The sequence below is a fragment of the Dreissena polymorpha genome, chromosome 13 (assembly GCF_020536995.1).
Source record: "Dreissena polymorpha isolate Duluth1 chromosome 13, UMN_Dpol_1.0, whole genome shotgun sequence".
Lineage (NCBI taxonomy): Eukaryota > Metazoa > Mollusca > Bivalvia > Myida > Dreissenidae > Dreissena > Dreissena polymorpha.
In genome coordinates, this window is record NC_068367.1 from 37,291,512 (window position 1) to 37,868,227 (window position 576,716).

At 34.8% G+C, this 576,716-nt stretch overlaps 15 protein-coding genes and 4 long non-coding RNA genes across 28 annotated transcripts; 10 read left to right on the forward strand and 9 right to left on the reverse strand.

The window, feature by feature from the left end:
* Positions 1–7,791: 7,791 nt before the first annotated feature.
* Positions 7,792–9,324, reverse strand: LOC127856442 (uncharacterized). Its single transcript, XM_052392650.1, has 2 exons — positions 8,951–9,324; positions 7,792–8,332 (listed from the first exon to the last, which is right to left on the reverse strand). Exons 1-2 carry the CDS (start codon positions 9,198–9,200, stop codon positions 7,986–7,988), a joined length of 597 nt encoding a protein of 198 aa, XP_052248610.1. The 5' UTR covers positions 9,201–9,324; the 3' UTR covers positions 7,792–7,985.
* Positions 9,223–10,791, reverse strand: LOC127854594 (E3 ubiquitin-protein ligase TRIM33-like). The gene is made up of 3 exons (XM_052389656.1): positions 10,283–10,791; positions 9,332–9,987; positions 9,223–9,239 (listed from the first exon to the last, which is right to left on the reverse strand). Exons 1-3 carry the CDS (start codon positions 10,615–10,617, stop codon positions 9,223–9,225), a joined length of 1,008 nt encoding a protein of 335 aa, XP_052245616.1. The 5' UTR covers positions 10,618–10,791.
* Positions 10,651–33,275, reverse strand: LOC127854595 (transcription intermediary factor 1-alpha-like). Its single transcript, XM_052389658.1, has 5 exons — positions 32,897–33,275; positions 31,792–32,542; positions 30,000–30,106; positions 16,111–16,219; positions 10,651–10,659 (listed from the first exon to the last, which is right to left on the reverse strand). Exons 1-5 carry the CDS (start codon positions 33,229–33,231, stop codon positions 10,651–10,653), a joined length of 1,311 nt encoding a protein of 436 aa, XP_052245618.1. The 5' UTR covers positions 33,232–33,275.
* Positions 33,276–37,633: 4,358 nt separating this feature from the next.
* LOC127854596 (eukaryotic translation initiation factor 4 gamma 1-like) lies at positions 37,634–41,902 on the reverse strand. Its single transcript, XM_052389659.1, has 4 exons — positions 41,564–41,902; positions 41,081–41,371; positions 40,515–41,032; positions 37,634–37,871 (listed from the first exon to the last, which is right to left on the reverse strand). Exons 1-4 carry the CDS (start codon positions 41,900–41,902, stop codon positions 37,634–37,636), a joined length of 1,386 nt encoding a protein of 461 aa, XP_052245619.1.
* A 19,299-nt stretch (positions 41,903–61,201) lies between these two features.
* LOC127855624 (uncharacterized) lies at positions 61,202–62,668 on the reverse strand. The gene is made up of 2 exons (XM_052391373.1): positions 62,072–62,668; positions 61,202–61,790 (listed from the first exon to the last, which is right to left on the reverse strand). The coding sequence occupies exons 1-2, from the start codon at positions 62,404–62,406 to the stop codon at positions 61,217–61,219; spliced, it is 909 nt and encodes a 302-aa protein (XP_052247333.1). The 5' UTR covers positions 62,407–62,668; the 3' UTR covers positions 61,202–61,216.
* Positions 62,669–69,184: 6,516 nt separating this feature from the next.
* Positions 69,185–94,296, forward strand: LOC127856160 (INO80 complex subunit C-like). The gene is made up of 5 exons (XM_052392191.1): positions 69,185–69,277; positions 87,155–87,274; positions 90,100–90,208; positions 91,547–91,614; positions 92,522–94,296. Exons 1-5 carry the CDS (start codon positions 69,185–69,187, stop codon positions 92,648–92,650), a joined length of 519 nt encoding a protein of 172 aa, XP_052248151.1. The 3' UTR covers positions 92,651–94,296.
* Positions 94,297–101,998: 7,702 nt separating this feature from the next.
* On the forward strand, positions 101,999–116,595 carry LOC127855808 (uncharacterized). 2 transcript variants are annotated; one of them, XM_052391620.1, is made up of 2 exons: positions 101,999–102,184; positions 112,236–116,595. In XM_052391620.1, the coding sequence occupies exon 2, from the start codon at positions 112,508–112,510 to the stop codon at positions 113,504–113,506; it is 999 nt and encodes a 332-aa protein (XP_052247580.1). In that variant the 5' UTR covers positions 101,999–102,184; positions 112,236–112,507; the 3' UTR covers positions 113,507–116,595. The 2 variants fall into 2 exon arrangements, with proteins under 2 accessions (XP_052247580.1, XP_052247581.1); XM_052391621.1 differs by lacking the exon at positions 101,999–102,184 and adding an exon at positions 102,669–102,856.
* A 4,771-nt stretch (positions 116,596–121,366) lies between these two features.
* On the forward strand, positions 121,367–344,200 carry LOC127854964 (uncharacterized). Of its 5 annotated transcripts, none has more exons than XR_008037255.1 (3): positions 121,367–121,810; positions 343,463–343,598; positions 344,126–344,200. XR_008037255.1 is itself a non-coding variant. In XM_052390163.1 (3 exons), exons 1-2 carry the CDS (start codon positions 342,786–342,788, stop codon positions 343,556–343,558), a joined length of 417 nt encoding a protein of 138 aa, XP_052246123.1. In that variant the 5' UTR covers positions 342,627–342,785; the 3' UTR covers positions 343,559–343,598; positions 344,126–344,200. The 5 variants fall into 5 exon arrangements, 4 of the variants coding, with proteins under 4 accessions (XP_052246120.1, XP_052246121.1, XP_052246123.1 ...); XM_052390163.1 differs by lacking the exon at positions 121,367–121,810 and adding an exon at positions 342,627–343,106; XM_052390160.1 differs by lacking the exon at positions 344,126–344,200 and having other exon boundaries at positions 343,463–343,602.
* Positions 146,766–147,689, forward strand: LOC127854962 (uncharacterized). Its single transcript, XM_052390158.1, has 2 exons — positions 146,766–147,210; positions 147,544–147,689. Exons 1-2 carry the CDS (start codon positions 146,827–146,829, stop codon positions 147,637–147,639), a joined length of 480 nt encoding a protein of 159 aa, XP_052246118.1. The 5' UTR covers positions 146,766–146,826; the 3' UTR covers positions 147,640–147,689.
* LOC127854968 (uncharacterized) lies at positions 162,064–165,252 on the reverse strand. The gene is made up of 3 exons (XR_008037259.1): positions 165,194–165,252; positions 163,779–163,949; positions 162,064–162,228 (listed from the first exon to the last, which is right to left on the reverse strand). It is a non-coding gene; the product is annotated as an uncharacterized LOC127854968 (long non-coding RNA).
* LOC127854967 (uncharacterized) lies at positions 189,697–192,979 on the forward strand. 2 transcript variants are annotated; one of them, XR_008037258.1, is made up of 4 exons: positions 189,697–189,805; positions 190,385–190,553; positions 190,779–190,901; positions 192,834–192,979. It is a non-coding gene; the product is annotated as an uncharacterized LOC127854967 (long non-coding RNA). The 2 variants fall into 2 exon arrangements; XR_008037257.1 differs by lacking the exon at positions 189,697–189,805 and having other exon boundaries at positions 189,849–190,553.
* LOC127854966 (uncharacterized) lies at positions 211,475–212,986 on the forward strand. Its single transcript, XR_008037256.1, has 2 exons — positions 211,475–212,507; positions 212,842–212,986. It is a non-coding gene; the product is annotated as an uncharacterized LOC127854966 (long non-coding RNA).
* LOC127854963 (biogenesis of lysosome-related organelles complex 1 subunit 5-like) lies at positions 280,298–293,605 on the forward strand. Its single transcript, XM_052390159.1, has 5 exons — positions 280,298–280,326; positions 282,650–282,732; positions 283,424–283,553; positions 290,981–291,036; positions 293,172–293,605. The coding sequence occupies exons 1-5, from the start codon at positions 280,305–280,307 to the stop codon at positions 293,346–293,348; spliced, it is 468 nt and encodes a 155-aa protein (XP_052246119.1). The 5' UTR covers positions 280,298–280,304; the 3' UTR covers positions 293,349–293,605.
* Positions 344,201–347,880: 3,680 nt separating the features above from the next.
* LOC127854960 (uncharacterized) lies at positions 347,881–354,077 on the reverse strand. The gene is made up of 5 exons (XM_052390156.1): positions 354,046–354,077; positions 351,867–352,037; positions 350,519–350,643; positions 349,739–349,865; positions 347,881–349,525 (listed from the first exon to the last, which is right to left on the reverse strand). Exons 2-5 carry the CDS (start codon positions 352,016–352,018, stop codon positions 349,411–349,413), a joined length of 519 nt encoding a protein of 172 aa, XP_052246116.1. The 5' UTR covers positions 352,019–352,037; positions 354,046–354,077; the 3' UTR covers positions 347,881–349,410.
* Positions 354,078–354,093: 16 nt separating this feature from the next.
* On the forward strand, positions 354,094–361,411 carry LOC127854961 (uncharacterized). The gene is made up of 5 exons (XM_052390157.1): positions 354,094–354,135; positions 354,866–355,010; positions 356,641–356,732; positions 357,563–357,669; positions 358,842–361,411. The coding sequence occupies exons 2-5, from the start codon at positions 354,868–354,870 to the stop codon at positions 359,001–359,003; spliced, it is 504 nt and encodes a 167-aa protein (XP_052246117.1). The 5' UTR covers positions 354,094–354,135; positions 354,866–354,867; the 3' UTR covers positions 359,004–361,411.
* Positions 361,412–361,477: 66 nt separating this feature from the next.
* LOC127854959 (tRNA (guanine(10)-N2)-methyltransferase homolog) lies at positions 361,478–400,607 on the reverse strand. The gene is made up of 14 exons (XM_052390155.1): positions 400,512–400,607; positions 397,455–397,517; positions 388,162–388,235; positions 386,219–386,300; positions 385,574–385,666; positions 384,724–384,864; positions 383,077–383,137; positions 382,126–382,221; positions 379,649–379,729; positions 379,073–379,240; positions 377,341–377,410; positions 374,148–374,285; positions 370,187–370,307; positions 361,478–363,084 (listed from the first exon to the last, which is right to left on the reverse strand). The coding sequence occupies exons 1-14, from the start codon at positions 400,599–400,601 to the stop codon at positions 362,779–362,781; spliced, it is 1,584 nt and encodes a 527-aa protein (XP_052246115.1). The 5' UTR covers positions 400,602–400,607; the 3' UTR covers positions 361,478–362,778.
* A 100,373-nt stretch (positions 400,608–500,980) lies between these two features.
* On the forward strand, positions 500,981–506,578 carry LOC127856308 (uncharacterized). 4 transcript variants are annotated; one of them, XR_008037954.1, is made up of 4 exons: positions 500,981–501,166; positions 501,266–501,355; positions 503,133–503,254; positions 504,409–506,578. It is a non-coding gene; the product is annotated as an uncharacterized LOC127856308 (long non-coding RNA). The 4 variants fall into 4 exon arrangements; XR_008037955.1 differs by having other exon boundaries at positions 501,266–501,344; XR_008037953.1 differs by lacking the exon at positions 501,266–501,355 and having other exon boundaries at positions 500,981–501,192.
* Positions 506,579–537,177: 30,599 nt separating this feature from the next.
* On the reverse strand, positions 537,178–544,504 carry LOC127855629 (uncharacterized). Its single transcript, XM_052391375.1, has 5 exons — positions 544,428–544,504; positions 544,018–544,206; positions 538,027–538,128; positions 537,674–537,818; positions 537,178–537,260 (listed from the first exon to the last, which is right to left on the reverse strand). The coding sequence occupies exons 2-5, from the start codon at positions 544,091–544,093 to the stop codon at positions 537,233–537,235; spliced, it is 351 nt and encodes a 116-aa protein (XP_052247335.1). The 5' UTR covers positions 544,094–544,206; positions 544,428–544,504; the 3' UTR covers positions 537,178–537,232.
* A 3,224-nt stretch (positions 544,505–547,728) lies between these two features.
* Positions 547,729–564,424, forward strand: LOC127855568 (uncharacterized). Its single transcript, XM_052391297.1, has 2 exons — positions 547,729–548,315; positions 563,795–564,424. The coding sequence occupies exons 1-2, from the start codon at positions 547,907–547,909 to the stop codon at positions 564,361–564,363; spliced, it is 978 nt and encodes a 325-aa protein (XP_052247257.1). The 5' UTR covers positions 547,729–547,906; the 3' UTR covers positions 564,364–564,424.
* Positions 564,425–576,716: the final 12,292 nt, after the last annotated feature.

Consider the following 576,716-nt stretch of genomic DNA (forward strand, 5'->3'; position numbering starts at 1 on the left):
TAATAAAGTTATAAAACAATTAAATGAGAGTTGTATTCACGGACATTCGGCCAAGATATCCTTAGAACAAATGTTCTTACCAAATTTGATAAAGATGCGACAAACCATCCGACTTGAATTGTTTACAAGCTATGTCTTTAATTTCTACTAGTTTTTACCTCACCTGACCCAGTTTCAAATTGTTCAATATATATATATATATATATATATATATATATATATATATATATATATATATATATATATATATATATATATATATATATATATATAGTGTTTACAGTGTTAAATGGTTAAATGAAGATTGTATAATAACTCTAGCCTCAAGAGTGTTCACAAAGTAAGCGATGCACGACGCATTTTTCACAATGCTCAAGTAAGGAGCCAAATTGCTGCTTAGTGTGTATGTATGCCGACCCTCTAATCAATCCAATACAAGTACACTAAAATGCTAATGTGTTAATAATATCTCACCAACCCATCAGTAACAATGATATGGGGGTTTAACTTGTTTATTGACAAGTGCATGGATAAACTTTGGTCTAACTGTTAAAAAGATATCGTGCACAAAACATATCCGATACCGTATTACCCGCCTACATAAATGAGCAGTGTATGGTCCTTAAAACTTTAAGCTTATTTAGTGTCATTAAACCAATCAACTAAATTGGTTAGATAAAGAGTTCTGACCACATAATTTGTAAACAATATTTCCCTTCTCAAATACACGCAACCTGGTTGCGTCATTGCAAAAAAAAAATTCTGTCTATTTATTGTATTTGGTAATAAATTTTACTGGGTATGTCTACCAGTTAACTACAAATAATACCAATAGATTGATCATCATCGTCACGTGGTAAACCCAGGAATGCAAATTGTGAAAGCGTCGTGGAATGTATATATTTTATACATAAAATGATCAATCTACTTGCGTTATTTATAGTGTGTATATCGTTATGTCACCTATTTTCGCCATGTACTTTCGATTTCACATCGCGAAATTTTATTATCGAATAAACTGAGAATATTAACTGTTTTCAAAGTAATGTAATATACCAGTCGTGATATTTTAATCAATATCAACTAATAATTGTAAAAACTTCGGTATTTTAGAACTTTTCTTTTTTCGTCATTTGTGGTTGACAGTCCCTTTAAGGATTACAACCGAAATTACATGTTCATTCGATGACGTTTTCCACGACAGCGCCAGTTATTCAGGATACCATGCGCACGCACTTAACTCAAAATTGCAAATTATTCTTCAAATATTTGTTTTATGCGTCGCAAGCAACAAAACAGGAAAGGGTTTAAAGTAAACTGTTATGCATGTATCATAACTATACGTTGATATCAACTTGACACAAAGTTGCCTGATACAGTTACTTATATCAGGTAAAGAGGCCTCTTTATCAGTCAATATGTAGAGATAGAGTACACCAGGTTACTGCCGAATCATTTAAGAGATACGGTATAACATGTGTGTTCCCTATCGTTTTGAAATACATCAGGTGAGGCTTTCAATAAAATTGCCGATGAAATAGTACAAAGTGAATATTCAAAGGGTAAGAACTCCATGAAAAATAAATTTACCGGAGCAATCTGAAAATTGTTAATGCCCGCCTAGAAAGGTTGCTGTGTTTGACATTTTATACATGTTGTATTATTTGACTGAGATCATGCGCAGAAACAAAAATGAACGAACGATGGAGCGACAGACGGAAAGACGATTGGAACGACAGACGTACACTTACAACGTTGTCGGAAATTATGAACTTCATGATAAGTCATAATTTTAAAATTTTCTATTGAATGAAAATGTGAATATTAGAAACATATATTGGTTTTTCATTACATGCATAGTAAATAACAAAATTAATATGATATGAAGTTATTTTATTTAGCAAACCATAGTGAAAGGTCAAGGAAAATGACACGTATGACATACATGTATGTACAAACATGTACAATGGTCATCAAATTTTTTTTTTTAAAGCAATAGAAAAAATATGTACAATGCATAATTGCTACTTTATGTAACTAAATATTTCTTAAAACAGGACACATATTGACAGTTAAAGAATAAAAAATAACGTCTTAAACATCCTCTCTTAAACTGCACCATGCAGTTCTTTATACTTTGTTTAAAAAGTACACAGCAATCTTGAAGAACATACCATATCACAAGTTAATCATATGTGTACATATTAGTCATTTGCCAGATGTAGATTAATATAACGACAATACGAAGATTATATTAAATTCTAATTTAAAAAATTATTTATGCAATACAGTTGATTTTCAGCAATACAATTTATTTCTTGCAAAAGATGATAATAAATCCATGATTCCAAGAAGTTTATTTTGATGAAAGTACTTTTACACTCATAACCATCATTTGAGATTACTTGGCAACACAGGAAATCAAGTGTATTATGTGATGAAACGTGACGTAGAAAACGAATTCTGTATTGCCAAGAATTCATGTTGAAAATACATGTTCCAGAACGGTTGTACTGAAACTGTTTAAACAAAATTATTGTACTTTAAACACCAGAATGGTGTACGAATATGTATAAGCTAGTCCCACAATTATGCAGGCTGCGCTCTTATTGTAGAAGATTGGCTGTGGGCAATATTTGCTATTCCTCAAGGTAGCAAGTGTTGCCAGCTTCTTCTTGCCTTCGCCATCCAGCTGTGGGACATTGCGAGATTCACTTCCACAGATTAGAACGTGTCCTTGAGCAGTTATATGTATTCCACTTGGTTTTTGGATGTCTGGGTGTGTGAAGCTGTAAAGAACTGTGCCATCTCTGGCCGGGGTGAGGACCTTATTCATCTCTGGCTTAGTGACAAATATCCTGTCACATGATGAACTCACTGCACACTTTGATACTGTAAAAAAGAGAAGTGTCGATTTTGATTAAGATCATTGTTTAGTTTAGTTTTATCCTATTTATTTAAGCTCGATTGCATAGAAAGGCAAATGGTTATTTTAAGCGCTCTCGAGTCCGTTTCCTGGGACTAGAACCAGTACTTGATGTCTATGGGAAAATCTCAAGAACGCTCCCACTGTGAGGATCAAACCCGTGACCTCCCGATCGCAAGGCGATCTTTACATATTCATTATTTTAATTTAGACACAACTATTCTCACCGGGTATTTGTTTTAATTAGTTTAGAATGGTTTTTTTTTACAATGAAACATGTATGCATGAATATTTTGTTTGGTTTAATTCTGAAACCAAATGACATGCACATAAATAAAATTATCTCAATACGTAAATGGACTCACTGACATAGTCAGAGCATGCTGACATATTTATTTATTTGGCATGATTACAAAGGCGATTAATATAAATAACAACTCCTATAAAATAAAGAAATGTGTCAAGAAAATACTTCAACAAAGGAAATACATTATAATTGGGTAGTTTCAAAGATAATTTTCTGGAATGTGCAAATGTAAATATTCTATTGAGTTAACTAATCTGGTAAAAGAATTATAATATTTTAATATGTCCTACTTAATATTACCTGTGGCACCAGCTGTTTTATCCTGATACAGCTTATTCAACCTGGTTCCACTAATTGAATACTTGTAAAGTGCAGTTCCAGCAGTTAGATAAAGGTTTTTCCTATAACGAGCAATACCAAAATATGAATGTTCAAAATTTAAATTTGTACCAATTACCAGGCGCCCATCATTCACCGAGACAAACTGGACCTCATGTGTCTTATCATCATTCACAACAACAGCTACCTCACTTGGTGTGATTTGACAAATGTCATGTGGATGAGCAGTAAATGTATACTCGCTCACCACCTGGTATTGATGATTGAGTATCTTAATGTTATTACAATACTGATATGCAACAAAGATCTGATCATTTGATAGAAAACAGATGGCAGTGATAGCACGATCAATCATTAAACTCTTAACAGCCCCACTATTACTCGTTAACATCCTAGCAGCCCGAAATACGCTGCCCTTGCAATTCACATAATAATCTGACATCTCATGCACAGTTAATACATGGTCTGGGTCACATTGCAGATGAATAGCTAGCGTACTAACAACAAATCTCCCGAGAGCTGACAATTAAGACAAATATTGTTGAACATAACTGTCCGCCTGAAATGCCAGTGATTTTTCTACCTGAACAGAGTTATCATTCAGGTACGTTTCAGACTGCTTTATCTTTTCCAGACATTTCATACTTGCAATAAAGTAAGTGTTCAGCTTTGCCCTTATCAATAATATTTTGTATTGCGTCACTGAGTCGTTTAAGTTCATGTTTTAGATTGTTGCAATTGTCCAAATCAGTCTTGAGAGAAGCTTTCAGACCGGTCATCTTAGCATCTAGCTCTTTGAGCGTGGTCTTTCGACTCTCGTCTAAAAGTGTATTTATTGTCTTGCGTGTTTGACGTATTTCATGTTATTCGTCGTTGTACGACACCTGCAAAGACTGCATGTTGGTGCCCCAATTATTCTGAAGTATTTGTAGTTCTACAAGAATAGTTTGAATCTATCTTGATAGTTGCTTCAAGTCTGGTGGTGAACATTTGACTGACCCGGATATCAGTGCCACTTTAACACATTGTCTGAAAGGAAAACATGTATTTACACTTTGGTTTATCATATTTCTTTTTTTTTGAATGATCGTTTTGGATAATAGTCGTTGATATTAAATGTATTAATTATTGCACCGATGTCTTAATTTATTTTTAAGACAAAAAATATATAATATATACATATGTGATTTTATTCAAGTTATTCACGTGCAAAAAAACCCAAGCACATTAATATGTAAGTTATATATATATCAGCAATGCTATATTGAATGGTATTTTTATGACAACACACACATTTATAAGCAAATACATGTCTGAATTACCAGTGATTGAGAAAAGAGCAATCAGTGCAACACAGCTGACTGTGGTCATAACAAAACAATTCTGGACGTTTTCCTTCATGAAGGTCACACTTTTGAAGAAAATCCTCCACTTTCTTGGACACTGGCCACTTACTTGTGTCTGCCCTTCCATACGTCACATGTTTTCCAAACAACTGACTGTGCAAGGTTATACACTTTGCACAATAAAATTTTAGACAGTTATCGCTGTAAAACTCCGCCCACTGGTCAATGTCACAGGTGGTTAACGTGTGGCTATGATATTTATAAGTGAAAACATCATTTTGAATGATAAATAATCATATGAAAACGAAAAATAAACTTTTCAACTCGAAATCACCTGAAAACAGGATGCATCGCGTTGAACAGCCATTACTTCATCAATTTTGCAGCGATTTTCATGAACTCGGTCTTAGTTAACGCATAAATGAATTTACTTTCTGGAAATGTACATGTCTTTTGTGTTTATGTTGGTTTGTATTGTGCTGTATTGTGCTGTTTTGTACTGTTTGGGCAATCGGTCACTTGCCTTAAATAAAGGACCAACTAATTGTTTTTAATGAAAATTCAATACTGCTCCAGCAGCTGGAGTTTCACTTATTTATATTGCAATATTTTTCAAATACTGGGTGAACTTTTAAGAAATAACACGATGCACAACTCGCGTGACCCATTTGACATGAATGAATTGAAATGTGAATAATCCTAATATTCATGAAACCATTAAAAAGCGCCACAACAACGTGGCGTTTGCATTCACGATAAAATGGTGATTTATCTGTGCATGTTCATGAATTATGTAACCATATTTGTGTAAAGTATCAAAATTCAGGCAATTACAAGATTTGAAAAAGAAACTCTAATCTGAAATAACCATTAATGTTATTCATGTGAAAGAAAAGGAGAGCCATGTGCCCCAAAGCGCTCAACTGTAACAGAAAGGAACAACACAATTTTGAGAAGACGGAGTTTGAAATATAATGTTTAATTTACTTTATGAAACATTAATATTTAATGTCTAGACATTTAATTATAATCGACTGTGAGGCTCCAGAAACTAAATCAATAGAGAGAAATTCTGGTTCATGTCCATTTCTTTCATAATAGAACACAAACGATAAATATGAAAAGATTAAAACTGGGACCATCGCCTGTAAACGTTCAATTCGATGATTTGTGGATTGAACCGATGGCTAGACAAAAATCACACTTTCCCCAGAATTAATTACAAACCAAACTCACATCTACGCAATGCTAATAACATATACCTTTTAACTCAGAAATGAAAACAGGAATGCCAAAACGTGACGCGCGAATCGAATATTATACACAAAATTGTAGTGTTCCAGTGCCATAAGTATCGGAAAGCTATTCAAACCATACTGAGTATTGTTTGAGTTTATAAGTATAAAAGAAATATAATCCATCTATAAGAGTTATTAAATAATTAAGTTAGAGTTGTTTTACGGACACTCGGCCAAGATATCATTAGAACGAATATTATGACCAAGTGTTTATAAAGATTGGACAAAACATGCGACGTCTTTTGTTAACAAGCTATTTCTGTAATGTCCCCTAGTTTTTACCTCACATGACCTAGTTTGACATTCGGCTGATATATCATTAGGACAAATGTTCTGACCAAGTTTCATGACGTGTGGACCACACATATGACTTTAATAGTGTTTACAGTATTATACAAGGTTAAATTAAGTTTGAATAATAACTGTAGCCTCAAGAGTGTTCACAAAGTAAATGTTGACGACGCACGACGAACTTTTTACAATGCACAACAGACGCACTTTTTACCCTAGTAAGCAGCCAAAAATCCTGCTTGGTTGGTATTTTGCCGACCATCAAATAAAGCGACTCCAAGAACACTTATGCTAGTGTGGTTATTATATCTCACAAAGCGATCAATTACAATTATATGGTGGTTTAACTTGTTTATTGACAATAGCATTGATCAACTTTGGTCTTATTTTATAAAAAGATATTGTGCACAAAAGAATCCCGATACCGTATTTCTCGCTTATATAAATGAGCGGTGTATGGTCCTGAAATGTGCGTACATGCAATCCTTGAGCTTATTTAGTGTCATTTTAACAATCAACTAAATTGGTTAGCTTAACATAACTTACAACATAATATGTTTATGTTCTTTCTCCGATACACGCAAACTGATTGCATAATTGCAACAATTACTGTCATTTATGTGTGGCGCTATTTAACAGACATAACTATAAGTAATTGTGCTGTTTATTTGTGAGCTTGGTTAATTCAACATTCGCGGTGCTTACAAAGAATAACAACCGACATAAACCGAAGCTTAATGATAAGCAATAGTTTTAAAATATTATATTTAATGAAAATGTGAATATTAGAATACAGATATTGGATTTCAACACCATGCATAGTAAATAACAAGATAAATGTGAGATAAAGTTATTTTATCAAGCAAACCATAGTGAAAGGTCGAGGAAAATAACACGTATGGCATATGTACAAACATGTAAAATAGCCATCAAACACAATTTTTAAAAAGCAATAGAATACAAAATATGTACAATACATAATTGCTACTTAATATAACTAAATATTTCTTAAAACAGACACGTATTGCCAGTTAAAGAATAAAAAGAACGTGTAAAAACATCCTCTCTTAAACTGCACCCTGCAGTTCTTTATACTTTGTTTATACTTTGTTTAAAAAGTACATAACACGATTGAAGAACATACCATATCACAAGTAAATCATGTATGTACATATTAGTCATTTGCCAGATGTAGATTAATATTTCGACCATGCGAAGATCATATTAAATTATAATGAAAAAAATCATGAATGCAATATAGTTGATTTCCAGCAATACACAAATCCATGATTACAAGTAATTTATTTTGATGATAGTACTTTTACACCCATAACTATCATTTGACATTACTTGGCAACACACGTATTCAAGTGTATTATGTGATGAAACGTGACGTCGAATACGATTACTGTAATGCCAAGAATTCATGATGAACGTACATGTTCCAGAACTGTTGGACTGAAACTGTTTAAACAAAACTATTGTACTTTAAACACAAGAATGTGGTTTAAATGATATGATCCCACAATGATGGAGGCTGTGCTCTCATTGTAGAAAACTGCCAGTGGGGAACAATCGTCAGTCTTCAAGGTAGTTGCCAGCTTCTTCTTGCCTTCGCCATCCAGCTGTAGGACATTGAAAGATGCACGTCCACAGACCAAAACCTGCCCCTTAGCAGTAACATGTATTCCACTTGGTGTTTGGAGGTCTGGGTGTGTGAAGATGTGAAGAACTGTGCCATCTCTTGCCAGGGTGAGGACAGTGTTCTGATTTGGGTTAGTGACAAATATCCTGTCACCTGAAGGGCTCACTGCACATTTTGATACTGTAAAAAATAGTAATATCGATTTACATCATTGTTTAGTTTAGTTTTAACCTATTTATGTTACCTCGATTGCATAGAAAGCCTAAGGTTTATTTTTAACGCGCTCAAGTCCGTTTCCTGGGACTAGAACAAGTACTTGGTGTTTATGCAAAAATTTCAAGAACGCTCCCACTAATGGTATAGAATCCGTGATCTCCCGATCGCTAGTCGATCTTTACATATTCATTATTTCAATTAAGACACTGCTATTCTCACCGGGTATTTGTTTTAATTAGTTCAGTACGATTGTTCTTACAATGAAACATGTATGCATGAATATTTAGTTCGTTTGTTTAATGCTGAAACCAAATAACAGAGCATGCTGACATTTTTGCTGCTTTGGCATTATTACAAATGCGATTTATAAAAATAACAACTTATATACAATAAAAAATGTATCAACAAAATACTTCAACAAAGGAAGGACATTATAATTGGGTTGTTGCAAACATAATTTTCTAGAATGTGCAAATGTAAATATTCTATTAAGGTAACTTATCTGGAAAAAAGAATTATAATATTTTAATATAGCTTGTAAACATTTCGCATGAAACCAGTATATATCCACCGTCATATTACCTGTGGTCCCAGCTGTTGTATCCTTATACAGCTTATTCAACCGGGTTCCACTAATTGAATACTTGTAAAGTGCAGTTCCAGAAGTGAGATACAGGTCTTTCTTATTACGAGCAATACCAAAACATGGATGCTGAAACTCTAACTTTGTGCCCATAACCAGGCGCCCATCATTTACCGAGACAAACTGTACTTCGTGTTTATCATTCTCATTCACAACAACAGCAACCTCATTTGATGTTATTTGACACATATCATGTAGGCGAGTAGTTAAATCACAGTGTCCCACCACCTGGTATCGATGATTGAGTAGCTTAATTTGATTAAATCTAGAATCTAAAATAAGGATCTGAGCATTAGACAAAACACAGATGGCTCTGATACCATTGCGAGAAATCTTAAAATACAAATATGCCCTCGTCACTGGATTCAATGTCGTAAAACACTTTGACATCCCATGCACAGTTAATAGCTCACATGGGTCACCTTGCACAGGCACAGATTGAGTACAAACAACAAACCTCCCAAGATTTGATAGTTTCGATAAGTATTGTTGAACATCACTGTTTGCCTGGAATGCCAGTATACGTTCTACCTGAACAGAGTTTTCGTTTAGATAAGTTTCCGACTCTTTAATCTTTTGCAGACATTTCTTACTTGCAATAAATATGAGTTCTGCTTTGCCCTTATCTATAATATTTTCTATTGCGTTACTGAGTCGGTTAAGTTCATTTTTTAGCTTGTTGCAATTTTCCATATCATTATTGAGAGAAGCTTTTAGACGTGTCATCTTATCATCTAGCTCTTTGAGCGTGTTCTTTTCAATCTCGTCAAAAAGTGTATTTATTTTCTTGCGTGTTTGACGTAGTTCATGTAATTCTTCGTTGTAAGACACCTGCAAAGACTGCATGTTGGTGTCCCAATTTATCGTTAGTCTCTGTAGTTCTACAAGAATAGTTTGAATCTTTCTTGATAGTCTCTGCAAATCTGGTGGAGGTCCGTTGACTGACTCGGATATCAGTGTCACTTTAACACATTGTCTGGAAGGGAAATATGTATTCATACTATGGTTTATCATATTTCTTTTCAAAATGGTCGTTTTGGGTTATAGTCGTTGATATGAAATTTATTCATTTTTGTACTGATCAATATCTTTATTTATTAAAAAAAAGAATTAATAAAAATTATATTAAATACTTATGTGATTTTATTCAAATTATTCATATGCAAAAAAACAAGAACATTAATATGTAAGTTATTTATCTCAACAATCCTTTATTGAATGGTTTTTTAATGAAAATAAACACATTTGTAAGCAAATAATGTCGGTATTACCTGTGATTGAGAAAAGAACAATCAGTGCAACACAGCTGACTGTGGTCATAACAAAACAATTCTGAACGTTTTTCTTCATGAAGGTCACATTTTTGAAGGAAATCCTCCACTTCTTTGGGCACTGGCCACTTTTTTGTTTCTCTCCTTCCATATGTCACATGTTTCCCAAACAACTGACCATGAAGGTTTATACAGTTAGCACAATAAAATTTAAGACAGTTTTCGCAGTAAAACTCCGCCCACTGGTCAGTTTTGTGTTCTAGACATGGCGAACAACAAAAGTCTATAACTGAGTCAGAGCCTTTAGCCATAGTTGACTGAGAAAATGTCGCCATCTTGAATATTTAGTTTTGATAAACAATCCTATATCACCTCAACTAGAACATAAACGTGTATGGATCTTTATTTAAAACAAAACTGTCCAAACATTGAATACTAAAGTCAGTATATAAGCAACTTACATATGTCAAACTTACATGACTGTGTGAACAATTTAAACATTAATAAACTTTTGTTTACTTCCACTGTTTTGTTTTGCTTATTGTTATACGAGTCGACGCAAAGCAAGTTTAAACATGAACTGTCACGTTTGGAATGTTTAAAGGTAACACACAACCAATCATAACGCATTATGTTTGCAGAGCTCTTTAAAGGTTTACCGACCAAATTAAATACCCAATGTCATTAACCCAAGGATTGTGTGTCAAAGAAAGAGGGGCCTTAATCAATAAGCGGATGACGTTTTCGATTATTTTGTATTCAAACGTATTTTATTGAAATGTGAATAATCCTAAAATTCATGAAATCATTTAAAAGCGCCACAACAACGTGGCATTTTCATTTACGATAAAACGGTGATTTTTCTACGAATGTTTAAGAATAATGTAACTATATTCGTGTAAAGTATCACAATTCAAGCAATTACAAGATAAAATTTGAATGTGAAGTAACCATTATTATTATTCATGTGAAAACAACAGGAGAGTCATATGCCCGAAGGCGCTCATCTGTAACCCAAACGAACAAAACTATTTTAGAAGGTGGAGGGTAGGAGGATAACATTTTAAAATACTATGAAAAATGAATATTTAATTTCTAGACACACACACACACACATTATTATAACCGACTATGAGGCTCCAGAAAATACATCAGTAGTGAGACTTTCTGGTTCTTATTCATTCCTTTTATAATAGAACACAAACTATACATATATAAAGATTGAAACTGGGACCACCGCCTTTAAACGTTTAATCCCAAGATTTAAGGGGTTAAACCGATGGCTAGCCAAACATCAAACCTTTAACATAATTAATTACAAATCAAACGCACATCTCCACAATGCTAATAAGATGTACCTTTTGAACACAGAAATGAAAACATGAATCGAAAATTATATATACACAATTTTAGTGTTCCCGTGACATAAGTATCGGAAAGATATTCAAACCATACGAAGAAATTGTTTGAGTTTTTAAGTATAAAAGAAATATGATCCATCTAAAAGAGTTATTAAACAATTAATGAGAGTTTTTTACGGAAACTCGGCCAAGATATCATGAGAACAAATATTCTGACCAAGGTTTATAAAGATTGGACAAAACATGCGACTTCGTATGTTAACAAGCTATATATATTTCTTTAATGTACCCTAGTTTTTATGTAACATGATCAGTTTCACATTCGGTTGATATATCATTAGGACAAATGTTCTGACCAAGTTTCGTGAGGTTTTTACCACACATATGACTTCTATAGTGTTTACAGTGTTAAACATGGTTAAATGAAGATCGGATACTAACTGTAGCCTCGAAAATGTTCACAAGGTAAATGTTGACGACGCACGACATATTTGTTTCACAATGCACGACATACGCATTTGTTGCTCAAGTAGGCAGCCAAAAATGCTGCTTGGTAAGTGTTTTACCGGCCATCAAATCAAGCCAATCAAATTACACAAATGCTAGTGTGGTAATTATATCTGGAAAAGCGATCAGTTACAAGTATATGGGGTGTTAACTCCTTTATTGACAATAGCATTGATAAACTTTGGTCTTATTTTATAAAAAGATATCGTGCACAAAAGAAACGCGATACATAAATGAGAGATGTATGGTCCTTAAATGTGCGTACATGCAATCATTGAGCTTATTTAGAGTCATTGAAACAATCAACGCAATTGGTTAGCTAAACAGAACTGACAAAATAATATGTTTATGTCCTTTCTTCTATACACGCAACCTGATTGCGTTATTGCAAAAATTACTGTCATTTATGTGTGGCTCTATTTAACAGACATAACTACAAGTCATTTTGCTGTTTATTTGTGCCCTTGGCTAATTCAACATTCGCGGTGCTTATAAAGAATAAGAACCGAAATTCCATGTTCATTCCATGACTTTTTCTACGACAGCATTTGTTATTCAGGATACCACGCTCACACACTAGTCTCAAAATATAACATTTATACTTTGAAAAGGTTATTGTTATGCTTCGCAAGCAACAATACCGGAGAGGTTTTAAAGTAAACTGTTATGAATATATCATAACTATACGTTGATATCAATTTGACACAAAGTTGCCCGAAACACTTTCTTGTATCAGGTTAAGAGGCCTCTATATCAGTCAATTTGTAGATATAGAGTATACCAGGTTACTGCCGTATCGTTTTAAGAGATTGAGTATAACAGGCGTGTTTCCTATCGTTTTGAAATATATCTGCTGAGGCTTTCAATAAAATAACAGTGTGGAATAATAAAAAAGATAATATTCAAAAGTTAATTACTCCTTGAAAAATAATTGGACCGGAACAACCTAAACACTGTTCATCTTCGCCCTAAAGGGTTGCTGCATTTGAAATTACATACATCTTGTATCATTTGTCTGAGATCTCGCGCAGAAACAAAAATGGACGAACGATGGAGCGACAGACTGACAGACACTTGGAACGAAAGACGGCCATCAAGTATTGCAGACCCACACAAACTGTTTTTTATCCAAATTAAAATCGATTCGGATTTACATGCTTATTTCGGGGAGCGACAAAATGTTCAAGGGAAAGCAAAAATTGCAAACGTCGACGTTCTTTCGAGTAAACGAACAACATTTGAATAAGTGGTCTATTAGAAGAGCATGAAAGCTCGATGAATACAAATTTGTTACATTTTAATCAACATGCCATTTAGGTCATTAATGTTTTGCATTAGCCAAGGAGTGCCCTTTTTTCCGCCCATTAGCGCAACGAAAACCTTTTTTATGCCGGAGACGATTTTCACCTTTGCTAAAAACATAATCTTCAATCTCATCTTTTCAACCTAAAAACAGTGCAATGCATATGGTGGTACATCAATAGTGTTCACACGAATTCAAACAAACTTTTTGTCACCTTTAAACATAACTTCACAAGACAACTTCATCATCATATTTTCAAAGCGCGTCTGTAGCAATCGTCGTAAGGTGGTTGTAAGTTGTCTGTTTAAGTCAAGCGACCAACGCAAGTATGTCGAATAGTGCGCGCAAAATCGGGGAACATCGTCTCAAAACACTTTAGGGGTTTATGGTCTCTCGTCGTGCAAATTTCAAGTACAAAACTGACTCAAACAATTGTTCAACGCACGATGTGCACACCCGCCCTTGATATGGATGATCGATGTAAAAATAGAAGCGCTTTCACTTATGCGAGTTGCGTAGGTTGCATCTGTAATATGATCATGTTTTTGTTTACATAATTTTCGGCGTAAACCCGGTTTTACCACGGTTTTATAATAGAAACCACCACAAGCCTTTGTCACATTGTTGAAATGTTTAGATCATGTGGCCACATACTGCAAGTTTGTTCAATCCTGCTGCATATCTGGTAGTGTCAACACTGAAAATATCTGTGTTTAATGTTGACCGCATTTTGAACTTGAAAATATATAGTTACCATTCCATTTTATAAATCTTTATGACCTCTATTTAACAAATCATAAGGCTAGTTATTCTTTAATAAAAATATTTTGGTTTCTTTTGGTCCTTTGAGGGTAGAGTCGGGGAGGAAAAATAATCTTAAATCTAGAAATATGTCCGAAGGACACCAATGCCCACTATATTTCTGGGGATACAGACACAAGTGTTGTTTCAAACGCATAATGTGAACAGTTAATGCAATATGTATGCACCAGTCATTTGTAATCATTGCTACTCATAAAATCTATAACATATATATGTGAAATTAATATTAAAGTTGATGTTGGTATATTTTCCCATTTTAGTTATATGTCGCAAAATAGTGATTATGAGTCAAAATGTGTTTGTATTTATGTCAAATGTGAAAAACATTGGTCAAAATCGGCCAAGAAATGCCCAAATTCAGTCCAAAGATTGGGCTTTTCAATTTCGGTGCATTAAACGAAATTATCTAAATTTAAACACGCACGGGTCACATGTAAAAGCACGTGGCCATTGCATCATTGTTTACAACGTCATTTGCATGAATGATTAATAATAATGTCATTACCCGTTTACAATGGGACAAGCAAACAGACAGGACATAGCAGCTGTTTTTGCAGCGTGATTTTTTGTCAATATCTATGCATATTACTCGACAACTTTCAATAAACTTTTATCAAGTTTGATAAAAACTCCGTTTGTTTTCAATCCACAATTCGGCCTTATTGAATTCGCTCTGATCTGAGAAATCCTTTTTTATGCAATCAGCTTGCAGTCTGACTTTTTACGATCATGATATTCAATACACAATGATCCTCGTATATCCATTAAGACAAAAAAAAAGCTTGTTTTTCTTTAAAACCCTATATCAAATATGTTAAGCTTGAATAAGGAATAGGGAACAGTTCCTTATTCCTTATTCGCATAAGGAATATAGAACTAGGAAAAAGGAACAAACTTACTCTCGATCAATAAATTGTGTTTTAACAACCATTTGTCCTGTGTCACAGGTAAGATTTGGATATTGACAGCTCAGTGTATATAGTCGGTTGTACCTAAGCAAACTGACAGTAGTAAACCTCGACACTTGATTGATTATTTATATAATTAATGAAGACTTGTGACAATATTACCAAACCAACAATATACACAGGTATGATCATAGATTCAGCCATTATAGCTTCGATATTTTGATCCGTTTGATTAATTAATTTATGTTTCTCATTTTTCCTTGAATAAAATGTGTTACTTGTTTAATTGTTTTAAAAGCAAGTGCAATTAATATATAACTGGCAGTTGTTTTATAAAAAGGAAGCACAAATCAAAAATGCATTTAAGACTCATGCAACATTGTCGGAAATTTGGAACTTGATGATAAGCAATAATTTTAAAATATTATATTGAATGAATATGTGAATATTATAATACATATACAGTATTAGTCTTCAATTCAATGCTTAGTAAATAATAAGATAAATGTGAGATTAAATTATTTTATTAAGCAAAACATAGAGAGAGGCAAGGATAATAACACGTAGGACATGTGTTCAAACATGTAAAATGGCAACACAAGTAATCAAGTATATTATGTGATGAAACGTAAAGTCGAATACTTTATCTGCATGGCCAAGAATTCATCTTGAAAGTACATGTTCCACAACGGTTGTACTAAATCTTTTTAAACAAAACTATTGTACTTTAAACACCATAATTTTGTTGTGATAAACGAGTCCCACAATGATGGAGGCTGTGCTCTTAACGCAGAAGACTGGCCCTGGGATATGCATAAATTCACTTAATGTAGCAAGAGTTGCCAGCTTCTTCTTGCCTTCACCATCCAGCTATAGGACATTGCAATATCCTCTTTCACAGACCAGAACCTGTCCCTGAGCAGTTACATGTATTCCACTTGGTTCTTTGAGGTCTGGGTGTTTGAAGATATGGAGAACTTTGCCATCTCTGGCCAGGGTGAGGACCGTCTTCTGCCTTGGCTGAGTGACGAATATCCTGTCACCTGAAGGACTCACTGCACACTTAGATACTGTAAAGACTGTAAAGAAAGAGCAGTATCGATTTAGATCATTGTTTAATTTAGTTTTAACCTATTTATTTTAGCTCGATTGCATGAAAAGCCTAAGGCTTATTTAAACTCGTTCGAGTCCGTTTCCTGGGACTTGAACCAGTACATGGTGTCTTTGGGAAAATCTCAAGAACGCTCCCACTGTTGGGATCGAACCCGTGATCTCCCGATCGCTAGGCATTCTTTACATATTCATTATTTCAATTAAGACACTGCTATTCTCACTGGCTGTTTGTTTTAATTAGTTTAGTATGATTTTTCTTACAATGAAACATTAATGCATGGATATGTTTTTATTTGTTTAATTCTGAAACCAAATGACATGCAAATAAATAAAATTATCTCAATACGTAAATGGACTCACTAACATAGATAGAGCATGCTGACATATTCATTGCTTTGGCATTATTATAAATGCGATTAATATAAATAACAACTCTTATACAATAAAGAAATGTGTCAAAAAATATTTCAACTAAGGAGGGACATCATAATCGGGTAGTTGCAAACATAATTTTCTGGAAAGTGCAAATGTAAATATTCAATTAAGTTAACTAATCTGGAAAAAGCAGTTTAATAGTTTAATATAGATTGTAAGAATTTCAAATGAAGCCAGTATATTTCCACCGTAATATTACCTGTGGTCCAAGCGGTTTTATCCTCATACAACTTATTAAACCTGGTTCCATTAATTGGATAAGTAAAGTGCCGTTTCTGCAGTTAGATAAAAGTTTTTTCTATAACGAGCAATACCAAAACATGAATGTTCAAACTTTAACTTTGTGCCCATAAGCAGCCGACTATCATGCATCGAGACAAACTGGACCTCATGTGTATTATGATTATTCACAACAACAGCTACTTCACTTGGTGTTATTTGACAGATATCATGTGGATGAGCAGTCAGTTTATACTGGCTAACAACCTGGTATTGATGATTGAGTAGCTGTATGTTATTATAAAACTGATATGCAACAAGGATATGCTCTGCAACAAGGATCTGATCATTAGACAGAACACAGATAGCAGTGATAGCACAGTCACTCCATAAGTTCTTGAAAAAACCAAAAACGCTGCCCCCGCTATCTATTTTCAAATAATACTCTGACTTCTTGTGGACAGTTAATACCTGGTCTGGGTCACCTTGCAGATGAACAGCTTGAGTACATACAACAAATCTCCCGAGACCTGACAATTTAGACAAATACTGTTGAACATCACTGTCTGCCTGAAATGCCAGTATTTTTTCTACCTGAACAGAGTTCTCCTTCAGGTACGTTTCACACTGCTTTATCTTTTTCAGGCATTTCTTACTTGCAATAAATATAAGTTCAGCTTTGCCCTTATCAATAATATTTTCTATTGCGTTACTGAGTCGTTTAAGTTCATGTTTTAGCTTGTTGCAATTTTCCAATTCAGTATTGAGGGCAGCTTTCAAACTGGTCATCTTAGCATCTAGCTCTTTAAGGGTGGTATTTTCAATCTCGTCTAAAATTGTATTTATTTTCTGGCGTGTTTGACGTATTTCATGTAATTTTTCGTTGTACGACACCTGCAAAGACTGCATGTTGGTGTCCCAATTATTCTTAAGTTTCTGTAGTTCTTCAAGAATAGTTTGGATATTTCTTGCTAGAAGCTGCAAGTCTGGTGGAGGTCCTTTGACAGACTCGGATATCAGAGTTACTTTAGCACATTGTCTGAAAGGAAATCATGTATTTACACTTTGCTTTATCATATTTCTTTTTCAAAATGGTCGTTTTGGGTAAAAGACGTTGATATGAAATGTATTCATTTTTGTACCGATATCTTTACTTTTTTTAGACAAAGAATTAATATTAAATACGTATGTGATTTTATTCAAATTATTCACATTAAAAAAAACAAGAACATTAATATGTAAGTTATTTATCTCAAGAATCCTTTAAAGAATGGTCTTTTGATGAAAAAAAAAACATTAATACGCAAATACATGTCTGAATTACCTGTGATTGAAAAAAGAACAATCAGTGCAACACAGCTGACTGTGGTCATAACAAAACAATTCTGGACGTTTTCCTTCATGAAGGTCACATTTTTTAAGGAAATCCTCCACTTCTTTGGGCACTAGCCACTTACACGTGTCTCTCCTTGCGTACGTCACGTGTTTCCCAAACAAATTACCATGAAGGTTAAAACAGTTTGCACAATAAAATTTAAGACAGTTTTCGCAGTAAAACTCCGCCCACTGGTCAAATTTGTGCTCTAGACATGGCAAACAACAAAAGTCTATAAATGAATTAGAGTCTTTACTCGCAGTTGACTCAGAAAAGGTCGCCATCCTGAATATTTATAAATATATATATATATATATGAATATATATAAGACTCCAGTTAGACTTTAATTCACTGTTAATGTAAATATTTAATATTTACAAGTTTTAAAGGAATACGGTCCAAACAAACACATATACAATACTCATGTAAAATTTCAAGCAACTGGATTTTTTTCTACAACCAGATACACTTTAGACTTCCACAGTTTGGCTTATTTGAAACAAGAAAACAGATGTCAATATGCAAATCTGTCCCGTGAGTATAAGATTTCACCAAAGAACAAAGCAAGTCTGTTTGTCGGTGACACTTTCAAATTCACCATGTCTCAGCTCATTGTTTCATTACTTAGGTTTACGTAAAACACAACTTGCTGTTAAGATTTGAAAAAAGATACTGCCCATAAAAGAAACTTGATATGTTATGTTTCTCACCTTAATAATGTGAGGTTTATGCACGTTAAATGCGTTCCCACAATCTTAAAGGGGCATTTCACTTTTTAGTAAATTGACAAAATTGAAACAATATGTTTCAGATTCGCAAAATTTCGTTGTAGTTATTTTGTTCGTGGTGAAACAGTAATACCGAACATTTACCATGCTCTAAAATATCAATTATATGCATCTTTTGACGATTTAAAAACCTTACAATTATAAAGCGTTGCAACGCGAAACGATTGAATAATTTTGAGAGTTCTGTTGTTGCCGTTATATTTTGTGACACTGCTTATATAAAGTGGAAAATACATCACTCACTGTATGAGCACGCATGGCCGAGTGGTCTTAGCGTTAGGCTTTTACCTAAGGCGGTCAGTGATTAGAGCCCAGTTGAGGATAACTTTTTTTCGTTCTTTAATTTTAATCCTATTTTTACTGGAGCTTTTTAGATCCAATGTTTACATTTATCAATATAAAGCATTTAATGACAAACTTGAATACATGCCAAAATCTGTGAAAAGGTCCCTTTATATATATATATATAGTGTCTTTATTACAGAAAACCAACTAAAGTGAATAAACATTTATCTATTTAAAATATAACTCAAGTCAAGGACAACATTTGTTTCTGAACATATTTGGAAAATATTAATATAAAACAAAGTCGTCAGGTCCCGCACCACTGACATGTAGAAACTAACGCTCATTGGGTCATTGTCGACCTGAAATGGCCCACAAGTCACCCGGGGGTCACTAGAAGCCGATTCTTGTCACCCTAGGGTGATTTCAAGCCGATAAATGTCACCCTGGGGTGATTTCAAGCCGACCGGGTGGCTAGAATCGGCTTCTTGTCACCCCCGGGTGACTTCAAGCCATTTCAGGTAGACAATGACCCAATGAGCGTAGCGCATTTGGTGATTGTCGACCTGAAATGGCCCACAAGTCACCCGGGGGTGACTAGAAGCCGATTCTTGTTACCCTATGGTGACTTCAAGCCGATTCATGTCACCCTATGGTGACTTCAAGCCGACAGGGTGACTAGAATCGGCTTGAAGTCACCCCAGGGAGACATAAATCGGCATCTAGTCACCCCCGGGTGACTTCAAGCCATTTCAGGTCGACAATGACCCAATGAGTGAAACTAACATGTAGCGTGCAAATTTATCGATGTTTGTGTAATACGAGTGTTTTTACTTAGGTGTCTTACTATGTATGATACAGACTTAATGTGGTCTAAAACGGTATAAGAACAAATTAAAGTTCTGAAAATAAACATCTAAGGCAAACAAATAACAACTACAGCCCCGGCCAAATTTGACCCCATGGGATGATTTGAATAAACGTAGTAGAGGAGAAGCATATGATTTCGCACACCAAATAATAAACCCCTTAGCCATGCGGTTTCAGGCGATGAGATTGTTAACGTAATTCACTATACGATTCTATATAAATCAGATGACCCTTGGGGCGTGGTTAGTTTCGACCATAGGGGTATGATATTATCACACTTAAAAGAGGAAAACTATACAATGGTACACACCAATTATCAAACTCTGGACTCTTGCGGTTTCAAATAAGATTTTTAAAGTTTATCAATATTTACGATAAAAGTCTTTACAAATATTGTGACCCCTGGGGCGTTAACATTTTTAGCACAGGGGCATGATTTGAACAGACTTAGAAGACGCCGGCTAAGATACATTACATACCAAATAACAAACCTATGGATCTTGCGGTTTCTAAAAATATTACGTTTTCGCTATGTCAGTGGTCATTTTCACAATTTTGGGAATGTGGTCAGGGCCTTTTGGATTGGGGAAAATCGCGTCGTTTTCAATAAAATTGGGACGTTTGTGAGTTGCTTAACATGATATAAAGGAATAGTACGATACATAAACTGTAAATCGAGTGTAAGGTTACACCCAACCTATAATCACACTGCGTTACTGGCGTTAAAGGTGTTAACATTGTGCAATTTAAATCCATGTCTCATAACTTATTGATACAGTAATGTTGTATACTTTAAATCTCTATCTTTACCTAACAGCGGGTATGTTCAATCCTATAGCTGATGCTATGGTGGCATAAATACAAATACATGTATTCACATAGTGGATCTAAAACGAACTGATAATAAAGTATAATTGTCCAATACGCTTATCCTATTTGTGTAAATGATAATATAATTGCCCTACTTTACAGCTCAAATGTCAGTAATATTAATGAAGAATTTTTTTTTGGTTCCGTGACTTTCATATAATTTGTCCATGAATGTGTCCATGATATCTTTATTCTCATAAAACCTTTTCCATTAAACCATCCATACACACTAAACTAAAAATAATTCAACAGGTGATTTTGTTTTAAATATATCATCGCTCTTTTGAAGCAACAATACCGGGAGTGGAGAACTAAAATTAATAGGTATACACCCTGTACAGATGTTGAGACTTAATAAGAAAAATTTATTGTAACGTTATAATGCATGTCTGTCCAAATAAAGAATCGATTAATGTTCTAAGTACTACATTTAAAACAATTTGATCATCTATTTGCACTAACATGCCTATTGAAGGATACTTTTTAAGAGTCCATAATTTAACAAAAATACAACTAGTGGACCATGATATCACCAGTCTTCACTCTTACTATAAACCGAACAGACGGTCATTATGGCTACTAAAACTTGACAATTTATGTAAGCGGGCTTTTAAATTATTTTAATATATTTCAATGAAAGCATAATTATTATGGCCTGTGGTTAAACATTTATCCCTGTGAAGACTGTATCACTAGAGATGATTTTTCAAAAAGCGCTCACCTGAGTTCACAGTGCACCCATTGTTTTAAACTTGAAGTGGTGAACTAGTTTTTACTCTACTTGACCATGATTTTAAATATGGCCTTCATACTGCAAGCTTAACTTTCTTACCATGTTTCATAAAGATTTTAAATACATTTGGCTTCTAACCGGTTAAAATTGATTTTCTAACATTTTATTGTGTGACCTATTCTTTGGACGGTCATGATTTGCACGTAGTAACAAGGTTTTTCTAAGATTTGACCAGGTGACCTATGTTTTGTGTATACGTGACAACGATTCAAACTCATCCTAGCTAGAAATTGTTCAGATAAACATTTTTGACCGTATTTTATCAAGATTAAGTAATAAATGGTAACATAGTTGTTAAATACGCGTTACTTAAACTCAAACTCAGCGTCGTAGTCATAAATGTGGCCTCTCGAATGACCAGTTGACCTAGTTTTTGGACTTACATGACCCTGATTTGAAGACAATAAATATAAAAATTATGACCAAGTTTAATCTATATAGCATGAAATGGTGCTTCTGTTATGTAAACGAGCTAAAAGTTTGTTTTCTAAGATTTAACCCGAGTAACTAGAAACGCGCTTATCACATCGTGAACTTATTCGGTAGATCTTTTCATTATACTAATTGGCCTTTTACATACTAGTGTTTTGAATTGACCAATTTTTGGCAACTTTATCAAACTATACACTTGAAAAAACTTTAAAATCTTTTTAGATAAACACCCGCTACTATGGTAAGGTTCATGGCTGTATCAGCGCAAGTTCGGCAGTATTGGCCCAAAGTAGACAATTTAACTATGTGAACGCCCGGATTTGCCGAATTCATTTCCATAGTGCGGTAAGTATTTACAATTCTTTTCTTTATACATAATTATATAATCTAGCAAATGACTGAAAGTTTTGTAGAAAATGTACAAAGTAAATGAAACATATTTCAAATTTTGTAGTTAACGTGTTTCAGTGAAGAAATTATATATAAAGTTACGAAACATTTTTTTTTATTTGATGTCATAAATATAACAATATCATGTCTTGAAATTAAATATTTTCAAGTTAACGATTCTGACATATTTACATCAAAACATCATTCATAATCGTAAATGTATATTCTAGAACGTTAGCTATTTTTTAAATAAGATTTTACCAAGTGACCTAGTTTTTCGACGCATGTAAATCACATTCAAATTCGACCAATTTATCTTCAAGATAAACACAGAGATCAAGTTTCATCAGTGTTAACGAGCTAAAAGTTTACTTTGCAGTATAAACCAAAACCAAACCAAAATTGTGGTTGACACCCGAAGGCACCCATAAAATATTCAGGTTTAAATTCCATTGATAAGTGTACAAACTGTTTCCAATATGTGTGCAGAGAACAATATAATATCTCTCATTACATTGATACACTGCAGCGTCCATCAGTCGCATCGTGGAGTCCAACGGGAGCCACTAAACGGTATTGGATTGCTACTTAGTCGGTTCAGTTATATATCCAGTGAGGCAGAGGCCAACCACGTGTTAAACACAGTGCAAAATTACCTTTCGGTTACTGATATGGTCGATAAAATATGAACAATCAACGTCGCAATCATCATGTACAAAGTAACAACAATAATAATATGCATGTTACTCACTAATCTTAACACTCTTATTATCCACACACATCATTATTTGTTTAAACATTTTTATAAATTATAGTATATACTTACGCAAATTATTAAGGGAACGCGCGTGCGTCCTACCATGTATTCTTTCTATTGTTATATGGCGTACAACCAATCATATCATTATGATTAAAGGGAGAGAAACCCTCCACTTTATTTGTGACCAACAGTTACCTCTCTTAGTATTTACAACAAAGAACAGGCACTTCTGTATTTTTAACCAGGTTTTCCGAAGGAAAAAACTTGTTATTAGATTGGCGAATGCGGGCGGGCTGGCGGGCTGGCTGTCGGGCTGGCGGGCGGGCGGAACAACGCGGAACAAGCTTGTCCGGGCCATAACTATGTCGTTCATTGTCAGATTTTAAAATCATTTGGCACATTTTTTCACCATCATTGGACGGTGTGTCGCGCGAAATAATTACGTCGATATCTCCAAGGTCAAGGTCACACTTTGAGTTCAAAGGTCAAAAATGGCCATAAATGAGCTTGTCCTGGCCATAACTATGTCATTCATTGTGAGATTTTAAAATCATTTGGCACATTTGTTCACCATCATGGGACGGTGTGTCGCGCGAAAGAATCACGTCATTATCTCCAATGTCAAGGTCGCCACGACTAAAAATAGATTTTTTTTAAAAACAAACTTACAAAGGGGGTTAATTTTGTTTGTTCATTTCAAAAGTTCAGTTTGAGTTTTCTCCCTTTATCAGATTTTTTTTTCACAATGAAAACCTGGTTTTGTGACAATTTTGTCCCTTGTTTTAATTTAAATTGATATATATCATGCATATACTTAATCGAAATACACTTTCACTCTTCTTTTCAAAATCAGGTCTCTCTATCATGATTACAGTAAGAGAACAAATATATTTTTAAATATAGTATGTGTTAAAGTTACATCTCCCATACCATAAAATGTGCTTTGACACTTGACATACTCAACATATACACAGCATACTCAGTAAACTTATTTGAATGACTTCAAACACAAAATATGCTATAACGGAATATAAATACAAATCTTCTGAATACACAACATACTATGACATTGCCCATATGTGAATATCATTGTAAATTCATCAAAAGTTTTTATTTTATTTAATAGATTCAAGCCCAACGCCGGTTCTAAATATACCAGTAACATATTGTACAATTGTACATGTAAGGTTCTTCACATTCAATCCAATCTGACTGACCCTGATCTCAAATGTTCAACAAAAGTTTTTTTAAATTGCACGAAATTTAATGAGAATAAGCAGTGCTTAAAAATGTACTTTCACCGAATTGTATATACAGACAGTCGATAGATGGGTTCACTATTGATTTTGATATCGTACATTGACAGTTAATTTTACTTATCTCTTTCTTGTGGCCATCAAGAGATAAAATATTCATAAACCTCCGTAATTGGGAATATAGATAGTTGCTATTTGAACCGTAGTATGATATCAATAGTTTCATATTCCCTGTACCAAAATCGAAAAGAGTTTCATCGTTGGGACATTTTTTCATAACATGACTAATTCTTTATTGTACAGCAGGACTGATCGATGCCATATAAATAACGAGATTAGTTCAATTTCCCTAAACTCGATTATATTTTCTTGTGTTTTAGTTTGGTTAAATATTATTACCTTTTTTCTTCTGTGAAGTCCCTTTATCCTGCCACAGTGCGCTTGCAATCGCTTGAATTCGGAATAGACTAAGATAAAAACCTGCACGCCTTGAACAACTTATCTTCTTATTTTCACTATGAATTATTATAACAAGCGAGGCAACGTTTTCACTTTAGTCTCAAACACACTGCTTCGGGATTAAAGGGAAAGGAGCGGTTATATCCCTATAAACCGACTCCGTTCGAAGTACGTTCTGAAAAATGTGACTACACGGGCTCGAACTGTGTGAGAACTGAGTGATCGTAGTAGCAACGTATTACGAACTGTCTTCGAACTTTGTGGACAGCCTGGAACGGGTTTGAACGGGACTGGTGTTTCAGAACTTTGAACCTACTCAAAATTGTCTTCCTATCACCCCGTCTACAATTAAACGTAGTAACAACGTACTGGAAACGGAATGGACGTACTTAGAACGGATAGGTCGTTCTAAAGACGGGTTAGAAACGTGCCAGAACGCGGTGCAATTGGACCGAAATTACCTGTACGATGCCACACCGATCGAGTCCGTTTCTAGTACGTCCAATTCGTTCTAAGACAGACCTACCCCGTTCGCACTTCGTCCCAAGTACGATCTTGTTTCGTGTAAATAAATAAAAACTAAAAGATTCTTACAACGTTTGCAACACGTTCTATAAGTTCTCAGTACCTTCTCAGTACGTTGTACTCGTTTTAAGGAGTTCGCAGTAGGTTCCAAGTACGTTGTACTCGTTCAATGAGGTTGTTACAACGTTCAAAACGTGAACACAATATGTTCAGACAATGTGCATATAAATAGATGTCGTTGCATACAAATTCATTATTTGTGATATTAAGTTAAAACATGGACAATCTTGGAGCTGTTAATTTTTTTAAATGTTGACTTCGTGCAGTTTATGTTAGAAGCAGAACAGCAATATTATGTTTTGTTGGGCCGAGAAAGAAGGCGGAGACGACACAGAACTTGTCGGGTGCGAAATTGGTACGTCTGATCGGCTCAAAGCGTGAAACATAAATGAGAACCGACAGGAACGTAATCGGTTTTATAATCGCCGTGCAGAACGTGGCTGCAACTACGTCCTAAACTTACTAAAAACGTACTAGGATGGAGTGAGAACTGCCTTTTAACGAGTTACCTTTGCACAACGAATAAAGAAGAAATGCGTACGACCGTGATGTTACTGGCCGAGGACGGGCTCGGTCTGACTGGAAACGGAATACCAACGGGGACAATGGGATAATTGACCCGATGTGAACTGGACAAAGACGGACTGGCAACGGGATAGAAACGAGCTTCACGTAGCGCGAACTGTGTATGAACGTCATTCAATCATATTGTAGATTTTTTTCTGACCGAAACTACACGTACGAGCAAGTTCACATCCCGGTCTGCGTTTTCTTCAGAACGTGGTCGAACTGTCTAAGAACGTGCTTGGTGTATGTGCTCCTTCACAGGATATCCAAATAGTCTTCTTCGTAGAACTTAATTACTTTGATCCGATGTTCAGTTGCGCAGTGTATTTTAACCTTATAACAATACATGATTTTATGATAAACAATAACACAAGTATTCAACAATCAATTACAACATCTAAATCCTTTAAGCGATGTACTCAGTAATATAAAAAGTCACAACCACAGGTGTTGGGTTCATAATTAAAATATTGTTCTGAGAATTGCTTATATAATTACTTTCCTCTAAACATCAACTTTTACGAGTTTGTACAGAAGAAAATATATAGAGATATGATAAATAGTGGACAAGACGTGTTATGATAATGATGCTAACAACAAGATATGCTTGGGTAAATATTTTGAACCGCCGTCTTAAAGGCTAACAATGAAACATCCGACCCATTCCCGCACACTCGCCGCATGGCGAAGGGGAAAGAACATTGTAAACAGGTTAGCTAAAACCCAAAAGTTGATGATGCACAACGCAAGATAACGGACACAGCACATAAAAGGATGACATAATCTTTCTTAAGCTCTTCGTGCACTTCATGATTAGGTAAGTTCAAAACTTAAGAGTCAAAAATTTGCCAGATAGAGCCAGTTGTTCACGATTATCATAAATCTTTTAAATAATTGTTTGTGAAGGTCAAATGAAACGCGTTAGCCATGACTTTATTTTTAGCAATTGTCACCATGATATAAATATAAGCAGCCACTGGGTATTGTTATCTTACTCTAGGCGACATGGGGAAATCACATATCTTTATTACACTCAAGTTTGACAATTAAGTTGAGTACCGCCATTTGTGCATTTCAAAAGAACATAGTCCAAGTGACTTTGGGAAATTTCTCGCCTTTATTGTGAGACGCTTTTAACATGGGCAGCCACTGGTGCATTGCAATAGAGGTTTGTCTAAAAGGCAGGTAGCAATTAATTCCTACTTGTGGGAAATTTTCACCGTGACGTTGTTGACAGCCACTGGTGAATTTAAATAGAACTTAGTTCAAGTTTCATGTAGCCATGACTCTTCTTTATTGTGAGGAATTGTAACCATGACGTTATTTTTACCGTCCACTTATGGGCAGCCACTGGTAAATTTTAACAGAGTAAGTCCAAGTGAAATTGAGCTGTTTCTTTCCTCTATTGTGGTTAATGTTCACCTTAATGTTCACCATGACATTATTTTGACTCTGATGTCATGGGCAGCCACTTACGCAATTCAACAGAAATAAGTATTAGTAAATTAGGGCGATGACTTCCATTTATTGTAAGAAAATTTATCCATTATGTTATTTGCCACCACTCGTGTATTTCAACCAAGTGTATGTCAAGAGTCAAGGAGCAAGTTGTTTCCATATTTTGGGTCATGTTCGTGTCATTTTCTCATTCTCTGTGCATAATAGGCAACCACAAGGGGCGTGTTGAAAAAAAAATCCGCATGTTCCATGAATGAGATTCTTGAAAAGCAGTGTTCTGGATGCGGTACTTTTATATAAAAAACTATATATAATTATATTTACACAATTCTTATTACAAATTAATATGAACATAGACGTGTATATAAAATCCGATCCCATCCCACGTCTTCCCTGTCAGACGAAACCGGTTTGTTTAAATCATAAACACAAGACAGCTGCTTTCATTTGAAAGCACTTTAAATGAGTCAATGTGATATTTATGTTTTGCTTTAGCTTTGTTTTAATAAATTACAATATGACAACACTATTGTACAATCAAGTGAAGTTGCCTTATTTAATATGTTTGTAAATTGTATGGCTTATATAATCATCATTTTGGAAAGTTGTGTTACTGTGAACATGTCAATGATGGCCCAAAGTTGAATGTACAATAAGCTTTACCTTGATATTGTTAACATAAAACTCGTACCATGTTTCATCAACATTTAATCATAAAAGCAGCTTTAAAAGTTGATGTTTTTTTCTATGATTTGACCTAGTGAACATGTTTGTGAAATCACATCTAAATATTGTCATGATTAAAATTCAGACCAAGTTTCACGACGACTGGGTTATATAGGTCGCTTTAAAAGAGGTTACAATGTTTTATAAGATTTGTCCTAAATACCTATGTCATAAATACACTTTACCCAGATTTCATCAGGTTATAAACATTCTAAACGAGTTTCACGGAGATTGAGTTAAACATGTTTTCTAAAATTCGCACGGTTGATCAAGTGTTTTGACACTCTTGAACCAGATTCGAACTCTGCCTAGATATAATCCACGTAAACATTCTGACTAGGTACCATCAAGATTGAGTGACACAAGTTGCCACTGGATGAGGAACAAGCTTATAGGCGGTGACCCAAGACGCAAGCCGCATGATGCCGTAAACCGGACATTACAGTAGCTCTCATAGACCACTTAAAACTCAGGGGAGCTAAAATTTAATAGTATAATGACATTGGTGTCTTCTGTGACGATTCTTAGTATTTTGTTTTATGAATTGGAAAGTATTCAAAATATGTAAGTATGTGAGTTCGGGGGTTCTGCTGACATATATTGGATACCAAGATGTATGTATTTTTACTTTATTAGTAGTGCATCAACTTCAATAAAAGGCATATACCATTCGTATCATAAATTATAATTATAATAAATTAATGTTTATATTTTAAACATCACATTTTTCAAACTGTCATATTGTCAAATGGTATATAAATAGCGAGGTGAATGTAAAAAATCAACAACGATGGAAGAATTCTGATCTTTGTTTACAAAGAACATAGTGGTAAAATGTACAATACATAAATATTACTCAATGTAATTATATATTCATTAGTTTAAAAATATTGACCTTTATTCAATGAAATGATATTTTCGAATCTTTCTTCAATCTCCTTCTGCATTTATTTTAAATTTGCATCAAAATTACACAAAATATTGAAAAGCATAATATATCCCCACAATTAAATCAAGTATGTATATTTTGGTCTTTTTCAAAATATAGTTAAAATTGAAACCATACGCTTATTTTCTTTAACTCAAATGAAAACAAATCATCAGAATAAATAAAAATATTTCATGCACAGACGATAGCATGCTATTACATTTGTAACAACACAATAAATCATCCAAATAATGCAATGACCATTACACCAAACGAGACACCCATGCTACCAATAGATTTTTAATTAAAATACATATTCATGATCCGACATCATTTGGCCACACAATAAATCAAACAAGTTTATTATGAGATGAAAGGTAATACTTAATTCCAAACCGTGTTTAATAAAACATGTGAAAAACTATTTTACTTTAAACACAAGGATTGTGCTGAAAAACACTCGCCCAACAATGATGGATGATGTGCTCCTATTGAAGAAAACTGACCATGGGCCCTCAAAGCCATCACTCTTGGGGACAATAGTTGCGAGCTGTTTCCTGCCTTCACCATCTAGCTGTATGATATTGCAGGACCAAGTGCCACAGACCAACACCTGTCGCAGAGCAGTCACATGTAAGCAAAATGGGCCTGCAAGATCTGGATCGCGAAAGGTGTGAAAATTGTTCCATCTCGGCCCAGGGTAAGGACCATGTTCTCATCGAAGTTGGTAATAAATATCTTGTCACCATCAGGACTGACAGCACACGCACATACTGCAAAAGAGATGAATGTTAGTACACCTATACAGGTTGTTTTAACAAAACAATAATGTTAATAAAGAAACCGTTACATCTTCTTCAAATGATTTTTCTTGCATTAATAAGATTTTATGCTGAATGACGCGCGCATCTGTTATATTCGGTAAGTGCGTTAATGTACTAACTGATCTTGCAGGAACTTGCTGACATGAATATAAATATAGAATCATTCGAAATGGTATTTTACACCAATAACGAATAATAAAAAGTAAAGCCATTAGTAAAGTCAAAACTTTGCAAAGAAAGGATAATTTTTTTGCAAAGTTTCATCTAATAAGGGTGAATATATTATTTCCTTTATTTGCAAACATTGCATAGATGCGCAAATATAAATACACAATTGATTAAAAAATGCATTATCAATTATTCTTTTTTATATTGTTATTATTTTATGTATTCCAGTGGTTTTATCGAGAAATATCAGTGCATTAAAACTGGTATTAAACTGTTTCAAACAGTGAAAACTAGATCTTTGTCACAGACGTTACGAATACCCCATCATGCCGCATTGGCACATAATATTTTGCATGTTGTCTTCACAAAACCAGAGGACACCATGCTCAATGTTAAAAACGCACTAAGTGACCCCATGATCTAGTTTTTGACCTGTCATGACCCATGTTCAAACTTGGCCTAGACATCATCTAGATAAAACTTCTAAACAAGTTTGGTGAATCTCGGATGAAAACTTCTTGGAATAGAGAGCGGACACTTAGTGACCCCGTGACCTAGTTTTTGACCCGGCATGACCCATATTCGAACTTGACCTAGGCATCATCTAGATACAACATCTGACCAAGTTTGGTGAAGATCTGATGAAAACAACTTGAATTAGGGAGCGGTCACTTAATACGGACCGACAGACCGACCGACCGACAGACAAGTTCACTCCTATATACCCCCAAACACTTCGTTTGTGGGGGTATAATTAACAGTGACAATTATCGATAATTTTCACTGGTATACTGTGAAATGAAGTCGTTTTCATGACTTTGCGACGTTATTATTTCGGCAAACATAAACAAAGAATCGTTTGCAAGCATAAAATAATAAGAAAACGTATTGGATTTTTTTGTAATGATAAATCGTGAGTTAAAAACGATATTACACCAAATCCAACACATATCGTATATATAGTAATTGTTAATTATGCACGGATCTATAAGGTAGACAAAAATTTACATTTTTCAAAGCCTGGACAACCTGATGTATCCTCATACAGTTTTTCCAACAAGTCTCAACTCATTGAATACTTGAAAAGCGCAGTATCAGAAGTGATATACAGGTTTTGCAGATTATGAGCAATACCATTACACAAATGTTGAAACTGTAAGTTGATGCCCATAACAAGTCGCCCACTGTTCACCGAGACAAACTGTACCGCATATGTCTTATACTTGTTCATAGAAATAGCTACCTTATTTGCTGTAATGTGACATATATTTCTCGGATAACCAGTTAAATCACAGTATCCCACTACCTGGTATTGGTGATTGAGTAGCTTAATTCGTTCATATGAATGATCTGCAACAAGAATCTGATCATTCGGGAGATCACAGATGGCAGTGATACTATGGCCGATACTAAAGAAGCTCTTCATGAACTTCCAATAGTCACTTAGTATTCTCATATCATACTCAGACTTTCCTTGCACAGTGAATACCAGGTCTGGGTTACCCTTCACTGATAATGGCTGGGAACTCAGCACAATCCTCCCCAGACCTGACAGTTTAGACAAGTATCGTTGAACATCGCTGTTTGCCTTGAATGATAGTGAACTTTCTACCTTTACAGAGTTCTCCTTCAAATATGTTTCGGACTGCTTAACTTTTTCGAGACATTTCTTACTAGCAATAAATAAGAGTTCAACTTTTCCTTTATCAAGAATGTCATGCATTGCATCACTGAGTCGATTTAGTTCATTGTTAACCTTGCTGCAATTGTCCACATCAGTCTTGATAGATGCTTTCAGAATTGTCATCTTATCATCCAGCTCTTTGACGGTGTTTTTTTCGATCTCGTCTAAAATTGTATTTATTTTCTGGCGCGTGTCATGTATTTTATGTAATTGTTTGTTGTATGAAGCCTGCAAAGACTCCATGTTCGTGTCCCACTTATTCTGAAGTTTCTTGAGTTTTACAAGAATAGTTTTAATCGTTTTAGAAAGTTGGCGCAAGTCTGGCGAAGGTCCTTCGGCTGACTCGGAAATCAGTGTTACCTTAGCACAATGTCTAAAATGTAAACCAAACTTATATATTTGTTTGTGGTGTTAACGTTTATCATGCAAACATATGCATGGACTTATGTTTATTATGATTCTTCGTCATGTTGTTTTTCTGTTTGAAGAATGCTCTTTTCAGGTAATAGAAATCGTTATTGCATGGATTTTTTTTTTTTACTGATATCATAATTTCTATTTTAAAATACACTTGATTAATATTAGTTACTAATATAATTTCATTCAAATTATTGTTATTCACAAAAATAGGATTGTTAATTTATCCATGATCGACGTGAAAAACGATATTTTTAATGGTCTATTCATGACAAATAATATTTGTGATATCAAATAGTGTCTAAATTACCTGTGATTGAGGACAACACAATTAGTGCAGCACAACTGCTCGTGTTCATTACAAAACATTTCAAGATTTTTTTCTTCGTGAAATTCGCATTGTTGAAGAAAATCCTCCACTACCTTGGGCAATGGCCACTTAGCTGAGTCTCCTCTCCCATACGTCACATGTTTGCTAAACAATTGACCATGCATTTGAATACATTTTGCACAAAAAAACTTGAGACACTTATCACAGTAAAACTCCGCAAACTTGTCAATTTTGTGCTCTAGACATGGAGAACAACAAAAGTCTGTAAGTGAATCAGAGCCGTCAGCCTTAGTTGATTGGAAAAACTTAGCCATCTTGATCACCTTATTATAAATATTAAATACCAAACTTCACTAAATTACGCTACTGCAGTTAGTGGCTAATACAATGAACTAATATAATACTTTGGACTGTACTGTTTATTGATAAACATTTGAGCTATCAGTACTTGACTATATGTGACAGTGCTCATTATCAAATCATATGAGTTGCATATTATCATACATTATTAGTCTCTTATCCCATCTTAACTTTAAGCCAGAGTCCACTTAGAAAAGGTCGCCATATTTAATATTATTTTAGTAATGAGTATTTAAAACAAAGGTAATTACATTAATTGATATTTGATTATAACGTTACACTCAACCTTTAATCACATTGCATTAGTGGCGTTAAAAAGTGTCTATACTGTGATATTGTAATTCGTGTCATAGCTTATTGATACGGTAATTTTGTATACGTAAAATCTCTACTGATCAAAAGTTCTACGAAAGCACATGTAATATGCCGTTTTGTTGTTGTGTTTATCACCTTAACAAAATGGAAGTTGAATTTTTTATTGATGTTTAATCCTTTATCTTATATAGTCGCAAAAATAACCACTGCCCTCATAACCCTGAGTACAGCGTCCACCAGTCACACCGTGAAGTCCCCTGGGAGGCTCTTAGTGGTATGGGGTTGTAACTCAGCCATTTTTTAGCGAAGAGGAGGCAAGCCAAGTTTTCTTTTACTTGCACCATTACATTTCGGCTCTTGATATGGTTGGTAGAAAATAACCAACAAACGTTAAGGCCAACTTGTACCAATACTAAGTTTAAGCATGAATTATAGTTATATTACTCAGCAACCTAAACACTCTTAGTATTTGTACACCTCTCTATTTGTTCAAACATTACCAAATTTTAAATTCATGCTAAGGCACGTGGATGTCCTGCTCTGTATTCTCTTTATCCTTATATAGTGTACAACTTATCACATTATTATTATAAAAGGGAAAGAAACCCCACTAAATTAGATTTGTTAACACAAATTACCTCCATTTTCCGTGATAACATAATTGGTCATACCGTTATCTTTGATTGAAACTGATATTCATTTTTCCCGTTTTATTCCAAATCAGTTCTCTCTATAATGATTTATTCACGCTTAAGTAAGATGTGTATGTGCTGAGAATGTCAAGTGTCAAAGCAAATTTTACAGTCTATGAGATACATCTTTTACCCATACTATATTTAAGAATATACTATTTATCTCACTGGTCTTTGAATGGGCTTTTGAAGGTACACTAATGCAAAAACAACATATTTCGAACTTAACATGTGAAGATTTGTCACCTACAATTACAATCATATGAAAAACTACTCAAGTTCAAAAGTCATAACTAAAAGTCATTGCAATAGACAAGCCCACAGTATGCACAACAAGATTAAGCCAAGGGCAAAATACGCAAAACAATCTTTCTTCTTGTCCACACGTACAAATGTTCATCAAATGGCAGACATGGCATCTGCAATAATAACAATATTTGTGTTTTCCATCATCACTCTCATATCGACTAAGCAGCATCCTCCTGCATAAAATATGCTCTATTTCCACCCTATTTATCGAAAATGACACAAACAGTATAGTGATTTCTTTTTTCTTTACGATATTTGGCGCTGTTCGTTTCCGTTTGTTTTTATATCAAAAGAAGCAGAAAAAAAAGAAAAAGCTTGTAGTTACGGTTTTCTAAGCCGTAGCGAATCGACAAAATATTATGTTTGTATTTGTAATTGAATTTTATTTGCCGTTTTCAACGTTTATCAGTCGTATCTGTTGTGTATATGGGTTAACATAAACAGAGAACAACGCAGTACGTTTGGTGGCTATTTTAATACTACTTCGTATGACCAGTGGTAAGCATGCAGAAGTACATAGAGGGCGTGGCCATGATACACATGATTGAACATTAACCAATCAGACTCATGATAAATACATAACAATTCTCCCCTTTTTAAAGTTCATAGATTCCTGAAATAAAATAATACAAGAAGATACATATCATATATTATTCAACAGTTGGAAGGAACCAGTGATACATCAAATTGAGTTTTAGCATGCCAACATCAGAAAACTAATGATACTCTAGCCGATCTGGTTTACGACGATTACGCAGCGGGTAGCGTCTAACAGGTGTTTCTGACTGCATGCCAGTCGTTTCAGTATCTGAACGCGGAACTAATTGTGGCAATTGATCATTATTCGTTTGTTCATTGTTTACGCAACGCGGTTCGTAATTAACCGGGGGAACACTTTCGAGAAGTGTCTGACTGCTGACCTCTGTAGATCTTAATTGATCGACATGTCGTTTCCATATCACGCCGTTACCAACATCAACTTTGTATAAAAGCGGTCCGTCACGCGATATAATGCACCCACTGATCCATTTATCTCTAGCTGTTGGACGGTAGTCTCGCGCGAGAACAGTTTGGCCTAATTCAAAATCGCGATAGTTATGACTTTCAGCCAAAGATTGTTTCATCTGCGAATCGTTAACAACAGTTTGTGTGTCTCGTTTCATCTAATCCAATTTTGTGCGCAACGTGCGCCCTAGAAATAATTTGGACGGTGTTTCGCCTGTTGTAGCGTGGGGCGTATTTCGGTATTGAAGCAAGAATGCATTAAGTTTCAAATTCAAATCATCGGATTCTTTTCGCGTAGCACGCAATGATGACTTAAATGTTTGATTAAATCTTTCCACTAGACCGTTCGTAGCAGGGTGGGCTACTGCCGTGCGAATGTGTACAATACCATTACTTTTTCAAGAATTTCGTGAAACCGTCTGAAATAAACTGACTTCCATTGTCGGTAACAAGTTGCTTAGGTAATTCGTACCTGGCAAAAATTGTTCGAAGAGCTTTAATTGCTTTCTCGGTAGTTGTGGATTTCATTACAACGATTTCGGGCCATTTTGAGTGGGCATCTACTAAAACAAGAAACATGTGACCTAAAAATGGACCTGCGTAATCAACGTGTACGCGCTCAAAGCTCTGTCTGGGCCATTCCCACGGGTGTAATTGTACCTTTGCTGGCGATTTCTGTTGCATTTGACAGCCATTACACCGCCTAGATAAATGCTCTAAATCTCTGTCGATGCCAGGCCACCAGACATAACTTCTCGCTAAAGATTTCATTCGGACAATACCTGGGTGGCTGACATGTAGTAAATATAACACGCGCTCTCGCAGTTTGACAGGAATAATGACGCTGATGCCCCACATTAAGCATCCGCGGTGAATTGTTAATTCGTTACGTCGCGAGTAATAGGGTTTCATCAACGGGTCATCAGTCATTTCGTTCCAGCCGTTTTGTACGTAACCGAACACGCGCGAGAGCACGCGCTCTCGATTTGTTTCCCGGCTAATTACAGCACTCGTCACGGGAAGCTGCTCTAATTGCGACGTGTAAAATACGTCTTCAGTTTCGAGATTTGTCTGACCTTTTATTGGCGCGGGTAATCTCGACAATCCATCGACATTTGTATGATGTTTAGTGTTCTTGTACTGAATGTCGTAATCGAACCCTGAAAGAAACATTGCGTACCTTTGTACGCGCGCGGCTGAGGTCGCGGGAATAGATTTACTGGGGCTAATTATTGACGTTAGCGCTTGACAATCCGTAACCAACGTTAACTTTTTTCCATAAAGATACGGGTAGAACATTTGAACAGCCCAGTAAATCGCTAAAGCTTCTTTATCGATTTGCGCGTATTTACGTTCCACTTTCGTTAGCGATCTTGACGCAAATGCAATTGGCCTTTCAGAACCATCCTGCATTACATGAGGCATTTTACCGGATATACCATACGGAGACGCGTCGGTCGCGAGGCGTACCGGAAGTTCTGGCATGTAATTGGATTGTAGACGTACATTCGTTGACGGATACGATTTTGTCCCAGTCTAATCGTATTTCTTTTAACCAATCTCTACCAAGGAGACTCGGACCGTCACCTTTCACAACACACAACTGCAGATGTTTGTGTTGGCCATTGTATGAGACTGACACCATTACAGTCCCTTCCTGCTCGAGAACTTCTCCGGAATACGTCTTGAGGATTGCCTGTGGTCGTCGCATCTTAACTTGACCGAACAACTTCCGGAATTCAGTGTTTGACATCAGCGTGACGGCAGATCCGGTGTCCACTTACATTGTCACGTTCACGTTGTTTATTTCCGGTTTTATGGTGATTCTTCCTTTGTCACCACTCTTCACAGAATTTATAAGATGCACGCCTTCAACGTCGCTGCTTTCATCCTCAATGTCATTATTTTCCAATGCGTTGACATTCTTTGTTAAAGAGCATACACGCTTTATGTGTCCTTTGGCATTACATTTAAGACAGGATGCATGTTTATACCTGCAATCCGCCGAATGGTGGTTCGTTCTGCCACAGTGTATTCACGTCGACCTGGAACGTGATTTGTGCGTGTATTTCTTGTTCTTCGGCGGTCTGGTTGCAGTCTTCTTTACGCGGTTGACGTTGCTTCCGGCGTTTGATGTTTGCAACTCAGCGGCGTCCCTTGTTGCGGTTTCCATCGCTATGGAGATGTCAATTGCTCTGTTGAGTGTCAATTCTTCTATTGACAACAGCTTCTTTTGGATTGCTTCGTCTTTGATACCGCACACGAACCTGTCTCTACGAGCATCATTCAATGTCGGACCGAAGTAACAATATTCGGACAGCTTCCGAAGTTCGGCGACATATTCTGTAACACTTTCGCCAATGGCTTGGTTCCGTCTATGAAAGCGAAACCGTTCTGCTATAAGCAGTGGCTTCGGGGATAAGTGCTTCCTTAATAGATAACACAGTGTTTTATAGGTTTCTTCAGATGGCTTTTTCAGAGCGGTAAGGTTACGAAAGTCCGTATGTTTTTCTCCAACTAGCGTCAACAATGCTGCTACCTTCCTTTCATTAGCAATGTCATTTACTAAGGAATATTGTTCGAGTCTTTCTTGATAACTCTGCCATGACTCAACATTACTATCGTATGTGTTAACGTTCCCGATGAATCCAGCCATTCTATGATAATACTACTCTTTTACGCACATTTACTGAGAAATGGATAAAATCCTGAAATATTAATCACGCTGGTTTTCAATCAATAATCCTCGTCGCCAATTTGTTGTGTATGTGGGTAAACATAAACAGAGAACAACGCAGTACGTTTGGTGGCTATTTTAATACTACTTCGTATGACCAGTGGTTAGCATGCAGAAGTATATAGAGGGCGTGGCCATGATACACATGATTAAACATTAACCAATCAGACTCATGATAAATACATAACAGTATCACGGTGTTCAGTGTAGCAACTCACACTTTTCCTGGGATAGCTGGTTTACTAGTACTAAGTGCACATACTTATGACACTAATCGACAACTGCCCTACTTGAATCAGAGGTAGGGAGACCATGGTCGTACAAGAAATTCATGACCAATCGCACACCAGTAATGTTGCCCGGTCAGAGATGTAACACTCTAGTCTCGTCCTTGTAGTCTAGCGCTCTACCGAGTAAGCTATAAGCAATATTCTGAGCTCTACTTAAGTAAACGATGTTCGGAAGAAATCTCACAATTGCTTGCTTGTCCATTCATAAGTTTGGTGTGTTTTACAAGTTTTACTTTTCTACAAATTTGTGTTAAAAAATAAAGTTCTTTTCCATATGCATTTTTATTAAATAGCCAAAAGTGTGTTGGACAAATCAAAATCGACTTCACGTTCTTGATACTTGGCATAGCTATTAAATAAAAGAACAGATCTAGCATGCACATTGGTAAATCATGAATGCAAATAAAAATAAAAAATCAACATATAGATCAATATCAACAACACACTGAATAAAAATGCAATTAATAACAATATACAGTTGGTTCCTTACTGCAGTTGATTGACTGCTTTAAATGTGTGATCAAGTAAATAATACGTCCAGATTTCTGGTACAAAATATGCATTTATGGATTATGATATTTAATATAAGGAAGGAAGGATACGGTGCGCTTGTCAGAAGTATAAACTTTTGACGGTGAGCGGAATAGTTGTGGTAATCGCCTTATCACCGTGCTACTAAAAATTTGTTAAATATAAAGTGATGCATCTCTGATTTGTAAACATAGATGCTTTACACCATAACTTTAAAAAAACATTAATGGTTGATTTTCCGGTGTGTATTTTTTTGCATAAAATAATGTAATAATTTTCCTTTTTTTTAATTTCCAGAAAGAATATTTTGTCTTATATCAACGGAGATTTCAAGATTCTTATAAATATGTGGGTAACCAAAGATAATGCGTTCCAAGTTTTGTTACTGAGTATGTTTGACACTTTGTCAGTGATCACATCTTGTTCTATAAAGCGTGTTCTTAGATCGCATTTGATCCATTTAAAAGTAAAATATAAATATCCTTCAGTCATTTCTCTCAATACACATTGTTCATCAACTTCATTATGTTTACTAGAAATCATCGCTATTGTTTTCATGTTACAAAATAAAATTGCAGGACGTTAAAATTGTGATAAAATTAAAGACAACATTACAAAGTGTCTGTAATGTGTATATTTCTGAAAGGAAATATTAATATGTTCCTGCTACTTGTATTAACTTACCCTACCCACGTGTACATAAGTGGCTTTCTAGTCCACATCACAATAACATCTGCATAACTTTACTTTCTCTTAACTTTATTTGATGCTTGTGTAAACTTCAATGAAATATTGAAATATAGAAGACTGACTATACGCCATTAAGTCCATCAAGTTTGGTAGCAAGTGTTGCCAGCTTCATGCTGCCTTCACCATCTAGATGTAGGATGTTGTCGGATTCACCTCTACAGGCCAGCAATATTCAAGAAATTTCACAAGTTGTGTGTCTCGTAGTATGTGAAGGTGTGCAGAACTGCGCCATTGGTACTCAGGGTGTGGAGCGTCTTCTGGCATGGCTGGGTGAAAAATATCTTGTCACACGTGGGACTCACATCACATTCAAATACTGCAATGAAAAGAGGAATTGACATATTTCAGTCGTTTACAGAATCATAATGTGAATAAGATAATATTACTCAAACAGCGCTATCTTTTGAATAAATAAAATATTATTAATTTCTTAACGTATAAGATTCCATGAAATTAAAAAAATATATTTGATAACTGTAATTTATGTTGTGAAAACAGTGCAATGGCATAAACATAAAAAATATCACATCAAAACTGTATTTACATACTGACTACGGTTGTTGTCATAATGATAATTATGGTGTAATAATTTAGAAGTGTTATTATACCTTTGTTGTGATGGCGAGTTGTTGGCAATGCGCCGTTTTATCCAGTTCTTTTTTCGGAGATCAATAACATCCTGTAACATAAATCGTACTTTTGCGGGTTTCTTCTTGTCATTGACAATCTTAGCCATCAGTTCGAAGTACTGATTCATCCGCGGCCGGCTTCTGTCACTGTCTAACTCCTTGCCTATGGTGGAGAGCAGCATACAGAAGCACTCTAGGTTCTTGCTACGAAACAGTTGTACCAAGCAGTCGTGCATTATGTTTTCTGTAAGCATCTTCACCTTGAACAGCTCACCCACGAACCTTACATTTCCCAGTGATTTATTTTTGGCTTTTGACTCATTAGGCTCAAGTGTCTGTTTGAGTTCAACCTTTTTAGTGGAATTATCACACTTTGCAACGTGGACCAGGTTGTTGACACATCCAGCCTCAGATGATTTATCGTTTTCAAATTCTCGCTGACACCGCGATAACAACACGGCTCGAAAGTTCACCTTTTCATTCGGATTTGAATCTGACTGTACACTTTACATTGCAAAACATCTGCACAAATTTGCATAGGCTACACTGTAATTTGATTCACTAATGGCCTTTTCAAACACTATGTCAATAACGCCTTGGAGTTTAGACTCTGTGTCTATCTTGAGAGCATTCTGTTTCATCTTGGAAATCAGGACCTGGAACGTCTGGGGTGTGAGCTTATTGAGAATACTGCGTGTCTTCTTGTACAATTCTGTTGCTTCATCAACATCAGCGTCTTTCCTAGGCTTAAGGTGGCCAGGTTTCCACGCGTTCTCGGCTTTGTGGAGCACAACGTCGGGCAGGACTTTTGGCTTGGTGGTGGCGGCACTTTTACGCTAGAACTGAAGTGGGAAGTCTTTGTCATTGATCTTCTTGTCCTCGGGAGTGAAACTGAATGTGAGCTCGATATGATTTTCATCCTCTTCTAGCTCCGCATCCTCAAGTACCTCTCTCGAAGTGGACATCCCTTTCAGGATGAATACCTGCTCTGGGCTATCTAACCCAGTAAAAACTCTCTTACTAAGTACAATCCTCGCCAGTCCTGACAACTTAGATAAGTACTGTTGAACATCAGTGTTAGCCTGGAATGGTAATATACGCTTAACTTCAACATATTTCTCCTTTAGATATGTCTCAGACTTCTGTATCAGTACCGCACCTTTTTTGCTTGCAATATATGCCAGTTCGGCTTTGCCCTTATCAGCACTTTGAACAGTATCGTGTATTGCCTCGCTGAGTCGTTTCAGTTCATTCTGAAGCATGCTGCTGTTAACCAAATCCGTCTGGAGAGAAGCGTTAAGACTGGTCATCTTATCAGCAAGCTCGATCATGAAGATCTTTTCCATCTCGTCCAGGATTGCAATCATTTTCTGGCTTGTTTCCCGGATTTCATGTAATTGTTTGTTGAATGAAGCCTCTAAAACCTGCATGTTGGTTGTCCAATTATTTTGAAGTTTCTTTAGTGTTTCAAGAATACTTTGAATCCTTCCTGATAGATGCGGCAAGTCTGGCGGAGGTCCTTTGACTAACTCGGAAATCATTGTTACTGTAGCACATTGTCTGAAAGGAATTTCAAAATTATGAGTCTTTATTGTCAGCCATGTAGCAAGACAACCTCAAGGCCCTACGACGCTCACCTGAGCCCCCTAGGAACTAAGCTCGTCTGAACAAGGTTTAACAATAGACATGTCAGCCATGTTTTTGAAATCATATTCGAGAGTCAGTATCCAAAATATCGGCCGGGATATCAATAAGACAATTGTTCTAACAAAATGTCAAGAAGATTGTGTAATAAAGGAAGCCTCTAGATTAATCACAAGCTTTTTCTTTAATTTGACCTAATGACCGTGTAACCCTGTTTCTTACTTGGCTTGCATATCGTTAAGACATATTTTTTGACAAAGATTTATGAAGGGTTGGCAATAAATGAGGTCTCTAGAGTTTTCACAAAATTTTCTTATATTTGACCAAGTAAACTATGTATTAATACCATGTGTCCCCCTTTTGAACTCCATTATTATGTTTTATTTAAATAATAAATTGCTTTTTTCAGGTAATAAAGATCAAATGTATTCGTTGAATACTGACTTAAAACTAATATTTCTTATTTGAATAAATATATTTTTAATTCACATTAGATACTTTTCACAAAATGTTATTTGTTAACAACATTATTAACGCGTACGTGATTGAAATGAATACTTTATTATTTTGAAAAGTCTATATTGACGACAGAAAAATATCAACGAAAAACAAATCCTTATTACCTGTGATTAAGGAAACTACAATTATTACAGCAGAGTTTACTGTGGTCATCACAGTACATTTCGAGGCGTTTGTCTTCGTGAAGGTCACATTTCTGAAGAAAATCCTTAATTTCCTTGGAGATTGGCCACTTACTTGTGTCTCTTCTTCCATGTGTCACGTGATTCCCAAACAACTTACCATGCTAGCGTATACATTTCCCACAGTAAAACACCCAACATCCGTCACAGTAAAAATCCGCACATACAACACAAGTTTGCATTAATAGACATGGCGCACAACAAGAGTCTAGATCTAAATCGGAGACTTTAGTCAACATTGACCGAGAAAAGGTTGTCATCTTGAATATTAAGTTTTGATAATCAATCCTATTTGACCTAAACTAGAACATAAACGTGTATGAATCTTTATTTAAAAACTTTATTTAAACAAAACCTTCAACACATTGATTACTTAAGTCAGTATATAAGCAACTTACATATGCCAAAAATCTAAACCTTAAAAACGTGTGTTAACTTCCACTGTTTTGTTTTGCTTATTGGAATACGAGTAAACGCAAGGCAGGTTTAAATATAAACTGTCACGTTTGATTAAGGTAACACACTAATAATTAGGCACCATGTTTGAAGAGCTTTTTTCGACAAAATTAAATAACAAATGTGATAAACCCAAGGATTTTGTATCAAGAAAGGGGAGCCTTTTTTCAATTGATGGATGACTTGTTCTGCATTCAAACAGATTGTTGTTAAATACAAATACTCCTAAAATTGATGACAACACAACATAGCTTTTGCAGAAACTATTAAATGTTGATTTGTCTGTGTATGTTCAAAGTTTATTTAACTTTATTCATGTAAATTATCAAAATTCAAGCAATAAAAAGATAAAAATTGATTGCGAAGTAACCATTAATCTTATTCATGTGAAAACATCAGGAGAGTAAAGTGCCCTAACTATTTTGAAAAGGTGGGGTTCAGAAAGATAACATACAATTACTTCATGAAACATGAATATTTAATCTAGACAAATTATTATAACCGACTGTGAGGCGGCTGGCTGCAGAAATTGGTTGTTATCAATTCCTTTTATAATAGAACCGATAAGAGGACAAGCCAAACATCATACTTTCACCAGAATTAATGACAAACCAAACGCACATCTGCACAATGCTAATAAAATATACATTCGAACACAGAAATGAAAACACGATTGTATGCCAAAACGTGACGCTCGAATCAAATATAATACACATAATTTTAAAGGGGCCTTTTCACGTTAAGGTAAATTGACAAAATAAAAAAAAACAAATGTTTCCGATTCGCATATGTTCGTTGTAGTTATGATATTTGTGAGGAAACAGTAATACTGAGCATTTTCCATGCTCTAAAATATCCATTATATGCATCGTTCGACGATTTAAAAACCTGAAAATAATAAAACGTTGCAACGCATAACGATTAAATAATTTGGAGAGTTCTGTTTTTGTCGTTTTATTGTGTGATACTACGAGGATTGCGTATATAAAGTACATGTATAAAATTCATCACTCATTGTATGAGCATGGATGGCCGAGTAGTCTAAGCGTTAGAATTTTACTCCAGGGGTCAGTGGTTCGAGCCCAGTTGAGGGTTCCTTTTTTCTTTTTTTAATTTGATTCCTTTTTTACTGGAGTTTTTTTTTGATCCGATGTTAACATTTATCAATATAAATCATTTTATGACAAACTTCATACATGCCAAAATCTGTCAAAGGCCTCTTTAATACACCAATGTCATAAGTATCGGAAAACTTTTCAAACCATACGAAGATATCATTCAAGGTTATAAGTATAAAAAAGATATGATCCATCTAATAAAGTTATAAAACAATTAAGTGAGAGTTGTATTCACGGACATTCGGCCAAGATATTCTTAGAACAAATGTTCTTACCAAGTTTGATAAAGATGCGACAAACCATCCGACTTGAATTGTTTACAAGCTATTTCTTTAATTTCTACTAGTTTTTACCTCACATGACCCAGTTTCAAATTTGGCTGATATGTTATTAGGACAAATATTCTGACCAGCTTTCATGAAGTTTGGACCACACATGTGATTTATATAAAGTGTTTACAGTGTTAAAAATGTTAAATGAAGATTGGATAATAACAGTAGCCTCAAGAGTGTTCACAAAGTAAACGACGCACGACGCATTGTTAACAATGCTCAACTAAGCAGCCAAAATGCTGCTTAGTGTTTATGTATGCCGGCCCTAAAATCAAGTCAATCCAAGTACACTGAAATGCTAATGTGGTAATAATATCTCACAAAGCCATCAGTTACAATGATATGGGGGTTTAACTTTTTTTTTTTGACAAGTGCATGGATAAACTTCGGTCTAACTGTTAAGAAAGATATCGTGCACAAAACATACCAGATACCGTATTACTCGCCTACATAAATGAGCAGTGTATAGTCCTCAAAACTTTAAGCTTATTTAGTGTCATTTAAACAATCAACTAAATTGGTGAGATAAACAGTTCTGACAACATAATTTGTATACAATATTTCCCTTCTCAAATTCTTGCAACCTGGTTGCGTCATTGCAAAAAAATGCTGTCTATTTATTTTATTTGCTTCCTTGGTTAATGAAACATTCGCGGTGCTTATTAAGGATTACAACCGAAATTCCATGCTAATTCGATGACGTTTTCCACGACAGCGCCAGTTATTCAGGATACCATGCGCACGCACTTAACTCAAAATTGCAAATTATTCTTTAAAAAGTTGTTCTATGCTTCGCAAGCAACAAAACCGTAAAGGGTTTCAAGTGAACTGTTATGCATGTATCATAACTACACGTTGATATCAACTTGACACAAAGTTGCCTGATACAGTTTCTTATATCAGGTTACGAGGCCTCTTTATCAGTCAATATGTAGAGATAGAGTACACCAGGTTTCTGCCGTATCATTTAAGAGATACAGTATGACATGTGTGTTCCCTATCGTTTTGAAATACATCAGGTGAGGCTTTCAATAAAATAATAGTGTGGATTGCCGATGAAATAATACAAAGTGAATATTCAAAGGGTAATAAATCCATGAAAAATAAATTAACCGGAACAACCTGAACATTGTTAATGCCCGCCTAGAAAGGTTGCTGTGTTTGAAATGCCATACATGTTGTATTATTTGTATGAGATCATGCGCAGAAACAAAAATAGCCGAACGATGGAGCGACAGACGGAAAGACGATTGGAATGAAAGACGTACACATACAACATTGATGGAAATTATGAACTTAATGATAAGTAATAATTTTAAAATATTCTGTTGAATGAAAATGTGAATATTAGAAACATACATTGGTTTTTTATTCCAAGCATAGTAAATAACAAAATAAATGTCAGATTAATTTTATTAAGCAAACCATAGAGAAAGGTCAAGGAAAATGACACGTATGCATACATGTATGTACAAACATGTACAATGGTCATCAAACATTTTTTTAAAGCAATAGAAAAAATATGTACAATGCATAATTGCTACTTTATGTAACTAAATATTTCTTAAAACAGGACACATATTGACAGTTAAAGAATAAAAAAGAACGTCTTAAATATCCTCTCTTAAACTGCACCATGCAGTTCTTTATACTTTGTTTAAACAATACACAGCAATATTGAAGAACATACCATACAACAAGTTAGTCATATAGGTACATATTAGTCATTTGCCAGATGCATATTAATATTACGACAATACGAAGATCATATTAAATTCTAATTTAAAAAAATCATTTAAGCAATACAGTTGATTTCCAGCAATACAATTGATTTCTTGCAAAAAGATGATAACAGATCCATGATTACAAGAAGTTTATTTTGATGAAAGTACTTTTACACTCATAACCATTACTTGGCAACACAGGTAATCAAGTGTATTATGTGATGAAACGTGTCGAAGAATACGATTTCTGTATTGCCAAGAATTCATGTTGAAAATACATGTTCCAGAACGTTTGTACTGAAACTGTTTAAACAAAACTATTGTACTTTAAACACCAGAATGGTGTATGAATATGTATTAGCTAGTTCACAATTATGGAGGCTGCGCTCTCGTTGTAGAAGATTGGCTGTGGGCAATATTTGCTATTCCTCAAGGTAGCAAGAGTTGCCAGCTTCTTCTTGACTTCGCCATCCAGCTGTAGGACATTGCGAGATTTACTTCCACAGACCAGATCCTGTCCCTGAGCAGTTAAATGTATTCCACTTGGTTTTTAGAGGTCTGGGTGTGTGAAGATGTAAAGAACTGTGCCATCTCTGGCCAGGGTGAGGACCTTATTCTGCTCTGGCTTAGTGACAAATATCCTGTCACCTGAAGGACTCACTGCACACTTTGATACTGTAAAATAATTAGTATCGATTAAGATCATTGTTTAGTTTTAACCTATTTATCATAGTTCGATTACATAGAAAGCCTAAGGCTTATTTTAAACGCGCTCGAGTCCGTTTCCTGGGAATACAACCAGCACTTGATGTCTATGGGAAAATCTCAAGAACGCTCCCACTGTGGGGATCGAACCAGTGACCTCTCGATCGCTAGGCGATCTTTACATATTCATTATTTCAATTAAGACACTGCTATTCTCACCGGCTATTTGTTTTAATTAGTTTAGTATGATCGTTCATACAATGAAATATGTATGCATGAACACTTTTTTATTTGTTTAATGCTGAAACTTAATTGCATGCACATAAATAAAATCATCTCAATACGTAAATGGACTCAATGACATAGTCAGAACATGCTGACACATTTATTGCTTTGATATTATTACAAATGCGATTAAGGTAGTACAACTGTAATGGGCAATATTCCAAAACCCATTAAAAGTATTATTTTCATAAACTTCATACCATATGTGGTCTTATTACAAACTTTAAGGTGGCTTTCCATGTAAAATTGTTTTCGTGATTTTTTTCTGTTTGATGACCCATAATTTGACTTTTCTTCTAAATTAAATTACCCCTGGGGATAAATAAATTCAATAAACTCATATTTTTAGCATTTTTTGTTAACAATGTTTATATATTTAGTACAGGATATGATTGTAGATGATAAAATAATATAATATAAGACAATTGAGTGATAAAAATAAAGAAAACAATCTTATTTATTATGTAAGGTCCTCCAAAACTACAAGCTCAACCCGTGTATGCAAAAATCACCCATACACAATTTTCTTCTTTTTTATAAGTTGTATGTTATTTCTTTGGAATTTGAGCATTTATATTTTAGCAGAGAAATGTGATCAGCTTAAATCAAAATAAAAAAAGCAATTTGCCAGCCAGTGTATATTTTGAACAATTCACTAAAATCTAATAGGACTATAAGAAATATTTTTTCAAGAAATTCAAAACCACATAATGGCAAATTGTCAAAATATGCAAAATAAACAGAGTCATTTACCAATTCAGTTAACACCTTCAATATTCTTACTCACTTTATACATATATTTAATACATTATGCAGTTATGCTAAATCTGCCAATGTAGGAATGGTGTTGGTGAGGTGGGGGTAGGGGTGGATGCATAAGTAGGTCTGAAAAGTGAAAAAAATGACAAAGTTGTATACAAGTATTTTTCTCTGTTAAGAAGATATATAACATTGTTTGATTTAAATTTAAATGACCACGTACCTTACAAGCTTGTATTCATTTAATAACAATGTACAAAAATATATTAATGCAAAATTTCATAACGAAACTAAATAAGCGTATACAAAGTTCCTTTGACATGGACAGGGCTTTCTACACTATATCCTGCAGTTAGTTACAAATACTCAAGCAAATTTTGGTGAAACTTGGCATGCATATAAAAGGCAATGTAGGGATGAAGTGAAACCCTTCATTTTCACCTTATGTGATTGAACAGGTCACTGTTACTAAAAATAGAAACAAAAAATCAAGAAAAATGGATCCTACGATAAGTACTAAGGGTGCTTTTATGAAATTTTGTGCACTTATAAAGGGCATTATGGAGATAATGCAGTACCATATTTCTTCCTTTAGTTGAAATCACTGTACATTGAAAATAATAAAGAAATGCACACAATCTGACTTCTGTAATTACAGAAAAACTACTGAAGGTACTGAAATAAAACATGTTATTGAAATTTTCTTTCAAATCATTCGTTTACGTACTTACATATTTTTAGAACAACTTCATGTAATACTTTTTAGAATAAGTGACTTTAGGCAAGCCTTCAGCATTTTGTAAAATGAAAACATCACGTATTGCATCCTCTCCACCCCTGTTATTAAGCATTGTAAAATACACAAGTTTTAGCCCTGACCCAGCAATATTTTCAGCGGCGTATGCGTTTTCATTACACTTCATGAAATGAGTGGGCTCAATGTTGGACAGTTCTGGCCTTTAGCACAGTTGAAAGCAATTTTTTTGACACAGCCAATCTGGAAAAGCTGTGGATCATTAGATCTTTTAAAGACAAATTCACAAATCGTAGCAACTTTCTAAGTGCTGCCACATCTGCCATAGCATCGTGTGCATTGTATGTTTCACCAAGCAATTGTAAAACTAAATCAACTTACTTCAAGGACTGCTTTGGATATAATTTTCTGAATATTGACACTGCATGGCTGCATAACTTATCCAATGAATGTCATTGTCCCATCAGTCATTGAAATGCCTGTAACTTGTAAAGCCTCTTGACTTATTGGAACAGTTGGCGTGACGTATGTTGCGAACTGACTACTAGACTGGACTTCCACCGATGCATATGAGTAACCTGCGGGAGTTTCCTTCCTTCAACTGGAAACATAGTTGACATTGCAATCTAGTAAAATATTGACATGCAATTTCACATTTAGAATGCAACTTAACTTAACATAATATATTGGAATTTTAATAGGTTAATAATCATACTGCTGATCTACCAGCCATAAAATGTGTGAACTGCTGATCTACCAGCCATTAAATAATGTTTTAATATAGAACAAAACCATGATGTTTTAAGAAGATTATTGTTATTTTTGACATATTATTTTGGCTATTATTCTAGGATTGGGAAAATTTTCAGCTAATTGGGCGAAAATACTTGTATTTTGAATTGGGAATGGGTCAGACATTCTGACCCGCAGGATTTGTATAAAAAGGCCTTCCAAAGGTTGCCTAACTTACACTTGTGAGATTGGCGGTCAACAAAGATAATTGGTTTTACAACATATTTTATATAGTTTGATGTTTTCCATGTTATGATGCAAAAATTTATTGTTATCGCTGATAATCCAAATAATAGATTCTTACTTCATTTCATTTAAGATAGCATCGCTAGCTGCAATCCTAGCTGATTCAGTCGCAACTTGCTCTATCACCTCACCAGCTGGCTGTTCCATTATTTTTAAGTTAGTGTTCGATATTGTTTTAATTGAGGTTAAATGTGGACAGGCTCACAGCATATTGTTTACACGGGATGGTCCACCCAGGCTGTCCACGATTGCTAAATGCAGAAACAAATATAACTATAGCAAAGATACAAGTAAGTACAAGATCTAAAAAACAAATACACATTTACTTCTGGTTACTGTATCTCGATGTTTACAGTAAATAGAGCATAGACAAAGACCATAATATAATGATAATAATGCCCGTAATTTACATCTTTGAGCTGAATGTCTATATAAATGATTACCGTATGTGTATTTTATATAAATGCTCTGATCATATATCTATGACCTTACCTGTTTCAAGTTTTGTGTTGACAACAAAGCAGGTATTCCACTTTTCCAGGTCCATTTTCCCATAGACCAGTTGAATGTTATTGTTTACATTCGGGATTTTCTGCGCATGCGCACTCACTGGTTGGCAAAACACTGGTTACAGTAACGTAAAAAATGTATAACGGGCTCTTGTTTAGTCAATAAATTGGAAATAAGACCGAAATAAACATTAAAACTGTTAAAATATAGCGCAAATATATCATATTTAGTACCAAACAGATGTATATACACAAATCAAATTTCCTCGTCATAAAAATACGAAGTAGTTATAAGCATAAAGTAAACGTGATCGGAAGACTAAATACTGACAATGCCACAAAACAAAACAATAAAATAGCCGTATTCTTTCTGATAGTAAGAATTAAATATATTATATTTCAACAATAATAAAAATGTATTAATTTCATTATAATTGTAAGTGGTGTAGATAGAGTTATTTTTCATCAGCGATCGATAGTGTCAGAGGTGCATTTAATATAAAACAAAGCCCTAAAAAGCGTAATACATTATAATTTTTAAATATTGTGGTGATTTTCTTTTACATTAAATAAAAATATTAATACAATTTAGCATGCAAACGGAAAAACCTGCATATTATGCAAATTGAACTGTCTTTGCATGTATATTGAAATCTCTTTACTAGTAATAGGGAGTAATAAACATATAGCATTTTATGATAAATGCATATATTTAATTTATTTAACGAAATTATGTTTTACCCTATTGTGATTGCTTTTGTTCATGATGGTGTTTCTTACACTGCAGTAATGTACAAGCTTTACACGTAATAGCTGAGTTTACTTTTGCCGGTACCCGTTAAATACCTTACTTGCGTAGCAGTAAAATTGCACAATATTTTAAATGTATAGTTATTAAACAATGTATAATTTTGATTAAAATGCCTAATATATATATAGTTCCTGTTAATCCATTTCCGACAAATGTATTCATTTTTTAAATGTTAAAATATTTTATTGAAGCAACTGTTCAGTATTTTAGCTTTAAAATTTGGCTTCAATGACTGCTCAGTATGCCAAGAGATGACATGGAGGTATCGTAACTTGTGTTTAATGACCAGACACTCGTCTGCCGCCACGTGATTTATTCAGGGACCCAAGATTAGGTCCCTGGGTTTTACTTTATGACACCATGTTTTCTTTGTAATTGTCTGGACAGTATCCGATCATAACGAGATAATCGGTTTGTGTTGAACAGAGGTGCAATTAAACACCGGGATATAAAACCTGCAACTAAGAGTGTCAAAATAAGTGTGAACAATTAAATAAAACAATTACATTAGTCAAGGGAATTTATTTAATTAATGTGTAACAAAGTAAGTTTTTTACAGACATAAAGGTTCAAATCAGATACCCTATGTTGCTTTCAGAAAATAGACCTATTGGTTGTTTGTTTTCATTCTTATTTGTTTTCGTTCATTAAATTTAATTTATTCTGAAAGAATTTCAATTTCTGAGATTTTTTAAAAAACTAAAAATGGTCGCGAAGAAGTGCCAAGTATAGAGCGATTTTTATGGTAACCACATATCGAGCTCTTAGATTGTGTTCCACTCCCGAGTTCTTTGTGAGTAAAAACAATTAATAACAGCAATATAACCGTCCCAAGGATGCATTCCCTTGCATGCTAATTTTTTATTTAGACATAATTAGTAAAATTATATTTGATATGTGCATGATTATCATTAAAAACGATGATTTTGTCAACCTTCTCTATATGTGTTTATTTGAATTCCACCTCTTTTTGCCAACCAGTGGGCGGAGTCTAAACTTTGCAGGTGCGCGTGACGTCACTCGTCAACTGGTCTATTGTCTTTGACTGTGTTGGTTTTACCATACGCTGCAGTGTTTACCAACTGGCTGTCAATGTTACTGCACTCTACGTACATATTGTTTTCTGTTTGCTACTTCTTTTTTACTCGTTAACCGTCTTTTTGGTTACGATTCACGATTGTTGTTTGTTTTATCTTGTCGCGAAAATATATTACTTCAGGTTCATTTTTAACACACTTTTTAAAGAAAAATCTATTTTGACGTCGTAATAAACAAGATAAATCTTAAATGAAAGCATGTTTTATATAATTCAATAATAGATTGTATCGATGATATGCATATTACAATATATTACGACGTCAAAATAGATATACTTTGTTAATAATAAACCGAACAAAACGGACATCTCACGACTTTAGTTACGATATTTATCGACATTAGCCGACGTCAACCGATCTACAAAAAAACCGCTGGAAATGATTACAGTTGTACTACCTTAATATAAATAACAACTCCTATACAATAAAGAATTGTGTCAAGAAAATACTTCAACAAAGGAAGTACATTATAGTTGGGTAGTTGCAAACATAATTTTATGGAATGTGCAAATGTAAATATTCTATTGAGTATAATGTGGAAAAAGCATTATCATATTTTAATATAGCTTGTAAGAATTCAAATGAAACCAGTATATATCCACCGTAATATTACCTGTGGCCCCAGCTGTTGTATCCTCATACAGCTTACTCAACCGGGTTCCACTAATTGTATACTTGTCAAGTGCAGTTCCAGAAGTTCCAGAAGTGATATAAAGGTCTTTCCTATAACGAGCAATACCAAAACCTGAATGTTCAAACTTTAACTTTGTGCCCATAACCATTCGCAAATCATGCATCGAGACAAACTGTACCTCATGTGTCGTATCATCATTCACTGCAAGAGCTACTTCACTTGGTGTGATTTGACAGATGTCATGTGGATGAGCAGTCAAATTATACCGGCTCACCACCTGGTATTGATGATTCAGTAGCTTAATGTTATTATTATACTGATATGCAACAAGGATCTGATCATGAGACAGAACACAGAGAGCAGTGACAGCATGATCGCTCATTGAACCCTATATAATTCCTAACAGCCCCAATGGCGCTGCCCTTGCAATCTATTTTCACATAATTCTCTGACATCTCATGCACAGTTAATACCTGGTGTGGGTCACCTTGCAGATAAATAGCTTGAGTACATACAACAAATCTCCCGAGACCTGACAATTCAGACAAGTACTGTTGAACATCACTGTCTGCCTGAAAAGCCAGTTATTTTTCAACCTGAACAGAGTTATCATTCGGGTACGTTTCAGACTTCTTTATCTTTTCCAGACATTTCTCACTTGCAATAAATATGAGTTCAGCTTTGCCCTTATCAATAATGTTTTTCTATTGCGTTACTGAGTCGTTTAAGTTCATGTTTTAGCTTGTTGCAATTGTCCAAATCAGTTTTGAGAGAAGCTTTCAGACTGGTCATCATAGCATCTAGCTCTTTGAGGGTTGTCTTTTCAATCTCGTCTAATATTGTATTTATTCTCTTGTGTGCTTGACGTATTTCATGTAATTCTTCGTTGTACGACACCTGCAAAGACTGTATGTTGGTGTCCAAATTATTTTGAAGTTTCTGTAGTTCTACAAAAATAGTTTGAATCTTTCTTGATAGTTGCTGCAAGTCTGTTGGAGGTCCTTTGACTGACTCGGATATCAGTGTCACTTTAACAGATTGTCTGAAAGTAAAATATGTATTTACACTTTTGTTTTTCATATTTATTTTTCAAAATAGTGGTCGTTTAGGGTAATAGTCGTTGATATGAAATGTATTCATTTTTGTACTGATATCTTTATTTATTTTCTTTGACAAAGAATAAATATTAAATACTTATGTGATTTTATTCAAATTATTCATATGCAAAAAAAAACAAGAACATTAATATGTAACTTAGTTATCTCAACAATCCTTTACTGAATGGTATTTTGATGAAAATAAACACATTTATAAGCAAATACATGTCTGAATTACCTGTGATTGAGAAAAGAACAACTGCCTGTGGTCATAACAAAACAATTCTGGACGTTTGCCTTCATGAAGGTCACATTTTTGAAGGAAACCCTCCACTTCTTTGGGTACTGGCCACTTACTTGTGTCTCTCCTACCATATGTCACGTGTTTCCCAAACAACTGACCATGACGGTTAATAGAGTTTGCACAATAAAATTTAAGACAGTTATCGCAGTAAAACTCCGCCCACCGGTCAATGTTGTGCTCTTGACATGGCGAACAACAAAAGTCTATAACTGAGTCAGAGCCTTTAGCAAAAGTTGACTGAGAAAAGGTCGCCATCTTAAATATTTAGTTTTGTTAAACAATCCTATTTCACCTCAACTAGAACATAAACGTTTATGGATCTTTATTTAAAACAACACTGTCCAAACATTGAATACTAGAGTCAGTATATAAGCAGCTTACATGTGTAAACAATCTAAATTTAATAAACTTTTGTTTACTTCCACTGTTTTGTTTTGCTTATTGTAATACGAGTCGACGCAAGGCAAGTTTAAACATAAACTGTCCCGTTCGGTATGTTTCAGGTAATACACAACCAATCATAACGCATTATATTTGCAGAGCTATTTAAAGGTGAACCGACCAAATTAAATACCCAAACCCAAGGATTATGTGTCAAAGAAAGAGGGGCCTATGTCAATTAGTTAATGACTTTTTCCAATATTTTGCATTCAAACGCATTTTTTTAATGTGAATAATCTTAAAATTCACTATTAAATGGTGATTTGTGTGTGCATGTTCAAGAATTATGTAACTATGTGTAAAGTATTAAAATTCAAGCCATAATAAGATACAATTTTAATGCCAAGTAACCATTAATCTTATTCGTGTGAAAAAAACAACAACAGGAGAGTCATGTGCCCCAATGTGCTCATTTGAAACCGAAAGGAACACAACTCTTTTGAGAAGAATGAGTTTAGAAGGATAGCATGTTTAAATTAATTTATGAAACATGAATATTTAATTTCTTAACATATTATTATAACCGACTGTGAGTCACCAGAAACAACATCAGTAGTGAGAATTTCTGGTTCATATCCATTCATTTTATAATAGAACACCAACTATAAAAATAAAAAGATTAAAACTGGGACCATCGCCTTTAAACGTTCAATCCGAAGATTCGGGGGTTAAACAGAGGGCTAGCAAAACATCACACTTTCCCCAGAATTAATTACAAACCAAACGCACATCTTCACAATGCTAATAATATATACTTTTGAACACAGAAATGAAAACATGAATACTAAAGCGTGACACGAGAATTGAATATTATACACAAAATTGTAGTGTACCAGTGTCATAAGTGTCGGAAAGCTATACAAACCATACGGAGATATTGTTTGAGTTTATAAGTATAAAAGAAATATGATCCATCTAAAAAAGTTATCAAAACAATTAAGTGGGAGTTGTTTTACGGACACTCGTCCAAGATATCATTGGAAGAAATATTATGACCAAGTGTTACAAAGATTGGATAAAACATGCGACTTCTATTGTTAACAAGCTTTTTTTTTCATTTGCCCTAGTTTTTACCTCACATGACCAAGTTATACATTCGGCTGATATATTATTAGGAGACATGTTCTGATCAGGTTTCATGAAGGTCGGACCACACGTGTGCCTTCTACAACCGTGATACGTCGGCTATCTCCGAACTCCTCCGTAAGATATTGATTTATGAAATAAATCGTCTGCTGATCCAAAGTGATGCCTTTTTTAGTGTTTAAAGTGTTAAACAGGTTACATTAAGGTTTGATAATAAATGTAGCCTCAAGAGTGATCACAAGATAAATATTGACGACGCACGACACATCTTTCACAATACACGACTGGCGCAGTTTTTGCTAAAGTAAGCAGCCAAAAATACTGACTGGTAAGTGTTTATACATACCGGCCTTAAAATCAAGCCAATCCAAGTACACTTATGCTAGTGTGGTAATTATATCTAACCAAGCCATCAGTTACAATGATATGGGGGTTTAACTCGTTTATTGACAATAGGCATTGATAAACTTTGGTCTTATTTTATTAAAATATATCGCGCACAAAAGGAACCCGATACCTTATTCCTCGCCTCCGTAAATGAACGGTGTATTATATTTAAAAGTGCGTGCATGCAATTCTTTAGATTATTTGTTCCCATTTTATTAAGCAAATAAATTGGTAAGCTGAACAATACTGACGACATAATATGTATATGTGCTTTCTGATGGCGACTTGATTGCGCCATTGCAAATCTTGGTGTAATTTATGTGTTGCCCTATTTAACACACATATCTATGAGTAATTTTTATGCATACAGTTTGCATTATCTGGTTATTTGCCCCCTTGGTTAATGAAACATTCGCGGTGCTTATAAAGGATTACAACCGAAATTTCATGCTCATTCAATGTTTTTTCCACGACAGCGCCAGTTATTCAGGATACCACGCGCACACACTAATCTCAAAATAGCACATTTATACTGTGAAAACTTATTTGTATGCTTCGCAAGCAAAATACCGGAAATGGGTTAAAGTAAACTGTTTTGCATTTATCATAACTGTACGTTGATATCAACTTGACACAAAGTTGCTTGATACATTGTCTTATATTCGGTAAAGAGGCCTCTATAACAGTCAATTTGTGATAGAGTATACCAGGTTACTGCCGTATCGTTTAAGAGATAGAGTATCACATGTGTGTTCCCTATCGTTTAGAAATATATCAGCCGAGGCTTTCAATAAAATAACAGTGTAGAATAATAAAAGTGTGAATATTCAAAGGTTGATAACTCCCTGAAAAATAATTGGACCGGAACAACCTAAAAACTGTTAATGTCCGCTCTAAAGGGTTGCTGCATTCGACATCATATACATCTGGTATCATTTGTCTGAGATCTCGTGCAGAAACAAAAATTGACGAACGATGGAGCGACAGACTGACAAACAATTGGAACGAAAGGCGGACAAATATCAAGTATTGCAGACCCACACAAACTCTTTTTCATCCAAATTAAAATCGATTCGGATTTGCATGCTTATTTTGAGGAGCGACAAAATGTTCAAGGGCATTGCACACGTCGACGTTCTTTCGAGTAAACGAACAACATCTGAAAATTAGTGGTCTATTAGAAGAGCATGAAATCTCGATAAATACATATGTGCTACATTTTAAATTTCATGTCATTTAGGTAAATAATGTTTTGCATTAGCCAAGAAGTGCTCTTCTTTCCGCCCATGGGCGCAACGAAAACCTTATTTATGCCGGCGCCGATCTTCACCTCTGCTAAAGACATCATCTTCAAGATCGTCTTTCCAGTCAAAAATCAATGCAATGGATATGGTGGTACAGCAATAGTGTTTACACGAATTCAAGCAAACTTTTTGTCACATTTAAACATAACATCACAAGACAACTTGATCATCATATTTTCAACACGCGTCTGTAGCAATCGTCGTAATGTGGTTGTAAGTTGTCTGTTTAAGTCAAGCGACTAACGCAAGTATGTCGAATGGTGCGCGCAAAATTGGGGACCGTCTTCCTAAAACACTTTAGGGGTTTTATGGTCTCTCGTCGTGCAAATTTCAAGTACACAAATGACAATTTTTCAACGCACGATGTGCACATCCTGTCCTTGTGATGGATGATCAATGTAAAAATAGAAGCGCTTTCACTTATGTCAGTTGCGTAGGTTGCATCTGTTATTTGATCAAGGAAAAAACCTACCGTCTTTCCTTTATGTTTTTGACAAAATTCTTGGCGTAAACCCGGTTTCACCACGGTCATTTGTTAGAAACCACCACAAGCCTTTGTCGCATTGTTCAAATGTTTAGAACATGTGGCTACAAACTGCAATTTTGTTCAATCCTGGTGCATATCTAGTATTGTCAACACTGAAAATATCTATGTTTAATGTTGACCGCATTTTGAACTTGAAAATATATAGTTATCATTCCATTTTATAAACCTCTATGACCTGAATTTAACAAATCATAGGGCTAGTTATTTTTTAATAGTTCCTTTTAGGGTAGAGTCCCGAATGGAAAAATAATCTTAAATCGAGAAATATGTTCGAAGGACACCAATCCCCCGCTATATTTCTGGGAATACAGACACGAGTGGTGTTTCAAAAGCATAATGTGAACAGTTAATACAATATTTATGTACGAGTCCTTTGTAACCTATGCTACTCATAAAGAAGTCTTCACTAGACTTGAAGACAATATTTAACACACAAAAAACTAAAATATATGGTTTATAACAACCATTTGTCCTGTGTCACAGGTAAGATTTGGATATTGACAGCTCAGTGTCTATAGTCGGTATAACCTAAGCAAACTGACAGTAGTAAACCTCGACACTTGATTGATTATTTATATTAGTAAATGTAGACTTGTGACAATATTACCGGATCAACAATATACACAGGTATAATCACAGATTCAGCCATTATAGCTTCGATATTTTGATCCGTTTGATTAATTAATTTATGTTTCTCAGTTTTTCCTGACTACAATGTGTGATTTATTTAACTGTTCTAATAGCAAGTGCAATTAATATATAACTGTTTGTTGTTTAATAAAAAGAAAGAACAAATCAAAAATGCATTTAATACTCATGCAAAAGTGTCGTAAAGTTGGAACTTGATGATAAGCAATAATTTTAAAATATTATATTGAATGAAAATGCGAATATTAGAATACAAATATTGGTTTTCAATTCCATGCTTAGTAAATAACAAGATAAATTTGAGATACAATAATTTATTAAGCAAAACATAGGGAATGGGAAAGGATAATAACACGTAGGACATGTGCACAAACATGTATAATGGTCATCAACCAAAAATATAAAAAACAATATGTACAATACATAATTGCTACTTTATGTGACTAAATATTTCTTAGAACAAAACACATATTGACAGTAAAAGAGTAAAAAGAACTCGTTAAACCTTCCCTTTCAAACTCCATCCTGCAGTTCTTATATTTTGTTTATAAAAGTACACAACAATATTGAAGAACATACCGTATCACAAGTAAATCATGTATGTACATGTTAATCATTTGCCAGATGCAGCTTAATATTACGATAATACGAAGTTCATATAAAATTCTAATGTGATAAAAAATCATGTATGCAATATAGTTGATTTCAAGCAAAGCAGTTGATTTCTTACAACATATGATAACAGATCCATGATTCCATGAAATTTATTTTGATGAAAGTACTTTTCCACTCATAAACATCATTTGTCATTACTTGGCAACACAAGTAATAAATTGTTGGGATAAAACCCCAGAATTTTTGTGAATGATAATGTATTAGCTAGTCCCACAATGATGGAGGCTGCGCTCTTATCGTAAAAGATTGTCTGTGGGAAATAATTGCTATTCCTCAAGGTACCAAGAATTGCCAGCTTCTTCTTGCCTTCGCCATCCAGCTGTAGGACATTTCGAGATGTACTTCCACAGACTAAAACCTGTCCCTGAGCAGTAACATGTATTCCACTTCGTTTTTGGAGGTCTGGGTGTGTGAAGATGTAAAGAACTGTGCCATCTCTGGCCAGCGTGAGGACCGTGTTCACGTTTGGCTTAGTCACAAATATCCTGTCACCTGATGGACTCACTGCACACTTAGATACTGTAAAGAAAAAGTAGTACCGATTAAGATCATTGATAAGTTTAGTTTTAACCTATTTATTTTAGCTCGATTTAAAACTCGTTCGAGTCCGTTTCCTGGGACTAGAACCAGGACTTGGTGTCTATGGGAAAATCTCAAGAACGCTCCCACTGTGGGGATCGAACCCGTGATCTCCCGATCGGTAGACGAGCTTTACATATTCATTATTTAAATTAAGACACTGCTATTCTTACCGGCTGTTTATTTTAAATAGTTTAGTATTTTTTCTCACAATGAAACACGTATGCATGAATATTGCTTTGTTTGTTTAATGCTGAAACCAAATAACATGCACAGAAATAAAATTATCTCAATATGGACTAACTGACATAGATAGAGCCTGCTGATATATTTATTGCTTTGGCATTTTTACAAATGCGATTAATATAATTAACAACTCATATACAATAAAGAAATGTGTCAAAACATACTTCAACAAAAGAGGGACATCATAATTGGATAGTTGCAAACATAATTTTCTGGAATGAGCAAATGTAAATATTCAATTGAGTTAACTAATCTGGAAAAAGCATTATAATATTTTAATATAGCTTGTAAGAATTTCAAATGAAACCAGTATATATCCACCGTTATATTACCTGTGGCCCGAGCTGTTGTATCCTCATACAGCTTATTCAACCGGGTTCCACTAATTGAATACGTATAAAGTGCAGTTTCAGAAGTTAGATAAAGGATTTTGCTATAACGAGCAATACCAAAACATGAATGTTCAAACTTTAACTTTGTTCCCATAAACAGCCGCCTATCATATATCGAGACAAACTGGACCTCATGTGTCTCATCATCGTTTGCAACAACAGCTACTTCACTTGGTGTGATTTGACATATATCATGTGGATGAGCAGTAAATTGATAATGACTCACCACAATGTATTGATGATTGAGAAGCTTAATGTAATTATTATACTGATCTGCAACAAGGATCTGATCATTAGACAGACCACAGACGGCAGTGATAGAATATTCCCTCATAAGTGTCTCCATTAACTTAAAAAAGCTGCTCTCGTCATCCATTTTCACATAATACTTTGAATTCTCGTGGACAGTTAATACCTGGTCTGGGTCACCTTGCAGATGAATAGCTTGAGTACATACAACAAATCTCCCGAGACCTGACAATTTAGACAAGTACTGTTGAACATCACTGTCTGCCTGAAATGCCAGTATTTTTCTACCTGAACAGAGTTCTCCTTCAGGTACGTTTCAGACTGCTTTATCTTTTCCAGGCATTTCTTACTTGCAATAAATATAAGGTCAGCTTTGCCCTTATCAATAATATTTTCTATTGCGTTACTGAGTCGTTTAAGTTCATGTTTTAGCTTGTTGCAATTTTCCAAATCAGTATTGAGGGCAGCTCTCAAACTGGTCATCTTAGCATCTAGCTCTTTAAGGGTGGTCTTTTCAATCTCGTCTAAAATTGTATTTATTTTCTGGCGTGTTTGACGTATTTCATGTAATTCTTCGTTGTACGACACCTGCAAAGAATGCATGTTGGTGTCCCAATTATTCTGAAGTCTCTGTAGTTCTACAAGAATAGTTTGAATCTTTCTTGATAGTCTCTGCAAATCTGGTGGAGGTCCGTTGACTGACTCGGATATCAGTGTCACTTTAACACATTGTCTGGAAGGAAAATATGTATTCATACTTTGGTTTATCATATTTCTTTTCAAAATGGTCGTTTTGGGTAATAGTCGTTGATTTGAAATTTATTCATTTTTGTACTGATTTTTATTTATTAAAAAAAAGAATTAATATTAAATACTTATGTGATTTTATTCAAATTATTCATATGCAAAAAAAACAAGAACATTAATATGTAAGTTATTTATCTCAACAATCCTTTATTGAATGGTATTTTGATGAAAATAAACACATTTATAAGCAAATAATGTCGGGATTACCTGTGATTGAGAAAAGAACAATCAGTGCAACACAGCTGACTGTGGTCATAACAAAACAATTCTGGACGTTTTCCTTCATGAATGTCACATTTTTGAAGGAAATCCTCCACTTCTTTGGGCACTGGCCACTTTTTTGTTTCTCTCCTTCCATATGTCACGTGTTTCCCAAACAACTGACCATGAAGGTTTATACAGTTTGCACAATAAAATTTAAGACAGTTTTCGCAGTAAAACTCCGCCCACTGGTCAGTTTTGTGTTCTAGACATGGCGAACAACAAAAGTCTATAACTGAGTCAGAGCCTTTAGCCACAGTTGACTGAGAAAAGGTCGCCATCTTGAATATTTAGTTTTGATAAACAATCCTATTTCACCTCAACTAGAACATAAACGTGTATGAATCTTTTTTTAAAACAACACTGTCCAAACATTGAATACTAAAGTCAGTATATAAGCAACTTACATATGTCAAACTTACATGACTGTGTGAACAATTTAAACCTTAATAAACTTTTGTTTACTTCCACTGTTTTGTTTTGCTTATTGTTATACGAGTCGACGCAAAGCAAGTTTAAACATGAACTGTCACGTTTGGTATGTTTAAGGTAACACACAACCAATCATAACGCATTATGTTTGCAGAGCTCTTAAAAGGTCTATCGACCAAATAAAATACCCAATGTGATAAACCCAACGACTATGTATCAAAGAAAGAGGGGCCATTTTACAATCCGTGAATGACGTTTTGCCATATTTTGCATTCAAACACATTTTATTGAAATGTGAATAATCCTAAAATTCTTGAAACCATTACATGTAACGTGGCTTTTGCATTCACGATAAAACGGTGATTTTTCTGTTCGTGTTTAAAAATTATGTAACTATATTCGTGTAAAGCATCAAAATTCAAGCAAATACGAGTTAAAATTTGAATATGAAGTAACCATTAATCTTATTCACGTGAAAACAACAGGAGAGTCATGTGCCCCAAGGCGCTCATTTGTAACCCAAAGGAACAAAACAATTTTGAGAAGAATGAGTTTAGAAGAATAACATGTTAAAATTGATTGATGAAACATGAATATTTAATGTCTTAATATATTATTATAACCGAATGTGAGGCACCAGAAACTACATAAGTAGATAAGACCATCGCCTTTAAACATTCAATCCGAAGATTCGGGGGTAAAACCGAGGGCTAGCCAAACATCACGCTCCCCAGAATTAATTACAAACCAAACGCACATCTTCACAATGCTAATAACATATACTTTTGAACACAAAAATGAAAACATGAATGCCAAAACGTGACGCGCGAATCGAAAATATACACAAAATTGTAGTGTACCAGTGTCATAATTATCGGAAAGCTATTAAAACCATACAAAGACATTGTTTGAGTTTATAAGTATAAAAGAAATATGATCCATCTAAAATAGTTATCAAAACAATTAAGTGAGAGTTGTTTTTACGGACACTCGTCCAAGATATCATTAGAAGGAATATTATGACCAAGTGTTACAAAGATTGGACAAAACATGCGACTTCTATTGTTAACAAGCTATTTCTTTAATTTGCCCTAGTTTTACCTCACATGACCAAGTTTTACATTCGGATGATATATCATTAGGACACATGTTCTGATCAGGTTTCATGAGTTTCGGATCACACGTGTGCCTTCTACAATCGTGTTATCTCCGGACTCCTCGGTAAGATATTGATTTATGAAATAAATCGTCTTCTGATCCAGAGTGATGCCTTCTTTTTAGATCCAATGTTTACATTTATCAATATAAAGCGTTTAATGACAAACTTCAATTCATGCCAAAATCCGTGAAAATGTCCCTTTAAAGCCGATATAGTGTCTTTATTACAGATAACCAACTAAAGTGAATAAACATTTTTCTATTTAAAATATGTTACTCAAGTCACGGACAACATTTTTTCTGAACATGTTTGGTAAATATTAATATAAAACAAAGTGGCCCTAGGTCCCTCATCACTGACATGTAGAAACTAACCTGTAGCGTGCAAATTTTTCGATGTTTGTGTAATACGTGTGTTTTTACTTAGATGTCTTACTATGTATGATACAGACTTACTGTGGTCTGAAACGGTATAAGAACAAATTAAAGTTCTGAGAATAAACATCTAAGACAAACAAATAACAACTACAGCCCCAGCCAAATTTGACCACATGGGATGATTTGAACAAACGTAGTAGAGGAGAACAATATGATGTCGCACACCAAATAATAAACCCATTAGCCATAAGGTTTCAGGCGATGAGATTTTTAACGTTATTCAATATACGATTCTATATAAACCAGATAACCCTTGGGGCGTGGTTAGGTTCGACCATATGGGTATGATTTAAACTCACTTAAATGAGGAAAACTATACAATGGTACACTCCAAATATCAAACTCTGGACGCTTGCGGTTTCATTTTTTTAAGTTTATCAATATTTACGATAAAGTCTTTACAAATATTGTGACCCCATGTGGCGTAAAAATTGTTACCGCAGGGGCATGATTTGAACAGACTTAGCAGACGCCGGCTAAAATGCGTTAGATGCCAAATAACAAACCTATACGAGAATCGAAAACTTCAAATAATATGTGTGTACTCGAGTCCTTAGTATTGGAAATCTATTAAAATATTAATGTTAAATAGGTTTTCAAGTTATAAGTATTCAAAGAAATATATTTTATCTATATATTGAAAATCGATTTAAAGTGTTCACCATTTTATTTGGATAAATGTCAACATTTTATTTGGATACATGCAATATCTACCACATCACATTAAGGTATCATTAGCGCTCGATTGGTAATTGTCGGCTCGGGTACTACTTAAATGGACCCCGGGTACTCTTAAGTATACTTAAATGTACCCCGGGTACGGAAAATATACTGAAACGTACTCGGGAATTCTAATGCTAAATTGATCGCTGTCGGCTTTTTTCAAATTTATTATGTTCACATTTATGTCAATATTCAGTAAATTGGCCTAAATATTATCGAAACTCGTGGTAAAAAAGCATTTTGAGGACATTTTTTCAAATATAATTAGTTTTCGTATTTCATAGCGCGTTTTACGACATCGGATGTTATGCGAGAATAAAACTCGGGAACAGTTTAGATTGGCCGGGTACATGTAAGCATATTTTCCGTACCCGGGGTACATTTAAGTAAACTTAAGAGTACCCGGTGTACATGTAAGAAGTACCCGAGTCGTCAATGACGCTCGATTGGTCATTGTCGGCTCGGGTGCTACTTACATATATGTACCCCGGGTACTCTTAAGTATACTTACATGTACCCTGGGTACGGTAAATATACTGAATCGTACCCGGTCCATATTAGACTGTACCCGAGTTGTATTCCCGCCCAAAATCCGATGTCGTAAAACGCGCTACCGATAATCTTAAACAATTTTCTCTTTAAAAAAAACTGCATCAACATGCTTTTTGGAGTATGAGTTTCGATAATATTTCACAGAAAATTGACATTAATTAATAAAAAAAATAGCCGACAACGATCGATTTAGCGTTAAATTTCTCGGGTACCTTTTAGTATCTTTACCGTACCCGGGGTACATGTAAGTACACTTAAGAGTACCCGGAGTACATGCAAAGACCAATCGAGCGTCAATGACCAATCGAGCCCCATTGGCCGCCATTCGGTGGTTTATTTGGATAACCAATATTGTTTGCGAATACCCGTTAAATTCAATATGCTTTAGCTCTAAATTATTTATTTTTTCAAATCAAAGGTGACAGGGGGATTGCGCCTATACACATATGTACTCTTGGTGAGGCTGATGGACCTGTAAATAAACTTCAAAATAAACACATTTGGATACATGCGTAAGGTTTAAAGTAAACTTCCCTATGGCATTGTAACATTTAGTGCGAAAAACCGTTATCAAAAAATAAATAACCAGTGCCAACGTGAACTGGTTAAACCAGTTCACGTTACCGAACGCAACAAACTGTCCGATTATAGTAGCTAGTAACCCATTTTTAGATGGTCGCTTTAGCGACCGTCTAATGTGCTTGATGTAAAATTCAGGTCGATACGGCCTGGGTATGATTAGCCCAATTCCCGCTTACACTACGCGCGAAGAAAGAGTTGTATAATTTATGCAAGAGGTTTGAGTTCTCCAATTATGTTTATTCACAAATGGAAACATTATATTAATATCGTGTTAAATGCAATAGTTTCGAATGGTGTTTTATAGAAAAGAATAAAAAAACAATGATCGTATTGCACGTGTCGCGGAGGAGATTGTTTATGAATGATTAAAATAGTCCACTTTCTGCTGCGTCTGCGTGACGTAGTATTTTCGCTCATCTCATTCATAAATCTGAGGCTGGCGATAAACAAAGGGGAGTCCGGGTGAGAATTACGCACTAGTATAAGGTTACGCTTGTTTATATTCACAGGTCTCAATTAATAACACGTTGACCACGAGTTCAACAATTATTACCGGGATACGATAGACAACATAAAAATGATTCATTATCGCTGAAACTGTTAAAAAACATTTAAATATAACAAGAATATTCTCTAAAAAATGTAGTCTTGCTGTTTTGAAATAAGGTTTGGAATTTTGGTTTCTAAATAACTTAATTAAAAACAAAAGTTTAATTATAGTGTTTTTTACTTTAAGTCGCATATTTACCGCATTATAATGTGTGTTATAATAGGCAAACCGTACATTAGTAAAATTCAATCTGCCTTCGCACATAGAAGGAATGGGTCAATTAGGTGATGCGTTTCCTTTGCTTACTTCAGTTAGAGGTCAATTCTTTACGTAAAAGCAATCACAAGGCCCCGGCTTCAGAGGAATTGCGGAGCGTTCTTACATAATTAAAGTCGTAGTCGCATGGTATTTGCGTTTAGCGTCCTATTTGGTCACGTGGTTCTTTTTCGCGGGTGTTTTGGCATTCATGATATGAGGCTATTAATAGATGCGCCTGTCGATAAACAAAGGAAAGTTTACGGGCGATAACAACGCAATAGGTTACGCTCTCACATACAACTCAATGACGTAGTACAGGTCGTAATTTGAGAGATTTGGGAAAAAGTTGACGCTTATTTATATTCTCAATTTATAAAACGTTGAACATAAGTTCAACAATAACTTCAGCGATACGATAGACTAAAAAAATCATAATCGCTTAACCCGAATATAACAAATAATTTATAATAATAATACGAATGACCTGTTTCATAACCTCGTTGAAGCTACTACATCGGGTATTTCTGGAAAGCGTTCTTGGTTCTCAACACATAGCGGCGATCTTTTGTATTTACGGGTGCTAGCAACGCAATAGTAGAAGCTTAGTAGAAGGGTTAGCTTGTTTATATTCACAGTTCTCAATACATTGACAGTTGGATATGAGTTCATCAATTACTCAGGCATAATACTATAGGCAACCTCGAAAATGCTTTATAATCGCTAAAACCGAAAACAACTAAATATATTATATTAAATATATTTATAACAATACATGTCTTTTAAAAATGTAGTCGGCGTATACGCCGACTTTGAAATAAAGTTAGCAATTTACTTTTCTAAATAATTGAATACAATTAAACAAAAGTTAAACTATTGTGTTGTGTTTTTCACTTGTAAGCTGCATATTCACCGCATGAAATGTGTGTTAGCATTGTCAAACCACACATTAGTGTGAGTAAATAAAAAATATACTACGGGAGAGCACTTCATATGTGTCCTCATATGCCTTGTTATGAGTATCTTTCTTCATTATCGAAATATATCGTATGTTTATATTTGATTTAAACGCAGTTTTCTTTCGTCACATATAAATCACACGTCAATAGCGCCGTCATGCGAAAATGGGTCTTATGCGTTTCGGCAAGCGTTTGTTAAGCTCGACATGTGTTCTTGCGCAGTCAGGCCATAGGCGACGCTGTTCGCTTTAAAATCACTCAATATGTTATGTTCTCCTTACCAGAAGGAGGGATAGCTGAGTGGGCTATTTATATGATGGGCGCATATGGAATAAGACCCATTTTCGCATGACGAGGGTCATTACAAATCTCATTGCGAATTGAAAATCCCACATTTAAAAACAATGCTTTTTGATACAAAATTGAATTCAAAATAGCAAACTTGTTAATAATGGCAGCCTATCGACGCATTAAGGAATGATTTCCAGACGTGCTGACCAAGTACGGCAAACATTGTGGTATGATAATTAAACGATTTTCTCTTATCGTGACACTATACTATTTCGCTAATGATTGTTTTCTCATCTTGGAGGCGAAATTGAAATTCTGCGAGATGGATTGTAACGCGTAATTGTAACAGGGCCACAATTTGTGTCGTTTGAGCATACAGAGAGTAGTCCGGAATTCCTTACACTGAACAGTGCTACATCCTTTGAATTGAGCACATACGCAGTGATGTAGCAAAAATTCAGAGGTTGTTTCTCGAATCAGCTTATTAAATATTCGAAAATATTCATGCGTGTCTGTTGGCGTTATGTTAAAGTCACTAAGATGAAAACTGAAACAGCTTCGCCTAAAAGCGCATTAGTGCTCTATACCTATGTTTATGTCAGCGTTGTTGACGCCGTGTGAACTGCTCGGGTAACAAGTAAAGCATAAACAGCAATGTTTATATACTTTTATTCCTCCATATACAAGATACGAAGATTATTGTATATTTTGAATTTGTATATGGTGTCAAAAATCAAAAGTTTTGTACACGGAACTTTCATTATGAATTTATATTCTTGGTGAGATAGTCATTTGATATTAGAAAAAATATTCCTTTAATATGATGGTGACTGCAAATTTTCTTTATATTAAGTTCTCATTACCATTTTCATCATACTTTCTTTGCTTTCAGAACTTCCAAAAAAGCATGCTGTTTTTATTTTGTCTTAGTTATTTCTATGAAATAATAAGGATGATAAAAAGTGCACACAAAACTCGACCCGTGCGCTATGACACACACTTTTTAAAGTTGAATGGCGTGTGTTCATTTCAAACTTGCGATTGATTTTGAAAAATGAATTGCGTGTTAAATTATGCAATAGCGAACATCTTCAGTGCCTTCAGCGCTTTGATTCAAATATGGCGACGCCCAGCAAACAGCGAAAATTTTCAAAGGGAAAACAAGGATCTAGCCCGAGTTCAACAAAAAAGAAAGTCCCCATTGTTACAAAGGTAAAATATCAAAGGCAGTGTTCGTAACTTTAAATTGATTTTTAATGCTGTTTGTTAAAATTAGGTGTTGATGGATCATATTTATTTTTCATATGATTTCGCGATCGCAACTCCGCCTTAAAATACAATGATTTTTCGCACAGGGCCAGTCAAAAAAAAATCAGTGTAAATAAGATTTTACAATTTCAACCCATCAAATAAGGTGTTCCAAAATCTGTGCGATGCGGTATTACAAACTGGCAAGTGGCGACTTTTGACGTTGATAATTATTTGTGTGTGAAAACATGTTGATTTCTTGTCTTATATTCGGAGACCGAGCAAGTTATTGATGTGGACAGTGTTCGTTGGATGTGTTTTATAAGGAGCTATAGACAATTTATTGGGGAACTGCTTATTACGTGCCTAACAGGACTCGTCCAGTGTAAACATAAGTGGTCAGGCTTCTATCTATCTCTCGGTTAATGTGCTGTGCCACTCTGGGACATTGTCACACAATTGTGAACTATGTACACTTGTGAAGGGTAGAACAATGGTTAAAATCAGGATAAAAACATTTTGCTCCATGGTTATTTGTATAGCTCCCCCATCCTAGTCTTGAAGACATCTATGGACGTGGAAGTGACCACCTGTTTTGGGAGACCATTCCAGAGGCGTATTCCAGTTGGGAAAAAGGGAAACTGGTAGGCATTGACGGTGGTAAATGGCACTATGCAGCGGTTTGCATGCAGGGTTTAACACTTAGGCACGTCCGACAGACATTGTCTTGTAAGATCGGTGGTCGGGCTAGTAAAACTGCGGGCTAGCTTGTCCGACTGGTCGTACATAAAAAAATCTATACTGATTCATATATATAACTATAACTAACTGCTGTGAAAACCTTTATTTTTAATGTGTAAAATTACTCTTGTATCCCTTATTTACATCAAAACAAAACTAGTATATTTAAATAACGCGGAGCATTCACATGATTCATCGGTATTTTTAGACGCAAAGGAGAGCTTCCTGCAGATATTGCTGGTTTCCATTGGTCAAGTTGTCATGAATATTAATGATTTTCTGCAGTGTCCTAAAACTGTAGAGCATGTTTAACGACTTCTATCGAAAATCGGTATCGTCAATGTAAACATTTTTGCGTAGCAGACAAGAGAATGTTATTAAAAGAATGGCTTTGTTCAAGTTCGGATTTTCGTCCGACAAAACAGTTAATAAAAAAGAATCCAACGCTCAAACTGAAACGAAAAGTTAATATGAAGAAACACGAAAACGTCAATTTTATCCTAGATGGAAAATCGAGTCAGTTCCCATGGCTTGAATTTGATGAAGAAAGTAAAAAAAAGTTTTATTTGATTGTTTTACTCTATGCATAAAAAAAAATCTGGTGTTCACTGATTATTTACTGATAAATCCTGATTAAACAGTTACATGACACAATTGTGTTAATTTGCTATGATTATGTCATTTATGGTCTAGTACACATCAGGTTCGGGCTAGTACATTTAAGAGGAGATGGTCTTGCTCTAAAAAAAGTTAATGTCGAACCCTGACATGGCCTCTTTCAGGGGTATAGATAACAAGCGTACTTGCGTTAATACGCATTTAAAATAACCAAAAACGTAATTAAATTAAAAATAAAGCACACAAAAACGCAAATACAAATTTAATAACGTAATTCCCATAAAAAAACTTGCGTCACTTAACGCAATTCTTACGAACACCGGGCGTACATGTATGTTTAAGACTGGTTATTTTCCGTACAAAAATGTACCACATAGTTTATATGCCAGGGCTCAACATTAACCTAAAAACCAACTTGCCCGGCAGTACTTAGAAAATCTACTTGCCCTGAAGGTAAAGCCATTTGCCCAAACATGAAATATCCCATTAACTGTTAACCTCATATTTTTTAATGATCGAAGATCAAAATGATACACCACATAACTTTTTTATTTTTGCACATTTAACAAAATGATTACAGCAATTAAAGTTTAATTAAAGTCTAAATTAAATGCTTTGTTCTTTTTTGCACTTGCCAGGGCGGACAACTAGATTATAAAGTAATTTGCCCGAACCCAACTTTTACTTGCCAGGGGCAATAGGACAACCATAAATGTTGAGCCCTGTATGCTGTCCTATGAAGAAAAGAAGGCAGTCTTTCCAGCGATTATCAATCTTTGGGGTATTATTGTAATTATTCATAGACCCATCCGATTTCTACTTTCATTTTCAAGGTATTCAACTCAAAATGACTTAAAAAAAATGAGGTGCATCGCTTTGAACAGCCATAACTTCATCAATTGTGCAGCGATTTTCACGAACTCGGTCTTATTCAACGCAAAAATGAATAACTTTGATCAGAAATTCAGTAATTGTTTGTTATGTACAGGTACCTTTTTGAATTCCATTTGTATAAATAATATAGGAACCTTAGTAGATTTTTATTATGTTATATATGTCATTCCCTAAATTACCAAATTGAGTTAAAAAAACGGGGGTGAAAAACCCAATTAAGCTCAAAATTAGAAGGTGAATTTTTTTTCTAAAACTATTGAATTAAAAAAAAACCTGGCCTCTGGTGTGCACTCCTGCTGGTATAAGTACACTTCCAGGGCCAAAGCACCAACTTTGGGGAAAGGGCCACAGTATTTTTTTCGGGGAAAAAAGACACAATTTTCTGGCTTTGGGGAATGAAAAATACTGAGGTAGATTGGAAATTTAGAGAAAAATGCATGATTTTAAAGAAATTTCTATAGGGGAAGAGGGCCTTTTTGGTTAAGGGAAGAAAAAGAGGCTCCTTGCGAAGAAGGGTTTTTTGGCTTTGACTTCTGGCATTGATGTCCACTAAGTTGTTAAAGACCCTGTACATCATGACAACTTTGGCTGTTTAGCGTCTGGATTCAACTTATCAATGGTTGTCCAACCGAGCTTGTTCATCGTTGCAGTAACACTGCTGGTGTATTGGTATAGTCACCTGTGCAGAAGCGGGCATTTCTTCGTTGGTCCTGCTCCAATTTGTTGATGTTGGATCGGATTTTCGGATCCCAAACGGATGCCGCACACTCAAGCTGGGGTCTTAAAAGAGATGTGTATGCTTTTGCCTTGATGTCAGTACGACAGGTTGCCAGATTTCTACGGAGGAAGGCTGATGTTGAGTTGGCCTTTTCAGCGGTGATGTCTATGTGACTGTTAAACGTAAGCTTACTGTCTATGGTCACACCATGGATGTTGTATGAGCCATGTGTAATATTCCGCTTGTTGGTAATGCAGATCATTTTGCTCTTGTCCGGATGAAAGTTCATTAACCACTCCTGCTCCCACAATTGCAACTGGACGAGGTCATCTTGAAGTGCCTTGGTGTCATCTACCGATCTGATGGTCCTGTATACATGTAGTAGACAGTCATCGGCGAAGAGGCGTGCAGTTGATGAGACACTACCTGGGAGGTTATTTATGTAGACCAGGAACAGGAGAGGCCTCAGTACGGTACCCTGAGAGACTCCAGATGTAACTCGGGCTGGTTCAGATACCTTTCTGTCAAGTACAACTTGCTGCTGTCTGTCCGAGAGGAAGCTGTTTATCCACCCCAGAGTCTTGCCGTGTACACCATAGTGGTGTAACTTTGTTGAAAGACGTCGGTGGGGCACCTTTTCGAACGCCTTGGAAAAATCGAGAAGTATCCCGTCGATCTGTTGTTTGTTACTTAACCCTGCTGCAAGAGCCTGTACTGTGTTGATGATTCGGAGAGAAGCTTCTTTTCGTCCAAGAACTTTATCAAGTGGCTGTGAACATTGTGTTCCATGGTCTTACAGCAGATAGAGGTAATCGACACAGGACGGTAGTTGAAAGCTTTGGTCTTTGATCCTTTTTAGCTCGAGTTTTTGAAGAAAAATGATCCATCATCCGAGCTTTAGTGAAGGATGATGGGCATTATTTGAGTAAAGCCGGAGGCTTAGCATGTATCGTCGCGACGATACAAGGTGATCTGCATTTTAAACCACGCGCTGAAAATGTCACTCAGGCAGTCCATCCAACTGGAAGACTACCCGTTTTTACCATTCTTTAAAAAAGGTTTTGTTGCTAAGTAAAATAGAAATAAATGGGCCGGAAAACAGAATGGTTATTATATAATGAATCCGTACACTACAATATACAGCTCGTCCCTTCTTGCTTACACTAAATATCATTGCCAAGGGTGGGAGTATACATGCTTAGCCTCCGGCTTTACTCAAATAATGCCCATCATCCTTCACTAAAGCTTGGATGATGGATCTAAAAGTCAACATTTTAATTGACGATTTCTCTAAAGGATACAATTTAGTCAAAAACTTTCAACAACATCCACATCCCAAGTACACTGATACCTAGGTAATGCTGGACAAATATTAAAAATACCTTTCATAAATTTTGGAATGAGAAAGATCTTAAAACACCAATTGTTACCAAAAAATGGCAAATGTTTGTAACAACATAGACTTGTGGGTATTCAACACAGAATAGGATTTCTTATCCTTATGCAAATTAATAAAATAAGAAACAACTACACTTTCAGTTGTTTGAAAGGTATTGCATGCCCTTGAACTACACCATAGATACCACTTGTTCCATGCCAAGCTACATGTATACTGTTTTCTGGTTCCTGGCCTCCAGGCTGACAAGATAACGTCCGCAGCTCCTTACGAAACTCCTCCACACGCCAATGAGGTCCTGATAAGGTGACCACGACCATCTCTAATGACCTGCTGAGTGGATGAAGCATGTTGTTGTGGGGCAGAACCAATAAATTCCAGTGCCTCGGTAGCCTGACTGGCAAAGAGATAATATTAGATAGTACCAGAGGATACCAGGACTGACTTTTCCAGTCAGGACAAACCAAAATTGCTTGATCCACATCATCTGAAATAATCTTGTTTACAACTTTACTAATCAGATTGAACGGTGGAAATATAAATGGCTTTAATCCATTCCATGACATAGAGAAAGCATCACAGCAAAAAGCTCCAGGCTCTGGAAACCATGAAACAAAGGTATCCAATTGTTTATTCAGTCTAGAAGCAAACAGATCTATATCAGGCTGAAAATAATGTTTACAGATTCTAGCAAAAATATCAGCCTTCAGCATCCACTCTGTTGAATCTGAAAAATCTTGAATAATAATCTGCTTGAATATTTGTTTTACCCGGAATATGGATGGCAGAAATAAATATATCACTTTGTAAACACCACTGCCATATCTGACTCGCTGAACAATCCATAGACAAGGAATTCATTCCACCCATTTCTGAGATATAAGATGCAGACGACACATTATCTGTTTGAATTTGTATATGAATATCCTTGTGTTCATTAAATAAGGATTGTAAAGAATAAAAAATAGCCAATAATTCCAAATAATTAATAGAATTTTCCCTTTCACTTACGGTTTACCTTCCATTTGCATGACTACCATTTTCATTAACGTAACAACCCCATCCATCTAAAGATGCATCGGTAGCTAAATGAAAAGAAATATCTGTTTGTCGAATTCTCATACCATTCTTTTAAACAGCATTTTCAACCCACCATCTTAATTCATGCTTTCTATCTGTACTCAACTCCAAAACATTATCAAAACAATTATTAAGTCCCAGCCCTTTCAACTTGTCTCTTTCCATATTTCTATAGTGTAAAGGTGCTTCCAACACATCAAAGAACGCATTTACAATGCGACCAATGAAAGATGCCACTTTACGAACTGTAACATGTGTTTGCTGCAGTAAAGATTCAGAATCGTTAATAATTCTCTGAATTTTCTCATCTGTTAAAAACACCATGAATAAACACAAGTCAATAACAAACCCAAAGAATACAATTCTCTGAGCTGGAGCAAGCAGAGACTTTTTGAAGTTAATAGTAAATCAAAGAGACTTAAGAGCAGTTAATATATCATTGGAATTATTTAAATAAACCTCTTTTTCCTGATGCATATTTATGGAATCATCTTTGTAATACGAACACCTGATTCCTCTAAATCTAAACCATGCGTAAATAGGACGCAATATCTTTGTAAACAACTTAGGTGCTGGGAATAAGCCGAATGGCAAGCACACAAATTGGTACTGTTCGCCGTTAAACCTAAACTTCAGAAATTTCTGATCATCCTCATGAATGGGAACAGAAAAATATGCATCCTGCAAATCAATACTTGTGAAAAAGTCATTTCTTTGAATAATATCCAAAACGGTCTTAAATGTTTCTTGCTTAAAATGCTCATATATAATAAACTGATTAAGATATCTCAAGTTTATCACTGGCCTAAATTTCCCATTTGCTTTTGGCACAATAAAGATAGAAATAAACTGATTTTCCTCATCATCAGAAGGTACTATAGCCCCTTAATTAATCAATGTGTTTACTTCATCTCTAACTATTTGAAATTGATCTTCACTGAACGGAATTTCCTTAGAAATAATTCTGAACTGGTTGCATAAGAAACTCAATTTTATAACCAGAAATGGCTTGCAATATCCAAGTATCTTGAGTGTACTGTTTCCATATATGAGCATTATCTTTCAATCTACCCACAGTCACTGTACTCACCATTAGTTTTTTGACTGGTGTTCCATTGTTACTGTTGCACTGGGTGCAGACAACCTGCCTCGTCGAGCAGCGCCACCAAAGGGTCTACACATGTAGCTGCAGGTCTAAATGAACCCCTTTGAGGATAAGGGGCATACCTCATCGGCTGACCAAAATCATAACCAGCAGAATAACCACCATGGTTAAAACCCCTACCACGGGAACCGTTGAAGGGCCTTGGGACATAACCTCTGCCTCTCTGTGAGTGTCTCAAATCCTTTCCTAATGAGACGCCATTATCACAATTTTTTATTTCTTTCCCAATATCGTCCCCAAACAACATTGACGACAAAGGCGTGTTGAAATTACACAAATTTAAATATCTTTTATTAATGTTTGGCCTGATCTTCGCCTGAGCGATAAAGTGTACTGGACCTGACCCATAGTAGTCATTATGTCTGAGATGAGGGTTCTAGCCTCTGAATTACTAGAAATTTGGGGTTTAAGCAACTCAGCCAACTTTATCATTGGTACAATGCCAACTGCTGCAAGATTTTGAATGTCCACCATTCCTCTATCCTGTGACCTTGCACGCTTGTCAAGAACCTTCCATATCTCATTATTTACCAAGGAAGCACCAAGGTATGTACAATTCTCAGGAATTCTATATTTCCCAATAAAAGCATCCGTGTCACATTGTACAGTACATGCTGTATCAACCAAATTAGCTAGTGATTGAGAAACAGCAGAACCTTTCTCTGGAGCTTTCAGTTTTGGTAAATCCCAAATTTTATCACTGGGAGTATTATCACTCTTCCCATCAAACAACACAGCAGAAAAATCTGCGCCAACAGCTTGATTGTTATTAACAGCTTGATTGTTATTATAATCTGGACACAGTCCTTCATCATATTCAGAGTCACTGCAATCAACTTGCACATGCACATTTGGTAAAGAATTCAAACTGTCCCCATACTGGGCTATTTCATCATTTTCTGTGACTTCGTCAACAGTATTCAGGCCTTAAACCTTTCTCAAATTAGAAATTTCCTCTTGGGATAATGTAGAAAAATCTACGGTGTTACTGTGAGTATTCGTTTTCGAACTTTTCTTAGAGCAAGACTTACTGTTATCAATAGTTTTATTTTGTTTCTTTTTTAAATGTTTGTTTTTGTCAGTACCCTTCGTACTGACCACTTCCTTTTTTGGAATCACCACCGACTTAACAGTCAGTTTAGACACTGACTTAGTGGTTTGTAACCCACATTCATCCGAATAAAAACCCGAAAACTCGTCAACTTCGGACGAATTACAAATAGAAAGTTCGTCACTCATAGTTAATATTGAAGACAAATAGGGATAAAATATAGTGCTAGGACAGCGTCCTTAGCAAGGCAGTAGAAAATAAAATTACAAATCGTAACAGTTAATATGGAAATACACAACATTTCACAAATACCTTCCAAAACGACCACCTTGCACCACGCTAAAACGAAGGATGGTAAAAACGGGTTGTCTTCCGGTTGGATAGACTGCTCACGTGACGTTTTCAGCGCGTGGTTTAAAATGCGGATCACCTTGTTTCGTCGCGACGATATGCTCAGTATACATGTGAAAGCCGTAGGCTTTACGGAAAGTAATGAGAGCTATACTACTCGCCCCGGCGTCGGCGTTGCCGTTGTTTAAAGTTTTTTATAAAGTCAAATAACTTTAAAACTACATTGTATCAAAGATAATTAACTTAAACTTGGACTACTACTTTATGGCAACATGACAATTGTGTATGTCAAGTTGCATAACTCTGTCAGCATTATTTTTAGAGTAATGCCCCTTTTTAACCAGGTTTTCTGAAGGAAAAAACTGGTTATTAGATTGGCGAATGTTGGCGGGCGGGCTGGTGGGTGGGCGAAACAAGCTTGTCGGGACCATGACTTTGTCGTTCATTGTGAGATTTTAAAATCATTTGGCACATTTGTTCACCATCATAAGAGGTGTGTCGCACGAAAGAATTTTGTCGATATCTCCAAGGTTAAGGTCACACTTTGAGTTCAAAGGTCAAAAATGGCCATAAATGAGCTTGTCCAAGCCATAACTATGTCATTCATTGTGAGATTTTAAAATTATTTGGCACATTTGTTCATCATCATTAGACGATGTGTCGCTCGAAAGAATTACGTCAATATCTCCATGGTCAAGGTCACACTTTGAGTTCAAAGGTCAAAAATCGCCATAAATGAGCTTGTCTGGGCCATAACTATGTCATTCATTGTGAGATTTAAAAATCATTTGGCATATTTGTTCACCATCATCAGGGACGGTGTGTCGCACGAAAGAATTACGTCAATATCTTCAAGGTCAAGCTCGCCACGACTAAAAATAGATTTATTTTGAAACAAAGGGGTTAATTATTAACAATCAGTTCAGTTTGAGTTGTCTTCCTTTATCAGACTTTTTTTCACTTTGAAAACCTGGTTTTGTGACAATTTTGTCCCTTGTTATACTTAGAAAATTGAAAATTTGGTTAAGTTTTGTGTTTAGGTCTATTTTATTCCTAAAGTATCAAAGCTATTGCTTTCATACTTGCAACACTTACTAACTATCATAAGGGGACTGTGCAGGCAAAGTTATGTAACTCTGACTGGCATTTTGACAGAATTATGGCCCCTTTTATACTTAGAAAATTTGGTTAAGTTTTGTGTTTTGGTTCATTTTAGTCCAAAAGTATCATAGCTATTGCTTTCAGATTTGGAACACTCGTTAACTATCATAAGGGTACTGTACAGGACAAGTTGCATAACTCTGGTTGGCATTTTGACAGAATTATGGCCCTTTTTTGACTAAATACATGTAACTTTGAATATTTTGTAAAATTTTGTGTTTAGATGCACTTTACTTCTGAAGTATCAAGGGTATTGCTTTCAAACTTCAAATACTTTCTTACTATTATGAGGGCACTGTACCTGGCAAGGTGAATTTGACCTTGATCTTTGAATGACCTTGAACCTCAAGGTCAAATAAGTAAATTTTGCTTAAATTGCCATAACTTCTTTATTTAGGATCAGATTTGATTCATACTTTGACAAAACAATACTTACCCACTGGACTCCACCCAAACCATCCCCCACGCCCCCCCCCTCCCCCCCCCCCAGAATCGCCCCCCCTCCCACACCCCCCCTCACACACTTAAATATATTTTTTTTAACACGGTAAACAACACAAATATTGTTTTACTGGATGTCGGTCTATCTGTCGGTAAACCATTTCGTTACCGATCAATAACTCGTCAACGGATTTACTGTTTGGCTTGAAACTTCACATGTGCATTGGCCTTGGATAGTAGATGACCCTTATTGATATTGGAGTCACTAGGTCAAAGGTTAAGGTCACTATCACACTAAGTGTGAAAATCGTAAACGATCAATAACTCTTCCATGAATAGACCGATTGGCTTGATACTTCACAAGTGCATTGGCTTTGGACAGAAGATGACCCCTATTGAAATTGGGGCCACTAGGTCAAAGGTCAAGGTCACTATCACACTTGGTGTGAACAAAGTTTCTGATGAATAACTTGTCAACGATTTGACCGATTGGCTTGATACTTCACATGTGCATTTGCCTTAGACAGTAGATGACCCCTATAGAAATTGGGGTTACTAGGTCAAAGGTCAAGGTCACTATCACACTAAGTGTGAAAATCGTTTCCGATCAATAAATCGTCAACCAATTGACAGATTGGCTTGATACTTCACATGTGTATTGGCCTTGGAAAGTAGATGACCCCTTCAAGTTCAAGGTCACTGTCACAATAAGTGAGAAAATTGTTTCCGATCAATAACTCATTAACGAATTGACCGATTGGTTTGATACTTCACATGCAAATTGGCCTTGGACAGTAGATGACCCCTATTGAAATTGGAGTCACTAGGTCTGGAGGGGCATATGTCTCCGATCTCAGAACACTTGTTATTTTATTTTTGAAAGACCGTCCAACGATCCCACCCAAGCTATTGCTATCAAACTTGAAATATAATCTTATTAGTTTGTTTTTTGTCTTTACATATGTTCAATAGATTGTGGAAAATATACCTGAACTCAGAATCGTCTATTATGTACCACTTCTTTAAAACATAAGCGCGATCAATATGTTTCAATTATGGTCCTTTTCCAGTTAGAATATGACTATATTACCTTGACCTTATTGAATATGATTAATTTCCCAATGATAGCTTACGTTATACTGTCAAGCACTTGAAAAGTCGAGCGCGCTGTCTTCTGACAGCTCTTGTATGGAAAGTGGAGTGACATTGGCATATTTCCAATCAGTAGGGACTTGGCACTGGTCATAAGACGCTTGAAAGATGAGGGTTAGTGCTGGGGCTATGACCGATGACATTTCCTTCAGAAATCTAGATGATATCTGGTCTGGTGCTTATGCTTTGTGTGGGTTGATGGCTTCTAGTAGTTTCCTCACACCTTTGACCTGGATCATCAGTGGAGGTGCCTCCACTGGGATATCCTTTCCGAGGTCTGGAAGGTTCTCGCAGTCTTCCTTCGTGAACACTGAGGAGAATTCATCGTAAAGCTTCTTGTTGTTGCCTCCAGGTTCACTTATCATGTCTCTAACATAATCATTTCTGGCATTTCTACAAGCTTTCTGGTTTTCTTTCTGGATCTGTCTGTAAACATTCCAATCTGTGTGATCTTTAGATTTTCTGGCTCGATAAGCCCGCTTATTTCTTCGAGCTAGTTTTCTAATATTTCTGTTGCACCATGGTTGGTTGAATCTTGAAGATGTAAGTTTAGATGGTACATGCAATTAAGGCTTAGCTAAATCGACCAAATTTTGGACAATTTCTCGTGTTTGAGGCCTTGTGGACGATTTAATACTGCGTCGAATGGAATGACACAGGTACCAACTTTTAGAGATAATTTATTTTGCTGTAAATCTGTGCAGAGTTTTTGGTGATAAACATATGAATTGTGTAGCAGTGCCTTGGAATTCATGTCCGGTAGTTGGATTGCGTTGGTGCCCTTTTTCGTACATATACTGATTTTTTTTGTTTTTTTGTTTACTGGCCCCTGTGATTTTTCGCAATTTCATGATGTAATAACCACATTTCACAGACCCCAAACATTCAAAATCGGTAATATTAATTCATTTTGTTACACATTTTAAATACAAGTGTTTCTGGATAAAATATGTGCTGAACATGTTGAAGCCCCAGACCCAGTCCATTTAAAATTATAAAGTGTATTTGAAAAGAACATTAGTTGAATTGAAAGTAGATGACATTAGTTTGGGCAAAAGCTATTTGATTTACAAGAAATGTAATTATGTTAAGGTCACACTACACTAAATCATTGTGTATCCCTCTGTGGTTAAAAGTACCAGGTCTCGGGTCTTCAGGGCCTATTTTTATAGAAAATCACTAATTAGCCGTATTATATGTTATTGATTGCATTACTTGAAGTGGGAAAATATATTATTAATATAATGTATGTGTTTTAAACGAATTTTCAAGCAAAACATGATTTTTATGCTTCCCAAAATAAAATTTTGGCGGAGCATATGGTTGCCAGTTTGTCCTTCCTTCCTTCCTTACTTCTTTCCGTCACACTTTTGTTACCGTTTCTCATAGCGCCTTCAATACTTTACCGATCTCTTTCATATTTGGCTGTAGGTACCTTGCATGGACCTCTACCTTTTGATGAGGTTTGAGGTCACTGGGTTCAAGGTCAAGGTCATCGATGCTAATAATAGATTTTCCGTCACGCTTTTGTTACAGTTTCTCATAGGGCCTTCACTACTTTAACGATCTCTTTCATATTTGGCATGTAGGTACCTTGCATGGACCTCTACCTTGTGATGAGGTTTGAGGTCACTGGGTTCAAGGTCAAGGTCACCAAGGCTTATAATAGATTTTTTTAGGTGATTATTAACACATAGATTGACAAAGCGCATCATCAAGGAGCATCCATCATTTCGAACGATACTTGTTGAGGTAAAAAGTTATTAAATGGTACAGAAACCCGACTATTGCTTCTCAGTGCACAACTTATCTTGTTTTAAGAAACCCTTAACACATTTTACACATCCCTTATGTGTATTGCATGCAAACAATTATAGTCTAAATGAGCTGTTAATCTCGTCGTACATGTATATGATTTGCAAGCAACTTTAGCACTTCTTGCCTACAGAAATCAAGTACAGAAAACGCAAGCCAAAATCTCAAGAATCTCACTAATCCGCAGCGTCTTCATGGCAATGCCTACTCAAATAGGTGACTACGCTACGTGTCAAAATCGATCAATTAACAGGGGTCCTCTTATCATATCAATTGTCCCAAGTTCCCAGTCAAATCGAAAAGGCGACATTGTTTAAGGTGGTTGTTAATTGGCTTCAATACTTGTATACTGATTATATGGCAGTTTGTTGACGTAGCTATGAATGAGCGACAACACTCGTAAGCAGTCTGACCCCTGCGAAACGTTTAGAACTGTTCTATAAAATTTCTAGAATTGTACTGGAACAAATGACTAGAAGTGTTCTGGAATCATCCTTAAAATGGTCTACAATGATTTAGAACAGTTGTTGAACGTTAAATGAGAATAATTTGTAGAACATATAGTTCTAAAACAGTTCTGAATGTTTGTTCTAGAACAATTCTTGAACCATTGTTCTAAAACTATTCCAGAATTGTTCTTGTATAAATTTCCAGAACTGTTTAAGAACAATTGTTCTAGAAATTATTCTCATTTAACGTTCATCAACTGTTCCTAAAAAATTATAGTAGATTTTCAGTATGATTACAGAACAGTTCCAGTCGATGTGTTCCAGTACAATTCTAGAAATGTTTTAGAACAGTTCCAAAGGTTTGCTTCTAGTAAGTCTGGAACAAATGTTCTAGAACAGTTCTAGGACATTGTTCCTCTCAGAACTTGTAACTGAGAACTATTCATCAGGAATAACCTGACTTCCTTGCCTAACTGATCGATCATTGATCTGAACTTCCATGATTAAATAAAGTTTATATAAGAAAATATATAAACTTTATTTAACTACAACAATATACTTCAAATAGTTACACAATTAGAAAATAAGTATACTATTGTTCACACCAACATTATATATAAACAATAAGTATAATTAATATAAGAAAGAACGTTTTAAAGGGAGGTAATATCACACTGTTACACATATTTATTTTAAATATGTAGAAAAATTGTAGAACAATTGTAGGCCTTGGTTCTAGACCTGTTCTATATGTGCTCTTATTCCCCATTAGAACTTATGTAGAACTTACTAATTTGAAATTGAAGTCAAATTATCATTGTCTGAATTAGTTTATTTTAAATATGTAGATCTAGAACATTTGTAGAACAATTGTATACCTTGGTTCTAGACCTGTTATATATGTGTAATTATTCCCTATTAGAACCTTTGTAGAACTTACTGGTTCTTAAAGAGTTCTTAATGTGTTATTTTGTCCTTGAAATGTTCTAAAAATGTTCTTGTATATTATTGGGACAGTTTCAGAACTAAGCCTAATTGCTGCCTTGTTCCACAAATGTTCTTGAATTGTTCTAGAAAACTGTTCTGGAACAATTCCTGAACATAGTTCTAGAACGTGAATATGGAACGTTCTAGAACTGTTCTTGATGTTATAGAACAGGTCCAGAACCGTTCCAATTTCTAGAACAAATTTTCGCAGGGGCATACCTGTACCTGCAGTAAGATCATGCAGACGACGAATGACGTAAATTTCATACGCGTTGTGATTTTATTGCAGTTTGTTGAAATAATTACGCACAACTGTAAATGTTTCGTTCGATTTTCAAATGAGCATTATTCAATTTGTAATCCAAATACGCTTCTGAATTTTAATGCTTACGCGACATTAACAAATACTAGCGTCAAATAAACAATGCTTTATCCTTTGTCTCAATAAAAAGCGCGCGAAAATTATGCAGACATGTTGAACGTCGCATGGAAAGTGTGGGTGTATATTGTGTTGAATAAAAACATGAACATCACGTCAGGCGATTTACGTGTGTTCAGTAGGAAAAAACGCCATGATCGGACGTTATTTCATCACATCTTTAAATGGTAACAAATGCGCTACGAAGTTTTTATGCTGCCGTGGATACGCCCACGCGTTTCATGCAGATGACGTGACATGTACACAAAAGCAATTTGTTGCTCTTTTCTAACACGAAAAACACGTGGCTTATATCTAGTAACAGAAGTAGTAATGTTTAATTTGAGGTTAATAGATTAAGTGTATTTCGGATAGGCTTTCGAACTTAGCAATTAACAATATGAAAAAAATGCATACCCAAAATGCATATATGTCAATATATATCGCTTTATGTATACATGTCCCGGAAAATCGGCAAAAGTCCCGGAAAATTGAGCTCAATGTCCCGGAATTGGTCTGAAAATTAATGGCATGTATGTAAGAGTACATGTATTCATTTGATATTTATGCATTAATAAATTTTTTATTCACAGCAAGATTTTCATATATATAAAAAAACTCATAGAAAAAATATCAAAAAAACGTTTTGTTTCTTCATACAGCAATTTTTTTCCTTCTTTGTAAAGTACCTGAAAAAAGCACTTTCCCAATTGCGAAAAAGTACATATTTCCCAATTTCTGTCCACCAAATTCAAATTTAAGGTTTGAAACAGAATTATTATTTTTTTTATAAATAAAATGCAACATATACTATATTATAGTTAGTTTGGCTTATAATGCAGTTCTATGGCTTAAACCTATTAAGTAAATATAATATTGATGACTTGACAACACTTAGTTATCAATTTGAAAGTATTTGTGAGCAAAAAATCAAATACGCAAATTTACCAATCTGAAGATTTCACAATCCAAATTTTCCCAAATTCGGGCAATTTTTTCCCAATACGGCTGGTTCAAGTACTTTCCCAATTGGGCAGCAAAAATTGCTGGTTCATATTAGTGCTGCAATAATATACCGGTATATCGGTATACATGTATATCGCAATACGCAATACGCATATTGTATTGCGATACGATTTTCATCATATTGGTATGAAAATTCTACAAAAATTCATTTACATTTTGTCCAGAAAAGTCATCTGAAATAATGATATCAATTTAAACCAAAACAAATCGGGGTTTAGTTAAATAAATTGTTACGTAAAAATAGCATTCTTAAAAGTCTATTTTACGGAGTATCGTTGTTACATGGGAGTCAGCAAGAATAGTTGAACTGTAAACTGAGCAATAAATATGCTTTACCAGTTTGAATAAAATTATGACTTGGTAATGTTGTACTTGCAGCATATTTATAATCAATTAATGTTAATGTCCCAGAGATTTATTGTATACACTATACTATTCAGTACACAATGAATTGCACAGCATGTTTAATGGGAATATCCAATGGACAAAATGACAATACTAATATTTCATAACAAAATGTTTTGTAAAGCCAGAAAAAGAGTTAATAGTGTTTATACAGCATTTTGTAAAAAAGGCTAGAATTGCCAATAGAATATAATTAGAACCTAAGACATACAATACAAAAGTTATGTTCATGTAGTTAAGTTGGATTTGGTGATTAGCTGTCGAGTTATAATTCTGGTACAAGTAAACAATATACTGCAATATATTGCAATACAGGTTTTTGAACTGACAATATATTGCAATACCGTTTTTGGCGTATTGTTGCAGCACTAGTTCATATTCTCTCATTTTTGTCATATCTGCTGATATCAGTCGTGTACAGTATTAAGTCATTCCCAAATGGTGCTGTGATTCTTTTGTGGTTTTGGGAATAGGACCAGCTGTCCCAAATTATCAATTATGTAGAGTAGGCAACTGCCTATTGTCCCGGAACTGTTTGGAGCCTATAGTGAGATTACAGAATATATGTAATAAGTTATATGTAATACGTAAATATACAGACTACAGTGATGGTTTTCATAAATACTTAATCCTATCATGATGTGAATATGTTGTTTTTGCATTTAGGGTATTATAAAGACATTTCGTAACTATAAAAGAACATTTTATATTTTGCCGGCCTTGGCACTGCAGGTTGGTTCATTAAAACAAGTGAAATGGACTGGGCACTGGCATCCTAGTAGGCACTAAATAAGGGGCCTGGGGGTGGGCCCCAAAAATTGCACTGCCTATTAGCCTCACCGGTGCTTAGTCTGGCACTGGGGACTAGTACACTTGAAATTAAAATTTCATGTTAAGTCATCACATTGTGAAAAATAGAGCTGTTAAAGCATGGATACAGAATGAGCACTAGTCAAGGCGTACACAATCTAAAGTCAATTGCCCAGGTGGCTAATGAAGTTGGAACAGGATTTTACCAATGCTTATAATTAACCTGGGCCAGGTTTCACCTAACAATTCTTAGCCTTAAGTTTAAGAATAAAAAAAAATGTAAATAACAAATTTATAAATTGCTTTAATTTTGACTTGGTATTAACCACCTCTATCAACAACATTCTTCATGTAAAACATTTGTTAATGATATATTCAACAGTGGAAGCCTGTATATATTCAAATGCAAGACGTAATTTTGGTTCTAAGTCTACATGTATTCTTTATTCTAAAGTCTAAGAATTGGTTGGTTAATACAGGCTCTTATAATTCTGCAGGCCTTTCCACAGACAATCTATCAGGCACAGTGACTGGAAAGAAAAAACTGAAAAACTTGCAATTCTACTTTATAAAAAACTCACTGCTTGTTGGCTTTCTTTTATTATCTTTATATTTATTCTGTTTACTTCCTCAATGTCACATACACTACAGATCCATTACACATCGCAATTAGCTGACTTTGTTGCTTCATACTAGGTTAACTTAGCCAAACACTTTGCCTTAATTGGGTTTTATTATCTTTTATTTATACTGTACATATTCAGTTATTGATATCCTACTGTCTTGTGTGACAACTTGGCAAAATGATCAGTTACACATGTAGTTGATGTTTGCCTGTACCCATAGAAGTAAAAATGTTGACCTATTCTGAATCTCTAGAGTCATACACAGGTAACTGTTCAATTGTTTGTACAGAAAGTATATTATGATTAACAAATTATTTATTTTACAATAACAACCATTTTTTAAATTGGTCTGTATAAAGTCTATTAAAAACAATTTATGAAGTAATTTTAATTTTCTTTTGCAGAGTGCATAAAGGAAAATGTATAACAACATGTTCAATAATTCTTTTACAAGGAAAAATTGCTCTGACTAGTTCCAATATGAGTTCTAAATTTAAGCTGAAAACTTATTGGTTAATTGTATTTATTATATTTCAGAGTGAAGGAACTGTCATCAACATTGACCAGGACTCTATATCCAGCATTTATGATGAGGAGTCCAGGGACAGCCCTACGGCTACACAGAAAACACAAGTCTTCAAGCAGCCAAACTTTGTGGTAAGTCCAGGGAAAGCTCTACGGCTGCACAGAAAACACAAGTCTTCAAACAGCCAAACTTTGTGGTAAGTCCAGGGACAGACCTACCACTACACAGAAAACACAAGTCTTCAAACAGCCAAACTTTGTGGTAAGTCCAGGGACAGCTCTACGGCTACTCAGAAAACACAAGTTTTCAAGCAGCCAAACTTTGTGGTAAGTCCAGGGACAGCCCTACCGCTACACAGAAAACACAGGTCTTGAAGCAGCCAAACTTTGTGGTAAGTCCAGGGACAGTCCTACCGCTACACAGAAAACACAAGTCTTCAAGCAGCCAAACTTTGTGGTAAGTCCAGGGACAGCCCTACCACTACACAGAAAACACACAAGTCTTCAAACAGCCAAACTTTGTGGTAAGTCCAGGGACAGCCCTACGGCTACACAGAAAACACAAGTCTTCAAACAGCCAAACTTTGTGGTAAGTCCAGGGACAGCCCTACCACTACACAGAAAACACACAAGTCTTCAAACAGCCAATCTTTGTGGTAAGTCCAGGGACAGCCCTACCACTACACAGAAAACACACAAGTCTTCAAACAGCCAAACTTTGTGGTAAGTCCAGGGACAGCCCTACGGCTACACAGAAAACACAAGTCTTCAAGCAGCCAAACTTTGTGGTAAGTCCAGGGACAGCCCTACCGCTACACAGAAAACACAGGTCTTGAAGCAGCCAAACTTTGTGGTAAGTCCAGGGACAGTCCTACCGCTACACAGAAAACACAGGTCTTCAAGCAGCCAAACTTTGTGGTAAGTCCAGGGACAGCCCTACCACTACACAGAAAACACACAAGTCTTCAAACAGCCAAACTTTGTGGTAAGTCCAGGGACAGTCCTACGGCTACACAGAAAACACAAGTCTTCAAGCAGCCAAACTTTGTGGTAAGTCCAGGGACAGCCATACCGCTACACAGAAAACACAGGTCTTGAAGCAGCCAAACTTTGTGGTAAGTCCAGGGACAGTCCTACCGCTACACAGAAAACACAAGTCTTCAAGCAGCCAAACTTTGTGGTAAGTACAGGGACAGCCCTACCGCTACACAGAAAACACAAGCCTTCAAACAGCAAAACTTTGTGGTAAGTCCAGGGACAGCCCCACCGCTACACAGAAAACACAGGTCTTCAAGCAGCCAAACTTTGTGGTACATGTAATATGCTTTATGGATATATGATCAAATCCATCCTTCTGGTAATTTTAAGCTCGGCTGTTTTCAGAGAAAACCCGAGGTATTGTCAAAGCCAGCTCGTCGTGTCGTCCACGTCGTGCTAAAACCTTTACATTTTGTCAAGGTTTTGAACATTGGCTCTAAAATCATTGTGCTTCAACCTACAACTTTGAAACTTCGTATGTAGCTGCACCTTGATTAGTTCTACATGCCACACCCATTTTTGGGTCACTAGGTCAAAGGTCAAGGTCACTGTGACCTCTAAAAAAAATAAAAAATCTGACAAGCTTTCATTTATTCAAAACTGCACCCGCAGCCAAGCGTGGCACCCGTTATACGGTGCTCTTGTTATGCCCCCCGATCAAATGATTGGGGGTATATCGTTTTCGGCCTGTCTGTCATTAATTGTATGTGTGTGTCACTGTGTGTGTGTGTCCCAAAACTTTAACCAAAACTTGAACATTGGTCATAACTTTTGCAATATTGAAGATAGAAAATTAATATTTGGCATGCATGTGTATCTCGTGGAGCTGCACATTTTGAGTGGTGAAAGGTCAAGGTCATCCTTCAAGGTAAAAGGTCATATATATGGCTTCAAAGCGGCTCATTAGGGGGCTTGTGTTTCTGACAAACACATCTCTTGTTAATATTTGACAACACTGGTTGAACACTTGCTCTTATTATGTATTGGTATTTGATTGCATTTAATACACGTTTAGTTGTATTTTTGATATGGTACAACAGTTTGTATAATCTCTTAAAAATAATAATAAAATAATTACGCACAAAATTGCAGACACAATGTATGTGTTTGTCATGTGTTTCACCTTTGGCGGGCGGCGTCCACAGCAGTGTCTGCTCTCTAATTCAAATAGTTTTCATCCGATCTTCACCAAATTTGGTCAGAAGTTGTGTCTAGACAATATCTAGGTCAAGTTCGAATATGGGTCAAGCCGGGTCAAAAACTAGGTCACGGGGTCACTTAATGCATTTCAAAGATTAAGCATGGTGTCTGCTCTCTAATTGAAGTAGTTTTCACCCGTTCTTCACCAAATTTGGTCAGAAGTTGTGTCTAGATGATATGTAGGTCAAGATCAAATATGGGTCATGCCGTGTCAAATACTAGATCACGAGGTCACTTAGTGCATTTCAAGCATTTAGCATGGTGTCCGCTCTCTAATTGAAGTAGTTTTCATCCTATCTTCACCTAATATGGTCAGAAGTTGTGTCTAGATGATATTTAGGTCTAGTTCCAATATGGGTCATGCCGGGTCAAAAACGAGGTCACATGGTCACATAGTGCATTTCAAGCATTTAGCATGGTGTCCGCTCTCTAATTGAAGTAGTTTTCATCTTATCTGCACCAAATTTAGTCAGATGTTACATCTAAATGATATCTAGGTCAAGTTCAAATATGGGTCTTGCCAGGTAAATAACTAGGTCTTGAGGTCACTTAGTGTATTTCAAGCATTGAGCATGGTGTCTAAAACCTTCGAACGGGCGTATCTTGTTACAGTTTGGCACTCTTGTTGCACTTAAGTTACAGTACCAAGCAGTACTGGAGCAGTATAGGTACTTTTCTTACTTGGGCAGAAACAAGGCTTCATTGTTGTTGTTTTTCAGCACTCCAGCATTGGCACATCGGCAAATAAGAAGGCTCGTGCCTGGAAGAACCTGAAACAGATTATAACTGCAGAGCGGGCTTTACCCTGGGGCCCGGATGATACAACTTGTGAGTGCTCGTTTGTTTAATAACTTTTTATTGAAAGTTTCAGTATAAGCGTGATTTTTCAGGTTTTCTCAAATATGACTGCTTTTTGTCGAATCTTTTATTATAAGCCTGGTATTTCATGCTGGTTTGATTGCTTTTAAGCGAAAGATTTTAGTATAAAATGGTATGTCTGGGTATTCATGCATGCTTACTTTGTAATATTATTACTAGAAAGAAAGTAAATGTTACGAACTGTCCTGTATACAATTGAGAGAAAAATAAAGATTTGAGAATTTACCAGTAGCTTATGTTCATCTATGATTTAAGTTTAAAAAAAGGATGTTGACAAATTACTGTTAATACTTTAATGCTCCCAAAAGGGGGTAGTTGAAGCTGCCACTCTGTCACTCCGAATGCTAATTTTGATGGACCGGACATTGTCTGTGTTTCAAACTTTCCTTAATTTCTTTCTTGTTGTTGTTTTTTCCTTCCACTTTCCGTCTGTAACAGGAAATCTCAGGCACGAGATCCAAATTGATATGCAGCATTCCTATTGGGTACACATGCACATCTGTCTCAATTTTTTGTTCATCAATTGATTTTTCAGGAAGGTTTGCCTTGATATGAAGCATCCCTATAGGGTGGACATGCCCAATCTTTGTCAGGTCATTCTGGTCCGATAATTTTCAGAGAGTTATTGCCCTTAGAGTTTAAATATGTCATTTTGAAATAGATTTTTTCGATCTCATGGATAAACAAGCTCAATTTGATGAAAGTTTTTTTGAAATGTGTTTTTATGTTTGGGAGGACATGCACATATTTTCAGCTTGTTTTGATCCATTTATTTTTCAGGGAGTTATTGCCCTTTGAATAATAATTCCTTTCAATTTGGGTATCTGAATCTAAATTTTATGATGCTTCATATTTGGCATCCCTTTTTGGTGGTCCTGCGTACATTTTTAGGTTGTCCCACACCATGGGTATTTTCAAGTTCTTTAAAAAGTGACATTATTTCAGAATTTTACATTTCTTTGTCAGATAACATGAACTTCTGATTAAAATTTGATGAAATTTCATATGCAGTATGCATACTGGGTGGACTTGTGCACATGTTCATGTTCTTTCCCTGCAGTATGTTTTCTGGAATTTATTGCCCCTTGAATAATAATTTGTTTCTACACAATTTACCCATACATTTAGGGACCATTGAGTAGCATCTACATGTATTCATTTAAGTGCATATGAAATTTGACTTTCAGAATCAAAAACATTTTAGTATAATTATAAAATATAACGGACTGTTCTGTGTAATAATATCATTAAGGATTTGTCAATGACCCGTTTTGTATTGTATTGCAGATGGAATGATTGATGCACCACCATCATTTAAACCGGCAGTGAAATATTCTGATATATCTGGATTAGCAGTGAGTATTGTTAAGCAATTGTTGAATATTTCGTAATAGTTATAATGGTTTAGTTTTGGCAGAAGAAGTTTTCAAACTAAGATTTTTTATAATGAGTGATAAATACAATTTGTGAAACTAAATGATGGTTTGTTGCCAAAGTTTCGTTAGTAAACTGTTATTGAATAAGGACCCTTGAAAATGATATGATAATCACGGATACATGTACATGCTGTAGATAGGCATACTGACTGATGGAAGGAATATTAGTTTAAACCTATTTATTTTAGCACAAATGCATTTAAAGTACTAACTACTTATTTGAAACGCTTTCAAGTCTGTTTCCTCGGACTAGAATCAGTACTTGGTGTCTTTGGGGGATATCAAAAGAACGCTCCCACAGTGGGAACGAACCTGTGACCTCCAAGTCTCTAGGCGGACACCATATCCATTTCACCACAGCGACCTTGAAGAAAATTAATACTAAATACATTGTTGTTTGCCGACCAATTTCTCAACCAATGAAATTTATTTATGTGTAGGTCATACAATTCTAAATAATATTTCAGGCTTTGATTAAAGTCAAATTAGAATTAAGTATTACAAAGATTTCAAATGATAGCGCATGGTGAAAATAAATATGGCACGGTATGTTAAAACGGGGCTTAATGCATGTCCACACTGAGGCTAATCAGGGACAGCACTTTTTGGCAGCAATGGATTTGTGTTTAGAAGAGACTTTCTAGAAACAAAAAATTCATAAAAGCGGTATGTTTTGTCCCTGATTAGCCTGTGTGATCTGCACATGCTAATCTGCGACTTCATTATACGCACATGATATAAGCACCGTTTTTGCACAATGCGACACATATATACTTAAAAATAAACTTCATGCTATCAACCATGCTAAATCTTGCTTTACTTATAGGCTGCTTACACAGATCCTCAAACAAAACTCCGCTACGCCAACACAGATGAGTTTTCTCGGATCAGGATGATGCCTGGCGACCTCATCACGGGATGTCTTGCGTTAAGGAAAGCAAACTCTGTGGTTTGAAGTAGTGTTTGAGTAATTAGCACTATGTGGTAAAATGAAGAAAACACTGTGGTTTGAAGTGGTGTTTGAGTAATTAGCACTATGTGGTAAAATGAAGAAAACACTGTGGTTTGAAGAAGTGTCTGAGTAATTAGCACTATGTGGTAAAATGAAGAAAACACTGTGGTTTGAAGTAGTGTTTGAGTAATTAGCACTATGTGGTAAAATGAAGAAAACACTGTGGTTTGAAGAAGTGTCTGAGTAATTAGAACTACATGGTTAAATGAAGAAAACACTGTGGTTTGAACAACTGTCCAATTCCTAAGTACTACATGGTTAAATGAAGAAAAGCAAACACTGTGGTTTGAAGTAGTAACTGAGTAATTAGCAGTATGTGGTAAAATGAAGAAAACACTGGTTTGAATTAGTAACCGAGTACTTAGTACTTAATGGTAATATGAAGAAAAGCAAACACTGTGGTTTGAAGAAGAATCGTAGTCCTCAGTACAAAATGGTAAAAAAAGAAAGTTATAGGCCAGCTTCAAAGTTCTTGGTATTACTTTAGTAGCAGATTTGTTGTTACGAAGAAGTGATCTCACAGATGTACTGATTGTGCAGGGATTCAAAGTTCTCGGAATTGACTTTGACAGTGGACTTTTTCCTACAAGCAAGTGATCTCAAAGACTTATGGCCTATGCATGGCCTGTGAGGGATTTCAGAAGATTTTGGAAATTAGGAGTCTTGTGGTGATCCTTAATTTGAAAATGTGAAGGGTCAAGGGAAATATTCCATGGTCAGAATGATGAAATAACACAATTCTTTACTGAATTAATACTTTATGCTTTATATATTTTAATTATATTAAGGTTAATATGTTAATAACTTTACAAGTGTTTAAAGATATATTACTTTCCAGTGATTTGAAGAATTAGGATCTTAGAAAGCAAGTGCATTCAAATGATGAATGACGGCTTATTTTCTCAAGTCAACAATTGAAAAATTGCAATTTGTCGGTATTAAAAAGCAAGATTTGACATATTCTGCCAAAGTTAACAATGGATACAAATTTCCTTTTTTGAATGAGCAAAAATATTTGGCTACACTTTCTTCATTATAAATCCCATAAAAAGCAAGTTATGAATAATTCTTCCAAACAGACGAAAATTTGGCTTAAAACTAATTTGAGTTTTGGGAATTCATGCGCATTGGGAAGGTCATACAAATGTATTTGGTTGAAAACAAGCAAAAAATAATTGGGTTTAGGAAGTTAACGAAGTGCTAGTTGGTTAAACACCAGTTGTTGTGGTAAGATCTTTTACCATGAGCATTAGAGATACAGTTAGTAAATGTAAGGGAAACAATCTAACATGAGTTGAACAGTAAACGAAAATGGAATTAATATCCACAAGTTATATTATGTTACTTGTTGTACCAAAACTAGTTTAGGTAAGAAACTTAATTCTTGAAAAAAAATCTTATGTATTAGATCACAACAAGGTTCTTATTCATACTGAGTTGTATAAAACTATGTAATTTGATCCAAAAAATAGGAGTTTGTACACATTTAAAAATCATGTTTTTGCATCGTTGATTAATGTAAAACATTGTTATATATGTCTGTATTTGCTTGTCAAACTTTCATGAGAAAATAAAACACACAAAATTGATGGTGAATATGTCTTATTTACTGCATATTTTACTAATCAAGATGTGCATTAACATAAATAAAACAAAACGTGGACAAAAATGCCTGCCTTTTGCTATACTTTTGAAAGCTGTTTTATTGGCTTATTGATAGAAAAAAACTAGATAGCGTTTGAAACAATTGTTATTGCACAATTCACATAATGTGAACTTAGTTGTCTTATCTTCCCAGTACATCAAAGACAGTGACTCCTATTAATGTGTGCATATGCAGACTGCTATCTTTGATAAATGTTCATAGAGGACGCAAAACATTTTAATGTTTGTTCATATATCGTTTGTTCGTATTTAATATGTGTATTAATTTATTACGAATTAAGAGACCTTATTAAATGTATGAAACGAAACTCAAGGCCAACACAATATCCCTATGTTAAAAGATCTAAAAAAATCTCGGAATGTGCTTTATATGTTATTAAACCATTGTTGCTTAAAAGTCACTTTGTGTGCAGTCATTATCGCATGTGTTTTTAAATAAATATACTGAATATGGTGTCCGCCTAGCAACCGGAAGGTCACGGGTTCGATCCCCACTGTGAGAGCGTTCTTTAGATCTCCCCCAAAAACACCATGTACTGGTTATAGGCGCTGGAAATGGACTCGAAAGGGTTACAAATAAGTAGTAAGTACTTTAAATGCAACCGAGCTAAAAAATAGGTTTAAACTAAATAAATCCTGTTATGAGCGCCACTTTCATTTTCGATATAGGACATTGTTTCACCACATTAAGAATGTCACCAAATTTCATCAATTTCCATGTGTCAGCGGAGCATCCCGGTGTTGTGGAATGCAGGGAATTTAGTGACTCACCAGTAGTCAGAATCACTCTCAGGAAGGTCTCGAAAGTGAATGTTAATGTGGGCTGTGACAACCTGCCATAAGAAATGTTTGCAAAGGGCTTGATCTGGACCATCAGTGGTATTTATTTGAAAACATTCGTGAATTCTGTCGCATAGATGAAACAAAAACTTGACATGTCCGAAACGCGCTACTGGTGAGCAACAAAAAACAGACTGTGCCCCCCAAAAAAAGAAGATGCATTAAGATGCGCATCTGATCTTCTCTGATGGTGCCACAACAATTACATAAATCATGTATCAGTGTTTATTTTGGCCAAGGTATTGGGTGATATATTTTCCCACAAACAATGCAAAAAATCCTCTATTCCTAGGAAAGCTAAAACATGTATACGATTGCTAAATGTGTCAGTTGATACAGGTATTGAAATGTTCAATGCAAACTTTCGTTGTTCTAATTGCACAAGCTTGTTTTCAAGTTTTTTATATCTCATATTTACAAAACAAAAATAATTTTTTTCCATGTAGATCTAACCATGCAATTGTTTTAACCTTATGGACACAGACTGCCTATCAGAAAAACTGGAAAAAAAATCAGTGTGAATATTGTATTTATTTATGTTTTACAATGAAAATCCTATATTTTTGTTTGTTTGCTACATTGTTTCTATAGTAACAAAAACAAACAATTTTTATGTTTAAGTAATTGTTTATTTTGTCTATTTTTCTCTATCAGAAATAAGGATAAATAATGATTATTTCATTTACTGAAACATTTAGTATCCAAGTGTACTTTCAACCAACACTTTTCAATGCTGTGTTTTTCCATTATGTTATGTTTGAGGTTACATTATACTTAAATACACATTTAACTGAATAAAAAAAGGAAATTGTTCATGGAACACACACATTATTGATTGTTATCATTTAACTAGTTACAAAACAGTGAAATTAATGTTGTGTTTGCCTTTAAACAAACACTTGATTGAAAATACAATTCATAGATTTATAAAAGGCGTGATTGTGTGCTCTGGTGATTATTAACATGTAGATTGGTTACCATAGCAACACAAATGGTACATTTTAAATGTCCATAATGCTGTTGTCAGTTTATTGCACTATAATTATGTATTTTACTAAAGGAAAGATTATTGTTTTAATGAAACAATGTGCTTGTTGTTTGAAAATTTTGGTTGTTTTTTTGTATTAAATGATAACTTTTAGTGACTGTAAAATGTAGGGTTGGTCACTTTGGAAGATCATAAAATTAGTTTTGAATGTGATAAATAAAAAAATCTATATCATTTTTGTGAACTACAATGTTCAGAGAATCCAAAATTGCAAAAAAGTCAAAATGTGATTTTTTGAACACAAGACTGATTTTCCCAGCTTTGGTCACATATTTGCAGGGCTCAGTTCTGGGCAACGTTTTGTATAAGGCAAGCAAATTTAGCCCATATATCAAAGACAACTTTTCTAAATGAACATATGCTGGAAAAAGGTCATGTCTACCCAATCAAAAGATTGCACGTTAGACAAAAGGAAGTATGATTGAGTGTGTAAGCATGCCACGAGGAACTAATTCATATTCATTTAACTTGTGAACGCATGATCACAATACAATGCATCCAGGAAACACATTCTTAAAAACAATTAGTCCTTTGTTAATTGTTGTTTGTTTTTTACTTTCGGCTTTCTTTTTTTCCATCCAAGCACTTTAGTACAATAAGTACACATAATGTTTAGCATCTAGCATAGGGATTTTAACAACATGTCATTTTGCGTTTGCTTTTTTTGTTTCATTTTTTGTTAGGTCAACATGTACCTGGAAGACGCAATTTGTGGCAATGTACCAAATTAAGCTCAAACCGGCAGGTTTCAATAAATGAGCATTACTGTTATATAATTGTAAACTTGTCGTCTGATTGCATTCTGTAGTGCTCGTTTCCAGGGAAAGCTACTGTTATATAATTGTAAACTTGTCGTCTGATTGCATTCTGTAGGGCCCGTTTCCAGGGAAAGCTACTGTTATATAATTGTAAACTTGTCGTCGGATTGCATTCTGTAGGGCCCGTTTCCAGGGAAAGCTACTGTTATATAATTGTAAACTTGTCGTCTGATTGCATTCTGTAGGGCCCGTTTCCAGGGAAAGCTACTGTTATATAATTGTAAACTTGTCGTCGGATTGCATTCTGTAGGACCCGTTTCCAGGGAAAGCGACTTATAATATTTGTAATTATTAAAATGCACTTGACAACAGGTTACCAGCAAGTGTCACCGGGAATGTTGAGCAACACACTACTGTATCTCGAGCAAAACCTGGGATCTCCCTTGAGTTAATTTTTCAAAGAACCAGCCGAAGATATATTCTGCTAACTTAAGTCGTAAGTTAGTCGTAACTCAAGCTTGTCGTAAGGTCTTTTAGAAAACATGACCGTACGCTCTAAAAGCCTGTTTCCAAAAAACTATTCATAGACGTAAGAATAGAGGATAATAAAAAGAATAGACTGGCGTCGCAGACCGCAGTCTCACAGAGTTAGCAAACCAGTCTTGATGTTTATAAATGTAACTGATGTCACAGACAACGTGCTCTATATTTAATCATGCTATGATGATCAATGAAAAGATATGCCCAACATAGTTTTAAAGATAGGTCTGTTCTTTATTCTGAGTCATAATTTTAAACAATATCTATGACTGTATGACTCAACAAGGCATTTTCTGTATTCTGTGCTCGCAAACGCCTCTGGGGCTATTGTGCGGCATAAAATAAGTTTCCGTGTATGTCTAAGCACTCAAACAGTGTACTAGAATTAACAAATGGCGACGCGAAAACACAATTTAACATGCACTTATCGGTCGCCAATGTGCTCGTACAAAGCTGCACTTGAAGAGACCTGATTAAAGATTTACGTCTTTTAGAGGTCGTCGTGGCGTAATGGATTACGTGTCCACCTAGCGACCGGGGGGTCACGGGTTCGATCCCCACTGTGGGAGCGTTCATTAGATCTCCCCCAAGACACCAAGTACTGGTTCTAATTCTAGGAAACGGACTTGAGAGCGCTTCAATAAGCCTGATGCTTTCAATGCAATAAAGCTTCAATAAATAGGTTTAAACTTTAAACTATAGATTGACGACTTCACATGTTGCTATATTTTGTCTCAGATTGACCAGTTACACGTATTTAAGTTAAATTACTAAGGGCTAGAAATATGTTGCAACAAAAGTTTTGACAATGCGTACGTATTAATTTAAATTCATAACATATAGCTTTTGTAACGCGAAATGGTATGACTTCATAATTGAGCCGCGTTCTGAGAAAACTGGGCTTAATGCATGTGCGTAAAGTGTCGTCCCAGATTAGCCTGTGCAGTCCGCACAGGCTAATCAGGGACGACACTTTCCGCTTTTATGACATTTTTCGTTTAAATGAAGTCTCTTCTTAGCAAAAATCCAATTTAGACGGAAAGTGTCGTCCCTGATTATCATGTGCGGACTGCACAAGCTAATCTGGGATGACACTTTACGCACATGCATTAAGCCCAGTTTTCTCAGAACATGGCTCATGTGTTTCTTTAATTTACGTTAGAATTTCCCTAAAAACGTGACCGGCGTACGTGATGAAAAATATACTTAGTGAAGTCCTGAATAGACAATGGGTTAAGTTGGAAGCTCTTCCCTCCGCACCCACCATGTCAAGAGGAGAGCGATCCGAATCACGGTCGGTGGGACTATATCTGGTTTTAATAATTGACTTAATTTCTATGCATAAATTGTTCAAGTTTTGACGTTAAACGTCTTGTTGTAGAAGGAAAAGCAAATGAGTAAAACAAATATTTTTTTCCATTATATAAAACAATGCATATTTAACGCAAACAATTCACACAGCTCTTTACATTTGATACACTTATAACGTCAAACAAATCGTTATCCCAATATCGCCATCTGAGGAAATCTGTATATAAAGTTACCTTCCATTAAATGTCATTGATTGCGTTCGAAACGTATTAAGCATGATTGCTGTCGAAACATTTTAGCATTACCTGCATTTAACATACTTGTTTTCACCAAATGTGTCTTTTATCGCGTTCAAATTTCTTTTCACACGGGGTCGGGATTTAACATTTAACGTTTGGGCGTTTTGCCATAATTCGTTTCAAACGTGTCGCGGGTTTAATATCTAAACGCGTATCGATAAAGCGCGCTCGCCTACAGAATTCTGTCGAAGGCTCGAGTCTTGAGGAGGATGTGTTTTGAAAAGACCCGTCGCTTAATAAGCATCTAGGTAACCGAAGGGTAACGATTGTATGTCTGCCAAGTGGTCGGGCATAGAGGATATGTATTTGGTGAATCAATGTTTACCACGACAGCAGTGATCATATGAGACGCGTTCTGAGAAAACTGGGCATAATGCATGTGCGTAAAATGTCGTCCCAGATTAGCCTGTGCAGTCCGCACAGGCTAATCTGGAACGACTTTTCCCGCCTTAATTGGATTTTTGCTAAGAAGAGACTTCATTTAAACGAAAAAAGTCATACAAGCGGAAAGAGTCGTCCCAGATAAGCCTGTGCGGACTGCACAGGCTAATCTGGGACGACCCTTTACGCACATGCATTATGCCCGGTTTTTATTTCAGAACACGACTCATATTAGCATCATTCTTGGAAAACTGGGCTTATTGCATGCGAGTGAAGTGTCGTCCCTGTGCAGTCCGCACAGGCTAATCTGGGGCGTAACTTTCCGCGTTGGCTAGATTTTGTTTTTAAATTGACTTACTTTTAACTAAAAGATATATAAACGCGGAAAGTGTCGTCTCAAATTAGCCTCTGCGGACTGCACATGCTAATCTTGAACGACACTTAGCGCTTATGGATAAAATGCATGTTTCCAAGAACGCGGCTAAAATTAAAAAAAGTGTCGCTCAAGACCTTAGTGACAAATGATGACACTACAATTCACAATCACTACGTAATATACTAGATAAATTCATGTAATGCCCTGTCATGATAAGTTGATGTTACAAACGATCGGGCATCCGCTATCTAGATCCGGTTTCTATTTGAGCTACAACATATTTAGAAACCAAAATGAACACAATTTCATTTTCCCACCATACAGTTGTTTTGTAGTTTTAAAAGCTATTGGCTAAAGGTCGCAAATTGACTGAATTTTTCAAGAGTTGTCGTTCAGTCAACGGACTGCCTAGGTACTCAATCGCGTGGATTTATACGAAATCAGTCAATGGATTGTCCCTTTACCCGATCAAGTCAATTAATCGTCAAGTGTACCCCGCAAATTATTGTCCTAGCACACAGTCAATGGATTTTATCTGTACACACTCAATGGGTTATCTGTGTAAAACAGTCATTGAACTACGGCCATAAATTAACCCATTCATGCCTAGCGTCCTGAAAAAAGGACAATGCAAACAGCGTAAACCCGCATAATGCGGCGTCTCATCTGGGTCTACGCTGTTTGCTTAAAGGAATTTCTGTAAGAATTGTTTTAAATATAGAAATAAATATGCTAGACATCCCTAATTTTGGAAATAAATTGATCCAACTTAGAAAGATGGGAGAGTCCACTAGGCATAAATGGGTTAATGTCGGGGATATACAATTGATACTGTAGTTTAGAAATATTCAATCATCGACATGTTCAATCATTTTAACATATGTATGCCTAGCGTCTAGAAAAAAGGCCTAGGCAAACAGCGTTAACACAGATGAGAAGCCGCATGATGCGGCGTCTCATCAGGGTCTGCGCTGTTTGCTTAAAGGAATTTCTGTAAGAAATAATCTAAATAAAGAAATAATTTTACTATACATCCCTATTTTTGGAAATAAATTGATCCAATTTAGAAGGATGGGAGAGTCCACTGGGTATAAATGGGTTAAGTCCTGAGCCCGGGGACCAGTTGTGAGATAAAACTAAAATACTTGCAAACTAAACATTTGAATCCGGGTGTCAAGATGTAATCGCGGGCTTAAAACTATCATACATGTTGAAAATATTTGTAATATGCGCGTTCAAGCATTCACGCACGCGCTACCACACGCAAGAACGTTAAATAAAATGTGTCAAATGTAAATAATATTAGTTACACCGTTAGTAACTGACGGTGTATGGGATATACACCCTCAGTAATTTCATACCATACGAGAGCGAAGCACACAAAGTACACAATTTATTGGTAGGATTAAAATACAAACACGATTAACACATAGAACATTAAATTTTAAAAAGAATTGAAGAATGAAAACGTGAAGGGCATAGAAAGAAAGATCATTTTAGTTTATGATTTGCAAAATATTATTGTTTATGATCACTGAAGCGAAACGAATCAAATTAGCCTCGTTCAGAGAAAAGGGGGTTTAATGCATGTGTGGAAAGTGTCGTCCCAAATTAGTCTGTTCAGTCCGCACATGCTAATCAAGGGCGACACTCTCCGCATAGACTGGATTAAAAAAAAAATAAAGACTCCATTTACACGAAAAAATCCATAAAAGCGGAATGTGTCGTCCCTGATTAGCCTGCTCGGACTGCACAGGCTTAACTTGGACGACACTTTACGAACACGCATTAAACCGCGTTGTCGTTTTCAGAGCGAGGCTCAAATAAATTTGAAGCCGTCTTACAATTTTTGTGTTTGCTTAGCCTAGCTGTGTACGAGAAATTGATCCAAGAAAACGTCCAACATTTTTTGTGTTTGCTTGGCCTAGCTGTGTTCGATAAATAGATCCTAGAAACCGTCCAACAATTTTTGTGTTTACTCGGCCTAGCTGTGTTCGAGAAATCGATCCAAGAAACCTTCCAACAATGTTTGTGTTTGCTCGGCCTCAGCTGTGTTCGAGAAATCGATCCAAGTTTTCAAAACGGAAGTAAAAGAAGACAGACGACAATCGCGTTAAGTATGGATTCATTTCCCTGTCTTAAATATGCAGTTACTATTGTTGTTAAGCGTACAATCTAAATATACAACGACATTAGTGCTTTAAAAAGCGATTAAAGCAGGATACGTGTTAAATAGCGACGTAGATTTCAGCGTTCAAGGTGAGGTTTTACAAGATTTAACCTGTTAATTTTTTATTGTTAAATTTGTTTACTGATACGTAAGCACACTCATTATCAAGCGATGTATACTTATTTAAAGCAAATGTCTAATTGCTAAAATTATGCATTGGTTATACTTAGATTCTGTGAAACTTTGCACAAATGTTTACTTTCGGCAACAAGGAATTGTTATTTACGACTTGGTTTAAACTTGTTTGCACTTCATTTAGAGCAAAATGAAACAGGAAACCCATCAAACGTTAAACTTGTGTAGTATGTCTGCATTTTTTTTTACTGCTTTAGAATAGGAGGTAATTAAACTTATTGTGGTAACATTTAACGTGTTTATTTAAACTGACGTGTTACCTTATCAAAACGAAACTATACTCATACAAAATATCAAACCTAGTTTCCAAGTAAACGAGGGATGCATCCTGTAAACAATAGGATTTGATGAGCGTTGAATTTACAAGTGTTCGCATCCGCTAGATTTATCTTAATAACGGCTCTCACACAATTGCCAAGGGTTAGATGGTTAGAATTTCACACATACATAATTTTATGTATATAAAGTTGCAATACATGACATCAGGTATACTTATTCGGGACTGAGGTCCCCCCTCCCCAAGCATCACAAGCTTAAAGGGACAGATTTTCGTATTTTGGAAAAATGTAAGTACATTAATTTACTAACAAAACTATACTATTTAAAATAGTTTAAATTAATTAGAAAAACAAGAAGAACTATAATATAAAATGTATGCAAGTCCTATTTATTTAAAAAAAACACAACATTTTTCTTAATCAGGAATGTTATTTGCTTGTGTTAATCGGGTTTATAACGTTAAACTTTATTAATATTTTCTATCTGACGGGCGTTTCTTGTTTGATTTACTTTTTATTTTTATTTTTTAGCAGTCACATAAACAACCAAGCTATGAAATATGGATCTTTTACATCAATTATTGCTGCTTCTTCCTGTATTTTCGCGATGATGATCTGAAATATTAACTTTATGATGCTATATTCTTAAATCTTTTTCTAAAAACAAGGGATGGAGTTGACACTTGTTCGTAATTTCATTTCATCGTTCCTCAAAAAGTTGTAACTCTGTTGCTCCGGTCTCTTTCCTACCATTCAGTAATTAAATGGTAATTAATTTGAATGCGTTTTAATTTCTTTTTATTATTGTTTAATTTGCGTTGCAATGCTATGAGGCTCAATTTTATTTACACTTATATGTATCATGAATATTGCTGGGCCAAGTGTGAGGTTGAGCGCTCTAAAACCGGTTTAAACCCCAAATGCTTTGCATTGACCGTTCCAAGGCTGTGATCCCAGCTTTATTCTTATATGTGTTTATGTTGTTTTGTATTGTGCTGTTTTGTGCTGTTTTGTACTGTTTAGGCAATTGGTCACTTGCCTTAAGTAAAGGACCAACTAATTGTATAAAATGAGAATGCAATACTGCTCCAGCAGCTGGAGTTTCACTTCTTTATATTAATGTACTGAATGCATCGTTTAATATGCGGCATGTTTTGAAAATTGTCTTTTTTCAATGTCAATTTAAAATTTGTATTTTTTTAAAAGTCTTTAGTTGAAAAAAAGCGTATTGCTCGTGTTAAATGTACGTTTTATTTTTATAAATTTCAAGGCCTGGAAATCGCACGTCTTCGGAGTAAAAACCGATTTCTTTTCCTTTTTTACAAAGTACCCGTAAAAGGAACTTTCCGCATGGATTTTGTTTTTACAAAACTGCGAATTGTCGTCGGAAAAAATTCCCAAAAGAAAGGTTTATTGGGACAATGTCTGAAATTGAAAATATAAAATGAGCACTTAGACCAAACATGGTACCAAATGGCTTCTTAAATAACATTTCGACAGGATTGTGCAATTCAATAGCAAGCAAATAAAAGACTCATAATTCCCAATCTGAAGATTTCACGACGCGAATAAAAGGTTCTGAAAATGTGTTCATTTCAAGATCGAAATGTTTCCGTGACCTTTCTAAACTTTCTCAAACTTTCGCAAGTATTGTACTGAAAGAAGCATCAACTGTCAATAACAATAATGTATGCTTTGGTAACAAACATCGGAAGGAATTTCTATAATTCTTGTATGCTATGGATTCTAAAAATACAAAAGTATAAGTTACTTGCATTTAAAACAGTATGCCGCGTTCGATATGCGCTGATGACCCCGGTGGAAGCCTAGTCAGTGTTGATTCATAGGTAAAAGGTTATGTAAATGTAGCTGTCGAAAAGAGATGAAACGATGTGGATATGTTGAGAGTGTTCATGCAAGTATTAAAGTTTTGTAGCAATTGAAATCAGAAGAAAGTTCAAACGCGTCATTTTAGATTAACCCTTACAGCGCTGGAACCGAATTTTGAAGGCCTTTGCCAACAGTTTGGATCCAGATGAGACGCCACAGAACGTGGCGTCTCATCAGGATCCAAACTGTTTGCTATTCTGATAGTATTCTTTGAAAAAAAACGAAGAAAATGCTAATTTTAGAAATTCTGCAGACGACATTTTAGCAGACGACAAATTCCCCAGCATGCAATGGGTTAACATAGAATGTAAGCCTTCTGAATCAGTCTAAGTCCAAAAGTATGTAAATGTCAATGTCAAAATGAGGTCAGTTGATGTCGGTCCATCAGCGTTCAGATGCATCATCCATATATTCATAACAGCTTGCTTGGAAGCAGTATTGTTTCTGTGTGAACCTGGTTCATACGAACGGACGTAAGAGGGACAGACGAAAAGCATCATTTTTCCCAAATAAAAACTGCGAATCCGTCCCTTTAACGCGATATATGGTGTTGATAAATGTTGCCTTAAGGTCAACACGAAACAGTGAATGACTGCTCATAAACCTTCTACCTTCAGGCTACTTTGTGTATGTAGCCTTGTTATTATCTTTCTTGTTTGCATTTAATCTCACCCCGATATCAAAGGTAGAAATGCGTGATTTAATGATCAATGAAGGCGACTTTTTCTTGTACAAACCCCAAGACGTGAAAAAATATCTTTCAGAAACACGAACACATAATATAGAAACACAATTAAGTTAAACAAACATTGACACACTAAATCGTAACAACCATGTTTGAATATATTTAACATATAAAAATACAACGTAGTATTTTGAAAAAACAAACTCAACATGTTCAATCTGTTGCCATTTCTGTAGCATATGTTGATTAATATCAAAACGAATTATTGTAATTTTTGTATTGCCATTTAATTTTCAAATTATTGGATATATTGAGCACATTCATAGGCTCATCTTCTAACTTATTTATCGGTTCGTCATTTAAAACAGTAATTGGTAGGCCATGAAAAACAGTATATTACAGGTCATGTAAAAAGTCATATGTAAGCAATGCACTACAATTATGGACAAGTCATGTAACAAAGCCATGTGTAGGTCACACGAAGTCACAATATATTCATCGGTTGGTCATGTAACAGGTCATGCAACAAGTCATTGGTAAGCTACGCCCTAGAGCAATGTACAGGTCACAATTAGTCATAACAGAGTAACGGGCAGCTTAGGTAATACAATCATCGGTAGTAAGGGTGTCACGTTTAAACGTTTAAACGGTCGCGTTTCGTGTTTTGCTGAAAAACGTTTACCAAAACAGTAAACGTTTAAACGACAGTCAATATCAATATATTAAATATTGGGGTGCAAATAACGTAGCCGACTAGCCGTACGAAGTATATCGATGACAAACTGCGAAACCGGGTACTTGCGGTAAATCCGGGCTACCGAATTCGGCAATAATTTATTTCTGATTGGTTAGCGGATGGCACAGAAATGAACGGAAACTAACGGAAAATCTTCGCTACTTTCCGAAAAATCTTATTACTTGGCAACGAAACAGTGCAAATGCCGCCATGATGGCGCCATCTTGAAATATTTTAAGAGATTGATAAGCCAAGTCAAACACTGCGGTAGCATGTTGAAAAGCAATATTTAAAACAAATTATATATTGATTACGTTTTTGCTAGTTAACTGGTTTTTCATTTTCTGCGGTCAAACGATATACGCATTGTATTTCATATGCAAAATACGTGCATTTGTTTCGGAGTGTCGTTTTCGGAAACAGTATTTTTCATTGATTTTACATTATTTTCGACGTTCTATAAATTGTTTTTATAGAATGACGAATACACATGTGGTGATTCGGATGCTCTGTTTTATAATATTTTATGGTTTTAATGACGTCATTGCGCGAATGGGATATGCACTGAATATTACTTCCGGAAATAAAATACTATTTTCGGTTTGGATATGCGATGGTACTGATGCTTTTTAAACGGACATAGGGATACCGTTTAAACGGTAACGTTTCGTTTATTTCACTTCGTTTAAACGTTTAGAAAAATCTGTAAACGTGACAGCCTTAATCGGTAGGTCATACACCACAGTCAGGGGTTAGACAGGTAACGCAGTAGTAAGTATGTCGTTTAACGCAGTCGCGATTGGTCATGTACCAAAGATATGGGAAGGGCATGCAGGGCTCAACATTAACCTAAAAACCAACTTGCTTCCGGGCAAGTGCTTAGAAAATCTACACGCCCTGAACGTAAAGCCGCTTGCCCAAACATGAAAAATAACATTAACTGTAAACCTCATATTCTTTAATAAAGATCAAAATGATACACCACAAAACTTTTTTTTGTGGCACATTTAACAAAATCATTACAGCAATTTAAGTCTAATTTAAGTCTAAATTAAATGCTCTTTGTTCTTTTTTTGCACTTGCCTGGGCGGACAACTAGATTGTAAAATAACTTGCCCGGACCCAACTTTTACTTGCCAGGGGCAATAGGACAACCATTAATGTTGAGCCCTGGCATGTAACACAGCGATTGTAAGTCACGTAACGCAGTCATGTTGGTTATTTTCTGTATTCATGTGCTGGCCATTTTACAAAGCCTATGGAAGGACGTGAAACGCTGTCATGTTGGTCATTTTCTATATTCACGTGCTGGCCATTTAACAAAACCTATGGAAGGACATGTAACGCTGCATGTTGGTCACTTAATATATTCATGGGCTTGTGTAGGTCATGTAACACTGTCACGGTTGGTCATGTCAATTAGATATAAGCTGGCCATTTTACACTGTCCTGGGGAGGTCGTGTAAAACAGCCGTGGTTAGGTTCCGCAATGTGCAGGCAATGTTACAGCGTAATTAGCACGTCAAGTAACAGTCATGGGCTAGTCATATCAAACAGTAATAAAGATACCATGAAACAGAGTCATGGTAAGATCATGTAACAGAGTCATGATTAGATCGTGTGACAGAGTCATGGTTAGATCATGTAACAGAGTTATGGTTAGATCGTGAAACAGAGTCATGGTTAGATCATATAACACAATCATTGGGTATGTCATTTAATAAGTAATAGAGAAGTAATGTAACATAGTCAAGATTAAGTCATGAAACATAGCCATAGGCCGGGCATGTAAAACAGCCGTAGGCAGGCCTTGTAACACAGCCATAAGCAGTCCAACAAATGGTAATGAAGCAAGTAATGTGGAGGTCATGTAATAGCGCCATGGTTTAGTCATAAAACACGGCCATAGGCAGGTCTTAAACTATGGCAAGCGAAATGCACATTAATTCCTTAAACCACGGTTTAACAGTTAACTATATAGTTAAGAGACTTTGAACCCGGGTTCAAAGTGCCGTTTGCACATTAAATCCTTAAACCCGAGTTCAAGAGTTTGAACTGCAGTTCAAAGTCTCTTAACTCTATAGTTAAGAGAGGACCAATGAAATCGCGGCATTTACCTTCTATATATAGCTAATTGTGGTTTAAGCTCCGCTGATTGGTTGTCTCTGAATTATGTAGATAAGAGATTTGTATCAATTTTTAGACACACTTTGAACTGCGGTTCAAACTCTTGAACTCGGGTTTAAGGATTAATGTGCAAACGGCACTTTGAACTCGGGTTCAAAGTCTCTTAACTCTATAGTTAATTGTTAAATAATTAATGTGCATTCCGCGCGTCTTAACCCCAGTTTAAGACTTTGAACCGCAGTTTAAGACTTTGAAAAATAAGTTAAGACTTTTAGGTGTTTGGTTGTCTCTGCACATTAATTATTAACCAATTTCGTCATGTGATATTGTTCTGTTCCTGGCGCATTTCTATCAAGATGGCGGCGGATGAAGTTAGTGAATTATTACGTACGTTTGAAACAGCATTCCAAGATATAGAAAGAAAACTTCAAAGTGGTTTTGCAGACAACGCAGACTTCGTAAAAGTGTGAGGTTATCGCAGAAAATAAGGTTATATTTATATATTTTCTTTGTGAACCTTTTATGGTATAAATCTGATAGAAATACCCCTAACCGAAATACAGTCGATTCGGATTAGTGTACAGTTTGTCATATTGAGCAGACATTTAAGCCAAAGTTTAAAGCCAATAACTAAACAGTTGCTTTAATAAAATATTTAAACATGTTTAAACAATGCTTGCCACCATAGGATGGCATATGCCCCTTTTTTCACATTTTTCGAAACCTAAACGCAAAGTGTAACTGAAAGACAGACGGACAGTGCAATCACTACATGCCCACTTTCGAGGGCATACACAAAGACATTTGTCCGTAATGGATGAACATGAACTACATAGTATTATAGAATATATTCTAGCCAGTTTTAACATAATAATAACGTATTTAACGGGTACTGGCAAATGTAACCTCTGCTATTACGTTTAAAGATCGTACGTTACTGCAGTGTTCGAAATATCATGAAAACAAGCAATCACGTTTGCTCACAATAGGGATATAAAATACTTGCGTAAAATAAATTAAAAGTATAGATTTATGGTATCATTAAATGCTAGATTGTTGTCACTCATTATCACTAGTAAACAGATTTTAATATAGATTCTACAAGTACATGCAAAGACAGTTCAATTTGTAAAATATGCAGTTTTTTTTTCATATATACGCGCGGAAACCCCTTGTTCAGGACCGTGAAACCGGAATTATTATTTATTGACCTTTTTGCCATTCCATAAAGCGTACTCTTAGTTTAAGTGTATGCTTTATTGAATGGCAAAAAGGTCAATAAATGGTAGGTTATTACGATCGAAAAAGACACGTTAAGATGTAGACTTTGTACAAAGTGTATTTCGTTATTTATATCCACAAAAAAGCCGATTTATTCCTAGTTTACACACTGCACAGGCTAATCTGGGATAACAATTTACGCACCAGCATTATGACCAGTTTTCTCAGAACGCGACACAATTATGTTAATGATTCATTTTATAGTTTGTTAATTTCATTGACTACAAATTTGTATTACACTTATGTCTACCTTGAGGTTGTTGTTCATAGTATAATTATGTTACAAATATAGTATTTTCTGTAAACAGTATTTGAGTGTGTCCAAGCGTATGATATAGCTGAGATCACTGTCAAATTCTTGCTTTAACTTATTTTCTTATGGGCCCGTTTCATCAAACATCGTACGACAAATTTAGAATACGATACGAATTTCAAAGAAACATTATTTTAACAGACCGAAGCATATTTTTGCTTATTTCAAGTAAAATCATTTATTTCATCATGTTCTTACCGATGGCTTATATCTTGCGGAGCTATTTATCAACAGCTTGTATATTTTTAGTTTTTAAATTTAAGTTATAAATTAAGATTGTCGTACGATCTTTGATGAAACGGTCCCATAAAAATATAAGTTAAAGCAATAGTGAAAGAGAATGTGGGAAAATGTAGCTAGAAATGGTTTTGAACATGCATAATTGTGTCGTGTTCTGAGAAAAATGGGCATAATGCTTATGCGTAAAGTGACACTTTCCGCCTTATCTGGATTTTCGCTAAGAAGAGACATCATTTAAACGAAACATTCCATAAAAGCGGAAATTGTCGTCCCTTATTAGCCCGTGCGGACTGAACAGGCTAATCTGGGATGACAATTTACGCACCAGCATTATGTCCAGTTTTCTCAGAACGCGAGACAATTATGTTTATGATTCATTTTATAGTTTATTTATTTAATTAACTACAAATTTGTATTACATTATGTCTACCTTGAGGTTGTTGTACATAGTATAATTATGTTACACTTATAGTATTTTCTGTTAACGAACAAATGCTTTTGTATTGAATACTATGCATTAATATTTGTTTTCTACCCAATGTTTTCTTATAGGGATCACTTGTCCGTCGTTTGTCTCGTTAAAAAGTATTAATAGCATCAGTTTGAAACTTTATACATTAATAGACCTCATTGAGTGGGAGTGCGTCGATAAAGAACTCTTAGCATCCCGCTTTGTTAAATTATTTTTAATTTATGCATAACCATTATTCTTGTATTAGTTAAGTTAAATTGTCATAAAAAATGTTGTCATGTCATTTTTCCATTTTTCTTTTTTGTGTAACGTTTTGGAAATAAAGCTTTTATTTGTTTTTATTATTATTATTAATACGGATGTTTTAGTCCGGTCTGTTTCTAAATCGTTACAATGGTTAAGTGGTATAGGAGAGGTTGAACATATGATTTTGATTAATAAAGGATTTATATTATTAAACTAGTGTTTTTTCATATTTATCAATGTATGTGGTTCCGTAAATAAATCGGAACTATCCTCTTCCGGGTTAAGAAAATCCATAAATTTGGTAATAAAACGACAACATGAATTAACAACTAGTATTATTACTGTATATATTCAACAGTTAGATAATAAATGTACATTCCGCGCTTGTTAACTCCAGTTTAAGACTTTGAACCGCAGTTTACACTCTTGAACTCGGGTTTAAGGAATTAATGTGCAAACGGCACTTTGAACTCGGGTTCAAAATTTCTTAACTATATAATTAACTGTTAAATAATTAATGTGCATTCCGCGCCTCTTAACCGCAGTTTAAGACTTTGAACCTCAGTTTAAAGTCTCTTAACCCTATAGTTAAGAGAGGACCAATGAAATCGCGGCATTTACCTTCTATATATAGCTAATTGTGGTTTAAGCTCCGCTAATTGGTTGTCTCAGATAACAGATTTGTATCTATTTTTAGACACACTTTGAACTGCGGTTCAAACTCTTGAACTCGGGTTTAAGGATTTAATGTGCAAACGGCACTTTGAACCCGGGTTCAAAGTATCTTAACTATATAGTTAACTGTTAAACCGTGGTTTAAGGAATTAATGTGCATTTCGCTTGCCATATTAAACAGTCATTGACAGGGCATGTAAATAGTAATTGATCGGTCATGTAACAGTCATGGGCTAGTCATGTCATACAGCCATATGGGGTTCATGTAACAGAGCCATGATTAGGTCATGAAACACTGCCATTGTTAGATCATGTAACAAGTAATTGGTCGGTCATAAAACAGTCATATGCTAGCCTGGACGTGAAATCATACGAGGTTTATGTAACAGAGCCATGGTGATGTTATGATACACATCGAAAGTATAATATGTCGTTAAATAGGAACGCGAACATATCACGTCAGTGCCATCGTTGATATGACATGGACAATAGCTTCTATCAATCCAATAAGTAACGCATTTGCACTAAATATAGTTTTAAATTAACTACTTTATTGATTATTATCAGCATCAAATCTGTGCCGCCGTACTTATGCGGTGGACAAATAGCGTGTATCGATAAAATAAGTCACGCTATCGCAATAAATAAAGTCTTAACCCTTTCAGTGCGGGAACCGAATTTTAAAGGCCTTTGCAAACAGTTTGGATCCAGATGAGACGCCACATAACGTGGCGTCTCATCAGGATCCAAACTGTTTGCTATTCTGATAGTATTCTTTGAAAAAAATCGAAGAAAATGCTAATTTTAGAAATTCAGCAGACGACATTTTTGCAGACGACAAATTTCCCAGCATGCAAAGGGTTAAATAAACCACTTTATTGATGACTATCTGCACAGGAACTGGCTGCTCCTCCTTATCGGAAACGTGTTAATTGTTATACATGTTATGTGACTTTAGAGATTTTGATACGTTTGTAAAAATCATGTACACGTGTTTTTCAGATAAACCAGGTTTTTTGCGCGAGGGTCATCAAAATGCAATGTGCTGGTTAAGCCATCGAGCTACATATAGATGAACGCACACATTTCGTATCTTACAAGGAAGCTGCGTTTGGGAAGTGTGTGACTTTGTATGCTGCGATATACAGTGGGATTGTTAAAATGTTTCGAAAAACAACGCGCGTGTGCGTGCGTGCGTAAGTTCGTGATTTCTACTGATGGTCCCGCTGTGATATTAGATTAGCACTGGAGAGAATTGAAAGTAAAACGTGAAAATGTCTAGTCTTAGAAACATGTTTCGCCTGAGCAGACGACTCAGTAAAAGAAACTCGAACGATCTTGAGAAGGTACCGGAAACCGACGATAGCTCGGTCTTTACGGACGCGATACCGGAAGCGGCTCCCGGGGACGGCACGAACTACATCGACAAATCATCGTGGACTATAGGCGACCTTTTCGCGCACTATCAGCAGGAGGTCGACTCGACGATGGTCCTTGGCAACGTGAAAACGGAAGGGACGATGCAGCCACAAGGTAGCAGTTCCAGAAAGAGCGACTACGAGATGCCAATCGATTCCGGTCAGGTTATTCTCTACCTGTTTGGGGGTTTCAACCCGGTGCACTCCAATCACATACAGACGCTGGTGGAAGCGAAAAAATGGCTAGAGGCCAATACCAAGTTCACGATAATCGCCACGTATATATGCATTTCGCCTGACTGTACGATACAGCGGAAGTGCGAGAAAGAAATAGAGCCCATCATCCTGCCGTTCGAGCACCGGAAGCGCCTCTGTGAGGTTGCGTGCTTGAAATACGACTGGATAAAGGTGCATCAAAAGGTAGCGGAGTCACAGGGCGCCGTTCGCGAGGTGCTGCGCGTGGAGCAAAACGCGCCGGATGCCAAATGCGCCGCTGTGTTCGGGTCGGACCGCTTTATGGCCGACGACAAGAAAACCGGTCTGCGGCTCTCGAGCTCCAAAGAGCTGGACAAATGGTTCGCCGTCTGCGTTGGGAGGGAGGGGATGAACGAGAATGAGAAACGCTGGTTCGATACTCATAAGGGACGCAAGTTCGCGGAAACTGGTTACTACGTGATACCGGCGGAACTGAGCAATGTAAGTTCGACGAAGATCCGCGAGGAGCTCCGGAAGTTCAAAAAGGCCGCCACTGACAGCGAACGCGCTGGCATATTGCGGGGACTTGTGGGACAGGGGTATATATCAGAGGCAGAAGCGGAGTATATCTATCAAGAATATACAACGTTGTTTAATTGAAAGCCCATAACCTCTCAAAATCAACGAATATTTCTTACAGTATTTGAAAAATAAAGTAAACATAAAAAAATTAAAGTTCCTTATAGCAATAGCCAAAATTTCAACGGTAGATGTGGTATGGTACCATATATTTAACAAGATACAAAAATGGTCTTTTTGCGGGACAATATATCCAACACATGTTCATGTAGCAAGTTAGTGCTCGTGTGTCGTATGAATAGATAGTATTGCGGTAAATTAAAATGTCATATATTGTACCACACAAAATTAAAAACGAGCATTTTGCATCTCGTTAAATCTATGTTACCAGACCACATCTAGCGTTTAAATTTTGGCTATTGCTACAAGGAACACTGATATTTTTATGGGTTGGGATTATTTTGCGAAATATTTTGCGAAATATTCGTTCATTTTGAGTATTGATGTTACTCTAACTCGTACCCAAGGCCCGAATTCACTGAACATTTACAATACAGACAATTACAACACTCAACTAAGAAAATAGGCACATTATTTTCAAATTCTATTCAATAATTGCTTTATTGATTGAGCCAAACTTGGCATTAACCATGTACATCATTCTTCCTGTAGAACATTTTGTGAATGGCATAATTACCAGTGTTAGCCTGTATATGTCCAAACACTGGATGTCTTTTTTGTCCCCTACCGGTGAAACCGGAGGGGACCTATGGTTTGCGCTCTGTCTGTCTGTCAGTCTGTTCGTCACACTTTTCTGGATCCTGCGATAACTTTAAAAAATCTTCATATTTTTTCATGAAACTTTAAACATGGATAGATGGCAATATTGAAATTATGCACGTCATTTCATTTTGTTCCTACGTCAAGAATTTTGGTTGCTTTGGCAACAAATATTGTTTATATTTTTTTACTGACAATGGTGGAGTTTCACCGGTAGGGGCAATATTGCTTGGCAATCTCTTGTTTTCTTTGTTCTAAGCCAACTGTTTATTGACGATGCTGGAACAGCGTCGTCCAAGGTTTCATAACCAGTAGAAAATTTTCTCACAATGGCGGCCTATGTAAAAGACCGAGCAAAAGATTGAGATAACTCGATTTTTCAGTTACTTCCCTTTTGCATACGTCACTGCGTAGGATCATTGATAACATTCTCCTAGCAGAGTTGTCGTTCGTGTTTCAACATTCAACAATGGCCGCCTTAATGAGAGTCTCGATTCAAAACTTTCTTACTGCATACATTGGCTTGTTTCGCTATTTTTTTTAAGTCTAAGAATGGGTTGGTGAGTACGGGACCATATGAAGCACGGTTCTATAGATTAACCCATTTATGCCCAGTAGACTCTCCCATCCTTCTAAGTTGGATCAATTTATTTCCAAAAGTAGGGGTGTCTGGTATATTTATTTCTATTTTTAGAATATTTCTTACAGAAATTTCTTTAAGCAAACAGCGCAGAATGCGGCGTCTCATCTGGGTCTACGCTGTTTGCAATGTCCTTTTTTCAGGACGCTAGGCATAAATGGGTTAAAGAAAACTGCTGGGACGGTTGTTTTTTGTTCTCACATATTAACAATGTTTATTTTCGATTTAGTTAAACCACTAGATCTTTTAAAGAAAAAAGGTGTGTGCACAACGTTATTCCATATATTGGAGAATCTCAAGAATGGACAATCCAAATAAAAATGGACGTTATTCACGACATAGCATGGCGCTTAGATTGGCTATAAGATTGGTCATTCCAGCATTACTAGGGATATTAATCAACAACGATGTTATTAATCTGCAATAAAACGGTAACATAACCGTCAACAAAATATATAAATAAAAACACCTGCATTCTTAAAACTATTTTAAACACATTCTTGTTAACAGATTACTGTTGTAAGTGGTAACAGATTCACATGGATTATATTTGTTTTGTGAATTGAGGTTGCAAAAAGAGACTAATTCGTACATGACAGTGGTGCTAAGGTGGTTTGAACGAGCTTACTTAACCCATTTATGCCTAGTGGACTCTCCCATCCTTCTGAATTGGATCAATTTATTTCCAAAATTAGGGATTTCTATTAAACTTATTTCTATATTTAGAATATTTCTTACAGAAATTTCTTTAAGCAAAAAGCGAAGAACCTGATGAGACGCCGCATCATGCGGCGTCTCATCTGGGTCTACGCTGTTTGCCAAGGCCTTTTTTCTAGACGCTTAGGCTAGGCATAAATGGGTTAAAACGAGGATCGAGCAGTGATTCTAATGCAAGGAACTTTATGTATTATAAATGACTGTGGCAACAGGTATTGAGGCATTTGCATTGGAAGTTATATCGTTTAAACTCTTGATTTCAATCATTGCTGAAACATTCAATGCTTGACAAGTATGATGTGGTTTTAAAATGTAGTATACATTTATCTTGTGTTTGTGTTGATGGACAGATGTATGGGTACAAAGTCAATCTCGTCATTTGCAATTTGATTAGTGTTCATTGCGTGTTGGAACAGACGGTTGCCATATGTGTTACCGTTTATCGCATTATTCAAGACTACAAAAGGCAATCAAATGTTATCATTTCCCATTTTTCCATTACTATACATTTGAGCCGCGTCATGCGTAAATGGGTTTTATGTCATATGCGACCAGCAGAGCTATAGTTCAAGGCTTCGTGGTCTCAAAAGCGGACATGGAAACGCCTTAACAGACTGCGCGCATAGTTGGCTGGCCTGGAGCTACGCTGGCCGCAATTGGTGTAAGGCCCATTTTCGCATGACGCGGCTCACTTAACAAAAACTGAAAATCTCTATATGTTTTAAAGGGTGTTTCCATTTTGAACATATGCATAATTCTTTCAAAAAGTTGTTTAACTACAATTATTTTAAATAATTTAACTTCCTGTAAACAATGATTGTAGTTTCATTGTCTCTGATACAGTAAATTCGTTTCAATTTCAATTTTATTACACATTGAACAATGACAAAATAAATTGTCGAAGAGAAATGGAATAATTCTTATTTCTTATACATGTACATGATTTGGCATGGCATTTACAAGATTGTGTTACAATTCACAATGTTTCCTAGTAAAATCCTGATTGTTACTTTTGAAATAAAAATAAAATTAATTTGTTTTCTTGTTGATAAAACACACGCCAACACTACTACGGCCTAGTCAATGCACTTTTTTAATAAGCCCGATTTTGAAGAAAACATGAAAAAACGAAATTTATCCATGGGTTTATCACCTTAACATTTCTAGGTTAGATTGACTTAATTTACTCAAAGGTAAACATTAAACAATTATAACTTTATGCAACGCGCATTGAAAGCTTTAAATCAATGTCGAAATATCTTTATAATAATTAAAAAGAGACTCATTATAAAGAAAATTATAAAGTCGACAATTGATAATTACTAAGCATTACTGAGATTGTCCATAAAATATAATATTTTAATCAGGGATTTTGCTCCGACCTTTTACAGGATGTGTATTCCCCATTCTAATCACGTATGTACATGTATATTATACAGTCATACGAGATACATTAAACAATGTACTACATACTTGAGTTAACGTAACACTATACCAGAAACAACCACTACATATACACCCTTAAGGTCACCATTATGTGGGAAAAGGAAATAAATATATTCCAAAGTCATATTCCGCTACAAAAGTTGACACACAACTCTCCGATGTGTGAAATATAATATTGTACGCGACGCAACTCCTACTTCAAACAAGTGACTATTTACATACATAAATAATATACATTTTCATTTGTGTTGCATATATGTAATGTCAACACTGGCCCGACATTAAAGGGACCTGTTCACGTTTCGGTAAATTGACAATTTAAAAAAGGTATCAGATTCGCAAATATTTGTTGTAGTTATGATATTTGTGAGGAAACAGTAATAATAAACATTAACCATGCTCTAAAATTTCCATTGCATGCATCTTTCGACGATTTAAAAACCTGAAAATTATAAAGCGTTGCAACGCGAAACGATTAAATAATATGGAGAGTTCTGTTGTAGTCGTTTCATTTTGTGACACTACAAAGACTGCTTATATAAAGTATAAAAAACATCACTCATTGTATGAGCACGGATGACCGAGTGGTCTCAGCGTTAGGGTTTTACTCCAGGGGTCAGTGGTTCCAGCCCAGTTGGGGGTTACTTTTTTTCTTTCTTTAATTGTATTCTTTATTGTTACTGGAGCTTTTTAGATCCAATGTTTAAATGTATCAATTTGCCAAAATCTGTGAAAATGTCCCTTTAATTGTAGGGCATTAAACTGACAGGTTTGCACGGAATTATTATTTAATCAAGTGGCTTAACGCCCATGTTGTAATTTCAGGAAGAACATGTTATATTTTCATTTTCTTCATGCTATTTTACAATAAATGCCCTTTTTCAATCGCTAATATTGTGTTTGTTTTTTCCTTTATGACAAACGTGTCCACCCTGTCTAAGACAATACATAACATCAAGTGATAATAATCATCTTTTTCCGGCCTCAGTTCCGAATAACTTGGTATAGTCACAAGGCGTATACGTGTACATCATAACCTTGCGCATACGAGGTGACTAAGTATGTTAATATCATGATTCGAAAACAACACCGTACATAAGTCTGACATCATATTCCTGATATGCACGAAAGTCTTAATCATGACCCGAGTATACAGTGTACATAAACCTTTAAATATGACATGAGCATGCAATGTACATAAGCCTTTAATCGTGACCAGAGCATGCAATGTACATAAGCCTTTAATATTGACCGAAGCATACAAGGTATGCACGTTTTAAATCATGACCTCAACATTAAACGTTCATAAGCCTTTAGTCGTGCCCTCAGCATAGAACGTACATTTTCCTTTAATCGATCCCTCAGTATACAAAGTACTTAAGCATTTAATCGTTCCCTCAGAATACGAAGTACTTAAGCACTAATCGTTCCCTCAGTGTACAAAGTACTAAAGCATTTAATCGTTCCCTCGGTATACAACGAACATAAGCATTTCATCGTTCCCTTAGTATACAAAGTACGAAAGCAATTATTCGTTCCCTCAGTATACAACGTATGTAAGCATTTAATCGTTTTCTCAGTGTACTACGTACATAAGCTTTTAGTCATGCCCTCAGCATACAACGTATTTTTGCCTTTAAGTGTGCTCTCAGTGTACAATGTACATAAGCATTTAATCGTTCCATCAGTATACAAAGTACTTCAGCATTTAATCGTTCCCTCATTATACAACGTACATAAGCATTTAATCGTTCCCTTAGTATACAAAGTACGTAAGCAATTAATCGTGCCTTCAGTATACAACGTATGTAAGCATTTAATCGTTCCCTCAGTATACTATGTATGTAAGCATTTAATCGTGCCCTCAGAATACAACATACATAAGCATTTAATCGTTCCCTCAGTATACAACGTATGTAAGCATTTAATCGTTCCCTCAGTATACAAAGTATGTAAGCATTTTATCGTGCCCTCAGTATGCAACTTTATTAAGGATTTAATCGTGCCCTCAGTATTCAGTATACAACGTACATAAGCATTTAATCGTGTCCTCAGTATACAACGTACACAAGCCTTAAGTCATGCCCTCAGTATACAACGTACATTAGCCTTTAATCGTTCTATAAGTATACAACGTACATTTACTTTTAATCATGCCCTCAGTATACAACGTACATAAGCATTTCATGTTGCCCTCAGTATACAACGTACATTCGCCTTTAATCGTGCCCTCAGTATACAACGTACATTAGCCTTTAATCGTGCCCTCAGTATACAACGTACATTAGCCTTTAATCGTGCCCTCAGTATACCACGTACATTAATCTTTAATAGTGCCCTTAGTATACAACGTACATGTTCCTTTAATCGTGCTCTCAGTTTACAGCGTACATTAACCTTTAATCGTTCTATAAGTATACAACGTACATTAACCTTTAATCGTGCCCTCAGTATACAACGTACATTTACATTAAATCGTGCCCTCAGTAAACAACGTACATTAACCTTTAATCGTGCCATCAGTGTACAGCGTACATTAGCCTGTAATCTGCCCTCAGTATACAACGTACATTTACATTAAATCGTGCCCTCAGTAAACAACGTACATTAAACTTTAATCGTGCCCTCAGTGTACAACGTACATTAGCCTGTGATTGTGCCCTCAGTATATGTTGTTATGACTAGTTACCTAAAAGAAAATATTGTCTGTGTTTAAGCATGAAGGCGATGTGCATTTGTATAATTCTGACTATACCATATGTCTGTCTCACTGTCTTAAATCATGGTCAGATTAAGGTGAACAAAGGGGTTTCTTCATGTTATGAGCGTAAAGCATACACAACTCGTGGTGATGATCAGATCACGGTGTGCAAAGGTCTTCGTTCAAGTAATGAGCGTCAATTGTAAAAGGTATTACATCGTTACATCGGCATGTGACGCTAAAGCATTTTCATGTGATCGGCGATGCAGTGTGTTTCTATCGTCAGCCAAAAATAAAAAATCGCATTCAAAGGCATTTACATGATGTTAAGGTGTGTGTACAGTATTGCATAAAATTATTGGAAAAGAGGATATAGGAACAAACGATGTTTCTATTTTCAGATATTCCGAGGAGCTCTCATCATTGTTACGGCCTTAAATGCACTCGACATTGTCTTCCTTGTTCCGTCAACCGTGATTGTTCTGATATACAGCTATACGTAAACGCAATTATTAATGTTCATACTTATTTTATGTTTGGAACTTTTCGAACAAAATATCAAACCTAAACTTAATTTCGTGCGCATAAAAGATTATCTGATAGAGGGTTATACGATAATATATATTTTGTACACGTAAGTAAGCCCATCTAGACGCTCGCTGTCCTTCCGTTTGTCCTTCACTACACTTGTTTTGAAACAGTTATTCGAAAGGAAACACTTTTAAAATAAATTAAAAGAAAATAGTTTGCAATCATAACAATCAATGAATAAATCAATCCGTTAAACAATTTATCAATCAATCATTCAAAGAAGTGAACATGACACGCCTAGCACGTCCTTCTTTTTTTATTGTTCGGGCTTCGCGGCGATAAAAATCGATAATACAAACATTTAAGCAATTATGGTCATTATGTGTCCAATTGAGAATAAATGTGGGTTTTACAAATATAGATATTAAACAACTTATGGTTTTAACTTTTTTTATATACAAAGCTATGTTTTCGCAGCTTACATACGGAAACTATTTTTATGTATGTGTGTTTGTACTCGGAGGCCTACGACGGCAAGTCGGGATAAAGATTCACGCGAACATGTTCGTCTCGAGGTTACATTCCAATAAATCATGTGGTATCCCTCCGTGGTAGTGCCTATTTCTAAAGAGTTCATTTGATATTCTGGTTTATTTTATGTAATGTACGTATGTGTGACTAGTGTAATCTTACGTCGGATGTGTTAAGTCTTGTTGGGATTAGGCTCGACAGACTTCAGATAAAGCTTTCACACTCAAGACTGTATTCTCACTAGCGTTGATAAAACCTTTCTCATACAAATCGATCCAACATAAAGTTCGTTCCTAGGCTTTGTTTCACACCTGTCGAGATTCCCTTAACTGTTGCGGAAAAATGATAAGCTATTAATTAATAATTAATACACGATTTGTTTTAGGCCATTCAATATTTTAAGAAATGTGATGATGTAGTAGTACGCTTTGCAAATTCTTTTATGCTATACATTTCTGGAAACTGCCGAGCGGTCAAACTCTTATTTGTATTCACAATAAGTTTGTCTTTAACGAGCGAACCATATTTTAAAAGAGACAACCTCATAACGTCAATGGCGTTAACATAATTACGTCATAGTATTTAAACAACGCGCCTAGCAACGTCACGGCATTATAAGCCATTTCATTACATGATCAACACACGGAATGCGAAATGGCAAAACTGAAAAATAAAATTAAGAAAAAACTTTCGAGTGCGAGGAACGTGGTCCTCAAGATGTTCGTCTGCATGTGCTGCCCAACTTTAGTCACGAGAATGGAGGTCGACGCAAACGAATATAACGATACCGATGACCTTGTGGTGACTCGCGTTTACAGGGCCGCCAGCTTCACTAACGCCGTCGCTGCCGACAGGATGTGCGTCCAGGGCTCAAGAAGCGCGACTCTTGCTGAGTCGCAAACTGCCGCCGGAACTAGCAGGCGCCAGAAGAAACTGCACGAGAGAACGTGGAGACCGGCCACACCGGAACCGTACGCAATGTCAAGGGAGCGAATCTCGTCATGGAATTTTGACTCCGAGAATTTTTGCTATTCCACAGGTAAGTTACAATAATTGTATATTCCCAGGTATATTATAAAGTAAATTAAAATTGGTGATATAGTTAATAATATCACAATATTTTTTTGTTTCTATTAAACGCCGTGATAAGTATCGCCGCCATAACTCACATTCATAGCTTAACAGATAGTTACCCTGAATAAATATGGTGTATCCACTAAACAAATTTTATTTCAATATTATCCCCCCCCTACCCTTATGATCATTTATAATATTATTATGTTAAATATTTCGAAATATCTCTACCTGTTATTGATTGGCATTCTTTCTTGGAAACTTTATTTATTTGTTCGTTTTACTTAATCTCATAGAGAGCCCGGAAGAAAGCGACACCGGAAGCGAGGTGGGCGACTGCGGAGACGCCGGCCTTGACTTGGCAACATTGCATGCGTATTTGTATTAGATTTATTTTTTTATATGCATGTTTGTTTGTTTTTATGCAATAAAGAATTGAGTTTATTTTGGTAATTTACAGTTGTATATTGCATGTGAACTGCGGTTGATTTTAATTATAGTTCTTAGCGAATACGTGCGAGTAATTATGTCAGCGCGTGCGAAGATTAGTGTGCGCGAGTTAGTCAGTGAAACAAAATAGAGCGCAAGAAAACATCAATACAAGCCTGAAAACAGAAATAGTTAAATATATATAGGGAGGATATATGTTACTTATTTATTGCGAATACGAAATAAACATAACAATATTAAGCAAGAAAACGTGAACAGTTTCGAAACCATCTTGAACATATCGTAACATGGAAAATAATAAACTGAACATTAAAGGAAATACACGCACGTGTATATCCAATGTAACAACAAAAAACAATACAAAACAGTTTTAATAATATTAAATAAGGCCAATACATCAAATATATACTTGTAAAACAAAATGCATCGAACTGAAGTATTTAATACGATGTATAGAACTAAAATCCGACAAAAATACCGTGAAAATGCCAATTGACTTTATCACAAAAAACCATCCGTTTGTTTGTCCGTATTAAGCATTAATCGCTAGGCTTGCTTTTCACAAAGTAATCAAACACATACGCCTTTGGTCGAAAAGGCAATATTTAATAGACTTTCTCCTTCACTTTAAAACTTTGTTTGCTGCGATATATTTTAGGGTGACATTTTGGTGTTTCATTGCTTTAACATTTTACGTCGTATTTGTTTAATAGATTTTTGACTTTTACTACGCCGTAACCTTATCATCTTCAGACACTACGGACAAACTGAAAACGATCATCACCAGGAAATCAACTAACATATTGCTCACGCATTGTTTAAAAACAGTTCAGAAAAATGATTAAACTTTTGTCAGGGAAATTAAACTGAAACAATGGTGTTAAGAATACTTGAACATTGAAACGGAAAAGTCAAATCGATTTGAGAGAGTGCGTATCATTCAAGTACTGCGGTTTACGGAAGGTTATATACATTTCTTCCTATCACGCCCGAGTATGGATTTTACACATGTTGAGCACTTAAAAAGGGCATTTGTTCACACAAAAAGCGTGAAATTTAAGAAGCATACAACTGAGATACTGTTTCCTTAAACCTCATGAGACACGTTTCTGGGAAAACTTGGCTGTGCGGAAAATGTCATCTCAGAGTAGCCTGTGTGGTCTGCACAGGCTAATCAGAGACAGCACTTTCCGCTTACACAAGACTTTGTTAAGAAAATACTTCTTAGAGGCGGTAAATTCCATAAAAGAGTAAAGTGTCGTCCCTGAATCCCCGTGCGGACTGCATAGACTAGTATGTGACGACACTTTACGCACATGCATTAAGCAGTGTGTTCTCAGACCCCATGCGGACTGCATAGACTAGTAAGTGACGACACTTTACGTACATGCATTAAGCAGTGTGTTCACAGACCCCGTGCGAACTGCATAGACTAGTATGTGACGACACTTTACGCACATGCATTAAGCAGTGTATTCGCAGACCCCGTGCGGACTGCATAGACTAGTATGTGACGACACTTTACGTACATGCATTAAGCAGTGTGTTCTCAGACCCCGTGCGGACTGCATAGACAAATATGTGACGAAACTTTACGCACATGCATTAATCAGTGTGTTCTCAGACCCCGTGCGGACTGCATAGACTAGTATGTGACAACACTGTACGTACATGCATTAAGCAGTGTGTTCTCAGACCCCATGCGGACTGCATAGACTAGTATGTGACGACACTTTACGTACATGCATTAAGCAGTGTGTTCTCAGACCCCGTGCGGACTGCATAGACTAGTATGTGACGACACTTTACGTACATGCATTAAGCAGTGTGTTCTCAGACCCCGTGCGGACTGCATAGACTAGTAAGTGACGACACTTTACGTACATGCATTAAGCAGTGTGTTCTCAGACCCCGTGCGGACTGCATAGACTAGTAAGTGACGACACTTTACGCACATGCATTAAGCAGTGTGTTCTCAGACCCCGTGCGGACTGCAAAGACTAGTATGTGACGACACTTTATGTACATGCATTAAGCAGTGTGTTCTCAGACCCCGTGCGGACTGCATAGACCAGTATGTGACGACACTTTACGCACATGCATTAAGCAGTGTGTTCTCAGACCCCGTGCGGACTGCATAGACTAGTATATGGCGACACTTTACGTACATGCACTAAGCTGTGTGTTCTCAGACCCCGTGCGGACTGCATAGACTAGTATGTGACGACACTTTACGCACATGCATTAAGCAGTGTGTTCTCAGACCCCGTGCGGACTGCATAGACTAGTATGTGACGACACTTTACGTACATGCATTAAGCAGTGTGTTCTCAGACCCCGTGCGGACTGCATAGACTAGTAAGTGACAAAACTTTACGTACATGCATTAAGCAGTGTGTTCTCAGACCCCGTGCGGACTGCATAGACTAGTATGTGACGACACTTTACGCACATGCATTAAGCAGTGTGTTCTCAGACCCCGTGCGGACTGCATAGACTAGTATGTGACGACACTTTACGTACATGCATTAAGCAGTGTGTTCACAGACCCCGTGCGAACTGCATAGACTAGTATGTGACGACACTTTACGTACATGCATTAAGCAGTGTGTTCTCAGACCCCATGCGGACTGCATAGACTAGTATGTGACGACACTTTACGTACATGCATTAAGCATTGTGTTCTCAGACCCCGTGCGAACTGCATAGACTAGTATATGACGACACTTTACGTACATGCACTAAGCAGTGTGTTCTCAGACCCCGTGCGGACTGCATAGACTAGTATGTGACGACACTTTACGCACATGCATTAAGCAGTGTGTTCTCAGACCCCGTGCGGACTGCATAGACTAGTATGTGACAACACTTTACGAACACGCATTAAGCAGTGTGTTCACAGACCCCGTGCGGACTGCATAGACTAGTATGTGACGACACTTTACGCACATGCATTAAGCAGTGTGTTCTCAGACCCCATGCGGACTGGATAGACAAATATGTGACGACACTTTACGCACATGCATTAAGCAGTGTGTTCACAGACCCCGTGCGGACTGCATAGACTAGTATGTGACGACACTTTACGTACATGCATTAAGCAGTGTGTTCTCAGACCCCATGCGGACTGGATAGACTAGTATGTGACGACACTTTACGTACATGCATTAAGCAGTGTGTTCTCAGACCCCATGCGGACTGGATAGACTAGTATGTGACGACACTTTACGTACATGCATTAAGCTGTGTGTTCTCAGACCCCGTGCGAACTGCATAGACTAGTATATGACGACACTTTACGTACATGCACTAAGCAGTGTGTTCTCAGACCCCGTGCGGACTGCATAGACTAGTATGTGACGACACTTTACGCACATGCATTAAGCAGTGTGTTCTCAGACCCCGTGCGGACTGCATAGACTAGTATGTGACAACACTTTACGAACACGCATTAAGCAGTGTGTTCACAGACCCCGTGCGGACTGCATAGACTAGTATGTGACGACACTTTACGTACATGCATTAAGCAGTGTGTTCTCAGACCCCATGCGGACTGGATAGACAAATATGTGACGACACTTTACGCACATGCATTAAGCAGTGTGTTCACAGACCCCGTGCGGACTGCATAGACTAGTATGTGACGACACTTTACGTACATGCATTAAGCAGTGTGTTCTCAGACCCCATGCGGACTGGATAGACTAGTATGTGACGACACTTTACGTACATGCATTAAGCAGTGTGTTCTCAGACCCCATGCGGACTGGATAGACTAGTATGTGACGACACTTTACGTACATGCATTAAGCAGTGTGTTCTCAGACCGAGACTATATAATTATTCTGATACTACGAAGCTCATAAACAGTATTAATGCTATACTAACGCTGACACTATTTCCTCATGTTTATTAATTCGAAGACGGGTCCTCTTGAAATCATCCCCTGTACGTCGATAATCCAAACTCAGTTGGATAATTCAAACTGAAGAAAAAAATGTTGGCCGAAACTGAAACTGAAAGGTAGATGACTATTTTATCATTTCTGCTAATTTAGTAACTACAATGACGTAATTTTCCTACATATGTGATAGTGAATGTCTGACACACACAGGCGTTTTGAATTTTGCAATGATATAATAGTTTTCTAGTAAAAAACGATAAATTTGTCTTCGACAAATGCTAATTTACATGAAATGCGACCTATGTGTTGAATTATTTCCACGTTAATTGACAAAAGAGCGAACAAAACTGTAACAGAGATATGCCAAATTATATCAGGTATGTCCTTTAAAATTTTCCTTTTAACACCTAGTGTGTTAAAATCATGGGTTTGCAGGACGGGTTTTAAACTTTATGGATAAATCCAAACTGACATAAAGACATCTGGCAGTTTGGTCATTATCCATCGACTTCTTGATGTTAGTTTGGGAATTATCCATACACTAGTTAGGTCATTATCCAATTTGTATATTTTTGTCCCAAACAAATACGAATATATTGCGTTTTCGAGCATTTACGCCAATACTTTTCTTTACATACATACATGAAAGGTAAATACATTTAAGTCCAAGCATTAAAATATTAAAAACCTTCGATTACAATTGTTTTTGGCCTTAACCTTTTGACAATTGCATATACTTTTTCAAGATTTTCAAACATATTCATTTTATTTTGGCGTTGTTGTTTTTAATTGGTATTGGTTTATTAGCGCATTGTATCCGGCAAATAACATTTTATAAAAAAGAAACGTTTATTATGTCACAACTAAACATAAATAAACATTTTCTTAGAAATAAATGACTTAAGTCTTTATTTCTGTCGCCATTTGTTTCTTCAGTTTGAATTATCCTACTCAGTTTGGATTATCGACGTACAGGGGATGGAAATACACATTCTTAGGAGCAACTATTACATCATTATTATTTTACCACATGTGAAAGTACCCTGGATAGTATATGGGCCCAGGAGGCTTATATAATCAAATAAATATATAAAATTATGTTTAATGATAGCTCGCGCCCTATTCCTTTTATAAACAACCAGGTAGTCACATAATGCATGCATATACAACCACTTACTAATTCCAAAAGTTTATATTTTCTTTGCAACAACTGTTTTAATCATAAATTTGATTTACTTGTAAACAAAAGTCGCCATTGCTCTTGAACACGGCTTAGCAGTGAATTACACTGACAGAGCCAGGCAGATGATCATTCAATCAACAACAACAACGACGCTTTGACAAATGTAAATAAATGAAAAATACGTACTCATTCTGATTGTATTGAAATTAGTTTTTAGATGGGCGCTTTAGCGCCCGTCTAAAGTGCTTAGTGTGAAATTCAGGTCGATACGACTAGGTATGATTAACCCAATACCCGCTTGCGTATCCGCGCAAGAAAGAGTTGTATAATTTATGCAAGAGGTTTGAGTTCTCTTATTATGTGTATTCACAAATGGCAACATTATATTAATATCGTGTTACATTCAATATTTTCGAACGGTGTTTTATAGAAAAGAATCAATAAACAATGATCGTATTGTACGTGTCGCGGAGGAGATTGTTTATGAATGATTAAAATAGTCCACTTTCTGCTGCGTGTGCGTGACGTAGTATTTTCGCTCAGCTCATTCATAAATCTGAGGCTGGCGATAAACAAAGGGATGTCCGTGTGAGAATAACGCAGTAGTATAAGGTTACGCTTGTTTATATTCACAGGTCTCAATTAATAATACGTTGACCACGAGTTCAACAATTATTACAGGGATACGATAGACAACATAAAAAAATGTTTCATTATCGCTGAAACTGTTAAAAAAACATTTAAATATAACAATAATATTCTCTAAAAAATTTAGTCTTGCTGTTTTGAAATAAGGTTTGGAATTTTGTTTTCTAAATAACTTAATTCAAAACAAAAGTTTAATTATAGTGTTTTTTACTTGTTAGTCGCATATTTACCGCATTATAATGTGTGTTATAATAGGCAAACCATACATTAGTAAAATTCAATCTGTCTTCGCACATAGAAGGAATGGGTCAATTAGGTGCTGCGTTTCCTTTGCTTACTTCAGTTAGAGGTCAATTATTTAAGTAATAGCAATCACAAGGCTCCGACTTCAAAGGAATTGCGGAGCTTTCTTACATAATAAAAGTCGTAGTCGCATGGTATTTGCGTTTTGCGTCCTATTTGGTCACGTGGTTCTTTTTCCCGGTTGTTTTGGCATTCATGATATATGAGGCTATTAATAGATGCGTCTGTCTATATACAAAGGAAAGTTTACGGGTTATAACAACGCAATAGGTTACGCTCTCGCATACAACTCAATGACGTAGTACAGGTCGTAAAATGAGAGATTCGGGAAAAAGTTGACGCTTATTTATATCAAAGACCCATATTATCTATAGGTCTTTGTTTATATTCTCAATTTATAAAACGTTGAACATAAGTTCAACAATAACTTCAGCGATACGATAGACAAAAAAAAGTTTCATAATTGCTAAACCCGAATATAACGAACAATTTATAATAATAATACGAATGCAATAGCAGAAGGTTAGTAGAAGGTTAAGCTTGTTTATATTCACAGTTCTCAATACATAGACAGTTGGATATGAGTTCATGAATTACTACAGGCATACTATAGGCAACCTCGAAAATGCTTTTTAATCGCTAAAACCGAAAACAACCTAATATATTATATTAAATATATTTATAACAATAAATGTCTTTTAAAAATGTAGTCGGCGTATACGCTGACTTTGAAATAAAATTAGCAATTTACTTTTCTAAATAATTAAATACAATTAAACAAAAGTTTAACTATTGTGTTGTGTTTTTCACTTGTAAGCTGCATATTCACCGCATGAAATGTGTGTTAGCATTGTAAAACCACACATTAGTGTGAGTAAAATAAAAAATATACTACGGGAGAGCACTTCATATGTGTCCTCATATGCCTTGTTATGAGTATCTTTCTTCACTATCGAAATATATCGTATTTTTATATTTGATTTAAACGCAGTTTTCTTTCGACACATTTAAATCACACGTCAATAGCGCCGTCATGCGAAAATGGGTCTTATGCGTTTCGGCAAGCGTTTGTTAAACCCAACATGTGCTTTTGCGCAGTCAGGCCATAGGCGATGCTGTTCGCTTTAAAATCACTCAATATGTTATGTTTCTCCTTACCAGAAGGAGTGATAGCTGAGTGGGCTATTTATATGATGGGCGCATATGGAATAAGACCCATTTTCACATGACGAGGGTCATTACAAATCTCATTGCGAATTGAAAATGCCACATTTAAGAACAATGCTTTTTGATACAAAATTTAATTGAAAATAGCAAACTTGTTAATAATGGCAGCCTATCCACACATTAAGGAATGATTTCCAGACGTGCTGACCAAGTACGGCAAACATTGTGGTATGATAATTTAACGATTTTCTCTTATCGTGACACTATACTATTTCGCTAATGATTGTTTTCTCATCTTGGAGGCGAAAGTGAAATTCTGCGAGATGGATTGTAACGCGTAATTGTAACAGGGCCACAATTTGTGTCGTTTGAGCATACAGAGAGTAGTCCGGAATTCCTTACACTGAACAGTGCTACATCCTTTGAATTGAGCACATACGCAGTGATATAGCAAAAATTCAGAGGTTGTATCTCGAATCAGATTATTTAATATTCGAAAATATTCATGCGTGTCTGTTGGCGTTATGTAAAAGTCACTAAGATGAAAACTGAAACAGCTACGCCTAAAAGCGCATGAGTGCTCTATACCTATGTTTATGTTAGCGTTGTTGACACCGTGTGAACTGCTCGGGTAATAAGTAAAGCATAAACAGCAATGTTTATATACTTTTATTCCTCCATATACAAGATACGAAGAGTGTTGTATATTTTGAATTTGTATATGGTGTCAAAAATCAAAAGTTTTGTACACGGAACTTTCATTAGGAATTTATATTCTTGGTGAGATAGTCATTTGATATAAGAAAAAAATATTCCTTTAATATGGTGACTGCAAATTTTCTTTATATTAAGTTATCATTACCATTTTCATCATACTTTCTATGCTTTCAGAACTTCCAAAAAGCATGTTGTTTTTATTTGGTCTTAGTTATTTCTATGAAATAATAAGGATGATAAAAAGTGCACACAAAACTCGACCCGTGCGCTATGACACACACTTTATAAAGTTGAATGGCGTGTGTTCATTTCAAACTTGCGTTTGATTTTCAAAAATGAATTGCGTGTTGAATTATGCAATAGCGAACATCTTCAGTGCCTTCAGCGCTTTGATTAGGGGTAAGTGGTTGCATATGCATGCATTATGTGACATGCCTCGTTGTTTTAAAAGAATAGGACGCAAGCTATCGATTAAGGGGAGAAAACTCAAACATGTTGTTTGAAAGTACATCAAGATTTATTCGGATGGACAAATGGGCTCGAAATATTGCTTTGTTATCGACCGACTGTGAGTAAACGGCTGGTTAGATTTCTTTGAAGTATTTTTTTTATTTTTGGAAGGTTGGTCAATTGCCCAAAAGAGGACCAAGGGATGCTTTGGATCAAAACTATTTTTGACATCTTTGCGTCCCGCGAAGACAGGTCTATGATAAATTCTAGTACTAGTATATGACCTTGTAATGATTCCAATATCAGAGGGTGAGTTGTTTTTTTCATGGCTCTTTGTCAAATGTATCTCTCAATAAACATGATTTTATATACTAGTATTTATTTGAATATATTGGGCTCCTGGGCCCATATACTATGCAGGGTACGTTGCTTCAACCTGTGAATTTTACCATTTACCGCGTACTGTTATTGCTTTATTCACAACAAAGAGTATTTCTAAGATGGTCGATTAAAAGTGTTTCAAACGCTAAATGATCTAACCGTTTTCGAGTGGAACATTTTTCATTAACAAACCAATATTTGTAACATTAAGGAGTGTTATTATTCTTGTTTAAAGATCATGCATCAGGGACGTATAGGTTCCTGTGTATGTACTCTTTTTTTCTATAACACCATTTGTGAAAAATTGTTTTTTCGCCCTTCTGTCAAGGAATACTGTAAATATAAACCTGGTCAACAGCATTGCAGTTTTCTGAAATATTCTGATAATGAGTAACTACAAATATCAACTACACTAGTTCATGTTGACACGAATTCGGAACCCTGTATCGTATATGAACGGAAGACATCTCTAGAAGAAGCTGTCGTATATGATGTAGAAAGCCCAATTACACAGCTTAGATGTCCATCTTGCTCGAAAAGGCATGATGTTGGCAAACTTTATTTATATAAGTACATGTAATCAATCAACTGGTTCAATAAGCAGACATATAATTACGAATCTGCATTTTAATTCAATTCGTTTCTAATGGACTATTTACCAATAAATGTCATCATGCTGTTAGGGTCGGTGTTTATTAAGAAAGATTACGGATAAACGGCAATTGCACCTTTCATCTTGTCAATTTGAAATCGAACGGTATATAATGGGATTATAGAGCTGTCTTAAACAAATTCTCAATAAGTCGTTGTAGGCACAAGTACTACTTGAATGAACTCCTGGTATTCTTAAAGTGATATTATGGGCATTTTGCACTGTTGAATTGAGCTGAAAAGAATTAATAGGTCAAAAGAGTTAGTTAAAAAGTGGTTACTGACCAATTATCTGCAACTCATCTTGCTACCAGTTGTTTATAAAATATATATTTTATATTCGATATTCTTACGTGACACACCCAGTCCTGTAAGCCGAAAGGATCTGTTAAACAAAATTGTGTCTTTGTGTCGTATGAACGAATCTGCACTAAAAATAACTTTAGGTTCAAATCGTACATGCATGATCAGTTGTCAAACAAAAGTACGGCTGAAATTCAAATGCATTACTTATCTCTTTCCGGGATATTGTTTTAGTATGCTGATGCTGCATTAACAAATATAAGTGTATATGAAGTGAAAACACCAAAAATAAACAACGGTTGCGATAGACACCTATAAACTGTTAGATGCCCATAATATCACTTTAAGAATACAACAATGTAACCTGTGAGGGTACAATACATTATTTTTAAAGACACACATTCATACTCCGTGGTACTTTTTAGTATATTTAGCGTGCAGAATACTTAAGATTAACCGTTGTACTAACAAGAAGTACCTTAGCCGACAATGACCAATCGATTGTATACCATGTTTTGCTTTGTTTGTATACGCTAGTCGACACACGACAATACTTGTAAGTTTAATAATAGAAGGAATGACGTACCGTTAAAATATATTTACCAACTTCGTTATATTGTATTCGATTCGATACAAACATACGATATGAACGTACCATGATATTAGCAGGTCTTCAGTAACTACTTTAAGTTAATATCTGTCAACATTTCTCTTTAATAGTTCAATTTGATTTCACGTGTCGCGTAAACATTGTTTCCTTGTCATGATACCACCAGCAAGAGCAAAAGGGCAACAGGGCCAATAACAAAAGTAATGATAATACTATTTATTCACACAAAATATAAAACTAAGTAAAAACATCATTAAATGCACTTTTCACAGTTTAATCGAATTTGTCAAATTTTGATCAAATATTAAACAGATGCATACTGTGTTTAAATGATAGAAATCACACGACAGGCATGCTGCAAGTTCAGTTATCTTTATGGGTAAGAATAGAGATTTATTTTTTGATAAGTATAAAGCGTTTGCTAACCTTACCAATTAAGTGAAGCCTGCATTGTAGACGCGACGCACTGTTGGTAAAGGCGTCCTAATTTAGGAGAAATATTTATGCATGTTAACACGTCCTTTCTATTAAATGAATAAACTCATTTTCAAACATACTTACGCTGGATAAGTGAATCCTATTATACCACAATGACGACAGTAAAGGTTATCCGAATTCTACAAATTCAAAAAGTTCTGTACATATAGCCAGGAGAGTCATGTTATCGCACAATGATCAGTCAGTAAAAGATATACTAAATACCTTCATGCACATCTGTGTAGAGAACTCATGTTACACCAGAATGAAAAAAAAGTTTCTATAATAAGCACGCCTCATATACAAACATTCATTTGCAAATGTCATTGAAAATAATGTTTAACCCAAAATAATCAGTTAACAAAATACATAATCCACATATAAAAACTTAAATATACATGTGTTTATGGAAATCACGTTGAAACATATTTAAAAATGTATATACCGTTGTTATCCTAAATTGTCGAACACATTAAAATAAAATAAAAATTCATGGCCGAAAATTTAGATACTGATAATTTAAAAAAAAGAACAGAGACAAAAATGTAATGTCCGAAAATAATAATTATATTGAAATAAAATCAATAACTCAATGCACAATTTTAGTGTTTATACTTAGAAATAAATGCAACTTCATACCTTTGCTAACTCTTGCCTGCAATGATTCAGAACAAAAAAGTAAAAACATTTAACATACTGCTTCCTTGATAGAAAGATATAATCTAAAATGCTGCTGGGTAAAGCGATTGTTTCCTATCGGGTTTTTACCCAATTACGCAAATGTTATGACCAAACGCCCTCAGGCATGCCTCTCCCAGGTTTTATGACCTTAATCTGTTTGTAAAAAATCCATGATCAAAGCATTACACGATAAGGGTATTCAATGCCGAATACTGTTAAAATAGCGCTGTACAATATCCTGTCCGAAAATTTAGAATCATTAATGATAGACGAAAACGCGTATTTCCGAAATATAAGAGTCACGAAAACTAATTATTTTGGCCTAAAAAGAGGGTGTCCGAAAACATTGAGAGTCCGAATACTATGAGTAATTACGGTTATCAAAATTACATTAAAATAAACATACCTGTTCATATGTCTCCGGATATTGTTCTACACAATTGTACACCTTATTGATCCATATGTAAATAAACGTGAACACCGTTTCAGGGAACTCACGTTACATTACAATAAAATAATAAATTGAAGCCATCGTCAACATGAAATCATACATTCACGTATACAACTGTGTAAACAAATCATATTATACACATTTGAAAATACGTGATTATTTCCACATTCTTGACACATTCTTGATATACATACACAACTGATTACGAAAATGTCTTTCAACTAAGAAACTAGTCAATTTAATCCGCAGTCTAGATAAGCATACATGAACAGCTGTTAAGCGAATTATCTTTGACCATAATACAAACCGTGCAAAACATCTACACTAAAATGTGCATGCATATACACATATTTAGAAAATCATGTTCCACTATGTAATCAGCTCACAAATACACACAAGTACACCAATACATGAACACGTGTGTAGGGAAATCATGTAATAGAATAATGATCTGCTAATACACGTTAAAGTTAACATAACCAATCATTCATACACACCAGTTCAGGGAGATAATGTTGTGTATCAATAAAAATTAATCATTTAAACAATAAACTTTAACGCATTTTAATACAATCGTTATTACCTATCAACGGTAAAAGCGGTTAAATATTATTCTGTCAACAACTCATGCGAGGCTAAACTGATTACGTTCCCTTTTTCGGCGTAAGCTGTATTAAGCCAGCTTTTCACCTCTCCTGACCTTTGTAAGTGTCCAATAAAATTCAAATAAAATTTCCCGCGGCTAGGTACGAATGAATACACTTCATTTATTCCATTGGCTGATTTGAGTATTCCACCAGAACATTGGAAACATATACGCGTCTTTGTAACACTGTCTTACTGCATGAAACAATTTTATTTCTAATGAAAAGGCTTAATAGATAGAACAGTTTTACACTCAATTCTCGACATCAATACAGTTTGCGCGTGCACCTTTTATTTTCAGAGAATTACCAGCGCAACGCGTTTATATTTAAAGGCTATGTTCTCATATTTAGTACTTACGTCTATATTCTTGTCAACATGTTAACATGTAAAAGTATAAAGAGCCGTGGAAGCGAGGCCTCACTTTAACAAATTGCATTTCAACCCGGGTCAATTCGCGGCCAGTGTATGAATGTCAGAGTTTATATACAGGTCATCACCGGAGTTCGCGGCCAGTTAAATAATAGTTATATAATAAATACGCTATCCGTGAACTAGGTGACCTGGAATGTTCTTTAGACCAGAAATATATAGATTCTTAATGTGTTTTCAACAATACAATGATAAATATTATTTTTGATTAATTTAACAATAATTATTCCACCATATTGACCAATGTATTAAGCATGAGCGCGATGATTATCGATACTGTTAATAATCGAATCAAATAGCAATGCCCGACAAACCACTAAAACAGGTTTGTTCGAAGAACGCGCCTATAAATACGGATACTTCTCGTGTGGCCGGTTGACTCGTATGTTTTAATTTCACTTCCATTCTTCTTTTGGTTTTCTGTTTTGTATCTATAGGTTTATGACCAGCAATATGTAATAATGTAAAATAAGCCGCGAAAACTCCGCGTAACATCCCGTACTGCGGCGTGTGATGCAGCTAAGAACTGCACAGAAAAGAGACATTCGCTATCCTTGATCTCATTCATTGAACTATCAACGCCGTATATCTTTTTTAAAGATATTTCTTGTTAAATATAAGTGTCGGGTCTATTTCTTCTTACTAAATTGCCTTCGTTGTTTTATTTCTGTCAGGTAGTTAAAGCGTTTGGTCAGCTTTATCTCTTTTACAATTGGAGATAATTTTGAAACGTTTTATGTTTTCTTGCTAGAAGGAGCGTTGCGTCTTTATTATTTTAAACTGAATAAATAAAATCAGATCCTACCCCGTTTTAACAATTTCAATGTACATGTGTACATTGATGTAGTCGTTTAAAAATTTGGTCAAAATACAAAAATTGAAACACACGCATTCAGCGGTTACCCCCCCCCCCCCCCCCCCCCCCCGGACAAATAACGCGCACTCAATAACATTTTCAGAACCATACAGTACCCCCCGTGACCAATAGTTCCTATGTGTATATCATGTGCATATCCTTCCAAAATCATTTTAATGCGCTCTCGGACAGTACCCGGGAAAAGATTTAATTTGAAAAGTGCTATTTTTTAAATAGACAATATAATGCTGAATTGCGCCTTAAACCTTTGACACTTTGTTGCCTCTTGACTATTTGGATTGAATATTATCTGCACTTATCGTAAATCCAAAATTAATGCGATGGTTGAAACAAGGGTGAGCATATAATATCGGCGCTCTTTATAAATGAATGCAATTTATGTTAATTCAATGGGTTATAAATTTCAGTGGTGTGGTGGATATTGTGTCCGCCTAGCGATCGGGAGGTCACGGGTTCCCACAGTGCTAGATTTCTTTAGATTTCCCCCATAGACACAAAGTACAGGTTTTAGTCCGAGGAAACGGACTCGAGTAACGTTTCAAATAAGCCTAAGGCTTTTTGTGCAATCGAGCTTAAGTAAATAGGTTTAAACTAAACTAATAATTTGAACAAAAACAAAGGACAACAGTCGATTATAATGCAAAAATTATGGGAGGAGCTTTTAGTTTTCAACTTATCTCTGAATAATTCAGGGCTACAGCGTACATTTTTTTAAATGAATAACTATTTTGAAACAAACAGTTTATTTATGATGGCTATATTCTCTTTATTTTCGATTAAAATCATTTCTCATATTTGATCCGTATCTATGAATTGTAAGTCAATTACTAACAATTATGCAAAATTGTTTTAGTATGTTAACTTAATGATGATGCCATTGATACGCGCGGAAACATGCACGTTATGGAAAAAGTATAGATAAATATTGTTCGTCTGCATTAACTTCAAATATAAAGACTTACAATCAAGATGCTGTTGTAAACAAATTGCTTGTAATAAATCGTTGTATAGTACTTTATCGTTATGAGAACGCATGATTTGATAGCCACGCGTATGTACTGCTGATCGAGATTATTTCGACAGTTAAGCCATTTTTACTTGAATATGTTTCTCAATGCTATTGGAATCCAATGTGTTGAGTTAATTAAATAGATTTTGGCCTTGCTCTGTGAAAAAGGGGTTTCCACAGAGCCCGGTCCATTTATAACTAGTCTGCTGAGGGACTATTGGATGTTGTTTATATGCTGGTGATGGCTTTGACTGTTGAATTTACAGGTAATTAATATTCGCAAAGTTTTGCTGTTTCATTGTATTTTTTAAGCGAATGAGCATAGAAGTTTCAAAGAGCTTCCCAAATTATAGGTATGTATGGAATACACTTGTAATGCCTTCTTTTATAAATACATGAGTAAAGATTGTTAAATTCTGATATGAAAACAACGTCAGTATAATATAAAGGCCCAAACGGATCAGGCTGCCACTTAAAAGGGATATGGCAAACAACTAGAGCACTCTGGTTACATCTTTAAATAATTAGCAAAACAAAGAAAACATCTATGTAAATACATACTTAAAATCCTATTTGTTTTTGTGCCAGTAAAATGTACATTAGTATATTAAATTTTATGTTTTCTTGTGTATACAAATGCCGCGGCACGCACAGATTTGAACGAAATTTTAGACATGCTAAACAAATCATACTGTTAAACAAACAATAGGTAGTCAGTTGGGCAATTCACAGACTATGAACGATGTCTTTGTGCAGAGCAGGTCATTCCAGGCCAATTGCGAAAAGGTATCGGCAGTAACACACCTCTCATCTCCGCCGTAGTTGTTAGGTTCACCGCTTGCCCAATTATAATAGGAAACGTTTGCTTCATCATGCATCCTCGCAAATTTGTGAGTGACCTCTGTTTTTGTAATGCCTAACCAGAATATGCCCAGATCTACAATATTAATTACAATAAATAGGTTGAGTGTAATATCCATTTACTTTCTATGTTTAAATTCAAAAGACTTTTTGTTTCGTTTTAATATCACACAGTACTGCCAAAACAATGTATAGACAGTATAACTGCTGTACTTAAATGAGGCATTAATATCTGTCGAAACGCTAATCGTCAAACTAAACCTGTCATCACTGAACATAACTTGTGTATTAACACCTCACTTCATTTCCTATTTTATACGGACATGACAACAATAGTTCCGCATGCATGCAATACAATATTAACTTTGTTCTTTATGGTATATAACATTGAATGTTCACATTTTCACATTTTGACACACGGTTTGTGTGTATATGTTACAGGCATACGTAACCATCAAATGTTCATGTAAAATGTTTCAACAAGGTTAACGCAAATTAAAAACAATTTAATAATCCTTGTCAATGGATGTCATAATCTCTTCGATATAGGCATGCGTACATTGAATATATACATAAACTAAAACCGCAAATACCATTTACGGTTGGCGCTGTTGTTTTCAGCCATTGTTGCTCTTTCGCGTCATCGATTGTGATCACGTGACCATCTACCCCCTTACAAAACGCCTGTTAAAATAAATTTGAAATAAAACTATTACGTGAATGGTACATGAGCTGTATATCAATTATGCATACTTCGCGAGTTGGTAAACCTCTCTCTCTAGATGAGATCTCGTGTGTATCGTCTGAGAGATAGAGAGCAGGAGAGAGAGAGAAGAGAGAGAGAGAGAGAGAGAGAGAGAGAGAGAGAGAGGAGAGAGAGGAGAGAGAGAGAGAGAGAGAGAGAGAGAGAGAGATAGAGAGATAGAGATAGATATCTATAGAGATATATCTATCTATATCTCTATCTATATTTCTCTATCTTGATCATTCTCTCTCTCTATCTAGGTCTCTCTCTCGCTTTCTCTCTCTCTCTCTCTCTCTATCTCTCTCTCTCTCTCTCTCTCTCTCTCTATCTCTCTCTATCTCTCTCTCTCTCTCTCTCTCTCTCTCTCTCTGTCTCTCTCCCCCCTCTCTCTCTCTCTCTCTCTCTCTCTCTCTCTCTCTCTCTCTCTCTCTCTCTCTCTCCTTCCGACTTACCCACAGCCTTTGCAAAGGTGTCTGACTGATTAGTGAACACGTAGATGGATTGGTTAAACTCAAACGCACGGTACTCCCACTTATCTAAAACACAAATATTCGAGTATCGATAAAGTATAGCGTAAGCACGTATATACTATATTCATATATTCATTGCCCACAAAGATCACATACCTTTAATTTTGCATTTTATGTTGTTTCGATTCAAAATATTAAGTTAGATATTTACTTAGCGAGGCAAATAATGGGAATCACGGTATAAATTTAATATGAACCTATAGTCAGTAATACCGCGTAGCGACAGTCAATAGTCACTGTTTACAAAACGTAACTTGTAAAAGTTTACCGGTTTGAAAATCGTAAAGCTATACATTGTTTAGTATATTATCATACCTGGAACACATCTGGTTATGCTCGACCACATGCCGTTATCACAAACGCTTGTGATCTTGCTTTCATTCAAAGGCTTGTAGTCATTGTCACATTTCAGAGTTCGTGTAGACCCGACATTGATAGATTCTCCTTCAACGGTTGCATTCTTTGGTGTGATAAATTGCGGACAGTCTGGAAATAGATTTTACTTGCCTCTTAGTTATTCAGGAATTATATGAGCAAACATATACACCCCTCATCCAATTATTGTGTTGGTAACAGCTTGCATTTTGTTAACTCGAAAGTTTCAACTACTGTCTATTAGCAAGCTTATTGCCGCGGATTTGTAATGATCAAACTTTGAAACAGAATATCATGTCTCATGCTTTATCAGATTATATTAACGGCTTAGAACACAGGTGTCTGGCGCTAATATTGAGTATAGTCATGGTTTGTAATCTCTTTAAACGTAAGTCTGTATGTATATTTGTTATTTGTTGAACTATACATAAATATATATATGGGATTCATTTTAAAACAATTAAATGTACAAATGTGTTCACGGTTTTCGAATAATAATAATTCTGATAATATCATGTATTTATATTCAATAGAGTATTTGCATTTGGACACTTCGATCATGTTTACATTACTTGTCTCCTCTACGATCAAGTATTCCAATATCTGAGTACAATGCTTTTAGATTCTGCCCTGATGAAATAATATGCGAATACCAATGTTGATATTTGTTTCCATCCCTGTAATATATATTTCACATCATACCTTCAACACATTCCGTTATAGTTGACCATCGACCATTTTCACATCTGCTTACTACGTTTGTGATGTTACGCGGACTGTAGTTTTGGTTGCAGGTCAAATTTCGTGTAGCTCCTTCAATAAAAGAGTCTCCGACAGCCGTTCCATTTCTTATATTCTCAAACGGAGGGCACACTAAAAAGGAAGCGTTTCCAGATACAGTAAGACTGCAGCACGACATGGACAGTAAGTAGCCTTGTCTTGAATTATTTAAACATGAAAACCATAATCGGAATATGCGAACAAATAAAAATAAAATTTCTTATACAAAGAAATTGTTGGGTGCCTGAATAGATTAATTCGCAAAACCGTAAAATGATAGATTTCGTCTGTTTTAAAATCGTTGCTGTAATTATATGGCTGTTAACGTTTGATATATTTTTTATCTTTCATATAACATTATAAATGCATTCAGAAGATAACGAACGCGAAGTTTTGACAATGGGTTTTGATAACTGTATAATTAACTTGTGAATGAGGATATTTAAAATATTTAAACAAAAAATTAAATGTTTATAGGTCTTGACGGATGAAGAGAGGTAGAACGATGGTACACAAATATCATCTTGCAAGCGGGTAAGTAAACATGGATAAGTAAGGAAATGTCAGAAATACTATTAAGCAAGTCCATTACACAACGGCGAAACGGTAACTGACTTTGAACACAAGTCGTGAAGTTCGTCCATCGCCCGTTCTGACATTGACTTGTCACATTGTTAGGGTCAAGCGGAATGTAACCATTGTTGCATTGCAGCCTGCGCTTATGACCTTCCTCGTACGTGTTTCCGAGGACCTTTCCGTTATTCTGCTTCATGAATGGTGGGCACACTGCAACACATATGATGTATGTAAATGCAGAGCCATATTAGATAAGCAAAACGTTTACAAATGGATGCTGTCAACACATTTAACAAATCGCTAGATGTAGCAATATTCTTTCTGTAACTCGTCCTTAGAAACGGCCTTTGCCTTGATTTCACCGTAAAATATAATTTCATTTTAGACATTTAACACATAAAGCTATGTTAAAACAAATGGAAAGTATCGAACATGCGCAAATTTACATGCAGTTTATTCCCAGAACTCAACCAGTATTTGCACATAAACATTGCACAAAAATGTCCCAACAACAGTTTATTCTTCTTATTACTGTGTCGTTATTTGTATAATGATCGATTGGATTCGAATGAGAGACGATTTCTCTACAGTTTTGTTTCTCAACGTAATTGTTGAGTGCTTAAAGACACGCATTTTTCATATACCAGAGCACAATGGTTTTTAGTATACAAAACTAAAGGAATATAAATATAAACTATTTAAAATAATGGAAATTACTTGTTTGATGATAAAAAACATACCATCTATAGGACACTTCTCTGACGTTGCCGAAGTAAAGTCACATCTTTGCAACGGTTTTGTTGCATGATAAGGACACGTGTCGTCGCACTTCCGTTTGTCCTTAATTTAAAAAGGCAGCATCATAAGATTGCACAACACATCGATTACTATAAAAAGACAAATATGTTTGCATTTGAAATAAATCTTCTTGTTGACGTCTTATACATTATGTAAACATAAAATATCTAAATCGACGCGTAAGCTTGTAAAAAACATAGCAATCTGGTAATAGAATTAAATTCATTTAGCATCGCTTAATACACACCTTTATAACACTATGCGTTTACCATAATATAATAAATCTTTCAATATGCTTGAAGATGTTGTAGCACAATGACTTAAACAAAGGCAACCGGTTTGTGCTGACGTTTAAAGATGGCCTAGATTTTCAACATAGTTTTTCGTTGTATTGTATTAAAAACACCGAGTGAATTTATATATTTACTCCGCTCATTAAATATAAAAACATACAAAAGTGTTGAAATAACTAAACGCACGTTGAAAACCATTCTAAAAATAGCATTTACGTCGCGTAATAAGCCTAATTCGTCATACACAAGGGCGGTTCAATTGGTAAAAAACTTTTGGAAATATAATGTCAATTGTATACCACTAGGAAAGCGTGTGAAATACATGTGTTCTAAAACATGCAATAATAAATGATCCGTATTGATATTTATTTTGTTATTTTTACAAGAATATACTTCGATCGTTTAAGCAATCGAAATCGTACATGCTAAATTTATTTTGTGTAGCTTGTTTTATTCAACAATTAGTCGCATCCCAATGTTTTCCATAAAGATACAATACAATTGTATTGTACTAGCATATAAATAAATCATATTGTTTAATAAATATTTAAAAAAGATGTTTAAAATGTCATCCAATAAAATCATGAATGTGGTCGAAACAAGACCAGCTCTTCTAGTACAAAAATGATAACAAAACGCCCTTGCAAAAAAGCCGTGGCTGGGTTACATGGTTTATCCTACAAATGTTCCTATAAATTATACCAAATAACATTTTGCCACAAACAACAATTCAATGAACGAATGGTACTTTATTCATTAATATGTGAATACAGATTGCAAATATATAAAGCATTCAATGTCATGCGTTAAGTAACGACTTACCATTAATAAATATTCACTTTATGGAAACCGTTACCGTTTGGTGACCATGACATAAAACACTACAAATGCGGTAGGTTATATGTTTTAAATATACAGCTTGTCGCATCTTTTAAAAAGCCAAACCATACTATTTGTAAAAATACTAAAACGAATCTATCCTCAACAAGACTAACTAATTTCACCGGCCGGTAAAACAGCGTTTACATGGAAGTATTCAAGGTTTAACAAAATGACTATTAAAATATTTAAAAGATGAAAAATTTAGTGTTTTCAATTGAATCAAATAAGTGGCATGCAATAACGGATTAAATCACATGCACAAAATTACTTTCCTTTTATGAAAAATTATCAATCAAAATTCGAAAAATAAAAGAAAACACGTTAATTTTTTAAATAAATAATAAGGCAAAGAATGTTCTGACTGAGCATTCAAACTGCGATTATTATTCAAAATCTTGCGTGATGTAGGTGGTAGATCGTTAGTGTTTAATTCTACAGGTCCGGACTTGGAACTCCTAGGATCAATTTTTGTATAATGTTTGTTTCGTTGTTATTATAATTATGTTAAACTGTTTAAAATATTACAGCTTTGAAAGTCAACTTATAAGATGACACTAAAACAACATTAAAATATGTGAACCATCCCATACACAGCTACTCTTGTTTAAGTTACTGAACACTGCCATTCTTACATCACAGGAAGATTGCGAACGGCTGTTTAAATATTAAATTGACTAAATCGAACATTTTAAAAACAGTGTGAACTCGGTCCGTGAAAATGTCAACCTTGCTTGAAGCTGAAAATAATACCTCGGTTGTTAGGTCTTCTCGTTCGACATACATAACACTCTGGTCCTGCTCTTGACAATCGCCGTTGTTGCATTGTTCAACTGCAGAAGAAATGTTGTCGAAAAATATTGCGCACAAACCATACCTATGGTGACCGACAACTTTGCACCATGGTCGCAATGCACATGCGTTCAAGCATTCCGTCAACGACTTTTGAACTTGAATCACCCTAGGTATATTGTCTCCCATTGGGGGACCATACCACGAAGACTTGTATTCCAAAGTCCAAACTTGTGACGCCGTGGCACAGACACAAAGTAAAAGCGTTCTTACAAGTCTCGCCATTATGTTCCGTCTTTTAATAACAGTTTTTCATAATTAGAACTAATTACCTCTACTAAACACGCTCAGACTCTCGAAAGCAAGTGCCAAATTCAAAAATGTAAGCGTCTCGCTCATTAAATATCTACCAAGTGTTTGTTGAGTGTTTCGTTGGAGATGCAACTCGACAAAATGCGATAGCATTGTCAAGTGTATAGTTATGGAGTCTGGAGCCGTTCGTTAAAGCTTTCGTTAAATAGACACAGATAATAAATAGTACTGACTGCAATTCTTTTCATTAACAAACAATTACCGATAAATTACTTTGAAAAGCTGCTGAATTCACAAAATCGATCGCAAACAACCAGCTTCCATTTGCTTGTGCAATTAAATGTTTTTCATGTATTTTGAATGTCGGCGTATTTAAGGATTCAAATTTAAATTAGATGTGAACAAGAACATCTGTTCTACTCATATAACAATGCAAATATCCGCCGGCTCATCAATAGTTATGTCGTTTTCTTCCCAGTATGTAGGCATAATTGGTAAACAGCCATTAAGATATGATGAATACAAGCGTTCAAAAAGGGTATGAAATGGCAAAAGAGGATCATGCGATGTATAATGAATACTTTGGAATAATCAATGTGTTTAGTTTGATTGCTCAATTTCCGTGTGATCGTACCCGTTTCTCATATAAGTTTTACATACATGTTTATGTTTTATTAATCTTCTTTTGTAAGCTGGGCCTAAAGTTAGCGAATTACCTTCAGAGCCGGAGTACAAAGGTCAATTATTACGCTGAGCTAGTTCGTACGTGGCTTTCTGTCTGTCCAACACTCCATTAAATCAACAGGTACTAATTGCTTCCAGCAAAGCAAATACTTTCAATTTGAATAATTGAAGTCCAATTGTAAAATATGGCTTATGCATAAACACCGCGTGGAACATTAGCACTTTTATAGACAAATACTCAACATTTAAAATTAGTGTTCTAATTGTATAGTCTTTATTACACCAAACAATATTTATATATGTTACTATTCACAAACAGCAAGCACATGGTTTGTTTATATTCTAACACAGAAAGTCAGTGTTAATTGTTTAAAACAGCTTTGTTTTGATTAATTTCTATACAATATTTATATTGTTTTGGTAACGGAGCTGTTTATTGTCTACGTGCGTAAAACAAACACGTTCAATGGTTTAATAAATAAATAATGTTGTCAAAGGCGAAAAGTGTACCTGTAATTGCCTTGTAAATAACTCTTCTCGTTATCTATAATGTTTACAAAGCGAAGCATAACAGACAGCCGCGTGGTACATAATTGTGTTTAAATGTTGAATATGGTTTGAATACATAGAGTTACAATTACATAATAATGGTTATTAAATATATCCGAATACCGTTCTCAATTATCATAAAAGGGACACAAGTGCTGTTCAATATGTTCTTAACCCTTTCAGTGCGGGAACCGAATTTGAAAGGCCTTTGCAAACAGTTTGGATCCAGATGAGACGCCATCATCAGGATCCAAACTGTTTGCTATTCTGATAGTATTCTTTGAAAAAAATCGAAGAAAATGCTAATTTTAGAAATTCTGCAGACGACATTTTAGCAGACGACAAATTTCCCAGCATGCAAAGGGTTAAAAAGAAAGTCACATCATTAATCAGTGTTTAAAAACGTCGAAAAGATCTTTAAATAGTTTGTGAGCGTCATTAAAAGAGTAATAGCTGTAAGTAAGCCATACTTTGTCTCCTATATCAAGGATTTGTAATATACGTAATACCAGGTACATTTTTGCCATGTGTTGCAAATGTTACTGTGTGCTATGGTATCAATAACAAGTCGATAACTTTGTAATGTTCGAAGTAGAGCCGATATGAACAAACAAATTAGCCGACTGTGTCATTGATGATTAAATAATGTACAGTACAAAACTCGTATTGATTCATACTGAACTGTTACAATGTAAAAGGTTAATCTCAGGAAAGGAAGGAAAATGAATCATAAAAATATTTCCTTGATTCTTTATTTGCGTGCAAAAACTATGTAAATCTTAGTAAAACCTTATTTTAACACTAGAGGCAACATCTATGAATCTTGATGACATTTGGTCAGAATGGTTTTTTAGTCAATATATAGGCCTAGTTCGAAACGGATTCATGTGCGTTAAGTTAATCTGAATGTAACATTGTAAAAATGCTTATCCTAACATATTTTGTATTGTAAACATTTTCGTTCAATATATGATAGACCCATATAACTTATAAGTCGATTCAGCCATGATAATCCAGAAATAATTTTGCATACATTTGTATTTGAAGTCTACTGTTATTGTGAATGTTAACTATAATTTATTTACAAATATGCTGCTTATAAAACAAGAATAAATAAACAATACTTTCATAATACAATATTAGTAATACAGTGCCACAATTGTATAATTAAAAATAATAATGATAATACTAATATTAATTTGTATAATTATAATTATAAAAATACAAATAATTTAGAACAATATATATAAATGTTCATTTAAATCGGACTTCTTAAGTTCTTACGCCGAAACTGAACAAAAAACAACCGCCATCTAGAAACATGTGGATTTGTGTGACGTCATTCCAGTGAAAACCACATAACGTCAATAACGTTTACATTATTACGTCATAGTAAAGAAACAACGCGCCTAGCAACGTCACGGCATTATAAGCCAACCCATTACATCATCAACACCCGGAATGTAAAATGGCAAAACTAAAAAATAAAATTAAGAAAAAACTTTCGAGTACGAGGAAAGTGGTCCTCAAGATGTTCGTCTGCATGTGCTGCCCAACTTTAGTCACGAAAATGGAGGTCGACGCAAACGAATGCAACGATGCCGATGACCTTGTGGTGACTCGCGTTTATAGGGCCGCCAGATTCACCAACGCCGTCGCTGCCGAAAGGATGCGCGTCCAGGGCTCAAAAAGCGCGACCCTTGCAGAGTCGCAAACTGCCGCCGGAACTAGCAGACGCCAGAAAAATCTGCACGAAAAAACGCGGAGACCAGCTTCACCGAGAACGTCCGCAATATCAAGGGAGCGAATCTCGTCGTGGAATCGTGACTCCGAGAATTTTGTTATTCCACGGGTAAGTTACAATAAATGTATATTCCCAGGTATATTATAAAGTAAATTAAATATGGTGATATGGTTAATAATAAGACCGTATTTTGTATTGTTTATATTAAACGCCGTGATAAATATCATCGCCATAACTTACATGCATAGCTTAACAAATAGTTGAATAAATATGGTGCATCCACTTAACAAATTTTAGTTCAATATTATTCCCCCCCCCCACCCTGATGATCATTTATTATAATTATTATGTTAAATAATTCGAAATATATCTAACTTTTATTGATTGGCATTCCGTCTTGAAAACTTTATTTATTTGCTCGTTTTACTTAATCCCACACAGAGCCCGGAAGAAAACGACACCGGAAGCGAGAAGGGCGCCTACGGAGACACCAGCCTTGACTTGACAACATTGCAGGCGTATTTGAATTGGATATAATTGTTTGAATGTATGTTTGTTTGTTTCTATGTAATAAATAATTGTGTTTATTTTGGTTATTCACAGTTGTATATTGCATGTGAGCTGCGGTTGGATTTGAGAATAGCTCTTAGCGAATACGTAAGAGTAATTATGTCAGCGCGTGCGAAGATTAGTGTGCGCGAGTTAGTCAGTGAAACAAAATAGAGCGCAAGAAAACATCAATACAAGCCTGAAAACAGAAATAGGCAAATATATATAGGGAGGATATATGTTACTTATTTATTGCGAATACGAAATAAACATAACAATAATACGCAAGAAAAACGTGAACAGTTTCGAAACCATCGTGAACATATCGTAACATAGAAAATAATAAACTGAACATAAAAGGAAATACACGCACTTGTATATCCAATGTAACAACAAAAAACGATACAAAACAGTTTTAACAATATAAAATAAGGCCAACAAACCAAAAATATACATGTTTAAACAAAATGCACCGAGCTGAAGTTTTTAATACGATGTCTAGAACTAAAATCCGACAAAAATACCGTGAAAATGCCAAATTATTGACTTAATCACATAAAACCATCCGTTTGTTTGTCTGTATTAAGCATTAGTCGTTAGGCTTGCTTTTCACAAGGTAATCAAACACACTTGTAAACGTACGCCTTTTGTAAAAAAGGCAATCTTTTTTTAAAACTATCTACTTCACTTTTAATCTTTGTTTGATGCGATATCTTTTTGAGCTATATGTTGGTGTTTCATTGCTTTAACATTTTACGATGTATTCGTTTCATAGTTTTTTTTTACATTTATTACATCGTAACCTTATCGTCGTCAGACCCAACGGACAACCTGAAATCTATCAACACAAGGAAATCACCTACACTATTACTCACGAATTGTTTGAAAAAAAAAGTTCAGAAAAACGCTTTAACTTTTGTCAGGGAAATTAAACTGAAACAATGGTGTTAAGAATACTAGAACATTGAAACCGAAAAGTGAAATCGATATGAGACAGTGCGTATCATAAAAGTACTGCGGTTTACGGAAGGCTATACATGCAATTTATTTCACGCTCAAGCATGGATTTTGCACATGTTGAGCCCCTAAAAAGGCATTTTCACACAAAAAGCGTGAATTTTAAGAAGCTTACAACTGAGACACTGTAACTTTGAACCTCATGAGCATTTTGTTCTGGGAAAAGTTTGCTTAATGCATGTGTGTAAAGTGTCGTCTCAGAGTAGCCTGTGTTGTCTGCACAGGCTAATCAGAGACAACACTTTCTGCTTAAACTGAACTTTTGTTAAGAAGAGACTTCTTATAAGAGGTAGACTTCATAAAAGAGGAAAGTGCCGTCTCTGAATCCCCGTCCGGACTGCATAGACTAGTAAGTGACGACACTTTACGCACATGCATAAAGCAGTGTGTTCTCAGACCACGTGCGGACTGCATAGACTAGTATGTGACGACACTTTACGTACATGCATTAAGCAGTGTGTTCTCAGAACGAGACTATAATAATATATACTTATTCTGATACAACGAAGCTCGTAAACAGTATTGATGCTATACTAATGCTGACACTGTTTCCTAATGTTTATTAATTCGAAGACGGGTCCTCTTGAAATACACATTCTTAGGAGCAACTATTACATCATTATTATTTTACCACATGTGAAAGTACCCTGGATAGTATATGGGCCCAGGAGCCTAATATATTCAAATAAATATATAAAATAATGTTTAATGACAGCTCGCGCTTTATTCCTTTTATAAACAACGAGGCATGTCACATAATGCATGCATATGCAACCACTTACTAATTCCAAAAGTTTATATTTTCTATGCAACAACTGTTTTAACCATAAATTTGATTTACTTGTAAACGAGAGTCGCCATTGCTCTTGAACACGGCTTAGCAGTGAATTACACTGACAGAGCCAGGCAGATGATCATCCAATCAACAACAACAACGACGCTTTGACAAATGTAAATAAATGAAAAATACTTACTCATTCTGATTGTATTGAAATTAGTTTTTAGGGGTAAGTGGTTGCATATTCATGCATTATGTGACATGCCTCGTTGTTTTAAAAGAATAGGACGCAAGCTATCGATTAAGGGGAGAAAACTCAAAAATGTTGTTTGAAAGTACATCGAAGATTTATTCGGATGGACAAATGGGTTCGAAATATTGCTTGGTTATCGACCGACTGTGAGTAAACGGCTGGTAAGATTTCTTTGAAGTATTTTTTTTATTTTTGGAAGGTTGGTCAATTGCCCATAAGAGGACCAAGGGATGCTTTGGATTAAAACTATTTTTGACATTTGTGCGGCCCGCGAAGATAGGTCTATGATAAATTCTAGTTAATGACCTTGTAATGATTCCAATATCAGAGGGTGGGTTGTTTTTTTCATGGCTCTTTGTCAAATTTTTCTCTCAATAAACATGATTTTATATATTTATTTGAATATATTGTATTCACAACAAAGAGTATATCCAAGATGGTCGATTAAAAGTGTTTCAAACGCTAAATGATCTAACCGTTTTCGAGTGGTACATTTTTCATTAACAAACCGATATTTGTAACATTGAGGAGTGTTATTATTCTAGTTTAAAGATCATGTATCAGGGACGTATAGGTCACTGTGTACGTACTCTTTTTTTCTATAACACCATTTGTGAAAATTGTTTTTTCGCCCTTCTGTCAAGAAATCTTTTAAATATAAACCTGGTCAACAGCATTGCAGTTTTCTGAAACATTCTGATAATGAGTAACTACAAATATCAACTACACTAGTTCATGTTGACAAGAATTCGGAACCCTGTATCGTATATGAACGGAAGACATCTCTAGAAGAAGCTGTCGTATATGATGTAGAAAGCCCAATTACACAGCTTAGATGTCCATCTTGCTAGAAAAAGGCATGATATTGGCAAACTTTATTGATATAAGTACATGTAATCAATCAACTGGTTCAATAAGCAGATATATAATTACGAATCTGCATTTTAATTCAATTCGTTTCTAATGGACTATTTACCAATAAATGTCATCATGCTGTTAGGGTCGGTGTTTATTGAGAAAGATTATGGATAAACGGCAATTGCACCTTTCATCTTGTTAATTTGAAATCGAACGGTATATAATGGGATTATAGAGCTGTCTTAAACAAATTCTCAATAAGTCGTTGTAGGCACAAGTACTACTTGAATGTACTCCTGGTATTCTTAAGAATACAACAATGTAACCTGAGAGGGTAAAATACATTTTAAAAAGACACACAGTTATACTCCGGTGTACGTTTTAGTATATTTAGCGTGCAGAAAATCTTAAGATTTCCCGATGTACTGACAAGAAGTACCTTAGTCGACAATTACTTATCGAGAGTATACCATGTGTACAATTTGTATACGATAGTCAACACACGACATTACTGGTAAAGTGAATTACAGCAGGAATGACGAACCGTTTAAATATATTGACCACATTGATGCTTATGTATTCGATTCGATATAAACATATGATATAAGCATAACATGATATATGAAGGTGTTCAGTTCGTTTAAAGTTAATATCTGTTAACATTTCTCTTAAATAGTTTAGCTTGATTTCACGTGTCGCGTAAACATTTTGTCCTTGTCATGATAACTGCAGCAAGAGCAAAAGGGCAACAGAGTCAACAGCAAAATATATGATAATACTATTTATTCACACACAATATATATATAAAACAAAATGTGTTTGTGAAACTCTATGTCCCCCATATATTTGAACTTTGACCTTGAAAGATGACCTTGACCTAGACCTTTCACCACTCAAAATGTGCAGCTCTATGAGATACACATACATGCCAAATATCAAGTTGCTATCTTCAATATTGAAAAAGTTATGGCCAATGTTAAAGTGTGACGCAAACAAACCAACAAACCAACAAACAGACAGGCCAAAAACAATATATTCCCCAGTATAGACTGAGGGACATAAAAGTAAAAACATCTCAGACATTAAAAGTTTTTTTCACAGTTGAACAAGAGTTATCAAATTTTGATCAAATATTAACCAGAAGAATACTGTGTTTAAATGATAAAAATCCAAGACAGGCATGCTGCAAGTTCAGTTATCTTTATGGGTAGGCATAGAGATTTAATTAAGAGAAGTATAAAGCGTCTGCTAACCTTACCAATTAAGTAAAGCTTGCATTGTAGACGCGACGCCCTGTTGGTAAAGGCGTCCGCATTTAGGAAAAATATTTATACATGTAAACACGTCCTTTCTATTAAATGAATAAACTCATTTTCAAACATACGTACGCTGGATAAGTGAATCCTATTATACCACAATGACGACAGAAAAGGTTATCCGAATTCACCAAATTCAAAAAGTTCTGTACATATATCAAGGAAAGTCATGATTTCGCACAATGATCAGTCAATAAAAGACATGCTCAATACCTTCATGCACATCTATGTAGAGAACTCATGTTACACTAGAATGAAAACAGTTTCTATAATAAGCACGCCTCATATACAAACATTCACTTGCAATTGTCATTGGAAATAATGATTTACCCAAAATAACCAGTTAACAAAATACATAATCCACATATAAAACTTAAATATGCATGGATTTATGGAAATCACGTTGAAACATATTTAAAAATTTATTTACCGTTTTTACCCTATATTTTCGTACACTTAATTTTTTCATGTCCAAAAATTTTGATACGGATAATATTTAAACATTACAAAGACAAAAATATAAAATAAAAGTATAATTATATTAAAATAAAATCAATAACTCAATGCACAATAGTGTTTATACTTTGAAATTAATACATCTTCATAGCTTTGATAACTCTTGCCTGAAATGATACAGAACAAAAAAGTCACCACATTAAACATACTACTTTCTTAATAGAAAGATATAATTTAAAATGCTGTTGGGTGAAGCGATTGTTTCCTACCGCTTTTTACCCAATTACGCAAATGTTATGGCCCAATGCCCTGAGGCACGTGTCTTCCAGGTTTTATTACCTTTATTTGTTTTTCCAAAAAGAAACTAGTCAATTGAATCCGCAGTCTAAATAATAATACATAAACAGATGTTTAGCGAATTATCTTTGACCATAATACAAACCGTGCAATACATCTACTATAAAATATGCATGCATATACACATATTAAGAAAATCATGTTCCACTATGTTATTAGCTCACAAATGCACACATATAAAAAAACACGAGCACGTGCGTAGGGAAATCATGTAGTACAATAATGATCTGTTAATAAAAGTTATAATTAACATAACCAACCATTCAAACACACCAGTCCAGGAAAATAATGTTGTGTATCAATAAAAATAAAACATTTAAACAATAAACTGTAACGCATTTTAATGCAATCTTTATTACCTATCAACGGTAAAAGCGGTTATTATTCTGTTTAAACCTCATGCAAGGCTAAACTTCTTACGTTCCTTTTTTAAATAAAAGTGTCGGGTCTATTTCCTCTTACAAAATCGCTTGCGTTGTTTCATTTCTGTCACGTAGTTAAAGCGTTTGGCCAGCTTTACCACTTTTACTGTTGGAGATAATTTTTAAAAGTTTTATGTTTTCTTGCTAGAAGGGGCGTTGCGTCTTTATTCTGTTAAACTGAATTAATTAAAGCAGATCCTATTCCCCGTTTTCACGCTTTCAATGTACATGTGTACCTTGATGTAGTCGTTTACAAAAGCGGTCAAAATAAATTATTTGAAACACACGCATTCAGTGGTTACCCCCCCCCCCCCCCGACAAATAACGCGCACTGAATAACATTTCAGAACCATACAGTACCCCCGTGACCAAAAGTTCCTATGTGTTAATCATGTGCAAATCCTTCAAAACGATTTTAATGCGCTCTCGGAAAGTACCCAGGAAAAGATGCTATTTGAAAAGTGCTATTTTTAAATAGACAATCTAATGCTGAACTGCGCTTTAAACCTTTGACACTGTTGCTTGTTGACTATTGGTATTGAAAAGTATCTTCCCATATCGTAAAACTAAAATTAATGTGATGGGTGAAACACGGGTGAGCATAAATACCGGCGCTTTTTTTTAAAGGAATGCAATTTATGTTGATTTAATGAGATAAACATTTCAATGATGTGGTGGATATTGTGTCCGCCTAGCGATCGGGAGATCACGGGTTCGCACAGTGGAAGATTTCTTTAGATTTCCCCCATATACACCAAGTACAGGTTTTAGTCCGAGGAAACGGACTCGAGTAACGTTTCAAATAAGCCTAAGGCTTTTTGTGCAATCGAGCTTAAGTAAATAGGTTTAAACTTAACTAATAATTTGAACAACAACAAAGGACAACAGTCGATAATTATGCAATAATTATGGGAGGAGCTTTTCGTTTTCAAGTTATCAATGGAGAATTAAGGGCTGCAGCATACCTTTTTTTAAATGAATAACTATTTTGAAAAAAACAACAGTTTATTTATGATGGCTATATTCTCTTTATTTTCGATTAAAATCATTTCTCATATTTGATCCGTATCTATGAATTGTAAGTCATTTGCTAAAAATTATGTAAGATTGTTTAAGTACATTGTATGATAAATAAATGATGATGCCATTGGTACGCGCGGAAACATGCGCGTTATCGAAAGAGTATAGATAAATATTGTTCGTCTGCATAAACTTACAAATTAAAGACTTAACATTAAGATGCTGTTGTAAACAAAATGCTATACTTCGTCATAAATCGTTGTTTAGTACTTGATTGTTTCGATAACTCATGATTTCATAGCCACGCATATGTACTGTTGATCGAGATTATTTCGACAGTTAAGCCATTTTTACTTAAATATGTTTCTCAATGCTATCGGAATCCCATGTGTTGAGTTAATAAAATAGAATTTTACCGTGCTCTGTGAAAAAGGGGTTTCCACAGATCCCGGCCCATTTATAACTAGTCTGCTGATAGACTATTGGATGTTGTTTATATGCTGGTGATGGCTTTGACTGTTGAATTTACAGGTAATCAATATTCGCAAAGTTTTGCTGTTTCATTGTATTTTTTAGGCGAATGAGCATAGTAGTTTCACAGAGCTTCCCAAATTATAGGTAGATATGGAATACACTTGTAATGCCTACTTTTATGAATACTTGAGTAAAGATTGTTAAATTCTGATATGAAAACAACGTCAGTATAATATAAAGGCCCATACGGATCAGGCTGCCACTTAAAAGGGATATGGCAAACAACTAGAGCACTCTGGTTACATCTTTAAATAATTAGCAAAACAAAGAAAACATCTATGTAAATACACACTTAAATTACTATTTGTTTTTGTGCCAGTAAAATGTACAATAGTATATTAAAATTTATGTTTTCTCGTGTATACAAATGCCGCGGCACGCACAGATTTGAACGAAATTTTAGACATGCTAAACAAATCATACTGTTAAACAAACAATAGGTATTCAGTTGGGCATTTCACAGACTATGAAGAATGTCTCTGTGCACAAATAGTCATGCCAGGCCCATTGCGAAAAGTCTTCGGCAATAACACACCTCTCATCTCCGCGGTAGTTGTTAGGTTGACCGCTTGCCCAATTATAATAAGACACGTTTGCTTCATCATGCATCCTCGCAAATTTGTCAGTGACCTCTGTTTATGTAATGCCTAACCAGAATCTGCCAAGATCTACAATATTAATTACAATAAATAGGTCGAGTGTAATATCCATTTACTTTCTATGTTTAAATTCAAAAGACGTTTTTTTTTCGTTTTAATATCACACAGTTCTGCTAAAACAATGTATAAACAGTATAATTGCTGTACTTAAATGAGGCATTGATAACTGTCGAAACGCTACTCGTAACACTAAATCTGTCATCACTGAACTTAACATGTGTATTAACACCTCATTTCATTTGCTATTTTTATACGGACATTGCAACACTAGTTCCAAATGCATGCATTAAATTATTTACTTTGTTCTTAATGGTTTATAACATTGAATTGTGACATTTTGACACACGGTTTGTGTGTTTACGTTACAGACATACGTTACCATAGAATGTTCAGGTAAGCTGTTTTAACAACCACTCAACCATTCGAGGTACTGAGGAAAACAAAAAATAAAATGAAATACAATAGATAATCCTTGTTTTGGATAATAGCCAAGTGTAAAGTGAATATATACTTTAACTTAAACCGCATATACCATTAACAATAGGCGCTGTCTTTTCCACCCATTGTTGTTCTTTCTCGTCATCGATTGTGATCACGTGACCATCGCCCTCCTTACAGAACGCCTATGAAAATAAATTTGAAATAAAACCTTTAAGTGAATGGTGCATGAGCTATATTTCTACTAGGCATACTTCGCGAGCTGGTTCACGTTTCTATCTAGCCTCATAAAAACAAAGGGAAAGGAAGGCGAGACAGCGAGGAGCGAGACGGGGAGCGAGAGCGCGGAGGCGGAGGAGAGAGAGAGAGCGAGAGGAGAAGAGAGAGCAGAGAGAGAGAGGAGGAGAGAGAGAGAGCGAGAGGAGAGAGAGAGAGAGATGAGAGAGAGAGAGAGAGAGTAGAGAGAGAGCGAGAGAGAGAAAGAAAGCAAGAAGAGAGAGAGAGAGAGAGGAGAGAGAGAGCGAGAGAGAGAGAGAGAGAGAGAGAGAGAGAGAGAGAGAGAGAGAGGAGAGAGAGAAGAAGCGAGAGAGAGAGAGAGAGGAGCAGAGAGCGAGAAGAGAGAGAGAGAAGAGAGAGAGAGAGAGAGAAAGAAGAGAGAAGAGAGAGAAAGAGAAAGAAAGAGAGCGAGAGAGAGAGAGCGAAAGAGAAAGAGAAAGAGAAAAAGGAGAAGAGAGAAAGAGAAGAGAGAGAGAGAGAGAGAGAGAGAGAGAGAGAGAAGAAGAGAAGAGAAAGAGAGAGAGAGAGAGAGAGAGAGAGAGGAGAGAGAGAGAGAGAGCGAGAGAGACTAGAAGGAGAGAGAGAGCTGAGATCGATCTAAGAGGAGATAGGGAGAGATAGAGAGAGAGATCGGGCGAGGGAGGGGGGAGAGATATCTAGATATCTCTGTCTCGTCTATCTAGATAGGGTATAGAGAGTCTAGAGAGAGAGAGCTATATCGATAGAGAAGATCGGAGGAGAGAGAGAGAGAGAGAGCTCTCGAGAAGATAGAGATATCTCTAGAGGAGTCTCTAGAGATCTCTCTCTCTCGATAAGCTCTCTTCGCTATAGAGATCTCTATATCGCTCTCTCTCTATCTCTCTCTCTCTCTCTCTCTCTCTCTCTCTCTCTCTCTCTCTCTCTCTCTCTCTCTCTCTCGTCTCTCTCTCTCTCATATAAATTATAAAATTCCCTATGCGTCTTTTACCATCTGACTTACCACAGCCTTCGCAAAGATGTCTCGATAATTAGTGAACAGGTAAATGGATTGGTCAAACTCAAACGCACTGTACATCCACGTATCTAAAACACAAATATTCGAGTATCTAAAAGTATAGCGTAAGCACGTATATACTATATTCATTGCCCACAAAAATCACGTACCTTTAAATGTGCATTTTATGTTGTTTCGATATGGAATGTTAAGTAAGATATTTACTTAGTGAGGCAAATAATGGATATCACGGTATAAATATAATATGAACATACAGTCAGTAATACCGCGTAGCGACTGTCAAAAGACACTGTTTACAAAACATAACTTGTAAAAGTTAATCGGTTTGAAAAACGTATAGCTAAACATTGTTTAATATATTATCATACCTGGAACACATCTGGTTATGCTCGACCACATGCCGTTATCACACACGCTTGTGATCTTGATTTCATTCAAAGGCTTGTAGCCATTGTCACATTTCAGAGTTCGTGTAGACCCGACATTGATAGATTCTCCTTCAACGGTTGCATTTTTTGGTGTGATTAATTGCGGACAGTCTGGAAATAGATTTAACATGTCTTTTAGTTATTCAGGAATTATATGAACTAACATATACACCCCTCATCCAACTATTGTGTTGGTAACTGTGTAGCGCCGTTAAATGTCGCATCGTCGTTATATGTCGCAAGCTACGAGAGTTGTCTCAACGTTGACGATAAATGTCGCAAGGAATGACACATGTCGCAAATCCTCCTGACATCAATGCCGCAATTTAAACTAAATATGTCGCACAATATTAAAACTGCCGATATTAACGATACATGTCGCATACCTTTGTAAGTTGTTAAAAATGATAAGTTGAAGTACAATGACTAAAACTTTAAGATTAGATCTAGATTACCCGATGAGGTTCTATGGGCCGACTTCCACCAAAATGGTAAGTTTTTAGTTAGTATTGTCCGAAATGATCAGTTGTGATCAGTATCTACCTTAATTGTCATTTGCGGTTAGTATTGTTCGAAATGGTCAGTTGTGGTGAAAGTTGACCCAATAAATTATTATAATTCTTGGCTCGAATAACAGTTATTGATTTCCATGTGCTTACTTGATTGCTGTTATCAAGATTGGCCAAAGTTTGTAAGATGTGACAAAACTGTAACACTAAATTACAGCAACACAAAATACCATTTTGTATTGAACGAGTTCAGATATTGTGTTACTAACTAATTTCCTGGACGAGTTTAATAAAATATGGTATGGAATGACAACTCGTGTCAGATCGTTTCTTTCACATGCTTTTAAACAAAATAAAATACATCTTGACAGAGTGCAGGATCACGTGAATTTTTGGGGTCCCATCTTTTAACTTTATTGGATTTATACACGACGGTAAATGGTGCTTTATTTCAAATAACTTTTATAAACAATTTTTTTTGAGAATGCGAAATACATGAAAATTACTTTATTTAATAAGAATGCGTTCTTGTTCAAAAATTCAATTTTTACTGCATTCATTGTACACGTTAAGTTTCATGCAACGTGAAATTGTGTCACTGATTTATGATGTATTCAAAGATCTATTCTAATACCTTAAGGTATCGGCACAAACTGCAAGAAAAACTGTCTTTCATGCTCTTTAGATTTTTGCAAATGTATTTCAATTACTTGAGATATTTGCAAAAATAAAGATCTTAACGGTGTGATTACATTTGTCCAGCCCGTTTGTAAACCCCTGAAAACCCTATTGATTCTGCATCCTGTTAGTTGACCTTACAAATGCTTATACTTATAGATCTAAAAGTTGTTTACTATCGTGACGTCATTTTATTTTGACCACGTCAATTCACCAAACATTAAGCTATTCGATTGGTAAGTAATTGATTTTGTAGCCAAAGAAAACTCTTAAGAATGTTGGATTAAAATGACTTATGATATATATACTTATGTTCGCAAAAACTACTTATGATATAACCAAATAATTTTACGGCATTTCATAACATGATGCGTTTGGAAATTTAGTTATTGTAGTATTTATGAAACAACAAACACTGTTTAATTAATTTCCAAAAACAACATGTTATGAAATACCGTAAAAGTAATTGGTTATATAATAAGTAGTTTTGGGGAACACATTTAATTTATATGATCAAATACATACTTTCATGTTAATTTTGATAAAATACAAGGGTAACATATAATGTGTATTCAGTTGTTATGTTTTATGTATATCCACTGCTGCAGTTGAAAATTAAATTCCGCCGTTGCCGTCTATACCAAATTCCTTATACCGTGTTATAGCCACATAAAGTAGCTTAACGCAGGTATAGCCCTGCATTTACTCACGAGGAATGCCTAATAAGTTGACGAATCGCCTGGACCAGTCCACTGCTAGATATTGCGATAATCTTTCGAACACTGATGGATACGGTTACGTCACCGAACCGACTAGGACATAGATACAACCGCAAAGGCGGTGTCATACTTACAAAATCGTTGAGGAGAATATCTAGACAAAGGGCTTAGTTTTAGAACAATATTAGCAATAATATACCAAATCTCACGAGGTAAGCGCACATAAGAAGAGAACCCATAATTCCTGGCAGTTTTCATAGAAAGGCATTTTCCTTTGCCGGCTCCATAATAAGCCACAAAGCTCTGCAAAGAGGTTGGGACCAGATGTACCGGTGCGATCCTGGATCGATGATTTTATCATTCTCCAGCAGAAATTCCGAGGATTTCACATATTCTACTAAGACGGTTTCTGTAAGGTTGACCTTATATAACCAGTCGAAACGGCCGTAAACCCAAAGCAAAAACTTTCGGGCACCTCGCTTTTCCGATTTCCGACCAATTTAATACAAGGATTTTTGTCATTTTTGACTGCAACTTAACGTTTATGGTCGAAAATGAATACATTTGACCGTTTCGGTCGATCTTCACCGCAGTTGACAGTTAAGGACAATAATGACCACAACTGACCATTTAGGACAATACTAACTAAAATCTGACCATTCTTGTGGAAGTCGGCCCAAAAGGTAATCTAGATCTAACCTAAGAGTTTTAGTCATTTTTCAAATGACTAACAAAGGTATGCGACATTAATCATTAATGTTGCGTCATATATCGGCAGTTGAATATTTGCGACATTTATCGTTAACGTTGCGACAAATATCGTCAATAAGATTTGCGACGTTTATCGTTCCTTGCGACATCAATCCTCAACGTTGCGACAAATCTCGTAGCCTGTGACATATAATGGCGATGCGACATTTAACGCTGCTACTGTGAGATTATTGACACGTTCGATGGTCTCAAAACTGTGTCATAATTGATACGTATGTCGCCATTTTTATAAAATGTAATACTTTTTATCATAAAAGCACTGGTATTTTAATAAAGAGTAAAATGACCATGTACGATGCATTGGCTGCCGGGGCTAGAGATTGGAACAGAGCATCGGTAAACTACTAAAGCGGACAAGTATTAATGTTATTAATTGCGGTTCTTTTTTTATAATGTATATGTTATAACTTTTTGTTTTAAAGTTAATTTCTTAGCCTTATTTGATATATGTAATAAGCAAAACTAAAGCGATATTTGTCTCCAGCAATTTCTAATTGCAAATAAAATTTACTCCTAGCGCATGTAATAATTCCCAAAACGGTAGCTTTTAGTTGCTGTCAAAGTCGGTATTTTAATTTCATTAATGTAGAATTCATTTGCTGATTAAAGATATACATTTTAAGTTGTAAATGCTTTTACAAGATTATGATATGACCTTCTCGACAACTGGTGGAAATATAATTGGTCATGGTCATGAAAATTATAATTATACATTGACTACTTTACAAACAAAAATTTAAAATGCATAAATAACACTTTGAACAAATTCCGTTATGTTTAACTTCTTAGTGCCTTTTTAAATATGTTACAGATCAATTAACATGATTCGATAATTGTCTCCAGCAGTTTGTAGTTGCAAAATAGATTAACGCGTTGCGCATATATTCATCCAGACCACAAAACGGTAGCTTTTGGTGCTGTCTAAACAACTGTTTTGATTAAATTAAGGTAGAGGTTTACTATTTAGAGTAACAATATAATATTGAAGTTGCAAATTCTTTAAGACCATTATCATCTGAACTGTTCGACAGTTGATGGAAATTTTCTTGGTAATAATGATGGAAACTGAAATCATATATAGAATTTTTAACAAATATTTTAATTTCACAAATGCTACCTTTAACACATTCCGTTATGTTCGTTATGTTTGTCCAATGACCATTTTGACATTGGCTGACTAAGATATTGTCGTCTCGGGGACTGTATCCGGAGTCGCAAGTCAAATTTCTAGTTGCACCTTCAAACAGAGAGTCTCCTGCAACTTTCCCTTTGCTGTTGTTCTCAAAAGGAGGGCAGACTACAAAAGGAACAGTTTCCAAAGACATCATATAAACAACACTTGTGTTTCCAAAGGAGGTCAATAGTCTCACAACTGTGCTATAATTGACACGTGCGTTGGCATATTTTTACATTGAATACGTTATATCAATAGCACGGATAATTTAACAATGAGTAAAACTGACCATATTAGCCGACTGCTGGGGCTTGTGTTGGGAACAGAGCATCGTTAAACTAATAAAACGGACTAGTATTGTAAGCATTTCAGGTTGATATCTAATATACATGATAACTGTTTGTTTGAAAGTAAACTTCTTTTTCTGTTTTTAAATACATTTTAAGTTCAGATGGATTCACATGGTTTGATATTTGTCTCCAGCAGTTCCTAGTTGCAAAATAAATTTAAGCATAGCGCATATATTCATTCACAAAACGGTAGCTTTTGTTCCTCATTCAACGTCGATGTTTTAATTAAAATAAATGTAAAGGTTAATTATATGATTACAGATATTATATTTAAAATGTAAATGCTCTAACAAAATTAGCCTTTAAGTCAACTGGTGGTAATACTTTGACATGGTGATGGAAATTAAAATCAAACAATAACAACTGTACAAACAAACATATACATTTCATAAGTGATACCTTTAATACATTCCGTTATTTTTGTCCATTGGCCATTTTGACAAAGGCTCAATACAGCATTGCTGTCTCGGGGACTGTATCCGGGATTGCAAGTCAAATTTCTAGTTGCACCTTCAAACAGAGAGTCTCCTTCAACTTTACCGTTGTTGTTGTTCTCAAAAGTAGGGCACACTACAAAGTAACAATATCCAAAAAGACAGCAAATAAAAAAGTGTTTCCAAAAGATGACAATTATCTAGAAACTGTGCCTTCATTGGATTGTGCGTTGAGATATTTTATAAATGACTATTTTGTCATAAAGACACAGACAATTGAACCAATAGTAAAAATGACCATGGAAGCTGCATGGAGTGCTTGGGCTAGTGTAGGGAACAGAGCATCGGTATATAGGCGAACTGGTATTATTTGACTGCATTTATGGTCGGCATTTGGTATATAATTACAATGTTTTCATTGTTGTTTTAAGAACACCTTTTAAGGCTTCTGTCTTCAGTTGTCAAAACACCTATATACTGTTTAATTACAATAATGTCTCTTTAATGGAATTACCATTTTTATTCATTTGCTTCTTAATATTATATCACCTAAACTTGTTTTATTAGTAGCACAGCCCCATTAATATTTTTATTTAGTACTGCCCTTGGAATTTGTTCACGTCATTATGTCATTATGGATTTTTGTGACGTCATACGACCGACTTTCCCAGTTGTAATCTACATGCATAGGTCATTGGGTTTATAACGTTCAATTTTATTTATATTTTCTCTCTGATAGGCGTTTCTTGTTTGATTTAATTATTTTTAATTTGTTAAGCAGTCACATAAACAACCAAGCTATGTAATATGGAATTTTTACACCCATTATTGCTGCTTCTTCCTGTATTTGCGCGATGATTATCTGAGATATTAACTATATGATTCTATATTTTCAAATCTTTTCTATAAAGAAGGAATGTAGTTGACAATTGTTAATAGTTTTATTTGATCGTTCGTCAAAAAGTTGTAATTCTGTTACTCTTGTATCTTCAATGCAATTGAGTAATTAAATAGTAATTAAATTGAATGCGTTTTAATTCCCTTTTATTATTGTTTAATTTGAGTTACAATGCTATGACGTTAAATTTTATTTACACTTAAATGTATTATGAATATTGCTGGGCCAAGTGTGAGGTTGAGCGCTCTATAACCAGGTTTTAAACCCCCAATGCTTTGCATTGACCGTTCCAAGGCGGTGACCCCAGCTTTATTCATATTTTGTGTTTATGTTGGTTTGTATTGTGCTGTATTGTGCTGTTTTGTACTGTTTGGGCAATCGGTCACTTGCCTTAAATAAAGGACCAACTAATTGTTTTTAATGAAAATTCAATACTGCTCCAGCAGCTGGAGTTTCACTTCTTTATATTGTGTGAACTATGTACACAAGGGTAAGGTTATTCGATATTCGTCTCAAGCAGTTCCTAGTTTCGTAATAAACAACGCGTTGCGCATCTACTCCACCCCAAAACGGTAGCTTTTGTTCCTGTCAAAATCGTTCTTTAATTAAATGAATGTAGAGGTGTAATAATATGCGTAACGATATAATATTTAAGTTGCAAATGCTTTTAGAAGATTATGATCGGACCTGTTCATCAAATGGTGGAAATTTACTTGGTCATTGTGAAAGAAATTAAAATCAAACATTGATTTAAAAAAAAATACAAATTTTAAATTGACAAATGATACCTATAGCACACTCCGTAATTTTCGTCCATTGGCTATTTTTACATTGGCTGACAACGTTATTTATGTCTCGAGGACTGTATCCGGGGTGGCAGGTCACATTCTTAGTGGCACCTTCAAGCAGAGATTCTCCAACCATTTTCCCGTTCTTTTTGTTCTCGAACGGAGGGCATGCTATAACGGAACAGTTTCCATAGACAGCGCAGATTTGTTTACAACTTTAATGACACTGATTTCAATCATTAACATGTGTGTTTCGATATTCAGTGTCAGCATTGCGACTTTTGACTTTATTGTGTAGAAGTATCGGCGTAACTCAACATGCAATACAGCAGCATCAAATGTAGAACATTCGTTGCAAGCTATTTAGAGATTGTTTGATGGATGGTAAATTTAAATTCAAAACAAGCTGTATTATGCCAAAATTAAAATTCGATCTCAAATGTGACATCAACCTTTAAGCAAGGAAAACTGGTCTCGATCTCAAATGTGACATCAACCTTTTAGCTAGGAAAACAAGTCTCGATCTAAAATGTGACATCAACCTTTTAGCTAGCAAAACCGACCATACCCGAGACATGTCGTTTCTTAATGAATATATGAAGTAAGTAAAATGCACCCATAATGAACGATTACGTTATTGTCCGGAGAAGTTGTAGCATTACATTATTTGATTTTAGGCTTTGGAAGGGATCTTGACCGTTGTGCTATAGACACGACATGCTGTTTCCTCGTGGTAAACTCTCTGTTTTAAAGTCAACGTCTAATGTTAGTTATGTAAAAAGTACAGATGGATTAACATTATGCGACATGCGAGTTTCCGATAATCTTTACGTTCTTTTGGTCCTTAAACGGACAACAAACTGAGACACATATCAATTATATTAATGCATAACCATATGATTGAATCAAAGTAACACACACTAATAACTAATCCAACACATTCGCCAAATCGATTGAGTTATGCATTATATACATGTACTGCCAATATTTGCTATAAACGGTTATGACGTTGATGTCACTGAAAACCTATGACTTATTTTTTAGGAATGAATAAATAATACAAATGTTAAAAAGTTGCTACTTGTCGAACCTACGAACACGTGCATCCTCTTTAATCTCGAGACGCGATCAGCTATCGCATACTATTACTATACGTAGAAATGTAACCAAACATGTTTATCATTGTGAGCCGTTGTTAGTAGTTTGGTTGGTTAGATGTACATGAAAACGATGACTGCAAAGTTTTGTATTGCAGCATATAAATGGACAACGGGTTTTGCCAAATTATATATAAATATAAATTATATATATAAATGTATAACACCACAAACATTTACCGAATGTATATTACTTGCGTAAAAATTGAAATATGCCATCTTTACGACATATTTCTGAAAATCCTGACGATAACTCACATGTTTGCTGCGTTTTTGTAGAATCATATGGAGTCTGGTCATCACATTTTTTCTTGACCTTTATTAATAAAAACTACAAACGTTAGCATTAAACTAAAATTAGCATAATAAAAAACATACACAAGTTGGCATTTCAATTTCATACATATGCACTTTTTAATAAATCATAAAAATCAAAATCAACGCTTTGACTATTTTAATATATTTACAACGCAGTACTTTATTAAATTATTAAAACAATGTATAACACACGGTTCTATTACTTATTGCTAAAACCGTGGTTCCGAAGAACATTCGAGATTTGTCACGATGTGGAAGCACGCTTACTTAAATTATATAGAAAACAGTAAACAACGATTGAATTTATTGTTAAAAAACAACAGTTAGTTATTTTAATATTTAAATTATGTTTATGTTCAACATCATCATGTGATTGTTATATTCGTTTATTAATTATTAAAAATTAATTAATTATTGATAATTGATTCATTATTGAAAATGAATCGATTAAAACGGATTAAATTAGTATATAACATTTTACTAATCTGTGTCAAATATTTTCCAAACATTGAATTGTTATTGTTTGTTTAACTTTAATCAACATTTTAAACAATTACAAAAATGAATATTTTGCAGTATTTGTTAAGATTAGCAAAAGTGATTTGTAATCAATCAATACTACCAGACCTATGTCTTTGCTGTTTGCACAATACTTTGGATAGGCTCTATGAGGTATAGTAATAAATCAATAAAAACTCAATACACACGTACATGGGGAGCTACTCCTTTAAATGTCTTTGTAATTTTTTTTTTTTTAGCCTTCTAATCACGGAATTGATACATTTTAAGAACATAATCGAAAGTATTAAATTTTCAGTAAGACATTGTACTCATAAGTATATAACCTCGCAAAAAAATATCAACTTATTGCTTCAACCTTTACTTACTCATTTGTTTGTATCCCTGCCAATATTAAAAAGAGACACCAAGAACAATTTTAATCAATAATTTTACGACCTTATTTGGGAAGGATCAAGCTAATGTCATTATTAAAGAATATAATGAAGGGGGCTGAAAATGGTTTTAATATATTCTTTAAAAAAATATATGATACTGAAATGGCATGAAAGGAAAATGATATGCACTAGTTAAGTCGCACAACAATATCAGTTTGTCGTTAGCGTTGTGTTTGCATTCGCCTTTTGCTTTCGTGTTTTGGAAAATGTTTTGATGTTCTAGCTTTAAAAGTTGTTTCGTAATTTATGTTATAGTTCTAAGTGTTTGTTATTGGTAGGGCTATTCTAGATTAGGATGATATTAATGATGTTTTTATTTGAATATTGTTATTGATGCAACTTGTTGTTTTAATAAAATTATATGATAATACAAGCGTCAAATACTATGATTAATCATGAACAATGAATTAAGTTTTAAACGCTAAAATATTGCATGTAAAATAGTCGTGAAAAGTCAGTTTTCTTAATCTTTAAATCCATAAATAACAATTAATACGAATGTAATAACATAATATATTTCGTACATATAAGCGATGCTATCACATATTATAAAAAATAATGCATCAATTGATTACATAGATTTTAAGAACCAGATTGTTGAAAAATCGAGACTCTTCGGGTCGTTCACATTATAATGGTATATGGTATTAAACTATTAAATCAATACAAATATTCCCTTTTTGAACTGCCGCAGAAAGTAATACATTCACACATTTTTGTCACGTAACGGTTCTTCCAAGATGGAGTGCGTACTGTATTGTCAACGTAATATAAATACTGGTCCTTCAAATGCGTGAAACGATCACACCTCTGACCACAACTCGCGTTTGTGTAATTTTACTTCGGAAATCCAATAAACTTTTACATAGGACATGTAATATAAATGAAATGGGTTGTATTTACATCAGTTTTGACCTGGTTTAATTGATTATTAACCGAAGTGAAATAGAATCTGTTCTTAGTCTAAATAATGATACCAATCAGCTGACCAATCTCGTCATGAATACTTATGATGATGTTTAAGAAAGTGTGGCGGATTCTTTATTTTTGCAAACATAAGCTATTTATTCCTACGAGAAAGTCGGATTGGTTTGACCAAATAAGACAATATTGACAAAAAATCTGCTAAATTGGACACAACCACCATTAACTCAATAGCAATCACTTGGCGATTGAGCTGTCATGAACAGAAGCGCAAGGAAATTGAAACAAGTCAGTGCTTTTTGTCGGAGAAGTACGAAAACATGTTCAACATTTCCAACTCCAAGACCAACAAAATTACAAACGTAAAAGTGCATTTAAGAAAACTTGGTTTTTGGAAATCATGGTCTTTAGCAAACTAACACCTCCTTAAAACAAAATATCTTAAAAGTCGGGAGATAATGTTTTGAATTTCCGAATGTCTCGATACCTCAATAAACGTTTATATCAACTAGCGAAAGTAGAACTGTGGATTATGTATAAGTTCATAAAAAATCTTCCTTTTATTACTTATTGTGTAGTTTATGACTATTTTTCATGTTCAGATATGTTTTAACTTTTATCATTAATAAGCCAGTGTTTTCGAATGAGAAAGTCAATCTCAGAGAACTTAGTTGGCCCAACGATGAATGAAAGCACAATTCGTTCATATGCAACTTCTGAAGTAACGTATAAAAATTCGACAGAATTGTTCATAATATCACGTGAAATATTAAGAATAAAAATGCAAGTGGATAACCATGTCCACATGTATCTTCGTTTTTCTTCCGTGTTGACCAAGTTTTTAAAATCAATTTTATTATCGTTGGTGCAAAATATATTAATTAAATGTAAAGGTCTCCGTAAACAATATCATACGACTTGCGGCCGGAACAGTTTTATAAATAAATATCTACCAGTGTCAACAATACATGTGAATAGAAATACGCAGCAAAATACTCTTAACGTACCTTTTCAAACGCCATCGCCTTTTTCTCAGGGTTTCCAGTTTCAAATTTTACCGATGCGCATAAAGTGCAATTTCTTTCAAGTTCATTGTACAACAATCCAGGGCAATCGTCCGTGCACTCCCTCATGCAAGTTGTCAGTTCTGTAGTTCTAAAAAATTTTAGCACTACATGACAAGACAAGTCCTTCCTCATTTCCAACCTTGTGCATTGGGAACATGAGTCTTGTAGACCTGTGGTCAAGTGACCAATAAAAATAATAATTATGCAGTAAACACCCAGACATGTCAAAAGAAACTTGATATCCATGTTTGTTTGCCTATAATATCGTGCAACTTCTTACTTTGTAGACATTCCAGTGAGACGTGTTTCTAACAAACTGATAATGATATAATGTTATTATTTAGTTGATGCGGCCTCAGTCTAACACGGCAGTCTCCAGCTCAATCTCAAAGCCAATATAAATTCAACTAATTAATGACAATTTTATTAATTAATTTTATAATATTATTCAGCAAGAAAAGTTTGAATTTCACTTTCGAATTACAAGTTTTCTGTTCTATACAACTTTTCCCCTGTTTATATTCCCATGCAAATTGCAAATGCCGAAGCGGATAAGAGAGCGGACTATTCGTAATCGTGCATAATTTATTCCGCGTGCGAAACTGTCAACTTCATGGATGCCTGGATGTAAATTGTTTTGAATATTTGATAACTGTGAAAATTGCTGTAGCCAATGAAGGTATGAAACAACTAATTGTTGTCGCCAGCCTTTCGGTAAACTGCAATATTATATTTTTTAAGATTTAAACTTTTGCTCCAAAACTAAGCATACAACTTTAAAATGGCGTCCAAAATTGTCGAAATTTTAGATTCTCATATAAGGCCGAGTTTTTTCCTGGTTTCTGATTGGCTGATTCTCGTATTGGCCGACCTTTTCTCGTATTGGCCGTGTTTTCCATATTGGCCGCCTTTTGCTGGTATAAGGCGAGTTTCGAGCTTTATTGGCGAGGCTCAACTTGCATGGGGCGAAAAATTGAACACATTCTCGTCTAATATTATACAGTTAATTAATAATAATACGTATGGATAATAAGAGCGGTTTTGATATGTATGGTTGCCTTTTTCTGCCATGACGTTTCGGGAGAGTTGACTCCATTGAATGGCTTGAAACGATAATACGACAGCGGCTCACGTACCAAGTTAATCGCAAATGCAAGCAGAGTAATTGTTTTGGCGAGGTAGTGTTATATGTGACCTTTTGAACAATTTAATGTGTTTATTTTCTTTAATTGACACTATCTCACAAAATATGTGTACAAGCAAGCTTGTTATCTCTGGATTAAAAATAGCATGTAAATAATGTTTTGGCTAATCGTTAAAGATGAATATTACTCTTTTTTCGGAGTATCTAAATTTTCGGACATCCTCGTTTTAGCCAAAACATTTATTGTGTATGACTCTTATTTTCGGACACCTAGATGTTCACCTAATATTAATGACTCTCAATTTTCCAACAGTCACATTTTTAGCATAATTTTATAAATAAATCTTATTTGCGTTAATCTAATCACACACCACACATGTGTTTTAACAACCAGATGACGGGAATAAATCTGGAAAATTTATACAAGGAATCTGTTTACCATTCGATTGGCTTGCTTTGTGTCAATAGGCATGTTTATTTTTAATTATTAATGGATTTGAAATTAAATTTGTTTGGAAATCACTAAAATCGGTTTAATTCATATATATGGTGTGTGTTTTTACACAATTACGAGAATAATTGTTTGCTGCCATTTAGTGCCAATTATGATTATATGGTTATGATTATATCGATGCTTTTCAACACTATTGTTTTATTGGTGTATGCCTGTTTAAACTTTATGAATTTAGTTTTCGAAGGCAACACGCTTCCTTTCGAATTTTGAAGTTAGAAAAATGGATGTTTTATAGTATTTGAATGAGTTATAGTATACTATTTAATAATAGTAAAGGTAATCATAATAAGCAAAGTTTAAGTATACTTTAATGATAAAAAGCTCACACTGTGTATTAAATAGCAGGTAGATCGCAAAAATGGCGGATTAAGCGGGTAAAATCGTAAATTTTGTAATGATGTATCAGGCTATTTTCTACAATATAAACGGTTAATGCCGCAAAATAAAATAAACTGCTTTGTTAAACTTTAATACAATCATATATGCTGTATAGAGAAATTCTTAATCAAAATAAATGAGTAAACGAAAGACTGACTATCAGAAACGTTTCATATACATATAAAGGGAGCTGAATAAAGATCCCTTGTAGAAATGAACATTTAGTTTATTATAATCTTTGATTTGTATTAAACGGCTATTTATATATATTTTTATGAATATATTAAGTATCCAATCCCTATGACGCATCTATATCATTATGAATGAGTGCGTTTGTTTCCGTTTATTAAAATGTATACATCTCTGGTTTATTGTGTTATTTTAAAAAAGACACCTATTCTCTTTATTTAGATATAAATCATATTTTGAGTTCAACCATAATTTAATATATGCGTAATATCGTAGTTTCATTTACAGATAGTCTGATATGCATTTTATATCATGTTTTTTTAATGCGAACCAGATACAGTTCACTCTCGAAAAATGAAATATTGGTTTTCCAGTGCTGTTTACGAATATTCGTATGGAATTTATTAAGCATATAATGCATTTGTTTATAACTAGATCACCTCAATATGTTCATTGCAATGTTCATATTTTTCACGTATCAATATAATGTATTGAACACTTCACACAATAGCTGGTTAATCCGCGCTAAAAACACCGTTTGTTGTTGTTTTTGTACTTTAGTTAAAAACAATATTTAAGATAATAATTCCTGAATGTTTCCGTTGTTTATTACCCACAGAAAATACATATATTATTGGAAGTAATTAAACAGTTTCCTTTTCTTGTGTACAGTACCTATCAATGCCTCAATGTTCCTAGATTCTGATGAACAGATACTGTTTTTTTTTTATTAATTATCGACAATTACGTCGAGATTATTTAAAAACAAGAGATGTGTTTGTCAGAAACACAATGCCCCCTTTTGCGCCGCTTTGAAGCCATATATTTGACCTTTGACCTTGAATGATGACCTTGATCTTTCACCACTCAAAATGTGCAGCTCTATGAGATACACATGCATGCCAAATATCAAGTTGCTATCTAAAGCGACATAGAAGTTATGAGCATTTTGGGAAACCTAAACGCAAATCCTTAACGCAACGTGTGACGGAAAGAGAGACAGACAGACGGACGGACGGTCCGATCACTTTATGCACTCATTCGGGGGCATAAAAACACGTGTGACAATTATAAGGTTGCCCAAACTGCTTTATAATATTGTTCATCAAACGGTTTAACACGTGTTAAAGAACGCACAGCTGTTGTGTTCATTTTTATATTATTTTTTATTACTCGTTCATATTTTCAAGAAAGACAAGTAATGTCCTTTTATACAGTGTGTATAACACCTACAAAAATTACGATCAAATAGCAATGATCAGGCATTTGATATAAAATCTGTGTTAACCCTTAAAAGTTACGCTCATTCCATATGTACGACCTGCTTTGTTTGTCGGACAAAATGGCGGCCAGATAAGCGCTGCTAAGGGGTGTGAAAAATCGATATTTGATTGGCTAATCGGAAAATTTGATTGACAGCTGGCGACTGGTTAATTGTTTTGAAAGCCAATATGATAGTTATGCCCGTCAGCACAACACAACTTTGGTTCTATAGTATTTTGTTATAAATTGAAAAAAGACAAAAGGTATTATGCACAACTAGATGCTAATATTGTACTGTCTCAAAAGTGAACTAATGTAATATATAAAAAGAACATTATAAACATTTTATTCACAACAGCACGTTGGGACAGTTCAATAATATTACAGCTTGAAACCCGATGACTCAGAACCACGTTATAGAATTTTTTTATATGTGACGTGCTCTGTGAAAACGGGGTTTAATGCATATGCGCAGTGTCGTTCCAGATTAGCCTGTGTAGTCTGCACAGGTTTATTAGGGACGACACTTTCCGCTTTTATGGTATGTTTCGTTTAAGGAAAGTCTCTTTTTAGCAAAAATCCAGTTTAGGCGGAAACTGTCGCCCCTGATTAGCCGGTGTGTACTGCACAGGCTAATCACGGACGACACTTTACGCACATGCATTAAATCCCATTTTTACAGAGCGCGGCCCATATTTAAACGTTATAATATTCGTGTAATAAATTCCGAAAACACAGTTATATCATCTACACATAAACATGATAATTTGACTGTGACGGCGAATACACTCTATCTCGTCTTAGAAAGTGGTAACTTAAATTGTGTTCACGCCATGAGAAAGCATGACCTAACGCTATCAATTCTTTTACAAGTATTATAACCGTGTTGCTTTAAAAAAAATCTTTAGTGGCAATTTCAAGAAACTGCGCCAAAACATCAAAATTGTTTACACTCACGGGCAAAATCTGCCTATGCAATGGGTTGTAATAAACGTTTAAATATTTAATTTACTGGAAATGCAAACTGTTATTAATCAACCTATTTATCATAAACTGTTAAATGAGGTTCTATAGAGTTATGCAAATATTATAATTGAACTCGTCTATAATATTTAAATTTAATGCTTGTTGCTATCAACAAATACAAAAGCGGATAGAGATTTACATGCAAACAGGTTCGATTTAGCGGACATTGGAATGCGTGCTTGACAAGTGTTAGATTCAATTAAGTAGATTATTCTATAACATTGCAATAAATGTTCATGCGCAATACGTAGTAAGATTAAATTGTCAGTTAAAATGCCTCGTACATTTGCATAGAAGGCATTATTGCAACACGTTTTAACCCGTTTTGCAAACAATTTATTGCAAAACGGGTTGGAGTGTCTTATTGCAATTTGATTTTTCATATAACAACCCGTTTTGCAATAAACCCGTTTTGCAATAAAATCATCGCACAGTTATTTGCAATATTTTTATTGCAAAACAGGTTGTCTTGTTGCAATGTGAAAATTGTATAACAACCCGTTTTGCAATAAACCCATTTTGCAATAAAATCACCACTCTTGTATTAATTAATTAAAATGGATTGGAATAGTTTAAAGGGAGTTTCAAATGTTGTTTTTAAATAATATTGTTTAAAAAACTAGAAAATACTGTGAGTTTAGACTTAAAATTAAAATGCATGGAAGGTGGTGAATTTCGAGATTTAATACGATAAAACAACACAGAATGTGTATCGAAAGTGATTTCAAACCATTTAGTTCTAAAATTAAGATGTTTAACAACCCGTTTGCAATAAAAAATCATCACATATACACGTGTATACTTATTGTTTCATATTAATTTGAAACGGTATAAAGAAAGATTTAAATGTCGTCTGCAAGGTTATTATGATAAAAAAAGGCTGATAGTAAATATAAAGGGATGCTCACCATTTTGGGAATTAAGTGAAGAATACCCAGAAGTGCATAATTTTATTGCAAAACGGGTTGCAGTATATTATTGCAATGTGCCCGTTTTGCAATCAACTCGTTTTGCAATAAACTTATCACACATCTACCTATTGATTCCAATTGATTGGAAACTTCGAAAAGAAAGTCTCATAAGTCGTATATACGGATTTATTTTTCAAAATGAGACAGACATGTAAGATTCGACCAAAAAATAGCAAACATTGAAATTCATCAATTTCATGAGTAAATGTGATAAACAATACAGAATGGGTATAAAAGTGATTTTAGCCAATTTTAAGCTAAAGTTAAGAAAATCCAAATATGCAATAATTTTATTGCCAAACGGGTTGTTAGAAAAAAAAGAAATGCAAAAAGACATTCTAACCCGTTTTGCAATAAAATTATTGCAAAACAGGTTTATTGCACAACGTGTTGTCATAAAAATATCCAATTGCAATAACACCGCAACCCGTATTGTATTGAAATTATTGCATTCATGGGTTTTCTTCGCTTTAGTATTACATTGGTTGAAATCACTTTCTATACCATTCTGTGTTGTTTTATCATATTTATTAATGAAATAGATCACTTGCAATATCTTTATAAATGTTGGTCGAATCTTACACCTCTGTCTTATTATAACAATACTAACAAACGCCCTTGTAGTAATATGTAATAAAGCAAACATTCTGTCATATTCAACAGTTTAACATACCGTAGTTTCCTTTGAAGTCAACCTCTGATTAGACATTTTGTGAAACTTTTTAACAAGGTAATTGTTGTCAGTTTGTCCTGCCGCAATTTTATATTAATTGAGCCCAAAGTGTGATAAAGATCCCTTTTTGAGGGGCGTTAAATGCTATTTCTATTGTTTTACATTGGAGGACTGAGAAAACAATGGATACAGCTAATTTGTCTGGTTTGCTTTCTTTTTAATATTTTCTTCTTGTTATTCGTTTTATTTTATTTGTTTCAGTTTTATTTTTAGTCTCAGAATCAGTTTCATTTCACTTTCAGTTTTAGTTTTAAAAAATACACATATTTGTGAAGTAAGCATAGTTATTAAATTTTAATGCATAATTTCAAAATAATTAATCAGTTGGAACGAATATCTAGCAATAAACATTTAGGATACGAATGATAAAGCTATAGTCGACTCATTAATCACATGTCAAAAGTTTTGGACAAACATGCATGCGTTATAAACATAATTTAAGTATTACAAAGATAATAACATATCTTTATTTTGATTAACTACGATTAAAATTATAATTAGATATTATATGTGTGTCAGATAAATACAAAATTGATTTTACAAAATCAAATGAAACAACTGTTATTTAATATAATTAAAATTAATTCTAGCGGTCGGAAATCATAAACTTTGATTATGCATGGTTGCTAAAACCGATGTTTTTAAGGGGAAGGGGGTGATGCTACTATAGAAGGGTTAAAGAAGTCGTACAAATAACAAAAAAGTACGAAACAATTATCGGTTTAGCAAACTTAAAATTTTAAAAACAAAATCAAGCTATCCGAAATACTGTTATATTATGGTATTTAAACGGATATACCGTTTGACCGTTTAAACTTGTCACTCAAACATTTCCGAACCTAAGTCTTATCGGTTACTATGGAAACGGTGTCGATTTTATTGCCTACATACCATACTAATGTTGTCTGTATTCCACTTTTTAGCTACGGGTCATTGCATTCTGTAAGATGTATGGTCCCTATCTCATAAAATTATGGTCATAGTTATCATTTACATCGTGATAACAATTTACCGTAACCGGGGTACATGTAAGTATACGTAAGAGTACCCGGGTTACATGTAAGTAGTACCCGAGCCGACAATGACCGATCGAGCTTTATTTTGATAAAAATTTATTTGGTTTATGTTTAAGTATATTATTCAGTGTGGGGTATTTATTGTAATAAAATATACAAATAGTTCTTTTTAATTTGAATAGTCGTTGACTATCACTTGCCAATAAAAGTGGAATGTGGATGGTTAATAGCTCAAGTTTCAACATATATCTTGTCATATATCTTAATGTCCATTGCTAGAATTCATTGTTGGTAAAGGTCTGTGCATTTTAATATAACACCGTGAGGGAGTATGGTTGATGTCGAGGTTTGTCATCTTAAACCGCCGACTCTTAGTCCGCATATCTACTTGCATGAATCATTTGTAATATCATAACTATTATACTTTACGGATGAAAGGTGATACTGTTATGTTAGGAATGGCGAAATAATCTACACACATGTATATTGGATATTGTGTGGATTCAACGATTCCGTTACTGCGAGCTAAAGTATATATATTTTAATAACAGCACGTTCTGCTATCTAAATGTGTGGGATATGATCCTGCCACTTAATCATACTCGACGTTACTCAGCATGGCGATCTTAATTTTGTCCCTGGGCCAATAAAATACTCATGAAACGGTTCTGCAGACTTGCGTTTATTGCCGGAACAGGTAATTCATAGGTGCTTTGTTTTGTCGAGGACAACAGTAGAACAAGTATGCATAATTTATTTACTTCGAATTTTCAAACAATAATGAACAACCCTATGATGAGAAGCGATACATTATTTATGAGTTTTTAAAACCACCAACTGCCATCGCTGCATTTATATTATGAAATAATGAGCTCGACCGAATTTTACATTATCGACACGTCACAGAACGTCATTTATCTTGTTTCAATTTACTACTTCAGGTGTGTACATTAGTTTACAATCACACATGATGCTTTTAATTGTTACACTGACAGTCGGTTTGTTTGACAATACATGTTTAAAATATGAAAACAGAAAAAAACTATAACATTACTATGATATACATATTAAACATCGAGGTTATAGTACATTTGTCCTGGATCACAAAAATTATATGATCATTTGAAAAAATTCTTGAAGTTTTCATCATGAATATGCCAAGTTTGATAAATGTATTTATTTTATGCTTTCTGATGGTTTAAAGAGAAATAACAGTGAATTGAAACTGATATTTCACATTTTCAAACAGTAAAAATAAACAATAATTTTTATTGTATTACCAGAACTATGTTTTTACATATCTTTGGTTTCCCCATTGTGGCCCCCAATTTTTTCAATGGCGAATAATCTGCAGTGAATGTTTATAAGAACATAAAAAAACGGATAAGCTTCCTTTGAACATACATGCAATAACATTTTGGTGCGCCACTGACTAGTGAAATATCATTTTCTATGATCACTCGTGAAGTAAATTTCATATTACACTAAATCAAACAAATATCCTCTATTTATTTTATATCGATGCCACGCATCAGTTACTCAATATGAATCTGTCGATGGTATGTCGATTCAACTAGTGTACAATTTATGATAAGACATCGTATTGTAATATTGTTAACATTGCTATGTTTTCAGCAACAATTCATGTTCGTGCAATTTGCGGATAATTGCCTATTTCAAAAGAAGTCGGCCATTTATTGCTAACAAAAATTAAAGATGAAATATACATTCAAGTTATTCGTTTAATCTCTAAGTAATTAGTGATCTGATTTGTTTAAGTTACATGTTGAACGGCGTATTAAAGCCATATGTGTGTTTGTACCAAACAAAACGACTTGTACATGGAACATGATTTTCAACGTTTCGTTATGCAAATAACATGATATTATTAAAATAACTATGAGTTATGCAAACAACACCTAACAGCGTAAATTTATTTTGTAATAAAGACGGTTGCGGTTTTGGCAGGTCTCTTTAACTGTCTACAGTAGAATTTGTAAACGCGAAAGGGACTGCTGTATAAAAGAAAGACACCCACACGGAATGGCTTCAATTGCGATACGCTGGCGTTCTTTTGGATAAAAACGCTCACATAATATGATTAATAATATATTAATTTTACCCATTGGATTCAAACAATTTTTCTTTCAAGCGTTATTTATGGCCATTTCTATAGCTCAATGAACATTACCGGTAATTAGAATCGTTCTGCTTGCGCTGCGAATCGAGAAACTACTTGTTTGCATTCACTTTGATTCTCAATGAACATTACCGGTAATTAGAATCGTTCTGCTTGCGCTGCGTATAGAGAAACTACTTGTTTGCAACCACTTTGATTGTCGTAACTGCATGTATCTCTGTGCAAACGATCGCATTTACTAACACGAATTTCGCAGTGCCATCAGTCATTTAATGTCAGCGAAATAATCATTTTGTTGCTATTAACTAAGGCTCAGACAGGAATTTGAATCATAAAGGATGCCTCTAAATTTTTAATGCAACAGTCAACAAAACACATTATTTCTTTAGTTGAAACCCCGAACTGAGCAATTTTTATGAAATAGATTTGCGACCAAACGGTCGGAACAATTGACGATATAAGAATAGATTGATATTACAGACCTTGAAATAGAACGATAGGCCGGGCGTTAGTTGGAAATCTCTAGAAAAGAAATTTTTCAGAGAGATTCGAACTGTTCTAACTTGTCGGAGTTTGATCTTAGATGCGGACAGGGCCGGATTAAGCTGTTTTGGGGCCCAAGGCTGCACATGTTACGGGGGCCCCTTTTTCTCTGGTCCCTTTCTGTATGTTGAAAATCATATTTGATACTACAACTACCAAGATCAGAAAACGTGCGTTTGTACATAGTTGACAGTTACATTATATACCATCAAAAAAGTGGTCAGTATATACCGGTCACTTGTCGACAACTTTGGTCATTTCCCTTGACTGACCGCTGTTTTCAGTGTTGACTGTATATAACAAAACAAGTTGAACAACTATTGTATTAACTGAACTTAACACACATGTTACATGTAACAGATTCCAGCCTAGTATAAGTCTCTTCTACGACACTTCAGCCGGCCAATTATCGATCAGCTGTGTGAAGTCTAGTTCTCGGAGAACTTGACATTCAGTAGACAGTAGCCCCAATGCTGTCAACCTATCCTGACTCGTGGTTTTCCCCAGATAGTTTCTCACGCGTGATAATGTTGAAAATGACCTCTCACCTTTACAGTTATTAACTGAATTGTTAAGTATATTCGTACAGTGATGGCACCGTTTTGAAAAGTTGTCTGCAGTACTAGGTGACCTCCATCATTCTTCAGCAAATCGATCATGTAAAATTGGGTCGGACCTATTTCAACATTCCACTGCAAGGTGTCAATATATGTAACACGTTTCGCAGCAATTTTTAAAAGCTTTTAAAGAGACTTCTTACTCATAAAGAATACAGGCTACAAGTTTGTAGAAGGTAACAATATAAGCGAGCCATGTCGGAAGTAAGAGTGCACGCCGTTTTAAATTATTAATATGAAATTTAAGTGACTAGATGGCGCGGATTAGCAAGGTCATGGAAAAACCACAAATATGAAGTCTGATATGCCTGATATTAAGGTTTTTTTTATGGGATAAAATGAAATGGTAATGGCGTTCGGGACAAGAATTCGAACGTCAACTATGACTTTGTGTATATTTAGAAAACATTACTTACCCTAAAATGTACGCATGCCTTTATGTTTTATTAAAAAAAGCAGATCAAGTAATGTAACATCAACATAACAGTATTCGTTTTGATGCCATTAATGCTTAGAAAGAGTATGATTTACACAGCCATCACTTAAAAAGCAGCCTTTATATGAAATTATCTTAAGGCTATTTTTTTGTAACACTCATATTGGCCCATAAGAGGTGTTTTCGATTTGAGAAAACACCCATATCTTTCGAGACCATCTAAAACATCCAAAGAGTTATGTGCACAAAAGCGACCACATATTGTTATTTAACTTTGGCTGAACAAGCCCAAGCGCTTGCCTTTTAAAAATTAGGATAAGATGTTTTCTAAAGACTTTTAGTTCTTAAGTCTTTTAGCGGAAACACTTGAACAAAGATTAGCGTGCTTTTGTATCAAAATATGTATCTGCAGAGGAATTCGTGTATATACATCAACATCGTGGAGCAATGTTTTAATCACGATAATATGTATTCCAGTATATGCTAGCACAAGCCTCGTCGAAATCGTATTTTAATACGCACCTGATTAAATATAAAATGATAGTACAGTAACAGATTATTATCTAGTTTGAAAATAAAACCACTTTGTGAGCAGGGTATGCACAGGTGGGTCCTGAGTTTTCCATCACACGACGTAATTACGAAACCCACGTGTCTTCGTATCAATCATTGCACTTTTCCAGGAATCATTAATTCGACATTTATGACACTGACTTCATTAAATTTTAATACTATTAAAGTAACATTAACTAATACAATATTGATTATGATGAGAGTAAACGGCTATTATGTGTATGTGCATTTCAACTAGTAATAATCAATATTTAAATAACGATATGGCATATATATGAAAAGTAACACTACTTTTTTGGAGTAAGGGTTTGCATCAAATTTTCAATTTATTATTTAAAATATGTTTTCGTTATTTTATTTTGTTACATGCTTGTTATCTATATCTTTGTATTTAAGTGCTCGAGCTGAGCTGTTGCGATCATCCTATGTCCTGCATCCGGCTTCGTGCGACAATGCGGTCTGCAATGTTAAGTGTTGTGTATGGTGTCAAATTATAACTTGTCCCGATTCTAGAGAACACATTTTCATCCACTCTTTATACAACTTAGTCAGAAAATATCCGGACAGTATATAGGACAAGCTATAATCATTAGTACATGCGTCAAAAAATTCAAAATAAATCTGTTTTAAACTCTAAAGACCCCATGTAAGCCTCACTCTCCATAAAACATTGTCATAATTCGTGTCTTGACATTATCCTTGCGGAATTGCATCTATGGTGCGCGTGTTTAAAAACCAGGTCACCAGGTCGAACTTTATCAACACTCTATAGGCAAAATGTATAACTCAATCCTAGTTCAATTTTGTTGATTTTTTAAGCGTTTTTGCTATGTTATAATCAGAGCCAAGTGAATCCAAATACAAGAGGCCACATGTATGACTCAATCTTGATGAACTTGGTCAAAGTATTGATCTTTCCAAATCAAGCCTTTTAAATCCGGTTCACGTAGTAGAACGAGAGCGCCGATGGCGTTGAAAGTCTATTTGTAAGATACAGGGAAGTTTCTGCTTAAGCAAATGTTAAAGGATTAGTATTCTGAATGGAAATGTAAAAGGCTATCAAAAAGTTTTTTTTTTTAAGAACAACAATATTGCCAAGCAATAAAAGTCCCCTACCTCGCATGAAGCAGTAATATTTTTGTCTCCCTTTGTTTTCAAGGGACGTAATTCTTTTAAGTTTGCCTTGTAGATGGTAATTTTCTAAAAATAACTCGCTTTTGCCAATAACATATTTTTTTACGAACGAAATTTGTTTTAATTTCTTAGAACGTATTTTCACGTAAAACGGTCTTAGAAAAATTCACTTAAAATGATGGAAGCATTGTTCTTGGAAGAAAATGTTAGAAAAACGTTTTTAAATGAAAAATTGTAAGAATTACGAAATATTATATTAATTATCTATTTCGTCTGCCGAAAATCAGGGAAGGCTTGGAAAAGAACAACCGTTTCCCCTCTGATTTTGAAATGCGGTATTACATAAGCCTATTTGCGTTGCAAATAGACTAAAAACTAGGTCACCGGGTCAAATCTTGATAAAATATAGCAACGATTAAAGAGGCCGCATTTCTGACTTAATATTTATATAAAAGGCCAGAATGTTTATCTTGAAAATGTATAAAACGAGTGAGATTCTGGGTCACATGCGTCCAAAACTGTGTCACAAGACAAAGTCTTAGATTACAATTGTCCCCGTTCAAGGGTCCTCATTTATGACTGAATCTTAATGAATCAATTGTTATTAAACCCACGAAATAACGCTTTAATTCTCCTAGATTGTCTTTGTATACAGTATAAAAAGCAACACCATTTGAACGGATACCGGTATATAAGGCAAAGGCGAAAGGATATCGGTATATACGGCAAAGGCGAAAGGATACCGGTATGTAAGGCAAAGGCGAAAATATAGCGTCAAATATGACACAGCCTGCAAATTTGGACATGGAAAAAAACAATGTATTTCATTATGTATTTATGACTAATTATGATAGCCTTATCTTCCATAGTCAATCAAGAAACATAGCGTATTTGAGTGAGAGTTGGAGTCGACGATGGTATAAATTCTGGCATATAGTCATTTATCAGAGCATGGGTGTGAACGAACAATTGTTGTTCAGTTGTGACAAAGGTAATATAAACTTATAATAAAACAAATAAAGATCGAGTCATATGAAACGATGGTTTAATTTTTACTAGAAGTGAATAACACCTGTCTAAAAGCTCTTATTTTACATTAAATAGTGGTACAACGTTTGTTAAAATCATTTAAAGGGGTATAAACTGTTCAGTTTTTGTTCACATACAAACCATTTGACGGTTACAAATAAACTTAATCCTTAATCTTAATCATCATCATCATTATCATCATCATCATCATCATCATCATCATCATCATCATCATCATCATCATCATCATCATCATCTACATCATCATCATCATCGACTGTTGCGGGGTGGTTTAACTAGCTTATTAATCGGGAGGAACGTCAACTCTTTCACGTCGTTCATCCTGGTTTTCTTCTGACGGCCTCGACGGCGACCTGCATTTACCTTGCCATAGAGCATAGTTTTGCACAAAGACTTGTACATTCTGACGTGCACAAACCAAGCAAGCTTTCGTCGTTTTACTGTTTCCAGGAGGGGTTCTTGTTGGCTAACAAGAGTTTCTGTCATTTTACGGACGTACTCGTTAGCCATGTTCATCATTTATGAGATTCGGTGCAGTCATCGAAGATACTTGTGTTAAAAGGCCTGTATTCAGTGCTCTGTGTCAACGTGAAACGTCAAGGCGCGCAGCCGTATATTAAGATGATGACTTCGAGATAGTAATCGAGCCGTTACTCGAAGGGAGGGGGGGGGGGGGGCTGATGGACCTGCTTGTCCACAACCTGCTCAATCTGGCCATCGCTGCGGTCGCCATGTCAAATATTATTCGGACATTGCCGGTACTGGTGTCATCCTTGGCCAGGGATGATTCAAAGAATGCGAAGCTTGTCTCTTCTACCAGTGATGTTCATTGTGATGACTGCACGGATGTTGATTTTGTTGCTGTTCAACTTGATCTTCGAATTCTCTGCGCTGACCTGCACATAGCGGCAAACTATGGTTAGGTTTTAACAAACATTAACACTTTTCAATAACAAACATTTGTTAAGTGTATGATTGTTTTAAGAAGACATTATTTTCAATATATAAAGCGTTAAATGTGTTTGGGGACAATGTTCAATTAATATGGACACACATGTTTGTGTTATTCGACGCTATCCGCTAGTCAATGATTATATGGAACAAAAATCGTAACATTAGTATTTCGATCACACGTTCCATTTTTCCATCGAAATACTGACACATGTATTTTACAGTATCGATGTCTAGATATTTTTTCATTAAAACTCATCAGTCAAAGATACAATGATTGATAGTTCATGTGCGTGAAATCAGAAGTCTAATATCTGGGGAGTATTTGGAAGTATTTTAATGGAAAGTTTATGAAAAGCACCTAAATCATTCATTTTGAAATTAGCATACTTATGATTGGCGGTTAACGTGTTTAATGGAAAGTTCTACCTTCAATAGACAGCGAGAATTGCATTAATATTACATGTTCATTTGATAATCATTGAGGTGAACGAACCATATTTAAATATTGCTACATTCAATCAATGTTTATAAATAACGTTAATAATTTACTATTCACAACACTTTAGGATTCAGTCGCCGATCGAGATTGCTTCATATGTTGTAAACCGACTGCATTTGATAAGCAATACAATTGAAACGCCAAAGATATTATAAACAATTTAATCGTTATATCAGTTCTCTTAAATGGCAGGTGTATTGCTTATGTATTATAGATAATGTATTTTTGTTTATTTCTTTAAAGAATTCGCTTTCATAATAGTTCTGGTATAATATGTCGTGATGCGACAAATTTTTTGGAAACATAAAATAAAGCTTCAAATACAAAAATCGCACATTAAACCACACAAAAACTGAACAAAAAACAATTTCTTTTGTGATCAACCATTAGTGAAAAAAGAAACTACACATTTGCACAAGTCATGGGTAGATTTTAAGTCAGAGAAAAACACTGGGCCATATGATTGTATTTAGAGTAAATTATAACCAATATAATGCTTCGAGTACTGTTTATCGGTGGATAAGACGTGTCGATGGAATCCGAAACATATGCCATGTAACTTCTTCGTTCCGGTTCCGATTGTGTACACATACAACATGTATTGTCCCAATGTACTAGCCGGGTGGTACGGCACATCGGTGCATTAAGCGTTTTCATTTCAATAATCAAAGTACTGACAGTACTGGTGTGACGATGCTTTTGAAGAGGATTGATATAAAAGCATCTATTTAAGTTTATCCACATCACCACAATTGTGTATGTGGGTACGAAAATTTTGGGTAGGAAAAAAATGGGTACGAAAATTTTGGGTATAAAAATTATGCCAAAAAAAATTAAGTACGTCAAAAGATTTGGTTACGAAACAAATTTGGGTGAGAAAAAATGGGTACGAAAAAAAATTTGGTTATGAGCAAAAATTTGGGTACGAAAAAATGGGTTCGAAAAAATTGGGTACGGAAAATGTAGGGTACAAAAAAAAATTGGGTACGGGGAAGTAGTACCCGTCGGGAACTTGATCCTTTCAGCGAAACTGGGAGGCAGGTTACATTCTCGATCAAATATAACAAGAAATATCTTTAAAAAGGTATTTTACGTGTATTTTCTGTACCACTTATCTTAAAAAACTGTCTGTTACAGAAAAACGTTTGTGGGTTATAATATTACGTTTCAGCTTATAAATTCAAACCTTGACATGCTCTTTAATTACACCATGCTCTTTAATTTCACTTGTATATCATACCAGACTTTAAATTTCGTTGTTTCCTTTCCTAAGTTAATGATGCTATGTGTACGGACGTGATTTCACAATCCCATGTGCATGCATATATACTTTTTCTCTTTTGATTATCGTTCTTTTTCTCTAATTCAATAAGCTTAGGCATGTTTGTTCGTTAAGTACGGCAATAATTTTATGACGATTCCCGATCGAAAGTGGGTATGAGCACATAGTCGTTAGAGCACTTGAATACGTGAGTTCGCCCATGAACACATGGTAAGGTTAACTAAATCTCCGCGATATGACCTAATATGTGTTTAAAACAGCAAACAATATCCAACAAACGAATGAATTGTCAAACATAGTATGTGCACTGATGTGACTCTGCAATTTATGTTTGAAATGTTTATAAAATATGCAAAATGAGAAAGCACGCAGAAGAGCGAGTATCAGGGACATGATTTAGCTATTATGCTGTTTATATATCATAGTCGTTACAACGTCTACAAATTGCAGGTTCGAAATAATTCGTTTTCTTTATAATCATGATGGCGTTGAAAGTTAATTAAACACGTTTTAATTCGCAATTTATTTACTGAATCACGACAAATGTCAAATACAATACAGAAAATGCATAGTTGTTTCATTGATCTATAAACATATAATGGATTGAATATAACTGATTTAAAATTAACGTTTTCAAACTATTATTAAATCTTTTCCCAGAATATGCTGTCCTATTTATAGCTGAGCTTCCTATACCTTTATCAATGATAATCAGCGAGGTATGCCGATTAGAAAAATCGAGTTATCTCAATCGGACTGGCTCGGTCTTTTACATAGGTTGCCATTGTGAAGAAATTTGATATGATATGATAACTTAGACGATGCTTCGCAGCATCGTCAAAAATGCACTTGATCAAATAAAACACATCAGTTTGGTATCATTTTACCCATCTTGTGTTGAAATTATGTTTCACTTTGATATGATTGGAATTTGTATCTCCAATATTGGCTGTGTTCTACTTACGGTCGGAAGCCATATTGTTTGTTATGAAGAGTACAGCATATCGGTGTTTTTAGGGTTTGCTTTCTTTTAGATTACTTCGATAAACTTCAGATCTGTTATTGGTGTACTAGGTAAGAGTAATTGTTAGTTGACCAAAATACATAAACTTTTATTTTTTGAGTTTGTATAGTTATAACAAAATAATAGTAACATTGCTACACATTTTAACAACAACAATTCAATAATAACTTCGAACTTTCTTGTTTTAAGGTTCATCGGGGGATAAAATTCATTAAAACTTTACTTTGGTTTTTCTTCATTCAATGTTGTAAAATATGGTCAAAATATATATCATTTTAAAGCTAAAGACGGATAGAATAACATAAACACATTTTTGACATTCAATATGTGTGTGCTTTATTCATATTTCGGTTTAAAACCAATGCATTTTTACACTAATTTACAAAATCTCAATCTAAAGTTAGGAAGGATATGCACTACCTTAAGTTGAATCAATACAAAGCTATATACATATACCAGGTCAAGTTAGCAACATTTCACAGAAAATTATTGTCATAAAACATCAAATTAGTTTTTATTCAACTGCCTTTTTTGGATAAATTTCCTAAACAAAGTTCTGAAAATAACTAAAACGTAACTGCTTTTTAAAAATTTAAGGTATGGTGGATAATAAGAGTCTCAATTCTATTTCAAAGGCTTAACAATTTTGTTATTTACCTCTCAACCAAACTGCAAATTTAAACCATCTCAAATTGAAATAGATTGCAGACGACATATACAATTGTAAAGGAATATAAAGAAATTGGCAAACCGATTGATTTTATATTTCGATTCCTTATACCCATTTTGAAAGCGTGGCCCTCGCTGTACTCCGTAGAAAAACGTGCAAAACAAATCGGTCGAAACCACGTGCAGTGGTGAGAAAACCGGGTATGTGTATACACATACCTGAGAAAACACAAACTTATTTTGACAGTTGGTTCGCAACTAGTAAAACAACTATTAACTCTAATCAGCAAGAGATCGCACTCAATAACAGAAATGACCACGTAGACATATCATCACTTACCCTATTTCAAATATTTTCCAGCTGAAAATTGTCCCCCACACGTCTGTTTTAGTTTATTTGTATTGTTTTTCTGGAGCCGAAGTGCATCTCACAGAATATCCATCTAACTTCCGTTGTTTTCACTTTCGTTATTAAAAACTTTGTTTAAAAGAATTATTTCTCCTTTTAGATTGTTAAAGCGATGTATTATTATATATTATCAATAGAATAGTATACCGTGATGAATTTAACGGAGTTACGTATCGATCTTTCTGTCAGTCTGTAAGCGTACTATTTTATGCGCAATAATATAAGTACAGTGATTCGACAACAATTGTAAACATTGGTGAAATGCTTTTTACATAGTTATTTTTTTGAGTGTTTATGAGGTTTGATCGTGCAATTTGCAAACATCAACGGAAAGATTACAATCCAATGCATTTGTGCTCGTCAACCGTTTGTAATGTCAATTAGGCGATGAGTGAGTTTTTAGCATGTTTCTTTCTATTTTATTAATTTAAAAATGGCTGCCCCATGGTGATGAAATGACATGTGTTCGAGTTTTGATATTTCTAGATATGTAAACATTTTTTACTATTTCAGCGTAACTTGCCCTCGTCAATGTCGATATTATTCACTAGTGCTATACTTTTCCACCGAAATACGTTAAATAAACATGATTCAGATTTTTTAAAATAATGTATATTTTAGTGTTAAAATCGCTTTGTATTTTGATTGATTTTGTGGATGGTATGATACGTTGATGTACAAAATTGGTAGCAGTTTGATGGAAAAACATCCTTTAAAGCATATATGTATACATTTTCAATGTGGCACTCTTCCTTTAGTCAAATTTGAGTTCAATGCTTGGGGCCCCCACATTTTTCAAAATGAAGCCTCTACATGAACCTTAACAGCGTATTATTGGTTTATGTCGCACAGTGGGTGCAAAGAAAAATGACCGTCTTCTCAAAATAAAACGTGTTAATCTTTTTAAATAAATAATAAGGCAAAGAATGTTCTGCCTGAGCATTCAAACTGCGATTAATATTCAAAATCCTGCGTGATCTAGGTGGTAGATCGTTAGTGTTTAATTCTACAGGTCCGGACTTGGAACTCCTAGGATCAATTTTTGTATGATGTTTGTTTCTTTGTTATTATAATTATGTTAAACTGTTCCAAATATTATAGCTTTGAAAGTCAATGTATATGATGACACTAAACAACATTAAAATATGTGAACCATCCTATACACAGCTACTCTTGTTTAAGTTACTGAACACTGCCATTTTTACATCACAGAAGATTGCGAAAGGCTGTTAAAATATTAAATTGATCAAATCGAACATTTTAAAAACAGTGTGAACTCGGTGCGTGAAAATGTCAACCTTGCTTTAAGCTGAAAATAATACCTCAGTTGTTAAGTCTTCTTGTTCGACATACATAACACTCTGGTCCTGCTCTTGACAATCGCCGTTGTTGCATTGTTCAACTGCAGAAGAAATGTTGTCGAAAAATATCTATTACCTATGGTAACCGACAACTTTGCACCATGGTCGCAATGCACATGCGTTCAAGCATTCCTTCAACGACTTTTGAACTTGAATCACCCTTGGTATATTATTCCCCGTTGGGGGACCATACCACGAAGACTTGTATTCCAAAGTCCAAACTTGTGACGCCGTGGCACAGACACAAAGTAAAAGCGTTCTTACAAGTCTCGCCATTATGTTCCGTCTTTTAATAACAGTTTTTCATAATTAGAACTAATAACCTCTACTAAACACGCTCAGACTCTCGAAAGCAAGTGCCAAATTCAAAAACGTAAGCGTCTCGCTCATTAAATATCTACCAAGTGTTTGTTGAGTGTTTCGTTGGAGGTGCAACTCGACAAAATGCGATAGCATTGTCAAGTGTATAGTTATGGAGTCTGGAGCCGTTCGTTAAAGCTTTCGTTAAATAGACACAGATCATAAATAGTACTGAATGCAATTCTTTTCATTAACAAACAATTACCGATAAATTACTTTGAAAAGCTGCTGAATTCACAAAACCGATCGCAAACAACCAGCTTCCATTTGCTTGTGCAATTAAATGTTTTTCATGTATTTTGAATGTCGGCGTATTTAAGGATTCAAATTTAAATTAGATGTGAACAAGAACATCTGTTCTACTCATATAACAATGAAATATCCGCCGGCTCATCAATGGTTATGTCGTTTTCCTCCCAGTATGTAGACGTAATTGGTAAACAGCCATTAAGATATGATGAATACAAGCGTTCAAAAAGGGTATGAAATGGCAAAAGAGGATCATGCGATGTATAAAGAATACTTTGGAATAATCAATCCGTAATTAGCCTGTGCAGATTCACAAGCTAATCTGGGACGACACTTTTCGCACATGCATTATACTCTAATTTCGCAGAGTGCGGCTCATATATAATTATATTTTACTTATTTTTAGGGCTGTTTCGTTTCCGGTTTCGTTTCAATTGTAACGTCATTTATTATATTTTATTAAGTTCAAGTTGTTATTTTTAGCGCATGTTTTTAGTCCTCTTGATTCGCGACTTTAATAACATACAGCTTATTAATATTTATTTTTGTTGTAAAGAAATATTTCAGAGAAACGTATTTGCTTATTATATAACTTAAAAATTATATTAGTTAAAGGTTACACATATTATTCAATAAAACAACGGGGACTGTGTGCGCAGAGAAAAAAACATTTCAATGGCCTCGCTATAAAGTAAAAATACACCGCAATAGCATTAAGAAAACTAACAATTATTCTTTAATTAGCCCCAATAAAGTCTGTCTACACAGAAAGTGTTTTCCGGCGGACCACCATAACAATTATATTAGTTAAATTTTTAATGTTACACATTATTGTTTTTAGAAAATATTAATGGTTTCGCTATCAAGTAAAAATACACCGCAATATCATTCGGAACACTAACAATTATTCTTTAATTACCGGTAGCCTCAATAAAGTCTGTCTCCACAGGACGTGTTTCACTGGACCACCAGGATGCGTTGTTCGTGACCGGCAGTGCGGGAGAGGACTCGACGAACATAGTCGGCGTGTATGATGTCGGCAGACTGGAATACCGCGCCATCCGAGAACTTGTTAGACGGGTTTTATTTCGCTCTTTGCTAATTGTATGTGTATTGCTCCCATTTGCTTAAATGAATTTCGACAACATATAATGATGACGTCTATATGAGCCCCGTTCTGTGAAAAGTAGGGTTCATGCACGTGCGTAAATTGTCGTCCCAGATTAGCCTGTGCAGTCCGCACAAGCTAATCAGGAACGACACTTTCCACGTTTGTTGAATTTTTTCGTTAGAATAACGTCTCTTTTAAACGAAATTTCAGTGTGGAAACTGTCGTCACTGATTAGCCTCTGCGGACTGCACACTCTACGCAATGCGTTAAGCCCAGTCTTTCTCAGAACGCGGCTCATATAAATAATCCATTAATTACAGTTTTGTTTTCAAATATTTTTTATTGAGTTTATTTTATGTAATTATACTTTCTACACTTAAAACGTCCATATTTTTGTAAAATGTTGCATTCCCCCTGAAAATTATTCGATACTTAAGATACGTTCATGATCAATTTGATTACAAAACAGTCCAATTAAGTAAACATTTCAAAAATAACAAAATATCGTGCGTCATACTTGCAAACGTTATACTCAACAGAAGGTGGCCTGCAATGCAAACACGAGGTTTTACGAAGCAGACAACAGATCAGTGGTCATGGAAATTTACGATAAGTTTTACTTGTTTGACCTTGAAAAAATGGACGTCAGCATCGTGTTTCTGGGTCGAGTAGTCGATACACGAGTGTTTATCTTGACCAAACGGAAGCGTACGTACAATTCTTATTTACATTTTACAATTCATGTGTGGAGGTGGCAGTATTCACAACATAGTTATTAAATATGCCGGTCATGGTGTGTCATTACTATTCCGCGTCACTAAGAAATAAATTCATGATTTAAAGATTTTGCTAACTGAACGATTTGGGTCAGAACGTGTTAGAAACCGTTCCGCCCACTTTATCTCTGTCTATGACGTCATTCTTCAATTGTAGAACTCCTCGTGACGTCACGTTTTGTCACGTTTTGGCAAGAACGTGAAACTGTACAACATCACAAACTGCTGCATTGACGACATAATAAAAACTGGGCACAAGAAGGAGATCTACCAAGTTGTCGTCAGTTTTTATACCTTTCTTAACATTATGTCATATGCCACCTGTACTGTACAAGTGTAGTAGCAAGCAGTGAACATCTCAAAACTGTATTGCAGTTTGTTTTTTAATGTTGTGACGAACATTTACATTCGCAAGTTATGTGTTCATATATATACGACCATTCTCCCCATACCTCTGATTCAAGTAGGCCAGTAAACAGATCTGATAAAAGCATGTGTACTAACTTTTGTACTAAGTGATTGGAATCGGTTCACCAAAACGGAGTCGATTAATCGAAGGCCATAATCAGCGATTAATCGATTAATCAGCTTTTTTAACAAAAAAATAAGTTTTTAATATTAAACCAATGTTTTTGTTGATATTAACATTATATTACTATATTTTATCAAAAAGAACTTTATCATGACTATTCCTTATGTGTTTTGTGATTTAATAATGAATACATGCTTAAAAATATTGCTTTGTGTTTGAAATATTGGCTGCAATGTTACGTACTGAGTGAAAAAGGCGTTAAACCCCAATAACTACAACAAATCTTGTACAGAGTGAAGAGTAATACAGATTATTAAATAAAAACAGACCTTTAAAAAGTAATTTTATTTCAAAAGAAAAACTTGTATGATCATTATCAGAAGAATATGAAAATATCTACTTAAATATGGACCTTATGATAATAGTTTCTTGACATGGAAAGGGAACAAATTCTTCTCTGACCGACATCTTGAATGAATTGGCTATAGCCGCTATACACATCCGTATTACGATCACTGATAGGTTTAAAGGGGTTGTTTTATAATGTTATTGATTAGTTGAATTCATATTGGCTTTGTTATTGAGCTGAAGACAGCCGTATTGGCCTGAGGCCGAAGGCTCAATAACAAAGCCAATATGAATTCAACTAATATATGACAATTTTATTAATTAACTTTATATTGTTCAGCAAGAAAAACTTGAATTTCACTTTCGAATTACAAATTTACAGTTTTTTGCTATTTAATTAAGAATGAAGTTTTGAATAATAGGACAATTTCTGTTCTATACAACTTATTGGTGCACAGAAACAATAGCATTTAAACTAAGTATATGACGAAAGATGATTCCTAGACATTACATGATGCAGGAACACAATTTGACAAGTCGCGAAATTATGTAAAATTTACCTGAATAACCATGATAACATTTCAGCCCCACTGGATCCACTACCGTTGTTTTTGATACAACTCAGAAAGACAATAAGGATTGAAAACTTACTTATTGCCATTAGGAATTGCATTTGCAATGTGTAAATCCTCCATGATTTCGAATTTATTTTGCTGTCTGCGTTCGTTGTACTTGTACTTGTATCTCATTGAAAACATTGAAAGTTGTTATTTATTTACGCTGAAATATTTAACCTTACTGCACTATTGTTATTGTCAAAAAATGGAGCTGAATATGCAAGGGGCTGAGTGCTTAAAATATATTTTTAAAGATTTAAACTTTTGCACACAAAAACATATATATATCGAATGATCCGTGCGGTAAAAAAATCGTCAACTTTTCGTCGACTCTAAATTTTCATGGTCATCGTCACGTCAGCAGCAATTCGTCGATGACGCGTCGACGATCTGATTAATCAACTCACCACTAGTACTAAGTAATTGGAAATCAGCTAGCCAATTAAAAGTGTATGTTAACTGGCCGCCACGATATGACTTGTATACTGTTGAAAACGGTGATCAAACCCCGTTCTGCGAAAAATGGGCTGAATGCATGTGCGTAAAGAGTTATTTCAGATTAGCCTGTGCAGTCCGCACAGACTAATCAGGGACGACACTTTTCGCTTTTACGGAATTTTTCGCTAAAACAGGTCGATTCTTAGCGAAAATCAAGTCAAGGCGGAACGTGTCGTCTCTGCTTTCCCAGAGCAAGGCTCATATCGTTATTTTACAGGTGAACGATCCGGGAAGTCTCGCTGCAGTGACGGTAGTTTTTGGACCTGTAGTGTTGATGGATCTTGTCACTCACTCTCGCATGTATGAGATCTCAAACAGTACGTTCAGCAGATGCGAAAGTATTTTTACCTCTCAGAATTAAACATACGTTGAAATTTCGCGGCATATATCGTACAATATATTTTAATGTTAACGGCGTTTCGTTTTTCTGTGTACGCATTGCATACTAGCATAACATATACTATCAATAAAGCGCACTTTGCGAATGTTGTTTTCAAGATCAGTTTATGGTGTTCGCTCCATATGTTATAAGACTACGAAAGTGTTATCGACCAATCGACTTTTAAGTTTGAACGGATGTTGTATACCAATGAGTCTCTTTCGTCATGTTAATCTGTTGAAGAAATTCAGTTCTATTCAAACAAATATTTTTTTATGTGAACACATGTAAGCACCGTTGTCGCTTAGTTGATTGCCTTTATAACTTAATATATAAGCCGCGTTTTGTGAATACGGGGCATAATGCATGTGCTTAAAATGTCGTCCCGGATTAGCCTGTGCAGCCCACACAGATTTATCAGGGACGACACTTTCCTCATAGAATAGATTTTCGTTTATAGGAGAATTCCTTTAAACGAAACATTCCATAAAAGCGGTAACTGCACATGGTTATCTGGGAGTATACTTTAAAAGCATGCATTAAGGATTGTTTTCCCATTGTTAGCTTTGTTAGTTTCCCGATTGAAAGAACTTAAATTACCGGTCGATGTTTTTAATTTCGATTTCTTTGGCATTGGCAGATCAATGTTTTACAAGGTCTTATTAACACAAATGTGAGTACATGTATAAATATATGGTATAAATATATGTATATATTATTTATACCCATATCCTTTTCTAACTCCCGATGCACATGGTTAAATGTCGTTCAGAATATTGCATCATGAACATGTCATTTAAATTCATAACTGGTTATTTAAATTTATATTAATTTCATAAAAAGATGTTCTCGACATGTCTGTATTTCAAACGGTATAAATGTAAATATTTCAAAGCGGTTGTCAGCAACATTCACTTTTGAGCACAAATACGAATTGCATATAGATCAAAAAGCGAATGTCAAGAAGTAATCAAGCAATCGCTACTCTCAAGATTGATATCTGCAACAACGAAATTGGCACGCATTTTTTTTTTCAAATGTTTATTGAGCAAAAGCAATTAACAAGAGGCAGTTAAGCATTCTGTATTCACCTTGAGATGGTCTCATCTGAATAAATACTAAATACAGGTGTAAAACAGTTATGATTAAATGAAACATAAAGGTTTGAAAAAAACAACAACATGGCTTTCATTCAACGTTGAATCCGAAATAGGAATCGGTTGAAATCAAAGCTAAATCTGAACCATATGACTTAACTAGGTCTGAAAGCGGACAGTGTCGCCCCTGATTAGTCGGTGTGGACAGCACAGGCTAATCTGAGACGACACTTAACGCATATGCATAAAGCCCGATTTTTCCAGAGCGAGGCTTAAATGCTTTTACAGATTTAGGATACCAAAGAATTGTGCATGGAACATCACGAAATATACCGGTAAGCAACAAAAAAATATTGATGCCAATCACATGTACATCCAGGCTCCTTCGAGTAGCGCTATTGGTTTGAATGATGCAATATTGTCATAATAGCGCTGGTCTATGAGCCGCGTCATGCGACAATGGGTCGTATGTCATAACCACTCACCTAATTCAACCACGTGACAAGAGTTTGTTCGGTTCATTTAAAACTAGTAGATTATTGAAACAGATACGTTCATAAAAGTTTCGTTTATCTCGTAGAAGAATACATGCTGAGTCCGGTGTATCTGAAAAACACATGATAAGACCAAAAGTAAGTACACGATATTCCGCATCGGTCTTCATTTGGGTTTTAACAGACTGATTTGGGTTTATTAAACCAAATTCTAAAACCATACATGACCTATAAAGTTAGATAAGTCCTATTCAAATTACATTGAATGTCCTTACCAACTTTATCATGTCAAGGTCTTTAAAAGTTCGAAATTTAGACAATATGCTATAGTAGAAGCAAAGCAGATATATAACATAAAACAATATTTGACAGAAACGACTGCCAAAGTCAATGTCTTTTTGTGTTTCGACAAGATCATCATTAGCATCATGCGGCGTCTCATCTGGGTCTGCGATGTTTGCTTAATGGAATTTCCGTAAGAAGTATTCTAAATATAGAAATAAATATACTAGACATGCCTAATTTTGGAAATAAATTGATTCAATTTAGATGGATGCGAGAGTCCACTAGGCATAAATGGGTTATGATGCATGTATATTGTTTCTCAAAAGCGATGCGTCCGTATGTTGTTTTGATTTGAAAAACAATGTCCAGTAGGAGCGATTTCTACAATATTTTATTTAATACTAACGTAATTAAGGAATGCATTTTAAAGGGACTTTTTCACGTTTTGGTTAATTGACAAAATTAAAAAGAAATGTTTCAGATTCGTAAATTTTCGTTTAAGTTATGATTTTTGTGAGGAAACAGTCATACTGAGCATTTACCATGCTCTGAAATATACATTTTATGCATCTTTTGACAATTTAAAAACCTGAAAATTTTAAATTGTTGCAACGCGAAACGACTGAATAATCTGGGGAGTTCTGTTGTTGTCGTTATATTTATTTTGTGACACTACGAGGATTGCTTATATAAAGTATAAAATACATCATTCATTGTATGAGAACGGATGGCCGAGTGGTCTAAGCATTAGACTTTAACGTCAGAGGTCAGTGGTTTGAGCCCAGTTGAGGGTTACTTTTTTGTTTCTTTCTTGATTTTAAACAGAAGCTTTTTAGATCAAATGTTTACATAAATTAATATAAAGCATTTAATGATACACTACAATACATGCCAAAATCTGTGAAACGGTCATTTTGAGTCCATACACAAGTCATTTAACTTTAGGCTTGCTATGCTGTTTTAGCATGTACTTAGACAAGACTGCAATGTAGTGTCACATACATAGGTAATACGTATGCTTCTCATACCAAACCGGATACCGTAGAGATGGTAATTAAGGAAATATTTACAAAACAAATATGCTCGATTTGAATCATTATTCCAAACAATCGCGGTTCAATATGGGAACATGAATGCTTTCGTCATAAAATGAGTCGCGTTCTGAAAAAAATGGGCTTAATGCATGTGTTGTCCTAGATTAGCCTGTGCAGTCCGCACAGGCTAATCATGGACGATACTTTCCGCCTAAATAGGATTTTTGCTAAGAAGAAACTTCATTTAAACGAAGAATGTCGTCGAGAGGAAAGTGTCGTCCCTGATTAGCCTGTGCGGACTGCAGAGGCTAATCTGGGACGACACTTTACGCACATGCATTATGCCCAGTTTTCTCAAAACGCGACTCAAATAAATGACAAAATGCTTCCATGAACGAACTGTAACATTGATAGAGCTACGACGCTTGACAGAGCCACGACGCTTGACAGAGCTACGACGCTTGAAATAGCCACGACGCTTGACAGAGCCACGACGCTTGACAAGCCAGGACGCTTGACAGAGCCAAGGCTTGACATAAAAACGATGTTTGACATAGCCATGACGCTTGACAGAGCCACGACGCTTGGCAGAGCAACGACGCTTGACAGAACTATGACGCTTGACAGAGCCACGACGCTTGACAGAGCCACGGCGCTTGACAGAGCCAAGACGTTTGACATAGCCAAGACGCTTGACAGAGCCACGACGCTTGACAGAGCCACGACGCTTGACAGAGCCACGACGCTTGACAGAGCCACGACGTTTGACAGAGCCACGACGCTTGACAGAGCCACGACGATTGACAGAGACATAACGCTTAACAGAGCCATAACGCTTGACAGAGCCACGACGCGTCTTAGGATTGGAAACACACTGTAACTCGGTGGCGCAGGAGAGTATGTCATCGTTCTGGAACCGTTGTCGGGAGCCCTTCACGGCTGCCAACATTCTGCTACACTGCAACCTCTTTTCATTGCAGAGGCGCCGGCTTCGAGCCGCATTGCACTCCCATGGACTAGTGTTAAACCTTTTCATCGAGGAGCGATGCAAAGGCCCGGTCTTCTCTGTGCTGTCCAAATATCAACTGGACATTCTGATAACTGACAAGATCTTGGTCTTTGGGAAAGAGGCAGTAAATCCCACCAACGTATCATACATCTTGCGCGGAAACATACCAGTGTTGATTCTAGTAATATGGTACCGCATTCTTATAATTATTGGAGTGATAGGTGCAATGCTAATTATAATTAAATATTAATACAAACTTTGTATAATAGTATAGTCAAATGTCATATTATAAATACGTATTTAATGATAGTAACAGTCAATACAATACTATATTAACACTTACGTACGCTCTGCGTGTCATACCCTGGGAATGTATAGTCCAGTATATTCCTTATGCCCTTAGGAATACACTGTTTTAGACCACTATTGTGGACTCAAGAATGGTTACACGATTTTGCTATGATTTGACATAGTGACCTAGTTTTAAACACGTGACTAAAATTCTATCTTTATATAATGTTCAAACAGTCCAATATTTTCTGACTAAGTTCCATAAAGATGAGATGGAAAACGTGGCCTCTAGATTTGTAACGATCTGAAATATTTCGATACACACATACCGCACACCAAATGATGCTGGACGCTTGACATAGGATGATTACAGAAGCTCACTTTGAGCACGGAGAGACGTTCTTTAAACGAAAAATATCATAAAAGCGGAAAGTGTCGTCCCTGATTAGCCTATGCGGACGGCACAGGCTAATCTGGGACGACACTTTACGCACATGCATTAAACCCCTTTTCACAGAGCACGGTCCAAATATATTAAAAGATCACTAGTAAGAACAATAAAATAAGAAAACATAGATAAACACATAAGTTTAACAATTTATACCAAACAACTCAACAAGAAAGTGTTAATTGTCATTCTATACAGTCATGCGCCTTTTATGCTCTCTAGAAACTATTTTTATAAATATGTAATGTTGATCTTATTAATATCAATCTTGTGTTATATTATGTGAAGTTTTATTTACCTTAAACTTAAATGTCTATTTTATTAATTTATCCACATTTCATGAAGTCAATGTCGAAACAATGACACCTGAGTTACTGCACTGATTACCATGGTACCATGTGGAATACTTAATTGTAACATGTACTGTTACAATTTTGTTACACGTATACACTATATGGGTCTTGTTCTGAGAAAACTGGGCTTAATGCATGTGTGTAAAGTGTCGTCCGATATTAGCTTGTGCAGTCTGGACAGGCTAATCAGGGACGACACTTTACGATTTTTTGGTATTTTTAGTTCAAGAAAGTCCCTTAGTATCGAAAATCAAGTTTTGGCGGAAAGTGTCGTCCCTGATTAGCCTGTGCGGATTGCACAGGCTAAACTGGGATAACACTTTACGCTTATGCATTAAGCCCAGTTATCCCAAAACAAGGCTCAAATAGTTTCATCATGTGATCTTTATAAAAGTGGTATACTCTTCTTTTCTCTCTCTTCTCGCTATAGTTCCAAGCTGCAGAGAAAGAAAAATACTGAAATAATATCACGTTATCATATTTATTATAATAAAACGACGCCGAAGTGTGTCTGGTGAAATGTGGAGTACGTAATTGTCACGTGAACTCTTACAATTTTTGTTACACGTATATACTATATGTTCATAAAGTGGTTCTATGATCAAACAATTTAACGATTTCCTAAATAATAAAGCACGGTTTCGCGGAAAGATCTCGATGGCATATCTCACTGAACCTGATTTCCTCGCTGTGATCATCCCCCAACTTGGGAATGTAAAACTCGTCTATTGCTTGTTTTATGTTGTAATGCCCACTTCATACAGAGAATATGTTACTATTCTATCATTGCATAATTTATCGAATCGACGAGGCTTAACATACCATGGCCTGAAATGCGCATATGAGTGTTTTGACACTTTACCACTTAGATACGTATTTTCAAGCATGTGTAGTCCCTTAGAAAGTACTTTTAAATTAAAGGCCTATCTTCAATTTGTAAAGGCTTCCTTTCCAAACCTTAGATACTGGTGAGTAGCGAACAGCATAAAACCTGAACGAATTGCGAGTTCCTCCAAGGCTGTTCTGGTTTTATGCTGTTTGCACATAGTCATTTTCACTTTGCTTCTGAATGGGAGAGGGTTCAATATTATACTGCGTGGTTGTTATATACGGGAATTCTTCAGCAAATGCAAAAGGTTTTTACAAGTAAAAAAACCAACGTTATAAAAAGTATTTAAAAACATCTTATCCTAATGCTCACGCACGCGCATTGGCAATAATCAAATTGTAGTTCGGCCGAGTTAGATACATTGCTTTTTTCAAATCAGATTGTGTTGCAATCTACTATTGTTCTTATCACTTTCTCGCTTATATGACTGGAATGTGAGCGGCATTAAAAAAGGTATTCAAGGTCATACAATGACGAAAAATAAGAATCTCGGAATGGACGTCGCCAAATTGTCTGTCACGTGATTGCATCCCACTTTTATTTATAATCTGAATCAGCCTGTTAACAGATTTATTTCTGAGAAAACTGGGCATAATGCTTGTGCGTAAAGTGTCGTCCCAGATCAGCCTGTGCAGTCCATTTTCGTTAAAATGAAGTCTCTTCTCAGCAAAAAACCAATTAAGGCGGAAAGTGTCGTCCCTGATTAGCCTGTGCGGACTGCACAGGCTAATCTGGGACGACACTTTGCGCACATGCATTATGTCCAGTTTTCTTAGACTCATTTAGTCCAGTTACTCAGGACTATGAAATATCGGTTAAATGGTTTCAATGTAAAATTGTATTGTTGGTTTATATCAAATCGCTCCATTGGTGCAAAATGGTACCACATACCGTTAAATTTAAAGTACACAAGGTACCTTTTTGCACCATGGGTCGAAATAAAACTATGAAGCGCACGCGAATGAAATTAATAAAAGACTGATCCTTTAATGCTACTTTGACTTTTGAGCTGAAAATACTGCCTATGATTGGTCGGCTAAGTAAGGGCATAAGATTGCTGATGATGGGCGTTAGGTTACTAAAGTTAACATATTATCAGAAATGTTAAAATAACTATACTGACTGTATCTTAAATGCATTGCGTAAAGTGTCGTCCCAATCTGGGACGACACTTTACGCACATGCATTAAACCCCTTTTTTACAGAGCATGACCCCATTATAATCTGCTCTTGGTCTGCCATCCACGAGTATTATTTGAAACCTTGGCGTTGACCCATGTCAAGTTTTGTTTTTAACTATGACTTGCAAGATTCAAAGGCTAACACTGGGACGGATGATTTAAGTCTATAAGTAAGGGAATAAATAATATATACCCACCACGTAGTTGTTAGATCATCAGGGGAATATTAGAGGAGACTAAAAGTTGATACGCTCCGCTTATGGAAATTACAGATAATTTTCATAGTTCACAAGAGGTCTTTAAAAAGAGAGTTTTATCGTCCATGTTATCGCGATAAAATCTTCTGTCTACATTACCTGCACATGAATAAGTAATGAATTTCAAAACGAAAGATTACAGATTAGTTCTTAAGTTTTGGAATCCTACCTTTGCGCAGAGACCCGGTGTGCTTTTATGTGATATGGATGAGAAAAAGAAAGAAGATTGTTATTTTTTGAAAGTGTTTTCAGACATAATTTAGAATTTCAAAGTACCAACTGCTATTATGGACTACTTGTTTTCTCCTGTTTTGTTTCCATAAATTTTCAGTGGAATTCCAAATGATAGAACGAGTACGCAGCGAAATTGAAGGTCAAGTAGAACTTGAAGTAATTAGTACATTTAACAAACTACCTAAGCTGTCGCTAAGCAAATAGACGACAATTCACTCAGATTATTAGAGCAAATACAACATTGATAAAAGAAAAAATATTTAGTTTCAAACAAAGTCCGTGTAATGTGCATAATATTCATGAAAGAACACTGAGTTAAATTAAATGCAGTCGTTGCAAACTCATAGGCAATGGTCAGTGGATACAGAGTCCGTCCATATACCGTATTTTCGTTTTTCGTCTTAAATTTGACAACCTCAATACGAAAATAAACACATATTTAATTCGTATACCGATTTTGAAAGAACCTAAACTTAAAACTACTGAAAACCAAATAATTTTCTTTACATCTTTTTTGTTGTTCTCATAAAACAAACATGAATAAAACATAGCCGTTAATTATACAGGTATGTTGTTAAACGTCAGAATGAGAAATATGAAATAAGACTCTTAATATAATTGCTTATTTATTTTTAAGTTTCATTACTCATTTCCAAAAAAAAGATAGTTATCATCTATACAAAAAGTATATGCAGCTTAATAACAAAAAAACAATAACATTATTTTAACGTTAGCGCGTATATTAATTCGGTATATTGAAATTCCTATAAGCTTCTTAAAAACAAACAACAGTTTGTTTATGACGTGAAACCCAAGTGTTTTCGTTCAAAGAATTATTTTATGTGTATTTAAAATATGTCATGCATTAACCCATTTATGCCTAGCGTCTAGAAAAAAGGCATTGGCAAACAGCGCAGACCCAGATGAGACGCCGCTTGAGGCGTCTCATCTGGGTCCGCGCTGTTTGCTTACAGGAATTTCTGTAAGAAATATTATAAATATATATATATATATAAATACTATTCATCCCTAATTTTGGAATGCAATTGATCAAATTTAGAATAATGGGAGAGTCCACTGGGCATACATGGGTTAAAAGTCCCAGTGGTCTTAGTTGCGCTATGGCTTTAAACTCCTCATTGTAAACACTATTTTCATATGACAAAATGTTCTTCCTTTGATATTGTATCCGCATTTTTCCTTCCCACATGCTTCAATAGCATAACTTTGATTTCCGATTCTTCTTAAATTATTAAAAGCGACAGCTTCCCCTCATGACATCATCAAACGTTACTAAAACAAAACTTTTGTTGTTATTGAAGTATCTGGTTGACACATTCATTTCCTCGCATTTTCATTTTCGACCGCCGAATTTAAAATCGAAGTACTGACAGTACTGGTGTGACGATGCTTTTGAAGAGGATTGATATAAAAGCATCTATTTAAGTTTATATACATCACCACCATTGTGTATGTGGGTACGAAAATTTTAGGTAAAAAAAAATGGGTACGAAAATTTTGGGTACAAAAATTATGCAAAATAAAATGGGTACGATAAAAGATTTGGTAACGAAAACAAATTTGGGTAGGAAAAAAAAAATTGGGTACGAAAAAAATTTGGGTACGAGCAAAAATTTGGGTACGAAGAAAATTTGGGTACGAAAAATGTAGGGTACGAAAAAAATTCGGGTTACGGGGAAATAGTACCCGTGGGGAACTTGATCCATTCAGCGAAACTGGGAGGCGGGTTACATTCACGATCAAATATAACAAGAAATATCTTTTAAAAGATATTCGACGTGTATTTTTTGTACCACTTATCTTTAAAAAAAAAGTTCTGCTACAGTAAAACATTTGTGGGTTATAACATTAAATTTCAGTATATAAATTCAAAACTTGACATGCTCTTTAATTACACCATGCTCTTTAATTTCACATGCATATCATACCAAACTTAATATTTCGGTGGTTCCTTTCCTAAGTTAATGATGCTATGTGTACGGACGTGATTTCACATGCCCATGTGCGTGAACATATAAGTTTTTTCATTTGATTATTGTTTTTTTCTCTAATTCAATAAGCTTAGGTTCGTTAAGTACGGCAATAATTTCATGATGATTCCCGAAAGTAGGTATGAGCACATAGTCATAAGAGCACTTAATTACGTGAGTTCGCCGATGAGTAAAACATGGTAAGGTTAACTAAATCTTGCGATATTACCTAATACGTGTTTGAAACAGCAAACAATATCCAACAAACGAATGAATTATCAAATATAGTATGTGCACCGATGTGGCTCTGTAATTTCTGTTTGAAAACTACGCGCAATTTGCGTACTTTGGGTTCGACGACAAACTATCGAATCAATCGAGGTTTAAAGTTTTAATAGATCGATAAAGGTATCTGAAATTGAAACAATTAATACATGCAATTAGGTATATAATCAAGATAATATATGTATGCATTCAAATGAAATACACATTAATAATGACTAGCTTTGCATGGCGGTGTGAATATTACTCGCAATAAGTTATTTTAATAAATAACTAATAAACACAACCGTAACCGTCAGATGTCTTAAATAACAATACAAACAATTGACAGATTAAATAAATAAAAGATTCAAATAAGTTACCTGCAGGAATATAAAATGTCCTACACAAATAATATAATGTTTCAATCAAAGATTGAATGGCTGTCTGAAGCAACCTTCAGCAAACAACTGAATAAAGGAGGGAAAGTGAATGATTGGTTGTTACGTGCACGTGCTAAATTAGGGTAAATTCAACTATATGTTAACTATAAAATAACTAAGACTACAGACTTTATATCAGAGCTACCTAAAACTATTCGACATAAATAACAAATAACTTACTAACGATAAATATGAATTTATACCCTGTGACACGTTGAAAGTTAATTATACACGTTTTAATTCGCAATTTATTTAATGATTCACGACAAATGTCAGATAAAATACAGAAAATGCATACTTTTTTCATTGATCTATAAACATATAATGGATTGAATATAACTGATTTAAAATTAACGTTTTCAATCTATTATAAAATCTTTTCCCCAGAATAAGCTGTCCTATTTATAGCTGAGCTTCCTTTACCTTTATCAATGATAATCAGCGAGGTATGCCGATTAGAAAAATCGATATATCTCAATCGGACTGGCTCTGTCTTCTACATAGGTCGCCATTGTGAAGAATTATTCATGGTATGATAACATAGACGAGCTGATCCGCAGCATCGTCAATCAAAGTACTGACAGTACTGGTGTGACGATGCTTTTGAAGGGGATTGATATAAAAGCATCTATTTAAGTTTATCTACATCACCACAATTGTGTATGTGGGCACGATAATTTTGGGTAGGAAAAAATGGGTACGAAAATTTTGGGTACAACAATTATGCCTAAAAATTAAGTACGAAAAAAGATTTGGTCACGAAAAAAAATTGGGTACGAAAAAAATTGGGTACGAAAAAAAAATTGGTTACGAGCATAAATTTGGTACGAAAAAAAAATTGGGTACAAAAACAATTTGGTACGAAAAATGTAGGGTACGAAAAAAAATTGGGGGTACGGGGAAGTAGTACCCGTGGGGAACTTGATCCTTTCAGCGAAACTGGGAGGCGGGTTACATTCTCGATCAAATATAACAAAAAATATCTTTAAAAATGTATTCGACGTGTATTTATTGTACCACTTATCTTTAAAAAAAACTGTCTGTTACAGTAAAAAGTTTGTGGATTATAACATTACGTTTCAGCATATAAATTCAAAACTTGACATGCTCTTTAATTACACCATGCTCTTTAATTTCACATGTTTATCATACCAAACTTTATATTTCGTTGTGTCCTTTCCTAAGTTAATGATGCTATGTGTACGGACGTGATTTCACAATCCCATGTGCATGAACATATACTTTTTCTCTTTTGATTATTGTTCTTTTTCTCTATTTCAATTAGCTTAGGCATGTTTGTTTGTTTAGTACGGCAATAATTTCATGATGATTCCCGATCGAAAATGGTAATGAGCACATAGTCGTAAGAGCACTTGAATACGTGAGTTCGCCCATGAACACATGGTTAGGTTAACTAAATCTCCGCGATATGACCTAACATGTGTTAAAAACAGTAAACAATATCCAACAAACGAATGAATTGTCAAACATAGTATATGCACTGATGTGGCTCTGTAATTTATGTTTGAAAAGTTTATCAAATATGCAAAAAGAGATAGCACGCAGAAGAGCTAGTATCACAGATATGTTATGGCTATTATGATGTTTATAGACCATTGTCGCTACAACGTTTACAAATGGCAGGTTCGAAATAATTCGTTTTCTTTACACTCATGATCGCGTTGAAAGTTAATTATACACGTTTTAATTCGCAATTTATTTACTAAATCACGACAAATGTCAAATACAATACAAAACAATGCATAGTTGTTTCATTGATCTATAAACATATAATGGATTGAATATAACTGATTTAAAATTAACGTTTTCAAAATATTATAAAATCTTTTCTCAGCGAGGTATGCCGATTAGAAAAATCTTAATCGGACTAGCTCGGTCTTTTACATTGGTTGCCATTGTGAAGAATTTTTTCATGATATGATAACTTAGACGATGCTTCGCAGCATCGTCAAAAAGTACCAGCTTGCAATCCTCCTGTTCAATATTATGGGCACAAAATACGTTTCACGAAATGCGTTTTCTTTCATGTTATGCTCAATTATTCGTTTACTAATGAAACGCTATTTTCTACCGCTGCACTATTGCAGTTTATTGTTAGTGATGTTCCGAATAAGAAATGTATCTCGATAACAGAAGCTCTGAATTATAAGTTCTGTTAATTTATAACTTAATTGAACATAAAATGTACAAGATTATTTTAATTTTGCACACACCAATACTAATCAGTGCTGCGATTCATTCGAAAGATCCCATGAGACCACATTTTAAAAGGCATTCTGACAAAGATTAAATACGGGCCGTACTCTGTGAAAAGAGGGTTTGATGCATGTGCGTAAAGTGTCGTCCCAGATTTGCCTGTGAAGTCCGTACAGGCTAATCAGGGACGACACTTTCCGCTTTTACGGTATTTTTGGTTTGCAGATAGTCTCTTCTTCTAAAAAAAACCACAGTTGATGTGCCTCTAAACAAATAGTTTAAATAATCAAGCTCGCGAAAGGAATGCCTACACGATTGCAATGTGAATATATAAGCCGTGTTCTGAGAAAACTGGGCATAATGCATGTGCGTTAAGTGTCGTCCCAGATTAGCCGCACAGGCTGATCAAGAACGACATTTTCAGCTTTAATAGAATTTTTTGCTTAAAGGAAGTCCCTTTTTACCAAAAATCTAGCTTAAGCGGAAATTGTCGTCCTGATAAGCATGTGCGGACTGTAGGCACATGCATTAAGCCCAGTTTTCTCAGTACACGACTCATATTATTATCGCAATATCAAATTAATTTATGAACAGGACTGATTAAATAAAACATCAAATACTTCTTATGTTCTTACTTCATGGAAAATTCACGAGCAAAATAACGCCAAAACCGACAAATTGACTCGTGTTTGATATATAATTGATCACAATTTGTCCATGTTTCCTATGAACGAATTTGCACAAATTGATTGGGATTACACAACTGAGTACCTGTTTTGAGTATATGAAAGCGAAACATTATTTGCAATTGAAACAAAAACGTTACGTTGTTATGCTCGACTTCGTTTGGAATGTATTAAAGTCGATAATACAATATCGTTTTATCGATTTATAAATAGTAATACGATCGTATATACGCGTAAGTCCTCAGCAAATTTTGACTGTACAAACAGTATATGCATGGGTATAAAGCGTTCAGTGTCGCGATGTTCAGGGACTGTTTCTTCTGAACTTGTATTCAAGCTTATTATAAATTAACGTTTAAATTGCCAGTTACATAGTACGCTATTTGCTGTTTTCAGTAAATAAAGCCTTAGTTGTTTATTTTATAAGCATTCGCTATTTAAATGGTATGTTGGTCATGAAAACAGAAAAAAAGATTTATCAAAATTGCAAAAAACGCGAACTTCACGAGGCAGTCAGCAAAACAGAACAAACTGGTTAAACAGTAACAAATTACATGCAAACACTTTAAACTTACATACGATTTTTAAAGCACATAATCGGAAAGACTGACACAAATTATTTGTTGCAAAATGAAAACTTTTGTGGTTTTTTAAAAACCTTCTTATCGCCGGTTTTAACCATTAATCATGTGAAAGCATTTCTTAAGTATGTTTTCGTTTCGTATGTATCATATCGGCCGTGAGCTGGAAAAGGGGTTTGATGCATGTGCGTAAAGTGTCGTCCCAGATTAGCCTGTGCAGTCCTTACAGGCTAATAGGGACGACACTTTCGGCCTTAATTGGACTTTTCTTAGAATATACTTTCTTCAAACTATTATTGTAATAAAAGCTGAAAGTGTCTTTCCTGATAAGCCTGTGCGGACTGCACAGGTCAATCTGGGACGACACTTTACGCACATGCATTAAAACCTCTTTTCACAGAGCACGGCTCATATGTATGTGTCTGTGGCTTTAGTATAAATCCCTCTTTCTCACGGAAACATAGTCAATAAGATACCAGTGTTTTGAACGAGGGTGCATCCATGACGTTCAGTTACGGGTTGGTTGGCGGAAGATCGTGTTTGTGATCAGCGGTTCTTGCTTCGCGCATGTTTGGGGCAAAAGAAGACCATTCATGTTGCATTGGCCCACTCCATTGTGTCCAAGGACTCGGTAATGACGGTATGAAGGTCTGCGTAGACGTTTGTTTTCACTTCTTCTGGGTAAAGGCTTAGGAGCTGAGCATAGTACGATGCTTCCTTCCTTCCATAAATGGGAGCTTACTGGGAAGTCTACGATGTCAATTCCGTATCTGACGAGTTCGTTCCATATCAGAGCTATTCTAGTGTGGTATGTCTGTATCGTACCTGCGCACAGGTTTGCGCACGTAAAATACTTCTAATGTGAGAAGAACTGTTCTCGTTCTATTTGTTTTCTTTTTGTCCCGACTGCTGGTGTAGGGCCCCCTTCCAGCCGCGATAAGCAGTCTTGGGAAGGTTTGAGCGAGCAATTATTAGGACACCTTTTCTAGCCCTTTCCTCATACCTGTAAGCGAGCAGTGCATTCTTAAAGACGTCTACTCAGTCGTCTATGGATCTGCCAGACTCCACTGCTGCTCCTTGTAACTTAAGGGGGAACCAATGACCTAGACCGCCTGCGTGCAGGATTACGCCTACGGCTTCCAGTGTGCCCGCATCTGCCGGTTCGTCGTTCGCCCGTCGCCACAGCACTTGTTGTTCTGATCTATGGGGCGAGGTTGATGATGGCAGAATGACTTGTGTGATGACTTAGATTTCAGTGAGGAAGATTTTCGCAGTTCGTCGACGAACAGGGTCGAGACGGCTTGAGACAGAGACGGATGCTCAATTTCCGTGTGATCGTACCCGTTTCTCATATAAGTTTTACATACATGTTTATGTTTTATTTATCTTCTTTTGTAAGCTGGGCCTAAAGTTAGCGAATTACCTTCAGAGCCGGAGTACAAATGTCAATTATTACGCTGAGCTAGTTCGTACGTGGCTTTCTGTCTGTCCAACACTCCATTAAATCAACAGGTACTTATTGCTTCCAGCAAAGCAAATACTTTCAATTTGAATAATTGAAGTCCAATTGTTAACTATGGCTTATGCATAAACACCGCGTGGAACCTTAGCACTTTTATAGACAAATACTCAACATTTAAAATTAGTGTTCTAATTGTATAGTCTTCATTACACCAAACAATATTTATAAATGTTACTATTCACAAACAGCAAGCACATGGTGTGTTGATATTCTAACACAGAAAGTCAGTGTTAATGGTTAAATACAGCTTTGTTTTGATTAATTTATATACAATATTTATATTGTTTTGGTAACGGGGCTGTTTATTGTCTACGTGCGTAAAACAAACACGTCCCATGGTTTAATAAATAAATAATGTTGTCAACGGCGAAAATTGTACCTGTAATTGCCTTGTAAATAACTCTTCTCGTTATCTATAATGTTTACAAAGCGAAGCATAACAGACAGCCGCTTGGTACATAATTGTGTTTAAGTGTTGAATATGGTTTCAATACATAGAGTTACAATTACATAATAATGGTTATTAAATATATCCGAATACCGTACTCAATTATCATAAAAGAGACACAAGTGCTGTTCAATATGTTCTTTAAAAGTAAGTCACATCATTAAGCAGCGGTTAAAAACGTCGAAAAGATCTTTAAATAGTTTGTGAGCGTCATTAAAAGAGTAATAGCTGTAAATAAGCCATAATTTGTCTCCTATATCAAGGATTTGTAATAATCGTAATACCAGGTACATTTTTGCCATGTGTTGCAAATGTTACTGTGTGCTATCGTATCAAAGACAAGTCGATAACTTTGTTATGTTCGAAGTAGAGCCGATATGAACAAACAAATTAGCCGACTGTGTCATTGATGATTAAATAATGTACAGTACGAAACTCGTATTGATTCATACTGAACTGTTATAATGTAAAAGGTTAATCTCAGGAAAGGAAGGAAAATGAATCATAAAAATATTTCCTTGATTCTTTATTTGCGTGCAAAAACTAGGTAAATCTTAGTAAAACCTTATTTCAACACTAGAGGCAATATCTATGAATCTTGATGACACTTGGTCAGAATGGTTTTTTAGTCAATATATAGACCTAGTTCGAAACGGATTTATGTGCGTCCAAAAATAATCTCTCTCGAGGCGATATATATGAGTTAATCTTAATGTAACATTGTAAAAATGCTAATCCTAACATATTTTGTATTGTAAACATTTTCGTTCAATATATGATAGACCCATATAACTTATTAGTCGATTCAGCCATGATAATCCAGAAATAATTTTGCATACATTTGTATTTGAAGTCTACTGTTATTGTGAATGTTAACTATAGTTTATTTACAAATATGCTGCTTATTAAACAAGAATAAATAAACAATACTTTCATAATACAATATTAGTAATACAGTGCCACAATTGTATAATTAAAAATAATAATGATAATACCAATATTAATTAGTATAATTATAATTATAAAAATACAAATAATTTAGATCAATATATATAAATGTTCATTTAAATCGGACTTCTTAAGTTCTTACGCCGAAACTGAACAACAAACAACCGCCATCTAGAAACATGTGGATTTGTGTGACGTCATTCCAGTGAAAACCACATAACGTCAATAACGTTTACATTATTACGTTATAGTAAAGAAACAACGCACCTAGCAACGTCACGGCATTGTAAGCCAACCCATTACATCATCAACACCCGGAATGTAAAATGGTAAAACTAAAAAATAAAATTAAGAAAAAACTTTCGAATACGAAGAAAGTGGACCTCAAGATGTTCGTCTGCATGTGCTGTCCAACTTTAGTCACGAAAATGGAGGTCGACGCATACGAATGCAACGATGCCGATGACCTTGTGGTGACTCGCGTTTACAGGGCCGCCAGATTCACCAACGCCGTCGCTGACGAAAGGATGCGCGTCCAGTAGTGCATTCAGTTACAGCGAACTTTCGCTATAGTTCGCGAACGGTCGCGAACGTTCGCTATTGAACGCTCGGTTCGCAGCGAACGTTCGCGAACCGAAGCGAACCCTCTCGGGAGGTAGTTCGCTAGCGAAACCAAGATGGCGGACATATAAGTTGTCGTTGTTGTTCAGTGTAACTTCGAGTAGCGGACCCGTGGTCTAGTGGTAACACACTGGCTTCACAATCCAGAGATCGCTGGTTCGATCCCCCGCTGCACCTGACCTACTAACTCGTCTTTCGCATGAGACGTTAAACCGAGGTGCAGTGTACTAGGTGCTATACACCGGGCACTAAAAGACCCAGGGTCACCTCTGGAACGGGGTGTCTCCTGTATCTTGCACTATCCCCCGTAACCAACTAACACGTCTTTCTGGGGGCGATGGCCATATGGGAGACAATCCCGGTGCACTCGATAAAAAACAAAAACAAACAAACAAAAAGTGTAACTTCGATATTTCTTTTATTTTTTGTAGTACATAGAATGAATTGAATTATAAACAAAGTGTATAGAAGGTTTTGGGGATTTCTATAATGACGTCAAGTTTGCGCATGCTCCAATTTTGGCCGTCAACACTGCGGCCATTCTGCTATTGTTTGCGTTTGATGAACCGCATCGTGATAAGGTTTCAATCATATTCGCGACCCTTTTTAAGAACACCAAAATACTCAGAAATTGAAATTCTTTCAGATTAAATAGAATCCAATGAACGAACAAAAATAAGGACGAAAACAAACAACAAATTGATTGATTTTATGTAATCAACATAAATAAACTGATTTGAACCTATATGTCTGTAAAAACTTACCTTGTTACAGATTAACTAAATCCTCTTGATACATGTAAATGTTTTATTTAATTGTTCACACCAATGTTGACACTCTTTATTTCAGCATTTTTAACCACCCAGTGTTTAATTGCCCCTTTGTTCATCACAAACCGATTATCTGAATATGATCGGATACTGTCCAGACAATTACCAAGAAAACAGGGTGTCATAAACCCAGGGACCTATACTTGTATGTCTCTGTATGGGGTCATAAACCGCAGGTGTCTGGTCATTAAACACGATTTATGATACCTCCATGTCATCTCTTGGCATGTTCAGCCAAAAACTTAACAGTTGCTTTATTAAAATATTTGAACATATTTTAAAAAATAGACGTACATTTGTCCGAAATGGATGAACAGGAACTATTAAGTATACATATATATATATATTAGCCAGTTTAAACCAGAGACCTACGTCTCTGTTTAAACATAACAAAAAAGTGTTTAATAATAACAATACATTAAAAATATTGTGGAAATTTACTGCTACACAATTAACGTATTTAACGGGTACCTGCAAATATAACGTTTAAATATAGTGCGTTGCTGCAATATTCGGAACATCATCGTGAAAACAAGCAATCGCGTTTGATCATAATATGGATATTAAATACTTGGGTAAAATAAATGTTAAGATTTATGGTATAATAAAATGCCAGAATTTTATCGCTCATTATCACTACAAAAGAGTTTTCAATATACATGTACATTCAAAGACAGTTCAATTCGCAAAATATGCATGTGTTTGTTTCCATTTGAATGCTAAAATTTATTAATATTTTCCTTAAATGAAAACGAAACGAAAATTCATTCAATGTAAAAGAAAGTTACAATTTCATTTGAAGATTGTAATGTATTGCGCTATTTTAGGGCTTTATTTTATAACTGATTCAATGCACCTCTTACACTAAATTTCGATCGCTAATGAAAAATAACACTATCGCATCCACACCACTTATAATTATAATAAAACTATTATAGGTTTTATTATTTTTGAAATATCTTTTATTTAAGTCTAATTCTAAAAAAGAATACGGGTATTTATAGTTTTGTATTATGAAATTGTCGGTATTTAGTCTTCCGACGACCTTTCCTCTAATACAATGATACAGTATTGTTATTCGCGATTTCCTCCATCAAAATCGCAATCAATTTTCTGGGAGCCGCCATCTCGAAACGTTCGCGCCGAACTTATCGTTCAATAAGACAAAATCGGAAACGAACGATCATTGGCGAACGTTCGCTGTAACTGAACGCACTACAGGGCTCAAGAAGCGCGACCCTTGCAGAGTCGCAAACTGCCGCCGGAACTAGCAGACGCCAGAAGAATCTGCACGAAAAAACGCGGAGACCGGCTTCACCGGAAACGTCGGCAATATCAAGGGAGCGAATCTCGTCGTGGAATCGTGACTCCGAGCATTTTGCTATTCCACGGGTAAGTTACAATAAATGTATATTCCCAGGTATATTATAAAGTAAATTAAATATGGTGATATGGTTAATAATAAGACCGTATTTTTTATTGTTTATATTAAACGCCGTGGTAAATATCATCGCCATAACTCACATGCATAGCTTAACAAATATTTGAATAAATATGGTGCATCCACTTAACAAATTTTAGTTCAATATTATTCCCCCCCACCCACCCTGATGATCATTTATTATCATTATTATGTTAAATAATTCGAAATATATCTAACTATTATTGATTGGCATTCCTTCTTGAAAACTTTATTTATTTGCTCGTTTTTCTTAATCCCACACAGAGCCCGGAAGAAAACGACACCGGAAGCGAGAAGAGCGCCTACGGAGACACCAGCCTTGACTTGGCAACATTGCAGGCGTATTTGAATTGGATATAATTTTTGAATGTATGTTTGTTTGTTTCTATGTAATAAAGAATTGTGTTTATTTTGGTTATTCACATTTGTATATTGCATGTGAGCTGCGGTTGGATTTAAGAATAGCTCTTAGCGAATACGTAAGAGTAATTATGTCAGCGCGTGCGAAGATAAGTGTGTGCGAGTTAGTAAGTGAAACAAAATAGAGCGCAAGAAAACATCAATACAAGCCTGAAAACAGAAATAGGCAAACATATATAGGGAGGATATATGTTACTTATTTATTGCGAATACGAAATAAACAGAACAATAATACGCAAGAAAAACGTGAACAGTTTCGAAACCATCGTGGGCATATCGTAACATAGAAAATAATAAACTGAACATAAAAGGAAATACACGCACGTGTATATCCAATGTAACAACAACAAAAATACAAAACAGTTTTAACAATATAAATAAGGCCAACAAACCAAAAATATACAATTTTAAACAAAATGCACTTGAAGTTTTTAATACGATGTCTAGAACTAAAATCCGACAAAAATACCATGAAAATGCCAAATTATTGACTGTATCACATAAAAACATCCGTGTGTTTGTTTGTATTTAGCATTAGTCACTAGGCTTGCTTTTCACAAGGAAATCAAACACACTTGTAAACATACGCCTTTTGTAAAAATGGCAATCTTTTTTTTAAACGATCTACTTCACTTTTAATCTTTGTTTGATGCGATATCTTTTTGAGCTATATGTTGGTGTTTCATTGCTTTAACATTTTACGATGTATTCGTTTCATAGTTTTTTTTACATTTATTACATCGTAACCTTATCGTCGTCAGACCCAACGGACAATCTGAAATCTATCAACACAAGGAAATCACCTACAAAGTAACTCACGAATTGTTTGAAAAAAAAAACAGTTCAGAAAAACGCTTTAACTTTTGCCAGGGAAATTAAACCGAAACAGTGGTGTTAAGAATACAAGAACATTGACACCGAAAAGTGAAATCGATTTGAGACAGTGCGTATCTATAAAAGTACTGCGGTTAACGGAAGGCTATACATGCAATTTATTTCACGCTCAAGCATGGATTTTTCTCATGTTGAGCCCCTAAAAAGGCATTTTTCACACAAAAAGCGTGAAGTTTAAGTAGCTTACAACTGAGACGCCGTAACTTTAAACCTTATGAGCATTTTGTTCTGGGAAAAGTTTGCTTAATGCATTTGTGTAAAGTGTCGTCTCAGAGTAGCCTGTGTTGTCTGCACAGGCCAATCAGAGACAACACTTTCTGCTTAAACTGAACTTTTGTTAAGAAGAGACTTCTTTTAAGAGGTAGACTCCATAAAAGAGGAAAGTGCCGTCCCTGAATCCCCGTGCGGACTGCATAGAATAGTAAGTGACGACACTTAACGCACATGCATAAAGCAGTGTGTTCTCAGACCCCGTGCGGACTGCATAGACTAGTAAGTGACGACACTTTACGCACATGCATAAGGCAGTGTGTTCTCAGAACGAGACGATAATAATATATAGTATATACTAATTCTGATACAACGAAGTAAACGTAAACAGTATTAATGCTATACTAACGCTGACACTATTTCCTCATGTTTATTAATTCGAAGACTGGTCCTCGTGAAATACACGTTCTTAGGAGCAACTATTACATCATTATTATTTTACCACATGTGAAAGTACCCTGGATAGTATATGGGCCCAGGAGCCTAATATATTCAAATAAATATATAAAATCATGTTTAATGATAGCTCGCGCCCTATTCCTTTTATAAACAACGAGGCATGTCACATAATGCATGCATATGCAACCACTTACTAATTCCAAAAGTTTATATTTTCTATGCAACAACTGTTTTAACCATAAATTTGATTTACTTGTAAACGAAAGTCGCCATTGCTCTTGAACACGGCTTAGCAGTGAATTACACTGACAGAGCCAGGCAGATCATCATCCAATCAACAACAACAACGACGACGCTTTGACAAATGAAAATAAATGAAAAAATACTTACTCATTCTGATTGTATTGAAATTAGTTTATAGGGGTAAGTGGTTGCATATGCATGCATTATATGACATGCCTCGTTGTTTTAAAAGAATAGGACGCAAGCAATCGATTAAGGGGAGAAAACTCAAAAATGTTGTTTGAAAGTACATCCAAGATTTATTCGGATGGACAAATGGACTCGAAATATTGCTTGGTTATCGACCGACTGTGAGTAAACAGCTGGAAAGATTTCTTGAAGTATTTTTTTTTATTTTTGGAAGGTTGGTCAATTACCCATAAGAGGACCAAGGGGTGCTTTGGATTAAAACTATTTTTAACATTTTTGCGGCCCGCGAAGACAGGTCTATGATAAATTCTAGTTAATGACCTTGTAATGATTCCAATATCAGAGGGTGGGTTGTTTTTTTCATGGCTCTTCGTCAAATTTTTCTCTCAATAAACATGATTTTATATATTTATTTGAATATATTGGGCTCCTGGGCCCATATACTATGCAGGGTACGTTACTTCAACCTGTGAATTTTACCACTTACCGCGTACTGTCATCGCTTTATTCACAACAAAGAGTACTTCCAAGATGGTCGATTAAAAGTGTTTCAAACGCTAAATGATCTAACCGTTTTCGAGTGGTACATTTTTCATTAACAAACCGATATTTGTAACATTGAGGAGTGTTATTATTCTAGTTTAAAGATCATGTATCAGGGACGTATAGGTCCCTGTGTATGTACTCTTTTTTTCTATAACACCATTTGTGAAAATTGTTTTTTCGCCCTTCTGTCAAGAAATATAAACCTGGTCAACAGCATTGCAGTTTTCTGAAACATTCTGATAATGAGTAACTACAAATATCAACTACACTAGTTCATGTTGACAAGAATTCGGTACCCTGTATCGTATATGAACGGAATACATCTCTAGAAGAAGCTGTCGGATATGATGTAGAAAGCCCAATTACACAGCTTAGATGTCCATCTTGCTCGAAAAAGGCATGATGTTGGCAAACTTTATTTATATAAGTACATGTAATAAATCAACTAATTCAATAACCAGATATATAATTACGAATCTGCATTTAAATTCAATTCGTTTCTAATTCGACCATTTACCAATAAATGTCATCATGCTGTTAGTGTCGGTGTTTATTGAGAAAGATTACGGATAAACGGCATTTGAACCTTTCATCTTGTCAATTTGAAATCGAACGGTATATAATGCGATTATATAGCTGTCTAAAACAAATCTCAATCAGTCGTTGTAGGCACAAATACTACTTTAATGTACTGCTGGTATTCTTAAAGTGATATTATGGGCATTTTTCACTGTTGAATTGAGCTGAAAAGAATTAACAGGTCAAAAGAGTAAGTTAAAAAGTGGTTACTGACCAATTATCTGTAACTCATCTTGCTACCAGTTGTTTATAAAAAATATATTTTATATTCGATATTCTTACGTGACCCACCCAGTCGTGTAAGCCGAAATGATCCGTTAAACAAAATTGTGTCTTTGTGTCGTATGAAAGAATCTGCACTAAAACTAAATTTAGGTTAAAATCGTACATGCATGATCAGTTGTCAAACAAAAGTACGGTTGAAATTCAAATGCATTATTTTTCTCTTTCCGAAATATTGTTTTAGTATGCTGATGCTGCATTAACAAATATAAGTGTATATGAAGGGAAAACACCAAAAATAAACAACGGTTGCGAAAGACACCTATAAACTGTTAGATGCCCATAATATCACTTTAAGAATACAACAAAGTAACCTGAGAGGGTACAATACATTTAAAGTTACACATTCATACTCCGGGGTACTTTTTAGTAAATTAAGCGTGCAAAATACTTAAGATTAACCGTTGTACTAACAAGAAGTACCTAAGCCGTCAATGACCAATCGATTGTATACCGTGTTTTGTTTTGTTTGTATACGCTAATCGACACACGACAATACTTGTAAGTTTAATAATAGTAGGAATGACGTACCGTTTAAATATATTTACAAACTTGGTGATATTGTATTCGATTCGATACAAACATACGATATAAACGTACCATGATATTAGAAGGTCTTCAGTAACAACTTTTAAGTTAATATCTGTCAACATTTCTCTTTAATAGTTCAATTTGATTTCACGTGTCGCGTAAACATTGTTTCCTTGTCATGATAACACCAGCAAGAGCAAAAGGGCAACAGAGCCAACAGCAAATTATATGATAATACTATTTATTCACACACAATATATATATAAAACAAAATGTGGTTGTGAAACACTATGTCCCCCATATATTTGAACTTTGACCTTGAAAGATGACCTTGACCTAGACCTTTTACCAATCAAAATGTGCAGCTCTATGAGATACACATACATGCCAAATATCAAGTTGCTATATTCAATATTGCAAAAGTTATGGCCAATGTTAAAGTGTGACGCAAACAAACCAACAAACCAACAAACAGACAGGTCAAAAACAATATGTTCCCCAGAACAGACTGAGGGACATACAAAGTAAAAACATCTCAGACATTAAAAGTACTTTTCACAGTTGAACAAGAGTTGTCAAATTTTGATCAAATATTAACCAGAAGAATACTGTGTGTAAATGATAGAAATCACACGACAGGCATTCTGCCAGTTCAGTTATCTTTATGGGTAAGAATTTGAGAGATTTAATTTTTGAGAAGTTTAAAGCGTCTGCTAACCTTTACTTTTAAGTAAAGCCTGCATTGCAGACGCGACGCCCTGTTGGTAAAGGCGTCCTCATTTAGGAGCAATATTTATACATGTAAACACGTCATTGCTATTTAATGAATAAACTCATGTTCAAACATACGTACGCTGGATAAGCGAAGCATATTATACCACAATGACGACAATAAAGGTTATCCAGATTCTACACATTCAAAAAGTTCTGTACATATATCCAGGAAAGTCATGTTATCGCACAATGATCAGTCAATAAAAGATATACTCAATACCTTTATGCACATCTATGTAGAGAACTCATGTTACACTAGAATGAAAACAGTTTCTATAAAAAGCACGCCTCATATACAAACATTCACTTGCAAATGTCATTGGAAATAATGATTTACCCAAAATAACCAGTTAAAAAAATACATAATCCACATATAAAACTTAAATATGCATGTATTTATGGAAATCACGTTGAAACATATTTAAAAATTTATTTACCGTTTTTACCCTATATTTTCGAACACTTAATTTTTTTCATGTCCAAAAATTTAGATACGGATAATATTAAAAAAGTACAAAGACAAAAATATAAAATAAAATAATAATTATATTAAAATAAAATCAATCACTCAATGCACAATAGTGTTTATACTTTGAAATTAATACATCTTCATAGCTTTGGTAACTCTTGCCTGAAATGATACAGAACTTAAACATACTACTTCCTTAATAGAAAGATATAATTTAAAATGCTGTTGGGTGAAGCGATTGGTTCCTACCGCTTTTTACCCAATTACGCAAATGTTATGGTCCAATGCCCTCAGGCACGTGTCTCCCAGGTTTTATTACCTTTATCTGTTTGTAAACATCCATGATCAAAGAATTACAAGATAAGGGTATACAGTGCCGAAATCTGTTAAATAGCGCTGTAAAATATACTGTCCGTAAATTTAGAGTCATAAATGATAGACAAAAAAGCATGACCGAAAAAAACAAGTCACGAAAACTAATTATTTTGGCCCAAAAAGAGGGTGTCCGAAAACTTAGAGTATCCGCAAACTTAGAGTAATATAACGCTAATCAAAATTTCATAAAAATAAACATACCCATTCGTATGTCTACGGATATTGTTCTACACCTTATTGATCCATATATAAATATACGTGTACACCGGTCAAGGAAACTCACGTTACATTACAATAAAACGATTAATTGAAGCCATAGTCAACATAAAATCATACATTCATGTATAAAACTGTGTAAGGAAATCATAGTATACACATTTGAAAATATGTGATTAATTCCACAATTCTTGACAAACATACACACCTGGTTACGAAAATATTTTTCCACAAAGAAACTAGTCAATTGAATCCGCAATCTAAATAATAATACATAAACAGATGTTTAGCGAATTATATTTGACCATAATACAAACCGTGCAATACATCAACTATAAAATATGCATGCATATACACATATTAAAAAAAATCATGTTCCACTATGTTATTAGCTCACACATGCACCCATATAAAAATACACGAACACGTGCGTAGGGAAATCATGTAGTAGAATAATTATCTGTTCATAAAAGTTATGATTAACATAACAAACCATTCAAACACACCAGTCCAGGAAAATAATGTTGTGTATCAAAAAAAAAATCATTTAAACAATAAACTGTAACGCATTTTAATGCAATCTTTATTACCTATCAACGGTAAAAGCGGTAATTATTCTGCCTAAACCTCATGCAAGGCTAAACTTCTTACGTTCCTTTTTTAAATAAAAGTGTCGGGTCTATTTCTTCTTACAAAATTGCTTGCGTTGTTTCATTTATGTCACGTAGTTAAAGCGTTTGGCCAGCTTTACCACTTTTACTGTTGGAGATAATTTTAAAAAGTTTTATGTTTTCTTGCTAGAAGGGGCGTTGCGTCTTTATTCTGTTAAACTGAATTAATTAAAGCAGATCCTATTCCCCGTTTTCACGCTTTCAATGTACATGTGTACCTTGATGTAGTCGTTTAAAAAAGCGGTCAAAATAAATTATTTGAAACACACGCATTCAGTGCTATTTTTAAATAGACAATCTAATGCTGAACTGCGCTTTAAACCTTTGACACTGTTGCTTGTTGACTATTGGTATTGAAAAGTATTGAAAAGTATCTTCCTATATCGTAAAACTAAAATTAATGTGATGGGTGAAACACGGGTGAGCATAAATACCGGCGCTCTTTTTAAAGGAATGCAATTTATGTTGATTTAATGAGATAAACATTTCAATGATGTGGTGGATATTGTGTCCGCCTAGCGATCGGGAGATGACGGGTTCGCACAGTGGTAGATTTCTTTAGATTTCTCCCATATACAACAAGTACAGGTTTTAGTCCGAGGAAACGGACTCGAGTAACGTTTCAAATAAGCCTAAGGCTTTTTGTGCAATCGAGCTTAAGTAAATAGGTTTAAACTTTACTCATAATTTGAACAACAACAAAGGACAACAGTCGATAATTATGCAATAATTATGGGAGGAGCTTTTCGTTTTGAAGTTATCAATGGAGAATTAAGGGCTGCAGCATACCTTTTTTTAAATGAATAACTATTATGAAAAAAACAGTTTATTTATGATGGCTATATTCTCTTTATTTTCGATTAAAATCATTTCTCATATTTGATCCGTATCTATGAATTGTAAGTCATTTGCTAAAAATTATGCAAGATTGTTTAAGTACATTGTATGATAAATAAATGAGGATGCCTTTGGTACGCGCGGAAACATGCGCGTTATCGGAAGAGTATAGATAAATATTGTTCGTCTGCATAAACTTACAAATTAAAGACTTAACATTAAGATGCTGTTGTAAACAAAATGCTATACTTCGTCATAAATCGTTGTTTAGTACTTAATTGTTTCGATAACTCATGATTTCATAGCCACGCATATGTACTGTTGATCGAGATTATTTCGACAGTTAAGCCATTTTTACTTGAATATGTTTCTCAATGCTATTGGAATCCAATTTGTTGAGTAAATTAAATAGATTTTGGCCGTGCTCTGTGAAAAAGGGTTTTCCACAGAGCCCGGTCCATTTATAACTAGTCTTCCAATAGACTATTGGATGTTGTTGACAGTTTATATGCTGATTTTGGCTTTGACTGTTGAATTTACAGGTAATTAATATTCGAAAAGTTTTGCTGTTTCACTGCATTGTTTTAGGTGAATGAGCATAGTAGTTTCAAAGAGCTTCCCAAATTATAGGTATGTATGGAATATACTTGTAATGCCTACTATAATAAATACGTGAGTAAAGATGGTTAAAATATGTTACATCTTCAAATAATTAGCAAATCAAAGAAAAAATCTATGTAAGTACATGGTATACATATTTTAAATCCTATTTGTTTATGTGCCAGTAAAATTTACATCAGTATATTTAATTATATATTTTCTTGTGTATACAAAAACCGCCGCATGCAAAGATCGGACCGCAATTTTAGACATGCTAAATACATCATACTGGTAAACAAACAATAGGTAGTCAGTTGGGCACTTCACAGACTATGAAACGAATATCTGTGCAGAACGCGTCATTCCAGGCCCATTGCGAACCTCTTAAGACATCAACACACCTCTGATCTCCGCCGGCGTTGTTAGGTTGACCGCTTGCCCAATTATAATAAGACAGGTTTGCTTCATCATGAATCCTCGTAAATTTGTTAGGGACCTCTGTTTCTGTTATGCCTAACCAGAAATCGTCCAGAGCTACAATATTAAATACAATCAAGATGTTGAGTGTAATATCCATTCTATGTTTCAATTCCAGATACGTTTTTTTTCTTTTTAATATCACACAGTTCTGCTAATATACTGTAAAGACAGTATAACTGCTGTACTTAAATGAGGCATTGATAACTGTAGAAACGCTATTCGTCAAACTAAACCTGTCATCACTGAACTAAACTTGTGTATCAACACATCATTTCATTGCCTATTTTATACGGACATGGCAACAATAGTTACGCATGCATGTATTACATTATTAACTGTGTTCTTTATGGTATATAGCATTGAATTCTGACATTTTGACACACGGTTTGTGTGTTGATGTTACAGGCATACGTTACCATTAAATGTTCATGTAAGCTGTTAACAACCACCTCAACCATTCGAGTACTGAGTTAAAAAATAAATAAATACAATTTGATAATCCTTGTTATTTGATGCCATTTTGACTTCGATATAACCATGTGTACATTGAATATATACATAAGCTTAAACCGCAAATACCATTTACGATTGGCGCTGTTGTTTTCACCCAGTGTTGTTCTGTCTCGTCATCGATTGTGACCACGTGACCATCGCCCTCCTTACAAAACGCCTATTAAAATAAATTTGAAATAAAACCTTGACGTGAATGGTACTCTCTCTCTCTGTCGCTCTGTCTCTCTCTCTGTCTCTCTCTCTGTCTCTCTGTCTCTCGGGCTCTCTCTCTGTCTCTGTCTGTCTGTCTGTCTGTCTGTCTGTCTGTCTGTATGTCTGTCTGTTCTGTCTGTATGTCTGTGGGAGTGTCTGTATGTATGTCTGTCGTGTCTGCTGTTGTCTCTATACTCTATCGCTAGAGATCTCTCTGCTCTTAGTAGAGAGAGTAGAAGAGAGCTAGTCTCTCGTGAGATTATCTCGAGAATCTCGAGAGCGAGAGAGAGATCTAGAGAGAGCGCAGCTTATCTAACGAGATTCTAGCGATCTCCGAGAAGCGTCTCTCTTCGTCTCTCTCTCTCTCTCTCTCTCTCTCTCTTCTCTCTCTGTCTCTGTCTATGTCTCTCTGTCTCTCTCTCTGTCTCTCTCTCTGTCTCTCTCTCTCTCTCTCTACTATCTCTCTCTCTCTCTCTCTCTCTCTCTCTCTCTCTCTCTCTCTCTCTCTCTCTCTCTCTCTCTCTCTCTTTATATATATATATATCTCTCTCTTTCTCTCTCTCTGTCTCTGTCTCTCTCTCTCTCTCTCTCTCTCTCTCTCTCTCTCTCTCTCTCTCTCTCTCTCCGTCCGACTTACCACAGCCTTCGCAAAGGTGTCTGACTGATTAGTGAACACGTAGATGGATTGGTTAAACTCAAACGCACGGTACTCCCACTTATCTAAAACACAAATATTCGAGTATCGATAAAGTATAGCGTAATCACGTATATACTATATTCATATATTCATTGCCCACAAAGATCACGTACCTTTAATTTTGCATTTAATGTTGTTTCGATTCAAAATATTAAGTTAGATATTTACTTAGTGAGGCAAATAATGGGAATCACGGTATAAATTTAATATGAACCTATAGTCAGTAATACCGCGACTGTCAAAAGACACTGTTTACACAACGTAACTTGTAAAAGTTAACCGGTTTGAAAAGTGTATAGCTATACATTGTTTAATATTTCTCATACCTGGAACACATCTGGTTATGCTCGACCACATGCCGTTATCACAAACGCTTGTTATCTTGCTTTCATTCACAGGCTTGTAGTTATTATCACATTTCAGAGTTCGAGTAGACCCGACATAGATAGATTCTCCTTCAACGGCTGCATACTTTGGTGTGATAAATTGCGGACAGTCTGGAAATAGATTTTACTTGTCTTTTAGTTATTCAGGAATTATATGAACTTACATATACACCCCTCATCCAATTATTGTGTTGGTTACAGTGTAGCGCCGTTAAATGTCGCATCGTCGTTATATGTCGCAAGCTACGAGAGTTGTCTCAACGTTGACGATAAATGTCGCAAGGAACGATAAATGTCGCAAATCCTCCTGACGATATATGTCGCAATTTTAACGAAATATGTCGCAAAATATTAAAACTGCCGATATTAACGATACATGTCGCATACCATTGTAAGTCATGTTTAAAATGATAAGTTGAAGTACAATGACTAAAACTTTAAGATTAGATCTAGATTACCCGATGAGGTTCTATGGGCCGACTTCCACCAAAATGGTAAGTTTTTAATTAGTATTGTCCAAAATGGTCAGTTGTGATCAGTATCTACTTTAATTGTCACTTGCGGTTAGTATTGTCCGAAATGGTCAGTTGTGGTCAAAGTTGACCCAATAATTTTTTATAATTCTTGGCTCGAATAACAATTATTGATTCTCATGTGCTTACTTGATTGCTGTTATCAAGATTGGCCAAAGTTTGTAAGATGTGACAAAACTGTAACATTAAATGACAGCAACACGAAATACCATTTTGTATTGAACGAGTTCAGATAATGTGCTACTAACTAATTTCCTGGACGAGTTTAATAAAATATGGTATAAAATGACAACTCGTGTCAAATCGTTTCTTTCACATGCTTTTAAACAAAATAAAATACATCTTAACAGAGTGCAGGATCACGTGAATTTTTGGGGTCCCATCTTTTAACTTTATTGGATTTATACACGACGGTAAATGGTGCTTTATTTCAAATAACATTTTTGAACAACTTTTCTTAAGAATTTTAACAAGTGCATAAAAGACAGATTTTAATGCTGCTTATGGCAATGAGAAATATATCAAAATCACTTTATTTAATAAGAATGTATTCTTGTTAAAAATTCAATTTTTGCTGCATTCATTGTACACGTTAAGCTTCATGCAACGTGAAATTGTGTCACTGATTTATGACGTATTAAAAGATTTATTCTTATACCTTAAGGTATCGGCACAAAAAGCGAGAAAAACTGTCTTTCATGCACTATAGATGTTTGCAAATGTATTTCAATTACTTGAGATATTTGCAAAATAAAGATCTTAACGGTGTGATTACATTTGTCCAGCCCGTATGTAAACCCCCGAAAACCCCATTGATTCTGCATCCTGTTAATTGACCTTACAAATGCTTATACTTATAGATCTAAAAGTTGTTTACTATCGTGAGGTCATTTTTATGTTGACCACGTCATTTCACCAAAAATTAAGCAATTCGATTGGTAAGTAATTGATTTTGTAGCCAAATAAAACTCTTTTAAAGAATGTTGGATTAAAATGACTAATGATATATATACTTATGTTCGCAAAAACTACATAATTTGATATAACCAAATAATTTTACGGCATCTCATAACATGATGCGTTCGGAAATTTAGTTATTGTAGTATTGATGAAACAACAAACACTGTTTAATTAATTTCCAAAAACATCATGTTATGAAATGCCGTAAAAGTAATTGGTTATATAATAAGTAGTTTTTGCGAACACATTTAATTTATATGATCAAATACATACTTTCATGTTAATTTTGATAAAATACAAGGGTAACACATATTGTGTATTCAGTTATTATGTTTTATGTATATCCATTGCTGCAGTTGAAAACTAAATTCCGCCGTTGCCGTCTATACCAAATTCCATATACCGTGTTCCAGCCGCATACAGTAGCTTAACGCAGATATAGCCCTGCATTTACTCACGAGGAATGCCTAATAAGTTGACGAATCGCATGGACCAGTCCACTGCCAGATATTGCGATAATCTTTCGAACACTGATGGGCGATACGGTTACGTCACCGAACCGACTAGGACATCGAAACAACCGCAAAGGAGGTGTCATACTTATAAAATCGTTGAAGAGAGTATCTTGACAAAGGGCTTAGTTTTAGAACAATATTAACAATAATATATCAAATCTCACGAGGTTAGCGCACATAAGAAGAGAACCCGTAATTCCTGGCAGTTTTCATAGAAAGGTATTTTCCCATGCCGTGTCCATTATTAGCCACAAAGCTGTGCAAAGAGGTTGGGACCAGATGTACCGGTGCGATCCTGGATCGATGATTTTATCATTCTCCAGCAGAAATTCCGAGGATTTCACATATTCTACTTAGACGGTTTCTGTAAGACTGACATTATATAACCAGTCGAAACGGCCGTAAGTCCAAAGCAAAAACTTACGGACACCTCGCTTTTCCGATTTCCGACCAATTTAATACAAGGATTTTTGTCATTTTTGACTGCAACTTAACGTTTATGGTCGAAAATGAATAAATTTGACCGCTTCGGTCGATCTTCACCGCAGTTGACAATTAAGGACAATAATGACCACAACTGACCATTTAGGACAATACTAACTAAAAACTGACCATTCTTGTGGAAGTCGGCCTAAAAACCTCGTCGGGTAATCTAGATCTAACCTTAGAGTTTAAGTCATTTTTAAAATGACTAACAAAGGTATGCGACAATTATCATTAATGTTTCGACATATATCGGCAGATGAATATTTGCGACATTTATCGTTAACGTTGCGACAAATATCGTCAATAGGATTTGCGCCGTTTATCGTTCCGTGCGACATCAATCCTCAGGTATGTGAAGTTGGCTGTTAGATGTTAGCTGTTAATCAGATGTTTAAATTAGAAATACACAGCTGTGCATTGGGTGTTAATCACATGTTTAAAATAGAAATGCACAACTGTGCATTGGATGTTCGTCAGATGCTTAAAATACAAATGCACAGCTGTGCATTGGGTGTTCATCAGATGTTTAAAAAAGAAATGCACTGCTGTGCATTGGGTGTGTTCGTCAGATGTTTAAATTAGAAATGCATAGCTGTGCTTTAGGTGTTCGTCAGATGTTTACAATTTAAATGCACAGCTGTGCATTGGGTGTTCATCAGATGTTTAATATACAAATGCATAGCTGTGCATTGTGTGTTCGTCAGATGTTTAATGTATAAATGCATAGCTGTGCATTAGGTGGTCGTCAGATGTTTAAAATAGAAATGCACAGCTATGCATAGGGTGTTCGGCAGATGTTTAAAATAGAAATGCACAGCTGTGCATTGGGTGTTAATCAGATGTTTAAAATAGAAATGCACAGCTGTGCATTGGATGTTCGTCAGATGTTTAAAATACAAATGCACAGCTGTGCATTGGGTGTTCATCAGATGTTTAATATATAAATGCATAGCTGTGCATTGTGTGTTCGTCAGATGTTTAATATATAAATGCATAGCTGTGCATTAAGTGTTCTTCAGATGTTTAAAAAAGAAATGCACCATATGGTGTTTGGCAGGTGTTTAAAATAGAAATGCACAGCTGTGCATTGGGTATTAATCAGATGTTTAAAATAGAAATGCACAGCTGTGCATTGGATGTTCGTCGGATGTTTAAAATACAAATGCACAGCTGTGCATTTGGTGTTCGTCAGATGTTTAAATTAAAAATGCATAGCTGTGCATTAGGTGTTCGTCAGATACTTACAATTTAAATGCACAGCTGTGCATTGGGTGTTCAACAGATGTTTAATAAATAAATACATAGCTGTGCATTGGGTGTTCGTCAGATGTTTAAAATACAAATGCACAGCTGTTCATTGGATGTACATCAGATGTTTAATATATAAATGCATAGCTGTGCATTGGGTGTTCGTCAGATGTTTAAAATAGAAATGCACAGCTATGCATAGGGTGTTCATCAGATTTTTAAAATAGAAATACATAGCTGTGTATTGGGTGCCCGTCAGATGTTAAAATAGAAACGAAAAACTGTGCATTGGGTGTTCGTCATGTGGTTTAAATTTAAATGCACAGCTGTGCATTGGGTGTTCATGAGACGTTTAAGATAAGAATGCATAGCAGCGCATCGGGTGTTCGGCAGATGTTCAAAATAGAAATGAACAGCAGTGCATTGGTTGTTAATCAGATGCTTAAAATAAAAAAGCACAGCTGTGCTTTGGTAGTTCATCAGATCTTTAAAATAGAAATGCACAGCTGTGCATTGGGTGTTCGTCAGATGTTTGAAATAGACATGCACATCTGCGCATTAGGTGTTCGTCAGATGTTTGCAATTTAAATGCACAGCTGTTCATTGGATGTTCATCAGATGTTTAATATATAAATGCATAGCTCTGCATTGGGTGTTCGTCAGATGTTAAAATAGAAACGCAAAGTTGTGCATTGGGTGTTCGTCAGATGTTTAAAATACAAATGCACAGCTGTGCATTAAGTGTTCGTCAGATGTTTAAAATAGAAATGCATAGCTGTGCATTAGGTGTTCGTCAGATGTTTACAATTTAAATACACAGCTGTTCATTGGGTGTTCATCAGATGTTTAATATATAAATGCATAGCTGTGCATTTGATGTTCGTCAGATGTTAAAATAGAAACGCAAAGCTGTGCATTTGGTGTTCGTCAGATGTTTAAAATACAAATGCACAGCTGTGCATTGGGTGTTCATCAGATGTTTAAAACAGAAATGCACAGCTGTGCATCGGAAGTTAATCAGATGTTTAAAATACAAATGCACAGCTGTGCATTGGATGTTCGTCAGATGTTATAAATACAAATGCACAGCTGAGCATTGGGTGTTTACAGATTCTTAAAATAGAAATGCACAGCTGCGCAGTGTATGTTCGTCAGATGTTTAAAATAGATATGCACAGCTGTGCATTGGGTGTTCATCAGATATTTAAAACAGAAATGCATAGCTGCGCATCGGATGTTCGGCAGAAGTTTAAAATAGAAATGCACAGCTGTGCATTGTGTGATAATCAGATTTTTAAAATAGAAATGCACAGCTGTGCATTGGATGTTTGTTATATGTTTAAAATACAAATGCACAGCTCTGCATTGGGTGTTCATCAGATGTTTAATTATATAAATGAATAGCTGTGCATTGGATGTTCGTCAGATGTTTAAAATAGAAAAACATAGCTGTGTATTGGGTGTCCGTCAGATGTTTAATATATAAATGCATAGCTGTGCATTGGGTGTTAATCAGATGTTTACAATAGAAATACATAGCTTCGAATTGGGTGTCCGTCAGATGTTTAATATATAAATGCATAGCTGTGCATTAGGTGATCGTCAGATGTTTAAAAGTTAAATGCACAGCTGTGCATTGGGTGTTTGTCAGATGTTTAAAACAGATATGCACAGCTGTGCATTGGGTGTCATTTAGATGATTTAAATAGAAATGCATAGCTGCGCATCGGGTGTTCGGCGGAAGTTTAAAATAGACATGCATAGCTGTGCATTAGGTGTTCGTCAGATGTGTACAATTTAAATGCACAGCTGTTCATTGGGTGTTCATCAGATGTTTAATATATAAATGCATAGCTGTGCTTGGGTATTCTTCAGATTTTAAAATAGAAACGCAAAGCTGTTCATTGGGTGTTCGTCAGATGTTTAAAATACAAATACACAGCTTCTCATTGGGTGTTCGTCAGATGTTAAAATAGAAACGCATAGCCGTGCATTGGGTGATAATCAGATTTTTAAAGAAACGCATAGCCGTGCATTGGGTGATAAGCAGATTTTTAAAATAGAAATGCACAGCTGTGCTTTGGGTGTTCATCAGATGTTTAATATAGAAATGCAAAGCTGCGCATCGGGTGTTCGGCAGAAGTTTAAAATAGAAATGCACAGCTGTGCATTGGGTGTTAATCAGATGTTTAAAATAAAAATACATAGCTGTGAATTGGGTGCCCGTCAGATGTTAAAATAGAAACGCAAAGTTGTGCACTGGGTGTTCGTCAGATGTTTAAATGCAAATGCACAGCTGTGCATTGGGTGTACATCAGATTTTTAATATATAAATGCATAGCTGTGCATTGGGTGTTTGTCAGATGTTTAAAATAGAAATGCATAGCTATGCATAAGGTGTTCATCAGATGTTTAAAATAGTAAAACGAAAAGCTGTGCATTGGGTGTTCGTCATATGTTTAAAATTTAAATGCACAGCTGTGCATTGAGTGTACCAAGTTTGAATGCAATAGGTTTGATGCTTTATGAGAAAAGTGGACCTAAACACAAAACGTAACCAAATTTTCAATTTTCTAAGTATAAAAAGGGCACATAATTCTGACAAAATGCAAGCCAGAGTTATCTAACTTTACCTTCCCAGTCCTCTCATGATAGTAAGTAAGTGTATCAAGTTTGAATACAATAGCTTTGATACTTTATGAGAAAAGTGGAACTAAACACATAACCTAACCGGACGCCGACGCTGACGCCGACGCAGACGCCGACACCAAGGTGATGACAATAGCTCATTTTTTTTTCAAGAAATAATTGAGCTAAAAATGTTATACTTTTTATCATAAAAGCACTGGTACTTTAATAAAGAGTAAAATGACCATTTACGATATATTGGCTGCCGGGGCTAGAGATTGGAACAGAGCATCGGTAAGCAAGTAAAGCGGGCAAGTATTAATGTTATTAATTCCCATTCTTTTTTTATATAATGTATATGTATAACTTTTTGTCGTGAAGTTAATTTCTTAGCCTTATTTGATATATGTAATAAGCAAAACTAAAGCGATATTTGTCTCCAGCAAGTTCTAGTTGCAAATTAAATTTACTCCTTGCGCATTTAATCAATCCCAAAACGGTAGTTTTTGTTGCTGTAAAAGTCGGTATTTTAATTTCAGGAATGTAGTTGTAATTTGTTGAGTTAAGAAATACTTTTTAAGTTGTACATGCTTTTACAAAATTATGATATGACCTTTTTGACAACTGATGGAAATATAATTGGCAATGGTCATGAAAATTAAAATCAAACATTGACTACTTTACGAACAAATATTTAACATGCATTAATGATACCTTGAACACATTCCGTTATGTTCGTCCATTGACCATTTTGACATCGGCTGATTACGACATTGATGTCTCGAGGACTGTATCCTGGCTCGCAAGTCAAAGTTCTTGTTGCACCTTCAAACACAGTGTCTCCTTCAACTTTTCCGTTGCTGTTGTTCTCAAACGGAGGACATACTTAAAAGCAACAGATTCCAAATAAAGCTTATAAACAATTGTGTTTCCATAGGTAGAAAATGATCTCAAAACTGAACCATGATAATGGACACGAGTGTTGCCATATTTTGTAAGTGATTAGTTTGTGTCATAAAAGCACAGGCAATATAACACAGAGTAGAAATGATAATTGTAAGCTGCATTCAGTGCTGGGGCTAGTGTTGGTTTTGATTTAACTTCTTAGTGCCATTTGAAATATGTATTAAGAACAAATCGATTAACATGATTCGATAATTTTCTCCAGCAGTTTGTAGTTGCAAAATAAGTTAACGCGTAGCGCATATATTCATCCACAAAACGGTAGCTTTTGGTCCTGTTTAAATAAGTGTTTTGATTATATTAAGGTAGAGGTTTACAATTTAGAGTAACGATATAATATTAAAGTTGCAAATTTGTTAAGGCGATCACCATCTGATCTGTTCGACGGTTGATGGAAATTTAATTGGTAATAATGATAAACGAATGTTTAGATTTCACAAATACTACCTTTCACACATTCCGTTATGTTTGTCCAATGACCATTTTGACATCGGCTTACTACGATATTGTCGTCTCGGGGACTGTATCCGGTGTCGCAAGTCAAATTTCTAGTTGCACCTTCGAACAGAGAGTCTCCTGTAACGTTCCCTTGACTGTTGTTCTCGAAAGGAGGGCAGTCTACAAAGTGAACAGTTTCCAAAGACAGCATATATACAACACTTGTGTTTTCAAAGAGGGGCAATAGTCTCACAACTGTGCTATAATTGACACGTGCGTTGCCATATTTTTACATTGAATAATTTGTATCAACAGCACGGATAATTTATCAAAAAGATAAACTGACCATATTAGCTGACTGCTGGGGGCTTGTGTTGAAAACAGAGCATCGTTAAACTATTAAAACGGACTAGTATTGTAAGCATTTCAGGTTGATATCTAATCTACATGATCTAACAGTTTGTTTGAAAGTAAACTGTTTGTCTGTTTAGTAAATACATTTTAAGTTCAGATGGATTCACATGATTCGATATTTGTCTTCAGCAGTTCCTAGTTGCAAAATAAATGTAAGCCTAGCGCAAAACGGTAGCTTTTGTTCCTGTCAAGGTCGTTGTTTTAATTAAAATAATTGTAAAGGTTAAATATATGAGTACATATATTATATTCAAAATGTAAATGCTCTAACAAAATTACGATCTGGCCTTTTCGACAACTGTTGGTAATACTTTGACATGGGGATGGAAATTAAAATCAAACAATACCAACTGTACAAAAAACATTTAATTTTATAAGTGATACCTTTAATACATTCCGTTATTTTTGTCCATTGGCCATTTTGACAAAGACTCAATACAGCATTGCTGTCTCGGGGACTGAATCCGGGATTGCAAGTCAAATTTCTAGTTGCACCTTCGAACAGAGTGTCTCCTTCAACTTTCCCGTTGTTGATGTTCTCAAAAGTAGGGCACACTACAAAGGAACAATTTCCAAAGACAGCGAATAAAAAAATTCAAAAGAGGGCATTTATCTAGAACTGTGCCTTAATTGGAATGTGCTTTGAAATATTTTAGAAATGAATAGTTTATCATAAAGACACAGACAATTTAACCAATAGTAAAATGACCATGTAAGCTGCATAAAGTGCTTAGGCTAATGTAGGGAACAGAGCATCGGTATGCTATTTAGGCCGAATGGTATTATTTGAATGTATTTATGGTCGGCATTTGATATAATTAAAATGTTTTCACTATTTTGTAAGAACACTATTATAGGCTTGTGTGAACTATGTACACAAGGAATAGGCTGATGCGATATTTATCTCAAGCAGTTTCTAGTTTCGTAATAAACAACGCCATTTACTCAAATGGTGCGGTGGTCGAGTGGTAACACTCTGGTCTACCATTCCAGATGTCCCCGGTTCAAATCCCGGCCGGGGCGGGAAATTTCAGAAATGCTTCAAGTGTTTCCCACCCAACTAGAGATGTACTGGTATGAAACCCAGGTAATTGTCGCGTGTATCGGTGCTATACACTGAGCACGTAAAAGAACCAAGGTATCTATTCGCAAAGAGCTAGGGTATCGCACCCGGATTCTTTGTATCCCAATACTGTCTCTTCTGCTTGCTGTCTCTTCAGCAAAACCAAAGGACCCCATTGGAAATAAGTGCTTGCACTTTCATGGGTTATCCTTGACCGCAAGGTCAAAAAATATATGCATTATCCAACCCCAAAACGGTATATTTTGTTCCTGTCAAAATTGGTGTTTACTTAAATGAATGTAAAGGTTTAATAATTTGCGTAACGATATAATATTTAAGTTGCAAATGCTTTTAGAAGATTATGATTGGACCTTTTCATTAAATAGTGGAAATTTACTTGGTCATGGTGAAGGAAATTCAAATCAAAAATTCACTTTCATAAAATTAAAAATCTAACATTCACAAGTGATACCTATAGCACACTCCGTAATTTTCGTCCATTGGCTATTTTTACATTGGCTCATAACGTTATTTCTGTCTCGAGGACTGTATCCGGGGTGGCAGGTCAAATTCTTAGTGGCACCTTCAAGCAGAGATTCTCCAACCACTTTCCCGTTCTTTTTGTTCTCGAACGGAGGGCACACTATAACGGAACACTTTCCATAGACAGCACAGTTTTGTTTAAAATTTTAATGGCACTGATTTCAAACATATTCCTACATTGAGACGTGTTTAGCCATATAATAATTTGAATAATTTTATCTACACAACCACAAACAGAAATAATCATTCAATTTGTGTTAACAATGAAGGATGGTGTGGGTTACATAATATTAGTAGCTATTACAGCGGACAAATATTGTATATGCAATCGTTTTCAGTATAGTTTATGTTATGTGTATGTTCTTAATCTCTGTTTTTAAGTTAATTTCTTAATCTTATTTAGCATATGTAAAAAGTACAAATGGATAAACAAAATTAGGCGTGGGTCTCAAGCACTAAACACTACTGGTATGTTGTCACAATATGGTCTTCATTATTTTCGAAATAATCTATTCATTAATTCTTCTTCTTTTATGACACGATTTAAAGTATAATAAAAATTACTTTCAAATTATTGCAACATGCATGTGTGTATGTATTGTTTAACATGTTTAAAACTATAAGGGAACTATGTACCTTTGTACTGGAGACAAATACTTGTATTTATTGAATATTTACATATTTGCAATGTGAATTGATATAATGATAATTAGTTGGGATATACTGATCGATTTTATAAACATTTCGGAACGTTTAATATTAGTTCATTTATAATGTTTATTTGTAAAATATGTTCTTGGTTTCGACTATTGGAATTTTCACATCTGACAATTGCTATTTGGTTACACGAGGACTGTAGCATCCTTTGAAGGTCAATTATGTAGTGTTTGTTTAGAGTTTAAGAGTCGGTTGGAATCACCTTTCAATGAACATGTGCATTACCTTTATACTGTACGATTAGATAACGCTGGTACATGTGTGATGAAAAACAATATCTTAATATATCAATATCTGTGAGCCGTTGTTTGTAGCTTGATTGGTTAGATGTTACTGAAAACGGCCGCTGCAAAATTTTGTATTTCAGCATATAAATGGACAACCTGTTTGCCATATATATATATATATATATATATATATATATATATATATATATATATATAGATATATATATATATATATATATAGATATATATATATATATATATATATATATATATATATATATATATATATATATATATATATATATATATATATATATATATATATATATATATATATATAGTTTTATTGCACAGAGCTAAAATATCCACAAAACATTTACCCCGAATGTATTTTACTTGCTTAATAAATGAAATTAACCATCAGTACGACACATTTCTGAAAATCCTGACGATAACTCACATTTTTGCGAAGTTTTTGTAGAATCAGATGGAGTCTGGTCACCACATTTTTTCTTGACCTTTATTAATAAAAAACACAAATGTTAACATTAAACTAAAATTATCATAATAAAAAACATACACAAGTTTGCATTTCAATTTCATACATTTACACTTTTTAATCAACCATTAAAATTAAAATCAACGCTTTCACTATTTTAATTAGTTAGCAACGCAGTACTACATACAATTATTAAAACAATGTATAGCAAACGGTTCTATGACTTATTGCTTAAACAATGTGGTATCACGATTACTTAAAATATAGGAAACAGTAAACAATGAATTAATTTATTTAAAAACAAAAGATGTGTTCGTCAGAAACACAATGCCCCCTATTGCGCCGCTTTGAAAAAAATTTTAACCTTTGACCTTGAAGGATGACCTTGACCATGAACTTCCACCATTCAAAATGTGCAGCTTCATGAGAACGCCGCTTTGAAAAAAATGACCTTTGACCTTGAAGGATGACCTTGACATTGAAGGATGACCTTGACCTTGAACTTCCAACACTCAAAATGTGCAGCTTCTGTGAACGACGCTTTGAATTTTATTTTTTTTACCTTTGACTTTGAAGGATGACCTTGATCTTGAACTGCCACCACTCAAAATGTGCAGCTTCATGAGATACACATGCATGCAAAATATCAAGCTCCTATCTTCAATATTGAAAAAGTTATGGCCAATATTAAAGTTTTCGGACGGACAGACGCCATATATTTGACATTTGACCTTGAAAGATGACCTTGACCTTCACCTTTCACCACTCAAAATGTTCAGCTCCATGAGGTACACAGGCATGCCAAATATCAAGTTTTTATCTTCAATAATGCAAAAGTTATGGCAAACGTTAAAGCTTTTTTTCGGACGGACGGACAGGCTGACATACACACATACACACATACTGACATACTGACATACTGACTGATGGACAGTTCAACTGCATTATGCCACCCTACCGGGTGCATAAAAAATACTTATTTTAATATTGAAATTAAAGTAATGTTCTACATCATCATGTAATTGTTATATTCGTTGATTAATTATTAAAAAAATAATTATTCAGTGATTATTAATTGATATTTCAAAATAAATCGATTAAAAATGATTAAATTAGTATGTAACAGTTTATTGATCAGTGTCAAATGATTTACAAACATTGGAGTGTCATTATTTGTTAAAATGTAATCAACATTTTAAATAATTACGAAAAGGAATATTTTGTAGTAATTGTTAAGATTGGCAAAAGTGATTTGTAATCCATCAATACTTCCTGACATACTGGTATTGCTGGTTGTAAAAAGTAATCAAAGGGGCTTGGGTTACATTTTACTGTACTTTTATATCAAAAGATAAATAAATTTAAAACTGCTGCATAACTTCCATTAGATAACTGTGCAGTCTTGGCTACAAAGCTAGAGAATATGAATCGTAAGTTTCATTTGGAGGCATACCTGAAGATTAACTGAAACTGTTTGAAGCATTACAACTTATGGAAAATATGCTAAATTTGAATACCCCGGAGTTTATGATTAATCCTAACCTAGTGGGTTAAAGATAATTTACTTCATGAACTTTTATCCCTATATACCGGTGCTGAAAAGGCTGGTCTATTAGCCAATTTTCTAAGAATATCATAATTGTTTGGAAATAATGTGAGCTGCGGCAAAATTTTTACAAATTACCAAATCATATTCGGTCTTCCAATTATTCCTAGAAACATTTATTATGGAAATTAGACGAAAAACTTTGTAGTTCTCATCATATAGCTCACTTCACAAGGGGAATATAATTTCATTAAAGAAAGTGATCGACTTCAAGCATCGGTAAATGCAACTTTGAAGACCAATTAATTGATCTACACAATGAAATAGAAAATGTACGGTAATTATTATTAAAAGGGACTCTTATTCGTTATATAGCTAAATTGATAGAAGATGGGGAAAACCATTTACATTCTTGTCCTCACTTGAATCGAACCATTATGGCTGAATGGGTCAAGTTCCCCACGGGTACTACTTCCCCACACCCTGGGTACTTTGAAGTATACTTCACCGTACACCGATTTTCAAATAATACTTTTGGATACCCCGGTATACTTACAGGTACTCCATCTTTCCTAATAAACAAATTCGTACCCAAAATTTGTCATACCCATTTTTTTCCAGCCCTAAAGATATCCGGATTTAAAACATGAATTACGACCCCAAAATGAAATATTTTTAAACTGTTTGTCCTGGATATTAAACGGTATATGTGTCTTTGTCAGACGTGATATAGGCATCAATCGAATAAACAGCAGAGTTTTAGTTTCAGTCGATAATAGTACTATCCACATTTGTGCTACGTGTCATTATAATTATGTTCGATTCTTTCGTTGAAATGTGACATCAATTTTATTGATCCACGTCGGCTAAAACTTAATGTAAACGCCATTTTGTTCAGTTTAAGCCGCGTGATCCGATTCTTTTCAGATATGAAAAATCGGCCCGGCAAAGCGGGTCGCTATAATTTATATTGGCACGTTAGATACGAATAATGGCCCGCCCACGACGCTATTTTATTATTATTTATAGTAACGATATGTAATATTAATTTATATTACACAATGCAATTCAGCACTAAATTAACTTTCTAACTTGCAATATATTACAGATAAGATATACATACTTACAACTTAATTTATGTACCCATCAAATATATGTAATTTAAATTATCTGTATATAACATGCTTGTATGTGTATATGTAATATTTTACCGAGGAAATATAATCATGCGCGCGCACACACTATCAGTTTGTCGTCAGCGTTGTTTGTGCATTTGCCTTTTGCATTCGTGTTTGGAAATATGTTTATATGTTCTAAATCTAATAGTAGTTTCGTTATTTATGTTATGGTTCTTAATGTTGGTTATTGGTGGGGCTATTCCCGATTAGGTTGATATTAATGATGTTTTTATTTGAATTGAGTGATTGCTACAACTTGTTTTAATAAAAATATATGATTATAAAATACTATGTTAATTTAGTTTTAAACGCTAAAATATTGCATGTAAAATAGTCGTGACAAGTCAGTTTTCTTTATCTGCAAATCCATAAATAACAATTAACACGAATGTTATAACATATAAGGGACTCTATGCCATATTATAAAAATAATGCATCAATGAATTACATAGATTTAAAGAACCAGATTGTAAACAAATCGAGACTCTTCGGTTCGTTCACAATTTAACCATGGTCTTAAACTATTAAACCAATACAAATATTCGTTTTTTGAACTGCCGAAGAAAGTAATACATTCACACATTTTTTGTCGCGTAACGGTTCTTCCAAAATGGAGAGCGAACTGTATTGTCAACGTAATATCAATACTGGTCCTTTTAATGCGTGAAACGATCACGCCTCTGACCACAAATCGCGTTTGTGTAATTTTACTTCTTAATCCAATAAACTTTTACTTAAGAAATCTAATATAAATGAAATTGGTTGTATTCACATCAGTTTTGATCTGGTTTAATTGCTAATCAACCGAAGGTAAATAGAATTTTTTTCTTAGTCGAAATAATGATAGCAATCAGCCGACCAATCTCGCCATGAATTCGTATGCTGATGTTTTAGATAGTGTGGGGGATTTTCACAACTTAAACTATTTAATCCTACGGCAGTCGGATTGGTTTCAGCAAATTGCTGACCAGATTAGAAAATATGGACGAAAATCAGCGTAAATTGGACACAATCACCCTTAAATCAATAACAATCACTTGGCGGTAAAGCTGTCATAAAAAGAAGCGCAAGTAAATCGAAACAAGTCAGTGCTTTCTGTCTGAGAAGTACGAAAACATGTTCAACATTTCCGACTCCAGAAACAACAAAATTGCAAACGTAAAAGTGCATATAAAAAAATCGGTTCCTGTAAATCATGGTCTTAAGCAAACCAACACCTTCTTAAAAGAAGATATCTTAAAAGCCGGGAGATAATTTTTTGGAATTTCCGAATAACTCGATACCAAAATAAACGTTTATATCAACTAGCGGAAGTAGCACTTTCGATTATGTATAATTACATAAAAAACTACCCTTTATTACTTATTGTATAGTTTATGATAGTTGTCGTGTACGCCACATGTGCATGTTCAGATTTATTTAAACTGTGTCGTTAATAAGCCAGTGTGTTCGAATTAGAGAGTCAATCTCAGAGAACTTAGTTGGCCCAACGATGAACAAGAGCACAATCTGTTCATATGCAACTTCTGAAGTAAAACATTCGACATAATTGTTCATAATATCACGTGAAATAATAAGAATAAAAATGCAAGTGGAGAACAATGTCCAAATGTATCTTGGTTTTTCTTCGCTTTTAACCAAGTTTTTTAAATCAAATTTATTATCGTTAGTACAAAAATATTAATTAAATTTAAACGTCTCTGTAAACAATACTATACGACTTGCTGCTAGAACAGTTTTATAAATAAATTTCTACCAAATCATATAAATGGAATAGAAATACGCAGCAATTTAACTCTGTAAGGTACCTTTTCAAACGCCGTCGCCTTTTTGTCAGGGTTTCCAGTTTCAATTTTTACCGATGCGCATAAAGTACAATTTCTTTCAAGTTCATTGAATAACAATCCATGACAATTGTCCGTGCAATCCCTCATGCAAGTTGTCACATCTGTTGTTCTTAAAAATTTTAACACTACATGACAAGACAAGTCCTTCCTCATTTCGAACCTTGTACATTCGGAACATGAGTCTTGTTGACCTGTGGTCAAGTGATCCACTAAAATAATAGTTATGCAGTAAACAATAAGACATTTCAAAAGAAATGTCATATCCATGTTTGTTGCCTATTCAATCCTGCATCTTCTTACTTCGTAGACATTCCAGTGCGACGTGCTTTCACAAACTGATCATCATATTCTTAGACGCATCACATTCCCCTGGTTTTGGAAATTATGCTTCCGCCAAAGTAGTTCTGCGTAGGAATGAACATGTTAATAATGAACGAAAACTCGTTTTTTATTGTGTGTTTAAAACGGAATGTCGTTTACAGAAATGTTATTTAATTATGTTTAAATGTGACTTTGAATCTCTATTAAGATTGATAGCGATTGTCAGAAGCACGATTACCTGACCTGCTTTCGCTTTCCCTTTTAATTGTAAAAGAAGTGCTACCCACAATTCCTTTCGCGTTAGCACACAAGTCAGTAAGACCGTCGTGTACACAATGATAAGAGCGGTTTTGATATGTATGGTTGCCTGTTTCTGCCGGGACGTTTCGGGAGAGTTGACTCCGTTGAATGGCTTGAAACGATAATACGAAAGCGGCTCACGTACCAACTTTATCGCAAATGCAAGCAGAGTAATTTTTTGCGAGGCAGTGTTATAATTGACCTTTTGAACAATTTAATTTTTGTATCTTCGTTAATAATGTGTTGGCTAATCGTTAAAGATGAATATTACTATTTTTTTGTAAGTATCTAAATTTTCGTACATTCTCGTTTTATTTATTTTGCGACACTTTTATTTTTCGGACACCTAGATGTTCACCTAATATTAATGACTCTCAACCAACAGTAACATTTTTAGCATAATTAATCTTATTTGCGTTAATCTTATCATACACCACACATGTGTTTTAACAACCAGATGTAGGGAATTAAACTGGAACATTTATACGAGGAATCTGTATACCATAAGATTGGCTTGCTTTGTGTCAATAGGCATGTATATTTGTAATTATTAATGGATTTGAAATTAAATTTGTTAGGAAATCACTAAAATTTGCTTAATTCATATATTTTGTGTGTTTAATTGTTCGCTTTCATTTAGTACCAATGATAATCTCGATGCTATTCAACGCTATTGTTTTATTGGTGTATGCTTGTTACAACCACATGAATTTAGTTTTCTACGGCAACAAACTCCCTTTCGAATTTTGAAGTTTGACAAATGGATGTTGTATAGTATTTGAATGCGTTATAGTATATTATTCAATAATAGTTAAGGTAATCATAATAAGCAAAAGTTAAGTATATATTAGCTAAATTTTAATGATAAAAGGTTCATACCACTGTGGATTAAATAGCAGGCAGATTTTTTACTCGATGTTCAAATTGCAACATTCATTATCTTTCAGTAATTTAAACAATTAAATGAGTGGTATTTACAAACACATGTTGTCATGTCGGCAAGTGACATGGGGATACCTAAACATTGATGAAGGGCGTATATTATTCATCACAATGTGCAGAAAACCAAAACAAAGTTTTTTAAGTGCGCTCGAAAAATAATTACGGTACCTACTACTCCATTATATGAATTACCCGTATGACGGTATCTCAACGATTCCGTAATGTTCAGCTTTAGAATTAATACACAATAACGAATGAAAGGGAGCGGTTTAGACTTTCAGTACTGCCGTCAATACATTTCAATACATTCATGAATTATTCGTTATAGTGTTTGGTCTCAGCCGACTTGTTTCTACTTCATCATTGTCATGTTAACGCGTATATTATTCTTCAGACAAAAGTGTCAAAAGGTATGATTCATGTTTCACCTATGAATTCGTAATGAAGCTCTTAAAAGGCAGACCAGGTTTTAATTGTTTTGAAAGCCAATATGATAGTAATGCCCGGCACAACACAACTTTTGTTCTATAGTATTATGTTATAAATTGCATTGAAAAAAAGACAAAAGGTATTATGCAAAACTAGTTGCCAATATCGTCTCAAAAGTGGACAAATGTTATATATAAAAAGAACATTGTGAACATGTTATTCACAAAAGCACGTTGGGTAGTTCAATAGTATTACAGCTTGAAACCCGATGACTCAGAACCACGTTATAGAAAACAAACAAAAAAATATATGTGCCGTGCTCTGTGAAAAGGGAGTTTACTGCATGGTCGTAGTGTCGTTCATGATTAGCATGTGCAGTCCACACAGGCTAATCAGGGACGACACTTTCCACTTTTATGGTATGTTTCATTTACGGAAAGTCTCTGCTTATCAAAAATCCAGTTTAGGCGGAAAGTGTTGTCCCTGATACATAAAAGTTGACACTCACGGGCAAAAGCCCCCCCATGAAATGGGTTGTAATTAACATTTTAAAGGGCCCTTTTCATGTTTTGGTAAATTGACAAAATTAAAAAAAGTTGTTTCAGATTCACAAATTTTCGTTTTAGTTATGCTATTTGTAAGGAAATGGTAATACTGAACATTTACCATGTTCTAAAAAAATCCATTATATGCATCTTTTGACGATTTGAAAACCTGAAAATTGTAAAACGTTGCAACGCGTAACGATTGAATAATTTGGACAGTTCTGCTGTTGTCGTTTTATTTTGGGAAACTACGAGGATTGCTGATATAAGTAAAAAATGCATTCGGACAAAGCATGAGCACGGATGGTCGAATGGTCTAAACGGGAGACTTTTTACTCCAGGACTCCAGGGGTCAGTGGTTCGAGTCCAGTCGCGGGTTACTTTTTTGTTACTTTTTAAATTGTATTCTATTTTTACTGGAGATTTTTAGGTCCCATGTTTAAATTGATCAATATAAAGCATTTAATGACAAGCTTCAATACATGCCAAAATCTGTGAAAAGGCCCCTTTAATATTTGATTTACTGGAAATGCAAACTGTTCTCCATTAACCTATTTATCATAAAATGTTCAATGGGGTTCTATAGAGTTATACAAATATTATAATCGAACTAGTCTATAACATTAAAAATGTAATGCTTGTTACTGTCAACAAATACAAAACCGGATAGAGATTTACATACAAACAGTATCGATTTAGCGGACATTGGACATTGATAACACAAGTGTTTGGATTCAGTTAAGTAGATCACTCTATAACATTGCAATAAGTGTTCATGCGCAATAGGCCTACATAGTAAAATTAAATTGTCAGTTAAAATGCCTCACAAATTTGCATAGAAGGCCTTTTTAAGATGAGATTTATATGAAGTCTCCCAAAATAATAGAATGACAAGACCCTTAAATAGCAGATGAATCAAAATAAGTATATCGTTAGTCTATTATCTTCGAATTTTTCTCACTGTGGCGGATATATAGAAAATAACAGGTTACTGCCTGATCTTTTTGTAATAAATCAGGCAAGGCTTAGAATAATAAAACGGCGAGGCTTGCCGAGCCGTTATTTTATTCGCGCCGAGCCTGATATATTACAAAAAGATCAGGTAGTGTTACAAAAAGATCAGGTAGTAATCTGTTTTTCTGTTTATCATACCACATTTTCCTAAAAATCTGCAAAATAATCCATATTATATTAAAACTGTACGGATCCCCGCTGATCTTGCTGATCCGGCTTTAACACGTTGACATACATGTAGCAAGGGCGTTCTAAAAGACGACGCGAATAATCGCTTATTTTAAACATCGTATAGAGAAAAAAAAAGTTGTTTGCACTACGAATGAGAAGAGCACACCCGCATTAATTCTAAACGTCTTGAATTAGAGATCAGGATGGGACTGCAGCGACAAATTTAATCGAAGAACACACTTCACCAAATAGTTTGCAAACGCCATTTTGGACATGTGTTTTGAAAATGACATTTTGATGATGGTGTCAATACTGACATAAGCGTGTTAAATCCTTCGTTTAAATAGTTGAGGATTAGCATTCAGTTATCATTTGTCTTGACTTTCTGTGCAACATTTGCGAGTGCAATGACAATATCGATATTTAAGATTTATTGTCTCATTGATGACGTCATTTAAAAAAATAAACGTTTTTTTGTGCTTTATGACTTTTAACTTGATTAAAATATGAAAGTTCTTGGTATCAAAGTGTTTTGTTGAACCTGATTCATGTTGATAGAAATTGTTGACTTTATTGCAAATCCCACGTTACTCCAAACATTGACAGATATAAGAACTTCCTGTCGACCATGATATAAAAAATATATCAGACAACGTTATATCAGGCCGATATCAATGTTGTGGTATGATACAAAAATATACATAAGGCAACGTTATATCAGGCAGATATCAATGCGTTGCTATGATAAGTGTGGCGTTCGGTTGCATGGTATTGTATTCTTTTGCATTGGCAGGTTGGAAACCTTCTTAAAAATGTCCAACACAACAGAACTCTATGCCAGAAATCAGCCACCTTTTTTAACAACGCGATCTTTGACAATTGCAAATAGTTTTGTCCCAATGTATTGCTTAATTCACTAATTTTGCAATATTTTGCGTCAGTCGGCGATTAAAATATCATCAGATGCAGTAAGTCCGATGGCCGGGGCCAGAATATGGCTCGCTAGCAACATCCTACATTACGGACTCCAGCTCAGTAGTTAGTTTACACCTATTTATTTTAACTCGATTGCATCGAAAGCCTCATGCTTATTAAAACGCTCTCGAGTCCGTTTCCTTGGCCAAGAACCAGTACTTGGTGTCTTTGCGGAAATCTAAAGAACGCTCCCACAGTGGGGATTGAACCCAGGACCACCCGGGCGCAACGCAGACACATTATCCATTACACTACGGCAACCTCCAGTCAATGGTTGAGTATATAACACCGGAAAGGTGACCATTCCTGTAAAATGAACAGAGTAGAAACATGAATGGCCGTGTTTAAAACATTGTGGACCACGTTTCAAAGACCCTAGTGACCTTGAGATAGCAGTGTTTTATCCCTGGTATGCCTTGGCGTATTGCTGCTTTGATGGCCATTTTCGACCATTTTCTTTATAAAGACTACGGTTAATCTCGGTTTATGGTAAAAACATGTTAGCATGTTTCGTACACAGCGTGGTTTGGTGCTTTCAACCAAGGTTTAACAAAGATTATAACCATGATAATTTATTGGATTATATAATTATATGTTCATGGTTTTGTTAATTTATATCCTCGATAGTAGTTAACCACGGTCCGACCATGAATATAATGATTAGTTGTGCCCCATGGTTTTGTAAATAGCCATATAAATCGTGCGTTATAGGCTTCCCCAATACTATGGTCAACCATGATTTGATTTCGTTATTTTGAATAAGCTTCTTCAAGAATGTTCATAGTTCATTAGTCTGAAGCAAGTTCTCTTTTCTCATGTCAATTTATAACCAACCAAGATACTTTCTATACAGGTGGTGGTGGTGGTGGTGGTGGTGGTGGTGGCTGCGGCGGCGGTGGCGGAGGCGGTTGCGGTGGCGGTGGTGGTGGTGGTGGTGGTGGTGGTGGTGGTGGTGGTGGTGGTGGTGGTGGTGGTGGTGGTGGTGGTGGTGGTGGTGGTGGTGGTGGTGGTGGTGGTGGTGGTGGTGGCGTTGGCGGCGGCTGTGGTAGCGGTTGCGGTGACATGACACTTTTTTCATCTGAGGTTAGAACAAGTTTACACCATAAGAACTCTCCGATACAAGTTGATCAGGTAATACTATACAAATGCCTTAAAAATTAACAAACAACAATGGGAGGACCAATTAAAATAATATCTCTCATATATTTATTTTTCAAAAGAAGACAACACACGTACACTTGATTGTGACGTTAACACTTATTAACTACATGTTAACTATTACAGAAGAGAACAGAACAGAACATGTGTTTTATTATGACTTACACGATGTACATCGGCAGCATAACAAAACAAACCATAATTAAGAAGATTTTTAAACAATAACTTCAAAAAATGGCCAGCGAATTTCCGCGATACGTTTGCAAAACTATTTATTATCAGATATAGTGAGACTGTGTCTAACAGCAACTCAACATAACACAACTGAAAAGGGTATTTTGTGAATCGCAATTATGGAGATTATGGGGAAATGGAGCGGCGTGACCTAGTTGCGTATCAATGCATGTTCTAGAAAAGTGTACAAATAATTAACGAATGCGTTGACGTCACCGTGTTCCATTATGTTAGAGTTCATTTCATTAAAAACAATTGAACAAACCAATAACCGCTGATGTTGCCTAGCAAGGTGAAAATATTTACAGTTGTGTATAATGACAAATGAAAACTTTGACAGACGATCTCCCTATTTGTTTACCAAGTTCATTCAATATAAATGAATTTCATATACACAAAATAATATTTATTACAAACTGCCTCCATATCGATGAAAACACAAACCTTATAGTTTTTGTTCAGGATACAATGTCTCAATGTGACGCTCATGTTAAATTATTTAAACAATTGATAAAGCTTGTCAGCATTAATCTTCTCTTTGTGTAGCATCACGTGTCTTCTTGGAAAATATCTATTATTCGTATACGGTTACTGACGTAAAAGAGTTTGTTTACAAATGTCCTTATTTGTGACAAAGGTCATTCAATATATAAATTTAAAGTAACGTTACTACTCAAAATCAGCGAAAATTTCATTCAATTTTTCGTAAAATAAACATAACCAATTAAAAATCAGTGTTCCTTATGGCAAATGCCGAAATTTCAACGCCAGTTGTGGTCTGGCAAAATAGATGTTTGTGAAACAAAATGATCATTTTTATTATTGTTTTGCATATTTAATTCCATTTTAATTTTCCGCAACGATATCTATTCATACGACACATGAACACTAACAGGGTGTTCGTGTGTCGTATGAATAGATATATTCGCGGGAAATTAAAATGGAATTAATTCTGTTACAAATAAATAAAAACGAGCATTTTGTAGCTTCAATAATCTATGTAATCATACCACATCTAGTGCTTAAATTGCTGCTTTTGTTATAAGGAACACTGAGTGTTTAGGTGTTAACTTTATTTTACGAAATTCTTAACGAAATTTGTGTTGATTTTGAGCGTTATAGAGACTTTAACAACAAAACTATATTATTTGGAAAAGTTTAACGTCTTTTTCAGAGAAAAATATAGTAAACAGTGTGCCAGTCACGGGTTTCGATCCAGAACTTGTATGCGTACAAGCACGACCGCTTCCGCGTAGCATATCAGATGTTCAATTGGCAATTCGCAGAAAACACATATCAGCTGAGATCATAAAAAAGCTGGTAGCGAATTATTAACTCAAAAATCATAAGTCCGATGAGAACAAAGTCTTTTTAATAGCTGTTAATTAATCCCATTTGACGTGTTCCCGCTTTATATGAGCAATGTTGACGTTAGTGGTTTAAGGGTGCAAACATGTGTTCAACCTAGAATGCCTTATACAGATGGAGCTATGACAAAGAGGATACTTTGTCTTCTTGGGTCTATTAATCGAGTTGCTCCTAACGTTCTGGCAAAACGTTCGTTTATCGTTTCGGCGCTCATATTTGTAGTATATATGAAAATAATCAGCCGCCATACGTTTATCAGTTGCCCTAGTTTCTTTGTAAAGTTCAATGAAGTGTATGAATATTTAATAACGCGGCTTTAAGTAATAGTAATCCCACCCCAGGAAACCCGATGCCTGGTGAGCAGCGTAAGACTAATCGAGCAGCGCGGTGTATTTTCGAATGAACTTACATAGGGTAGGTAAATTGGGAAAATTTAAATATTTCAAAGTCCACTTTGAAAAAACTGTGAATTAACGTTGATAACAAAGGTATTGGCCTACATGTAGAAAAATCCTGACAAATTTTCTTAAAAAAATGAGCGTAATGTGGCTCCTTGAAGTAGAAGATCGGGCAAAATGGGCCATGTTTCGGCATTTAGGGGAGAAAAACTGCTTTAATTTGCAAACCCTTACAATAATTAAAATATTTATACAAACATATAGATGTCTGCCATAACCTCTCAGCAGGGTTTCTCCAGAAAACTATTTATTGTGGAGAAATTTGCGTTTTTAATGACCACGTTGGGAAAACATGGATACCAAATGGAGAAGACCGGGCCACCTTATGTGAGCAGCGACTTTATAATTCTTTTTCGTCACAAAAAAACCTAATTTCCAGCCATTTTGTTGCAATTTCTTTGCTTTGTAGAGACCTATAGTAAGTGTATGTGGGCACATATGCATGCAAATGTACTTGTTATGCCTTATATATTATCAATAGTGCCTTTTCAACATGCTCCAGTTTTATTTCTTTTTACACCGCGCTGCTCGATTGGTCTTACGCTGCTCACCAGGCATCGGGTTTCCTGGGGTGAATCCGATGCTTATTTTAAATGGAAACCATAGAACAATTGCGACTTTGTACATGATGTATCGTGCGATGTACAGAATCTGGAACATACGCAATTTTCGCAAATTGATTCAAACTCTGACCCTGATATTTTAGTGGGAGAATTCTCAAAATATTAACATTTAAAAGGGGAAAAATATTTTAAGCGCATTATAAAGCCTGAAAATAACCGATTTATATATTCTGATAAAAATAAACAAAAATGGTTTAATGAAGAGTGTAAAAACAAACAATCTCAGCCAACATGAGCTTTATACGAGTACAATCTAAATAAAAATGAACGTTCGCGAGATAAAAAAAGAATTCTATGACGAAGGATTACAAGTATGCATGTAGAAAAACGAAATTAAAATATAACATTGGCCAAAGCAAACGAATGAATAATATGAGACGGAAATCACCTCGTGAATTTTGGAAACTATTCGAGCGAAAACCTTCATCACAAATCTCAGACACGATAACGTTAAACGAATTTTATGATTATTTCAGTAAATCAGCCGACGAAGGCAGTGTCAATCTAAATTCGTTTGACGCCGTAACTTTCTTGAATAAATTTGACAATAGGCAAAACACACAACCGTCGTACCCCGAACTAGATAATCCTATAATATCGATAAAATAAATAATTAAGGCAACAAAACGATTGAAACACAATAAAGCGCATGCACAGGACAATATACAATTTTACAGAAACAATACACGTGATTTCAAAGCCGTTAGAAATATTATTTAATTACAAACTGGATAAAAAGTGTTTTCCACACAGCTGGGCGTCCGGAGTTATCATACCAATACATAAACGTGGCGACATTACAGACCCAAATAACTATCGGGGAATTACGTTAATTAGTTGTTTTGCGAAACTGTTTACAAGTATATTAAATGAACGTCTTAAACAATGGGCGGAAGCAAATGACATTTAAACGGATGCGCAAATCGGCTTTAAACCAAACTGTAGCACAGTATATGCAATATTTTTGTTTGTTGGTATATTGACTACCGGAAGTACTCAAGCATGGGACTTTCTCTTTCTATCCCTCGTCCAACTGGGCGCTAAAAGTTGGAAGAGTGAGCATTTTTATATAAGGAAAACGTTACTACGGTGTTAACTAAACAGACTTAAAAGCCCGGGAATAGTCGCACAGGTCCATTGCTTATAACGTAGGTACATTTATCTCTCCAAAAGATATTGTCGTTCTTTCTATTTCACTTATTTTAGATGCTGAAGATCAAATCTACGCATGATCTACAAGATGTATGAATTTAAAGTTCCGTTATTCAATCATGAATCGTTTTCCAAAACTCCAAAAAGTGTTTGTAGGTTTCAAAGTTTCTGTTACTAATATAGTTCATGACATATGCAAAATACCTAATGACGTAGATCACCTGAACTTTACTTCATTATTGAGGTATAAGTGAGTGTAGCAGGATTGTTAACGTGGTGAAGAAATTGTTTATTGTACAAATAAGATATTTGCCTGAGGAAACATAAAGTTACGAGTTTTTCAGGTTCATGATGTGCCGAAAGGCAGTAGGAATGATAACTTTGTAGAGGTTGTTTGTTAAACAAAGTAAATGTTTATGAGACAAAAAATTTAATGATAATTCATCAAGATGTTGCGATCATAGAAACACTTCTTTAATATTGCGTGAGGTTTAAAGAGATATAATGACAAACAATTAGCTTGACCTAACTTTCCTTTACGTTTTCCATCTGACGTTCCAATAGACCATAACTCCTTCTGAAGAGTTTGTTTTCGTTTTGAAAACAGGACTTCCTGTTTCAAAAAGCAGAAATTGCTCATGATGAGCAATTTCTCCTTTTATCACAATGATTTCTACTCCACCTAGCCAATTTATAAATAGTCTTTTACAATATTATTTCTCGTCTGCAATCTCTTTCAATTTGGAGCAGTCCAAAATGTGTCGTTTGGTAGAGGGTTAAAATTATGGATAGTTATCATGTTGGTCTACCTTTCAGGCTCGACATGTATGCATTTATCTCTTATAATTTAAAAGTTATTCCAAGTGTATTTTGACAATTTTTTTGTTTGAGAAGAAAACAGTTTATTTATCCCATAATGAATAAATAGCAAAAACGCATAAACATGCAAAGTTCAACGACTTCCTGTGGCCATGTTTTTTGATGAATTTTCTTGAACAACATTTAAACGGGAGCCTTCAAGGGATAAATTTTGCCCCATGGGCATAATTTGAACAAACTTGGTAGAGAACTATAAGATGTCACTACATACCAAATTTGGTAGCCCTAGGCCCAATGGTTAGTAGTTTCATATTTTATTTAAGTGAAACATAGTACATACATATTGTAATTATTATATACAATTTAAAAACAAACAGTACCACCCAACCATGCAAATGGCTTACGAGTCACTAATTAGACATGGATAAGTGTAGCCGTCTAATGTCTGTTAAATAGTATATTGTTAAATAATCAATAATTTAATATAGGATATAGCATTTTATAAGTGTCATATACAACTTTGTATAATAGCCATAATAAAGTCATATCGTCAAACACAGTATACTTTCTCATTTTAAATAACAATCGTTTATAAATAAAGCAAATTTATATATCACTCGTTTGTCCGTCATTAAGCATTTGAGTCTGTCACTATAATCCATACGAATCAGGTCTGGTATTATCGTTATGATGGAATTATAGAACATAAGGCTGAGGTTTGTATAACAGGAACATTCAAATAGGAAGTGGTACACGGATTCGATTTTATTTGGTTCCTTGCAGAGTAAACACAATCTCTCTTCAGGCTTCAGATGTCGGAATCTCCCGGTTTCAATGCGTAGTGGCAAGGTTCCAGTTCTTATCTGTGCAATTAACGATCTGAGATGTTTCGGGAGGCACATTGTCACGTAGTTTTCGCACTCATATAGATGTTTTATTTGCCGATAGGTTCTGGGTTTCAGCTGGGTTTCGAGGCCCTGCGTCCATTTGTTGATGTCGTTTTTCTTATAGTGTTCGGTTGCCCGACTGAGAAGACTATCTAATGAGATATTGCCCATCTATCTGGATGCAAATAAGTGCTAGAGGTTCAGTGATTTAAAGATGTGTTTAATGTCGAAGTTCCAGCCCTTATTCTGCAAGAAGTCCCAAGTAAAAATCCTCTTTGTTAGCCTACCGTCTGGCATCATTTTAAGGCGGTCCAACAGGCGCAGCATCCCAATATGGTGTCTTGCGGTAGTAGTCTGCCACCCAACGTCGCCGTTAATTACAATATTCGATGCGTGTTTATGCACACCAAGAAACTCGAATCACCCTATGTTGTATAGTGTCGCATTTCGAGTATGTTTTGTATCCCCAAACACCTGAACTGTAATCCATCACAGGTATAGCACTGCTGTTATAAACTTTGGTGTATACGGTAAACGTTAGTCCATTTATTGTTTTAGCTTTTTTTTTTAAATCCCACCGAGAGCCCTGCCCGTCGATTCCGCCAGTGTGTTAGCGGTAACGGAGAAGTCAAGCGTGTCTGATAAAATGCACCCGATTTATTTATAACTGTTCGTTATGTTTATAGCGTGCTCTCCAATGTTAAAGGCACACGTTGTTTGTTGCTGACTTTGTTTTCGGAAATGCATAACGCTCTTTTTCGAAGGATTCATTTTCATGCGCCATGTTTGCACCATTTATCGATTTATCCAGCATCTGTTGGAGATTTTGTTCGCTTTCGCTTAAAATTACAATGTCATCCGCGTACAGTAGGATACATATATTTTCACCGTTAATTTCCTTCAATTCAAGAGCAAGATCGTTTATATAGAGTCCAAATAACGTCGGTGAACTTATGTTTCCCTGCTCGACCGAGCATTCGATGTTGAAGTAGTCGGTGAAGTGATTGTTAATATTCACCCTCGCTTTCGAAGTGCTGTAAAGATGACGTTGAACGTGATAAAAGCATTCATTCACACCTATTGCCAAACGTTTGGCTAACTGACAATCTCTGCCCATCCTATCAAATGCTTTCATTATATCAATGAAACATGTATACGTTGCTAGTTCCTCTGCCTTTCTGTTCCGAATGATGGAACACAATGTGAATAGGTGATCGGTGCAAGATCTAAGTTTGCGGAAGCCATTTTGCTCATCGACAATTAGTTCGTTCTGGTCAAGGTAGTGTGTCAAACGGTTGTTAAGAACACTCGCGAATATTTTGCTCACGGCCGGAAGTAGGCTGATCCCGCAATAATTAAGTGGTATACGCGGGTCGAACGTGTTGTTCTCCGGGATTGGCTTGATTATTGACGCGGACCACATAGATGGCGTTATCCCAGATGTAAAACATTTGTTAAACAGTTCGGAGAGCAGATGGTATGAACTTTCATTTTTTAAGACTTACGGAAGTGAGTCCTCTCCGCATGCTTTACCGTTTTTGTAGTTTGATAGAGCTTGTATCACCTCCGCCACGCTTTTTGTTGCGTTCAGCATCTGGTTCGAGTTATCGTCACTAACATGTTCAGCCTCTGTGAACTGTTGTTCGAGTTCCAATTTAAACTTCTGTACTTCTTCGTAAAATTATTCATCAAAGTTTGCGCCTTCGCATGCTTTCGCTTTGTCAAAAGGTTTTTGGAAGTCTCTCTCCCAAATTTAAGGACACTTTTATTGTCGGTTAGTATGTTACCATCTTCGTCGACTTTTTCCATGGGTATGTTGTGGTCTCGTCAAGGACTTAGCGCCTTAATATGGCGTCAAAATTCTTTTGGGTTTTTTCGTGCATATAGTTTCCAGTTCAATTTGTTTGTCCCTTTCAAACTGCCGCTTACATCGTTTAATTTCCCTATCAAAACGACGTTGCTTTAATGTATACAAGCGCCTGTATTCAAGTTTGTTTCGTTTGGTACTGTTACACTTCAGGAATACATGTTCACTTTCACACACATCTTTGAAGAGAGAGTCATGGTCACTGTTCCACCAGGGTTTTGACTGATGACGGAAGCCCTTTTTTGATCGTTTTGACATGTCACTGTGTTTTACTTTTGCAAGGAGTGTTTCAAAGTATAAGTTACACACCTCTGTATATAAATAATCGATTTCACTTTGGCGCAAATTACACGTTTGTATTATATCGATCATTTCTATCAGTCTGTTGTTTTCGATAAACTGCGCTGGTATTTAGTCGTAATTAAACCTCTTCCCATTTATTTGATTATTATTATCAGTGCATGTTCCGTTGGCTCTGTTTGTTTCATTATTAATTCACGTTTTAACAGTCATTGTACAACATAGTACTGAGTCGTCAGGCATTGCGCAATCCGGTTTAAACGGTATGTACCTCGAATCTGTTAAATAAATCGATGTTCGAGTGTGGAGTGAACATGTAGTCTAAAACTGCTTTCGCTTTAGTAGAAATTGACGTGAAATTATCATATTCCGGAGAAATACGTCCATTTAATACGCAAAGTTTCGCTTCTCTTAAAAATTCTACAAATGATTCACCGTGCCTATTTTTTGTTAAGTCTATTGGGTTTCTGACATTCACATATTATTTTTACGATGGTGTCGTTTAAATCCGAGATTCGTTCGTTTATGTCTCATGGTTATGGACAGGAAGATTTTTAAAGTTTGCACAAAATAGGATTTATATAAGCATATGTTCAGTTTTGTGACCCCCGTGGCTGGGTTAAATTTGAGCCCAGGGGAATAATTTGAACAAATTTGGTAGAGGACTATTAGATGTCACTACATACCAAATTGAGTAGCCCTAGGCTCTATAATTATGAACAAGACGATTTTAAAGTTTGCACAAAATAGGCCTTATCTAAGCATATGTTCATTTGTGTGACCCCGGGGCAGGGTCAAATTTGACCCCAGGGACATAATTTGAAAAAACTTGGTAGAGAACTTTAAGATTTTAATACATACCAATTTGGTAGAAATAGGCCCAATGGTTATGGACAAAAAGATTTTTAAAGTTTGCACAAAAAAGGCCCAATATAAGCATATGTTTAATTTTGTGACCCCTGGGGAACGGTCAAATTTGATCCCAGGCGCTTAATTTGAACAAACGTGGTAGAGGACTATTAGATGTCACTACATACCAAATTTGGTAGCCCTAGGCCCTACGGTTATGGACAAGAAGATTTTTAAAGTTTGCAAAAAGATAGGCCTTATTTAAGCATATGTTCATTTTTGTGACCCTCGGGACAGGATCAAATTTGACCCCAGAAGCATAATTTGAACAAACAAAGTAGAAAACTATTAAATGTCACTACCTACCAAATGTGGTAGCACTAGGCCCAATGGTTATGGACAAGAAGATTTTTAAAGTTTGCACAAAATAGGCTTTATATAAGCATATGTTCAATTTATTGACCCCCGGGTCGGGGTCAAAATTGACCCCAGGGGCATAATTTGAACAAATTTAAAAGAGGTTCACTCCAGGAATAGTTGTGAGAAGTTTTATCAGAATTGGACTGCTTCTTCCTGTATTTGCGCGATGATTATCTGAGATATTAACTCTATGATTCTACATTCTCAAATCTTTTCTATAAAGAAGGAATGTAGTTGACAATTGTTAATAGTTTTATTTGATCGTTCGTCAAAAAGTTGTAATTCTGTTACTCTTGTATCTTCAATGCAATTGAGTAATTAAATAGTAATTAAATTGAATGCGTTTTAATTCCATTTTATTATTGTTTAATTTGAGTTACAATGCTATGACGTTAAATTTTATTTACACTTAAATGTATTATGAATATTGCTGGGCCAAGTGTGAGGTTGAGCGCTCTATAACCAGGTTTAAACCCCCAATGCTTTGCATTGACCGTTCCAAGGCGGTGACCCCAGCTTTATTCATATTTTGTGTTTATGTTGGTTTGTATTGTGCTGTATTGTGCTGTTTTGTACTGTTTGGGCAATCGGTCACTTGCCTTAAATAAAGGACCAACTAATTGTTTTTAATAAAAATTCAATACTGCTCCAGCAGCTGGAGTTTCACTTCTTTATATTGTAGCTTAGGAGAAAATATTTAAAGAAAAAGTTAACGCACGCACGGACGGACGCACGCACGACGGACACAGCACCATGACATAAGCCCCGCTGGCCTCTGGCCAGTGGAGCTAAAACGAGTATTGTATTCATATTCATATGTTTGTTGAATTTTCGCCGAATCCAACCGCGTGGCTATCTCAGTTGTTAGAACGTTTGATTTTTGCAATCCGCCTATTAATCTGCCATATTTTGTACAATGCACACATGTTGATTCACACATGTTTTGGTGATTTCTGCTCATCACCACATGATTTTTTTTACAGAATCATATCATGTATAAATGCGCATTTAGCTAAATTACGTGACATTAAGCAAACTTAAATAGTACTTAAGTCATTTGTGAGTTATCGGAAATCAACATCTATTTGACAGATACCAACATTTAACAAATAGCAATAGCCAATAAGCAAAATACATGGTGCATGTCATATAATCTTACGACAGTACTTTATAAAAGGAAATTGTTTCACAGATGTTTATTTTATATATACTTGAAAGATTTAATGTTATATTCCTCCTCGTATATATTGACAGACGTCAATACAGACGTATATATCTGTTTTTTCCGCATGTTATCGTGAAATGTTGTAAATATATACGCACCACACTTTGTTATGTTTATTTTTTGTATTATCAACGAGTGCTTATGTCTTATCACAAAGGTTCAACTACAAGCCAATCACATATCACAAATGTTTTTCCTTTTATATTTCGAGTTGGTGTTTATATACAAATTTTCAAAAAAAAAATCCCCAGCTTGTAACTACATTAATACGTTCCTAAGAATGCGTTGGAATATAGAATAGTATTTCGTAACTTTCTTTTAATCTTTTAACAAATAAGTCAAACGTATTGATAAGAATACTTATTAATTGTTGATACTTTTAACACAAGAACAATTTCCATGGATTCACTTCGTGCTTTCTACAAAAATTGATCATAATTGTTATGATGAATAAGCAGCTATTTTGGATGCTAGCCAATAAAGTCCGAAAAGGATGAAAAGACCGGGTGAATTTAAAAGAAGTTTGCAGTTTAGTTAATTAAGTATGAATTCTTCACAAAGTTCATCGAACAATAATTGTGACGTCGTCAGCGAAAATCAGTATTGTGTAAGCTGACGTTAATGCTGGAAAATCGCGAGAGTAAAATCTGGTACGAAAATGCGCTGGATGTTTCGTCTTTTTATACAAGTTTTCGGCTCATAATTTGTCATGTTTTGAAAATTTCCACAATAAAGCATGAAAAGCATGTCCTTTTAGCACTGGCAAATTGGTGGTTTGCAATATGGTCAAATGGTTACTTAATTTTGCCACCTTTTACCGCCGTTTGGGGTACTTACGAACTGATATTAAAGCTGGAAAGGGCTGAAATAACTCTGAAGAAAATATGGCGTCCTGCTATCCTCACTAACGCAGGTTCAATTCTCTTCAATTTCCGCGAGACGCACCGGGGCCTAAGGTAGAATTAATTACCCACAAGAAACTCATCCAGTCTGGTTCCCACCTCATAGAGCCTTGTTCCCGCTGCCAGAGTAGCGAATGCTACACTTCCCTTACTTTATTTTGTAAGGCAGTAACATACTTTCAAGCAAAAATTAGTAAAAATAATTATTTAAAATAAGTAAACAAACATATATACACAATCTGGTGGACCTCCTCCGGGATAATCTCAACAACATGAAGTACATGCCATCCTTCCTTGAATGATACTAACCGGCACCCAATGTCACGAAATATGTGCGAGCAGTATCATGTCCACCATTTCCACTTCAACGCCCCATAGATCTACACATGAAAAACATGTGTGGTACCTTCAACCTCCTCATCTCATATTATGTTCAACCTCCTCCATCTCCTCTTCAATTGGATGTACCTCCTCCTCATCAACATCCTCCTCCTCCTCCTCTTCCATTGCAGAAGAATCTCCAGATTACGATCTTCGTCTTGGGCTACAACCAGATCTTCAATTGAAAAACCCCAACTACTTGGCCCACCTGTATCATCCGCATCAACGCCTAAGATATCATACTCCCCCCTACCATTACTAGTTCAATATGTGCTTCAATTGTCTCCTCCTCCTCCAACAGTACATCTTTAGCCACCTCATGCAATTCTGGATCGCCTGATGGATTTATTTTGTTAATTTTGTACCACCCGGAGTCACGCGCAACGATTCCAATATTCGAAATTACGGGTCGACTTTCTCCAGACCCTGAAATACCACCACCATCATATATCTGCACCGGTGAGTCTCTAATTAAGTTTTTGGCGTCTTCTTGATCAGAAGTTGAACTCATATTGGCTGTCTCCGATCCACACTTGTGGCTGTCTCCGATCCACACTTGGATCCTTCCGGAACACCCCTTAAGACCACCCGGGATACGTCCTCAGACGAACACCTATTTCTATCTAATCTGGTGCTATCCTCCATATCCCAATTAATTTTGGTGCTACCTCCTCTCGCGATCCTCTACCTTCGCACACCCACTCCCAACAGTACTGCTTCATCCACCTCCTCCGTGAATCTTGCCCAGTTTTTGTGAGCCTTCTTACAATAATGGCAATTGGCTTTGAAGCATGGCAAATCTTCAAGTGTTGCTCCCATCACGTAATGGCTGCATACCTTATCCGGCATAGGCGGCCGCGATAAGGTATCTGCATTAACATGTTTCCACCCTGGCCGATGCTTAAGGATGATATTTTATTGTGATAGCTCCTCCATCCAACGAGCTAACTATCCTTGGGGATCTTTAAAGTTTATCAGCCACGTTAAACTGGAATGGTCCGTTCGAAGTACGTACTGCTTCCCTAACAGGTAGTGTATGTATTGCCTGATCAAGCGTAATACTGCTACTAATTCCCTCCGAGTCACACAGTAGTGTTTCTGCTCAGGTGTTAATACATAGCTACCATAGGCTACAACTTTCTCCTCTCCACATTGTTTCTGGATAAGTATTCGTGAAATACTACCATAGGCTACAACTTTCTCCTCTCCACCTTGCTACTGGATAAGTATTCCTGAAACTACAACACCAGACGCATCTGTGTCCAGTATAAATTCATCCACTGTATTTGGTAAAGCAAACACTGGGGCTTGTGACAAAGCAGTTCTCAGCTTATCAAACGCCTGTTGCTGTTCCTCATCCAACCTGAACTTGTGCTTGCCAACTACTTTATACAAGTCTGCACTGATGTCATCAATGTTTGGAACATATGCTCGGTGTTAATTCACCAGGCATAGAAATCTCTGGACATCTTTAGTGTTTCTAGGCCAATCTTTTATCACCTGTATGTCCGCCTCGGCCATATATATTCTATCATCACTCACTATCCTCCCCAGGAACTCCACCTTATGCTGGAAAAACAAGCACTCCTTCAGCTTCAATTTAATACCATACTTTCGAAAACGTTGTTCGCTGGAGGGGATGATGTGTCATGGGACTATGCACAGCAGGTGTACTACCCCCACTACTCTCATCAGGTATGTAAGCGTGTTATTGTCTATTAATATTTTTGTTCAATGAAACAAATAAGAACATGATTTGAACTAAGAAAAATATTTAAGGTGTACATATAATTGAATATTATGTTATTGTTTATAAAGATTTTTAGAAATGTTTAAGTGCAAATTTAATTATTATATAAAAGTGTTATGTAGATAAATAACAAATAATTTGATATTCTACAGGTTGGGAAGTTATTTTTCAAGACCCCGAGGAAGTGTGAGGTGTTTTGGAATCAGCTGTGAAGGATCTGGTATTTGAATTAGTTATCATTGCTATCCACAAACTGAATCAGTCTAAATGTAATCAACTACCCATTATTTACTCATTGTGTGCGTGTGTGGGGGATATTCTCGTCTAATATCTTTTATCATAAGACAGTAACCATGCATTATCTTAATGTTTCAAACCATTATTAATTAATTGGGAAAAAAGGAAATATTTGGGTATCTCTAGTAAGTCTTTCGGTTTATTTACGGTTTATTTATAAGTCTTCTGTTTCACAGCAAAGCAGATGTTTTACCTCGCAGACGAAGGTCAGTCACATGATAAAGGTGAAAATGCTGTGGTCAGCCAGGTTCACCACTACCTCAACACATACAATCTTGGCGAACAGCATGCTCACTTTCAGTGTGACAACTGTTGCGGCCAAATTAAAGACAACATGGTCATCTGATACCTTCTGTGGAGAGTTCTTGTAGAATATAACAAGCCCTCAGTTATTGTGTTTCTTTTTTCAGTATTGAGGAATTAATTTAGCTAAACATGTTATTAAAAATATTTGTTTGCAGTAACGCAATTGCAAAATTGTGAAGCGTATTGATATGTAGTGAAAATGTTAAAATTTACTTTTATACTCTGATATCAATCCCAAAAGGAAACATCTCTTAAATTAGATATCAAAATGGGTCAAATCATTTTTTTAAGTCAGTTAATTACTACAAACATACATATTCTAAATTGTAGCCTGACCTTTTTAAACTGATTTTTTAACATTTTAGGTTTACACAGAAGCATCACACTAAGCTTTATGTTGGTAGGACATAAGTTAATGTAAAATAACATAAAACAAGAGATGTGTCTGTAAGAAACTTAATGCCCTCTCCTGCGCTGCTTTGATTTATAAAAAAAATATCATTTAATAATAATTTGATAATAGGAAAACTATATTTTGAATTTGTTTCTTTATTAAATGGTAATCTTGATTCAATGTAGAAACGTTGTCCGATGTTGAAGCGTCTGTGGGGTTATCATCAAGGACAGGCCACAACATCCCCCTTCTTGTGGGGGACACTTCCAATCCTGTTGGTTTCTACGGCTGAAAGGATTACCTATCGACATTGTTTCACCCTATAAAGAATGTCACCAAATTTCCTCAATCCCATGTGTCAGCGGATCATCCCGGTGTTGTGGAGTGCAAGGAATTTAGTGACTCACCAGTAGTCAGAATCACTCTCAGGAAGGTCTCGAAAATGAATCTTAATGTGAGCTGTGACGACTTGCCAAAAGAAATGTTTGTGAAAGGGCTTGATCTGAACCGTCGGAGCTATTAATTTGAACACATTCGTGACTTCTGTCGCACAGATAAAGCCAAAAACTGTACATGTCCGAAACCCGCTACTGGTAAGCGAAAAAAAACAGACCACCCCCCCCCCCCCTCCAAACAAAAAAAAACAGAAGATGCATTAAGATGCACATCCGATCTCTGATCATGCCACAACAATTACATACATCATTTATCAGTGTTTATTTTGGCCAAGGTATTGGGTGATATATTTTCCCCCAAACAGTGCCAAATTCCTCTAAAGTTAATACATGTATACGAGTGCTAAATCGGTCAGTTGATACAGGTTTTGAACATAATATTATGTGAGTTTTGGATAAATATCAAGTTTATCATGATGATGCGAGGCTCAGAACCTTGAAATAATTGATCGTTGTTGACAATAGCATAAGTGACATATGTTAAAAAGGTTGTTTGCTAAATAAAATGTTTGTTATCTCATGGACCGCTTTGTTGTAAAATCTACGCGGAATGACACACTCGGGTCTGTCAACTACGGAAGAACAAAATTTTCAAAAAATGCGGTATTTTATATAAAGTAACGAAAAAATGGGAGGAAATAATAGGATAAATATAATATTATGTGAGTTTTGGATAAAGAGCAAGTTTATCATACTCGGCTCGAACCATGAGTCAGAATCGGCAAGCCTCGCGCTACCATGGTTCTAAGCCTCGCATCATCATGATAAACTTGATATTTATCCAAAACTATATATATATATGAGCCGTGTCGCGACAAAACCTGTATTCGTGACATCAGTTATGACGTTGGTAAATTCTCTGTAAAGTGACGTCAACATTTTATTTTTAATTTGCGCGATTTCGTCATCACTGAAACATGTGAATCTGTGTAGGCCTAGCGGTTTTTGACAGTTTTGTATTTGTGAAACATCTTTAACATGAAATGACGTGATATGGATAATGAAATAGAAGTAAGTAATATATTTTATTATAATTATCTATTTAGCAAAATTGGTTTGATCTAAACATTTAATAGAATATAGCAAACTAGACGTGTTTACAAATTAACCACCATGTAAAACGTTTTTTAAGATATTCAGTGAATGAAAATTTTATATTTACGGTAGAGCTTATAAGACCAATAGTTTGTTATTTTTATTTGTACATGAATTGTTGTAAGAGTTTATCCCAACCTTTAATTGCAGCCATGGGGTAACACATAACAAAGCGTACACAACGTGTTTTTTTGTCCAATAACCCGACCAATTTTAATTTGTTGTGTCGATCATAAAGGCTAAATTTTTTTTCTAATTCAAAGCAAAATAGTATTTGCTGGTATTTTTTATCGATGTTTATTATAAACTCGACCATATTCTCTAAATTATTATTTATTTAACTTCTATATAGATTTTAATAGATTTATATGCAGGAAAGGAGGAAATAGCTTGTATATCGCACATACAGATCTCCATGGTCTCCTATTATTCAATGACTGGGTGCAAAAACAAATATCTGTAACTTCGCGTATAGAAACACGTATCGATTATTTTATGTTTGAATAATTGGCATATTTACGTTTCCAGTTACGTTTGTCTGTTGCTATGAATTGCGACTATATTCCATACCAAGGACCGCAGATTGTAGATATATTATATATTCACACATATGGCCAGTTACGGTGTCTTTGATTTAGAAATAGGTCATGGGTTCCCACTTTAAACACGTGTATCTCCATTCCCTTTTTTATCCGATATAAGCACGAATTAAGGTATATAGGGGTACCTTATATATTATTATATATAAATACGCCTTTTATTTAACGTCTTATACAAAGAAATATATAGCGAAATAATTGCGAGGTATATAAAATTTCAATTTCAGACGTGATTGTGGTTTTCGATTTAAGACCTTATTGTGACATTTGATTGTATTACCTCCCCTACACCCCCCTCATAGTAGTTAAAGTCATATATATATATATATATATATATATATATATATATATATATATGAATCGCGCCATGAGAAAACCATCCTTAATGACTTCGACGACGTCATCGGTAAATCGTCACTTTTATTTTAGAAATAATATTTTTCTATCATGGTTTGTTGTAGAATAACCCACAGAAAGGAGTATAGATGCGTAGGAATTAAATCACGAGTGCGAAGCACGAGTGATTTGATAACACGCATCTATACAACTTACTGTGGGTTATTCGACAACAAACCATCATAGAAAAATATTATTTCGATTCTAACACGATTCTGATTGATTTGGTTCAGTTTTTGGACGTGAACTATATTTTTCAATACTCCGCCCTTCTTAGTACAAAGTTCACTATTTAGTGACGTCATTGACTTGTACAGACATATGACGTCGTTTTCATTCATAAATATTTTGCAAATGACGGTACTTTCATTGAAAACAACAATCGTAGAAACTTAATGACGTCACGTTTATTGATGCTACTGAAAAGCTGACATGCTATAAATGTTTTCTGAATTACGTTTCCTAACAAATAACATTCTTTGTAGGCGTGGTTATGCCACTCATCACCAAATATAAAATTTGTTGTTTCATTACATTTATATTATATACATGCTACATTTATTACATTTCTTTTAGAGCGGGTGTTAGCACGTGCATTTTACTGCAATATTTTCTTTATTTATTCGGAACTATTTTCAAAACATTAAGCTCCGCCCATAAATTATTGCAGAATAACCCACCCTTGATTTCCTTCTTTGTCTATAGTAAACAAGTCGCGTGCCGTGTTAGAATTAAGAAATAATATTTTTCTATCATGGTTTGTTGTCGAATAACCCACAGTAAGGAGTATAGATGCGTAGGAATTAAATCACGAGTGCGAAGCACGAGTGATTTGATAACACGCATCTATACAACTTACTGTGGGTTATTCGACAACAAACCATCATAGAAAAATATTATTTCGATTCTAACACGATTCTGATTGATTTGGTCCAAGCTTTAGAACTTGAACTATATTTTTCAATACTCCGCCCATCTTAGTACAAAGTTCACTATTATGTGACGTCATTGAATTGTACAAACATATGACGTCGTTTTCATTCATAAATATTTTGCAAATGACGTCACTTTCATTGAAAACATCAATCGTAGAAACTTAATGACGTCACGTTTATTGATGCTACTGAAAAGCTGACATGCTATAAATGTTTTCCTAATTATGTTTCCTAACAAATAACATTCTTTGTAGGCGTGGTTATGCCACTCATCACCAAATAAACAATTTGTTGTTTCATTGCATTTATTTACATGCTACATTTATTGCATTTCTTTTAGAGCGGGTTTTAGCACGTGCATTTTACTGCATTATTTTCTTTACTTAGATTCTATTCGGAACTATTTTCGAAACATTAAGCTCCGCCCATAAGTTATTGCAAAATAACCCACACTTGATTTCCTTCTTTGTCTATAGAAAACAAGTCGCGTGCCGTGTTAGAATACGTCATAATTTTCTGCGAAAAATTGATTTGCATTTGTGCGTGATATATGTATTTACACGTGTGTTTTATATCGTTCGGAATTTAAAGGGACCGTCAACCAGATTGACGAAAAAAAGAAAAGTTTTAAAATACCTTATTTTTTTACAATTATTAGTTTATGTTCATTAAAATATCACCACTGGTATATAACATTACTTGAAAAATATTGTTAAGTTTTCATATTTTAAGTATATTCGGTTATACAATTTTACTGAGTTTGTCCACCAGGTAACTACCAGTTAACCATAAATAACGCAAGTAGATTGATCATCATCGTCACGTGGTAAACTCAGGAATGCAAAATGTGCATGTGAAGTGATTTGTATATTTTATATATATAATGATCAATCTACTTGCATTATTTATTGTGTGTATATTGTTATGTCACCTATTTTCGAGATGTACTTTCGATTTCACATCGCGAAATTTTATTACTGAATTAAAAAATACCGTAGGGGCCATCGTGGTTACACATTTAAATCCAGAGGGCGACAATGCGATAGTGTTATAGTACGATGACGACAGTGCGACAATACATGGCGACAATGCGATAGTACACTGGCGACAATGCGATGGTGTGATAATACGATGACGAAAGTGCGACAATACGATGACGACAGTGCGACTATACGATGGCGACAGTGCGATAGTACGATGGCGAAAATGCGATAGTGCGATAATACGATGACGACAGTGCGACAATACGATGATGACAGTGCGACAATACGATGGCGACAGTGCGATAGTACGGTGGCGACAATGCGATAGTGCGATAATACGATACGACAGTGCGACAATACGATGACGACAGTGCGACTATACGATGGCGACAGTGCGATAATACGATGACGACAGTGCGACAATACGATGACGAGAGTGCGAAAATACGATGGCGACAGTGCGATAGTACGGCTGAATGGGTCAAGTTCCTCCCGGACACTACTTCCTCGTACCCCGGGTACTTTGAAGTATACTTCACCGTACACCGATTTTCAAATGATACTTTTGGGTACCCCAGTATACTTACAGGTACCCCATATTTCCTACTTAAAAAATTCGTACCCAAATTTTTTTTCGTACCCAAAATTTTCGTACACAATTTTTTTTCGTAACCAAAAATGTCGTACCAAATTTTTTTTCGTACCTAAATTTGTGTTCGTACCCCAATTTTTTTTTTGCATACTTTTTTCGTTCCCAAAATTAAGTATCCAATTTGTACATCGTACCCACATTTTATTTCGTACCCAAATTTTTTTGCGGCATAATTTTTTCATACCCAAAATTGTCGTACCCACATTTTTTTCGTTCCCAAAATGTTCATACCTGCATTTTTTTCATAAACAAAACTTCCGTACCCACTTTTTTTTTCATAACAAAAATTTTCGTACCCACATTTTTTTTCATACCCATTTTTATTTTTTTTTTCGAAAACATATGTGAAAAATGTGGGTACGATAATTTTGGGTACATAAAAAATGTGGGCACGAAAATTTTGGTAACGAAAAATAATGTGGGAACGAAAATTTTGGGTACGAAAAAAAGTATGCAAAAAAAAATAATTAGGTACAAATAAAATTTGGGTACGAAAAAAATGTAGGTACGACAATTTTGGGTACGAAAAAAATGTGGGTACGAAAATTGTGGGTACGAACAAAATATGGGTACAAATTATATTTTTTTAGGAAAGATGGGGTACCTGTAAGTATACCGGGGTACCCAAAAGTATCATTTGAAAATCGGTGTACGGGGAAATATACTTCAAAGTACCCAGGGTACGGGGAAGAAGTACCCAGGGGGAACTTGACCCATTCAGCGATAGTACGATGGCGACAATGCGATAATACGATGACGACAGTGCGACAATACGATGGCGACAGTGCGATAGTACGATGGTGACAATGCGATAATACGAAGGCGACAATGCGATGATACGATGGCGAAAGTACGATATGATTATCGCATTGTCGCCATCGTACCATCGCACTGTCGCCATCGTATTGTCGCACTATTGCATTGTCGTCATCGTACTATCGCGTTGTCGCATTGTCGTCATCGTACTATCGCGTTGTCGCATTGTCGCCATCGTACTATCGCACTGTCGTCATCGTATTTTCGCACTGTCGTCATCGTTCTATCGCATTGTCGCCCTCTGGATTTTAATGTGTAACCACGATGGCCCTAACGGTATTCCGTACCGAATATACTGAAATTATGAAAAATTAACAACTTTTTTCAAGTAATGTCATATACCAGTCGTGATATTTTAATCAATATAAAATAATAATTGTAAAAAATACGGTATTTTAGAACTTTTCTTTTTTCGTCAATCTGGTTGACGGTCCTTTTAAGAACTTGTGAAATGGATGCCGAACTTGAGGTAAGAACCTTAATTCTATATACATTCATTTTAGGTTATGTTTATTTTGCAAAATCGTCACTGAATTAACTGTTTGAAGTTATTTATTAAAGCTTCCTTTTGATAATTAAACCACGTCACGTATTGTTTTTGCACTGAATCATTGAATGAAAGACACTGTCACAGTGGTTGATCGTAGAATCTTTTCAGACAATTACTTTTTTTATTTTTTAAACCATGATTCACGGTCTAATATGTGATGTTGTATCTAAATTGTGTGAATGTTTAGTTTATTGTTAACGCCTCTTAGTATATTGCTGCTTGCGAAGAGCGAAGTGTACGGCGCCTTAAAATCACTTCTTTCAAAAGCATGTTCCGCACATTCGAATTGCCAAACCGAGAGAGTACGTTTGTGGCACGTGCGAACGACTTAGCAAGTACATTGTCGGCGCTGTAACAGAAGAAAAGAAGTTACACGCACTGAGCGCAATTAAGAACCCACATCACTGACGCGCGCAAGGTTGTTTAATTACAACTAAATTGATTGTTAGCCTATAAATTTAAGTAAAAATGTATTTAATATCCCCATATTTTGCATGTTTAGTTAAAATGCCAGTGAAAATGAAAACCAAAGCGGTAATTGGTATTGATAATTAATTCATGTTCATATTTTTACATGAAAGAAATGTTTACTCAGACTGCGTGGAGCTGGCGTAAATGGAAGTCGTTCATAGACGAACACTTCAATGCGCTACCGGGCATCCGGTATGTAGTAGCTATTAAATAAAATAAAAAAAGTAAATTGTACGCAAATATTTATTTACACTTATTTCATTTGGACAAACTACCACAAATAGAAGGTGTACTTCCGCTACAGGAAATATTTGTACTTCCCAATGTCTGCACCCCCGGCGTTGTCATAGTGAAGACATGTAGCGACGGTGAAGAAACCTCCTTTTGTTTGCTGAAGAACGAATGTTTTCGCTTCACGAACACCGACCGCCTAGTGCCGATACTTGCCGCTTGATTATCTGCAGCACGGCGTGACAACGTGCGCTCTATATTGTCAGCTCGGGGTCGCGAAGGTTTTCCGTGTTAGACAGCATGTGGCATTTGTATTGTTGCTATAGTGTTTCATTTAACAAGTAATGGTAAATAGATGATGTATTCTGCACGTTTGTTTGTATCGCAAAACGATAGCATGAGTAGGCGATTATTTAAATCGAAAAAAAAGTTCATGAAAATTAATTGTACGAAGAAATTCGTAAATTAATATAAACACAATATATGGCATAACCAAACAGTAACACATTAACGTCATCGGTATCAAAAACAAAAACATTGAAATTATCAATCAATGATTACGGACATTACAAATATAAAAGATATCCGTAGTGAATTTGAAAAAAACTCCGTACGACATCACGTCCAAATTACGTCGTAATGACACTCGTATCAGCGTTACATAGGTGCACGAAAATGGAAATGATTATAGGCTGTAGGAAGAAAAGTATGACGTTTTATACATATTTCAAACCGGAATAGAACGCACATACCGAAAATGCAAAAAAGTAAAAATCGAAAAAATTGTCAATAAGGCTGGTTTTCTCATGGCGCGATTCATATACATATATATGTTTGGATTTATTCGTCGTCATTATTATTAAAAAAATACATAGATATTGAAACTATCTCTCTATATAAAGAAGATAGCTCTAAATTTATTTGTACCAGAATAGTTATGTGAATTTAAAGTATTCGAGGTCAAGAACTGAAGCATATTGCTTTTTCTTTTCAGGACTTCGGCCACTGTGATACTGTTAACCCAATAGGCTGGGAAGGTACTATAACTGACCGTAACGATCTTCATAAACGTCTTAACGCTTAATTGGAATTTTAAACGCTTAATTGGAATTCACGATGTATAATTATTAAATCAATAGAACAGACTAGACTAGACTAGACAAAACGACACTAGACTAAACTAGACTAGGCTACACTCGACTAGACTACACTAGGCTAGACTACACTAGACTAGACTACACTAGGCTAGACTACACTAGGCTAGACTACACAAGGCTAGACTACACTAGGCTAGACAAGACTTCACTAGACTAGACTACATGCACTAAACTAGACTAGGATATAATAGAATAGAATTTATTATTTTGAACATTTCGTGCAGCTTAAATATGTATTAACATAAATTTTTTTCTTAATTGCGGATAGCCACTGCAGATGTAACCTTGAATGTACATAGCAATAACACAGTATTACATTTTCAAAAGTATGAAGTATTAAATGTTGCTTGACATGCATGTCTCGTTTTCATAAAAGCTCGACGACATATTTATGTTTTACAACTATCAAATCATTTCCAATGGGAAACTTACCTAGCGACGGAAAATCATCAGAAGAAGTAAAGTCGTTATGAATGAAATGTACGCATAAGAACTATCGATAACATGAATTCGGTTTAGTAAAGATTTGATTGAGACCGCCGGTGGTTAGTACAAGCGCTTCTCACCTCCGCGATCCCAGTTCAATCCTCGTTTTCCCGGAAGCATGTGAGTTTGGTTGGTGGTCGCCATACCGGGCACGTGGAGTTTCTCCCCACTCCGGCTTCCCTTCCACAAAACAAGACCGCACAAAAATTGGAAATCTTTCAGTAAAAACTAAATAGCCAGAAATTGCAGCGGTAATTCCAACTTCGTCCCAACTTTCGTGAGTCAATGCTATGACGTTAAATTTTATTTACACTTAAATGTATTATGAATATTGCTGGGCCAAGTGTGAGGTTGAGCGCTCTATAACCAGGTTTAAACCCCCAATGCTTTGCATTGACCGTTCCAAGGCGGTGACCCCAGCTTTATTCATATTTTGTGTTTATGTTGGTTTGTATTGTGCTGTTTTGTACTGTTTGGGCAATCGGTCACTTGCCTTAAATAAAGGACCAACTAATTGTTTTTAATGAAAATTCAATACTGCTCCAGCAGCTGGAGTTTCACTTCTTTATATTGTAAGCAAATTAGGTAGCAGTGCTGGGACTCCCTCCTGATCCCCAAATAATGCAGCCTCAGGCACGTAAGGACCTCACAAACTTGGAAATACACATTCACACACATATTTCCTTAATTTAAGCGCATTTTGTGGGCGTGAGTTCGAAGCTCAATGGAGGCGTTTATCGAAAGAAGTTTGTTGGTCTTAAAGGGGCCTTTTCACATTTTTTGGCATGTTTTGAAATAAGTCATTAAATGCTTTATATTGATAAATGTAAACATTGGATCTTAAAAGCTTCAGTAAAAAATCAAGAATAAAATTTAAAATAGGAAAAAAAGTAGCCGCATCTGGACTCTAACCAGTGACCCCCGGAGTCCTGTAGTGACCTGGAGTAAAAACGCATTAGCCCGCTCGGCTATTCTGCCAAGCATAATTGGTTAATGTGTTTTATGCATTTTATGAGCAATCTTCGTAGGTTCACAAAATCTAACGACAACAACAGAACTCTCCAAATTATTTAATCGTTTCGCGTTGCAACGCTTTATAATTTTTAGGTTTTTAAATCGTTAAAAGATGCATATTGGCTATATTAGACCATGGTAAATGTTCAGTAATACTATTTCCTCACAAATATCATAACTAAAACGAAAAGTGGCGAATCTGAAACAACTTTTTTCAATTTTGTGAATTTACCAAACCATGAAAAGATCCCTTTAACGATTTTATCAATATAACATTGTTTAGAGATATTTATCTGCTTACGAAGACGGGATGTCCATAGTTTTGGTACATACATCTTAGCGGAAATACCGCCGGCACGCTCCTTTAATACGCATTATCAGTATGTGTTTGTTTAATCGTTTCATGGCTGCATTTTTCACTGTTGAATAAAATTGTGTCATTGTGTCGTATGAACAAATCTGCATGTAAACTACATTTGGACTCAAATCGTACATCAAATCATTTCTGTCTTCAGTTGTCAAAACACCTATATACTGTTTGATTCCAATAATGTCGCTTTAATGGAATTACCATTTTTATTAATTTGCTTCTTAATATTAAATAGCCTAAACTTGTTTTATTAGTAGCACAGCCCCATTAATATTTTTATTTAGTACTGCCCTTGGAATTTGTTCACGTCATTATGCCATTATGGATTTTTGTGACGTCATACGACCGACTTTCCCAGTTGTTATCTACATGCATAGGTCATTGTGTTTATAACGTTCCATTTTATTTATATTTTCTCTCTGTTAGGCGTTTCTTGTTTGATTTAATTATTTTTAATTTGTTTAGCAGTCACATAAACAACCAAGCTATGTAATATGGAATTTTTACACCCATTATTGCTGCTTCTTCCTGTATTTGCGCGATGATTATCTGAGATATTAACTCTATGATTCTATATTCTCAAATCTTTTCTATAAAGAAGGAATGTAGTTGACAATGGTTAATAGTTTTATTTTATCGTTCGTCAAAAAGTTGTAATTCTGTTACTCTTGTATCTTCAATGCAATTGAGTATTTAAATAGTAATTAAATTGAATGCGTTTTAATTCCCTTTTATTATTGTTTAATTTGAGTTACAATGCTATGACGTTAAATTCCATTTACACTTAAATGTATTATGAATATTGCTGGGCAACGTGTGAGGTTGAGCGCTCTATAACCAGGTTTAAACCCCCAATGCTTTGCATTGACCGTTCCAAGGCGGTGACTCCAGCTTTATTCATATTTTTTGTTTATGTTGGTTTGTATTGTGCTGTATTGTGCTGTTTTGTACTGTTTGGGCAATCGGTCACTTGCCTTAAATAAAGGACCAACTAATTGTTTTTAATGAAAATTCAATACTGCTCCAGCAGCTGGAGTTTCACTTCTTTATTTTTCAAATATTCAACTTCAGCGTGCCGTATTTTACATGTTTGCAAGACGAGCAACTCGTCTCTTCTGAACGAATAACGTCCGAAAATTCAGGGGATCTGAGCAAGCTTCTACGTCACCACGCTGCAGGGTCGACCAAACGCTGTGAATTACATCATCGACGAACAGAATGTTCCTGTACAATTGCTGGTCCATGATAGTGACTGGAACTGTAAGAGAATATCGTGGAAAAAAGTTTATGCAACGATTTTTATTAATTTGCATAGCATGATCGTTGATTTCTGTTTTTCACAAAACTATATCTCTGATTTATGTGTTTATGTGAAACTGTGTTTGTAAGAATTGTATTAGTCATATAAAATCTGAAATGGATTTAACGTGACTAAATGTATGATAGATTTTGGTGTGCTTAGATGATGCCCAATGTAAAAATCTAAATAAACTGTCTGGTCTAATCTCGTCTCGTCATGTATTGTCTTGTATTGTATTTTCTTGTCTTGTATTTTCTTTCCTTATATTTATTTTCTTGTTTTGAGAATACTTCAGTGTTCTTAGGCTGAGCATATTTGCCGTGTGCATGCAATGCGTTCAACATTAAAGCCCTGTTTCTAAATACTGTAGCACTTAAAGCTTCTAGATTTTTTTCTAATTGACTAATTACCGTAATTTAACGACCTGCTAGCAAACAAAACGCATTGATATCGGTTAAACATTTACTTATCTAGTGCCGTACAGACTACGTTTATATCAATCATACAGTAAAGTATATTGCCCATTCATGCTGAGTATGGTGATACTTTGATAAAAGATGGCACTTCGATAACAGAGAGCAACAAATGCCACGCGTGAGAGTGTTAAGTTTTTTAGTTGTTTTGCATTTATGTTCTTTTCCCCTGTAATAATAAACAATATGATGCAGCGTTACTGTAGACTGAGACCAATATGCAGACTGAACCTCGTCAACACTTCTACAGGTATAATTTTCTGCAAAGTCAATTTGAAGAAGTACATTATTGGCTCCCAGATTTTCTTGTAGTGTTCTTATTTCATTATACTTTTTACGCACTCTTTCTACATGAGTAACAAACTCTTCAACTTGTTTTTCAAATGTTGGGACAAAAGTTTCTTTTGACAGTTCAATGTCAACGATTTTTGTCATCATCCTTGTTCTGCCTTTATCATCCACCGTAACGCGTTTCCACTGACCATATTTCAATTTGCCTGGTATGTTCATTCTCACGGTTTACTCTTTGATTCATGTTTCAGGATTGAATGGAATATCTAATCAAGAAGACTTCAATGCTTTTAAACATCAAGCAAGATTTTGGTGTTTTGTACAAAGACAACTACTACTTTGTAAAAGACGTTAGTCTGATGTAGATTGGTCTGATTCGACAAAACGAAGCCAAAGATAGTTTTACATCTGCATTTTCACCGATACATTTTCTATTTAGGTTTTTCAGGTAGTCGTCGAGAGTTCTTGTCTGATGGGTTTCACCTGTGCATTGTGCACTTGAGTTTGTCTTTCTTTCCCGGGTTCTGTCTAGAGTTGTCATCTCCGGACATGAATTATATCACCGATGTTCGGTACTTTTCAATTTTTCGTCGCCTTCTTACCTTACATGCTGAGGTAAATGCTATACGTTGGCGGCTCATGCCTGTGTTCTGACTGAATATTCTTATGAGTCGGTATTTTTTCCGAAGTCGAATCGACAGCGATCTACTTGACGACTTGGACTTATTTTTTCTGCGTGCTCTAATTTCGCTTAATACTGTTTTTCCAAGGAGTAGCTTACGTTTAACTTTTTGCGGTATCTTACAAGCAGAATTCATATCTTTGAGATGATACTTTGTTTAAGTTTTTGGTGACATAATGGTGGTCTAGGTATCGATAGATATTGCTCTCATTTCGGTATTGTATTTCTTTTCAGTTCAAAGTGTTTTGCTCGCAACTTTTTAAAATCCTGTCTCTTCTTTTCAAGAGCCTTCGTTACTCGCATTCTTGCTCCCGCCTTTCGTCTTGGAAACGGCATGTTAACCACAAGTTCTTATAAATATTGGGTGTATTAACATAAACGAAATATCATGCGCACAAGCCCTCCCGTTCATCATGTTAAAGATACACGATCTTCAACAATATACAAATACATATTAGTAATACATGCCATGGCCAATGCGTCCCAATAATATATACCAGAGTTCAAGCTTCATTTTTATATTATAACGGGTATTTGAACATTATATACATACATACTTTGGAATTTTTACAAGTTTAAGATTTAGAAAAATATGTTATGTTAAAGGTTTAATAATCGTACGGTCAAATATAAATGAAGTTGTTCACTTTTATTTGACATGCATTAAGCCCCGTTTTCCCTGAACGCAGCCAATATGTATATATTTCAATGACAAACTGGCCAATGTCGTCGCACAAGTTTTAAACATTACATACTCACACTCACTGTCTGCAGTGTACCAGTGGTGAAGTATAATCAGACTAATCAGTGTGCATAGGCAGATGCGGTGGTTATCGTTCTTAGCGTAGTTATGAGCAGACCGACTTGCAACACTTTCTCTTAACCTTAGTTGTTCGCAAACGAACAACAAAAAAAACACGTACGTATGCCAAATACTGCTGTTCACAGAACATTATTGTATTTCAGGTAATGGAACCACATATATCTCAGAGACGTGAAGTATCAAATGAAAATGATGATGACGACGATGTGGATGCTGCTGCTGATGATGATGCTGCTGCTGCTGATGTTTCTGCTGCTGCTGATGCTGCTGCTGATTATGTTCAATATCACGACCTCAATTGAACATAGTTGGAGAAGTGGACCGCTAAACATTAGAACTGACGTGTATACATGTACAATGAACAAGTAACATAGGCTTTAATTTAAACGAGTGTTCTGGTTCAAAATAAGTAGCTTTTTTCACATGGACTGGGTTAGATAAAGACCGCAAGAGCACATCGGCAATCAAAATAGCGCGAATTCTGTACCCCGCAAATTCATGTGTTGAACATTACGTTAAGAAAATAAGAACACAGTCAATACGTTATCTTTACAAAATTTCTTACGTGTCATGAATTACCAAAAGGTTGAAGTCGTAACACTATTTTACGTTTGCCTTACATAAACGTATCGAAGGCAATGGTACGTGAAGTTTTCAGTCGTAAACCCAAATCATGATTTTGAGCAAAATACGCATTGACAAATTTAGCATTTATACCTGCTCTAACTGCCACACTTAAAATGATCGCATTACCTGAAAGCTTTAAAATGACGACGAAAATGATCATATGGAAACTATCATAGACTTAAATAATCAGTTGATATAATCGCGCCTGTAACTAAAGAAGCCTCTCCTAGCAAATACTCAGCAATCAATACAACCATGACCTCCTTGAATACAATGGCTGTTTATACAAGTTAACATGTATATAATGTGATTCACATAGCTACTGAAAAACACCACACTATGACTCATAGGCGCTTACAAGTAACAGGATACAAGATCTTAACTACAATGTAAAGCCTGTTGTTCATGAATGTTCCTTATTCTTGATCATACAAATAGTTTTCCGAAATGGCTTGATGTATAATACAATGCGTTTTGCAAAACATGTACAATGGCAGGAAAATAATATGGTCGGAAGAAATACGTATTAAATATTATTGTATAATGACACATCAGACCACCATGACATGCAACTGTTTGTTCTTAACTGTTAATACTCTCTTGGTTAGTCGTTGCAAACTCTACACATTCGATAATTATCATCCTGCTGTCATGGATAATTAAGACACTATATTCAGCCTGCTGGTATGCAAAATATCTTAATGTAGAGCAGGCTTGGCTGGGATATTGATTGTATCAGACCGCGATTCCCGGGCGATGTTTAAGGTTGCAGGATACATTGCGTATTCAAATGTTTGTTTGAAAACTAAGGGCGCACTGTCATGTTTCAGCGCTAACATGCACGTAGGCCGTGCTCAAGTACGTTATACTTTTCCACAATGCCATTGAGGCATTGACATTTATTATTGCATTTTTAAGTGGGTTTTAACATACGATTAAGTTGCAGTTTTATAACATGTAACCGCTGCGTGCTGTAAACATGAAGCTTGTAATATGATCCGCGGGGAAAAACTAGGCCTGTTAAAGTGAGCTTACACATTGGAAGGAAATAAGAAAACGAATGAGGTTTACCGCCAATATATGAGGGTGTGTTCCCCCATTTACATGTAGTACTATATGTTTGTGCTTTATTATCCACATATCCTTAATACTTATAATGAGTATATGGAAAAGACGGTCATATAAAGTACAGCATGGTAGATAATACGAAACTTCATGTCATTTGCAGTACACAGGACACTTGTTTTATGAAAAACAAACATAATAATCAACATGAATTAAAAACCATCAATAAATATAATTACAAAATCTTATGTGTTTCTATTATACAATTACTCGTTTTTATAGGCTTGTTTCAAACAGAAAATGATAACTCATCGCACTAAATAAAAGAACTCATCCTGTTACGTGTATATACCAGTAAAGCATGACTAGTAGGAAAAAAATATACATACCCATCTAAAAACCTTTAAGTGCGTTATCAATAACGTAAATAATGTCCAGCTTGTAGGGGAATTTACTTGTCTTTTCTTTATTTTAGAGTGTGCAAATCTAGTATCAGTTTAACGCTCGGTATGTCCAGTTCCGAAAATTGGAATAACAAATATATAGTTCTCATTGATGACGTAATACGTAATGCAAAACAAAGTCTCACCCTTCTTCCAAATATGGCCTATTTGTATGTATTTGATAAACCCGGTAACGAACCTGACATAACAAACCTTTCAAACGAGTACATTATAGAATTAAAAGAGCGCGCATTTCACAATACGATTTTTTTTAACAGAATTTCAATGGTTTATTACTTAATCTAAATTACATTTAGGTTTATAAGCATGTAAATGTAAGACTTAAGTTCAGATTAAGAGTAACGAACCTTCCAATTAAAAGTCAAAATTCGTAATTCGAGGGAACAAACATATAGTAATTGCGTTTCTTTGCATTTTTTCAAGATTCTTGTTTTAATTTTACAGGGAACATGGTCAGTACGTATGTATTTCACAGTTTAAATATGTATCTATTAATGTATTAAAGAAATGAACTGTTCCTTACTAATGTAATGTAATGAAACTTTTTTCTGATTTACAGACAAACCGTATTTCATATGCTTGTAGCACAAACAAACATTTTCTCCTTTTGTATTTTTTAGGCTATGAACATTATCAATTGCGAATTAAAATCATACCATTTTTATAGGTGTGCATTGTTCAATAAAAGTAATGCGTGCGCTTAAACATGAAACTGTTGACTAACAAAAGTAAAGAACCTGTCAAAATGACAAATTTATGTTTAAATATTGATAATGTTTTGTTATGCACCTTAAAAAAACTAGTTACACTTAGTTTCTATTTAGGGTGATGTAAACTGTAAAGCGCCTATATATTACATATTCGTTGCACGATTTATAGTAAAGCTCGCCGACTTCGAGTACATGAATGGTATCATGTTATTGAGAATGGGCGACGAGAATCTTTATTTTACGTCGGATATGAACAACAATAAACATAAGCTCACGAACTATTTCCCGACAAACAGATGTATATAGCATAACAAGTATAAATAAGCTAAAAGAAAGATTAAACAAATTAAATAAGCATTTAAAGTACAAAGACATAGTTAAATCACATAAAACACAAATTAAGTTCAAATGTAAATTAAGAGCATAATATTTTGCATGTTACAAACACATACATATAAGACAAGGGGCAAGATACATAAAACTACATTAAAGTTATCTTGCATGGTTCAATATTAACACATACGTTATACACATTTAAACACTTAAAACAAAGCATAGCAGACCTATTATAAATTTAAGCTATTAAAGCAAGTATAGCAAATAAAACATGCTTAAAAGCATATTAAAGCACATGAATAACAACTACATAGCACATGTAAACATGTTTAAAACATTTTAAAGCACACAAGAAACGAAACATTTAAGCACATAGATATGACTGATTTAAAGTATAATAAGGAACATAAGACAAACAGTGCAAAAAACAAACAAACAACAAAGCAGGCATTGACATAAATACATGTGTAAAGGCATATTAAAGCTAGAATAACAACTACATAGCACATATATACATGTTTAAAACATTTTCAAGCACACAAGAAAATAAAACATTTAAGCACATAGATATAGCTGATTTCAATCATCATAAGGAACATAAGACGTTAGGGCAAAAACAAACAAGCAACAAAGCAGGCATTGGCAGTAAGCTGAGCACTAGGTTCTTACTGACGTGGGAATGTCTAAATCTGTCAAAAAATGGTGAACATGTCCAATTTACAACCTATTTGCTTCTTTAGTACTTGCTTTTACTAGAACCCTAGTGCCCGCTACCACTCAACTGAAAAAAATATAGGCAGGCAGCACGAAAGAAAAAGCTGACATACAATATATATCATGGACAGAGTAACAAAGGAGAACAACCAAACAAGGGGTTAACTGAAACAAGAAATATCTTTAAAAAAGATATACGGCGTTGATTGTGGTTGATGTTTATGAACGATCAAAAGTTATCTCTATGAGATAAAAAGTAGCGGATGCCGTTTTTCTGCGCAGTTCTTAGCTACATCACAAGCAAATCACTTACGGGGTGTTGCGCCAGATTTCTTGGCTTATTTTGCTTTATGTGATATTGTTACTCAGATATCTATATTTACAGAATAGAAAAACACAAGAAACGTGAAAATAAACGAGTGCATATAGGTCAGCCGGCAATACTCGAATCTTATTTAATTGCATAATTATAGAATAGTGAATTATTGTGCTCATGCTTAATAAACTGGTCTAAATGGATAAATATTTCGAATTAATTTTATCAAAATTGGTCCTTATCATGCAAATGTTGAAAACATATTAAAAATCGATGATTGACATACCACAATAATATCGCCGAATATCTTTATTTAGTATCTTTCTGATCAAAACAGACTTCAAGTGCACACAGTTTACGAGACGGCGTTTATATAAAGATTTCTGCAACTGACCGCAAACTGACCTTGATACCTTGCGGATTAGAATGCAATGCATTAAAGTTAGGTAACAATTCTGCTGCTGAAACGACGGCTTGTTTACGCCAACTGTACACGACTAAAGCAACAGCTGTGCCTAAAATATTGATATATCGACAAAGCGACTAAACGAACTATTTACTCCATCAGACAAAAATAGCATAGATTCCATTTTTTTCCTTCAATGAAAAGATCGCAACCCCTTCTGCGAACTCCGGTGATGAACTGTATATAAACTCTGACTTTCACACACTGGCCGCGAATTGACCCGAAACCTCGCGGGTTGAAATGCAATGCAAGTAAGTACTAAATATGAGAATATAGCCTTAAGTATAAACGTTTTTGCGCTGGTAATTCTCTGAAAATAAAAGGTGAACGCACAAACTGTATTTATGTCGAAAATTGATTGTAAAACTGTTCTATCTATTGAGCCTTTTCATTAGAGATAAAATTGTTTCATGCAGTAAAACAGTGTTACAAAGACGCGGATATGTTTCCAATGTTCTGGTGTTATACTCAAATCAGCCAATGGAATAAATGAAGTGTATTCATTCGTACCTAGCCGCGGAAAATTTTATTTGAATATTATTGGACACTTACAAAGGGCAAGTCAGGGTGAATGCTTAAAGATTCCCACGCTGCAGCTAGTTATCCCAAAAATAGAATGCGGAATCACCGTATGACGACATAGTGTTTTTTAACGGTGTGCCTGTCTGCTACCAATGTTTTATGTTCTTTTTCAACTGTTTAGGAAAGGATCTATGTTGTGGGTATTTTTTCTGATTTATTACTTAAGCTTAAAGTACTGGAACAAGTTTAAGGTTTTGAATCGGATTCTGCACTTCCACTTGTTTATGTAATTTCATTTGAGTTTCACTCTGTCCAAACTCTGCTCTCATTATGAGGATTGTACAGTGTGTTCTTTATCTGTTCAGCTTTTCTGATAGCATGTTATATTGCCAAAAGTCATCGTTTCTAGTCAAACAGTGTAGATTCCGAACATTGCCTTATATTTTTGAAGACATGTTTTATAATGTTTTTTGTTTTGTTTTGTTTATTGTAGTTTTCACCAACATACATAACATACCATAGGATAGGGATGAAGCTGTCCGTGGATATTAGAGATAAACTGTCTAACTTTATCGGACTTTTTGAATTAAATCCTTTTGACGGAACAATCATGAATATCACCTATATCACCTATTAAAACATGCTACATGTCTTTGTTTATATCCCAGCGAATACTTTCAAAATTTCAGTATTTGAAGCACAGTGATTTATACTTTTCATGCCGGAATAGCAAACACTTTATTGCAATATGTCTAGTATTTTTATTTTGTTAAAACGTGTACTGATTGTTCAGATTATGTTGATTTTCGATGTAATTTTCTATTATTTTTTGTAGAAAAATATAATATTCTTAATCGAAATATTTCTTCGCAATACAAAAAGGGTGTACAATTTATCAACTCCACCGGTGATCTAGCGTGTCTCCAAAACTAATAGTAAAGATATACGTTGGAAAACGAGGAATTTATCTTTCTTGTGTGAATTGTTTTTTCTCTGCTATCAAAGTGCCATCCGTTATCAAAATATTGCCATACCCTGCGTGCATTCGCACCCAGCTCTAAGTAACAGATGCATTATATTAAAGCGGAACAGTTTTTTTTAATAATTTCTCGTATTTTCTTTGTTTTGTTATAATTTTATTACTTTTTGTTTGACATGAGATTGAATGAGTATGATATTATTTTAATTTTTCACATTCATATGTTCAATAATGTTTTAATCATATCATGCTACATATTCTTATTTGATAACTTTACAATAACTGATTATAACTTTGTCATAATAATTTTCTGTTTATTGTAACAAACTGGTGAAGACCAAAGCGACCGAATCATTGTTTCAGATTAATTTGATATAAGGCCACTCCAAATTGATCTGTTGGTCTACGGATTATTTTTTTTAAGTTGAAGAGGCGAGCAAAAAAATGTCAGTTTTGTCGGGATATGGGTTTCACATAAATAGTTAAGTTTAACTTTGAAGTCCGTCCAGGCAGTGTCGGGGTTTGTATAATTGGTACCAATGAACTCCATGCGAAATTGGTCAATATCTTGCTTCAGCTGTGACCAATTAGCGCGCGTGTAAAGTGGTATTTTTCTTTTAGGTTGGAGTTTACGACCCTGGTTGATTTGTATTTCATGAAAAACTATTTCGTGGTCGGAAATGGCAAGACTTGGTAAAGTTTTTACGGTAAAAATCGCTGATGGCAGATTGGTTAGAAAAAGGTCAAGCATGTTCAAGTTTCTAGTGGGGATTTCAACTATATTTTGAAGGTTATGGTTGACCATGTTTTCATACAATTCCTTGTGTTTGCAAGTAGGCTTAAGGGATTCGTCGGTCCAGTCAATGTCAGGTAAGTTAAACGTGGTTGGTTATTAAGGCTGGGATATGATCCCAGCTATGCTGGTTCCAGAAAATCTCTGCGCGGAGGTTGTTACGTCCTATGTCAATATTTTACACGTGCTGTCTATATTGCGCAAAAGCGGTCCTTATAAGAAAATAGTTACCGATCCACGTGATTTCAAAATACCCCGATATGCAAGTTTCAGCAATTACAAAAACATTGGTTTACGGCCGATCCACTAAATAGTTTTGCATTTCCACCCAAAGAGGAGCAGCCGATGTGAAGTAGTTGAGCTAAGAACAGGAGATGGCACCAATGCACATCTAAATTAAAAAACAACAACACTATTATAGTGGCGTTTAGCCTGTGCGCCGATAAGCATGTGAGCTTTCGTTTGGATTTTATGCGATATCCAGGAAGAAAACAAACAAAAATGAATGATCAGATTATTAAAGGCTAGTGTCATTAAATTAAAGTGTCATAGCCTGTGAGGTCTATTTATGAAAAGTGCTCGTTCACTTTGTTTGTTTGGCTAATTTTAGTATGTAAGGTATTCGTACATCTCATGAAATGCACCAACTGCATTATGTTTTCGCGACCAATTATTAATATGATTTAATCTCACTTTCGTCAAATAAATACAGGACTCAACATTAACGTAAAAACCAACTTGCCCTGCCGGGCAAGTACTTAGAAAATCTACTTGCCCTGAACGTAAAGCCACTTGCCAAAACATGAAATATCACATTAACTGTAAACCATTAACTGTAAACCTCATATGTTTTAATAAAGATCAAAATGATACACCACAAAACCTTTTTTTATTTTTGCACATTTAACAAAATTATTACAGTAATTAAAGTATAATTTAAGTCTAAATGTAGATTTGTGCCAATATTTGATTATTAAACATTGCTCCTAACGATTCATCATATCTCAACCATTCAAACTCACTTTTCCATTATGGTAAAAAGTTGCGTTTTCGTTTGAATTCGCACTTTTTGGCACTTTCGGATGATTTTTTTCTGTGCATTGTTTATTGGATTTATCAGACTTAAAGTTACTTGTAAAGCTGAAGCTAAATAAACTAGACATTTCTCGTCTGCTAACAGTTCTGTAAACAACATTGAACATGTGAACCGTAACAAAAATGTCAATTGACGTAAATTAAAAGATTGTTGAAAATGTATGTCGCAAAATATGAAATATGTATGTACCGAAGCTATTTGTTGTTGTTTTTATATAGTTATAATTATAGTCGTTTTCTTCGTGACTGAAAAAACCAACGATGTTATTTGTAACTGAATAGTATTGAAAAAGATAGACACAATAGCATTTGAAAGCCGATGTTTGGAATCCCAAGCCATTTACGGTGTTTCTAAAAATAAGTTTGGAAATGCAAGCGCACCATGCTTAGTTAGTTCGAACTTCCGCAAACAACAATCGCCGAGGTAAATTCGTGCATTAGGCAAATCGTTTGTGATTATTTGTACTATTTAACCACAGAAACACACGTTTTTCTTAGTTCTTTTTTGCACTTGCCCGGGCGAACAACTAGATTATAAAATAACTTGCCCGGACCCAACTTTTACTTGCCAGGGGCAATCGGACAACCGTTAATGTTGAGCCCTGAAATATGAGAAGCATATGTGGCTGTTCAGTAGAGTATCATGAGTCGTTAATAAACTTTCTGAAAGAAAGCCTTTGCTGTGGGTAGTTCTGCATATGATATGATCTTACTAAACGTGACAAAAATTGTGCAGTTGTATTCAAATGGATATCGGTCCGTCTAAAATGCGTATATGACTCATATCCACGGATGTGAACGAAATGTGCGACTATGAAAGAAAATAGGAAATATTTATGCGTTGCAGTTTTGTTATGAACAAATCACTATTGAATTAAAATTTCACAAAATGTGATAAATATGTTAAGACTGCCTCAAAATAGAGCAATTTAATAAAAGCGGTGGTCTGACTGGTCGTTCATATTCTCGGATATGAATTTGGAGTCACCAAAATTAAAATGCCAATGAAAAACGCTTTTAAATTCATTCAATCGTAACATTACACATGAGCGACGTGTTATTTTGTGACAGAACAATTTTCATATAACAAAAATAAAGGAAAATACATTTAAAAAGACATTGTCTGTTCATATCCGCACTTTTCAGTCATATCCGCGGAAACGAGTCATATACACAATTTAGTTGTTCCCACCAAGTCTTCACATTCACATTCCAAATGGCCCCAGTTGCCAAAACTGGTGAAAAAATAGCACAAGCAGCATTTCTTTTAAATTCAGCTTTAACTTAAATATAACTATTGGACCCATGAATAATGTGTACTGTCTAAACATCTTGTAAATAGCTGTCTTTATAATTGGCCAAATCAAATCCATTAATAAGATGAAAATCTTGAAGTATTTAAAAATCATGTGACATTCTTATTAACCAGTATATATTCAATTTGCTTGAATGCAGGAACAATAAGAAAAACAATAACTTTGAAGCTGTCAATTTGTTATGATTGTGAGAAATCTGGGCTAAATGCATGTGCGTAAAATGTCATTCCAGATTAGCTTGTGCAGTCCGCATATCAGACTAATCAGAGACAACACTTTCCACTTAAACTGGTTTTTCTTTAAAAAGAGATTCCTATATTACAAAAAATTCCATAAAATAGGAAAGTGTCTCCCTGAATAGCCTGTGCAGACTGCACAGGCTAATCTGGGATGACACTTTATGCACATGCATGAATTATCTTGTGTTTAACGCAGATATTTTGGAGGTCCATGCTCGCCTGTTTGACCACAGACCCATACTTCAGGGCCATCTAAAAGCATTCATCAAGAAATTTGAGGTACTTAAATTATTTCAACCTTGTAGTTTAATGTTATATTTACTGAAAAAACAACAGGGGTTTTCAGCCTTATATAACAGGGGCCTATTAAAGGCCCCTTCCCAATTGAAAATTTCTTTAAAATCATGCAGTTTTCCCCAAAATCCTAACTTACACCAGCTTTTTCATTTCCCAAAGCAGCAATTTTAGCAAGAATTCTTCCCAAAATTGGCAATTTCGTCCAAAAATCCATAGGCTAGGGCCTCTTCCCAATGAAGTGAGAAAAACCCCTGAACAGCAACATAAAACTACACTAAGAACAAGTTTTACAGAATGTTACATATGTAGGTTTTTTAGCATATCTGTCTCGGCTCACTTTTGTTTTGTTTAAGGGCAAGTCATCTCAATACTAATTTAAATGCTAATTGTTTTGTGTTTTTTTTATTGTAAAGAAATTCATATTTCTATGGGTTCAGATGTTTCTTTATGAAGTTAATTATGTGATTGTAACACATTTTAATTTGAATTATTGTTACAAACATTATTGCAGTTACCAACATAACAATGTATTTGAGAAGATTTTGTTTAGTTACATTAGACATCAAGTTCAGTCTGTCGATGTTCAAAGGAGGGACCTGTTTTAACCTTTTTGGATGTTGTTTTTGTTTGCATAAAATGATAATTAAGCATTTTGAAAAAATCAATTTTACAGGAGAAGAGAGGAAACCATGAGACAGAATGCTTGAAAAAGATACAGTCATGTGTAGCCGATGTGAAGGACAAATACTTGGTGGAGACTGCTACAGCCCTGGACACATTTCTAGCCAATATTCAGGCCAAAAGTACTTATCGTACCCTCATTGTGGGAAGTCTGGGCTTGCTGCATTAGTCCATCCAGATATGCAAGTCTGCAAGGGCTAATTAGGGACAATACTTTCCTCTTTTATGTAGTGTTTTGTTGAAAAGAAGGTGTCTTTAAATGAAAATCCAATTTAGGCAGAAAGTGTTGTCCCTGATAAGCTTGTGAAGACATAGAGGATATTTGTTGGATTCGGTGGATTATCGATTTTAATTCCCGAGTGATCATAGAAAATAATATTTTCACGAGTGGCGCAGCCACAAGTGAAAATGTTTATTTTCTATGATCAAGAGTGAATTAAAATCGATATTCCACCAAATCCAACAAATTTTCTTTTTAATTTAATGTTTTTTTCACATTATATATACATTGTTAACGAGTTTAACTAAAGAATTTCACTGGGATAATGACGTCATTTTGTCGAAAGAAATGACGTCATTTCACAGTTAACAATGAAAATTATCAATAATTTTCACTGATAATTTTCACTGGTTGAAACAGTGAAATTATGAGTTTTAATTCACTGATATTCCTCTATAAACCACCGAAAAGCATAAAATAAAGGCCTATAATCTGGGACAACACGTAACACACATGCATTAAGCCCATTTTTCCCAGAACAAGGCTTGACACTGTTTGGTAAAATAGCAGTCTTACAAGGTCATATATTCAAAAACAATGTATAAAGTAAGTTTAAAAACAGAGAAATAACACTCCTGACTAAGAAAATATTTAAAATACTGGTTCATTAATTGATAATTTGAAATTGTTCAAATAATAAAGCGTTTGTAACGCTTTTCTCAATAAAATTGATAAAACGTATCCATAATAATTTGCAGATACATTTTAAAGTATGTGTTTCATGATGGTAGCACACTAGCTTTTGCTTCATGAGGTCTGGGGTTCAAATCCTGTTGACAGCAATAATTTTTTGATTCTTTTTTACTATTATTTGTAGTAAGACTTTTCAAAATAATATAAATACTGACTGACATTTTTAAAAAATATGAAAATCTTTCAACAAGTCCCTGTAAAGCAATGAGAAATATTTTATAAAGATTCAGAGTTGCATGACAGTTTCAGTTGTTATTGTATTTAAGTGAGGGTTTCATAACAACAATAGGCTGAATGGGTTAAAAGAACAAAAGTAAAATAAAACCAAAGCTATTCTCCTTGCGCATTTCCAAGGTTTGTTTTTTTAACACTATTTTGGGTCTTCTAATAAATAATATTAAGTATATTTAGTTTAAATGGACTAGGTCATAGATTGGCAAAATGACCATTTTCATAGACTCCAGAACCTAATTATGTTATACACTAAAAACATATTCAGACAAGCTAAGCAAACTAAAGAGAAAACAAAGATTATTTAAAAATACAAATGGCTTTTTGGTGATTATTAATAGAAAGATGTATCATTGTAAAGTATTTGTAAGGCTTTTCATCAATTATTTGGACAACTTTATCTCTTCTCACATATGGTTTTAAATGTTTTTTTTATTTTTTATTTTTTTTATTCAATATAATACATACACTGTATACATGTATATGATCATACCACATAGTGATTGTACAAAGCAAAAACGTTCAGACATGTTATACAAGATATGATAATATATATATTTTTTTAAAGAGAAAAAAGAACAACAGAAGAAGAGTTATGAAAAATGATGAGTTGTATAAAGTCGGAAGAAAGCATACTGGACTTGTGTGTTTTGTTGTATATTCACAATGATCTTATAAGATTGAAAAAAAAATATTTTAGAAAGATAAACTAACATTAGAGTGAAATGTATATAAGTGGACAAACATTATGAGAATTTAATCCCCATTCCATTTTTGTTCAAAGATTTGTAATGTGTCATTACTGAGGGCTATTTCTTTCTCAATCTGGATTTTTAGTTTAAGACTATGGACAAAACAATTAAAATTTGGTACTTGTTTTTTGTATTTCATGTTAAGGATAAAATATTTCATCAATATAAGAATAAAATTCACAATATTATTACAGTCTATTGATTTCAATGAGTAAATTCCGAAACTTACATTTAAGAAAGATAGTTTAACGTTTAGTTGCTGTTGTTCAAGAAAAGATACTAATTGATTCCAAATAGGCTGGATGTGTTTGCACTCCCAAAAAAGATGTTCTATTGTTTAGATGTTTTCACCGCAGAAATCACACAGATTTGAGTTAGTAAATTTGCATTTGAAGAGATATTTATTTGTAGCTATAATTCTATGGATGTATTTATATTGAAAATTTCTCAGTGTGCTTTCAATAGTTGCTTTATATGGCATGGTAAATATGTGTTTCCAATTGAGTTCATGTTCTCCAAAAAGGACTTGCCATTTATTTTGGGTTTTGGAGTTTTCTGTAGGGTTTTTAATTTGTAGTGTGTAAAATATTTTATTCGTTTTGTTTTTTCTTCCAAGTATGTTTTCTACGAATGTTGTTTGAGTACATCGTGTATTATTTGTATTGATTTCAGATTTAATATGCATGGGTATGCTTTTGATTAGTGTGTAGTACTTCAGAAAATTATTTGAAGGTATTCCGTATATGTAGCATATATCATCAAAAGAGTAGAAATCCTTAATTCTGTAGTCATATAATTGGTCGACATATTTAATGCTTCGTTCAAACCAATCTTTATAGAAAACGTCTTATTGTTTGAAGTTATGTCTTTATTGTTCCATAAAATAGTTTTACTGCTGGTTTCGGTTTCTAGGTTATGAGTGACATCACTCCATGCTGATAGAACATCAGACAGAAATATGTTTTCGTTTGCAATTTCATGTACGATAGTATTGCTGATGTTACATTCAAAGAGTAAGGAGTCACCATATTTTTTTAGGATTTTCTGGTAGAATAATTTCCATTTACTCGAATTGGTATTATCTAGGTATCTTTTTACCTAGCTGCATTTGATTGCATTCAAGAATGAGTCAATGTTCGTTAATTGGATACCTCCATTTTCTACAGATTGAATTAACTGATTTCGTTTTATTTTATCAGGCTTACCGTCCCATATGAAATTAAACATTGCTGATTTTATATCGTTAATAACATCCTTTGGTGGATTTGGGAGAACAGTTAATACATAAATTAATTTAGGAAGTGCAAACGTTTTCAATACTGTGTTTTTTCCGATAAGTGTATGTTTACGGTGATGCCATGATTTTAAGCAGTTTTTAAAATTCTGTAATTTAGGTAGTATGTTTTTAAGAACTGTATCCTTTTCATTATTTGTGAAAGTAATTCCTAACGTTGTGGCTTCATCGGATGTCCAATTAAATTTCATTTCTTTTTTATATAGGACATTACTTTGTTTTAGTTTACCTACTCGTAACACAGTGCATTTACTTTTGTTTAGTTTAAGACCCGATGTCATTCCTTAAAGGGTTAGTGACTCTATTAGGTTATGGAAGGAATCGTAATTGTCGTTTAAAATATAAGTTGCATCGTCAGCAAATAGGGACTGTTTGATATCTTCATCAGGTTCTAGTGATATGTATTTTATGTGTTTATTTGATTGGATGTGATGTGATAAATACTCGATGCAAATAATAAATAGCGATGATGAGAGTGGACATCCTGGTCGAACCCCTCGTTCGATGTTAAAACTGTTTGAAAAGAAGCCATTGTTAATAATTATACTGTTAATATCGGTATAGAATAGTTTGACCCATTGAATGAGACTTTCACCAAAGTTCATATTTTTTAAGCAAGAGAACATAAATGAATGATCAAGCGAATCGAATTCCTTTTCAAAGTCTGCAAAGAATATCAGACCAGGATTGTTTTTAATTGTTGAAATAGTTTATGCATTCTTGGATAAGACGAACGTTTTCACCAATGTAACGTCCTTTTATGAAACCAGATTGAGATTTTGAAATGATTTATGGTAATATTTTTTTAATTCTGTTTTGCTATACTTTTAGTTGCAATTTTATAATCATTGTTTAGTAAACTAATCGGGCGCCAGTTTGTTAAGGATTCTAAGTTTTTTCCGGGTTTTGGAATGAGTGATATTATACCTTGTTTTTGTAGCATAGTTAAGTTTTCGTTGTTAAATGAATAGTTAAGTGAATTGATTAAATGTGTTTTAATATCATTCCAGAATATTTTATAAAATTCGATTGTGATGCAATCAGATCCTGGACTTTTGTTATTTTTCATTTCTTTTAGTGCTATTCCACATTCATATTCATTAAGTAATCCGTCACACAATAATTTTTCCACTTCATTTAAAGCGTGATGTGTATTTTTAAAAAGGGTGTTATTTTCAACATGTTTTCGTTTATAGAGGGTTTCGAAAAATAAACGTTGTTCTTCTATTATTTGAGTTTTGTTTGTTATATCTTTGCCATTGACTACTAATTTGTGTACAGTTTTTTGTTTACTTCTACGTTTTTCAATGTTTGCGAAGTATTTTGTATTTTTTTCATTGTGTTCAACATGCTGTGCATGTGCCCTTAGTATTATTCCATTGAGACGTGTATGATAGATTCTACCTAATATTTGTTTTTTTAATATTATTTCATTTTCAATGTCGGTGGTATCATTTGTGTTTGTTTGATGCAATTGTTTTTCAAGTGTTTCAATGGTTTTGATGGTTTCAGTTTCAAGTTTGTGTGTTTCTTTTTGTTTAAATGATGTGTATCTGATTGTTGTGTTACGTATATTTCCTTTAATTACTTCCCAAAAGGTGTTTGGGTTTGCATCTTTATTATTTTGAACTGTATTTAATATTTCCTGTTTTATTTGTGTTTGATATTGTGTATCCAATAAGATGCTATTGTTAATTTTAAAGTATCCTGGGTCTCTTTCAGGTTGTATATTGTGCAATTTAAGTTCAACTAGAGAATGGTCAGTCATAAATCCTGGTTTTATGTTACATGTGTCAATAATATTGCAAAGAGATTCAGATATTAAAAAATGGTCTAATCTACAAAATATTGTTGGTTTTGTGTTTGAGTGCCAGGTGAATTTGCTTTCGTTTGGATATACTGTACGCCAGATATCTATCATATTGTAGTTTTCAATTATGTTATTCAAAATGTTTCTATTTTTAGGATGAGTATAAAGGTTTCCCTGCTTTTTATCTAATAATGGGTTCAGGGCAGTATTGAAATCACCACCGATTATAATATTTTTATCTTGGTTGTCAATTATAAAGGATTGTAATGTTTCGTAAAATGTGGAATCATCTATGTTAGGACCGTAGACGTTGATTAACGTTAATTGTGTTTCATGTATTTTGATATCTATACTTGCTAGTCTGCCAATTATTATTTCGTTAAAGTTATCGACTGTGATCCCTATATTGTTTTTAATCAGAAAGGCAATGCCTTGTTTATTAGTATGTTGTCCACTGAGATATATGTCTCCGTCCCATTCATCTTTTAAGGTTTGTGTTAAAGTATTTGTCAAGTGACTTTCTTGTAATAGGCATATACTATTTTTTTTTTCATCTAACCATTTGAGGATTTTTATACGTTTGTATTTATTGTTTAGCCCTTTTACATTCAAAGTGCATAGTTTAATCATTTAAAGAGGTGATTGGTGATGTAAATGATAGTTTGTGTGTGATTGTCCAGTTGGTTTCTATTTTAAAATATGTCCACTTGCTTTCTATTATAAGATATAATATATTCATATAACAAACAAAAATAGAAAACAAAAAGGAGGAATACAAAACGATGAGTATTCCATAGTAGTGAAAAAAAATCACAAAAATGAGAGAGAAAAAAACAACAATAAACAACTGGCTTGGCTAAATATTACAAGTATTAACAAACATATGCAAATCAGAAACATGTTGATTTAAGATTTATTTTGCGAAATTGTATGTTAAGAAAAAAATTATTTTCGTATTATTTTATTAATAAAGATGTATACAAGTTTTTAATGCATCTAAATGGTTTGATTTTTAAGATCTAAATGTATAACACTGAGAGTTCTTATAAGAAATTATTTTCCTTTTATGTGTTCATAACAATTAACATAGTAGAGCTAATGACATAAACTATTAAAATTTTTATACATGTAATAATGATACTACATATCTTGATTTCGATTGTAAACGCCGACTACACGTTTAAATTATTATTTAAACGTACGAAAATAAACAAAAGTGATACGCATATCATTTGAAGTACTATAAATAATACAGTGTTAAATTTGATAAAAACTCTAACACGTTTATATTATCAGATAAACGTACGAAAATACACAAAATTGATACGCATATCATTTGAAGTACTAAACATAATACAGTGCTTCATTTGATAAAAGCCCTAACAAACATAAGGTACATTATATTTCAGTTGTAATGGTACATATGCTAATTTATAGGAATGTTTTAAACAGTATTGTTATGTAACATACAAACAACGGGCAGACATAACAAAAGAACACAATCCAATATAAGGTACTGAAGCAACAAAGCAGTAATTGCGTATATTATCTACATTCTAGAATAAAGACTACTATTGAAGCCATTGAATTGAATTAAATCAGGCAGTGTAAATTTATTAAGCACCTGAAAAATTCACCCAACACATGCAAAAGCTTCATATAAAAACGTTTTAAATGTGCTGTTAAGGTCTAAAAGCTGAAAGGCCAAGTGGTAGATAGTACTACATGTATTTTGCTTTTAAAGTAACATAATTACTCAAAATCAACCAATATTCCGCAAAATATTTCATAAAAATAAAGTTTATCCATACAAAATCAGTGTTCCTTTCAGCAGTAGCCAAAATGTCATGCTAGATGAGGTATGGTAACATAGATTTAACAGGATACAAAATGATGTATTTATTCTTTTGTGGCACAATATATTCAGATTTTATATCCCACAATGATATATATTCATACGACAAACGAAAACTTACTTTGTACTTGAACATGTGCTGAAAATATTTTCCCACAAAAAATAAAAATAGAGAATTTTGTATCTTGTTAAATCTTTGTTACCAGACCACATCTAGTGTTTAAATATTGGCTATTGCCATAAGGAACATTGATTTTCTATGTGTTAACTTTTCTATTCGAAATATTAAATTGTACACAATTTTCATTGATTTTCAAGGTTTATGAGATTTTAAGAACGTGAGTTTGAATCCCAGCAAAGGGAAACAATTTTACTTCATTTTTTCATGATATTTTAAGCATTTTACAATTTTCAAATTATTGCAGTTTTGTTTGTATATACATTTTATGACATTTTTGTTAAAAGATTAAAAATTATTTAATAACATTATTCCAATATGTTACCACTTTTTAGCAAAGAACAAATGTTCTCATTAAATTCCTTCTAATACTTATTATTATTACTTAATATTATTTTACATTATGTGGAATTTCATTATATAATACATATATGATATACACAGTTTATGTTACAGTTTCAGTGGCAACAGAAGTATGCAAGAAAATAGAGGAAAAAGAAAACAACGTAGATGTAAGTTTTTATTTCAAACAATTATTATTGCCGTCTTAATCTGGTTTTTAAAATGCACTACATGTGTATCTCACCTCCTACAAAAATGGCCTAATCTGGTTGGCTTAGAGTGGTCACTTGCCCATGGTGTATTTTCTATACACCCCGAGTAATCAAGTCGTTTTTTAGCTCGACTATTATATATGAGATATATATAGAGGAGCTATCCTACTCACCCCGGCGTCGGCGTTAGCGTTAGCGTGCAAATGTTAAAGTTTGCGTACTACCCCAAATATTTCCAATGTACCTTGACATATTGCTTTCATATTTGCATACTTGTTAACCATCCTGACCCCAACCTATAAACAAGAGCAGACAACTGTGTCAAGCATTTGTACAGAATTATTGCCCCTTTTATACTTAGAGTATGCATATTATTGATAAATCTATGTTAACGTTTGCGTACTACCCCAAATATTTCCAATGTCCCTTGACATATTGCTTTCATATTTTGCATACTTGTTTACCCACCTGACCGCAGCCAATAAACAAGAGCAGACAACTGTATCAAGCATTTTGACAGAAGTATTGCCCCTTAAATACTTAGAATATGCATATTATTGATAAATCTATGTTAAAGTTTTCGTACTACCCCAAATATTTCCTGTGTCCCTTGACATATTGCTTTCATATTTTGCATACTTGTTTACCATCATGACCCCAACCTTAAAACAAGAGCAGACAACTGTATCAATCATTTTGACAGAATTATTGCCCCTTTTATACTTAGAATACCCCCCCAACAATTTTTTTTTTCCTTTTTTAATATTTTTGAAAAATCGTCTAATAAATTATTGAATATGAACAATTTCTCCATGATGGCTTTCGTTATACTGTCAAGCACTTGAATAGTCGACCGCGCTGTCCTCTGACAGCTCTTGTTTAGAAATAATCCTAACAACGTTAGTAACTGATGGTGTATGGGATATTAAAAATATCCCCTTTTTCTACATGAAATTTATATGCAGCATTCAGCAATATGTTTTATTTTTCTCTTTATTTGATGTGTCCTATAATTTAAGTTATAGTTGGAGAAGCACATTCAGATAAAATTTGAAATTAAGGTACAGGGGTGCTGTTCCGGAGTTGAAAATTGAGACACAGGGGTACCCTTGATTTTGAAATTCAGACACAGGGGTACCCTTGAGTTTGAAATTCAGACGCAGGGGTACTCTTGATTTTGAAATTGAGACACAGGGGTACTCTTGATTTTGAAATTCAGACACAGGGGTACAATGTACTCTTGATTTTGAAATTGAGACACAGCCTGATTGCTAAAGTATTCTACAGTATGTGTAAACATTCATTTTTATTATGCGTCCCAAAAAGGCGTGCATTTTAATTACAAAATGTGAACAGTCATACTCCATGTTTGTTTAGCATCGGGACTACATTTGCAGTTATTATCTCAGACACTTCCATGTACTATCTGACTTTGATTACATTTTATATGCACCATCCATATATGGAGTCCTATACGGGCTCTTTTGCAGATTGTCAGGTCATTGTGGTAGAGTTATTTTTCCTAGAGTTAATTATCTGGCATTAGATACAGAACATTTTCATGTCTGTGCAATATCTCTGGAATTTATAATCCAATTTGAATGAAATTTCCTTCCAAAGGGTCTTACTTGTCAGGTATTTTCTGTCAGTTGAAAATTTATAGAGTTATAGAGCCACATTTTCATGTTTTTATGTGTCGGTCAACCATGCAAGATTGTTTGGGTCCATTGATCTTTCATAGAGTAATTGCACAATTTTTTTCCCCAAGCTTACAAGCTATGAAGGTGCATTATGGGGGGATGCATCAATCGAGTCACTCTGTGGGACAAAGGTGCTTAATGCATATGTGCTTAGTGTAGTCCCAGATTAGCCTGTTACATCCGCACAGGCTAATCAGGGACGACATCAACCTGATTTTCATTGAGACTTCCTTAACACACAAACATTCATAAGAGCGGAAAGTGTTGTCCCTGAATAGTATGTGATGAACTGCACCAGCTAATGTGGGACAACACTTTATAATGCACAGGTATTAAGCCATGTATTTCCAAAGCCAGGCTAGATCAGTTTCACAGCTATTCTTGTTTTCTCAGGTCGGAGTGCTGGAACTAGAAAGGGGGCGTCGCCGAGAGGCCTGGGACACGTTCATGCAGCAGCAGTTTGAGAAAAGTGCCCTGGTGGACAAAGAAATGGACGAAGGGATGAAAAAACTGACAGACAAATACGCAGAGTTGGAAAAGAAGCTTGAATTAGAGTATCTATTATCATAAATGTGAACTCTTATTTGTCGTTATGAAAAATGTGTCTTATTTCAGTCCTCTATGGTGACTTAATCATTCCAGATCAGTTTTAAAAGGTGTGCATAACAATTGTTGAATTTATTTGTGGATGATTAAGTGTTTGGTTGATGTACCATAGAACTTGTTAGGTATATTCCCATGTTTGCATTGTTTTTAACTGCTTAAATACATTGATATAATTTTAAGCACCAAATGACTTTAACTCATGTGAAAACAGGGCTTATTGCATGTGCAGACCCACAGGCTAATCAGGGACGACTCTTTCCATTAAAACTGGATTTTCTTCCATTTAACAAAACGTTCAATAAAAGCATTAAGTGTCATCCCTGATTAGTCTGTACCAAGTTTTTTTCAGGGCGAGGATTTAATTTATTCAGATTTAATTTATTCAATGTGGATGTGAACATTTTGTTTATAACACTTGTACAAGTTTTAAAAGGTTTAAACTTTTCAATCAAAAATAATGCACTTTTGCAAGTTACAATACTGTTATAAATCATTATCTGATGAGCTTCATGTACCTTGCAGTTGTGCCGATTTTACTAGAACTTTTAACTCGGTAAGTTTCCCACACATGCAAAGTTGAACAATGACTTATCTGTCATAGGACACGTTGTACATGTACATGTAGTGTTTATTTGTTCACATCAGATGAGACTAATGTCTTGTTTATATAGTAGCCTTGTTCTGAGAAAAATGGGCTTAATGCATGTGCATTGAGTGTCATCCCAGATTAGCTTGGGACGACACTTTGCATTTTTATGAAATTTCTTCATTTTGGACGAAGTCTCTTCTAAACCAAAATCCAGATTAAGCATTAAGTGTGGTCACTTATTGGCCTGTGTGGACTCCTCAGGCTAATTTGAGACAACACTTCTAAGAACATGCAGTTTTCCTAGAACATGCCTAAATTTAACAAAGTTTGGTCTTAATTTAACATACAAACATACAGGAAAAGTTACATGTCCCAATACAGCAGGGCTATTTGTTTATGTGTGGTTATTTGATGACCACTATCTAATGCCATACATTTTGGTTCTTAATTTTGAATCAGGCAACATTGTTAATGTTCTATGCTGTGTTATTGTATTTGTAAGTTAGGGCCAGCTGCTATAGATTTCTCAAGTACATGTATGAAAGCATTAAGTTTTTGTGATTTTGCGTCACTATGTGCAATATTAAATTAACTTCATTGAAATTGGTAATAGACTTACAATTTGGTATTATGTTATTGCTGGTCTAATAGATTCTTCGCATATGGTATCGCATAATACAACTAGAAAACACATTTTAGTATCTATTATGTGTTTATTTCAAGCATATGTGAAGATATTCCTTACAATACATTATTTAAAAAAAATGAAATAAACATCTTTTGAAGTGATATTATGGTCATCTAACAGTTTATAGGTGTCTATCGCAACCGTTGTTTATTTTTGGTGTTTTCACTTCATATACACTTCTATTTGTTAATGCAGCATCAACATACTAAAACAATATCCCGGAAAGAGAAAAATAATGCATTTGAAAATCAACCGTACTTTCGTTTGACAACTGATCACGCATGTACAATATGAACCTAAATTTAGTTTTAGTGCAGATACGTTTATACGACACAAAGACACCATTTTGTTTTACGGAGCATTTCGGCTTACAGGACTGGGTGGGTCACGTAAAATATATAATATAAAATATATTTTTATAAACAACTGTTAGCAAGATGAGTTGCAGATAATTAGTCAGTAACCACATTTTAACTTACTCTTTTGACCTGTTGATTCTTTTCAGCTCAATTCAACAGTGAAAAATGCCCATAACATCACTTTCATTTATATCAGAACAAACACTCTAAACAATCTTTAAATGTATTGAACTAGTTTTTGTTGACTGGGAAAGAATCCTTTGAAACTCAATACGAATACATGTAGTATTGTGTTATCAACATTTGTTAAATCATTAAGTTAATAAGTAGTTGACAATGTTCTTTAAAAAATCATGTTGGTCAATTTTGTCCAAAAAAAGATTCATTTTGTTGGAGTGATTTTTTTCTGGGAAAATACTGTATATAATAGTCAATATGAATGCTTAGTTTTGGTCAAACACTATTACTGCAAACATATGTATAATTAAGTAAACCACAAGTTAAGCAACCATGTGAAAACACTATGTATCTGCAAACATATGTATAATTAAGTAAACCACAAGTTAAGCAACCATGTGAAAACACTATGTATCTGCAAACATATGTATAATTAAGTAAACCACATGTTAAGTAACCATGTGAAAACACTATGTATCTGCAAACATATGTATAATTAAGTAAACCACAAGTTAAGTAACCATGTGAAAACACTGTAGTGTTTTCACCCGGTTAGCTATTCGTGGGTTTTAATACAATTATCCCAACCGCTAGCAAAGATAATAAATACGCTACTCACATAGACATCGACTGGAATCCTCGTCAGGATGGCACCAAACGTCCTCGTCGTCTTCGAGGGAACTCGTCGGCTCGTCCACGTCACGAAATGGCACTATACATGTACTTCTGGGAATACACCTCCAGTCAAATACGTACTTAAACACACAGTCACCGGCTTACATACACATATACTTCTGTGAATACACTTCCAGGGAAATACGTGTCATTGACACAATCACAGGCAACTCACAGACTCACATACACAGTCACAGACTCACTTATACCTTCTGGGAATGGCCTTTCAGGTAAATACGTGTTGAACACACATAAAATACAATACAATACAATACACACAGGCTCACAGCTAGACACTGGCTAACATGCACAGGCTTAACCCCCTGGAACTATTAACGTACTCAGGGTTACACGCACAGGTTCACAGTTACAGGCTCACAGTTACAGACACACATATACAATACAATACCATATAAAATATACAGGCTCACAATTCCTCACACAATACTCACATTGGGACATAGGCACATAAACACGTCTACTCACCTCAACGTCCCGTGCACAAGAGACCGTACTATCTCGTGCTGCCCAGCATGCACTATATCGATTTGTCGCTGGTTCCCAAACACGAGGTATGTGCGCGTTTCGTAGGCCGGGAACCGGCACAACACTCCTCCCACTTATCTCCTTTTGGGACGACGCCACACAGCGAAGGATTCGTACCGGCGCTACCGATGAAGTAATAGTGCTCCTCGCGTAAGCACCTTGACCTAACACCTCAAAGTTAGGTCTGCATGCCGGCCAGCTTTTGTCCGACCTCTCTTTCTGCGCAACGTCTGCAATATACCACAACTAAAATTAATTCATCTCCATTAAATGTCAGATACTTCCTTTTAATAATCTTAGAATAATAACCCACAATAACCCACAATTGGTTATGTCTTGGTGCAAATACGCTTACTTACAAAATGCAAAGACATGATAAACAAAAACAGTTTCAGTGAATTGCTAATTTGCACAACTATAAAACTATACGCTTTAACCATAAAGCCATAATTAAATGAAATCAATAGTCACTGTGACTGCTTTTAATTTGATGATGCATATAAGCCTAAAATTGTGTAAAAACAAATCTGCCAAAAAAAATCGCCTTCTTTTTCAAAACAAGGTCCTGTAACTCCTGTTCTTTTCTTGTCTACACAATGAATGGACAGGAGCACCCACCTTACAACCTATTTTCACAAATTTTAACAAATAACATAAATGCGACAAATACATCCGCTTTGCAGCACACATGAGAAGGCCCTCACCCCCACATGGAAATGCATAATCTACAATAAAAATCATCTTGGTTATATTATACAATCACAAGAGTTTTAACAAAGGGACTACAAATGCGTTAAAATACATATCTAAGTGGCAAAAGGTTAAAAGTATAAGAATAAAAATAATCTTTTTTTTGTCCAAGTATAATACCTATAATTGCTTTTAATGTTACAAATTCATTTTATTGACATTATCTGGAGGGAAATACAACTAAAATAAAACTATTGTACCCACTACAGTCCTCCCACTTTTCTCCTCTTGGGCCGCCGCCCCCATGGTAATCGTACAGTCGCACCCAAGGCAGAAAAGACAGAGACTCAAATGTGACTATGATTTCCCCCTTCCCGCAGTCACAGGAGTGCCTTTGCCCAGCGGGGTACATACAGACCGCTGCATTCTAGCGGTTTATAGTGACCAATATGTTTCTTGCATATTTAAAATTCCATCAAATTAGTTAATAAAAAAGAACATTCTTGTCGGCTATCGTCTGACAATTACTTAATCAAGAAAAAACATTATTGTTGGCTTTCGTCCAACAAATACATTACCTTATGTATAAGAATGTGGAGATCTCACTGAGAAATAATGTACTTAACAAAAATAAAAACAAAATAAAGTGTACATGCACCTGGAAACACCTCCGGTCATTAACAAAAAATGAAATTGATGCATCATGACAGTTGCCGTCAAGCATGGTCACATAAAAAAATTCAAAAGACCTGCAAATATTGTTTAAAATAACAATTCCGGGAAATACCACTTCCGGCCACAAACAGTATGGAGTGTGACAGTGGTCGTCCGACAATGTCACATCCGACCATAAGGGAAAAACCAGACTTCACGGAAAATAATCAAAAACATCCGTGACTGTGCAAAGCACTTCTTAGCGCGGTAATACAAAAATTACAGGAAGTAAAGCGCGGACGGCACAAGATAATTTGGGACGACACTTTATGCCTATTCATTAAACCCTCATTTCGCAGAGCACTGCTCAGATTAATTTCAAGTTTATAGTTCCAACAATATTGCAATAAAAGACTGGGCTTAAACTGAGACAATAGGACATATATATATTCAAAACAATCTAATCAAATTTATCAAAATGTTCAAGAGAACTGTTACTTTTATACTCCGCGTACTTTAGGTAATATTCATTTATTGTATGGAGGTAGTATATGTGGAGTTCTTATTAAGTATTTGGGCATACTATCATGATATAAAATATATCTCCCAGGAAACAATCATCAATCATTTATAAATGAATTCATTTAATGAACTTTGTCTTCATTCATCCATTAAAATTTTCAACATTACTCTAGAATTTAGTTTCATATGAACTATGCTTTTACTATAACTACAACTAAAGTAACTACTACTACAGCAACAACTTTTACTACTACTACTACTACTACTACTATTACTTCTACTACTGCTACTGCTACTTCTGCTACTGCTGCTTTTAGTGTTACTACTAGAGTATACCCTTAATATAAAAACCATTTTGATACAACAATCCTATTTCAAATCTACTTTTATAACAAATACTACTACCACCAATCATAGTGTTGGCTTTTAACTGTAAAAATGCAATATTTCCAAAAAACATTGAATATGCCTCAACACAAAGTTCATGATTATTTTTGTTTGAATTGATGACTAGACTATTATGTATATTTTGATAATACCTATTACTGGAGCACAAGATAAACCATTGGTTTATTGAACCCATATGTATTTTATTTTATACCCAATCAGTTAATATCCATTATTGGAAAGTAATATTATTATTCAAAACAATCAAATTAACCAAAATGTTTAAGAGAAATCTTTTTTTTTGTCATTTTTTTTTAATTCAATATCATACATACAATGTAAACATGTATATGATCATACAACATAGTGATTGTACAAAGCAATAAAGTTCAGACATGTTATACAATATATGCTAATATATATTTTTAAAAAAATTAGAGAGAGAGAAGAAAAGAACAACAGAGGAATAGTTATGAAAAATGATGAGTTGTATAGAGTCGGAAGAAAGCATACTGGACTTGTGTGTTTTGTTGTATATTCACAATGATCTTGTCGGATTGAAAAAATACACACAAATAAACAAAACTATTTTAAAGCGATAAACTAACATTAGAGTGAAATGTATATAAGTGGACAAAACGTAAGAGAAATCTTACTTTTGTTATTCTGCGTACAACGTAATACATTAACAACACCGCGAATAGGATAGAGTTTACAGTAACTAAACATCAGAGTAGTAAAGAGGATCACAAAAATAGGTGACCATACCGCTGTTTAGTATTATGTGACTGCAACGTTACTGTAATTGTTTAAATTGGGGGAATATTATATTTTTAATTGTTTTCCTAGTTTTACTAACAATTAACCTCGCCATTTACAATTTTAGGCGGTACAGAATTTGGAAGTTAGACGCTCTGGTGGTCGCCAACCTAATTTCCAACGCTGGGACCGCTCCCAGCGGCGAGAACTAGAGGATCGCCACCCTCTTAAGCCACGCCTAACAGGCCTTCGAAATTCATCCTCCCTTCTTTTGTCCGGGGCAACTCGGTATCCGGATGCGCCACCCCCTCGGTGGTCACCCGCGGCGACTCCATATCCGGTCGCACACTTCCGGCGGTCCGCCGCAGCGACATCAGCCAGATCCACATGTCCGGCGGTCGGTTTGGCCCCATCTCCAGTGGCCGACCTGGCCATCTCTCGCGCTGCCTGGCCAATTTCCCCTCCCTGGGCAACTTCTGCCGCCTCTCGGCTGGCTGTTTCCGCAGACTCTCCGTACACCCGTTGTACGCGAAATGCATCCACGCACACAGGATCCCCATGGTCTCCTTCAGTGATATTGCCAATGACCATCCCTGGATCACGGACGACATCTGGCACAGTTGGCTGCACCAAGGGAACTGCATCGCTCATGTCCTTGACATGCTGTGGGCCTCCCCTCTCGAGGCTCAAAACCTCATTATGCTTGGCCACGGACTTTGTGTTTTCAAGACAAGCACGCTGGAAGTGTCCCACAACACCACAATTAAGACACAATATGTCCCGCCTCGACATACCCTGACCCCTGCCCCAATTGGAACCATATCTACCTCGCTTGGTTCCCTCAGGGCGTTCACAGGCGTACTGCTTCCGGTGTCCGCCGCCACACGAACCAACGGGATACCTATCCTGTCGTTGGTCGTTGAACGACCGGTTTCGGACCTTCCGTGGGTAGGGGCCCTCCACAGGGTATTCAGCACAGCTTTCATTTCGGAACGGCTGAACCAGTTGTCGGACATACGGATTAACGCCCGAACTTCCAAAAGAGTTCGACAATCGCTCCACAGCATCCAGCAGCTTCTCGACCACCTGGGTCAACTTGTCGATCGCCGACCCACTCACCACCTCTGGAATTGGTTCCTCGCCAACTGCGTGAACCCATCTCGACTCTTCTTGCTCAGTCATTTGGGTAGGGGCACATGCAAATTGAATTTGATTGAACATTCTAATTTTTTCAATTGCCTCTCCTATCGACTTTGGTTGCTGCATGCTCACCCGCAGGCCTGCTTCTCTGTCATGTAGCCCATAGCAAAACTTTGCCACTGCCTGCTCGGTGGCGTATGTTTGGGGCAGATCTCTGAATGCCTTAGTGGCTAGCGTGAGTACGCGATCTGATCACTCATTCAATGATTCTCCTACCGCCTGAGAAATCGCCTGGAAACGCCCTTGCGCAGTAGCAGGGAGCTCTTTGGCGTCGAAACGCTCTTCCAGACGATGCAGTAACTCCTCATAAGGGACAGTTTCCCTGCCTTCAGTTATTACTGCATAGAAATCTGACGCTTTTCCCACCAAACACCAAACCAACCCATCCGCGCGCTCATCATCTGACCATTTGTGCAATTTGGCATAGCGCTCAAACTTGCCCCGGAAAACTGGCCAATTGCTACGACCGTCAAACTGCAAGTTTTTAGGTATCCGGGTAATCACATCCCGATTACTCGGAGTAGCAGGGTTTTGTGTAGTTGCAGTCGGGAGTGCAACAGGAAGGCTCGGTATTACCGGCTGGTTGATGAACGCCAGAGTAGCCTGCTGATTGGGTATGCTAGGTTGGTTTATGGGTACCTGGTTAGCAGGCTGATTGTGTACCGGATGGTTAATGGGTACCAACGTGGCAGGCTGATTGTACATGCTAGGTTGGTTGATAGGTACCTGGTTAGCAGGCTGATTTTGTACCGGATGGTTAATGGGTACCAACGTAGCAGGCTGAGTGTACATGCTAGGCTGGTTTATCGGTACCTGGGGTTTTGTAAACAGGGGCAATGGTTCCCTCATTCTAACCTGAAGCTCCTCCAAGCAAGCCGTGATATCCGCCTCCAAGTCGGATATCTGGGAAGCAAGCTCGGCCTTTACCCGATCCTGAGCATCGGGCCCCTCCTTTTGGACAGGCTTACCCACTCCCCACCCCTCGTGTGAGACTAACTCACCAGTAAACAAACGCCCCATGTCTTCTTCATTGGTTTCTTTATCTTCCTCTAGCATACTTGCAAAAAACCTTGAATTAGGACGGAAGTCCAACAACTGCATATCCTCTTGGTCCAGAGGCCGCCGAATAATGATTCCCAATGAGTCTGGGGACAGGTTCCCCGCATTTTTCCAAAAACCTACAATTCCCTTAGCCAATTTTGGCCCCACCCCCGGAATAGATGTCAATACATTGGGAGGGTCAAAATTAACTCGTATTACTTGTGGCCCCGGTGAGCGACTCTTGCTGCCTACGCAACTCATCATTGCCAATTTATTTATTTAAAATTTAAAAATACTTCGGAAAAATAAAATTCCAATCAGCGTAGAACTGGACGACAATTAACATAAAATTGCTCACTAATAAACGATAAATAAAATCGCTACCGCTGTTGTTCCTATAAATAATTAATCAAAAACTGCAAATAAAAAACACGTCGCTTTAACTTTACGTTAAGCACCAATTTCCCGGGACCCAGTTTACATTCGCAATAACACTGCTCTAAAAAGAATTATATATAGACAAAACTCGTGCCCGTAAACTTCTATTTCCTCGGACTTTACCGATACAAAGCAGTCAACCGAACACATTTATAATGAACTGCTGCGCACAGAATTCGCGCCAACTAATAACGGGACAATTGCCAATAAAAAACACCTGGCCGTCCGTTGATTACACAAGCAATGAACCTGTTACAAACAGCATTAGACAATCACGTTTTTTAACAAATATTTCGCCAACTGATAACACGGCCGGCGATTGTGAACAATGAAAAAAAAACTATGATGCCGTCTGTTTTTACACACGACTAAATATAGACGAAAAATGCGTGCTACTGTTAAATTATAGAAATAACGTTTTAAAACGAACACAGAACTTTAAATTAAATTCGATTCGACGGTCCAAACTAAATTTCACGATGCCGATTTATTTGCAACAAAGTTATATATAGAACTAGCCTAACCGTTAAAACACAATTACACACACCCCACCCGTACTACCATTGTAGTGTTTTCACCCGGTTAGCTATTCGTGGGTTTTAATACAATTATCCCAACCGCTAGCAAAGATAATAAATACGCTACTCACATAGACATCGACTGGAATCCTCGTCAGGATGGCACCGAACGTCCTCGTCGTCTTTGAGGGAACTCGTTGGCTCATCCACGTCACGAAATGGCACTATACATGTACTTCTGGGAATACACCTCCAGGCAAATACGTACTTAAACACACAGTCACCGGCTTACATACACATATACTTCTGGGAATACACTTCCAGGGAAATACGTGTCATTGACACAATCACAGGCAACTCACAGACTCACATACACAGTCACAGACTCACTTATATCTTCTGGGAATGGCCTTCCAGGTAAATACGTGTTGAACACACATAAAATACAATACAATACAATACACACAGGCTCACAGCTAGACACTGGCTTACATGCACAGGCTTAACCCCCTGGAACTATTAACGTACTCAGGGTTACACGCACAGGTTCACAGTTACAGGCTCCCAGTTACAGACACACATATACAATACAATACCATATAAAATATACAGGCTCACAATTCCTCACACAATACTCACATTGGGACATAGGCACATAAACACATCTACTCACCTCAACGTCCCGTGCACAAAAGACCGTACTATCTCGTGCTGCCCAGCATGCACTATATCGATTTGTCGCTGGTTCCCAAACACGAGGTATGTGCGCGTTTCGTAGGCCGGGCACCGGCACAACAACACTATGTATCTGCAAACATATGTATAATTAAGTAAACCACAAGTTAAGCAACCATGTGAAAACACAATGTATTTTACACTCTAATGTTTTTATTGATTGCTTTTTGTGACATATTAAATTATTAATGGACAGGATCAGAAATTGACGAGTAAAGCTTGTATTTATATTTCTACCAACTATCTACCACCTATGTTTCACAGTCTTACAAATATGCCAGATTAAATAAATAATTTGAATAATTTCCCTTATAAGTCGTTTCAATAAAAACTTAAATTATTATATTCATTTCATTTTCTTTAAAATGCCCAAAACTGACTTTAGCGGTTTCAAAGACAGCTAAAAGTACAATATAAATGAAGATTTTGAAAATGTATTTGTTTATTTACATACTGAAAACAAAAGCAAAACAATTTAACAATACAATACAACAAGATGTGTTTGTCAGAAACACAATGCCCCCTACTGTGCCGCTTTGAATTTTTAAATCAATGTTTTTTTTACCTTTGACCGTGAAGGATGACCTTGACATTTCACCACTCAAAATGTGCAGCTCCATGAGACACACATGCATGCCAAATATCAAGTTGCTATCTTCAATATTGCAAAAGTTATGACCAATGTAAAAGTTTTCGGACAGACGCACAGACTGACAGACAGACGGACTGACGGACAGCTCAACTGCTATATGCCACCCTACCGGGGGCATAAAAATTGCAAATTATTTCAAGTAATCTAATGAAGTAAATTCCACGTATATAAGTAACAAGACTATTGCCAAGCAATATATGTTCCCTACCGGCTCCACCATTGTCAGAAATTCCACCATTGTCAGAATTTTTTATATTTTTTGTTGCCATAACAACCAGAATTTTTGACGTAGGAACAAAATGAAATGACATGCATAATGTTCATATTGTCATCTATCCATGTCTTAAGTTTCATGAAAAAATGTGAAGAATTTTTAAAGTTATCGCAGGACCCAGAAAACCACCATTTTCAGCAGTATTTCTAGTCTATTTGTTGCCATAGCAACCAGAATGTTTGACGTAATAACACAATGAAATGACGTGCATAGTGTCCATATTGTCGTCTATCCATGTTTCAAGTTTCATGAAAAAATATTAAGAACTTTTAAAGTTATTGCAGGATCCAGAAAAGTGTGACAGACAGACAGACGCACAGAGCAAAAACCACAAGTCCCCTCAGGTGAAACAGGTAGGGGACTAATAAAACTGCATCAATCATCGTTTGTCCATTAAATAGGTATTTTTATAAATACAAGCTATTTAAAACGTTAACATACTAAAATCAAAATAGCACTGAGGTTGTCTTTATATCTTGACTGTTTATGAATTCTTTAAAAATTCAATGATTATCACAATAAAAACTAAAATATAAAAATATCTTACACCCCCCCCCCCCAAAAAAAAATGTCCATTTTCGGTTATATTTCCTCCATCTGTTCACCAGGACATTGGTCATTTCGCCGACTTTTCATAGTGGAATCACAGATGAGGTAATATAATCATCTACAAGGATCACTTTAACAACCTCAAGTAGGCAAAGTACAGCGAAGCCCCTGTTGTAAGGAAACCTGAAACTAGACAAATAGCAGTTGATATAGCAAGATGTGGTGCCAAGGAGTTAAGAATGGCAATTTCAGTTTATTGACAGAATCATCAAATATATATGCCTTTATAGTATGTAAAGGTATGTAATGGCACAATTTTAGGGCTGTTAGCTAGCTTTTTAAAGGCCCACTTAACCCATTTATGCCTAGCGTCCTGAAAAAAGGACATTGCAAACAGCGTAGACCCAGATGAGATGCCGCCGCATAATGCGGCGTCTCATCTGGGTCTGCGCTGTTTGCTTAAAGGAATTTCTATATGAAATATTCTAAATATAGAAATAAATATGGTAGACATCCCTAATTTTGGAAATAAATTGACCCAATTAAGAAGGATGGGAGAGTCCACTGGGCATACATGGGTTAATAATGTCCCGTTGCAAAGTGGATATAGTAACTTCCTAGTCAATGGGAGGATATGTGTTTCATCCCCATCGTGGGAGCACATTAAAAAACTATTTCAGAGACATTTATATTTGGTTCTACCCAGGGCGCAGACTCAAGACCGCCCCAATTAGAATTGGACTTTCAATGCAATCGAGCTAAAATAAAGAGGTCTACAAAATCCAACTCTTTACTTAATAAATTATTTCACAAACAAATTGCCATGGGAAATTTTTAAAACAAATTTCTTATGGACATCTTACCCACCAAAATACAAAAATCTAATCCTAAACAAATCAAATAGTAACAGCCCAATTATTGATAGCTTTTTTCATATTTGCTGTGGAGAGGATAGCAGGTAAGGTCCCTCATGTAAATCTAACTTGTTCCAAGCGTGGATCATATGAATTCCACGATTTCTTATAAACAAACTAGACTAAATAGTTTACAGAAAAATCAGTTTTTTTATTTTTAGTTTTTCTTACTGATGCACTTTAAAAATTCATAGAATAATTTTTGTTGGACTTCCAACTATGTTTTGCCCCGTTTCTGTCTGTTTCAGCAAAGATTCGCTCCCTGAAATAGCATGCATCTTGAAGCTCTAAACTAAATGAAAACTTTGGTTCACAGGTTTATATGTGACGGTTTGTTTGAGTGGGGAAAAAAAGTATCTTGTACATAAATGTCTAAGTTGAAATATCAATAATCAAACTATAATACTCTAGGGATTTGTTCAAAGGGCATGACTGCCCCGAAACTCAATGTTTCTCTAAAAGCTCTAATGCTGTCAAAAGCAACCTGTTTTTAGGCCAAATCTGACATTTGACCTCTGAGCATGACCTTGACCTGAAACAGTTGGTACATTTAACATGCTGTTCTCTGATGGTGGTCATTTGTGGTCAGTTATTTTATTTAAACTTGCATGATGAATGACAAAGTTGCAGTTCAAATAAGCTGCTATATAGCCAAATTTCACAATAGAACTTGACTTTTGAGGTACAGTTACATGCAATACGTAATCTTAATATTGCATACATTGGTACCAAGATATTTTAATTATAAATATATGGCAAAGTAACGGCTCAGACAGAAATTTTCGGACGGACATCTGGACACAATGATGGACGTACAGACAAACAGCGTTACAGTTCTACCGTAATCTGTCTACCACCATTTATGCATAGTAAAATATTTTTAGAGACCAAACACTAAGATATATTTTCTTTCGAATATGTGCTTTTCACCGAGTACATTGAAATGAAATCACTTTGCGCTTATATACTTGTTGAATGCATTGTTATATTAATTTGCATCCCTGTAATTACTAGTGATATGAAGCTAAAATTTGGCAAACCTTCATACGAAAAAGAGCACCGCATAACGGAAGCCATGCTCGGCTACGAAAGCTTGTCAGATTTTTTTTTTAAAGAGGTCACAGTGACATTGACTTAGTGACCCAAAATGGGTGTGGCATGTAGAACTCATCAAGGTGCATCTACATATGAAGTTTCAAAGTTGTAGGTGGAAGCACTTTGATTTTAGAGGCAATGTTAAGGTTTTTATTAAAGTTTTATATTAGAGGTCACATTGACCTTGACCTTTGATCTAGTGAACCAAAAATGGGTGTGGCGTGTAGAACTCATCAAGGTGCATCTACATATGAAGTTTCAAAGTTGTAGGTGGAAGCACTTTGATTTTAGAGCCTATGTTAAAGTTTGATATTAAAGGTCACAGTGACCTTGACCTTTGACCTAGTGACCCAAAACTGGGTGTGGCGTGTAGAACTCATCAAGGTGCATCTACATTTGAAGTTTCAAAGTTGTAGGTGGAAGCACTTTGATTTTAGAGCCAATGTTAAGGTTTAAGCATGACGTTAACGGCGGAAGAGCTGGCTATGACAATAGCTCGGGTTTTCTCCGAAAACAGCCTCGCTAAAAATTAAATGTTGACAGTGCTTTGATTTAGAATTGAAAGTCATAGATTTTATAAATATGCTAACTTTAAACAGATACAACAATTTCATACTCAACCCTCATGTTTTTCATGGAGCACTTCCTTTCAGTAACAAATCTCTTGTGAAAGACATATTAGATAGATAACAGTGGTTTATTGGGTGGTAATTTTGGGGCGAGGGTATAGTAAACATGTGACCAGGAAAAAGTTGATTACAGAATGAGGATAATTATAAGACAAGTCATAATTATTAGTGTCTTGTTCTGAGAAAACTGGGCTTAATTCATGTGCGTAAAGTGTTGTCCCAGATTAGCCTGTGCAGTCCGCACAGGCTAATCAGGGACGACACTTTCTGCTTTTATGGTATATATTTTCAAGGAAGTCACTCCTTTTCGAAAATCAAGTAAAGGCGGAAAGTGTCGTCCCTGATTAGCCTATGCGGACTGCAAAGGCTAATCTGGGACGACACTTTACGCACATGAATTAAGCCCAGTTTTCTCAGAACAAGACACATTATGACATTATAAGAACAAGAAGTGGTTGCTGATGTTTTTTCTTTAAATAGCATGTTATCATTTTGTCAATAACTGTATCTTTACAACCATTTTATATACATTATTATAGCGTTATTTTGAAATGTTAAGTTGTGTGAAATCAGATACTTATTTTTACGTTTTACAACGAAAAACGTGGGGATAACTAGCAATAATTTTAAAGACATGTCATGCGCCCATGGAATGCAGAGAAATTTATTTACAAAAAAAAATTCATTATTAAATCAATTGAACATATATATCAATTCAAAATACAGCATATGTAAAAATAAAGTTCTTATTATAATTATAAATATTGTTTTAAATTGTTAAATGCACATCTTCTCTTTTTAGATAAAAAATTATCTTTGTTCCAATAGTCAAGACACATCTCTTTACATGTAATACAAATTCCTGTAGTTATTTAATTAATTAGCAATTAAACAACAAGGAGACAAAATTTGTGTGATTATACGTACCTGGACTTCAAGTTTGTTATTAAGTGACTGTTGATTCTTTTCATTTTATGCCATCTGGAAAAAATAAGGGAAATGAGAAATATCAGCTTAGATAATTAAGTTCTGGGACAGAAGCAATTTTTTAAGCCATGTTTGCCCAACCTGATTCACTCAATAGTTTTCGTTCTGAAGATTGTGTTCTTATTTTCATAAAATATAAGAGTCTTACACAAACTTTAAGGGCCATTATGACTTAAGTGGGCCCCTGCATATCTGCTGCTTTAAGGTTTATGACTTTCTCATGTTCATACAGTGTACTGGAACAAATACAACATACTTTGCCAGTCTGCCTAAATAAATTACAGTTATAAAATTTGCAATACATAATATTCAAGCAATATATTACAAAATATTACAATTAATAACAAGAGAGCCATGATGGCCCTGAATCGCTCACCTGACTAACCTTGCCACATCAACTTAAATTCTATCAGCCCATATACAATCCCAAGCCAGATTTCATTAATTAATACATTATGACAAAATTTCATTAAGACGTGATGAAAACTGTGACCTCTTTCATGTACACAAGGTTTTACAAGCATTGGCCTGGTGACCTAATTTTTGACCCCAGATGACCCATATACGATCAGGGCTCCCCCTGGCCCAAAAATTTATATAGCCAACATTTTAGCCAAATTTAATTTTGTGTAGCCAAATTTTAGAAACTGTAGCCAAAGTTTAGCAAAGCATTAGGAACCACCTGTTGTAAGTCTAGGCTAAGGGGTGTAAAAGAAGAAACTACAAAACAAAGCTTCAATATGTTTATTACTTTAATCATCATGTGTGCATAACAAAAATAAACAGTTTACAACAAACCATTTATAGAAGTACATACATCATAACGCAAGCACATGTTCATAAAATAAGCATATGATAAATTTACATTACATGAGCACATGATATCTTGAACATACATTTAAGCAGAAGGCCATAATCCACATCATGTGTGCATAACAAAAAAAACAACAGTACAACAAAACGTTTATAGATATACACACATCATAACTCAAGCACATGTTCATAAAATAAGCACATGATAAATTTACATTACATGAGCACATGATATCCTGAACATACATTTTAGCAGAAGGCCATAATCCGCCTCAACTTCAATCCAGCCTAAATCTTGAAATCAAACTTTTCCATTGGTGGGCTGTCTATGGACAAAATCAACAAGTTCTTCTAGTTTTCAATTTTAATAGAATTTCTGAGAGATGTTGAATGTCAATTCCCTTTCTACCAAGCAAATTAACTACATTCTCATATATGCTCTTTGCATTTGCTCTTTGAAGTTCAGCCATTCCAAATTCATCAGTTTCCAAAAGTCTAACATAGGTCAATTAATTTTGCTTCACTGAAATGTCTGTACTCTCATCGATCATGATACTGTACTTGCATGATGTCTGTATCTTCTGGAGAAGATCACTCCTCAGAACGTCTGCCATACAGTTTTGAAATTCCGACACACTGGAGCTGTGTTCATATTACGTGTGGCAGTCAACTGGAAGGTCATTGAGCTGGGTTGCACCCTGAAAATATTTTAATACAAATTTGCATCCTGAAAATATAATTTATGATTTCAAGTTTATTTTGCTCAATATTTGTAGCAAACTTAAACAAAATCAAATTTTATCAATCAATTTAAAACAAATCAAATTCGTTTTAAAGATGTTTTATTAATTTTTTTACCTGCAAGACACACAATCTGTTCAGGTCTGGAACCAGCGATGATGCTAGAGTATGTTGTGCAGCAAAGTACACATTAGTCATAGCCGACACTACAGCCGCTTCACTTTTGGATATTACTGCAGCCTGCGCATTTGTCATTGATGTTTTCATACTTCAAGCTTGAGAGGCCTCTTTGTGATCTTAAATAAGAGCACCGAATAACGGGTGCCAACGCTCGGCTGCGAAAGCTTGTCAGATTATTTTTTTAGAGGTCACAGTGACCTTGACCTTTGACCTAGTGACCCAAAATTGGGTGTGGCGTGTAGAGCTCATCAAAGTGCATCTACATATGAAGTTTCAAAGTTGTAGGTGGAAGCAATTTGATTTTAGAGCCAATGTTAAGGTTTTAGCACAACGCCTACGGCGGACGGCTGACAGCTGACGACGAGCTGGCTATGACAATACCTTGGATTTCCTCCGAAAACAGCCGAGCTAATAAATGAAAGCTTGTCAGAATTTTTTTTTATGTTATTTTTTTAGAGGTCACAGTGACCTTGACCTTTTACCTAGTGACCCAAAAATGGGTGTGGCATGTAAAACTCATCAAGGTGCAGATACATGTGAAGTTTCAAAGTTGTAGGTTGAAGCACTTTGATGTAAGAGCCAATGTTCAAAACCTTAACAAAATGTAAAGGTTTTAGCACGATGCAGATGGCAGACGTCGGACGTCGGACGACAAGCTGGCTATGACAATACCTCGGGTTCTCTCCTTTAACAGCCGAGCTAATAAACAAAATTAAATATGCTAAATTTCAAAACAAAAAGCTCATTTTGAATAGTGTCAATATATATTTATTATGAACATAACAAAATATTATTGTTATTTTTAATATATTATTAATAATATAAAAATTGTTCATGTATATTCATTTTAATATTGATTGTCATTCTTTTTTATTACCTTTTGATTTTTAGTGTTTTGAAATGTTGTCTTTTTTCAACATACATGTACTACACCCAAAGTGAATGAATTTGATTTTTGAAACTGTATGCATATTTTGCAATACATCGTTTTGGATTTTGCATTATAGTCTAACCACTTGACTTCCGAACGCCAAACATCGTTGAATGATCTATTATCAGATTTGATTTTTTTTTTAGACCGTGTCATTAGATTCGTCAGAGTCAAAAGGACGCTTATTGCCTATGGTCGCCATAATGGCAGTCGCAATTTCCGACACTTTCGCCGAAAATGTCAAGGGTTTTATACCCGTTCATCTATTGTTCTTTAATCATTACAAACATTACGAACTTCTCGAAATTAAAATCAATTGTCAACTTCTTTACTTATGTTCATTGTGTGACTAAGTTGATAATTCGCTAACGCTTTTACTCAAGTTGATTGAAATTGGCAGCAATCTTTAATCTTTAATCAGATGTAATTGTTTATTTACACCATTGTTTTGTTTTCACACCAGTCATTTTCCTTTGTCTCGATGACTGGTTCTGACCGGTGTTAATGCCGACTGCGTATCAATTTTTCGGGTCAATAACACGGCAATGTATTGAAGCACAGTCTACAGCTGAAAGAGTTTATTATTTGGGACGGCATTTGTCAGGAAAAAAATCGTTATTATTTTATTTGCTTTATTTGCTAAATTTTCGCCATTGGCGAACGGCAGCGGGAGCACTGTCACGATTTAAAATCAGTTATTATCAGGATAAACATTCTGATCATATTTCATTAAGATCAGATGAAAACTATGACCTCTATTGTCTACACAAGGTTTTTCTATTATTTGACCTAATGACCTAGTTTTTGACCCCAGATGACCAAAATACAATCCCAACCCAGATTTCATCAAGACAAGGGCTGTTTGTAAAACATGCATGCCCCCCCATATGGGCTGTCCGTTGTAGTGGCAGCCATTGTGTGAATACGTTTTTTGTCACTGTGACCTTGACCTTTGACCTAGCGACCTGAAAATCAATAGGTGTCATCTGCGAGTCACGATGTACCCATGAAGTGTCATGATCCTAGGCCAAAGCGTTCTTAAGTTATCATCCGAAAATCATTTTACTATTTCGGGTCACCGTTACCTTGACCTTTGTCCGTGTGACCTCAAAATCAATAGGGGTCATCTGCGAGTCATGATCAATCTACCTGTGAAGTTTCATGATCCTAGGTATATGCATTCTTGAGTTATCATCCGTAAACCATTTTAATATTTCGGGTCACCGTGACCTTGACCTTTGACCTAGTGACCTCAAAATCAATAGGGGTCATCTGCGAATCATGGTCAATCTACCCATGAATTTTCATGATCCTAAGCGTATGCATTCTTGAGTTATCATCCGGAAACCATTTTACTATTTCGGGTCACCGTGACCTTGACCTTTGACCTAGTGACCTCAAAATCAATAGGGGTCATCTGCAAGTCATGATCAATCATCATAATAAGCAAAATTTAAGTATATATTAGCTAAATTTTAATGAGAAAGGTTCATACCAATGTGTATAAAATAGCAGGCAGGTCTTTTACTCGATGTTCAAATTGCAACATGGGAGTATATTCCGGTAAAACAACGACAAACACATTACATGAATTTCGATTCATTATCTTTCAGTAATTGAAACAATTAAATAATTGGATTTACAAACACGCGTTGTAATGTTGGCAAGTGACATCGGTATTACCCAAACATTGATAAAGTACGTATATTATTTATCACAAGGTGCGGAAACGAAAACAAAGTTTTAAGTGCGCTCGAAGAGTAATTACGGTACTTACTATTCCATTATATGAATTACCCGTATGCCGGTATCTCAACGATTTCGTAATGTTCAAACTTTAGAATTAATACATACTAACAAATGAAAGGGAACGGTTTAGACTTTCAGTGCTGCCGTCGCAAGCATTTCAATACATTCATGAATAATTCGTAGTGTTTGGTCTCTGCCGACTTGTTTCTACTTCATCAACGTCACGTAAACGCATATATTATTATTCGGACAAAAGTGTCAACAAGTATGATTTATTTTTCACCAATAAATTCGTAATTAAGCTCTTAAAAGGCAGACCATGTTCTGAAAGCCAATATGATAGTTATGCTCGTCAGCACAACACAACTTTGGTTCTATAGTATTTTGTTATAAATTGAAAAAAGACAAAAGGTATTATGCACAACAAGTTGCTAATATTGTACTGTCTCAAAAGTGAACCAATGTAATATATAAAAAGAACATTGTATACATTGTATTAACGACAGCACGTTGGGACAGTTCAATAATATTACAGATTGAAACCCGATGACTCAGAACCACGTTATAGATTTTTTTTATATGTGCCGTGCTCTGTGAAAGCGGGGTTAAATGCATATGCGCAGTGTCGTTCCAGATTTGCCTGTGTAGTCTGCACAGGCTTATTAGGGACGACGCTTTCCGATTTTATGGTATGTTTCGTTTACAGAAAGTCTCTTTTTAGCAAAAATCCAGTTAAGACGAAAAGTGTCGCCCCTGATTAGCCTGTGTGTACTGCACAGGCTAATCTGGACGACACTTTACGCACATGCATTAAACCCCATTTTCACAGAGCGCGGTCCATATTTAAACGACATTATATTCGTGTAATTAAATTCCGAAAACAGAGTAATATCATCTACACACGAATCGCGCCATGAGAAAACCAGCCTCATTAACACATTTATCGATTTTTACTTTTTTGCATTTTCGTTATGTACATTCATTTCCGGTTCGAAATATGTAATAAAACCTCATACTTTTCTTCCCATAGCCTTTACTTATTTCCATTTTCGTGAACCTATGTAACGCTGAGACGAGCGTCATTACGACGTCATTTTGACGTCATGTCGTACGGAGTTTTTTTTCTAATTCACTACGGATATCTTTTATATTTGTAATGTCCGTAATCATTGATTGATAATTTCAATGTTTTTATTTTTGATACCGATGACGTTAATGTGTTACTGTTTGGTTATGCCATATATTGTGTTTATATTAATATATGATTTTCTTCACAAAATTGAATACCTTTGACATTTTTTTCAATTTAAATAATCACCTATTAAATCTATCTTTTTGTGATTTTGTGAAACAAACGTGTAGAATACATAATATATTTACCATTACTTGTTTAATTATACACTTTAGCAACAATATAAATGCTGTCTAACACGGAAAGCCTCCGCGACCCCGAGCTGACAAACTTCGAGGTACAGTTTTTACCGACCCTTGAGAGTTAGCCAATCAGAAGACGCCTTACATCTGTTGCTTTTAGAGATATTTGAAATCGAACATTATTATTATTATTATTATTATTATTATTATTTATACCAAATTATGCGACTATCGACCGCTAACTTATAGATATTGTGCGTATTTATTGAACATTATTATTATTTATACCAAATTATGCGACGATCGACCGCTAACTCATAGATATAGTGCGTATTTATTGAACATCATTATTATTTATACCAAATTATGCGACGATCGACCGCTAACTCATGGATATTGTGCGTATTTATTGACCTGGCGTGGCGGAATTAACCTCTGACTTATGCAAATAATGGTTATCACAAAATACGAACACAGAGTTTATTATACATTGTTAATCCCGTAATCGTTTGGTAACTGTTTGGTTACCGTTGGGAATTTCCTACACAGAAATGCGCTGGACCGTGATACTCCGCCCCGCATGGTCAATAAATACTCACAACATGCTTGATAATTTTAATTTAAAAAAAGGTAACATTGAATATTTTTCAAATTGGTATATAATATATTTCAATACATTAAATACTTGAAACTTCTTTGTTTTTCAATTTTGATATTTGTATTCATTTTGTTCTCAATTAAAACAATATTTTAAACTATGAATACATCTGAAGGAAAAGCGGCTCAAGAGACGAGTGTTCTGATTGGCTGTTCAGAAAATTTGTACGTCGAAATACAAACATGTACGTCGAAGAACAAATTGTACTTTGGGGTACAAATATATACTTCGAAGTGTATTTTATATTTGTACTTCGAAGTATAATTTTTGTACTTCGAAGTACAATATTTACTTTTAAGTACAAATTAATGTTTACCTAAAAGGCTGCATACACTTTTGACCCAAATGGAACGCCATAAAAACATTCATTCTTCAGCAAACAAAAGGAGGTTTCTTCACCGTCGCTACATGTCTTCACCATGACTACGCCGGGGGTTGCAGACGACATTCGGAAGTACACTATTTCCTGTAGCGGAAGTACACATTCTATTTGTGGTAGTTTGTCCAAATAAAATAAGTGTAAATACATATTTGCGTACAATTTACTTTTTTTTAAATTGTTTTATAGCTGCTACATACCGGATGCCAGGTAGCGCATTGAAGTGTTCGTCTATTAACGACTTCCCGTTACGCCAGCTCCACTCAGTCTAAGTAAACATTTCTTTCCTGTAAAATTATGAACAAGAATTAAATATCAATACCAATTACCGCTTTGGATTTTGGGTTTTCACTGGCATTTTAACCAAATATGCAAAATATGGAAATATTACATTACATTATTACTTAAATGTATAGGCTAACAATCAATTAAGTTGTAATTAATTTAACAACATTGCGCGCGTCAGCGATGTGGTTCTCCATTGCGCTTAGCGCTTCTTCTGTTACAGCGCCGATAATGTACTTGCGTAGTCGCTCGCACGTGCCACAAACGTCCTCTTTCGGTTTGGCAATTCGAATATGCGGAAGATGGTTTTGAAAGAGGAGATTTTAAGGCGCCGTACACTTCGCTCTTCGCAAGCAGCAATATATTAAGAGGCATTAATTATGAACTAAACATTCATACAAGTTAGATACAACAACACATATTAGACAGTGAATCATGGTTTAAAAAATAACAAATAATCAAGTAATTGTCTGAAAATATTCTACAATCAACCAAAGTGTCTTTCATTCAATGATTCAGTGCAAAAACAATACGTAAAGTGGTTCAATTATCAATAGGAGGCTTTAAAAATAACTTTAAATAGTTTAGTCAGTGACGATTTTGCAAAAAAAACTGACATAAAATAAATGTATATAATATTAAGGTTCTAACCTTAAGATCGGCATCCGTTCCACAAGTTCTTAAATTCCGAACGATGTAAAACACTCGTGTAAATAAATATCTCACGCACAAATGCAAATCAATTTTTCGCAGAAAATTTTGACGTAATGAAAATGACGATTTACCGATGACGTCGAAATCTTAAGAGGCTGGTTTTCTCATAGCGCGATTCAGTCATATACCTGATAATTTGACTGTGACGGCGAATACACTCTATCTCGTCTTAGAAAGCGGAAACTAAAATTGTGTTCACGCCAGAGGAAAGTATGACCTAACGCTATCAATTCTTTTACAAGTATTATGAAAGTTTTTTTTAAAATTAATCTTAAGTGGCAATTTCAAGAAACTTCGCCCAAACATAAAAGTTTACACTCACGGTCAAAATCTGCCTATGAAATGGGTTGTAATTAACGTTTAAATATTTAATTTACTGGAAATGCAAACTGTTGTTCATAAAACTATTTATTATAAAGTGTTAAATGAGGGTCTATAGAGTTATACACATATTATAGAAATAAATAAATATTTCTGGAAACAATGCGTAGCCTGTGTGTGACACGTCATTGGTTTTGTGTTTACGTAAACGGTGTCGATGCACATACTGTGCAAATGTATTTTTCAAAGTGAATGGCTATGTGTCACTAAATGCGTGTTACTGGGGATTTCAAGTCGGTTTTTGTATATTTTATTATGTGTTTTACTGTCAGCTGTCCGACTTTTAAAGACGTCCGACTTTTCACGGATTGACCCTAATCGAACTCGTCTATAATAATAAACTTCAATGCTTGTTGCTATCAACAAATACAAAACCGGATATTGATTTACATGCAAACAGTATCGATTTAGCGGACATTGGAATGCGTGCTTGATGACATAAGTGTTTGGATTCAGTTAATGAGATCATTCTATAACAGTACAATAAGTGTTCATGCGCAATACATAGTAAAATCAAAGCGCTGAAGGCACTGCAGTTGTTCGCTGTTGTCGTCCTTAATAAGCTTGACTGTGCGCAGTGCACAGGCTAATCAGTGTGCACATGCTAATCTTATTTGACGTGCATTGAGCCCCGTTTTCCCTGAAAGAAGCCAATATGTACAGATTTCAATGATAAACACTAGAATGGCCAATGTCGACTTAAAAGCTGGTATATAAACTCACTGCTAGAGGGTATATACACTCACTGCTAGAGCAGAATCATTTGTCGTCTGCTGCAGACAGGCAGCGGTAATCGTCCCGTGCAGAGTAAGTTGTGGTTCTTACCGTACTTAAGGCTTCGGAGCTCATACTGATTTGCAAAATATGCTCTGTAAATTTAGCTGGCCGCTAACGTGACCAACTAATAAAATTGTAAGTTAAAATGACTCAGAAATTTGCATTTTTAAGATGAGATTCATATAAAGTCTCCCAAAATAATAGAATGACAAGACCCTTAAATAGCAGATAAATCAAAGTAAGTATATCGTTAGTTTCTTAAATTCGCATTTTTCTCACTGTGGCGGATAGATAGAGAATAATAGGTTACCGCCTGATCTTTTTGTAATAGATCTGGCAAGGCTTAGAATAATATAACGGCGAGGCTTACCGAGCCGTTATTTTATTCGTGCCGAGCCTGATATATAACAAAAAGATCAGACAGTAACCTGTTTTCGGTTTATCATGCCGCTACGTCCCCGATTTTAAATAAAAATAAAAAAATAGCTAAAAAGCTGTTAGCCTGGAAGAATATGACTTTTGTTTTTTGATGTGTTAAAATGACGTCATGAGTACGCGCGCTTAATATTTGTAAATCATGTTGTTGTTTTTCTGCTGTTTGTGTTGCATTTTGTGTCTAAAATATATTACATCTTGGTATCAAATTGTTTGTTTTGTTGAATCTGATTCGACTTCAATAAAAATGATTACTTTATAGTTGATTCCGAGTAATATGATTATCCTCCACACATGACTGATATTAGACCTTTTTGTTGACCATGATAGAAAAAAATATCAGGCAACGTTATATCAGGCAGATATCAATGCGTTCGTATGATAAATGTGTCGTTCGTTTGCATGGCATTGTATTATTTTGTATTGGCAGGTTGGAGACCTTCTTAAAAATCTCTAACACAACAGAACGCTATGCCAGAAATCAGTCACCTTTTTTTTTAAATAACGCGATCTTTGATTATGGCAAATGGTTCTGTCCCAATGTATTGCTTAAATCACTAATTTTGCAATATTTTGCGTCAGTCGGCGATTAAAATATCATCCGATGCAGTAAGTCTGATTCCCGGGTCCAGAATATGGCTCAATAGCAACATCCTACATGATGGACTCCAGCTCAGTGGTTAGTTTAAACCTATTTTTTTTTAACTCGATTGCATCGAAAGCCTCAGGCTTATTGAAACGTTTTCGAGTCCGTTTCCTGGGCCTAGAACCAGTGCTTTGTCTTTGGTGGAAATATAAAAAACGCTCCCACAGTGGGGATTAAACTATGACCACCCGGTCGCAAAGCAGACACCTTATCCATTACACCACGGCAACCTCCTGTCAATAGTTGAGTACATAATACCGGAATAGTCTCCAACATAGACCATTCCTGTGAAATGAACAGAGTAGAAACATGAATGGCCCTGTTTAAAAAAATTGTAGACCACGTTTCAAAGACCATGGTTGACCTTGAGATAGCTGTGTTTTATCCATGGTTAACCATGTTTTATGCCTTGGCGTATTGCCGCTTTAATGACCATTGCCTCGCCGTTATAATGTTCTAAGCCTTGCCTGATATATTACACAAAGATCGGGCAGTAACCTGATATTCTCTCTATAAAAAGTAATTTTTTTTAAAGGAGGTATCAACAAATTTGCTATGTGCCGATAATTGCATATTTTAACAAGTATTATTCGACATAGGTCATATACGGCAGACAAGAAACTAGGATGACTTATATATTCAAGTTTACTCACAATGAAATTATTCATTTGACGTTGTTGTTAGTTTTGTTTGAACGGCAAATGAAAGCCAGGTTTGTGTTTGTACAATACAACAAATGCATTCCACACGATTTTTAACACTAAGTTCAGCAAATAACATAACAGGTTAAATTTTTAGTGTATGGATATCGTTGATATGGAAGGTCTCTAATCTTCATTGCACTTAAAGGTGTACTCCGAATTCACAATGCTGTATTGATGTACGACACCATTACATTACAACCTCAATTATAATACGTTTGAGTGCCTTAGAATACGAACGCTCACGTAAAATAATGAAAAATATTAACGATTCCCAATCAATATGAACAGTATTATTAATCAGCACTTTCTGACAATACATGTAGTGAGCTCACTTGTTCTACGTATAGAAAGTATACATTTACATTGCTGCAACCACTTTCGTAAATTATCGTTAATCTATTATAAATGGAAGTAAATTTACTTTTTCATATCATTGCAAGGAACTCTATATACTGCCACAATGTTCGTACCTAACGTGCAATAGGTTCAAGGGACGAATGACTACTGCTAACACAAGGGCATGTTTGGTTTATGACGACAATAGTTGATGACGGTTGCAATATTTATTCACACTGAATTTTCATACAAAAAGTAATAATTGCGTTCAGAACAAATATTAATTGCACCGGAACTGCTTTTTGTAGATTGATTGACTTAATCAAATGCGTTAGTTGACACGCCCAGTTCCGCTGTGTCATCAGCCATTTCATGCCAACGTAATATTATTCGTTTGTCATAATTACTGGTCATGCAGAATTTTCATATAGAACACTACGACATTGTTCATGCGACAATGAACAAAACATATTATTTAAAAATGACAAATCCCAAGTAAGCAATTTCTATATAAAAAACGGTCAATAAAATTGATGGTACAAGAATCTGTCGATAATACGCCACTTAAAATAGAAAGCTTATGATCAATAAAATATTAATAAAATATTAATAAAATGAACTATATTTTCGTTAGCCATGAAGCCACTTAAAGAGCACTAGCAACACATAACAAATAAAGTAAGGTTCATTTCGTGCGTTTCCAAAACTAGTTATTGGGTTACATAATTTCTATCAAAGTGAAAAAGGATTTTCAGCCCGCTGTGTGCACGATGTTTGCTTAGACATGTCTGTTCTATGGACATGTTATAGTCGCTCCGAGATTTATCTTATGGTGTGATTCACATGAGTATCAACATAGAGTAATAATTTTGGACACGGCGATCGTGGTGTCATAATGCCTATTAAAACTGATGAACCATGATATATGAACTGTATTTTAAGCAAAAACAACGGTATGTATCATAATGACATATATATCCGGCGATGTAATGTGAGACATACATATTGTCTGACATTTAAACAACAGTTGAAACAATACGGGTTGGTTTCTTTTTCCACTTTCAGTATAAGTTAAATATGCATGCTTCGTGCAGTTTTTTTTTGTTTGAAACTTTGATAATCTCTATGCGTTGTGCCACTTTTGAATAAAACAACAGTATACTCTTAAGTTGATGTTCTTGCAAATAGCGCCCGATTTTGTCTACTGTTTGAAATAGCCGAAACTAATTCATTTGAGATGTATTTGAACATTTATTAACAAAACTTTAAGCGTAGGAAATAATTTCAAGTTCATACTAATTTTTATATTATATTATATTACAGTATAAATGTTCAGCAATATAACAGGTAAAAAAATACCGCTTTACATATATTTGAAGATTGTATTTATATCAAGCAATCTGACTTAAAACCTCGCGTTGCGACCCTTTCCTGACAAGCATTACATTTTACTAGACATGTTTGAACTATACGTTCTGTTTCATGTAATATGTCCAACAATAAGGTTTGTTTGTATCGTATAAACTGTATTTCAATATAGAATTGAAGCATACAAGAATAATATATTATTAAAGTAGTTACTGGAATACAATTAGTAGCACTGAACTTTGCACTTTATTGAATTATGATAATGTAATTATAATATAGCGAAAACTTTTATTATAAATAATTTTCAATACTCTTATAACACATCTAACAAAGCAGATGTATATTGTATCTAATGCATGTTACTTTGAATTTTAAATGAACTATATACACAACATGTTAATATATTAAATAAGATTTATTAAACAAGACGGCAATAATGACCGTTTATCGCTTACCTGGGTTGACGGACACCAAATTCTGAAAATTGACCAGGTAATCTCCTCATTGACCACACTTAATACAGATTCAAACATGACCTTTATGTTGTCAAGATATACAAGCTGACCACGTTTTATCAAGACTGAGTCGTACATGTAGCCCTGGAGTGGTAACACGTCTTTTGAAGCTTTGCCCTTGCGACCTAGTATGTACATGTATATGTCCCAGATTTAAATTTACCCTTAATAATTATTATCAACCAACTTGAGTAAATAATGTTTGCCCTAGAGTGGTAACAAGTTTTTTTTCTAAGCTTTGAGATGGTGATCTAGTTTTAATTGCACCTAATCCCGATTCAAATACTGGCAAGGTGTTGCCAAAATAAACATTCTGATTAAGTTTCATCAAGATTGAAACATTAATACTTTTTCTGGAATGGTAACATGCTCTTTTTTCTAACATTTCAATATATGACTTATTATTGTTACGCAAGTGATACAGATTCTAAGTCGGCTTAGAAGATGTAAATATATAAACTTGTGTTTCATCAAAACAGAATCATGCAAGCTTTTTTAAAGAAGTAACACTTTTTTTATAAGATTGTACAATGTTACATATTTTATGTACGCACGTAACCCAGCTTTGAATTTAAAATAAATATTTTCAAGATACAATTTCTGACCAAACTTTATCGGGAATAAGTCATGATGGTGTTTTTAAGATTTGACATGATGGCCTAGTTCTTTAGCCGAACGAGACCAAGATTTAAGATTGGTCTATTTATTTTTAAGATTAACATAATGATACAATTTCTTCTCGATATAGTCATCCATATGGTCTTTTGAGGGTCGACAAGTTTTTTCTACCATTTGACCTAGTTACATAGTTTTTAACGCACATGACCCAAATCCAAACTCGGTCTAAAATGAATAAGTCAAGATAAACGCTTTTACTAAGCTTCTTTAAGATTGAGACATACAAATGGCCACTAAAGTGATTATATTTAATTTCTAAAACGTGAGATAATGACCTGAGTTTTGGACGCACGTGCACCAGTTGCGAACTAAGCATATATATTAACTTAATAAACATTCTGACCAATTTGTATCAAAATTGATTTGTTTATGTTGCCTTTGAAGTGGTGACAATGTTTTTCTAAAATTCGAAATGATGATCTAGTTTTGAAGACACATGCATTGAATGCAGATTCAAATAAATTAAATTTTTTATGTTTCCCTTGCCTTTTTTGATTACATTATTTACATTATAACATTTACGAGTTTTTGAATATAATATGGATAATAATTTTTAATGACACAATACTCTGTTGAATGAAGATGCCCCTTGTTATGGAGGATATCATTTAAGAAAAATAGTGTTTCATTCTTAATCATCAACCACACAGATGTGTTTATTTGCTTTTGCATATCTTCTCTACATCGCATTAAGAAAGGTATAAGATATTGATTTGTTTTTGCCATCGTAGCATACAGTTAACGTTGCATAACATGACATTAATGGACCTTATATGTGTATATCGTCTTTATACAAATGTATATTACACTTCTTGAACAGTATTTCTACGAATTTAACAAGCCGCTGTTACAGGAGACAACTTATGTTGTATATGCACGATTACTCTTTCGATGATGCTAACTAACAATTGAAAGCCATTAACGATAAAACTTATCTTTTCAAAAAAGATTAAGTGAACTTTTTTTTTGATAATGGAGTACGGTTCTTTTTTATATAGTTAACACCAATTATTATAATGTGATTTTCACTCTATTATTTTTTTCTATGCATATTTAACATTCCCGAACAATCCGATACCAAGCGAATTTACTTTTAAATTATAATAGATAGCGAGAAGAGAAATTAACAAGGTAATTACATGTACACTTTGTAATGTTTCCGCTCCTGATAACGATAATTTTTATTTGAAAATGTAACTTTTTTGTTTCACGCACGTAGGCCTGAAATTGTATTCACATGAAAAATCTCCGTTAACAATTCAATGCAATTATTGTAGAAACATTACTCGAAACCGAGCTGTATTTAGCCATTAAAAATGATTTCAGTGTGTGATAATATTAACCCACCAGTTGATTGCTGTTTGTAAATAATAACATATTATATTTCTTTGTTTAAAAAAGATTATCTAATTAGAACAATACTTTTAACTTTTGCGTATTTGTTGAAAATAGTGCAAACCTTTCTAGGCATTGTTTACTCATTATACTCATTTACTTAAGGGACATCTTTCCATCATATTAATAATCCGTGTTTTGCTGGAAGGCAAGTAGTACCCGTTGATTTAATGAGGGCGCAGACTAGACGTGAAGCCATGTAAGACTGAGCCCTACGTAAGACTTGATCCTTCGATTTCCGGCAATCCGCTCACAACCATGCCGAAAAGGCTGAGCTTAAGATAACTAAACATAAACATGTATGTAAAGCCTATATTTAACACTGACACGATCACAAGAAGATTGGAAGATGGAGCAATCAAACAGAACCTTTAAAACATTAAACAATATTTTTAAATTGAAGCATATGATCCTCTTTCGACATTTCATACTTTTTAAACCCTTTTATTCACCATATCTATTGTGTTGTGTTAAACATGTTGTTTTTGCAAGTCATTGCGAAACAGAAAAAATAGTTTCATATTCCAAATATCAGCAAAAAGTTTTAAACATGAAAAGACCGTCCGACAATTTCCCATAATGACACCAAAAACGTTTGTCAATGTGTTACTTCTAGCGAATGCTTGTCCTAATTATACGTTTGTAACACTAGAAAACGTTTAGTACTGGCTTCCTATGGTAATTCTTCAAAATATGAGTTGTTTTAATCATGCCAAATTGAAATTGAAATAATGTATTTAAGATCTTCGATAATGAAGTTGTTTTATTCGGGGGGATGAGGGTTATGGGTATTATTATACTCGGCGATGAACCTTTATTTTAGTTCGCCACCATGTGGATTGAATTTTCTCTTCGTTGATTTTTAACAATCATCATACACTAGTATAGATCTAGGATCGTTTAACCAACTTCATCAGTATTGATTATAATCTTTCCCATACCACCTAAGGTAAGGTCAAAAAATAAATTTGATTAGTTTCTTAATAATTCATAAAATTGTCATGTTCAGTTTGAAATATTACTTAATTTAGTACCATGACGAAAAAATGAATATGATGTTTCCTCAACTTGAATGCAAAACAGTAAAACAAACCTAAAGGAAACAGTTATTATTTTTGACCCAAGCATTCGATGAATACGGGTCAAGTGCTACTTTAATGACCTTAATTGTTTAAACCCTTACGCTCTTCTTATTGTCTATTTACGTGAGTACAAATAACATAATTAAGTAATTATATATACATACATATAATATTATTTATTTATATTATTATAATAATTATATTTCAAACTATAATTTTTGTAAGAAAACTATCTATGTTTTATAAGACTTTCGATATTAAATTTAACGTGTGATCGTCTGATTGCATCTTACAGAGTGTTAACCCTGTTCTTAAAATTTGAATTGCGGTACATTGTGAAAATACTTTAGATGGGTAAGAAATATTTATGATCTTTGATATTTTAATGACATTACATGATGATTGATTCGATTGTTTGATGTGTCTATTTTGCATTTACCGAATATTAAATAACTTGTTATGGTTAAATGTCAATCATTTGCCCTTTTATGTCATAAAAGTGAAGTGTCTTTTTTTCAGGTTCAATAAAATAACAATAATGTCAACTCATTTATCAACTGAACGACGATTTTGGTATGATAAACCATGTTTGTCTCACTGTTTGCTTACCGTACTCATTGCACGTTAGACCATCAGTATAGATTTTTATTTGCAAATAAATATCCATAAATGCACATTCGTTTTATTTAACAAATCCAGATTTAATAGATTGCTAGTTTGGACTTGCACAAATTCTTAGGTCAAAATTTACAGTAAATCTAAAGTTGTTACCAGAACCAAATATTAAAAGTATTCCTTTTTAAATTCAAATATTATGTCCAACTTAAATGTGGTGTCAATGAGATGTGCCCAGTATTGTATATATCACTTTTACACTCTTGTGTCTTGTCGTGTGTTGCATCGGGACGTTGTGTATCGCTTAAAACAATACAAAATATATCGACTCAAAAGACGACAATATACCAAATACTCGACATTAAATATCGAACAAATAATATGATATTACAATTGTGTAGCTAGAGATTCGACGCGGCACATACTTGATTAAGTAAATTGCAATTTTCAACCAATCATATTAAAGGTACTTTGTTCACTGGTTTTCGTATTTGTTTTAAATGTCATATATTCATTTCAATTACAAAACATAATGCTTTATAATAAAAACCACTTTCAATAAATACGTATGCCTGTCTTGGGGTTCGAATCCGTGACTTTTAGATACAAAACCAAACGGTCTACAATCCATAACTAATGTTTTTTTTTTGCATTTGTTTTTTGTTTTTGCTTAAATATCGATGACACGCGTGTCTACAAACGCTTTATTATTTTTCAGATTGTCATTGATGATAATCAATTTACGAACATGCATTTAAAACATGTTTCCCGGTCAAACGTATTAGTTTGCCGACTGGTATATAATGCATACATTCTTTTTTAATATATGACAATGTTTTTATAACTGCCAAATTGTGAACAAGCCCACAGTGTGAACAGGAGCTTATCCACAGTGTCTTTATTTAGTAAATTTTATTAAATGTTTTACTAACAAATATATAATCATTTAAAAAATACCAAAATACTAATAAAAGCAGGAAAATAATGTTAATTCGAAGACGAGTCCTATTGAAATACACATTTTTAAGAGCATCTGTTACATCATTATAATTATACCATTTACCGCGAATTGTTATCGCTTTGTTCACAACAAGGCGTGTTTCCAAAATGGTCGATTAAAAGTGTGCCAAACGCTATATGTTTTAACCGTTTTCTAGTGGTAGATTTTTCATTAACAAACCAATATTTGTAACATTAAGGAGTGTTATTATTCTGGTTTAAAGATCATGTATGTACTCTTGTTTCTATGACAACATTTGTGAAAATAGATTTTCGTCATTCTGTCAACAAGTACTTTAAATATAAACCGGGTCAACAGCATTGCCGTTTTCTGAAGCATTCTGATAATGCGTAAATACAAATATCAACTACACTAGTTCATGTTGACAAGAATTCGGAACCATGTATCGTATATGAACGGAATACATCTCAAGAAGAAGCTGTCGTATTTGATGTAGAAAGACCAATTACATAGCTTGGATGCCAATCTTGCTCGAAAAAGGCTTGACGTTGGAAAACTTAATTAATAAAAGTAAATGTTATGACTCAACGGGCTCAATAAGCAGACATATACTTACGAATCTGCTTTTTAAGGCGAAATGTTTCTAATTGGAACATTAACCAATCAATGTCATCATGCTGTTAGGGTAGGCGTTTATTGAGAAAGATTACTGATAAACGGCCATTACACCTTTCATCTTGTCAATTTGAAATCAAACGGTATATACTGGGATTATAGAGCTGTGTTAAACAATGGTTCAATTAGTCGTTGTAGGCACAAGTTTTACTTTAATGTACTCCTGGTATTCTTAAGAATACAACAATGTAACCAGAGAGGGTAAATACATTTAAAGACATAAAGTTATACTCCGGTGTACGTTTTAGTATATATAGCGTGCAGAAAATCTTAAGATTACCCGATGTATGACAAGAAGTACCTAACCGACAATGACTAATCGAGAGTATACCATGTGTACAATTTGTATACGATAGTCAACACTCGACAATACTGGTAAGGTAAATTACAGCAGGAATGACAAACCGTTTAAATATATTGACCAAATTGATGAAATTGTATTCGATTCTATATAAACATGCGATATAAACATAACATGAAATTTGAATGTCTTCAGTATATCTTAACTTTAAAGTTAATATTTGTCAACATTTCTCTTCAATAGTTCAATTAGATTTCACGTTCGCGTAAACAGTTTTTCCTTGTCATGATAACACCAGCAAGAGCAAAAGCGCAACAGGGCCATCAGCAAAAGATATGATAATAATACTATTTATTCACACACAATATATATACAAAGTTAAAACATCTAAGACATTAAAAGTACTTTTCACAGGTAAAAAGTTGTCAAATTTTGATCAAATATTAAACAAAAGCATACTTTCTTTTATACGTAATGATAAAATATGACTTTTCTGCAGTGAAATAACAGCAGTGAAAATAAACAAATTGTTCTTTTCACCGGTGAAAAGAACAACTTTTCGGAACTCCTAGTTCTATTTTAGATTATCATAAATAATTGCATGTATATTTTCTATGATCATGAGTGAATTAAATTCGACATTCTACCGAATCCATCCATTTTTATTTATTTAAGCTTTTTTCACCGTTTATTTACATTGTAAAAGAGTTTAACTGGAGAATTTCGGTGGTATAATGACGTCATTTCGTAAAAATAATGACGTCATTTTGTGTTTTGAAATGTATTGAGGCACGCAAAGGGAGAAACTTCGAGAAAGGGTAACTTCTCAGCGAAAGGGAAACAGTTGTTAATTATTTTATTGAAAAAGGGGCATACAAGAAACAGAAAATGTGTTCATGTCAGTGTAAATTCGTTTGTTATTTCACGAGTGATTATAGAAAAATAATATTTTCACTCGTGGCATGCTGCCAGATCAGTTTCCTTTATGGGTAAGCATTTAAGAGATTCAATTTTTGAGAAGTATAAAGCGTCTGCTAACCGTTACAATTAAGTAAAGCCTGCATTGCAGACGCGACGCACTGTTGGTAAAGGCGTCCTCATTTAGGAGAAATATTTATACATTTAAACACGTCATTCCTATTAAATAAATAAACTCATTTTCAAAAATATGTACGCTTGATGAGTGAAGCCTATTATACCACAATGACGACAGTAAAGGTATCCAAATTATATAAATTCAAAAAGTCGTGTACATATGTCCAGGAAAGTCAGTCATGTTATCGCACAATGATCAGTCCATAAAAGACATACTCAACACCTTCATGCACATCTAAGTAGAGACCTCATGTAACACCAGAATGAAAACAGATTCTTTAAAAAGAACGCCTCATATACAAACATTCACTTGCAAATGTCATTGGGAATAATGTTTTTTTCCAAAATAATCAGTTAACAAAATACATAATCCACATATAAAAACTTAAATATACATGTGTTTATGAAAATCACGTTGAAACATATTTGAACTGTATATACCGTTATAACCCTAAATTTTCGAACACTTAATTTTCGTTTCCGAAAATTTAGAAACGGATAATATTTAAAAAGTACATAGAAAAAATGTGATGTCCGAAAATAATAATTGTAAAAATCCATGATCAAAGAATAACAAGATAAGGGTCTACAGTACCGAAATCTGTTAAAATAGCTCTGTAAAATATACTGTCCAAAAATTAAGAGTTATTAATGATAGACGAAAACGCGCATGTCTGAACAGTAAGAGTCACAAAAACTAATTATTTTGGCCCAAAAAGAGGGTGTCCGAAAACGTAGTGTCCGAAAACTTAGAGTTATTACGGTTATCAAAATTTCATAAAAATAAACACACCTGTTCATGTGTCTACGGATATTGTTCTACACCTAATTGATCAATATATAAATATACGTTTAAAGAAGCCATAGTCAACATGAAATCATACATTCACGTATAAAAACTGTGTAAGGAAATCATATTATACACATTTGAAAATATGTGATTTATTCCACATTCTTGCCATACATACACACAGGGTTACAAAAAGTTTCCACAAAGAAACTAGTCAATTGAATCCGCAGTCTAGATAAGCATACATGAACAGCTGTTTAGCGAATTATCTTTGACCATTATACAAACCGTGATATACATCTACAATTAAATATGCATGCATATACACCTATTTAGGAAATCATGTTGTACTATGTAATCAGCTCACAAATACACACAAATACAAAAATTCATGAATATGTGTAAGTAAATCATGTAATTGAATAATGGTCTGTTAATAAATGTTATAGTTAACATAACCAACCATTCATACACGCCAGTTCAGGGAAATAATGTTGTGTATCAATAAAAATACTGGGTAAATCATTTAAATAATACACTTTAACACATTTTAATACAATCGTAATTACCTATCAACGTTAAAAGCGGTTATTATTCTGTCTTAACTCATGCAATGCTAAACTGCTTGCGTTCCTTTTTTAAATAAAAGTGTCGGGTCTATTTCTACTCACTAAATTGCTTGCGTTGTTTCATTTATGTCACGCAGTTAAAGCGTTTGGCACGATTTACCACCTTCACTATTGGAGATAATTTTGAAACGTTTCATGTTTTCTTGCTAGAAGGGGCGAGGCGTTCTGTTAAACTGAATTAATTAAAGAAGATCCTATTCCCTATTTTCACGCTGTCAATGTACATGTGTACATTGATGTAGTCGTTTAAAAAAATCGGTCAAAATAAATAATTTGAATTACACGCATTCAGCGGATACCCCCCATCCCCGACAAATAACGCGCACTCAATAACATTTTCAGAACCCTACAGTGCGCCCCGTGACCAATAGTGCTAATGCATATATCATGTGCATATCTTTCATAACGATTTTAATGCGCTCTCGGACAGTACCCGGGAAATGATTTTATTTGAAAAGTGCTATTTTTTAAATAGACAATATATATATAATGCTGAATTGCGCCTAAAACTTTTGACACTTTGCTGCTTGTTGACTATTGGTATGGACTATTATCTGCACTTATCGTAAAACGAAAATTAATGTGATGGGTGAAACACGGGTGAGCATACGATTTCGGCGCTCTTTTTAAAGGAATGCGATTGATGTTGATTCAATGGGATATCAATTTCAGTTCTGTTGGATATTGTGTCCGCCTAGCGATCGGGAGATCACGGGTTCCCACAGTGCTAGATTTCTTTAGATTTCCCCCATAGACACCAAGTTTAGGTTCTAGTCCGTGTAAACGGACTCGAGTAACGTTTCAAATAAGCCTAAGGCTTTTTTGTGCAATCGAGCTTAAGTAAATAGGTTTAAACTAAACCAATAATTTGAACAAAAACAAAGGACAACAGTCGAGTAAAGGAATAACTATTTATCGGGATAAAGTAAAAAGGTTTAAACTAAACAGTCGATAATTATGCAATAATTATGGGAGGAGCCTTTCGTTTTCAAGTTATCTCTGACGAATTCAGGGCTACAACATTCCTTTTTTAAATGAATAACTATTTTGAAACAAACAGTTAATTTATGTTGGCTATATTCACTTTATTTTCGATTTAAATCATGTTTCATCTTTGATCCGTATGTATGAATTGTAAGTCAATTGCTAAAAATGAATCAAGATTGTTGTAATATGATAACTTAATGATGATCCCATTGTTACGCGCGGAAACGTGCACGTTATCGAAAGAGTATAGATAAATATTGTTCGTCTGCATAAACTTCAAAATTTAAGACTTAAAATTAAGATGCTGTTTTAAACAATATGCTATACTTCGTCATAAATCGGTGTTAAGTATTTTATTGTTACGAGAACTCCTGATTTGATAGCCACGCATATTACCGCTGATCGAGATTATTTCGACAGTTAAGCCATTTTTACTTGAATATGTTTCTGAATGCTATCGGAATCCCATTTGTTGAGTTAATTAAATAGATTTTGGCCGTGCTCTGTGAAAAAGGGGTTTCCACAGAGCCCGGTCCATTTATAGCTAGTCTGCTGAACAACTATTGGATGTTGTTCATAGTTTATATGCTGGTTTTGGCTTTGACTGTTGAATTTACAGGTAATTAATATTTGAAAAGTTTTGCTGTTTCACTGTATTTTTTTAGGTGAATGAGCATAGAAGTTTCAAAGAGCTTCCCAAATTATAGGTATGTATGGAATATACTTGTAATGCTTACTATAATAAATACGTGAGTAAAGATGGTTAAAATATGTTACATCTTTAAATAATTAGCTAAAAACAGAAAAAATCTATGAAAGTACATGGTAGACATATTTTAAATCCTATTTGTTTATGTGCCAGTAAAATTTACATCAATATATTTAATTATATATTTTCTTGTGTATACAAAAGCCGCCACATGCAAAGATCTGACCGAAGTTTTAGACATGCTAAATAAATCATACTGGTAAACAAACAATAGGTAGTCAGTTGGGCACTTCACAGACTATGAAAAAAATATCTGTGCAGAACCGGTCATCCCATGACAATTGCGAATCTTTGATGGCAACAACACACCTCTGATCTCCGCCGAGGTTGTTAGGTTGACCGCTTGCCCAATTATAATAAGACACGTTTGCTTCATCATGCATCCTCGTAAATTTGTTAGTGACGTTTGTTTCTGTTATGCCTAACCAGAATGAGCCCAGAGCTACAATATTAAATACAATCAAGATGTTGAGTGTAATATCCATATACATTCTATGTTTAAATTCAAAATACGTTTTTTTTCTTTTTAATATCACACATTTCTGGTAATATACTGTAAAGACAGTATAACTGCTGTACTAAAATGAGGCATTGATAACTGTCGAAACGCAATTCGTCAAACTAAACCTGTCATCACTGAAATAAACTTGTGTATTAACACATCATTTCATTGCCTATTTTATACGGACATGGCAACAATAGTTCCGCATGCATGTATTACATTATTAACTGTGTTCTTTATGGTATATAGCATTGAATTCTGACATTTTGACACACGGTTTGTGTGTTGATATTACAGGTATACGTTACCATTTAATGTTAATGTAAGCTGTTTTAACAACCACCTCAACCATTCGAGGTACTGAGTTAAAAAAATAAATAATTACAATTTGAAAATCCTTGTTATTTGTTGCCAATTTGTCTTCGATATAGCCATGTGTACATTGAATATATACATAAACTTAAACCACAAATACCATTTACGATTGGCGCTGTTGTTTTCACCCATTGTTGTTCTTCCTCGCCATCGATTGTGATCACGTGACCATCGCCCTCCTTACAAAACGCCTATTAAAATAAATTTGAAATAAAACCTTGACGTGAATGGTACTCTCTCTCTCTCTCTCTCTCTCTCTCTCTCTCTCTCTCTCTCTCTCTCTCTCTCTCTCTCTCTCTCTCTCTCTCTCTCTTTCTCTCTCTCTCCTCTCTCTCTCTCTCTCTCTCTCTCTCTCTCTCTCTCTCTCTCTCTCTCTCTCTCTCTCTCTCTCTCTCTCTCTCTCAACGATAACTGCAAATAATCAACCGTTCTTAACTAGATATCAATATTCTATCAAAAAAGGTCCCCAAAACTGAGCGTTTATAGTTGTTTTAATTTCAATTATTTGCAATTCCCTAAGCGTCTTTAACCGTCTGACTTACCACAGCCTCCGCAAAGGTATCTGACTGATTAGTGAACAGGTAGATGGATTGGTTAAACTCAAACGCACGGTACACCCACTTATCTAAAACACAAATATTCGAGTATCGATAAAGTATAGCGTAAGCTCGTATATATTATATTGACTGCCCACAAAAATCACGTACCTTTAAATTTGCATTTTATGTTGTTTCGATTCTGAATATTAAATTAGATATTTACTTAGTTAGGCAAATAATGGGAATCTCGTTGTAACTTTAATATCAACCTATGGTCAGTAATACCGCGTAGCGATTTTAAAAACACACCGTTTACACAACGTAATTTGTAAAAATTATACCGATTTGCAAAACATATAACTATATAGTTTTTTATATATTATCATACCTGGAACACATCTGGTTATGCTCGACCAAATGCCGTTGTCGCAAACGCTTGTGAGCTTGCTTTCGTTCAGCGCCTTGTAATGATTATGACATGTCAGAGTTCGTGTAGACCCAACATTGAACGACATCCAATCAACGGTTGCATATTTTGGACTGGTAAATTCCGAACAGTCTGAAAATAATGTATACTTGTCCCTTATTATTTAGGAATGTTATCAACAAACCTATACACCCCTAATCATATTATTTAGTCGATAACAGCATGCATTTTGTTAACCCGAATGTTTCAACCACAGTCTATAAGCAAGCGTATTATCGGGGACTTGTGATGATCATACTTCGGAATAGAATATCATGTTTCATGCTTTATCAGATTATATTAACAACTTAAAACACAGGGTCTTTAATGATTCAGATGATAACAACCTTGACGTTCCGACAATCGTTGGTGATAATTATGTGATTACTATTCTCATGATGATGAAAATTAAGATCATACATTACATATTTTCAAACTAAAGATTGATGTTTTAAATCTAATACCTTGAACACATTCCGTTATTGTTGACCATTGGCCATTTTCACATCGGCTTACCACGTTTGTGTTGTTACGCGGACTGTAGTTTTGGTTACAATTCAAAGTTCTATCTGCCCCTTCGAACACAGAGTCTCCGAAAACCGTCCCATTCTTGATTTCACCAAACGGATGGCACACTATAAAAAAACGGTTCCCATAAAAAGAAGTGCTGGAGAGAAATAATCTTAAACTATGCAACATGGACATATGTGTTTTTTGTGATATATTATTTATTTAATCATATAAATCGTAGTAAGAATATGTCAACAATACAATCTTCACATAACATGTGTTAAAATAATTCGACACTTAAACTTCATTCTCGAAAAGCAAAGACTGTAGCTTTCGTTCCTGTCATAATCGAAGTTTTAATTATATGACTGTGAACGTTTAATATTTTAATTAACAATACAATATTTAAGTTTGTAATGATTCAGATGATAACACCCTTGACGTTTTGACAATTGTTGGTGATAATTATGTGATTAATATTTTCATGATGATGAAAATAAAGATCAGACATTACATATTTTCAAACTAAAGATTGATGTTTTAAATCTAATACCTTGAACACATTCCGTTATTGTTGACCATTGGCCATTTTCACATCGGCTTACCACGTTTGTGTTGTTACGCGGACTGTAGTTTTGGTTGCAATTCAAAGTTCTATTTGCCCCTTCGAACATTGAGTCTCCAAAAACCGTCCCATTCTTGATTTCACCAAACGGAGGGCACACTAAAAAGGACCGGTTACCATAAAAAGAAGAGCTGAAGGGAAATAATCTAAAACTATTGCAACATGGACGAATATGTTTTTCTGGGTTAGATTATTAATTTAATCATAAATATCGTAGCACGAATATGTCAAAAATACAATGTTCACAAAAGATGTCTTACAAAAATCGGCACTTAAATTTCATTCTTGAAAAGGAAAGACGGTAGCTTTCTTTCTGTCATAATCGATGTTTAAATTATTTGACTGTGAACGTTAAATATTTTAAGTAACAATACGGTATTTAAGAGTTCAATGATTTCAGATGATAACACACTTGACGTTCCGATTATGTTGATAATTTTTTTATGATTAATATTGTCATGATGATGAAAAGTAAGATCAGACAATACATATTTTACAAACTAAAGATTGATATTTTAAATCTAATACCTTGAACACATTCCGTTATTATTGACCATTGACCATTTTCACATCGGCTTACTACGTTTGTGGTGTTACGCGGACTGTTGTTTTGGTTGCAATTCAAAGTTCTACTTGCCCCTTCGAACACTGAGTCTCCGAAAACTGTCCCATTCTTGATTTCACCAAACGGAGGGCACACTTAAAAGGAACGGTTCCCATAAAAAAAGTGCTGGAGAGAAATAATCTAAAACTATTGCAACATGGGCAGATGTGCTTTTCTGGGATATATTATTTATTAAATAATAAAAATCATAGTAGGAATATGTCAAACATACAATGTTAACATAAGATGTGTTAAAAAATTCGGCACTAAAACGTCATTCTCAAAAAGGAAAGACAGTAGCTTTCATTCCTGTCATAATCGATTTTTTAATTGTAGGACTTTGAACGATTATTAGTTTAATTAACAGTACAATATTTAAGTTTTTTTCAATGATTTCCTATGATAAACACCTTTGACGTTCCGACAATTGTTGGTGATAATTTTGTGATTAATATTGTCATAATTATGAAAATTAAGATCAGACATTACTTATTTTATAAACTAAAGATTGATATTTTAAATCTAATACCTTTAACACATTCCGTTATTTTTGACCATTTACCGTTTGAACATCGGCTTTCTACGTTTGTGCTGTTACGCGGACTGTAGTTTTTGTTGCAAGTCAAATTTCGTGTAGCTCCTTCAATAAAAGAGTCTCCGACAACCTTCCCATTACTTTTATTCTCAAACGGAGGGCACACTAAAAAGGAAGGGTTTCCAGATACAGTAAGGCGGCAGTACAACATGGACAGATGTGTAGCCTTGTTTTTAAATTCGATGAATTGTTTAAACACAAAACGCATAGTTAAAATATGCGATAAACAATTTTGTATATAAAGAAATTGTTCGGAGCATGCATAGATTCATTCGCAAAACAGCAAAATGATTTCTTTCGTCTCTTTTATGATCGGTGTTGTAATTATATAGCTATTAACGTTTGATATTTTTTATCTTTAACACAGCATTTTAAATTCTCCCAGAAGATAACGAACGTGAAGTTTCGACAATGGGTGTTGATAACTGTGTGATTAACTTGTTAATGAGGATGAGAATTAAGATCAAACATTTAATATTTTAACAAAAATTAAATGTTTATATGTGTTGACGGATTAAGAGAGGTACAACAAGGGTACACAAATAATATCTTGCAAGTGGATAAGTAAACATAGATAAGTATGGAAATGTTAAAAATAATAAGCAAGTCCATTACACAACGGCTAAACGTTAACTGACTTTGAACACAAGTCGTGAAGTTCGTCCATCGCCCGTTCTGACATTGACTTGTCACATTGTTAGGGTCAAGCGGAAGGTAACCATGGTTACATTGCAGCCTGCGTTTATGACCTTCCTCGTACGTGTTTCCGAGGACCTTTCCGTTAGTCTGCTTCATGAATGGTGGGCACACTGCAACAAATATGATGTATGTAAATGCAGAGCCAAATTAAATAAGCGTAAACAATTAAGAAATGGATACTGTCAGCAAATTTGACGAATCGCATGATGTAGCATATTTTTTACTAGTTCTTAGAAACGGCCTTTGTGTTGATTTCACCGGAAACTTATAATTTCATTTTAGACCTTAAACGAATTAAGCTAAATTAAAATAAATGGAAATTATCGAAAATGCGCAAATGTACGTGCTGTTTATTCCCAGAACTCAACCAGCATGTGCACATAAAGATTGCACAAAAAGGTCCCAAGCAACGGTTTAGTGTTTTATTACCGTGCCGTTGTTTGTATATTGATCGGTTTGAATCGAATGAGTTACGATTTTTGCACATCTTTGTTTCACAACGTAATTGTTGTTGACCGAGTGCTTGAAGACACGCATTATTCATGAATAAGCGCACACTGGTTTTAAGTTAACAAAGCTTAAGGAATATAAACAAACATTATTTTAAAGTATGTAAAATACCTGTTTGATGATTAATACATACCGTCTGTAGGACACTTTTCTGACGTTGCTGAAGTAAAGTCACATCTTTGCAACGGTTGTGTTGAATCATAAGGACACGTGTCGTCGCACTTTCGTTTGTCCTAAATTTCAAAAGGAAACAGGAATAAAAAAAAGACAAACTAATCAGAATGTTTCCCGCAGAACGAATAGCCATAGATTTGATATCAGAAATTGTTCAATAAATCCTATTTCACATGTTGCTACACATTTTGGATCTACTGACAATGATTGCACTTTATCAGATTTCTCCTTTGTACCAATTGATGTTGTTCAAAACAATCTAGACCGTTTATGTAAAGAAACATATTGGATACACAAATTAAAAACTACGATTCCTAACGGTCTAAATAATAAACTGCTGTATGACATATAGAACATAAACATAATTTACATATACATTTGATGTTTGTCTATTACTATGTTTTTTTATAAATTATATTATTACTAATAGACTGTTGTATCAGCAATGATCCATCTCTGTATTATGTATTATGTAATATTATGTACTATATATTTTTCCGCCAAACGACGTTACGTTATTGTATGACGTTGACGTCACTTCCTTTGTATTTGTTTATATTAATGTACTACTGATCAAGGCTACGGCCGAAACATGTTTAGTACCAGAAACATTTAAATAAACAGTGACGTGTACGATTTATTTAACTTTATAAAAGGAAACAGGATAAGTCTGCGCAGTACCTCGATAAGTATAAAAAGAAAAAATATATTTTTATTTCAAATAAATCTTCTTGTTGATGTCTTAAACATTGTGTAAACATTTAAAAAAAAAACACTAAATAAACGCGTAAGCTAGTCAAACACATACAATCTGTTAATAACATTTATTTAATTTAGCAACGCTTAATAAACACTCTTTATAACAATATGCGTTTACCACATTATAATGCATCTCTCAATATTATTCGAGATATTGTTGCACAATGACTTAAAACAAAGGCAACCGGAATGTGCTTCTCGAAACGCTTTCATATGAATGATATGTACTGATGTTTTAAGATGGCCTAGATTTCCAATACAATTGTTTCGTTTTATATTATTACAGACACCGAATGAATTTATCATTTTACTCCGCCCATTAAATATCAAAACACATACTTAAGTGTTGCAATTACATAACCCACGTTGAAAGCATTCTAAAAATAGCATTTACCTCGCGTTAAAAGCCGACCTTGCTATAACTTAGTGCGGTGCAATTGGTAAACCACTATTGGAAATATAATGTTTATTGTATACCATTACGAAAGCGTGTGAAATACACGTGCCCATTTCAAAACACTAATAATAAATGATTCGAATGAATATTTTTATGTTTTTATTTACAAGCGTATAATTCGATCGTTTGAGAAATCATACATGCTAAATTTACTGTTTGTAGCTCGTATTATTCAACAACAAGTTGCAAATTGATATTTTCCATAAAGATACCATACAATTATATTGTATAAGTAAATAAATAAATCATAGTGTTACGTAAAAACTACAAATATATTTGTTTTAGAAGTCATCAAATAAAATCATCAACGCGATCGAAACAAGACCTGCCCTTCTAGCACAAACATGATAACAATACGCCTTTAAAAAAAGACGTGGATTCATTGCATGGTTTATACTCCACATTTTCCTATATCCTATATGATATCACATTTTTGCCAAAAACAACAATTCCATGAACGCATGGTACTTTATTTATTAATATACATAAGGATTGCAAATATATTACGCATTCAATACCATGCGTTAAATAAAATTTACCTTTACTAAATATACACTTTATAGAAACCATTACCTTTTGGTGAACAGGACGAATTAACACTGCAAAGTTGGTAGGTTATATGTTTTAAATATACAGCTTGTCGCCTCTTTTAAAAGCCGAACAAGACTATTTGTAAAAATACTAAAACGTATCTATCCTCAACAAAACTAGCCGATTTCACCGGTAAAAGAACGTTTAAAGGGACTATTCAAGGTTTTACAAAAGGATTGTTTGAGATTCTAAAGTATTCAAAGTTTTAAGAAATGACTGTTTGAGATTCAAAAGTCAAAATTTATTGAAATCAAATAAGCGATATACAAGAACTGATTAAGATACATGGTAAAATTACTTTCATTTTATGGAAAATTATCAATCAAAATTCGGAAAAAAAAATAAAACGTGTTTATCGTTTTTTATAAATAATTAGGCAAAACAATGGTTCTGCCTGTGGATTCAAACTGCGATTAATATTCAAAATCCTGCGTGATGTAGGTGGTAGATCGTTAGTGTTTGATGCTAGAGGTCCGGACTTGGAACTTCTAGGAAGTCAATTTTTATAATGTTTTTTTTGTTATAACAATTATTTTAACTGTTAAAAATAGTATAGCTTTGCAAGTCAATTTTTGTAATGACACTTAACAAAATCTAGAATATGTGAACCATCCCATACACAGATACACGTGTTTTATTTACTGAACACTGCCGTTCTTAAATCACAGGAAGATTGCGAATGGCTGTTCAAATATTAAATTGACCAAATCCCACATTTTACAGTGTAAACTAGGTCCGTGAAAATAGCAACATTGCTTTAAGCTGAAAATAATACCTCGTTTGTTAAGTCTTCTCGTTCGACATATAAAATACTCTGGTCTTGCTCTTGACAATCACCGTTGTTGCATTGTTCAACTGCAGAAGAAATGTTGTCGAAAAATATTGCGCACAAACCATACCTATGGTAACCAACAACTTTGCACCATGGTCGCAACGCACATGCGTTCAAGCATTCCGTCAACGACTTTTGAACTTGAATGACCCTTGGTATATTGTCCCCCATTGGGGGACCATGCCACGAAGACTTGTATTCCAAAGTCCAAACATGTGACGCCGTTGCACAGACACAAAGTAAAAGCGTTCTTAGAAGTCTCGCCATTATGTTCCGTCTTTTAATAACAGTTTTTCATAATTACAATTAATAACCTGTACTTAACACACTCAGACTCTCGAAAGCAAAGACAAACAACGAAAATGTAAGCGCCTCGCTCATTATATATCTACCAACTCTTTGTCGAGTGTTTCTTTGGAGAGGTAACATGACAAAATGCGATCGCAATTTGCCAGGTGTATAGTTATGGAGACTGGAGCCGTTTAAGCGTGGCATGTAGCATTGTAATCGTTGAATAAAAACAGATCCTATACAGTCCGGAGTACAATGCTTCTTCATTTATAATTTAACAAACGTTTCATTACGTTACAAAGCTGTGTGCTAGGAAATCAAAGACAAGTCGATAACTTTATTATGTTCGAAGTAGAACCGATATGAACAAGGAAATTAGCCGACTGTGTCATTGATGATTAAGAATGAAAAGCTTGTTTAAATGGTATCCACCATAACAAGGGACATCTATATACAATGGTTTTTAAAGGCATGTATCATAAACCATATTACAGGCGCACATTCTTAAATGTTCAGTACGAAACTCGTATTGATCCATATTGAACTGTTATCATGTATTTTTTTATTTTTTTTATATTTTTTTTTATAGATCAACATGGATGTTTTAATTGAACTATCAGATGAAAAAAGGCATTGATACCAACAATAAAAGGTGCATATAATAATAAAGACATTTTTCATTGAGTAAAGACAAACAATGATAAATAAGTTGTTATAACAGATGATAAGGCATAGAAAAAAACAATAATAGGTGTTTATAATTGTATAATTAAGTTTATGCAACAATGGCATTAAATAGGTCTCATTCAATGTCAAACGATTCTAAATTATTTTTTGAAATTGATATTTTTTCAAGTTATCATATTCGTACTTTATGTATTTCTTGGCTCCAGCTATTCTTGGAATGGATTTATTTGTCCTACATTTGTATAAGTATAGCTTTATAAAACAAAATAACATTATTTATTGCACTATCAGACTTTGTCAAATATCCAAGTAGAATTATTGGCATATTAATGAAAGAAAAAGATTGACCTGGTAGCATTTCATCAATTATTGCTTTAGATATCTGACATTCCCAGAATAAATGCTCTAAATTTTCTTCACTTTGTTTGCAAAAAGTACATAATGGATCATCAATTATTTTCATTTTGTTCAACAGACTATTTGTTCCAAGTATCCTATGAATTATTCTGTATTGGAACCACTGTACCTTAACATCATTTGTTTTTAAAGAGGGTAGTTCAAAAATGCAGTTCCATTCATTTTCATTAATTGTTGTATTTAGTTTTAATTTAATCTCAGGAAAGAAAGGAAAATGAATCAGAAACATAGTTTCTTGAATCTTTATTTGTGTGCAAACAACTAGGTAAATCTTAGTTAAAACCTTATTTCAACACTGGAGGTAACTTCTATAAATCTTGATGAAACTTGGTCAAAATGGTTTTTAGTCAATATCTAGGCCTAATTTGAAACGGATTCATGTGCGTCCAAAAATTTATCTCTCTAGGACGACAAATATCTATTAATCTTAATGTACCATTGTTAAAATGTCTATCCTTAAATATTTTAGGCAGAGTTTGGAATCTTCATCTTCGTCCAAAAACTAGTTCAAATGGTCAAATGGTAGAAACAAAACTTGTTATCGTTGAAACTATCTGGACCAAGCTCGAATCTGGGTCTCGTTCGATTAAAAAACTAGGTCATCATGCCAATTCTTAAAAACATTGTAACATTCATTGAACAAATATTTATGACTTATTATTGATAAACTTACTGAGACCGTTTATCCTTACTATATCTATATTCAAATAAACAAAAATATGTGACAACTGCGTTCAAAAAGATGTCGGCAGGTCAAATCTTATTTTAAAAATGTGTTTCTACTAAAAAAAACATCATTTGACTTGATTTTGATAAAGAGAAATCTGAATATTTAAATTATCAAGGTTGACTTTGTAATAAATAAACTGTAGACAATAATAATGCGTATCAGAATGAGGCCGTAACGCAATGTGTACACTGAAGTTGAATATACAGGCAAACTATAAATATATCCAAAGCTGTATGTGTATTAAAAAGGTGTTTAAATACATTTATTTTACAAGTACAATGTTTTGTTAATGAACGTTAATTTTTTTGTATTTAAACATTTTGTTGATACATTTTCTGATACGCATCATTATTGTCTACCGTTTATTGTTCTGTATATCGTTCTGTTAAATTAAATAGTGATATTTTTTATTGTATACATTTTCGTTCCATATATAATAGACCCATATAACTTATCAGTCGATTCAGCCATGAAAATCAAGTAATAGTATTGCATAAATTTTTATTTGAAGTCTACTGTTGTTCTGAATGTTTATTATAGTTTGTCCACAAATATTCTTATTAAACAATAATAAATAAACAATACTTTCATAATACAATATTAGTAATACAGTCCAACAACTGTATATTTAAAAATAATAATGACAATAATAATATTAATTAGTAAAATTATAATTATAAAAATACAAATAATTTAGATCAATATACATGTATATAAATGTACATTTAATACGGACTTAATAAGTTCTTACGCCGAAACTGAACAACAAACAACCCGGCATCGAGCAATGTGGATTTGTGTGACGTCATTCCAGTTTAAACCTCATAACGTCAATAACGTTTACATTATTACGTCATAAAAAAATCAACGCGCCTAGCAACGTCACGGCATTATAAGCCAACCCATTACATCATCAACACACGGAATGTAAAATGGCAAAACTGAAAAATAAATTAAAAAAAAAACACTTTCGAGTGCAGGGAAACTGGTCCTCAAGATGTTCGTCTGCATGTGCACTCCAACCTTAGTCACAAAAATGGAGGTCGACGCAAACGAATATAACGATACCGATGACCTTGTGGTGACTCGCGTTTACAGGGCCGCCAGCTTCACTAACGCCGTCACTGCCGACATGATGCGCGTACAGGGCTCCAGAAGCGCGACCCGGGCAGAGTCGCAAACTGCCGCCGGAACTAGCAGACGCCAGACGAACCTGCACGAGAGAACGCGTCGACCGGCCTCACCGGAAACGTCGGCAATATCAAGGGAGCGAATCTCGTCATGGAATAATGACTCCGAGAATTTAGCTATTTCACAGGTAAGTTACAATAAATGTATAGTCCCAGATATATTATAAAGTAAATTAAGATTAATGATATAGTTATTAAAATGACAATATTCGTATTTTTCTATTAAACGCTGTGATAAGTATTATCACCATAATACACATCCAAAACTTAACAATTAGTTACCCTGAATAAATATGGTTTATCCACTTAACAAATTTTAGTTCAATATTATTCCCCCCCCCCAAAAAAAAAACGCACCCAAAAAACATCATGATCATTTAACATAATTATTATGTAAAATAATCCGAAATATCTCTACCTGTTATTGATTCGCATTCCGTCTTGGAAACTTTATTATTTGCTCGTTTTACTTAATCCCATACAGAGCCCGGAAGAAAGCGACACCGGAAGCGAGGTGGGCGACTACGGAGATGCCGGCCTTGACTTGGCAACATTGCAGGCGTATTTGTATTGGATTTAATTTGTTGTATGTATGTTTGTTTGTATGTTATAAAGAAATGTGTTCTGGATCTGGATCTGGATCTGGATATGTACGTCGCAGGACCTTTCGGTGTAGGCGCGACGGAAGAGAGGGTGGTTTAGTCCCACTGTAGGACAGTTGACCTGAATATGTCAACTGTGTCCGCGCGGACAACACTTTCTTCAAGATTGTTCCACTCTATTAATGTCTTAGGGAAAAATGAGTTTTTGTATAATTGGGTCTTGCACTGGATTGGTGTGAAACACTTAGAGTTATTAACTGAATATTGTTCAACGATATTGTTTACTTTGGAGTCTTTGAAATGTTTAGGGGTAATTCTACGCTTTGATTGCCGGACTGGGGTAAGGAAGTCTTGGCTAGGCATTGCTGGCACCAGCCCCTCAACCACCTTGAAGAAGAAGATAAGTCTATTGGCCTTCCTTCTTTCCTGGAGAGGTGGGATCTTCATACTCTTCAGCATGTTTGTCACGCAGCCTGGTGTTTTGGTGTAGTAGTCGCCGGTTATGAACCTCGCCGATTGTTTTTGGATCTTTTCAATTTTGTCGATGTTTATTTTGGTAACTCACAATTGTATATTGCATGAGTACTGCGGGTGGATTCAATTATAGTTTTTAACGAAAACGTCAGAGTTATTATGTCAGCGCGTGCGAAGATTAGTGTGTGCGAGTTAGGCAGTAAGTGAAACAAAATAGAGCGCAAGAAAATATCAATAACTAATAGCATGAAAATAAAACAGAAACATATTTAGAGCGAGGGTGTGTGCGAGCCAGTAAGTGAAACAAAATAGAGCGCCAAAAATATCATTTACAGCCTGAAAACAGAAACAAGTAAAACAAATTGTTTAAGTAAAATTCATTTTAATTATTGAATACTTACCATCGATTAGCTTTCTCCTTTCAAAGGGGAATTAACCCATCCGGAAAATAGACTGGGAACCGTCCACCTCCATACTGTAATACAGGCCAGGTAAACATAGTGCAATGCAACCGAGGCAAAAACCAGTAACCAACCCTCAATATTCTTTCAATATATATATATATATATATATATATATATATATATATATATATATATATATATATATATATATATATATATATATATATATATATATATATATATACAAAAATATTAATCGAATAGCGGTGTGGGAGGTGGGACTTACCGATAGCAGGTAAGTATTTAATAATTTAATTGAATTTTACTTAAAAAATTGTTTTAATGTCATAAATACGTTACCTGCTATCTATGAGCTGATTTTGCAGCTGCGGAGGGCAATTTCGTAATATTTTCCCATCACACTAGAACCCATATACCAGGTTATCATCTAATGATAGCAAAACCCAAAACAAGGGTTATCAGCTAATCTTCGTTAGAACGGTATTAATTGTGACTTCTCAGACAGAAAGTATGTCAATGTCGTAAAAGACACTACTGTTAGTGAAATCACAACGAGAACAAACATATACACATTGTTTTGTTGGCACTTCAGAGAACGAAGATAAAATGCAAAAAGGTGGTCGCATTCCTCCAAAAAACCGATTGGAGCACGTCAGAAAGTGGGGTGTGATTAATATACGCCCACGAAACAGACAGAGCTCTTAATTCATGCGGTCAGATCCTAAAAATGAATGAATACTTAGATTAGAGATAAGAGTAAACCTTCCTTAGTCGAGGTCTAACCCCAAGAAATAGAAGCCGCAGACACATCTCCCCCCTCCTTTTTAGAGAAATGAAGACTGTCTGATGAGAATCTCGAATGGACTAACACTGCTGAAATATAACTTTAAAGCCCCGATTGGCCATAGAAGTATATTCTCATCTTCATGTCTACCAGTTTAATAATAACTTGGAAACTTTAAGATTTTTAGAAGCCATATAGAGAAGTTGATATTTAGCAAGAAGAGTGAAAAGGTCGTAAAACCATAATCCATGGTTCACCAAGTAGAGTCCATAAACATACGGCAAAGCTCACCAAGATATTCCAAATGAATATAATGAATGAACTATAAACATACGTATCCAGTTGATGTCAAACGGACGAATGAATAACAATCGCACACGCTGATGAATCGATTCCTGTGAAATGCGTTCACTTTGTTCAGCATTACACTGCGATCTACGATATTGTCTGCCATTGTGCAAAAACAATGCTGCGCAAGCGCGCATCACATTCATTAAACCGAATTCTCGAAAAACTAAACGAAAGAGAATTCAAGTAAACCATTTTCTAATGAAATGTCTAATGCGACAGAAAGAACTGCAAGACAAAACTTACAACAGGGCGTTGAGACGACCTGCTATGTGTAGGACGATAGAGAAAAATTAATGTTCTTGCAAATAAGGAATACATTCCTGGTTTCCAGATACAAGGAGTGATAATATGTTCACATCTGTGTCTGGATGTAAACCACGACCGATGTGTGTTAGTTGAAACCATCACAACGGAGTCGTTAAAATGTGTTGTCAATGAAAATAAGCTAAAAATAATGATCGCTTTTTAAGATGTTGATGTGCAGATGATATTCATTAGGATACCACATACTTGAGAATATCAAAATAAGTGGTCCCAAGTGATCGTCACCAACCTTCCATGCTCACATCTGTATAAGATGTAAGGGAGGTTGTGGTAGCTTTACTATACTCTTACCAAGATAATCTTTTAGTCTAGACACCACTGAATAGTGGGAAGTAGTAACAAAAAAATGGAAATCTGAGTTATTGAATTATCATGAGATCATTCCAATAAACTTAAAAATAAAGTTGAAACGGACGTAATAACAGACGTCTCAATAGAAAGAACGGTGACCGGAACGTTAAATACCGACCGGTGGCCGGAACCATTATTCAAGGCTGATTGGGGAAAGAAATCACGGCAAGCCGAACTTTCCCACTCCCAACAGACTTGAAAGTTCGACGAAAGAGAAACCGAACAGTCCGATAAAGATGAAGGACTTCTTCTGACCGGTGACCGGTGCCATGATCGGTGACCGGTAACCGGACCGGTCCATGGTGACCAGTTACCGGTACCTGGTACCAGTTGACCGGACCGGTCCATGGTTACCGGAGACCGGTGTAACCGGACCAGTCTATGGTGACTGGTGTGACCGGACCGGTCCATGGTGACCGGTGACCGGTCCCAGTTGACCGGTGCAATTGACCGATGACCGGACCGGTCCCCGGTGGTTCTGACCGGTCCCCGGTTATAGATGACCGGTGACCGGACCAGTCCATGGTGACCGGTGCCCGGACCGGTCCAGTACCCGATGACGTACCGGTCATATCATGACCAATGTTATAACCGGATAATGAGCAAAGTAGGGCGGATGCCATACAGTCAGACATAAGTCGATGTCCCTGACCAATGACCTTGGGTAAAGACCGGCGTAGGGGGGTCGCCATATGGTCTGATGTTGACCGACTGTTTAACTCAATAAACGTAGTACGGTCGCCATCTTGCCAGGTATCCGGTGACTGATGCTGCAACTTGTCATTCCATGATCTGCGAAGTCACCGGATATTAATCAACTATTGTATCTGCGGCCATCATGAAATCGATTATTTGAAAAACAAGAGCAAAACATATTCAACAATAAACTGGTCACTGACCAGATTATCATACGGCACATACAATCATTATTTATCAATAATGAAAATAATTAACATTCTCTCAGCTTAAAATTGAACCGTTAATATTACGTGTTCAATTCAATTGCATCATAACCTCTGGCGGTGTTGTCACCGGTTATTATATAAATGAGAAAGTCAATAGTATGTATAATACCACTGCCGTAGATCATAAATTAAACAAAAGTTCAATGAATTAGTTGTACGATCTCGTAACACAATAGAAGAACACGTTTTGCACGTGCTCGTTCGCCCCAAACACACCCAGCATGGTAGAAATAGACCTTTGTTCAATCAAACAAAAATCCATTTAAACCACATACATTTTTCCAAATAAATAGAAGAATGATAAAACACAATTTATATATTTAAAACCCCATTCAACCAAGTGAAATAAATCGAAAAACAATTTTGAATTCGATGCCATGAAAATGGCATGTCTACACCTGGTCGATCCGGAAAGAATATTGAGTGTTGGTTACTGGTTTTTGCCTTAGTTGCATTGCACTATGTTTAACCTGGCCTGCATTACAGTATGGAGGTGGCCGGTTTCCAGTTAATTTTCCGGATGGGTTAATTCCCATTGGAAAGGAGAAAGCTAATATATAGCAGGTAATGTATTTATGACATTTAAATATTTAGAGAGACGATGGTAGAAACTGAACGCGATTGAATAACGGTAACTTATTTATTGCGAATACAAAATAAACATAACAATTATATGCAAGTAAAACGTGAACAGTTTCGAAAACACCGTGAACATATCGTTAAAATAAAGACAATGAACTAAGCGCAAATGGAAATACACCTCATGTATATCCAAAGCCACAACAATAAAGCAATACAAAACAGTTTTAACAATATAAAAAATACCAACAAACAAATAATATAAATTAAAAACAAAATGCACCGAACTGAAGTTTTTCATACGATGTTTAGAACTGAAATCCAACAAAAATAACTGCAAAAATGTAAATCGACTTTATCCCATAAAACAATTCGTTTGATTGTTCGTTGTAAGCTTTAGTCTCTAGGAATGCATTTCACAAGGTAATACACACACTTGCAAGCATACGTCGTTGGTCGACATGGCAATATTTAAAAGACATTCTTAGACACCTTAAAACTTTGTTTGCTGCGATATCTTTTAGGGCGATATTTTGATGTGTAATTGCTTAAACATTTTAAGATATATTCGTTTAATAGATTTTTGACTTTTATTACGCCGTAAACTTATCATCTTCAGACACTACGGACAAACTAAAAACAATCAGCACAAGGAAATCAACTAAAATATTGCTCACGAATTGATTAAAAAAATTCAGTAAAACGCTTAAACTTTTGTCATGGAAATTAAACTATAACAATGGGGTTAAGAAAACTAGAAAATTGAAACCGAAAAGTGGAATCGATTTGAGAGAGTGCATATCTAAAAGTACTGCGAATTTCGGAAGGTTATAAATGCAATTAATTTCTCGCTCATCAACATATTTTTTTTAAATTTTGAGCCGTTTTACATTATTTTGTAATGGCATTTTGTCACACAATAATCGTCAAGTTTAAATATCTTACAATCGAGACAATGTCCCTTTAACTCTTTCAGTGCGGGAACCGAATTTTGAAGGCCTTTGCAAACCGTTTGGATCCAGATGAGACGCCACAAAACGTGGCGTCTCATTAGGATCCAAACTGTTTGCTATTCTGATAGTATTCTTTGAAAAAAAATCGAAGAAAATGCTAATTTTAGAAATTCAGCAGACGACATATTAGATGACGACAAATTTCCCAGCATGCAAAGGGTTAAACCCTATGAGCCATGTTCTGGGAAAACTCAGCTTAATTCATGTACGTTAAGTGTTGCCCAATAGTAGCCTGTGTGGTCCGCACAGGCTAATCAGTGACAATACTCTCCGCTCACATTGGAATTTCCTTCCGAAGAGTCTCTTTTAAGCGGTAAATTCTATAAAAGCGAAAAGTGTCGTCCCCCGTGTGGACTGCATAGATTAGTATGTGGCGACACTTTACGTATATGCATTAAGCCCAGATTTCAGAGAACAAGGCTAGAATAATACATGTATATACTAATTCTGATACAACGAAGCTCATAAACAGTTTTATAATGCTAGACTAATGCTGACACTATTTCCTCATGTTTGTATTCTCCACCGTGTGTTACTTTCTCATATTGGATTCTCCACCGTGTGTTACTTTCTCATGTTTGGATTTGCCACCATGTATTTGAACTTTAGCCAGTCTTCCTCGTTGTAGAACTGCAGGGACTCCCTCGGAAGACCGGGGCTATCCGTGTCGTGGAACCATCTGCAGGACACAAATATCAATCACAATTGTTCCTGTTTGTGTGTTGTTGTTTGCGCATCGCCGATTTGAGTTTATTTAATTTCAGTTTATCAGTCACCAGTCACCGCTTATTAAATAAAATCAGTCACCGGTTTTTAATAGAACCGGGCAACGATAACGACGCGATTTCTATTTAGAGAATGATTTACCGTTTTTGTCTGTTCCGTTTCTTACCTGTTACTGGACGGAGTGAAGTATCCAGCACCGGACCATCGTCTGTTGATTGCATTCACTTTGGACGGTAGAAGGGTCGGTACGGGGACGCCGGTATACGCGGTGGGGTAACCAGACATCGATATCCCTGAAAGGGAATTTCGAAACGAATAACTCCAAGCACTAAGGCAATAAACTTGATTCAGAATACATAAGATAAGTTTATCCACCATCATCATGATCATCACCATCATGATCAGCATAGTCATCATCATCATCATCATCATCATCATCATCATCATCATCATCATCATCATCATCATCATCAACAAAACAATCACCATTACCATTGCTGATTATTTCCGTGGCGTCACCGTAGAGGTCAACGTCCTCTTCGTTATCATCACCACTACCACTAACACCATAATAATTTTTGAAAACAGTATCACGCCCACTCAGTGAAAGGGTGTGACGGTCGGAGAAGCGTGAAATTTGTTAGACCGTGATGGCGGTACGACAAACCGGAATTCTTACGGTTCTCACAATACCCCCGTTGAAAATCAGACAGAAAGGCATAATATCGATTGAAAGACCCTCTGTAGATGTACAATATCAGCTGATGAAAATAAATTCATAAGCGTTGTAATTTTAGATTTTTTTAAATAATTGTTATATTTATCTTTCCAGACGACCTAGTCGTCTTTGCTCCCGCTTTACCACCACCAGCAACACAATCATATCGCCGTTTTCATAAAATCACCATGACACTGTGTTTAACAATGCGACGGTCGGTTCACTCACCTGACGGATGTGACGGCCGATCCCTTCGATCCTTCCAGGCGACCCAGTCGTCCTCGCTCTCGAAGTAGATGGCGTCACGGCGCGCCTCCCGCGGCAGCGTCCGGTACTCGTGTTGCTGGATCCATCTGAAGACCAGAAGAGCGTTTAAATGAGCATTGTTCTGGAAAAACTGGGCTTGATGCGCGTGCGTAAAGTGTCGTCCCAGACTATCTCGCGGAGTCCGCACAGACTAATCTGGGAGGACTTTTTTCGCTTTAATGGAATTTTTCGTTTACAGGAAGTCTCTTCTAAATGAAAATCTAGAATTGGCGGAAAGTAACATCCCTGATGAGCCTGCGCGAACTGCACCTGCTAATCTGGGACGACACTTTACGGACATGCATTGAGCCCAATATTCACAGAAAGAGACTCAAACAAAACCTCGTCTTTGTGTCACGATTCTTAAACGAGTTGCATTTATTTGTTGAACGGAAAGTATTTATTTCGCTTTGTGTAGAGCTATACTATTGATGGCATGAGTGATGAAGAAAGTAACACTCGCTTTTTTGCTCATGAGTCATAAACCATCTAGGAAAGCTTTTTCAAACAGCTTGTTCCAAGACATTAACTGAAGCTAGATTTAGTAAAAAGACTAAAGATTGAGACAAAATTGAGTTAAGGTAGACAACTACGGTACACCAGTAAGTTTTAAGAAAAAAAAATCGTAAGCATTCATAGAAAAGCTCAAGCTTACGGCGTTTCGATGCAAGGCGAGCACTCTATTTTATCGACAAAACGAATCAAAGTTTTGCTTAGATGTATATGCCCCTATCTGGAATGCGATTTTGTACATGTTTTATCATATAACATAGCAAATGTGTGCACCGTTCGGTTGTTGCTTGTAACTAAGGCTAAATTGGTTTCCGGCTCAGGTACTACTTAAAAGTACCCTGGGTACTCTTAAATTTACTACAATGTGCCCCGGGTGCGGAAATTACGCTTTATGGCACCCGGCCACTCCGGCGTACTTTTAAGTATATTTTCATTTATCAGATGTTAGAGGATTTATCAGCGAATAACATTTTTATCATAATCATGGTTTGAATAATTACCTGTTCTCTCTGGAAGCGAAGCGGTTATATGATTAATCAGTGGTTAGAGTGTTCATCAACGGTAACAATTTATTTGAGTCACGCTCTGGGTAAACGGGACTTAATGCATTGTATGGATTTTGTTGTTGAAAGGGAGTCTATTCTAAACAAAAATCTAGTGTTTGCAGAAATTGTCGCCCCTGATTAGCCTGTGCATTAAGAGTCGTTTTTTTTCCAGAGCGAGGCTCACTTTTAATAATTGCGGTTTACCTACGAACCTGTTCTCGCTCGGCACATAATAGGCGGCGCCCATCCACACGATGCTCTTTCCGGTTCCGGCCAGGTAATTGTTGAGAGGCACCATGTTGCGGGGACCGCGCTCGGCGAGGATCGACCCCCGGCTGGTACTGTATTCGAGCCCCTTCTCCATGGCGGCAGTGTTTGCTGTACTGCCACACGGAGAAAAAAACGTTTCTGATCAACGATCTGTGAAATCGGTGTTTAATGCACGTGCGTAAAGTGACGTCCAGATTAGCCTGTGCAGTCTGCACAGGCACAACCTTTACCGCATTAACTTAATTGTTTTTAAGAAGATACTTACCGGTATTAATACCAAAAATACCACAAATTAGCAGAGTGTCGTCCCTTATTAGCCTGTGTGGATTGCACATGCTAAACTGGGGCGACACTTTACGCACATGCATTAACCCCCGTTTTCCAAGATCGAGGCTCATTTACTATTCGTGTATTATTGAACAATTAAATTTGCTTGAATACAAAGATAAAAAAAACGACTGGCGGGTGTACTGAACACGAGACACATTTCCGCGACGAATTATTCTTTCTCCGAGCAGTTCGCCTAATAAACGTATGCTATAACATTCGCCCATACATTATCTATTTAGAAAGTAAGAAACGTATTATCTCATAGTTTTGGAAACTATAGAGCACCTTTTAGCGAACATACTTTTTTTCTTTAAATAAAAAATAGATTATATAAGTCACATATGTTCATTAATACGCAATTTACCAAATATACAGAACAATTTAGTAGGCAGAAAATGTTATTAAAACGGCTGATACCGCTGTATAATAGTCAATGGCAAACGCTAGCGGTTTCTCTACGATAAAGTTATCTTGATAGAAAACATTAATGAACACTTTGCTTCATAAATCTTTTATTTAAGGCAAGTGTGAACATTTTTATTTACTTAACTACAACTGCATATACCACGTTACACGATTGCATCGAGGTACTTAACTGTCAATATATCGTGTGTTTTAAATTTCCAAAAAAATCGTGCAGCTGTGTAACCTTCCTTAAATAAGAATATATGTGTCGCGTGGATAATTACATGTTTTATCAGGCCTGATAATAAGGACTGAAGGCCAGGCCTGAAAAACTTTGTCCGGGGGTTTTGGGGCCGCCCTGGTAGGGGGGCAAGGGGGGCGAGGCCCCCCGGACGAAAATGATTTTGAGCATTCTAAAACCTATTTGTCAGGCTCTCAGAAAGCCTTTAGACTCTGAATGATTAATCTATTTTATACTGAAAATCAATGCTGTCTGACACATATCTTACATCTCTGGCACATAACTGCTTTTGGGTGTTGGGGGCTCTGTTTCTGATAAAAATAAATTCAGTATCATTCTCTCATTAAAACAAACATAAATCATTTACTTCTGATTATTATAAAGGGGGTTGACAAAGGATACTATCCATGTTGTAAGCTACTTTGAAATGAGCTCGACAATGCCAACATGTGTCAAATAAGATGGACTCCCTGCTAATTGTAATGCTTTCATATGTTATATAAAACATGGACTGTCCGGCGAGCGCATTGGTTGAGGCACTCGCTCCTCACCTAGTTGACCAGTGTTCAATGCCCACTCCCGGCAGCATTTAAGTTTGGATGGTGGTCACCATACCGGACAGGTCGGTTTTCCGGCTTCCCCCGATATCACAAGGCCACACAAACAATTGAGACATCTAACAGTAACAGCAAAATACCTGGAACTTGCAGCTATCATTTAAAGTTCGTCCCAACTTTCGTAAGTCTAGCTAGATAGTAAATTAGGTAGGAGTGCTGAGAACACTCAGTGTCCACACATAATGAGAATGGCTCGGAAAGAAACTGATAAACTTTGAAATACAAACACACACGCTTTATATAACACGTGTAAATATAAAAGCCAATTTGTAATATAACTTTTAATGTAACCAGCTCGAAATGAGTACATATCTACCTACGAGTCACAATTGGATTCACATTATACATAAATGATGAATTGAAGTGCCCTCTAGTTTAAGTAAAATGCCGACCTAAATGACAATTCTTTTTGTTTCAACCAATGCACATGTTTAACGCCGAACCGGTGACGCAAAGAGTTTGCCGCGATAAATAACCAAACACTTAAATGGAATGCAAGAAAACAAAACAACAAATCTATCGACTTACCTTGAAGGGACTAACCAGACGAAGCGACTTATTTACACACACCGGTTAGCATTGACAACGGAAGTAAACAACAGGTGAGGCGGTGTTCAGGTAAACATTGTGGACATTTAATTAAAGGTAAACTCGATGCCTGTTTCAACTTAGTTCGATACATTTTGCAAAAACAAATCGCACGCTGCAATCGTGTCTGCGTCTGCATGCAAATAAAATCCAGTTTAACAATGCGAATTTTACACCGACTTCCATTGTCATTCGTTTTAAAATTTAAGCAACTTTCCTCCTCGTAGGGGCTTTAGTTTAAACTTAATGGGGCTGGTATTTCCTGTAAATTTAAAAGAGCAAAACATATGCTTGTTTTTTATATCGAAAAGATTTCTCTTAGTTTGACCTGTTCAAGAAAGGACACGTGTACTTACACATAAAAATATTACGAAACAGATCAAGATGACTATAAGAAGCTTCGACACATTAAAAAATGTCCTCCTCATCCTTCAGGAACTTTGAAATTTAAAACCCAACATGAAATAAAATTAGCCTCGCTTTGGGAAAACGGGGCATATTGCATGTGCATAAATTGTCGTCCCAATTTAGCCTGTGCAGTCTGTACAGGAAAATCATGAATGACAGTTTCCTCTTTTATGGAATATTTCTTTTAAAGGAAGTCTGTCTGAACAAAACTCTAGTCTAGACAAAGAGTTTCTTCCCTGATGAGTGTGTGCTGACTACACAGGCTAATCTGGGACAACGATTAACGCACATGCATTAAGCCCAGTTTTCCAAGAACATGGCTAAAATAAAATGATAGGCCATCAACTTTCAGCAATGTCGGCTCCACTACCAGGTCCCCACTATTCCACCCCGTCCAACAACTATCTCTCGGGAGATGGCCTCTCCCATGTGTATGAGGGGTCAGGATATTATGTTCCATCGGAGAGAGGAAACTGGATCAAGTATCATGACCACAGGTGAGCTGGGCCAATATTCATCAAACAATTCTTAGACTTGCATCTTAAAGGGGCCTTTTCACTGATTTGGGCATGTTTTGAAGTTTGTCATTAAATGCTTTATATTGATAAATGTTAACATTGGATATAAAAAGCTTCAGTAAAAAAATCAAGATTAAAATTAAAAAAAGAAAAAAAAGGTAACCATCAGCAGGGTTCGAACCACTGACCCTTGGAGTAAAAAGTCTCCCACTTAGACCACTCGGCCATCCTTCCGGATACAATGGCAGGTGTATTTTATACTTCATATAACCAATCCTCGTAGTTTCACAAAATATAACGACAACAACAGAACTCTCCAAAATATTAATTCATTTCGCGTTGCAACGCTTTAAAATTTTCGGGTTTTTAAATCGTCAAAAGATGCATATAATGGCTATTTTAGAGCATGGTAAATGTTCAGTATTACTGTTTTCTCACTATTATCATAACTAAAACGAAAATTTGCGAATCTTAAGTAACTTTTTTCAATTTTGTCAATTTACCCAAACATGAAAAGGCCCCTTTAAAATAAAGAATATTCTTAAAATTGTAATGTAAAAGAATATTCTTAAAATTGTAATGTACCAAAACTCCTCAAAAGTCAAGTCAAGCATGGCAGTTAACACACTGAATTGAATCATTCGTTATGAACGATATGTTAACTCTTTCAGTGCTGGAACCGAATTTTGAAGGCCTTTGCAAACAGTTTGGATCCAGATGAGACGCCACTGGCGTCTCATCAGGATCCAAACTGTTTGCTATTCTGATAATATTCTTTGAAAAAAATCGAAGAAAATGCTAATTTTAGAAATTCTGCAGATGACATTTTAGCAGACGACAAATTTCCCAGCATGCAAAGGGTTAATGAGATCAGCTCCATGTTAAGCATGTATATATGCAAACTCTGAGGTTTATGTGTGAAGCCTAAGTCTATTCTTAACCCTTTGCATGCTGGGAAATTTGTCGTCTGCTAAAATGTTGTCTGCTGAATTTCTTAAATTAGCATTTTCTTCCATTTTTTTCAAAGAATACTATCAGAATAGCAAACAGTTCGGATTTGATGAGACGCCACATTTTGTGGCGTCTCATCTGGATCCAAACTGTTTGCAAAGGCCTTTAAAATTTGGTTCCAGCGCTTAAAGGGTTAATTCTTTAGTCAAAGAATGGGTCAAGGTAACATCAATGAGGACAGAAAATTTACGGGAGTAATTCAAGCAAATGTTTTTCATGGTCTTTATTTAAAATTTCCCTTACAAGCTTTGGAACACAAAAATAAAATGAATTCTGCATTAGAATTGATAAATATTGCACATGTCGTTTCCCTCATTTATTTACACATTACAGCGGAGTATTGTAACTGATTAAATGATTGCTTTACATGATGATACATAACTCGATACATAATTCGACCCTTGGTGCAAACAGGTACCATATGACATATGAAATTAGATGGTACATGGTACCTTTTTGCACCAATGGGGCGCTATGCAGTCACTTCATGGCTTTTGCTCTTCATAGTTGCACTGAAACATGGAAAATTAAAGTCCGAAGATATGTACTGTCATTCTGGTAAGCAAAAAATGATGATTTCGGACAATTATTATTTTAGGTCCCTGCCACGTGAAACAAAGCGTGATGCTATCCACATGCAGTCACAAGACCAATGGGTGGAGTTTATGAGGCAGAGAGACACGCCCTCTGGTAACAATTGAAGATATAATATTTATTGTTTAACACATTATCCAAATTGACAATGCAAAACCCTAATTATACTTTATTAGTATGTCTATTTTGATGAATGATTATTCATAAACAAAATTATATTTTAAAGATTTAGCCTCTGGTAAGAATTGAAGATAACTTTTTTTTTAAAGCATATTTTCTAAATTGAGAATTCAAAGTGCCTTTCACACTTTATTATTGCATCTTTTATGCTTGATGATTATACATTGTACATAAAACAATGTTGTAGATGTTTTGCTGAGTTATTAGTGTTATTATGCTTGTTTGAATATCATGTATCATTTTTAACCCTTTGCATGCTGGGAAATTTGTCGTCTGCTTAAATGTCGTCTGCTGAATTTCTAAAATTAGCATTTTTTTCGATTTTTTTTCAAAGAATACTATCAGAATAGCAAACAGTTTGGATCCTGATGAGACGCCACGTTCTGTGGCGTCTCATCTGGATCCAAACTGTTTGCAAAGGCCTTTAAAATTCGGTTCCCGCACTGAAAGGGTTAACATACATAAACAGGTAAGTCAGCTGCCCTTTTGTCACCATATGTAATTCTATGTTGCCCCCTTTTTCGGATACATTTCTGATTAATTCTTAAAAGAAACTAGAGCAATATTTAATTTCCAAAATATAACAAAACTTCTTATTTACCATTATAACAATTAATGTATTATTGTGCAATTCAATTGCATTTTGCAATCATGTTAAAAATATAAAACTGACATGGTAGTAATGTCATATATATATATATGTGTGAGTGAATCTTTATTGCACTATTAAATGCTTATCTAATCAGGTTACTATCACAAGAACATTGGGCTCAAGCAGACGGGCATTCCAGCACTTAAGTTGCAGGGGTACACACGTAACCTGCCCTCCATGCCACCTAAAGACATATTCCAGGTAACCCTTTCCCACTCAGAAGCAAAGTGAAAATGGCTTTTGCAAACAGAATAAAACCAGAACAGCCTGCGAGTACCTCGCAGTCTGTTGAGGTTTTATGCTGTTTGCTGCTCATCAGTATCTAAGGGTTGGAAATGAAGCCTTTAAAACTTGAATCTAGTAAGAAAGAAGCCTTTAAAACTTGAATCTAGTAAGAAAGGTCTTAAATTAAATATAACTTTCTTAGGGACAACAAATGCGTGAAAATACATATCTAAGTGGGAAAGGGGTAATATTCTTTTGCCTTGTCCTGCTGCATTGTCACAGTGCTTGTCTTAGATTGTACCAATAGTTGCATTCTTGATTATAAATCAGATTTTTTACCCAGCCAAATAATTTTTGTGGTGATTGGTCATGTAATTGTTTATATGGCCTTTCACCTCCCCTTTCACTGAATCAAATAGGGCAGTTGCATAAGTGGTGGTTAACCTGCTAACACTTGGATAAATCAGCGTGGCAAAATGGATATGGTGTCCGCCTAGTGACCAGGAGGTCACGGGTTCAATCCCCACTCGAAGAGCATTCTTTAGGTCTCCCATAAAGACACCAAGTGCTGGTTTCTGGCCCAGGAAAAAGACTTGAGAGCGTCTAATAAGCCCGATTTTCAATGCAATGGAGCTAAAGTAATAATGTTTAACTAACCCTGGGAAATCGTTACTGTCTTGATATAATTGAAATAATTTTGAATAATGTTAAACACACAATAGCTCATTTTAAGTCGGCAGCAAATTAATTAGCAGTATACTTTTTTTCTATTGTCTATTAAACAAAGTAAATTAATCTTCAATCAATGAAAATATATGTAAATGGCCAAAAATGAAGATTGTAATTGTTCATAAAAAATCAAAGGCTTGATAATGGTTTGAAGTAGCAAAAAATACTTCTGTCAAATAAATGCAAAAAGCGGTTTATTGAGTTAATTATACAACCATATATTTGCTAAGCACTTTATATTATAATTTTAAAATGCTGCTTAACATACATTGAATTTGTGTGTGTGAAATTCTGTTATTTATTATCATATTAATAATGTAAAAGTTTCCCCATTTTCATGGTTTATTGCACTATTTCTCTAAATCCTAAGGGCTCAGGCTGTTGAAAAAATTAAAAAATAAAACCACTTAACCCTTCAGAATCCCTGGCCGAAGAGCGATGCCTGGGTACCTATTCAGCGCGAGGGAAGGGGAGAGTACTACGGCTATTACCACGAGGCCATAGATGCCGAGCGCGAGCGTAGGAGGCGGGAGTTTCCAACAAGCTGGCGGGTAGAACCCAGAGACGTGCCCAAGTTGTAGACAATATGTATTATGATATCCATTTGTGAGTGTGTGTGTAATTGTGTTAAATATTAGGGTAAAGAAATCTGCATGGGTATTTTTGTTATTTCTGGTTTAGGTTGTGTTTGGATACAGAGATGTGCCCAAGTTGTAGACAATATGAGACACGTTCTGGAAAATCTGGGCTTAATGAATGAGCGTCTAGTGTAGACCCAGATAGGCCTAGACAGGCTATTCAGGGACGACCCTTTTTGCCTAGGCTCGATTTATGTTTAGAAGAGATTTCTTTAACTCTTTTAGTGCTGAAACCGAATTTTGAAGGCCTTTGCAAACAGTTTGGATCCAGATGAGACGCCACAGAACGTGGCGTCTCATCAGGATCCAAACTGTTTGCTATTCTGATAGTATTCTTTGAAAAAAAATCAAAGAAAATGCTAATTTTAGAACTTCAGCAAACAACATTTTAGCAGACGACAAATTTCCCAGCAAGCAAAGGGTTAATGAATGAGCGTCTTGTGTAGACCCAGATAAGCCTAGGCAGGCTAATCAGGGACGACACTTTTTGCCTCGGCTCGAGTTTTGTTTAGAAGAGATTTCTTTAAAACAAAAGTGCGAACTGCACAGGCTTATCAGGTGTGATGCTTTACACACATGCATTAAGACCAATTTTTCAAAAACAAGGCACATATGTTTTATGTCCATTTTTGTATGAAATTAACTTAGATTTACATTGTATGCATGTGGAAGTTGTTTCTGTTATTGTTAGTGTTTTCAACAAGAAATTAAAGCAAAAAGGAAAGAACAATTGAGGCTATATGATAATATGTTGAATATTTATATACATGTAGCCAAATGGATCATTGTGTGTATTATTATCAGAATGATTTATTCAGTACGCACCCTATATTTTATTGTGTACTTATTTCAAGTGCTATTTATACATTTCCAGTATTATTTCCTACTTACACAGCTTATGTAGTCTCATTAATACATACAAGTCACAAAACTTTCTTTTTAATTAGACAAGCGCTTCTTAGACGTTTCTAACCTTTTTCGGCGAAGCAAATGGAAATGCAATTTCAACTATGTATTTAATTTTAACTATGAGTTCACATTTCTTTGTTAATTTATTGAGTACATTTTGGTGTCAAGTTTTGCACTTTATATTTAAATTTGTTTGACATATTGTTACCTAGCTTTTTTATTAACCCTTACAGTGCTGGAACCGAATTATGAAGGCCTTTGCAAACAGTTTGGATCCTGATGAGACGCCACATAACGTGGCGTCTCATCAGGATCCAAACTGTTTGCTATTCTGATAGTATTCTTTGAAAAAAATCTAATAAAATGCTAATTTTAGAAATTCAGCAGACGACATTTTAGCAGATGACAAATTACCCAGCATGCAATGGGTTAAACATTCCATTCTGTTCTTATTTTGTTGTATTTGGTTTCAAAATGTGGGTAACTTAGGTATAAAAAAAACGAAAAAACATATAACAAACATTTTACAGAAATTTGATAATCACAAAATAAACCTGTAAATGGCAACAAGAAAATCCAAGGGAATCAAAATGGCTAAACACATTCTTAAAATATTCCAAGGAACTTAATTCAGCCAATCAAGAGGCAATCCTGATGATCATTGAATTTTCAGAGCAAGTCACTAAAGTGCTAAAACTATTTTAGGACATGCCTTTTTGCATTTTGTTTTGCAGTTAACCCATACAGAATTGTTTGTTTTCAATTATATCCATACAGAATTGTTTGTTTTAAAACAGTGTAATTTGTTTAATGTTACATGTATATTTATTTCCCACAACCACTTAAGTGTCATGATTTAAATCACTATTGCTATGAAATTACAAACCGTTGGAATTTCGGAAAAACCCCAGCCTTCTGTTGAACATGCTGAAATTTTAGTTGATTAATTTCAGAAAGGAATTTACAATTTATCTTATCGCCTTTATTGCCAGTTAATAAGAAACAAGAGATGTGTTTTTCAGAAACACAATGCCCCCTTATGCGCTGCTTTGAATTATTTTTTTGACCTGTGACCTTGAAGAATGACCTTGACCTTTCACCACTTAAAATGTGCAGCTCCATGAGATACACATGCATGCCAAATATCAAGTTGCTATGCTCAATATTGCAAAAGTTATGAAGAAGGTTAAAGTTTTGGTTACAGTTTTTGAATTTGTTTTTTTGACCTTGACCTTGAAGGATGACATTGACCTTGCACCACTCAAAGTGTGCAGCTCCATGAGATACACATGCATGCCAAATATCAAGTTGCTATCTTCAATATTGCAAAAGTTATGACCAAGGTTAAAGTTTTGGTTAAAGTTTTGGGACACACACACACACACACACATACAATGACAGACAGGCCAAAAACAATATACCCCCGATCTTTCGATCCGGGGGGCATAAACAAAAATATACCCCTGATCTTTCGATCCGGGGGCATAAAAATAGTCAGTCAACACAGGTTCAAACACAACATTGTTATTTTCCCATAATTTTTTACAGTCTTCGGTTTCAAAATGTTGCAGTAATCTTTGCATTAGCAGACAAAATATGAAATTTAATTTGTAGCTTACCATCAAATCCCTTATAATCAATAGACATCATGCAGGTATCACATACATTTTCTATTACAATTTTTAAAATCTCACCAATATCACCAACCATTGTTCTAAAGTTTGAATCACAAGCACTGTCACTCTTTCCTTTTAAGACATTTTCTCAAGGTGTTTTGATATTAAAGATACTTGTGATGAACCAGATTCTGACTTCTTTTCACCTACCCCTTTACTATTTACTTGTTGCCACACTTCAACAGAGGGGGTAATCACATGCCAAACGAGATGACAACATCCATACTGAGACAGGTATTCTTCGCTGTTTATTACTTTTATTAATTGTTAAAATTTGGTTCACTTTCCAGCCATATCAGTAAGACAGTGATTAGCCCTTTGCATGCTGGGAAATTTTTTGTCTGCTAAAATGTCGTCTGCAGAATTTCTAAAATTAGCATTTTCTTCTATTTTTTTCAAAGAATACTATCAGAATAGCAAACAGATTGGATCCTGATGAGACGCCACGTTCTGTGGCGTCTCATCCGGATCCAAACTGTTTGCAAAGGCCTTTAAAATTCGGTTCCCGCACTGAAAGGGTTAGCGTTTATATATCGATATATTGTATTAATATTCGTTCTATATCTCGACTTTCCTCATTGCAAAATTTCTTAGAAGGATGACCTAATTATAGCTCCACTAAGAAAATTTTGCCGCGAGTAAAGTTGAGATATAAAGCAAATTTGAATGCAAAATAAAGGCTAAACACTTTTTACTGCATGGAGGTTGCCATCTTGACTATAATAAACCCTATGTTCAAGATTCTTACAACAGTGCCCTTAGGAGATCCAGTTTCTGATTGGGTCAATTTGTATTCATCACTGTAACCTGCAATATTACCATGTTCACTCACATCAAAGTCATTTTAGGACAAACATTTGTAAGGTTTGAAATTTAATACTTTCACAGACCCTCTTGCCACCATCTTTGCTTATATTTTGTTTGCTCACTTCATTGCTATTTCAGGTGTATATTTCAGAGGTCAAGACTTTTTTCAGATGATCAATCTTCAACACTTGTTGTTGACCCCATCTTTGCTATGTCTTTTTGCCAAACTTCAAGGTCATTTTGGGGCCCACTTTTTTGAGGTCAAGACTTCGATTGAGATTATCAATCATTTTTTCACATTTCTCACCACTCATTTGTTTGGTTTCTCATTTCAAATTCAATTGCGACAATTTATCATTTACCCCATCTTCACTAAAGTCTCTTCTGCTCTCTACAAGGTCATTTTGGGGTTGTTTGCACAATTCAAGGTCATTTTGGGGTTGTTTGTTCAATTCAAGGTCATTTTGGGGTCGTTTGTTCACTTCAAGGTCATTTTGGGGCGCACTTTTCAGGGGTCTGGACCTCGCTTGGGTCAGCTTCTCCTTCAGTACGCTGGACTCACTGAAGTACATGTCTCTGAACGAGGCCTCTTGGAAATGGTCCACTGCAAGCTTGGCATCTTGCATGTCATCCTGAAATGATGTGGAATTATGGAAAATTATGTGAATTAAGGGAAATAATGGAAAATTATGTGAAAGTATGTAAAAATATGGAAGTAATGGAAGAACTGGCCTAAATGCATGTGTGTTAAGTGTTGTACCAGATTAGCCTGTGCAGTCTGCACAGGCTTATCAGGGACAACACTTTCTGTTTGTATGAAATTTTTCATTTAAAGAAAGTATATTCTAAACAAATATTAAGTCTAGGTGGAAAGTGTTGTCCCTGATTTTTCAGTGCGGACTGCACAGGCTAATCTGGGATGACAATTTACCCACATGCATTCAGCCCAGAATTAGGCTTATGATATTGAGTTAGCCATTGCGTGGTGGCTATGGTGCCTGCTTACTAACCAGTATGATATTGAGTTAGCCATTGCGTGGTGGCTATGGTGCCTGCTTACTAACCAGGAGGATATTGAGTTAGCCATTGCGTGTTGGCTATGGTGCCTGCTTACTAACCAGTATGATATTGAGTTAGCCATTGCGTGGTGGCTATGTGCCTGCTTACTAACCAGTATGATATTGAGTTAGCCATTGCGAGGTGGCTATGGTGCCTGCTTACTAACCAGTATGATATTGAGTTAGCCATTGCGTGGTGGCTATGTGCCTGCTTACTAACCAGTATGATATTGAGTTAGCCATTGCGTGGTGGCTATGTACCTGCTTACTAACCAGTATGATATTGAGTTAGCCATTGCGTGGTGGCTATGGTGCCTGCTTACTAACCAGTATGATATTGAGTTAGCCATTGCGTGGTGGCTATGGTGCCTGCTTACTAACCAGTATGATATTGAGTTAGCCATTGCGTGGTGGCTATGGTGCCTGCTTACTAACCAGTATGATATTGAGTTAGCCATTGCGTGGTGGCTATGGTGCCTGCTTACTAACCAGTATGACATTGAGTTAGCCATTACGTGGTGGCTATGGTGCCTGCTTACTAACCAGTATGATATTGAGTTAGCCATTGCGTGGTGGCTATGGTGCCTGCTTACTAACCAGGAGGATATTGAGTTAGCCATTGCGTGTTGGCTATGGTGCCTGCTTACTAACCAGTATGATATTGAGTTAGCCATTGCGTGGTGGCTATGTGCCTGCTTACTAACCAGTATGATATTGAGTTAGCCATTGCGTGGTGGCTATGGTGCCTGCTTACTAACCAGTATGATATTGAGTTAGCCATTGCGTGGTGGCTATGTGCCTGCTTACTAACCAGTATGATATTGAGTTAGCCATTGCGTGGTGGCTATGTACCTGCTTACTAACCAGTATGATATTGAGTTAGCCATTGCGTGGTGGCTATGGTGCCTGCTTACTAACCAGTATGATATTGAGTTAGCCATTGGGTGGTGGCTATGGTGCCTGCTTACTTACCAGTATTATATTGAGTTAGCCATTGTGTGGTGGCTATGTGCCTGCTTACTAACCAGTATGATAGCCATTGTGTGGTGGCTATGTGCCTGCTTACTAACCAGTATGATATTGAGTTAGCTGTTGCGTGGTGGCTATGGTGCCTGCTTACTAACCAGTATGATATTGAGTTAGCCATTGCGTGGTGGCTATGTGCCTGCTTACTAACCAGTATGATATTGAGTTAGCCATTGCGTGGTGGCTATGGTGACTGCTTACTAACCAGTATTATATTGAGTTAGCCATTGCGTGGTGGCTATGGTGCCTGCTTACTAACCAGTATGATATTGAGTTAGCCGTTGCGTGGTGGCTATGGTGCCTGCTTACTAACCAGTATGATATTGAGTTAGCCTTTGCGTGGTGGCTATGGTGCCTGCTTACTAACCAGTATGATATTGAGTTAGCCATTGTGTGGTGGCTATGGTGCCTGCTTACTAACCAGTATGATATTGAGTTAGCCATTGCGTGGTGGCTATGGTGCCTGCTTACTAACCAGGAGGATATTGAGGTAGCCATTGCGTGTTGGCTATGGTGCCTGCTTACTAACCAGTATGATATTGAGTTAGCCATTGCGTGGTGGCTATGTGCCTGCTTACTAACCAGTATGATATTGAGTTAGCCATTGCGTGGTGGCTATGTGCCTGCTTACTAACCAGTATGATATTGAGTTAGCCATTGCGTGGTGGCTATGTGCCTGCTTACTAACCAGTATGATATTGAGTTAGCCATTGGGTGGTGGCTATGGTGCCTGCTTACTAACCAGTATGATATTGAGTTAGCCATTGCGTGGTGGCTATGGTGCCTGCTTACTAACCAGTATGATATTGAGTTAGCCATTGCGTGGTGGCTATGGTGCCTGCTTACTAACCAGTATGATATTGAGTTAGCCATTGCGTGGTGGCTATGGTGCCTGCTTACTAACCAGTATGATATTTAGTTAGCCATTGCGTGGTGGCTATGGTGCCTGCTTACTAACCAGGAGGATATTGAGTTAGCCATTGCGTGTTGGCTATGGTGCCTGCTTACTAACCAGTATGATATTGAGTTAGCCATTGCGTGGTGGCTATGTGCCTGCTTACTAACCAGTATGATATTGAGTTAGCCATTGCGTGGTGGCTATGGTGCCTGCTTACTAACCAGTATGATATTGAGTTAGCCATTGCGTGGTGGCTATGTGCCTGCTTACTAACCAGTATGTATGATATTGAGTTAGCCATTGCGTGGTGGCTATGTACCTGCTTACTAACCAGTATGATATTGAGTTAGCCATTGCGTGGTGGCTATGGTGCCTGCTTACTAACCAGTATGATATTGAGTTAGCCATTGCGTGGTGGCTATGGTGCCTGCTTACTAACCAGTATGATATTGAGTTAGCCATTGCGTGGTGGCTATGGTGCCTGCTTACTAACCAGTATGATATTGAGTTAGCCATTGCGTGGTGGCTATGGTGCCTGCTTACTAACCAGTATGACATTGAGTTAGCCATTGCGTGGTGGCTATGGTGCCTGCTTACTTACCAGTATGATATTGAGTTAGCCATTGCGTGGTGGCTATGGTGCCTGCTTACTAACCAGTATGACATTGAGTTAGCCATTGCGTGGTGGCTATGGTGCCTGCTTACTAACCAGTATGATATTGAGTTAGCCATTGGGTGGTGGCTATGGTGCCTGCTTACTAACCAGTATGATATTGAGTTAGCCATTGCGTGGTGGCTATGTGCCTGCTTACTAACCAGTATGATATTGAGTTAGCCATTGCGTGGTGGCTATGGTGACTACTTACTAACCAGTATTATATTGAGTTAGCCATTGCGTGGTGGCTATGGTGCCTGCTTACTAACCAGTATGATATTGAGTTAGCCGTTGCGTGGTGGCTATGGTGCCTGCTTACTAACCAGTATGATATTGAGTTAGCCTTTGCGTGGTGGCTATGGTGCCTGCTTACTAACCAGTATGATATTGAGTTAGCCATTGCGTGGTGGCTATGGTGCCTGCTTACTAACCAGTATGATATTGAGTTAGCCATTGCGTGGTGGCTATGGTGCCTGCTTACTAACCAGGAGGATATTGAGGTAGCCATTGCGTGTTGGCTATGGTGCCTGCTTACTAACCAGTATGATATTGAGTTAGCCATTGCGTGGTGGCTATGTGCCTGCTTACTAACCAGTATGATATTGAGTTAGCCATTGCGTGGTGGCTATGTGCCTGCTTACTAACCAGTATGATATTGAGTTAGCCATTGCGTGGTGGCTATGTGCCTGCTTACTAACCAGTATGATATTGAGTTAGCCATTGGGTGGTGGCTATGGTGCCTGCTTACTAACCAGTATGATATTGAGTTAGCCATTGCGTGGTGGCTATGGTGCCTGCTTACTAACCAGTATGATATTGAGTTAGCCATTGCGTGGTGGCTATGGTGCCTGCTTACTAACCAGTATGATATTGAGTTAGCCATTGCGTGGTGGCTATGGTGCCTGCTTACTAACCAGTATAATATTGAGTTAGCCATTGCGTGGTGGCTATGGTGCCTGCTTACTAACCAGTATGACATTGAGTTAGCCATTGCATGGTGGCTATGGTGCCTGCTTACTTACCAGTATGATATTGAGTTAGCCATTGCGTGGTGGCTATGGTGCCTGCTTACTAACCAGTATGATATTGAGTAAGCCATTGCGTGGTGGCTTTGGTGCCTGCTTACTCACCAGCATGATATTGAGTTAGCCATTGCGTGGTGGCTATGGTGCCTGCTTACTAACCAATATGATATTGAGTTAGCAATTGGGTGGTGGCTATGGTGCCTGCTTACTAACCAGTATGACATTGAGTTAGCCATTGCGTGGTGGCTATGGTGCCTGCTTACAAACCAGTATGATATTGAGTTAGCAATTGCGTGGTGGCTATGGTGCCTGCTTACTAACCACTATGATATTGAGTTAGCAATTGTGTGGTGGCTATGGTGCCTGCTTACTAACCAATATGATATTGAGTTAGCAATTGCGTGGTGGCTATGTGCCTGCTTACTAACCAGTATTATATTGAGTTAGCCATTGCGTGGTGGCTATGGTGCCTGCTTACTAACCAGTATGATATTGAGTAAGCCATTGCGTGGTGGCTATGGTGCCTGCTTACTTACCAGTATGATATTGAGTTAGCCATTGCGTGGTGGCTATGGTGCCTGCTTACTAACCAGTATGATATTGAGTTAGCCATTGTGTGGTGGCTATGGTGCCTGCTTACTAACCAATATGATATTGAGTTAGCAATTGCGTGGTGGCTATGGTGCCTTCTTACTAACCAATATGATATTGAGTTAGCCATTGCGTGGTGGCTATGGTGCCTGCTTACTAACCAGTATGATATTGAGTTAGCCATTGTGTGGTGGCTATGGTGCCTGCTTACTAACCAGTATGATATTGAGTTAGCCATTGTGTGGTGGCTATGGTGCCTGCTTACTAACCAGTATGATATTGAGTTAGCCATTGCGTGGTGGCTATGGTGCCTGCTTACTAACCAGTATGATATTGAGTTAGCCATTGCGTGGTGGCTATGGTGCCTGCTTACTAACCAGTATGATATTGAGTTAGCCATTGCGTGGTGGCTATGGTGACTGCTTACTAACCAGGAGGTCATGGGTTTGATCCCCACTGTGGGGGCTGTTAGATCTTCCCAAAAGAAATCAAGTGCAAAAAGAGTCAAAGAGCATCTAAATAAGCCTCAGGGATTCAATGCAATCAAGATAAAATAAAGCCAAATTATGTTCCAAAAGTACCAGGTTAACTTAAGTAGGGCAAAAATAGTGTCTCAATAAGCCTTAGGTTTTCAATGAAATCAAGCGAAAATAATTAGGTTAAAGCCAAAAGTAGCAGGTTACCTATAGTAAGGAAAACATTCTACTATCAAAGAAGTCAGTTGCCTGCTGCCGTATTATGTCAGTGCTCACGCTGCTGCCAGACATTATCGCCAATGGCGATTATTTTATCCAACTGGCTATTATTTCTTAAAATTGTCTAGAAAAAATGGCGATTATTTTATCCGCCTACATAAAAAAAAAAAATTGCCACTAAATGTTGTCCGGCGATTGCGAAACGCCTGCAAATCGGGCCATCAAGCAGGAAAAATCGATAACGAGATTACCTGTGTACACACTCGACCCTGTGTATTGTCATACACGCGTCAATAACTTCTGCTAAATTGTGGCCTTGAGCATTTTTCTCAATCAGTGTCCGACAGCAGTGATATATTTCGGAAAAAACGTCTTTAATCTCCCTGTGCTTTACCAATTATCGGTAACTGTTAGATCTTTGTTAATTTTTCGCCAATTATTATTTAATCGTCATTATTGAAAATCGCCGCTAATACATGTATTGTTGGCTGGTTTTGTTTTGCACGCCGTTTTTTCTGCAATTAGATTACGTTGAACATTGCTTGATGAAATAATTATTTAATCGCCATCAACTAATTATCCCCGTAATTACCGATGTTTGTCGTCTGCTTTAACATAATGATTCCAATTTTTAACCAGGTAACCTGGTTTTCCCAATTCAAAGGGACCCGGCATATGCCATGGTCAGCTAATTTTAACGAAACACGTGTTTGGAATTACACTAAGGTGGGGTATTTTAACTCACGCGCTGTGACGTTAATTGGTGTAAACATGATCGGCATTGCGAAAGTGTTATTTTTGGATTAAATCATTTACAATTGATATTGGCCTCTGCCTACAATATTGCGGCCGATGGCAAACGCCGTATTAAGAGATAAAGTAGTCGAACGATATGCACATTTTAGATTATGCATATTAATATTTTATATTATGCATATTTCATGTGCAAAACGCGTACAATTTTTCGGATTACCGTTTTCGGATACTGTATTTTTTTCGTCCATTATGATTTATTTTCGAAGTTCATAACAGCAAAAATAGAATGACGAATACACATGCGGTGATACGGAAGGTGTGGTTTATAATATTTCGAGTATTCACCAAAAATTGCAATTGGAAAAACTATAAAAAATAGTATAATTAGTGCTCTGGGTGGGTTGGGGCCTCTGCCCTTAATTCTTATGTGTATGTAACTGTAGCTGAGATCTGGTTTGTTAAGTCACACCCACAACATTGATTGTATTCTTTATTGCAAAGCCATGATAATATTTTATAAGAAAATGATACACTGATATTATGCTTGTTTTTGAGTATATATATATATATTATAACTTAAATCAATAGATATACATTTAATAAAACATAGATAAAATGAAATTCATGGTTTTTTCTTTCTTTTTGCCTTCAGTACCGTTTTGCGGAAAAGTCCGCATATGTTTTGGCTATTATTTTTTTAAGGAAAAAAAATATGGCTATTATTTTCTGAAGGCCAGAGTGAGCACTGTATGTGCCTTTTATCCATTTCTATAAAGGGACATTTAAACTGACCAATGAAAGCGCTAAATCTAATATAACACATAATATGTGAGGAAACAACTAAGTATGTGGAGATATTATGATATATTGCACACTTCATTCTGTTCTACATTAATGTTTGAAAAGAATAAAGATTATTATTATTTATTTTTTTTTATAAAAACTGGTTTGAGCAAATTACAAAGCTTAGAAATAAGAATGACTTAATATAGAAATAGATAAATGCTGTTCATAACAAGATACAACTTACATTAAATTCACAGACTTTCTCCATGGTAATCAGTCGTCTCCCCACTTTCGAGTTGAGTTTCTGCTCACAATTGTGAACAAGTCGTAAACAAGGATGACTTGGGATGTTACCTTCAGCGTACCTGAAAATAAAGGGGGTGCCGTTTACCCTTCCCTTCAGAAGCATGGTGAAAATGGCTTTTTGCAACCAGCATAAAACCAGACTAACATCTGAGTAATTCGCAGTCTGTTCAGGCCCCGTGTTCACAAAGGAAATTGAACACAGGGCCAGGTTTTATGCTGTTTGCTGCTCATCACTATCTAAGTGGTGGAAAGTATGCCTTTAAAACTTGATAATAGTAAGAAATGTCTTAAATTTCATTTGCGTTTCTAAGGAACAAAAACTGTATAAAAATGCATATCTTTGAGGTGATGCCATTAAGTGCATGATGTATATGTGTGCCTATTTGTACCTACTTCATGCGTGCATTATGAAATCATGAAATAACAATCAATGAAATAATGAAATAACAATTAACACCCAGCTATTTTTCACTGTGTTGGATGTGTTGGATACTACAACCAGGTGTAGCAAAATGACCTAATTTTTTTGTTTTTTTGTGGGGTAATATTATGTTTTGCAGGCTTAACAGTGAACAATTTTCTTCTGTTTATTTGAAAAATAAAGACAATAAATAATGGCAAAAATAGAAAATAACATAAATATTAAAAAAACAAGAACACATTTCCCTGAAAAAAAAACACAAAAATAAAATAGTATACTTATTAAGTTGTTAATTAAACAAGAAATGTGGCCGTGCACAAACACATGTGTTAAAAGGTTAATATATTACTTAACTTTAATTAAATTAGCAGTGCAATCTCAAGCTTATAACCACCATGTTCAGTTGGTTAAATGAGAGAGTAACCTTTCAGCCTATGAAGGTCTCTAAAAATCATAAACCTGTTTGTACCAAAAACAAACAAACTCAACTGTAACACAGTTAATCTTCTTAATTAATGAATACTCACACTTTACTGTGACTTATATGAGTCTTGTTCTGGGAAAAAAGGGGCTTAATGAATGTGCGTAAAGTGTTGTCCCACATTAGCCTGTTTGGTCTGCTCAGGCTAATCAGGGTTAACACTTTACACTTATATGCAGTCTGCTCAGGCTAATCAGGGACAACACTTTACACTTATATGCAGTCTGCTCAGGCTAATCTGGGCGACACTTTACACTTATATGCAGTCTGCTCAGGCTAATCAGGGACAACACTTTACACTTATATGCAGTCTGCTCAGGCTAATCAGGGACAACACTTTACACTTATATGCAGTCTGCTCAGGCTAATCAGGGACAACACTTTACACTTATATGCAGTCTGCTCAGGCTAATCAGGGACAACACTTTACACTTATATGCAGTCTGCTCAGGCTAATCAGGGACAACACTTTACACTTATATGCAGTCTGCTCAGGCTAATCAGGGACAACACTTTACACTTATATGCAGTCTGCTCAGGCTAATCAGGGACAACACTTTACACTTATATGCAGTCTGCTCAGGCTAATCAGGGACATCACTTTACACTTATATGCAGTCTGCTCAGGCTAATCAGGGACAACACTTTACACTTATATGCAGTCTGCTCAGGCTAATCAGGGACAACACTTTACACTTATATGCAGTCTGCTCAGGCTAATCAGGGACAACACTTTACACTTATATGCAGTCTGCTCAGGCTAATCAGGGACAGCACTTAACACTTATATGCAGTTTGCTCAGGCTAATCAGGGACATCACTTTACACTTATATGCAGTCTGCTCAAGCTAATCAGGGACAGCACTTAACACTTATATGCAGTCTGCTCAGGCTAATCAGGGACAACACTTTACACTTATATGCAGTCTGCTCAGGCTAATCAGGGACAACACTTTACACTTATATGCAGTCTGCTCAGGCTAATCAGGGACAACACTTTACGCTTATATGCAGTCTGCTCAGGCTAATCAGGGACATCACTTTACACTTATATGCAGTCTGCTCAGGCTAATCAGGGACAACACTTTACACTTATATGCAGTCTGCTCAGGCTAATCAGGGACAACACTTTACACTTATATGCAGTCTGCTCAGGCTAATCAGGGACAACACTTTACACTTATATGCAGTCTGCTCAGGCTAATCAGGGACAACACTTCACACTTATATGCAGTCTGCTCAGGCTAATCAGGGACAACACTTTACACTTATATGCAGTCTGCTCAGGCTAATCAGGGACAGCACTTTACACTTATATGCAGTTTGCTCAGGCTAATCAGGGACATCACTTTACACTTATATGCAGTCTGCTCAAGCTAATCAGGGACAGCACTTAACACTTATATGAAGTCTGCTCAGGCTAATCAGGGACAACACTTTACACTTATATGCAGTCTGCTCAGGCTAATCAGGGACAACACTTTACACTTATATGCAGTCTGCTCAGGCTAATCAGGGACAACACTTTACGCTTATATGCAGTCTGCTCAGGCTAATCAGGGACATCACTTTACACTTATATGCAGTCTGCTCAGGCTAATCAGGGACAACACTTTACACTTATATGCAGTCTGCTCAGGCTAATCAGGGACAACACTTTACACTTATATGCAGTCTGCTCAGGCTAATCAGGGACAACACTTTACACTTATATGCAGTCTGCTCAGGCTAATCAGGGACAACACTTCACACTTATATGCAGTCTGCTCAGGCTAATCAGGGACAACACTTTACACTTATATGCAGTCTGCTCAGGCTAATCAGGGACAACACTTTACACTGATATGCAGTCTGCTCAGGCTAATCAGGGACAACACTTTACGCTTATATGCAGTCTGCTCAGGCTAATCAGGGACAACACTTTACACTTATATGCAGTCTGCTCAGGCTAATCAGGGACAACACTTTACACTTATATGCAGTCTGCTCAGGCTAATCAGGGACAACACTTTACACTTATATGCAGTCTGCTCAGGCTAATCAGGGACAACACTTCACACTTATATGCAGTCTGCTCAGGCTAATCAGGGACAACACTTTACACTTATATGCAGTCTGCTCAGGCTAATCAGGGACAACACTTTACACTTATATGCAGTCTGCTCAGGCTAATCAGGGACAACACTTTACGCTTATATGCAGTCTGCTCAGGCTAATCAGGGACAACACTTTACACTTATATGCAGTCTGCTCAGGCTAATCAGGGACAACACTTTACACTTATATGCAGTCTGCTCAGGCTAATCAGGGACAACACTTTACACTTATATGCAGTCTGCTCAGGCTAATCAGGGACAACACTTCACACTTATATGCAGTCTGCTCAGGCTAATCAGGGACAACACTTTACACTTATATGCAGTCTGCTAAGGCTAATCAGGGCCAACACTTTACGCTTATATGCAGTCTGCTCAGGCTAATCTGGGCAACACTTTACACTTATATGCAGACTGCACAGGCTAATCAGGGACAACACTTTACACTTATATGCAGTCTGCTCAGGCTAATCAGGGACAACACTTTACACTTATATGCAGTCTGCTCAGGCTAATCTGGGCAACAGTTTACACTTATATGCAGACTGCACAGGCTAATCAGGGACAACACTTTACACTTATATGCAGTCTGCTCAGGCTAATCAGGGACAACACTTTACACTTATATGCAGTCTGCTCAGGCTAATCAGGGACAACACTTTACACTTATATGCAGTCTGCTCAGGCTAATCAGGGACAACACTTTACACTTATATGCAGTCTGCTCAGGCTAATCAGGGACAACACTTTTCACTTAAAGGAAGTCTCTTATTAATGTAAATCCAGTTCAGGAAAGTGTCGTCCATGATTAGCCTAGGCAACCTGGGACAACACTTAACACATAAGATTAAACCCCATTTACCCAGAATGAAGCTCATATTATTCTAATGATGGTACCTACGTATGCAACTGAACAGGAAACCAGTACACAAGTCTGCCATTCACGTGTAGGTATCGGGCAGCAAAGTTCAGCAAGTCTCTGAAGATGTCAGATAGATGGTACTCTGTCCTTTGGGCTATATGGGTGCCACCATTCCGTCTAAAACAGTATCAATGACATTGATCTTTGCACATGCATGGAATAAATCAGTGTTTTTTTTTTCACAATTGTGGGAATGGGCCTGGTCTCTTTGGATTGGGAAAAATTGCATCGTTCTGACTAAAAATGGAAAATTGAGGTTGACGTTTTTTGCTATCAACTACTTTAAAATTGAAATAAAAGTGATTTTACAAGAAACCTTCGGAGATGGTTGATGCTCCCAAAAGGATTTTTTTTGTCACAATATTGCACTATATATTCAGATAAAAGGAAATGTCTTGAGGGCACAGTAGTTGGGGGGACATGAATTTTTTTACGGTATATAAAATTTCAAAGGGCCATAACTCTGTGAAAAATCATCCGACCAGAACCCGCTGATAATATGCACATTTCCTCTTGGTAGTGAAGCTTCCCATAAAGTTTCATTGAACTTCGGTCAATAGTTGCTGAGAAATAGCCCGGACAAGAATTGCACTATTTGTACAGTTAATGGAAAATTTCAAAGGGCCATAACTCTGTGAAAAATCATCCGACCAGAACCCGCTGATAATATGCACATCTCCTCTTGGTAGTGAAGCTTCCCATAAAGATTTATTGAATTCCGTTCATTAGTTGCTGAGAAATAGCCCGGACAAGAATTGCACTATATGTACAGTTAACGGAAAATTTCAAAGGGCCATAACTCTGTGAAAAATCATCTGACCAGAACCCGCTGATAATATGCACATCTGTTATTGGTAGTAAAGCTTCCCATAAAGTTTCATTGAATTCCGGTCATGAGTTGCTGAGAAATAGCCCGGACAATAATTGCACTATATGAACAGTTAATGAAAAATTTCAAAGGGCCATAACTCTGTGAAAAATCATCCGACCAGAACCTGCTGTTAATATGCACATCTCCTCTTGGTAGTGAAGCTTCTCATAAAGTTTCATTGAATTCGGGTCATTAGTTGCTGAGAAATTGCCCGGACAAAAATTGTGCACGGGCGGACACACGGACGGACACACGAACGGACGGACAGACGAAGCGGCGACTATATGCTCCCCCCAAAATTATTTGGGGGAACATAAAAATGTATACAATGTACTTTTTCTATAGGGAATGGTTTCTTATATTGGACCTGAAATTTAAAGAAAATAACAGATTGTAAAGCGATGGACTTATTTACCAAAATTAATTTGAAGTTTGATTTTATACACAGTGCATTCAAGGATCCTGCATTGTTATAAAATATGGCAGGCTAAAAGACAGCTGTATCCTCTGCAGTGATACTTTTCACCTTGAAATGCTGACCTTATTTTTAAGCAGGCTTGACTGACTCAAGACTGCTTGACGTCTTCTGAATGATGTTAACTTTTAGTAAAAATCCTTGAGTGGAAATATGAGATATAAAGCAGACAAAAACAAGTGACCTTGAGCCAGAGCGACTGACTTATGCCTTCTACACATCATCTTCATGACCTTAAAATGATTGCCATGTTTCAGGAAACCCTTTCAAAGGCTTCATATATTTGGAGAGCTTGCAAAAATGGAAGCACAAACCTTTGACCTTCAAATGTGACTTTGACTGTTAGCCAGCACGCCTGACTCATACCTTCACCTATATGACCTAAACATTGTAGCAAAATTTTACCAACATTCTTCAATGGGTAAAGGAGATATGGGTCAGACGTGAAAATACAGGCTCAAACATTTGACCCCAAGTATGACATTGTCCTTGGACTTGCCATTCTTCCCGAGGCTTTTCCACTTCATCTAAATGACCTTTACATTGAAGCCATATTTCATCTAAATCATTTATAAAGTAATCAAGGGCTGTTTGTAAAACATGCATGCCCCCCTCATATAGGCTGTCAGTTGTAGTGGCAGCCTTTGTGTGATTACGTTTTCTATCACTGTGACCTTGACTTTTGGCCTAGTGACCTGAAAATTAACAGGGGTCATCTGCCAGTCATGATCAATGTACCTATGAAGTTTCATGATCATAGGCCTAAGCGTTCTGGAGTTATCATCCGGAAACCATCTGGTGGACGGACCGACGGATGGACCGACCGACCGACCGACATGTGCAAAACAATATACCCCCTCTTCTTCGAAGGAAGGCATAAAAAGATATGAAGTGGACACAAAAATACACACTCAAACCTTTGACCTTGAATTACAACCTTGACTTTAAGCTGGCATCATTGACTAATGCCTTCTGCACATTTTCCAAATGGCCTAAACATTGTACCTAACTTTTTATCCTTGAAAGAGTTTAAGAGATATGTACGAAACAAAAAAATAGATACTCACACTTTTGACTTTCAAGTATGGCCTTGACCCTGATCCAGCGTTAATGACCAATGCCTAAAGCATATTGTCTCAATGACCTTAACATTTAAGCCTAGGTTTCTAAAAGTCCATCAAAATGTGTAATGGAAAAGGAGCAGAAACTAAAATGAAGCCTTTTTAACTTGAAATATGACCTTGACCTTGAGCAGGCGTGACTGACTCATGTCTTCTGAACTTCTTCTCCATGCCCATAACAGTAAAGCCCAGTTTCTTGAAAATCTTTCAATGGGTTTTTGGAGAAACATGAAATTAATATTGACAGACACACCGCCAAATGGACTGACAGAGGGAATGACAAAGGGCATTTCTATAATTCCCTACCCGCTTTGAAGCAGGGTATATATACATGTATCCTTTAGATACGTATTATTAGAATTAACTAAATATTTTTTAAACATTTTTTTCAAATAGTAAACTCCTCAAAATACAATTTTAGCACACATCTTCTTAAAAATTCATTGTTTAGGTATTTTCTTTCTTTCATGGCTATTTTTTCCGTATTTAGGGAAATGATATGGCCTTTCATTTAGGGTATATTTTATCATAAAAATATAGAAAGAAAGCAGAAACCTAATAGTTGTGAACAAAATTGTATCATTTTTATACAAATCTCTTAGAGGAAAATGCCTATAATTGGTCCCTGTCAAAGAAAAAAAATCCATGATTTTGTAAACTAGTCCCTAAAATAGAAATGAATCTTGTAGTGCATTTGTTACTTACTGCTCATCTGTTAAACTCAGTGTAGGGTTGAAATCAATCTTCTTTGCTCCTTCTCTAATACCATACGGTGCTAAAATACGAAAGCAATTTCTTGTTGTAATGTTTTCATAATTGTGCAAAAAATACATCAAGTATAACATGGCCTTTCATTATGGTTGTGCATTACAGATATGTAGCCATTCCAACTTTGTTTCTAAACTTAAATGCTCAAAATTATACATGAGAAAATTTGAAACCGTTTTCAAATTAACCCTTTGCATGCTGGGTAATTTGTCTTCTGCTAAAATGTCGTCTGCTGAATTTCTAAAAATAGCATTTTCTTCGATTTTTTTCAAAGAATACTCTCAGAATAGCAAACAGTTTGGATCCTGATGAGACGCCACATTCTGTGGCGTCTCATCTGGATCCAAACTGTTTGCAAAGGCCTTCAAAATTCGGTTCCCGCACTGAAAGGGTTAAAATGAATATAAATTCGCATCAGAATTACAGTTACCCTTTTTGATTGACATTTAAAGGGGCCTTTTCACAGATTTTGGCATTTTTTTTAACTTATTCATTAAATGCTTTATATTGATAAATGTAAACATTGGATCATAAAAGCTCCAGTAAAAAATCATGAAAAAAATTAAAAAAAGGAAAAGAACATTGCCCGGAGCAGGTTTCGAACCAGTGACCCCTGGAGTCCTGCCAGAGTCCTGAAGTAAAAACGCTTTAGCCTACTGAGCTATTCCGCCGAGTACACATTTTTGACGTATTTTATACCTTATATAAGCAATCTTCGTAGTTTCACAAAATTTAACGACAAAAACAGAACTCTCCAAATTATTCAATCGTTTCGCGTTGCAACGCTTTATAATTTTTAGGTTTTAAAATCGTCAAAAGATGCATATAATGGCTATATTAAAGCATGGTTAATGTTCAGTATTACTGTTTCCTCACAAATATCATAACTAAAACGAAAACTTACGAATCTGAAACAACTTTTTTCAATTTTGTCAATTTACCAAAGCGTGAAAATATCCCTCTAACAAAAAAGTCATTTTCCCCACAAAACACGATGAAAGCCTAGTATCAAGATAGAAAGTAAATACCCTAAATCATAGTATAGTAAAATATTTAAAAAACTAAAAATTTGGGGAAAAGAATTTGAATCATACATGCATTTTTACAGTTATGACAGACACAAGTTATTACATAAAGACAAATGTTCACAGTGATTTTTTCTCAAAATTACAGCCTCTTTTATGCTATTTCCCAGGGCTAAAAGTAACATATTAAAAAAAAAAACTGCCCAAAATGTCCTAAAAAATGCCTAACTTTTCCAATAAACTAAAGTATTAGTTTATTGAGTGTATCATACAGCAATATAATTCCGAAGCCTTTTGTAATATAAATTTTAAAATGGAATACTGTTACTGATAATCTTATTCATAAATTTTTATTTTTTCCCACTATCATTGTTTATCATACAATTTTTCCCAATCACAATGGCACAGGCTGTAGAATATAAATGAACAAAAATAACTGGTTCATATGGCAAAGTGGATATGTTGTCCAACTAGCGACCAGGAGGTCATGGTTTCCTTCCCCACTGTGGTAGCGTTCTTAAAATATCCCCAAAAGACATAAAGCACTGTTTCTATCCAGTAAACAGACTCAAAAGCGTTTTAATAAGCCCTAACCTTTTGATACTTTTAAGCTTAAATAAACAGGTTTGAATGTTAATACGTACGATCAGTAATTATTGCGTCATAGAACGTCTGCTCTCTCCACATATGGGGTTTTGAGGCGTCGGCTACCAACACGTTTAAGAAGTGCTTTTCTAGCCCATACTGATGTAGGTTAGAGTACACGCTCTCGTCAGACTGCCGTTTTTTCATGTTGCAACGAGACGGTCTGGCTGAAAAGTTAATTTGTTTGATTTCAAACCCTAAAGTAAAGATGGCTATCAAACCATAAAGAAAGAGGGCTATCAAACCATAAAGAAAGAGGGCTATCAAACCATAAAGGAAAGATGACTATCAAACCATAAAGAAAGAGGGCTATCAAACCATAAAGAAAGAGGGCTATCAAACCATAAAGAAAGAGGGCTATCAAACCAAAAAGACAGAGGGCTATCAAACCATAAAGAAAACCATAAAGAAAGACGGCTATCAAACCAAAAAGAAAACAATAAAGAAAGACAGCTATCAAAACATAAATAAATTGCAACTGTGCAGACTTATCTGGAACAACACTATACTCACATGCATTAAGCCCAGTTTTCCCAGGACAATGCCCCACTATACACATTTGCTTGGACACTTACACTTTGCATGTAGCAGCAGATAGTCAATGTCTGTACCCATCACATAGGCCCCCTTGGCAGCTGCTGACACCAGAAGGCTGCCTGGAAAGATGTTTGGTCTTTTAAATTCAAAATTTGTAGAAAAACGTGACAAATCAATTTAAAGGGACCTTTTTACATTTTGGTGAAATGACAAAATTGAAAACAAGATGTGTTTGTGAAACACAATGTCCCCCTATATATGACCTTGACCTTGTGAAGGATGACCTTGACCTTGTGAAGGATGACCTTGACCTTTCACCACTCAAAATGTGCAGCTCCATAATATACACATGCATGCCAAATATCAAGTTGCTATCTTCAATATTGCAAAAGTATTCATAAAATAAGCGATTTGGGCCACATATATTTGACCTCTGACCTTGAAGGATGACCTTGACCTTTCACCACTCAAAATGTGCAGCTCCATGAGATACACATGCATGCCAAATATCAAGTTGCTATCTTCAATATTGCAAAAGTATTCATAAAATAAGCGATTTTGGCCACATATATTTGTCCTCTGATCTTGAAGGATGACCTTGACCTTGACCTTTCAACACTCAAAATGTGCAGCTCCATAAGATACACATGCATGCCAAATATCAAGTTGCTATCTTCAATATTGCAAAAGTATTCATAAAATGAGCGATTTTGGCCACATATATTTGACCCATGACCTTGAAGGATGACCTTGACCTTGCACCACTCAAAATGTGCAGCTTCATAAGATACACATGCATGCCAAATATGAAGTTGCTATCTTCAATATAGCAAAAGTTATTGCAAAATGTTAAAGTTGGCGCAAACAGACCAACAGACAGACCAACAGACCAACAGACAGACAGAAAGACAGGGCAAAAACAATATGTCCCCCACTACTATAGTGGGGGACATAAAAAAATGTTTCAGATGTGCAAACTTTTGTTGAAGTTATGACATTTGAGAGCTAACAGTGATACTGAACATTTACTCTTCCCTAAAATATCCATTATATGATCTTTTAATGATTTAATAGCCTGGAAATTATCAAACGTTACAAACAACAAACGATTGAATAATTTGGAGAGTTCTGTTGTCATTGTTATATTTTGTTACATTACGAGGATTGCTTATATAACATTCAAAATCCATGACTCACTTTAAGAGCAAGGATGGCCAAGTGATTTAAGTGCTAGAATTGTATTCCAATGGTCAGTGGTTCGAGCCCAGTTGCAGTTAACTTTTTTTTTCTTTTTTTAATTTAAATCTTGTCTTTTACTGGAGCTATTTAGTTCCAATGTTTATCAAAATTAAAGCATTTTCTGACAAACTTTGTAACATGCCAAAATCTGTGAAAAGGTCTCTTTTAACTCAATCTAAATTTAATCTTTCTTTATTCCTATATTTCTGAGTTTAATCACATTTACACTAATTGCTTAACGTGTAGAAATTCGAGTTATTTTTTATTCTATGTCAAGAAATACTATTTTCTGATATTGAAATCATAGATGACCATTAAAAATTACTTAAGCTGTATTGACCGTGGGAAATGAGACCAGCAAAACTTTGTTTTCATAAATGATCAATGAGCCATCTCATTGGCTCTACGTCAAAAGCCTTTCATTCAACAAATGAAATAGTGGATTGATTAACAATTTCAGTGTTTGCTTTTGGTGTATTTACAATTATTAAGTCAACTGTTTGTTCTTTTCCAGGCTTTGTTAACTGTTACATCTAAGAGAACTTACGTTAGGCAGAAGGTTGGTTGCTCATAACTTTAAATGACAGAGAACTTCTGACAGCAAAATTTGACAATGGTATTTACTGTACCAGCAGTCACGATAATCAAATATTCTTGATATGTTCCTACGATGTTATTTAATAAACATATACAATTTGTACAAATATCCTGAAAATTAAATTATCTTCAAACATGGCAGAATAATTTTCATATTCAAGCCACAAAAACACTCACAATCAACAAATATTTTGTGAAATATTTCGCAAAAATAAATGGAACACATACACAATACATGTTCCTTATAGCAAGCAATAGACAAAATGTTAACGCTAGATGTGGTCAGGTAACATTGATTTAATGCGATAAATAATGCTTTTTAAAAAGTTTTTGTGTCACAATATATACCATGTGAATTTCAGGCTTCGATATCCAGACATTAACTAGCGAACGCGAGAATGGCTGAAGCAAAATATTCATTAATTTTGAGTATTTTTTTTAATTATATTTATTCCCCCCCCCCCCCACTGCTGAAGCGGAGGGATATTGTTTTATATTATTCGAATAGTAGATATCGAAAATAGGCTTATACCATTTCAAAAAATACTTTCTTTCCTGTCAAAAAATACTTTATTTACAAACCAGATATTAGACTTGAGAAACAATAATAATCATCAATTTACAGAAATACTTCTACAATAATTATTATGTCCGCAATCGGAACGTTTCTTTGTCTCACCTGATCCAACAAAAGGGTCCAATACCACCATGTTTGGCCCCACCTTAGCCAGGTTCGCCATTATCATAGAGAGAGCAGCATCCATACTAGTGTTGGCTGAAATCAAAAGATACTGTATATTCACTTATTTTCGATGACATGGAAATTTAGTGGATTCATACAAATCTTTTTTGTTGATCATAAATTGGTAGTTTTAATAATAATGTCTGATATGAAACTTTCCGCGTGAATGTAAGTTGGTAGTTTGATTCGATGGTTGAGAGAAACCACAAAAATCTACAAGATTTGGTGGTTGAGAGAAACCACAAAAAACTACAAGATTTGGTGGTTGAGAGAAACCACAAAAAACTACAAGATTTGGTGGTTGAGAAAAACCACAAAAAAACTACAAGATTTGGTGGTTGAGAGAAACCACAAATATCTACAAGAGATAAATGAAAGCTTGTCAAATTTTTTTTTTTTTAGAGGTCACAGTGACCTTGACCTTTGACTTAGTGACCCAAAAATGTGTGTGGCCTGTAGAACTCATCAGGGTGCATCTACATATGAAGTTTCTAAGTTGTAGGTGGAAGAACTTTGATTTTAGAGCCAATGTTAAGGTTTTAGCACTACGCCGGCGAACGGCGGACAACACGACAAGCTGGCTATGACAATACCTCGGGTTTCTCCGAAAACAGCCGAGCTAAAAATTGAGCGGCAATTAAGTTAAACCTCAATTCTCCTGATGTCCATGATCTGTCTTCATTGAACATAGCATGCCTAAAGAAAGTGCTGTCATTTTATGATTGTTTGTTTGTAAGCTTTACCTATACAATGGTGTTCTCTTAAATTTTGGCAAACAATGAAGTTCAACATCCATTCTTCTTATGTAAATAATCTATGTACATGTACAATAACCATTATATGATAAAAAGTGTTGTAATTTTAATATTTTAAGTTTGTGAGATTTACCTATAAAATGTCTTTTCTGCAGATGAAATTCATTTATTTTGTCTCTTTGCCCATCTGCAATCTACAATAATTTAAAAGAATATTATGTTTACTGGGTGGTATTCAAACAATTACAGCCAACAATAATATTTAAGGTATAATGTCTATACATGTAAATAAGGGTCAGAACTGTCTTGGTTGTGCTTAAATAAACATTGAATGTTTTTTGTTTGTTTTTGGATTTGTCCCCATTTTAAGCAGCATTTCTGTCAAATAATGGCAGTCATTTTTGAATAAGTTACATTATCTGATGTTGGATCGTGTATCTGCAGTACCTAATTGAATCAGATGCCGGAGGACAATGGCCATTTAACCCTTTCAGTGCGGGAACCGAATTTTGAAGGCCTTTGCAAACAGTTTGGATCCAGATGGGACGCCACAGAATGTGGCGTCTCATCTGGATCCAAACTGTTTGCTTTTCTGATAGTATTCTTTGAAAAAAAATCGAAGAAAATGCTAATTTTAGAAATTCTGCAGACGACATTTTAGCAGACGACAAATTTCCCAGCATGCAAAGGGTTAAATGATTTCACAGCTGGAGGACAATGGCCATTTAACTGATTTCACAGTGTTTTTTTCACCATTTTGGGAATGTGGCTGGGGCCCTTTCGATTGGGAAATATCGGGTCCTTTTGACTAAAATTGGAAAATTGATGTCGTTGATTTTATACTTACAAATATTTTTAAATCGATAAAAAAAGTGATTTCAATATAATATTTTCTAAGGTTCAACTTATAGAGCTGGATTTGGAGATGAATGACATGTTTATACTTATTTAAAAATATATTCTTTTTTGGAAACATTAAATTGGGAATTGTTAGGTCCCATTTGGGAAAAGTATACACTTATTTCGATTGGGAATGAGTCGCCCCACTGGACCAAAATTGGAACTAAAAAACCACTTTTTCATGACCAATCGCCACACAAGTTTTGTGAAAGGGCCGGGGATTGAACCCCTCCCCAGATTTGATGTCCAGCACTCTACCAACTGAGTTAACACTAAAACATCTTACAGCTATATATTTTCAATTTTGGACAATCTTTATAAAATGCATATAGATAAATGTACGTATCTTAGTTTCAATTGTTAACTACAAAGCAAATTTTTTTTAAAGCTCCCTTAGCTTCCCTAAAAGATAAATGCCCTTTGGAAAGATGCGCACACCAAAGAGAAGGTAAGCCATTTTGCATAATACACAAAATTGACCAGTTCATCTATATTTTATACATGAGTGTTAAGAAATAGGAACAAACAACTTTTCACCAGAAGTAAAATATTGTTTTTTTTACAAACAATGAGATATCCAATAATGTTTTACTCTCTAGAAAGCAGTCCTTTCTCATATTTCACCCTTAAGCACCCTTAAGCTTACGTTAGTAGGTTGCTGTGGTGTAGTGGGTATAGTGCCTGCCTAGCGACCGGGTGGTTCTGGGTTCAATCCCCACATTGACAGCATTCTATAGATCTCCTCCAAAGACACAAAGTGCTGGTTCTACCCAGGATACAGACTTAAGAACTTTACAATAAGCCTTAGGCTTGTAAGCTAATCACTTTAAATAATTAGGTTTAATCTAAATAAATAGGTTTAAAGTAAAATTCAAGTTACCCATTTAGCAAAGAAGACTTGCTCTGGTTCCTTTGTCGGCTTGCCCATGGTGGACCCATAATCCTCAATAATGTGATACGCATGTTGGTGGTTCTTCAAATCTACTCTACCCTCAAATGCCAAAACCTCATGTGGAAGATTCTGGCAATTAAAGTTACCCACACACTTGTTTTACATTTTACAACTGAGATACGCACTTTGACGCATTTGTAGTCCCTTGGAAAATTAAATAACATTTAAGACCTTTCTTAATATATTTAAGTTTTAAAGGCTTCATGTCTAACAACTAATACTGATGAGCAGCAAACAGCATCAAACATGAACAGACTGGCAGGCTGTTCTGGTTTTATGCTGGTTGCTTATTGCCATTTTCACCTTGCTTTAGAGCATAAAAGGTTTAAACGGCTTAATTTTTTTTTAACTGAGCCACTGCTGCAAGGTTTTGTTTATATGATGATCTGTAGATCTAAGTACCTTGATGCAAAAAGCAAAGTAAACAAATTTGCATTAACTGTTCTAAGAATGAAAATACTTAATTTAATTCTATGAATACAGGAATTTATCAATTTATTAACATGTCAGCGTTACAGCTTTATCAAAATTGGTATATTGGAGGTAGTATCAACCTGATTACAACTTACATGTAGTTTTAGTGCAATTTTATACCAATTTTTGTTCCAATCCATCCCCTGACATAAAATTGGCCACACAATAGGAGAACTTTATTACTATATTAAAAACTGAGCTAACAAATTCCTTTTAAAACCGCAAGGCCCAGAAGTTTGGTATATGGCATTTCATATCGTGGTCCTCTACTATGTTTGTAGTATGAAATTATTTGTACATGTACCTCTATAATCTCAAGTTTTCTTTTGGGTGGAATTTTCTTGTTGAAGCTCGTAACTTGAAACTTGTAAGTATCACCTGATGTTATATAAGGATCCTGAAATAAAGATATAATAACAATTAATACAGTAACTGTAAACTTGTAATTCTATTACACGTACCAGATACGCAATTGCTGGTATTAATAAACGCATAATGCTGAATTAAATATAACATTTAGATTTTTCATGATAAGTTTTCTCAAATATGGCACATCAATCAACATCATTCATTTGACGGTAATTTATAAAGAACATCTTTAACTATTTTTTTTTTATTCATACGCCATTTTATTATATCTTGTAAAGCTTTAAAGAAACAACCACTTAAATGCTTAATAATTTTGATAAAGAATATGAAAGAGCAATATGGGTTAAATGACTGGATGAACAACTTAATTAACAACAACAGCATAAAGATAGTGTAAATCATGTGTGGCAACAGGTTCATTTAAAATAAGAAAATTAAAGCAACACAAATATTTGCTTGAAGGGTGTCTCATTATGCCTGAGCTATAAATCCAACAGTTATAAAATATTTAATATTTTTCCTTAACCAAACTAACTGAGAAACTAAATTTTGTTATAAACATTTGTTTCCATTTACATACTAGAAATTTTGCTGGCAACTTTGAGAGAGATTCATTTAACTCTTTGTGTGTTTTGCCTTGCGCCCAGAGCTCATAGACTGATCTGAAACAACAGCGACAAACACATGTGTTTTCATAGCATACAGCAATAGCTTAAAGCCACACACCTTGAAATGAAATACATGGCATAGTAAATTTAAGTATAAATAAGAAACATATTTTATCTATGCCAATTAGAATATATCTGGTGGTTACAAGGTAGAAATCCTTATTTTTTGCGCTTTAAAACTTATAAATAATCGCGTTTGTCGAAATGGACATATACGTCTACAAATCCTACTTTTGGTTATAAAAGGGGTACTGTTTGAAAAATAATAAATTACTTGATAACTAGGCTATAGATTTAATTTTATCTATGCCAAGCAGAACATATCGGGTGGTTACAAGGTGGAAATCCGTCTTTTTTGCACTTTAAAACTTTAAAATAATAAAATAAAATGGATGTATCCCTATAGAAATTCTACTTTTGGTTTAAAAATTTAAAAAAAGAATAAATTACTCGCTAACTAGGCTAAAGATTTAATGGCAATTTTGCACACTTTCAAATTGCATCTACCGGGTATATGTATTGATTAACATGCATTTCATTTCAATGTGAGTGGCTTTAACCCTGTACCACTTAAAATTAGATACATATTTTGAAATGTTTGTAATCCCTTAGAAAGATAAATTTAATGAAAGACCTTTCTTTCTAGATTCAAGTTTAAAAGGCTTCATTTTCAAACCTGAGATACTGATACTGATGATCAGCAAAAAGCATAAAACCTGAACAGACTGCGAGTTATATCTCGAAGGCTGCTCTTGTTTTATGATGTTTGCACATGTTTTATGATGTTTGCAAATGTTTTATGCTGTTTGCACATAGCCATTTTCTCTTTGCCTCTGAGTGGGAAAATGCTAAAATAGCTTTTTAAAACCATTTCAATTCAATTGAAATTGATAATATCATAAAGCATTTGTAATTGTGTAATTTTGAGTGTTTTTGAATTAGTCTCAAAAAATGAAGAAAAGCATATTGATTGCTCACATACATAACTTACGAATGTGGGAAAGTCCTGATGGTTTGAACATTTACCTTTTGATACAGAAGTCTCAGGATAAATTTAGAGAAGTTAGATTGGTTGTTGTTTTTCGTTTGTTCAACTTAGTTTTTCTCATAATAATATCTATGCAGTGCCTATACAAACAGGTCTGTGAACAGGTAAATTCAATTGGCTTTTTGAGCAACGCGACTATTATACCTTAACTGATTTACAGAAAAACATGGTAAGAATAAAACTTGTGCCATATATCAGATGCCCCCCAAAACTACATCTTATACAGTAGACAAAAAAACAAAGGGCCACATATTAGTCAAAATTTGTGTTAGCCAACAGGTCTTTCTTAAATATCATCTAAACATTAGGGTCATCCAACTGACAATGCTGAGCACTCAGTGTTTTTTTTCTATTTTGAGAAAAGGAGTCTGGTCAAATTGGGATTTTGAAAATCGATAAAATGGAAAATTTGGGAATTATTTCTCAACAAAATGAACCAAATAGGGAATTTTTTTATCAACAAATATTGACACATCAGAACAAAATCATATAAATCATAGTTATATACTTTGTAAGATGTTTATGAAATAAAATTGAGATATAATAATCTAAAGACACTTATTTATTAATTTTTTTATATATTTTTTTTACAATTTCGGTTTGGGGTCAGGTCTGTTTGCTTCTGGATCGGGTTTATTTTACGGCCTTTTAAAAATAGCCGAGACAGTAAATTGAGCACACTCAACCAAGTTCTAACGAGGAACACAAAACACAAGAATGTACGTACATACCCAAAGATGGAGAGACATGTGCAAGGCGTATTGCCTACCGCTCCAAGGAGGCATCAAAAACATTTATAAAACTCACTTGATCAGCACAGCCCGGCTTGCAATCTGTTGTGCACAGTCAAGTGATGGCAAGTCTAGTTTCAAGAATGGTGACTGAAGATGTATAAGAATTATATGAGTTGGGTTCGGGGAAAACTGGGATTAAGACATGTGCCTAGTGTTATCCTAGATTAGCCTGCGCAGTTTGCTCGATTTTGGTATAAAAGAGACTTCATATAACCCTTTGAGCGCTGGAACCGGATTTTGAAGGCCTTTGCAAACAGTTTGGATCAGAACGTGGCGTCTCATCTGGATCCAAACTGTCTGCTATTTTGATAGTATTCTTTGAAAAAAAATCGAAGAAAATGCTAATTTTAGAAATTCAGCAGATGACATTTTAGCAGACGACAAATTTCCCAGCATGCAAAGGGTTAAACATACAATTTCAAAAAAAGAGGAAAGTAAAGTCCATGATTACACTGTGCAGAAAACACTTTAAGCACATGCATTAAGCCCAGTTTTCCCAGAACAAGGGTAATATTATAAATACAAGAATAAAGGCACTATAAAGGTGACAAATCTAATTATTATGCATATCAACTGGTCTGATTTTTACCGGATTTCAGTTACTCTTGCATAAAAACTGCTAATAAAACAGCTTAGGTACAACGTTGTCAAGAATTATGGAAGATAAACCCGTTAAATAAATGGAAGAAATGTTTACATTTTTGCAACTAACGTGATGTGTAGACTCAGAGCGGTGACATATGCTAAAATTAGCCGAAAGAAAATTTAATTTTAATTCTATTTTAAACAACTTTTAACCAGCAGAAAGTAACTTATAAGATCACTACAAACGTTTTAACCAGGGCTCGAAATTAACTTTTTTTTCTACTTGCAAAACATTGCGAGCAGCTTTAATACCAACTCGCAAAATCAAAAACAGTCTTGCAAATTTTGCAGGAAACATAAAAAAAATTGGACATTAATTTAGTACTATTAAAACAAAATAAAAAGTACTTAACATACACATTTTATTTCTGCAATCATACAAAGATATAAGTTCCTTGGACCATAAGCGTATTGTTTTCAAATATAAGTGTGTCGTGTTCACTCAGAAAACAAAGTTTAAGTGTCAGTTTGGGATATTTTTAATGGGATTTCAGATATTGAAAAAAATCAGCTATGATATCGTGTGTTGAGTTCAACGTCACCAAAATACAAATCAATGGTTAACTTTGCTTTATCTTTCGTATTTTTATTTCCGTCTGTAGGCAAAAAGAAACTAATTAAGTTTGGCTTCGACGCCATGTCTGTTCAAGTTCAATGAACAAATGTGAATAGTCGACTGTTTCAGGTTCTTTGTACCAATACTATCCGCGTATCTGTACTATAACTATACCAGTCTACATACAAGGTGCGTGCTTCCGCATACAGGTATTCAGACGTTCTATAAATTGACCTACGGTTTAGCGTTCATGACGTCGAGTGCATTTATATTACTAATTTTTTTTCCCACTACTCGCACAAAAATACTAGTGGCTTAAAACTTAACTCGCAATCAGTATTTTTCACTCGCATTTTGCGAGTGTGCGAGTGTTAATTTCGAGCCCTGGTTTTAACCATTTAGAAGAGACCTACTTTGTGGGTGATACCGGAAAACGTTAAAAATCATCGTTATATTTTTGGTGACCTGAGTCACTTTCACTTTCTCTTTTCCGAGTAACAGCAATGTAAATAAACTGATTGTTTGTAAACACAATTTACTTGGAGGACACTTTATTTTGAGCTCAAAACAAGTTGTATTGCTCATTACCCACACGCTTTTTGAAAAAAAGGTGGGGATATTGTGGTTATCTCCGCCGTCCGTCCGTCTGTCTGTCTGTCCGTCCGTCCTGGCCACTATCTCCTCCTACACTAAAAGCACTAGAACCTTGAAACTTACACACATGGTAGCTACAGGGATGTCAATTGTTCCAAATTTAAAATCCGGAAAACTGAGCAAATATTATTAATCAGAACGTCTGCATCACCGCATCTGTATTCGTCATTAAAGGTATGTTTATAATGGAAGTTAAAAATAAATCAGAGAAAAATTGCTGTATCCGAAAACGAACAAATCCGAAAAATATACGTGTTTCAAACATTAAATAAAATGTGCATATCGTATGAATGCCGAAAAATGAAAAACATTCACCTAGCAAATACGTCATCAATATGTAATTTGGTTAACATATTGCTTTACAATATGATATTGGAATGCTTAACTTCGCTAATCGATAACTTAAAATAGTTCATGATGGCGGATATGTGCGGTATTACCGAATAGCGGGAAGGGCTTTCGGTGTTCGGAAAGAGCCTAAATGTATTTATTTTCAATGTTTGAACAATTATTTACTGGGATTTTCATAAACGGTACCTTTCATTGTGTTTATATTTTACATTTCATTCAAATCCATCAAGAAATGATATAATTTTACAATATTTTTGAATGCCGTACGATACGATCGAGTAACGGAAAGGGGCGGGCACCACGAAAAGGGCTCGTAGCGGAAAAGGGCCTCGGCCTTCGGAAAGAGGCTAAAATTATTTATTTTTAAAGTTTTAAAGACATTTGACAGGGCTCGATCATCATTAAGTTTCGTAATAAACTGAAAATACCTGTCGATGTTCGGAAAGCGCTCTATATATTTGAACGGTTACTTTCTTAAAACATGCATTGGTATTGTCGTAAACAAGTAATAAAATTGTGATCAGTGTTCCGTTTTTATTGAATATTGTGTATGTTTGATAAATACATTTTTGTGATACCATATTTGACGTAAAAAGCGAAATATATTTTATGATACCATATTTGACGCCAAAAGCGAAATATATTTTATTATCTTTATTTACATAAATATACACAGAGTATCATACGTAATAACATAATAACACACACTAACAAATGGCAACATAGCATACATTATGACTGAAATTGTACAATGAAGAACAAAAATAATACAGTAGGCAATATGCCCATGAGTATGCATGAAATCATATGTCAATACAATATAGATAAACCCAAGTCATAGGTCCTGCAAAGTAAATTATCGTAATTAAATCGAGACATTGTCAATGTCTTAGACGTAAACGATAATTAATGTTTTGTCTTCATGGAGATCAACGTTTTTAAGTTCTTTTAATGATGTCGACGAGTTTGTTTTTTATTTCTTCATTACTGTTGTATAAGTTGTCTTTTAGCACTTGATGTTCTTAAGGGTGTCACGGTACTCCGTGTGACGGTATATCGTAATAGTCTCCCCTCGGTACGGTTCACGATACGCCTCCGAGTCCGTACGATACGGTACGTCATTTTCCATGACGCATTTCATGGGAAGTAACTCTAAATCGCCCAAAAAATGGCGGAAGTTTAATTGAAATCATCTCCAGCGAGCTTCTAATAAAAAATATGAAATAATTTTGTGTTATCAGTAAGAAAGTGGTAGGCGTTTATTTCTTATAAACATTTGCTTTATATCAAGACTTTAGTCGCTACGAATTTCCTAAGCAGGAGCTGTAATTTTGTGATACCGCTGAGAATTTCGCAAATTCTTTGAAACCATTAAAATTAAATTCCAACCACTCAAAAATGTGCTTTGTCGCCTACGTCACGAAACAAGGTGCAATATTTGACTGGTTCTAAGAATTGCGCTTGGAGTTTTGTTACCGCACAAGCAAAGATTGGCACAAGCCAGTTTGACTAGTTAGTAAACACGTTTTATTGTTACCTTAAATAATCTATCGCAGTAAAAGAAACTTAAAGCAGTCCGTATGGTTCAAACATATTCATAATTTCGTCTTCATATTTAATCAAAGTTTTAGATTTGTAAATAATAATAACTAATTGTCAATTCGTGTACTTTCATGAGATTATATGGTATTTTGTATATTGTATGACACATATGTAGAGGTCTTGAAATAGAATTGAAAAATGGTTTTAAATGGTTTGTATGTTGTTTCAATCTGACGACTCGTATCGCGATACGTATTGTATCGTACACACTGTACCGCGATATGTATCGTATCGTAAGGTGAGCGTATTGTGACACCCTTAGGTGTTCTCGATCTTTCCGCTCTTTTTCTTTTCCGTTGGTGTGGTTTTTTTGACGGCTGTTGGTGTTTGTTGGACTGTCCTTGTTCCATCAGCTGATACGATTGTGTTAATGTTTTTCACATAATAATTCAAAAATTTTCGTGTTCGCTTTTGTCGGGCTTCTTCTGTCATTGTTGCCCAGAAGCTGATGTCGGTCTTGTGGTGCTGGTATTTTTCTGCCAATCTGTAAATTCCTGTGTCGCAAAGGGCTCTTACTCGTTTCTCCTGTTCACCTTTGACGAGGTTGTACAGCGAATTAATAAATCGTGGTAAATCTTGTTGTCGCCACTGTGTTGCATTTTTCAGACATTATTTGCACTTTCAAAATTGTTGTTTGTCCATCACTTTGAAAGTTTTCCTCGTCTGGTCGGTTTGATCACGTGTTCAATGAGTAAATGTTGAAGTTTTGTTTCAAAGTAATTGAGAAATGTTCGTTTGTTTGAATGCTGACTTCCTTTTCTGTTATTATCTTTTTACGTTGGCTGAGCCTGTAGTTTAATGTATCGTCGTCTAACGCGTCAATTAGTCTGTTTGCATCGTATATATTATTTAACAGTTCGTCGCAATCTTGTTTCTTTTACCCTACAACGTTTTCAAGGTATCTGTTTGTGTTTTCTTTCAAATGTCGGGTGCAAAGTACATGTGTAGACTGGTTGAAACACCTCTTGATAGCGTTTATAAAGGCATATTCTTCATCAGTGCCAACCAGCAAACTTTCAATTTCTAATTACGTTAAATTATCCGTAATATCGTGTAAAAAAATGATAAGTCATTGTGGTTGAGCTTTGATGTATAAAAGTAGGTCCAAAGCTAAGTGGATGACCATTGGTTGCTTTTTTAATTACAGATATGTCCTTATAAACAGTTGGTGTTACGTGAAACTCTCCAAGGTTGTATGTTTTGTCCATTCCTTATACAGTTCCGCTGTTCGTACAACAAAATCGTTTTATCTGCTGCTCCGTGAAAAGCGTGATCACTGGATGTGAACGAACATTGGATGTTAAGAAAATTTTCCTGGACCAATGGAAAACAGTGATTTGCTTTCCAGGTTGTGTTGCGTCTCTGATTAATTTTAACCTTCGATGCAGCGTGCACACTGCTCCACATAATTGTAATCACAGGCATCTCGGGGTCTACGAACGGTGCTTGATAACTTGGTTAATGTGCTTGAAGTTGTAGTTGTCATAGTTTTATTTTTCGTTGAAAAAAAGTGTCTTCTTAGCAAAAATCCAAATTAGGCGGCAAGTGCCGTTTCTGATAAATGTGCACAAGCTAATCTGGGACGACAAATTAAGCACATGCATTAAACCCCCTTTTCATCGAGCGCGGCTCATATCTATATTATGGCAAACAATTACCATGAATCGATCCATGAACAAAGGCATTCACGCTTGTGATTATTCTGTGTAAATTTGAATTATTTAACAAGCAGACATAGACAATGCGTCTTTACAAAAAATGACGACGTACATTTCCAAAATACTCGCATTTTGTGATACAGCTTAACAGCTTAACGCATTCGACAGGTCGAGTATCGTTTAATGAGAACGGATTTCTTTCGTCCAGACCATTTTTTCTAACAAGATTTGATCAAAACTAACCCGAACTCCGATGGGTTGTTTGTTTAAATATTAATGATTAATCATTACGTTTCCGATCAATCAATGTCCGACTATGTAAATAGTTCATTAATGGCAAGTACTGGAGTTTCTTATACAAACACGTCTTGTCGACACGTCCTCAAATATTTGTTTGAATACACGGGTAATTATGCTAGAACCACTTGAAGCGTCTCCTTTGAAAAATAATTCACGTTTTAATGAGTTGATATTTATGACAGATTTAAATATTTCGACATATTTAAAAATTAACATTCCGAATTTGATGACACGATATTTAAATATTGAAATTTCGCCCATGCTTGTTTGATATATTGAAATCTAGCCTAGTCCAGATACGATGTATTTTAGTTTCATTAATATGAATTAGATATACAAAATCAATAATCTTAAAAAAATGATATGACGTTTGAATATGGCATGTATGGTATAGCTTAAATATATTCTATTACCTTTGTTAAAATTATCGTGTACACTCTTTTGTAAACTCTGTGAAAAACAAATAAATCTTAATGCATTTATATCAGTAAAAACATGTACAATGTATAAGTATTGTTATGTATTCGATTGACTTGTGTCCAATTTGACAGTGGATTGAAGTTTTACGGATACAATTGAAGATTATTCAATGATCATTTAACCACTAACCAATAGACCTTAATGAATGTTGCGTCTATTGGCGGACATTACAGTAAATGTCTGAAATAATAGTAGTTTCGCGGTCATTCAATCTTTTTATCCATAAATTTAATATATTATTAAAGTTGATGTTTATTAACAAGATATTTTAACGTGATTGCGTTGTTTGATGACGCATATGTATAATGTACTTGAACAAATACCGACCACATTTGCGGATAATAAGACGATTTGTATCAGTTGGGTTTTATATGCTTTAATCTGTAGACAATAACGACAATTATCACTAGCTAGGCGTGAAAACATGACAAGCATGCTACCAATTGCGTGATCATAATCAAGTTATTACAAATATGTTATACAGAAATCTTCCACTAATATCATTTTATCCAATGAAAAAAAAAACTATGGTTAGCGAAAAAAAGCACAAACTAAAACAATGTCATATTGTGACAAAAAAAGAAAACTTCTACGCTGACGTATATACGCTCGCCCCTTTCCGTTACTCGTATCGTACGGCATTCAAAAATATTGTAAAGTTAAATCATTTCTTGATGGATTATAACGAAATTAAAAATATAAACGCAATGTTAGGTACTGTTTATGAAAATACCAATAAATGTTTTTTTGACATTGAAAATAAATAAATGTAGGCCCTTTCCGAACACCGAAAGCCTTTTCCGTGGAAAGGGGCCCTTTCCGCTATTCAGTCATACCCAGGATGTTCGTTGACTCGTAGGTATTTCGGAAAGTAGCGACGATTTTCCGTCAGTTATCGTTAATGTCCGTGCCATCGGCTAGCCAATCAGAAATTATTCAATAAAATACCGGGCAAAATCGGTTCCGAGCACAAAGACGATGGAGCTTTGACAAATATATTAATTTGGTTCTCCGTTGATCGTGCTTTAAAACGATTTTAACCCTTACCCCCCCTCCTAAAAAATATATAATCTGATATTGATCTCAAAATCCACAATGGTCGGCTGAAATCCGGATTTCCGGGATAATCCGGAAAATTGACACCACTGTAGCTATGAGCATATGTGCGACCCTGCACTATTTGGAATTTTGATCTGACCCCTGGGTCAAAAGTTATAGCGGTTGGGGTGGGGCCGCGTCAGAAATTATCACTCATTTTTTTAGGTTATTTTACATTTACTTCTTTATTTCTACACTGATTCACTTCAAATTGATACTGGACCTCTCTTATGACAATACAGTCAATCTCAACCATGCATGGCCCCATTCCCAACCCTGGGGCGCCCCGCCCACATAGGCCACACCCACCAAAAATTTCCATTTACTATAATTTTTTCATTTCTACACGGATTCACTTCAAATTGATACTGAACTTTTGTTATGACATTAGGGTCAATCTCAACTATGCATGGCCCCAATCCCAACCCTGGGGCGCCCGCCCACATAGGCCACACCCACCAAAAAATTCCATTTACTATAATTTTTTCATTTCTACACGGATTCACTTCAAATTGATACTGAACTTCTCTTATGACATTAGGGTCAATCTCAACTATGCATGGCCCCATAACCAACCCTGGGGCCCCGCCCACATAGACCACACCCACCCAAATTGCCTTTACTATAATTTCTTCATTTCTACACCGATTCACTTCAAATTGATATTGAACTTCTCTTATGACAATACAGTCAATCTCAACTATGCATTGCCCCATTACCAACCCTGGGGCACCCCGCCCACATAGACCACACCCACCCAAAATTGCCTTTTACTATAATTTCTTCATTTCTACCACGATTCACTTCAAATTGATACTGAACCTCTCTTATGACAATACGGTCAATCTCAACTATGCATGGCCCCATTACCAACCCTGGGGCCCCGCCCACATAGACCACACCCGCCCAAAATTGCCTTTTACTATAATTTCTTCATTTCTACACCGATTCACTTCAAATTGATACTGAACTTCTCTTATGACAATACGGTCAATCTCAACTATGCATGGCACAATTACCAACCCTGGGGCGCCCTGCCCACATATGTCACACCCACCCAAAATTGCCTTTTACTATAACTTCTTCATTTCTACACCAATTCACTTCTAATTGATGATGAACTTCTCTTATGACAATACGGTCAATCTCAGCTATGCATGGCCCCATTACCAACCCTGGGGCACACCTAGGTCAAACATTTGGCGTGGGGATACGCGTCGGCCTCTGCCGCGCCATTTCTAGTTTTTTATTGTTATGTCCAATAGCATATATATATATATTGATTTTTGATAACCTTTATAAATAAAATATGAAAAAAATATTTAATTACGGATCTTCACCTTTATAGAGCCTTTAAAACAACCTATACAGTAAGTGATAGCAAATAGAAAAGATGCACATTGCTTCCATTTGAACATTATCATAAACATGATAATATAGTACATAATAATTGTATCATTGTTATTTAAATATATAAAAAACAATACTGTACTTGTTTTTTTGAGCTTCTATGAACTACATAGATGTTAAACAATAATCTTTTGTGATTGCTGTGCAATTTATGTTATGTCAGGTTTTAAGACAAAAAGTTGCAGATTCATTACCAAGGGAAGGTGATTTGTAAATTGTTTGAGAAGGAATTTGTTAAAATATTATTTGGATGGAATTTTATAAATTGTTAGAGACATCATAGTATAACACAGTACTTATTGTTACATGTCTAGATACATATATATCTAACGCTTAATTGTTAAGTGTCTTTAAGTCTGAGGATTACGTTACATACCAGAGACAACCATTTAATGTTATTTCTACTGGGAAGAATGATGGAGATTATGTTACATTCAGAAGATTTTTTTTTGTTTCTACTGCAAAAAGTTAAGCAACTTATATAATGCTGCTGAGTTCTAAACCTAATTAGACAAAACACAAGACATGCTTACAATACAATAATGCACTTACAAAACCATTTTGGTCAGGCAAACATGTGGTTATTTTGAATAACTTCAATATTGATGCCAGCTCCTGAAATTATTAAACAAATTTAAGTTAAAAAAAAAATCCAATAATAATATTATTATATCACTCCCCCTGTAGATAACTTAATCTGCATTAATCTGGATTAAAACTTATTATTTATCCATCAATACAGAAAATATGCTTCACTATGAAGCTTTATGTGATGAAACAAGTTCAATTTGAGAGGGAAAAGAGGCCGCACTTGAATATTTGACAAACAAAAAGGCCTCGGAGTGTGATTCAAGTAGATTAAAGAACAAAAACAAGAGCTGTCTCCATAGGATGACATATATGCTAGAGCTGCAACGATTCACCAACAGCTCGATTCGATTCGATTTCGATTTCAGACACTCCGATACCGATTTTTTCGATACGATTCATCTTCAAACCTAGTTTTATCATATATTCACTCTTATGCCTTAAAATTAACATTTCTGTTCAAATGTGATTTCAATAAAACACATAAAAAAGAATAGCAAATTAGGACTCAATTTTAATATAAAAAATTCTGACTAGAAGATTGTGTTGATTTCACAATAATATAAAAAAAAAATAAATAATCATAAGAGCGTATCTGGAATCAGTTGAATGGTATAGTACTATCACTATTACACCTTTACCCAAAACCGCTATAAGCATGTCTACCACTGTGCCATGACAACATCACCTGTTACCTGTAGGACAAATCACATTCTCTAATAAACTTAACAAAACTCCAAAAGAAATAGAACTACTTTTCTGGCTGGCGACTTGAGTAGTTGCTCTTGTGCGACCTCTTTGTCTTGCTAAATCAACGTTATGTTTGCGTTTGACATATTGCATTAAATTAGATTAGTGGTTGAGCCGGACTTAGCGTACACCACATCCGTGAAGCACAGTTTACACTTTGCTTTATTGGTAGGGCTACCATCCCAAAACCCAAAATACTGCCACACTTTTGATTTTAGCTTCTTAGTCACATCTGATAATTTCAATTTGTCGGCAACAACTTGTTCAGCCATTTTGACGCTTTTTCCGAAAGTAGACCGTAACGGGCTAATTGATTGGATGACTGAAGTAATAAGCAACCAATCGCCCGCGTCGTATTTACAGGTAAAGATAAAACCTACACCTTCCTGTATCAATAGTCAGAATACAGCGCGCTTTACGTATCTATGTATATATATGTGTATATGTTAAAGAATCGAATCGAATTTGGTAGGTTTGGTATCGTTATCGAATCGAAGCATTTCGAATCGATTTTCAATGAATCGGATCGAATCGTTGCAGCTCTAATATATGCCCCCAATAAACCCTTTGATAGAAGTTATTGAAATGCACTAATAAATCCCGTGACCTTGTTTTTGACCTGGCATGAACCATATTCGAACTTGACCTAGATATTGTCTAGATACAACTTCTGACCAAGTTTGGTAAAGATCGGATGAAAACTATTTGAATTAGAGAGCGGACACGAAAAGTGTGAAAGACTGACAGACTGACCGACGGACAGTGCGAAAACTATATACCCCCTTTTCTTCCAAAGGGGGCATAAAAATATTAAAACCAAATCAAAGTGTTCTAGAGATTACTGGCCAACAATACATGGATGAAATTGATCAAGAGCTAAACAAGGAAACTCTGCACCAAATCCGCAATATAAAGCAAAGAAGAAAGAACCCGTTACAACTATGCAGTCAACTAGTGGTATAATCTCCAAATATGAAGATGACTATGCTGACTATGCTGACTATGTTGCGATTAATGCAGCCACCAACAATGAATGAACGATCTTACATTAAAATTCTAAGTTGGAGCCAAACTGACTTATGCTGACATTGGTTACACTTGTTAGTCTGCCATGAAAAACACTTTTGTGAAGCAGTGAGTTCAGCGATGACATGTACTGCACTTAAAATGTGGCCTTGTGCAGGTGGTAAAAGGTGTTAGACATTTCTTACAAAATGAACATAGTGCACCCTTTTAGCTTGGAAACAAACTTCAAACAAACATATTATGACTAGTTGTTACAATATTATTCCATATACAAGAAGAAGAAACTTGTATTTTCTTTACTGGCTAGTTTTATTATTCTCTATATTATGTTTATTATTTAAATTGGTGAAAATTGTAGGACTCACACATATAGCATTGGACCTCATGCCTTTTTCTGCCTATCTCACGGGTCCGATAGTCGGACCCATTCCCAATGCCAAATATGCATATTTTTTCCCAATTCTCAAAAAAAAAAATCCCAATTTAAAACCAAAAAAATTTTTTTTTTTTTTTTTTTTTTTTAGAAAAAAGTGTCTTATGACGTATGATTATTAGACTCTATATCTCAATTTTATTTTGTAAACAGCCTACAAAATATATAACCATAATTTATATGAATTTTATCCAAAATGACTGGAAAACTCCCTGCCCAAATAATGCTTTTGTCGATGAAAATTATTCCAAATTTGGAGGATTTTGCGACTCGAAAAATCCTAATTATGCTAGGTACTTTTTCCTAAAATAGACAGAAAAAAGGCCTGGACCTCATATAATTTTAGACCAGTAAGTCCTAAACCAAGAAACCATGTTAAAACTGCAAACACATCACTGGGTACAGCACCTTTTATTTTTTCATTCTCATATTAACATCAAAGATAATGTGAGTTTAATAAAATGACATTAAACAGTTTGGATTGCATACATGTATATGGATGACAACATAACATTAAGGTGACGGCTGAAATTTGAAAAATAATAGTTTGGGCTATAAAAAAGATTAATTTGCTAACAGAATCCATTCTGTCACTACACGTTCAACTTATTGCTTCAATTCTCAATTCATATAATCGCTTAGGTATGCCGTATGGAAACATGGTTTGCACAGAGGTAATGACAGCCTCCGAAATTTACATCCGAATTTTTACTACATCATAGCGAGGCAGGTTTATAGTTCTTATCACACACGCATAGACTTAACATAACAAACAACATGAATAACGAAACTAGGAAACACTTGAAACATACAGCAAGTCTAAAATCTACGTGTTCGTGCGCAAAATGTATCAAAATTGACTTCATGCTGTTTACACATGAATTGACGATGGGCGCCGACATCTTTGATTGGGCTACAAACAACTAAATATTAGCCTAAAAATGTTTGACAGTTCGGACTAACGTCACACTCCAATCCAATGCACCAGCATTATACTCTGTCACAGTTCCGAGTGTGGAACTGATTATTGTGTGTTGTTAACAAGATCCATCTGCAATCAACTATGGAAAAAATATGTGAAAAGGTTTCGTTTTATAATTTGTTTAATGCAGGTGTGTACACACAGATGTTCGACATTTCTGTGAATTTTTATTTCACGGGATAATGCAGTGATAATTTGTGCGTACATCAGCTTTCTTTCGACAAACGCGATAGGCGGCATAATTGGCACAATGCGAACTTAATTCTGGGAGTGATCCGACGCGACACTCGAAAATCAAAAATGATTAAACCAACTGGAGACAAACACTATATAAGCGAGTTTGTTTAGCCTGGGATTTACTTGAAACAACCATACTATCTCCATCTGCTGGAGGGATGAGATTAATTTTTCCTTAAAATTGTCTTGCCCGCTTTGTATCTTATATAATCATTAGCGTATGTTCGGAAAACATGGATCATTCACGCCGGCTCGAGGAAGGTCAACGATTTAGGCCTTCATATGATACAACGTGCAAAATATATTAAATTACAGTGGAGATACAGAAAATCATTGTCAAAGTAACAGAGGAAAAATGCATGTGTTTGCCCGAATTTTATAAATTATGTACTTTTAAAGGATGTCATTCAAACTTGCCCCCACACACATACAAGCACAACAAGAGACCAGTTGCGTAAGCTAGTCAACTTGCATTAAGATGCCGACTGTATTAAGATACCGCTTTTGAGACCAACCATTTGCGGTCCTTAAAGACAGGTCCTTAAAGACAGGTCAGACTGTTGCTCAAACATTGAAACGATGTGCAAAAGGCACGCGACAGTCAGAACAACTCAAGGTCAAGGGCATTACTTGAAGGTCAAAGAGATGACGGCGAGGGTTATTTGGCATTTTACTAATTTGTTTGAATTATATTCTTTTAGCAAGGTGGAACCTGATTCATCAAACATGAAAGATATTCATACAAGTAACCCGACACAAAACTCAACAATAGTTTATACAAAATACACGGCAGACACTTATGGATATTGTCTCATGATTCGCGTTCTGTTCTGCAGACGTTGGACCCAGTTGCCGGCAAAAGACAGCTTGTGCATTCTGTGAGAGTAGACCATTGGAAAACAAGACTGTATTTGTAATATGCACCCTAAATACCCTTTCGTCTCACAATCCATTGTTTATACGTCCAAACATCACGATAGCGCACCAATTGTGGCTAATCAAGTGAACTTCGTTTCGAATCATTAACGATACAATACAAGTAAAAATGCAATACTGTTCTTAAACAGAATTCTTACAGCAAAATCTAACTTTTAAGAGACAAAAACATAATCACAAGTCCCTATCGATACAACTCCTATGAATATCTAGTACGTGGACATCAGAGTAGGCTTGCTACCTTGCAAAAATAAAAAGGATGCGTTTTTATGAATACGATAAATTCTTTCACCACTTTACAACTTGGAAATATACGAAACATACATTAATTATTGGCATGATGATACAGATTACAAGGAAGTAAGAAAATACTTGAACCTAGCAACTAGCAATGCGTAAGATAACATAAATCCAAATCATATATCAAATTCTATTCAAATAGGTCAGTATTAAGATAAAAGAACGTCGATGCCTATAAATTAAACGATATTAAACTTCGCTGTAAATCTATGATGTACAGTGAAAACATGAATCCCGACAAATGCATAAGATGATAGCAGAAAACAAAATCAAATATCAATTTCTATACAAATACCGGTAGATCGGTATTAAGATAAATAAAGTGGATGTGAATAAATCGAACGCTATTTAACAACCTCTGTATGTATATAGTGCTTTATCTGCCGACACTTTCAAACTATGATATACAGTGAAAACAAGTGTAAGATAGATACGAAAAATGACTTTACCAGTGTGCCAACTTCATTCTAAAGTCGCAACATCAGTGTGTTTATCCCATGAAAAGTTTCTTTGCACGAAATGTTTGCTGGAGAAAGTGGAAGAGGGTGACTCTTGTATAAAACGAGACCTTACCGAAATTATGGACAAAGATAAAACACATGTGAGCTTTCTATTAATAAAACTGTCTGCTGCGAAAACAGAGGAACAAATAAAACTTAGGATTTTTCAGATTGACAAAGAACACGAATATTTAGTTCAGAGAGTAAAAGATGATCGAGATGAGCTTATCGATGACATCAATAAAAAAGCCACAACAGCATTGAAGGGAATCGAAGAAGAAAGTCGAAAATTAAAATCAAAGTACGAAAAGTTTTTACAAGAAATCGACGAAAAGGCAAAATTGATTGAAACTGATGTGAAAAGCCAGGACAACGACAATGTTGACAAAACCAAAAGTGTACAAGCTGAGATCGATGCTATGAATACCGCATTAAAACACAAATATATCGTATTTGGTACTGTTTCAGCAGACTTTGAAATAAAGAAAACTATCAAAGAAGAGTTGAAAAAATATGAGGTTCTTGGCGATTTAGAATTCACTGAAAAAGAAGAATACGATAAAATTGAAGGGGTAGCAAACAAAGCATTTGAGAAGGACGACTCTTCCCTGGGAATTTTAAAAGAATCTAAACGACAAGAGTCGACAGTATACAAAGATGTATCTCGTGGTTCCGTAATGTACGACGACTCAAATGTGAAACAGACGCTATCAGGAAAAAAGTACGCGAATGTGGATATGAAAGCTCAAGCTGCTAAATATAAGAAGAAAGATGAGAAAACTGACCCATCAGTTTCTTCGGAAGAAAATCCTCCTCCTGTTCCACCAAGATCTTCATTGAAACTCAAATCGAAGGAAAGTGGAAATTCTTTTTCGCGATGCTGCTGCAATTTAATATGAAAACACTGAACAAGTCGAAGCATAATGGAAGTCAATGACGCTTTGATCATTTTTAGTTAGAATAATTGAATTATAGTGAATATGATGAAGTCGAGTGTGATATGTATTATATTTTCACATGAAAAACCGTTCTACACGTGTTTGTGAAATATTTGTCTTGCTTCAGAAATATTGTTTTCATTGGATAGGCTATGAAACATTTAAAAGGTAGACGATTTAAACGTAAAACATTTTAAAAGTTATATATATTGTCATAAAATACACTTTTAATTGTTTCCAATATTGGTATAATGGTAAATTATGATTGTGCTTAATTATTTAAATATAGCAAAGTTATTTCATAGGGTATGCATGTATCTATTTTGATAAATTTTATTATGCAGACGTTTTTCATCGTAACTGTATTTAGCGATATTTATTAAACAAGGTTCATATTAACTTTGATCGAGTGTTGACTGTCGGAGAAATAATAAACCATGCATATTTAGTCAGATAAAATAAAACGCTTTATAATAAGATATATGTATATATGATAAAAACGTAATCGCATTTACCACTTTACTAGCTAGCACGGAATTTCTATATTGAGGCATAAAGGGTATATCTATGTTTATTTGATTTGTTATTTTATTCAGAATTAAATGATATCTCAGTTATTAATTTTCTATTGATTTCATGTGCATTATAATTTTGTATTGAATCGCATTCAAATTTGCTTTGCTAAACAATAAGACGAAATAGCGGTGCGGTTTTTATTACATGTGACCAGTGTATTATTTAACAATTTTAAGAAAAAGCTATAGATATACGAAATATTTGATATAAAGGAAAAATCACTTATTGGTAGAAAATTTCAAGTACTTATTAAAGCAGCGTTTATTTGGCTGAAACTTTGTAGACATAAATTGATAAAAGTGTGTTCACGGACACAATACCAAAAGAAACAATCTGACAACTTAAAGTTTTTGATACGATAAAGTGAATTAATACTTATTAATGCACATTCGCTGCAAACCACACTTCCGTGCTAGGCGTCATCAGAAAGTATTATACATAGTTAGTTTTGCTTTCCTATCAAGGACAGAAAAGATAAACATCAGCTAATCCCATAGTGGCAATATTTCTGTCAAAATTTACCGCGCGTAAATCAATATAAAATTGATATTAACCTATATCACAGCAGCGATTGGGTTTACTTTCGCGACGGCATTCACAGGTAAACTCAGTTCCGATCCGGAAGGATTTTTGGTTATCAAAATTATGTTACTTAATGCAATTCAGCAATGTGTTTGATAAATACATGATTGAACGTCTTTGTAACACTAGAGTCTACCATCGCCAATGAAATTCAACCAAACACACCCAACACGCAGAGAAAATATGACTTTTACATTTAAATGACATTCTATGACTGCGTTTGGAATGGCGAATAAACTCTGAAATCAGTGCTTTAGTGAGGCATATCATGTGCAATATTTTTGTAAATAATATCATCAAGAAAAAAATGTAGAATGCATCTCTCTAAACTACATCTGAAATAATATATACATACGATTATGTTGCGTTCATCTTCATTGTGATATTAATACTGCATCTTCCGGTAAAAGCAAATGTAATATTGAGACAAAACATACACATTTTAAAAGAGGGCAGAAATTAACCTAGTCGTTCACCGGATTGTATGGCATGAATGGGAACAATCAAAGTTGTGTTCAACTGTTACGATATTCATTCCAGTCCAGTGGAACAAAAAGTTCAATGAAGCCTGTGCATGTTTTTAGAAAACGACACCGCTCTTGCTGTCATGTTGGTAAACCATTTCCAAACGAGGTTCTTCAACGGGGCGTTAGTACTTTCAAATGTAATGGCCAGTTTGTTCAAAGAAGATTTTCAATTACTATCTAAATAGCCTATAAGAATAATTTCACTGAACATTGAATTTAACAATAGAAATCAATCAAAGATGTACAGTTGCACAACTCATACCTCATATTTTATATGATAAGAAACAGGGCGTCTCATAATCACTTTTGTTTTGAAGATATCTTGAGTCTTTTACAAGTTTAAAGAATGTATATGGGGGTCATGTTGAACTAAATTTAGGCTTTATAAAGAATGGAAGTGCATTATAAATTAAGGTAAAATCAAAACCGCTGAACCTTACATAAAAGCGACATCTGATAAGTTCAACATTATTCTTGTTATAACCTTATAAGGGAATATTTACAGTCTTATACACTATCACCAAGAGCTCATCGTGTACACTTCGTGTTTATCACAATCGGACTCGACAATGGCATTAAGAGTTGCATTACAATGAACGTAATTATTTATCATTTCATAAAAATATAGGATAGTATTTTTGATTCAGGGGTGTAACCACGCAGAAGCACGACGAGGCAGTTGCCTCGGCATAAGTTTGCAGACTGAACAAAAGAACGAAATATTTTTAAAATCATATTGCAGAATGATATATATTACAGTGAATTTTACACCCATTAAGATGTCAGCAAAGACATAACATTAATTTCCTACTAATATTGTCTTAGTTGAATGTGTTCTTAACTTTCGATGCGGTTTTCGTAAACAGGATGTTACAAAGACTGAAAATGGGGACACATTCGAACATTTAAAAACGCAAGTCATCATGGTTTCGCGTGGATTATTTCTTATTATATGTCTATTGGTCAGATTCTTCCACAACATATTCACACAACACGTATTTAATTGAGACGTAGAGAATAGTTATGAAGATTGTCAATCGATAGTGTTGATCTTCACAAAGGTTTCCATTTGTCCGTGTAATGCGATTGTGCAAGGTGTTCCCCACTGCGACATTATACAAACATAAATAATAACAAAGCGATTCCAATTTAACTGTTTTACTATACTTGCAGACCAGGTTTCTCGATTGTTCTATGTTGTATTGTATACATACAGCAATTAATAAACATGTAGAAGTATTGTGGAAACTTTCCACTTTTTATTACCAAAGTAGTTGTCTTAATGCTAGTTTTAACTTGGATTAATTGGCAGATAAAACACACGTTGAACGTTTACACAATTTTGTGTGGTGTTATGACCCCGTACCCGATTGACTGCAGCAGTATAAATGTGTCTCTTTCTACTCCACTAAATAATTTTTTTTTTTTTTATTCAATATCATACATATAATGTAAACATGTATATGGTCACACAACACAGTGATTGTTTAAAGCAATACAGTTCAGACATGTTATACAAGATATGCTCATATATATATATATATATATATATATATATATATATATATATACATATATATATATATATATATATATATATATATATACACATATATATATACACACATATATATATATATATTATTAATTTTTTTTTTAGAGAGAAAAGAAAAGAACAACAGAGGAATAGTTATGAAAAATGATGAGTTGTAAAAAGTCGGAAGAAAGCATACTGTATTTGTGTGTTTTGTTGTTTCTTCACAATGATCTTGTCAGATTGAAAAACTATATATATATAGACATAAACAAAACTATTTTAGAAAGATAAACTAACATCAGAGTGAAAATGTATATAAGTGGACAAAACATTATGAGAATTTAATCCGATTCCATTTTTGTTCAAAGATTTGTAATGTGTCATTACTGAGGGCTATTTCTTTCTCAATCTGGATTTTTAGTTTAAGACTATGGACAAAACAATTAAAATTTGGTACTTGTTTTTTGTACTTCATGTTTAAGATAAAATATTTCATCAATATAACCATAAAATTCACAATATTATTACCGTCTATTGATTTCAATGAGTTAATTCCGAAACTTACATTTAAGAAAGATAGTTTAACGTTTAGTTGCTGTTGTTCAAGAAAGGATGTTAATTGATTCCAAATAGGCTGGATGTGTTTGCACTCCCAAAAAAGATGTTCTATAGTTTCAATGTTTTCACTGCAGAAGTCACACAGATTTGAGTTAGATAATTTGCATTTATAGAGATATTTATTTGTAGCTATAATTCTATGGATGTATTTATATTGAAAATTTCTCAGTGTGCTTTCAATAGTTGCTTTATATGGCATGGTAAATATGTGTTTCCAATTAAGTTCATTTTCTCCAAAAAGGACTTTCCATTTATTTTGGATTTTGGAGTTTTCCGTAGGGTTTTTAATTTGTAGTTTGTAAAATATTTTATTTGTTTTGTTTTTTCTTCCAAGTATGTTTTCTACAAATATTGTTTGAGTACATGGTGTATTATTTGTATTGATTTCAGATTTAATATGTATGGGTATGCTTTTGATTAGTGTGTAGTATTTCAGAAAATTATTTGAAGGTATTCCGTATATGTAGCATATATTATCAAAAGAGTAGAAATCCTTAATTCTGTAGTCATATAATTGGTCGACATATTTAATGCTTCGTTCAAACCAATCTTTATAGAAAAACGTCTTATTGTTTGAAGTTATGTCTTTATTGTTCCATAAAATTGTTTTACTACTGGTTTGGGTTTCTAAGTTATGAGTGACATCACTCCACGCTGATAGAACATCAGACAGAAATATGTTTTCGTTTGCAATTTCATGTAAGATAGTATTGCTGATGTTACATTCAAAGAGTAAGGAGTCACCATATTTTTTTAGGATTTTCTGGTAGAATAATTTCCATTTACTCGTATTGGTATTATCTAGGTATCTTTTAACCCAGCTGCATTTGATTGCATTCAAGAATGAGTCAATGTTCGTTAATTGGATACCTCCATTTTCTACAGATTGAATTAACTGAGTTCTTTTATTTTATCAGGCTTACCGTCCCATATGAAATTAAATATTGTTGATTTTATATCGTTAATAACATCATTTGGTGGATTTGGGAGAACTGTTAATACATATATTAATTTAGGAAGTGCAAACGTTTTTAATACTGTGTTTTTTCCGATTAGTGTAAGTTTACGATGATGCCATGATTTTAAGCAGTTTTTAAAATTCTGTAATTCAGGTAGTATGTTTTTAAGAACTGTATCCTTTTCATTATTTGTGAAAGTAATTCCTAACGTTGTGGCTTCATCGGATGTCCAATTAAATTTCATTTCTTTTTTATATAGAACATTACTTTGTTTTAATTTACCTACTCGTAGCACGGTACATTTACTTTTGTTTAGTTTAAGACCCGATGTCATTCCGTAAAGGGTTAGCGACTCTATTAGGTTATGGAAAGAATCGTAATTGTCGTTTAAAAAGTAGGTGGCGTCGTCAGCAAATAGGGATTGTTTGATTTCTTCGTCAGGTTCTAGTGATATGCCTTTTATGTGTTTATTTGATTGGATGTGATGTGATAGATACTCGATGCAAATAATAAATAGCGATGATGAGAGTGGACATCCTTGTCGAACCCCTCTTTCGATGTTAAAACTGTTTGAAAAGAAGCCATTGTTAATGATTATACTATTAATATCGGTATAGAATAGTTTGACCCATTGAATGAGACTTTCACCAAAGTTCATATTTTCTAAGCAGGAGAACATAAATGAATGATCAAGCGAATCGAATGCCTTTTCAAAGTCTGCAAAGAATATTAGACCAGGACTATTTGAATTGTTGAAATAGTTTATGCATTCTTGGATAAGACGAACGTTTTCACCAATGTAGCGTCCTTTTATGAAACCAGATTGAGATTTTGAAATAATTGATGGTAATATTTTTTTATTCTGTTTGCTATACTTTTAGTTGCAATTTTATAATCATTGTTAAGTAAACTAATCGGGCGCCAGTTTGATAAGGATTCTAAGTTTTTTCCAGGTTTTGGAATAAGTGATATAATACCTTGTTTTTGTAGCGTAGTTAAGTTTTCGTTGTTAAATGAATAGTTAAGTGAATTAATTAGATGTGTTTTTATATCATTCCAGAATATTTTATAAAATTCGATTGTGATGCCATCTGATCCTGGGCTTTTGTTATTTTGCATTTCTTTTAGGGCTAATCCACATTCATATTCATTAAGTAATCCGTCGCACAGTTGTTTTTCCTCCTGGTTTAAAGCGTGATGTGTATTTTTAAAGAGGGTGTTATTTTCAACATTTTTTCGTTTATAGAGGGTTTCGAAAAATAAACGTTGTTCTTCTAGTATTTGAGCTCTGTTTGTTATATCTTTGCCATTGACTACTAATTTGTGTACAGTTTTTTGTTCACTTCTACGTTTTTCAATGTTTGCGAAATATTTTGTGTTTTTTTCATTGTGTTCAACATGATGAGCACGCGCTCTAAGTATTATTCCATTGAGATGTGTATGATAGATTCCATCTAATATTTGTTTTTTTAATGTTATTTCATTTTCAATGTCGGTGGTATCATTTGTGTTTGTTTGATGCAATTGTTTTTCAAGTGTTTCAATGGTTTTGATGGTTTCAGTTTCAAGTTTGTGTGTTTCTTTTTGTTTAAATGATGTGTATCTAATTGTTGCGTTACGTATATTTCCTTTAATTACTTCCCATAAGGTGTTTGGGTTTGCATCTTTATTATTTTGAACTGTATTTAATATTTCCTGTTTTATTTGTATTTGGTATTGTGTATCTAATAAGACGCTGTTGTTAATTTTAAAGTATCCTGGGCCTCTTTCAGGTTGTATATTGTGCAGTTTAAGTTCAACTAGAGAGTGGTCAGTCATAAATCCTGGTTTTATGTTACATGTGTCAATAATGTTGCAAAGAGATTCAGATATTAAAAAATAGTCTAATCTACAAAATATTGTTGGTTTTGTGTTTGAGTGCCAGGTGAATTTGCTTTCGTTTGGATATATTGTACGCCAGATGTCTATCATATTGTAGTTTTCAATTATGTTATTTAAACTATTTCTATTTTTAGGATGAGTATAAAGGTTTCCATTCTTTTTGTCTAATAATGGGTTAAGAACAGTATTAAAATCACCACCGATTATAATGTTTTTATCTTGGTTATTAATTATGAAGGATTGTAATGTTTCGTAGAATGTGGAATCATCTAGATGTTAGGGCCGTAAACATTGATTAATGTTAATTCTGTTTCGTGTATTTTGATATCTATACTTGCTTGTCTGCCAATTATTATTTCTTTAAAGTTATTGACTGTGATCCCTATATTATTTTTTATAAGAAAGGCAATGCCTTGTTTATTAGTATGTTGTCCACTAAGATAGATGTCTCCGTCCCATTCATCTTTTAAGGTTTGTGCTAAAGTATGTGTCAAGTGACTTTCTTGTAGTAGGCATATACTATATTTTTTTTCGTCTAACCATTTGAAGATTTTAATGCGTTTGTCTTTATTTTTTAGCCCTTTTACGTTCAGAGTGCATAATTTAATCATTTAAAGAGAGGGAGGGTGTGTAAATATTATTATGTGGGTTTGTCCAGTAAGTTTCTATTTTAAAGATGTCCATACATACATACAAAAATAGAAAGCAAAAATTAGAGATACAAAATATGAATATTCTATAAACATGAAGAAGTGAGAAGAAATAATCACAGAAGTGAGAAGAAAACACAATATAAAACTTGTCCCCAGTAGAGACATACAAAAAAGGTCAGTAAAATACAACATGTGAATATACAAAAACAAGCAAATGTGCTAATGCAAGGTAAATTGCCCTAAGTATAAGAAATAAATTATATGTATCTAATGTTCAATTATATACAATGATTTCTCAGATGCGTACGTATAACTAATTTGCAGGATAAATTTTAGCAATTCATTATTTATTTTAAGTTGTTTTATTGTATTAGTTATATTTGTTATAAATACGTATATACATTCTTATACACACATTTATATATATACTTATATGTGCAATCATTTTAAAAATAATTATTTATTTAAACATTATAATGCTTTTAACTATAAGAGTTGGTTCAGTGAGCCGCCTTTTAAAATGACATTACTTTGATGTTACTACCCCCGTGTACATTTATTCTCGGGGACCACAGAAAAATTTCGAAGGTTAACAGTATATCTGTATATAAAACAACAGTTTCTGTCCTTAATAACATTTGAGATTAATACCTTAAAATCATACGTTACACAAAAACGGAATGCTCGTGCAGGAACTACTGCTTGCCGTGAATGAAACATGGTTTCGTCATTTGTCATGTTTAATATTGCACAAAAACAAAATGGTTGGAAAAGTGTAAGATAAAGATATCGGGTAACTGATGAAAATGCTGATCGAGATCTCTATTTTACGAGCGTTATTTTACATAATTTACATGATACCATCTTATCATTATCCATTCGTATTATAAACGAAGACATTTTCGTTGCATCACCATATATATATATAATAGTGTTCTCATTTACTGCAGTCAATACACAATTCATTTGATATTCAACCAAACAAACAGGCATTGACAATTTAACACAAACATACAATGTAAACAACAACATTTAAAACACCATATATATATATATATATATATATATATATATATATATATATATATATATATATATATATATATATATATATATATATATATATATATATATATATATATATATATATATACACACATACATATATATATAACATAACAGCAGGTCAAATTAAGAACGATAAATTGCCCTTCATATTAGACAATACGGTGTGGTTGCTTAGCAATTCAATATGTAAAAAAGAAATATATAATTATAAAAGATAAGCAAGTGTAGTAGTAATCATTTCCACTTGTCTGTGTAAAGAAAGTTTTATTCATAAGGCTTTTTAAAACAATTTTAATTTCAGAGGCTATTGAATAACAACAGAATGCAAATATTGGTATAAAAATTTTACAAACACAAAAACAAAAAAACTTTTTACCATTGCTTTAATAGCTGGGAATATGAAGTAGCACTCCTTAAATCAATTTAAAACTAACAACAAGTATAAATTAGCTGTGTAAAACAAGAGCAGCAATGTTTTGAGACAGAAAAATATGTACTATTGATTTTGACTTGCAGAAACGAAAAAAAACAACGAGTTGAGTGTGTTTTATCATCCGAAGTGATACAGATATATATGTACACTTAATTTTAGCTCGTAAAAATAGTCTATATGCAAGGGTTGAGCATGTATTTTATGTATTTTATGATTCTGAATGAAAGATACATATTATACCTGGCACACATTTTGAATTTAACAATGCAATAATATGCTGATCAATTAATTATCTGTCATCGGTCTATGCTGTTATAATGATTTGGTACCTTTTAACTATAAGAGTAGGTTCAGTCAACTTTAAAAACGACCTAACTTTAATGTTACTACCACGTGTACAGTTTTTCTCGAGGACCACGCTGAATTTTAGGAAGTTAACAGTATATCTGGACAAGAATCACAATTTCTTTCCTTTATACCATTTGGGATTAACACCTAAAAATCATACAGTACATAAAAAGGAAGGCTCGTGCAAAAACTGCTGCGTGCCGTGAATGAAACATGTTTTCATCAGTTGTCATATTTGATATTGCATAAATCAAAATATATAGAAAAGTGTAAGATATGATACAGGGTAACGAATGAAATGCTGATTCAGATCTCTATTTTACGAACGTTTTGCATATTTTATATTATGCGACACACAAGACGCGTTTTAACGGAATATAGTGAATGTTTGTATTGTACATATTAGGTTTTTAAGGGAAAGTTATAATGTATTTACAATACACAGAGTAATGGTATTTTACATCAGGGGCAAACTAACTGTTTACTATAAGTTGATTTAGATAATGTGATACCCCCCAAATTGTATACAACTGTCAAATTAGTTCTTATTGATACAAAAGAACGGCAAAAACAAGGGTTACTTTAATTGTGATGTCGGAATAGAAAGTAAATTTCGTACCGATAAAAGATATACAAGAATTTAATTGTAATGTTATAATAGAAAGTAAATTTCAAACCGATAAAAGGTGTACAAATTTAATTCCACAATTTGCAGGGTACTCCTTGAGAGCGCTGTAAACCACTCTAGACACTGGCTCCCGTCTGAAACTTCTTGCTTCGGTTCCGGAAATCACTTATTGTGTTATTGATATTGTCGAATATGTCAAATTTAATCCTTTCCTCGGATGTCGTTTGTCCGAAAACTGCACCGTTGAAGAACCAAGCGTTCTTTATATCTGGGTGTAGAAGTAATCTGCTAATGAGTCATTGATTTCTCTTAGTTACATCATCTACAAGTTTGTAACCTTTTGCCTTCATCGGGGTCCGTTTTTTCATGATTGTCGACTTAGCATTGTTGTTTTTAAGTTTCAGAATAATGGGTCTTGTTGTTCCCTTCTTCGATGGTATTCTATGTATGGCTATAATGTCTTCTGGCTTGAGTTCAACGCCTGCCGTGGTTTTCAGGATGTTTGAAACGGTTTGAATAAGCATGTTTTCTGATTCCTCTGATGTTTCTCTAATGTTCATAATTTTGACGTTGTTCTTGCGCGAATATTGCTCATTGTAATTCGCCATTTTCAGTGCTTCTCTGCTTGTTTCAAAGTTTTTATTAATTTGTATTTGCAGCTCAGATATTGCCTGTATGTTATTGTTTTCTAAATCAGAAATCTTTTGTTTCAACTGTTGGTTTTCGAATTCAAGACCTGTTAATTTTTCATTTAGTGTTAGAGTTTGCTTGGTAACTTCTGTTTCAATTGTTTTGGCCATGGTTATTTCAATTTTTCCCATTATCGTGGATACAGTTTTATTTATTAAATCTTCAATCTCTTCTCGCTTGAGAGTACTTTTGATATCTTCCCTCAATTCGCTAAGCCCCTCGGTTAAATTTTCCAGCTGTGTGTTGATATTTGAAAGCTCATCCATGCTTGCATTAGTACTGTTACTAGAGTCCGCACGTTGCTTTTTGTTTGCTGGTTTGGTTTGTGGTTTCTGTCCTTTGAAGTTTAATTTCTGTTGCTCGGATTTACCACTATTACCGCTATTACTCATTGTTATATTGAAACTGTATTCACGATTTTGTATGCTATAATCCAGTCAATACTGACAATTAACTAAGCCACTGAGCCAATTATTAACAGGTCCACTGTTCACTGTTGCGCGGCGAAATAATCCAATTAGTTATTTTGTATACTGAATAGGTCCGATAGATCCAAAAACGTCCAGGGGTCTTCTCAATGCACTACAAAGTCCACTTTTTTGCCAAAAGATATTCCACAATTTCACAAATTTCACTTTTCCCGTCCGTTTTATGAAATTAATAATTTAGTCCCTGTATAGACGACACTTTTGCGGATTATTTAATACCAAACATGACTACGTTCTGTCATTATTTCTAATAACATAGGGCAATTTTAAACGGAGCTGTGATCAGCCAAACATCACTGATCAATTCCCGCCTGTGAATCATCACTAAATAATACTACGGCGAATATATACCCATATTTAACGACACCGAAGACGAGCGAGTGGAAAAACTTACATTCTTAAAAAAATTGAACTTAAAAGGTCCATCGTTTAAGAAGCTTTCTGACGAAGGATTATTAAAATGCAAAAGCACAACTTCATAGTAGTTATTATCAAATGGGAAAATTGAACAATGCATACAATTTTCATTGTTTTCTGACGAGTTTGTGTCTTCAGACAGATGAGCACTGGGAATCCAGTTTGACCCGCTGAAGATACGTGCTTGGAGTGTATCCTGCATTCAATCATACAGTTTAAGACACGTTTTTCCATATTAGAACGCAAACGAATAGCATCGAATGTGTTTAACCTCGTATATTATCATTTCAAGAAATGACATACAACACACAGTAATGGATAGGAGAGAGATTTGTATTTTTAAAGTGAAGTGATTTTTTATGAAAAGAACTATTTTATTTGAATACCTTGTAAACTAAATCTGATAAGTTATCTTTTTATTTCATACCTGAGCCAGATATCAATCTAAACGACAAGTTTGCCCTAACAATGCACCGATTGTCGAAATAGTATAGTGTGTTGATACATATGCTGCTCAAGATAATGTTTTCATTATAGTTGTTGGACTATCCGTTTGTTACTGATGCTTGAGATAAACTGATGTGAAGGTCAATTATGCGACACCAGAACAATCATGTGCCTTTAAAAGGGCCATAGGATACATAAAGTCATACATTTATACGTTTACTTTGTAATCTAACATAAGTCATTTGCACAATAATAATGTAAGTAGTGATAGCCATACTTCAAGATTAATATAATGCTATTAATAAATGATGTCATTTAAGACAGTTCTTACAATAAACAATTTATTTAAGACTGTGAACTAATTTCATAAATGAATGTAACTGAACAAACGAATTTGTTATAATATTATGAATAGACATGTAAGTTTTTTTCTCACTTAAGTACCATATGACCATTACGTGTATGCACAATACTATTTATCGTATGTCATTTCGTCTTTTTTATATTTACGCTGCAAAATACATTCGTCAGTTTTGGCCATTTAGAATATTCAACAATCTAGCAAATTGGTTTATCGAAATTTGATAACACAATCGATACATCCACCCAATTTTGAGGACTCTGTGTAGCAAGGCAATACAATCGACTGGTGATTTATCATTCGTATCAGTTTCTGCGTATACAGTTTATTTATAAATTGTACTAACGAATCCACAACATGCAATATTTGTATTTGTAATTTATTTTGCTGAATGAGAAGGATATATGTTAGCAATGGCCACAGACGTAGTTTGCGAACTTCATTCTAGACCGGTCGGGTCAATATGCTTATTCCATGAAAAGTTTCTTTGCATGAAGTGTTTGATAGAAAAAGTTGACGAACAGAAAGACTGTGATAAAAAGTTCTGGCTGATATCGAGGATGAAAAAGACAAATTGAGAGTGAGCTTTCTCAAAATGAAATGGAAGTCGATACAACAGCAAAAAGAATTAACAAAGAGAATTCAAGAAATAAGAGATGGTAAAACAATGTTACTGAATCAGGTTGAAGAAAGCAAAACTACGCTTATAAGTAAGGTGTATACAATGACGGAGAAAATGGTAGCAAATATAACTAAAGAAGGTGAGGAATTAGAATCAAAATATAAGAATCTTCTGAAACAAATTGACGACGAAACTAAACGAATTGGAGAAAAGGCCAGCAAGGAGAATTCAAGTGTGCGTATTGCTGATCTTTACAAAGATATTGAACAGCTAGAAATCGCTCTCAAAACGACATTTGTAGCCCGTGGAAATCTTAGTGTAGACTTTGAAATGACAGAAAAACTAAAAGACATACACACAAGTGAACTTGGTGAGTATGTGTTGGAAGAGGGACTGTATGATACGATTGGTAAATACGTAAACAAAGGATCCGAAAAGGATGATCAGGAAAGGAAAGAAAAAAAGAAACCAAATATAACTAATGCGAATGAACCTACAGGTCCTGTCATTATAAAAGATACAAAAAAGAACATACTACAGAGTGATGTAAATCCTAAGAGTACCATAGATGCAAACAAAGAAAGTGATAAAATGGATGAAAAACCTGATATTCAGAGTGCAGAACATAAACTAAAAAATGTACTTGGTCGCAACGAAGATGATGAGAAGCAAACAATAAATAAAACCGAGTTATATCAGGGTTCAGAAGTTTTCGATTATGACTTCGCAAATTCTCCAAAGGACAAACGAAAAGGGAAGACTGTTCCTCAATTTAGGAAAATAAAACTTAAGAAAAATACTTACAATATCGGAGATGTACATTTAGACGATTCAACGTCTTCGAACGAAGTGTCGAAATGTTGCTGTTGTTAATGCGTTGCAGCAAATAACGATTGGGTGATACTTTGTTCTACTCATAATCATACAACTGCCTAGGTGAACATACCTAGTCACTCAATTTACCTACATAAAGTTGCTTCATCAGTAGTATAAAGGGTGTTAAATACACAACAGTATATAAACCGAAGTAGTTGACTTAACGACAGCACTCTAGGTTGAACAAATCCAATATATTGATACAGTTACGTAATCGTGAATAAAGGATGGTTTGATTGAAAGCTATTTTGCCACATTTTCAGCTGATAATGTTATCAGAAACAGCATATACATGTTTGTATTGCGTCAGAAAATATATTAGTGATTAATATTGTTTAATCAGTACATTATTATTGAAAACGTTAAGGAGGATAAGTGTACGATGTTTCTAATCAACCAAGAAAGATAAGTCAATGATAAGTACAAGGTTTGTCTGGTCTACGTATATTTGAATGGAACAGTGCTTGCGTCGTCTTGAAGAATCAATTCATGCAGCATATATCTTCAATGCTCTGATTTTGTAATAATTATACTGATATGTTTTTTTTTGGAATATCATATAGTTTGTTTGGTTTGATTGTGCGGCTCTGACATTTGAATTTTTACCATTATAGTTATTTAAACAGAATATCTTAAATTGTGTTTGTTTGCTTTGGGTTGTTGTGATTGTATCATTATATTGTTAATACCGATGTATCCATTACATTTCATATATGATTTGTTTTGTTTGTGTTGTTGTGATGCTTGTAATTATAATACTTATCATAATTTTATGTAGAATATTGTATTTGATAAACGTATAATAAAGTAACATTGTGATTGTACTGTAATAAGGCATATATATGAACTTGATAAGCGTTCAAAAATCAACATAATTAGTGTCTTTACATGAAACTTGGTTTTGTTTTATCCATTAGAAATACCGTCTTAGCACAAACAGTGGATTGTATAACATAAACAGTGATGACGTGCTTAATTATTTTGTTACAAGGCTTTTGTAAGGACGACTGCAACCAGGGAAACCCCAAAAATGTAAACGACTAGAGTCGACTTATACAATATGCCGATGCTGTTGTTATTTAATAAGTAAATAGTATGAATATGTCGAAGGGTCGTGGACGTGTAGGTCGAATTATATTTTAAGTTACTATATGAATTATATGTAAAGCGAATATGACGAATTGCATTATCTACACGCAGCTAGGAAATATATATTATTCTTGAGATTTTTTTTTCATGTCATATGTCGCAAAATATTCAACAGCTCATCGGCTTGAACCTTCAAGCTTAAATTTTACTTGTATACGTAAAACATATTTTCATTAAAACACGTTTAAATTATGTCCCACAATCATACACGAGTTAGTTGTTGCTCGTGTTTAACTAGTTAAATGACACAATTACAGTTCTTTTATTAGATATTCTTGTCATAATTCTTTTCATAATTCGCAAACTTACTTTCATCGTTACATTTTTTAGCGATATTTATAAATTAACAGTCACGTTAATGTAGGCGAGCTATTAACCAAATGACAGCGCTAATCGGGGAAGAATGCCTATATATGTAAAACCACAATACAAAATGACACTTCAAATGAGGGAGGAATGACTATCGGTATAATCAACCCAAAAATAAATTTGTAATCCAACAAATGTATTAAATAATTAAATAGTTCTGATATATATATATATATATATATATATATATATATATATATATATATATATATAAGTGTTGGACTGATTATTATGTATTATTTGGATTTTACTCATTTTTGCTTTCGGTTAATATAAGTAAAAAAGAAAATTCTAGTACCAAGCGAATAAGAAAACAAATAATCACCACAAATACTTGCAAAGTATGATCACTCATAATATGATAGTGGCATATTTAGTCGGATTAACTTAGCAGCTTTAGAATTAGATTATATAAAATATGTATATATACTATATATGTATATGTATATAAATATGCACTAAACGGCATTCATTACACAAGTAGTTAAGCATTTCTATATCGATACAAACATATTATATTTATGCTGTTTTGATGTGTTTGCTTTATAAACAATTAAATGGTATGTGATTTTTTTTTCATTGACAATGGTTCATTGTGCATTTTCATTTTAATTGGTCGCCGGGGCGAAGTGGACATGGTATCCGCCTAGCGAGCGGGGGTCACGGTTTTGATCCCAAGTGTGAGAGCGTTCTTTCGATCGCCTCAAAAGACACCAAATACTGGTTCTACCCAGAAAACGTACACGAAAGCATTTCAATAGACCTCAGGCAATTCCATTTAAACTTAACTGAACTTGTAAACTAAATGAATGTCATTCAAAGTGTATTCGTTAAACAATAAGACGAACAAGTGGTGCTGTTATTTGAACCGATGGACCAGCATATAATATAACAAGATAAAAACAGTTATCACATCTACTCAATATTTTATTTTAAGGAAAAGAATCACGTTATTTTAGAAAAGTTTGAGTACTTAATAAACAAGAGTTTCTTAGGTTGAAACGCTTTAGGCATTGATCAATATATTGGCGAAACAATTTATCAACGAAGAGAATAACAAGAACATCCAAACGTTTAGAGTTTTAAATAATATAAATAAAAAGCATACGTATTCAAACACCGTCGCTGTTAACAACACTTCTGTGCTCGATACCGAACGTGTTCATAAATGATTGTTAATCGTAAATTTTGCTTTTCCATCTTGAACATAAAAGATAAACACATAGCGGCCATATTTCTGTCGAACGTTAACACGATTTAATCAATATACAAATGATTTTATGTTTACTACAGTTAGTTTAAAACGACTAAACCCCTTTCAGCGGTGGACTTCTCAAAGATTGCGACAGCATTTACTGCTGAACTTGAATGATTCTTGTTCGGAACATGAATTTATTGTATGCAAATCAGGCGTGATTTTCTAAACAATTAAATAATAGCATATACATATGTCTACGTTTTCTCTATCTTGATTTCTAGATCTTTAGAACGTCTACTTGTATATGCAAAAAAATAAGCAACTGAAAGCAAATATACCAATTGTACAACAGGACAGAGATGAACGTTGGTCGGTCAATACAATTTACGGCAAGAAGAGGGTAACAAATGGAATTTAACATTTCATAAAAGCAAGATAGTATAATTGAGTTCCAAGGTCGTAGCAACGCAGAGGCACAACAAGGCAGCTGCCTCAGCTAAAGTCCGCATACTTAACACCTGAGATAGACTATTTTGAAAATCATATGCCAGACTAAGGAATGTCACAGTGAATTTCAACCCGGAGATGATGTCCGCTATAATATAACATTAATTTCCGACATAATTGTCATCTTCACATTAGATTTATACTTGTAATTCACTTGTTATAAAATCTTTGATCATAAGTTACGAAGACTGCAAACGACCATGTAAAACGAACTTGATCATGTCTTCGCTTCGATCCAATTTTATTATCATATGTCTTTTGGTCGATATAGAAGTTCTTCCACAATTATATTAGATCTGATACACTATACTCACATACCTAGTTGTATTTAACTGACATTATTCTTTGGAAAACGGAAAATCTAGTATGCACGGTGTCGCCTATACGATAGTATACAAACATAAATCATATTAAATAATAACATAAACTTGAATATTCTTATAACCAACTATTTATCTTAGGCAAGGCACTTGTTAAATAAATGAACACACATACACAAACGAGTTCGTCAAAATACGTAGAATAAACGCGTAAAGTCTTCTGATTAAAGTTTCACATAAACGGTTTGTTTTGATACATGCTGATTATTTTATGCCCTTTCGTCTTGTATTTTATTGATATTGCAAAACAACATTCTTCGGTTACTCCAATTTAGAATATTTAACAAGATAGCAAGCTGTTTTGTCAAAATAAGATAACACAATCGATACATCCACTCACTCAATGTTAAAGACTGTGTGCTTTAAGGGATACAGAAAATTGAAAGGATATTTATCATTCTTATCTGTTTCTACGTTGTATATATACATCAGAGTAACGGAAAAAAGCATAACACATTTTCTTTGGTTGTCTTGTCCGCTGAATAAGAAGGATATATGTTTGCAATGACCACAGACGTAGTTCGCGAACTTCATTCTAGACCGGTCGGGTCAATATGCTTATTCCATGAAAAGTTTCTTTGCATGAAGTGTTTGATAGAAAAAGTTGACGAACAGAAAGACTGTGATAAAAAAAGTTCTGGCTGATATCGAGGATGAAAAAGACAAATTGAGAGTGAGCTTTCTCAAAATGAAATGGAAGTCGATACAACAGCAAAAAGGAATTAACAAAGAGAATTCAAGAAATAAGAGATGGTAAAACAATGTAACTGAATCAGGTTGGAGAAAGCAAAACTACGCTTATAAGTAAGGTTAATACAATGACGGAGAAAATGGTAGCAAATATAACTAAAGAAGGTGAGGTTTTAGAATCAAAATATAATAATCTTCTGAAACAAATTGATGATGACACTAAACGAATTGGAGAAAAGGTCAGCAAAGAGAATTCAAGTGTGCGTATTGCTGATCTTTACAAAGATATTGAAAAGCTGGAACTCGCTCTCAAAACGACATTTGTACCCCGCGGTAATCTTAGTGTAGACTTTGAAATGGCAGAACAACTAAAAGACATACACACAAGTGAACTTGGTGAGTATGTGTTGGAAAAAGGAGTGTATGATACGATTGGTAAATACCTAAACAAAGGATTCGAAAAGGATGATCAGGAAAAGAAAGACGAAATTAAACCAAATATATATAATGCGAATGAACGTACAGGACCTGTCGGTACAACGGATACAAATAATGACATACTAAAGAGTGATATAGTGCCTCAGAGCACCATAAGAGACATAGATCCAAACAAAAGTACTGATACTTTGGATGAAAAATCCAACAATGATGGTGCAAAAGATAAAGTAAACAATGTACCTGGCAGCAACGAAGATGATCAGAATCAGGCAATAAATAGGAGCGAGTTATATCAGGGTTCAGAAGTTTATGCCGTTGCACAGTCTCCCGAGAGCAAACGCAAAGAGAAGACTGTAATTAAATCTAAGAAAAACAAAAATACATATAACATGGGAGATGTACACGGAGACGATTCATCGTCTTCAAAAAAAAACTTCGAAATGTTGCTGTTGCTGTTGTTAGTTCGTTGAAGCAAACAACGATGGGGTAATACTGCAATTCAAAATCATAGAGCTGCCTAAGGGCTCTGTGCGTTCAATTGCTGTATATAAAGAATAACTTTTTAACTATTACAAATGATGCGTAATACACAATAATATAAGTACTAAAGTATTTCACTTTAAGCTAACATTCTAAGTTGAACAAACCAAAGATCGATCAAGTTAAGGAATCATTTGTTAAGAATCCGTTAATTTCCGTGGCTAAGGATTTCTGTGGGTACCAACTCTATGCCTCTAAAGGATGTTATGGAATTCGACCTAAACTAAATGTCTAAGAAGAAAACTGTGTAGATACAATTAAAGTAACATACATACTCAAAATTAACATATATTTTGCACGATATTCCTCAAAATAAAGTTAACCAATAAAAAATAGTGTTCCATATAGCTATTGCCAAAATGTAAACGCTTGATTTGGTATTGCAACATGGATTTATCGAGATAAAAAATGCTCGTCTTTATTTGTGTGTGGCACAATATATTCCATTTTAATTTCCCGAAACAATATCTTTTCATACGACACACGACAATGACTTGGTACATTAACATGTGTTAAATATATTGTCCTGAAAGAAACAAAAAAAAAACACATTTTGTATCTTGTTGAATATGTTACCTGACCACATCTAGCGTTGACATTTTGGATATTGCTATAGGTAACAATGATATTTTTATGTTTTAACTTTATTTGTCGAAATATTGTGCGATTTATTCGTTGATTTTTGAGGGTTCAGGGGCTTTTAACGGATATAATTTTATAAGAAAACAATAAACACTATTATTGCGTTAGATCATATGTTAGTGGTAAATGTTTTTGACATTTTTTAAGAACATGTTTAAGAGGATCAGTTTACGATTGTACTTATCTACATGGAATGCTTAGTCAATCGTTAGTAAAATTGTGTTCCCTGCCAATGTACGTTTTTATGGTATATTGTTAACCTCGTTTATAAGAATAGCTATGTGCCACATATATCTTCAATTTTCAAAACCTTTGTAATGTTCTAATACTTTTAATTAAATTTCTTATACTAATTCAACCAGAATATCTTAGATTAGGTTTATTTTGTTTGTGTAGTTGTGATACTTATTATTATACTTCTTACACTAATTTATCTAGAATATGCTATGTATTGCTTGTTGTGTTTATGTTTCTGTGATGCGTATACTATACATTTTATACGCATTTATCCAGAATATCTCATATTTTGTTGGTTTTGTTTGTGTTGTCATGATAATAATCATTTGACTTCTTAAACTAATTTATCTAGAATATCTTATATATTGCTTGTTGTGTTAATCTTGCAATGATACGTATACTATACTTTTTATACGATTTTATTCAGAATATTTCGTAATTTGTTGGTTTTATTTGTGTTGTCGTGATAATTATCATTTGATTTCTTACACTTATTTATCTAGAATATCTTATGTATGTTTGTAGTGTCTATGTTGCTGTGATACGTATACTATACTTGTTATACTCATTAATCCAGAATAACTCATATTTGGTTGTTTTTGTTTGTGTTGTCATGATAATTATCATTATACTTCTTACGCTTATTTATCTAGAATATTCTATATGCTGCTTGTGCTGTTTATGTTTTCTATGATAGATATATAATAATTTTTATACAAATTTTTATCTCATGCTATACCCTGTTTCCCATGTTATACAACCATCACATATTTTCTTATATAACACATGTGTAATACAACATTTTAAAGCGTTTTCATTGGCGTAGTTTTCGTTTATTAACCAATCGCATTGTGTTATTATGCTGAAATGACGTTGCAACGTCAAATGACGTCACGCAATGTAAACAGCATTCGGGATTTATCATTATGTTGTCGTAACTATTTATTTAATTTGCTCATTTAAAATCATGTGATAAAAAGATCTAGATCGACACTCGTTGTCATATCATACCATATTGTATTAAACTATTCCAGGAAATTCTTTTGTAAGCCCGCCAAAGGCTCGCTTACTAACAAAATTCATGAACTCGTTTAATAAAATATGGTATGATATGACAACTCGTGCCAGATCCTTTTAATGAAACTTAAGGTACTCTTGGTTCAGAATATTTTATATAATAGCACGAATGCAAAAACGTGACGCGCGAATCAAATACAACATACAATTTTAGTTTCTAGTTTCTTAAGAATCGGAATCTATTAAAACGAATAAGTTAAAAATATGTTTTAAAGCCATTACTGCACAAAAAAATATGGCCAATGCATAAACATAATAAATTATTAGTTAAGAGCTGCAACTAGAGAAATTTTTTAATCAGGTGTAGGAAAAGCGTAAACATGTTGTTTTTCCACAGTACACAAATATCTCTACTGCTTACAACCGCTGAAGACTCAAATATGAAAACAATGGAGATATGTTCACGGATACGCTCTACTGCAGCTGAAGCCCATTATTATGTTGTTGGTTGTCGGTGATGATAATGATGATTATGACTATGTTGCAACTGCTGCTGATGATGAGGACGACGACGATAACGATGATGATGCTGTGTCTCATGATGTGGATGATTGCCGTTTGATTTCTTTGTATTAAATGTTACAAACTGAATAGGAAACTCAGGACAGTGTGCACAGCAAAACATTAAGCATAGCCATCTTGTAACGGTATAAGATGTATGCCTTCATGTACATGTATTATTAGTAACAGTATTGGTAACTGATGGTGTATGGGATATACACCCTCAGTTATTTTATAACATACGAGAGCGAAGCCATCACTTACTAACTGTGTTACGATTATATCTCAACTGACTACTCGATTACTCTGGGTGTATGGAAATTACTCGGGGTGTATGGAAAATACACCATGGGCACGTGACCGCTCTAAGCCAATCGGATTAGGTAATTTTTGTAGGAGGTTAGATATATGACTAGTAAATACAATATATCAGCAATAAATTTCTTCGTTGAATTCACTGCAATAAAAATGCCTGTAAGTTTCAGAAATGTAGTTTCAAAGCCTGACAAAAACACATCCTTTGATATTGAACAAGTAAATTATTCCCGAAAAACCATCTACACATTATAACTCTACACGATATTGTACAAAATCGAAAATCAATTGTTATTTAAATTACTCATGTCAATTTCCCCCAGATTAACAGCAAAATAATAAATTATTACACTTCTTTTTGTTTTCCGTGTATCAAAATCAAACAATTTTTAACTCTACACTATTATAGACATTAAGTTTGATAAATCGTATAAGCCTGACAACTTTAAATGTTGAAAACAAATTCCTTGTGCACACACAAGCCACCTTAGAGCGACGAGATAACTTATCAATGAGGAAGCTACATGGAATACCAAGAAGTACACTTGAGTTAGCTTAAACATACAAGATAAACAGAAAAGATACAGATTTTCACCATTTTAAATCAAACTTGTTTGATTCATTAACAGGGTTAAACCTTTTCAGTAAATGTTAACGAACATACAACTTCATAATGGCGTATACAGCAGTGTGTCAAACTCATTCAAAATCGGCATCTTCAATTTGTTTCACACACGGGACATTTCTGTGTACTAAATGTCTGCTTGAAAAGGTTGAAGAGAAAGAAGATTGTATCAAATATGATATGACTGACATCGCAGAAGAAAAAGACCACACAAAGTTGAAGTTTTTTACAATGCAACAGCGTGCTTTGAAGCAACAAGAAACTTTAAATTACAGAATCAAAGAGGTTAATAAGGAAAGAGAATATTTGGTTAAACAAGTGGAACAGGCACTAGAAACGCTTATTAAGGATATAAAGGACAAAGCTGATAATATGTTGACGGCAATAAACAAAGAAGGTGATACAATTCAATCGAAGTACCAAGTTTTCGTGCAAGAAATTGATGAAAAGTTAAAGCCTGTAGAAGCGGATATTAAACGCATGGAATCTTCAGATGCAGATATTGCTAAAATTCGGAGATCGATAGAGATTTTGGAGAAAGATTTGACACAAAAATACTTAGTTTGTGGCACAGTATCAGCCGACTTTGAAACAAACAAAAAACTAACAGAAACATTAAAAGGTCTCAATTCTCTTGGTATCTTCGTTTTGACAGAGATGGAAGAATATGAACCAATTGGCGGTGAAGAAAACATGGCATTTGTAAACGATGAAAGTGAAAAGAGGGATGCCTGGAAAAATAAAGAAACAGAGGGAAAAGACATCAAAGATGAAGGTGAAAAGATCGACATAAGGAAAACAGAGAAACCAGAAAACACATCGATAACTTTAAACAGAGACATCCTCCTCGGTTCTGCAATATACGAACCCGATATTCGGACATGTGATGGCCAGCCTGTAAAGCAAAGCGATAGTGTTGAGGCAGAAGGTAATAAGGCAAAATTTGAAAATAAAGAGGAAAAAAAACCACCACCGCCTGTACCGAGAAGATCGCAATTACAAAGTGACGATAAAACTGCAGTTAAGTCAAAATGCTGTTGCAATTAATTGATGCACACAATAAAGAAAACATGTTCGCTGAATCGTGATTTTTGTTAACTTGAACGCGTGATCTATTTTAAAACATGTAAGCTTATATCAAATGTGACCGATTATTTCTTAATGCATTATTGTTTAATCAGCGAATAAATTGTATATTATATAAAAACGATCTGTGAATAAATATAATATTATACGGAAAAACAATTGTCTACCAGATTTACTTTAAATGAATACATGTGCAATATGAATGAGCTGAAGAATTTAAGTACATGTAAATTATTAAGCACAAATATCTTTTGAATTATACTTGTCATAATTTGAATCATTAACATTGACATATTCTATTAAAAGACAATTTTTTATCTATCGTGGCTAGCCATCTACTGAATTGCAAGTATAATACATTTGCATGCTTGTTTAGTAGATGTATTATACCATGATATGTTTGAATTCATATCACAATAAGCGTGTAAAGTAATATGTGAGTTTTGTTACCATTGTCAGTTTTGTCAATCGCTGTACAAATCAGAGTCAATTGGTTGTTATCTTACATTTGTCAGATGATATAACTTTCGTGATCAGGTAGGATTGGTATGCATTAAGGAACGCTATCCATTGTCCAACGTTTAAACGGGAAGGTTTAAACACCTCAACATCTAGCGCCATTTAAATGATGGGCGTTAGATATGTATATCTAAACTGTAATGTTTGATAATGATCTGATTATATGTATTTATTTTAATTTTTTTTTATTTTATATAAAAAACCACAACAACAAAAACACAAATTTTATACAAATACAGTGATTATGTTCACAAAAACTATGCATTTCATAAATATTCTCAAAACACGTGCAATAAACTAAAAAGGCAATCACGGCCGTTGAGCACTGGCGCAAGGACTTTGTGAAGATGCATTAATAAGCAAAAGAGGTTGCATACCTAGCAAGGGAGTTCATTTGCGCCAGTCGGATAAAGGTCGATACAGCTGTTACAAAAGTAGAAGAAAATTTATCTTCTCAATTACTTGACTATTGACTGATATATTGTGTTGACATTTTTTGTATATCTGGCTGACATGTTAAACTAGCTTGATATTCTATTTGGGGCAATCTGGGTCAAGATCAAGGTTACTGTATCTTAAAATATTGAAATGCCCGTGCATTTCTGAATGTCATTGAAGATGCTTGTTTTAATAGTTCTTACCTTTTCGATGTTGTTTTGTCATCATAAACAGGCGACCACCGCGAGTAGTCGTGTCCAGCGTTGTTATAGTATAAACTATGCTCATCAAATTTTATTATTTTATAAGCACAATTTTAAACTTCATATGTAATTTATCCTGGGCTTGTTTTTGTTTCGATTTTTCATTGCAAGTGACATAACGACTCGCGAAATTTCATTGCATTGATCCTTAAAGCATTTATTCAACTTTTTACTCACATTGGTGATTGGTAATATCCATTGCATGTAAACAATTCCTAGTTAGTCTGTTAATATGTTTAATTCTTTCCTCATTTACATTAGATGCCATTATCCCTGTGCAATCGTAAAACTCCTTTGCTTGCACTCTCATTTTTGTCAGCCGTCAGCCATCTTACTTCCTGTGTTCGAAACGGTTGAATTGTTCCGAGTCAAGGTTGTCGACAATCAATAGAAAACGCCATCATTTCACGGTATTATGCACAGCTCTTGTAAATTGTCATAATTTAACTGCGCTCATGTTTAATTCTTATTTTAAATCCAAGATGGCTGTCATATGTCAGTTTTACTCAGTCAGTTGTTAAGTTGACGTTCGAATGTAGTAAAGTAATAATGACGTCATTGACCAGTTGTTTCGCCACTGACCTTTTTTCGACCACTTTTCGCCCCAGAGTTTTGGTCAATCCCAACTCAGAGTATATAAGGAGCCGATTTTTTGCTCCGAGTGAGTCTCACTCAGTTTTTCTAATGGAACCACCTCCACGTCATTAAAAAAAACACAAACAGAAATAACTTAAGATTCTTTTGAGTGGGTGGTTTTTAAATGTTATAACTTTAAATGGTTCATATCTTAACACTTAAGAGTTTTACTAACAGTCTAGCATAAAAAGTAACTATTTTAAACGTAATCTGCATGTATTATATTAATGCATGTGTGAGAATTGATCTGTCTTTGACCAGCTGAATATTTTGAATATTTTTAATATCGCTATATTGGAAACAATCTGTATCTGTTTAAAAGGATCAGTGTAAATAATACACTGATTTTGTTAGCCAGTGGATGCCTGCGTACGTGTTATATCGACTTTAATCGTATAATATTTAAAGTTGACGATGAACGGAAATAGCGAATAATTATGCAGTTTTAGAATGTTTATTGTCTTAAAGTCATTTTATTAACAACCCAGAATTTATTAAGCCGGTATCTGTACAGTAACACTCAGAGATCTGCACAGTCAGTAGAACGCTTCAATATAACTAACTCTTTCCGTTTAATATCGTGAGTTTTATGTGGGTTTTGCTCTGGAAGTTTGTGTGTGTATGTGTCTGTTGATTATATGCAGACCTAGCTTTGGATTGCGTTTGGGACCAGTTGAATCAAGGTCAATATCACATTTTTTAAATAAAAAAAAATATTTGTTGGATGGGGGCAGGTTTTGCTGGTACCTGACGCGCAGACCGTGGTGATACTTCAAATTTGGCGCTAAAGACCGCAATTAAAAAAATGGAGAAATCAATAGGATGAGTAGTTTTTATATCTTTTCTGCACGTAATTTGCCTTCACTTAAACTCTAGTTATGTGTCTGTTTCAGCCAAGATTATTAGAACTTGAGGACCTTTATACGTTTTGACATGGTGGAGGTTTAAAAAAAAATTCCTCGATGACGAACACATTTCTATCCAATAAAATCGTATCGTTAATGACATCATGCGATTGCTCGTAAATAAAGCAAATAACACAAACATTTGATTCTGGCTGATCTCCTAGATAAGTTTGCATTTTTCCAATAGTGATGTAGCAGATGCTAAGGATGTTGCACTAAGAAAAATAGGCTAATGCCAATGTTAAACTGTAAAACATTGAACTATTTATTTCACCGTTTCTACGTATGATATTTACAGGATTTAAACATGCATTTTGATAACTTAAATGTTTATGTATATAATTTGAGTCGAATTCATTTTGACATTCATAAAATCATAACAACTCGTTTTATAGTACTTTAAGATGTACATGCAATTTATACGTAAGTGTTTACAAGATAAGAAAGTCAAATGTAATCCAAAATGTGAACGGTCGTTGAACATCCCGCTCATGATCCACTTCAATGTCCATAATCTTAAGACCAGCTTTTACTGCACACACGATGAGAATGTTATGTTAACATTACACAAATATCATCAAATGCAGTCAATAAAGTCAGCAAATTGGTATTTTCAATACACATTTTAGAGGGTTTAAAGAATTAATGGAAAACAATATCACTCGTAGTCTTTGATTTGTGTGATTGAATAATTATATATTTGAACACTAAATGTACAATATATCACGGCTACACTCGCAAAGTGATGAAAATTGTGTTGCTCCTGACCGAATGCTTTTATAATACATTGAGTCTTCTACGGGTTATTGGATTTGATATGTTGTGGTTAGTTTTTTTATCAATATTTCATTTACAAAAAAAATCTAATGCAAATCACGCAATCGGAAACAACAAAATTTGCAATTAAAGAATCAGAAGCAAACATGTTTAACCTATCTAGCCTCCGCACGAATTTCGCGTGTCTGGTTGTAGATACGGGCTCTCAACTTCTGCGGCATAACCCTGGAGGCGCGTAAAACCCGCGAAGATTCGCGGCCTGAAAAATGGATACAGGATTTGTGGTTCGGGTGGCGGACTATATTACCATTCCCAACCGTTCGCATTTACTGCACAGTGAACCTTAAAGTTACTCGTGATTATCACAAACACCCATTTTATGAGCCACAATACTGCTTACGTATGTTTAATAGACCTTAATATATTGTATACAGAAGCATACAGTAGATACCAAGATAATAAACTAAACTTAATACTAGCAAATATATTATACATAATTAACCTGCATGATATAAAACGTGTTTTTCCTTACACACTGGCGCAAGGACTTTGTGAAGATGCATTAATAAGCAAAAGAGGTTGCATACCTAGCAAGGGAGTTCATTTGCGCCAGTCGGATAAAGGTCGATACAGCTGTTACAAAAGTAGAAGAAAATTTATCTTCTCAATGACTTGACTTTTGACTGATATATTGTGTTGACATTTTTTGTATATCTGGCTGACATGTTAAACTAGCTTGATATTCTATTTGGGGCAATCTGGGTCAAGATCAAGGTTACTGTATCTTAAAATATTGAAATGCCCCAGCATTTCTGAATGTCATTGAAGATGCTTGTTTTAGTAGTTCTTACCTTTTCGATGTTGTTTTGTCATCATAAACAGGCGACCACCGCGAGTAGTCGTGTCCAGCGTTGTTATAGTATAAACTATGCTCATCATATTTTATTATTTTATAAGCACAATTTTAAACTTCATATGTAATTTATCCTGGGCTTGTTTTTGTTTCGATTTTTCATTGCAAGTGACATAACGACTCGCGAAATTTCATTGCACTGATCCTTAAAGCATTTATTCAACTTTTTACTCACATTGGTGATTGGTAATATCCATTGCATGTAAACAATTCCTAGTTAGTCTGTTAATATGTTTAATTCTTTCCTCATTTACATTAGATGCCATTATCCCTGTGCAATCGTAAAACTCCTTTGCTTGCACTCTCATTTTTGTCAGCCGTCAGCCATCTTACTTCCTGTGTTCGAAACGGTTGAATTGTTCCGAGTCAAGGTTGTCGACAATGAATAGAAAACGCCATCATTTCACGGTATTATGCACCGCTCTTGTAAATTGTCATAATTTAACAGCGCTCATGTTTAATTCTTATTTTAAATCCAAGATGGCTGTCATATGTCATTTTTACTCAGTCAGTTGTTAAGTTGACGTTCGAATGTAGTAAAGTAATAATGACGTCATTGACCAGTTGTTTCGCCACTGACCTTTTTTCGACCACTTTTCGCCCCAGAGTTTTGGTCAATCCCAACTCAGAGTATATAAGGAGCCGATTTTTTGCTCCGAGTGAGTCTCACTCAGTTTTTCTAATGGAACCACCTCCACGTCATTTAAAACAAAACAGAAATAACTTAAGATTCTTTTGAGTGGGTGGTTTTTAAATGTTATAACTTTAAATGGTTCATATCTTAACACTTAAGAGTTTTACTAACAGTCTAGCATAAAAAGTAACTATTTTAAACGTAATCTGCATGTATTATATATTAATGCATGTGTGAGAATTGATCAGTCTTTGACCAGCTGAATATTTTGAATATTTGTAATATCGCTATATTGGAAACAATCTGTATCTGTTTAAAAGGATCAGTGTAAATAATACACTGATTTTGTTAGCCAGTGGATGCCTGCGTCATGTTATATCGACTTTAATTGTATAATATTTAAAGTTGACGATGAACGGAAATAGCGAATAATTATGCAGTTTGAGAATGTTTATTGTCTTAAAGTCATTTTATTAACAACCCAGAATTTATTAAGCCGGTATCTGTACAGTAACACTCAGAGATCTGCACAGTCAGTAGAACGCTTCAATATAACTAACTCTTTCCGTTTAATATCGTGAGTTTTATGTGGGTTTTGCTCTGGAAGTTTGTGTGTGTATGTGTCTGTTGATTATATGCAGACCTAGCTTTGGATTGCGTTTGGGACCAGTTGAATCAAGGTCAATATCACATTTTTTAAATAAAAAAAAATATTTGTTGGATGGGGGCAGGTTTTGCTGGTACCTGACGCGCAGACCGTGGTGATACTTCAAATTTGGCGCTAAAGACCGCAATTAAAAAAATGGAGAAATCAATAGGATGAGTAGTTTTTATATCTTTTCTGCACGTAATTTGCCTTCACTTAAACTCTAGTTATGTGTCTGTTTCAGCCAAGATTATTAGAACTTGAGGACCTTTATACGTTTTGACATGGTGGAGGTTTAAAAAAAAAATTCCTCGATTACGAACACATTTCTATCCAATAAAATCGTATCGTTAATGACATCATGCGATTGCTCGTAAATAAAGCAAATAACACAAACATTTGATTCTGGCTGATCTCCTAGATAAGTTTGCATTTTTCCAATAGTGATGTAGCAGATGCTAAGGATGTTGCACTAAGAAAAATAGGCTAATGCCAATGTTAAACTGTAAAACATTGAACTATTTATTTCAACGTTTCTACGTATGGTATTTACAGGATTTAAACATGCATTTTGATAACTTAAATGTTTATGTATATAATTTGAGTCGAATTCATTTTGACATTCATAAAATCATAACAACTCGTTTTATAGTACTTTAAGATTAACATGCAATTTATACGTAAGTGTTTACAAGATAAGAAAGTCAAATGTAATCCAAAATGTGAACGGTCGTTGAACATCCCGCTCATGATCCACTTCAATGTCCATAATCTTAAGACCAGCTTTTACTGCACTAACGATGAGAATGTTATGTTTACATTACACAAATATCATCAAATGCAGTCAATAAAGTCAGCAAATTGGTATTTTCAATACACATTTTAGAGGGTTTAAAGAATTAATGGAAAACAATATCACTCGTAGTCTTTGATTTGTGTGATTGAATAATTATATATTTGAACACTAAATGTACAATATATCACGGCTACACTCGCAAAGTGATGAAAATTGTGTTGCTCCTGACCGAATGCTTTTATAATACATTGAGTCTTCTACGGGTTATTGGATTTGATATGTTGTGGTTAGTTTTTTTTATCAATATTTCATTTACAAAAAAAATCTAATGCAAATCACGCAATCGGAAACAACAAAATTTGCAATTAAAGAATCAGAAGCAAACATGTTTAACCTATCTAGCCTCCGCACGAATTTCGCGTGTCTGGTTGTAGATACGGGCTCTCAACTTCTCCGGCATAACCCTGGAGGCGCGTAAAACCCGCGAAGATTCGCGGCCTGAAAAATGGATACAGGATTTGTGGTTCGGGTGGCGGACTATATTACCATTCCCAACCGTTCGCATTTACTGCACAGTGAACCTTAAAGTTACTCGTGATTATCACAAACACCCATTTTATGAGCCACAATACTGCTTACGTATGTTTAATAGACCTTAATATATTGTATACAGAAGCATACAGTAGATACCAAGATAACAAACAAAACTTAATACTAGCAAATATATTATACATAATTAACCTGCATGATATAAAACGTGTTTTTCCTTACACACTGGCGCAAGGACTTTGTGAAGATGCATTAATAAGCAAAAGAGGTTGCATACCTAGCAAGGGAGTTCATTTGCGCCAGTCGGATAAAGGTCGATATAACTGTTACAAAAGTAGAAGAAAATTTATCTTCTCAATGACTTGACTTTTGACTGATATATTGTGTTGACATTTTTTGTATATCTGGCTGACATGTTAAACTAGCTTGATATTCTATTTGGGGCAATCTGGGTCAAGATCAAGGTTACTGTATCTTAAAATATTGAAATGCCCCAGCATTTCTGAATGTCATTGAAGATGCTTGTTTTAGTAGTTCTTACCTTTTCGATGTTGTTTTGTCATCATAAACAGGCGACCACCGCGAGTAGTCGTGTCCAGCGTTGTTATAGTATAAACTATGCTCATCATATTTTATTATTTTATAAGCACAATTTTAAACTTCATATGTAATTTATCCTGGGCTTGTTTTTGTTTCGATTTTTCATTGCAAGTGACATAACGACTCGCGAAATTTCATTGCACTGATCCTTAAAGCATTTATTCAACTTTTTACTCACATTGGTGATTGGTAATATCCATTGCATGTAAACAATTCCTAGTTAGTCTGTTAATATGTTTAATTCTTTCCTCATTTACATTAGATGCCATTATCCCTGTGCAATCGTAAAACTCCTTTGCTTGCACTCTCATTTTTGTCAGCCGTCAGCCATCTTACTTCCTGTGTTCGAAACGGTTGAATTGTTCCGAGTCAAGGTTGTCGACAATGAATAGAAAACGCCATCATTTCACGGTATTATGCACCGCTCTTGTAAATTGTCATAATTTAACAGCGCTCATGTTTAATTCTTATTTTAAATCCAAGATGGCTGTCATATGTCATTTTTACTCAGTCAGTTGTTAAGTTGACGTTCGAATGTAGTAAAGTAATAATGACGTCATTGACCAGTTGTTTCGCCACTGACCTTTTTTCGACCACTTTTCGCCCCAGAGTTTTGGTCAATCCCAACTCAGAGTATATAAGGAGCCGATTTTTTGCTCCGAGTGAGTCTCACTCAGTTTTTCTAATGGAACCACCTCCACGTCATTTAAAACAAAACAGAAATAACTTAAGATTCTTTTGAGTGGGTGGTTTTTAAATGTTATAACTTTAAATGGTTCATATCTTAACACTTAAGAGTTTTACTAACAGTCTAGCATAAAAAGTAACTATTTTAAACGTAATCTGCATGTATTATATATTAATGCATGTGTGAGAATTGATCAGTCTTTAACCAGCTGAATATTTTGAATATTTTTAATATCGCTATAAAGGAAACAATCTGTATCTGTTTAAAAGGATCAGTGTAAATAATACACTGATTTTGTTAGCCAGTGGATGCCTGCGTACGTGTTATATCGACTTTAATTGTATAATATTTAAAGTTGACGATGAACGGAAATAGCGAATAATTATGCAGTTTGAGAATGCTTATTGTCTTAAAGTCATTTTATTAACAACCCAGAATTTATTAAGCCGGTATCTGTACAGTAACACTCAAAGATCTGCACAGTCAGTAGAACTCTTCAATATAACTAACTCTTTCCGTTTAATATCGTGAGTTTTATGTGGGTTTTGCTCTGGAAGTTTGTGTGTGTATGTGGCTGTTGATTATATGCAGACCTAGCTTTGGATTGCGTTTGGGACCAGTTGAATCAAGGTCAATATCACATTTTTTAAATAGATAAAATATTTGTTGGATGGGGGCAGGTTTTGCTGGTACCTGACGCGCAGACCGTGGTGATACTTCAAATTTGGCGCTAAAGACCGCAATTAAAAAAATGGAGAAATCAATAGGATGAGTAGTTTTTATATCTTTTCTGCACGTAGTTTGCCTTCACTTAAACTCTAGTTATGTGTCTGTTTCAGCCAAGATTATTAGAACTTGAGGACCTTTATACGTTTTGACATGGTGGAGGTTTAAAAAAAAATTCCTCGATGACGAACACATTTCTATCCAATAAAATCGTATCGTTAATGACATCATGCGATTGCTCGTAAATAAAGCAAATAACACAAACATTTGATTCTGGCTGATCTCCTAGATAAGTTTGCATTTTTCCAATAGTGATGTAGCAGATGCTAAGGATGTTGCACTAAGAAAAATAGGCTAATGCCAATGTTAAACTGTAAAACATTGAACTATTTATTTCACCGTTTCTACGTATGATATTTACAGGATTTAAACATGCATTTTGATAACTTAAATGTTTATGTATATAATTTGAGTCGAATTCATTTTGACATTCATAAAATCATAACAACTCGTTTTATAGTACTTTAAGATTAACATGCAATGTATACGTAAGTGTTTACAAGATTAGAAAGTCAAATGTAATCCAAAATGTGAACGGTCGTTGAACATCCCGCTCATGATCCACTTCAATGTCCATAATCTTAAGACCAGCTTTTACTGCACACACGATGAGAATGTTATGTTTACATTACACAAATATCATCTAATGCAGTCAATAAAGTCAGCAAATTGGTATTTTCAATACACATTTTAGAGGGTTTAAAGAATTAATGGAAAACAATATCTCTCGTAGTCTTTGATTTGTGTGATTGAATAATTATATATTTGAACACTAAATGTACAATATATCACGGCTACACTCGCAAAGTGATGAAAATTGTGTTGCTCCTGACCGAATGCTTTTATAATACATTGAGTCTTCTACGGGTTATTGGATTTGATATGTTGTGGTTAGTTTTTTAACAATATTTCATTTACAAAAAAAATCTAGTGCAAATCACGCAATCCGAAACAACACAATTTGCAATTAAAGAATCAGAAGCAAACATATTTAACCTATCTAGCCTCCGCACGAATTTCGCGTGTCTGGTTGTAGATACGGGCTCTCCGGCATAACCCTGGAGGCGCGTAAAACCCGCGAAGATTCGCGGCCTGAAAAATGGATACAGGATTTGTGGTTAGGGTGGCGGACTATATAACCATTCCCAACCGTTCGCATTTACTGCACAGTGAACCTTAAAGTTACTCGTGATTATCACAAAAACCCATTTTATGAGCCACAATACTGCTTACGTATGTTTAATAGACCTTAATATATTGTATACAGAAGCATACAGTAGATACCAAGATAATAAACAAAACTTAATACTAGCAAATATATTATACATAATTAACCTGCATGATATAAAACGTGTTTTTCCTTACATGCAGTTCACAAATCAAATCACTTAAACTGATAAGGGGGAGGGAGGGTTTAAAACAAAAGTCCGCTCCGGATAAATACTTACTAACGACTGAAAAGGCGCCAAAAAAGGGGCGGACTTTCATAATGAGATTTCGCAACCAGGAAAGAGTGGCCTCCTTTAATAATTATTTAAATTTATTAAAATTAGTGATATTCCGGCCATATTTAAAAACGTTTTTCTCTCTATCCCTCTTTGTAAATAAACATAAAATTTCATGCAAAGAATGCTTGTTTCAAAATCTGTATACAATGGATCGTGGAATTGTTTATCATATTGGCATAATAGCAGTTAAATTAGAACTCGAACATAAAGAACACATGCAATGTAAATGCTCATGTTCTTTACGGTGTCCGTATAAAAGATGTTGATTTAAAACGCAAGCATCTGAAACGTAACCACACTTTTATTTTACGCTCCATTAATTCCATATGTAAGACAATTGCTTTTTCGTCCCTTACATGCTGCTTATTACCCCCAATTGTGTACACACCGGTCTTTCTGACCTGTGTACTAAAGCGAAAAGAATCGGGTTGCACTTCTTTTACGAGTGAAAAGTGAAAGTGAAAGTAGGTCAGGTAATCGTGCTTCTGATAATCGCTATCAGTCTTAATAGAGATTCAAAATCACATTTAAACAAAATTTAATAACATTTCTTTCAACCACATTCCGTTTTAAACACACAATAAAAACGTGTTTGTTTCTTTTATTATTAACATTTTCATTCCTACGCAGAACAACTTTGGCGGAAGCATTATTCCCCAAACCATGGGAATGTGATGCGCATTAGTTTAGAGGTGACAATAACGTAGTGACGTCACCATCTATGTATAGAATGCATTACCTACCTTACATGCGACATGTAAAATATATATTTACAACGTTTCTTCACATTTTTATGCTGCAAAACAGATCTGGCTACACCGCAGATTATGATATGCTAACTATAAAACGCATTTTAAAATGTGCTGCTCTGAAACCAAAAGGGCCATATGTTTGGCATTGGGTTGTAACATTATACAGTATTTTGTTACCAGATTTTGTTAAATATGTTCTATGTGGTGGACTTTGGTCCGGTCCAGCTAGTACGTTTGCTTTGTTTGCTTTGTTAATGTAAATTGTACAACACATATCCCGCCTGAGATTTTAGTTGTAGGATAAACAACATATTATCACGGCATATATTTTACAGGTTTGTATTTTTTATTTGTTTTGAAGGATAATGTGTCAAGTTAAATTGCACAATATAATAATAGTCTTTTGAATCTGAAATTAAAGCTAAGTATCCAGTTTATGAGATGTGCAATGTAATATTTGTGTGAGTTAGCCGGTCGGCTTTCTCTCCTGCAACAAAGGCTGTATTCAGAATTAAATACAGTGTGGCCATACCACGTTGTCCGTGACGTCATTTTGGCTAGCACGCCACTTAAAAAATTGTAAACATTGACTCCACTAAGAAACTTCAAATCCACGTGAGTATCTTATTATTTACTCTATTGTGAGGAAATAAAGCGTAGGCTATGGGTAAAATTGAGCACTTTTCCCGGTTATATTAATATTTGACACCAGATGAGTAGTTTGGTCTATCATTCGAGGCAAATTCCTAGGTTACGTTACAATGCACGCAAGTACGACAAGCACATTTTAAATCTTCCAAAATATCCGTTTTATATTCATGTTTGCAGTGTACTAATATATGCGGACGTGAATAATTCCATATAAAATGTGTTTTGACCGAAACAAATATTTTAAATTACAGTCTAATGACATTTCTAACGTACACCAACAATTTGGCTAACACGACAAGCAACAAAATTCAAGGCAAGCACGAATAGTCGATATTCGGCTAAAACTACCAGTTGTTATAAACTATGTTTTTGAAGCGATGTTATTGTCGAGTTAATAAACAAACATATAATTAGAATTTCAAAACATTTTCTTGATCCGGCACATAAAACAAAACAAATACAATAGCTTCGATGCTGTCTTGCACAAGTGCTATAAATAATGTAAAACTTTCACAAAAAACAAGCCTCGGAATCTGATAGAGATACTATCTATGTCTGAAAAAGTTCCAACTTAATCTGGCGACTGTCTGACACACCCTTCTGGAGTCTGGTTTCAATTTAATCTTTTGATTTCGATGAACAGTCCATAATAACTCCATTAGCGTTAAGACGAACGAATTGATATAAAATGGCACAGTTGACGCAACATATCAACACATGTTTCTTTGATCGTTGTATACTTTAGTAAAAGATGCTGACGTATATTTGCACTTGTATTTTTGGTAGGATTATATTAGTAACATTTGGTTAGTAGCATGTTTATGTACGTTTTGATAAAATACTCAATGCACACATAGATTCATAACAAGTGATATATCGATCGAAGTTGCAGTTAACTTGGCTTTCGATTGATGCTACTGTTGGTTATGTCCATGTTCTTTCCAACTGTTAAGGCCATTGCAAGGATAAAACTGTACTGTTATAAGCGTTGATTTTAATTGCTTTAACATGGAGATTTAGTAATGCCCGTTGTCTTGTAATTATAAATGGTTAAGTGGATGAAATATTTGAAACGGTAACACACATGACACATACATTACATGTATATGATTATAATACTATAATGGTGACAGCACGGTGAATACAGATTTTAAAAATGCATTTGTATTTGATTTATCATATTTGATGTTTTCAGATACACAGCATGACGGCAGAAGCGCGATATATATATATGTGCCATATGCGCCAGAGGATATAAGCACAGACGCAAATTGGTATATAATGAAATATCACACGTTGGGATGTTACCCTTTAACTGGTGCGAGGCTGCATTTCCATCTAGAGGATAATAACAGAGACACTGGTCATTGTCATATAGCGCTCTCGAGAGATAGAGTGTGAGATATGTGAGCACAAGACAAGTACTCGGGCGCATATGCGAGACCATTTGAAAACACATAGTGAAGACGAAACACTTGTCTGCAGGGTGTGCAAAGCCCCCTACAAAAATATCAGGTCACTTTGTAGACACTACGGGCAAATACATAAATGACGTGTATAACGTGGTTTCACCTGTCTGTGATTTATTTGTGATTTACCCGTGATTTAATAGTTGTGCTAATAGCTTTATCATCAAATCTCAGTCATAATTAACATTTGAATCTCATCTGTTTATACCACGATGTTTACTTGTTGCGTATTTTTATTGTATTTTATTTTTTGTTAGCGCTACAATTATATTATAGCGATTATCATAGTGATTTAGATTGTGATTTTCGTGTGATTTAATGATACCATTTAATATTGTTTCATTAATATAAAAAAAATTACAACATACACTGCGTAGTGTTCATTTCTAAATCAAAATGAATGAAAACAAAACAAATCGGTTCAAAATGTATGCAAAATCCGTGTAATTGCTTCTCACAAAGAGGAAGCAAATCTTCGTTGTTCGTTACCTGCTTGGAGCAAATCACACGGAAAAAGAATAAGTCAAATGGGCATTTGTGTTATATTAAACGTTACTTTTATCCCAAATTTCTCAATTATCTCTGTCACACGATATATAAAATGAAGTATTATCTTTTGTCATTGGCAGTTGGAATATTTGATAGTTTTGGAACATTTTAAGAGTTATACAAACGTTTGACTCAATGATGGTCAAAGCTTTAATTAATTATTTGCAAGCAAGTGCTATCGGTTTTACAAAAGCGACAAGAAACACAAAACATGAACATTTATTTGACTGAAGTAAATATTCAGCACTTCCATTACATAAAATACTGGACAAATTAAAACACACATTATGCACATGAATAAATATATATTTAAATGTCTGTTTTATCTCAAGTCAATGTTCTTTATTGCAATCTTTCTAAAACAAGGAATTCTACAGAAAGGGGGTATCTGATAAAATTTCTTTCATGTCGAGTCTAAGTCTATAAATAGGTTACAACTTGCTATTGCTTCTTCTCGCACTATCCCACCGTACTCCTAATGTTCACCTAGCAATGAGTAAACAGTGTGTGTTTTTGTATTCATATTTCACTATATTGAATATTTCATCTTTGGTTTTGATCTAAGATAACATCAACTTTTGACATTTGTGTTGCTGACGTCTCGTCTGGGTACGCTTGCTTCGCTTTCCGAGTTTGAGTGTTGGTTTTTGGTCTCATGATTCCTAAAGAGGAAAAATAAATATTGTAAGAAAACAAAACAATTAAGTTCTTATTAGACATGTAGTTCAAATATGAATGTGTTATCTATATTCATTTTTCGTTTGTTTATTTAAGGTTTTATCTTTTTTATTTACATCACACAAAAGATCGGCATATTTTAATTTGACACTTTTGCGATTGTTCCAAATATATAGTCAACATGTTTTCTGTATATGAAAACAAGTTCGAAAAAGGCAGTGCAGTAAATCGTCATAAAGTGACTATAAACTATAAAACTATAAAATGCAAATATGTTCCTTATGAAAGCATACTTGTTTATACGTTTTAACAAAAACTGTTCTCGGTAATATAAATATTAAATTCATGACCCTTCACCCCTCATGGACGCAGTAATGGTAACATAATGTCTGAATTTCGATTCAGTAGTCATATATAAGTGCAGATTGTGTTCATTTGTTCTGTATTAAAATCTTAAACACGTTACTTTATATACAATATACATGGCTGAACGCACACAGGACATGGCACACAATCTCACATGACAGTAAATATACACGAAATATTCAAGGGAAACACATATTTAAATTAATTGAGATATATTATTTGACAACGTAGAAGTTACCAATTCTACACTTAAAAATACAGTCGAAACCCGATGGCTCGAACTCGCTTCGCTCGAATTTCCGGTTGGCTCGAACTCGCATCAACGCACCGAATTTTTATGCCTATATATTCATATAAAATTTTGTCGGATGGCTCAAACTCGCTTGGCTCGAATTATCGGATGGCTCGAACTGTTTCCCAGTCCCAGCTACAGTTTTCACATGTTCTTTTGTTCGGATGGCTCGAACTCGCTTCGGCTCCCAAAAAGCGGAATTCGATTAGGACCGCTTGATTAAAGGCACGCACAAATTGATTTAACACCGGTCGCATAAACTGTAAATCGATTAGGACCGCTTGATTAAAGGCACGCAATAATTGATTCAACACCTGTTTGCTCACATGTCATCGACTCATTCGTTATTTGATTTGAGTTAAATATGACATTTTGTATGAGAGCTGGAGTTCTGGTAGATGCTGTATCATAATGGTGACAGAACGCTTCCACATGATTTAGCTGAAATCGGAAGCTTTCCTGCGCACCAAACGCTTTATTTCGGCTGGTTCCTTGATCGACTTCCGTTATTTGCGACGTCATTTCTTTGTGTATGAGATGGGCTCGGAATGACCCTGTTTTGAAGGACCACGCACTCGTGTTCCAAATTCCTGGTTGGGCGCCTGTCATTCATCCTGTGCAACATGCGTTGATTTACGGTCCCTAAAAAGCGGGGTTATTCTTTTTTTAATGGAATCATTGTCGAAAAATATGTTTACCGAAACATTTATTGTATTAATTTACATGAAAAAAAGCTACCTTAAAAAATTTAAACGCTGATTTCAAATGTACGTTTAAAAAATGAAACTTGTTATAAATTTGACAAGATATATATGCAAAACATGCAGACAAGTTTCAAAATGTTTAAGTGCTAAGATAAATTTAAACATGCCATGCATCTGTGACCTTCAACATTAACCTCTTGTGTGCAAATTGACAGGTGTCTTCTTTCCTCCATGATCAACTACTACCACAATTCGTCCTCCTCCTCCACCTCCTCTTTCTACTATTACAACTACTACTACTACTACTACTACTGCTACTGTTCAATTCCCACGCGGGTAGCGTTTTTTTATATATTATTTATTTATTTATATATTTATATATATATTATATATATATATATATATAGATATATATATATATATATATATATATATATATATATATATATATATATATATATATATATATATATATATATATATTATATATATATTTTTTTTTATTATTTTAAATAGAATTTAAAAATACTGCGTTTTAATGCGACCTAAATACAACGTTGCAAAAACGTTTGGAATAAAACATCGGGAAAACTTTCATATACACCATTGTGACAACCAAACTGCAACGTTTGAATGCAAACCTAAATACAACGTTTGGAAAAAACGTCGAAAAAAACTTTCATATACACCATTGTGACAACCAACCTGCAACGTTTGAATGCAAACCAAATACAACGTTGCAGCAACGTTTGGAAAAAAACGTCGGGAAAACTTTCATATACACCATTGTGACAACCAAACTGCAACGTTTGAATGCAACCTAAATACAACGTTGCAAAAACGTTTGGAAAAAACGTCGGGAAAACTTTCATATACACCATTGTGACAACCAAACTGCAACGTTTGAATGCAACCTAAATACAACGTTGCAGCAACGTTTCGACAAAAACGTCGGGAAAACTTTCATATACACCATTGTGACAACCGAACTGCAACGTTTGAATGCAACCTAAATACAACGTTTCAGCAACGTTCGGGAAAAAACGTCGGGAAAACTTTCATATACACCATTGTGACAACCAAACTGCAACGTTTGAATGCAACCTTAATACAACTTTGCAACAACGTTTGGGTGCCCACTGAGAAGAGCGCACAATTACCAAGAGGCAACGTTGTTGCAACATACTTCTCAAACGTTCGACCGACATTTCGCGTGCAACATTGCAGAAACGTTCGGTAGTGGTTACTCATGTAGTGATCAGAATGCAACGTTTCTGAAACGTCCTTTCAACGTTATAGTGAACCGTCCGGGTAATGTTTTGTATGCAACGTTGTGGCAAGGTTCGGTAATGGTTGCCGACGTTGCGACCTAAATGTTACGTAGCAGCAACGTTCGTAAAACGTTTGATGCCCACTGGGTTGCCATTAGGAATTGCATTTGTATTGTGTTAATCCTCTATGACTTCGAATTATTTTTGCTTTCGGCGCTCATTGTAGCTTGGAAATATTTAAAGTTGTTATATGATTGAACGATTGAACTTTACCGGTACGTGAATGGAAACGCGTATAATTTTATCGTTGCTAAGCGCGCAACACCTTAAACCTAAAAGAACACCTTATAATCCTTTTATCATATATATTTCCTTAGTATCGGGAGGCTACTGCCCCCCAAATCCCCGCTACGTCGATAGTGGTAAACAACCGCTTACCGGTAAAGTTAAATTTAGCATTTATGTATATATGCTCAAATATTGAACCTTACTGTTGTGGTTACTCTGCACAATTGTTATTGTCAAAAAAGGGAGCTTAATATATAAGGGGCTGAGTGCTTAAAATAAACTGCAATATTATATGTTAAAAGATTTAAACCTTAGCACCAAAACTAAGCATACAACTTCAAAATGGCGTCCAAATTGTGGAAAGTTTAGATTCTCATATAAGGCCGAGTTTGTCCTGGTTTCTGATTGGCTGAATCTCGTATTGGCTGACCTTTTTCCGTATTGGCCGTCTATTTTTTCATATTTGCCGCCTTTTTGTTGAATTAGGCGAGTTTCGAACTTTATTGGCGAGTCTCAACTTGTATTGGGCGAACAAATTGAACACACTCTCGTCAAATATTATAAAGAAAAATAATAATACATTTTATGAAGAGCAATTTATAAGGTCTAAAAATAATATTACCATCTATATACACTAGTCAATTTAATTTAATCATACCCCAACGTCGAACATCTATGCGGAAAGAAGTATATAGATGGTATAGATGAATTTATGCGACACAATTACTTTCGTAATACTTATACAATACATTAACGAAAAAAACAGCAAAAAACATACACACAACATGAATATTCAACAACACTTGGGTATGTAAACACGATTACTGTGGAAGTCACCGACTTGATGTTTTTTTTAAATGTAGACATTAACGTGTCTCTTAGTTGGAAGGCTTTATCAGTTGTTAGTGTCAGAGACCTGCTGCTTAACAAGTGTTCGATGTGTTACACGATTTTTACGGTTAGAAAACGTGCTAAAGGCTTCAAACTTGTGTGTAAAAATACAGTCTACATATGGCGGGCTAACTGAAGGGCATTTGAATCTTCTAGAAGCCATTGTTTTAATCAGTTCAACTACAACATTTCTAGCGACTTGTAGTTCGTCCCTTAATGTCAAAACGTTTTACAATATAAACCACAATATCTAACACCATCCACTCATTATGTATGGAAACTTATCAACGACATCCTTGACATAGTTTATCCTTTTTTTCTTGGAGAGAATGGACGTTGCTGCTGACCAGGCTACACTGGAAAGTACGAATTAAACATAATGCTTAAAATTGGTCGTTTTAAAATGCAGTAAGGAATAAACTAGATAAAAATCAAAATAATGCTTGGATATTGATACGTATATAAACTTCATTTACTCTTTATACAATCAATTTAACATGTTACAAAACACTTCCATGACGTACACCATTGCTTACTATTTACTTTTAATGACTGAAATATCTTTGAGTATTTTTATTGCACAGTCTTGAACAACATTCTGTAAAACATGATACATTGTTGAAATAAATCCCCAAAGAAGCATTGACAATTCAATTTTAATCAATTTATTTAAAGATGTATTTAACATACGACACGTTGACGATTTACAACGATACTCTCTGGACTTAAGGCACAACAATGAGTACTTGTTGTTTATGTGACAGTTAAAAAATTTTAAGCATCGAATGAATGCAAAACATATTCCGAATTTTGTGTTTGTCTTGTCTAATAGGACACTTAGATAGGTATAAAATTAATTGATCCGATCAGTAAGTGGATTTCGTAGATTCTGTGATTGGTCATAAGGGTAAGCATGTGATACAAACGTTTTTTTTACAAAATTGCGTGGTTTCAAAAGGGATGGTAGAACATAAAATGTAAGTGCAAATCTTTTTAATTTGATTGATATACGTATTGGATTAAAACTATCATCTTGGTAAGCGTGTCGTTTGCTTTTTTTATATTTTTTTTATTAATCCTGTTAAAGCTTAATTAGTGTCATCTAAGTATTAGTTTTGAATGCAATCAATATCTTAATTATCCCAATTGTGTTCTTTGTTCAATTATCATTATGTTCGATTCTTTAATTGGTGGATTAATTGTGTTTATCACCGTTGCATAATACTGAATGTTGACGCCCTTTTTCAGTTGAAGCCGCGAGCTCCGATTCTTTTCAGATATAAAGAGACTGTTATAAATTTAAACATATTTGCACAATAGTGCATAGTGTATCTGGCCCATAACTTCGTACATATAATTATATGCTAAATTACCAGAATTAATAGAGTGGTTAATATTCTTGCTTTTGACCTACATTGTATATGAAAATATTGTAAAATACCTGTAAAGGGCCTGGGCGATGTCTTATTGTGAACTATATTTAAACGATATTAATACATATCGCCCATATTCACAATACGTATAACTTTTAGACAAGTATAACAACATTAACTATACAAACATATTATTGCTAAAATCATCAATTGTACACTAATTATATTTCAAAAGCGTTTCTTGTTGAGATTTTATATATTACCACGAACTCGAAATCCATAACAAATGAAACTCAAAAGACGGTTTTATTGAATATAAATCGTTGTTCCACGAAGACTATACAACGTGTACTGACGGTTGACGTACGCCTTACTTGAGTTAGTCCTATGACTGAAACGGACGTTGTGACAGAGGTACGGAACAGCACGTTGAACCTGTCTTCTAGTGATTCCATGTTGTTAATACAATTGTGAAAACATATCAATCTTCATTCGTTCTTGCATATACACTGTTTTCAATTCGAAAAAGAGCGGGAATATCAACTTTTAGCAACAATGAGGGAATGGAGAGAGCTGGTACAAGAAACACACGATAACTGATTTACCTTTATACGAGCTGTTATGAACTCTCTTCATCTGGTGAACTCGGTGGACCTATTTTGAATGGCATATCGACTGCTTTAAGGGTATTTTTATTAATTGACTTTATAACATTGGACGAGAATCTCGTCAGTTTGCTTGTCCGAAACAGCGTGAACCTCGCCATTATATTTCCAAATACGATTCATGCCGGAAAACTTGGCCTATACGGAAAAAGCCCGGTCCATTAGAAAAAAATGCCTCAAACACGATATTCGACCAATCATAAATCACGCTTAGCTACGTAAATACGATACCAAATGTTAACGTCATTTTAGAAACGCAAATGGTACATTATTTTAGACTTCGTAGCTGTATTCAACTTTTAAAATGACAACCACAGGAAATAAATTAATATGTGAAGAATCGCCGCGGTTTAACTTGTGGTCGGTTTGATAAACTTTTGATTTACATACCTTGAATATTTTTTCAATTTGAAGTCGGTTTGTGATTTATAAATGAAAAAATGAAATTATTATGTAATGTTTGGAATTAAAAAAATAGTACATATTGTATGTTAGCTCAACAATATGAAAACTATTGTGTATAAACTCATCCTCTTTAAAATAGAAATAAGAATCAATAAAGTTATATCCATGAAGTTAAGTCTCTTTTCTTAAGCGAGTCACAAAGATGAGGAATTCTTATCTTTTCCATTTAGCCGATATCTCTCGTTACAAAAATAAATATTGGCACTTCTGCGGCTAGCTCTTTGTTTGACAGACCGAGATTAACAGTGTCAGTTATTTATTTTACTTTACAACTTAAGTGTAGTCGCTGTTTTGCACTTTCAAGGAATTGAAAACGCATATTTTATTATCCAGCTTGAATGGATATAACTGATTTATGGCGAAAACTGTGTTTATTTATAATACAATAAATGTTTGATGCTATGCTGAATATAGTTAGAAAGTCTATTTCTCATTATTTTTTTGAATACATTATATCTTTATTATTGGATTTCAGACAGTATACAGTTCGGAATACATTCTCGTGCTTATAGTATTTTATCACATGCCTTTAAATCAGCCCGATAACCAGGTAACCTAATATCCCAAAAGATATGAGGCTAGATGACCATGTTATCTCGAATATCCGTCAGTTGCTCTCCGCGCATGCCTGTACTATTTCCTTTTAATAAAATATACTTTATTTCAATTTTAAAAAATACAAAATAAATGTAAAGTACTGTTTGTTTAAACAGTATTGTTATAACAGCATAATTTAGTCTTTGTGCATTGAATATCGATTGACTCGATTTCTGTGTTGTTCAACAAGATGAAAGCTAGCCTTAGCGTTTTGCATGACGTGACGTCACAATGTTTTTGTTCGAGTGTTTTTTCCCCATATTAAATATTTTAACACAAAATTATCGAAAACTAGATATTTAAGAAACATTTCAACGAATGTTGTAAATGTGACAGGATAAATAGAATAATAGGTTGGTGACGTGGATGGAGAAGGGTTATCTGGCTCGTCGGAGGATCTTATCGGGTTCGCCGATAACTTCCTCCGACTTGCCAGATAACCATTCTCCATCCACGTCACCAACCTATTATTCTCTATGTATTCAGCTGAATGAGAAGGCAAATATGCATTAAAGAAACTAATAACACTATATTGTTTAAAGATTATGATTTAGTAATAATGTATGTGTTGGAAACAAATACCGCCGATATGATCAATAGACATTTAAAAGTGAATACAGATGACAAAACGTGTACATAAACATAATGTTTTCAATTTTATCAAACTATTATTATCATAAATATGAAATATAAATGTAAAATAAAGTAGCAACGAAATCAATACCAATATGTGAAACAAACGAGAGATGTCAATATAAAAACAGTGAACAATATTTTACAGAATATAGTTCATGCATACTAATTGCTTCCAACAATATATTCCACACATTTGTACATTAACATAAACTGCATCAATTTAGTTAACATTTAATAAAGTACAGCAACCATATGACGATAATGCACGACAAAGGTATAACAATCACAGGAATAGTAAACAACAACTCAACGTTAAGGGAGATAAATCAGTTTAAAAAAAGACTCAACAAGTTCCTTCGATTTTGTTTCAAATCACTTCAAAGGTTAGATTTAAGACTAGAGTAAAATTGTAGAACACGATTTGTAAGTGTTACTATTTTACGTCGACAAATGTAAATAACGTGTTTTATATCAAGAAACTGTTGTTTTTCTTTTAGCGTTATTTACGCATTTATCCAAATAAAAAGGTGTTACGTTCAAAAATGAAATCACTATCAATGTTTTTATATCAGAAGTGATGTCATTGTATACCACTTGTATTGCATAAAACTCCAAAACAAGTTGTTCTGTTTCTATCTAACAGAAAGTATATTATGTTAATTACACATCTTCATTTTATCTAAAAAAATATTTGTATCTAGTATATTTTGAGTCACTAGAATGTATGTATGACACGTGTGTGGTTTTAAAAACCCATGCATGCAAATTGTCCCACTCTAAACTATAATGCGATTCCATTTCGCTTGGCATGTTGGTCTTGTTGCGTCATACTATGTAACATATACAAGTATTATTTGAAATGTGCAAGATTATATGCTAAATATATCTCGACATGATTTGACCCAAATATTCATCATCGTTGTGATGTTCATGAGTTTTAAAGGGCCTGATTATTTGTATATATTGTAAGCCGAGCGGTATCGATGATGTTGCATTTTATTTATTCAGAACTCAAACGCATTAAAAAGAAGTCAGGATGGTTTCTGTAACTATTTATTTATTAGGGCAGAAGCTTAACGTTTGCCATATAAACAGTACTATGAGTGGTTAATTAAACAACAAGTATGATATTAACTATTTGAACAGCAGTTCAGATTAAATAAAGCGATGAAATCAGTCGTCACTCTTTATAGTTATTCTAAATAGTATTTAATGCAGATGCAAAATGTCAGTTAGAACTAGTCAGAACTATGACGTACAGATGTAGATTAAACGTAGGTAAGTGAGTCGTATATGTTAGTGTTTACCTTTGTTGGCTTTCGACATCTTAAATGGGTTGTTAAGTAATGAGCGACTATTCTGGGTCAAGTCACTACTGACTAGTGAGTTACGACTGACTTCATCATCAACCACAGCTCTATTTATAAGCAGTTGCTGAGGCTGGGCGTTGCTGGCGACCAATCAGAGCCAGACTTTCATGAAAGTATTTAACTATGTAAAACGGTTTAAGCAACATTAACAACATTTGCATTAACAGCATTGCAAGTCTAACAAGAAAGCATTACATCAATAAAAAGCTCAGAAAATATTATGCATAACTATACAATGCTTTCATTACATTTCTCAATCATAATAATAATATTTCATCTAACACATAGTGAAAGCAATGCGAAAGCATTGCGCGAAAATACTTGAAATAGTTCCCCACCAGCATTAATATCTGACAGGACTACTAACTGTATAAGTAACATTGTAACAATAAAACAGTTAACAGGTCATAATACTACACATAAACATTGGGAAAACACATTTCTTCGATAAGATATAACTTATTCGCGTAGAATTAACTTGCTATGTCATAACCTTCGACATTGCAAATGGCGGACATTTTGGAACATTTAACCCGCGTTCGATTCAATGCTGGCGATTCAAATTACAAGTAATGGATATTCAATAATGGAGAAAGCATTAACTGGATTTAACAAACATTTGTTAATGGTTGTTAAACCAGATAACAACAAGGAAAATTTGGATTATTAAAGTTAAACAGGTAAGGCATTCTTAAGTGTACATATTTCGGACGTATATAGTATTCGGATACAGGGTATTACACTTCCCCCACCTTAAAGACATAAACTTCTCCTGAAGTTTGAAGTAAAAATTTAAACTTACAGATATATACAAATTTGAAATGAAAGAATAACAATTACTGAACAATTAACACATTAATAACAATGCATAAATAACACTACATTTCTGTTTCAGGTACAATCAAGTCTTCTCAGTGCTTTGATTTCAGACACAGTTTATGAAGCTCACCCTAGTTTGCAGACTCAAGAACAATTATGCAAGAACTAGTATCACGTAAATGTATTTGTTTTACCCAATTAAAGGTTACGTTCTTTAACAAACAAAAAAAAAAGTCAATAAAAGTTATTTATTGAAAACAGAATATCTCAAAATATTATTTTAAAACACTTAATTACACATAAACATTTAATCAATTACCATACTTACAATATAGTATGAGCTCATACTTTAAACTCACACACAATAATGTCTATGCAAATAATTAATCAATTTTGAAATGTCAGTTCGCGAGGCATCAGCAAACTGGCACATGGCATCAGAGATCACAGGCAGGATTGGAACGAAACGTCAGAAGGCAGGAACAGAGCATCAGGACAGCAACAGGGCATCAGGGTCTTTGGCAGGGCGTCGGTTAACTGTCAGGGCAGCAAGGCAACAGGACATCGGAATCAGGGCAGCAAGGTAGCAGGACATCAAAATCAGGGCAGCAAGGTAACAGGACATCGGAATCAGGGCAGCAAGGTAACAGGACATCGGAATCAGGGCAGCAAGGTAACATAATGGTTTTATTCAGACGTTAGCCTCAATGGGACGGCAGCAAACTTCACCATGTCCACAGGACTTAAAGGTTGAAGACATTCAAGAAACTGCTTCTGGAATTCCTTTGGGAAGGTACTTATCCCAAGAGCAATGTCCCGAACTGTTTTGAAGTTGAAGAAAATCATTTGTGTGTCCTTGTTTGGAGGAATCATGGCTCCAGTCAGTGAAAGATAGCTGTATTTATACAAAAGGACTTGGCGCTGGATCGGGTGAATTCCGCTTGCCATTTCCAGCGCACCAGCAGCATACTCAGTGAGGACACCCTTTTCTTCTGGTGAAAATGATGTCCAATTCTTTGGTGGCCACGATAGACAGGGGGTCAGATGAATGCTTTCATCAGGGACCAGACTCCATTCTCTGGGTGCTGGAGGGAGGACTGGCATATTTCCAGTAGACAAGAGGCTTCGAGCCATTTGTTGCAGGTCGTTATTTTTAGGAGTGGGGATGTAGATGGGGGCTGAAGGAGAGGAAGGAACAGTTGGTGGTGCGAAGCGGACTCTTGCTTGTACGGGCCTGAAGGATGTCATCGTTGTAGGATGATAACTTGGCGTTGCACATGATGATGGGACGTAGAGTAAGGGAGTACTGCAGTCTGGAGGTGGTCTGTAAAACAACGGAGATACTTGGGGAATGGTCGCAGCAGCAGTTGTACTGGAGTCTGTTGTAGTTGTGTGAGTGCTGGAGGCTGCATGGACATTTGTTGAAGGGGTAGTATTCTCAAGGTCGATTGGTGAAGGAGATCCTAGAGAACAAGGTGATGGTGTTTTCAGATCATGCAAGGATGATGTTGATGATTGACTACGATCTGAAACAGGTGAGACAGGTTGCGGAATAGGGGTGATGGATGGGGTCTTCGATGGATGTGTAGGTGGGTGAGAAGGCGGCAGTGGACTGGCACAAATCTTGTTGGCTATGTGGGTTGTATGGATTGGGAGGGACCTCTTCAATGTGTAGGGCATCTGACGGACTGTGGTTAGATCATTTGCGTCGATGGCAAGCAGTTTGGAGATGTGTTTCCGTGCTTCGTCATCAGGACACAATTCAAACTTTGCAGCAGGTGGGGCGATAAACATTTCTACGGTTGTAGCGGAGAGGGTCACAATTCTCCCTATCACCTCGGGTCTACTACGAGCCTGCTGAAGCAGCCTGACCTGATAGAGGTGGGTTTCCGATGAAACGAAAATCTTGACGGCCCCATTCGAAATGTCGATAGATTTCAAGATGAGGGGGAAGGACGGTGGTAAAGTGGTGGATGAAGGAGTCTTGGAGTGGTCAGTGGTTTTCTGAGATGAAGAGGCGATCACTGATGATGATGAAATCTGGGGATTGGTGGAGGTGGACTTGGCAAGCTGCCAACCTGTCATCCAATGTGAGGCCCCAGGAGTGCGACCAGTGCACCACTGGGCAACATTCTTCATGGCGAACTGGGCTTCTAGGGACGTGAATACAGACACAGCAACAAAAAGTTCCATGTACTGTGCTGGCACCTTGGAGAAGTAGAAACAGTTGGCTGCTGTCAGGGTTCGTGGGGGCAAGGAGTGGTAGACTTCAAGATGCTGATGTTGGGTATGCCTGCTGAGATCCGCGGGATAACGGAAGAGATGCTCAGCCTTAATGCACCATGGACACAGCAATTCGCAGGACTGGTGCGCTTTGATGGTGTGGTGCACCACATCCCGGTGACAAGTAAATATTTCGTAGCAGTAACTACATTTGTGGATGGTCTTGCCTGCAATATACAAAACATTCAAGGTTTCTAATATGGTGTTGCCTGTAGTGTGATATATGATACCAACATAACATTGTTATATATTTATATGTAAATAATAGACTACCAAATTTTAATCCTAAATTGTTTGTATTAAACAAAAACAACTGAATCCATCGCCATTAAATATGAATGCTGTTATGTACAACTATCCCTGTTTTAAAAGCTTTCCTAGCTTTATTGTATCCATCCAGAGGACTCTTTCCTTATCATAAAAAAAATCTGTTCTTAAACCCTAGATCTTGTATTAACATTGTTTTCTATCTATTGTTGATTCCAGGAAATAAAACGCATTGCGGACCTCACGTCTACGCAATCTCATTGCAAAAATGAAAAGCCTCGTACAAAACTTAAGACAAATCTCCTGTGGTTGATCAGGCCACTGAATTGTCGTCCGGACTATCAGGTAACTTTACACAAGCATAAAAAAATTATTCTCCTACAGGAATCAACAACACACAATATTCAATGAAAATACATTAGAGTTTAGATCGACTCATCTCTAACAACTTTAAAGAGTTCCTGGATATAAGGATATGTTGTATGCATCTATGATGAACATCAGTCATTTGTAAACATGGATTATGGATTACAAAAAAATATTGTGGTTTAAAACTGTTAAAGAGGCCTGATTGTGCTAATAAATAATATTATAATAATTCTTGGTTGTCATGTGAACATCTATTGTGTTTTTCTTTGGTCAATTAACCAACTTGGTAGGTTTGTGCACTTGTATGCCGTTAGACGGTCAATGTGAATTGACTTAATTGGTCCGCTGGCAGAAGACTTGATTAGATAAACGAGGTCATCTATCCTTTTGACTATCATGTATGGGCCCTTCCAATTAGCTCCCAGTTTAGTACAGACTCCAGGTTTCCGAGAGGTGTCATGAACCCATACAGCATCACCTGTTTTGAAAGCTCTACTCTTGGCTGTAAGGTCATAATGGCGTTTCCGATACTCTTGTTTCTGTTTCAGGCTGACCCGAGCAAGCGAGTGGATTTCTTCAAGCTGCTCACGAAGCTCTTTCACGTAGTCATCTGTGGCCTCCAAGTCAGTGTTGCCCGAGTCTTGCGGTGGAAGACCGATGAATGCCTGAACAGGTAATACGACATCCCTTCCATAAACCATTTTGTTTGGGGTTTGACCAGTTGTTTTATGGGTACTTGATCTGTAAGCCATCATAACTTGAGGCAAATACTCATCCCATAGTTTTTGATTTGTTTGACAATACATGCTAAGCATGGTCCCTAGTGTGCGATTGAATCTTTCCACTGAAGCATTTGACTGTGGATGCATAGGAGTTGAAAAAGTGTGATGCATTTGAAGTAACTTGCACATTTCTGCAAATAATTTGGACACAAAGTTTGTGCCTCTGTCTGTGTGAATTTGTAATGGGACACCAAATCTGCTGACATAATTATTCACAAACGTTTTTGCTACTGTTTCAGCAAGCTGATCCGGGATGGCTATGGCCTCTGTCCAATGAGTGAACAAATCAGAGATCACTAGAACATACGTGTTGCCTTTTTCGCTGCGAGGCAGAGGACCTAGAATGTCAAGAGCGACTCTTTCTAGAGGGGCGAGGACAGGCTGAGAACCAAGTGGAGCCTTCTTTGGCTTAGGTGGTTTTCGGGCGCCACAGCTGTGACATTGACTGCAATATTTTTCCACATCGGTAGTCATACCAGGCCAATAAAAAGTCTGGCGGAGTTTATCAAGCATCTTGTCAGTACCCAAATGTGCTGAGGAAGGAATGTCGTGCATGTACCTCATCAACTCCTGGCGCCTTATCGCAGGTACAATGACCTGGCGTGAAGATTTGTTCTTCTCAAACCAAGAACGCATTAGACATCCATCAGTGATAGAAAGCCGGTCCCACATTCGCCAGAGACTTTTGACACACTCACTCTGAGTTGAGATTTGTTGCCTAGAAGGGCGGATAGATGACCTTTCTAGTGACTGTATTATGAAGAGCAGCGAAGGATCTAACTTTTGTTGTGAATTGATATCACCCAAGGACCACTGTTGAACTGGGTAGGATGTCTGTTTGAAGACAATCAATGGATCATTCTGACTTCTTGTGATCATTCGCACAGTGTCAGTGTTAACCACTGGAGATGTTTCTTCTCCACATGGAGTGTCGTCATTTATCAAGTTTTCATGTGTGAAAGTCTCCGTGATCCCTTGTTGTTTGGCACACCTACTGCATGGAGCTCGTGACAAGGCATCTGCATTCCTATGTTGTGTCCCGGGCCGATGTACAACAGTGAAATCGTATGTTCCCAAGATCTGTAACCATCTGGCGACCTGACCTGTTGGCTGTTTTAGGTTGCGCATCCAAGACACAGCTGCATTGTCAGTCCTTACAAGAACAGACTGCCCATAGAGAAAATGATGAAAGGCGTGAAGGCGTTTAATACAGCGAGAAGTTCTTTTCGAGTCACACAGTACTGTTGCTCATGTATGTTGAGGCTTTTGCTGTGATAGGCAATCACAACCTCCTTGTCATTTTGCAGTTGTGACAAGACAGCACCCGTTGCAAAGTCGCTTGCGTCAGTGTCGAGGACAAACGGGGCGTCATGGACTGGATATCCGAGAATGGGTGATGTCGTCAGTGAGGTTTTGAGGTGCTGAAAAGCACGCTCGCATTTCTCAGTCCAATGAAAAGCAGTACCCTTGTCAGATATTTTATGCAGGGGCCTTGTAATTTGTGCAAAACCAGACACAAATCGACGGTAGTATGAGCATAGTCCAAGAAAAGATTTGACCTCCTTGACATTTCTTGGAGTTGACCAATCTCTCACAGCTGATATCTTTGCTGGATCGGTGGCAACACCTTCTTCCGAAACTAAGTGCCCAAGAAATTTAACTTGCTTCTGAAAAAAGATACATTTTGAGGGTTTACATTTCAAGCCTGCATTTTTGAGCCGTTGAAAGATTTTTTCCAGTCGCTCAAGGCCCTGATGGACTGACTTGGATGGGACAATGATATCGTCCATATACAATAAGCATTCAACCCATTGCAAACCCCTCAGAACATTTTCCATGAGGCGCTCAAAAGTAGCCGGGGCATTTACCAGACCAAACGACATTAATGTAAATTGATACAATCCCATTGTGGTTGTGAAAGCAGTTTTCTCTTTATCTTTCTCATCCATAGCCACCTGCCAATATCCTGAGTTAAGATCTAATGAGGAGAAGAAACGAGAACCAGAGAGGGCATCAATGCAGTCGTCAACACGAGGTAGAGGATAGGCATCCTTTATGGTGACTTCATTGAGTTTGCGATAGTCAACACAGAACCTACAACTGCCATCTTTCTTTGTGACCAATACGATAGGCGATGCCCATGGGCTAGAGGATTGTTCAATGACGCCTCTGTCAAGCATTGTCTCAATTTCTTGTTTTTCTACGGCCCTCTTGCCAAAAGGAAGACGCCTAGGTGGTTGTCTGATTGGGACGGCATCACCTGTGTTAATTCTATGCTTGACCAGATTAGTGAGGCCAATATCCTCTGATGACTGAGAAAATACGTTTTGATATTTACACAGAAGATCAACAAATTCGGATTTTTCCTGATCATTTAAGTGCTGAGAGCTCCTCTCATAGAGGTCAACAAGATGGTCTGGCAAAAATTCTTCATTATGTTGTTCTTGGACACAGGCAACCCTCTCAATAGGCTGCATAGGAGGTTCAAAATAAGACTCACATGTCCCCAGGTTTGTATTTTTATACAGTCTGACAGATGAATTGCCATAGTTAAGTACAGTCATTACTGGATCAGAAGAGATGCTCACAACACCACCCATCAAGCTTATCTCTTTTGTAGCCATTAAATGAAAAGATGGTTCAACCAAACCAAGCTCGGATAAATGCTCTTTTTGTGGAATTTTAATAGGAACCATCATCATGCTGTTCGCAGGAATCTCAACTGTTTGCTGTAATTCCACTCTACAGATATGCAAAGCCTGACCACCAGTCCACAATGGTACTACATCACCACCCATCATGAGACATGAACGTTTGTAGTTGATGCTATCAACATTAGCCCTCAGAAAATCTTGACCTAATATCCCATCAGCCTCTATGTCACAGACCACAAATGACACATCAAAACACTCGTTTCCTATAGGAACTAATAGATCAACATTTCCAACAACTCTCATGGCCTCACCGTTTACTGTCTTAAGCACGTTTAATTGGGGACGGACGTGAAAAATGTTCTTAGGATCAAATTTCTTTAAGCTTTTCTCAGACAAGAGAGAAGTTGTAGCACCACAATCTATTAAAAAGTTGATTTCCACCGACCCAACATGAGTCGTCAGGTAAAATCCGTTGTCAAGTTTGTTGAATTGAGATCCCGATCTTGCAGTGTGCACATTATTGGAAGGAATATTATCTTTAGGCCGTTGAAATGACTTCGTCGACTCCTGGCCCGTGGAGCCGACGGCAACTAGTTTTCCTGGTCGTTGGGAGTGGCATTCCTTGTGTAAGTGTGGGTATCAATGGTGTTGGTGCTCGGGACGTTGGAGTCTTGTCGGTCTTCATTGCGCGAACGATTTGCATGTATCAGTCGCTCATTCACGTATTCTTGTGGCGGTTGGGCATTCTGTTGCCGTCCGTGTTGATGAACATGCGGATATGGACCCCCGTAGTGCGATCGGTTGGTGTTATATGACATGTTCATATGATTGTTCTGTGGTCTAGACTGCGGCTGTGGTCGACCAGATGGGTGTCTAAAATGTGGGCTTTGGCGTCTTGTGTGATTCATGTTTTGTGGGCACGATTTCCAGAAGTGTTCAGTAGAATTGCACCCATAACACTTCTTTGGTACTGATTGTGGAGAGTTGCGGGACTCGAGGTTGCTAAGTCTATCGGTTATTTGTTTTAACGCCAATTCGACACTAGTGTCAACATTGCATGCCCTAATATTAGTTGTTGACGTTCCGAGGATGGACTCGTAGCGCTCAATGACGGCTACGGCCTCAATTATGTTAGTGCAGTTACGGTCAATGCATCTGCATTTCATGTCATTGGGGATCAGCTTGTACAGTTGGTGTAACGCTAACTGCTCTTGTGAGCGGTGATCAAATTCACTGTGTGCTTTTTGTGCGAGCTGACGTATATCATGTGCTAGCGACGAAATGCTCTCGTCCTTCACACGCCTGCGTTCCTCGAATTTTGTTAACCACATATATTGATGTTTTCCTGCGGTGCCAAATCTACTGTTAAGTCGTGAAGACAATATGCGGTAATCGCGGCGTTCCTGTTCTGGGAGAGACATGTAATACGTTCTGGCAGTGCCACGTAAACTGGAGGAAAGCATCAACACTTTCGTTCGCATGTCCCACCCACTCAATTCAGCGCAGTCCTCAAAGTGTGACACGTAAGACTCAAAGGGGCCAGAGCCTTCGTAAGTGTCTGGTTTAACGTGCATGTGGTGTGGTGATGACATGTAGGCGTGTGGAACATTGTCGCCGTGCCCAAATCGTCTATCATTTTGATATGTGACGGGAGTGTCTCTGGTATAGGGGACGTTCTGTTGCGCTGCGTGCCTGTTGTTATTTGACGCGTCGCGGGTCTCTACACTTCCGGTATACGGAGTGCTTTCATGCACGATGCCCGTGATTATTGGTTGATCACCCCTGCATTCACGTCGAAATATCGGTCTACATTCATTAATATCATTTTCCCTTAGTAAAGACTCCTCGTGTGCGGACCCATGTGTGCGTTGAATATCAAAAGATATATCGGGATCTGGCGAAGAGGCCATGATAAAAAATTGTATTGTGTCTTGAGAGACCAGAAGGTTATTAATCTTATTGTCAATAAACTATTATTTAATTACTGTTGTTCACTTATTATATGACAGTGAAAAAAAAATGCAAGGTGTGAGCCGTGGACAGATGCTAAAAATCTATCCGTATCCCACTTCTGACACCAAAATTGTAAGCCGAGCGGTATCGATGATGTTGCATTTTATTTATTCAGAACTCAAACGCATTAAAAAGAAGTCAGGATGGTTTCTGTAACTATTTATTTATTAGGGCAGAAGCTTAACGTTTGCCATATAAACAGTACTATGAGTGGTTAATTAAACAACAAGTATGATATTAACTATTTGAACAGCAGTTCAGATTAAATAAAGCGATGAAATCAGTCGTCACTCTTTATAGTTATTCTAAATAGTATTTAATGCAGATGCAAAATGTCAGTTAGAACTAGTCAGAACTATGACGTACAGATGTAGATTAAACGTAGGTAAGTGAGTCGTATATGTTAGTGTTTACCTTTGTTGGCTTTCGACATCTTAAATGGGTTGTTAAGTAATGAGCGACTATTCTGGGTCAAGTCACTACTGACTAGTGAGTTACGACTGACTTCATCATCAACCACAGCTCTATTTATAAGCAGTTGCTGAGGCTGGGCGTTGCTGGCGACCAATCAGAGCCAGACTTTCATGAAAGTATTTAACTATGTAAAACGGTTTAAGCAACATTAACAACATTTGCATTAACAGCATTGCAAGTCTAACAAGAAAGCATTACATCAATAAAAAGCTCAGAAAATATTATGCATAACTATACAATGCTTTCATTACATTTCTCAATCATAATAATAATATTTCATCTAACACATAGTGAAAGCAATGCGAAAGCATTGCGCGAAAATACTTGAAATAGTTCCCCACCAGCATTAATATCTGACAGGACTACTAACTGTATAAGTAACATTGTAACAATAAAACAGTTAACAGGTCATAATACTACACATAAACATTGGGAAAACACATTTCTTCGATAAGATATAACTTATTCGCGTAGAATTAACTTGCTATGTCATAACCTTCGACATTGCAAATGGCGGACATTTTGGAACATTTAACCCGCGTTCGATTCAATGCTGGCGATTCAAATTACAAGTAATGGATATTCAATAATGGAGAAAGCATTAACTGGATTTAACAAACATTTGATAATGGTTGTTAAACCAGATAACAACAAGGAAAATATGGATTATTAAAGTTAAACAGGTAAGGCATTCTTAAGTGTACATATTTCGGACGTATATAGTATTCGGATACAGGGTATTACACTATCATTCCTTCAATTTGCACAAAGGTTACACCTGAGACAAGTTTTTGTTCAAATTATATTCTATGTGTGAATGTTTTATTGTAATTTATGATGTGTGTAACACATGTCAGGGCCGTCTCCAGGATTTTTTTACAGGGGGGGCCCAACCGGGGAGGGTTTGGGAGGGCCCCCCCCCTCCATATATATATACTTTTGTTTATTTGGCACTTTGCAAGGTGAATTTTAATGCTTATAAAAAACGTATTTTGTGATATGAATTAATGGTAAATAACAAGTAAATCAGCACATTTCGGAAGTCTTAAGCTTTAAACATTGGTGTGAATTCACAACAATATTAAAAGCTTTAGATTTCCGAAACTTACAGGTTGAAACTGACGATTACCCACATCAAATCTTGTATTGCTTCCATCATTTTTTTCACAAATCAATAACGTCACAGGTTTTTTTAATCTGATTTTTTGGGAAAGACCTTGACATTTTTGAGGAAAAAATTGCGCGAAACGCCTAATTTTTGGGTGAAATAATGAAAGTCTTAGATAATCAATTTAACATATTTTACTGTTATCAAACAAATTCAAGGAAAGAGATAATTTAATTATACAATATTTTTCTACACTGGATCAGGTTAACTTATATAATGAGATCGATTTGTTGTTTCAATTTTCATTTTTTTACCAATGAGCCATTAATAAGTTGATATTACTCAATTCTCGGTACTCAATTATTTTAAAAACTGAATTCTGCCAAATTTTATCTGTTGCTCGGCAAATTTATGAATCTGGTTTTCTTTTAAACAAACATGGTAACTATCTCATCGTAGTCTTTTTCAGTGATTTCCTTTCAAAAATTATAAAATTATAAATACTCAGTTTTAATACCTTTGTCAGTGTTTTTGTTCCGGTTCAAATTCAGGGCCCTATTCTCAATGCAAAAGGTATATATTGGGACTTAAACATTCCCAATAAAATGTAAAAAAAAACAATTAAACTTTTAGAAGGGACAAACATGTCTAGGGCCTTTTCACAGAATGAAAAAAACTTGCGTCGGCAATTATCAGACCATAGTCTACGAACTCCTGTAGCAGTTGCTCCCATTCGCTGCACGTATCAAAATACATGTTACATCAACCATTGATAGATGAAGCATTCATGATCACAATGGGGGTCTGATCGGGGATGTGTACAAGGCGATAAGAAAACATTGCCTAGAGGCTTATCTCGATTGGCGAGCGTTTATCCCCTTGTTTATCAGGGACAATAAAACATAGATGCTCTTTTGTTTTGAGGAAAAGCGTACTGTGGGCCCTTGCACGAGAAAAAAAATTGCAGTGGGCCGATTATTAAAAAAAAATCATAGTTCGACAGCCAGCTGGGGGGGCCCGGGCCCCTGGGCCCATGGCCTGGGTACGGGCCTGCATGTTATTCCTTTGTTGACAAAAAAACGGTAGCGGTGTAATTACACAATGATGATTAAAAGATAGTGAAGTTCTTGAAATGTAGTGATAGTTTATTTAGTTTTTTGTACAGAAATATCTAGTACCAGAGTTTTGCTTTATTTGGTAGGAAACGGCTTTATTAACGCAAACAGCGGTTAACTTAAGAGAATAAAGTTAGTTCCAAAATTAATTAGAAACGATCTCGAAATAAAATATGATAAACATTGTGTTTTTTCCCAATGTATTGGTATGTATGTCTTTGCGGTATAGATTGTAGTTCCACTAGCACGCTAAAACTTATTCATGTATTCTGTATTCGGATTAAATGAATAAGTACAATATATGCACATAGAGCTTATTGATAATTATTCGATTGCAATCACAACAAGAAGATCGCATGAAATTATATTTAACTATAAGTTTGTTCGCAAAAGTGAAAACTTGTTTACATTGCGCCATGGAATGGTATACGCCAGACAACCTATCGCTTGTTTTTATGGGATTGGTGAACTACCTACTCAGTTTCCTCGAATATTATCCATTTATAGCAATACCGTAGACTACCGCATGAAACAAGACAGTTGTTCCCGTGACCAACCAAAACAGCAAGACATCTACAGAAGACATGATTTTAAGCCATGGCGGTTTACTTGATGCTTCTTCGCGCCGGATGTGCTGTGTTTTTCGTAGATCCACATAGCTATAGGACCAGGTGGGTGCTTTGGTTTTTCTCTTTCCTTGTTTTCCCTCCTTCCCAGACGAATTTGCACGAGGCATATGGCCACAATCATACAGTTGAATATTGATATAATCACAATATAAACAGAGAGGTAAGACATTTCTTCGGCATTTTTGGGAAGTTCGGAACTGACGGTGGTCAGGAAGACGCCAAAAGTTAAAAATAAACCATTGGCAAAACTGCTCCGTTTTCCGCTGTTTACGGGAAGCATGAAGGCGAAGGGACCCAAAAACGAGAGGAAAAGGATTGGATGAAAATGTGGATGATGTTGTAGCTCGATTTACGTTTAAGTACAAGCTTGAAATGAACCGATCTAGGTTAGGGATAACTAAAAATAGTATTTCTATCGTTGAACTAGCAGTGTTCATGTAATGATCATAAGGTCAATATTATTTAATTCGTAAAGCAAATGCTATCCTTATTGGTGCAGAATTGATGAAGATTTGCTTTAAACCAGCCATTTTAATGTATACCATGTAATTGCAACAAAAACGGTTGAATACTGAATAACATGAGCGTTAATAATGTATATGTTTTAGCTTTTACATAAAGAAGATAACTAATTGTTGCATTTATTTTCATTCTTAATTAAATAAATACATGAGTGAGTAATTTTTCTTTCATAGAAAGTAGACCAACCTTTGTTAAAAAATACTTACACTGTATAAGCGGATGTCAAATCCCATGCGATGTTATGTTTATAAGACGTAAGCTGTAAGTCATCTTCACCTTTTCTCACTAACTTCAATTCCGAAGCAGGATAGCCCTCCGATGCAAATAACAAACTGCAAGTCTGTGTATCAAATGGGAATCTGAGTGTGTTTATGAAACACTGTGTTAAAAGTGCCTACAAATGAAATATAGAATGCGATGTTGCATCAAATTTCACGTATTTAAACATATGTATAATTTAGAATCAGATCAACACACAGGAATACACACATTTAAATACAGAACCTATTCAAGTTTTCTAGTAGAATAAAAAGTGTGTTCAAAACTAAAAATCGTTCGCGTGAGATATCAGTCATTTATTTCACGATACTAGCGTATGTAGCAAGCAGAAAACAAAAATCTTGAATATAATTTACTATTTCCGTTCCTGGTGGAGATCTCAAAACATACTCACACTAGATTAATGACGCTGAATATGACGAATGTATAATTTAATAACACTGAATATGACGAATGTATACATGTACTTTAATGACAAGAAATATGACGAATATAGAGAGAAATCATGAATAGTATCCTTCCGGTCAGATGATGTTGTCAACATTAAAACCACATTATTGTATTTTAAATAAGCAAAACGTTATCTTTACCAGTTATATATTACTATAAAATGGACAAAGGAAGTTTAAAATAGGAACTGCAACGATGTTAATGAGTCACGAATAAATTATGTCAATAAGGACAAAGAACAGACACAAATTGCACATCAGGAATAACTTGGCAACGGATTTTTTCAATTGCTTAGCATCAATGCGTTCCTAAATAAGGTGGCATTACGGAAACCATTTTGAGGGTTTAGGTCAAAGGTTAACTCTTAACGTTAAAAGTAGAAGCTAGATATTGCTTGATTTTATTCATCATCAAAAGGCCTTTGTACACTGCTGGAGGTCCTAAAGGTGTTTCGTTTGGTACATTAAATATATATAACAATATATCGGTCGGACGTGCATGTAATTGGCTGTGTATTGTTGAACATGGCTGATAGTTAAAATACTAATTCCTATCCACTCATTGAAAGTCTCTTCGCCGAACGCTCGTGACTCTCAAAATGATCACATGAACATGTCCCTTTGACGTGAACACAACATAGTATCAAGTATGCAGACAATTTGATCACAGCTTGCCGGAATAAGGCATGCGGTATTGATTGTATTATTCCAAATATGGCTTAGTTTTGGTCTGTTAGAGAACACCCTGGACAAGCATTGGTGAAAAAAATGTATCTGCGAAAACCATTATTTAGTCAAACACCCGAGAAGCTCGTGTATTTTACACTGAATATACTACAAAGGTATTAACAAACATTCGGCAAAACATAACTTCAATTTTCCTGGATAACATGTTTTTTCGTCCCCTTAAAATGACCAAAGATGGATTACACCGTAAGCCTAAAGAACATCGGTGATATGTACAAATATACTTATGTATTATGTTATTAAGGGGAACTTCTAGATAGTTGCGAATAGTGTGGGCTATACCTTTTGCGTCCATTAGATTTATTGTATTTATATGTATGCTCGAAATCAGTCAATGGCCTTGTGGGCAGTATAATCTAATATTATTTCTTACTTTTCATTATAAGTACGCTCTCTTGCTTGTCTAATCATTAGTCTGAAGCAAAGCTTACTGAACAACACTTTGAACTTTTTTTATTTGTTTGAGTTGTATAAAAGTATAATTTACAAAGAAATTACTCTCATCATCGCTATTTATTATTTGCATCGGGTATCTATCACATCACATCCAATCAAATAAACACATAAAAGGCATATCACTAGAACCTGACGAAGAAATCAAACAATCCCTATTTGCTGACGATGCAACTTATTTTTTAAACGACAATTACGATTCTTTCCATAACCTTATAGAGGCGCTAACCCTTTACGGAATGACATCGGGTCTTAAACTAAACAAAAGTAAATGTACTGTGCTACTAGTAGGTAAATTAAAACAAAGTAATGTTCAATATAAAAAAAATGAAATTTAATTGGACATCCGATGAAGCCACAACGTTAGGAATTACTTTCACAAATAATGAAAAGGACACAGTTCTTAAAAACATACTACCTAAATTACAGAATTTTAAAAACTGCTTAAAATCATGGCATCATCGTAAACTTACACTAATCGGAAAAAACACAGTATTGAAAACGTTTGCACTTCCTAAATTAATATATGTATTAACAGTTCTCCCAAATCCACCAAATGATGTTATTAACGATACAAAATCAGCAATATTTAATTTCATATGGGACGGTAAGCCTGATAAAATAAAAAGAACTCAGTTAATTCAATCTGTAGAAAATGGAGGTATCCAATTAACGAACATTGACTCATTCTTGAATGCAATCAAATGCAGCTGGGTTAAAAGATACCTAGATAATACCAATACGAGTAAATGGAAATTATTCTACCAGAAAATCCTAAAAAAATATGGTGACTCCTTACTCTTTGAATGTAACATCAGCAATACTATCTTACATGAAATTGCAAACAAAAACATATTTCTGTCTGATGTTCTATCAGCGTGGAGTGATGTCACTCATAACTTAGAAACCCAAACCAGCAGTAAAACAATTTTATGGAACAATAAAGACATAACTTCAAACGATAAGACGTTTTTCTATAAAGACTGGTTTGAACGAAGCATTAAATATGTCGACCAATTATTTGACTACAGAATTAAGGATTTCTACTCTTTTGATAATATATGCTACATATACGGAATACCTTCAAATAGTTTTCTGAAGTACTACACACTAATCAAAAGCATACCCATACATATTAAATCTGAAATCAATACAAATAATACTCCATGTACTCACACAACATTTGTAGAAAACATACTTGGAAGAAAAAACAAAACAAATAAAATATTTTACACACTACAAATTAAAAACCCTACAGAAAACTCCAAAATCCAAAATAAATGGCAAGTCCTTTTTGGAGAAAAGGAACTTAATTGGAAACACATATTTATCATGCCATATAAAGCAACCATTGAAAGCACACTGAGAAATTTTCAATATAAATACATCCATAGAATTATAGCTACAAATAAATATCTCTTTAAATGCAAATTATCTAACTCAAATCTGTGTGACTTCTGCAGTGAAAACATTGAAACTATAGAACATCTTTTTTGGGAGTGCAAACACATCCAGCCTATTTGGAATCAATTAATATCTTTTCTTGAACAACATCAACTAAACGTTAAACTTTCTTTCTTAAATGTAAGTTTCGGAATTAACTCATTGAAATCAATAGACTGTAATAATATTGTGAATTTTATGGTTATATTGATGAAATATTTTATCTTAAACATGAAGTACAAAAAACAAGTACCAAATTTTAATTGTTTTGTCCATAGTCTTAAACTAAAAATCCAGATTGAGAAAGAAATAGCCCTCAGTAATGATACATTACAAATCTTTGAACAAAAATTGAATCGGATTAAATTCTCATAATGCTTTGTTCACTTATATACATTTCATTCTAATGTTAGTTTATCTCTCTAAAATAGTTTTGTTTATTTTTGTTTATTTTTTTTTTCAATCTGACAAGATCATTGTGAATATACAACAAAACACACAAGTCCAGTATGCTTTCTTCCGACTTTATACAATTCATCATTTTTCATAACTATTCCTCTGTTGTTCTTTTCTTTTCTCTCTAAAAAATATATATTAGCATATCTTGTATAACATGTCTGAACTTTATTGCTTTGTACAATCACTATGCTGTATGATCATATACATGTTTACATTGTATGTATGATATTGAATTAAAAAAAAAGAAATTACAGGCTCGCTTGCAGTGATGAATCAATTATTATGATGGGGATGATTATGCTGATGATGATGATTATTATTGTTATGCTAAAATGATGATGATGATGATGATGATGATGACAGTTCTGGTGATGGCTGAATGAATAAATGATTAAATCGTTCACATGGTTTGATGTTTAAACTTTATAGGACAAACCATGTTCTTTTCTAACATTTTGTTTATTAAGCATGTAATATTTTAAATATTTGAATGAATATTTCGAAACTTAAATTAGCATAAACCGCGAACTAAACATAATAATAAACCGCAGCGTGTTGTAAAACAACAGCGAATTTCGTAATTGACGTGCGATTTCAACATAGTTGTTTACGTATAGACGTACATAGCGTCGAGAGACGTATGAAAGCACAACCTGTTACTACGGTCTACGTTTAATGCGAACATCGGAGAATGATTTTTGTATGCATACTTTATCTTGTACTTGTGAAATCTGTACTGAGTAAGTAGTATTTTATACTTCTTTATATTTATACTTGTGTTACTGTATATAGTAACAAAATTGACTCGAATGCATGTCGAGGGGTAAACGCGAAACGGCTCTGACATTTTTTCACAAAATGACTTTTTTGTATATTTTGTATCGCAACATCCATGCCCATCATGCATTAAAATATCTTAGTTCCAGGCAATCAAATAAAAAGTAAAACTGATTTTTGTCCTGAAGCTCTAAGTGAAATTAAATATATTTTTAGTGGGAACAAGTGATTTGCAGTGAATTGCTATTTAGAGCTCTTTCGCATTCAGGTGGTTGATGCTAAGACAAATTCTAAATGAAACTTTAAGCAATAATTGAGGAATATATTTTCAAAAAATAAAACAAATTGTATTTTGAAAACATCGAGAACAGATAATAGTTTGTAACTGATGAAAACTAAGAAAACCTATTGATAATATTATTCACTTAGATCTTTTTCGCATTGAATTTGGGTATTTCAGATTTTCTTAAACAATTTTTGTCAAGTACAACATTAATAATTATTTTTTGACAATTTTATAAGCATTAAATCGCAATTTAACATTCTGTTTTATCTATACATGTGTATTTGTTTAACTAAAAAGCTTATTATAAAATGGAAACGTAATTTCAGAAAAGCTAGTTAATATTAAATGAATTTCAAAGAGATGTGAGCCTTGTTTTGAGCTCTACCTAATTTATTAATGTAGACTATCTTGTTTTAGAAAACAAAAAGGATAAAAACATTAGGTTGCTCATAATTTGAAAGTTAAGTTGTGTAATTGTTAAATTGCAGATACCTCAAATCTTTGTAGTCTTCGCTCGGAATTACCTAGTACCTAGTTTGTTGTACACAACATCATAGAAAATTAAACATAACATTTACGGTAAATAGATATTATAAAATACATGACAGCAATTTGTTTGATATTGTGGTGATAACCACACTGATTTGTTTCTGAGGTGAGACGTGACTTAGTTGGTCAACTAATTACATTGTGGGAAAGACATGCATTTGTAGGAAACCCTGAAAATAAACCGTGCATCAGTAGGCTTTTTTTCTGGTGTGATGTGAATTGGCTTGTAAGTGTGTACAATGATCAGTAAGTTTCCATTCAGGAGTTGATGGGATTTAGTTGGAATCTGTGTTAGTGGTTGTTAATCAGTTAGTTTCAATTCTGTTGCGATGTGATTTGCTAAGTATATGTGCCAGTGGATGTTAATTAGTAAGTAACCATTTAGGGGTGATTATGTGATTTGGTTGGTACCTGTGCCAGTGGTTGTTTAGCAGTAAGTAACCATTCAGGAGTGATGTGATATGGTTGGTTTCTGTGGCAGTAGATGTTAATCAGTAAGTAACCATTCAGGAGTGATGTGATTTTGATGGTATCTGTACCAGTGGATGTTAATATGTAAGTAACCATTCAGGAGTGATGTGATTTGGTTGGTGTCTGTGCCAGTGATTGTCCATCAGAGGGTAACAATTTGTTACAATTCTACTGAGTTGAAATCAAACAACTGAATGATGTAAATGTATACCAATTATTATTATTTGAAAATTTGCAAATATTGCCTTCAGTTATCCCAGTCGCAAAGCCCCATCTCAAGTAACTGTGTGTTTTAAGGTTCATCCGACATACACCACCATGCTAATACTCGTGCTCAGTTGAAAAAGTTTGATGGTGGATGTTGTTGTTGTGTGCTGGACTTTAGAGTGTGCATAAAAAGGTCAAGGCATACCATATTCACTTTAAGTAAAACTAAGAATGCCCTTAACTATTGTTATGATGTTAACTCATTAAATAAATTAAATTGTTAATTACTTTGGTATAAATTTTATTGTATAATGACATGGTTAAGGCCTACAAAATACGCCAAATATCTGCCAAAGCATTAATTAATTTCACAAATAATGATGGAACGTTGCAAAAATAATTGAAAATTACACCTTAAATAAATGATTTTTATAAAGGAATGAATAACTTGGGTCTATCACGTAAGTTTCCCAAATGCACCTGTTTTAATTTGTTACTGATTGTTAGAAACACTCATAACAACATATAATTATTATTTATTTTTTCTTGTGAATTCAAAACAACAACAAAACTTTCAGTTTTTGAGACATTTAAAAGAATACGTTTGTACATCTCCAATGTTTAAACAAAAAACAACTGCATAAAACAAATATTAAGAATATAATAACATCAATTGACATATAGACTTGTTGAGTATTATTCATTATAATATCAGAACAATATATGTATGCTTTGTCTGTTTAGAGCAAAAATGGTTATAAGTAATATTTTTGTTCCAAATATATTTTTTAAATACCTTTATACAAATGTTAAGATTAATCAATATCAAATATATGCCATTAAATGAGAATGTTCAATACTTTTTCAAGTCGCTAAATTTTGCTTAGATTTTTTTTGTCATGAAAATATAAGTTGAAAAAAGTATGTTTTCAGTGTTAAAAGTTTCTAAGTGCAATTTTTGCCATGTTATTATTTTCAATATAGAAAAAGTATTTTATATAAAATACATTGTGAAAACTGATTATTTGAGTTAGGTTAAAATCACTTAGAACTGTTTCGCTCTTAACGCCGAGTACAAAAAAATGTTATATTTCAGTGCGAAAAGGGTCTAAGTGACATTTTTTCATATAACATTTTTGTTTGTGAAAATTCAAAAATGTGTGTTATAAATGTGATTAGAACAGAATATTCTCTATCAAACTTTAAAATATAGAGCCTTTATTGTTTAAAATATTAATGTGATACAGTTTTAACCTTCTCCTGTAAAATGTTGAAAAATGCACTAAGAGCTGTTTCGCTTTCATTCCTCTATGTGATTATCGGTCAAAGCAAGGTGATTATCACGTATGGCCCTGCAGGGCCAAATTTTGATAATCGATAATCTGCGCCGGAGCTAAAGCACGTGACGTTACGGTCAACGCGTTACGTAATAACAAAAAGGCGTCCACATTCAGTTTCAGCAAACGGTGATCAACACAACTAAACGAAATAATCGAACATAATGTTAACGACACGTAGCACACAGTTTTAATAATACAAATTTCGAGTAAAACTGAAACTCTTCTTACATAAGATATATGCCTATCTTTGAGCTGTAACACGATTTATCGAACAGCAACATTTTAAGTTAAAGAAACACTCGACAACTTAAATCCGATGTTTATAATAATAAAATAACAATAATGTGCTATTCCGTCCTTTTTTGTTATTCAATCCATTATTTTATATTGATTTTAAATCACACCTTTGTAAACGATTGTAGATCTATCGAATGCTAACCATTTCCACCAAAAACACGATTTACGAAATCGAATGATATGTCGGAGCGATTACACAAAATTGATTCCTAATAATGCATGACAAACACACAATCCAAAATAAGTTTTGGAGTCGTTTGAAGCTTAAAAATATTGAACTGTTTAATATAAATCCTCCACGACGGAATTGTTGTCCCTTAAATCCAGAGAGTCTAGCTAAAACTGAGTTTCGTCACAGAAATTACGTTATATGCGATACGTCATAACTTGCGTGACCAATTGAATGAAAATTAAAGTACGGACAGCTGGTTCTGTAAAAAAAAATAGTACAGTTAACAGGGATTAAGTATTAAAGACGTTAAAACCATCGTCGCTTGAGGGCTAGAAGTGATAATCGGCCCTGGAGTAAATAATCGCCCCCCGAATCGACCTCAGGCCTACGGTCTTCGGGGCGATTATTCACTCTGCGGGCCGATTATCACTTCTGGCCCTCAAGCAACGAGTTATTAACCTCTAATTATTGTTCACTAAATATGTTTAATAGCAATACTGTTTATATAATTAAGTTGTTTTGACCAAACATATACAGTGTATGCATCGTAATCGGTATAATCTCTCAGTTTAGTGGAAAACCACGGCGTTTTAGTCTTAGTTCAAAACTAACATGGGACCTGTTTACTCAATAGTATTAGGTGTTAGAAACACAAATATATATCCGTGAAATAAAATTAAAGGTGTATTAGCTTTTGCTAAGAAAAACAGACTAAAACGGACACTGAACAGGATCACTTATATTAGGCAAAGCTAGGCGTTTTCGAACAAGTGTGTGGTACATTTAAAAAGAAAGAGACTTGGTGACACCAGAAAGCTATTGGACATCATTGTAGAGGGTCTATCAAACCTTTTGTTTAACAAACACTGTGCATTATTGCAGTTTTATTCTATAGAAAAGTGCTTTTTTAACAATGTTTATTTTAAGTTTGAGTGTTAATGCGAGTTAAAGCAATCTATGGTTCTAGCTTGTCACACACGGGGCATTAAATTGTTGTGTTAATTTTTGAAAAACCTCTTCTTTTATTCATGCCTTTTGCTGGTATTTTAAAGCCGTTTATCCTGAAATACTTCAAGTTAGTTATGTAAAACTGTTACATATGTGCCTTGTATAATGTGAAAAGGAAATAACGGCATATCGGCTTAAAATCTTAAATGAACAAAATATAAGGATTGACTTGACATGCCGACTGTTTGTGTTACACATACCATGCGAAAGTCAATAATTGATTTTACTAATTCATTCTAAAATAAAAGATATTCAATTGATTGTGTTAATCTGATAACTTTAAAGATACATCTTCATGTTTTACGTTTTGAACGATCTTTCTTACAAAACGTTATGCCAAACTGTCAATAATCAATTTTGAATATTCCATGTTTCAAACAATAAGACACAGGAGTGGATCGTACGCAAGTAACTGGCGTGACGTAAGTGAGAAAAATAGTAACTGTTGTTCAAAATGGCGATTAACGGATGATTTTCGAATGTTTTCGTCGTAATATTTGAAAGGTTTGTACATTTACCATTTTTATTTGATAGTATACTTACGCGCAGGATGATCTACTGATATCCATTTAACCTTGGTATAAATCCGGTTGATGCATTATCAATATTTAAAAAGTTATTAAAGACTTTATACGCAAGTGCCTCGTTCTTCACAATATACACGGTTCATTGTATGTGCATTTATAGGCCTTATATAAGGTTTCTCATCAGTTTTCATGCATAGATGGACTCAAGAGCCATCATTGTTTACCTTGCATAAGCGCCAGGATGCTTCCAACAGGCAATTGCAATATATGCATCAAAATTCGAAAATTAACCCCCATTTCCATAACTGTTTAGCACAGTAACCCCACTTTCAGTAACTAGTATTTATGCAAAAATCAGAATACAAAGATAAAAAAGGAAAACAAAATAAAAATACGCATATTTGCTTTTCTTATCAGTGATGTGTTACTATAATTTGTGGAGTCATATTACATTGTACGGGGGCATAGAAAAAAGGACAATATATTTTCCAATACACGTGCGGACGTATTGCTTTCATTTGCCCACGAATTACTCGTGAATCGCATTCACGTGCGCACAAATTAATAAACAAGTGCGCACGTATTCACCTATACGTGCACACACATAAACGTGTATGTGCGCAGGTATTGATGTTTATGTGCGCATTTTTAACGTTTTCATTGATATATTTATCACATGCGCATGTATTGCTTTCTTAGGCACTCGTTTTGCTTTTACGTGCGCACATATTGATTTTACGTGCGCATGTTTAAATTAAAAAATGCCTTCGCATGCATACACACAATTATACACACCTTCGTGCGCAAGTATTTACTTTAGTCAAAATAATTAGACAAAATATACCGCATACGTCTAAACGTTTAACGTTGTTTTCATATAGCAGATTGATTTCAACGTATATATCACTTTTTTTTGTTAAATTATTGCTGATGCATAAAATTATCATAAGTTAGACATGAAAACGAGTATCTCTTAAATGTGAGAGAATTATGCAATAACACCACTTTTGAAGATTTGGAAATATTTCAAAATAAAAAAGCCTATGTCCCCTCAATGCCGCCGTGAAAGGGTTTTAACCTTACAATTATACAATATGAATCCATATCGTGCACAATTGTTATGACCTTTACTACACACATATACGATACACGTATTGTTTATGAACAAATACAGATGAAGTCATTGAATGTGTAATCAACGCAGTCTAACGAAGTCATTTTCAAAATCGGTGAGCCTTTAATCATATGAAGCGATTTATTTCATGTCTTATTTCAGATGTCGTCAAACGGAGATCGCCTTCATGCGAATAGTGCGGTGTTGTTTATGGTGCGTATACTCTTTAAAGCGTCACATGCAGCTTCAAAGTGGATCGACCTACGAGTTCAATTTTCCAAGTTGTGAAAACAATTTAATTGTACAACTTCACTGCAGCGTCACATCCGTTCCCATATCGATAGTCCAAAAGTTTGAAGTCAGTGTAGGAAGGTGTTCACTACGACGTATTGTTTAAACAAGAATGATAATGGGCTTCATCTAGGCAATGCATCGAAGTATTCGTGTAAACTGTGTGCGAAGCTATGTCAGTCAAGATACGCTCTTCAAAAAAATTTAACTACACATTCTGATGAAAACATATACACCTGTGAATGTTAGAAGTCGTACAAAACCAAATCAATTTTCCGAATGCACAAGTGCAGCCTTTCGTACCATGGATAAGGAAAGGGTACATGTGCAACATGCACAAACGTTTAAGACAGGAAGGCTGTTGAAACAGCATATGAATAAACTAGATGCTCAAACAATGTCTGGCCACGTCTGTACCTCTGTGGAAAAATGTTTAAATGGAAGATTGCGTGAAAAATCATATAAAGAAATATGTTGTGGGAATATATCAAGAGTAATTCTAACACTCTTTGTTGTAAAACTTTTGCCACTCTGCCACCCTTACTATTTTATTGTTTGAATTGTTTGTTAAAAAGTTGAGTGCTGTGTTGGTTTTTGTTTAATTGACAAAATTCCTATTAATTTGAGTTTTATCGTCTGTCTAATGTCTGTTGACATGTCGTTATCTTTTCCGTTAACGCCAATGTGTTTAACCAACTATCCTTAATTAGGAACCAGATATCTTGAACGTTTAATTGCACGAAGGTTTTATCTTGAAATCTGAATGTCAGCATGTTCCTTAAATTATCGATACCATTACAACCTGTTTCACAGAAGTAAGAAGAAAAACTTTTGATTATTAAATAAACATTAATTTAGGTAATCAGAAAATCAAAACTAGTCATTTTGAAGTTGTTTTTCTTGAATGATCTGAAACATACAGTATAGGATTGCATTGTATTACATGTTCTAGGTCACAATTTTGACCGTATTACACATTCATGCTAATATAAATAGGAACATGGATTTTAATGATTAAGTAATCAACGTTGATTTTTCGAAGTCATTTTTGTCATCTTACATTATGTTCTATAATAAGAGTCGACATTCTGGCAATAAGTGTTGGTTTTTGTATACTTCTAGTTGTTTGTTTTAATTATGAATATACTTATTATATGTGATTTTGTTATTTTTCTGTGATAATAACACAAGGACACATTGATAATAATAAAATATGTATACATTGTGTTTGGATTTCGGTTTACATATTCATTGTTAATATATTTGAAAATATTTGTGGTGCCATTCATGCCATTGTTTTATAAAGCATAGATTTTGGTTGATCAAGAATTGTTTACATGCACGAAAAGTGTAAGTGAAGTTTCATACAAGTGACATACACCATAATAAAGTAATATAATTTTCAAATCGTTTAAAGTTGGCATGGAGTCAGAGTGTACTTACATTTTCATGTGATAAATATCCCTCAAAACGTCGTGATTCTCATTACAAACAGTAATGTGCTTTAATGTTTCATTATTGTGTTACATTCTTAAATAGTATCAACGTGTGTGAGTATACATGTTTCTAGTCAATTTACATTAATTTGAATTCATTTTGAATCATTATTTTTTGTTAATAAACGTAACAATAAATCTAGTTTATTATATTATGTATTATAATTATATAACAGCTACTGTGTTGTATATAATACATATTTATGCATTCATGTAAAGCACAAAGCCGCAAAACGGGTAAAACAACTTTTACTGCGCCATACAAGTATCAGTTACTTTAAATATCGTGCTGATCAATATTCTGACATCTTGGACATCTAAAGTGTGTTCATAGATATAACAAAATATGAAATGAATATACTTTCTTAAAAAGCAAATACCAATACTTTTGCTTTTTATCAGCTCATATTGTCATGACACTGAAATTGTAATGTATAACAAATACATGTCCTAACTCGTTTTAGCATGATACGCATTTTTCCAATTTAAGAATAAAATATAAATTGGTATGCTTCAGATTCACATCCGGGATTGTTCATGATTTTAAACCAGTATAATACCAAAATCTGATCCGCAAAAAAAGATATTGAACAATGTTTCCATTTGTATGCAATACGTGTAGTTGTCCTGTTATAAAATGACTTGATCTTAGCACTTATGTTTAAACCCAGGGCATCCAGTCAACTAACAAAAAATATTTAACATTAATATTTATTACATGACATTTGACAGTACTATACCAAATACATATATCACTATTTTACAAGACAGTGATTGATAAACTTAGTACGGTTAAATAGAATGTTTACAATTCAGAAAAGGTATAACATCATATTTTAAAATAATTTCATATTTTCATGTTCTGATACTACCACCATGAAAAGATCTCTGTTTAATTACTTGTTATTTGCTTACATTGTATCATTAATTCATTATTAAAAAACAAACAAAACATTGTCAATATGAATCCCATGTAAATGTCAAAGTCAATTTAAATCACGTATTATAAAAAGGGCCGTGTTCGTTTTCTATCTTGAGTTTGTTTAAATCATAAGATGTAATGCCAAGTCTTAAGAATGTACAAGTTTTGCTACATTAACGTTGTAGTGTCCCCGAATGGACTGAACGCCTTTCGGAACTCCGCCGAGGTTGCAGATCGTTCCCTCCTTTCTGTTGTGCGGAGTCCTTACGTCAAACTCATTGTTTCTGAAACACAAATGTTTGTAGCATAAAGATAAATCCAAAAACCACAATAAAATTTGAATACTGTTTTATAATTCTCGCAAAGGGAGGCATATAATTTTTTACACCGTCTGTCCACAATTGTGTGTCCGGTCCATATCTTAGTTACGTTTTGCATAAATACCAGTTACTGAAAGTGTGGTTACTGTGCTCAACAGTTATGGCAATAGGGGTAAATTTTCGTATTTTGATGCATATATTGCGATTGCCTGTAAGAAGCATCTTGGTTCGCATGCAAGGTAAACTATGGTGGTTCTTGAGTCCACCGCTCCATGAAAACGGCTGAGAAAACGTGTCAATCGTAAACAACGAGGCAATTGCGTATTAAATCTTCAATAACTTTTTTAATATTGATAATGAATCAACAGGATTTATACCGAGGTTAACTGGATATCAGTCGATCATCCTTCGCGTAAGTATAATGTCGAATAAGTATGGTAAACGTACAAACCTTTTAAATAAACCGACGAAAAACTATTTTTCTAACTTACGTCACGCCAGTTACTTGCGTACGATGCACCCCCTGAAGACACTTTTTTGTATTTTTAATCACCATTTCTTCCCATGGCTAATAAAACAATTATATTCAGATGAGCAAGTTGATATAATTTTTATAAAACAAATCGACGAGTTTTATTTTGACTTAAACTGCATTTCAAATCAGTATCTATATATGTCATCTCTAATCTATTTAATACATCGTGTATAGTATATTGTTATAATATCTATATAAGATCTCCTGAGCCATAGTGACTGCTGCATAAAATAGAACGAAAACACGCAAAAAAGTAATCTTAAGTAAACTTCTGCATAAACCCACTGAGACTACGGTAAGACTTAAGTAAATATACGAAGTCAATATAAAATATTCAAAATATCAGATCCACAACTGTTAAGGAAAAGTCAATATTATCGATACTGGTGACACTAAAGCTAATTTTACTCCACATCAAATTGAACTTTGTTTTGTATCCATGTATAATTGTATAAAATATACAGGCTCGCTCGCGTGTATGAATACATTAATTGATGCAGCTCATGATGAAGATCATGATGATGGTAAGGATTATCATTTTGATAACATTGATGAAGACGACGACGACGATAATGATGATGGTGTTGGTAATGGCTGGATGAATGAATGATGAATCGTTCACATTGTTTGCTGTTTAAAGAAAAAAACATTTTCCGTTCTCACATTTTGTTTATAAAGAAATTAATATTGCAAATAGTTTAAGGATATTTCGAAAGTAAAAATTAGCATGAACCGCAAATATACATATATAATAAACCGCAACTTGTTGCAAAACAACAGCGCATTTCTTAATTGACGTGCGCTTTCAACATAGTTTATAACGTATTAACGTTTATTTAAGCGTCGAGCGACATATGCAAACACAACGTTTAACGACGGTCTTCGTTTAAATACGTAAAACAAGAATGATTTGTGTATACATACTTTATCTTTTACTTGTGAAATATGCACTATGTAATTATTATACTTAATACTTATTTTTCACTCAATATGTTTGACAGCTATACAACTAATATAACATAATCGATAAAATATGACGTTGCAAGCAGTAGACGTTACTCTCGGGCGGCGATGCTTACAACAATCGCTCATCGTCGATGTTTACGCAAATTTTCGGCGACCGCCTGAGCAATATTTCTCTAGGTCAAAAACCCTTAGCCTTCTAAGCTACTGATCTAAAAAAATGTAGTGTTTGAATCTATATATTTTTAAGTGTCATTTTGCCAAATTGAGAACAATCGTTTAAAGTCAAAAGATTTTGAGCGCGGAGAACATGTTGAGAGTTGACGCTTAGTACGTGGCTAGTTAATTCATGAAAAAATTTATCGTTTCTCTTAACCCGATCGACATTAGTTAATGGTGCCGAGTCTAAACGTGTGATTGGTATGTCAGGTTGAGTTTTCAATAGTTTTTGCTACAAAATTTATATTTACACATATACAGGTATACTTCAGAAAGATGTGTAACATTTCTGTCATTGAAAATCTTTATTTATAAATAATGAAATAAGTGTGGATTTGTTTGCCCAATGCACCAACCTTTACTGTCTAGCATGCACTCGTTGGACTGTCATGTTAACATAATGGATAATACACGCGCTTCTGTCCTATGCGACCAAAAATTATATTCGTACTCACAGCGCTTGTGAGTTTGTTTGGTCGGCGGTCACCATACAGTTGTGGTTTTCTTCCGGGTGATCCATTTACCCCATTCTTACATACAGAAAATATAATAGCTTTGAGTTAAAAACGCTGAATGTGTCAGCTGTGATTAAAAACGCCGTCCAAAATTACATGAGTGAAAAATTATAATTATTTTGTAGTGCAGGGACTTCATCACTTGTTTACACAATCCATTTGTTCCAGGCTGAAAATTGTTGCAAGTATAGGAAAATAACACCCCTGGGCCATTATTAAGAGAGTCTTTTATTTAAGTGAAGTGGCCAATAGTCTTTTTAATACAGGACAAAACATACACAACTAAAATTAAACATCAAGAATGATTAAGACTGTTATCACCGCCTAAGACCGATGAATGAAAATATCGGGGATAAAAAACCCGGTTGATGGCTCGCTAGACTTCAAACATTGTAGCAAGAGTCCAAAATTCCACCACTATGGATCAGCAGAATATGTATTGCATAAATAAATCTTGCGGAGGATTCCAGAGATAGTCAATGTATTACGATTATTATTCCAGGTGGGAACATCACTGGATACGGACTGTCTCAACACGGTCTCCCTAATAACGGTCTACTGGAGGTCAACATCCCAGGGTCATGTAATTGGGGCCCAGTGCGGTACATTTCCAGATACAACTGGCGCGATCCACTGGATAATCTGATATGTCAACATTTTGGATATGTGTAAGTACCAAACAAGAACAATTCATGGTCCAGTGTTTTACATTTGGTATATACTTTCCGAAGTTATTTATGTGTATTTACTTTGACCTGACATTCTACTAAAATATAAAGTATACATATATTTTGTTTAACTCTTATTTATAGTTTTAAGACATGATAACATTTAAGTTTGATTAAATAAGTAAATGGTTTTGTATATTCGTATATGCTGAAATAGAATACAGATACAGTAGATCTTTTTGTACGGTTTTATTACTTTCAATTTTCGTCAAACTCTTGTGTTGCAAACGTATCTATGAGCATGATTGCACAGTTCACATAATGCATGAACATTTTGTTGTTTTTGTAAATATCTAGTTTAAAAAGACATGTACATTTAAAAGATCTCAATATGTTATGTAAACAAATCTGCAGCTCTGTACTATTTCGAATTTGAACATACATTGGTAATCAGCATAAGCATAGTTTCTATATGCATATGTACACAAAAACGACGAAATTTCAAGCTTTTATTTCGCTACCAACATGCCATGAAAATATATACATACAAAAATTCCTTTATGCACAGAAACGAGTCTATAGTGCAGCCAACTACCAAGCAAGGTTCGTACCCTGAAGTTTGTATGACCATCATCAGATGCACCACGGAAGCTATGAAGTCCATTCATGACATCTCGGACCAATGCGAGATCATGTACGGATCACCGACGTCGGACTACGACAATTTATACAAAGAAATCAAGTGTATTCGTAAGTTCCAGTCATATATAAGAAAGTTCATAAACAAAACACATACCGTAATCTTATTTGGTATATACTTGTAGCTTTACATATAATTTTCTTTTTTACCTTGTTTGAACACGATATCAGAAGTTTATAAAAACAATTGTTTGTGGGCTTTGCGAGCGAACCAGCAGACTCACTTTTTATGAAATGAAAAATGCTTTCCACTTACTCTAGACGTACTACTGTGCAATTTGTAATGGCGCAGATATGTTCTATAAGACGTGGCCGTAGACAGTTGAACAGTTAAAGCAACACACCTTGAAATGAGAGTAAATTTAAGTATAAGTAAGACACATATTTTATCTATGCCAATTAGAATATATCTGGTGGTTACAAGGTAGAAATCCGTCTTTTTGGCGCTTTAAAACTTAAAAATAATCGCGTTTGTTGAAATGGACGTATACGTCTAGAAATCCTTATTTCGGTTTTAAAAGCGGTATCGTTTAAAAAATAATAAATGACTTGCTTACTAGGCTATAGATTTAATTTTATCTATTCCAATTAGAATATATTTGGTGGTTACAAGGTAAAAATCCGTCTTTTTTTCGCTTTAAAACTTAAAAATAATCGCGTTTGTCGAAATGGACGTGTACGTATAGAAATCTTACTTTCGGTTTTAAAATTTAAAAAAATAATACATTACTTGCTAACAAGGCTATAGATTTAATGACAATTTTACACACTTTAAAATTGCATCTATATGTATTTATTAGCATATATTTCATTTCAAGGTGTGTGGCTTTAAACAGTTTAGAACGTTACCAGTAACGGCGTCTAAAATTCTAAAATGGGGAATATGGTAAGACTTTAATGTATAATCATGCTTTATTTTTGTGATTATGATAGCATAATTGCCAAATGCAGCTAAAATTTTAGCGTTTACAATACTTACATCCACACACAAATATTCGAATATTCCATATAACTATCGATCGCTTCTATCCCGTTACTGGGCGTCACAAATCCAGTCTGTGTCGGCGTTGTTATGAGTGTCATCAGATTAATATGTGCGCTCATTTGTCGGCAGCAACTGTACCCACGAGTTGTTTTCACTTCATACCTTAGCTGCTCAGCTAGTAGATGGCGTAACACCCCTTCAAGGTCGAGTAGAAGCAGGTCTCTTCGGAAAGCTACAGTCAAACTGCTCACTCGGATTTGACAGCCGGGCTGCCAACGTCACATGCGCTTCGCTTGGATATAGAAGGTTTGCTGTCGATTATTGTATAAAATAATTTAAATTAAAATAACATATGTGTGAATAATATTATTTGCATACATATCAAAACTACGCAATCGTTTTTTTGCATTATGGTTTCTTCTGAGATTCATTGCAGTGATCTAGGGGATATTTCCTTATGATGCTAATTTCTCAAATCTTGTAGAAAAGAACGAATTAAGTTGATATTTTGTATTTTCCTTATTTGATCATGCCTCATAAAGTGTTACTATGTTACTCTGGTTCTTATAAAACCATTTAGTAATTATATTGCAATTAAATGAAATTAGAATAAAAAATATATATGGTTATTTGTTATTAGCACTTGTTTTGTACTTGTGAAGTTGTAGGGTAAGTATTATTAGATTTGGCGCGTCATTTAACCGATTTAGATCACAATGTTTTACATTGGCCGTTCAATCGCCTTGATCCAAGCTTAAATTATTTTAATATGTTTGTCTCGTGTTCTATGTTGTGTACGGTAGTGTTACGGCCATCGGTCACTTATGTGTTAATTAAAAAAATATGTTCTGCTAAGATTCTAGACTTTCATCATTCCTACATTTTCGAAACAAACATAAGCGCTTATAATCATGGGCTTTTATGAATACCACTTGTGAACATTTGGTATCTCTGCAATCAGTGGCGCCACTCAGCAATGGCAGAATTCACACTTCGGAGCAGGATTGAAGCCAATATAAAAGCGAAACATCACGTGTTCAGGTGACGAGCTCTCACTTGAACTGTGTAACCATAGTAACACTGACACGCCCGGATATGACGGCAGCATAATCCTGTATGCTCTATATATTCAGTATCCCATGTTTGATGACAAAACGGAATATCATAATTGATTGACGATGACATGGGGAAAATGTCTCGTTCCGCTACTTTCTCAAATCATGTAGACAAGAAGGAATATAGATTATATTTGCATTTACTTCATTCCATCGATCCTCAGAAAGTTGTTATGATATTTCGCTGGTTAATATTGAATCATTGCGTTATTTTATTGCTTTTGAAATATTTTTATGTTTTTATTGCTGTTTAATTTGAATAAGAATGCTATGAAGTGATTTGTCATTAACACGTTTTGTAGTAGTGATTTTGTGGTCAGTTTTAGATTTGGCGCGCTATTTAACCGATTTAACCGCAATGCTTTGCATTTACGGTACAATGGCATTGACCAGTGCTTTCATTAATATTCTATGTCTAGTTTTTTAGTAAGAATTTATATTCTGCTAATGTTTCTGGACTTTCATTATTCCTATCTGTTCAAAACACAAATAAACGTTTATAATCACAGACTTTTATGAAGACTTCTTTTGAACGTTTGGTATCTATGTCATCAGAGGCGCCACTCAGCAATGGCAGAATTCAAACTTCGGAGCAGGATTTAAGCCGATTTATAAGCGAAACATCACGTGTTCAGGTGACGAGCTCTCACTTGAGCTGTGTAACCATAGCAACACTGATATACCCGGATGTGACGGTGACAACGTTGTCGGGGTGGAATGCCAAGGTTAATTTTTAGACCATATTAATGTAAATTATAATCACGTATGCTAAATATATGCATTAACCCATGTTTGATGATAATACAGAAAAATATCGGAATTGATTGACGATTGTCTAAATGTAAAGAAGTAACGATTGGCAGACCATTAAACACAAATGTCAATACAAATCAAATTAACAGAGATAACACGTTTTCTTAAATAGACCAATACATTTATTCGTTTATGTATACCATCTTACGTTTTTTTTAACCAAGGTGATATGATGAAGCTTGAACCATTGTTTGAAAGCCGACCATACGAAGGTGTCTTGAAGGGGTACCATGATGACTTCCGGTACGATATCATTGGTAGCGTGTCGAACAGCACCGCTAAAACCTTGTGTGCAATGCTGGGACACAGGTAAGATGACTTCAAGTTTGTATATATCCTTTATTTCATAATGGCTTAATGATTTTACTTAAAATCATGCAAACTTTAACAACAGAACAGAACATATATTTTATCCACTTAAGCATATTACAGTTATTCGTGTTTATAAATTCATAATAAGACAGGCATACGTGAACATCATAAACATATATAAAACTGACAGTATAGAAACTCTCCTAGCATATCTAATTATACAAAATCCATTTGCATCTGTATGTACACGTCTAGTACACCACAATATATCACAAGTTGTCATTGAAGTACAGGCGTAGTGTAAAATATAAAGTTTAAGCAATACAATCAAGAAAGGCCGCTGGAAGGATGCAAAAAACGAGGAGTGTACCGTTTATTGCGGAACATTTTTATATAATTTCTGGTGATTAATTTCAGTGTTTATTGAAGCTATGCCATTTTTTACAATCATAAGTCACAATGGCAATAAACCATAAACAAAGGTGCTATGGCGAACATTTTTCTTTCAAAATGTAGTAATTTGTAGACTGTTTAGAGCTTAAATTTTTTATATCGGTTATTAAATGACTACATTTTATTTTCAGAGATTGAATTGCTTGTTCCTTTACATATGTTTATAATATATGGATCAGATTGGGTTAAGTTAATAACACAAACAAGTTGGCTCTAACTCAGTTAAATGTTAAATCATTCCAGTCATGAGTAAATTTACGAATTACAGTTAGTGTGTACACTTGTTTGAGTAATAGCTTAGATCTTCAAAAATGTATGTAATAAAACAAAACAGATGCCATCTCTTTTTTACGTAAGATTAAAATGTATAATACAAATACACCACACTGTCATGAACTCCAAAATATTTCCAATTAGTAAAACACATTCAAACATTTCATTTATCCGTTAAGGTTCGTTGGCTTTGCTGGCTTAGCGATACCTAACAAGAACCTGTATTATTACAAGATGGATGTGTCCTGTTCTGGACCAGAGAAGTCGATCAACGAATGCAAGGGTGACCTTCAATTCTGTGTTACACAAAGATACGGGCATTGTCGGAGAATGTACAACATGCATAGTCATGTGGCTCTGTTTTGCTCAGGTATTAGTCCCTTAGGAACTCGTATGATTCCACAGAAAAGTATTTTCCATTGTATTTGTAGATGATGTTTTTTTCGCATCAAAATAATGGCTGTTTAATATCCAATGTTCAATGATACTTCGAAAACTATTCAATCAGCTATATGGCATAATTTACAATTGAATTCAGAATTAATTTTTATTAAACTGCTCCAAAATCGCGAATGCTTGTGTGTTCGTTTTCGTTGTGCATTTAATACTTAGACAATGATAGTGATCTTTGGCTATCGCCAAGTCAGTTATTAACATATTAAAGTTTGTATTGAAGATTACGAATTGCAAGGCCTAAGCCTCGATCTGGACGGTGTTCTTCGGATGACTGTTAATTCCAAACAGTGGGCCGTCTGTAAGGACCATTTTACACAACATACAGCAAAAACTGCGTGCAGAATTATGGGTTACACGTAAGTCGTACAACTGCCGATATTAAATTTTAAACAGAAATAACTTATCAATTGGAATGAAGCAAAACATCATCGGTCTGAATTGTCAGATGAAAACCACGCAATTAGTTTACAACTCATCGGTATGTAAGTAAGGTGCTGTTGCGTTAATTGAGCTTAGGTTATCATATTTGACACAGTAAACGTACGGTCTTTGCAATTCATTATATTATACCAATCATTTTCGTTAGATGTTGTTATCTTTCGGCAAGTCACTCATATACATTATTTTTAAAAATCATTCTGTATATGCATAAACTGTTACATATAATTATATTTTCCATGTCACATTTACATTTCAGAGCTCACACTTTAATCACTACACACACAGCTGGCGCAAATTACACTGAGATCTTGGGGTCACTGATATGCCGGGAAAATTCCGCAAGTCTCGCGGACTGTCATCTGAAGCATCAGTTCAGTTACCGGCCATACCGCGTTGACGCAGCGTGCACAAACTACGTGAAACTGAAGTGTACAAGCTGATTTAAACAGTAAACAAGGCGCAAGGGAAACCAGCAACTGCTATACGAGTGGACACAATGCTCTCCTTTAAACCTAGTTACAAATACAACTTTTTTTATAAAGCCCTTTATGTTTAAATTATAAACGTGCAACACAATTATATGTGTGTTCAACTTGCAATTAGAACAACTGTAATTTTAACATATTAAATTGCGTGAACATGCTTTTGTAAAATAATTACCACTAAGCCTCCATTTAAATATTCACGTCATGTACGAATACATTCACACACGTTGACATTTAAATAAATTTTGTAAAAGTATGGAAATAAATGTCTTCAACTAACACGCCATACCAGTAAGTGTGCATTAAGAACATATTGATTAAGCTATCAAATGTCCATTTTTATGCCTCACTTTTCTAAAAATGTCAAACTCTTTTTTGATCCCCAGCAGGATCTCCGACCTTTTCCTTGCCTATTTGTTATCAGTATACTTTCTACCTTCTTTATACAACTCATCGTTACCCATAATATTGAATTATCTTGTTTACATACATTACATATTAACCCTTTTTTATTTAATCAAAAGGAAACCACAAGGTCAAAAAAGTATATATTAGCATATCTTGTATAACATGTTTGAACATTAATGCTGCTACATGGTTTCACGTTGTTTTATGATCATAGACATGTATACATTGTATGTCTTAAATTGAATAAAAAAAACAAGAAGAAGAATTAAATCTTCTGAATCTTCTTTTATTATTCCTACACTATTCGATTTCTACCAAGTTATTTCAAATTGCTCCTAAGAAATAATTTCAGCCTTTTGATTCGCAAGTTCTGAGCCGATGAAATATCCTTGCAATGTTTTAACAGGCAATCAAACCCCGTGTAACAATTCATCCGTACATAACGCATACAGATTTCAGAGGCTGTAGGCTCTTATTTATTATGTGCTAACAACATTTAATCGCACTCGAATGCCCCAATCCGCGACGATTAACGACCCAAGTCTCATTAATCATGATATTGTTAATAAGCAAAAAGATAACCTCGTTTACAGTTGTAAACAAATGTTTTAAATCAATCCACGAAAGGTCCGAGGGGATATTTTAAGTGATATAACTTACAAACGAAAGTGAAAATGACACCATATTCCAGTTGTCGCCATCAGACATTTGCGAATGAAACGTATGCATTTTAAACCATAAACAGCAGTAATCATGAATATAAATGCACGTTTTCCAGACGGGGTAATCACGTGATAGTCAAGATGGCAACGGCCATGCCGAGACAGTTATTTTATACCCTCTATTACTTGTATTAATTGATTAATTAGTTAAATGCCGCTTACTTTCCAGCCATATCAGCAAGAAAGTTACTAGCGTTTTTTTCGTTTTAATATTCGCCCTATATCTCGTACATGTATTTACTCGCTGCGAAATTGCTTAGAAGGATGACATTATTAAAGCTCCACAAAGAAAATTCGCGGCCAGTAAAGTCGAGATATAAAGCGAATTTTAACACGAAATAAACGCTAATCACTTTTTTTACTGATATGGCTGGAAGGTGTGCGGTATATAAGTAAACAAAAGTAATAAAGGGTATAAAACGGCGTAAATTATCTGTCTGGGCATGGACGTTGCCATCTTAATAATCACGTAATTTCCCCCTCTGTATTCATGGCAAGGAAAACAAAAAAGATATTTAGATTTTGTTTCAGTTTAAAGAATAACAGAATGCATATTTGGTCGGTCATAATCAAATGTGTAACATATACTTGTTAAGCACGGAGAATCGTATCGGTGAGATGATATCATCATGAGATAAATCGGCTACCAGATACTATTTGTTATAACATTAAACTTTTACACCGCTCAGTAAAAGCGCACTTCCGTTTCAACTTCTATGGTGGCTGCTTGCCGCCATTACATTATGTTGCATTGGCGGGTTGAATTACCGGCTATACGCCAGCACGAGAGTACAATAAATATACCCGTCAAAACGACACAAAGATCGCCAATTCAATGATGACCTCTGTCACCCTTTTTGTCGTTATGTTGGTTATATTTGACGTTCTGGCTAGTTGTGTGAACGTATAACCCGCCACGGCAACAGTAATATAACCACAAGAGAGCCAAACAGACAATCACAATAAATATTCCTAACGAAGAACATGACTTTAAAACCTTATGGTACGCCATCTTAAAAGGATGCATATATTTGTTTCGGCGTTGACGTATAACCGAATATTAAACTTCAAAATATATCAAAGACATGTGCATATTTCATATAATAGATTGAATAAATAAATCGTTATGTAGTATCATCTTAAAATACTGATTTAGACATGATATGATAACATATCTAAAATGTTGGTTACAAATTTTGTATTTTTGCAAAAAACGACGAATAAACACAACTACACTATAGTGCCATATCGCAACTTTTATATCTTTGCCATTGACACAAGCTTTATTAAAAGGCAACTCTGTATGAAATCATGTTCACATAACCAACAACGTGTATTGTTACAATAAGGTTATGGTGGACTAGCTTTTAATTTTGTAAAATGTTCACATGAGGGTATATTTATGTAATTTAAGAACACTTACTTGACACCAAATGTAAAAGAATAAAAAGATTCGCCAGGGTCTTCAATAAAAAATGTTGACACTGATGGAAGTGTCAACATTACTGTTGACGAGATACGGAGCACGACCAACACAAAATCATGAAACCATCGGATATGCTGTATAATTGTGATAACAGTAGAGATCATTGCTGTACTGGTGGCGGGGTCGGTTACGGCGACTGTGTAATGGTAAAGAAAATAAAACACAAGTAAGTTTCGGTTTTATATCGAATATTAAAATAAAGCACGATTAAATATTCTTTTACTTCTTTGAAAAAAAGGTATTCGTTATTGGTCAAGCAAGCTTTTCGTGATCATTTTGTATAACCTATCGTGATATAAAATTTAAACATCGAATAAAAAATTAAACGTCTCACCTTTGACCGATTTACTAAGAAAATATGTGCTAATTAGAAAACATTATGTAGACCTAAAATATGAAAAGACCTGGCTTAGAATAGCTGTTTGAAAAACTGAAACAACACAACAATATCATCATTTATGAAACATTTTTCTATTTTTTAGAATGTCTACATGCATGTTTTACTAACTTGCAATAGTTTGATGTTTTCCATCTCGATCAGATTTATTTGGGTCGAGGCACAGCACTTTGTACGGTCGATGATAAGTGGAAATATAAATCCAAGTATTTGTTGTTACTTAAAGATGACACAACGGGTAATGACGCATCTAGTGAAGTTGTTGATTGTGGCAATTATAACGACAGGCTGGTGAATATCAAATACACAGTGTCCAGAGGAGCAACCACGTTCAACAGCTCGCCTGATGTAACTTGCATACCGGGTCTTGCTCACGCCAATTGGTACGCTACGTCTGTACGTTGTAGTGCGGAAGGCGAATGGAAAGGAACGCCTAATTGCATAATTTCCGGTAGGAATTAAATACAGTAACATTGACGCGTTTGATCTCAACTACCAAAACTAGATTTGTAGATAATGTTGCAGTTATTATTAAAATAGTCAATAAGGGTATACTTTTAATTGATCTAAAAACGTCAGTTATTAACTAGGTTTTACTCCAAAATATATTTTAAAAAAATATAATAATTACACACAAATCTAGTTATATTTACATACTTGTTTTTCCTCCAGGTTTGATTGTATTTTCGGAATCGAACTAAGAGTTTATTGTCGGAGAAGACGAGAGTTTCAGGTGCGATGTTTCACAGTACCCAAATTGGCAACACGTACGAATAAGGAATGATGAGACCTATGTGGTTGTTTTTGACGCTGATAATAGAACGAGGGAACTGTTCATGATGTCTTCAATAGGAAGCAGCTACATTCAGCAGAATGACGGACTTGTCATTTATGTTAAATTCAATGAAGTTAATTGCAGTGTCGAAGGAACGTTTTTCGGTCAGCTGATTGTTGATGACTATGCAGACATAAGGATTGATAACACTAGCGTTTACGTGCGAGGTAACTATGATTGTATATTTGTACAAGTTTAAATTTCAATCTGTAGAAGTAAAAGTAGTAGTTATATTTAGATATATGTTCAAACCAATATTATGATAATACTTTCCAGCTAACTCACCAAAGCCCAAGAAAATGGTTCCAGAGAAATTATTGGTGACACGTGGTTATGTTGTAAAGTGCAGTGGCAATGTTGGGAGGAATAGTAGCGGAACCTTCGGACAAATAGCACTTGAGAGCAGGGAAAACGTGAGTTCGTGGCATTTCTTCTTTACCAAGATTGTTGACTATAATTTTATTCTGTAACCCTCTACAATGAGGCGGGCTTATATTTCATTGCACGGTCAGATGAATGGTTTCATAGACCAAATCTTATCCCTAAGTAATCTTGAGAACGTTTTAAACTAGCATTTAGCATCATCCAAATGGGTAGGTTGGTAACTTGGGAAGAAAAGAAGACGCATATCAAGGGCTGATTTCTAACTGGGGGATATCATTTAAATATCATCTTAAGTGGGAAGAGGGGCATACATTGTTTTTAAACATCATTTGTGTTCATCTGGCCTTAACAAAAATGGTTTATTTCGCATCTAAACCTGCAATGTTTTGCATTGACAATTCTAAGGCAATGACCTTTGGTTTATTCAATTAATCATTAAAAGATTAAAAAATTACGCAAAAATTAATAAAACACAAATGTCAATACAAATCAAATTAACAGAGATAACACGTTTCCTAAAATAGAACAATACATTAATTCGTTTATGTATACCATCTTCCTTTTATTTAAATCAAGGTGATATGGTTAAGCTTGAGCCATTGTTTAAAAGCCGTCCGTACGAAGGTATCTTGGAGGGATACCATGATGTCTTCCGGTATGATGTTATAGGCAGCGTGTTTAACAGCACCGCTAAGACCTTATGCGCAATGCTGGGACATGGGAAAGAACACTTACTTTAGTTTTAACCGATTTATTTTAGCTCGATTGCATTGAAAGCCTTTGACACGCTTTTGAGTCCCTGTCCTGGGTAAAACCAGTGCTTGATGTCTCTTGGGGGAGAACTTAAATACGTTCCCACAGTGGCAATCGAACCGGTTACTTCTCGGTAACTAGGCGGACACCATATCCGCTACGCCACGGCGACCTTTTTTACGATCACTTAAAGTTTGTATGTATCCTCTACTTACTAATGAGTTAAGGGTTTATTTCAAAAGCATGTATACGTTAAGAACATAACACAATAAATATTTAATCCACTTAAGCGTGTAACACTTATTATTGTTTTCAAATTCATAATGAGACAGGCATTTGTGAACGTAATAAAGGCAGTAATAAAAGTGACAATACAGAAATTCCCCATAATATTTGTATTATACAAAATCCGTTTACGCCTGTCTGTTAATGTTAAGTACAACCCAATATATCACAAATTGTCATTTATGTATAGGCGATGTGTATACAGTTTAAGCGATACAAAAATGAAAGGCCGCTTTCATGATGCAAAAAACGAGGATTGTTCATTTTATTGTCGAATATTCTTACAAAATAGTTGGTGATTAATTTCAGTGGTCGTTGAAGCTATGACATTTTTCAAACTCATAAGTCAGAATGATATTTAACCACCAACAATGGTTATATAGAGAATATTTGTTTTCAATGTTTTATCATTTTTGTAGATTATGTGGGATTGTCATATTGGTTATGAAATAAATACATTTCATTTTCCGAGATTGAAATGCTTATGTACATTTACTGTAGTTTATGATACATGTACACATTTTCTCAAGCGAATGAAAGAAAAAAAATGCCCCTGACCCAGTTTCAAGAGAAATCCTCCTAGTCATGAATAATGTGAGGATATACGTTAATTTTATACCATTATTTGATATATAGTTTGGATCTTGTAATTAATCAAACAACAAAGATAACATCACATATTCACAAAATATTAAAAAAATATACATATATACCACATTGTCCTGAAACCCAAAATATGTTTAATATGTTAAACAAATTCAGACATTACATTTATCCGTTAAGGTTCGTTGGCTTTGCTGGCATATCGATACCTAACAAGAACCTGTATTATTACAAGATGGATGTGTCCTGTTCTGGAACGGAGAAGTCGATCAACGACTGCAAGTGTGACCTTCAATACTGTGCTACACAAAGATACGGGCATTGTCTGACGATGTCCAACATGCAAATACATGTGGCTCTATTTTGTTCAGGTATGTGTCCGTCCCTTAGAAAAAATTATCTCTTCTGTATTTGTATATGTTGTTTTTTGCATCTGAAAAACAATAGGTTGTGTTATATTTAATCTATATTATTGCATAAACTCTATATATAATGCCCTCAGGCGGGGTGCAGAAACTTGGCAAAATGAGGGCTTAAACGGGAGAAATCGTGTATTAACAAGTCGTTCAAGCCCTGTTATGTGTTTTTCATATAAAAAAACTGGTCCACGCGCAGTTACTTCCCTTAGTGGATTGAATGAAGTCAATGAAGGAATTATATAATTTAATAAAGCCTTTTGCAGGGAAATGGTTCAAATTTTGGACCCTGAATTAGCCAAAATTTCTATACCATGAAAACTAATAAACAATTAAAGCAATTAACAATACCTCCAACATATTCTGCATGAACAAACAACGCCCCAGCGCCACTTTGTTCTTTTACCTTAGAACATGTTTCTAATTAGACCAGACACTGGTTAAAATAATGTTCACACACAACTTTGTGTATTGTCCATTTTCTTAATCATTGATTTAAAATGATGAAATCCATGCCAAATATAAAAAAGTCAAAGATATTTTTAATAATTTATTTGCATTTATTAATAAAAACATGTAAAATGTTTCAGTTTTTTTCGATAAAACATATACATGAAGTGTAAAGGATAATTTGATAATATAATAATGGATGTATGCATATCGTGACACGTAGGGTATACACGATAAATATACATATATATTACACTCATTTTTTTAAACCTTTGAATGTAAATTAAAGTAATATTTAAAAAAATCGACCATAACATTGAAATTAGTATTGAATATATGAAAAAGAATAATAAAAAGTCATTATGACATAATGAAATACATAGGATTTTGTTCTGAACATTCATTAATTTCAAATGTGGTAATTCCTGAAAAGCAAGAGATGTATTTGTCAAAAATACAATGTCCCTTCTGCGCCGCTTTGAAGCAATATATTTGACCTTTGACCATAAAGGATGACCTTACCTTGACCTTGACCTTTCACCACTCAAAATGTGCAGCTCCATGAGATACACATGCATGCCAAATATCTTCAATATTGCAAAAGTAATGACCAATGTGAAAGTTTTCGGACGGACGGACGGACAGACAGACGAACGGACGGAAGGACAGTACAAAAACTATATGCCAACCTTCGGCGGCATAAAAACGCAAATTGTAAACACATTTAATTATATTACATGTATTTCGTATTTAAGTATGTTAGTTACCATTTTTGTGTGAATATAGTTATTGTTTCAGATTGTTCAAGTACGTCAACAACAAAACTTCCGGGATTGTTTTAAAATGTGCAGATCCATTCCAGTGTTTAGATCCTCCTCCAGTGCTGCCTTCCATAGAACACATTACATTGGAGGATGTATAATGTTCCTCTACCTGGTTACGCAGTCTATTCAGCACGCTCCTGATTCTAGATCATGAGGTGATTTGTAAGCTGCGGAAGATCTATATCGAATGTGAGGGAGCAAAAAGGAAAACAAGTGCAACCATAAATAAAGAATTAACCTATTCATTAAGATAACCCTTGGAGTTGACAGTCCCTTTCTGTGGAGGGCTCTGCATTGTCAAAAAGTCAAGAATCTGACTTTGCAGCTGCATTTGGGATATGAAGATCTGTACAGATGATGTGTCGAAGACACTATTATCGCAAACACACCTTGAAACGCTTAGTATTTTTTTAAGGTGGGATATTGCAATCCCAGTCTGTGGAAGGCTCTGCGTGGTCTGAGTTTCAAAAATAAGTGTCTGAGTGGTCAATTTTTGTGCAGCGGTTTAGACGTGCAAAATGTAGAGTGGTCGCAGTCGCTATCATCACTCACGCACCTGGAAACGATTAGTATAAAGATGGAGTATAACAATCCTGTTAAGTGGAAGGCTCTGCATGGTCTAAATATCAAGACTATAAATATTGTGCCCATATATTCCATCGTTGATCATGTAGAGTCGTCAAAGTTGCTTTCATCGCTCACACAGCTGGAAATGCTTAGTATTAAGGTGAAGTATATTGGTTTCGACCTGTTGAAGGCTCTGCATGGTCTGAATATCAAGAATCTGAATGGTTTGATGGGACATATAGACGTGAAATCTGTAGAGTAGTCGAAGTAGCTATCATCGCTCACACACCTGGAAACGCTTACTGTTAGGGTGGGGTATGACATTTCCGGCTTGTGGCAGGCTCTGCATGGTCTGAACATCAATACTCTGAGTATTGAGCAGGAAGAGTAGGACATGGATCCTGTAAAGTGGTCAATGTCCCTATCATCGCTCACACACTTGAAAACGCTTAGTATTAATGTGTGGTATGACGATTCTGGTCTGTGGAAAGCTCTGCATGTTTTGAATATCAAGACTCTGTGCCTAGGAGGTTAGTTGGGGGGGTTAGACATGCATCATGTAGAGTTGTCGAAGTCGCTATCATCGCTGACACACATGAACATGAGATATTAAAATAGAGTTTGACACGCATTGTCTGTGGAAGGTTCTACATGGTCTGAACATCAATATTCTGATTATTGAGCAGGCAGTTTGGAACATGGATCCCGTACAGTGCTTGCAGGCCCTATCATTACACAGCTGGAAACGCTTTCATTACATGCGAATATATAAAAACAGCTACAGCTTCCTCAATTGCATTCATCCAAAATGCTTGAGCTGGTGGACACGCTGTCTTTATGAACTAAGAACTATCAGAAACATTTTACTTGAGGAATACACTGCGATCTTACAGGAACAGGAGACCCTGAATAAGTTTACAGTGGAGCGATTCCAAATATTAGAGCTGATGCCTGAAACCAATCTGATGATTTTTTATAATAATTCCGAATGTGACTATGCTGTACTTAATACTTACTTATTCTGTAATATGATTACTAAAGAGAATACTTAAGATAGCTATAGAATATCAATGCAACTTGTGATAACTCCTGCCTCAACTATTTGAAATCATCAATAAAATGCAGCTTCAATGCATTATTTTATCATAAAAAATACATAATTTGTGTCCAGCAAAGATTTTGTAAATATAAATGATATGTTTTACCTGTATATCATACATAAATTGATTTAGTCAAGTTATGTCAATTTTCAATTAATTTCATTCTATATTCTATATTCTTTAAGTGTTTGGACAAATAGCCAATGAAAGTTTTTCTACATTATAATAGGAAAATATAATTGATAATTATACTAGCTAGAACTAAGCCTGGTTTTTATTATTAAAAAATTACAATTGCATTTATATGTACACGTTTAAATAATCGTCAATTAAAAATACTTAAGATAAGCTTTTAGCAATATAGAAAACAAACCATGTGTCATGGTTAAATTCATCATATAATGATATGAGCTAATTTGCTCCTTCTGTACAGTTTTTAACATGTTTATCTTTAAGTTTGACAATAGTGAATACAGCGCCATAAAAACATGATGCCAATAGAAAATATGCCGGTAAATGTTGCTATGAACCTTTAGTTTTTGAATCCCTAAAACCGGTTAAAACACTAAAAGCTCTGCATTGACCGATTAAAGTCAGTGATGAAAATTTTGTTCACTTTTGTGAATGTCTTTGGCCTTCGTGCGTCGTGAGGCGTCATCATTTGCCTTGTCAACACACTATCGCCAGATGTATTGTCCGATCTACATGAAATTTGGTCAGAAGATGTGTGCCAATGAAATCTAAGACGAATTCGAGATGATTTCCAGTTAGTCAAAAAACATGGCCGCCAGGCGGCGGGTCATTTTACCTTATATGGCTGTAGTAAAACCTTGTGAACACTCTAGAGGCAACATGTATCGTTCGATAATCATGAAACTTAGAAGATTTGTCCCAATAATACCTTGGACTAGTTCAAAAATAGTTCCAGTTGTTTGAGAAAACATGGGCAAATGGGGGCGGAGCATATGGCTATATATAGCTATAGTAAAACCGTGTGAGAAAACAATACGCCACTTTTTTCGTACGATCATCATGAAACTTGGTCAGAAGATTTGTCCCAATGATATCTTTGACAAGTTTAAAAAAGGTTTCGGTTAGTTGACAAACATGGTCGCCATGGGCGGGACATTTTTATGCCCCCGGTAGGAGGGCGTATAGTGATCGGACTGTCCGTCCACCTGTCCGTCCGTCCGTCCGTCCATCCGTCTGTCTGTCCGTCTTTCCGTCACACTTTTGCGTTTAGGTTTCGAAAAATGCTCATGACTTCTATGTCCCTTGAGATACAACCTTCATATTTGGTATGCATGTGTATATGGACAAGGCCTTTCCATACGCACAAAAGTTTTGACCCCTGTGACCTTGATGTTGAACTTAGGGTCCGCGTTTAGGTTTCGAAATCTGTGTTTTGGTTTCGAAAAATACTCATAACTTCTATGTCCCTTGAGATATAACCTTCCTATTTGGTATGCATGTGTATATGGACAAGGCATTTCCATTCGCACAAAAATTTTGACCCCTGCGACCTTGCCATTGAACTTAGGGTCCGCGTTTAGGTTTCGATATCTGTGTTAAGGTTTTGAAAAATGCTCATAACTTCTATGTCCCTTGAGATATAACCTTCATATTTGGTATGCATGTGTATATGGACAAGGCATTTCCATACGCACAAAAAATTGGACCCCTGTGACCTTGACGTTGAACTTAGGGTCCGCGTTAAGGTTTCAAAATCTGCGTTTAGGTTTCGATTAATGCTCAATACTTCTATGTCCCTTGAGATATAACCTTTATATTTGGTATGCATGTGTATATGGACAAGGCATTTCCATACGCACAACAAGTTTGACCCCTGTGACCTTGACGTTGAACTTAGGGTCCGCGTTTAGGTTTTGAACTCTGCGTTTAGGTTTCGAAAAATGCTCATTACTTCTATGTCCCTTGAGATATAACCTTCATATTTGGTATGCATGAGTATATGAACAAGGCCTTTCCAAACGCACAAACATTTTCACCCCTGTGACCTTGACCTTGAACTAAGGGTCCGTGTTTAGGTTTCGAAATCTGCGTTTAGGTTTCGAAAAATGCTCAAAACTTCTATCAAGCGTTTATAGGGGGCATAAGTCATCCTATGGTGACAGCTCTTGTTCCCTATATGCCTATAATAAAAATTTGTTAACACTCTTTAAATCTCATTTACAGTCCAATCTTCATGAAACGTTCCAAGAACATTTGCTCTTATGATATCTTGGATGATTTCAAAAATGGTTTCGGTCTATTGTCGCCTTTGATAAGACTGTTTGAACTGCATAAGTTAATCTGGGACGTCACTTTAAATCTTGGATGAGTTCGAAAATGGTTATGGTCTGTTAAAAAAACATGGTCTCCAGGGGGCTGTACGTATGTCCTTATATGGCTAAAGTACAATTTTGTTACCACTCTAGAGGCCTCGTTTATTGTCCGATCTTCTTAAAACTTTGTCAGAAGATTTTTCTCAATAATATCTTGTTATAGTTCAAAACTTGTTTCGGTTGGTTGAAAAACATGGCCGCCAATGATCGGTGTATTTGTCCTGATATGGCTATTTAGGGCTATTGTAAAACCTTGTTAACACTCTTGGGGCAATATTCATTGTCCGATCTTCAAGAAACTTGGTCAGAATATTTGTGCCAATGATATCTTGGACGAGTTCGAAAATGGTTTCTGTTAGTTAACAACCATGGCCGCCAGGGGGCGGAGAAATTTTCCTTAAATGGCTATAGTAAACATGTGTTTACACTATAAAACTCATATTTACAGTTCAATTTTCATAAAATTTGCTCAGAACATTTTATCTTATGATATCTTGGATGAGTTTGAAAATGGTTCTGGTCTGTTGAAAAACATGGCCACCAGGGGGCATTTTTCGATATATGGGATATAGTAAACGACTCTAGAGGCCACATTTATTGTCCGATGTTCATGAAACTGTGTCAAAAGATTTTTCGCGATGATATCTCGGAATAGTTCCAAACATGTTCCGGTTGGTTAAAAAAACATGGCAACCAGGGGTCAGTGCATGTTTCATTTTATGGCTATAGTAAGACCTTGTTAACACTCTAGAGGCCACAATTATTGTCCGATCTTTATGGCACTTGATCAGAAAATTTCTCCCAATAGCATCTTGAATGAGTTCAAAAATTGCTAAGGTAGGTTGAAAAACATGGCCGCCAGTGGGCGGAGCGTATGTCCTTATATGGCTATTTAGGGCTATAGTAAAACCCTGTTAACACTCTAGAGGCAATATTCATATTCATCAATATTCATGAAACTTGGTCAGAATATTTGTCCCAATGATATATTGGACGAGCTCGAAAATGGTTTCAGTTAGTTGACAAACATGGTCGTCAGTGGGGCATCAATACTTATATGGCTATAGTAAACATTTGTTAACACTCTAAAACTCACATTTATAGTTCAAATTTCATGACACTTGCTCAGAACAATTGCACTTATGATATCTTCGATGATTTCGAAAATGGTTCTGATCTAGTGCCGCCCTTGAAAAGCCTCTTTGAAATGCATGGGATAATCTGGGATGTCACTTTAAGCATATGCAATACGCCCACTTTTCTCGTAAATGATTTAACAGCGATTCAATTTTGCCATTTATTAGACGTATCTCGTTCATTTAATACTCTGCAATTTAAACGCGCAAAAATGTGCCATTTAAAAGGCGTTTCTCTGTTGTAAATCATACTGATGTTATTAAAATGTAAATGTACTCAAAATTGTGTCATGTTTAGTTGCTAATCAAAGCAAAGCATGTGATTCAGATAACATTTATCTGGATCCAAAGATTGATAAATCGTCTCTGCAATTAAGGCTCGATTGGTCATTGTCGGCTCAGTTACCACTGTAATGTACCCGTGTCCTTTAAGATATTATAGAAAGACCCCAGGGTACACAAACTATGCTAAAATTTCCTCCGGAGTATTGCTTTAAGGTATTATAGAAAGGACCCGGGGTACACAAATTATAGTACAATTTACCCCGGAGTATTGCTGGTGCCTTTAAGCGTATTTTCCGTACCGTATATTGTAGTATACTTAAGAGTACCCGGAAAACTTTTGAGTAGTACCTGAGTCGTAAAGACCAATTGAACGCAACTAACTTTGCCTTCGAGTTTGTCAATTTGTGAAAATGTTTTGGTGTGCACATAACTTTAATAAGATCTATTTATTAAACATGCATCACAATATACGGACAGTGATACATATAAACAGCCAATTCAGTGAAGTGCAACGGGTATTCATATAAACATTATTCGCATTGTCGTGTCATCATTACATACATCGGTCGTGATACCATAGTGTAGTGTCATGTGTTCGAGTTTCATAAACATTTGCTAATGCATTGCAACTTGTATAACATAATTCGCAAAGATATGTGTGTTTATATAATGAATATTGAACCTGGATTCCCATCGTTAGATTTTCAGAACAATGTTGTAAGTTCTAATGAGTCCCTTGTTAAATACACTACCAAAACATGAAATGACATTTTAATACATTGTACAATCTGTTTATATTCATGATACTTTTGCACTTTTATAAATCTGTAACTTTATAATGTTAAATGATGTTTATAGCACGGTAAATCTGTCAATAGTCTCGTGTAACTCAAATTGGGTGGTCAGTCTGTCTGTCTGTCTGTCTGTCTGTCTGACTGTCTGTACCATATTGTGTAATTACAAGCTTATCATTTCACAACAAAGTCATTAACACATTTAAGTAAAGTACATGAGCCGACAACGACCAATTGAGGGTTTATTAAGTCTGGTATCCCTCGATACAACTTTTGCGCGCGCTTTTACTAAACGAGATTAGTAAAAGGGAAATATATGTAAATCGGTTAGTTGTATGTGTGTTTGTTTTATTATAATCATACTCTTTCGTTCTTTATTGTTTGTTTGTTTATTTAATTTGTTCATGTACTTAATAATTGTGTGTGTCTATGTAAGCACTATTTTCTATTTATATATGCATCTAGACTTATAGCCTGTTCATGTATAACCCTAACCATATCCTCGAATATATAAAGCATTTGTTCAAAACATATTTGAATTGATGCAAAACGTGTTTTTCTCAATTAATATAAAAACTCATTGATCAAATCATTTAACACTTAAACATATCTTTCACTTAGAAAAATATTAAATATCACCTGAACCCTACATTGTACATTTATTTTAATAACAACTTATTTAAAACGCAAACCTTAGCCCGATATTATTCAACATAATAATGGAACATGCAACTCATCCGATTGAAACGATAACACAGTCATAAGAATGTGTCATTATTCTAACAACTCTGTTACACACTATACAATTTCTACGCAGATCGACACTAAGGTGAAAAACATAAGTGCAGTGTAACCTTTTCTTTCGCTTTCCTCAAATCGTCACTTATAAACTTCCGCCCCGCCCAAATTGTGATTTAACTTAGCTCTTCTTTAATGTTCTGAGCTTTTATGAGTACATACGTACAGCTCAGGTCAATAGCTAGGACTTGGGTTAATGCAACTAAAATTGTGATGTTTTTTATTTGAGCATTTCTCTACGAAAGACACGCAATTTGATGTCATGTTGACAGGTATAATGTGTGTAACCATGTATAAGGTTGGTTAAAATCGGGTTTAAAGACATATCTGATATTTAATTGTTTAAACGTGTTGTTATTTTCCTTTACCAGGCAGAACTTCGAGCTGTTGCCTGTACGCATGTTCTGATTAAAGCTCAAATGACTAATCATTCAAGTACAACTAGCTAAGGTTAATATTAAGTATGTAACGTAGGGGATTAATTCCTTCTTGTATTGTAACTATCTTTGGCTAAGATAAATATTTAACAGCAACAGTTTTATCTTAGACAAGTCGAAAATAAATTTGAACAATAACCCAAAACTAATATTTAACCTTAAGTTGATATGCATGCCAGGGTTACTAGTTTTATCAAAGGTGCGCGCTTCAAGCGCTGTAAAATTACCGAAAGCGCAATTTAATACCACAAATGTTTCAAACATGGTCAATTTTTACTGGAAACAACAATATAATTGTGCTATTATCATATGCTTGCAGTCGTTTGGCTTCTGTTTATTAAGTTATCACCTGTTCTTTAAATAGAAGTGTCAATTGTAAAAGTTGTTACTTAAATGTGATATGTGGGTATTCGCAAGCGTGAATGTGAGATGCAATTGGGCTATCGTTTTGAAGATGTGAATTTGTTCATTCAATGCATGTGGATAGTTTATTGTGTTCTAACCTGTGACAACAAGTATAACAGCACATTCAAACGTTTAGTTAGTTTATTCATTTACAACTGCAATATTCTTTTCATAAAGTTCTAAACAATCACTACTCTTTTGGGGATGCAATAGGTTACACATTTTTGTAATGTGTGTCACCGGTTAATTAAAAAAAACAGGCGGTAAACTGAAACATGCTACATATTTAAATATACTGTCGATGTTGATAACATAAGCTTCCATATCATGCTCGTGGTTTAAGCAACTTATAGCATTTAATTGATATCGGTACATGTAATTGATCTTATTTAATATATTTGCATAATTTTCATGTATATTTGAATTGGTATAATTAACATGTGTAAATAATATGGGAAAGAAATAAGCAAATCAAACAGGTTCATTTATTTATTTTTGGGATCAACACATTTGCATTGTATGTCTAAAACAAGACTAAATTGTAGTTCAGAACTCAAAAGCAGTGTAATTTATTCACAGTTTGTTGAATGAGCATAATATAACAATTAATATTATACAATTCTAAACATAATGAAAGTACTTTACGCCTTAACAAGAATGATGGTATCATCATATTAGTTGAATAGTGATTTCAGTAAGTACTGTAATGCGATTTCAAATGCTGCCGATTTTGGTCAGACTTTTCGTGAAAAACTTTGACTTATTGTTAAGCAGCCGAATATATGCGGTAATTTTGGCCAATATATATATATATATATCATATATATATATATATATATATATATATATATATATATATATATATATATATATATATATATATATCTATATATATATATATATATATATATATATATATATCTATATATCTATATATATATATATATATATATATATATATATATATATATATGGTTATTAAATACATTTATCCCAATTCATTTGACTTTTGCTTTTCTGAGGGACTCCAAACACTTCAAAATAGGTATCCCCTGTTGTTACAGGTTAAATAAGAATTGTTAATAATTTGTCTATACTGAACCTAAGACTTAGCGCAGAATTAATCACAGAATACATGCACGTGTAATGTTTAAAATCTAAAAATATAAACAGTAGATAAATTGGTCCGTTAACACAACATTAATAACGACTGATTTGTCCGTTAAACAGTATAAATAACGACTGATTGGTCCGTTAACACAGTATTAATAACGACTGATTGGTCCGTTAACACAGTATTAATGACGACTGATTGGTCCGTTAACACAGTATTAATAACGACTGATTGTTCCATTAACACAGTATTACAAATGTAGTAACAACTGATATGTTTCAGATGAAGCTGTCACTGTGAAGTTTGTCTGTGGTAACATGGAACAGAAATACAAGTAGACCAAGGCCATGAAGAACAAAGCCAGGCATGAACTCATTAAGGATGAGCTGACATGGATACCCAAGGTGATACTTGTATTAACACATCATAGAATAATGCCTCAATGTTCAGATTCCTAGAATGTATTTGTCTGTTTTAGAAAAACCTTACTCAAGTCGTATATAGTCTATTGATTTGTGTTGCTTTTTTGAATTGGTGATATTTTACAAACTAGTATGTATGGTGTTTTTTCATATGTAATGATTATTTAAAGCTGGGAGATAAAAAGCTTTGCAGATGTCTGTCTGTACATAACTACCTGATCCTTTGTTATGGAACTCCTCTTGAACCCTTTATTACATAGATACGTATGTTGATGTGTTTGCAGTCCCTTAGAAAGTAACATTTAATTAAATAACTTTCTTACTAGAATTAAGTTTTAAAGGTTTCCTTTCCAACCATTAGATACTCGCAGGCTGTCTAGTTTTATGCTGTTTTCATTTTGCCATTTTTAATTTGCTTCTGATTGGGAAAAGGTTAAATACAAGGAAGATTTTGCTCAAACTGTCACAGAAAGGAATTTCAGTTGCCACAATATTTTTGCAGTATCTGGTCATTTTGTTTTTCTGCTATATACTATTAATATAGTGTCCCAACATCTTTTTCTGTCCTTTACTTGTGCGTGAATATCACTCCATGATGTAATTGATATGCGCAGGATAGATTGTAGACCATGGGCAGAGGATAGGCAATTATTTTCCTGAGGAATTCATTTTGATAAAACAGACTAAGGAAATAAGGAAAATATGCATCTGTTTGAGTGAAAATAAATAGTTTTCTTCATAATTTGTTGTCCAGGGACCCACGGTCAGGAGTATGGATGCCTGTTATCAACCCACTAAACCTTCAAACTTATGATTTAACCCTTTGCATGCTGGGAAAGTTTTCGTCTGCTCAAATGTTGTCTACTGGATTTCTAAAATTAGCAATTTCTTCATTTAAAAGAATACTATAAGAATAGCAAACAGTTTGGATCCAGATGAGACGCCATGTTCTGTGGTGTCTCATCTAGATCCAAACTGTTTGCAAGGCCTTCAAAATTCGGTTCCAGCACTGAAAGGGTTAATACTTCTTATCTATACCTCTGACTATTCAATTTTAGACAACAAACTATGAAAGAAAAATACTATTTCAAAAATGAAATCGATCAGTCTAGAATAAAATCAATCATCTCTTGTAGAAATTCAGCTTGGATCACTACTGTCTGAGGACAGAGAATGGAGATGTGCTAGATATTGACCTTCAGCCTGAGACCAGCCCTCTACAGCTGATGGTGACCCGGGATGGCCCCTGGTGGGCTGATGACATGGGGCTGTACTTCCACTCTAGCCCAAAACCAAAATCCAAATAATTAGGTGATACAAATAAACAAGAGTTTTGGGAAGAAAATGCAGACAATAATGTGTAATTGTTAAAATATAATTTCAAAATAATTGTTAAGTTTAACTTTATTGTTAATCTTTTCTGCCTGTTTTTGCTTTTGTTTTGAATTATTGTAGTGACTATTATCAATGTGTATATTTCTGTTGCTCAGTAAGTACAATGGTATTTAAAATAAAACCCTACTGGTACAAATGTACAACTGGCCTGTATAATTCTTCACTTGGAAGGACAGTTTTTCATGTGAACTGAAGCGGTCTTTCGCCATGTCTGTTAATTTGTTCTAGAAAATGCTTACTGGAAATCCTTCTTTAAAAAATATTTTGTTTGTGAAGTGAGTTATCTTTTGCATGATGTTGTTGAATATAAAATGTATAACATTTCGCAGTATTTTTCTTATTTGTTGCATTTAAAATTATGATATATGTATCAATGAAATTTGTGAAGATTTGTTTTAATTAAATTATACCATATGCCTCATTCGTTTTCATTCTAATAGAATACAACCAGTTTTCCTTAGCTTAGTTTTGTGTAATAAATGCAAATGTAGAATGATAATGTATATGTAAATGCTAATATAGTGGACTGACGAGCTGCTTGAAATACCTGAAATGTGATTTTAACTGATGAATGTTGTTCAGGAGATAAAAACATTAAAAAATAAAAAATAAAAAATTCAAACATTAGAATGACTGATAAAATTCTTTTTTATGAGAAACATTTATGTTGTGTTTTTTTTTGCTCAGTTATTTTGACATATTATGTGTAATGTAAATTGTTGAATTATGAATGTAATTATGCAACTTATGTTGTACCTAAACTTCTGTGAGCTTGCTTACTTATATATATTTTATTATTATGTTTAAATTGTTATGCAAAACAAATAAAACGATGTTTGATGTTTATTATATTTGCTTCACCATTTATGACAGTTAAATTTCGAGATCCATGTGCAATTGGATTATTATAATGTTTAAAATGATAAAACTAATTGTAATCCTAAAATGTTTTAAAAACAGACAAATTTTAATAATTTGATTGAATTTTTTTAACGAAAGGACAACTTTATATATTTCATGTATTAGATGTTATAAACCGTATTTTTTTGTCTTGCATTAAAGTGCTTTTACAACACAAAGTGCCATTATTTCATGTACATGTATTTCTATGGTATGTTTATGCATCTGTCATGTAAGAGATTGCATTCTTGTGCATATGTAATGTATTAATATAATATAATGTTTTACATTTTGTGACTTGAATATTTGTTAAATATTTATATAAAAATAGTATTGTATATTATAATCTCATTTCAAGCCTGAAACAGCCAATAAAGTTGGACTGGCATTTGGCTAATCATCTGGCTTTTTGTCTAGCCAAATTTCATCAAACTAGAGTTTGCTTTGGTCAGGAATGGATTTATATTTTGCAGTTGTCAGTTACAAGTAGACGCATGTGCACAAAATGTGTGCACATTATACTGGTAAACAGCCTTGACTGACCTTGCATAGGAAAAGTGTGAGTAGGTAATGATTGCAACGATATGATAGAAATAATGTGAGATCAGCAAACATCGATTCAAATCCTACAAAAAAATCTTTATTTAATGATTTATATAATTAAGCTATTGATACATGCATTCTTTTCAAGAAAGAAACTACTGGATTAGTTTTAACGTTGTTTATTACATCTAATGCATATTTTATTTCTTTGGTTACAAAATATTTATTATAGAGCGTGTTTTACAACATAAGTTACCAGCATCTGAAGTTTATAGGATTGGAACGTTAGCTAGGCTAGTAGAGTTCCTTTCCTCATTCTTATTTCTTTAAAAAATGACTAAGTATTTTGGTTGATTTTTGTTATGTACATGGTTAACTATTTCATTATGACATTGTGAATGCACATGAATTAATATATTAACATGTTTCACAGTGAATAGATATCTGTTTATGTCATTTAATTTTTATTAAATGCTTCTCAAATCATGATTTAATGTATGCAGAATGGAATGTACATCCTGTTTATATGGTATTTTAATTTACAACATAACCTAAATTGTTATCCAGTTCATCGCCAGGATTACACCCATTAAGTGAACCACTTAATGATTGTGAACATGGACTTAAAGGGATCTTTTCACGCTTTGGTAAATTGACAAAATTGAAAAAAGTTGTTTCAGATTCGCAGATTTTCTTTTTAGTAATGATATTTGTGAGGAAACAGTAATACTGAACATTTACCATGGTCTAATATAGCCATTATATGCATCTTTTGACGATTTTAAAACCTAAAAATTATAAAGCGTTGCAACGCGAAACGATTGAATAATTTGGAGAGTTCTGTTTTTGTCGTTAAATTTTGTGAAACTACGAAGATTGCTTATATAAGGTATAAAATACGTCCAGTATGTGTACTTGGCGGAATAGCTAAGTAGGCCTGGGCGTTTTTACTTCAGGAGTCTGGCAGGACTCCAGGGGTCACTGGTTCGAAACCTGGACCGGGCAATGTTCTTTTCCTTTTTTAAATTTTATTCTTGATTTTTTACTGGAGCTGTTACGATCCAATGTTTACATTTATCGATATAAAGCATTTAATGAATAAGTTAAAAAATGCCAAAATCTGTGAAAAGGCCCCTTTAATATTCATTACATTTCTAGATTTTGATTTTTTTTGCATTAAATAGTGCTTTCTCAGAAGCTATTCTACACATTTCCATATTTAGAAATCTACTAGACACATGTTTTAGCGATATTTTCTAGAACAATCAAAATGTTGTTTATATATTATACGAAAATGAAAACATATATGGGCCTGTAATGTTTTTAAAACTACTTGAATGTTTAGTCTGTCATCACAGTTAACAACAAAAACTACGTAGTTGTTCATTTAGAACAGTTTTTTATTAACCTAATCATCATTTTTAGTCTGTATATGAGTCGCGTTCTGAGAAAACTGGGCATAATGCATGAAATCCGCACAGGCTAATCAGGGACCACACTTTCTGCCTAAATTGGATTTTGGTTAAGAAGAGACTACATTTAAAAGAAAAATGTCATAAAAGCGGAAAGTGTCGTCCCTGATTAGCCTGTGTGGATTGCACAGGCTAATCTGGGACGACACTTTACGCACAACAAGCAGTATTCCCAGTTTTTCTCAAAACGCGACTCATATATTGAAACTTGGAAATTAGATTTATGGGATTTAAGTCTATACTGTAATCTAATGCAGAAGAATGAGTTGGCCAATATAGGCCATGGTTAATATAAAATCTTTTTATCCAAGAAGTGGCTCACTTCTCTGTGCTTGCTCTTCCCTTTCTTAATCAATAATATTTACCATATGTTCTTACTATTACTTAAATCTATAAAAAAAATAACCAAATTGTTTAGTAGCATAATCTTAGCAGGTATTTTGTATTGTTGTAAAGCAAAGAACACCATAGATACTTAGCTCGGCGTTTTCGGAGAAAACCCGAGGAATTGTCATAGCCAGCTCGTCGTTTCGTCTGACGTCCGCGTCGTGCTAAAACCATAACATTTTGTTAAGGTTTTGAACGGTGCCTCTAAAATCAAATTGCTTCCACATACAACTTTGAAACTTCATATGTTGATGCACCTTGATGAGTTCTACAAGCCACACTCATTTTTTGTGTCACTAGGTCAAGGTCACTGTGACCTTTAAAAAAAAATTCTGACAAGCTTTCATTTATTCAAAAACTGCACCCGTAGCCGAGCGTGGCACCCATTATGCAGTGCTCTTGTTTAAGTCTTGCATTCATTTCAAGATCAAGTTTTAAAAAGCGTACACATTTATTAATATACATAATTGAATATATAAATAAATCATTGTTATCAAGCAACACAACTATCAAAATATTTCATATTTGTTTAAGATTGTTATATAAGTTGATTTTATCCATACTATATCATTAATAAAGGGACTGTCAACCACAAATGACGAAAAAAGAAAAGTTCTTAAATACCGTATTTTTTACAATTATAAGGTTATATTGATTAAAATAGCACTACTGGTATATAACATTATTTGAAAAAAAGTGTATACATTTTCATATTTCAGTATATTCGGTAATAAATTTTACTGGGTACAGGTATCAGGCAACTACCAGTTAAGTATAAATGACGCAAGTAAATTGATCATCATCGTAACGTGGTAAACCCAGGAATGCAAACTGTGCATGTGTTGTGAATTGTATATATTTTATATATAAAATGACCAATCGACTTGCATTATTTATAGTGTGTATATTGTTATGTCACCTTATTTTTGCGATGTACTTTCTATTTCACGTCGCGAAATTTTATTACGGAATATACTGAAAATATGAACTTTTTTCAAGTAATGTAATATACCAGTCGTGATATTTTAATCAATATACACTTATAATTGTAAACAAATGGTATTTTAGAACTTTTCTTTTTTCGTCATTCGTGGTTGATGGTCCCTTTAAGACTTTTTTTAAAATTTATATTCATTATGAGGCATTTTTAACTAAGCATTCAACATTAATAACCATGACTGTGAGCTTGTTGTTCATAAATTCTAACACCTGTGTGCCTTTAATACTGAGAGAATTTTAACATTCCATTCTTTTCTGTTCACATACTGATTACTGCCCCTTCATTGCTGTATGCAACACAAAGGAATACATATGCATGTGAGGTACATCAGAGGAGGTAATCACGTGATGATCTAAAGGCAATCAAGATGGCGACGTCAATGCCGAAACAGGTATTTTTCGCCGTTATATGCTTTATTACTTGTATTTAATTATTAAATGCCGCTCTGTTTCCAGCCATATCAGCAAGAAAGTGATTAGCGTTTATTTCGTAGTAAAATTCGCTCTAAATCTCGAGTTTACCAGGTAACAAATTTCTTAGCGGGAGCTGCTCGTCATGTTATTTATGATCTTTGCTGGGTTTCACTTGTGAAATAACTCTTTTGCATACGAACAGAGAAGTATTTGTATTTAAAATCCATAAACGACTATTCTTTGAATGTTTCTTACTGTGTTTGGTAAAGTGCAGATGTGTACGAATCATTTTTCAAGTAGTACGAACTTAAAAGGTTTTACGATCTAAAGGGGTCCCGCTTTTGAGATGATCACAAAGGGTTCCCGATTTTTTTGCCGATTTTGATGACTATCGAACATGATGAATATGGTAATTAATGATTTTTTTAACTTTGACCTTGAAGGATGATCTTGACCTTTAACCATTCAAAATGTGCAGCTCTATGAGATACACATGCATGCCAAATATCAAGTTGCTATCTTCAATATTGCAAAAGTTATGGCAAATGTTAAAGTTTTCGGACGCCCGGACGACGCGGACGGCGGACGAGCTGGCTATGACAATACCGCGGGTTTTCTTCGAAAACAGCCGAGCTAATTATCATGCTTATAGTTATAATGATAATTATTATAATGATGGCGATGATGTGATGAAACCGATACATATAAATTATACGTTATTTCAGATTCCCACCTGCGGGCCAATACGTCGGCGGGTGGCCACAACAGCTGTTGGAAGCCACTCTAGCTAATATAGATGCCAAGGCGTACCTGTATGGTCTCGTGCATGGTGGGACTTACAATGTTCGCGCGTTCAGCTCTTTGATCGGGGAGACGTTCTTTTCGGAACTAACCCTGAATGACAAAAGAGGTCACGGAACAGTATCATCAAAAGAATTCGGAGAATTCATCGGTAGATCTATCGAACAGCTGCAAGTGCGACTTGATCCCGAAAGGTACTTCAACGCCAATTAGACTCGACTAATATGAACATCGATTACGATAAGTAACGAGTTAACGTATGTCTGAATTTGTTTAGTATCCGACTGATAATAAGACTGTTGAATGCGGCAAAACAAACCAATAAACACATAATTAAATAATTCTTTTTTAAAACAAGATTATATTTTATGAACTGGTATTTTATATGTGTGATTTATTTGAAAGTATATGTATGATTATGTATAAACATATCAACATATATTTGCAGGACGTTTTGCTTCTGCACGTCCAAGAAAAAGGTTTACGATACAGTGGACGAGGCATTCGATGAGCAAGAGCTCGGCTGCAGTCTGATGAATGGCTCCTCTAGACCGGCAACCGATCTTTCAAATGCAATTTCGACAATGTAATTAAAACGTATTGCTTGTGGTATATAACAGACATAGTATATTAACAGTGGTAGCGTATCTTTTATTCTGTACTAAACGGTCATATGACGGCAGTCAGTTAAAATATTCACAATTTTTCTGGGTAAGCGTGTTTACCAGTACTAAGCGCATATTCTCATTACATAACGTAGAACTACTGAACATGCATGAGAGATGATTTACCGTAAAACGGCTTGATCTCGGGATGTATTGCCGAGCTGGATCAAACCCGCATCATTGACCTGTTGTCCAGCAGTCCATCAACTGAGCTAACCGGCCCGGACAATGCGAATTGTATAAAAAGGATTTAAATATACATTTTAATATATTTTGTTAAAGTAATGATTCTTCAGCCTACCAATACCGGTACATTAACATTGTTTATCTAAGCTTTCTGAAATATACTTACATGAGTAGACAATAATGTAAGTGTTGCATATGTCATTCATTTTATTTACCTCATAATTAATCCCTATTTTAACTTATAATGAATTAATCCCTATTTTAACTTATAATGACAGTGACCCCGCGTTCGATTTGCCTGGAAGGAAGCGATTGCCCGGGCGTAAAAGAATTGACCATGTCGCCACAGAAAGAAACGCTGTTCAGAAAGGGGCGCTTGGGTCGCGTTGGGAGAAGGCCGAACTAACTACAGCAAAATGCTACCAACCAAAAAAATGGGCATCGAGTAAAAATGGCTGTGCCAATATTTAGACTTTCCGGTGGAAAGCCTTTAAAAAAGTGTGCATTATTTTTGCACCGCCCTACATGTACAATGTTTCATTACACTATTCCATGTCCAATTGTCTCTGCAGTTTTATGTATATGTTAGGTTGATCATATTAACAAAAATAGTATTAGCCCCACATTGTAAAATGTGTTTACCAACTTTCATATCCAAATCTGTTTTTATTGTAAACACTAGTTAAGTACTTTATTATTTGGTATTTACCATCTTGGTTAAATTGAGGAGGTCAATTTAGAATGTCTCTGTATAAACTACGAACGATTGTACTTTCTGATAATAACTGTAGTATGTCTGCTTAAAGTGTTAAATAATTATGAATTTGATAGGTTTGTTTAGAACTGTCAAACACATCTTCAATGTTGTTCTTCTATCCGCCAAAAAAATGAAACGTCCATAATACCTTCTCCCTTTGGTAAATGATGTGCTTGTTTTAACTTATAACTTCGTGGTTATACTTCACCTGATATTAACAAAACTTATTCACATGTGATATTTTTATTTCAAAGAAGACAGGAATAACATCGAACCATTTACTTCAAATTTGTGTACGTGTTAAGTTTTAAAGCAGTGTAAATTAGCATTCACCTTATCTTTATTAATTTTATTAATTGTGTCCTTTGCTAAATTATAAATATGTATAAGTATATTCAATAATGCATATTATCAGCCTGTGTTAGTTATATATCAGGAAAAAAGTCAGTATGTTTATTATTTCAATTCGTTTCTTTAATCACAACATATTATCATATATTTCAAATAACATGATATAAAACGGGTAGTATTTCAGAAACATGTAACATAATATAATTCTCAATAACAAACTGACAAGAAGTTTTTTAAACATCCGACATAGTATTGTAAATGTTTTTGTAATACGACCCCAAACAATATTTGAGTATTATTGGTTGTCAATTGCACAATATAACAGTAAATCACAGTTTCAAATCACATAAATCAATATATAAATGAGATTAACTTTAAATCACAGCTTTAAATCACATAAATCAATATATACGAGATCAACTATAAATCACGGTTTTCAATAACATTAAACAATATATATAATATCGATTAATGTAGAGGCAGTTTACATTAATTAACATAAAATGAAGAAACATAGCTTGTACTGTCTAGACACATTATATGTTTATTGTTTTGTTGATTTTTTATGCCTGTAAAGGTTTGTGGCGTGTCGGTATTCTTTACCGCAATGGCAGGCATGCGCTGCACGACCCTCGTGCTGACTAGCAGTGTGATCCTGGAGACCCTGCTTTAACCTGTAATTCGCACCACACGTGTCGCAAGTAAAGTTTTCGGAATTTGCGTTGTGCACAACAGCCATGTGTTTTGTTACCTGTTGTCGGGTCGCAAAGAGTTTCCCACACTGGAAACATGCCTCGCGAGCAGCCTCTCCGTGAATATGATTTCTGTTAAAACAATAATATAGAGCGTTAGATGTGACGTGTTAGATATAGTCAGATTTTCAACAAGTCGCTTATTTAGCTTGTGCGCCAGCTATTTACATTTGTTACAACTGTTTGCTTGGAATTCACTAGTCGCCAAATGCGCGATCGCTCCGCCCACTAAGTTGTGTTTTCATAAAACGCTTATTCCATTACTCCGAGAGTCTTTGTTTGTCGGACCATGTGGTCGCAATAAACGAAATCTGATTGATTATTATATGAACTTGATTGACAGCTGGCGAGTGGCCAATACCACTCACTGTACTCAAATGTGGCGTGTTCTGAGAAAACTGGGCAAAATGCTTGAGCGTAAAGTGTCATCCCAGATAATCCGGGACGACACTTTCCGCCTAAACTGAATTTTCGCAAAGAAGAGACATCATTTAAACCGAAAATTCCATAAAAGCGGAAATTGTCGTCCCTGATTAGCCTGTGCGGACTGCACAGGCTAATCTGGGATGACAATTTACGCACAAGCATTTTGCCCAGTTTTCTCAGAACACGCCACAAATAATAATCGATTATGAAATATGAATGTAAAACCCACAAGTTTATAGACATTTAACAACGAAAAAAATATCGATATTCATCGTACAATATATTCCCAAGAGGTACACGTAATACTATTTATAGAGTTGGTAGCAACTTGTCTTATGTATAAAAACACACCAACACATCAAGAGCTATTTCACAAGATGGTTTTAAATACCTGTGCATTTTTAGTTTATCCTTGTCAAAAAACATCTTCCCGCAACATCGGTATGGGGCTTGTCCTTTGTGTTGTCTCATATGGCGTCTGTGGCCACTCCTGGACTGAAACTGTCGGCCACACTCAGTACAAAGACGCATCGATTCCATATTCACCTGAAAATTTCGGTTTGATATTTGAAAACACATTTTGTTCATTATTCATTTACGCGTTTGCATGCTAATATTACATGAAAAGTTGTAGCAACACATAGCAAGAGGAATCAACAACTATGGGTGACATTTCAATGTTGCCATACTTTACGTCTTATACGTATGCCTAAATACCCACACATTTACACAAATACACACTCGCATATAAAGCTGCAACCTGTGTGATTACCGTGACGTACATGAGCTCATCAAAGATAAGTATCAAATGAGGATTCCAGTTTTCCTATTAGCGGGAACCCTTTGTGATCATCTCAAAAGCGGGACCCATTTAGATCATACACAATTTTGGTTCATAAAACTGTTTAAGACAAATTTTAGATGTCTTCTTTATACAAGACCGCTGTATAAACATCAAACGAATACTCGGTTACAGATTTTAAATATAAATATGTCTCTTTTTGTATGCGGGAGAGTTATTCAATAAGTGAAACCCAGCAAAGATCACAAATTACTTGGCGAACAGCTCCCGCTAAGAAATTTGTTACCTGGTAAACTCGAGATTTAGAGCGAATTTTACTACGAAATAAACGCTAATCACTTTCTTGCTGATATGGCTGGAAACAGAGCGGCATTTAATAATTAAATACAAGTAATAAAGGGTATAAAACGGCGAAAAATACCTGTTTCGGCATTGACGTCGCCATCTTGATTGCCTTTAGATCATCACGTGATTACCTCCTCTGGTACATGTGATTGTAAAATTCAAGGATCATTATTTTAACAAAATGTAAACTATACAAATTGACTCTAATTTATCAAAGGTGTGATCGTATATATTAAGATTAATGTTTACATTTCAATGGTTACAATTCTATGGGAAAACTTTTAAGTGAAAGTAATTAGTGTACAGTATAAATGTTATGGGGAGGATCCTTTAAAAAAAAGATCATTAGGCAGTGTTTAAACTTAATTGTAAGGATCAGGTACAAAGCTTGTTAGTAGAAGTGTTATGGCTTCTTATGTATTATGGTATCAAGTTATCAATTGCAAATGCATGTGTATCCATTTAATGCGTGTGATTATCCATGTGAACTGATTGCTGCTTTGCGGCAATATTGTGGACGATTCAATGAAAATAAACAAAAAGTCCGCACATGCTAATCAGGGACGATACTTTCCACTTTTATTTAATTATTTGTTTATAAGAATTCTTTAAACCAAAATCCAGTTTGAGCGGAAAGTGTCATCCAGTATTTGCCTGTGCAGACTAGGACAAAACTTCATGAACATGCATGTAGCCCAGTTTTTCTAGAACAAGGCTCAATGTATAATGAAGAACCCAAGTATTTTTCCTTCATATGTATTGACAAAGCTCAAGAAACCTGTTGAATGGGCAGCAGTTATCTTTCCTTTGGATTACATAATTATATCAATTTATATGGTGGTCATGAATAGTTTTGAGTGTGGAGTATTTAAATGAGCTCAGTTCTATACTGGTTAGTTAAACTAACATATGCTTTGATCCATCTGCATATTTTACTAGGTTATGGTGTTGTGTTAGAAATCTGTCTATTTAAGCGATTGGAAATGGATGTGCATTAATTTATTGTTTTCCGTTAAAGTATTTAAATCAACATCTCAGTTTATTGTGATCATGTAAGAAATCTATGCAATAAACGTGGCCATCATTTATTTGTGTTTCGTTGTTGTACATGCAGCAGGCTGTGCACCAGAACATCGATGTATAACCTAATATTCCAGTTTTTAATTTATATTGACGTTCTGTTAATATGATACTTGCCATAATTTCTAGTGATTTTTTTAGCTCGGCTGTTATCGGAGAAAACCCGAGGTATTGTCATTGCCAGCTCGTCCGCCGTCCGTGTCGTGCTAAAACCTGAACAAAAATCTCTAAAATCAAAGCGCTTCCACCTACAACTTTGAAACTTCATATGTAGCTACACCTTGATGAGTACTGCACGCCATACCCTTTTTGGGCGTCACTAGGTCAAAGGTCAAGGTCACTGTGACCTCTAACGAAAAAAAAATAAACTGCACCCGCCGCCGAGCGTTGGCACCCGCTATGTGGTGCTCTTTTTTATCTTTAGATTGATCATTTTTGAAAAAAAACTTAATCCAAATGAAAATCTGATATGTCCTTTGTTGTATGCATGCCAATTACGAAATCAAAATGTATTAACACATTGATCGTCTACAAGATGCTGTGGTTACGAGTGTAGACATTGTGGTTGGGCCAAACTATTAATGTTAAAAATGTGCCGACACATGAACTGGTCACCCATCATTTACACTGAAATTGTGACCGTGGAATTTGACCGAATATGGAACATGTGCGTGTTACATTGAAATAGTCATAGGGAATAATACAAAGTATACTTTTGAATGTTAAAATACTGGCATTCTGAAGGAACGAAATACAAATACTAGTACTTTGCTTTTGTCCACGTTACCTTCACCTTTGCTGTGCTTATCTGACGCTTAAGTATATCCATACATACCGGTATTACAACTTGCCCAGCATGAAGCACAATGTGAAAGAACAGACAATTTTATAAGGCTATTTTCATGTATTTTTTCAAAATTCAATTAAATTAAATGATCGGGTAAATTTATTGCAATACAGGAATACAACAACGCAAAACCATCGAAAAATATTTAAATTTATTGAGTTGCCAAAGCAAAGAATGGGGTTTTGTCATTTTTATGTTTTAGATAGATTTCATTTTTTGAGTGGGCCACAGGTATGTGTGTTACCAATAATTTACAATATTGAAACACACGGCTGTACGTTTAGTTAGTTTCTCAACTGTAGAAACTAAGCAGAATATCAAACAGTTTGGATCCTGATGAGACGCCACATTCTGTGTGAGTTGTGGTTAATTAAATTTATTTAATGTGTAACATGTGTTACATGGTAAGTTTTTACAGACATATTAAGGTTCAAATCAGAACTATATGTTGCGTACATAAAATCGATCTATTTGTTGTTTGTTTTCATCCTTAATTGTGTTCTTTCATTAAATTTAATTTATTCTTAAAGAATTTACATTTTTGATATTTTTAATCTAAAATGATGTGCTAAGCAGAGAGATCTTTGTGGTAACCACATACCGAGCTCGTAGATGATGTTCTACTCCAGAGTTCGTTTTACTAAAACAATTAATAATAACAACAATATATTAGTTCCTAAAATGCATTTCCTTGAACGTTAACGTTGTATTCAGATATAATTTGTAACATTATAGTTGATATAGTGCATGATTATCAATAAAATCGATGATTATGTTCACCGTCTCTATATATGCGCTTATAGGTTACGTATGCGCAAATAATTTCCTTTTTTGTTATATATTGAGATCGCAATCTTTGATCTCAAATTTCACCATGACCGAGCGTATAGTCAACATATCACTATACATGACTGGAAAGGTGGTTTCATAAGCTTACACAAAATTGCATTAGAAAAAAATCTATATGTTTTAACTCAAAATAATTATCTTAGAACATATGCACCGGTTTTGACCCAATCTCTTGCACGACGGTTACATTACATTCATCTCTGTGTTGGGCTCAGAACGGACTATTGTTATGAAAGCGTCTCATTCATGTCATGATCATACCAAGCGTTCATCATTGAGGTTACAGTATACTAAACAATCTCTTGCACGACGGTTAAATTGCATTCACTGCATTAAAGAAAACCATCTCATACCATGATATCTTATATCAGTCTTAATTCATTATTATAAAACTGATATGGCTTTTTGATGTTAAGAAACCAACATACATACACACGTCGAAGCAATTCCTAACGTCACTCAATAAACATTATGATCAATTATTTACATATGTAAAGTGCGTGGAATGATTCCATCTGCGTAAATGGGCAATAAAATAGTTCCAAAGAGACACCGACACCGGCACGGCCATCTTGTATGCAAACACCATGCCCTACTATTGAGGCTGGCAACCACCAACGTACAAAGAAATGCACAAATCAGGCCTTTTTCCCTGTGACATACACATCTACCCTTAAAATGATACCAAAAGTATCATTTGAAATGCATTTTTTAAATCTTATGCACCAGGACCTGCATCATATGTGCTTAGTAGCAAACTGACTGCATGTAACCCCCCCCCCCCCCCAAATTCCACTTCCTTTTAGGATAATGTAACTTTATCTTTTTGCCAACCAATGGGCGGAGTCTCAACTTTGCAGGTACGCGTGTACTCGTTGGCTGAGACTGAATATGGGCGCCATTTTGTTATTACGTAACGCGTTAACAAGTTGTATTTTAATGTTTGTCACAACACGAATAATGGTGTAAAAGGTGATGTGTACCGCGTGGATCAAAAGAAAAACATGTTGTATTGCTATTATGATTACAAAGTTATTTTTATCATACAAGTTTGTGTTGCAATTTTTATAAAAGCAGACAATGCATGGATGTTAACTGTCATCTTATGACAGCATTATAATGAGTGCAAAATTAAATAAGCCAATTTCATTTATTAAGTTCATTAAATGTGGTGGTTTCTTGACAAAAAAATAGGTCACTAAAGTGCCTGTACTGGCGCAAATCATCATGCCATCAAGGCTGGAAGTTGCACCAAGTTGGCAGATTTTGGTGTATTACCAACTTACAGCTGCCATATATCAAGCTGGTGTAATACAATAGTCGGTCTTGTTTGTTTCTGTAGTCATGTTATCAGTGACCTACTGTTATAAATTTCATCTGCACAGACAGTAATAAAACAAGAAGATTATCTTTCTGCAGTAATCAATTTAACAGAATATCCAACATACTGCACCAGCAGGAGAGTATTGACAACTCGATTTGAAATTAAAAGCAAAATAAATATATTTTGACAAGGTATTTGTTCTTTATGATATAAATTCAGCTCGCTCGTGGATAGTTTACAACAATAAAATTTCGTCACATTTATAGAAATCACGGCTTGTTGTTAAGACAAATTATATACACATATATCATATAACAGAAATAAGATAATTTTCACTTTTAAGTAAATGACGACAACAACGAGATCAATATGCATAAATACAAAATCGTTTGAAGGGTCAACATCGGTTTTCAACGAAATGGCCCTGTCCGGATAAAAGCGAAAGAAATTAAACAGATATTCTAGACAATTCTAGTTTAAATGACGCGACATTTACTTAAGATTAATTCATTTCAAATCAACATTATTTGTTTTGACTACGTTGTTGAAGTATTAAATTTGAATGGTTAGTTTAGACTTGCAATCGAACATCGGGCAATTTCTGGTAAGAATTGTATCTGTTCATCATGAGTCATTTATAATTGTCTGATTAAATCATAATTCAATACTTTAAACAATCAAGATACGCCGTCATGTGTTTGTACTAAAAAAACCTTCGCTATATACGTCGATCTTTAATATGACAACAGCTGATATCGATTCTTTTGTTATGAACTCAAGCAAGTGGTGTTTGAATACGTCATTCCGGTTTGAATAAAATGTCGACTCGATCGCGAAGTGCGAACATTCGGCATAGTTATCGGCTGTAAACTCGCTGAATACTTTGGTTTTAAACGAATAATTGCATGGATGTGATTTAAAACATTATAATCTCACATAAAATTGGTATATGTGGTTTTTAAAACCGCTGCCGGCGAGCTTTAAGCTTGGATACGGAATCAGGAACAATTCCTTATTCGAATAAGGAACTAGGAAAAAGGAACTAACTTACGCTCCATAATTCGTATGCCGATTTGTTGCGTTTGAGATTGTCTGACACAGCGTGGAAGCTTATGAGTTGCATCAAACTTGAGTGACATTGAAACATATATATTTATTGCATTGGTTAAGCATAATTAATCATGGTACACTTAATAGTGATGTGATGTCGTCATACAAACTAATGATAACCTCTCATAATTGGTCAGTCAGATATATTCGATTGTGCAAATAATATCGATGTGGTACGGAATGGCATGATTACCATTGTTGTGTCGTACATAATTGTTCCGCTTTGTAGATCAACTTAAATATATATGTTTTAAGTTAAATTAAAGACCGTGATGTCCGTAAACGAAATACCCAAACTCCCAAAGTGCATAACGTATATTTGAGCAAACCCATTCGATTGTGTGTTTTTTTCCTTCGTCAAGCCTATAACCAGATGACAGAAAATTATATCTAAGCTTTGCGGTTAATCGTACAAGGGTTTACAATTAATAGTTTGTAAAATATAACAATGCGTTTTTATTTGTAAATTGAAATATAAGCAAATAATTGGTCGACTCGAGTATTTATTTTCAACTGCAATTTGCAAACGTTTTTCGGTAGATGTTTTTTATCAATGCTATTTTACTAGTTAAATTTTGTGAAAAGCTTATGTTGTTTCCACATTTTTTTTGCATTCATTAAATTCAGGATAAAAACGATATTCAGCTTCCATAGCCCAAGAGTAGAATCAGCACGGTGACCGGACGGTGTACGTGCATGTTTTTTTTCAACTGCTATGTGGTTGGTTTGCAAACCTTTTGCGGTCTTATTTTAATTGTGTAGTACAATATCTACTCAATTTTGATAATTGTAGACCCACAGAACATCAACATGGTCAGCTTAAAAGATTCGTCGATTGCTTCTGTTTAGTCCGCACCATTTTTGCTGGTAAGGCAGTCGTTAAACTAATGAGTAGTTAAATGGAAATGAAATGGAATTTAAATTATGTAACTATGAAGTTAATCGGCCCCATAATCTTAAATATTTAAATAACGAATGGCCAAATGTTAATTCTTAACTCGGATCTTCTTTAAACCAGTTTAAACCACAGCGCTGTGCCAAGGTGATAATCAAAGTTGAATCATATCAGTTGTTTCTTGTGAATGAGTGTCAATCTAGTATATGTGTGCTGTTTCGCACAGGTTTCACTTGGTTCCCTGCTATAAATAGCTGAATTGTATGATAAACCGAGGCTTCTCTACAGCTGCTGCAGCTACATGTTGACTTTGTTTCTTGGTATATGTGTACGTTGTTCAACATATGCTTCAGCATGGCTTGCCGAAAACAACAGATTTCTCTTTTGGACCTTGTACTTTCTAATGATGTTTTTAAAGAACTCCTTAATTCACCGATATCGCAAGCAAGAAACTGGTATATGACGGCTTTAATTGATGATTGTGGTTTTCACAAACATAAAAAAGAGACATTGCCTTTGAAATATATTTGAGAACAGTCATATCAATCATACCTCTGTTGTTTTAATAATATATATGCTTTGATAAAATGACGTTTGCAAAATAGGTTTCACACTTTTTTTCGAGTTTTCCTTTTTGTATTATACTTAAGCAAACGAATAAGTAATAAAACATCAGTTATCAGTTTATGGTGTATGCTAAGGCGGTTAGATCAATTGTAGATGCTAAACTTATCATATTTTGGGAATAAATACTTATGTCAGTATTAAATAAATAAGCAAATATTTGAAGAACATTAGATGTCGTTTAATGTTTTCTTCCAAGATAAGAGATATCCAATGCCATTATAAATTAGCGTCCTTGGGCAAGGCGCTGGAGCCTGAAATAAATTAAACCACCAAAGTTTAGCAGAATATGTCATTAATATAAATCGATAATATAAATCGAAGGAGTAGAACTCTGGGGTAAAAATGCCAATATTTGCTTTATAGATCTATCAACTAAGATTCGGATGCGAAATAATAATACATGATAACATTAGCGTTAAATAGACAATCATCCGAATAGCAAACAATAATCATGTAATGATAAAATGTTCATTCGAAAGGTATTTTTTTCCAGACAATATTATAGATTTCCACATGAAATGCAAACTATATCATTATGGTACCTTCGGTATTGAGTCTTATTGATTAGTGGATATTTTATCAACAGTATATGTGACCGTAGAAAATCGGTGACCATCATTTTACAATTGATAATAATAAAACAGATATGGCAACAGTTATAGTGAACTCACTCTTTGCATGCTGGGCCGCAGAACAATGGAGCGACTAGACTACCGCCTGGGAATGCAGAAAGGCAGCTCGGACAGTCGGCCTGACATGCAGCCTCAGTGGTGTCGGAGCCAAGGCAAGACTGCAGATGTTTCGTGACGTCGATTACTAGAGGGTAGATGGTAAAAAGTTGCCGGTAATTGTTACTTATGACAATTTTGTAAACTTTAATTGACAAGTATGGAACAGTATAGAACAAACTTCTTATATTTTAACACAAAAAGTATATCAAGAGAAAACAATTGCTAATGATTGAAATAAACAGGACTACATGATTATTTTTAGAAAAAGTCAAATGTTGATAAAAGTGACGGAAAGTACTTATAGTAAGACTGGAAACTTCCGGAGATGAATCTCTCCTCGATGCTGGCACAGTAGACCATTGGCAACAAAACGAGCAGGTACACGGCGAACTTCATCTTGATATCTGAATTAAAAAAATAATGATACACTTTTATGCTCTCCGGTCGTTTATAGAGAAATATCAGTGAATTAAAACTGATAATTTCACTGTTACAAACAGTGAAATTTAAAAGTGAAAATTAATTAATAATTTTCACTGTGAAATGACTTAATTTTTTGACTAAATGACGTCATTATCCCAGCGAAATTCTTTAGTTTAACTCTTTAAAAATGTATATAAACGGCGAAAAAAAAGCATAAATTAAAAATAAAATTTGTTGGATTCGGTGGAATATCGATATTTTAAATATATATTTTTTTATGATCACTCGTGAATTTAAGTCGATCATCCATTGAATCCAACAAATATCCTCTATATAAAACGCATTCATCAATGAGACTGGTTAAGTATGTAAATGTGAATAACTGATTAGACGGAGAGTGCAGTGCGACCATTCGGGCTTTAGTTGTGGAAAGGATAAATCGGTCTTTGGGGACAAACATCTTTTTCGTGCAAGCTACGAGTCAGTAAATCGAAGTTTGATTGCGCTTTTCTCGAAGAGCAGCCATCCGCCCTGCTTTAAATGAATGCTTCTATCAGTTTCTGGATGAAAAGAAAAAAATTGGACTCAAAAACCTTGAACAGCTTTTGCAATCGAATAATTCCACATATCGGGTTATTATCGTTATGGCAGCATTGTTGATTGTATTATGGTCTGGTTAAGTTCTGATTGCAAATTGGAGGCGCAAGTTTTCAGTAGTTTCCAAATGTTTAACGACTTAAATCAAACTGTGGGCATTTCTCTTTTATAAATATGTTGAGCAATTTAAGTATCAATATAAAACTCGTAAACTAAATTTCAACTTAAACATTGCAGCTCTATAATATGCGTTGATTGAAGAAAATGTACTGAACTTGCTTTGTTCTTTGGTAAACAGACATACAGATAATTTGATTCCCTTTTTAAGCCAGGTAAATCCTGGTTTTTACGAAAAATGTTCAAAGCGTAATATATAATTACGTGTTGTAAACAAGAGTTGTGGGATATTAATTATATTAAAACGGGTAATCTGATACAAAATTAAATATAGTGTTAAACTGAAATAACTATCCCTTTTTCTTGCATACATTCTTTTTATATTATAACCGTGTTTATTATTTACTCTTATTGACGACATGTTTTAATATGATATATAACGATTATTTTGCGTAGATTTTACAAAAAAAGAGATAAAATACACTCATATTTACTAGTCAGCATAAAAACGCATATATGTGTGTTGCATAATGTGTAAGTGAAATAACAAACAAACGATTATGATGTATCTTGATGAAGAAATCAACAAAACTATAAATATATACCCTAAGAGATGTATCTGCTATTACACTTATTTCCGCTGAATGTATACAATATGCTCGGTTTAGAAAGCTTTGAAAGTCGCGATTATTTTTGCAATCACTCTTATTATTAAACACCGTTTTCATATCTTTTATCACATGCAATACGCTGTTTCCCATGTAATATAACCATTATGAATATTTTTTATCCCATTTTCACCGCGACATTGACGGTATAACACGTTGTGGAATATACTTGCCTGTCTTCAACACTGTGGAATATACCTGTCGCGTGCACAGACTACTTTTCAAATGACGTCATGCGATATGCGCTAAAATAGGTCGATATTGTTTGGTTCATTGATCGAATTTTAAGGTCACCCATTGGAAGAAAATATTTTAAAGAAAAAAATATATATAACATATTCAATAAAAGAAATGTTGAAATAAAATATAAAATTACACGATTTTTGTTTTGTTATTTTTTTATTTATATTTACTTTACCGCTGAATGATTTTTCATAACAAACTAAGTCGAGAAAACTTAAGCTTCACAATTAGACGACCTTGAACCTTTAAATCTAGTCATATGACATAATTTTTCGCCATCCGTATAATGAATCAGCTGATTGATGGCGTCATAAAATGACATACTTATTGCGTCATTTTCCCTATTTTTTTTGACGATTTATTATAAACGCGACTTATTTCACATGTTTTCTACATGTACTGTATATCGACATATCTGAATTGTCAATTGCTATTATTTTCCTTTTTTCGTGTAATATGCATTGTTTATAATCTATGCATATACTTTTGACATTTAACTAAAAAATTAAGAATTTACAGCAAGCCATACACATATCGCACAATTCATAAATAATCTGCAATGTTTGCTTTCCTATTTAATTCACGTTAGGCATAGAGCTGTGTAAAGTATAAGATGGTAAAAATAGCACCACACTGGAATTGGGAACGTCCCATTTTGTACACGGGTATTATCTACTCATTTATCTGTTGTGTATTGGAATGTTTTCCATTCTTTGTGTATTTATATATTAAATTATTTTCTTGTACAATAGGGGCATTTACCATAGATAAATAAAACATTGTGCAAGTTTAAACATAATTATGTTTGTATGCAGATTTCTGCAAATGCAACCGAGTTTACCAACGGCTATTATTAGATAAACTACTCCGGTTCATTTGAACAGCAGTAATGTAGAGTACATGACGTAGAGTGTGAAGAAGAAGAAAGTTTATTGAGTTCATAAACTCATCATAGGCGCTCGATATCAATGACAATGTTTATTTTTTATTTATTTATTTTTTAGTTACCACTTGTTTATTATAATGCATTCACATACTAAATTAATAAAACTCTTCCGACAAAACGTCTTCTTAAAAAAAGATTGTTCGACTATGTATGTTTAGATATTGACAAGGTTAATCACTCGCCATTTTCTAAAGCAACGGATGTGCGTCATTATGCATAATTAAATCGCTGTCACCCCGCTCGCTTATTAAAATGCGCGCACAGGCCGGGAACCTCGCTCATTATACACATTACAGCCACTAAGCGCCGGATTTGATTTTTGACGTGCTGATTTTTTAATATCTGGAAATCACCATGGCAGACGAAATCAAGTTAAAAAATTGGTAAGGAATGATTCATGTGTATGCAATTTACAATAAATTTTGTTGATTGCCCCATTAATTGAGTGAAACAATAGTTACAAGGATTTATCACATCGTCTGTGTATGTTTCTGTTAAAACTGAAAGTAGATGGAGAAAGAGCGAGTTTCCCGGCCTGTGCGCATTTCAATAAGCGAGCGGGGTGACAGCGCTTTAATTACGCATAATGACGCACTTCCGTTGCTTTAGAAAATGGCGAGTGATTTACCTTGTCAATATCTATGTACATAGTCGAACTATCTTTTTTTTAAGAAGACGTTTTGTCGGAAGCTTTTTATTAATTTAGTATGTGTATGCATTATAATAAACAACGGGTAACTAAAAAACAAATAAATAAATAAATAAAAAAAATTGTCATTGACATCAAGCGCCTATGAAACTCATTTGAATATAGTGATAGGGTGGCATAAGGGTCTTTATTTAACTATGCTAAAATAATTATTAAAGACCCTAGATGCAAAATATTCAATTATTGAGTTAAATGGATTATTAGATGGATTTTAAAGCATAATTAAAGGTAAGATACTAGTTCCAACGTGTTTTGGTTTTTGTTTGTACTTTTGTCGTTCCCGGTTCTCGGGGATATGATTTTAACATGGGCGCCACTGATGCATCGGATCACACACGGCATACCCATAACATTATATAAAAAAAACACGTTCTGCGCGTCCTTAAATTCGTCGTCCGAAGTCGGAAAACGTATTGCCCTGTATATTTAGTCAAATAAAGTGTCAGTCGCTGCAATTGTCTGTTTACTCGTCAAAATTGTCAAGAAACTTCAGCGTACAGTTTATATAGTATTGACAGACCTGTACAAAGTCGCGCCAGTCAAAAATCATAAAAAGCGACATTTAAAGTTATGGTAGCCAGAACTAGGTCGTCGATGGTGCGACATCATTTTGTCAGGAGCAATCGCCGCCATATTGGATTTTGATCATTTTCTTTCGAAAATAAAATGAATTATAGTAAAGTAAAATCTTTTTTTCGCGGTCGTAATGTGATTATTGTGTAACAATTCGCATACTGCGTAAAATTGAATCGATGCATATGGTGATATTTTTACTTGTTTTACAATTTGTGTGTGAATTTTTTAAAGACCATTTTGCGTACCAGAACAAATACATGTTTATCACTACGCATGGTTACATGGTTTAAGACTGAATTAAAATTATTGTTAAGGTTATTATATCTATTTATGTTAAACGCCACGTTGAAAAAAATCAAATGGGATAAAAAGAATACTAGGATTAGCGTTGAATACAGAGAAGTTTATGTTGCTCGGCTCGAACACCGAAAGTACTCGCCAAGGCTCGCGCTCCCGGCGTTCTAAGCATCGCAACATAAATTTCTCTGTATTCAACGCTAACCTAGTTTTTTCTATATCTTACACATGCGTGATTTACTTATTATCCGTTTTGATTGGCTTAGTTTTCGTGCGATTGACCAATCGCATTTGATATTTTGCTGAAATGTCGTTACAACGTCACATGACGTCACGAAATGTAAACACCTTTCGGGATTTATCATTATGTTTGCTTAAATATTTATTTAATTTGCTGATTTAAAAGCATGTGGTGAAAAGATCTGTTTAATGTCTAATGTTTGCAATTTTTTAAAAAGTATCCATATTTAAATAATCTATTTAAGGTTAGCATTTACCTTGTGGTGGTCCGAGATTACTTAATCATTAAGTCAAAAGAATGACCCTTTTATATACACACGGCTCGCCAAGCCAAGTAATGAAGACATCTCCGTTTTTGGCAAAACGAAAGATAAGACTCGATAGTGAAGGTCATTAGCGTGTGAGCCGTAGTCATGATTTCGACGGATTTGTCTTCGCTAAATATCGCCGTAAATCTGGAACGCTTGTTGGTTGAAACATCGGCATATAATACACCAAAGAATCTGAAAATTGGACGCATTTTATTTAAGACCCATACATAATAAGGATGTGACTGAAATCATCCCTCAAGTTGGCTATCTTAAGAACCCCGGCAATGAGCAAATGGGTGCACATATATAAACACTATAAACAGTGAATTACTTCAAAATTGTATTGTGAGCTATTTAAACATTACCGAAGTATTTATGATAATTTATCATATAAAACCATATAAATAAACTAAAAAACCATGATAGTGATCATTTCAATATCAAACTCAATCAATTTAGCCTGTTGTGGAGTTTGTTGTGCCAAAAAATTGTAAACCGGCGATAGGTCAGTTTAAATAGAAAATCAATCATCTCTCTTTTACTACTATTTCCTTTAATTTCTCGTTAAAAGTTTGACAACACGGTGTCAAATATAATATCAAAATACTGATAGTACTGGTGTGACGATGCTTTTGAAGAGGATGGATATAAAGCATCAATTTAAGTTTATCTACATCACCACAATTGTGTATGTGTGTACGAAAATTTGGGTACGAAAACAAAATGGGTACGACAATTTTGGGTACGAAAATATTATGCTCAAAATGTTGGGTACGAAAAACAAATTGGGTACAAAAAAAATTTGGGAACGAAAATAAATGGGTACGAAAAAAAAATTGGGTACGAACAAAGTTGGGTTCGAAAACAAATTGGGTACGAAAAATTTTGGGTACGAAAAAAATTGGGGGTACGGGGAAGTAGTACCCGAGGGTACTTTACCCATTTACATTCTATCAAATCTTAAAATAACTTCATTTTGGGTTTTCTCATCGTCACAGCGATTGAAGTGCCACCTGACAGTTGCGTGTCTGGTTCCTGTCCCGAACCTCTCGATAAATTTGAAAGAGGACAGGAACCAAGCTTCCTTCACCTTTATAAATGATAATAAGCGAGGTATGCCGATTGAGAAAATCTAGCTAACTCAATCTTCGTCAAGCATCGTCAGTAACGTCATTTAAAACCTTGTATTGACGACGGGATGGACGTTCGTAAAGTATTGTACAATTGTTGTTATGAAGCGGGCCCACTTTCTTTCTTCAGTTTAGGATGTGACCCAGTTAGATGTGAAAAAATCGTGCGTGGCATTAACTTGCTTTAATATATTGACCAAGATTTAAATCAAATATAAGTGATCTTATTAGGTGTTATTATGACACACTTTATATTGGTGTGTGTTTATAAAGGGTTCGAAAAAATGTACACCATTTGTCTTATATACGGGACACGATATAAGGTTGATAATAACCATATGACAACAAGTTGCAGAACGTAAGCAGTTACACAACTCGTATGCTTTTTAACAATGGTAATATATTTAGAGTGATTTCCATGGAACGCCATAGCTGCCTTAAAATGAAAGCGTATATTTCATTACTATATATATAATTATATGATGTTTAATATATATAATATGATGTTACTTTCGCATTACACGTTGTTAATTAACGATAGTATGAGGATATTTTACCATTATATGATTCTCACGGTCCATTATATGATTATTTTTGTCCATTATATGCTGCTCATTATCCATTATATGATGCGCATAGTCCATTATATGATGCTCACTCTCCATAATATGTTGCTCATTGTCCATTATACGATGCTCATTGTCCATTATTTGATGCGCATAGTCCATTATATGTTGCTCATTGTCCATTATATGCTGCTCATTGTCCATTATATGATGCGCATAGTCCATTATATGATGCTCACTCTCCATAATATGTTGCTCATTGTCCATTATATGATGCTCACTCTCAATTATATGTTGCTCACTCTCCATCATATGATGCTCATTTTCCATTATATGATTCTTATTGTCCATTATATGACGCTCATTGCCCATTATATGATGTTCATAGTCCATTATATGCTGCTCACTCTCAATTATATGATGTTCACTCTCTATCATATGATGCTCACTCTCAATTATATGATGCTCACTCTCAATTATAAGATGCGCACTTTTAATTTTACGATGCTCACTCTCAATTATACGATGCTCATCGTCCATTCTATGATGCTCGCTCTCCATTTTATGATGCTCATTGTTCATTATACGATGGTCACGCACTCACGGTCCATTATATTATGCCGAATGTCCATTATATGAGTATCATTGCCCATTATATGATGCTCACTGTCCATAATATGATGCTCATTGTTCAATGTATGACTAATTATGATGTCTGGTCCATTTGCTATATTCTGGTGCTAGTTCTTTATTATATGCTCATTATTTATTTTTATGCAATTCTCAGATTCTATTTTAGGATGACAAATATTAAACAATGATTGGAGGACTGGAGGCTATTTAAATTTCCATGTTGATGAATTGTTATTGTTAAGGCTAAATTGTTCATGGTGATGTGAAAGTTTTAATCGATAGGATAGATACATGCGGCTGACCGATTTCAATGTCTGACACGTTTGTCAACGATTCAAACTCGATTCCCTGGCCAACAAAAAATGCTAACAGTGCATGGAGGCCAATTTCTTTTTTCGACCGTTTTGCGGACGGCCATACTTCTTTAGTGAGCTAATATATAATGAAAAGTGAGCACCATATAATGTTCAATGAGCATCATATAATTGAAAGTGAGCATCGTATACTTGAGAGTGAGCATCATATAATTGAGAGTGAGCATCATATAATGGAGAGTGAGTATCGTATACTTGAGAGTGAGCATCATATAATTGAGAGTGAGCATCATATAACGGAGAGTGAGCATCATAGAATTGAGAGTGAGCATCATATAATGGAGAGTGAGCATCATATAATGTACAATAAGCAACATATAATTGAGAGTGAGCATCATATAATGGAGAGTGAGCATCATATAATTGAGAGTGAGCATCATATAATGGACAATGAGCAACATATAATGGACAATGAGCATCATATACTTTAGAGTGAGCATCATATAATAGAGAGTGAGCATCATATAATGGAGAGTGAGCATCATATAATGAACAATGAGAATTATATAATGGACCGTGAGCATCATATCATGGTAAAGTATCATCATACTATCATTAATTATTGACGTATACTGCAATAGTAACATCATATAATGTAAAATCAACATCATATACTGATAATGATAGTCATGTAATATACTTTGTCATGTTAAGGCAGTTATGGCGTTCCATAGATTTCTATAGTACGAAAAGGTTAAACATGTAATTCAAAGTTGATATTGCATTAAATTTTGACAGCACGAAATACATTTACACTCGTATATTGATTAGATTAAAACTTTATGTATAAACGGAATAATATGTTATCATCACGTTAAACCTTCGAGGTAACATAATGCTGGAGTTGTAAACCATTATATCAATGGCTTTGATTTTCTTTGCTGTTTGCAATTTCGACATGTCATAACAAGCAGTATATAAGTTTTTCAGCCCACATATATCGATATTGATTCACATAAGTTTAAAGACATGAATTAACATTCTGAAAAAAGCCAAATTTGTTCAAATTATAAAGAACTGAACATAATTTCTCTTTCGATGAATGCGTTTATAAATTAGGAAGCTATGAACATAAATATCCAATGGGTGTACTGAGTATTGATATGTCACAGGCATTTGTGCGCAGCTTACTGTGCCAGGAATACTGGCAAATAAGTTGTTATTATGGTAACCATTGTAGTTTACATACCACGTGATTGTGTGTACACGTGTAATTATTGCAGATAGTTAAATAACAGTTAAATTGGTATTCTTTCTCGTTTAAAAACATTGCATTAAAATTGAAGTAATATGGTTTGATCAAGCCAGTCTTCATTTATGCACATGAACGAAACAAGTAAGAAACATTATGTATGAGTTTTTAATAAGCCTTGTTAACAATTATTTATTGGTTGAGCAAGCAATTGAATACAACGACGGTTTTTATTGCTATTTTTTTGTTTGCCAAGATAACAAAAATATAATTCTATGATTTATTTTCCTTCACGGACAATTCTGAAATAAATCAAATCGACAACATAAATAACAATATGTCGTAAATATATATATATATATATATATATATATATATATATATATATATATATATATATATATATATATATATATATATATATATATATATCCAATGCGAAGAAATCTTGAAAGAAATCTCGGATTTAATTGCTGATATACATGTATATATCTATAAACGAACATTTAAAACTTAGATTTGCAAACATGTTTAGCTGAAGATATCTTTTATTTAATTCATATAGCTCAGGTCTCTAAATGTTGCCATTTACTCTCTCCTCGATGCTGTCTTTAATAATACGGCAAAACTACCATCTATTGTTTTGATGATGTATCTTAATGTATCTTTATAATTGGTATATTGCATTACGTGGCAGTGCAGTAACAAACATACGAGTCGGTTGTATCTATTTGAATAAATCAACAAAAATACAAACATATATGTACACTCAGGTTTTCAGACTTTCATCTGCACGTATAATCGTTTCTTTAGAGTGATAACAATATGCTCCATATTGAAAGCTCTGAAAGCACTGAATTTTAACAATAACTCTTGCAATACATGGTTAATATTTTATATGTGAAATAAAATATACACGTATTTGTCACTATGGTGGCCATTGCGTTAGGAGGTTTTATATCAAAGACTGAACAACTAATTGTATTTAAAACATTAAATTCGTTAAGAATTAAAAGAACGTTAAACACAAAATTTAATTGCTATCACATCACATCTGTATTAATTAACTAAGCTAATTACAATCATAAATGTGATAAGTAACGGACCGTGGACGTTCTTGCTAAAAATGACAAATGCGTTTGCTCAATCGGAGCAGAGGATGGGGTTCAAATCGAATAATATATTTTGAAATGTTTAATTACGGGGTAAATAATGATGTTGCAAACGGTTTTTTATCATTCGAATTTAAAGCAATGCGAAGTGCAAACTATAAGCCATTATTGAAAATCATAATTTAAAGCATTTTGAGACACGAGTACTTGAAATGTATTCCTAAACCTTCTCAATCAATCTTATAAACGAATATGTCAATTAAAAATGTACCCAATTATTGCTAAAATAGTATGTTAAAGGTTGTGTTAATCTTTTGGAGGTCCGATATAACTTAAACTTATGTGAAAAGAATGACCCTTTCATATACTCAAGGCTTTGCATGCAAAATGGTGAGATCATCGCCGTTTTGGACAAAACGAAAGATTACATTAAATAGTGCAGGTCATTGTGCGCCGTAATGTCATGATTTCGATGGATTTGTCTAAGCTAAATGTTGCCGGATCATCTGGAACATTTTTTGGGGTTGCGAAATCGGTGAAATCGGCATATAATCTCACAAAGAAACTGTAAATGGGTCGACTTTTATTTAAAGCGTCTATATGATGATAATGTAATTGAAATCGTCTCTCCCATTATATGTGGCAGTTGTACCTTCAGTATATAGCTAATGCAGAAATATACCACAAATGCCGACATTTCATTTGCAAAACTATTATCATACCATCGCGCGAAGATAAGTATAACATATCTATTTCTCAAAGCTAAACAAACGTTTAAAGGCGAATGTTCGGTTATTTTGTAAGACAAAACGTTGTAAAATGGCTTATATTGTGATGCCGCATGTGTTATTCTCGCAATCATAAACATAAACTAAGAAACTAGTTATTCCCTTTAACAAAGCACTTTTCAAATATAACTTAATAAATACAATGACAACCCATCGTGGTAAGCAATGCAATTATAAATTCAATCATTTTAACCTTTTGTTGTGCGTGTCGTCCAAAGTTATTATGTATCTGCGTTAGGACTTTTTCCATTCATTTAACTTAGTGAATCATATTTTTCCGCTATGTTTTCGTTTGATGTATTGTTTACAATTTTACAAACGCATGTAAACTATATAGTAACGTCATTTAAAACATTCAATTGAGGAGTGCATACTGGATTAAATATTGTATGTAATAAAATCTATTAATTATTAAGGTGCGATGCTGTTTATGAACTCAAACAATTCGTACAAAAATCTGTGTTGTGAAACGGACCCACTATCTTTCTCCGGTGTAGGATGATTAAGTTTCCTTATGAGGTAACCTATCGCACACTTATTCTGAAGTTTGGATTGAGTTACTATATATTTGGAAATAAATGTATACCATATATCTTAATTGATACGCCATAGGCATGATCATTTTTATTAAAACATTTTCAGAAATATTGAATGAAATCAATTCATTATATTTATTGCACACTCTTTCCTGATATGGAATGACTTAATACGTTTGGTGAAAGTGGATTCAAAAATAGTTGCAGAGAGTGTAAACTTAAACGGCCCATTTTTATCCAACAATTACCATAACTACACAATTCTTATGTCATTTGTAGCGTTCAATATTTTCTTAAACAGCGTGAAAGCTTATGAGTTGCATTTAAATTGAATTAAATTGAAACGTGTATATATGTATGGCATGTGGTAAGTATTGCTTACTGGAATAATGAAGCCTGTTTACAAAGGTGTCAGAGATAGCTGCACGTCTGCGCTCTCTGGCGCAAAGGACAAGTACTATCAAGATGTGGTAGGTGGTGCAGAAGGTAATGTGAAACAACTGTACAAGGTTACTTCAACCTTATTGGGCCGATCCACGGAAAATCAGTTGCCTCCTCGCACTGATGATACCACTTCTGTCATGATTTTCTCCACTTCTTCGCAGACAAGCTTGCCAATTTGCGGGACGCTCTTGACAAAATCTCTGCTCGCCATGATTCCCCAAACATTTAGTCATCTTATTCAAGACAGCCTCATGCAACGTTCAGTGATTTTCGGCAAATTTCAGAGAATAAAGTCTCTAAACTGATAATGACCTCTAAATCTACAACATGTTTACTAGATGTCATTCCTACTAAAAAATTGAAAGATAACTTAAATCTCTTCATACCTATTCTTACTGCTCTCATAAAGCCTTTTTTGAAGAAGAAAGGTCTTCCCTTAGAACCCCAGAGCTACCGCCCTGTATCCAATCTCCCATTTCTTTCCAAAGTACTCGAGAAGGCAGCACTGTCACAAATAACTAATCATGTCGACATCCACAATCTTTTTACCCCAGTATCAAAGTGCTTTCAGGAGATATCACGGAGTTGAAACAGTGATGCTGAAGATGTACGGTGATATTCTTGAATAAATTGATCTAAATCTGGTGACACTTGTAGTGATGATTGACCTTAGCGCTGCATTTGACACCATAGACATTCATTCAGCTCTTCAGCTGATGCAAGATGACTTCGGTATTACCAACACTGCACTCAGGTGGATTGAATCCTACCTTACTGACATAACCACGGAGGTCAAGATTGGCAATGCTTCGCCTGGCACCATGCCACTACGCTGTAGCGTCCCACAGGGCTCTTGCGCCGGCCCGGTTATTTTCACAATGTATATCGCTGGGCTAAACAAGGCTGTTCAAAACTATTCAGCTGACCTTTACGGTTAAGCTGATGACCATAAAGTTGCCTTTAAAATAAAAGCTGGAAATCAACAAAGTGAATCTAACATCATTAACCAACTGAATGACTGTCTTGAAAATATCATTAACTGGATGACTAGATACAAGCTCAAAATGAACAATTCAAAAACTGAAATTATAGCTTATGGGACAAAACAACAATTAGAAAAGCTAAACATTACTAGTGTGATAGTTGGTGGTTGTGAGGTGAAGTGTGTTGACAATGTTCGCGACCTTGGGGTGCATATTTCAAGTAACTTAAATTTTGATCTGCATATTCGTAAGAAATGCCAAGTCGCCTATTGCCAGTTAAGAAACGTGCGGTGTATCCGGAAACATTTGACACAAAATTCAACTGAAATTCTTGTTCATGGTTTAATTCATTCACATCTTGACTTCTGTTATGGACTCTTTGCTGACATTCCGGCATATGAGCTCAACAAATTACAAAGATTTCAAAACAATGCTGCCAGGTTAGTAACCTGCGCATCGTATGAAGAACGTAGATCCGACTTGCTAAAACGATAACATTGGCTGCCAGTGCAGGCAAGAATAAAGTTCAAGGTGCTTGACATCGTTTTCCGGGTCCATAAGGGCACTGCGCCAATTTACCTCCGATCGATGTTTACACATGCATATGGCAGCTACCGCTTGCGATCATCAGTAGGCATCAAGTTCCGTGTGCCAAGGCATAGAACAAAGATCGCCGACAGGTCACTTGCAGTGGTAGGATCAAAATGGTGGAATGTGCTTCCCGGACATTTGAAATCGGCTGACTCGGAAACAACATTTAAGAGCAAGCTCAAAACCTACCTACTTGAGCGTTTCCATAACACTTAGATGCATTCATGTAACCTGCAAGCTCACTAGAGGATATCTTAATCTGTGTATATAGGACGTTTTGTGAAGCGCAATGGAATATTTATAGTTTTTGCGCTTTACAAGTGTATTTATATTTGTAGGTATATTTGATCATGCTATACTACGAAACCCCTAAACACCCTAAGTGCATAGCGCATATTTGAGCAAACCCATTCGATTGGTATTTTTCGATCCTATAACCAGATAACAGAAAAATGTTTCTAAAATCCTTGGTTGATCCTACAAGGGTTTACAATAAATCGTATGTATTACATAAAAATGTGCTTCTATTTGTAAATAGAAATTTTAGCAATAATTGGTCTGCTAGATAATTTATTTACAATTGCAATTTGCAAGCGTTTTGCGATAAATGTTTTTTAGCAATGCTATTTAACTAGTTTAATGGTATGACTATGTACAGTTTCCTCAACATATTGCAGTTAATTTAAGTCAGGTCAAAACGGCATTCAGCTTCTATAACATACGGGTACGGCAAGATTCGTGTCAATTCAGCACGGTAACCGGGCGGTGTACGTGCATGTTTTTTTCTCAACTGCAATGTGGTTGGTTTGCATACCTTTTGCAATTTTGATCTAATTGTGTAGTACAATGTGGACTAACTTTTGATAATTGTAGACTCACATAATATTTACATGGTCAGCATAAACGATTCGCAAGACCGTCGATATCGTTCCGTTTAGTACGCACCACTTTTGCCGGTAATGCCGTCGTTTAACAGTTGAGTAGTTCAATGAAAATGAAATGGAATTTGAATTATGTTACTATGAAGTTAATCGGCTGCATAATTTTAAATACATTTAAAACAACGAAAGCCAAATGTTTAACTTCGGATCTTCTTGAAACCGGTTTGAACCCCAGCGCTGTGCCAAGGTGGTGATCCCAGTTTTAATAATATCTTTTGTTTCTTTCTGTCACATACAGTATATGTGTGTTGTTTCGCGCTGGTCTCACTTGGTTCCCTGCTATAAATAGCTGGATTGTATGATTTACCGAGGCTTCTCTACAGCTGCTGCAGCTACATGTCCACTTTGTTTACCGGTATATGTGTATGTTGTTCAATATATGCTTCAGTATTGTTTGCCGAAAACAAGAGATTTCCCTTGTGGACCTTGAACTTCCTAATATTATTTTTAAAGAACTCCATAATTTACCGATATCGCAAGTAAGAAACTGGTATATGACGGCCTTCATTGATGTTTGTATTTTTTACAAACATAAAGAAGAGAAACTGCGTTTTATATATATTTGAGAACAGTCATAGCAATCATGCCCTGTTATTTTAATAATGTCTACGTTTTGAACATGGGGAACTTTTGTCGATTTTTTCTGCGAAATAGGTGTTACACTTTTTTTTTGAATTTTCATGTAATATTATACTTAAAAACTAATAAGTAATAAAATATCAGCTATCACTTAATGGTGTATGGTAAGGCGGTAAGACTAATTGTCGATGCTAAATTTGTACTATTTTTGGAATAAATACTTGTGCCAGTATCAAATGAAGAAGCAAATATTTTATATTTATGTCGTTTATTTTTTTCCAAAGAGATATCCAATGCCATTAGAAATTAGCGTCCCTGGGCAAGGTGCTGGAGCCTGAAATACATCAACCCACCAAAGTTTAGCAGAATATGTCGTTAATATATATCGAAGGAGTAGAACTGTAGGGTAAAAATGCCCATATTTCATTTATAGATCTATCAACGACGATTAAGAGTTCGGATGTGTAAGAATAAAACATGATAGCGCTTGCGTTAAAAAGCCGAATAACAAACAAGAATCATTAAGTGTTCAAATGTTCATTCGAAAGGTATTTTGTTATTCAAACAATGCTCTAGGTTTGCACGTGAAATGCGAACTTTATTTCTATGGTACCTTCAGAATTGAGTCTTAATGTTTGTGGATAGTTAAACAACAATATTTGTGTCCGTGAAAACTCAATTGACCATCATTTTTGAAAATAATAATACAGACATAGCAACAATAATCAACAATAATCGTGAACTCACTCTTTGCATGCTGGACTGCACAGCAATCCAGCGACTAGACTACCGCCTGGGACTGCAGCAAGGAGGCCCGGACAGGCGGCATCACATGCAGCCTCAGTAGTGTCGGAGCCAAAAGAAGACTGCAGAAGTTTCGTGACGTCGCTTACTAGAGAAAAGATGGTAAAACATCGCCAGTAATCGTCACTTATATACCCTTTAATTACCAAGAAGAGAATGAAAACAAACTTCTAATATTGAACAAAAACGTATATCAACTATAGCAAACCATTGATCACGGTTGAAATAAATTGGACTACATGATTCTTTTTAGACAAGAAATTCAATTGTTGATGAAAGTAACGAAAATTACTTACAGTGGAGCTGGAATGATCCGAAGACGAATCTCTCCTCGATGCTGGCACAGTAGACCATTGGCAACAAAACGAGCAGGCACACGGCGAACTTCATCCTGATATCTGAATTACAAAAATAATGATATACTTATAAAACGTAATCATCAATCAGACTGGTTAAGTATGCAAATGTGAATAACTTATTAGACGTTTAGTGCCATCATTCGGTTTTTAGTTGTGGAAATGCTAAAGCGGTCTTTGGGGACCTACGTCTTTATCGTGCAAGCTACAAGTCAACAAATCAAAGTTTTATTGCGCTTTCCTGCAATAAATCATTGCTACTATCAGTTTCTGTATGAAATACATTTAATCGGATAATTTGAGATATTATAATTGTTATAACAGCATCATTGATTGTATTATGGTCTGGTTAAGTGCTCATTACATATATTTTAACCATACACATGTGTAATATACTTTTTAAGCGTTTTCATTGGCTTAGTTAACGTTAATTGATCAATCGCATTTTGTTATTTTGCTGAAATGACGTTGCAACGTCAAATGACGTCACGAAATGTAAACAACATTTGGGATTTATCATTAATATGTTTGCGTAAATATTTATTTAATTTGCTCATTTAAAAGCTTGTGATAAAAAGAGCTGACACTCGTTGTCATATCATACCATACGTTATTAAACTCATCCTGGAAATTCGTGAGTAAGCTCGCCAAAGGCTCGCAAACTATCAAAATTCCTGAACGCGTTTAATTAAATATGGTATGATATATGACAACTCGTGCCAGATCATATATATATATATATATATATATATATATATATATATATAAGTAAAATGTAATAATCCAGATTGTGAATATTATATAATAAAAGTAAAAACGCGTGTCTGGGATTTTAGATATATATTGATTTAGCCAACGCGTTTCGCATAGCTCATCAGGGCATAATACAATATATTACAACGTCAAAATGTCATGGAGATAACGTCATATCAATTATGACGTCATAACGTCAATAAATATAAAATGAAATTTAATTTGGGTTTAAATACATGTATAAAATGTTGTTCTTTTGCTAACCTAGCTGAAATATTGTTCGAAAATAGCTTATAAAATGGAAATATTTTAAATATCCGTGAACCACGAAAATAACGAGGAAAACAATAACATATTTGAAAGAAAAGCACTTAAAATAAAAATGGAAATATCAAATATATGGCACAACAAAATGGAAATACGAAAAAGTACGTACTGGTCCATGATAAAAAATAAAGGCCATTTTGAAAAATATTCTAAATGGTTAAGATCAACTCCAATGGTAATACCAAAACATTTACAGAAAAAAGAAATACCAAATGAAAATATCGATCAGAAATCAGTTAGAGAAATGGCCGTATTGAATGACTTCAATATCCAAACAGAATTGCAGTCATTACGTGCTTCTTTAAACTGTGAGAAATTCAAGCGCATCGACGAAGAAATATTCAAATTGATACATTCAAAATGCAACGGAAAAACAGCACGGACACTGGTAGAACTTTGGAAAACGGAAACGCAACGAAATGAAGAAATTTCACAAAAAGATGGGGAAACAATGAAAAATGGCTTTCAAAATACGAAGAAGAATTCATAAAGGAACATGAAAATAAAAATCCATTCTTTAAAAAACAAGACTTCGTAAACAAAAATCAACCCTCTTCATATGCGGATGCTGTCCGAAAAAATACCACCAACTACCAAAATCTGAAAACAACATACAACTACAACAGTCAAGAAAGAAACACCAATAAACAACATTCGCAAAGAAGAAATCTGCAACAAAATCAAACAAGCTGTTTACAAAATATAGATGTGGAAAGTATTGTAAGAGAAGTTCTTTTAAAAATTAATAATACCAACATCGAATTACATAACAATTTCCAAAGAAACAATTCCACTTCAAACAGAAGCAATATAAGAGATAACACAAGGTCTTCATACAGAAGAAACTATAGAAACAACAACAATACGAGCGACGACACATTGCAAGATAACGACGACAAACCAAGCGAATTTAACGTTGATTTTTTAGAAGGAGGCAGGGAGTGGAGCAGTCCGACATAGAAACTTGAGGTAACCTAGCTGAAAATTCAAAATAATTTACAAAAATTTACAATTTTTCAAAAAGATCATTATCTCAAACTGAAATTGACGTCTTATTGAGGGGTTTTAAATTTACACCAACACCTAAATATAAAAATGATTGTTATGATCAAATAAAAGATGTGGATGATTTTCATAGATCACTTAGGCTTAAAGAGTTTTTTAATAATAGTGATCATAATAATACAAACAATTCTATTGTAAAAAATCAAACGTCCTTTTATCCACCTAAACATAGAAATAATACACTAGACCATTATATAAATGTTACTCGAACACTTTGCCTTCAACGTTCTCAAATGGAAAATGACACTAAACATAACCTATCATTACAAGAAAGAAAAGCTATAGATTTATTAGCAGAAGACAAATTCATAACTATTAAAGAAGCAGATAAGGGTGGCGGAATTGTTATAATGAATACAGACTTTTATAGAAGAAAATTATTAGCAATGTTAAATGACGTTGAATATTATAAACAAATCCCTGATAATGGTAGTCAAATAACACTTTCAAAAATACGCAATTTACTAAAGGAAAATAATAAACTAACTAAACAGGAAAATGATTTCTTAGTAAAATTCGAATGGAAAACAAGCCTATTTTATGGTCTTCCAAAAATTCATAAAAGTAAAATCATTCAGGATGCAATTAAACATAGCAATTCAGAATATATAGAGTTAATGGATCCAGACGATTTAAACTTTCGCCCAATAGTCGCTGGAACTAACTGTGAAACAAGTCGTTTAAGTTCTTTATTGGATATCTTGTTAAAACCGTTTGTAAAATATGTCAATAGCAATATAACAAATAACATAGATTTCCTAAAACATATACCTTCACAAGTTCCAGAGTCAAGTACATTAGTATCATTTGATGTAATTAATTTATATTCTAATATACCGCATACTCTTGGTTTAGAAGCTATTGATTATTGGCTTCAAAAATATCCAGATTCGGTTAATGAAAGGTTTTCGCAACGGTTTATAAAAGAAGGCATAAAAATAATACTTGAAAATAATAACTTCAATTTTGATGATAAGTACTACAACCAATCTAAAGGGACTGCAATGGGTACTAAATTCGCGCCAACATACGCAACATTGGTAGTGGGATTTTTAGAACAAAAACTATATGCAAGAATTGGATCAATTTATAATCATTGATGAATTTCTTTCTTTTATAAAAACATTTTGGAAAAGATTTCTAGACGATTGCTTTATTTTCTGGACAAAATTTCCCCATGAACTTCAAAACTTTTATACTATTTTAAACAACTTACATTCGGATATCAAGTTTACAATGCAAACAAGCACACTCGAGTTACCATTTCTTGATATATTGATTATAAAAAACAATACTGAAATTAATACTGATATATATTACAAAGAAACTGATTCTAAACAATATCTTAATTTTACCTCGTGTCATAATAAACACACAAAGATAAATATTCCTTTTACTTTAGCGAAACGGATATGCACCATAGTTTCGAATGATAAACTTAAACTAAAACGTTTAAATGAACTTAAGCATTCCCTTATTCAAAGAAAATATCCACAATCTATTATAAATACAGGTATTAAAAAGCACTTTCCATCCCTAAACATGAATTACTTTCAAAATCAACACAAAAAGACAAGAGTAATATAATTCCATTTATTTCAACACAAAATCCAAAAATAAAGAACTGTTTGGCGTATTAAAAAACAACATTGACATTTTACAAACAGACCCGGTTATGAATAAAATAATTTAAAATCAGAAGATAATAAAATGTAAGCGACAGCCACCTAATTTAAAACGTCTGTTAACCAAATCTTACTTTTCATCTCAAGAACCAAGAGTATCCAAATGTAATGACCCTAGATGCGCCCTGTGTGGTTATATTATTGAAGGGAATTCTTTTGATTTTAATTGCAAAATGTTCAAAATAAAAACTAATATGTCATGTGATATACAAAATGTGATTTATGTATTAGTATGCAATGGATGCAAACAATATTATATAGGCCAAACTGGCGATAAACTTAGAAATAGGCGATCTGTCCATGAACAACAAATGCGAGACCCCTCAACAAGACAGATGCCTTTAAGTAAACATTTAGATGAATGTTCACATAATGAACCAAAATTTAAAATATTTCCATTTTATAAGCTATTTTCGAACAATATTTCAGCTAGGTTAGCAAAAGAACAACATTTTATACATGTATTTAAACCCAAATTAAATTTCATTTAATATTTATTGACGTTATGACGTCATAATTGATATGACGTTATCTCCATGACATTTTGACGTTGTAATATATTGTATTATGCCCTGATGAGCTATGCGAAACGCGTTGGCTAAATCAATATATATTTTATATCCCAGACACGTGTTTTTACTTTTATTATATATATATATATATATATATATGTGTGTATGTATGTATCTGCATACGCATCCAACCAAATAAGATAATATGTAACTTAATTTACTTAACAACAGTAACTATGTTGCATGTTAACTTTTCAACACGAAAAGGTATAAAAAAACATCATATTTAAAAAAAAAATATGTAAATAATAGGCTTAAATTGTAACATGCCACCACTGATGCATGTGACTAAATAATTATATACCTATGGGTCACATTATTTATGCGAAATTGCAACACATCGCCATATCCTCTCAGATTCATGGCACATAATCTAGTGATTTGATTACTGCCATATTTGTCTATGACATATTTTTATGTCGTTTTTGCCCTGTCTGTTTGTTGGTTTGTTTGCGTCAAACTTCAACATTGGCCATAACTTTTTCAATGTTAAAGATAGCAACTTGATATCTGGCATGCATGTGCATCTCATGGAGTTGCATATTTTGAGTTGTAAAAAGTCAAGGTCAATGTCATCCTTTAAGGTCAAAGGTCAAATATATGGGGGGACATAGTGTTTCACAAACACATCTTGTTATTTCATATTATGAAGCTCTGATCTTGTTTCTTGTGCTCTGATCACCATTGATAAAACGATATTATAATATATGTATATATACTTAATAAACTACTAATAAAAATATGTACAATTCTATTACGTCATTTAGGATTTTTATTTTAAAACACTAAAGAATGGGAAACTTAAAAGAGTATCAAATTGTTAAAGTCAATATTGGGAACATCAACATTTGTAATATTCTCTTCTTTTGTCAATGTCATAATTAATATGAAATGTATATTAAAGTGAGAGTCTTCTTTATATTAAATGATAACACTGGCTTGGACAGCCAGAATTGTCACAATCCAGTGGTCTTTTTTCACTGTAGTTTTGTCCTAAGAATGAGCAACACAAGATATCATAAGGGAGATGAGTTGTCAAGTTGATGCTTATCAGTCTATATTAATCCAGTATACCTGTAAAAGGTACACTTGCAACTAATAATCAAGGACAGGTAGTTATCACTCATGCATATTCGGGGATACACAATTAAACTTGTATGCATTAAGACTTATTTAGGATCTGGCAATGAAATAGGGTTAGCCGTAACGTGAAAACAATATAGATCTGGTACGCTTATAACCGTCAGCTGGTTCTAATAATACACAGTCCTCTATACACGATTTAGCCTCACCTGTACAATACTGAATTTAATAACTCAGTCTGAGTCTATAATCACTTATTCTGCATTCAATGTTCGTTTCGAAATTGTTGATGAGCTTACAATAATCAGTAGGCGTCCCATTGAATGTTAACAGTTCCGGTTTGGGTAAATTAAGACCCTCTCGTAAGGTTGACGCAAGTCTTGTCATTTGAGCTAACTGTGTTGTACGTGCTCGTTTCAAAGTAGAAAAGTCTTGATTAGTATTACCTTCCGTATCTAAGGTATCCATAGTGATGATTTCTGTTGCTGGATACGTAATCATAGAAGGTCGTCTATCAGACATCAACTGTACATCAATTGACTATCGAGAATTGTTGGAAACTTGGGGGCGACAATCATTTAAATAACGAATAATGCGCTGATTTCAAAACTTTTATTCATCGACATAGCGATTCACTGAAACAAACAAAGATGAAATAATAAATAAATATTAACACATTTAAATCATACATTCGGATCTCAAACAATCAATAAGTAAGAAAGATCTACATTTATACAAAACATTTAAATCCAGTTCACAAACAATACAGATACAGATACTGACTTGAATAATTACTTATTATTTCAAACAAACAGTTTTATTAATTCATTTTGATACAAATATAAATATCATTTACCGATACTGATGTCAGAAAGTTCTTATTAAACATCCCAGTTCCAATTCATTTTCCTGTCCGTGAACGTTTTTCACAACAATAACAATAGCGTCAAATAACAGGACGTCAACGTCGTATAAAAAAGGGCGCGTCACTTAATTACATACACTGACGCCATTGACCTTATTTAAGAAATGTATACGTTTCTTACAAACATAATATATATATATATCATATCATATCATATCATATCATATAATTCTGAAATACTAAAATATTTAAAGGTCGCTGATGTGTAATGGACATGGTTTCCAACTTATGACCGGGAGGTCACGGGTCTGTATTGCATAAATATTCCATCGTCAATGACTAATTCGCCTGAACACATATTTAGTGTTTACATCGCTAAACATAATGAATCCAGTTTCACTTTCGGTTTTGGTTGGTTTGTAAACGCCGTAATTTTTTTTTTTAAAGATTCTGGTGGTATTGATTATGAACAGTCGAGGTTAAAAGTGACATTACTTTAGATGTTTCGATACGAAGAATATTAAAAAATGCAAATGCAAAACATCATATTAAAAGTATAAATGCAGACAACTTTGATTGTAACCGATGACACAAACTTGCCAGAAAACAATCAAAGTTGTCTGCATTTATACTTTTAATATGAAGTTTTGCATGTGAATTTTTAACTATTCTTCATTACGAAACATCTTAAGAAATGTCACTATTTACCTCGACTGATCATAATCAATACCACCAGAAACTTTTGAAAGAAACTTAGGGTGTTAACAAACCAACCAAACCGAAAGTGAAACTGGATTCATTATGTTTAGCGATGTGAACACTAAGTATGTGTTCAGTTTGAGGAAGCAAATCAGTCATAGACTATGGAATATTTATGCAATACAGACCCGTGACCTTCCGGTTGTATAATTTAAATACATTAAAAATAAAGTCTAAAGTTTCCACAAAAGCGTATATAAAGATAATATGCTTAAGATCCTGTACAACTTTAAAGTTGTTGGACTATCTTTGTGCTACTTATGCTAGAGATGAATAGATTGGAAGAAAAAATAAGAGAACAAAGACAAAAGTGAGTTTTCTAAAGAAACATAGACCATACTAGAACGTACATAAATGTAAACACTTACTTGGTACCTGAATCTAAGCCATTGCCAAATTACTACGTAGGCAGTTTTAGGATTGTTCGGGTACGAAAAGCCATTATTCAAAAATTAAAATAATGCTATTTAGACACTTATTGCAATTTATTCATCGGCATTACTGTATCGATGGCGTTGCAAACTTTTGATCAAGCGGACTTCTCGGATCCTACTTGTACTCTAACATCGTTCATTAACTGCAAGCATACTGGGTTATCAGCATACATTTACTACCTTTAAAACAATGCAATTGTGTAATCCTCACATGATAACTAATCTTACTTAAATCCTTAGCATATGGAAATGATCGGGGACTAAAGAGGTTAATGAATTTGAATCAAAGTTTTAAAAAAAGAAGATACAAATCCGATTAAAAAACAAAGATATAAAAACGCTGGAAACCGCTCTCAAAACAAAATGTGTAGCTCTTGGTAATCATGGTATAGACGTTGAAATGGCAGAAAAACTTAAATACATACACAACAAAGAACTTGGCGTTTTCTAAGGAGGATCGTATGTTACAATCGATCACGTACATAGATAATTGGATTATGATGAGAGGCGCAAACATTGCTAAAGATCGGAACAAATATAGGCGATACAAATCGGGAAAATCGCGATAATGATAATGCAGATAATGAACGTATAAGTGTAATTGTAGCAACAAAGATTATCGGAAACAAACAATAAAAAGAATATGCAGATGTATCACATCTCAGAAGTTGTCGATTATGCGGCTCATTCGCAAGGTTGCTGTCGTTAATACGTATATACAAAGCACAATAAATTGATACTTTGCTATTCATAATGATATAACTGCCTGAGGGCTCATGACGGTGCACTTTCGTTCATGAAATAGTTTCATCAATGTTATAAATTATGTTGAATATGAAACATTATATATACCGAAGTACTTGACTTAAATCAAACATTAAAGATTTCCCAAACGAAAAACATTGATACAGTTACGCCATCTTGTATAAAATATGGGTCCATAACCATGGTAAAGATTGAGTGTGGGTATCAACTCAATGCCGCTAAAAGATCGCATGTCATTCGAACTAAACGAAGTGTTTAAGGATAAACAATACAGCTGTTTTGACACACTGTCATCTGATTATGCTATAAGGAAATATCATATACAATTATAGCGTCAGAAAATATGTAAATGGTAAATATTTTTTGAGAAATATATTATTTTAGAAAACGTTAAAGAAGATCAGTTTGTTTTTAATATTGTTCATGAAATTTGAATGCTAAGTCAGTTAATCGTAAAATGTGTCTCTTTACATTTTAATGGTTCACAGCGTGCGTCTTTTTCTAACCATTTATCATGAATATCTTATAGTTCGTGTGTCGTGTTTAAGTGCTTGTGATACTCATAATTATATAGCTTTTACTAAATTATCCAAAATACTGCATATAATAAACGTAAAGGGAAGCGGTACGGTGATAACTATGTAATAAGTCAAATATATCATCAACATCGAACCGCGAAAATTGGTTTAGTTTTAATATATTATATTTGTTGCAATTTAACAATCAACTAAATCCGTGTTTTAAAATAAAACATTGCTTTGTTTTATATATGAATAATAATGCACAAACATTCGCTTGAAAAAGCATAAACAACTACACAAACAACAAATTATACTCATTTGTGTGTGCAGTGTACATCCGTCTTATAGTCTCAAAATGGGCATACCTAGAAAAACAACATACAGACAGAACAACACATACGACTATCCAGTGACGGACTGACGTCATAAGTACGCTATGCCCACCATCGGTAGCATAATTGATTCAAACATAGCTCGCCCCCTTGTAAAGATCTAAGCAGAGTGTTTTGACTGGTTAAAAAGGCATGCCTTATCCACTCTTGGTCCCCAAATTATCACAATGCACGACATTGTAAATAAAATAACAACCATTTGTGTTATAAATACTTATTTTAATTCTCACCAGATTGATATCAAAGTTATCAAGAAATAAATGTATTTTCTTTTTCTTGAATCATAATCAAACAATTTTAAATCTGCAATTTTATAAACATAATGTTCGATAAATTGTATTAGTCTGACATCTTTCAAATGTTAAAACTGAGTACTTTATGCACACAATTACACCTGATAGCTGCGAGATAACTACTTTTATGCGGCATCATTATATTAAATACTATATTAAATACCATATTAAATATAAGAAAGTACACGTGCTTTATCTTCAGTATTAAAGATAAACAGAAAATATTAATATTTCACAAATATATTGCTTTCCTCATGAACCGGATTTTGTCTTTTTAGTGATTGTTCAAGAACATACAATTTAACAATGGCGTATACAGCAGTGTGTAAAGCTCATTCAAGATCGGCATCTTCAATTTGTTTCACACACGGGACATTTTTGTGTATTAAATGTCTGCTTGAAAAGGTTGAAGAGAAAGAAGATTGTATCAAATATGATATGACTGACATCACAGACGAAAAATACCAAACAAAGCTGACGTTTTTGACAATGCAACAGCGTGCTTTGAAGCAACAAGAAACGTTTACTTACAGAATCAAAGAGGTTAATAAGGAACAAGAAAATTTGGTTAAACAAGTGGAAGAGGCAAAAGAAACGCTTATTAAAGATATAAAGGACAAAGCTTACAATATTTTGAAAGCAATAAATAATGAAGGTAATACAATTGAATCGAAATACCAAGTTTTCGTGAAAGAAATCGATGAACAGTTAAAACCTGTAAAAGCGGATATTAAACGCATGGAATCTGCAGATTCAGATATTGCTAAAATTCGGAGATCAATAGAGATTTTGGAGAAAGAGTTGACAGAAAAATACTTGGTTTTTGGCACAGTAACAGCTGACTTTGAAACAAACAGAAAACTAACAGAAACATTTAAAGGTCTTGATTCGTTTGGTACCTTCGTTTTGACAGAGATGGAAGAATACGAACCGATTGGCGGTGAAGACAACAATGCATTTGCAAACGATGAAAGTGAAAAGAGAGATGTGAAGAAAACTAGGACAACAGAGGGAATTGACATCAAAGATGAAGGTGAAAAGATCGACGTAAGGAAAACAGAGAACACAGAAATAACGTTAAGCAGAGACATCCTCTTCGCTTCTGCAATATACGAACCCAATATTCGGACATCTGATGGCCAGCATGTAAAACAAAGCGATAGAGTTGAGGAAGAAGGTAGTATATCAAAATGTGAAAATAAAGAAGAAGAAGAAGCAGAAAAACCACCATCGCCTGTACCGAGAAGACCGCAATTCAAAAGCGACGATACATCTGCAGATAAGTCAAAATGCTGTTGCAATTAAATGAAGGACAACAAAGTGAAAACATTTTCGCTAAATCGTGATTTTTGTAAAATTGAACGCGTGATCTAGTTTAAAAACATGAAAGCTCATATCAAAAATGCCCGAATATTGTTTATTATTGTTGAATCAGGGAATACGTTTGATATTATATAAAACAATGTGTGAATAAAAAGAACATTATACGGAAAAACCACTGTGTAGCAGTTTTATTTTAAAGGCATAAATTATGGGAAATATGAATGAGCAGAAGAATTTAATTACATGTAAATTATTGAGCACAAAATAATTAATTTTGCATAATAATTGCCATAATTGGAATCAATAAAATTGACATAAGCCAGTTAAAGACAATTTTTGATAAGTCGGGGCTAGCCATCTAGAATTAGTCAGGGCGACAAATTAATCGCGGAATTGCAAGTATAATACATGTGCATGCTTGTTTACTGGATGTATTTTACCATGATATGTTTGAGTTCGTATCACAATAAGCGTGTAAAGTAATTTGTGAGTTTTGTTATCATCGTCAGTTCAGTCAATTGCTGTACAAATAAGACACATCAGAGGGTCACTATGTAGTTATCTTACATTTATCAGATTATATAACTTTCGTGATCATGTAGGATTGGTATGCAGTAAGGGACGATATACATGTCTAACGTTTACCTAGATTGGTGTTAACATCTCAACATATAGCGCCTTGTTAAAAATGGGCGTAAAGCACAATTTGTAGAACAAAACAAATCTATATCGCATTAAGCAGAACACACAACACCTCGACTGTATTGTTTGATAATGATCTGATTTTAAATATTTCGTGTTTTTTTCTTGATGTTCGATATTTTGTGTTCGTTTTCATGTGTTTTTTTTTTCATGTGTACTAAATTTGCTCAACAAATAAAACATATAGTACGACCATAACGCGCAAGAGTCTTTACCCAGTTTAGAAAAAAAAACTAAGTAATCTAAAAACAACACCAACACAATTCGTCTTTTAATAAAAAGACAGTGAAAGTGTTCACAAATACTATGCATTTCATAAATAAATGTACGCAAAATAAGTTGAATAAACTTAGGAAGCGTGTTGGGGGCTAGTTTATAAATTTAACATTGTTTGTATTTTTATAACGGCCGTTGATCACTGGTGCCACCTCTTTGTTGGGATGCATTAATACGCGAGAGAGGTTGCATAGCTAGCATGGAAATTCATTTACGCCATTCGGATAAAGGTTAAGGCAGATTTTACTAAAATAGAAAAATGTATCTTTTCAATGCATTGAATTTGGACTGATATATTGTGTTTACATATTGTGTATAGCTGGCTTACATGTGACCACAGCTTGGAATTCTATCTGGGACAATCTGGGTCAAGATCAAGGTCAATGATTCTTAAATTAAACAAGAAATGTGTGTGTCAGAAACACAATTCTCCCTATTGCGTCGCTTGGAAATAAAATTTCAATATATCATTTGGCAGGTTTACAAATTATCTCTCTTTTAAAGCTTATAACTTCCCTTGGATTGTATTTTTTTTACTTTTGACCTTGACGGATGACCTTGACCTGAACCTTTTACCCCTTAAACTGTGCAGCGTTATGAGATGCCAAATATCAAGTTGATATCTTCAATAGTCAAAAAGTTATGACCAAACTTTAACGAAGGTTAAAGTTTTGGGACACACACAATGAATGAATGGCAGACAGACAGGCCAAAAACAATAAACCCCCTATCTTTCGATCCGGGGCATAAAAAGTTGTATGCGTGTATTGTTCTGAAAGTTTTGTGTTTGTTGCTGATTTGCACACCTAGCTTTGAATTGCATATGTGACCAAATGAATCAAGGTCTATGTCAAATGTTCTTCAAATAATGTTAATGACTGATAATAAGCGTTTCTTGTGACCTTGGTGTGTGAGCAGTTAAAATTAAATCAATAAGCGTCGTTTCCTGTGACCTTGATGTGTGAGAAGTTGAAATTAAATCAATAAGCGTCGTTTCCTGCGACCTAGATATGTGAGAAATTGAAATTAAATCAATAAGCGTCGTTTCCTGTGACATTGAAATTTGAGCAGTTGAAATTATATCAATAAGAGTTTTGTCATGTGAACTTGATGTGAGAGCAGTTGAAATTAAATCAATAAGCGTTGTGCTTTCCTATCAAGTCAACATAATATCAATTTGCATGATGATAACTTCATGTTGTTGATCTTAATAACAAAAGGCGTTTTCTTTCGCACCCACTTATCCGCTCGTAGATCAACGCGTAATATATATATATTTCATTCAGACACGAAATGATCAGTATTTCATGTAAGAAGGCCATGGGACATTGACCTTTGCCCTTTTGACCTCAAAATCGATAGGCGTTTTCCTTTTATTTAATGTAACCTTTACACTGATTTTGTAGACGCGTCCTCTAGTATCACGCGGAAATAAAATAATCAATATGTCATATAACAGCTACTTTAAAATTGACATTTGTACTCTTGACCTCACTATCGATAGGCGCGTTGCTTTTAATCGATGTATCTTTTGAATCCTTAGCATTATTTGTATTCCCAAACGTCCTTTTGATATCGAGCGGAAAAGAAATGATCTACGAACGTAGCGAACGACTAACTGATCCACCGTGCGACTGACCTCCGGACAGAGCAATATACAATCGCTTCTTAGAAGTAGACCATAGCAATAAATGGAAAGCAACGACTGATAACCGCACATAAAAATTTATATTCTATAAATATACGCTATTTTGCTTATATTTTTGATGATATTTCATAAAAAAACAATTACAATAGAACATATAAACACACACAAACAATGGTTATATACAAAATAAGACACAGAGAGACGGACATGGAGTGCGCAAGCGCGAAGAAAAAGTCGCGTGTTTTTTTGTTACAAAAGAAAATATCTTTTAAAATTGAATTTAAGTATTTTAAAACACAGTTTGGACTAAAAGTGCATTATATTGTGTCAGGTAACGTAGCCCTACTTATGTCCCAATAGTGCCTTTTTTACCACGTACATTGCCTGGAGGCTACCTTGTACATCGCCACTAGCCTATCCACCCGGTAATCCATGCGGCGAAATTACATGCTCGATTTCACTATGACCCTGGAACTGATAATAGTCACACATCTTTTAGTAAATATCGCTCAGAGGAAACATTCTCCATCCTATAATCACCTACCAACTGTTTTGGAGTCTCAGTTGAATGTCATAGAAACGGATTTTGGACCTTCTGCGAACCAGCAAAACCAACAAAGAACTTATCATTGTTAACTTGCATCCTAATACTCTGCGGTGATATTGAGTAAAACCCAGGACCAATAGCAAACGCTCAAGTATAGTCATGTGATTTATGCGGCCAACCAGTTACGTGGTAACACCCAGACGCACTTTTTTGTGATAGCTGTGATATATGGAACCATCGTTCATACTTTGACTATGCTTTGCTGATAACGACGTTCTAGCAAAACCACTCGCATATACAATGGCTATGCTGCACATGCAAAAGTGTTAATATATCCAGCTTTACATTTAGAAGTTTTTTAATTTAGCTCAAGCATTTATAAACATTTGTCCGACAGCCCGACAGTAAGACCCTGCTTTTCACGACAACAACGCTCCTCTTCCACTACCCAGTCTATAACCAACAGCTCATCCTTGTTCCTAGTTGCAATAATTCAACTCTCAGCTTTATAACCCAAAGGGTTGCTGAGAGTTGCAATGCGCCGTCTATTGTCCAAAGGTGCAAAATTTCATCACTACTGCAAAGGCTTAGACACACTGATATTGCAAAATCTTATCAACGTTTACCTGTTTCAAGGACAACCTTGTGTAAATGGTACCATCTAAGCAACAAATAATTGTTTTTTATTTACTGTGCTATTTTTTCGAACGCTCTATCGACCATATTGGGAACTGTTGAAATGTTGCCGACAAAACGTGTCGCTGTAGTTTTGGTCGCATTACACCAATATATTCAACATTGTGATATTCGGTGTACCCGTTAAGTCGATAACGATGTTTTGAGTCGTCTAATATTTACACTGTAAGAAATTTCAAAATGAAAATGACAACAAGAATAGTGTGTTGAAATATCGATGTGTTTGTTAGGTCGCATGCAATGGATATCGTCGGTAGGCTGCCATTCAGGTTAACTTAATGTGTTTTTGACATTTATTCATCGCTTTCCTAAATTGGTAACGAACGACGTCTGTTTAGTGAAGCGCACGAAATCTGTGCGCAAATTTGCGCTTGAGTTTAATTAGGGGTGCATATGGACTCCCAGAGCCGCCATAGCAAAAATTATCAAAGGCTGTGGGAGTACGTTTATATGGACTACCTTGTTCCTTGTCTCCCGGAAACGAAACCTTCGCATCATGAACATCAACTGTCGAAGTGTTTGCGGAGGCAAAGCTCAAAACTCAAGCCAGCTCTCCTATACATCAAAACTATTGTCTGTGGCACAGCGTCATGGCTAAAAGGTTTTAACTAGGGAAACCAACTGTAACAGATGCTTTACAATCCAGCAATATATTTCCTTCCCACTATAAGGCGTACAAAAACGACAAAGGAACTCTTGGGGTGGAGTATTTGGTCTTGTCCATGAAGAGCTGGTCGCCGAAGAGAAAGCGGAAAGTGTCACCAATTGTGAGATTGAACGGGTCTAAAATCAAGCTGGAAGCTAATAAGACAATAAGAAACTCATAGTATCATTGTTCTTCATGTCACGCAGGAACGTGTCGGATGTAAACGAACAAAGAACATCAATCGGGATGGCTATAAGTGAGTGACACTGAACGGCTTACCATCATAGTTGGTGACTTCAATTGCCAGGATAAAGACTGGGTTAGCCTATCAGTACGTAGGGACGCCCAGGACAGAGATGTACGACATGCTCTTCTCAACCAATCTACCCACCAGATAAAACAGCCTCATTGAACGAATTTCACCACCAACCCACCATCAATTAAGTCCACTTCCAAAACCCCCGGAATATCTGATCATGATATTGGAGTAGCTGACCCGGACACACGACCAGATTATTTTAAGCAAAAGCCGAGACGGTGCTTCATTTGTTCAAAGGCAAACTGGGATCAAGTGAAGGCTGACGTCACATACATATCCAGACAGGTAGTACATCTCTACAATAACAACAACAACGTTCATCATCTCTGGGATACATTTAAATCCAAACTCTCATCAGATAGTCAGGCAAATATACCATCTAAAATTAAATCCTCAAATAATTCGGCTCCATGGATCTCCAGAAACATAAAACGTCATCTGAAACGCAAAGCCAGAATTTACAAAAAGGCAAGGCAATCAATCAATAGGGTCAACTATCGAAAATGCCTGAGAGAAACCAAGAGAGCAATGCGCAAAGCTTAATGGACTCATATAAGCAAAATAATAGAAGAGGGCTTCCAAAACAACAACTCAAAACCCTTCTGGAACTACATTAAGGCCAGGAAAGAGGACAACATAGGGACAGCTCCACTACGAGAGCATGGGGACCTCATTACAGACAGCGAAGGCAAGGCAGAAATATTTGTAAATCAGTTCCAGTCTGTTTTCACCATGGACGACATAAACCAGCAAACTCCGCAACTAACACGCAGGGTAAATGACAATATCCATCCACTTCACCAAGTGAGGATTGTGTGCTCTAGCTGCTGAGTCCGTAAAGCAGCTGGTCCTGATGGACTCTCAAACTAACTACTGCAAGCCCGTGCAGTAGATGCAACACCAGCCATTACGGCCATGTCCCACAGGTCAGTAGACACATGCGAGCTTCCAAAGCATCGGAGAGACGCAAACATTGCTCCAATCTTTACAAATGGAGTTTGCCACTACTCACCAGATAACTACAGACCAGTATCACTCACCTGTGTGCTCTCCGAGCTACTAGAGCATATCATATGTCGCCATATACTGAACCCCCTGGGCAAGTACAATGTATTAACAAACCTTAATCATGGCTTCCGCTATTGATACTCTTGTAAAACCCAACTTGTTGTCAGACCTGCTCTGTTACCATGACCAGAACAAACAGGTTGACACCATGATCCTCGATTTAGTAATGCCTTCGACACCGTGCCCCACCAACACCTACTGCTGAAGCTCGATAACTATGGCATCCGCGGTCCACTACTCAACTGGATATAACATTTCCTCACACAATGTTAAATGTGCGCGGTGGTGAAATGTGAGAAATTCCGTCACGTTGCTGTAGGATCTGGCGTCCGACAAGGCATAGTTTTAGGGCCCCTGCTGTTTCTCTGTCATATTAATGATCTACCAGAAAGAGTAAAATCCCACATCTGGCTATTTGTAGACGACTGCCAACTGTATAGAGCCATCAACTCAATTAAAGACATCCGAATTCTACAAGAAAACCTTGATAATCTACAAAAAGGGCCCAGGATTGGGGAATGCGGTTTAACTTCCAGAAATGATATCCCCTCAGTTCGAAATCGAAATCTCCCTATATCATTAACAACACAATTCTCAAAAACGGCCAAGTGAATCCATATTTAGGTACATGTATTACTTTCTCCAATGACTTGAAATGGAAAACCCACATCTCAAACATAACAAAGAAGGCCAACTCTACACTAGGCTTCCTAAGACGTAACCTCAGATACTGCCCCCAAAGCTGCCGGCAAACCGCATACCAAGCGCTCGTCCGTTTTAAACAGGAGTATGGGAGTGTAGTGTGGGACCCATACCAGCAAGGAAACATAGAGAAGCTAGAACGAGTACAGATGCAGATGGATGCGTATCAGCCATGCTGGACAAACTAAAGCACCCCACACTACAAGAGAGGCGCAGACCAGAGATTAACGTTCTTGTACAAGGTAGTGGAGGGGTACGTACCGGCTATCAATATTGATCAATATTTGCATCGATTAAGACCGAAACGAACTATAAAGGCTATGCAGTTTGAAGACTACATCCATCAAAACAAAGTGTTAAATTCAGTGAACAATAACTCTTAGTGCTTCCAGCCACTACACACGAACAGTGATAATTTTAAATTCTCGTTCTTTGCGCGAACCATACATGACTGGAATTTTCTCAGTGAAAGCACTGTGAACTCAACGTCTGTTGAGTGTTTTTAGGCCGCAATATCGGCAAAATTGGGACATTTGCCTGGCTCATATTATCTCCATGCGCACTCCCCGTTGAATACAAGCCACTCTTAGTCACTTCAACGTATTCATTCGGATTCAGATTCAGGTTCATATGGATTTACCATCAAGAAATAAATTTTGCAGCGCTTTGAGAAATCCGTGCTTAATGCATATGCGTGAAGCGTTGTCCCAGATTAGCATGTGGATCCCGCGCAAGATTTTCAGGGACGACACTTTCCGCTCTATTAAATTTATTGAATTGTACGTTTAAAGGAAGTTTATTCTAAACAAATGTTCAGATTAGGCGGAAGGTGTCGCCCCTGATTAGCTTGTGCGGACTAATCCGGGACGATATTGTACGCACATGCATTAAAACAGTTTTCCCAGGGCTTGGCGCACACAAAGTTTTATGAAGGGAAGGCAATGACTCAGATATATATTTTTGCTAAAAAATGAAGACGCAAAAATCTAATATAAGAACCTTAACAGTAGTTTACAAATTATTATATAAATAAAAAACATATATGTAACCGCATTTTCGAAAGCCACATGCGCTGAAATGCGCTTTGCTACTATAATCTGCCTGTCTTCGGATAACATTCTGCGGATTCCGGATATGACGTAAACGCGGACCATCGTTAAAATGTAATTAAATTACAATATATTTCTTTTTACATGCAGTTTTGAATCAGTATACACACCATAAGTCATGTGTCCTAACAGTGTTGCTGGAGCAGAAGTGGCAGTGGTAGCTGCGTGGCACGCCATCTGAAGCTGAACCGACTGAATAGTGGGTTGCGGGGGCGAGTCTATGATTCTCTAGAGAAGTAAAGAAGGGAAAAAGTTATTGCATTTTTTTTATCAAAGTTAACGTTTTGGCAGATAGTTGAGCTTTTTATGCAAAGACTGGGCCGTCTAATTTGAAATGCCAAAACATAAAAAGTGAATCCAAGAAATAAATTATATATATAATTAAACGTTGGACTAATTTACAGTTTCATCCATACAACAGAAAATGCCAACTGACGTCCGAAAATGAGTCAATATACTGCAAAAATAATTTCGACAATCCAGGATTGCTTGATAATTATTTTGGCAATTGAAATTATAACTAGCTTAAAAACTGTTTGTTTTAACATTGATAAGAACCTGTTTTAGCGTTGTTTATTGAAAAGTTTGTATGTCATTGTTTATTTGTATAAAGAAAAATCAACATCTCCATGGTTTCATAGTCGATATAACATGTAAATAAAATATAGCGTAAATCTGGGAAAACGGATTTAATGCATTTCGTAAAGTTTCGTCCCTGATAAGACTGCGCAGTCCGCACATGCTAATCAGGGACAATAATTTTCGCTTAAATTGGATTTTCGCTTAGATGATACCTTTTCAAACGAAAAATACCATGTGGGACTGTTAAGGCTAATTTCGGACGACACTTGGCACAAAACAGTAAATCAAGTGTGCCCTTAGAAATTCTCAAATTTAGCGCTACTATACTACCTACCGAGCTTGTGCTCTCGTTACAACGGCGACATAAAGAACCTGAAGATGACGTTCTTGTTGTCTTCTCGGTACTCAGGCTGGGCGAGTATATGTTGTTCGTAACATTTTAGAGGAAAAAAAATAAAAAAAGAGAGTAGAACAAGAAATCGTTCGATGTTTGCTTCTTTTACAACGCTGGTGGGCTCGGTGCCGTGACGTTGTCAAAGTGGCGACGTCATTCTCTTCACATACAACGTCACATGACCGAAATCGACAAATGAAATCGATCGTTTTTTAACAATTATTATTAATTATGTATCGGGATGTAATGGATAAATCATCTTACTCGGAAACATTCGTATTGAATAAGAATTACAGTCCGAAACACACGGAAATAACCGACATATAAATGGCTGCAAAAACCATCACCAAAAGAAGAGAAAGAGGCTATATTATCAATACAATAACGACGACTAATCATAATAAAAGTAATAATAATAATAATACGGGCAAAAGCCCGCAAAGCGGGCGTTGACCGTTCATACATATGGGAATTTATACATAAAATTACATAAGAATACCACATATGGATACGTCTTTAAAAAAATTTGCCACGCGACATATATTTTCGCGATGCTATTTATGACCTTGAACAAATCAAAAACACTTTGACATATGCTAAATCACATGTAACTACATACCTCAGGAAAAGTAATATCAATGACATCATAATTGTGTAGCGAATCGCACTAAATATTCTCGCATTATTTGTTTTTTATCGCAACCGTTCCAGAATTAAGTCATTACTCAATTATCTCCCCTGAATGCTCTTCTTCAGTGGGTATAAGCCGAAGACTGGTTCACTACATATAGTGACAGTCTTTACCAAACACAATTTAGGTGAACATAACCCGTCTTTAATATATTGCCGAATCTCAGATTTCTGTCGAATTAATTTGCTTTGATCTTTTCGATATCGTATTGTTATTATTATCCTGACAAATCACAAACGCTTGTTAAAAAAATTATTTGTTTTTAAACATTATAGTTGGCATCTCTATTCTTCCAGTATTCTCGCGGTATTTCAATAACGACACCCTACTGTTTATTTGTCAGAATATGTGACGCATTTTCCATTCGCTCTCAGAAAGCATTCTATACATAGATGGTGACGTCACTTCGTTATTGTCAGTAAGACCGGTGTGTACACAATGTCTCAGAAAGAAGTTGTACGTGTGATCATGAGCAATATTCTGGTAAGTTGTCGTTGTTATCCACAAGAAACACATTTATTCACAAAATTTAAAGATATTCCGATCTAACTTTTTAGTCATTTAGCTTTAATATTTAACGTATTTACACCTCGTCTGCTCGCACTTTACCGATATCCCGAAAGGTTACATATCACGATAATAAGTTTAGGCCTAAAACCACAAAATCCGAACCGTTGGATTTTCGTACCACAATCTTACGTAAAAAATCTTCCAGATTCGAAATCAACAAAAAACAAGACATTTATAAATTGTCTGCATTATTTACTTAATTTAAGATATTTGTTGGTTTTCCGTTTTTAGAAGCTGTTCTTCGAAGGCAAGAGCTGGGCATCATACAAGCCATTCTATCCAGCAAAACTGACAGTTTTGGTTTACAGAAATCAACAAAGGAGGGATTCCTGAACTATCAAATTTCCAAGCTATACACACAGTTATTATCTGTGGTGATCTTTATTGGTTCTGTTTGTTTACTTGGATGGAACATGTGTGAACTTTTATAGAACTTTGAAAAGTCTATATATGTCTGTCTATAAACAAAAATCAGCTATTGTATAATAAGATCAGATGTGCAAACAGTGTCAAAGGGTTGTTAAATTAACAATTTGAAGGCAATTATGCTGAAAAAATATGAAAGTCCCCATGCAAATTTTGTCTGTATATCCCCAAGTGTCGATAATTGTCAAACAAGTAATACAAAACTTACCACAAGTATGTGAAAGCACTAAGTACCTGTGATCCTTTTTAGTAAGATAGTGTAATTCTAAACAGTAGCAAATAGCTTGTTTAGTAAATGCATAATGCAATTAATATGATTTCCGTTCTATTGTGTAATTAATAAATTGGTTGTTACTTGTTAATCCATGATAAATGTTTTATGGCTAGTACAAAACCAGCAATGTTAATTTTGTAAAAGGTAATACAATAACACCACTTTGTAATTTCATATACGTAAATATTCTTGAAATGTAGGTTGATGACAGTGTTTTAGTTTTACTTATTTCGTAACTATTATTTTATGTGCAAATAAATGATGTGAAGTGTTTTGTATCTCCACACAATACCACATACCTTTTTATATATGTACTGTGCTATGTGTTATTTGAATGTTTAAATACAAAAATATGGATGATATAACATGATGCATTCTAATATTTGCATTCAAATTGTAACTATAGAGCTAAGTGTATGCAGTTTAGACTGTGATTTTAGAATTGCTACAACATGGCTAGTTTTTTAGTGATGACAAAATTTAAACTATTCAACAATAGTTTGCGAAAGAAAATTAGAAACCTGCAAGATACCTGTATTTATTAAATATTTTAATTGCGAATCAAGTATGTTGTTATGCTGTTACACATAATTATACATTGATAATAAATAAGAAGACAATAAGTGGTGTTAACGTTTCCCAACAGTAGAAATCATTCTTCTGATGAAGTCAGTGATATACAGACAAAAGCTCCAGGTATGGCTTTCAATACGTAGTGTGTGTTATTTGACAGTTTAAAACTTATTGGATTAAAAAACAATCCTGTCAAATTTGTCAATCAAAATTGATTTGACACATCACATGATTTTGATTATGTTAAATCAGTATACTGTATGCTAAATGCAACTGCTTTAGCAAGCTGTCAAGTTGAATTGAGACATTTGATGAAACAAACTGTTTCCTGGGTTGGACCAGTACTTAGTGTCTATTTGACGTACCATGACATCGAAAGTCTACAAGACCTACTAAGTAGAACGAGAAATGTACTTCGACGTACAATTTTCACCGACCCTTGAGTGTTAGCCAATCAGAAGACACCTTACATCTGTTGCTTTTAGAGATTTTTGACATTGAACATTATTATTATTTATACCGAATTATGCGACTTTTGACTGCTTACTCATAGATATTGTGCGTATATATTAAACATTATTATTATTACAATTTATACCAAATTATGCGACTATCGACCGCTAACTCATAGATATTGTGCGTATTTATTGACCTGGCGTGGTGGAATTAACCTCTGACTTATGCAAGTTATGGTTATCACAAAATACGACCAACGGGGAGTTTATAATACATTATTTATCCCATTAATGCTTGGTAACTGGTTACCGTTGGGAATTTCCTACACAGTACTGCGCTGGACGGTCGTGATACTCCGCCCCGCATGATCATTTTATACACACAATATGCTGAATAATTTTAATTTTAAAAAGGTAACAATTGAATCTTCTTCAAATTTGGATATAATCTATTTCAATGCATTAAATACTTGAAACTTCTATGTGTTGTATTTTTGCCATTCTGATATTTTTATTCATTTTGTCCTCAACTAAAAATGAGATTTTAAACATTTATTATGAATAAATCTGAAGGAAAAGCGGCTCAAGAGACTAGTGTTTTGATTGTCTGTTCAGAAAATGTGTACGTAGAAGTACAAACATGTATGTCGAAGTACAAATTGTACTTTGACGTACAAATATATACTTCGAAGTGTATTTTATATTCATGTCGACGTACAATTATTGTACTTTTAACGTGTAGGTCTTCTTGACTTTCAACCCAAATGGTACGCCATAGTATGTCTTTAGGGTTATCTAAAGAATGCTCCCACTTAAAGGATCAATACAGAGACCTCCCAGTGACTAAGCCAGTTAGCAGGCACCCCATCCACTATACAACATACACTGAATCAGCTATAAATTCCTGTGGCTAGAAAACAAAAAAATATAAGATGCTAGATCTTTAAGCTTGGAACATGTAACTCGTTTTAAGATGGATTGTTTTGGATGCATAACTTAATTATGGCAACAATTATCATATTTTGAACACAATCATGTCCATATATTTATTAAAAATACATGGTTATCAAAAAAAAACTTAAAAAACTTTTGCCCGTAAATTAGGTAGCACCTATAATCATATTAACAACTTATTAGTATTTGTAGTAGTAGTTGTAGCGGTTGTAGTTGTAGTCGTTGTTTTTAATAGTAGTTGTACAATTAGAAATAGTAGTAGTATTATTAGTAGTGGTATTGGTGGAGGTTGAGGGTGGGTGTAGGTGGTGGTGTATTGTTGGTGGAGGTGATTCAGGTGGTATTAATGGTGAACAGTCGAGCTAAAAGTAACATAACTTTAGATGTTTCGTAACGAAGAATAGTTAAAATTGCACGTGCAAAACTGCATATCAAAAGTAACAGTGCAGACATCTTTGATTGTTTTTCTAACATGCTTGTGTCTTCGGACAAACGTCCATTGGAAATCCAGTATGATCCGCATATACTCAATTATGGTGGTGGAGGAATAACATTTCATTGATGGATCTTTATTGTATGCTTTCCAAGGGTTTATCAAGAAATATCAGTGAATTAAAACTAACATTAAAAATTATCGATAATTTTTGTTGTTTTACCGGAACTACTTTAAGATATCTTTGGTTTCCTCCAATTGTGACTCCCAAGGGTGACTACTCTGCATTGAATGTTTATAAAAACATACGGATTAGCTTCCTTTAACATTACATGTCATAGCATTACGGGAAATTATATTGCCCAGAATGGCAAAAATACAAAAATAATCATTTGTGAGCAAACCATAAAAAGAAAATGTGTTGGATTGGTGGAATATCGATTTTAATTCACTCGTGATCATAGAAAAATTATATGTTCTATGATCACTCGTGAATTAAAATCGATATTCCACCAAATCAAACAAACATCCTCTATGAATTCGGATTTAACGCTGCATTTAATTATGAAGTTTTTGACAAGCTTTCAGCGGCATGAACTCAAACAAATCGAATAGAATGCAGATGACAAAGCATATCATCATTTCCAGATATGGCTTTAAACAAACAGTAATAGATATGAGCGATATTTTTGCCCAGTGATATCAAGTGTTGTTAAACGGATTTTATAATTTAAAAACATTTTAAATGAAGATTTAAGTTTCAACAAAAGCGTGTTCTGTGTTGAAATATAATATGCTAACGATACGGTACAACTTTAAAGTTGTTGGACTTATGTGTGCTACGTATGCTAGAGATGAACAAATTGGAAGTATAAATAAGAGAAAACAAAACAAAACTGAGCTTTTTTAAAGGAACATATACTATATAAGAAAGTGGCATGCCGTATCCACTCTTGGTCCCCAAATCACAATACACGAAATTGTAATATAAAAGAACATCCATTTTGTGTTATAAATACTTATTTTAATTCTCCCAAGATTAAGTTATCAAGAACTAAAATATTTTCTTTTTCTTGAATCAACATCAAACAATTTTAATTCTACAATTTTATAGACATTATGTTCGATAAATCGTACTAGTCTGACAACTTTAAAATGTTGAAACTTAGTACATTATGCGCACAAGAACACCGGCGACATAACTAATTTATGCGGCAGCAGTTTATTTGATACTATATAAAATACCATATTATATATCAGGAAGTACACGTGCTTTATCTTCAGTATTAAAGATAAACAGAAACGATTTATATTTTCACAAATATACACCAAACTTGTTTTATTCATTCATAGGATTTGGCGTTTTCAGTGATTGGTCAATAATTTACAATTTAACAATGGCGAAAATAGCAGTGTGTCAAGCTCATACAAAATCGGCAACTTCAATTTGTTTCACTCACGGGACATTTCTGTGTACTAAATGTCTTCTTGAAAAGGTTGAAGAGAAAGAAGATTGTAACAAACATGATATGACTGAAATCACAGACGAAAAATTACAAACAAAGCTGAGGTTTTTCACAATGCAACAGCGTGCTTTGAATCAACAAGGAAATTTAAATTACAGAATCAAAGAGGTTAATAAGGAACGAGAATATTTGGTTAAACAAGTGGAAGAGGCACAAGAAACGCTTATTAAAGATATAAAGGAACAAGCTGACAATATTTTGACGGCAATAAACAATGAAGGTAATACAATTGAATCGAAATACCAAGTTTTCGTGAAAGAAATCGATGAAAAGTTAAAACCTTTAGAAGCGGATATTAAACGCATGGAATCTGCAGATTCAGATATTGCTAAAATTCGGAGATCGATAGAGATTTTGGAGAAAGAGTTGACAGAAAAATACGTAGTTTTTGGCACAGTTACAGCCGACTTTGAAACAGACAAAAAACTAACAGAAACATTAAAAGGCCTTGATTCTCTTGGTATCTTCGTTTTGGCAGAGATGGAAGATTACGAACCGATTGGCGGTGAAGACAACAAGGCATTTGCAAACGACGAAATTGAAAAGACAAATGTGAGGGAAACAAAGAAATCAGAAGGAATCGACATTAAAGATGAAGGTGAAACGATCTACATAAGGAAAACAGAGAACACAGAGATAACTTTTAACAGAGACATCCCCTGCGCTTCTGCAAATGACGAATCCGATATTTATTTAAAACCAATAACAAGAGATATTGTTGAGGCAGAAAGTAATAAATCAGAATTTGAAAATAAAGAAGAAGAAAAACCACGACTGCCTGTACCGAGAAGATCGCAATTACAAAGCGACGATAAGATTGCAGATAAGTCAAAATGCTGTTGCAACTAAATGAAGGACAACATAAAAAAAAACATGTTCGCTTAATCGTGATTGTTTTATACTTCAACGCGTGATCAATGTGAGCTCATATCAAAAGCGTCCGATTATTTTTAAAATGAATTATTGTTCAATCAGCGAATAAGTTGAATATTTTATAAAATAATGTGTGAATAAACAGAATATCATACGGAAAAACAACCGTGTAGCAGATTTATTTTAAAGGCATAAATGTGCAGTATGTATGAGCTGAAGAATTTAAGTACATGTTAATTATTTAGCACAAATTCATTTATTTTGAATAATAATTGTCATAATTTGAATCAATAAAATTGACATAAGCAAGTAAAAGACAATTTTTGATAAATCGGGGCTAGCTATCTAGAATTAGACTGTGCGACAAATGAATTACGGAATTGCAAGTATAATACATGTGCATGCTTGTTTAGAGGATGCATTATATCATATGTTTGAATTCATATCACAATAAGCGTGTTAAGTAATTTATGAGTTTTGTTATCATCGTCAGTTCTGTAATTTCCGTACAAATAAGACATAACATAGTTACTTGGCTGTTATCTTACATTTTCAGATGATATAACTTTCGTTATCAGGTAGGATTGGTATGCATTAAGTTACGCTATACCTGGACAGGTTTAAACATCTCAACGTTTACCTGAGCAGGTTTAAAGATCTCAACTTCTAGCGTCATTTTAATAATGGGCTTAATATATGTATAGTACAATTTGTAAGAACAAAACAATTCTATATCGCATTGTAACGAACACAAAACATCTGAACTGTATTGTTTGATAATGATCTGATTATAAATAATTCTTTCTTTATGTTCGTTTTAATGGTATTAGCACTTGTTTCATTTATACACAATTTGCTTAACAAATACATAGAGAATACTAGGTTAGCGTTGAATACAGAGAAGTTTATGTTGCGAGGCTTAGAACGCCGGAAGCGCGAGCCTTGGCGAGCGCTTTCGGTGTTCGAGCCGAGCAACATAAACTTCTCTGTATTCAACGCTAATCCTAGTATTCTATTTATCCCATTTGATTTTTTCAACGTGACATTTAACATGAATAGATCTAATAACCTTAAGAATAATTTTAATTCAGTCATAAAAGCGCTTAAAATCTAACAAATGTAACCATGCGTAGTGATATACATGTATTTGTTCTGGTACGCAAAATAGTCTTTAAAAAATTCACACACAAACTGTAAAACAAGTAAAAATATCACCATGTGCCTACATTCAATTTTACGCAGTATGCGAATTTTAACACATTACGACCGCGAAAAGAAGATTTTACTTTACTATAATTCATTTTATTTTCGAAAGAAAATGATCAAAATCCAATATGGCGGCGATTGCTCCTGACAAAATGCTGTCAATGTCAACATACATGTACACCATCGACGACCTAGTTCTGGCTACCATAACTTTAAATGTCGCTTTTTATGATTTTTGACTGGCGCGACTTTGTACAGGTCTGTCAATGCTAAATAAACTGTACTCTGAAGTTTCTGTAGCTATCGAAGACCTTAACAATTTTGACGAGTAAACAGACAATCGCAGCGACTGACACTTTATTTTACAAAATATACAGGGCAATACGTTTTCCGACTTCGAACGACGAATTTAAGGACACGCAGAACGTGTTTTTATAGAATGTTGTGGGTATGCCGTGTGTGATCCGATGCATCAATGGCGCCCATGTTAAAATCATTTCCCCGAGAACAGGGAACGACAAAAGTACAAACAAAAATCAAAACACGTAAGAACTAGTATCTTACCTTTAATTATCCATTAAAATCCATCTAATAATCCATTTAACACAATAATTGACGATTTTGCATCTAGGGTCTTTAATAATTATTTTAGCATAGTTAAATAAAGACCCTTATGCCATTCTATCACTTTATTCAAATGAGTTTATGAACGCGATAAACTTTCTTCTTCGTCACACGCTACGTCATGTACTCTACATTACTGCTGTTCCAATGAACCGGAGCAGTTTATCTAATAATAGCCGTTGGTAAACTCGGTTGCATTTGCAGATTTCTGCATACAAACATAATTATGTTTAAACTTGCACAATGTTTTATTTATCTATGGTAAGTGCCCTTATTGTACGAGAAAATAATTTAATATATAAATGCACAAAGAATGGAAAACATTCCAGTACACAACAGATACATGAGTAGAAAATACCCGTGTACAAAATGGGACGTTCCCAATTCCAGTGTAGTGCTATTTTTACCATCTTATACTTTACACAGCTCTATGCCTAACGTGAAATAGGAAAGCAAACATAGCAGATTATTCATGAACTGTGCGATATGTGTATGGCTTGTTGTACATTCTTAATATTTAAGTTAAATGTCAAAAGTATATGCTTTGGTTATAAACAATGCACATTACACGAAATAAGGAAAATGTGATCAATTGACAATTCAGATATGTCGACATACAGTACATGTTGAAAACATGTGAATTAAGTCGCGTTTATAATAAATCGTCAAAAAAATGGGGAAAATGACGCAATAAGTATGTCATTTTATGACGCCATCAATCAGCTGATTTATTATACGGATGGCGAAAAATTATGTCATATGACTAGATTAAAAGGTTGAAAGTCGTATAATTTTGAAGCTTAAGTTTTGTCGACTTTGTTTCTTATGAAAAATCATTCAGTGGTAAAGTAAATATAAATAAAAAAATACAAAACAAAAATCGTGTAATTTTATATTTTATTTCAACATTTCTTTTGGTGAATATGTCATATATATATATTTTTCTGCAAAATATGCACATTTTCTTTTAATGGGTGACCTTATAATTCGATCAATAAACCAAATAAAACAATATCGACCTAATTTTAGCGTATATCGCATGACGACATTTAAAAAGTAGTCCGTGCACGCGACAGGTATATTCCACAGTGTTGAATACAAGCAAGTAAATTCCACAACGTGTTATACCGTCAATGTCGCGATGAAAATGGGATAAAATATATAAAACGACCATAACCCGCAAGTGTCCTTACCCAGCTTAGAAAAACGAATAAATATAAACAACAACAAAATCCATCTTTTTATACAAAAACAGTGATAATGTTCAGAAAAACTATACATTTCATAAATAAATGTTCACAAAGCACGTGCAATAAACTTATAAAGCACTAATGAGGGCCAGTTGATAATTTGCATAACAAGCAATCTTGTTTTGTTTTTAATTATATCACGGCCGTTGATCACTTGCGCAAGGACTTTGGGGTGATGCATTAATAAGCAAGAGAGGTTGCAACCTAGCATGGAAGTTCATTTGCGCAAGTCGAATAAAGGTCGAGATAACTGTTACTAAAAGAAAGAAAAAACGTATCTTCTCCTGCATTGAGTTTGGACTGATATATTGTGTTGACATTGTGTGTATAGCTAGTTAACCTTGCTTGGAATTCTACTTGGGACAATCTGAGCCAATATCAAGGTCACTGTGTCTTAATATATATGCAGGTATTGTTCTTGAAGGGTGTGTGTTTGTTGCTTATTGTCAGACCTATCTTTGGATTGCATTTGGGACCAGTTGGAATTAGGTCAATGTCACATGTTTTAAAATAGAAAAACTTTGTCTTCTAAGTTATTAGTTTGGATCAAGGCAATGCTTGTTGGTAGCTGACACGCAGACAGTGGTGATACTTCAAATTTGGCTCTAAAGACCGGAAGTTTAAATACACGATCGAGAAATCAATAGGATGCGTAGGTTTTATATCTTTTGTCTACGTAATTTGCCTTTGTTTTAACTTGGGTAATGTAGTCTGTTTCAGCCAAGATCATTTCAGACCCTAATGTACAGAAAAATACAATCACAACCCATTGGCAACTTGAGGACTTTTGCAAGTTTTAGCATAGTGTAGGTTTAAAAAGCTTTTCCTCAGTAAGGAACACATTTCTATCCAATTAAATCGTTAAAGACATTAACCGATTGCTTAAAAAATAAGTAAACACGCATTAACATATTTTACTGCCGCTTGAAACGAATAGTTTTTTTCTCCTAATCCAAATGCTAATTCACTCAAAAGCATGAGTCAGGGAATAAAAAAGATGAACGAAAAAAGACCGATCTATCCTTAATTGTTGGTAATGATAATGGATGTTAACAACTTATTTTACCCTATTGCTTCTGGTTGATCTCCTTGATAAATAAGCGTTTTCTGATACATGTGTAGCAGATGCAAAGGATATTGCACTAATTAAAATAAGCCAATGATCATTTTAAACTATAACAGTCTGAAATATTTATTTCACCGTTTCTACGTGATATATTTACCTGATTCGTGAATGTTAATTACTTGAATGGTCATGTAATATAATTGGAGTCGAGTTTATTTTCAAATTCATGAAAGCATAACAATTCGTTTCTCAGTACTTACGATGAACATGAGATTTATACTTAAGTCTTTGCAGGAAAAGAAAGTAAAATGTTATCCAAAATGTATCGTTTCTTAGAACGGTCGTCTGACATTCCTAAGCGTGATCCGCTGCAATGTCCGTTACCTCAAGACCAGTTTGTATTGCATACATGATCAGCATTACATGTTTACACAACATACATATCATCAAATGCAGTTAAAAAACCGGTAAATTGGTGTTGACCATACAAATAATACAGGGGTTAACAATTCCATAAAAAAACAAAATACCAGTATTATTTAATGTGTTTAATTGAATAATTATATTTTTGAACAGTTACTATACAATATATCACGACTACACTCGCAAAGCGATGCAAAATTAGTTTTAGGTGATTAATTCAAGAGATTGAACAAAATTAAAAACGTTGCTATTCTTTCTATGTAATAATATGTTTCTTTTTTTTTTTTGAAATGCGCTGCATTCAAATAGTCAATAACAGAAATCTGATCCCTTATGACTTTGAAACAATGTCTTTGGTTTGAAATCCATATGATCTTATTACCTCGTCATCCATATTTGCGATTTTCTCTCTCGTGATTGTGGGCTATCAAACACTAGGACATAAAAAAGAACTCATAAATACCTTAAATATGTTGAATTGTATTATTAGTTTATGATAATATGAAAGATATTATTTCTGTTTATTTTATATAATGATCTTTTAAAAACATTTTGTATTGTTTCTACATCTGTGGGTTATGAAGATTCTGAACGATTTATTTCGAACCCTGTTCATATCAGTACCCATATCTGTAACTAATTGCACAATGCGCAAATTTCACTGTCACATATATTCAATCACTCAAGTGCGCAGCATGGTTTCCTTGTGAAATATTTTCATTTGGTAGGCCAAGAATAAACTATATGTTTCCACTAAAATCACAAAAAAGGTAGAGCGGCAATTTGTTGTTATATCCCCGCGATGATCATTGTGGAAGGCCATATACAGAGTGTGTTGTAAATGCAGCAGCGTGTTTTTTAAAGCAATCGTTTGACGTCATAAGCTTTTTATTTGGAATACAATTATCTCGACATACAAGAACACAATTCATATTGTCTAACTCCTCAAGTTTCCAATATGTTAAAAAGACAACACAAAATCAAACTTACTCACTTCCACATTTCTCAATCGTTTCATTTCTTACTCCTAAGTACAACCTTGGAAGTATTATCGGCACGTTTAAAAATGTTTTTCCCAAAACGCTGGCAACATGAATTGGCAGCCGTGTCTATGTAAAACTCGGAATTTCACGAAATATACATAAAGGTATTTTCACTAACTTACATCAGCGATTTTGTTTCCACGTTGAATACTTCACCGAGTACAAAGCAAACATTGTTTCACGTGAAGTAAAGCATGATACTTAGTTCCCTGAACAACCAACAAGTTCACCGAATGTATTTACGTTGCAATCATAGAGAATATTACATTTAAAAAGAAATATGATTGGCATTTGTGCAAAAAGACGATTGTACATGACGAAAGAAGCAACGCGGACAAAAGTGTCGACAAACAACAACGTGGATTGTGGAATTAAACTGCAATAATTTATTACCTACAATAAAGGCAAATAAGCAAAAAATCATAGTTAAAATGTGTACGCTTTGCAATACCGTCTTCATCGATTAGGGACGATTTTCAGGAAAAGAGACGTTTTGTATTTGTTTAATCAGAAGTCTGTGTTCTAAAGCGTCATTCAGCAAGTAATATATGTATCTCATCCATCTTGCCTAGATTCAACAATCTAGAGTAACACATGGAGTCGTCTTTCTGTTCATTACTTTGGTTTTTGTCATTGCCTACGTAGATTGAATGGACAAAGTGCATCGTCTTTCTTTTCAATATTAAGGTTTTTGCCATTATATCCCTTAGTGTGGGCGTTTTTCTACGGCAATAGCCGTGGCACATATGCTTATTTTTTCTATCCTATGTTTTTGTCATAGACAACAGCCTTGAAAAATCGCTTCGTGTTTTTTTAATTTTATTTCTTATATCTTGATCCTGGCGTTTGAGCAGGACAATCGCCAATATGCAATTCCTCGATTTTCTTTTCTATAGTTTCTACGTCAATAAGAACGACCCATGGACTCATTCTTTTTAATCCTATATTCTTAGCAATTGTCAACACCATTAACCGCAACACACGGCTTCGACTTTTGATGTTTTCCTTTTTGTGTTTGAACGACAATAATCCATGGCCGTAAATCACGGATGCATTCTCTTTTTGAGATGTACTCATAAACGAGCCATTGCTTCTTTTGAGTTTGCGCCCAGGACCGGATGCTTTTATAATACACAGACAATTCTACAGGTGGAGTAGGTTTTATATTGGTTTTATTTCACTACATTCCCTTTTAAAACATAGAGAAATCCAGTGCAATTTACGGATGATCACTTCGTCAGCAAATGTACAGAAGCATACATTTACAACCCATTAGAAAACTTTAGTACCATTATAAGTTGCAACATGGTTGGATTAAAAGCAAATTATTGTTTTTGGCTGTGTGCAGAGAACCTTCAACCAAATTCAATCGCTAACGAAATCAAACAATTGCTTTCAACATGAACAAGTTACTGCATTCACAAAAAAACATTGATTTCGTATTGATCTAATATATAATTTTGCATTCCTCCAAAAGAGATGAAGCCATTACGATAAAAATATTTAAATATATAAGGAACCAACTCAGTTTAGCAGCAACCGGAGTAAAACAAAATGTACGATATATGCACACAATATGTAGTACTCAATAAATATATACCTAAATGCAAACCAGTTTCAAAATAGTTTATGAACACACATGTATGTATACAGTAAGATAATTCAAGAAACAAAACAACACATTTATTTAAACAGTTGGATCATTTACGAAACAATATGCTGCCTCTGCTTGAAACTATGTGCTTTGTCCCCCAATGTGAATGCTTAATTCCCTTTAAGGCACGATTCAACGAATAAAGGCTAATTTTTGTTGTTTGCATACATTATCATTACCAAAAGTTAAAGATAGATCGGTCTTTTTTCGTTCATCTTTTATATTCATTGACTCATGCCTTTGAGTGAATTAGCATTGGGATTAGGGGACAAAACTCTTCGTTTCCAGCAGCAGTAAAATAAATTATCGTGAGTTATCTTTTTGTATAACTAATATGTTGAACATGAACTATTTTGATAATGTTTGGTCTTAAGTAATTGATTTATTGAGTACTATATATGTTAGATATATATCGAACAACCTGTTTTATCAAGGTTGTGACTAATTAACATAGTTGGTTTCTAATATATGCAAAATATTACATTTTGTATTTTATAGAAAGTGTGCAAGCTCTGTTTAAATTTGGGTTTATCCTTTTACGTTGAAAAGCAAATCATACAAAACACATTCATCTATCAAATTTAAGTCATGCAATTATAAGACTCTATACAACTGTTTAATTATACATCGGTTATTGGCACAACCTCCTATTCTTAGCGCCAACTCCTTCGTATTGGCTCCATCTTTTTAAGAAGAATGTAGAAGTATCTATTACATCGACAAGAAGACAATATGTTTGTAAATGTAGCAACGTGTATATGTTTACAGCAATCGTTTGGTGTCTTTAGCTATTTAATTTGGTGTAAATTAGCTCGTCACAAAGGCAAAAACCTACGATTTGCTTTTAAAAACTCCACCATGTCACACCTTATGAAGGTCCTCACGTTTCTAAATGCGTTGTGATTGCATATTTTTTTGAATAGTGTCGATATATTAATCTTCGACGAATTGCACAAGATTTTCCGATGTTTAAACTAATGGGAAATAGGATGATAACAAACATACAAAACCTACTCACCCATTTGATTTATCCGTGAATTTTCAAAACATTCGTTTTTACCGCCGCCTCGGAAGTAGCATTGCCTCGTTGACTATTGCACCTGAAAAATATTTTGCGCCATTGATTAACGCCATTGATTAACGGCCATGTTATAGGAACACACGACATCGTTGTTTTTTTTTTTATGTCTATCTTTTTTGGCCAATTGTAGACGTCAATAACTGCGACAAACCAAATATTTTTGACTTTTCTATAATTCGTTTATGGCAATTTCATACGTTCAAAACTGCACAGTCACATTTTTTCTCTTTTATATCTATTGTTGTGCCATCGTCCACGTCAATCGCCGCGAAACATAGCCTCTTTTTTCTTTTCTTTTTTTTTACTTTTGTCTATGTGGATGTCGGCTTACGCGAAGACATTGCATAACCCTCCGCGACATCCATCTCTCCATAGGCCCATCAACATTACCTTAATGTCGACTGGAAAATCCTGTGCGCATGCGCTGTGTTTCGCGGCCTCGCCCTTGTGCGCCACGCTCAATTAAGTCAATTCCGTTTGCGGTGGCTTCATTTTTGCTCGCTTCATCGTCTGCTTCGTAGGTTAGATTTCGAGCACGGAATCATAAAACAAATGACGATAGCAATGAGTATTGAATATTTATAATATAATAAAGTAACGTATCGGTGTTATCACATGAAAAATAATATGATAACACCATTATCATCATCTGAAGCAGCAATAGCATCATCATCACCATGATCATCATAATAATCATCATAACTAGCAGCAACAACAGCTTCATCATCATCTCAAAAGCAGGAGAAACTGTGCCAGTTATACTTAGTGTATATTTGTTACATCAGAAACAACAAAATATGCAATGAAAGAATCAGAAGCAAACATGTTAAACCTACCTAGCCTCCGCACGAGTGTCGCGTGTCTGGTTCCGTAAACGGGCTCTCAATTCCTCCGGCACAACCCTGGTGGTGCGTAAAACCCGCGCAGATTCGCGACCTGAAAAGCGAAGTCGAGTGTTTTAGTATCATGACGGGGCCGACGGATATATATCTTACAACAATATTTGTCTGACCAGGCTTGGGAACAGGATTTGTGGTTTCGGGTGGCGGAATATTTAACCATTCCCAACCATTCGCATTTAACTGCACAGCGCACCTTAAATTAACTTGTGATTATCACACAAAAACATTGTATGAGCCATAATACTGCCGACATGTGTTTAATAGACCTTTATAGATTGTATAGAGAAGCAAACAGTAGACAGCCATTACAGGTATTTGTTGCCACAATTTCTGGTTTTGCATGTTATTCCCATTTTAAAAACGTTTCTTTTTTCTATCTTTCTTTGTAAATAAACATAAAACTTCATACAAAGAATGCTTGGTTCAAAATCGGTATACAATAGATTATAAAATTGTTTGTCATATTGGCAGAATAGAAGTTATATTAGAAATTGAAAATATAGAACAAATAAAATGTCAATGTAAGACTATTTTATTTACTTAAATGCTGCTCATTATACCCTTACATGCGACATGTAAAATATATATTTAAATCTGGCTACACTTTAGATTATGATATGCTTATTATAAAAATGCATTTTAAAATGTGCTGCTCTGAAACCGAAAGGCATTGGGGATGTAACATTCCACAGTGTTTTGTTACCAGGTTTTTTGAAATATTTTCTATGTGGTTGACCTTGGTCCGGTCCAGCTAGTACGTTTGGTTTGTTATTGTAAATTGTACAACAAATATCCAAGTTGACATTACATTTATATGATAAACAACATATTCTCACGGCATATATTTTACAGGTTTGTATTTTTTGGAAGGCTAATGTGAAAAGTTCTATTACAAAATAGGATAATAGTCTTTTGAATCTGAATTTAAAGCTAAGTATCCAGTTTATGAGATTTGCGTTGTAATGTTTGTGTTAGCAAGTTGGATTGAATATCATATCCCATTCGATTGCCTAGGTTTATTTCATTTAGTGACACCATGTATCTAGTATCAGAGTGCATAACAAGGCTTGATGAGACATTGCTTGTGATGGTTTGGGCAAAACAGTAATACATACCTTCTGAAGAGTTTATAATAGTGCAACTGAGACTGAAACTCGAAATTCTTTGTGAATCAAGTGTACAGTTTCTAAAGTCGTTGTAACGATATGATTTCCAATTATTTACTGTGGTTGTTATATACTATATATGTGAAGCACATTTAAATACTTTGTTTGTGCTGGCTTAATGTAGTTAATTTATATAAGGGAAACTTATAAAAATACACATCAAAATACCTTAAACAATTTCTGAAGCTAAAAATCCCAGAGGTCGGGCATTTCGTTTGTAATATCATAACGATTTATCAACGAGATTTCTCCGTGCCCTGTGATCAAAACCCAGGCCCAGGGATTGACAATCAATTCTATACATACCTATATATCAAATTAAAACAAAAATCATATCTTTTGAAATGTAAAGTCCCTTTACTATGTTATGTTTTTGTTTGATTTTTTTTTTAAATCGTACAGTGGTTCCTTAAACATATAAAACCTACTCACCCATTTGATTTAAGACAATGTCAGGGTATTTGATATAGCAGCCCCCTTTTTCTAAGAACAGTGCCGCTATACGAGAATTTAGACGATGTCTACATTTGTTAGCTGTTTTGTTATTATCGATGTAGCGCCAGCTTATGCGGGGAGGATTGCAGAAAAAACTAGGGTCGTACCAGGAAGAAGCTGCTGAAGGTAGCCTACTATGCAGACGTAATGATTATAGATATCTAGTATTGAACGGGGACCGATCTCATTACCACCACAATGGATGATCAAACGTTCAGGTCGCTGATTAAATAGCAATATATAATTAATGAATTATCGTAAGTCTTCCAGACGCATGCCGCCTTAAAAGTCCCAGATGATGTTGATCCCCGAGTCCTTTAAGCCCAGATCACTACCGACTGCACTGCCTACTGCCCTATGATAAGCATCCCTTATTATCGATGAACCAACTATCCAGACGTTCCTTATGCGACATAAAATACCCGATAAATATGAAAGTTAATATCCGATGCTCAAAACGTTAAACGTTTACCTGTTCCAGCCAACAGTATACCTTTATATAACCAACTTGGTTCTTCCGAGATTAGTTTCCGGTTCTAGTAGACAAATAAAAGAACTTGTATTTTATTGTATACATGGCCTTAATTGATCACCAAACATGTGTATTATGAGCAATATATGTTGTAAATGAATAAGCACATTTAGTGCACCATCAACCAAACATGTAACATATATATATATAACCACCACAATGTTCTTCCGGGATTAAGTCCCGGTTCCGGTAGAGACCCGAGAACGGCGATATCTACCAAGAACTTGATATATATTTAATATTTACTGATAGCCAAAAATGATCACCGGGCTTTTCACCATAAGCCAATTTGTGCGATCGTTTCAACACCATAATTTTAAAAATGAATTAGCACATTTAGTGTACCATCAACCAACCATATATAATTATATATATATATATATATATATATATATATATATATATATATATATATATATAACGACCACAATTTTATCTACCGGGATTAAGTCCCGGTTCCGGTAGAGACCCGGGAACGGCGTTATCTACCAAGAACTTGATATTTATTTAATATTTACTTATAGCCAAAAATGATCACCGGGCTTTTCACCATAAGCCAATTAGGGCGATCGAATCAACACCATCATTTTGAAAATACATAAGCACAATTAGTGCACCATCAACCAACCATAAACCACATATTCACCATTTTAACCATATTTTTTTTATTTTCTTATTAAGACTATGATCCTATATGTTATTCTTGGATTAAGTTTCGGTTGCAGTAGAAACCCGGGAACGGCGTTACTACCAAGGTATAATATGACAATATGTTTTCACATATTAGACTATTTACTTTAATCAAAACACTCAAGTGTAAAGCCAGCATGCTTTAATATGTGTAGAATTTTACCTTTTAAAATTTGATAATATTAAACAAATTAAAA

Coding starts and splice junctions, on each gene's coding strand:
- LOC127856442 (XM_052392650.1), bottom strand. CDS start 9,200: ATGTGTCAAATAACATCAAATGAGGTTGCTGTTGTTGTGAATGAGAAT. Junction 8,333..8,950: donor TACAACAGCTGGGACCACAG/GTAATATGACGG, acceptor TATTTTTTACAG/TATCAAAATGTGCAGTGAGC.
- LOC127854594 (XM_052389656.1), bottom strand. CDS start 10,617: ATGGCGACATTTTCTCAGTCAACTATGGCTAAAGGCTCTGACTCAGTT. Junction 9,988..10,282: donor TGTTCTTTTCTCAATCACAG/GTAATACCGACA, acceptor TTTCCCTTCCAG/ACAATGTGTTAAAGTGACAC.
- LOC127854595 (XM_052389658.1), bottom strand. CDS start 33,231: ATGGCTAAGTTTTTCCAATCAACTAAGGCTGACGGCTCTGATTCACTT. Junction 32,543..32,896: donor TGTGTTGTCCTCAATCACAG/GTAATTTAGACA, acceptor TTTACATTTTAG/ACATTGTGCTAAGGTAACAC. Junction 16,220..29,999: donor GATGGCTTTGAGGGCCCATG/GTCAGTTTTCTT, acceptor TTCAGGTGACAG/GATATTCGTCACTCAGCCAA.
- LOC127854596 (XM_052389659.1), bottom strand. CDS start 41,902: ATGATTGCAATCCTGGACGAGATGGAAAAGATCTTCATGATCGAGCTT. Junction 41,372..41,563: donor TGTCAGGACTGGCGAGGATT/GTACTTAGTAAG, acceptor CTTCAGTTCTAG/CGTAAAAGTGCCGCCACCAC. Junction 41,033..41,080: donor TTAGTGAATCAAATTACAGT/GTAGCCTATGCA, acceptor TAAAGTGTACAG/TCAGATTCAAATCCGAATGA.
- LOC127855624 (XM_052391373.1), bottom strand. CDS start 62,406: ATGGCGACCTTTTCTCAGTCAACTGTGGCTAAAGGCTCTGACTCAGTT. Junction 61,791..62,071: donor TGTTCTTTTCTCAATCACAG/GTAATCCCGACA, acceptor TTTTCCTTCCAG/ACAATGTGTTAAAGTGACAC.
- LOC127856160 (XM_052392191.1), top strand. CDS start 69,185: ATGGCGACGCCCAGCAAACAGCGAAAATTTTCAAAGGGAAAACAAGGA. Junction 69,278..87,154: donor AAGTCCCCATTGTTACAAAG/GTAAAATATCAA, acceptor ATTATATTTCAG/AGTGAAGGAACTGTCATCAA. Junction 90,209..91,546: donor GGGCCCGGATGATACAACTT/GTGAGTGCTCGT, acceptor ATTGTATTGCAG/ATGGAATGATTGATGCACCA.
- LOC127855808 (XM_052391620.1), top strand. CDS start 112,508: ATGTCTAGTCTTAGAAACATGTTTCGCCTGAGCAGACGACTCAGTAAA.
- LOC127854964 (XM_052390160.1), top strand. CDS start 121,426: ATGGCAAAACTGAAAAATAAAATTAAGAAAAAACTTTCGAGTGCGAGG. Junction 121,811..343,462: donor GAATTTTTGCTATTCCACAG/GTAAGTTACAAT, acceptor AATCCCATACAG/AGCCCGGAAGAAAGCGACAC.
- LOC127854962 (XM_052390158.1), top strand. CDS start 146,827: ATGGCAAAACTAAAAAATAAAATTAAGAAAAAACTTTCGAGTACGAGG. Junction 147,211..147,543: donor AGAATTTTGTTATTCCACGG/GTAAGTTACAAT, acceptor AATCCCACACAG/AGCCCGGAAGAAAACGACAC.
- LOC127854963 (XM_052390159.1), top strand. CDS start 280,305: ATGAATGATCAGATTATTAAAG. Junction 280,327..282,649: donor GAATGATCAGATTATTAAAG/GCTAGTGTCATT, acceptor TGTTTAACGCAG/ATATTTTGGAGGTCCATGCT. Junction 282,733..283,423: donor CATTCATCAAGAAATTTGAG/GTACTTAAATTA, acceptor TCAATTTTACAG/GAGAAGAGAGGAAACCATGA.
- LOC127854960 (XM_052390156.1), bottom strand. CDS start 352,018: ATGGAGAAGGGGCTCGAATACAGTACCAGCCGGGGGTCGATCCTCGCC. Junction 350,644..351,866: donor TATGTGCCGAGCGAGAACAG/GTTCGTAGGTAA, acceptor TCTGGTCTTCAG/ATGGATCCAGCAACACGAGT. Junction 349,866..350,518: donor TCGGCCGTCACATCCGTCAG/GTGAGTGAACCG, acceptor ATTCCCTTTCAG/GGATATCGATGTCTGGTTAC.
- LOC127854961 (XM_052390157.1), top strand. CDS start 354,868: ATGTCGGCTCCACTACCAGGTCCCCACTATTCCACCCCGTCCAACAAC. Junction 355,011..356,640: donor ATCAAGTATCATGACCACAG/GTGAGCTGGGCC, acceptor TTATTATTTTAG/GTCCCTGCCACGTGAAACAA. Junction 356,733..357,562: donor GCAGAGAGACACGCCCTCTG/GTAACAATTGAA, acceptor TTATCTAATCAG/GTTACTATCACAAGAACATT.
- LOC127854959 (XM_052390155.1), bottom strand. CDS start 400,601: ATGTCGGCGCCCATCGTCAATTCATGTGTAAACAGCATGAAGTCAATT. Junction 382,222..383,076: donor GCAGAAAAGACATTTTATAG/GTAAATCTCACA, acceptor TTTTGATTTCAG/CCAACACTAGTATGGATGCT. Junction 379,730..382,125: donor GGACCCTTTTGTTGGATCAG/GTGAGACAAAGA, acceptor ACATCTTTCCAG/GCAGCCTTCTGGTGTCAGCA.
- LOC127855629 (XM_052391375.1), bottom strand. CDS start 544,093: ATGTCTGATAGACGACCTTCTATGATTACGTATCCAGCAACAGAAATC. Junction 538,129..544,017: donor GGATACCTTAGATACGGAAG/GTAATACTAATC, acceptor TTTGTAATTCAG/ATATCAGGATGAAGTTCGCC. Junction 537,261..537,673: donor TGCAGTCCAGCATGCAAAGA/GTGAGTTCACGA, acceptor GATGTATTTCAG/GCTCCAGCACCTTGCCCAGG.
- LOC127855568 (XM_052391297.1), top strand. CDS start 547,907: ATGGCGTATACAGCAGTGTGTAAAGCTCATTCAAGATCGGCATCTTCA. Junction 548,316..563,794: donor AATCGATGAACAGTTAAAAC/CTGTAAAAGCGG, acceptor AAAAGTTAAAAC/CTTTAGAAGCGGATATTAAA.